The sequence below is a fragment of the Typopeltis vanoorti genome, chromosome 22, assembly GCF_054136105.1.
Source record: "Typopeltis vanoorti isolate ZY-2024b chromosome 22, IOZ_Tvanoo_1.0, whole genome shotgun sequence".
NCBI lineage: Eukaryota > Metazoa > Arthropoda > Arachnida > Uropygi > Thelyphonidae > Typopeltis > Typopeltis vanoorti.
The window spans coordinates 8,368,726-8,816,706 of NC_143570.1; the positions used below are offsets into that span (position 1 = coordinate 8,368,726).

General features: G+C 35.7%; 2 protein-coding genes across 7 annotated transcripts; one reads left to right on the forward strand and one right to left on the reverse strand.

Moving 5' to 3' along the window:
• Positions 1-11,741: 11,741 nt before the first annotated feature.
• boca (LDLR chaperone boca) lies at positions 11,742-72,264 on the forward strand. Of its 3 annotated transcripts, XR_016550233.1 has the most exons (7): positions 11,742-11,952; positions 15,305-15,458; positions 27,244-27,325; positions 33,174-33,318; positions 51,832-51,931; positions 62,583-62,706; positions 71,963-72,264. XR_016550233.1 is itself a non-coding variant. In XM_090411966.1 (6 exons), the coding sequence occupies exons 1-5, from the start codon at positions 11,788-11,790 to the stop codon at positions 51,898-51,900; spliced, it is 615 nt and encodes a 204-aa protein (XP_090268092.1). In that variant the 5' UTR covers positions 11,742-11,787; the 3' UTR covers positions 51,901-51,931; positions 62,583-63,075. The 3 variants fall into 3 exon arrangements, 2 of the variants coding, with proteins under 2 accessions (XP_090268092.1, XP_090268093.1); XM_090411966.1 differs by lacking the exon at positions 71,963-72,264 and having other exon boundaries at positions 62,583-63,075; XM_090411967.1 differs by lacking the exon at positions 71,963-72,264 and having other exon boundaries at positions 51,832-51,900; positions 62,583-63,075.
• LOC150094143 (paired amphipathic helix protein Sin3a-like) lies at positions 64,859-447,771 on the reverse strand. 4 transcript variants are annotated; one of them, XM_090411964.1, is made up of 22 exons: positions 447,687-447,771; positions 440,617-440,718; positions 423,515-423,669; positions 395,997-396,267; positions 375,945-376,079; positions 367,206-367,292; positions 342,064-342,182; positions 331,242-331,378; positions 287,927-288,024; positions 269,250-269,366; positions 266,251-266,408; positions 261,615-261,695; positions 236,238-236,421; positions 221,522-221,651; positions 207,689-207,796; positions 201,486-201,724; positions 183,891-184,056; positions 141,175-141,344; positions 120,019-120,192; positions 102,467-102,642; positions 89,331-89,679; positions 64,859-65,171 (listed from the first exon to the last, which is right to left on the reverse strand). In XM_090411964.1, the coding sequence occupies exons 2-22, from the start codon at positions 440,698-440,700 to the stop codon at positions 64,950-64,952; spliced, it is 3,360 nt and encodes a 1,119-aa protein (XP_090268090.1). In that variant the 5' UTR covers positions 440,701-440,718; positions 447,687-447,771; the 3' UTR covers positions 64,859-64,949. The 4 variants fall into 4 exon arrangements, with proteins under 4 accessions (XP_090268090.1, XP_090268091.1, XP_090268088.1 ...); XM_090411965.1 differs by lacking the exon at positions 447,687-447,771 and adding an exon at positions 446,628-447,021; XM_090411962.1 differs by lacking the exon at positions 447,687-447,771 and adding an exon at positions 446,624-447,021.
• Positions 447,772-447,981: the final 210 nt, after the last annotated feature.

The window sequence follows — 447,981 nt, forward strand, 5'->3', positions numbered from 1 at the left end:
CAAGAGTCCAGCAGTGCTCTGGCAATAACAAGGCAATTGTACATGCCATTCTCAACTATATGGAAATGTCTGCGTCAAATGCTGAGGTTTTCCCCCTAAAAGATCTCCGACACTCAGGTTTTGCTTCACGGTGATGTGGAAACTCCACTGCAGTATGCCCTGACGTTCTTGCCTCGAATGGAGGTAGATGCATAGCAATGGAAGATTTTGTGGAGTGAACTGGAGGCATATATTTGTCTGAATGGTAGTGTTATCTCATACAATTGTCGCATTTGGACTGCGAATAACCCTAATGTGTTCTATTAGACCCATTTACTATCACCAAAAGTAAGAGTCTGGTGTAGTTTCAGTGCAATGTTTATTATCGGTCCGTACGTTTTCGAAGAACTTCGTCTGACAGAACCAGTGACTTGTACCGTCTCTGCTGTTAGGTATTGAGAGATGCTGTACGCCTTTTTTGTTCCGAAACTGCAGCAGCAAAGATGCCCCTGCCATATTTATGCAGGATGGAGCACGAAATCAATCGGATTGCCGGTGCAGTGAATTTCACGAAAACACTTCACGGACAGGGTGATTAGTCGTGCATTTCCCACAGCATGGCCACCCGTTCGCCTGATCTCAACTCCTGTCATGTTTGGTTTGTGGGGCCATCTCTAAAGCATGGTGTATGAAGGACATGTTTATGATTTAGCACCTTGAAAACCAAAATGACAGAGCATGTGAGGACAATCAATGCAGATATTGCGCTGTCGAAAATGTCATTTACAGAATGCAGCTCTTATTACATCTGAAAGGAGGACATATTGAACCACATGTGTAAGTTATAGGAACACGAAAATGGATCTTGAAGTCATTATTATTCAGTTAAAACCTATTTTACTGTTTATTAATGAGTTATCTAACTTTTAGTAAAAAATTAGCTAAAAGATAGTACAGAAAGCTCACCAAGATTCTTGTGACAGATTTATTAATAAAATAGAAGAAGATGCACATGAAAGACAAGACATAGCCTACAATATATTTTGGAAATAAAACAACGAAGAAAGAAATGCTGCACAAATCAATAATATAAGCGAAACAATGGATAGAATATTATAATAATTTATGGTTATGACCCAAATTTAGTAACAGAAAATAATAATGAAGAAATCAGTATTGATATACAATCGAAAGAACGAAAAGAAGCAATAAAGCGTTCCAAAAATAGAAAACGTAATCGGATTAGATAGTATAAATAAATGTAATAATAAGTATAAATGCAGAGCTTTGGAAATATGCTAGAGAATATTACATCACATATTCTTAAATTAATAAATAACTGTTGGAAGAAATGTGATATTCCATAAGATTGGTTACAAGCTGAGATTTATATTATATTATATTATATATTTAAGAAAGGAGACAAAAATGATTGTGGAAATTACAGAAGAATACGTTTATGAAATATAGGCAACAAAAGTTATAGTAAAATCTAAAATAAAAGACAGACATTTTGCAAACAGTACACTCTCAGAAGAATAAAATGACTTCAGAAATGAAAGATCATATATAGGCAATAATTATGTGTTAAAATAAATTATTGAGAGTCTGTGTAGCTCAGTAGATGTGGCGTTTACACACAACAGCTCTTGACCGCACGAAGGAAGGCTTTGATTCGATCTCTGGGACAGGCGTGTTTTTCCTCCAGGAAACTCGGGTTTTCGTCCTGTAAACTCAAAATCGACCGTAAATCCCACACTATTTTCAGACATTAAATATATTGTGTTAGGGTTAGGGACCACGAGATGTGGGCACTTGTTGAACCATCTCTTCACTGCGTGCCACTTATTTATTGATAGACTTGGGCCAGCTATCTTTGATTAGGTATCAGTGGAAATTGAACTGGCCAATCAGTCTCCAAAAGTTAGATAGGACTAAAACTGCCTCACCTGCTCCCTATAAGGGAATAAAGGGCGTTAGTTGATTGAAGAAATTATTGAAAAAAGACAAGACTTTAATTTAGAGACTCATGTCGCTTTTATAGATTATAAGAAAGCTTTTGATAATATACACAGAGAAACTATGGAATGAAAATATACAAAATTTATATAAAGATACAAAAATAGAACTCAATCCAAATATAGTACAAAAAGAAACATGCTTGAAAATATACAATACTTTAGCAGTGCCAACATTATTATATGACAGTGAAATATGGACAATAAACAAACAGGATAAACAAAGAATAAAAACAAATGAAATGAGAATTACGAGAAGTGCAAAATAAACATTATTAGATAAGATATTTTTAAAAAAAAATCAAAAAAAAAAAAATCAGCTAACGCCTTTTTAATTCCCGTATATACGGGAGTAGGCGAGGCCATTTAGCCCTATCTAACTTTTTTTTGGAGACTGAGTGGGCAGTTCAATCTCCACTGGTACCCAATCAGAGACAGATGGCCCAAGGCTATCACTAATTAAGCGGTACGCAGTGAAGAGAGACGGCTCAAATGTGCCGCCATCTCGTGGTCCCTAACCCTAGTACAATATATTTAATGTCTGAAATAATGTGGGTTCTACGGTCGATTTTCTTGAGTTTACAGTACGAAAAACCCGAGTTTCCGGGAGGAAAAACCTGCTTGCCCGTGCCAGAGATCGACTAACTCGGGAACCGGTCGAAAAAAGGCTTAGAAAAATTTCCTCTAGTCCCCGACTAGACTCGAAACCAAGACTTCCTTCGATTTTTATTTCATTAAATTTCATTAAAAACAAAACCAATAGAAATAAAACTGAACAATTACAAACAAAAATGTATAGAACATTTTAACTGAATGGCCAATACCCGATATCCTAAATAAATAATAAAATATCAACCAACTGGAAAGAGAAGACCAAGTGGACCTCAAAAAGAGGATATTAAATAGATAATGAGACCTGAATAGATGAATATGGTCTATTTCCGTAATTAGTGTTATGATGATGATACAATAGAGTTATAAAAATTAGGGTGACAGACAGGGATCTACCTTGTTGGAAGTTTATTAATTTATTAAATTAAATTAAATTTTGAATTTAATATTATTTATTAAAAAAAATCAGCTAACGCCTATTTGTTCCCGTATAGGGATTTGGCGGGGCCGTTTACCCTATCTAACTTATGGAGACTGAGTGGGCAGTTCAATCTTCACTGGTAGCCAATCAGAGAGATAGCTGGCCCAAGGCTATCACTGATTCATCGGTACGCAGTGAAGAAGCCGGCAGGCTAGTGCCGCCATCTCGTGGTCCTTAACCCTAACACAATATATTTTTTAATGTCTGAAAATAGTGTGGGTTCGACGGTCGATTTTCTTGAGTTTACGGGACGAAAAACCCGAGTTTCTGGGAGAAAAAACCCGCTAGCCCGTGCCAGAGATTCACTAACTCGGGAACCAGTCGAAAAAAAGCTTAGAAAAATTTTCTCTAGTCGGCGACAAGATTTGAATCACCAAATCCTTTCTTCGTGCGGTCAAGCGCCGTAGAGTGCAAACGCCACTTCTACTGAGCTACACAGGCCCTTTATTTATAAATTTTTATAAATAAATATTTATAAATTTATTAAATTAATTAATTTATTAAATTAATTAATTTATTTATTTATTATAGGGATCTACCTTATCTCCAACTCTATTCAATATATATAATGATCAGATTATTAAAATATAGAAAAAACAACGTATCTTGTTAACCAGAAGGACTGCTAGTAATGCCGTATGCAGAAGACCAGATTATATATTACCTGACAACAAAGATGACCTTCAAAAATCAGTTTACGAATTTAATGAAATAAGCCCACAATACAATTAAAAAATCTCGCAGAAGAAAACAAAAGACAAGGCATTTAAAGATCATGTTAGATAAAAAATAGTTCTAAAAAATCACCTCTTGCCTTTTTAAATTTAAAAAGTAGTTACAGACATAAAATAATCGAACAGATGGCACAGTTTAATCATTTAGATTGCATAATAACATATCTAAAAGATAAAGATATAGATGGAAAAAAAATAAAGAAATTTCAACAAAATATCCACAAAAAATCTGTGGATCAATTAAAAGGATACTGAATATAACAAAAAAAAAAAAGACTAGAAACTGAACTACATTTTTACAAAGTAATTGCCACTCTCACTCTATTATACGGTGCAGACACAAAGAACTGTTAAAAATAAACATGAAATGAAAATTGAAGCGGCAGAGATCAGGTTTTTAAGAGTAATTAAAGGATGCATAAAATTGGACCATATAAGAAATGCACATGTCAGAAAAGCCCTTGATATTTATAATGTAAATGAAAAGATCAAGGAATATAGAGAGAAATTGTATAATACAAGCACGTACACACAAGAAAAATATTTAGTTAGCCAAATATTTCGGTTTGAAAATTGCAGACCATCTTCAGTGGCAATACAAGTATCCTTAAAATACCATAGAGAGAAATGGAAAGAGCATATATTTAGGATGGAAAAATATCATCTTCCAAATGAGGTGAATAGATGTAGATCAAGGGAATGGAGAGAAAGAGAGAGCCTGTGTAGCTCAGTAGAAGTGGCGTTTGCACTCTACAGCGCTTGACCGCACGAAGAAAGGATTTCAGTGGTTCAAATCTAGTCACCGACTATAGGAACTTTTTCTAAGCCTTTCTTCGGCCGGTTCCTGAGTTAGTCGATCTCTGGCACGGGCTAGCGGGTTTGTTTCTCCCGCTAGCCCGTGCCAGAGATCGACTAACTCCCTATCTTTAACAACGCTGGAATATGGAAACCTAGCTGAACAGATGGACATAATCAGATGTTTGCTTCAATTGCTCGTGCAGATGCCACTCCCAAAGCGAGTTTCGAAAACAAACAGCAGAAGAGATGATAGCTACGTGTGTCTTGCAATCCGATATGGTATCACTCAACACGTCTGCCATTTACAATCGTAATCCAACAGACAGCAAATACTTTCACCTGAGTACTCATCATCATGGTGAGCATCTGTGCTTTCCATCAATATCATCACTAGAAGGAGCACAACACCGTTAATCTCTTACACCAAGACTGGAACCAGAGTAATCAACTCCTGTCTGAGCAGAGCAATAGCATCATCGTCAAATTTTCAATGAGTAGCAACATAATATTTCTCCCAAAGGAAGAGAAAGAATTTTTTATTCTAGTAATGGAACAAGATCATCTGAGCAGTTCGAAAATTGACTCAACTGTTTTAATAAATGTTGTGAATAATATATATATATATATATATATGTGTGTGTGTAGAAAATATTTTACCTTGGGTATAATGAATGTTAAAGATACCAATCTATTTTAAACTTGACTTATTTGTCTGTTTGCTTACTTGGGAAATGGAGTAAAACCAGGTTTAAAATAGCTTGGTATCTTTAACACACACACACACACACACACACACACACACACACACACACACACACACACACACACACACACACACACACACACACACACACACACACACACACACACACACACACACACACACACACACACACACACAATGTTAAAGATACCAAGATATTTTTAACCTGTTTTTACTCCAATAAATAACTTTTATTATTAAAATAATAAAACTAATGATGTATTAATAATAATAAATTTATTATTATTATTAATACATCAGACCAAATATCTACAATTTATTGGTTTTACTCCATTTCCCAAGTAAGCAAACAGAAAAAGAAGTCAAGTTTGAGCCTGCTATTTTCTACATATATATATATATATATATATATATATATCAATCTGATCAATCTGGCATGAGTCATACTCGTGAAAAGTTTTAGACCTGCTATTAAATAATCTGGAACGCAATTTACTGAAGAATTCTTCCGCTTGATTGTGAAGGAAGGAATGGATGTCTAGGGTTCCGGTTTCTCTATGGATGTGTATCTGACGAACCATGGGAGCGTCCAGAATCATCTGCACGCATGTTTTGTATCATCTGTAGTTTTAGGATGTTAGATTTGGATGTGTGACTCCGTGCTGAGGGATGCATATGTGATTACTGGTTATATTACAATCTGATATAGTAGCAGCTTGTTGCATGTGTCCAGTTTGATGTTGCCGTTGATCAGGGGGTACAGTTGGCTATGGCTCTGGATGTCTTTGTACCTATGAGTTTGATGTGGCTGTTGAAATTGAGTTTTTTGTCTAGCTCTGTTCCAAGGTATCTGATTTCTGTTTGCCAAGGTATCTGGTTTCTGTTTGCCAAGGTATCTGGTTTCTGTTTGCCAAGGTATCTTTTTTCTGAGGAGTTGAATGTCATCTTGGATGAGGGCTTTTCGCCTGGTGAATAGTATAGCTGAGCTTTTGTGAGGGATTACTTGCTTCCAGTCCTAGAACCACTTCTCTAGTGTTGTCATAATGTTCTGAAGACGACTGATCGCCAGGTGTCGGAGAAGAGATCTTGTTATTATGGCAGTGTCATCCGCATATAGGGCTGTGATGGTTGTCCTCGGATTCTGTGGGATGTCGGCCACGTAGATTATAAAAAGTAGGGGAGCAAGCAGGGATCCCTGTGGTACTCCTCCCAAGATTTTGCGCCTAGCTGAGATTGCGCCATTTATTTTTATCTGCATGGATCAGCCGTGAGGCATGATTTTATTAGTCGGATGAGGTTTGTTGGTATGTTAGCCTGCATGAGTTTGTAGAGAAGGCCTTAGCCACATCGAGGAATACCACTGGAACCTGAAGCTGTGTGTGCAGGTTCCAGTTGTATCCCTGTGTGATGTGTTCCACTAGTCGGTGTATTTGTTGCACTGTGCTGTGTTCACGTTCACGTCGGAAGCCGAATTGCTCATTTGGCATGATTCCTAGTTTGTCTGATTTTTCTTGAAGTCTTGAGAGGATGATTTTTTCACCAATCTTTCCTAAGTTGGATAACAGGCTGATGGGACGGTAGCTTTGAGGGAGTTGCGGATTGTTTCCTGGCTTTTTTATTGGAATGATGTCAGCTGTTTTCCATGCAGTGGGAAAGTGTTGTATCATTAGTATTGCATTGGTTATGTTAAGCAGATGCACAATAGCCTTTCGAGGAAGCAGTTTGATGATTCTGTTGGTAATGTCATCTGCACTTGGAACTTTTTTGTTGTTTAGATGTTTTATTGTGTTGGTTATTTCCATTGGAGTAGTGGGGGGTGATGCATTCTGGCTTGCCTGTGGTCAGGCAAGCGGTACACCAGCAGGTCAAGCTTACCTTACGGTACGCTTGACCTGCTGGTGGATTTTATAAATTTGGCTGATGTTTATGTTGTCATATGATGGGCTGCATTGTTTTTATAGGTTGTCTGCTATTGTTTCCGCTTTTCTCGGTATCAGCGTGTGCAGTTCCGTGTGCACTTTGGATTGCGGAGGGGGGGGGACAGAAGATTGCATTTGGTGTCCATGGTCTTCCGAAATTTCCAATTCGTGTGATCTTCTGGGTTTTCGTGATGATACTTAGTTTTTCCCAGTCCTGATTCGTGTGGTTTTGTAGTGTTTTTCTGACTTGTTTGGTCAAGTTGTTCAAAGTTTTCTTGTCTTGTGAGGCTCTTGTGTTGTGGTATCTTTTCCTGGCTTTGTTTTTTGTTCTGATTAGGTCCATGATGTTTCCTGGGAGCCATCTGGTCGGGTGGTTGGCTGTAATTTTGGTGAATGCTTCTAGTGCTTTTTTGATTTGTCTTGTGAGACTGCTTACAGCTTCATCTATTTCTTCTTTTTTGTGGTTGATAGCTGCGGGGCCAATGTATTCTGGTAGGATTTTGGCTAGCCTTTCCCACACTATGAAGGAGTGCAGGGGGGGGGCAGTTTGTCATGTGTGCCAAGTTTGAGCAGGATTGGTTTGTGGTCAGATGATAATTCATTGATCGTCTCTAGTTGGTACTGGTAACTGATGTTTCTAAGGATAGCTATGTAGAGTACATCTGATCTGCCCTGAGGGCTGTAATGATGTGCTTGGTGAGTTCTGCTACCACAACTGAGTTGAGTGTTGTGTAGTATGCAGCCACTTCTTTTGTTGGTGGTGCTGAACCAGGCTGTGTGCTTAACGTTTACATCTCCTGCTATGATGGTGAGGTCTGTGGTGCCAAGGACAGCATCCAGGTATGCTGTCAGTAGATGGTTGCTTGGTGAGTTGTAGGCAGCATATATGTTGAGGCTTCCTGCGTTGTTTGTGTGGACTTGTATTCCTGTAGTCTCCAGGTTGGTAGTCTGTTGGTTGGATATGGCATCGAGGTGGAGGTACGGTTTGATATAGATGGCAGTGCCCTCCCCCTCCCTCTGGCGCTGAGCCTGTCTGTTCGGTACATTGTGTATCATCTCACTTTTGGGTTGTTAGCAGGTCTCAGGTGGGTCTCGTTGATCAGCATTATGTCAGGGTTGTGTCTGAGTGCAAATTCTTGTAGTTCTAATGTCTTGCTTGTGAAGCCGTTGGCGTTCCAGGCAGCAATCAGGAACGAGTTGGGTTTTACTTTAGTTTTATTCATAGTTGAGTGCTGTCAGAATGGAATGGGTTCCTTGCAGGAATCTCTTTGTGGAGGATTACGTTGGGTTTGTTCTGCTGAATTCCTGCAGCGTTGGAGCATGTTTGGTTGCTATGTATTGTGTCCTTTCGGCAGGCTGCATCTGCATAGGTCTTGGTGGGAGGTTGAGCCCTTTCCTGACTTTTTTTGGTTAGGGTTTTGTTGGCTTGATGGCTGGTCAGGCAGAATGCTTTGAGTGATCCTGAGTGGCGGGAGATTGGGAGGGTGTTGTGGTCCCGCGATTTCTGGGATGGTGGTTGCATTCTTTGTAGTTGGCTGGGTAGAGCCCTCCACAATTAGTAGATCTGGCTGTAGTGGTTCTTACTTTTGTGCACGTTGTGGTTTGATGTTTCTCTTCACATTTCAGGCATCTGAACTCAGCTTTTCACAGTTTTTGAGCATGGCCAAACTTTTGGCAATGGTGGCATTGCTCAGCTGATTCCCTTTTCCTGAGTGGTTTTGTGGGCGAAGGTGTGGTATTGTATCTTGGTGTTATCCATTATTTTGGTCATATCTTAAGGCCCCAGACCGCAGTTCTGTAGTAGATTCGTCTCTGAGTGTTGTGGACCTCAACTAACACTAGTGGCATCGGTCGTTTGTCGGATCTGAGCATCGGTCTGAATTTGATTGGTGTTAGGCCCTGTTGTGATCTCCTCGGTGGTTATGCTTTCAGCTACCCATCGGAGTACCACCTTGAGGTTTCTTTCACTGCTTAGGGCGAAGGTGTGGTATTGTATCTTGGTGTTATCCATTATTTTGGTCATTTGCTTGTAATCTGTGACTGTTGTTGGTTGAATCTTGACCCCGTCCGTGTTTTTGGCCCAAGAGTAATCTAAGTTTTGTTGCGTGCTACAGTGGTCCATTTATCTTTATCACGAAGGATTACTGGGAGGACCATTTCCCTTTTGTCTTGGGTGCGGGTGTGTTTTCTTCCATTTGGATGTCCGCAGTCCTACACCGTTTACTGGTATGTTCTTTCGGGGGGGGGGTTCGCCTGATTGGGAACTTCGGATTGGGGGAGGGATGCGTTCCTCTCCTTGATTATGTCTTGCTCGTCTTCGTCATCAGTACCTTCGGGTTCTTCTACTTTAGGGTAAAGGTTAAACGGTGTGTGTGGGGGGAATGACTCGTATAGCTTAACCTTCCCTGGTCAGTTATCATTAAGAAGTTTTCCTAGCCTTAGGAATTCCCTCTATATCTCATCGAAATTAAGGGAATTTTCCATTATCATGAATCTAGTTTCTATTGCTATAAAACTGGCTGGGACCTGCCCTCTCTCTCTCTCTCTCTATATATATATATATATATATATGTAGAAGTATTTTTACCTTGGGTATAAATATGTTAAAGATACCAAGTAATTTTAAACCTGGTTTTACTCCAATTCCCAAGTAAGCAAACAGACTCAAAAGTCAAGTTTGCGCCTGCAATTGATGCAAGTCTAACTGATCCCACAGGTAGTGCAGGACCAGGGCAAATCGTGGCAAAGGTGGAACAAGCTCCGATCACTAATCTTAATATTTACCCTTAATGCCAAAACACATCTCCAAGAAGGGGATGTATAATGTTTTGTATTAAAGGCAAGGGGCCACTACCCAGACCGGTTTCGACCTTTATTGAGGTCTCGTCAGTGGGAGCTAGGCTTAGAAATACCAAGATTTAGTAATACCGGGCTTGTAAGTATTTCGCCAAAACAAGTTACCATAAGGTGTTTTAACCTTATTAAATAAAAATCTCTGGAGGAGATATAAATGTAGAAGTATTTTTACCTTGGGTATAAATATGTTAAAGATACCAAGTAATTTTAAACCTGGTTTTACTCCAATTCCCAAGTAAGCAAACAGACTCAAAAGTCAAGTTTGCGCCTGCAATTGATGCAAGTCTAACTGATCCCACAGGTAGTGCATACTTCTACATTTATATCTCCTCCAGAGATTTTTATTTAATAAGGTTAAAACACCTTATGGTAACTTGTTTTGGCGAAATACTTACAAGCTCGGTATTACTAAATCTTGGTATTTCTAAGCCTAGCTCCCACTGACGAGACCTCAATAAAGGTCGAAACCGGTCTGGGTAGTGGCCCCTTGCCTTTAATACAAAACATTATACATCCCCTTCTTGGAGATGTGTTTTGGCATTAAGGGTAAATATTAAGATTAGTGATCGGAGCTTGTTTCACCTTTGCCACGAGTTGCCCTGGTCCTGCACTACCTGTGGGATCAGTTAGACTTGCATCAATTGCAGGCGCAAACTTGACTTTTGAGTCTGTTTGCTTACTTGGGAATTGGAGTAAAACCAGGTTTAAAATTACTTGGTATCTTTAACATATATATATATATATATATATATATATATATATATATATATATATATATATATATATATATATATATATATATATATATATATATATATATATATATATATATATATATATATATATATATATATATATATATGTTAAAGATACCAAGCTATTTTAAATATAAACCTGGTTTTAATCCATTCCCCAAGTAAGCAAACAGACAAGTAAGTCAAGTTTGCGCCTGCAAGTAATGCAAGTCTGGGTGACCCGTACGTAGTGCAAGTATTAGGCAACTCATGGTAAAGTTGGAATAAGCTCTGATCACTATTCTTGATATTTACCCTTAATGCAAGGCACATCTCCTTGAGGAGGTGTATGATGCTATGCATTAAAGGCAAGGAGCCACTACCCAGATCGGTTTTCGACCTTTATTGAGGTCTCATCAGTGGGAACCAGGCTTAGAAATACCAAGTTTTAAGTAATACAGAGCTTATAAATATTTTACCAAGAAAGTTACCATAAGGTGCTTTGACCTTATTAAATAAAAATCTCAGGATGAGAGATAGATGAAAAAAGTTTTTTACCTTGGGTACGTTAAAGATACTAAGTTAAAGATACTAAGCTATTTTAAATAAAAACATGGTTTTAATCCATTTCCCAAGTAAGCAAACAGACAACTCGTGGTAACCTTTATCACGAGTTGCCTAAGACTTTCACTACTCGCAGGCGCAAACTTGATTTACCTGTCTGTTTGCTTACTTGGGAAATGAATTAAGACCAGGTCTAAAAACAAAATCAGCTAACGCCTATTTGGTCCCGTGTAGGGAACCAGGTTTATATAATTTAATCTCGTGCCCAAAATATATAATAGTTTAGTTGTATAAATAATTTATAATTTAATCTCGTGCCTAAAACTGAGTTCATAATTGTCGTTTCAATTGTGATAGAGCAGTGCCACATGGTTGTAAACATGTCTTGGATTCATGCTTTTGTTATTGTCATTTTGACTATCAACGTATCTTTATGTGTGAAGGAGTATAAAGGTGAAAAACCTGAGTGGGCTAAAAAGGATATACGTGACTACACTGATGCTGACTTAGAAAGGCTTTATGACCAGTGGGAGGTGAGATTGGCAGAAAGTTGTCTTTTTGATTGCCAATGTGTCGTTGTGTTCTCATTTAGCTCATTCGTTAGTTAATTCAACCACTTAATAACAAACTATGATTCTTAAATAAGCAACTTTTTTGTGTGTATGTTTGAGGAATTAGTATTTGGATTCAAACAGACTTGCATTCACATTTTGAGATGAACTGCCTTGGACATATCTACATCCAGCTATATTCTTGTGATTCTTGCAAGAACACTATTTATTTATTTATTTTTGTTGTTGTTGTGAATCCTACTCATGAAAGGTTTTAAACCCGGTATTAAATAATCCAGAAACTCAATGAGCTTCTGGATTATTTAAAACTGCTCTAAAGACCAAACATAATATTTTATCAACTTCAAATTCCCAACATGTACCCTCAGGGGTATACAAGATATGAAAGTATTACATGAAAAATTTACATCATTGCTAACTTCCCATCAACAATTTTCCTCCAAATCAATCTCTTACCTGTCAAGACTCCAACATTATCAGATCTTATATTTCTATCTTCTAAGGCACTTTTTACCATATCAATCCAACTATACCTTGGACTTCCACTGGGGCTTTTTCCTGTCAACCTGACAGAGAACACTTGTTTTGCTAATCTTTCCTCTCCCATTCTGTTTAAGTGACCATGCCACCTGAGATTAGCTCAGCTAACACATTCCTGGATGCTAACAATGTCAAGTTCTTTCCTAATTTCCTCATTTTTAATATGATATTGTCATTCATGTCATCTGTTCTTGTCTCTAATCTTTCTCAGGACTCTCATATCTGTGGTGTCTAGTCTTTGGTCAAGTGTTTTATTTCTAACCCAGCTCTCAGATCCATAAGTTAAAATTGGTTTGAACACTTGTCTTGTATACAGTTAATTTAGTGTTTTGACTAATTTCTCTCTTATTCAATATAAATTTATTCAGTTGACTTCCTACCATAACAGCTTTGTTGATTCTGTGGTCTATTTCTATTTAATTTACCATCTTCACTAAAAATCGTGTCTAAGTGGCTGAAATGTTTTATTTGTTCTATAGGTTCTCCATTCAGAATGCAGTTGATATTTTCAATGCTTCTGCCTATTTTCATTGTCTTTGTCTTGTTATTGCTAAATTTCATACCATATTTATTACAACAGTTATTCAGTATAGTCAGGGAATCTTACTGGCTTGTAACAGATTATTTAGAAGTATAACATCATCTGCATAAAGCAAAGAGCTGAGCTGAGCTGAGCTGAGCCAGCAAAGGTTTGTCGATTGGTAGAGCCTTTGCTACTAATGGCTCACAAGAAGTTAAAAAGTTTGAGCATGGTTGGTAGTTGGAAGGGGATCAATCGTTCAATGCTGTTGGCACACTCTCCCTCGTTGAGTCTTTGGACTCCCTGGAGGTGTCACATAATAATAATAATAATTAACATCTGCAATTTTGATATCAGGTTTCATACCACTTTCCTTCATAATGTGATCCATATAGATAATGTATAAGAGAGGGGATAATGTACATCCTTGTCTGACACAAGATTTAACATTAAACCATCTTCCTGTATCTTCAATTCTAACTGTTGACTTACAATTCAAATAAAGACTAAATATTGCTTGATATAATGTCTCACTGACACCATACAATGGTAGCTTTTTGAATAGCTTCTTTCTTGGAACTTTGTCATATGCTTTTCTAGATCTATAAAACTTAAGATCTTCGTTATATTCCCATGTTTTCTCAACTATTTGTTGTAAAGCGAAAATCTGATCCTGACTCCTTCTATTTGGCCTGAATCCAGCATGCTCTTTACCGAACTTCTCTTCCACAATCCTTCTCAATAGTTTCTTAAGTATACTTGCATAAATCTTACCAGGAACACTCAGTAGAGAAGTACTTCTGTAATTCTCACATTTAGTTTTATTTCCTTTTTTATATATGGGTACTATGAGAGCTCTACTCCAATCATCTGGAATTCATCCCTCTGTCCAGACTTTTTGAACTATGCAATGCAGCCACTCTAAGACTTTTGTACCTCCATACTTGAGCATTCTTGTCAAATATTATATACTCCAGCTACCTTTCCACATTTCAGGCTTTTGATGGCTTTTCTACTTCAAGTATGGATATGTATTCCTGATTGCATATTGCATGCCTGTTGAGTGTTTTTTGCGACTGTGCTGTCACTGATTCTTTCATTTAGCAATTTTTTGAAGTAATTACTGCATATTTCCAGGAGATCTTTTTCTCCTATTTTCATGTCACCTTTATCATCTCTAATTCCTTTTACAGCACTCCTTCCTCCATTTCTGAGCTTCTTTAACAACCTCTGGAATATCTTGCCACCTTATTGATATTTATTTTCTATGTTCTTACCAAAGTCTTCTCATGACTTGTGTTTAGCTAGTTTTACACAGTGTTTAGCTTTCTTATATTTGTCTTTGTATAATATTTTATTTATTTATTTTCAAGCCACGCTAGGCACATTGTGTTTGCCACCTAAAATTCTGAATCATTGTATTGAGCTATTGGATCAATGAATTTGTACTTCATATTCTGCATTGGTACCAAAGCAGAAAATGGTACATTTTAAAACTCAAGACCTGCATTGGAGTTGTGTGGTAAAGCATCCATGTTCCTACCATTTATGCGAACAAGCTGCTTTTTCCTTTTGCTTGCCATTCACTTAACTTTCAGGGATGGCCTTTTGTCCATCCCCTGAAAGTTAATATTAATGAATAAATCCTTCCCAGCATTTATTCATTAAATAAAACTTAATCTTAATCACGCCATCCTTGTCACCACTGTTTAACAATCCTTTTTACAATATTTTACAATAAAAATGTTGGTTTAAAGTTTGACCTTTTGGAAGGATATCATGCACATTTCCATGAATAGGAGAAAAAAGGAGAGAGTGATGGAAGGAAAGAAGGAACAACTGAGTGTTGCACATGAAAAAACTAACTAAACATTCAACTATTACTGACTGTTTCCTCTCTGAAAAAGTTTTAACACTTCAGTTTTTTTCTATCACATTTTTTTTTTTTTTGTCTAGTTTTAAACAGAACTTGATGTTCATGCCATTTTTTTCCATGAAGTGGACATTGCAAAGGACACAACACATGCACATTACTCTTTACAATATATTACTTCTCAGTAATTCATTCTATAGTTTATTTATTTCAGTAAACTTGACCCAGAAAATTCTACTTTACATTGAAAAGAAATTTGTGTAGTGCGATTTGGCAATCCTAAAATATTTTGATCATCTCATGTTTTAAAACATAAAAAATAGCCACATAAATTATATATTTTTTTATATGATTTTTTTTTTTTTTTAAATTTGATACAGGAAGATGATGAACCCTTAGAGCCAGATGAGTTGCCTGAACACTTGAGGCCTGCACCAAAAGTAGATTTTTCCAATTTTGATACTAAGAATCCTGAAAATTTACTTAAAATGTCAAAGAAAGGAAGAACATTGATGGCATTTGTAAGTCTTACAGGTAAGTGTTCAACACATGTTCTTGAAAATGTTTGAATCTGTTACAACCATTTCATAAGGACAAAAACATTATAGACATTGGACTATCATTTTCTATTTTAAAGATGTATGTTGGGTATTTCATTGTCTATTACTGTGAAGGGAAATTTATTGGGAATGATGCATAGCCATTGTATTCAGGCTAGTTTGGTGAGACATATGCTGGTTTATTTCAGAGAGATTTAATTATTATAACTGATGCTGCTCTTTGATCGAAAAGATCTGGGTTTAAAACCCCATCTAGGATGCAAGGCGGCTATGGTAGGGATTTTCTCCTTGCAAAACAAACTGACAAGCATCCACACATAATTGAGAGATAGCAGATTGTCGGGATAGGATTAACACTTTGATTGCAAACTACAAGATAATTTATAAGTTAGTAATCTGGATTAATGAACTGACTGAATTATTTTTCATACTGAACTTTGATGCTAACTACAAGATAATTCATAGTAAATATTTCACATGGGAGAATGGGAATACATTCTCAAAATTGAACTGACAACTTTTTTTAACAAATAAGCTAGAGAAGTAACACAACAGACTTGTAGATAACATCAAAGTTATATAGAACATATTTCTGGAGCATGTGTGTTTATTTTATTGGTTTAAAGTGTCAAAACCAATGTACCAAGGGAGCACCAGCTTATTAGAAGTGAATGGAAATAAGGTCACACTAACATGAAGTTACCATAAGCTGTTTATCTTTATTTTACATGATTCATACAAAAGAATTATTGACCCATAAACCAACCTAGGAGATAATTCGATTCATTTCTTTACTATAAAAAGTTTATAGCTATAGTGAGAAGATAAAATATAATAGGAAGTTTATATTTTTGAAGAGAAAATACTAACAGCAGTGGCCTAGCTAAGGGGAGGGGGGTGGTCTGCCCCAGGCAGCACTTTGAACCTTTTTGAACTTTTGCAATTAATTCTAAAATACAGTCTCGAGAACTCATTTCCAATACTACTGCGAATTTTCCTCACAATTGCTGTAAGTGTTGTTAGTTGTGAGCAGGGCTGCGCCAACCCAAGGGTGCAAGGGGTGCACCGCACCCGGGCAGCAACATTGATAGGGCAGCATTTTATGTAGCTAATATCTAATTTGGATTATACAGTGCAGTATTAGGGGCGGCCGATAAAAGTTTGTACCCGGGCGGCAAATACCCTTGGTGTGCCCCTGGTTGCGAGAGGAGTTTTTCTAAATAAAATTGATTAAGAATTACCTATATTACTGTGAAATAGACTTCACCAATGTCATCGACGATTTTGCTAACAGAAAAAATAACATTTTAGAATGTTGAAATTAAAGTTTTACTTCAAATATAAACATGGTGTTTTAATTTATTTCCCTATACGTGATTTTGACTTTTTGTAATATTTTTGGTATTGAGAGGGGCAGCAAACTCAGGGACTGCCCCGGGTGGCAACAGCTCTAGCTACGCCACTGACTAACAGTTTTGGCACCATTGGCAAATTAATAAGTGGTTTACAGTAACTGCAAGCTCCAAACTTTTTTTTTTTTTTTTTACTAAAAAAAGTTTATAACTAGTGACAAACAGAAAAATATAACAGCAGTTATATTGTTTTGAAGAGAAAATACATTTTGGCACTAGTAGCAAGTTGATACATTAAGCCAATAGCAGTCAAACTGCCCTATCATGTAGTAATTTTGGTTTATATAAAGTTAAGTTATTTGAGAGGCCATTAAGTCAAACACATTAAAAAAAAGACTATGATCAGAGGTGGACTGGATCTAAAAATATTGGTTGTCAGGAGATAAAGGGGGCTCACCCATAACTATAAGGCTATCATTTAATTTTTATAAGAAATAAATAAAATTTTCAAAAAATACATAAGTGGAAAAAAGGTACAATTGAAATGTTTGCAAAATAAATGTATATTTTTTTAGTAATTACAGTGTACATATATTGTACATATTACTGGCAGTATACAGTAGGTACTAAATGTAAATACAGATTGTTATAATTGAATTTTTAAATGATTTTTTTAAAATTTTAAATAAATGGTGGATATTTTTAAATAGTTTGCTTGTACTGAACATTTTACACATTCATGATTGTGCGAATCTGTCTATAATTGCTTCTGCATCCAATTCATCTAACAATTCCTTTTCAATGGATAGCAACATGTATGATTCCAAGTTCTCCTCAGAGTGAATTTCTTAGCCTTGTCTTTATGATTTTAGTTTTGAAAATGTCCTCTTACATTGGACTTGAGTAATTGATAGTGTGTGGTTGACTTTATAAAGTTCATAAAGGTTATCATGAAGTCTGTTTTCCCTTCTCATGAAGTCTGTTGGATGCCAGAATTTTTATTACACACAATGGGCAATGCTACAAATTTTACACTTGTTGCAACTGGAATCCATATTCTCACCATCATTAAGCAATAGCTTTAATACATCAACATTAAAAGCAAAAGAAAACAATTCTAATCTTACTTGATCTTTGCTGATTTGTGGAGACAGCTTAATAATACCTTCCAATGCTTCATCTTCAAGGCCCTTCTCTGCAATAGTTTTAAACTTTGCTGGGTCCAAGCAGGATAAATCTTTATACAACTTTTTGTCTGATTTTCTGTGTTCATTTTTTTCCCCCTTGATTTTCAACCATATTCAACTGGGAAATCTTGTCATTACATTTATTTACAAATTCCAATGCCTTGCTGTGAATGTTATCAAATGTTCTTGTCTGTTCCTTCAACTTTGTTGTAGCTGAATCTATTAAACTCTACATACAATGTATGCAATAGCATGATACAAAGTTGACTCCAGCTGCACGTCACGATCCCAGGCTGGGATTCCCAGCTAAGCTTCATTGCGCAGCTGCAATATTAAAGATCCGAGCCTATATAACATATGCATCGGCCTCACATAACCCGAATCAGAATTATTTTTTCAGAGTTATTTATTATATTCTTAAATATAAAGTATCCTCTAAAAATGATGTTATTTATTAATTTTTTTAATTAAAATAATAATACAACGTAAATTTTAGTTGCATACAGTAATAATATTGGAACTTCTATTATATTTTCAAGCTACTAAAAGGTCATTAACATTTTTAACATGTGTTTAAGGAGCCCACTTGCCTTAAACATATGTTAAAATGTTAACGGGCTAGCTGACACCCTGGCCAGTTTGCCACTGACTATGATATTTGGTGTGATAATAAATAGTAAAGAACCATGTTTTGCTTAAGTCAGGAGCTGCCCTGACAATAATTGCTGCTAGATTCTTGGTTTATTCAGTTGCTTAATTTTCCTTTATTTTAATTTTTTTCATGAGTTTTTCATTAAAAATTCTTCAAAATTAAACTCGGTGTGCAGTATTCATAATTGCAGAATGCACATTAACAGTTGCATATTTTTTTTTTGCTGAACTTTTAACTAATGTGATAAGGAAAGCACTCACACTCACCTTATAGGCAGTTGTGTTCTGGGGAATCGAAAGAAAATTAAATGAATTTAATAAACAGTAGTGGGGGAGACAAAAAAAAAAGTTATCTAAAGCCTGTCTGAATAACCTTGATCATTTGAAGAGATTTTTTTATTTATTAGAATTCTCTTCAGTAAAATACTTGTTAGATAAGGAATCAGAATTTTTATACAAAAGATGATTTGTTACAGTTAAAATTAAATTACTATAAAAAAATCATAATTCCAGCAGTTTACATCTTTACATGATATCATCATCATCATCATCAGATTCCTGATATGTACCCACAGGGAATGTACAGGATATTATGATAATACTACATGAAAAGTTACATCATTACTAACTTCATATCAACAGTTTTCCTCCAAATGAATCTGTTATCTGTCAAGACTTCATTATTATCAGATCATATATTTCTGTCTTCTGAGGCACTTTTTATTGTATCAATCCACCTATATCTTAGTTTCCTCTGGGTCCTTTTCCTGCCAGTCTGGCAAAGAACATAGCCTTCACTGTACTGCCTCAGATTAGTTCTACTAACACAGTCCTGAATGCTGACAATGTCAAGTTCTTTGTTAATATCCTAATTTTTAATATGATATTGCCATTACTTATCAGTACTTATCACGGGAGGCTCACTCAATCAGCAGCATGTCTATCATATTGAACTTTATATGGGGAGGGGAAACCAGTACTACTAGTTCACCTGTGATGTTAAATATTTGCAGGGAAACCTTTATTATACAATTTTTTTAATTGTATCATATTACACATTGTATCATTGTGTCATTTTGAATGGAAAGTCCTTTATAATTGTACTCATTGTCTTAAATTGTCCTTTATAATTGTACTCATTATCTTAAATTGTCCTTTATAATTGTACTCATTGTCTTAAATTGGACACAATTTAAGACAATGAGTACAATTATAAAGGACTTTCCATTAAAAACACAAATTCTAAATGTGTTTTTCATGGATTCATTTAAGTACCACAGTTCTGGGTCAATGCATGGTATTTTTTAATTTGTAGAAAGAATATGTTTTCTAATGGTGATCATTATAAATAACTTACATGCCTTTTCCTAATTTAATTGTATCAATATAGCATAATTTAGTTATGCATCCACAACTAAAAATTGGCAATTTTTTGCATATTTTTTTTCCATCTGGGTGTGAAGAGATTAATTTTGGAATTATCAAAATTGAGATGTGATATTTTAGAAAGGAAGTATATATTGATATATCTTAGCCCAGAAAGAGGATTGTGTTGTTATTATAACACATTCCTCTGTATTATAACACCCAGTTTCTCATAATATTACATGTGATATTAAAAAAAAAAAAAAAAAATTGCAAAATATTTTAGTAAGGAAGGGAGGAAGAAATAATAAATATTGATTTCCGAGCCAATTTGAAGCTGATTTATTTAGTATGCATACATGTGCATTTAACTGTGCACTGCAGATTATTATTAATAACATCATTGTAAAAACAGCAATATGATAGTCGATATAATGTTGTATCGACTATCATATTGCTAGCAAAAGAATAACTAGTTTGAAGGAAGTTGGGTTTTTTTTAATTGAAAACAGTTTGAAGTTATGTGAAAGTGGGATACTTGACAAGGAAATTTGATGTTTTAAGGATACTTGTGACATAAAGACTGAATAATATAAGCACGTAAACACAAGAAAGATATTTAATTAACCAAATATTTCGGTCTGGAAATAGCAGACCATCTTCAGTGGCACTACAAGAACAGTTTAAAAAAAAAAAAATACAAGGTGGAATACTAACAATAGATCATTTAAAAATAGAACAAGCCATGTGATGTTATATCACTAAGTATTAAAGGGAATATTTTTAAGCAGAGACATGATTGAAATAAAGATATTAATTAATAATATTAAATAACATAAAATTAATATGAATTAATGAGTTATCCTGATTAGACTTTCTCAGAATTTTAATACACTCTGGATATTTCTTATGTCAAAACAAATTTTACAGCCAAGTAGAAGGAACGGCCATGGGAAGTCCTCTCTCTCCTGCTTTAGCCAACTTTTATTTAGAACATCTAGAAAAAGTCCTCTTCTCACCTATTTTCTCCTCGACCATCCTTTTGGATAAGATATATTGATGACATCTTTACCGTATGGCTGCACAACAAAGACTCCTTACCTTCTCTTTTAAACAGTATCAATTCCTTACATCATCGTATAAAGTTTACTATGGAAATGGAAGAAAACAACCAGTTATCTTTTTTAGACGTTCTTCTTATTTGGTCACCTTCAAATACTCTTACAACTACAGTTTACAGGAAACCAATGTTCACAGGTTGTTATATTCTTAAAGAATCAGCCCATCATCTTTGTCAAAAAACGGGAATCATAAAATGTCTAATCAGAAGAGCCAAAACTAATTGTTCTACTTCTAATTTTCTAAAGAAAGAACTTTCTACTATCCAACAACACATGGCTCTTCCGAAAAGAGTACTCAACATCTTCTCGATTCTTATAATCCACCACAAAACAACAAAGATTCAATAAGTCGAGTTCCAATTCCATACATCTCCGGGATTTCAGAACCTATCGCAAGAATTTTGAAGAAATATGAGTTAACAGCTACGTATTCACTATTAACAAATTATCTTCCCATTTCCTTCTCCTAAAGACGAACACTCAACTATGTCTCTTCCTGGAGTTTATCAAATTCCCTGCAACTGTGATCTTTCCTATTTTGGACAAACTGGACGTTCTCTTGAAAAAAAGAATCCAAGAACGTCAATCCTCCATTCATCACAACAAACCTGAAAAATCTGGATTGGCTCAGCATGGGGTTGAAACTAACCACTACATCCTTTGGTCAAAAACCTCTTACATAGAACCTGTTATAAATTTGAACATTTATTCAAAGAAAGCGTAGAGGCCTTACTCCATCATCCTAACCTGAATCTGAATGACTGAATATCATCATCATCATCATCAAATTCCTGCCATGTACCCTCAAGGGGTGTACAGGATATGACAGTACTACATGAAAAAATTACATCATTACTAACTTCCTATCTACAATTTTCCTCCAAATCAGTCTGTTACTTGTCAAGACTCCAACATTATCAGATCTTATATTTCTATCGTCTAAGGCACTTTGTACCGTATCAATCCACCTATATCTTGGTCTTCCTCTGGGTCGTTTTCCTGCCAACCTGGCAGAGAACACTTGTTTTGCTAATCTTTCCTCTCCCATTCTATTTAAGTGACCATACCATCTGAGATTAGCTCTGCTAACGCATTCCTGGATGCTGACAATGTCAAGTTCTTTCCTAATATCCTCATTTTTAATATGATATTGCCATTGATGCCATCTGTTCACGCCTCTAATCTTTCTCAGGACTCTCATATCTGCGGTCTCTAGTCTTTGGTCAAGTGTTTTACTTCTGACCCAGCTCTCAGATCCATAAGTTAAAATTGGTTTGAACACAGTCTTGTATACAGCTAATTTAGTGTTCCGACTAATTTCTTTCTTATTCCATATGAATTTATTCAATTGACTTCCCACGATACCAGCTTTGCTGATTCTGTTGTCTATTTCTATATTTAGTTTACCATCTTCAGTAAAAATTGTGCCTAAGTAGCTGAAATGTTTTACTTGTTCCACAGGTTCTCCATTCACAACACAGTTGACATTTTCAATGATTCTGCCTATTTTCATTGTCTTTGTCTTTTTATTGCTGACCTTCATACCATATCTATTACAACAGCTATTCAATTTAGTCAGAGAATCTTGCAGACTTGTAGCGGATTTATTTAGAAGTATAACATCATCCGCATAAAGCAAAGAGCTGACATTAACATCTCCAATTTTGATATCATGTTTAATACCACATTCCTTCATAATGTGATCCATATAGATAATGAATAACAGAGGGGATAATGTACATCCTTGTCTCACACCAGATTTAACATTAAACCATCTTCCTGTACTTCCTTCAATTCTAACTGCTGACTCACAACTCAAATAAAGACTAAGTATTGCTTGATATAATGCCCCATTGACACCATATGACTGCAGCGTATTGAATAGCTTCTCTCTTGGCACCTTGTCATATGCCTTTTCCAAATCGACAAAACTTAAATACAGATCTTTGTTATATTCCCATGCTTTCTCGACTATTTGTCGTAAAGTGAAGATCTGATCCTGACAGCCTCTATTTGGCCTGAATCCAGCCTGTTCTTCACCAAGCTTTTCTTCCACAATTCTTCTCAATTGTTTCTCAAGTATACTTGCATAGATCTTGCCAGGAACACTCAGTAGGGAAATACCTCTGTAATTCTCACATTCAGTTTTATTTCCCTTTTTATATATGGGTACTATGAGAGCTCTACTCCAATCATCGGGAATTCGTCCCTCTGTCCAGGCTTTCTGAACTATGCAGTGCAGCCACTGTAAGACTCTTATACCACCATACTTCAGCATTTCTGGTCGAATATCATCTACTCCTGCTGCCTTTCCACATTTCAAGCCTTTGATGGCTTTTTCTACTTCAAGTATGGATATGGATATGTATTCCTGCCTGCATGCCTGATCAGGATATGTATTCCTGCCTGCATGCCTGATCAGGATATGTATTCCTGCCTGCATGCCTGATCAATGACTGAATATCTATATCAAAAATCTGGGAAAGTCTAATCAGGATAACTCATTAATTCATATTAATTTTATGTTATTTAATATTATTAATATCTTTATTTCAATCATGTCTCTGCTTAAAAATATTCCCTTTAATACTTAGTGATATAACATCACACGGCTTGTTCTATTTTTAAATGATCTATTGTTAGCATTCCACCTTGTATTTTTTTTTATTTTTTTAAACTGTTCTTGTAGTGCCACTAAAGATGGTCTGCTATTTCCAGACCGAAATATTTGGTTAATTAAATATCTTTCTTGTGTTTACGTGCTTATATTATTCTGACAAGGAAATGTATTTGTTAGTATTTGTGATATTTAGTTTCTCTACAGCAGTTTCCAGACTAGGTTAAAAAAATGATTACAAAATACAAAAGAATTATAAAAATTAATTTATATTAAAAAAAAAAAAACTTAGCCCACCTATTCTACTAATGTACATAGGCTTACAACCTTTCATGAGTGGGAGACAAAAAATCACTTGATGTAATAAGGAGAAAAAATGAAGTGATAGGAAACTGCTAAGTGAAAGATTTTGATATGAACAGAAAGCTAAATTCCACCACTCACTCAATCCATGAATTACAATGAACCACAACTACACCAATGCCATCTACCACCCACCACCACCACTGCTTTCACAGATAATCAGAAACATCCATGCCCACAGTGGGATTCGAACCCACAGCCTTTTGGCTAGAGAGTGGATATGCTAACAACTCAGCCAACCAGGACATAGTTAAGGAATTATAGGAGTATCCATGCAAATTCCTTGACTATGTCCTGGTTGGCTGAATGGTTAGTGTATCTGCTCCAGCCAAAAGGCTGTGGGTCCGAATCCCACTGTGGGCATAGATGTTTGTAATTGTCTGTGAAAGCGGTTGGTGGTGGGTAGTAGATGGCATTGGTGTAGTTGCAGTTCATTGTAGTTCATGGATTGAGTGGGTGGTGGAGACAGAGCTGTAGAGTAGATGCCCTCCCTCGTTGAGTCTTTGGGCCCCTGGAGGTGGCATGTAATAATAATAATGTTTTATCATTTTAGTTACCTTTAAAATTTTACACACACACACACACACACACACACACACACACACACACACATATATTAATCTTTGGAAGCTAGCTGATGGGTTTAGTATGGAAGATATTGGTATTGTATAGGAAGCATTTGAAAAATACTCAAATAGTGTAATATCTAAATATGGCTCTAAAGTCCAAAGAATAAATAAGGTAAGGGTGAAATAGACATGCAGTCTTTTCAAAGGCATTTGATTGGGTTTGGCACAGGATCTTACTTAACTGCCATCCTGTGGTCTGCCTTTCATGCTTTGCAACTGGATCGCCAACTTTCTCACTGATCACTCACTACTTGTCAGGGTTGATAGTTTCCTCTCCTCAGATTTCTAGACCAATGCAGGAGTACTCTAGGTTCTTCACCCACTCTCTTACTCTTGTATATAAATGACATGCTCTCACAGACTTCCAGTCCTATCCATAGTTTTGCTGATGACAGTACACTCCATTCCTCTTTTTCAGTTGACAAACCTTGTAGCATCCCTGAATATTAGAATCCTCAAGATCTACCACATCCATTGGTCTGAACTCTGATTCCTAGCTATATTCCAATAGGATAAGGACAGCTTTGTAGACTTCAGTGCCACCAAAACTCAATCCTGTCTGATCTCGCACAAGAAAGAGCTTGCATCCTTCTCCCTGACCGTCAGGAATACTGCAGTATCCAAACACGACCAGATTTCTTTTCTTGGACTGACCTGCACTGCTGATTGTTCCTGGCACAACCACATTTCAACTATAGTTTCTATAGTTGCCAAAAATCTTGGAGTACTTTTTCACGTGAGACATTGCTTCATACCTTCACAGCTGCTAACTCTATACAAATTCCAAATCTGTCCAACCATGGCATATTGCTCCCATATTTGGGAGATGGTGTACCAAAATCCTCTCTAAGATTGCTCGATTCTATCCAGAGGAGAGCAGTCCTGCTAATTATTGATCCCTCTCTGACACCAATCCACGTCAGTCCCCCCCCCTCTCTCTAATAGACATTCAGTTTCTGCCTTATGCCGTGCCTCTTCTACAGATACTTTCATGAACAGTGATCTGCTGAATTGGTCACTATTATTCCTCTGCTCTCCTCCAAAATCATTAGAACAAGAGCCACTGCTAACCAACATCCTTTTACAGTTCATCTTGAAACTCAGTGAACCAACTTCACTGCCTTCTCCTTCATTCCATCTACTTTGTCCTTTGCCTTCCACTTTGCCTTCTCCAAAAATTACAATCTTCAGCTGTTCAAGCAAACTGTGAACAGATTCCTCCTTTCTTCCATTCGTCTTGCCCACACATGGCACTAATGCTCTATAGGTCTTGTGGCCTTTTGTGTGTTGATCAGATATTTAAAAAAAAAAATTGGCCTGCAGTACTTGCAAAATGATTTTAGTACACTGGAATTTTGGGCATATGAAGATGACTGTCAGTTCAGTGTTAGTAAATGTATAGTTTGCTGTGATGAGATGCCCAGTAGCATGGTATAGTGGCTGAATTATGCTAGGTAAAGCTGATCAGCCTAGGGATTTTGGAGTTTTAGATAAGAAGTTGAAGTTTAACTGCCATATAGCAAAAATTACAATGCCATAATGAACTTTAACATGTAGGAATAAAGAAGTCATTTTTCCTCTTTACAAGGTCTTGATGCAATCTCAATTGGATTATTGTGTGCTGGTAAGTTTGGTTTCTATAATGAACACACTTATATAGTGGAAATAATACCAAGGAGAGTGTTAAAGATTATATTGCAATTGTAGAATATAGATTAGGAAGACTGATTCAAAATTTGTGGAATGCTGACACTGACATACAGGAAAAAAGGGATGATATGATTGAGATTTACAAACTTCTGAAAGGGTTATACAGCACACCAGTAGATGGAATTTTTCATTTTATGAAGGTGGGGTTCTAGAAGATGAGAGAACATTTATGGAAGTTGAGAATGAATGCAGTCAAGAAGAGGATGAGAACTAGATTTTTTTCTCATAGTGGTGCATGATTGGAATGGATTGCGTTTGGAGGTGGCAAGTACAGGTAGTGTGAATGAATTCAAAATAAGACAGCTAGTGCAGGTGATATGTAACCTCCCTTGATGAATCCCTCGCTCTCTGGAGATCTGTTAATATTATTTGTTTGTCTCTTCTGTTTACAATTTTTCATAACATTTTCCCTATTGTTTATTAATATGGAATAGCTGATTTTTAATCAAGGGTATTGATTTGATATTAGATGCATGTTTATATGCAAAAGTTATTTATTTCACTTTGTTTTCCTTACTTATCAGTGGTATCACTTTAGAGTGCCACATTACAAAGGAAAAAATATAACTATTTCTTGCTGCTGCTGCTATTTTTGATAACCGGTTTTAGAACTTTGTTTCGATTTGAATACTCCCTGTGTACTGTATATGAGAAAATTAAAAATAGTTTTCATTGCTTAGATTAATTAACTTTTTAGGATTTTAATGCTTGGCTTTTTTTAAATGTTTATTTGTTCCAGAAATTGAAAAAGTTTTGTATTTTAGGAACCCCCACAAGAGATGAATTAGAGGATATTACAAAACTCTGGCAAACAAGTTTAATGAATAGTCATATAAATGTGGACAGGTATTTCAAATTAAAATCTATTGTAAATGTCATTATAAATTGATTGCTAGGTGTTCTGTTGCTTTATCAGCATGGCTGGCCACTTATTTATTTGATTGCTAAGTGTTCTATTAGATTATTTATCGAGATATTATATTTGATATTTAGATATAATAATCGAGACATTATTATTGCATGCTAGCTGAGGTAATCCTCTGTCATTATTTTTTTAACCCAACACACTGAGATAACACAGGAATTTCAGATGAAAGCAGAAATACTGTATATGTGGTCAGCCATGCTGATATCTAAAAGTATTGAATTATTGAATAAATATTAATGTTAATATATAACTTAAATATTGATAACATTAATGTTGCATAAATTATAAGCAGTGAAATACAAACAAACTAATGATATGATGATTATAAAACTGGTTTTCAGATTGTAAATAAATGCACTTGTAAAAAAAGCCCAGTATATTCTGAATATTAAAAAAAAAAAAAAAAAAAAAAAAAAAAAAAAAGTGGACAAACATGGAACGACAAGCAGAAGGTGAAAAAAAGTTATATTTACTGTAGGTACCATATTTACTCGAATATAACTCTCCCTCATGTATATCTTGCACCCTTGATTTTACTTTACGTTTTGCATATAGCTGACTCAAGAAAAAAGTTTAAAACTTTAAGAAATGGATAGGGAATGTTGTTATGGCAGTTTAAGATATTTTGGAATTCGGTTGAAGAGAATCGGCATTTCAACTTGCATCAATTTAGTTTTTTCCTGAAAAACTTTAGTTTCCGAAAATCCCACATGTATCTTGCACCATGATTTTAACTTTAATCTTTTGGGAAAAGTGTGAGTTATATTAGAGTAAATACAGCATTCATATAGTTAAGAAAACATATAAACTATGAAACAAATACATAGTGTAAAATTACAAATTGGGTGTAAACTTCATTGCACATAATGCATAAATATTTCAGGCAAAATAAAATCAAGTGCATATTTTAATCATCATAACTGTCTTCAAAAATAACATTTTGTAGATAATTCGAAGAAACACACGCATAAACCACAGTGAAAATTATTTAATTGTAAATATTTCATCCTAAGTATCTTAGGACATCATCAGTACAGTATTTAAACAAAATTAGGAATAACAAACAGTTAGGGCACATGATTACAATAGAATCTCATGAAAACGTGCATAATGTGCTAAAGTAGTACAAAAAAAAAAAAAAAAAAAAAAAAACACGTCAATTATTTAACACAATTTTGTATGATAATTTCCCATACTTTAGGAATAGTAAGAACGTCATTGCGGTTTAGGTTTGGTCTGTGTAGTAGGGCTTCAGAACTTTCTTTGTATAAACGTTCATGTTTAAATAAAGATCTATGTAAAAGTTTAGCCTTTTCCCAATGGATCCTGTGGTTTGGATTTTCAATTCCATGTTGAGAGAGGCCAGATTTCTGCGGTTTAAGAAGACGAATGTGGTCTTGATGTTCCGAGATGCGTTTCTGAACAGACCTACCTGTCTGTCCAAAGTAAGATAATTTGCATGAGCATGGAATCTCATAAACACCACGTAACATCAAGGGTGAGAATTTGTCCTTAGGAGAAGGTAACAAGTTGTAAATTTGGTTGATAGGTTTGTAAGTAGTGGCAAAATTGTATTTCTTCATAATTTTAGAAAGACGTTCTGAGATGCCTTTAACGTAAAGTATGGGAATCCTATGCACTTCTTCCTGTCTGGTTTGATGTATGCAGAAGTGACTGATGATTTTTTGAGTTGTTTTGGGATTATATCCATTTAGGATGGCTGTATTTTTTGATAACTTCTAATTCCTGGTTTAAAGATTCTACAGAGGAGCAGAATTTGTGTGCTCTGGAAACTAGTGATTTAATAATGAAAGATTTCTGAGATGGATGACGAGCAGAAGAATTGTGAATGTAGCGACCTGAGAATGTAGGCTTGCGAAAGACGGACGTGGCGATGGAACTGTCTTCTTTTCTTGATGTGTAAATCCAAAAAAGAGATACCCTGTGGAGATTCTTTTTCTAACGTAAAGTTAATGTGATGATGAAGGTTATTTTTATCTAGAAACAGTTGTAATTCAGATTCGGGATGATTCCAGACTGCAAATATGTCATCGACATATATTTAAAAAAAAATATTTGTAGATGTTCTTTATTTACGAGTGGCCGGACGTTGTCATCACTTGAAATCTCTTGGACATCATTTGTATAATTCTCATTGTATACTTTGGCTGGTTTAGTTATGTTGTGTCGTACTTTCTACTCATATATCTATCCTTTAGTCTTTGGGTCAAATCCCCGTTAAACTCTCATTCGGGTATCATGTGGTACATCTGGGGGACAAAGGAATTGCCTCGAGATTGAGCCAGTACCAGAGTATCAGATTGTCTGAAATCAACCCCTCGTAAAACACTAAGAAATTTATATTTCGCTTTGCCACTTAATGCTTTTAGATTAAACAATATTGTCAATCAAGAGGTGATCTCAAGACAGTACTTAAGTGATATCATGTAATTATGCAGACGTGGCCAAAATCTATTTTTATTCTAATCTCCCACCTAGGTTCGTAATACTTATTTATAAGCGGTGCATCGGATTCCAGAAATCACAGATAGTCTTAGTTGAGTACAAAAGTAAGGTTTATTAGATATCATAAAATGTATACATACAATACAATAAGCTTAATTCCCACCTTAAGGGAGTTCCTGACAGTCAGGATAGAATTAGAACAATACAATAACATAAGTATATTCAAACCCCTATTATGTTGATCTAGTACTTATCTAATTCCTCAGCTAGCTCCATTTCTTTGCCATTCAGGCTTCTTATGTTGATAGTACTGATCGTTAAATCTATTGATGTTGAGTTGGTGTGTGTTTTCAGATTTGTTTCAGTAGCTGACTTTTCGCTGTTCACCCTAGATCCCTGCGAAAACAACAGGGGCCTTGTTTAAACAGGCATCGCCTGGTTAAACAAGGTTTAAGGTTTTGGTTTAAGCCAATAAGAATACAATTTGGTCGGCTAAATCCCAAATTGCCAGCCCATCCTCGTTTGTTCAATATCCAGGTAGATTCCCAATACAGTGCATCACGAGAAGGTGAGGATTGGACATTAGGTCAGAAGCCCTGGTTGGTTCTCCACATTCCTTTAAATGCTATATGGAGGTCTCCTCTCAGTTATACAGCTTTGACCCTTAAGCACCCCATTTTCAAACATGCTAGTTATAACCTATGCCTTTTTGTCAGCCCGCCAATAAACAGGTAGGGTGGACTTGTTGAGCCATTTCATAGGAAAATTTTAATTTTCTCTTCGAGAGAAATGAATTTTCTTTTCAATGTTGGTTTTTTTCTCCTTTCGTTGCAGTTTTAGTGGCTATTAGTAGAAAAATAAATTTTTTACATAAAAAAAAAAACATTACATATTAATTATTTATGTAACTCACCAGAAAATAAAGTGCTCAGCTTGAGATTACCCCACTCATGATTTTTAATGCACTTTCCTGGCAGAAAACAAAGACAGTTTTCAACAATAAACACTTTATACAGTAAACAATTGACGTACATGCATGTTAAAGGATATTTCCCCTAATATAAATTCGCTACTTATAACTACATGCACCATACGGACAGACGCAAATTTAACGGAAATGAAATTTGATTTTTAAGTCGCGCAGTGAAAAATATACGAAATGGTAAAGGTTATGAAAAGATAAAGCATGTTGATATAACACAGTCTACAAATTGTAGACCATGTTATATCGAAACTGCATTGAACAAGGTTTACTACAACTTGGAGGCCGTGTTATATCGAAACTGTGTTGTATAAGTACCACCTCATACGAGGATTACCTGTACTTGTGAGATACAATTCTTGTACAATTCATATACAGGAATTTAGGTCATGCAACTATTCTAACATCCCACAGTTGTTAATTATTGTTTGTGTTTGTTGTTGATTGTTAATAATAAATTGTTAATTGAAGCAAATAGCAGTGTTCATATTATCAATTCAGATTGGTTAGTTGGAGGAACTGGAAGCTTGAGATAAAATAAAGGACCAGTGCAGTTTTTTCTTTATAAGAGGTAGCATTCTTAATGTAATTGGCAAATGTTTATGAATCATAGTTTCACATTCTGATTATAATTAGTAAATGATATGTAAAAAGTGTTGGCTTTTCCATTGTCCTGAAAGAAGACTGCTTTTGTGTTCCATTGCAAGCTATTTTTGGAGCAATGTATTATGAACCTGTTGGAAGCTTGTACTAAATAGATGTTTCCTAGCTTTACTTGTTTGGTCTGAGGTTAAATACATTCATAATGGCAATACTGGTTATATTCCACCACACACACATAGGAAAATCTTCTGTTTGTGAATTGTGGACATCAATGTAGGAACTATCATCCAACAAATGTATAGTATAGTATAGTATATACATTTGTTGGATGATAACTAATGATATGATCGTTTAGTGTTGCTGCACACAGCTGTTTTCTGTTGCACATTCAACAGCATCAAAAACTTGTTCATTTGTGGCAAAAATGCAGTAATAAGCTAGTTAGGTCTGAAGATTATTGGCTATGAGTTTGTGGGATTTTGTTCAATGCAAATGTAAGCAAATGGTTTTCATTATTGAATCTTTCTGTAAGCACTTGCCATGCTCAGCTTGAATTGTAGCATTCAGTTCATCAGTGGTGATGATCATTGCTCTTAGTTGTCCATCGGATGACTCATCACTTTATATACATTTTTTAAACAATTTTTAGGCTGTGTGTTTATTGTTCACTGTATCTTCTTCAAATGCTTTGAATATCTTGCTGCTCATTTGTGTAGCATTTGTGCCTAGTTTTTGTACTCATAAAGTAAATACATGTATAATTTTTTTTTCTCTCTTTTTTTTCACTATTTTACTGAACCTCTGACTCAACATCATTTCTACTTTCAATGCATATCAGATTAGTAGCATGGTTTCCATAAATTTTTGTTTGTTTGTTTTTTGTTTTGTGGGAATATTAACTTTTCAAAAGTTATAACTTTTTTGGATATGTCTTCCCTGAAAGAAAATAAAGAACTAGAAGTCCGAAAGAGAAAAATAACATAATTTAAATGGCATTCGATGCCATCTTCTAAGATCATACCATTCATACACAAAGATCAGGTATGTTCGCATCGTGAATGTGCATCTTAATATACACACTGACTTTGAAACTATCTCAGTTTGTGTTGACTTATTGGCATAAATGTATTGAGCATTTTCCCTTTCTTACATTTGATCATTATAATGTATCACCTATCAATCCATCTTCAATACTAACCATGGTGACATCACCATATAAATTCCCTACCACAACAATGCTCCCTTATTTCAGTAATCATCAGATGATGACCAGAAACACCCACTTACCTGTTAGAGGATTGGAATTTTTTTCTCCATCCTCTTTTCTTTAACTCTCCTTTATATTCTGTCTTCCTTTATCTGTCCCCCAACTTATTGCAGACATCGTTCCACAAACTGCTGTCTTGAGGTGAGGTGCACAGCAGTATGATCTCAAATTCTCATATTATAATTGAAATATAAGTTGGGATGGAAAAATAGGATGAGTCCTAAATAACAGGATTACTGATTACTCTACAAACACAAGCATAGCTGTTTCTAACAAAATGAGCAGCATATATATAGGTACTTTTGTTCACTAAAATAAAATATAATGTTATGTGAAAGTTGCTTGTAGTTACTGCTGCATATTTCATTCTTCAGAATTTATAAGATTTTTATTATTCGGATTCATTGCTTCAGCAAAATCTTAATTTAGGTAATACATTCATTTTCAGGTTTATAATTGATGAAAATCGAGCCATCTTTATGTTTAAAGATGGAAGCCAGGCTTGGGAAGCAAAAGATTATTTGATACAACAAGAAAGATTAAAGGAGGTAGTTATAGAAAATAAATCATACTTTGGAAAACATAGTTCACAGGTGAGTTATAATCTCTCTTTGCACATCTATCATGAAAGATATCTCTAAAGGTTTCAGTTAAAATGTAAATAAGCTTTTTTTTTATACAAGTGAAAGTACTTGGTGATAATTTGTCATTTGATACTGTAGTATAGCATAATATAGCTGCTCCCTGGTTTATGTAAGGGTCCTTCTATTCCACAAAACCATTACAAACCAGCTTTATGCCAGTTGAAATCTACTGAACTACTGATCAGTAGTTGAGTAAATTTCACTAATCAACAATTGATCAGTAGTAGAACAAACAAATCATTGGGGAAGTCATTCTGGCCACAGAAAATTAATTGTTTTACATTCATTGTTACTCCTCACTTGCAGTAACTACAGAAGGCTACAGCCTCATAAGTACTGAATAAAAGTAATATTCCTGATTGGAACATGCCTTTCACATTTTTACATTGTTGAATAGTGCAACTTCAGATTCATAAGTTAAAATGTTTAACATTGTCAAACCAGTTTTAACTTATGAATCTGAGAGTTTTACATGTACAACTTACAAATCTTGTATGAGATGTAACTAGCAGCATACAATCTTGTGTGCTGTTAGTTTAGTGCTTTGACTAATTTATTCCATATAAATTCGTTCAGTTACTCCATCCCTCTCCTTTTATATACATCCAAGCTAACAGAACAGATGTTTGAATTCTAGATGGCAGGAAAAAAGATCCAGAGAAAGACCAAGATCGAGGTGGATTGATGTAGCTACTTAGAAGATAGAAATATGAGATCTGATAATATTAGAGTGCTGACTAGTGATAGAATAATCACTTGTTTAACTTGACAACTCCCTAGCTGGCACAAATTTCTGTTGTGTTGTACCATTTGGATTAATAATGCAGTTGGACCAGCTAAATCCTAAATTGCCAGCTTATCCTCATCCGTTCAGTATCCAGGTAGATGCCTACTAATGGAGTACACTGAGAGAATGTAAGATTTGGATATTAGGTCAGAAATCCTGGTTGGTTTTCCACATTCCTTAAATGATTATGTGGTATCCTACTAGTTATCTAGCTTTGACCATTAAATGACCTCAACTATTTGTCTTAGACATCCTGACAACCCTTATTTTGCCTAAACCCAGCTTGTTCTCTGCAAGTTTCTGTTTAGTTTTTCTTAACCTCTTCTTAAATGTGTTTGTATAAATCTTACAAATCGTAGACCACTCGATAGGAGAAATTTGTAATTGTCATACTGTTTTATATCCCTTTTAATAGATGAACTGAGAGATCATCTGGAATTTGACCTTCTGAATTATGCAGGGCAGTGTAGTCACTGTAGATCTTTTATACCTTCATACATCATCTGGTTGAATATCATTTCCATCTGTCGTTACAATATTTCAAGTTTTCTGTATGCAGTATTGATGTGTACTCCTGATTTCTCTTAAACATTTTCTCTCATACATCTTTTCTGTTACTGCTTGTTTCATTAAATCTTTCAGAGTAATCAATCCAGGCAATCACAATATTTTTATAATTAATTTTTATCATTGTTGTCATCTCTGATTGCTTTTACAGTACTTTTATCTGTAAGCTTTTTATTTTATTTTATTTATTTATTTTTTATTTTAGTAGCTTTCAAAGTTTTTTTAAAAGCACAAAAATCATAACTGTTGTATACATCTTTGTTTAGAAAATAAATTCTTCTGTTATTGCCTTTTTTCTTGGGCTGTAATACTCACATATGCTATATGGATGCTTTGTTCCAAATGTTTCATCCACTAGTATGAAAATTAAATTATCTGCAATTCAGAAACAGATTTTTTTAATATATTTGGGAATTTCATTAATGAGTTGAACTGTATTATTTGTGGAATGCTCTTTAATTTTGGATCTGGTTCCATTATCATGACATAGCTTATAATTTCATAGTGCTGGCAGAATCAGTTGCTTTCCAGCTGTGTGTGTGTGTGTGTGTGTGTGTGTGTGTGTGTGTGTGTGTGTGTGTGTGTGTGTGTGTGTGTGTGTGTGTGTGTGTGTGTGTGCAGGCATGCATGTGGATACCTTGTCTTTGCACTTAAGAATATGTTATATGAAGCTTCCAATCTTCTTTCAGCATTCCTATAAACTGAAGGTTTAAAAAATTTAGAATGTTTCATAATTTTCTTTGACATTTCAAATTCTTGTCTTTTGAACCAGGATGCATCTTTTCTAGGGGGTCTTTTATGGTTTCATAACATCATTTGAGATTTTTACACATAAGAGAAAATAGTGATAATAGTTTATTGCCAGATGAAGAAATAAATTTGAATGTTAATTATTCCTGAATATAGATGGAATTTTTTTTTTAAGATGGAACATGGTATCAAAATTATAATGTTATTAGTTGTAATAACTTACATTAATGTTTAACTATGCATATGTGCACAGAATATTCAGATTGGAACTATTGCAACACTGAAATGTGAGGTTAACTGTTACAGATTTGTCAATAGACTGCCAGGAGCAGTGCATGTATGACAAGAAATTGATGTTTGCTAAAAGGTTCTGCCACATAGCAGTAAAATTCTCATACTAAATTGTCAAAGCCAAAAATTACAAGACCAGTGTTAATAGTTGTAATTTTAATTCATTCTTTTTATATTTATTATTATTATATTTTAACATAATATGTCTGTTGACCACTTTGCATATACCAACACTTTTTGCAAGTTAATCGATCACAAGGGGATCAATACCCCCCCTCCCCCCCAGAGGGGGTATTGATCCCCTTGAATGAGTTTTAAGTATAATGTATTGTTCAGTATAAAATTCTGTTTATAAAATATATATTCCAGTATTTTGAATATTTTTTTTTTCTTAGCATCTTATTCATGTGGTCTTTTCCAGATGTACAAAACCTTGTTATATAACCATGATTATTAAGAAGCTGTTCTTCTTAAAGTAAAAAAAAAAATCTCCTTGATAACCTGTATTTCACCTGAACTAACTTTTCTCCGAGTTTCTTTTCAATATTTTTCATGGTATCATAAGTTGTATAAATCTTACCTGGTAGACTTGGTTGGTAAGGAAATTTTTCTTACTCCATTGCTTTTTCTTTTTTCTTAGATGGATACTATGAGGGAAGCTGTTTATCTGAAATATCTGAAATTCAACTTTCAAGTCATGCAAACATTAGAAACTGATAATACTGACATAAGTGAACTTGATATTTCCAAGAAATTTTTTTTCTGGTCATGGTCTCACCAAGATTTTACCTTATGGTCTTCCTGTGTATAGATTCCTCATCAAATTTTTCCATAAATGCTGGAGTACATACTTAGGGCTCTGTGCTTTCACCTCTCACTTTTGCTCTTATAAATCATATAAATTTTATAAATTAGTTACCTAATCTTAAATCCTATTCATAGTTTTTCTGATAACATACATTCTATTCCTCTACTTATTCACAAAACCTTGTAGTGCTCAAATGACTAAAACTTTAGGATCGTCTATATTCATCCTTAAATACCTTAAATACTGATCTTCTTGCCATTCTTAATGCTTAATTAGTCGCAGCTGGGGTTTATTTGATCCCAGCTGTCATTCAAGTTCAATTTCTGAGAAAACCAATGATGGATTTTTGTTGAGATTTCGAGTAGCTGAGTTTCTTGCTGCCCCCATGCCGGCTGTTGGTGAATCAATTGTGGAGTAAGGAGTGATTTCTGACGATCTGATCGCATGCATTTTACGAGTGATATATTAATATATATTTTTTTTGATTTTGGACTTTTATGCATATTTTCTTGTTCCAGTCACAATGATTACATTTGTAAATGCCACTGTGTAATATGTCCAAGATCATAAAATAAGGCCACAGTGTGAAAAATGTCTGAGCTTTTGTTGCAATGAGCATTCTTAGTATGGATATTTAATTGTATGGATAATTAAGATTGAATAAAATGTTAATAATTAATATAAAAATAAAGCAATATTAATGATTTTATTTCATTTTACTCATCATAATCAACCTTATAATAAATAAAAATGTTTCATGAGAAATTAAGGAAATATCACAACTTTAATTTTGGGAACAAATAGGCTCCTTAAGGGTCAAAGCTGTATAACTGAGAGGAGACCTCTACATAGCCTTTAAAGGAATGTGGAGAACCGTCCAGGGCTTCTGACCTAATGTCCAATCCTCACCTTCTCATGGTGTACCCTGTTGGGTATCTACCTGGATACTGAACAAATGAGGATGGGCAGGCAATTTGGGATTTAGCCAACCAAACTGTATTCTTATTGGCTTAAACCAAAATACAAAATGATGGCACAACATAACAAAATTTCATACCAACTGGGGCATCACCCGGTTAAACAAGGCATCTGTTGTTTTCGCCAAGGAACCAGGGCGAACAGCAAAAAGTCAGCTACTGGAACAAATCTGAAAACACACCCCAACTCAACATCACCAGAGTTAAAGATCAGTACTATCAACATAAGAAGCCTGAATGGCAAAGAAATGGAGCTAGCTGAGGAATTAGATAAGTACCAGATCGACATAATAGAGGTGACTGAAACAAAAAAGACAAAAAACTGGTGAGATCTTTCTGAGCAATAAATACAGAATGTTATATTCATGCAATGACAATCAAGGAAAAGAAGGAGTAGCCATAGTATTCAACACAAAATACAAGGCTAATCTTCTTGAATGGCAGTAAGTCTCAAGTAGAGTGATGTGGGCAAATATCAGAATGGGGAATTGGACAATGAGACTTATTTGTGCCTGTGGTCCCACAGAAGGTTTTACTAAGGTAGACGTGGAAGAATTTTTTGATGCTTTAGAGAAAGCATCTGACACAATGAAAAAGGAAAAGTTGGTCCTTGTTGGTGATCTAAATAGCAGAGTAGGAAATGATTGTCAGACATACAAAAATATATTGGGAAAATTTGGAGAAAAGAGCAAAGCTAATAATAATAGCAAATACCTGTTAGATTTCTGCTCAGGACGTGTACTGGTTATTACTAATACCATGTTCCAACATAAAAATGTGCACAAATTCACATGGAGAGAAGAAGCAAGGAAAAAGAAAAAGTCTCATTGATTATGTTATTGTTGATAGTGATGTTTTCTCCCTGGTGCAGGACACTACAATGTACAGAGGATTTGAAATTGGAAGTGATCACTATTTAGTCTTGAGCAGGATAAAATAATTTCATATTGAAAAGAAAAAGATATAAGAAAGTTTTAAAGTGAATAAAAGTTGACAACGCTCAGATGTGAACTGTAGACTAAAATACACAAAGATTATTGAAGAAAACATGAAAGAGTTTGAGAACAGGAACCAAACCATGGAGATTCAGTGGCAAGCCTTGAAGAAAACCCTAATTGACTCAGCCAGAGAGGCATGTGGTGAGGTTGTCTGCAAGGATAGAAAAATCAGAACTCCATGGTGGACACAGGAAATTAAAGAGGCAGTGAAGGAAAAGAAGAAAGCATATATAAAGTTCTTGGCAAATAAGTCAGCTTGTGCTCTTAGAGAATACAGAGACAAATGTAAGAAAGCTAAACAGTGCATAAAACAGCTAAACAAAAGTCATGGGAGGACTTTAGCAAGAACATTGAAAATGAATATCAAGAAGGTGGCAAAATATTCTGGAGGTTGTTGAAGAAGCTTAGGAATGGAGGAAACAGTGCTGTAAAAGGAGTTAGAGATGATAAAGGTGAAATGAAAACGGGAGAAAAAGATATCCTTGAAGTATGGAGTAATTACTTTGAAAAACTTCTAAATGAAACAAGCAGTGATGACAGCACAGTGCTAAAAAACACTGACCAGGCATGCAGTCAGGAATACATATCCATACTTGAAGTAGAAAAAGCCATCAAAGGCTTGAAATGTTGAAATGCAGCAGGAGTAGATGATATTCTTCCAGAAATGCTGAAGTATGGTGGTATAAAAGTCTTACAGTGGCTTCACTGCATAGTTCAGAAAGCCTGGACAGAGGGACGAATTCCCGATGATTGGAGTAGAGCTCTCAATAGTACCTGTATATAAAAAAGGAAATAAAACTGAATGTGAAAATTACAGAGGTATATCCCTACTGAGTGTTCCTGGTAAGATATATGCAAGTATACTTGAGAAATGTTTGAGAAGAATTGTGGAAGAAAAGCTTGGTGAAGAACAAGCTGGATTCAGGTCAATTAGAGGCTGTCAGTATCAGATCTTCACTTTACAACAAATAGTGGAGAAATGATGGAAATATAACAAAGATCTGTATTTAAGCTTTGACGATTTGGAAAAGGCATATGATAAGGTGCCAAGAAAGAAGCTATTCAACACGCTAGAGTTATGATGTCGATGGGGCATTATATCAAGCAATACTTAGTCTTTATTTGAGTTGTAAGTCAGCAGTTAGAATTGAAGGAAGTACAAGAAGATGGTTTAATGGTAAATCTGGTGTGAGACAAGGATGTACATTATCTATATGGATCACATTATGAAGGAAAGTGGTATTAAACATGATATCAAAATTGGAGATGTTAATGTCAGCTCTTTGCTTTATGCAGAGGATGTTATACTTCTAAAGAAATCTGCTACAAGTCTGCAAGATTCTCTGACTAAATTGAATAACTGTTGTAATAGATATGGTATGAAGGTCAGCAATAAAAAGACAAAGACAATGAAAATAGGCAGAATCATTGAAAATATCAACTATGTAGTGATTGGAGATCCTGTGGAACAAGTAAAACATTTCAGCTGCTTAGGCACGATTTTTAGTGAAGATGGTAAATTAAATGTGGAAATAGACAACACAATCAGCAAAGCTGATATGGTAGGAAGTCAATTGAATAAATTCATGTGGAAGAAGAGAGAAATTAGTCGGAACACGAAATTAGCTGTATACAAGACAGTGTTCAAACCAGTTTTAACTTATGGATCTGAGAACTGGGTCAGAAGTAAAACATTTGACCAAAGACTAGAGACCACAGATATGAGAGTCCTGATAAAGATTAGAGGCATGAACAGATGGTATCAATGGCAATATCATATTAGAAACGAGGATATTAGGAAAGAATTTGACATTATTAGCATCCAGGAATGCGTTAACAGAGCTAATCTCAGGTGGTATGTCACTTAAACAGAATGGATGAGGAAAGATTAGCGAAACAAGTGTCAGGTTGGCAGCAAAATGACCCAGAGGAAGACCAAGATATAGGTGGATTGATAATGTACAAAGTGCCTTAGATGATAGAAATATAAGATCTGATAATGTTGGAGTCTTGACAAGTAACAGACTGATTTGGAGGAAAATTGTAGATAGGAAGTTAGTAATGATGTAAATTTTTTCATGTAGTACTATCATATCCTGTATACCCATTGTGGGTACATGGCAGGAATTTGATGATGGTGATGAGATAAGTTTTTTTTACGCTCCCATCTTGGTTTCACGTCTAACATGTCCGAGCACAAATACATCACATCAGTTATTCTCTTCATCCTCTAAAAAAACTTGGTATCTCTGACACGTGTGGAGTTGATATTATTAAAAAAAAAACTTCCGAGTTATGTATTGTGAAATATTGATAACCCGAAGCATTTCTGGTTGAATATCATCTTCCAGTTGGCTTTCCATATTTCTTATAGTTCTTTTAATCTCAGATATTGATATGTATTCCTGATTGCATTTCCTGTTAAAAAATTATCTACCACTATTCTGTCGTTGCTCTGTTTGATTTAAGTTTTTCAGAGTAATTATTCCAGATATCCAGAATATCCTTTATAGTTTTTTTGTTGCTTTTATTACCTGTTTTTCCTCTTACACACTTTCATTTCTGAGCTTTTCTAGTAGCCTCCAGATCATTTTGCCCATGATCATATTTTGCCTTCTGTGTTTTTCTAAAAGGCTTCCCATGACTAATTTTATTATCACACATAACTTAACTCTTACATTTAAAAAAAAAAAAAAATTTTGCTGAGTGCACAAGCTGAATTACTTGGCAGTAAGTTAGCATGTGCACTTAGTAGAGAAATTATGATTTCTTCTTTTTCAGGAATGTTTTTTTTTTTTTTTTTTTTTTCTTGAGTCTACCATGAAGTTCTTATTTTTCTATCCTCGTAGTTAATGCCACTATGTGCTTCCTGGCTGATTGAACTGTTTTCTTTGGAATTTGTCTTTAGGTCTATAAGATTTGGGTCTGGTTTTCAACTCTTTCAGACTTTCTCCAATAACATTGTATATTTGAGTCTATACTTCACCCTTGAAAAACATACTTTGAATAATGCATATATTTCGTTTCAATAAATTGTATATAGTACGCCCACACTTCATAGAACCGGGTTTGGCAGATTGCCAAGAATAGTCAATTTGTGCTGAAGGGGAGAAAGAAAGAAATGATGTATGAATTGGTTACCAACATTCGAAATCGTGTGCTTTATACATAAAATTTTACAACTGTTATACAAGCAAAATAGTTACCACTTTAAAAACTACAATGTTCATAAAAGCAAAGTTAATTTGCTGACGTCTAATAATAAACAACTCATCCCACAGGATGTATTGATTATCCTATTATCTGAATGTTTTTCTTCTTCTGACATGTGCAGAAGTGTCGAAGGATCTTGCATTTCTGTGGGCGTACAGCATATTTTTCTTATCAATGTGATATTCTTGTTTGCTCTGCTTAAAACTAAATGATGGTAATTTCCTATTTCAAACTGAATTCTAAACTTATCTATCATAAAGCTATTAAAGTTGTTTGTATTATTATTAGCTTTACAAATCTCTCTGCATGTGATGTGGCTGGTCATGCTTATCTTAAATCTGTTATTAAATATATCTTTCATGTTATATTTGTCTGCTAAGCTTGTCTATATGTTTTAAGTTCCCATATAATTCAATTTATAATACTTTTTGAATCTACTATTTACACCTGTTTCTAACCTTTCCTTACCCATTTTTTTAAAGTAATCATACCCTTTTAGATTACTTCTACTCATATACTCTTGAAAATGCTAACAATGTTAAGTTCAGCTTAATTAACAGTTATTTTAAACCGAACAACATATTTAAAAAAATGAACAAATTAGTCTCAGGCGACAGCACCTATCAACCTAACTATAACCCAACCAACCGGATAAAAAAGAAAACAGAAAAGTTACTTAAATCAGTCACTTCTTGGCCCGAAGACACATTTAAAAAATTACTTCTGCACTCATTTGCTGAGAAGTTACGGTTTACCAAAGATTCACAAACAGAACGTACCACTCCGGCCAATAGTCGAAGGTAGACAGCCCCAATTATCATCTAGCCAAGAAACTAGCGTCAACACTCAAGTAGTTGGTAGGTCATTCTCCCTCATATATTAAAAACACACAACACTTTGTAAACAAAATCAAAGACATGACACTGGAAAAAAAGCAATTTAAGTCAGTTTCGACGTCTCTGCCTTCTTCACAAATGTCCCAATCAATGACACAATTCTTCTGTTACAAGACAAATTCTTTCCCGATATCACAACGCTCTTTGCACTTCACTACTTTCTGGCTATTTTCTGTGGCAAAACATTTTCTATCTAGAAAAAGAAGGCACTGTTATCCCCCCCCCCTCCCCAGTTGCTAACTTTTAAATAGAAGCTTTTGAGCAACATGCTCTAGATTCCTCTCCTTTAAAACCCAAAGTCTGGCTTAGATACATTGATGATGTTTTCGCTATCTGGTCGCATGGCTGCCAGACATTAGACACTTTCTTCAGTCGCCTAAAACAAACAGCACGATGCATGCAATTCACAATTGAGATTGAAAGGCAGAACACTCTCCATTTTCTAGATATACCTGTCACATTTCTTCCTTCTGGCAGTCTTTCTTCATTGTTTACCGGAAGCCTACACACACTGGCCACCATATACACACAAACTCCCAACATAAAAACTAGGTGTCATTAACACACTAAAAAACAGGGCTTTGAGGATTTGCTCTAATGAGCAAGTACTTAAAGATGAATAAAGTTATTAGCAATACCTTCCTAAAAATGGCTACAGCCAAAATACTATGAACAAAATTCTTCACAAGACCTCACCTAAAAACAAAAATAAATTAGACTACAATAAAACTGTAGCCATTCCATACATTAAAGGGATATCAGATAAAATAAACAGAATACTACAGAAATACAACCTTAAAGCCACCTTTAAACCTCCTGCAAAATTAAAGAACTTGCTGAACTCATCCAAGGATCTGCTTCCTCTGCTGGCCCTCTGGAGTTTACCGTATTCATTGCACCTATAATTTGCCCTATATATATCAGGGAAACAGGACGCACAATTCCTATCTGAAAAAAGGAACATAAACAGCACATTAAATTTAATAACTATGGTAAAGCCAGCCTTTCTGATCATGCCCTTAATACTCTACATAAAATTGATTGGAAAGGCACCTGTTGTTTACATCACACCAAAACGTGATATGAACATAAATTTAAGGAATCCTGTGAAATTTTTATTTACCACTCTAATCTTAACAATAATGATGGTCTAAAAATCCCAAGAATGTGGAAGGCACATATTCTACTGCATAATCTTTCTGCCTAAGAGTCGATTATAAATATGATTATAGGCAATCCAGGATCTTATCTCTAATATAACAATTCTCATGTTACATTAGGACATCACTTTTGCTGTAATAAAACTATGAAATGGTTCTCTGATGTTGCCATAAATAGAATATAGCTTTGATGTAGTTATTTTATTTTATTTAATTATTTTTTTTCACTAGAGGTCAGTCCAGTAGAATAACCATTGATCAAATCATTCTCTCTTTGGCATACCATGTGAAATGTAATATAGCTTGTCTCTCTATGTGTGTGTGTGCCTCCAGATGATGACCTTAATATTGAAGGTCGAAATGTCGGAAAATTAAATAATTATTTCTAACACGGTTGTAGTCTATAATTTGTTTGAAATGAATAAGTTAAAATAAGTTTGGATACTTTCTTGTATATTGTTAGTTTATTGTTTTGGTTAATTTCTCTTATTCCCTATACTTCCCACCATTCCAGCTTTGGTTTTTCTGTTGCCTATTTCCATATTTAATATGTCATCTTCACTAAAAATTGTGCCCAATGGCTAACATATTTTACTTATTCTATAGGTTCTCCACTGAGAATGCAGTTGAAGTTTTCCATATTTTTTGTCTATTTTCAGAGTTTGGCCTTTTTTATTGCTAATTTTCACATAAATTTGTAGCAGTTGATATTTGTTTTAAAGAATCCTGGAAACTTGTACTGGATTTGTTTAGGAGTACATTATATACATAAAGCCATGAACTAAGCTTGATATGAGATTTCCTTCGATGAGTGTGTGGACTCCTTGGAGGTATCACGTAATAATAATATTATTATTATTATTATACCTGATTTTAATTGTACCATCTTCTTGTACTTCCTTCATTTCTAACTGCTGACTTAAAAACTTGAATACTGTTGTAATGGTCCATTTACCTTTAAGCAGTCAAATAGTACAATATGATTGTACTATTTAACTGCTTTTCTCTTTGCATCTTGTTACATGCCTTTTCCAGATCCACAAAATTTATGTACAGACCCTTGTTATATCCCTCACGATTTCTCAACACTTTATCTTAAAGTGAAAATCTGATCTCCTTAAAAACCCCTGTTTGGCCTGAACTCAGCTTGTTTTCCAAGTTTAATTTCTATAGTTTTTCTTAGCTTCTTCTCAAGTTGCTATTATAAATCTTTCCTGCAACATAATGTAATTTTCGCATTTAGTTTTATTTCCCTTTTTATAGATGGGTATTTTTATACATGGGATCTTTACTTCAGTCATCTGGAATTGCACCCTGACTAAACCATCTGAATTATGCAGTGAAGTAACTGTAAAACTTTGAGCATTTTTTGGTCAATATATTAATCTTGGGAGGAACACCGAGAATGTGTAAGAAGTTCAGCTAGAGTGTGCAGACGTAATAAATGCAAATGCCAGTGAGCACAATTAAGACTCTGGTAAAGGGATGGAATACACTTTGTGTGTGGGTATTTTGAGTGTGTTTGGGAATGGAAATAAAAAGTTACCTAACAAAATCAAGCAGATTGGCTACAAAAAAAGCAAGGAAGTAACTTATGTCTATACACAAATGCCAGGAGCATTAGCATTAAAGTGGTTGACTCTGTTACTTTGGTGAATACTTTGTTGCCGTATTGGCATTAGTGAAACCTGGCTCTGTCTGATGTAACTGGAATCAATGTAAAGGGTATAGTATTTTTAGGAATGACAGAAGAGAGAGAGAGAGAGAGAGGAGGAGGAGGAGAAATACTACTAATATCAGATGACTTGAGTACAGTTAGGGTAAGAAACTAATAAAAGGAATAATGTCCAATGTAGCAATGAGTTTGATGCTATCTGGTGTAAAGTGGAGATTGACCAGGATGAAATGTATGGTGGTGTGTTGCTGTGCACCTTGCAGTAAAGGAAAATTTATAGAGCTGTTGGAAGACAACTTTCTCCAGCAGCATGTGAAAGAAAAACTCAGTACCAGAGAGTTTTAGATTTGAGCATAGCATCCAAAGATGTTTCAGTTAAGGATGTGACTATTTTGCCACTAGCTGGTGACAATGCCATACTGACCTGGGAAATAGGCACTTTGCATCCATGAATGTCTTGGATATGCTGAACTACAAATCTGGAAATTATGACAAACTCAGGAAAATGCTGAAAGTATTTTTAACTTGAGTATAATTATGTTAAAGATACCAAGCCATTTTTAAACCTGGTTTTACTCCATTTTTCCCAAGTAAGCAAACAGACAAAATGTCAAGTTTGCACCTGCAATTGATGCAAGACTAGCTGATCCCACAGGTAGTGCAAGACCAAGGCAACTCATGGTAAAGGTGGAGCAAGCTCTGATCACTAATCTTAATATTTACCCTTAATGCCAAAACACATATCCAAGAAGGGGATGTATGATGTTTTGTATTAAAGGCAAGGGGCCACTACCCAGACCGGTTTCGACCTTTATTGAGGTCTCATCAGTGGGAGCCAGGCTAGAAATACCAAGATTTAGTAATGCAGAGCTTGTAAGTATTTTACCAAAACAAGTTACCATAAGGTGTTAGAACCTTATTAAATAAAAATCTCAGGAGGAGATATAAATGTAGAAAGTATTTTTAACTTTGGTATAATTATGTTAAAGATACCAAGCCATTTTTAAACCTGGTTTTACTCCATTTTTCCCAAGTAAGCAAACAGACAAAATGTCAAGTTTGCGCCTGCAATTGATGCAAGACTAGCTGATCCCACAGGTAGCGCAAGACCAAGGCAACTCGTGGTAAAGGTGGAGCAAGCTCTGATCACTAATCTTAATATTTACCCTTAATGCCAAAACACATCTCCAAGAAGGGGATGTATGATGTTTTGTATTAAAGGCAAGGGGCCACTACCCAGACCGGTTTCGACCTTTATTGTCTTGCACTACCTGTGGGATCAGCTAGTCTTGCATCAATTGCAGGCGCAAACTTGACATTTTGTCTGTTTGCTTACTTGGGAAAAATGGAGTAAAACCAGGTTTAAAAATGGCTTGGTATCTTTAACATAATTATACCCAAGTTAAAAATACTTTCAGGAAAATGCTGTCTTTGGTCTCATGATATCAGTTACTGAATGGGAAAGATATCAGCAATGCATGGAAGCTTTGAAAAGATGCTTAACCACCCAACTGGCCTTGACATGTATACAAGTTTCCATGGATGCAAAGTGCTTATTAAAATCATAATTCCCATTATATTAATTGAAATATATAATAGGCACAAACTGAGGAGCAATATATTTCATCCATATTGACATAGACATGGTTAAATAAAGCAGTATCTGAATGTGTTCCTTAGAAGAATAAATAGGGTGGTAGTGAAATGGATGTATAACCATATGAAGCAAGAGATCCATAAAGAAAAAGACTGTGTAAGACACATCACATGTGAATAAGAGTGAGAGGAGTTATGAAATATGTAAAATGCAGGCCAGAAAAGTTAAGAATGTATGGAATGCTAAGTTGGAGTCTGCTGGCCTGGTTGCCTGAGTGATTAACATACCCACTCTCCAACCAACAAGTTTTGGGTTTGAATCCTGCCATGGGTATTTGTGATTGTCTTTAGGCAGGAGATTAATTTCATTGTCCAGTGTGAGACAATGAAATTATTGGAGGCCTGAAGTGACTTAAAAAGTTCCATGTTTGATCTCTAGAGCAGAGTTTCTGGACTATGTAAAAATAAATTACAAATACACACACACACACACACACACACACAAATTGATAAAAATAGAAAAAAATCCTTGGCATACCCATGGTACAAAATGTACTATAAGATTTGTAAATAATCTTTTGGGTGGGAGCTACATAAAAAGAAAGGATGAATGGAAATGAAGAACTTCAATGCGAATGCAGATGGTGGTGGTGGTACCTTTATGTAGAAAAGGTCTGCACGGTTAGCTAGTGGCTGTGCGCTTTGCAACCATATGACTGGGGAAGGAGTGTCCCAGGTTCGATTCCCATAGAAGATGTGAGGAATTTGAGGATCTTCCTCAACCATAGCCAAGTTAGCTGGTCTTGGGCACGGGCAGTAGGGTTTTTTCCACCAGTTTATCTGGCGTTTTTCATCCCGCAAGCAGGCAAACTGGCCCTGTGAACACATGGATCTACAGCCATAAATACTTAACCCTCCCCATGAGGGGACTCAACTTGCCCCAATAGGGATGGGGGAGAAAAAGGGAGGAAACTCCATACAAATAAATAAATAAATATGTAGAAAAAGATGAGATTGTCCAAATAATGAGTTCTTACTGTGTATGTAATGTAGTGCATAGTATTTCCACTACATTGATGAAGAGGTAGAGGTGCACGAGAAGGAGATTCTAGAACTGTTGCATAACCTGGATAAGAATTTGGCAATAGGGGCAGATGGGATTGGCACATATGCTAAAGGAAATATTCTGACATTTCAGAAGGGTGATGCAAAGGCTGACGTGCCTGTCGACCTATTAGTATTTCTGGAATGATTTTGAAGATTTTAGTTGGCATGAACTTGAATATAGAAATGGATTGACAAGCAAGTCATACTTTGCAAGGAAGAGCATGTGTTTACTGAGAGGAGGTTATATCTGAGCAATTTTTGCTTATATTTTGTGTTTTGGCTGAGTTAGATAAATGAAATGAATACACTATGATACTGTTGGACTTTGCTAAGACATTTGATAGGATATCACATGAAAAGATGCTGCATAAACTGGAGAATATGGGATTGGAGTATAAGCTATTGGCTTGAATAAGTAGGTGGCTGACAGACAGGTATCAAAAAGTGGTAAATGGGGATGTGAATCTGCCAGATTTAAGATAACCGGTGTGCCCAGGGATCACTCCATGGGCCATTGCTGTTTATTGAAATTAGGGAGGGCCTGACAGGAGATCCTCAGTTGTTTGCTGATGATGCAAAGATAGGCAGACAATCAGAGAAGCTACTGGAATACAACATTTACAGAGTGTTTTTGAATAGGATGGAAGTGGACAAAATAATAGTAAGTGTAAAGTTATGCACTTGGGTGTGATGAGATATCCAGTGGCATATTATATTCTTGGGATTATGCTTGAAGAAACTGATGAGGCTAGAGATCTTGGAGTTTATGGTGAATAGGAAGTTGAAAGGGCATGTAGCAAAAATTTCAAATCTGACTCAGATGGTAATCACGATGTTGAAATGAACATTGATGCATAAGGATGTGACCTTAATTTGTCTTCGCCTGGATTACTATATACAGATTTGGACTCCTGGGTTCAGAGGGGATAAAGAAGCTGTGGAAAGGCTGTAAAGAAGTTACAAAGATGATATTGGAATTGTGGAATGTAGAATCTGAGGATAGATTGAGAGTATGTGGACTGCAGACACTGGTAGATAGGAGAAAGAGGAGTGATATGATAGTAGTCTGTAAACTTTACCAAGATGTTATAGGATATCAGTTGATGAATTTTTTTTATATGGAGATGGGAAGAGAACATGGGTGCATCCATGGAAGTCATGTAAAATCTCTCATGATATGTTCCTATATAACTTATCATGTTCGTTTTTACATGGTTTTCCTAGGGAGATTGCAATTAAAGAAATGTCAAAGTAATAATCTTGTATTTGTAATAATTTAACCATGAGCCTTTGTTAAAATAAGGTGGCACATGATTTCATTATGTAATGCTGTTAACTTGTGTCCATATATGGCAGTTTCAAAAGACGTGCAAAGTATGATGTCATCGTGGTTGAATGTCAACATTTGACCATATAAGGAAGTTTCGAGAGATGCACGCATGTGTCCAACAGAAGTCCGGGCCTATATAAGGTGAGACATCGAGAAGGACTTTGTCTTAGGTTTCTCATTCTTCTCTCACCTGGGTCTGCCGGTATCACTGTCTCAGGATTTTCACCTTCTCTTACCTGGGTCCACACCACGTGAGGTCCGTTGTTGGTAATCAAAAGAGAAGCATTGTATGTCTTGGAGTTTTCACCTTCTCTTACTTGGATCCACCACCACGAGAAGTATTGTGTCGATTGTCCTGCTAGAAAAGAGCTGCACGTTGCTGCCATGTTAATTGGTCCTAAAAGGCATAGAATAATCGATGACTTGGACAAAGAAGAAATTTGGCGGGAAATCAAGAATGAGCCAGCAGAAGTAAAGATGGACAAACAGGAGCATGTTCGTGTAAAAGGCAGTGTTGAACGAGACTTGTAAGTACTTATGTATGTGATAATTCTGAACAAGAATGTACATTAAGTGTGTCTGTTTAAGGTACAATAAGATAATGTGTAAATCGATATTGAAATAAGTTACTCCAGGTATGCTTTATTGTCAGTTTGTGTATATGGTAGGACAATCTACATTATGATTTAGCTTTAAGGAAATAAATTAGAACTAAGTTTGAATTAGGAAGAATTGAAAATAACAAAGAATTGTAATAAGCCGTGTATATGTTAATGTGAATCAGACTGTAAATATTCTTTTTTTTAATTAAATGGCTTGTGAACAACACATTGGACTGATTCTGTCAATGCACTATCCTGAAAATTTTGAACCTGCATAAGATAAAGTTTAAGTATAATCAAGCCACAACTAATTAAAAGTAAAGATTAACATAAGTGGGGAATGCTAACAATATCTGCTTTGTCTTTGGTTAAAAATGTTATCTCGCACTCAATACATGGTCTGACTGGTGCAGTTGTAAAACAAATATTTAAGTTAAGGGATATTATATCCCATATTGTTTCTTAGCCGAATAAGAAACTCAGAGTTTCATGCCGAATATAGAAACTATATAAAGTTCGGTGAGTCCAAGCGTAAGCAAATACCTGGATAGTGCAGCACCTGATCCATTAGGTAGTGCAAGCTGAGGCAACTCATAATATCCCTTAACTTAAATAAGTTTGTCGCCGAATTGAAGCCTTTGGCTTTTCATATAATTAGTAATTTATTAGGACACCTTCTTGGCAATTCTCATAAAAGGGATGTAAGTTCTGTTCGCTACAAACTTGGTATTAAATAGGTCTACCTACTCACTGATGAGACCTCAAAAAAGGTTGAAACCGGTCTGGGTAGTGACCTTCTCTCATAATGTTGAACAATAATACAGCTCCTAGGAGCTAAGTTCACATTATGGATAAATATCAAGAATAGTGATTGGAGCTTGCTCCACCCTTTCTATGAGTTGCCTCAGCTTGAACTACCTAATGGATCAGGTGCTGCACTATCCAGGTATTTGCTTACGCTTGGACTCACCGAACTTTATATAGTTTCTATATTCGGCATGAAACTCTTTGAGTTTCTTATTTGGCTAAGAAACAATATGGGATATAATATCCCTTAACTTAAATAAGTTCATGTCGCCGAATTGAAGCCTTTGGTTCTTCATATAATTAGTAAAACAAATAAATTTGTTATAAGATTATAAGATCTAGTAGAAGTAAATAAATGGCAGCAGTTGTTAGTTAAGGCATTCGACCATTTACACGAGGCTTAAGTAAAAGTAACATAAAAGGCAAACAAGGGTGGGGAAATATGTAAGAGAAATACAGAGCATTATAACAGTTAAGCTTGTGTGCAGTTAAGAAAGGAGAACTAGATTTTTCTCTCTCACAGAACCATGAGTGAATAGAACAGTTTGCCTGTTAAAGTGGTGAATGCATGCATCTTCAGGTGTCTTTTCACATTTCATGGTTTTGAAAGCTTTTTTTTTTTTCTATCTCAAGTACTCCTGATTGCATTCATCTTGAATATTTTCTAACACTGTTCTCCTATGTTTCAGTTAAGTAAGTAGTTATGCCAAATATATAGAAGATTTTTAGTTTCAATTTGATTTTCTTTAATATCAAAAATAGTATACATTTTTATTTATAATTACTCATCCATATATATATGGATTGTTTATTTATTTATTTTTATCATATTGTCATTCTTATATTTTTTAAAAAAATATAAGATTTATTTTAAGGCATTTTTTTTTATGTAAAACAGGAAGCAAGTGATATGACCAATCAAAAACCAGAGAAACATAGTAAAAAGTCAAAACATGAAGAACTATAGGTGTGTATGTACATATGTATATATAGAAAAGGTAAGATTGGCATGTTTAACTTGTATTTGTAATATTTTTGTTTGTACTTAATACGTGTTATATGCTTTCATAATGTAAATTTTCATGGCAGACTGCATATGATAATGATAACTGAACTATTTTATTGTAATATTGCGTTTAATCAGACTGATGTGTTACTTTATCATTGTAACTTTTTTGAAAGTAATGAGGTAATTCACCAAATAAGATATAAAAAGATTCAAACAAAAGCAATTAAAAATCATTGAGAAATGTAATGAATTGAACTATTTTTTTGTGTTCTGTGTTGGTATTGGCTCTCTCTCACACAGTAATCAGTATCGTTGGAATAATTGAAGTCGAAGGTGTCACAGGATCTAATTAGTGATTTTCAGAGGGCTTGTAAAATCAATTTTATATAAGGATACTATGCAAACAAATGACTTCTAAATTTTTTGAAACAACACATTAGTCAGTATGCTGCTGCAAACAATTTTAGATAATAGCTATGTTGTGTCGGAAAAAGTGCTGATTCACTATTGGTGAGTCATCCTTTTTCTGACCCAACATACGGTAATGATTAGAGATAAGGATATATACTTATGCCTCCAGAAGAAAAGCTAAAAAGATAGTGTACATATGCTCACTCAGAAGTATGTCTAACTATCTTTAGTTGTAGATATTAAGTGATTTTGAGAAGCCCATAATTAAAATTGATAATGTCTGTGTAAAAATTAACAAGGGAAAATTATGTATCAGTACTGAAATGTTGTTATTAAATGTATATAAGATGATATATGTATTAGAGCTATGTCAAAAACAGTCGGAGTTGCGGTGACCAATCGGCCGCCGCTATGAGCATGACGTAGTTGTTGAGAGAGGGTGCTCGCATCTACAATATAAGGTCCAGCGCGAGATTCAATCGCTTTCTTGTTTTCTGTTCCTGTGTTCCTGATCCAATTCCTGGATAGCTGTGGAAGCCTACTGCCGGTGCCCCGGTTACTGTACGTGCCGTGCCACCAGCAGTCAAAGAAGGAATGAGGTCGGAATTCCAGTAAAGAGCCGTTGGTTAGTTATGCCAACGTGTAGTCAGCGAAAGGTGAACCTTTCGAAGAAAATAGAAGTAAGTCACAGATGCCATGAGGATACGTGTTGAGAAAACGCGGAAGTATAATCAAGGAAGTCTCAGCAACTCCGTGAAAAAGACGAGAATAGTAATGTACAAGTTTTCATACTCATTTTGAATAATAACCAAAGAAGGAATAGGAACCAGGGATTTAAGGAGCTCCACACAATTAACTTTCATATAGTACCTAAAGGACTGTTTTCAGACTAATCTGTCTATGTCTAGTAAGCTAATGCCACTCTAAGCTTATGCTGAGAAAGGAACCAAACCTTCGAACTGTTTATTTTTGGAAGAAACATTTGTGATATTATGTTAGAAATTAGTTTGAATATTAATTAACTTTGGGGAATACGTCTGATATGCTCTACATAAAGATTGTATATAACTACGTGCATGTAATGTTTTTATATGTGGGAACTAAGTAACTCTGTGCAAATTAACCGAGTCTGAACATAGTAATACAAAAGAAAGTGTGGGACTGTTAGAATAAATTTAGGAGTAGATATTTTGGATATCCTAACATAAAAGGGGGAGGGGGAGTTCAGACTCCTTAGTATTAAAATTACTATTTGAAGTATATATATGTTAGTATTTTAAAATAAATGTATTTCTTTAACCCAAGGGTCATGAGTCTGTCGTTTTCTGAGATTTGAATTACCACTTATTAAATTTTCGGACCTGCACGAGTAAGGGGGAATCCATTGCCATAAGAAAAAGGGGGAGGGGCATGACTGCAAATCACGTGATCCCTTTAATATTTTGAGTTGTTTAATTGCGTATCAGAATTCAGTTGCCGGCTGGTGCAGTCGTTTTAAACAAATATAAATTTGTCGGCAACGGAATAGCTGATGTCTTAAAGTAATAGATAACAAGAAACAGCAGAATAAATATAACTAAAAGGGAAGAGCAAAGACATAACAAGTTGTAATGCTGGCAATTAGACCTGATTTTTCTTGTCTTCTATGGGTTATATCAGTATATTATAGTCTGGTCTACAATTTTTTATAATTATGAAAGCATTTGGACTAGTTAATAAGCTACTTTGTTGTCTAGTCCCCATAATAAAGATGCACTGTGAATAGAAATACCACTTTTGAATGTTAATATTTTTATTTTGTGTGTAATAACTTGTAGGTGCTTTCTTGTGATACCTATCAGGGATAAATTGATGAAATAAATAAAATATCAACACCTATCTTTTTGCATTCATGCCATAGAAAACATAGTGCTCTTTTCATTTTTTATTGTTGATGATAGCAAAGTTTTGGTCAGGGTGATGGAAAGCTTTTGTTTGAGATAACTAGTGGTTGCTTGTATACTCTCAAATCTATACCATGTACTTTTCTTCATAGGAACATTGAGCCTGTAAGTCACCAGTGTTCCTATGGCTGCCAATTTGACATTTTCATTTAAAAATGAATGAATGGGAGAGAGTTGGAAAAGTTCAGTTATGTTAGGAGGATACAGATTCCTTATGTGGCCAAGGGTTTCTTCTGCAGGAGCACATATGATAGGAAGACTTCTGATCCCCAATTTTTATTATTTTTTTTTTAAAATCATATCGGATCTCTTCTTTATGTAAGAAGAGATGACGCCTTCTCTTCTACTTCTAAATATATAGATAAAAGCTTGGTTAAGTATTTTAATGGCAGCTAACTCAGAACTAATTCCATACACAGCAGGCCAAATTGCACGTTAAATTGATGACTATGACTAAATAGAATTTTCAATTTGGTTATTGTGTACTACATACCTAAAACTGAAACTTTATATTACCTATCTAAAATTGATACTACTAGTACTGATAGATCAAAAGATCATATTGAATCAAATCATTGAAAACAACTGAACTTATCAAATGAATAAAAAAAAAATGAACTTAAATGGCGTACCAACCTGGTAAGAAGAATTTAAAAAAGCAACTAAAATCATGCCACCCCTGATTGCTAACTTTCCAAAGACTGAGGTGCCTCCTTATCTAAAGATAGGGAGGCAAACCAGTTTGGCATACTGTTGAAAGTTTTTTACCTTGGATTTATTATACGCTAAAGATACTAAGAAATTATATGCTTGATTTTAATCCTTTACTCAAGGAAGCAAACAATGTTTTGTGCATGAAATATATTCACATCTGAGCTACTTGTATATAGAGGCTAATGACTTCACATCACTTGCCTTGGTATGTATCCCATAATGGGAAGGGTTACTACCCAGACCAGTTTCGACCTTTATTGACATCTCATCAGTGAGAGCCAGACCAGGGAGAGATATTAAGGTTGACATAATGCAGAAGTCATAAATATCTCATATACAAGCAGCCAAAGGTGCTTGACCTTATTAATAAAAATCTCTGGATGAGAGAAAGATGTTGAAAGTTTTTCACCTTAGGTTTATTATATATTAAAGATACCAAGAAGTTATATACTTGGTTTTAATCCTTTACCCAAGGAAGCAAAACAGTGTTTTGCATGTGAAATATATTCACGTCCAAACTACTTGTATATAGAGGCTAATGACTTCACATCACTTGCCTTCATATGTATCCCATAATGCAAAGCACACTCCCTTTCGGAAGTGTAAAATGCTATGCATAGTGGGAAGGACCACTACTCAGCCAGTTTTGACCTTTATTGAGGTCTCATTAGTGGGAGCCAGGATGAGCACCTTTTCGCTACTTGTATTGAGATATTAATCACTTCCGCATTACTTCCCCCCCCCCATAGTTAATTTTTACAAGGAAGACTTTGAGCAATGAGTTCTAGATTCAACAAGCCTTGCCCATAGTCTGATTCAGATGTGTTGATGATATTTTTGCCATTTGGCCCCACGGCCGCAAAACATTAACTATATTTATAACATAAAATATATTCCAAAGCCACCTGAACAAAGAACACAAAAGTATCCAATTTACCATCGAGACTGAAAACAATAACTCTTCCTTTTCTAAGCACATTTGTCAGACTTCTTCCTTCACAGTCTACTGCAAACCTACACATATAGGCCAATACATACCAAACAATTCATACCACCATCCAACACAAAAACTGGAGGTCATCAGCATAGAGTCCTCCATTATTAGCCAAACATTTATAAAAAATGGCTACAACAAAAAAAAGGTCACAAGATCCTCCACGATAATACCATTAAAAGGAAAAACGATTACAAGAACGTCATAGCCTATCATACATAGGAATATCAGAAAAAATAGAACACTAAAGCAACCTTCAAACCTCCTGTAAAATTAAAAAGTATACTCAACTCATCCAAAGATCCCTTTCCCTACCTTGTCCACCCAGGGGTTTACAAAATTCAGTGTACCTGCAACCTAGCCTACACAGGGCACACCATCTCAATAATAAAAGACAAACATAAACAGCATGTTAAATTCCTCCACTATGGAAAAACGGGCCTCTCACACTGTGCACTTCAAACATGTCACAGAATCAACTGGAAAGGCACCAAGCCCCTACTCCAAACCAAAACCTGGTGTTGACAGTTCAAGGAAGCTTGATACTGAAACATCATCTGAATCTAAACAAGAATGATGGATTAGTAATTTTAAGAATCTGGAGGACCCATCTGCAACCTACATAGAATCCAGAACCCCAACACAAGAAAAACATAATATAAGAGGACTGCAGAGATGTGTTAATGTAGTTCTGTTATAAAACTATTTAGAGAATTTTTTTTCTCTATGATCTGTATATTATTATATTCATATGGATATAAAAGAAATATTTTATTAATTTATATATATGTTTGTATATATTTTATTTATTATTATTTTTTCACCATAGGTCAAGCTAGGGTAAATGATTAACAAAGCACATAGATTTATCTTCCTTTTGTGTAGTGTCATGTAGCTTGTGTCCTGTACATATGCACATTTTCCTGATGATGACCTCGATACAGAGTTTGAAATGTTAAATGTTATTTTCTTAATTATAAATAAAGTAATTAATTCAAACATCTAAGATATCGTTATCCTCAGTTTTCATGTCATCTTTATCATCTTTGATTCCTTTGACAGTACTCTTTCCTCCTTTCTAAGCCTTTTCACTAGTCTCCAAAGCACTTTGCCACCTTCTTGATGGCAAAGAATAAAAAAATACAATAAGTGGTAAATATGAACCATAACTAAAACCGAACATGTAGGAACCGTTACACACATACACACACAAACCAGAAATGCATAGAGCGAAGAAGCTGGCATGGGTCAGTCATTGTTCAGTAGATATGCATGGTAGCTGGCAGAAAAGTTAGTCAGATGCATGGAAAGATCTAATAAGTGACTTCCAGATATCACATGAAATCATTCCTTGGTTTTTGTTGAGTGTGCCGTGTGAGTGGATAACCATTCCACTCGCACGGCACACTCAACAAAAGCCTCTTTATTGTAGCAGACACTGAAGTTGTATTCTATGTAAAGCATGGAGCTCTTATCCCATTCAGTATTGTGGTGAGTGTAGGAGAAGGGGAAAGCTAGGCCTGAGCTGTCTTCTATCTATCCCAATGGCTTTAACAGGCCTTTAAGGCCCACAACCTTCCAAGCATGCTTGGATTTCGTAACCGAAATACGAGGATAGAATGGTCACTCCTATGCCTCAAGGTATTCTTGGCTGTATCCCTGTGTGTTCACAGGGCCGGTTTGCCTGCTTGCAGGATGAAAAACACCAGATAAACTGGTGGGAAAAAACCCTACTGCCCGCGCCCAAGACCGGCTAACTTGGCTATGGCTGAGGAAGATCCTTCAGCTCCTCACATCTCCGACGGGAATCGAACCTAGGACACTCCTTCCCCAGGCATGTGGTTGTGAAGCGCAAAGCCACTAGGCTAACTGCGCAGACCTGAGCTGTCTTCACTGTTGTTATTAATGTCTCCAATATGCTCTTTTTGTCTAATATCCAAACTTCTAGATGTTTGCCTTATTTAAGAAAGGACACAAGAAAATGGAATATTGTAAACTCCAGGATATTTGTTGAAAGGGTTGTGGTCGTAACCGAACTCGTATAATCACAATACACTTGAAAGCCACTCTTATGCCATGAGATTTCAGGAGATAGACGATTTTAAGAGAAAGTCTACCAATATAAGGAATGGAAATCAAAGCTATGTAGCAAATGTCTGGAATCTTGTGGAGCAGCAGTAGACAATATTTTTGTGGTTGTTTAACAGTCTTTCAAGGTAATTAATTCAAACATCTAAGATATCGTTATCCTCAGTTTTCATGTCATCTTTGTACCATTTTCTTAGATTTTGTTTTTGTACCATAACATTTCTTTTTGTTTTGTACCATAACATCGTTTTCATGTAATCTTTGTACCATTTTCTTAGAATATCCATTGCTCATCAATAGTTGGAGAAGAGAATGTAATTTTTTTAGTGGTTCTTCATTTCCTGTAATAGAGATTGCCCTTTTTCCCATGTATGTATAATTGCCTAATTTTTGTAATATATGGTGCAATGAAGAGAAATGTAGGCAATGACCTACAGGAGTGGTCTTATGGTATATGCTAAGAGAGAGGCCTCCTTCTGTTTTTTTTTTTAAATTAAAACATTTAGGTAAGGTAATTTTTCTTCATTCAAGTTCTAAAGTGAATTTCATTTTATGATGGAAGGAGTTAATAGATGAAAGAAAATAATGTAACTGCCACACTGTGTTTCCAGATTATCGATATTTGTGAACAAAGATACAATATCTTGACTAGCTAGAATGTCTGTTGTAAGATAGAAATTTCTCCTAGTTTTTCTACAAAGTGATGCAAACTTTTGATGTCTGATGTGCTACTTCAGAAGATTAGCCAGATGTTTTGATAACAGATAAGTAGGTGAGCATGATACAATAAGCCAAAGATGACATTCTTGTAATCGTTTTTCCTTTTAATGGTATTATTGTGGAGGATCTTGTGAACTTTTTTTTTGTTATAGCCATTTTTTATAAATGTTTGGCTAATAATGGAGGACTCTATGCTGATGACCTCCAATTTTTGTTTGAAGATTAGTTTTGCGTATCTTGGGCGTTCCATATAATTGTGGAGTTAAAGGGTGCATAGATTTCATTATTTTTTTTAAGATCCGTAGGCCACATAGTTATGTTGCGTAAAAGGTTGTTAGTTTGTTTGTGGTTTGTCCAAGTAGGGTCATAATCTAATGGAGTGTAAGTAGAGGTATCAAAAAGTAAAAATGACATTTTAGACATATAATCAGTTGTATCCATGATAACAGTTGAATTACCTTTATCAGCCTTAAGTACCATATGTTTGTTCTTCTTTAAATTTGAAAGATCTCTTTTTTCTGAGGAATTAATGTTCTTTTTAGGAGGAGGGAGAAGGATAGCAATTTTCAATCAAATGTCATTTGTGATAGGTTGACGTAGAAAAGGGCCTTTTCTATGTTGCAAATAATATCTATTTTAGAAATGTGCTCTGTGTGACAGCAAATTTATGATTAGAAATGTTATAGTACTTTTTCATCAGGTAAGGTAACTTTCAGGATGAAAATTTTCCACTCACAAGGTACACTCAACAGAAAACCAAGAATAATTTTACTTGATATTTGGAAGTCACTTATTAGATCTTTCCACACATCAGACTTTAACTTTCTGTAAACTATCTTGCATACCTACAGAACAATGACTGAGCTGTGTCAGCTTCTTACACTCCACATGCTCATTTGTTTTTTTTACTTTTGTGTAACAGTTCCTACATGTTTAGCTATCTAATGGTTCATGTTTACTGCTTATTGTATTTTTTTTTGTTCTTCCTAACCCAGAAGAAGCCACTAACATGTGGTGAACCTAGTTGGTTTAACTATATTATCATGACATATTAAACCCAGTGTCACTTATCATTTATGTATTTAACTTGCTTTTGTATTTGTTTTGTTTAAAAACAGATACAAGATACATCATAAAATATTATTACCAGAATACAGAGATGGCAAGCTTTACACTTCTGCAACCCCCCCCTGCTGTGGGGATGCCCAAACAAACACAGAAGAAGAGTTGTTGAACAAACTGAAGAAAATCGAAGAAGAGAAAGTATAAAGATAAGGTAAAGAGACCTTAGAGTTATGGAGAGAGAATTAATTACCATAAGCAGTCTAATGGAAAGGACTCTTGAATATTGGATCTAGTAATAGCATCTGAAAATATACATAAATTAGGTGATTGTTTTTGCATCCAGTTGCAGATTGATCATACAGCTTCAAAGTAAGAGGTGGGAAATCATGTAAAAAGCTTTGAATGAAAAAGGGTATGTGTAGAACTGTAAGGCAACTTAAAGCAGTACCTTAGCATAAAAATCTGAATTGGTAGAGAGAAAGAAGCAGTTCATGGGAAACATGGCTGGGGTTACTTTAATTCTCTAAACATTGACTGGGTAGTGGTGAAAGCTCATGAGAAGAATGAAACCAAATTTATTGAGCTGTTGTGAGACAATTTCCTGTAGACAAACTCCAATGTAGAGAGTTAGATGTGATTATAATGTCAGAGGGGGGGTCAGTTAAAGATGTGACATTTCTGTGTTCTGCCCCCCAGTTGGTGATAGTGATTTTGCTGTGCTGACTTGGGAAGTGACTAAGTTTATGGATATGTGCAAAGTAGGATATTATGACCAAATGCATAAATGATGCAATGTCTGAATGTGGTACTAGAGTTTGAAGAATAAATAGGATAGGAGTGAAATGGATGGGCAAATCTTATTAAGCTAGAAATTCTTTAAAAAAAAAGATGTGGAAGGAATGCCACACACGCACATAACAATGTCAGTTATGAAAATTACAAGTAGGCCATAAACAGTTACACCTATTGTATGGAAATTTAAGTCTAAGGATGTAAAGAAAACTGGCTCTGCAAGCCAGAAGAATTCTATCATTATGCTGCAAGTAAAGAAATAATGAATGTAATTAAACGAGGACCAATTTTATTAAAATCTGCCAACTTGGTGTTGCAACACTGAGCTTACTGCTAACTTTTCACTGGATGAAGAAATTCAGAAGGAGGTACTAGAGTTGTTGCACAAACTGAATAAGAATTTGCCGGTGCTGATAGGATATTAGCATGGATGCTTAAAGTGCTCCTGCTGAATTGACCAGCAGATGAAATTCTTTCATTTTATGATGGATGTGGAGGGGAATCCATGCACCCAAGAAGGAGGCAGAAGCTAGATTTTTCTCTCATAGAGTGGTGTATCATTGGAATAGATTGCCTTTGGAGGTAGGGTGGATAAATTCAAGAAAAGGTATGACAGTGGTGATATGTGGCCTCCCTCAATGTGTCCAGACTTTCTGCAGGTTTCTCCTAATAATAATCATCCATGCCTGTTTTAATATAACTGAATTTCCCTTAAGGATAGCCATGCTACGAATGATACATAAATCTCTTAAGGTGTTCCTTCCTAAGGCTGTAACATTGCTTTTGGGTAGAACGAGCTTTCAATAGAGATGCAGTAAGCAATCTAATGTTCAAGGCATCTTTCATGAGATAAAAATTTAGTAACTTTTTTAACATTTGCCATTATGTCCATCTTGGGAATGTGATGTGGGATAATTGAAAATCCAAAACCTTTGCTCATAATTAAAGCTTCTGTTTGGTTGAGCATAGAATTAGAAAGATTTATATAACTACCAGGATTTGTATTTCTGTAGCTGGTCAGATTTCTTGGACACATGGTTTTTGCAACACTTGGTGTTTTTTTTAAATGTTTGCAGTCTCTGGTATTCCATAGATCTGGGATGGTGAAAGTGGCATGCATATAATAAGCTTTTCAGTCTGTAGAGAATAGTTCTAATAAGTAGTTTGTATTTGAGCCTGTAATAAGGCAAAACTGACTATCATAAATCCTCTTAGCTTTTATAGAAAGAACATTCATAATTACTTTTAGGAAATTTGGAATACTAGAATTGTCTCTATTTGGAAAGAGAGATCCTCTTGTATTTTGGTTTCTCAAACATATGTATACCTATTTTATTGTCTCCCAGTTTGAGAGTATACTTACTTGATGTGTTAACTACAAGAACATGTATGTCTTTTGGATTTATTACAGAAATTAGTGGAAAGTTTTATCTTCAAAAACTATGGCTTAGTGATGGGTTCACTGCTCTTGCCTCTCTCACCAATTTATTTATGGAGAAATTTGAGAATTAAGTCTTGGCACTAGCCATCCTAAAACCATATGGTTGGTAGTTATATATGGATGTTGTTTTCATCATCCGGAAAAATATGCTTTAAGGACACAGAAGAGATAAGAAAGGTATGGTTATTCTTGGTAGCTAAAGCGTTGTACCTTGACAAGTTAAAAGGCTTCAGCCACTTTAATTAAAACAGAGCATATTTTATATTCATTAATTCTTTCTAAATAAGTATATATATATATATATAACTATTTATTTTGCTGGATATAGGATCCACTCTGGATTTATAAGGTTTGTTAAATTATCCATTTATATTTCATACCTTTTGTTTCACTAAATTGAAAAAAAAAAAAAAAAAAGAAAAAAAAACCAAATATCAATAGTAATTTCTCTTTAATAATTTCACTATTTCAGAACTCTCCCTTTATGAAACATGAAAGCAGTAAACAGGTCTATAATAGGAGACAGTAACAGAAATGTTTGAAGTTTTAGAAGTTCTCAACCTTTTGCTATTGATATATTTTTCATATAACCCAAAGTAAGTTTTCATGAATAATAAATGTAAAGGAACATTCTGAATCATTCTGTATAGTCACTGTTATACATTTTTTTTCTAAATATTTTGAAAAATGTATATCTTTTGTATAAGTTTTCTTTATGAGGAAAGCATTGCTGTTATCATTAAGGATGCATTATCTTATCTAATAAAATTTTTATATTACTTTAGGTTTTCTAATAAAAACTTGCATACTTTGTGAAATATCAGTATCATAATGTCGTACAAAACAGCAGTTAGTCTTATCTGTTGTTTTTTAAATTGAAATGACTTCTCAGATTAATATAATATAATTACTTGGAAAAGAAAACTGGAAACATGGACTTTTCCTGAGCAAATCAGGTGGTGGTGGGGAACAAGAAAATATTGACTTATTACTACTTTTTTTTTTTTATAATCATATATTATTATTTGAAAAGACACCACCAAGATTTTAATTTTGAGGACCATTCATGAAATTAGTAGAAGACTTATTTTTAGTAGGGCAGAAGAATTTTGTTTTACTTAAAAATGTTAGTCTGGAATTATTCTTTTTTCACTTATCATATATATGTTTTGAAAGTTAGTAATTGATCAAACTGCTATGTATATCTGCCTTTCTTTGCTATTTTAAAATAAGAGTCCTGTTTACATAACATGCATTTCAAGACCCCTCACATAATTGAAAACTGCATTAAAAGAACAGGACTCTTCCCTTTCCTACTTGAAAGGTGTATGCTGTGGAAAATCTACAAATGATGCTTCAGTTTTTTTTTAGTTATTTATCAATTTAAGTAACTGATAAATTTAGTTATTTATCAGTTTAAGTACAAAAATCTTGCACATGATGTTGCTATCAGTTCAGCACATCAGTGTTAATATTATTAAGTTACACTAATAATGAATCCACAATGTGCACATTATAGGCCTCTAATTAAATTTATAGAACACTACCAAAATGAAGTCACATGAACACTGTGGTAGGCAGTGCTGCACAAGAGTAATGACAGAAAGGCTGAACTTTGGGCAAAGCACACAAGAACCACATGCACATAAGCCACTACCAAAATGAAGTCACATGAGCCAGTGGCACACTCAAGATTTAATCTTGGGAGGGGGGGACAAGTTGAGTAGATGATTTGAGAATGGACATTATGCATTGCATACGACCTATGACTGAACATCTGCAGTGATCGCAAATACATGAAACCCATTATCTCCTCTGGCCTGGCTCGGGCAAATGAAGTAGCTCTTGGTCTGCCTGAGCACTACCTCATTCGCCTTGCATTCACAGTGGCCGTGATTCCCAAGAGCTATAGGGTGTTCCCACCTTATGTGACCGCTAATTCATAAGTAGTATAGAAATAGAAGACATGATACAACATGAAAAGATTTTTGGAAATTTTTTTAGTGTTTTTTTCCTTTTTCTTTTTGGGGGGAGCAACACTTCAGATTACACTGATTTCATCAGCGTAATCTGAAGTGTTGATTTCCATGGCTGACTACCCCTCACCCTAAGTCTGAAGTTTGGTTGATTTCCATATCAAATTATAGAGATTTTTGTGCCTTTTGATTAGCTTCTTGTGCAACCTACAGTGATTTTGGGAAATGCAGTTTTTATACTAATGTCATGAATGGATCCTGATATACTTAAAATATGAGGTACTTTGTCCCGGTGCCTTCTGGCACACAGATGCAGCTACTCACAGCTATACCTGTTTTGTCCAAATGTGTTGATAGGAATATGCCTTATTTTTATACCTTATTTTAAAATCTAAAAAGGGCATTTCAGTACTTATTTGAAGAGAGTATATTAAAGGCAGTGTTAATATACAATATAAATTATGTAAGAAAATGTATGCTTATATAAATTTACTAACTCAATTTTCTGAAGGGTTTTTTTTTTTGAGAAAAGTTGATAAACTTGACAGTCTGATTTAGTTAATCATCTGTAATGTCATATAATACTGTTATATAGTTGATTTGTTTGATGTGATGATGGTTCAGGATGATAATCTGTTATGCTTATAATAACTTGATAACAGAGACCATTCGTTTGAGAGACATCATTTAAAGCTGAGCAGAGCCTCTGATTACGAGAGGTCTGCATTTAATTCTTCTGCTAGCCGTGTTGAGAAAAGCATTTAAAATAAAATATGTAAAATACATCCATATTTATTTTAAAAAATAACTATATACATAATTTACATCTTTTGTTACAAGAGACTTCTGTATAAAAATGGAATTCACGTCCTCTGTCTAATCACTTTATAATGACTATATGGTGCATAAGGTGGTCTTGAAGCACAGTTTTCAGAAATACAAATTACTCTGTATTTAGAACCATCCCCTCTTAGTAGCCAGTCTTGACAAGCTTTTAACATTCCTTGAGTGACATTCTCATCAAGCCAGTTCTTATGCCAAGCTGCAAACTTCTGAGACATTAACACTGACAAATGATAGTGGTTCTGCAAATAAACAGATAGAGCACATTCTATATGAAAGAAACATTCATGAAATTTCCACATTCATGTAAATCTTGTGAGCTTTGTTTTAATAAGCAATGAGTATGTAAATTTTATAACTGGAAACTTGAGAATGAAATGTGCAAAAATAATAATTTGTATAAAACACTAATTTCAGCCTTTTATTAAAAATAAAAATGAATTGATGGGCATGTCATAATACAGCATCTCCCTTATAACATTTCTCAATTTACTTAAAGGTCCCTATTCAAATTTGCCTGTTGATAGAAGGGATGTCAGTCTTTTAGAGGTAAGCCAATAGTAGCAGGTTTTTTCCTCTTCCAGATGTGAATGCTAAAGTAATATGCAGCAAGGCCTAATTTTACAAAGATTCAATAAATGAACACTTCGAAAGCAATAGCAAAAAATTCAAAACATAACCAATAAAACAAAAGCATAAACGCAACAGTTGCAATCGTATTTTATATTTATATTCTATAGCATTGTGGACAGAGATTACAAAACAGTTAAAAGTGAAAGTTTTACTAATATTAGTATTTAAACAATAAAGGTGTGACATCAATACATTTCCCCTCAAGATGGATAAAGTACCAGTATCCATTAGAAAACCAAGAACTTAGGTTCAAAGTCAGCTCATTATTCGACTCCAATGAAAACTATATCAACAAAAAATACAGCAACTACCCTCAGATGAATCTATTAACAAAGAATGGAATCCTTTCTGCAATATTTTAGGAGATTCAGCCCAAGAAATGTTGGGAATGAAAAAAAGGTCTTTGTAACTGGGACTCAGAAATCAGGAAAATCATACATATCATAGAAAATCCTATAAAAATGGTTAAGCACAAACAAAATAGAGGGTGAAATTGAATATAAACACAAAAGAGCAATAGCAAAAAGAGAAACATGCAAAAGACAGAGTTCAATGGAACAATTTCGTTACCAATATTGATAAACACAAACATATAAATTTATAAGGTAAATGAATGATAACCTTAGAGAATCGATCAAGATCAATGCTATACCTTTAGAGGACTGGCTTAAAGAATTATGGACAATTGATGACAACCCACTCTCAGAACTTATCTGCAAATAATTCAACAGGCTCCTTTAGCCTTGAAGATTTAGAGTCAACACTTAAACACTGCAAGAACCATAGAAGTCCAGGAGAAGATGGTATCAACACGAAACTTTTCAAATTCTCTGGAGACAACTTCAGATACAAACTACTAGAATTCATGAATAAAATCATAAATGACCAATTACCACCAGAAAATTGACAACATGTATGATCGTCCCATCTTCAAAAAAGGCAATATTAATGAATGTTCAAACTATACAGGCATTAGCCTTTTAAACACTGGATATAAAATATATTCAAATCTCTTAAAGACTAAATTAGCCAAATATTATGAAAATATTTTTGGAGAGGAACAAAACAGTTTCTGTAAAGGCAGATCCTGCACTGATGCCATTTTCACTCTCAAGCTCCTGATAGAAAAAAAAGAAGAGAATTCAATTTAGAGACCCATATATTATTCATCAATTATTAAAAGGCTTTTGATAAAGTCAATCATAATAAGATGACAACATTCCTAGCCAGTTAATTAAACAATTTTCAATAAATATAACAATAACCAAATTACAATAAAGATAGCTGCAGGAAAATATGAATCACAGAACATAAATGCAAGTGTCCAACAAGGATGTAGTCTATTGCCACTCCTTTTTAATATCTATATTAATAATATATAAGAGAGTGGAGGGAAACATTCAGTTTTGGCATTCACATAAATTATTACACCAACATCGATACAGTTTTATTTGCCGATGATCAGGTTTTAATTGAAGATAACTTCAGTTAAATTTTAATTTAACTACAGTGAGTAGCCATTTCATTTAATGAAATAGCAAAAACATACAATATGGAAATCTCCACTTCCAAAACCAAAGTCATGGTTTTGGAAGTGAAGCAAAGTTTGCATCAACTATGATAGAACAGGTTAATACATTCAAATATCTAGGCTACCACTTATCTTATGAAAGTTGCAAGACATGCAACATAAAATAACCAATTATATAGGAATAACAAACACTCAATCAGATATTCAATCCAAATTTAACAAGGAAGAAAACAAGAATAAGAATCCATAACTCAATAGCAAGACCTATCCTAACATATGGTTCAGAAGCCTGGACTATAACTCAAGCAGATAGAAAAAGACTGATGAGCTCTGAAATGAGATTCATGCACAAAACAGCTGGATATAATATAATAGACTAGACTTCAAAAAAAATAGATATCTGTTTTAAACTGCATCAATTTTTATAGTGAGATGGAAACAACATGCAGAAAGAATGAGTGAAAGAAGACCCCTAGAGAGAGATACAGATATATCACCCTGAAGGGAGAAGGAATTGAGGATGGCCTTTGAAAAGATGGGAAGAGACTGTAACAAGCCACTAAGCCTATTACTGGAAAGGAAGAAGAAGAAGAAACAAATTAAAAAATTCTGATGTGTGTATAGCATTCAAGTTAACACTTACAGCTTTAACAATAGTAACAACACTCCTGTAACTCAAAGCAGCAATCATGGACAGGGTGAAATCCTTGTTGCATGAAATAAAGCTGCTGGAAAAGAGACATATGGCGAAGTCATTTGTAGTGAAAGAACCAATCTCATTTAAATATATTTTAATTTTACCTCAATTTATGAAGATTCACTTTATAAACATTATGCTGAGAACCTAACCCCTTTGTAAAATGAGGCCTTCCTTTATGTATATACATGCAACTTCATGGTCAAAGCTGTATAACTGAGAGGAGACCTCCACATAGCCTTTAAAGGACTGCAGAGAACTGAACAGAGCTTCTGACCTAATGTCCAATACTCACCTTCTTGTGGTGCACCCTGTTGGGAATGAACGAGGATGGGCTGGCAATTTGGGATTTAGCCAACCAAATTGTATTCTTATTGGCTTAAACCAATATACAAAATGATGGTACAACATGACAAATCATGCCGGCTGGGGCGTCACCCGGTTAAACAAGGCCCCCTGTTGTTTTTACCAGGGAACCAGGGCAAACAGCTAAAAGTCAGCTACTGGATCAAATCTGAAAGCACACCCTGAATGGCAAAGAAATGGAGCTAGCTGAGGAATTAGATAAGTACCAGATCAACATAATAGATCAACAAAAACTGGTGAGATCTTTCTGAGCAATAAATACAAAATGTTATATTCAAGCAATGACAATCAAGGAAAAGAAGGGGTAGCCATAGTATTCAACATTAAATACGAGGATAATCTTCTTGAATGGCAGGCAGTCTCAAGTAGAGTGAGTGATGTGGCAAATATGAGAATGGGGAACTGAACAATGAGACTTATTTGTGTCTATGGTCCAACAGAAGGTGCTACTAAATTTTTTGAGGCTCTAGAAAAAGCTACTGACACAATGAAAAAGGAAAAGTTGGTCCTTGTTGGGGATCTAAATAGCAGAGTAGGAAGTGATTGTCAGACATACCAAAATATTTTGGGAAATAATAATGGCAAATACCTGTTGGATTTCTGCTCAGGACATCGACTGGTTATTACTAACACCATGTTCCAACATAAAAATGTACACAAATTCACATGGAGAGAAGAGGCAAGGAATAAGAAAAGTTTCATTGACTATGTTATTGTTGATAGTGATGTTTTCTCATTGGTGCATGACACCAGTGTGTACAGAGGATTTGAAATTGTAAGCGATCACTATTTAGTCTTGAGCAGGATAAAATTGGAAAGAATGACATATAAGAAAGTTTTAAAGTGAATAAAATTTGAGCAGCTCTCAGATGTGAACTGTAGACTAAAATACACAAAGATTATTGAAGAAAAAATGAAAGAGTTTGAGAACAAGAGCCAAACCTTGGAGATTCAGTGGCAAACTTTGAAGAAAACCCTGATTGATTCAGCCAGAGAGGCATGTGGTGAGGTTGTCTGCAAGGATAGAAAAATGAGAAGTCCATGGTGGACACAGGAAGTTAAAGAGGCAGTGAAGGAAAAGAAGAAAGCATATTAAAAGTTCCTGGCAAATAAGTCAGCTTGTGCTCTTAGAGAATACAGAGACAAATGTACGAAAGCTAAACAGTGTGTAAAACTAGCTAAACAAAAGTCATGGGAGGACTTTGGCAAGAACATAGAAAATAAATATCAAGAAGATGGTAAGATATTCTAGAAGCTTAGGAATGGAGGAAAGAGTGCTGTAAAAGGAGTTAGAGGATGATAAATGTGACATGAAAACAGGAGAAAAAGATATCCTTGAAGTATGGAGTAATTACTTCAAAAAATTGCTAAATGAAACAAGCAGTGATAGCACAGTGGTAAAAAACAGTCAGGAATACATATCCATACTTGAAGTAGAAAAATCCATCAAAGGTTTGAAATGAGGAAAGGCAGGAATAGATGATATTCGACCAGAAATGCTGAAGTATGATGGTATAAAAGTCTTACAGTGGCTGCAATGCATAGTTCAAAAGGCCTGGACAGAGGGACAAATTCCCGATGATTGGAGTAGAGCTCTCATAGCACCTATACATAAAAAGGGAAATAAAACAATATGAGAATTACAGAAGTATTTCCCTACTGAGTGTTCCAGGCAAGATTTATGCCAGTGTACTTGAGAAATGGTTGAGAAGAATTGTGGAAGAACAAGCTGGATTTAGGCCAAACAGAGGCTGCCAGGATCAGATCTTCACTTTACAACAAATAGTTGAGAAAGCATGGGAATATAACAAAGATCTATATTTAAGTTTTGTCGATCTGGAAAAAGCATACAACAAGGTGCCAAGAGAGAAGCTATTCAATACACTACAGTTATATGGTGTCAATGGGACATTATATCAAGCAATACTTAGTCTTTATTTGAGTTGCAAGTCAGCAGTTAGAATTGAAGGAAGTACAGGAAGATGGTTTAATGTTAAATCGGTGTGAGACAGGGATGTACATTATCCCCTCTGTTATTCATTATCTATATGGATCACATTATGAAGGAAAGTGGTATTAAACATGATATCAGAATTGGAGATGTTAATGTCAGCTCTTTGCTTTATGTGGACAATGTTATACCTCTAAATAAATCTGTTACAAAATTCCCTGACTAAATTGAATGACTGTTGTAATAGATATGGTATGAAGGTCAGCAATAAAAAGACAATGAAAATAGGTAGAATTGTGGAAAATGTCAACTGTGTTTTGAATGGAGAACGTATGGAACAAGTAAAACATTTACTACTTAGGCACGATTTTTAGTGAAGATAGTAAATTAAATATGGAAATAGACAACAGAATCAACAAAGCTGGTATGGTAGGCAGTCAATTGAATAAATTCATATGCAATAAGAGAGAAATTAGTCAGAACACTAAATTAGCTGTATACAAGATAGTGTTCAAATCAGTTTTAACTTATGGATCTGAGAGCTGGGTCAAAAGTAAAACACTTGACCAAAGACTAGAGACTGCAGATATGACAGTCCTGAGAAAGATTAGAGGCGTGAACAGTTGGCATCAATGGATGCCTATATTATATAAAAAACAAGGATATTAGGAAAGAACTTGACATTGTCAACATCCAGGAATGCGTTAGCAGAGCTAATCTCAGGTGGTATGGTCACTTAAACAGAATGGGCGAGGTAAGATTAGCAAAACAGGTGTTCTCTGCCAGGTTGGCAGGAAAATAATCCAGAGGAAGACCAAGATATAGGTGGATTGATACGGTACAAAGTGCCTTAGACGACAGAAATATAAGATCTGATAATGTTGGAGTCTTGACAAGTAACAGACTGATTTGGAGGAAAATTGTAGATTGGAAGTTAATAATGATGTAAATTTTTCATGTAGTACTATCATATCCTGTACACCCCTTGAGGGTACATGTCAGGAATTTAATGATGATGATAAATTTCATCATTCAGAACTTGAATCTATGGATATGTCCATGCAATAATTATTATGGTATGGTTATTTTTCATTGCTTAATAAATCACTAGCTTTTTACATACTATGCACTGTTTTTATGACATTAAATTTATAACTTTTTTATGTTAATCTATAAAAGAAAATCACTAATACATGAATCAGAAAGAGAATTTATATAACAAGGCATTTAATACTATAAATATGGGGAAAGAGGTTTTCTCCAATATTTACCACATCATGTTACTAACTTGTTTCTGTGAAAGTTATTCCAATGAGCTTTACCGACAAGATAAAATTTAATCCAGGCGTAATTGTTTATGCCCGGGAAAAAGAAAAAAAGTTGGCACTGATATCTTTATCATGGTAGAGACTGTAACATGCTCTCAACAGGGACAATTATTTTGTATTTTATTTATTTTTTTTTGCACAAAACAATATGCCTTATATTTGAATGACAACACTGGATATTAGACACTATGCTATGCCATCAATTTATGATCTGAAGCCAATAAACCTCTTTTTTAAAAGATATAGTTACCTTATCTCTTCAATTTCAAAACAGAAATATAGACATAACCATAGTGTGGGGGGAAAAAAAAAAAAAGCAAAAAAATAATTTCTCTGCAGAAAAGAAATAAGAAAGAATTAGATTATCGATTTAGAAAACTTATAATTAGATATGATTTCTGAAAATCTCGGATTCATCCCCTTCTCATTAAGTATTAATTCTAGGTTATGAAACACTCAGAATTTTATCAGTATAGTTCCATATATTGTCACTGAGAGTAATTTTTTCTTTTTTTAATTCTCTTTAGTTTCACTTAAAAGTTAAGAAAGGACCTATTTTAATCACAAAAATTTTCCAGCAGTTAAATTTATGGGTTCACAGTAGAGCCTACAAAAGAAAGCCAGTATGGTGTCCAAAAAAGACTCTAAGCATCAAGATTTGAAAACAGGGAATCTACATATGATCTACTATATACAAATTTGTTTTCAGTATTATGGACCAATTCTTATGGGAAGAGAAGACAACAATACACTAACTAAAAAATACGAATGTTATTGTTGGGAAAGAAAATGCCTGCTTTGTTGGTGTGTGAGACTGACTGTATATTGATTTGAGGTGGTATAAATAAAGTTTTTTTATTATTTTTTTAAAGATTTCTGTAGAATGAGTCATTCATACTATAATATAATACATTTTCAACACATAATATCATCCTTGGATCATTTCCTGTATGTTTTCAGAATAGTTTTTGGTGTACCAGATAATGTGAATTTATAACACTTTCTTGACTGAAAAGTAGTCTCATGCAATCTAACGAATAATCTTACCATACACTTACAAGATCATTCATTATCACTACAGTTCTACGTTCAGTTGTTTTTGGCATATGCACTATTAACAATTTTGTTTTGCCTAATTCTTCCATTAAAATAATCCAACAGTTATTTCAAATTGTTTTACAAAGTAAAATCATGATAAATCTTCATCAATGCTGAACCTAGGACTAACAACAAAAATTACTGCATTGCAATGTAAGGGTTAACACCTTATTATTGATGTACAATACAGTTTTAGCAATTGGAGTTAAATTTTTTTTAATATTTCCATTGTCTTTGATATTCTTGTAATGTTTGTTACAAATTTATATTATTCAAAAACTGTGTGATGGTACTTTTAAAATATCACTTTGCTTTTGGCATAGGGAATTTGAGGCAAAGCAATTTTATTTTACCATTACAAATTTGTTAAATTAAGATCCTAAATACAAATTTCATCCAGCCATTGTGAAATTATTAATTAACTGAAATCATTTCAGCAAGAACAATGATTGAAATCTTCTTCTTCTGCAGCTTCTCCCACCTAAGTGGAGTCACTGTTGATGATAAGTCTCCTCCACATCCTCCTGTCTTAGGCTGTCACCACATCCAAGTTCTTCATCCTCAAGTCCTCTTCTACCAGCTCCCTCCATCTCTTCTTTGGCCGCCCACGCTTCCTTCCTTGCACATCCATCTGCATGACCCTTCTTCCAACATATTCGTCCTCCCTCCTCATCACATGACCAAACCATCTCAACCTTGCCTCCTGTATCTTCGCAACTTTCACCGTTCCCCCTCACATAGTCATTTCTCAGACGATCCTTTCTGGTCACACTGCACATCCACCTAAGCATTCTCACCTCTGCTACTTCCATCCTGCTGATGTTATTTTTCCTCAGGGCCACAGTTTCTATAGCATATGTCATAGTTGGCCTCACTACTGTCCTATAGATTTTGCTTTTCAGATTGATCGGCACCCTCTTATCGCATAACACTTCAGCCATCTCCCTCTAGTTCCTCCAACCTACTTCCTTCTCAGCTCCTCCATCTTCTTCCACTGTTGAACCTAAGTATCTAAAGTCCCTCACCTTCCTGATGACATTTCCTTCAAGCTCCAGGTCTGTCTCCTGGCTGCCCCCACTGTGCAACACATATACTCTGTCTTACTTCTGCTCAGTCTCATACCTCTCTCTCTTCCAGTATGTTTCTCCATCTTTCCAGTTTAGTTCCTGCTTCTTCTCTTGAATCTGCACACAGCAAGATGTCACCTGCATACAACACTGTCCAAGGTACATCTTCTCTCACCTCCTCCGTCACCACCTCCATCACAATGTTAAACAGAAACGGACTTAATGCAAGCCAACTGTTACTTGAAAACTTTCTGTCTGTCCCAGACAGGTCCGAACACTTGTCTTCACATTTCTGTACATCTCCTGCACCAACCTGACATATTTCTCCAGAACCTTCTTCTCCCTCAGACACCTCCAGACTTCTTGCCTTGGCACTCTATCGTATGCTTTCTCAAGATCAATAAATGCCAGATGTAGCTCCCTTTGTTTCTCTCGAAACTTTTCCATCATCTGCTGTAACCCAAAGATAGCATCTGTTGTTGATCTACCAGGCATGAAGCCAAATTGTTCCTTTGCAATCTCCACTTCCTTCCTCAATCTTCCATCAAGAACCCTTTCTAGGATTTTCATTGTGTGGGACATCAACTTTATTCCTCTGTAATTTTTACAGTCTTGTGCATCCCCTTTACCCTTGTAGATGGGGACAAGAGTACTCTCCCTCCATTCCTCAGTTATATTTTCCTGTTGGCAAATTTTCATGAATAGGTCCCACAGCAGGTCAATTCCCTCTTCCCCCAGTGCCTTCTATACCTCCACTGGAATCCTGTCAGGGCCCACCGATTTTCCATTCCTCATCCTCTTCATAGCCTCCATCACTTCCACTCTACTGATGTTCTGCACCATCCCATCTTCTCTGTGAGTCCTTGCATTTTTCCTCATTCAAAAGACCCTCAAAGTATATTCTCCATCTGTTTCTTATGTCCACATCCCTCCATAATACTCTCCCTTCAGCGTCTTTGATCCGCCTCACATAAGATGTCCTTTGCTGCTTTATTTCTACATTTCTACATTAGAAAAAAAGTTGGTAAATTTTTCTCTGTCCTTCCTTTGTTTCTAATTGATCATACAGATCTTGATATGCCATGACCTTTGCCACAACTCTCTTGGCTTCTTGCTTTCTCTCTCTGTATACCTCTCTGTCCTCTTCCACTCTTGACTCATCCCACTTCTGCTTTGCCTTCCTCTTAGCTGTCACTGCCACTTGTACATTATTATTCCACCACCAACCCTCCTTCTGCTTTCTAATCTTTCCAGATGTCTCACCAAGCACCTTGATTGCACAGCTCAGGATTACTTTTGAATTATGTTTCCACCAATCTTGTCCATCCGAAATCCTCTCTAACACCCTCTCCCTAAAACGATTCCTCACACTATCTTCTTTTAAGCGAAACTACTTAATTGTCTTCATCCCATGGCTTCCAGAGGTTCACAATGCACTTGCACAATGATTGAAATGTAATCTGCATTAAACAAAAATTGGAATTGTATGACAAATTTTCGTAAAAAAGATTTCGAATATCAAATTTCATTAGATTCCGCCTATAAGTGTTTATGCATTTTGCAAATTAGCCTAATATTTATCAATTTTCCAATTTGATCAGCTCTTACAGTTTGATCTTTAAAAGCATTGCTAACTGCAATCTTCAAGGGTCCACAAGCTTCCAACTTTTTATAATAATACTATTTTTCCTAACATTTTTTTAAAATGTTGACAAACTTTTAGAAATAAAACAAAAGTCATCATATTATTTTCATAAATAAACCTGTAAATACATTAAAAAACAGTTTAATGATAATAAATATCAAAATAACACCATTCTCAGGGAAGTGTGACAAGGTCAAAAGGGAACGAATAAATGAATTTCACATTCATGGTACAAGTTAGAAATGATAATAGGACATTACTTATGGTAGAAAGTGTTGGTCTCTCACACTTTAAGTAAAGAAATACAATTTGTTATTATTTAGATTTGGGTGATGATGCAAAAGAGCCTCAGAGTTCTTTAAATAACTGTTCAAATTTATGGCTTTGATCAGAAGATTCAGGTTGAAGCCATAAATTTGAAGTTTCCTCTCAACTGGATATCCAGTTTTTTCATAATATGTGAGATAGTATTCACAATGCACTTGCTAAATTCCTGTGAGAGATAGTAGTAAAAGTTTATCCTTGGTGGATGGTAATAAGGTGAACAGTTTGACAGAGAAGGTAGACAGGTTCAAGGTTGCAGTTTACATTTTCTCAAAATTTTTGGGATTGGTTCTGAGATGACAGTTACAGTAGTGAACAAATTAATCCAAACAAGCTGAATTTTTCTCAAGGTTTTGGTTTGGTTTTTGTCATCATCATCATCAAATTCCTGACATTTACAGGATATGATAGTACTACATGAAAAATTTACATCATTACTAACTTCCTACCTACAATTTTCTGCCAAATCAAACTGTTACCTGTCAAAGCTACAACATTGTCAGATCTTATATTTATATATCTATCTTTTAAGGTACTTTTTACCATATCAATCCACCTATATCTTGGTATTCCTCTGGGTCTTTTTCCTGCCAACCTGGCAGAGAACACTTGTTTGGCTAATCTTTCCTCACCCATTCTGTTTAAGTGACCATACCACCTGAGATTAGCTCTGCTAATGCATTCCTGGATGCTGACAATGTCAAGTTCTTTCCTAATATCCTCGATTTTAATATGATATTGCCATTGATGCCATCTGTCCATGCCCCTAATCTTTCCAGGACTCTCATATCTGTGGTCTCTAGTCTTTGGTCAAGTGTTTTACTTCTGACTCAGATCCATAAGTTAAAATTGGTTTGAACATTGTTTTGTATATAGCTAATTTAGTGTTACGATTAATTTCTCTCTTATTCCATATAAATTTATTCACTTGACTTCCTACCATACCAGCTTTGTTGATTCTGTTGTCTATTTCCATATTTAATTTGCTATCTTCACTAAAAATTGTGCCTAAGTAGCTGAAATGTTTTACTTGTCCCATAGGTTCTCCATTCACAATGCAGCTGATATTTTCAATGCTTGTGCCTATTTTCATTATCTTTGTCTTGTTATTGCTGACCTTCATACCATATCTATCACAACAGTTATTCAATTTAGTCAGGGAATCTTGTAGACTTGTAGTGGATTTATTAAGAAGTATAACATCATCTGCATAAAGCAAGGAGCTGACATTAATATCTCCAATTTTGATATCAGGTTTAATTTAATACCACTTTCCTTCATAACATAATCCATAACAGAGGTGATAATGTACATATTTGCCTAACACCAGATTTAACATTAAACCATCTTCCTGTACTTCCTTCAATTCTAACTGCTGACTTGCAACTCAAATAAAGACTAAGTATTGCTTGATATAATGATCCACTGACACCATATGTTTTGGTGTCAGTGGATCCTTTTGAATAGCTTCTCTCTTGGCACCTTGTCATTTGGTTTTTGTTTCAGTTCACAATAATTTTGGTTTATATTTTCGTTTTTGTTTTTTTCTTCACTATTTTTGGTTGATTGCTGCATGTTTTAATAGTGTAAACAAGCTGATACTAGCAGTGTTTCAAAAACACTTTGCTGTCAGGAGAAAAGGTACCTTTTCTCCTGAGAGCAAAGGAAAATGTGGGCAAAAAACTCCACTTACTCAAAATTGTTTAATTTATATATTAGTTAGGAAAAGCAAAATGAATCAGCCAATATTGTCTGCTGCAGACTTAATAGTGACTTGGCAGCTATGGGGATTAATGTTTTTGACATTACAGTATGTCGAAGATTGCTGGAAGCAGGGAAGACTGCCCACAGACCAAAAAAGAAGCAAATGTTGACGAAGGCTATGCAGAAAAAGAGGCTCCAGTGGGCAAAAGTATACAAAGATTGGACTGTTGAGAAGTGGAAGAAGGTCATATTCTTAGCCATTTCTTTGTCCAAGGAGAGCGAGTACCCTATGTTCGCAAATCAGTGGCTGAGAAGACTTCTTCTGTCCACAATCAACAAGCTCCTAAATAGTGTTGTGTCCAGCTAAAAGGTGTTCTGAGGTTGTTTTGTATATGATGGTCCAGGATCACTTGTGCATGTTAACAGTATGATGAAAAGTGACCAATACATAAAAATGCTGAAGAAAAGAGTGGTCCCACAGATCCAGAAACACAAAGAACTCATCTTCAAATAGGATCTCGCACCATGTCACACTTCAAAAAAAAAAGTGAAAGAGTTCCTCAAAAATCACGTCCAATTGATCCAGGACGTGTAAACTCTCCTGACATTATCCCAAAGATCTGTGGGACAGTGAAAAAGAGAGGTTGGAAAGAGCACATATAAGTATATAAAGTTGGAGTTTAAATTTTGCATTTATTTTCTTGCAAAATTACAATTTTTTTTTTAAACTTTGACATCAGTGAATGGCAAAGAATAGTATTCTCCTTGAGGTGTATTCACATATTTCAGAATAAAAAAAAAAAATTGGTCCAACGTTATAAATATATGTACTCTAACTTATGACAAACAAACTTGGTTAATAGTAATTGGAATTTAATGTTTTTTAATTTACAAATGACATGCCTGAATGTTTTGCTACTTATAAAATGAGTATTTTTTAAAGAAGAAAACTGACGCAAGGAAACATTTTAGCAGCTCTATATGTTTTGTAAGTTAAAAAATGACATTAAATCCCATGTTTGGTATATGACAAATGGAAAAAATCCAAAATTTCTGAGTTTAAGTGACCCCAAAAATGCAGGCAGCTTTTACTACAGAAGCACCATTATAACATATTCTCACTATAACAAACTATCAAAACATCCATGGACACAGTGCTATTCTAAAGGATATTAACTATAGCAAACCATCTGCTATTGTAAGAAAATATTTTTGTAGTCTCTTCAAGTTTGCTATTAATGAGAGTTTCTATTTTCCCTTGCACTGTAGGCTCAATGGTTTGTCTTGACCAAGTAATTTTGCTTCTTGCAAAACTGCTATCAGAGCATTCAGTAGGTTTTCAGTTAATCCTGTCAGTTATGCATGTTCTTCTGGCCAGTTTACTTGTTTTGCAGGATGAAATATTCTGCCATTTCTGTACAAAACTGGCCAACTCACCTTCAATAGAAAGTCCCGATAAAGGTTCTTCACGTAGATGAGATTTGAACCCAGGCTTTCCAACCAAAAGGCTATGTTAAAGCTGACTAAGCCAAGCAGGCTCTATAATGAGAGTAGACTGTATTTTTAAGTTTTCCAAAATCTAATTTTTTCCCTTCATCCTGAACAACCCAGGATATCAGAGTGGGACTTGATTAATTATTAATGTCAGCGTTTTGCAAACTTGGTATATGATTTCAAAGAGTGCAACAACTTTTCAGTGTTTTAACATTATTTGCACCTGTATAGTTTTATGAGTTTGATGTAATGCTAAAAGCAATCAGTGTCATAAAAATTACAATGGCAATAATATGGCCTTTCTTGGTTCATCAGTATATTGGTTTAAGCCAATAAGAATACAATTTGGTCGGCTAAATTCCAAATTGCCAGCCCATCCTCATTCATTCAGTATCCAGGTAGATACCTAACAGGGTTGCACCACGAGAAGGTGAGGATTGGATATTAGGTCAGAAGTCCTGGTCGGTTCTCTGCATTCCTTTCAAGGCTATGTGGAGGTTTCTCAGTTATACAGCTTTGACCCTTAAGCACCCCAGATGTGAACTGTAGACTAAAATACACAAAGATTATTGAAGAAAAAATGAAAGAGTTTGAGAACAAGAACCAAACCTTGCAAAATTCAGTGACAAATCTTGAAGAAAACCCTGATTAATTCAGCCAGAGAGGCATGTGGTGAGGTTGTCTGCAAGGATAGAAAAATCAGAACTCCATGGTGGACACAGGAAGTTAAAGAGGCAGTGAAGGAAAAGAAGAAAGCATATCAAAAGTTCCTGGCAAATAAGTCAGCTTGTGCTCTTAGAGAAATACAGAGATAAATGTATGAAAGCTAAATACTGTGTAAAACTAGCTAAACAAAAGTCATGGGAGGACTGGAAGGAACATAGAAAATAAATATCAAGAAGGTGGTAAGATATTCTTGAGGTTGCCGAAGAAGCTTAGAAATGGAGGAAAGAATGCTGTAAAAGGAGTTAGAGATGATAAAGGTGACATGAAAACGGGAGAAAAAGATATCCTTGAAGTATGGAATAATTACTTTGAAAAATTGCTAAATGAAACAAGCAGTGATAGCACAGTGGTAAAAAAACACTCTACAGGCAGTCAGGAATACAATATCCATAGTTGAAGTAGAAAAATCCATCAAAGGCAGCAGGAGTAGATGATATTCGACCAGAAATGCTGAAGTATGGTGGTGGTATAAAAGTCTTACAGTGGCTGCACTGCATAGTTCAGAAAGCCTGTACAGAGGAACGAATTCCTGATGATTGGAGTAAAGATCTAATAGTACCCATATATAAAAAGGGAAATAAAACTGAATGTGAGAATTACAGAGGTATTTCCCTACTGAGTGTTCTGGACAAGATTTATGCCAGTATACTTGAGAAACAGTTAAGAAGAATTGTGGAAGAAAAGCTTGGTGAAGAACAAGCTGGATTCAGGCCAAATAGAGGCTGTCAGGATCAGATCTTCAATTTACGACAAATAGTCGAGAAAGCATGGGAATATAACAGAGGTCTGTATTTAAGTTTTGTCGATTTGGAAAAGGCATACGACAACGTGCCAAGAGAGAAGCTATTCAATACACTACAGTTATATAGTGTCAATGGGACATTATATCAAGCAATACTTAGTCTTTATTTGAGTTGCAAGTCAGCAGTTAGAATTGAAGGAAATACAGGAAAATGGTTTAATGTTAAATCTGGTGTGAGACAAGGATGTACATTATCCCCTCTGTATATCTATATGGATCACATTACGAAGGAAAGTGGTATTAAACATGATATCAGAACTGGAGATGTTAATGTCAGCTCTTTGCTTTATGCAGACGATGTTATACTTCTAAATAAATCCGCTACAAGTTTGAAAGATTCCCTGACTAAATTGAATAACTGGTGTAATAGATATGGTATGAAGGTCAGCAATAAAAAGACAATGAAAATAGGTAAAATCGTTGAAAATGTCAACTGTGTTTTGAACGCAGAACCTGTGGAACAAGTAAAACATTTCAGCTATTTAGGCACGATTTTTAGTGAAGATGGTAAATTAAATATGGAAATAGACAACAGAATTAACAAAGCTGGTATGGTAGGCAGTCAATTGAATAAATTCAAATGGAATAAGAGAGAAATTAGTCAGAACACTAAATTAGCTGTATACAAGACAGTGTTCAAATCAGTTTTAACTTATGGATCTGAGAGCTGGGTCAGAAGTAAAACACTTGACCAAAGACTAGAGACTGTAGATATGACAGTCCTGAGAAAGATTAGAGGCGTGAACAGTTGGCATCAATGCCTATATTATATAAAAAACGAGGATATTAGGAAAGAACTTGACATTGTCGGCATCCAGGAATGCGTTAGCAGAGCTAATCTCAGGTGGTATGGTCACTTAAACAGAATGGGCGAGGAAAGATTAGCAAAACAAGTGTTCTCTGCCAGGTTGGCAGGAAAACGACCCAGAGGAAGACCAAGATATAGGTGGATTGATACGGTACAAAGTGCCTTAGACGATAGAAATATAAGATCTGATAATGTTGGAGTCTTGACAAGTAACAGACTGATTTGGAGGAAAATTGTAGATAGGAAGTTAGTAATGATGTAAATTTTTCATATAGTACTATCATATCCTGTACACCCCCCTTGAGGGTACATGTCAGGAATTTGATGATGATTCATCAGTTTTTCTTTTTTAGTCAAAGCACATATAACAAAACCAACTGAATTTCAATAAATATGGCTGTGTCAAACTTCACAAGATTTGGGAAACTTCAATTCTTAGGTCCTGCCCAACAGCTAAGGCTAACCAACTGAAACCACTGAGGGGGCTTCTAATAGGACTTGAGGCTTTCAGGCTAACTTTTTTTCCATTTATTGTTTTGCATGTTTTTACAATTTTAATATCATATCCCTGATGATGACTCAGTGACTGAAACAAAATACAGGATTGATTAAACCTGTTTTTAATTATTTTTCTGTGGTGTATTCATTCATCCCATTAAATAGAATTTAATGGAATTTTTTCATTTCCCAATAAACCCAAGTTCCAGGTTTTTTTCCCACCTGGAACTTGGGTTTTTCGACACTCAGAACAGAACAGGGCTAGTTCTGTTCTGTTTTGATATGACAGTCCTGAGAAAGATTCGAGGCATGAACAGATGGCATCAATGGCATCTGTTCACTCACACACACACACACACACACACACACACACACACACACACACACACACACACACACACACACACACACACACACACACACACACACACACAGGTTTACAATCATAAAATATATATCTAATCCCTCATTAGGATGGCGCAACCTCTCTCCTCCTTCTAAAGGGATGGGGACCCATACAAATAAATAAATTCCATTAAATCTAATAATGAAGCGACTAAGACAAGAGACCAGTGTATTATGTCTGTTCAGTTTATCTGTTCTGACTGGTTTGCCAGTTTAGTAGGATGGAAAACTTGGTTTCTAGGAGAAAAAAAACTAGCTACCTCTATGTGAGCCTGAAGCTTACACACATTCAGATGAAATGCTCCTATAACAGTTCTTCACTTCTTGGTGAAGAACTGTTATAGGTCTTTCCAACCAAAGAAAGAGCATTGTCATTATCAACTGAGCTATGGAGTTACAGAAAAATGTAAGAAAGCTGTCATGTGTAGCTAAACAAATAGGAAGTTGCTAGAACATTTGAGAGAGTATAGAAAAAAAAGCATAGAAATGGAGAAAGCATATCACAAAAGCAACTGGAGATTTGTAAAGTTGATATAAAAACTGCTGATAAGGGATATCGCAAATGTCTGTAGTAACTCTTTCAAAAAAATATTCAATACTGTCTTGCTGAAAGAGACAATGGTCAGTTCTGAAGTAATGCCACAAAGTAGGAAGCATCACAATGTTCGGAAATCTCTTGGTGAGATAAATGAGAGAGAGTAGTGGTAGAAAATATCCAGGAGGTACATAGTCATGAGAACATTTCAATTATGGGAGGTAGAAAAGTGAGCTGAAATGAATGATATTCAATAAATGTTAAAATTTGGAGGTATAAAAATTTTACAGTAGTTACACTCAGTTCAGCAACCTGGCCAGAAAGTTGAATTACAGATAACTGGTACTCATCTATAAATAAGAAAATAAAACATGAGAATTACGGAGTATTCCATGTAAAAAATTTATGCACACCTCAGCTGTTGAAACTTGGGAAAGAACAACCTGGGTTTAGGCAAAATATGAATCACTGAAGAAATCACTGAAATATGAATCATTGAAGAAAATATTTTACTTTAAGACAAATAGTCAAGAAATCATGGGAATATAACAAAGATCTGTAATTAACTTTTATAGATCTGGAAAAGGCATATCTAATGTGCCAAGAGACTGTTCAAAGCACTAATTATACAGTGTAAATAAGACAGAAAGGGCATGATGTAGTGAGGAGTAAGGGTGCACTAACAAAGGAAAGCGATATTAAAATCAGAGATATCAAAACTCAGTTCTTTATGCAGATGATTTTATGCTTCTAACTACATCTACTAATTTTCAGGATTAACTAAAATGGTGCAACAAATTTGGCATGACAAGTAATGACATAAACATAAAAACAGGCAAGAACATGGAAAACATCAAGTGCATTTTCAATGGAAAACCTATAGAATAAGCAGCACATTTCAAGTAGAAGTGAAGACAAATTCAAAAATTTGAATATAGATAACAGAAAAGCAAAGCTGCTAGAGTGAGGAGCCGGTTGAATACATACATTGCTTGGAAAGAAGCCAATGGACATCATAGTGTGAGGAACAAACAGCCATGGTGCCCACCTTAATAGGATGTAGCACCTCCTTTCGCTGTGATGACTGCAATCCTATGGGCATACTTTTCCACAGGCGTATGATAGTGATCAATGGGAATTTTGGATCATTCTTTCTGTAGGCATGTAATGAGGTCAAGGACTGTTGTGGGGTGGATGTTCCTTGACTTCACCTGATGCTCCAGTTCATCTCAGATGTTCAATAGGGTTGAGATCAGGGCTCTGTGGAGGCCAGTCACGTGTGGGAACATTTTGTCCACAAACCATGCAGTTACAGCAGTCTTATGACATGGTGTATTGTCTTGCTGAAAGAGACAATGGTCAGTTCTGAAGAAATGCCACAAAGTAGGAAGCATCACAATGTTCAGAAATCTCTTGGAGTTCAATGTTCGTGGCACAATAGAGGTCTGACACCAACCAGGAAAAACAGGACCATACCATCACACTGACACTTCTGAATTTCATAGTGGAGTTGTACACTCTGGTAGATGTTCATTGGGCATCTGCTCAGTAGAGGGTGTCACATGATTTGTAGTTCCATAACACAGCTGTCCAAGTTTCCACATCCCACCGAACATGCTTTTTGAATCACTGAAGATGACTCTGCATCTTGGTTTGGGTAATGTAGGGTTTGCATATTGTGGTTTCTACCATTGGGAGCCTTGGTTCTGATTGTTTTTGTGCAGATTCACATTCCAGTTGATGCCTGGAACTCTGCATCGACGTGTCAGACCTCTGTTGACAAATTAGGCTATTCAGGTCAACAATCACCCAAACAGATAGACCTGCAACATGGTATCCAATCACAACATCTCTTTCAAACTCCATCAGTTCCTTTCTCACAGTCATTTCACCTGGACACAATTGCACTGACTTGGAAACAACATATACCAGTTACAAACACGACTCATTACATGGCATGATGCACCTTGCCCATTGAGGTATCCATTGACCTCTTTCCAAGCAGTGTATATGTAGCCTATATGGAATAAGTGAAAAATTAGCTAAAACAAATAATAGCATTCAACATCATTTTTAACTTATGATCTGAATGCTGCAATAGAAATGAAACATTTGATTAACAATTAAAAATCAGAGATATGGAAGTTCTAAGGAAAATTAGGGAAATGAACAAATTGTTTCAGTGGTAGAATTATAGTGAAACTGATGTTAGAAATGAACCTGACATTAGCTTTCAAAAATGTTCGAGCCAAGCTAATCTGAGATGATATGTGATCACTTCAACAGAACAATAGAGGAAGGATTAGCAGGACAGATGTTTGATGGCAGGAAAAAAAAAAGATCCAGAGGAAATAAAATTTGTCAATATTGGAGACCTGGCATATAAGATGTTGATATCTATAACTCTGTTGTGTCTAATTAGTGACAAAACATCGCTTCTGTTTAATACATGCTGATGCTGCACAATCAAAAACCTAATGTTTTTCTGTTCTAATACTAGAGTAATTGTATGCAACCATACCTTTGCCTTTCTTCTCACATGAAGATATTTTTATGATCCAGGCTGAATTACTCTTATTACTTAATTTTCAGAATTACTGAAAATTTACCATATATTGTTAGTGATGGTGCAAGCCTAATACATGATGGAAAGAATATAAAATTACTGCAAATCTTGGATTAATATGTATAACTTCTTTACAAAGCAGACCAAACAGATGCTCTTGAAAGACATTACTATTCACACTCTAGCTTTCAAAAATGAATGTTTTATTAAAGAAGTTTGACTTGTATAATATGTGTTAAAATACCTGAAAACAAGGGCTGTATATGAACAAGTGTAATTAATAGTTAGCACTCTGCTATGAATCTGATATGATTCAAAATCCAGAGTTAATGACTTCACATCTTAGTAGAATTTGTTTCTTTTTCCAGCTGTGGTTATTTGAATATTATCTTCACTCTCTAGCCTACAGGCCGTGGGTATGAATTCCACTGTGGCATGTCTTTAGGTATTAGATGATTTTTATCACTTGCTATGAGACCACCACTCTACTTACTGGAGAGACTTGAAGTGACATGAATGTAGGATTTCCAGATTATCTAGTCTCAACCATGAAAGATTTATTACCTTTCATAAGTGAGGTTGATATTAAAAAAAAGAAACTTTTTATTTAAAATAAAGATAAAGAGCCAAGAGGCTTCAATTTGGTGACGTAAAAATTATTTAAATTAAGGGGATATTAAATCCCACATTATTTCAAAGCCGAATAAGAAACTCAAAGATAGACATCTGATCTAAGCGTTTCATGCCGAATATAGAAACTATATAAAGTTCGGCGAGTCCAAGCGTAAGCCAATACCTGGTAGTATAATACCAGGGCAACTCATTGCAAAGGTGGAGCAAGCTTCGATCACTATTCTTGGTATTTACCCATAATGTAAAACAACAGCTCCTAGGAGATGTATTACTGTTCTACATTATGAGAGAAGGTCACTACCCAGACCGGTTTTGACCTTTTTTGAGGTCTCATCAGTGTGTAGGTAGACCTGAATAATACCAAGATGGTAGTGAACAGAAACTTACATATACTCTGCTATACAAATTGCCAAGAAGATATACCAATGGATTATTTAAAATAAAGATAAAGAGCCAAGAGGCTTCAATTGAGCGATGTAAAAATTATTTAAATTAAGGGGATATTAAATCCCCCATTATTTCAAAGCCGAATAAGAAACTCAAAGATAGATATCTGATCTAAGAGTTTCACGCCGAATATAGAAACTATATAAAGTTCGGCAAGTCCAAGCTTAAGCCAACACCTGGTAGTACAATGCCAGGGTAACTCATTGCAAAGGTGGAGCAAGATCCGAACACTATTCTTGGTATTTACCCATAATGTAAAACAACAGCTCCTAGGAGATGTATTACTGTTCTACATTATGAGAGAAGGTCACTACCCAGACCGGTTTCAACCTTTTTTGAGGTCTCATCAGTGTGTAGGTAGACCTGAATAATAGCAAGATGGTAAGAAACTTACATATACTCTGCTATATGAATTGCCAAGAAAGTGCACCAACAGATTATTTAAAATAAAGATAAAGAGCCAAGAGGCTTCAATTCAGCGATATTTTAAATATATAGAGTTAATTAAACAATATGAATAACATTCACTGTATGTGATGAGTTTGATAAGCACAAGAGAGAGCCAAAGATTGTGAAGAATATATCCTCAATTTATTTTCTAAACACAATATTGAAAACTTAGCCATCTGATGATAAAGTAATTAAAAATTTAAGCATCATACTGATTGTCTGCTTATGAAGGTGCAGTTCCACTTGAGTTTGATGGTTTTGATTAGTATCTTACTCTTTAGCATCACATCTGTTTCATCGGCAAGTCAGAAGCTTGTTAATTATTACAAATCACAAGATTTCAAATTATTGGGATTTGTTAATAATGCAACAATTTGCCACCTTGATCAGCCAAGTGGATATTATCTCTGCTCTCCAGTCAACAAGCTATGGGTTTGAATTTCATTACAGCAAGGATGTTTGTGCAGGTGATAGACAATGTGCATTGTCCATTGTGAGACCATAATTCTGCTTAATGTGAGGTAGCATACACATATTCCATATTTTCAAAGGTCCAAGTTATCTAACCTCAGCTCATTCACAGTATTAGAGTGGGAGATGTATAAGAGATTCATAACCTTTTATGTATGGGAGTCACATAAAATAAACCAAGCTGATACAAGTGATGTTTCCCCATTTTTTTTTTTTTTTTTTTTTTTTTTAACAATTTCTCAGGCTTTCATAAAAATAATTTCAATGCACTTCAAGCATTTTTCTCTGTCCTCGATGAACTTTGTGTATGCCTATAGCCATGTTGTAAATGACAATGATAAAAATGAAATCAGCAAACATGAATGAGAAAATGAATGCCCTGTTATTATATAGGATGCTCAAAAACTTGTAACTCAAAATTGTAACTCAGTGCTATGATTTTTATAGGTGTGATGAAAATTATCATCAGACCTACAAAGTTAATATTTTTCTTAGTGAAAAGAATCCATAAAGCTTGTTTAAGGTCAAGGAAAAGGTCCACATAACTGATTTCACTCTCACCAAAAATAATGCAGTCATAAGCAAAAAGGATTAAAATGTATACTACTTACCTGAAATATTCATGAAATAAAATTAATAATTAATGTAATTTTACACTGGCATCTAAAACTTAAGGATTGTCTTGAAGATTACTGCAAATTCAGACGAATCAGCTTGTAACAATTTGTATAGCTGACAATTTCGAATTGAAAACAAGTCCATGTTAAAATTTTCTAATTGTGTTCAAAGGATCACATGGTAGCACTCAATAGGATCAAAAGCAAAAGGCTGTGCTAAGCAAATTGTGTTTGAAGGAAGCTCTTTTCATGAAGGAATAAAGTTGCAAACTTGGATGTCTTGTAATGTCTCAAAGACATTACTAGATGATTTCACAAGGGGTAGAATTACTGGAAAGCTTGAAGAAGGCTGCAGAATTATTGATATTGTCAGAGAGTTTGGAATCTCACATAGCATTGTATTCAGGCTCTGGGCAGTGTTTAAAACCATTGGAATGTGTTCCAGATGTTTGCTATAAGGTTGCCCTCGCTCTACCACAGAGCATGAAGACATATTTTTGATTATAACAGCAAAACATAATCAATGCACCACAGCGGGTCAGCTTGCAAGTCAGCTCCTTTCAAGCACAGGTATGTGGATATCTCAACAAACTGTGCAAGACATCTCTGACAAGTAGGCCTATATGCCAGAAGGTCTGTAATTTGTATCCCTTTATCCACAGCTCACTGTAGAGCACATTTTCAGTGATGTTGTAAACATAAACATTGGACAAGACACTTTCCTCTGTGATCTGGCATGAAAGTGGTATTGCTTACCATTGTGAGAATGTTCTTGAAAAAGGATAGATACAGTACTGTTGGGGTGATGATGTGTGGAGGTATTATGTTTAATGGATGCACCGAGCTACAAATGCTGGAAAAAAGGGACTATGACTGGTGAATGATATTGCAGTGAACGATATTCAATGTCATGTTCAATTATTTTGTGGTACTGTAAGCGAAGATTTCATTTTTATTGATAACAAAGCCGCATCACATTGAGCAGTGGTGATACTTCTGGAAACCAAGGATATTAATTGAATTGAGTAGCCAGCACGCTCCCTAGATCCCAACCCTATAGAACACATTTGGGACACAATAGGGAGATGAACTGTTGCTTGAAATTCCCCCTCAAGAAAACAAATAAGGTTTTATCCTTGTTTGTTTTATTATTTTTGTTTAATTTGCTCTGAAAAGAGAGAGAGAGAGAGAGAGAGAGTGAGTGGGCCAATTTGCCTCAAGAACTCCTGAATCACAAGTGATTCAGGAGTTCTTGAGAGAGCTGCATCACAGTTCAGGGTGGACATATTCTGTACTGAAATGTCTCTCCACATACTTTTCTGTAAGCACTGTACATTAATTCCTTAACCACATCCTTTGGAAATTTGTAATTTTTGCCAAAAACTATTGCAATTTAATTTGTTCTAAATTTATAACACACGTTTGGTGCAATATAATTTATTAGTATTCTGGCGATACATTTATGTCCACATTTGGCTGTTGTCATGAAAATTTTTTTATATACATGTAAAAATGTAGTTTGCCTTAAACTTTGGACACCACTGTACTAGATGTAAGGTATAACAAATTTTGCCAGATATCTAATGTAATTTCAATATAACTTACCTCTCTGGCTCTCTGCAGTGCTCTATACTTGTACATAAAGCTTCCTGTGTTCACTACAAATGACATTTTATATAAAGTTCCATTAAATCTACACTGAGTATTATCTTCTAAATAAGCTGGATAGCTATCATCAAGAGAAAAGGTAGAAGAGGATAATTCTGAGGAAACAAGTGATTCTTCATTTTCTTTGTTATCATCTTTTCTTTCTGGACTGCATGTGTTGATTTCTGTATCTGTATTATGTTCTTTGAAGCATTCTTCCTCTCCTTCATTCTCTGTTTTGGTTTCTTCACTCTCTTCAGCTATTTTTCGCCAAGGGGGTAATCTGTGTCTCCATTTTTTCAAATTTCTGCAAACAACAGAGCTATTTGTTAATAGTTAACAGCATAAAATAACTAAAATAGTACTACTGCATTAAGATATAATGAATTGCTGAGGAAGGATGAGAAGAGAAGAAAGAGTTGAATAAATTTTTGTTTGATATATTTGTATCATATCTATTTTTAAATTATAGTTACATTATAAACATTATAGTTTGAAATTATTTTGTAACAGAAACTGATTTTGACACTAATCATTGTCCTATTATTTATTCATTTGTAAATAAAGAGATGGTTGCTATATCTCAACTAAATACTGGGAGGAGATCTACACATAGCCTTTAAGGAATGCAGAGTGTCCACTAAGGTTTCTGACCCAATGTCCAATCCTCACCTTTTCTTGGTGCATCTCATTATTAGGTATCTACCTGGATACCAACAAACAACACTGCAATGCAGGTTTAGGACTTAACTGCCTAATATTCTCTATTGGCATAAACCAAAAATAAAATAACAGTACAAATGTTATGCTGGCTGGAGCATTTTCCAGCTAAATAATGTTCTTGCTATTTTCACAGCAACAGTAAAAGTCAACTACCAGAACAAACTCCAATTCAATTTGCTTATTTTCAGCAGAACTGAAAATAAGCAAATAGCATCAAAGGAAAATAAGTATAACTTATAGGAGAATAGAAGTATTACAGGATTTAGAAGACCAGATTAATAGAAGTCTTTCTTTTAAGGTTACATGGTAATCAGCATTCATATTTACGAATTTAGGGATACAAAACACACGTGTTGAAATGATTACTTTATTTATTATTCATAAAATAACAATTGACATTTTGACCCCAGTATTGAGGTCATCATCAGAAAAATGCATGTGTATATGAAAACAAGCTACGTGCTCTTGCATTCTACAAAGGTAAATTGAATCTACGCTGTCCCCGAGGTCAGTAAACAAACTAGATATCATTTATCATATCGAGAGAGGTCTAAAATCCTTCCCTGCCAATCTAGCTAACAAAATACATATGGAAACATCATGCATACTAAACTCAAACAAAAAACTAAGCAGCAACCTAAACAAAATGGAAAAACTGGCTGTCAAATCTCTAAAAAATAACAAGGACATTATATTCACAAAACAGATAAAGCCAATTTTTGTTGGCTTTATCTGCTTTTGTTGTTTTAGATCGGACAACCTACATAGAAAAAATGAACCATTTATCGGACTACAACTCCACAAAACGCATCAAAAAGAAAACAATTGAATTAATTAAATCTGTTAACACATGGCCAGAAGAAACAACCAAAAAACTAATACCTCATTATGCCTGCGTGCCCAGAATTTACAGCCTGACAAAAACACACAAAACAAACACACCACTACATCTGATTGTTGAAGGAATCGACAGCCCGAATTACCACTTAGCCAAAAAATTAGCAGCCACATTCAAGGAACTGGTAGGTCATTCCCCTTCCTACATGAAAAATACACATTTCATAAACAAAATTAAAAACATTACACTCAATGACCATGATTTATCAGTCAGCTTTGACATAACTGCCCTTTTCACCAATGTCCCGATCAATGATACTATTATGCTCCTACAGAACATATTTCCACACGACATCACGGCCCTCTTTGCAGATATTTCATGTGGCAAAACAATTTTTACCTTCCAAAAGAAGGTACCACCATGGGCTTCCCCCCCCCTCCCCCACCAATAGCTAACTTTATATGGAAGACTTTGAGCAACAAGCTCTAGAGTCAGTGTCCCTAAAGCCCAAAATTTGGCTCAGATACGTCAATGATATTTTCGCCATTTGGCCACACGGCTGCGAAGCACTAAATACATTCCTTAGCCACCTGAACAAACAATACAAACGTATCCAATTCACCACTGAAATTGAAAAAAAAAAAAAAAACTCTCTTCCTTTCCTAGACACACTTGTCACACGTCTTCCCTCAGGCTGTCTCTCTCTCCTTCTCATTCTATCACAAACCTACACACACACACACACACAGGCCAGTACATATACAAAAATTTTCTTACCACCACCCAACACAAAAACTAGGTGTTTGGGTAAATGAGCAAGCTCTAAACCAGGAATATGAAATCATCAGCCATACATTTATAAAAAATGGATACAGTAAAAAAAACTATTCACAAGATCCTCCACAGAGACACCACTAAAAACAAAAAAGACTTCAAGAATGCCATTGTCATATCTTATGTTAGAGGCATTTTGTAAAAAATAGAACACTACACAAATACAACATCAAAACCACCTTCAAACCACTGACTAAATTAAGACACCTAATCAGTTCTTCCAAAGATCCTTTTCCACACCCAGGGGTTTATAAAATACAATGCACATGTAACCTACTATACATAGGGGAAACAGGGCGAACTATCCCAATTAGGAAGGATGAAAACAAACGACACATTAAATACTTCCATTTTGGAAAACCGGCCTTTCAGACTATGCACTCCAGACATACCCCAGAATTGACTGGAAAGGTACCAAGTCCCTAAACTGCACCAAAACCTGGTTCGAGAGGAAATTTAAAGAAGCATGTGAAATGCTCAAACACAATCCTAACCTGAACAACAATGATGGTCTAACCATTTCAAGAATGTGGATGACCCATTTGCAACCATTATAGCAACCAAAACAAGCCAAAGAAAAATCTCAATACAAGAAGACTTGGTGAAGTTTTTTTTTTTTTTTTTTAACATTCAATAGCAACCTGAACTGCTGTACAAGTCCAGAAGAAAATCTTAGTATGGGAGGACTTTAGCAGGGTTTATTGTAGTTTTTTTTTTACTACTAGAGGTCAGGCTAAGTAAAAGATCAATTAACAAATTTTTCTGATGATGACCTCAATACAGGGGTCGAAACGTCAATTGTTATTTTATTAATAATAAGTAAAATAATCATTTCAACACGTGCGTTTTGTGTCCTTAAATTCGTAAATATGAAAGAAGATTAATAGAAGAGTTACAAACCATGTTGATATAATTAGTGTTAATAAGATGAAGATTAAAAGAGATGAGATACTGCCAAATAATACCTATGTTACATTTAGGCAACAAATCATCAAGTAAATGAAGGGAGTAGCTATAGCACATTCAACACTGAAAACACGAAGATAACTTTTGCAAACAGCAGTCCATGTCAGATAGAGTAATGTGTCACATTTTTTTTAAAATTGGGAGTTGGACAATGGCGCGTGTTTATGCTTATGATCCCACACAAGGTACTACCAAGGAAGAAGTAGGAATTTTTTTTGAGTTACTGGAGAGGAATGACATAAAGAAAAAGGAATGGCTAGTTTGTGTTAGAGTTCTAAATAGCAGCATAAGAAATGAAAACCAGACATTAGAAATTTTTTTGGAAAAAGAGCAAAGTGAATAATAATGGTAAGCACCTGTTGAATTTCTGTTCAGGACTAGTCATTTCAATAACCTTGTGCATACATTTTCCTATGTTCTCCTCAAGACCTTTTGAATGGGCAAACCACTCAGCTGGTTTTACTGACCACCCGGCTAATTAATGTTGTGAATTGACATGGCTAAATAATGAGCAAGAATGGAAAAATAATGAGCAAGAATGGAAAAATAATTTAAGACATTTTTTAATTAATAGTGATGAGAAATTGAACCGGAGAGTCTCGATACTCGTGAGACCAGCTCAATTTCTTGCATTGCAAGCCAATCTCGAGAGCTTCGAATATTCACTTTGATGCACACCAATCTACACAAGGAAGAAGAAGAAGACAAAAATTGAGATCTCGAATACAACAGTCTCGGTTACAAAGAAGATCTTTTACGAAAGAGACATAATTTTGATATTTGAAAGAAATAAAGTGTGAGAATTGAGCAAATTCGAATCAAAGGTAAAAATCAATGTTAAAAATCTACATTTATTTTTCTTAATAATGGTTTTTGTCCGAAGATCGTGAGTCAAGTATTTAACATTTTATTTTGTAAAAGAAAATAGACCTGTGCATCAAATATAGTTGTGATCTTGGGGAATTCTCGAAACTCTCAGGGACTATGACGTCAGTCTCAAGCGATACCAATTCCCATTCCTAGTAATTAATACTTTAAGATCTATGCATGTGTCTTGGGTATTACTGTCAGTGCACAATTCAGTGATTTGTTCTGATTAATTTAATAACAATGATATTTTGTATTTATGAAATTACCCCATAATGAGTAAAAAGTCAAGTCAGAAAACCACACTCTTAAGTTATTTTAAGAAAGATGAAACCAATAAGCATAGTAGCAAAGACAACAAACCAACAATAGAATCGTCGATTTCTAGAGTCTCTTTCAAATGTAAAATGTGCGTCTAAACACGGCATATTGGGTATTAACAGTGAGTGGTGTAAAAAATTTCATTGGTTAGTGGTGAAAGATAATGGAATGATGTGTTCCGCATGTATGAAATATGGAAAGAGATGACCCACAAACAAGCAAGTGACTTGGGTAACTATGCCATGCACAAGACTTTGAAAAGAAAGCTTGGTTGACCACGAACAAAGCAAGTTACACATTGATTCTTGTTCAGATATGATTGAAAAATGTATACTAAAAGAAACTGGAATAGGACAAATTGAAAAATCAATTTCAATTTTGAATAACTTGCAGAGAGATGCTTTTCTGGGAGCTTTAAGATCTATGTATTTGTTAGCGAAAAATGAGTTACCACATACTACATTATTTGAAAAATTGCTTGAGCATTGCAAGGCTATGGGCTGTTCCTACTTAGAACATCTTAATGTTGGTAAAAATGCACATTATACCTCAGAACGAATAATGCAAGAGTTGGCTGATATTTTAGCATCAGAAGTTTAGATCTGAAATACTGAAAAATATACATTCTGCAGATTATTTCAGTGTTTTACTACAGGCATCTCAGTTTTAAAACAGCTGATTGTGTATACATTAAAAAACAACTCAGGTTTAGTTTTTGTATAACCCTGAGTTGTAAACTTGCAATATCATCGATGGCTAAGCTGAGACTATAACTAACAAAGTAATTGAAACCCTTGACAGTCTAGGCTTAAAAACTTGTAATCTGGTGGGTCTAGGATCTAATGGAGCAGCTGCCATGATTGGAAAGCAAAAGGGAGTTGCAAAACTGCTCAAAGAAAAACAGATGGACTCATGGTCAACTGTCATTGTGTAAACCACCGACTGGCTCTTGCTAGTGCCCAAGCAGTTGCTGAATATACTGAACAGTCCTCAGATTCAACTTAAAATGGCTAGTGATAATAGATGGCTGTCTCATGATTCTACAATATAGTCTCTAAGAGAATGCATGGCAAGTGTTATAGCTGCATTGGAAAGAGAGGCCACCGAACAAAATGACATCACAGCTGAAGGTTTAAGTAAATAGATTAGAACATACAATTTCGTAGCTTCACTAATGATGGTTTCAGATGTGTTACCGCATTTATCTAGCTTGTCTAGATCATGGCAAAGGCAAGATGTTGACTTAACTGAAATAGAGCCAGTCTTAAAAGTCAGAAAACTATCCATCATGGAATTGAAAGACACTCCTGGCAGTCATTTTCAAAATCTTCATCAGCATCTTTCAGGTGAATGGTCAGACCTTCACATTGATTATTCAGATTCTAATGTTATTATGTTTAAGACTACAATATATGATAAATACATAGGCAGAGTTATTAAACACCTAGAAGCAAGATTTCCAGATATGCCAATCATTTCCTGCTTTTCAAGACTTTTCAATGCAAAAAGTCATGATCAACGTGAGTCTTCTTAGATTTTTTTTTTATTATTATTCTAGAAATGGAAGTTCTACAGTTTTAAACTATGAAAGTATTAAACTAGAATGGGCAGTTGCATCAAAAATGATTAATGGACAGTCATAGAAAAATCTAGATCTACGACAAATACTGCTGAAATTAGCAGCAACATCTGAGCTCAAAGAGTCTTTTTCCAAATTTAACAAAACTAGCTGCTGTTGGACTGGCCATACCTGAGAGCACAGCTGAATGTGAAAGGGGTTTCTCTGCATTAAAAAGGATAAAAATCTGTATGAGGAATTCACATCAGTCAGAACACACTCTAAATAATCTGATGCTGATTTCACTGGAGGGACCAGATCCAACAGATTTTAATTATAAAAAAGCTGCTGACAACCGGGCTTCTAAGAAGAAGAGAAGAATTAATGTATAGAATTTTAAGCTGTGAGCATTAAAAGGTTTTTCATTACTTAATGAGAAAATAAGAAAAATCCTAGTCTTGTTTGTTATAATTACTATATAAAATATTATCCTTGTTTGAAGTAATTTCTAATAAAATTACCATTTTAATTTGTTACGAAAAAGGGTCTTTCTTAACTCATTCAAAATTTTTGTACGCTCGGCTAATGCTTCATTCCACCCGGCTGGTAAAAAATTCTGGGAAGAACACTACATTCATATGAAGTGAATACACAAGAAGTAAGAAAAATCTTTTTGCCTATATTATTGCTGATTATGATATTTTCACACAGGTTTTCAGGATACAAGAGTATGCAGGAGATTTGAAATAATAAGTGATCACCATTAAAATGGTGATCACTTACTATTTCAGGCATCTCAGTTTTAAAACAGCTGATTGGGTATACATTAAAAAACAACTCAGGTTTAGTTTTTGCATAACCCTGAGTTGTAAACTTGCAATATCATCGATAGCAAAGCTGAGACTATAACTAACAAAGTAATTGAAACCCTTGACAGTCTAGGCTTAAAAACTTGTAATCTGGTGGGCCTAGGATCTGAGCAGCTGTCATGATTGGAAAGCAAAAGGGAGTTGCAAAACTGCTCAAAGAAAAACAGATGGACTCATGGTGAGTCCATCTGTTTTTTCTTTTGAGTTCTTTGAGTTGTTTCATGAATGTTATTAATGAAAGAAACAAGAACCATGGAGCTGCTATCGCAAAATCTATAGAAAATGTTGATTGATTGATTCAGCTAGGACACAATGGTGAAGTTGTTTGCAAGTATAGAAAAGCCAAACTTCCTGCTGGACTTGAGAAGTTCAAGGCAGTTTCCAGAAAAGAAGTAATCATACTGAAAGTTCCTGCCAGCAGGTGACCTGAAAGAATACAGAGAAGAACAGAAGCTTAAGCTGTGTGTAATATTAGATAAACAAATGTCACAGGAATATTTTGGTAAGAATGTAAATGATAAATATGATGAAATTGCAAAAGGAATAAGTGATGACATAAAATCTGAGATAAAGATATTCTGAATGTGTAGAGTAATTATTTTGCTAGAGCAGTGACAGAACAGTTGTAGCAAATATTCAAGAAGAATGCAATCAAAGTACTTATTAATACTTGGGATAGAAAAAGCTATCAGAAATCTGATATGTGGAAAGGCAGCTGGGGTAGATAATATTTGACCAGAAATACTCAAATATGGATATATAAAAACTTTGTGCATAATTCAGAAGGTTTGATGAGATGGACGAATTCCAGATGATTGGAATAGAGACTACACAATACCATCTATAAAAAAGTAAACAGGAAAAGGAAAATGGGGAAAAAATAGAAAAATTAAACATTTCAGCTATTTAGGCACAATTTTTAGCAACAATGGCAAATTAAATATGGGAATAGACAAGAGAACTAGTAAAGTTGTTATGGTAAGAAGTCAGCTGAATAAATTTATATGGAATAAGAAAGAATTAATCAAAACACTAAATTAGCTGTATACAAGACAGTGTTCAAACCAGTTTTAACTTATGGATCTGAGAGCTGGGTTAGAAATAAAGCACTTAATCAAAGACTAGAGATCACAGATATGAGTGTTCTAAGAAATATGACATCAATGGCAGTATCATATTAAAAATGAGGATATTAGGAAAGAACTTGCATTGTCAGCATTCAGGAATGTGCTAACAGAGCCAAACTCAGATGGTTATCTAAATAGAATGGGAGAGGAAACATTAGCACTTCTACCTTAGTAGAACCTTCTGTGGGACCATAGGCACAAATAAGTCTCATTGTCCAGTTCCCCATTCTCATATTTGCCCACATCACTCTACTTGATACTGCCTGCCATTCAAGAAGATTAGCCTCGTATTTAGTGTTGAATACTATGACCTACTCCTTCTTTTCCTTGATTGTCATTGCCTGAATATAACAGTTTGTATTTATTGCTCAGAAAGATCTTCACATGGTTAAATGGAAGTAAAACTGAGGTTCTCAGCTAATTAGATCTTTCTATATCATTGACATTGGTCCTTCAATTTTTAAACCCTAGTTTGAATTCCATCTAGGATACAAGGCACTTTAAGTGCTTTTCAACTGAAGGTGAGTTAGTTGTTCTCATATGAGGTGGCAGAGATTTTTTTCCCCCAGAAAGTAGTTTTTTTTTTACCTTGTAAATGTGGTCTCTAGTCTTGTTCAAATGCTTTATTTCTAACCCAACTCTCAGATTCACCATAAGAAAAGTGCAAACTTACTCTCATTTATGCTGGATAAGAGAAGTTTGCACTTCTTAAGTTTGGAGCTGTAAATGTGGTAAACAGAGAAACATTTCAGATAACCCATGCAATTAACAGACATAATACAATGGTCTTATAGCTTTGGTTTTTAGCTATAATTCCATTCAAACCACCTTAAACTGCTAATACCAGAAATTTATCATCTAACATTACAAACATCTCTCCCTGTACAGATACATGGGGCATCACAATAAATGGAATGGCATAATCTGGAACTGCAAAAATCACACAACTTTAATGCTACTCTGACGTGAATGCAGATGGATGGGGGAATGGGTTACGCAGCATGCTGCATATCCCATACATCAAATAAAAAAAAAATTTGCTTTTAAATTTATCCTCATTATAAATTATAATATGTAACAATAAAATAAAAGTGATAGCATTCTTTCAAAATAGAGCTACATTTAATGGTATAATAATTATCTAACATCCATGCCTACAGTGGGATTCAAACCTGCAACCCGTTAGTTGGAGAGCAGGTATGCTAATCACTCGACCAATCAGGCCAGATCTATCTGACAATGAGACGAACTTATAGGAGTGCAACATTATTTCAGGATGCTACTCAACACCACAGAAAGTAATGAACAAAAATTTGAATGTAATAACATCCACTATTTTATGTTGCTAGTTTGATGCTTTGTGTTTGCATTAGGCAACTCTTATTATAGTAAAATACCATTATAATAAATTCACACTATAACAAAGAATTGAATACATGCACAGCCTAAGTCCCTGAGCAAGCTTTCCTACTAAAGTAAGAATTGACTGTTGTCTACTTTTTGTAATATATTAATTTTCTTCTTTTTTTCTCCCTTTCAATAACCTGCACTGACCAAATAGGTATTCTCCACTCTGTAATCAACAGGCCTTACATTTCAATTCCTGCTGTGGAATGGATGTTTGTGAACTTCTTTTAAGTGATAGACAAATTTCATCACCTCCTTTTAGATAATACTTTGCTTACTGCAGGCTTGTAGCAGTTTGAAAAAATACCATGTTTGTTCTCCAAAGCAGGGAGGGGGCTGAATTATTTTACCTTTAGTTCATCTATTTCATCTATTTTTAATGTATGATAGGTATACATCCTTTCATGGATGGGATGCACATAAAAAAAGCACAGTGACCTTGGCTATTGGCTATCATAAATACAATCAATTTTCACCATAGCAATGACTACTAAAGTGAATTCACTTGCTACAGCAAACTACTGAAATGTCTTAGCCAAAATCCCATAGCATCAATGCTATGGTACAGAAAATTCAGAAAATTCAATATACACCATATCTTTTGAACCCCACAGATTGATGTCTTCTTCTTCTAACCCTTTTTTATTATCATTTACGTTATAGGCCTTCCCCATTTGTCTTCATCTTTCTTTGTTGAGGGCTTCCTGATGCAGACATTCTCTAGCTTTCTCATTTAGATCATCCTTCCATCTTCTCCCTGATCATCCAGGCATTTGTTTTCCTTCATATGGATTCCACTGGGCGATTGTCACACCCATCTATTGCTCATCAGTGCAATATGCCCTGCCCATCACTATTTTAATTTTAAAATCTCTCTTGATTTCCAGACTGGATATAGTGAGAGTGAATTATAATTTAATAGGATAAGTTGATTAATCCAATACTGACTGCTATAGCTGTCAACCAGGAGATCACCAATTTACCTGTGCTGTATGGAAGAAAAACCTGCCCCTCCCGATCTAGTTTAATAGCATTTGAAAAAATAAATTCACATATGCTATTTGGATCCATGACTGTTTTTGTTTTCAATATTGAACAACTTTCAAAATGGCATTTACTATTTATAATATCCAAATTTAGTTTACATGTGCATAAACTAAATCTGGATGTTATTATTACTATTACTTTCCAGTGATTAAGTAAATAGTCACCAAAGCTGATTGAATTTATTATTTCTGCTGGTGACTAACTTCTGCAAGCATCAAAATGATCCTGAAAAATACAATCCTCCAAATACTCAGAAATGGACTCCATTCTCTACCAACTACTATTTTGTATTAGAGTTGCCAACTAATTAGAATTCTATATACTTTGAGTTTCTTATGAAATAAGATTAAATTTTAATCTTATATATATAAGGTAGTCAATCTCCTGGAGGGAGAAGACATCTGACAGGACACGATATATATATATATATATATATATATATATATATATATATATATATATATATATATATATATATTCTGTCCTGTCAGGTGTATATATAGCATGCATATATATATATATATATATATATATATATACATACATATAAAAAGGAAATTAAATGACTTTATACCGAGAATGACAAATTTATTGTTAAGATACAACTAGTTTCGTTGAAATACAACTTCTTCAGGTATCCTTGGCAAAGAGTAAAAGAAAAATAACAGACACATGAAAAAATACATTAACAGATCTAGTATTCAACATTAGAACTTGCTTCACCACGTTCCCTAAACTTCGCTCCATACTAAGTAGACCTAAAATGAAACATCTTCCTACTCAGTATCCAGGAGTCTATAAAATTTTGTGTGATTGTGAAAAGCCATATTACGGCCAAACTTCTAAATCGATCCTTTTATTCATGGAGGAACATCAAAGAGACATTTCTTACAACAGAACCAGAGCCAGCGCTCTCTTTAGCCACGTTCTCTTCTCCGTCAACGCAGATGATGGCGCTGCCAACACATCGTTGATTGGCAAAAAACCTGTAATATCCATGTGTGCTATGATGAACAGGAAAGAAGAATAATTGAATCTAAAGAAATATCACTCGATTCGTCTCATATTAATAACAGCCTTAGCTATAATATTTCTGATGCGCACATTACCACTGTCCAATACTGGCGCACCAATACCAGCTCATGCACGTAATCAACTTCAGTTGGAACTCTAGCATGCACTCCTTTTAAATGTACTTGTTTTATACTAGATCTGTTAATGTATTTTTTCATGTGTCTGTTATTTTTATTTTACTCTTTGCCAATGATACCTGAAGAAGTTGTATTTCAACGAAACTAGTTGTATCTTAACAATAAATTTGTCATTCTCGGTATAAAGTCATTTAATTTCCTTTTTTATATACAGTTCTACCGAGTAAATAATGAACATAGCATGCACATATATATATATATATATATATATATATGCATGCTATAAATCCAATTTGAGATTTATTCGCTCTTTAAAAAAATCCTTTATTATGCAAGAAAATTATTGTATCTTGTTCTTATAAAGATAGGTTGATTTTGCTATGATCTTTAGATTTAAAGAATGTTATTGTTTTTAGGCTCCTTTCTTTATAAACTGAATTTGCGAATTGAAACATTGTGCTTTTAATGAAAGAAATTTATTCATTTTTATTAGGAAAAGGTGTTTTTTAAAAATTCAAAAATACTATAGATTAGCATTCTGACCAACATATTAATTATTATTTTTTAATTAATGCTGGTATATCTCACAGCTAATTGCTGTCACCTCACTCTTCCTCCTATACATTAATGTATAAGAGGAAAAGTACAGGTAACTCACACTTCAAGATCTTCTTTAATCAATGTCTTAAAACATTGATCTCCTTGCCATTCTCAAGTGAGGATGAAGATAACTGTTGAATTTTAATGCCAGCAAAATGCAATCCTGTCTCATTTCCAGGAAGAAAGATCATGCCACCCTCTATCTCCCTCCCTCACTTTTGACAATATTCCTCTTGCCAACCATGATCAGTTTTCTCTCTTTTGGTCAACTCATATCTAATCTCTCTCTCTAGCATAAACACATCAGGGCCATAGCTTCTTCATCCTCAAAAAACTGGATATTCTTTTCCATTCCAAACGGTACTTTTTTCCTGCTCAACTCATGGCATTTCACAAAGCTTAAATCCACCCAACTTGAGAACATATAGAAGTAAGCAATTTGCTTAATTGGTGACCCCCCCCTCCCTCCCTCAATGACTGCCTTGAGTCACTTGCCCGTAGATGATCTGTTATGTCTTCCCTATGGGTATTTCAATGAGTACTTCTCTGAACTAGTCAGTCCATCCCTTGACTTTTCAGTATATGGGTGTTGACTGCTGTCAGTTGACACCCATACTCACTATAGAAAATTTATAGCAATAGTTTGTTATAATGAATCTAGTGAATTCCATGGTGAATTTTTTTAGAATAGTATTCTGCTTACTGGGCGTCAATCAAGCCTTTGCAGTAGTTTGTTAATTTTAGATGTTATACTTAGTGTTATAATGAATAAAAATTTAAACTAACCTTGCAAGGAAAACTGGTGTCTCCACCAAATGTTCTATAATATCATCACCTGAGAAGTCATCTCCTATAATATAGTTATCTAAATATGTTGACCATTTTTCTACTTCTGCTGGATCTTCAACCAGTTCTGGCTCTGAATCAAGTAATTCAATTGACATCTTTGTTTCCTTTTTATACTAGGAAAAATATGCAGGATGAAGTACTAAACACAATGTGCATATTAAAAGCAAATATTTATTTTCTGCTATAAATTTTTTTTATTTTATTTAACCGCCAAAGAATCAAGGGATTTGTGTACATATGATTTCATTTTTATCAGCATTATTCCTTTAAAATAAACACTAAACATTGCAAAATGATAATTAATTTTAATAATTTAATTTACAGTTAATACTCACCAGCAAACATTATAATAAATTCGCTCACTATACAACTATTGAAAAGTTTCAGCTCGAGTCTCATAAACCCAATGTTATGCTTAAGCGAATTCACTATCACAAACTATCCAGTATAACAAACTGTTCCCGTGGTCCCTATGAGTTTGTTATAACAAGAGTTGACTGTGGTTGAAATATCATTGATTTTTTCAAAATAAATTTTTATTGTTCCTAGACTGGCAAGTTTAAGAGAGCAGATTATAAACAGGAAACTATATAAACTATTAAATATTTTAAACTTTTCAGTATACATAATTATTTTCTGGAAAGAAAATTATTTTTGACTGTTTGAACCATATTTTAGCTGGTTTTCTTCAGGAGTGACCTCAACAATAGCAATCCAGTTACAAGTTCTAGATCAGTACAGTAATGATATGTGTTTAGTCAGCATACAACAAATAGTACTATAATTCCTAACTTATGTAGACTTAATAGAAAACAAAGTTTATACATAAACTATGCTTTGTATACGGATTTTTATTTTGAATGTACTTTTATACTTTAGCTCAATCAGTAATAACAATGCCTTTTTAGTTTGAAATATCTGGGTCTCCTACCTAAGATTTGAGGAACCTTTATAAGCAAAGTCCTTTATAAGGACTTTTAAAGTCCTAATAAAGGTCTATAAAAGTCCTTTATAAGGACTTTTAATTGAACTCTAATTTTTCTGTAACTTTAAGTCTAGTTAAAGGTACATTTTTTTCCTCTTTGAAGCTCGGGTTTTTCACTCCACAAACAAGGCAAACCAAGTTTCTGGGAAAGAACACACATACTTGACAGAATACTAAGCAGACTTGATTAACTATTCTGTCATAGCCAAAAATTAGTCAGAACACTAAATTAGCTGTGTACAAGACAGTGTTCAAACCAGTTTTAACTTATGGATCCGAGAGCTGGGTCAGAAGTAAAACACTGACCAAAGACTAGAGACTGCAGATATGAGAGTCCTGAGAAAGATTAGAGGGGTGAACAGATGGCATCAATGGCAATATCATAATAAAAACGAGGATATTAGGAAAGAACTTGACATTGTCAGCATTCAGGAATGCATTAGCAGAGCTAATCTCAGGTGGTATGGTCACTTAAACAGAATGGGCAAGTAAAGATTAGCAAAACAAGTGTTCTCTGCCAGGTTGGCAGGAAAACGACCCAGAGGAAGACCAAGATATAGGATTGATACGGTACAATGTGCCTTAGACAATAGAAATATAAGATCTGATAATGATAATATTGGAGTCTTGACAAGTAACAGACTGATTTGGAGGAAAATTGTAGATAGGAAGTTAGTAATGATGTAAATTTTTCAATGTAGTACTATCATATCCTGTACACCCCTTGAGGGTACATGTCAGGAATTTGATGATGATCATAGCCAAATTACATGGCTGTGATAAGTCAATGAATCATGATAATTAGAAGATGAGATTTTAGTTTCTACATGGACAGCACTGATAAACAGCAATCATATTAAATAAGTTTAAATTAAACACCACTATATTGGCTAATTCCTGCATTTAAAATAGCATTTCCATGTCATACAAACCACTCTCTCTCTCTCTCTTTCATAATATTCAGATGTCATGTGATGTTCAGGGTTTCTTAAAAATTATTTTAAAAACGATTTTGAATTCTAGGATGGAGTTTTGTTTCTGTAGCAACAGTGTTCTTATTTAGCTGTCATAAAGTTGTTTCTAAGCTACATTAATCTACCATTTGTCCAACCACATTAGGAAGGCAATTTGCCATTATTATTATTATTATTATTATTGTTCCAGGCAACTCCAAGGAATTTGACAGACTCATCGAGGGAGGCCCTAACATCATGTCAAGAACAACTATTCGACATTCACACAGTATCTATCATACCTTGCCTTGAACTCATTCATGGTCGTAGCACCCACAACAGACTCTGGAAGCTTATTCCACTCATTCACCACTCTCCAAGTAAAAAACCTAGCTCTAACACCTTTGTCAACCACGCTCTTGCCCAGCTTCCATGCATGGCCCCTAGTCCTCCCACCACCAGTCATATTTTCAAAAATATCTTCTGGATCAATCTTATAGAAACCCTTCAGTAATTTGAATGTCTCAATCATATCACCCCTCCTTCGCCTATCGTCCAATCTCTGCAACCCACAAATCTTCAACCTATTCTCATAAGGTTCATTCCACAGACCTGTTATCATCTTGGTCACTCGTCTCTGGATCCTTTCCACTTCCTCCCCATCACGAAGAAACCCTGGTGCCCATAACTGGGCACAGTAGTCCAGATGGGGTCTTATCAAGGCTCGATACAGAGGAATAACAACTTGTTTGTCTCTACATGTTAAAGTATTTTTCAGAAGCCAAGTGATTTGATGAGCTGATTTAGTCACTTTTGCAATGTGCCCCTAAACTTCAATTCCCTATCCCCCAACACTCCCAAATCCCTGGCCTCATCAATCTCCTGGAGTACGGTTCCACCAATGCGATATACTGCTGCTATTCTTTTCACCCCAAAGTGCATAACCTTACACTTTGTCACATTAAATTGACACCCATTTTTCCTATCCCAGTCCTCCAAACTATCCAAATCATCCTGTAAAATTTTGACATCCTGTGCACTCATAATTGCTCTACCCAACTTTGCATCATCAGCAAAACAAGTGAACACTTACTCTCAAATCCTTTCCTATATCATTGATGAACAAATTGAAAAGCAGTGGTCCAAGAACAGAGCCCTGCGACACACCACTAGTCACAAGCCGTCTTTTAGACTCCACTCCTGAATAAACCACTCTCTGGTATCTCTCCTTCAACCACCCTCCTATCCATCTCACCAACCCTATATCTATCCCCATCTGCTCCAGTTTACTGATTAGGGTTCCATGTGGTATCCTATCAAAGGCCTTGGCAAGGTCCAGTAGTATCACTGTAAACCCATTACCCCTATCCAGTTCAGCCGTCACTGTGTTATAAAACGTGAGCAAGTTACTGAGGCACGATCTACCCTTCACAAAACCATGTTGTCCCCCATACAATATCCCATTTTCATCTATCCAATCCTGTATTCTTTTCTTGACTAATTTCTCTAAGACCTTGACAATGATTGACATTCTGACAACTGAAGAGTCGGATAATTGAAGTACAACTATATGGTGCTATACCAGAAGTCATTTGACATGCAAGAGTTGGTTAATGGAAGAGTCATTATTTTGAAGGTCAGATAACTGGTAGATTACTGTAATTACAAATGAGAACGTAACTGTGCAAATACAAAAATGTGCTACACGTGTACACAGCTACCAGCTGCCATGCAGTTAGTTTGGTCAGTTTTGTATCGTGTGTGTGTGGAGTGGAGTGGAGTTGGGGGGGGAGTGTTACTAACAGTGAGGCCAATAGAAGGCTCTTGTAATTTACAATTATGGATGTGACAAATATATTTAGCTGAATAAATGAATACTGAATATAAGGTTTGCAATTTGGCCAAAGCACACCAAGCTAATTTTTACAAAAAAAAAGTTTTGAACAAAAAAATGCACTTGTTAATAGTGATTTTATAAAATATTGAAGAAACATTTAATAAACATTTGTGATATTACTTCACCTAACAACTGAAGGTGAAAATGCATCATAACTAAAATTTTACCTTCCCTAAATTTAGTAACACATCTTTAAATTTTACAAGGTGCGCTTATTAAAAAATACAAAGAATACACCATAAAAAATCAGAAAAGACCCATTGCAGTTATTTCCTTAAATAATACAAAACCAACGAAACCTAAAAAAAATGGACAATTGTAAACAAAATGGAAAAAAGGGTTTATCATGATTAGCTGGATAGAAATTCATTGACTGAGATTATGAACAGAAAATAAAATTTTTATGAATACTCTAAGAAAAGGACTGACCAATGTGAACTACAGGAGAACTACAACAAACTAACCAACTGTAAAAATATATTATATCTCATCGCAGTACTTTCTTTTATGTTTACTTATTGTTATGTTTTGTCCCTTGTCTATTCTCAATCCTTGGTAGTACTTCAAACTTATGGCCACTACCAATATGTTGCTCGAGTTTGCAAAACTCTGATAACAAAGACAATGCCTCGAGCTAGAGCCAATTTCTTTGTTAGATTACTAGTGCTCAATCTGATTAAAAATTTTGGAATTTATTTGTTTAAGCTGCGCCACCAAAATTTACAGGATAAGAGAATTTTCTTTATCCAAGATTAAAACACTCAGTATGGCACACAATCCTTATTTTTCTATCTTCCTATACTATAATCATATATGTTTCTCACTTTGCAGTCGTGACTATATCCAAATACATACACATAGGTTTTGTTTATGAACAGTGCATTGAATTTAGTGATCAGGCAAGTTATTGGTTTGACAAGAAAAGAATTTATTCATTACTAAGAAAAAGAGATATACAATTGTTATTCAATAAATTCAACTGAGTCTAGCGTATAAGTTCTATTAAGCAACTCGATATAATATATATGCTCCTGTTCCTTAACTAATCTTGAAATTTTCAGGGACCATGTGTCTAGAAACTCACCCCTTAAAAAAAACTTAGCTTATTTTAGATTATCATCACATAAAACTCAGGTTCAGGAATTATCTATTAACAACAGATTCTAGAATTTCACTCTATAACCTAGCTATGTTCTCTAGTACAGAGTATTTGATCTCATCTAACGGTATAGTACCTAAAGTCCTGCATTACTACATAAAGTACAATTCCAGTTAATTTTCATTCACCGTCACAAAGTTTACTAATTTTCTCCCTACTAGACATATGGAAAGTTCTTACTTGGTAGTGAAGTCAGGATCTCTCTGACTTTTACTTGAGAACATCTTTTGAATTCCTGTGGCTCTTAATTAAACATCAGTTTCTTCCTAGATGAGTTTCTTTTGCTGCTACGTTCCTCTGGCCTTTGTTTTTTGTATTTTTGTTTTTTTGTATTTGTGTATATAGGTCTGGGAATACGGTCATGATTCACTGCCTATGATCCTTGCGAAGCTCAGCTGCTGTTGTCCAACATCGTATTTTCTACATAATCTTGTCGGGTTATGTTGACTACATTGCCGCACGGAGTCCTAAATCTCACGTCGGAATTCTACTTGACCACATAATTGCACTCCGACACTCCACTCCCAACCTTACTGGAACTTCAATTCTCAGAAAACAACAAGAAAAAAAGCCCTCTTTCGGCATCGTAAACTTCTTTATATCCGGCTCCGATGACATTCCCACTCTTATGTCATCGTCCACTTGGCACCTCGATACTCTGCACCCGATACTGTTGCTTGTTGACAGGAAACCCCTACACAACATTTACCTTTGTGTTTGTATTAGCCTCAGGTCACGAATTAATCCTCTTATTTTGTCTGGAACTTTAGCTTGACCTTGGTATACTTATGCACAATTCACCGCATATACAATTTCTATTTTTCTCATACAAAACACTTGATAATACAATATTCAAAATTTAAATGAAAAGACATTAACGTTATTTCATTTACACTCAATTTCTCTTATTAACAGACAAGTATTTTAGCAGGATTTTTGATACTTGTTAAATCTGAACAATAGGTATTATATTACTAAAATTCCTTCTATTCAAATTTAACACAACCGAGAAATTATTATATCAAGGATATAAAGCACTGGTCAGGAAAAACTTCCATTCCAATTGTTAGGGATGTATAAGATGGGAAGAAACAGAACCCAATCAACCTGCAGAATGAAGATGGCACCTGAATGAATGAATGAATGCAAGAATACTTAACACTTCTATGGTTCTGATGCAGAGATATACAGTGGTATCTCGCTAATCCGAACCTCTTTAGTCCGAACCCTCCAGTAATCCGAACTGCGGTTTGAAAGAAAAATGTTTTATTTATTACGTATTATTATTTTGTGTACTATTATTTTTATTTAATAATTATTATTTTAACTATTATTATTTATTTTATTATTATTACAGTACAGTATTTTTTTCATACTGTCGATTGTGCAGTTGTAATGGAGGCCTATTTTCATTTATTGTGTGCTCACGTTTGCTTTTTTATACTGTACAGTACATACTGTATTGTCGGCATGAATCACAATATACACAAAAAAGAGGAAATTCAAAACGTGCATAATTTGGTTAAAAATATAAATCCAGATGTTGAAATTTCACAAATGGAATGGATTACAGGTAGAACTGAAAGTGAATTCGAAATCAAATCAGATGCTGAAATTATAAATATGACGCTACAGAATGAATTAGAAGACGATGATGATGAAGAACTCAAAAAAAAAAAAAAAAAAAAAGTAAAACATGAAGAGGCAGTTGACAGTTTTAATATGTGTATAGAATGTGCTAAGCAGAACGATACTCCATTCCACAAAATTTTGTTGCTAATGCAGCTCCGAGAAGAAGCATTTGAAAAAAGTTTAGCTTCCAAGAAGCAAAAGAAAATCAGTGACACTTTTTTTTACAAAGAAATAAAAAAACTTTTTTGTTATTTTGTGAAACTTTTTTTTGTGTTGTGTACAAGAAAGTGATATTTTTTATGCAAATTAAGTTGCATACTGAACTGCAATGTTATTAAATCAGAATCCTCAACAATACAGGTACATACAAATTAAATTTTTATTAAAATAAACTTGTGTACTGTATTATTTTTTTTGTTTTACATTACAGTACAGTAGCTTTTTTCTATCAGTTAATTTATTTACAGAATTAAATTGATGTACCATTAGAATCTGATTATTTTGTCTTAAACGCTAGTTATTGTTGTCTCTTGCGGGAAAATTCGCTAATCCAAACAAGCACAGTTTTTATTAGTTTGGATTAGCGAGATACCACTGTTACTGGATTTTTTATGTGTCTCATATATGAATGAATTTCTTTACCATGATAAATCAATCTAATAAGTGTTACAATAACAAAATTATTTATTGCATTTTATTCTTTTGTTTGTTTTTGTGTGTGTGTGTGTGTAGGTGTGTGTGTGTGTGTGTGTGTGTGTGTGTGTGTGTGTGGTAGTTTCCACAAAAGCTAGCAACTCCAGATATGTATTATCATTCAAGGTATGATTATTACTGTTTCAAAATAGGTATGTAAACTGTCATGTTAGTGGAAAATTAAAATCAGGAACTCAAACTTATATGGAAGTAATTTTAATACTCATAAATTTTTTGCATGAGTATCAAAGCATTTTTAGTATGTTATCAACAGAACACAAAATAAAATGCAATAAAATAATTAATTATTCTGATTATCTTATTTTTTATTTTCATTTATTTTTTTAATTAGAAATTTATTGTCCATCTACTGTATTACATACTCTTCAGTGGTGCTTCTAAAATTAATTATTTTATCGCATTTTATTTTGCATTCCATTGTTAACACTTGATACTTAAGCAAAAATTTTAAATCCATTAAAATTACTGTATTTTTCTCCTTATAAGAATGCACTTTTTTGTACCTAAACTTTATCTGAAAATTAGGATGCATCTTATAAACTGAAGTATTTTTTTATGTATGTGCAGTTATGATGTGTCATTTGCTTGTCAGTAACACGTGATCAATTTAAATGTTACACAGTCATTAACAGTCACACATTTAAACTAGTAATCGATACATCATTATAATAAATTTTTTTTTATAATCCATGGATTCTACAAAGCACAGACATAGCTATACGATTGTGTTTAAGTGTAGTGTGATTGAGTATGCAAAAAGTATAGCAGTAGGGCAGCAGAGTGGCATTTTGGGCATCTGCCTACAGAAAAAAATGGTACAAACTTGGAGGACACAAGAGCAGCAATTAATAGAAGTAAATTCTAAAAAACACAATCTCTGCAGAAAGCCTAATCAAAATGTCCAGAAATTGAAAATGAATTAAAAACTTGGATAATGGATCAAAGAAGATTGGCTTGCTGCGTATCTACAAAAATGATTATTCAACGAGCAAAATATCATCGATTTTACAGGATCTCCATCATGGTGCTTTAAATTATAAAGAGAAATGATTTATGCATGCATGAAAAAATGAAAATATCACAGAAAATAAACGGATAATACATGTATTAAAATTTAAAATAAAATAAAAAATTAATATTTACATGAAATATTCGAGGCATAATTTGTGCGTCTTATACTGTGAAGAATATTTTATTTCCAAAAATTCAACATGAAAAATGTGATGCATCCATTACAAAGATAAGTCTTATAAGGCAAAAAATACGATACTTCTACTTAAGTTTGAGGTTTGAGTTTTCATCCTAATCTACTAATGATTATTATCATTCTTTTTGTTTCACCCAGGGTGTCACTGTTTTATGTATGAGATAACTTGTAGATATTTATTGCACTTACATAAATTACAAGCAGTCTATTTATGGGACAAACACCACATCATGCTGTGTTTGCTCAACACAGGAATACAACACTGCAGGAAAAAACTCATCCATACCAATAGGAAAACTGGAGTCCAAGAGTACTCTCATGCTTTGAAGAAAAGTGATTTTAGTTTTAAGGAGAGAAATTGGGTAAGAAATCATCCTCCAAGGTTTGACTAGATTCAGATGGAGTTTTGGTGAGTCATGATGAGTTGCCTGTCCATTTTATGATAGAGAAAAATGGATATTAGACTAGGGTTCCCATTCATCCCGGGACAGTCCTGTTTTTTTATAAAAATGTACCGAGTTAATTCCAAAAGTCCCGCGTTTTTAAGTATCTTTCAGGAAAAAATGGATAAACGGATTTTATCTCATTTTTAGTACCAATTTTTATTACAATGTTGATAATAATAAATTTTATTTATTTATTATTTATAATATCATGAGTATTATAAATAATATAACTAATAATAACTAATAGTAGTAACTAATGGCGATGTTCTTTTTTTCCATGCTTCTGTTATATCTTACTTGATCAATACTTTGCGTGCTATAATTTTTATCGTTTTCTACCCCTATAATGCCAAAATGTAAGTGCAGTATTCATAATAATATTAGAAGAGAATTTCCTTTCATTAAAGGTGTAAATGAAAATGTGGAATGGACTTTATGTAACTGTAAATTTTGCATTTTGCATATTAGTCGGTCAGATGTAGTCAACCACGTGAAAATGAAAAAAACATAAAGCTGCTGTTCGAACTAACTAACTGCAGTATAAGTAATTTTTTAATTGTGAAAACCAAGAGTGAAAGGGAAAAAGTTATCACTGGCAGTGCAGGAAGCAACCTTTGCGTATCACACAGAAGTGCATAATCACAGCTTTAACTCCATGGACTGCACAACCATCATGAAAAAAATTTTCAACGATAAATTCATGTGTTTGCAAACAAAGTGCAAGGCAATAATAACCAATATTATTGCGCCATTAGCGACAAAGCAGACTGAAGAAGAGCTAAAAGAAGTTCATTTTATATCAGTACTAATCGATTCATCAAATCACTTTGACATGAAATTAGTGCCTCTAGTCATTAGATACTATCATCCAGAAAAAGGTGTGAAGGTGAATGTGTTGGAGTTAGTTAATTTGAGTGGTGAAACTTCAGAACTTTTATTTTTTTGTGTGTTGGAAGTGTTACAGAAGTTAGATCTCCTGAAAAAGGTTATTGATATATTATCAGATAATATAAATACAAACTTTGGTGGAAAGAAGAGAAAGGGAAAGAATAATCTGTACTTCAAAATACAAGAAAACATTGTGAACAATTTAATTGGAATTGGTTGCCCTGCACATGCGATACATAATGCTGTGCAGACTGCTTCAGGTTGCTTACCTATCGATCTTCAGTTAATAATTAACAAGATTTATCAACATTTCCACATATATTGTGTATGAGTTGAGGAACTTAAATCATTTTGTGAATTCACAAACACCAAGTATAAAACTGTTTTGGGTAGCAGCAAGACAAGATGGCTCTCTTTTGCCTGCAATCCAGAGGGTTATTGACATGTTCCCTTCAATGAAGTCATATTTTCTTTCTATTGACAAATGTCCTATCAGTCTCAAAAATTTCTTTGAAAATCCACTTTCAATTACACTCCTGCATTTCCTTGCCAACCAGTTAAAAACCTTTTATGATACCATTAAATGTATTGAAAAGTAAGATATAACAGTAATTGAAGTGAAAGATGAAACAAACAAACAAACTGGTGGAAAAGTTAAATTGTAGGAAGGAAGAAAAGTTTCTTACAACTACTGTGAGAAAACAGTTGCAAGAATTAGAAAAAGAAGGACACATAACAGTTGAAAAGTTTGAAAGCTATGCAGTAGATTTCTAATGCAGTAGAAAAAATATTGTGAAAGCAAATTTGAAGTGTGGAGTGAACAGAAGGATCAAAGTGTCAGTGATAAATGGTGTGAAATGTTTGCTCATTTTACAAATGCAGGGTATAAATTCTGGGAGTACTAAATGCCTAGTAAACAAAAACTTTACATAATGCACAGCATTATGTAAAGTTTTTGTAGCACTGCCAGGAACTAATGCAGCTGTTGAACGTGTTTTTTCATTAATAAATGCACTCTGGACAGATGAAAAAACAGACTTAAAATTGAGAGTAAAAGCTTTAATCATTGTAGAGACATATTTTAAGAATTTCTCTTGTGCTGAGTTCTATGATTAAATATCAAAAGAAAAAAAAAATTCTTGAACAGGTCCATAAATGTGATAAATATTTTTCTAATTAAACATGTTTGTGATTAATAATCCTTTAAATTAAAGTGCAACATATATAATAGTTTTATTTTTGATTTTCTTAATTTTTAACATCCTGTTTTTTTACAAAATGTCCCAGGTTTTTTAAGTAAAAATTTCAGAATGTCACAGATTTAGTAAAACATTATGGGAATCCTATATTAGACCACCTGCATCTCACCTCAACATTCTGCTGAAACACTTCACATATGCTTATTTATTTTGTATGGAATATCCCCTTTCTTCTCCCATCCCTTAGGAAGAGTTGAGCCCTCCTCATGAGGGATTAAGTATGTATTTTATGACTGTAGATCTGTGTGTTCATGGGGCCAGTTTGCCTGTTCTGAGGGACAAAAAAAAAACCCTCTACCTCCATATGGGACTGGCTAACTCACCTTTAGTCAAAAGAGACCAGATAAAGGTTCCTCATGTCATGGACGGGAATTGAACCCAGCTTTTTCCGACCAAAGGGCTTTGTCTATACCGACTAAGCTATAGAGGCATTAAGGAGGTTGATAAGCAAAAATATCAACATATGCATTGATATATGTTCTGTTGAAAAATAGTTGTTCATTGCCATCTTTCTATAGGGGGGTGGAGCCCATAGACTACCAAATGCATATACTTCTCAATCTATTATGCATTTTCTTCCTCCTTCCTTTAATACCATAGTCACTCTTCCTTACCACACACAGAAAAGTGTAGTTTTGTTACTACTTGTGTTTATTTATAGTCTTAATGGTACAATCGATGTAAAAAGTCGATGCTCTAACCATAAAGAAAAAACACTATCGTTATCTGATGCCTATACGATCAACAGTCAAAACATGCCAGCTCAGACATCAGCCGGATGCACAAGGTTTTTGCGATACCAATCGAGCGATTAGGGTTGGATTGAAAAGTGGGATACCGAAAGGAAACTGAAACTAACAGAACTACTATCAGTAGGAACATGGGAATGTACGGACACTTTGGATGTCAGGAAAACTAGAACTACTTCGCGAGGAAATGAAGAGATATCGGTGTGATATATTAGGACTGGCGGAGATGCGATAAACATCATCAGGAGAGATAGATGGATGTGAAGTCATATGGTCAGGGCATGACACGAAGCAGGAGTTGGCTTCCTTCTTAAGAAAAGAGATAGAGAGACACTGTTATGAGTCAATGAACGAATCATAGTAGCAAGATTTCATACAAAACCATTTACTATAACAAGCGTCTAGATATATGCACCCACATCTGATAGCACAGATGAGGATATTGACTTATTTTACAAAGATCTGACAGAGACAATAGAAACAATACCAAAGCAAGATGTACTAATTATTGAAAGAGATTGGAATACCAAAGTCAGAATAGATAATGATAGTTGGGAAAGTGTCATGGGAAAACATGGTTTTGGGGAAAGAAATGAACGAGATGAAAAAATGTTAGAATTTGTTGTGCAACACGAGATGATGATCTGTAACACAAGATTCCAACAAAAGGACTGTAGAAAATGGACGTGGTGATCAAATGATGGGAAAACCAAGAACATGATCGATATGATTATGATTAAAAGAAGATGGATAACATCCGTACAGCAGTGTCAAACTTTTCAAGGAGCAGATATAGACTCGGATGATAGTTTAATGATTGCAAACATCAAGTTGAAATTAAAAAGAAAATATAAACCCCATCATCAGAAACGAAGAGATACAGCAAGAATAAGTGAAGCAGAAATAGGAAGACAGTACAGAACAGTGTTAGAAGAGAAACTTAAACGTGTGGACAAAGAAAAAAAATTAGAATCTAAGAGTGAGAGGAGTAACGAAGGCGATAGAAGATGCAGTTGAAGAAACAGTACCAGAAGAAGAGAAGATCAAGAAGTGGATTAGACAAGAACCACTGAAGTTAGTAAAGGAGAAAAGAATGTCGAAGATAAGAAGGGATACATCAGAACAAAAGAGGAGCAATATAGAAGAAAGTGTAATGAGGTGAAAAAAGCAGTCAGAATGGATAATATGAAATGGTTAGAAGTCCAATGCAATAATATAGAACAACACTGGAGAGCATAAAACTAGGGAGATGTACAAAATGATTAGAACCATTAATAGAAGGTGGCAACCAAAACAGACTACAATTAAAAGAAAAGACTACAATTAAAGATGAAAAAGGCAAAGTATTGATGAGTAAAGATAAAATTATAAAGCGATAGACAAGATACTGTAGTGAGTTATATAAAGAAAAACTAGATTTAGATAGCATTGGAATCAATGCTATCTAAATTAGAAATCAATATTAGTGACATTATACAAGAAAGGAAATAAACTAGAATGTAAAAATTATAGAACAATTGCCTTGATAAGTCATCTTGGTATGATGATGATGATATTGACAGAAAGATTGAGAACACAATTGGAAGCATACCTTGCAGATGGGCAAGCAGGATTTAGGAAAGACAGAACTACAATTCAGCAGATTTTGACAATGCTGAGAAAGCTAGGAGAAAAAACAGAAACATAGAAAGTGATAGCAGAACTAGAATCCTATGGAATTGACAGAAAACTAATAGCTATATTAAATGTTAAAGATGCCAAGCAATTTTATAAGCTAGGTTTTTTAATCCTTTTTCCCAAGTAAGTAAACAGACAAGTCAAGTTTGTGCCTGCACGTAGTACAAGTCTGAGGCCTACTCGTTGCAAAGGTGACGTAAGCTCTGATCACTTTTTCTTGGTAGTTTCCCCTAATGCAAAGCGCATTCCCTTGCGGAGATGTATGATGCTATATAAAAGAAGAGTGATCGGATCTTACTCCACCTTTGCAACGAGTTGCCTCAGACTTGCACTACGTGCAGGTGCAAACTTGACTTACTTGTCTGTTTGCTTACTTGGGAAAAAGGATTAAAAAACCTAGCTTATAAAATTGCTTGGTATCTTTAACATAGTATATACCCAAGGTAAAAAACTTTCTACATCTTACTCTCATCCTGAGATTTATGTTTAATGAGGTTAAAGCACCTTGTGGCAACTTGTTTAGGCAAAATTTATAAGCTCTGTATTACTTTTAACCGTGGCATTTTTTAGGTCTGGCTTCCACTGACAAGACCTCAATAAAGGTCGAAACCGGTCTGGGTAGTGACCATTACCTTTAATGCACAGCATCATACATCTCCGCAAGGAATGTGCTTCGCATTGGGGAAAATTTCAAGAAAAGTGATCAGATCTTACTCCACCTTTTCAACAAGTTGCCTCAGACTTGCACTATGTGCAGGCGCAAGCTTGACTTACTTGTCTGTTTGCTTACTTGGGAAAAAGGATTAAAAACCTAGCTTATAAAATTGCTTGGTATCTTTAACATAGCAAAAACCCAAGGTAAAAAACTTTGTACATCTATATTAAAAGATGTTTATAAGAATGTAGTTGCAGCAGTTAGAATAGGTGATGATTTGGAGAAATGGTTTAAAACAAGCAGAGGTACTAGACAGGGGGGACCCAATATCAGCAAGCATTTTTATCGCACATTTACAAAGAGCAATAGATAAAATGAAGGAAGATGCAAAAGGAATATCAGTGCATGGGATGAGAATTAACAATCTGAGATTTACAGATGACATTGTTATTATTGAAAAAGGTGAAAGAGAACTACAAAAAACATTGAAACTGTTAAATGAGGAAATGAAAAGATTTGGAGTTGTTATGAACTTGGAAAAAACAAAGACAATGGCATTTGGTGAGAAGAACATGAAACAAAAGATACAAGTGGATGGAAGTGATATAGAAAATGTAGAACAATTCACATATTTGGAAGTAAAATGACATATGATTTGAATTGTAAAAAAGAAATAAATATCAGGCTTGCAAGGGGAAGAACAAATCTGAAGGCCATGGATAACATCTGGAAAAGTAAAGTGATCAGACTGCAAACAAAACTAAGAGGACTGCAAACATGCATCTTTAGGAGTGAACTGTATGGATCTGAAATATGGGTAATAAATAAGGAATCAAGAAAAGAATTTTGGCATTTTAAAGAACTTGTTACAGGAAGATTCTAAGAATAGAATGGGTACAGAAAGTCACAAACGAAGAGCTCTATCAGAAGATACAAAAAGGAGAATCTAATGCAGAAGATTATAAAACGGAAGCTGCAATTATCTGGACACATCTGCAGAATGAATGAGGAACAGAAGATAAAGACATGCATGTTTGGTATTATGGATGGTGTGAACAGAAGAGGTAGACAATACAGAGAATGGATAGATGACATAAAGGACTGATGTGGAATGGGTGTACAGAAACTGCGACGCTGTGCACTGGACAAAGAAAGGTAGAAGAAAATAGTGAAGGAGGCAATGGACAAAAACGGCCAGTGAGCCCATGGCTTGTGATGATGATGAACAGGTGCTATTATTAAGAGATCTCCAGGGAGTCAGGAACTCATCAAGGAATGCTTACTATTCCCACCAGCTGTCATACCTGTTCTTGAATTCATTCACATTACTTACACAACATCCAACGGCAATCCATTCCAGTCACACGCTACTTTGTGAGAGGAAAAATCTAGCCCTAACCCACTTCTTTAGAGCATTCATTCTCAACTTCCATGGATTCCCTCGTGTCCTTTCTCCACCCTCCATAAAATGAAATTCAATCTACTGAAATTCTGTATAACACTTTCAGAAGTTTGTAAGTCTCAATCACATCACCCCTCTTTCTCCTGTTTGCTAGTGTCAGCAGCTTAAAAATTCTCAATCTGTCTTCATAATCTGTATTCCACAATCCAGATATTATTTTTGACACTCTCCTTTGCACTATCTCCAACATATCAGAATCATCACGGAAAACAGAAGACCAGACCTATGCACAATAATCCAAGTGAGGCCTTATCAAGGCCTTGTAAAGAGGAAAATGACTTCTTTATCTTTACATGTCAAGGTTCATTTCAGCATCACCATTATTCTCTGAGTTGTATTTACAATTTTTGCTATATGACCATCCAACTTCCTGTTTAGTAAAGCTCCAAGATCCCTAGCCTCATCAGTTTCTTCAAGCATAATCCCACCAATATAATATGCCATGGGATATCTAATCACTCCAAAGTGTACGACTTTGCATTTATTAACATTGAACTGACATCCATTTTTCCATGCCCACAATTCCAGCCTATTCAAATCATTTTGCAAGTACTGCATATCAGCACCACTCCTGATTACCTTACCTATCTTTGCATCATCAGCAAATAGCCATATATCACATGTCAAATCCTTCCCAATGTCATTAATGTAAACACAATAAAAATGGAGCAAGGACTGATTATTGAGGCACACCACTGGTTATAAATTATATATTTAGTTTAATCCTTTATCCAAGTGTAAGCAAACAAAGTTTGCACCTGAAGTATCTTCAGGACGGGGACAACTCGTGGCAAAGGTGGACTGAGTTCACATCACTTTCCTTAGTATCCCATAATGCAAAGCACATCTCCTTGCAGACATGTATAATGCTATGTATTATGTACTATCCAGACTGGTTTCCCTGTATTAAGTGCAAGGTTACCTCTCCAAAAACTCATGAGATTCCCCGGATCAACAATGAGTGACCTGAAGGATCAAAAACTCAGCATTGTTCCCCTCAGTAACAGGCCCACCCCATCACCGAGATCTCTCAGCGGTGGCTCTACCAAGTGGCAGGCTCACCCCACCACTGAGCAGAACCACTCATATTTCAATAGCATTGCTATCCATTACCCCTCTACTTGGGTAACAGCAACAACCGAGCCTCAGTTAGAACTTCATTGGCTAAGTTATCTCCAATTTATGCAACAGTATTCCATGCTGTATTCTATCAAAAGTCTTAGCAAAACACAAAAGTATCATGGTGTATCCATTCCCCTTGTCTGTCTCAGTGGTCACATTATTACAGAATTTGAGCAAATTGCTAAAACATCACCTCTTAGTAAATTCATGCTGTTCATTACAAAGTAGAGATTTTCTGTCAACCCATTTCTGAATGCAAGCGCTAACCAACCTTTCCAAAATCTTCACCGCCACCACTCCTGAGATACTGATTGGTCAATAGTTGGATATTTTGGTCTTTGCACCACTCTTGCGCAATGGGATTATCATACAATCTTCCACTCCTGTGGAATCTTCCCATGTTCTGAGACCCATATTATTATGATTATTATGAGATCAAAAAAACATTACAAAAGAAAAAAGGTAAGAAGCAGCACAAAATTTTAATTTCATTAATAAAGTTAAAGTTAAAAGTATAGTTGAGATAAATATGAAAATCACAAAAACTATACTTATTTTTAATAAAAAATAAGAATATTTTTCTGTGATTAAATACACTATCATGTTTGTAAACATATGCAGCTGTGGAAACATAAAAGATCTTTCCATTTTCTTTACAGAGTAAAAAGGAAAAAAAAAACATACCAGCACAATTTTGAAACAGTTTTCTTCAGACATTCTCAGCTCAGCTTGTTTTCTATATGTCAGTTCAGTAGGTGAGCTGTGTAGTGTGGAAGTAAAAGTCATTTCATCTTTATTCTGTTGTAGATAAAGTTGAGTACAGAAGGTACAAGTTTCATCACTAACCACATGCTGCAACTAGGGGAAATAAAAAGAAAAAAACAGAACATATTAATTTCAATTTTGAATTTCAAAATAATTATAATTTCATCATCATCAAAAAATATTATAATTTATAAAAATAATTACCTGAAAGGATGACATTATATTAAATGAACAGATCTGTAGACATTCAGTCTCAGAAGACAACAATGAAATGTAGTGCAACTACTATCACATTTTTTAAATTTTTGATTGAAATCAAGAACATTTTTTTTAATGGATGTGCTACAATATTAAAACCAGATCTCCATGGAGTCAAAACACTCATCACAGTAGGTACATCAAACCATGCTTCAAACTCATTCAATGTATATGCATTCACCACAATTCCACTCACCGTGCAAAGGACCTGCTCTCTGTGCCCTCACTCACACCCACCTTATACAGCTTCTGGGAATGTCTCCTTGTTCTATCCCCATCTCCAGTCTATGAAAAATTTCTTCCACATTAAGCCAGTTTATTTATTTTATTTATTCGTATGGAGTTTCCTCCCTTTTCTCCCCTGTCCCTATTGGGGCAAGTTGAGCCCCCTCATGGGGGGGTTAAGTATTTATGACTGTAGACCCATGTGTGTTCACTGGGAAGGTTTCTGCTTGCAGGATGAAAAATCCTGCTGTCCACGGCCACAACTGGCTAGCATGGCAATGGCTGAGGAAGATCCTTAAGGTCCTCACGTTGATGACGGGAATCGAACCTAGGGCTCCTTCCCCAGGCATATGGTTGCGAAGCGCAAAGCTGCTAGGCTAACCACGTGGACATTAAGTCAGTAACAACCTTTTACCAACTTAAATGTCTTGATCATATCCTCTCCTTCCTCCTCTTCACAACGGTTTGCAAACTGCATTTCCTCAACCTGTTTTTATATCCCACAATCCAAACCACCTGTCTTCTCTGGACCTTTTCCAATATATCCTCATCACCATGAAAAACGGGGGAACAAATAGGCTACAATAATCCCTACGAGGTCTGATCAAGGCCTTATACAATGCCAGATCTTAATTTCTGCACATTAAGGTCCTCCACATCACTGCCATGATCTGATGTGATGCCTTCACAACTTGTGCAACGTGATCTCTGAACTTCAGATCCTTGTCAATCACCATTCCAAAGTCTCTTGTCTCCTCAATCTCCTCCAATTGTTCCATAAGCAATCTGCTCAAGTCTTCCTGTAAGGCCAGAACATCTGCTTGATTCCTTATCACTCTCTCCAGTTTTGCATAATCTGCACACGGTTGTATTATCACCAGTTAAACCAACCTCAATATCATTAATATACAAATTAAATAACAATGGTTCCAAAACAGACTCTTGTGGTACACTACAAGTGACTTTTCTCTTCTGGTATACTCACCCCTATACAAACTTGCTGTTAACTGAGCGCCTGAGAGCCAGCTGCCTATTCAATTCACTAATCTATCATTCGATCCCATCTGCTCCAGTTTAGTTACCAACTTGTGGTATGGCAATCTGTCAAAAGCCTTTGCAAAATCTAAGTATACAATTCCATTCTTCCCTCAAATACATGCCATATATCTGCAAATGACACTCCCCTCTCCTTACAGAGCTCTGCCAGCATATCATGATTCTTGCTCTCCATCTCAACTCATTGTGCTACCTTGGCAGCACACTGACAACCTTTCCTACCATACTGTTGTCTTTCACTCTCCTCAATAACATCCTGATTTCCATTCTTGCATTTTCCTTATGTCCAATTAAATCATTTGTTTCCAACCACCACCACCACCAACTCTCTTGCTCCTTATATCAAAAGCATGAATTATCTTGCTCATTCTCCGTTCTGGACTCTCATTAATCAATTCTCTAATAATGGAATCAACATACATTGCTATCCTCTAGTCGCTCGTCACCTCTTTTTCTCTTTTTTCTATCATTTTATCCTTTTGCACTCTATCATTTGTTCCCACTAAACATCTAATATCACTTGAACATTCCTCTTTTCATTTTGAACAACTCTATTTTCAAATCTTGCATTCTGACAATTTCACAATCTGTCGCTCCTATAGCCTCACTTCCTCTTGTTTTGCAGCATCTTTCTTCCATTTCAGCATTCATTTCTTCACTCTTGCATTCTTTCATTCCCCTCTTTCTCACTAACTTTTGATCTTATTCACACTGTCTTTTGCACTCCCATTTATACTAACTTTCATTCCTTCAGTCTGTTTTACATTTATGTTTTAAGTCATTGCTGTAAGCAATGACTTAATCTCCCTACCAGAATTCCTAATAATTGTCTTCACTGATCCAACAACTCTGGATCACTTCTTAATTAGTTCTTCTCTCAGATACTCTGTTCAGGTGACTGTTCCTCTTGGTAGACATTTATCACATTGATGTACATCTTGATGGTAGACATTTATCACTTTTCTTTGGGGAGGGGTTGTCTATGAGCTTTCTTCCATGTAGGGTTGATACCAGCTGAGTACAGTTTAGTGAATAGATGATAAAGAATGTGTTAATTCAGGAGCACATCTTGAGCACAATGAGTGGGATTCCATCAGGAGCATCTGCCTTTGTGGTATCTAAGTTATTCACGATTCTTCTGATGTTTTTCTGGCAGAAGGTTACAGGAGGCATGAACAATGTTTTCTAAGCAAAAATGGAGATAATTTTCCAAGGTCATCTGTGAAGGAGTTGGAAGAGAAGAATGAAGCCAGGACATCAGCCTTGTCTTTAGGTGATGTTACAATGCTACTATTAGAGTGAGGTAGAGGATGCAGCACAGATGGACAAAAATGTTGCATTCAACAGATTTGGCAAGGGAATAGAAAGCATGACTGCCAGTGACAAAGGCAGTGAGTTTTTTACATTTATCCTTGTTGAATTTAGACTGCCCTTTTAACTGTGATTTTACAAATGTTTGTGGGCAACTGCATAGGCTGTGAAGGAAGCTGATATTTTGGTCTTAAGCTGCTTGTGATAGGCTGTTCGTTTTTCTTAAAACACCCTGGCACACATCTTTGAGAACTATGGTTTAGATATGGTTGGGAAATTTAAATAGAGTGATAAATGAAAGCTTCTAGTCCAATATGGATTATCTGTAACAGGATCACAACTGGTATCTGGATCAGAAGAATGAAAACAGTAATCTGACCATGGAAAGTAAAAGTTACATAAGTCTTCCCACTTGGCATTGCAGTCATGCCAGAGTACATGAAGTTGTGAATGGTTAAAGGAAGAACATTCCACCATAGATGAAACTGAATGAGTGGTCTGAATTACCAAGAGCAGTAGTCACCTGAACAGAGTACCCTGTTATGTCTCGTTGTTTCCCTGTTTCGCTTCTGTTTCTCTCTCTTTCTTCTTATTATTATATTCTATATTTTATTTATTATATTTATTATACCCCCTATCCTTAAGTTCCCTATCTTATTTTATCCTTACTTTTGCTCCTAAGTCGCCTGCGCTATTGTTATATCTCTTATCTAGCCCTGGCTATAACTTGTACTTTCTTTCTATTCTTTATTTTCTACTATTATTATCCTATATTCCTGCGTATCAGAGATTTCGTTTCCGACAAATTTATTTTTAGAATGACTGCACCAGCCGGTAACTAATTCCTGATACTTAATTGATTATCTTGGTAACATTAGTTAACATAGGGATCACGTGGTGAGCAGTCGTGGCTCCCCCCTCTATCTTGCATGAAATGTTTCCCCTCACTCACACAGGTCCGAAAGTTTTTTATAAGTGGTAGGTCAGTCTCAGAACAACAGAACTTATAAACTTTGGTTTAAAAGAATACATTTATTATAACACTAAAACAGATACACATTTGATTAGACATTCTAAATATACTTGAAATGATAACTTCATTGCTAAATTACCTGCTTGTTCAGAATTGAAAGTCTGAAACCCCCCCCTTTTAGATTAAGTGATCCAAAATTTCATTCTCTAAGCTTAAGTATTTCAACTAGATATCTCTGCATTACAATTAAGCTCAAACTCGATTCATCTTTACAGAATTAATCAATACTCATTTTCTATGTACAATTGTAAGTAAGGTTTACACATGTCATATCAAATTCACACTATTTTAAACTCTAACATGGAAGACAAAGTTCAACTCTGTAAAGTTTCTATGCCCCACACTTTAAGTGTAAGTCAGGCTAACATTCAATGCTACAGCTATTAGCTTCTTCCTAACAAACTGTTCAAGAGTCATGTTCCCTTTTCGGCACAAATTTAGAATAGCACGAGTCTTCTTGACACAGACAATTAGTCCAACACAGTCACTAAAGCACTATAAGCAAGTGAATGCATGGAGCTCTTCAAATCCTTGCCCCCTTTTCTTCTTTACGTTTACAATTATAAAAGATAGATAAAAAGGTTGTACTTTACTAATGGGGTTTCCGTGACTTCCCCCACACTTTCATTTCGGATATGGCAAGACTTCTGTATTCACTAGCCACTTGCTTCTATGGCTACTGCAACTTACTTATTTCTTCTTCGAAGGTTGTCCTTCGCTGACTTTACATTGGCGTGGTTCACCAATGGCTCCTTATTGAAAATCTGGTTTCATTCCACAGGTAACTTTGTCTGACTCGGTTATAACAGCAACCAGGAGATTGTTGCTGGTCACCGGCAACAAGCTTCTTCAGCTATCCAGGCTCGAACGAGAATGCAGGAACAGAAAAACAAGAGAGCGTTTGAACCGCGCGTCGCTCCTTATATCTTCCTTGCGGGCGCCCCTCTCTCTCTCTCTCTCGTTGTCTGCGTCATGCACTTAGCTATAGCCGATTGGTTACTTTAACTCTGAACTGTTTAACACAGTTCTAAAATACAGATTTCCTTAGCTTATTTTACAACAATAATTGTAAAATAAGCTATTACAACAATCGAGTTGACATACCTTTGAATCATAATATGTACAGTACTTCCTCATCCCTGTTCTTGGAAGTATAAGCATGTCCTTTCCTTAAGTTTCTATTCTCTCTATGTTGGGTCAGAAACAAATGGCCTACGGATAGTGGGTCAGCTATTTCCGACACAACAACCTGGTAGGAAAGCTAATTAAGAAGAGATTCAGAGTTGTTGAATGAGTGAAGACAATTGGCAGAAATTCTGGCAGGGAGATGAATGATCTGTTTTAAGTCATTGCTGTAAGCAATGACTAAAATATCTAACAGTTCAAGAATATCAACAGATTACCTACTCCTGACCACTGGCCCAAAGACAGCATTCATCTGCTATAGGCACAGAGATGAATGCTGTCTTTGGGCATGGTCAGGAGTAGGTAATCTGTTGAATGCTATCTTCTGCTTTATGTGGGTGAGTGATATAATAATGAAAAAAAAAATTAATTATTTGTTTGGTCCAAATTAAAAATGAATTCACATAATGAATGCATTGTTTTCACACCTGTAAGGTTTTTCCCCTATAGAGAACGAAACTTTTAGACATATATCACCAGCACAACATTTATAACTTAAAATGCTAGAATTTTAGTCTTCTGATCTTTTCAATTCAGTTTCATACTTTTAAGTCAGCCTGAGTGATAATTCACATGTACATTAGCAGCCAATCCATGGTAGGGAATTGGGTATTCTTTAAACTTGTTTATGCTTTCCAGCATGATTTTCATACTTATAATATGACAACAGTAATGGTTCCATACATGCTAATTATGAGGTTTGTAAACATAAAGTTAGTAATTAAGTCATATTTTGTCTGAAAAATTTATGGATTGACACTTAAGTGCATATACATTCTTTAAGAATAATGAATTTTTAACCTCATCATCATCATCAAATTCCTGCCATGTACCCTCAAGGGGTGTACAGGATATGATAGTACTACATGAAAAAATTACATCATTATTAATTTCCTATCTACAATTTTCCTCCAAATCAGTCTGTTACTTGTCAAGACTCCAACATTATCAGATCTTATATTTCTATCGTCTAAAGCACTTTGTACAGTATCAATCCACCTATATCTTGGTCTTCCTCTAGGTCGTTTTGCTGCCAACCTGGCAGAGAACACTTGTTTTGCTAATCTTTCCTCTCCCATTCTATTTAAGTGACCATACCACCTGAGATTAGCTCTGCTAACACATTCCTGGATGCTGACAATGTCAAGTTCTTTCCTAATATCCTTGTTTTTAATATGATATTGCCATTGATGCCATCTGTTCACGCCTAGAATCTTTCTCAGGACTCTCATATCTGTGGTCTCTAGTCTTTGGTCAAGTGTTTTACTTCTGACCCAGCTCTCAGATCCATAAGTTAAAACTGGTTTGAACACTGTCTTGTATACAGCTAATTTAGTGTTCCGACTAATTTCTCTCTTATTCCATATAAATTTATTCAATTGACTTCCCACCATACCAGCTTTGCTTATTCTGTTGTCTATTTCTATATTTAATTTACCATCTTCAGTAAAAATCGTGCCTAAGTAGCTGAAATGTTTTACTTGTTCCAAAGGTCCTCCATTCACAACACAGTTGACATTTTCAATGATTCTGCCTATTTTCATTGTCTTTTTATGGCTGACCTTCATACCATATCTATTACAACAGCTATTCAATTTAGTCAGAGAATCTTGCAGACTTGTAGCAGATTTATTTAGAAGTATAACATCATCTGCATAAAGCAAAGAGCTGACATTAACATCTCCAATTTTGATATCATGTTTAATACCACTTTCCTTCATAATGTGATCCATATAGATAATGAATAACAGAGGGGATAATGTACATCCTTGTCTCACACCAGATTTAACATTAAACCATCTTCCTGTACTTCCTTCAATTCTACCTGCTGACTTACAACTCAAATAAAGACTAAGTATTGCTTGATATAATGCCCCATTGACACCATATAACTGCAGCGTATTGAATAGCTTCTCTCTTGGCACCTTGTCATATGCCTTTTCCAGATCGACAAAACTTAAATACAGATCTTTGTTATATTCCCATGCTTTCTCGACTATTTGTCGTAAAGTGAAGATCTGATCCTGACAGCCTCTATTTGGCCTGAATCCAGCTTGTTCTTCACCAAGCTTTTCTTCCACAATTCTTCTCAACCGTTTCTCAAGTATACTTGCATAGATCTTGCCGGGAACACTCAGTAGGGAAATACCTCTGTAATTCTCACATGCAGTTTTATTTCCCTTTTTATATATGGGTACTATGAGGGCTCTACTCCAGTCATCGGGAATTCGTCCCTCTGTCCAGGCTTTCTGAACTATGCAGTGCAGCCACTGTAAGACTCTTATACCACCATACTTCAGCATTTCTGGTCGAATATCATCTACTCCTGCTGCCTTTCCACATTTCAAGCCTTTGATGGCTTTTTCTACTTCTAGTATGGATATGTATTTCTGACTGCATGCCTGGTCAGTGTTTTTTACCACTGTGCTGTCATCACTGCTTGTTTCATTTAGCAGTTTTTCAAAGTAATTACTCCATACTTCAAGGATATCTTTTTCTCCCATTTTCATGTCACCTTTATCATCTCTAATTCCTTTTACAGCACTCTTTCCTCCATTCTTAAGCTTCTTCAACAACCTCCAGAATATTTTGCCACCTTCTTGTTATTTATTTTCTATATTCTTGCCAAAGTCCTCCCATGACTTTTGTTTAGCTAGTTTTACACAGTGTTTAGCATTCTTGCATTTGTCTCTATATTTTCTAAGAGCACAAGCTGACTTATTTGACAGGAACTTTTGGTATGCTTTCTTCTTTTCCTTCACTGCCTCTTTAACTTCCTGTGTCCACCAGGGAATTCTGATTTTTTTATTCTTACAGATAACCTCACCACATGCCTCTCTGGCAGAATCAATCAATGTTTTCTTCAGAGTTTGCCACTGAATCTCCAAGGTTTGATTCCTGTTCTCAAACTCTTTCATTTTTTCTTCAATAATCTTTGTTTATTTTAGCCTACAGTTCACATCTGAGAGCTGCTCAACTTTTATTCGCTTTAAAACTTTCTTACATGTTCTTCTTTCCAATATGAAATTCAATTTTATCCTGCTCAAGACTAAATAGTGATCACTTCCAATTTCAAATCCTCTGTACACTCTGGTGTCCTGCACCAGGGAGAAAACATCACTATCAACAATAACATAGTCAATGAGACTTTTCTTATTCCTAGCCTCTTCTCTCCATGTGAATTTGTGCACATTTTTATGTTGGAACATGGTGTTAGTAATAACCAGTCCATGTCCTGAGCAGAAATCCAACAGATATTTGCCATTATTATTAGCTTTGCTCTTTTCTCCAAATTTTCCCAAAATATTTTTGTATGTCTCACAATCATTTCCTACTCTGCTATTTAGATACCCAAACTAGGACCAACTTTTCATTTTTCATTGTGTCAGTTGCTTTTTCTAAAGCCTCAAAAAATTCCTCCACTTCTACCTTAGTAGAACCTTCTGTGGGACCATAGGCACAAATAAGTCTCATTGTCCAGTTCCCCATTCTCATATTTGCCCACATTACTCTACTCGAGACTGACTGCCATTCAAGAAGATTAGCCTCGTATTTTGTGTTGAATACTATGGCTACTCCTTCTTTTCCTTGATTGTCATTGCCTGAATATAACATTTTGTATTTATTGCTCAGAAAGATCTCACCAGTTTTGGTCTTTTTTGTTTCAGTCACCCCTATTATGTCGATCTGGTACTTATCTAATTCCTCAGCTAGCTCCATTTCTTTGCCATTCAGGCTTCTTACGTTGATAGTACCGATCTTTAACTCTGGTGATGTTGAGTTGGGGTTTATTTTCAGATTTGTTCCAGTAACTGACTTATCGCTGTTCACCCTGGTTCCCTGGCGAAAACAACGGGGCCTTGTTTAACCGGGCGACGCCCCAGCCGGCATGAAATTTTGTCATGTTGTACCATCATTCTATATTTTGGTTTAACCAATAAGAATACAATTTGGTCGGCTAAATCCCAAATTGCCAGCCCATTCTCGTCCGTTCAGTATCCAAGTAGATACCCAACAGGGTGCACCACGAGAAGGTGAGGATTGGACATTAGGTCAGAAGCCCTGGTCGGTTCTCCGCATTCCTTTAAAGGCTATGTGGAGGTCTCCTCTCAGTTATACAGCTTTGACCCTTAAGCACCCCGAATTTTTAACCTCTATGATCAAAAGTGAAATGTATTTTACTAATTTCCTTATGTTGAATAGGAAAAAACACAATAATTCATCAAAGCAACATGAAAATGGCTATTATTGCATTATGGTTGCGAGTATTATACTTACTGGTTCTGTAGCAATTTTCACTACATCTACTGGCATTCTTAGGTCATAATTTACCTGAACATTAAGCACTTCCATTGTACAACTAGAAGAATGAATGAATATTGCCCTTTGATGGAAAAAGACTTGAGTTTGATTCTTTTCATGATGAGAGGAATCTTTATATGGTTTTTTTCTTCTGGAAACTCAGGTTTTTCATCTATGATACAGGCAAATCAGCCACAGAATTCAAAAAATGTACAGACAAAAAATACTATTGGCAGGTAGTAGATGCCAATGTATGTCAATAGTGGTTAGCGTTGTGTATGAATAGAGGATCAAGTAGTGGAGTGTCCCATTTGCAATGAGTCTTTGGACTCCTTCGAGGTCACATAATATTTTACTGAAATGTGTAAATGTAATCACAAGCTGATAAATAAAATTTGTCTCTTTAAAGTTACTTCTGATTGTCCTAAAGTACTTTTCATATTTATACTGACTAAGTACTTTGTAATACTTTGTAATTCAGTTAATGAAATTCTACAAAAGAATTGTAACCAGTTGTGGAAAAAAAATCAATGCAACTAATATGTTATTTTTATTGTCAAAATTTAGGATTGTGTATATATTTATGATAATCATTCTTATAAACAATTTTGCAATTAAGCAAAGAGTCCTTAAAAGGCTTTAGAAATGTATTTCAAAATAGGATAAGTATTATTATTTGATAAATAAATATTATTTGATGATGAGTAGGCAAATAATATTGAAAATTATATCGTCTCATTTTTGTGCTTTTAGTAGAAAAATGAATAAAATTATGATCTTCAGCTTTGTAAGTCTGGTATAAATTTCACCTGTAGACTGTTTGTTGTCAAATTTTATTGAATATAAATCTCTACTTATTTGGCATATACTATACACTTCATACAACAAGGAAAGTAACAAAAACAAACAGAATAGTCAAAAAAAAACTAACAATGGAGAATGATGGCTATGTGATGAGAAGAGCATCCGAGAACTGCATATATAACAAGATCACTTGTTATATATGCGGTTCTCGGATATATGCAGTTGTTATATATACTTGTATCTGAATGAAATATACAAGATCACTTGTTCATGTGGAATTTGTTATGGAGAAAAAAAAGAAAATACAAATCAGGATTAGCAGCACATACAAGACACAAAACATCAAGCTATGACAGCATACAAAATTGATCTACACTGACATACAATTTCTTTGTCAGAACATTCAAAAATCATTGGAAATGTTAAAAAAAAACTGCTATCAATGCAACAAGAAACAAGGTGTGATTCTACAACAGGTATAGTTATTTTTCATTAAAAAATTCATATGCAGGTCTTGGATGCTCTTCTCGTCATGTAGCTAGCCATCATGATGCAATGTGAGGTTGCAAGTGCTCCTATTGTTAGTCTTTTTTTAAATATGTGTTTATGTTTTCCATTAATTTGCTCACTGTGTCACTCAACCATTGTATTTTTTAAATCCACTCTCCTGATGAAGTGTGTTATAATGTACAGGAAACTAGCAGAGATTCATATTAAATAAAATCTGACAACAAAGATTCTGCAATGCAGAATCTAAATCAGACTTAAAAAGCTAAAAATGTTCCCTATCCACAGAAAAACTTCAGAAGCAAGATTTGTAACAGATTTTATGTTACTGAAAGTGAATGAATTTGAAAAGCAAAAAAAACCATTCACTAATAGACTGACATTCACCATTGTAGAGATAATGATGTAATCCCTAGTTTCTTAAGACTGAAACATAAATTTTACTTCAGGAGAGAATCAAAAATCTACAGATGAACAGAAGCTACCTTCTTTGAAGAGTGAATAAGTGTTACCAGGTTTCAGTTATTTCAAAATGATACACAAACATACTCTCCTACTCATGGTTAGTGATTTCCTTGTCTCCTGAACTGTGAAACACCATAGACAGACTCTCTTCAAACAGAGGTTATTCAATTTCCATAGCAAATAAGGAGATGTTAAAAATATATTCAATAACTTACCTGAAAAAGATCAGCACATCAAGTGCTGATCCTACAAGGTCAAGATCAATACAGCTTCACATATGCTTATGAATGTTGAACTTGGCATCTTGTCCAAAGGTTTCAATTTTGCCTTATCTCTATTATACCTAATGTTAACATCATTACTAATGAAGAGAAAGGGGATAAAGAAATTAACAATGACAACTGCAGATTGCATATAAACGGCAGCTATACTTGTGAAAGCCAGAGAGCAATGCAGAAATATTCCAAAAAAGAGATTGATCAGTTCAGTACTACAACATCACAAGAATATTGTAGTACTGAAAACAGACAAAGATAATGCCATGACAGTCACAAAGACAGAGAAATATGTTGAAAAAATTCAAAACTTAGTAATCCCCATTTGGTGCATCCACAACAAGACAAACAATTAAATTAGGAATCTTATCAAATGGCGTGAAGATACCAAGAAATATCTCACATTTAGACATCCTCTGCTCCCAAGAATTTAGGTAGCTCCTAAGGTACACAAACAAGACATATTACTATTATAGCCCATAGTGAACATTAGGTATTCAACCATCTCTCTTCTTTCTAAATATCTAGCACAGATTATAGCCCTACTTATAGGCAGCTGATCCCTACATCAGAAACATGGGATACTTTATTGAAAAAAAAACAATGAATTATGTCACAGAATCTTCTGACTTACTACTAAGTCTACTACTAACATCTCAACCTTCACACTGAATAGCTGCACACACACATAAGCCAAACACTGACTAGTGCATACAACATTTGGAGTCTGTGATTTGTAGTGATGAATTGTGTTTCCTTTTCTAAATCAGTTAGGTGAGAAATGTAATTACCAAAAACTGGTAATTAAACCTCTCTCACCACACATATATATGGTTGTATGTGTGTGTGTGTGTATATGCATGCCTATATAATAAAAAAATTCACATATATATAGAAAGAATTCCACTGCATTAACATGTATTCATATGTAATTAGAAGATAACCTAATGGAGTGCATAGCCAGAATGTTAACTTACTGTTGTTTGATCTAAGAAATCACAAATTAGTAATTGGAGTGTTTCTTATTTAATTATATAACTTGTTTTGAACTTGAACTTTGAATTTGTTTAAACTTGTGGAATGAATTTGTTTGAATTTGAACTTTAAACTGATGCTTCCAATTTGCATTATTTTCTAATGGCATTTTCCAATGCTGGCATTCCACTTTGAACTTATTACTGTTAAAAAATGAAACATATTAAACTTATTACCATAAGAAATTAGCTTACAAATGAAATTAAATCAGAAATTAGCTTAAAAATGTAATAAGATTTTTTCAAAGAAATTTGTGTTTCAATCCATTTTAAGGTTACTGCCATAATAACATTATGGCAATCCATAAGCTTAAATGTAAACAATTATGTTTCTACCATCATGATAGCCTGGACAATATGCATAAAGCATGCTGCTTTTCAATAATGTCAACTAATTTGGTGTGTGTTTAAGATATCATGATAACAGAAATGTACACATACAACCTACAGTGGGGGACTGCTTTTCACTGTTGGTTGTATATGTACATTTGGGCCATTATATACAAAATTTAACCAATGCAAACTATAGCCTATTATTTTCATTTGTGATCCAAATCATATCCTATCTTATCCTCTCCCACAGTCCTTAAATGGACCGTTGGGTCACTCATGAAGCGATGAATGTCTACTGTGCAATAAATTAAGACAGATGGCACACATCTCCTCTCCTGTCTTCATCTCTGTGTCCTATGGCTGTATCCTGCATGTTCACGGGTCCGGTTTGCCTGTTTACACAGCTAACTTGGCTATGGCTGAGGAAGATCCTTAAGCTCCTCACATCTCCAACAGGAATCGAACCTAGGACACTCCTTCCTCAGGCATATGGTTGCGAAGCGCACAGCCACTGGCTAACCATGTGGATGATCCAAATCATAGTGGGATTTATATTTTAGTTAGGATCCCTTTATGCCAAAGTTCATCAAATTCCAATATGTAGTTTAATACATGAAAGCTAACATTTTCTTGTATGTAACTGTGCAGCAATGAAGCTCTGTTCTTGTACTGGATTGTCTGTAGTATTATTTCAGAGACTGAAACATGGCATAATGAGTACAGTCACACCCCCAAGAGTTATACCACCTTTGGTTCCAGAGAATGATGCAACTTGAAAACGTCCATAAGGCAAACCAACTCTGTTGAAGTTTGAAGACACTGAAATAAAAAAACTTAATGGCATAAAAACTGGTTTGTTGAATGAGTTCATGTGCTGCCATGCCGTTGTTGGTCAGGTATAGCACCATGTCATATCTGTATGTACCTTCTACATTTGATGAGATTGGGTCGATGAGGGTGCTAGAGTGCCACTTAGTGAAAGGTCATCAAAAGTTGCAGTTGAAAAGGTAAGTTTTATTTTTGTAGTAAAGTCATCATCATCATCAAATTCCTGATATGTACCCTCAAGGGGTGTACAGGATATGATAGTACTACATGAAAAAAATTACACATTACTAAATTCCTATCTACAATTTTCCTCCAAATCAGTCTGTTACTTGTCAAGACTCCAACATTATCAGATCTTATATTTCTATCGTCTAAGGCACTTTGTACCGTATCAATCCACCTATATCTTGGTCTTCCTCTGGGTCGTTTTGCTGCCAACCTGGCAGAGAACACTTGTTTTGCTAATCTTTCTTCGCCCATTCTGTTTAAGTGACCATTCCACCTGAGATTAGCTCTGCTAACGCATTCCTGGATGCTGACAATGTCAAGCTCTTTCCTAATATCCTTGTTTTTAATATGATATTGCCATTGATGCCATCTGTTCACAAATCTTTCTCAGGACTGTCATATCTGCAGTCTCTAGTCTTTCGTCAAGTGTTTTACTTCTGACCCAGCTCTCAGATCCATAAGTTAAAATTGGTTTGAACACTGTCTTGTATACAGCTAATTTAGTGTTCCGACTAATTTCTCTCTTATTCCATATGAATTTATTCAATTGACTTCCCACCATACCAGCTTTGCTGATTCTGTTGTCTATTTCTATATTTAATTTACCATCTTCAGTAAAAATTGTGCCTAAGTAGCTGAAATGTTTTACTTGTTCCACCGGTTCTCCATTCACAACACAGCTGACATTTTCAATGATTCTCAGGAAGAGACATTTAGTCGGATACTGCTGTAGGAACATGGAGGGTGGTGATGAAGAAATGTAAAAGTAACTTCAGTTAGTGAACAAGGGAAAGGGATTGGTGAGTTTAATTATGGCAGTATGGATTGGAATGAAAAGATAGCTTGTGGGAATAAGGAAAATGAATTTCTTGAGTTGTTGAGAGACAACTATCTTAGACAGTATGTAAAGGAGAGCACAATTCTATAACATGGAATGAGGTGTGTTAAGCAGGAGGAAGATAAATTCTGTGTGGGAATTGACCAAAAGATATTTTACAACAATGTATGAATGTATTTTGAAGGTCAAAAGACTGAATAAAGTAGGCATCCTCTTCTTCCAAATACTTTATTTGGAAGAAGAGGATACTGTGAATGCACAAAAAGATGAATAATAGTAACAATCAATTGGATGAGGAGTAAAAATAGCAGGCTAGGAAGGCAACTCAGTTCGTAAGGACAGAAAAGTGCAGTATGAGCAGAAATTAGAAAACATCTATGAGGTATTCAGTGAACAATTTATAAGTTTATTTCATCCTCATCAGGGTGAAATTGAAAAACTCAAGTGTAGAGGACATAGGAGAGGATGGCTTAATTGCGAGTGAACAGGAGGTATGTGAGGAAATAAATAAGCTTGATGTCAATAAGGTGACAGGATTTGATAACATGTGTCTTAAGGAAATGTTCCAGGTAACTGGCAGTAGCAATGGCATGCCTGTTTAATAATTCTCAGAGCAGAACAGGTTCCAAGGAAGTGGAAAGAAGACAAAATTGTTCCAGTGAATAAAGGTGGTGATAAGGCTGCAGCTACAAATTATAGACCAATCTGTATATCTGGAGTTGCGGTTAAGGTATTGGAGAGATTAGTGAGAACTAGAATACAAAAATGGGTTGATAACAGCAGTATTCTTTGTAATTTTCAGCATGGGTTTGTTATAAAGGGAGCTCATGTTTTAATGACTTATTATGTATTATAACAAGGTGACAAAATGGACTGGACAAGGGAGATGCATATGCAGTGGTATATTAAGATTTTGCAAAAGCTTTTGATAGGCTGCCACATGACAAGCTGTTAAATAAACTGAAAGAAATGGGACTGGATAACAGACTAATGAGTTGGATCTGCACTGGCTGGTAGGTATCAGAAAGTTGGATATGGAAGTGCAGTATCCTGAAAGAGGAAAGTCACTAGTGGTGTGCGACAGGGATCTGTATTGAGGTCATTGTTGTTCAATTTGTATACTAATAATAGTGGGATGGTTTTTACTAATGATATGCAACTGTTTGCAGATGTTGCAAAATTGGGAGAGCAGTGCAGAGTCAAGAAGATGTGGCCTTACAGGACTTGAATAGATTATATGAGTGGCCAACAGTATGGAACTGTCAGTTCAATGTTGTAAAGCATAAGGTTTTGGACTTTGGTAAGAACAATGAGATGCAAATTAAACATTTGGTGGGGAAAATTTAAAGGAGATAGAGGAGATGAGAGATCTGGGAGTGGTGGTGGACAAATACCTGAAATTCAGGGCCATAATGCACAAGTTGTGAAGTCCTCACATTGGATAATGATGCAAATGATCCGGATATGAAGAATTAAAGAAGTTATGATTCCATTGTATAAGTCACATATGAATTATGCACAGATTTGGTCATCTGGTTTTCATGGTGATGAAGATATGTTAGAAAGAGTCCAGAGAAGATTCACAAAAGCAATAAGTGGTCTTTGGTATGTGAAGTATGAAGACAGATTGAAGGAATGTAAATTGCAAAGCCTCATGAATGGGAAGGGGTATGATTGAGACATCAGTTAGTCAGAGGTTATTATCAGGTTAACATGGAGGAAATTTTTCATAGAATGGGAGAGGGGATAGATCATGAGGCCATCTCTGAAAATGCACAAGTAGGATGTGAGCAGAGGAGTGAGGAGAAGGTTCTATGCATGGAGAGTGAAATGCATTGCCTTAGTGCGTTGTGAATGTCGACACACTGAATCAGTTTAAGGCACAGTTGGAATGAGCTTTGTGCGTGATAGTGTGTACCTCCCATGATGCGTCTCTGATTACATGGAGGTCAGATGTTAATAATAATAATGTTGATGGTAGAGATAGATTTTCCATAGACATGGATGGTGCTGGTCTTCTTCAGAAGTATCTCTCTCTGAAGTTGTATGTGAGCTATATTTTCTTTTTCTCTGTAGATTTCTGTGTAACAGGCACGATCCCTTACAGTGTTAGCAGTTACTTTCAAATTTTTTTCAAAATTCAGATTGTGCTTTTTTAAAAGAGTCATGCCAGCTTTGAAATGACAGAAAGTTTCGGAGAGAATTTTAGAAGTTGGAATTTTAGAATTTTAGAATTTTAAAGCTCAACATTGGATGCCTCTTCAGGCACATCTTCTTGCCCCTGCTCTTCAAGTGCGAGAAGATCTTCATTGCTGAGAGACTGAGTCAGTGTGCCATCAGACAAAGCTATTATTAATGGCAGGCACACTAATGATAGTGAGACAGCATCACCTTTTGTGTGTTAGTATCATAGTGAATCTTCTCTGGATTGGGGTAAGTGGCAATTCAAAAATGTTCATAAGTGCAAAGCACCATTATGTCAGAGTGAGAGTGAAAGTGTGAAGCGGGAGTCGAGAGTTCGAAAATTAGAAAGATTGAATGATAGAGAGAATGTAATGCGAGATTCGAAAGTTGAATTGGGTTGGATGAGGCAAGAGATGAAATGAACGCAGAATGAAATTAAGAAATTTCAAGCAAAAACGATTAAAACAAATCATGTAGGTATGAAAGAGTGGCATTGTATAGCGACTCCATTATTAAATGTGTGCTGGATGAGAGGATGCACAAGGCATGTTTTCCGGCGGTAAAATGAGTAGAGTGATTGAGGCATTGGATATGTGGAGGGAGCGAGCAAATGAGTTGATTTTAATAGGTACCAATGACTTGACAGAGGACAAAGGGCACATCAGAATGGATATCAGGAGGCTGCTTAGACGGATAAAAGAAAATAGTGTGACAGGAAGGGTAGTAAGCGTGTTGCCTAGGTATGACTGTGGTGAGATGAGGCAGAGAGCAAGGATTATGAATGATATGTCAGCTGAAATGTGTGAGGAGCAAGCAAGGAGTACAGTTTGTTATTGTGTGGAATGAGTTTGAAGGACGAAGCAAACTATATAAGAGAGAGATGGACTGCATTTGCGTGGTTATGGTGTGAGTTGCTTGGAGAGACTGCTGCTGGTAGATAGAGAAACGACTACAGAGAATGAATCAGATCAAGTGGGAAGTCATGTGGAAGAGCAGGAGAGGAAGACAGGAGAGATTGAAGAGGTGGTTATGAATGAAGAAGTGAGTGGCATGAGTATGGAAAATGAGAGAATTGGTGTGCCAGAGGAACAGGGAAATGGGGAGGCTCAGGGTCGACAGAGAGTACACAGTGTGAGAAAAGTGGATGCCCCAAGAGGATATGAGAGCATGTCTACACATGCTCTCACATCCTCTTGGAATGTGAGATGACATGGGATCAAGAAGAAACAGTTGGAATTGAAGAGGGTTCTAAAATGAATAAGCAGAAAGGGAAATGGCCCCAGTCAAGCATGGAGAAATCACATTGAATGAGTGTTATCCCTGGAACTAGCTGTAGATCCAAGAATGAGCTGTTGTGTTGGTATACAAATGCTAGAAGTGTAAGAAACAAGGCAGATGAAATGGTTGCACTAATTGAGTCTGTTCACCCAAAAATTGTTGGAATAAGTGAGATATGGTTAGATGAGGACAATATCCTGACAGGAATAGAGATGGAAGGGTATGATGTGTTTTGTGAGGATAGAAGGGATAAAAAGGGAGTGGGAGTGCTATTGATGATAGAGAAAGAGTTATGTCCATACACGGTAGAGATGCAAGATGGAAATAGTGCCAGTGGTTTTGAGGCAGTATGGTGTGAGATAGAGGTAAATGGAATGAAATACTTGGTTGGATGTTGTTATAGACCAGGTAATGTGGATGGTAGTGACTATGAAATGTATAATCAAATTAGCCAAGCAAATAAGAAAAGGGTGATCATTATGGGCGATTTTAATTATGGCAATATAGACTGGAATGATGAGATAGCAACGGGAAGTAAAGAAAATGAGTTTCTTGAGTTTTTGAGGGATAACCACCTCAGACAGTATGAAACAGAGGGCACGCACGGAGGAGGTCTTGGATTTGGTCATCTCATCAGAGGATGTAATTATAAATGAGGTGTAAAATCACCCAGCAATTGGTGAGAGTGACCATGAGGTGATTACCTGCAGTATGAGGACCTCTGTAAGAAAAGGGTATATGTGGAGCTACAAGGGGGGGGGGGTGATTATGAAGAGCTCAGGAGACAGTTTGCAGGTGAACATGGAACGAGGAGTTAGTTGGAAAAGGAATCAATGCAGCTTGGGGGATTTTCAGAAACCATCTGGTAGATGCAATGAATAAATTTATTCCAAGGGTAAGAAGGTTAAATAAGTGTGAAATGGATGAATAAAGATATTTAGCATGTGATACAGAGAAAAAGGGCATTATGAAGGCAGCATAAGAGAAGTGGAAATAACCAATTCCATGAGGATCACAAAGACCAGGCAAGGCAAGTGACTTGGTTGGTGAGGGGAGCTAAAGTGAGGTATGAACAGCAGTTAGCTAATGAATCCGAAAAGAATATTAAGGAATTCTTTCGATATGTAGCCAGCAAAAGAAAGAATGATTATGGAAGGATGACACTGATTGGAGAAAAATGGAATAAAGACAGTTGTTGCAGAAGGTGTGGTGGAGATACTTAATGAGCAGTTCATAAAGGTCTTTCAATCTTGTGAATGTTACTTCATGGAGAGATTGAGAGCAGTTGATGATAGGGAGGAGAGACTGACTATAAGTGAGCAAAAAGTGTATGGGGAGTTGAGCAAACTAAATGTAAATAAGGCTGTGGGACTTGATAATATATTATCACGTATTCTAAAGGAATGTGCCAGGGAGTTGATGCTGGCCTTGATATATTTTTTAATACAAGTCTTGCACTGGGTAAAGTTCTTAAGGAGTGGAAGGAGGGCAAGATTGTGCCACTTCATAAAGGAGGTGATCAAACTCAAGCATCAAACCATATGCCTATCTGTGTATCAGGTGTTGTAGTTAAGTTGTTGGAGAAGCTTGTGAGAACTAGGATCCAGAATTGGGTTGACAACAATGGTATTATCTTTGATGGGCAGCAATTTGCTAAAGGGAAGTCATGTTTTAGTAATCTACTTACTTATTACAACAAGGTGACTGCTTCTTTGGAAAGAGGAGAAGAATACAGAGTAATATACTTAGATTTCACAAAGGCTTTTGATAGATTACCTCATGATAAGTTGATAGTCAAACTAGAGTGGATGGGGTTGGATATTAGATTGGTGCATTGAATTGGAGACTGGCTATCTGATAGGTATCAACAAGTTTTGTAGGGGGGAGCAATATCCAGGAAAAGGAAAGTCACTAGTGGTGTGCCTCAGGGATCTGTTTTAGGACCATTACTGTTTAACTTGTTATATTAATGATATTGGTGAAGATTTGGATAGAGATATTCAGTTGTTTACAGATGATGCAAAGTTGGGACGAACTATGAAGAGCAGAGAAGATGTTGTGGCCTTACCAGAAGACTTGAATAAATTGAGTGATTAGACACGGGAATGGAGATGTGAGTTCAATGTTCCAAAATGTAAGGTTTTAAAATTTGGAAAATAAAGATGGGATGCAGAATTTATGCTTGATGAGGATATATTGCCAGAGGTGGAGGAAATAAGAGATCTGTGGTGATAGTGGATAAGGATCTGAAATTTAAGAGACACATAGCCAAAATTGTGAAGACAACACAAAGGTTTCTTGGGAATGATGTGGAGTACACTGACTTGTAGAAGTAGGAAGATTCTTGTTCCATTGTATAAGGCTTTGATTAGGCCACACATGGACTATTGTGCCCAGATTTAGTCATCTGGTTTTCAGAAGGACGAAGAGATGTTGGAAAGGATCCAGAGGTGACTAGTTTCTAACCTCTGGAATGTTGAGTATGAGGAAAAATTGAGAAGATGCAACTTGCAGACTGGTGAACAGGAGGAATAGGTGGAGATATGATAGAGACCTACAAGTTAGTAAGGGATTGTTATATGATCAATGCTGGAGAGGTTCTACAGAAAATAGTGGGAGATCAGTGGAGAACCAGAGGTCATCTCTGGAAGCTGTATAAAGAGGGTGTGAGTAGGGGAGTGAGATGCAGTTTTTTTTCATGCAGAGTTGTGAATGATTGGAATGCCCTACCTGAGAGTGTGGTGTCTGCAGAGAATTTGAGTGTGTTTAAAGCATTTTATGATGCGCTGTATGTATATGATAAAAGGACCTCCCAGATGAGTCTTTGACTCCATGGGATCTTGGGTAATAATAATAATAATAATTTTAATTACCCTGACTTAGTGGTGCAATTAAAAGTTTGCTCATATAAACAAAAATATATCAAATTACCTGTCTAACTGTGTTTTGAAGTACTTTGTCCATAGTAAAGGCAATAAATGCATGAATGCCAAAAATATTTCGAAGTGTGTCTTCATAAAGAGTTCCATCTATATTTCCATCCAACAGACGTTTTACTAAATTAAGAAATGTTAAATAGGGATCCTCGATTGCCTGCTCATCTACACATAAAAAAAAAGTTACTGCAATTTCAGTGGGAAAAAATTTACAAAGTAATAAAAGTGTGCATATAAATATATACATAACATTAAGTATGAAGATAAAATAATATACTTTTTGACATCAAAGTGAGCTATTCTAATTAATAAAGAAGAAAGATAAAAAAGTTGTTTTTAGAAACAGAGACTAATTATTATGCAAATATATATATATATATATATAAGTTCAAAAGAGCCTGTGTAGCTCAGTGGATGTGGCGTTTGCACACCATGGCACTTGGCCGCACGAAGAAAGACTTCGTTTCGAGTCTAGTCGGCGACTAGAGGAAATTTTTCTAAGCCTTTTTTTTGACCAGTTCCCGAGTTAGTCGATCTCTGGCATGGGCAAGCTTGTTTTTCCTCCCGGAAACTCGGGTTTTTCGTCCCGTAAACTCAAGAAAATCGACTGTAGAACCCACATTATTTTCAGACATTAAATATATTGTGTTAGGGTTAGGGACCACGAGATGGCGGCACATTTGAGCCGTCTCGCTTCACTGTGTACTGGTTAATTAGTGATAGCCTTGGGCCATCTATCTCTGATTGGTAACAGTGGAGATTGAACTGCCCACTCAGTCTCCAAAAGTTAGATAGGGCTAAATGGCCTCGCCTACTCCCCCGTATATGGGAATAAAAAGGCGTTAGCTGATTTTTTTTTTTTTATATAAGTTCAATGTTTCCATGGTATAGTTAGTAATATGTAGGATTTGCAAGTGGGACTGATCTCATTCAGAGATAGTATATCTTAAAATCTTGCAGATGTACTAAAGTTCTATACTATTAAAATTAATTTCATAAATTTATATTCATTAGAAATTTCCTCTAGAGATCAATGAAAGAGACACATACTCTTTCCCCTCCTTCCACAACAGTTTGTAAACTTCTAATCATTAATACCATGTGAACCAAAAGTGGTTTTATATCATTTTAAGCCTCCAAGAGAAAATAAGTGCTTCTTACATAATGAAAGTCACCCATCAATGTTGGACAAATTAGATGCTTACTGGAAAGCAAAAATAATATCATGAATCATACATGAGAAGGTGAGATCCCAAAAATGCCAATGCAAAAGAGAGATATGGCAGTGAAATTAAAAAGAAAAAAAAGTAGTTTCAAGCCTCAACTTTATTTTCACACTATTTTTCAACATAATCTCCCTATTGTTCAATAGATTTTACCCACTGTATAACAAAGTTATCAAATCCATTGTAAATTTAGTGGATTCTATAACCATTTTCTCACTTCTGCTTTGACCTGTTTACCATTTCAAAATGGACACTCTTGAGATGTATTTGAGATATTAAGATGTAATTTAGAAAATAACCAGAACTCCAAAGTCTCTGAGCTGTAAGAAGGATGTTCCACAATGACAAATCTGATCTCTGCAGTAGCTGTTGATTCTGTGGAGTGAAACATGTTGTACTGCTCTGTGATTGCATTTAATGACTTTACTGATCGCTGTAGTAAATCATTCTGGTTCTGTTGTTTCCAAATTATTTTCTTTTTATATATATATATATATATGTGTGTGTGTGTGTGTGTGTGTGTGTGTTACGGTTAAAGTGATAAATCTGGTTATTATTAATAATTACCAGTTAAAGTGAATAATTAGAATTAATCACTTTAATCGGTTAAAGTGAATAATTCCTAGAGGAGTCTGGTAAATGTAATAAAAACAGGTTTTATATATAGGTTTTCATTAACTTTCTTTGCGTAGGGGCATCAATAATTTTGGACCGGCCCTGTAGATAACCATAATTGACAAGCCTGGAAGAAGTACTGATTACATTTTCATTGATTTTATGAACCCATAAGCATAATGAGAGATTTAGACATAATGAGAACACAATTTAACGACCAAGTAAATATGATTTGAGATCGAAAAGAGGGACAAATAATCAGTTATTTACAAGAGAAGAGTATTATTCGTTTTTAGCAAAAATTAAAAAGAACAAAGATAAGGTTTCTGGCAAAACACCCGAAGATTATCAATATTGTAAAAATTGGAAATGTTGAAAAACTCGTCGTACCTGTTATTTACTATTATTATTATATTATTATTATTATTATTGTTCCGGGAAACTCCAAGGAGTCGACAGACTCATCGAGGGAGGCCCTAACATCATGTCAAGAACAACTATTCAACATTCACACAGTATCTATCATACCTTGCCTTGAACTCATTCACAGTCGTAGCACCCACAACAGACTCTGGAAGCTTATTCCACTCATTCACCACTCTCCAAGTAAAAAACCTAGCTCTAACACCTTTGTCAACCACGCTCTTGCCCAGCTTCCATGCATGGCCCCTAGTCCTCCCACCACCAGTCATATTTTCAAAAATATCTTCTGAATCAATCTTATAAAAACCCTTCAGTAATTTGAATGTCTCAGTCATATTACCCTCCTTCGCCTATCGTCCAATTTCTGCAACCCACAAATCTTCAACCTATTCTCATAAGGTTCATTCCACAGACCTGCTATCATCTTGGTCACTCGTCTCTGGACCCTCTCCACTTCCTCCCCATCACGAAGAAACCCTGGTGCCCATAACTGGGCACAGAAGTTCAGATGGGGTCTTATCAAGGCTCGATACAGAGGAACAACAATTTGTTTGTCTCTGCATGTTAAAGTATTTTTCAGAAGCCAAGTGATTTGATGAGCTGATTTAGTCACTTTTGCAATGTGCCCCCTAAACTTCAACTCCCTATCCCCCAACACTCCCAAATCCCTGGCCTCATCAATCTCCTGGAGTATGGTTCCACTAATGCGATATACTGCTGCTATTCTTTTCACCCCAAAGTGCATAACCTTACACTTTGTCATATTAAATTGATATCCATTTTTCCTAGCCCAGTCCTCCAAACTATCCAAATCATCCTGTAAAATTTTGACATCCTGTGCACTCACAATTGCTCTACCCAACTTTGCATCATCAGCAAACAAGTAAACACTTCCTCTCAAATCCTTTCCAATATCATTGATGAACAAATTGAAAAGCAGTGGTCCAAGAACAGAGCCCTGCGGCACTCCACTAGTCACAAGACGTCTTTTAGACTCCACTCCTGAATAAACCACTCTCTGGTATCTCGCCTTCAACCACCCTCCTATCCATCTCACCAACCCTATATCTATCCCCATCTGCTCCAGTTTACTGATTAGGGTTCCATGTGGTATCCTGTCAAAGGCCTTGGCAAGGTCCAGTAGTATCCTGTCAAAGGCCTTGGCAAGGTCCAGTAGTATCACTGTAAACCCATTACCCCTATCCAGTTCAGCTGTCACCATGTTATAAAACGTGAGCAAGTTACTGAGACATGATCTACCCTTCACAAAACCATGTTGTCCCCCATACAATATCCCATTTTCATCTATCCAATCCTGTATTCTTTTCTTGACTAATTTCTCTAAGACCTTGACAATGATTCCTGATATGCTAATTGGTCGGTAATTTACAACAGCAGTCTTGGAACCACCTTTATGCAGTGGAACTATTTTCCCCTCTTTCCACCCGCTCGGGACTAACCCAGACCCGAGACTCAAATTAAACAAAATGGTCAAGGGTACTGACAATTCTTTTGCTGCTTCTCGTACAACACGAGCTGGTATACCATCCAATCCCACAGATGTATTGACATTGAGGTTATGCAATAGACTACTCACCTCCACTTAATTCACCACAATTCCCATATAATCTACTGGTTTATTCGTTTCTGCAATGTCACCACCTGGATGATATATTCTTGCAAAGTGCTCACTCAGTAACTCAACTATCTCAACTGATTCAGTTACCTACCTACCATCGGCATTCTTTAAAATCATTCTGCCATGTACATTTTTCCTTTTACTTGCTACATATCTAAATAACTGTTTAGGATTCTCTTTAGCCTGCATGGCCAATGTTCTTTCGTAATCCTTTTTTGCTTTTCTTACCACAGTCGTCACCCTTCTGGCCTGCGCTTTATACCGTTCATGTGCCTGCCGGTCACCTTTCTCCTTAAATTCCCTTCATAGTTGTTTCTTTTTTTGCAGCTCAAGCTTAATGGTGTTATTCATCCATTTAACCCCTACTTGATTTATTATTCGGACTCTAGGTATACAGTCAGCCATTGCTTCATTCAAGCACTTCTTAACTACCTCCCATGCACTATCAACTTCTAGTCCTTGCAGTTGTACATGCCATGGCACTGAACCAATCAAACTCCTAAGCTTGTCATACTTTCCAGCCCAATAATTCCACATGTACCCTGTCTTAATTGAAAATTCTACACCTTTAGCCACCTCCCAAGTCAAGACCCTATGATCACTCTCACCGATTGCTGGCAATGTGGTTATATTTGTTACAGCCAAATCCTCAGATGTAATTACTAGGTCAAGCACTCTCTGACCCCTAGTATTTTCCATTACATGCTGTCGCAGATAGTTATCCCTTAATAACAGCATAAAATCCAATTCCTTCCTCCCATGTGTCCTCTCCTCACTCCAATCAATGCGACTATAGTTGAAATCTCCCATAATAATCACCCTCCTTCCACCCATTTCTTCTATTTGCTTGTACATACTGTCACCACCATCTTTTCCATCACCTAGTCTATAGCAGCACCCAATTGTATATTTAGTTCTGCTAGCCACAATCTCATACCAAATGGCCTCAAATGTGCTCTTTTCTCTATCCTGCAATTCAACTTCTATTCTCCTTGGCTGTAGCTCATCAGCTATCATCAACAATACTCTTCCCCCCATTTTATTCTCTCTGTCATTCCTGAACACACTATACCCATCACATTCAATTCCACTAGCTATATCATCTACAGTCAGCCATGTTTCACTAATACCAATAACCTGTCTGGAAGTGCCAACCATGGCCAAAAACTCTTCCTTCTTGTTCCTAATACTCCTAGTATTAGTGTACATGAATTTAAGACCCCCATTAGCCCCAACCCTACCTTGATGCCTTATATTAACTATCCCACTCTGATTTGTTGTCCTTATTTGCTCTGGCATATTATATTCATTCTTACATTCAAGGGCCTCCCTAAGGACTGTATATCTACTCCCCCCCTTAACAAATCTAGTTTCCCTGAATTTGCACATCAACTACATTCAGCAACACTTTCTCAAGTCTTCTTACACCGTAACCATTCAAATGCAAGCCATCCATCTTATATAGATCCTTTCGCCCATCAAACTCACTCCACACGTCCACAAATTCCACACCACTCGTCATACATAACCCACGCATAAAGTCATTCGCAATTATGGCCCTCCTTTTAAACATTTCACTGTCATACCGTGGCAAAAGACTAATCATTCTAACTCTCTCACTCTTTTCTTTTGCTACCTCAAACAATTCATTCAGGTCTTCTATCATTTCCATTTTATCTCCTTTCAAATCATTTGTACCTGCCACAACAATCATTTCTTTCACCCTTTCCTTTTGCTCTCTAATAGACTCAGTTACATCCTCTAAGGTCGCACCAGGTTGGTACGATTTTGTCAAATCCTCTACTAACACACCTCGTACTAACGAGTTTCCATACAGCACTCTATCCTTCATTTTGTTCATGTTCACATTCATACGTCTATTTTTCCTGTCATACCTTTTATTATTGGTTGGTTCATTCAGTCAACTTTTGTTCATGCACTCTAGCTGCTGTTTTTGCCCTTTCTATCGCACCATTCAACAACGCGATCTCACTCAATGCATCTATCTCATCTTTTTTATTCTCTGAGAAACCATTAATACTATCATTCACACTTTCTACATTCACACTCTCACAATTCTCATGTACAACCTTGCCGTTTCTTGTCATATCCCTATTTTCTTCATTCTGAAGTTTGACAAAAATATCACACTCACGATTCGAAATACACTTCAATTCCTCATTCTCCCTACATTTTCTACACACATTCAATCCTTTATTATCATCTATCCACACTCCGACCGCACTCCGCAAAGCGTACATTTCACAGCTAGCACACTGACTCATTTCTTTTATACTACTGTTCTTTGATAAAGATGGCGAACCATCATTACTGGCCGCTATTTTCCTTCGTACAGGTGCCATACTTATTTGCAACGTGTTTTATCAAATTATAAGTTATAACACACCAAAAACACACAAACAGACGCACTAAAATATGCAAGGCAAACAAAACTACGCAATATTAAGTAATTTTATCAACGATAACTGAAAATAATACTTATCTTATCAGGAGCTTGCACGAACACTACACACTACGATATAATCTCGAACTCAACTCATCCTGTTAAAAACTCAACTGTTAAAAATGAAAGAGATCCGATTATATATTACACTTTCTTGGAGGAAAATTTTCAGTTAATTCATGGCACTCATATTGCCATCGGCCATGGAGGACGAAACAGAATGATGAAAGAGCTTAAAGAGAAGTATAAGAACATCACAGTTGAAATTGCTATGATATATCTGAATCTTTGTGAACCCTGCCAAAAGAAATTGAGCATTCCAAAAAAAGGGCTCGTTCTTAAACCAATTAAAAGCAGCAAATTTAATTCTAGATGTCAGATTGATTTAATTGATATGCAGTCACAAGCTGATTGTGATTATAAATTTATAATGGTTTATCAAGACCATCTTATGAAATTTGTTCAACTTAGAGCTTTGAAAACAAAACGAGCTGCAGAAGTTGCACTTCATCTATTGGATGTATTCACAATATTTGGAGCCCCATGCATCTTGCAAAGTGACAATGGTCACTTTGCAAGATGCATGGTTGTTCCTGGGAAACCATGAACAAGCTTAAGCTTATCGGTAAAGTCAATCACAAGGCTCGGTTGAAAGAGCAAACCAAGACATTGAAAAAATGTTATCCACATGGCTTGAAACAAATATAACAACAAAATGGTCAGAAGGGGGTAAAATTTATTCAGTTTATGAAAAAACAGAGCACATCACTCTGGAATAGATCGCAGTCCCTATGAAGCTATGTTTGGCTGTAAAGCTAAGGTAGGTTTGAAAACATACTTACCAGTCAATACCTTGTCAGAAATCATGAGTGAAGAAGATTTCGAGATGATATTAAAAGATCAAACTAATAAGGATGCTGAATGTGAGAAGATAATCTTAGAGAGGGAAAGCGATATTAGGACAGAAAACGGTGACAATGTGGAAGTGGAAATAGATGATACGAGTTATGACTTATCTGTTGGAGATCCAAACACAAACAAAAATAAGAGTGTTAGCCAAATCGAAAGAAAACAACATTTTCCTGAAACAGGAACGATCGACAAGGAAGATAACAAAATAAAAAATATAACTAATGTTGAATTAGAAAATAATGAAAAAAGTAAGGAAAGTACTTCTTCTGCACTCAATGAAATCACAGAAAAAATTCAAGAATCTCGAAACTCTGCTAAGCAGTCACTTAAGAAGCAAGCTGAAAAAATGTTAAGGCTTTCAATGACTTTTCCAATTGCAAATGTAGGAGAAAATATTCGGATAAGAATTCCAGAAGTAGACAGGGCTAAGACCGATAACCAGAATATTATAGCTGTTATAATTTCTATTGAGAATGAAAATCTATATAAATTAAGTACAAAATATGGTATTTTAAACCAACTCTATTCGAGGAACGAATTTGCCGTTTGTAAGGAAACTTTTATTTCAGTTAATGAAGTTCCTGATAGTGAGATAAGTCTAAGAGAATGTGCCTGCAAGAATTCTAATTTAGGTGGTCAAGGTTTCTAATATTGCAATTGTACAGCCCATTGCAACTCAAATCACTGAAAATGTAAAAAGTCAGAAATCCTTTGTAATTCCAAGTGCCACAGAGGTTTTTCCTGCAAAAATAAGTAATTTGTTTTTTACCAGACAACAATATAATCATATAATAATGTATTTATCTCCTTTTCTCTCTGCTATTAAATAAAATATTTTTTATAAAATATGTTTTTATTACATTTACCAGCCTCCTCTAGGAATTATTCACTTTAACCGGTTAAAGTGATTGATTCGAATTATTCACTTTAACCAATAATTATTAATAATAACTGGATTTATCACTTTAACCGTAACATACGCACATATATATATATATATACACATACAAAAAGAAATTTTATTACTATCCCATACATCAAGTTCCATTTCTAACAAGATGACAAAAATCCTCAATAAATATAAGAACAGTACTTCATTGAACTCTCTGCCAAAGTTTCAATCTTGATTTTGCCTGGCAAAACCAAAACATAACTTAAAATATCCCGATGTATAGTGTCTTTGGTCTGGCTCCAATTCCCCATATTATGGGTAAACTGAGATATCCACTGAGCTTCATATTTAAGAGCATCTCAGAGATATTGCCTATGGTAGAAGCAGGGCCGCAGCTTTATCCAATCTTGTTTTTAATTCTTCTGACCCCGTTGACAACCAATCTACTACACATTCAGTAAACTGATATAGGAATGAAATCACATGATGAACTTTGAAAGAAAAATCTTGGAATCAACAGAAATTGCAATGAATCCTGTTCACCTTAATAGTAATCTCAGCTACAACCATATCGACTATTACACCTCTGCTATTCAGCTATGGCGTTCATGAGACCATGTTCACGAGCACAGCAATACAGATAGTTCAAGAATTCATTCAAATTTTAGCAATCTGTTGGTAATTTAATACTATTGCAGATTTACTCAAGTAATGTTTTTTATGATTTTTTTTTTTCGCTTCTATGTAATGCACTAGAGGAAGTCTTCTAGAAAGACGAAACTAGTAATGTCTTTTAGAAATAAATATTTTCTATTTTATTATTTAGCTATCCAGACATAAAAGTTATTTAAACCATATTTAAATAAAAGCAATATATCAAAATTGATGATGATGATGAAGATATATTAAAAATAAAGGTGATAATGGACATCTATGGTATTCTTCTAATATGAATCCTCAGGAAATGTACAGCATATTATAATAGTACTACATGAAAAGGTTATATCATTAACAACTTATTGACAGTTTCCCTCCAAATGAATCTGCTATCTGTGAGGACTCCAATATTATCAGATTATATATTTCTGTCTTTTATTGAACTTCTTACTGTATCAATCTAGATCATAGGATAGGTTCCCCAAACTTTTCCGGGTCACATGATTAAATAATTGAAATAGAAAATTGATAAAAAAATTGATCGTGTAAGACGGGCATAAGATGAATTAAAATGCAATATTTAAATTTTAAATGATCATCTAATCGAAATCACGAAAATAATTAATTTTTTTTAAAAAATATATATTATTAATTTCTTCTATAAAGAGCCACCAAAAGAGCCTGTGTAGCTCAGTGGATGTGGCGTTTGCACACCACGGTGCTTGGCCGCACGAAGGAAGAAGTCTAGTCAGCAACTAGAGGAAATTTTTCTAAGCCTTTTTTCGACCGGTTCCCGAGTTAGTCGATCTCTGGCACGGGCAAGCGGGTTTTTTGTCCCGTAAACTCAAGAAAATCGACGGTAGAACCCACATTATTTTCAGACATTAAATATATTGTGTTAGGGTTAGGGACCACGAGATGGCGGCACATTTGAGCCATCTCTCTTCACTGTGAACCGCTTAATTAGTGATAGCCTTGGGCCATCTATCTCTGATTAGTACCAGTGGAGATTGAACTGCCCACTCAGTCTCCAAAAGTTAGATAGGGCTAAATGGCCTCACCTACTCCCTGTATACGAGAATAAAAAGGCATTAGCTGATTTTTTTTTTTTTTTTTTGAAGAGCCACCAACCCCTAGACCGCCTGAATGCCCCCAAATGCTTCTGATCCCACTATAGCCCCCTATAGGGCTTCAGCGCCCACTGGGGGGGGGGGGCAGTACCACCCACTTTGGAAACCTATAATCTAGATGTATTAATCCATCTAGATATTGGTTTTCCTCTGGATCTTTTTCCTGCCATTATGGCAAAAAAAACCTGTTTTGCTAATATTTCCTCTCCATTCTGTTTAAATGACTATATCACTACTTTAGATTATCTCTGCCCAGACATTCCTGAATGTTAGAAGAGCGTCAAGTTTCTTCATAATATCTTTTTTTTTTTAATATGGTACTGTCACTGATGCTATCCACTCCCATATCTCATATCTGGTCTACAGTCTGATAAAATGCTTTATTTCTAAACCAACACTCAGATTCATAAGTTAAAATTTGTTTGAACACTGTCTTGTATACTGCTATTTGGTGGTTTGACTAATTTCTTTCTTATTTCACACCAATTTATTCACCTGACTCACTACCACATCAGCTTTGCTCATTCTATTGTCTATTTCCATATTTTATTATTATTGTCGTCTCCGTGGAGTCCAAGGACTTGTTGGGGGGATCCAAACTAGCCACACAAATCAAATGTTTCCTTGAACCCATTAATAGACAAAGCGCTAACATCTGACTCTGGCAACCCATTCCATTCATTCACAACTCTCCAAGCAAAAAATCTAGTCCCCATGCCTCACTACTAACCACACTTTTATTAACTTCTAGCGATGATCTCTTATTCTACCCCCCCCCCATAGCCAAGTATTGAAACATTTCCCCTGCATCTAAAACCCTTTAACTTAAATGTTTCCATCATATCCCATCTTTTTCGCCTATCAACTAATTTCTGCAGTCCACATACCTGCAGCCTCAGTATATCCTCATAGGGAATATTCCACAGACCATTCACCATCTTGGTTGCATGCCTTTGTTTCATCTCCAAGAAACCTAGGAGACAAGACCTGGGTTTCTTGCTGTTATCACCAAAAATCTGTCTTCGTGCTCCATGGGAGAGTGAGGGTGAACTCTTAGTAAGTATCTGAAATATATTCCAGACACTTACTTTGAAACGCTACCCAGAGCTTAGATACAATGCTATGTGAGATTCCAAAGTCTCTGGCAATATCATGTAAAGTATTTCAACTATTTAGGCACAGTTTTTAGCGAAGATGGCAGGTTAAATCTGGAAATAGACAACAGAATACGCAAAGTTAGAATGGTGGATAGCCAGCTGAATAAATTTATATGGAATAAGAGAGAAATTAGCTAAACTACCAAACTAACAGTATACAAGAAAGTGTTCCAGTTTTATGGATCTGAGAGTTGGGTTAGAAATGAAGTATTTGATCAAAGATTAGAGACTACAGATATGAGTTCTGAGAAACATCAGGGAAAGGAAATATGACATCAATACAGTATCATATTAAAAATGAGAATATTAGGAAAGATCTTAACATTGTTAACATCCAGGAATGTGTTAACAGAGCTAATCTTAGATGATATGATAACTTAGAATGGGAGAGGAAAGGTAAGCAAAACAAGTGTTCTTTGCCAGGATGACAGGAAAAAGATCCAGAGAAAGATCAAGATCTAGGTGGATTGATACAGTAGAAAGTGCGTTGGAAGACAGAAATGTGATATCTAATAATATTGAAGTCTTGAAAGATTAATTTGGAGGAAAACCGTTGATAGGAAGTTAGTAATGATGTAACTTTTCATGCAGTACTATTGTAATATCCTATACGCCTCCTGAGGGTAGATCACATGAATTTCATGATGATGTTCCTATTCTAGAATTGGAATCTTCTGTTAGTGATAAGTCATCCATTTTGTAAGTTTTATTATTATTATATAGGTATCTCCATGGAGCTCAGAGACACATCATGGCAGACCTCCACTAACTTTTATATACACAAGATCTATTATACCGCTCCTTAAACTCATTCACTGTCAGGGTACTCACAACTAATTCTGGCAATTCATTCCACTCTCCACACAAAAAAAATCTAGTCCTCACACCCTTGCTAACCACACTCTTACACAACTTCCATGGATAACCTTAGTTCTCTATTTGTCATCTATTGAAAAATTTCTTTTGCAACAATTTTATAAAACCCTTTAATATCTTAAAAATTTCTATCATGTCCCCTCTTTTCCACCTATCAATTAAACTTTGTAACCCAAAAACCCTCAACATATCTTCGTAGGGAGTATTGCACAAATTTGTCACCATCTTGCTTACTCGTCTCTGAATCCTCTCTACCACCTCCTGGTCCCCAAGAAACCCAGGTGACAATATCTGTGCAGAGCAGTCAATATGGCTGAATCATAGCCTTATAAAGAGGGATAATAACCTTCCTATCTTTATTATTAGTGTAATTTTCATCATCATCCAAGTAATCTTCTAAACTATTCTGCCAACTTTTTTTTTTACACATGCTTCCTGAACTCAACTCTCTGCCATCATTACCCAATTCCCTAGCCTCAATTTCTTGCAAACCAGTACCATCAATATGACACGCAGTATGTAATCCTCAACCCAAAGTGAATAACCTTACATTTTTCAACATGAAACTGACAATCATTATCCTTTGTCCACAATGCCACTTTATTGAAAATCATCCTGAAGGATATCTATGGGGGGGGGGGGGGGGAGCTGAATAGTTCTGAAAAACACCTAGAACAAAAACGATATTAAAGTAAATGATTATTATTATTACTATTATTATCTGAGACCTCTAGGGAGTCAAGGACTCATCAAGGGAGGCTATAAATCATGCAAACCGACTGTCATACCTTCCCTTAAATTCATGGATAGGCTTTAGTGTAATAAGCCTAAGACCAAATTAATATTTATTACTTTTATTTTATTTTATTATTTTTTTTTTCAAACTTTCTAAGACTATTATTTGGACTACTATTTCAAAACTTTGAACTATTTATTATTATTATTTTTAAACCTAGATGGTGCCCTATTAGGACTTTAGTCTTGTGTTGCACGCTGCAATTACTTATACTAGCCCCACTGTTATACCGGATTGTGGTTGTCTTGCATTTGTAACAAAGTTTGTGTTGTGTGCTCTGAAAATGCTGGATATAACACCAGTGAAGTATTAGCTTCTAAGTTAATAAATAGTTATTTTCTTATCCATCTGTGTTCATATCAATACCGTTAAATCTATTACAACTTCCCTTAAATTCATTCATAACAGATACACTCACTACTCCTAAAGACATACTATTCCACTCCCTGCTCAGCGAGAAAAAACCTAGCTCTTACCCCTTTCTTGACTGTGAAGAAATTTAACTTCCATGAATGCCCCTGTGTTCTCTCCCCACCTTCCATATAAAGAAAATTTTCATCAGATGATATCCTATAACACCCATTCAAAAGTTTATAGACCTCTATTATATCACCCTCTTTCTCCTGTTAACCAGAGTCTGTAATCCACATACTCATAATCTGTCCTCATAATCAAAATCCCATAATCTGGATATAATCTTTGTAACTCTTCTTTGCACCCTTTCTGCAGCTTCTTTATCACCCTTGGAATCCAGGAGACTAAATCTGTGCACAATAATCCAGGTGTGTCTTATCAAGGTCTAATAAAGAGGCAAAATGACTTCCTTATCCTTAGATGTCAAAGTTCGCTTCAATATCACAATTATCCTCCGAGTTGTACTTGCAACTTTTGCTATGTGACTTTTGAACTTCAAATTTCTATCCACCAATATGCCAAGATCCCTTGCCTCCTCTTACTAACATCACTAACATTAAACTGACAGCCATTTTTGTTTACCTAAATTTCCAACCTATTCAAATCATTTTGTAAGTGCTGAATACATTCGCATCCCTGATTTCCCTGCCTATCTTTGCATCATCAGCAAACAATTGCACATCTGATGTCAGACCCTGCCTGATGTCATTAATGTATAGATTGAACAATAATGGCCTAAGGACTGAACCTTGAGGTACACTGCTGGTCACCTTAAATCTGGCAGATTGACACCCACTATATACCACATTTTGATATCTGTCTGTTAACCATCCCCTGATCCAAGTCAAGAGTTTATATTCCAATCCCATATTCTTCAGTTTATGCAACAGCCATTCGTATGGTATCCTATCAAATGCCTTAGAAAAATTCCACATTATCATAGTGCATCCATTCCTTTTATCCAACTCGGCCATAACACTGTTATAAAATATCAGCAAATTACTAAAACATGACCTTCCATTAGTAAACCCATGCTGCTCCTTGCAGGTTATAGCTTGTTTGTCTATCCATCTGTGTATGTGAATTCTTACCAACTTCTCTAAAATCTTCACTACCACACCGGAGATACTGATAAGTCGGTAGTTAGACTGATCAGTTTTTGCCCCACTCTTGTACAATGTAACTATCATACATTCTTTCCATTCCTGTGGTATCATTCCTGAGCTGAGACTCAAGTTATACAAACATGTGAAAGGCCTAGCTAATTCAGCTGAACATTCCTTTAACAAATGAGATGATTCCATCTGTCGCTATTGATAAATTGTTATCCAGGTTATGCAACAGGTCTTCAACCTCATTTTCATGAACCTCTAACTCTTCATCCAATGTAGAAGTAGCACTGTGCACCATGTTACATACACCTGGCTGGTCGACATATCTTAGCAAAGTGAGCACCCATTAATTGAACAATCTCATTAGCTTCCGACACTAGAGTACATACCACTTGCATTCAATAAGGTTATCCTTCTACAGTCATTCTTTCTTTTTCTTGCAGCATAAAGATAAAATTCTTCTGGATTGCCCTTAGCTTGCATGGCCAATTTCTGTTCATACTCCAATTTAGTTTTCTGCACAATACTCATTACTTTTCTGGCCTGAGCTTTATATATTTCATAATTCCTCTCACTCTTATTCTCACAATATTCTTTCCACATCATCTCTTCTTGTGGATCTCTTGCTTAATAAGGTTGGACATCCATTTCACTCCCAACTTATTTATTCTTTAAACACTAGGGATACATTCAGATACCATCTCATTTAAGCACTTTTTCAAAGATTCCCATATATTGCTGACATTTTTCCCATTCAGTAACTGATACCATGGGACCAAAGATAGCATTCTCCTAAGTCGATCTTAATCCTTTCTTTTAGGCTTGCATGGTGATCTGAGTACATTTCGTTATAATAATAACGAAATCGGATAAAGGCAATGCCACTGTCATCCTTGACAGGTCAACATACATACTTTATGAATCAACTAGTAGCCGATAACAACACCTACAACCTGGTAAACTATAACCCAACAAACAGGATAAAAAATAAAACAGAGAAACTACTTAAGTCCGTCACTTCTTGGCCACCAGACACGGTTAAAAAACGCATACCCCACTATGCCCGCCCCAGAATATATGGTGTCCTGAAAATACACGAACAAAATGTGCCGCTCCGACCTATTATAGAAGGAATAAATAGCCCTAGTTACCACTTAGCCAAGAAATTAGCATCGACATTCAAGGAGTTGGTAAGTCATTCCCCCTCCTACATAAAGAACACACAACACTTTATAAACAAAATTAAAAATATAACACTTGACAAAGACGATTTATTAGTCAGTTTTGACATTTCTACCCATTTCATAAATGTCCCCATCAATGACACAATTCTCTTAGTACAAAACAAATTTCCACCCGACATTACGGCTCTCTTTGCCCACGTACTACAGTCTGGTTACTTCGTGTGGCAAAACAAATTTTACCTACAAAAAGAAGGTACAGCCATGCCCCCCCACCCAATCACTAACTTTTACATGAAAACTTTTGAGCAAAGGGCTCTTGATTCTGCCACTCTAAAACTTACAATATGGTTTAGATACGTTGATGATGTGTTCACTATCTGCCTGCATGGGCGACAAACGCTAAACTCATTCCTTAGCCACCTGAACAAACAACATGAACGCATACAATTTACCATCGAAATTGAAAATCAGAACTCGCTCCCGTTCCTAAACACACTAGTCACACTCTCCCCTCAGGCAGTCTATCCTTCATGGTCTACCGAAAACCAACACACACACGGATCAATACATACATGCTAATTCATGCCACCACCATCACAAAAATATGGAGTCATTAACACCCTTAAAAACAGGGCCATAACAATTTGCTCTAACCAGCAAGCCCTGAAGCAAGAACTGAAAATCATCAGCGACACATTCATAAATAATGGCTATAACAAAATACTATCAATAAAATACTCCATAAAACATCAACAAAAAAGAATCTAGATTACAGTAAAACCATAGCCATCCCATACATTAAAGAGTTATCGGAAAAAACCAACAGAATCCTACACCACTATAACCTCAATGCCACCTTTAAGCCACCTACTAAACTTAAAATCATATTCAACTCCTCTAAGGATCCTCTCCTCTCCTCGGCACATCCCGAGGAGAGTCTACTGCATCCACTACACCTGTAACTTACCGTACATTGGTGAAACAGGACATACAATCCTTATATGTAAGAAAGAACACACAAGATATATTAAATATAGCCATTTTGGTGAAACAGGCCTCTCAGATCATGCGCTCCACACCTTACACCAAATCGACTGGAAAAGCACCCGTTCTTTACACCATACAAAAACCTGGTACAAAAGGAAATTTAAGGAAGCCTGTGAAATTCTAATAAACCAGCCAAATATCAACGACAATGGCGGCATGAATATTCCAAGAATCTGGATGGCACACATTCAGCCTGCCTAATACATAAGATCAAGCATAAGTCAGGACTCTAGCCAACTTCTAGCTAGTATTAGAAACCATTCCATACCAAATGGTTGGAATGTACATGTATAATCATATTGTAAATATATGTGTATATATATATATATATATATACACACATAAACTTGTTGTTGTGCCCAATTGTGTTACAAATGTTGTAACGGTTGGTCAGTAACTTTAACAAACCAGATAGATTGTAGTGTAGCTTGTTCTCTGTATATAGTGCATATGCTCCAGAAGATGACCTTGATATAAAGGTCGAAACGTCGAATGTAGAGTTTAGTTATATTAAACTAAAGTTTTACTCAAACACGACAGTTGTCTCCATAATTTTCAAAAATGTAAGTCGATCTTAATTTCCAGCTTTGTAGTTCAATATGTAACCTGTTCTAATCTAATACTTCCCAAGAAAGCACAGCATGATCACTGTCACCAGTTGGTGACAGTGATCATGTGGTAAAATAGTCATATTCTTAACAGAGATTCCTTCTGGCACTATGAGCAAATCCAACACTCTTTGACTCAAGTTCCTTCTTTACATACTGCTTGAGAAAGTTGTTTCGCAACAATTCAATAAATTCCCCTTCTTTCTTATCATGAGATTTCTCATCAACCCAATCAATGTTTGGAAAATTAAAGTCACCCATAATGATCACTCGTTTGGTACCCATAAGGCTAAATTGGCGATGCATTCCTTTGTTCCCTGCAACTGAGCTACCAGAACTGCAACAACTTCCCACCATATATTTCATTTTGTTAGCCTATGCTTCGTACCAGATAGAATCAAACTCACTGCTACATAGGATATTGTTCTCATGATTATTTTCTTGCATTTTTACCCTAACTGGACTTAAGTCATCTGATATCATTACAAATACTCTTCCTCTCCTATCTGTTCTGCCATTCCTAAACATAGTATACCCATTACATGCAAATCCCCGTTACCATATCTGATTCTGATAGCCAGATTTCACTAATGCCAACAATCTTAGGTCATATCACATTCAATAAAGCGACAAACTCAATTCCTTCGTTCCTGGCATTTGTATATAGACATAACAAATTACCATCTAGCCTATTCTTATAATTAGATATGCAATATATTTGACTTTGTTGTAGAACTTTCTCTTTTCCCTCCCCCAGAGATACATAAAAAGTCCGAACCCAAAGCATATTTTTCCACCCCTTCACCTAGGGTGACCAACTTTTGAACATGAAAATAAGGGAGATTGGGTCACAACAAATTTTAGCGAAATTTTTGGGAGGTGAATCCTACATTAATTGATCGGATGGTTTATATTTAAAATATAGAAATAGCTTAAATATAAAGAGCTAATAAGCTTCATTTCGGCGATATAAACATTATTTAAATTAAGGAGATATCAAATCCCACATTGTTTTAAAACTGAATAAGAAACTCAAAGATTGGAATCAGAGAGTTTCTTGCTGAATATAGTAAACTATAAAGTATCGGCGACCATTAGCACGAGCTAATGCAAGTGACCCTAGTACATAGTACAGTATCGGACAACTCGTAGCAAAGGTGGTGAAGTTCTGATCGCTATTCTTAGGTATTTCCCATAATGTAAAAACACATTTCTTAGGAAATGTATGCTGTTATTACATTATGGTGGAAGGTCACTACCCAGACCAGGTTTCAGCCTTTTTTGAGGCTTCATCAGTGAGTAGCTAGACCAATTAATACCAAAGTGTATAGCGAAAAGAACTTATATACTCTGCTATACGAGTTTCCAAACAGGTGCAACCAATAAGTTACTTAAATATAAAGAGCTAATAAGCTTCATTTCAACGATATAAACATTATTTAAATGAAGGGGATATCAAATCCCACATTGTTTTAAAACCGAATAAGAAACTCAAAGATTGGAATCAGAGAGTTTCTTGCCAAATATAGTATCGGCGACCACTAGCGTGAGCTAATGCAAGTGACCCTAGTATGTAGTAGCGTACTAGGGTCACTTGCATTAGTAGAAGAATAGGGATCAGACTTCACCACCTTTGCTACGAGTTGTCCGGTATTGTACTACGTACTAGGGTCACTTGCATTAGCTCACGCTAGTGGTCGTCGATACTTTATAGTTTACTATATTCGGCAAGAAACTCTCCGATTCCAATCTTTGAGTTTCTTATTCGGTTTTAAAACAATGTGGGATTTGATATCCCCTTAATTTAAATAATGTTTATATCGCCGAAATTAAGCTTATTAGCTCTTTATATTCCTGTACACCCCTTGAGGGTACATGGCAGTAATTTGATGATGATGCTCTTTATATTTAAGTAACTTGATGGTTGCACCTGTTTGGAAACTCGTATAGCAGAGAGCATACATTTCCTAGGAAATGTGTTTTTACATTATGGGAAATACCTAAGAATAGCGATCAGAACTTCACAACCTTTGCTACGAGTTGTCCGGTATTGTACTACGTACTAGGGTCACTTGCATTAGCTCACGTAGTGGTCGCCGATACTTTATAGTTTACTATATTCGGCAAGAAACTCTCTGATTCCAATCTTTGAGTTTCTTATTATTCGGTTTTAAAACAATGTGGGATTTGATATCCCCTTAATTTAAATAATAGAAATAGCAATTTAAATTATAGCAGATCAAAATATTTAATATTATTTTAAACATTTATACTTACATATAATTAAAATATCTATATAAGTTAACGATACCAAGCAATTTTATAAACTTGGTTTTAATCTTTCTTTCCAAGTAAGCAAACAGACAATTAAGTCAAGTTTGTGCGTGAAGTATTTTCAGGTCTGAGACAACTCATGGTAAAGGTGGAATAAGTGATCAGAGCTTACTCCACCTTTACCACAAGTTGCCTCAGACCTGAAAATACTTCAGGTGCAAACCTGACTTACCTGTCTGTTTGCTTACTTGGGAAAAAGGATTAAAACCAAGTTTATAAAATTGCTTGGTATCTTTAACGTATAGTATACCCAAGGTAAAAAACTTTCTACATAAATTATCCATACTTCTTAGAATAAACTTATTTATATTTATCAACAGATGCTGCAGCAGCTTTGATTTTCTTGTCTCCTTGTGCAAACTGCAAAAACTCTACAATCATAATCAAAATTGATCACTACCATTAGTTCTAATTTAATTAATTCTAAGCTACTTTAATTTCTCTGATCTGTCATTTATTGTTCATCAAGAACATTCTCTCAGTATGGGCATTTGAGCCTCAAATACTTAACACAAAGCCTAAAATTTTACCAAGATTTGGAACATTGATTTTCTTGCTATTTAATTCAGTAAATATATTCACCCACTTTTGTTCAGTACTTCCTGATTTCACCATATTAACAACACTCACTGCACTGCAAAACTCTTCATACAGATTGTCTTCATCTACAATATCAATATGAAATTGTTGAACAATGCTTGCAAATACCTAAAAATAAGTTCACTGTCCAAATTTAGGGGCACAAGACATGGATGGGATTTGCATCAGATAAATCAAAATTCTTGGAAATGTACTTGTACAATGAACAGTAAAAGCTAACAAAATCATCTTTAATTTTTTTTTTTTTTTTGTAGGGATGGGGTCATACAGTTTAAAATCTTTTCAGTGGCATTACAAAAAAAAAACTGTCATTTATCCTCTGTTGAATTTTACTACCTAAACATTGCATTATACTGTAGCATTCAATGATACTAAGATCTGCAATTTCAAGGGATTTGGCAGCTTGAACAAGCATAGCACCAATGTTGAAAAAAAATTAAGGTATACTTCAACAACACACTCTGTTTCTGGATCCTCATCACCGAATTGTTTTTTCAAGATTTTTGGATGGTCGTTAACACTTTTAAATAACTCTTAATAGGTAATCAGTTCTTTATTAACCTATCTACAGCTGATGTCAAAGAAAGCCACCGAGTAAGAACATGACGAAGAATTTCAGACCATTCTGCTTCAAGAAAATCAAAGAATGATATAAATTCTTATCTTCTTTTTGCAGACACTGCAAAGTGTCCATAAAATTTTTAAAACTATCATTTCAATATCCAATCCAATATCCAATATCCAGAGGCATGTTTGGTTGAATTATGCAAAATATGATTGCAGCAGTTTGCTTTAACCATGTTTTCATTGTCTTCTGCGAGCAGCTTCATTACAGAATTATGTTTCCCGTAATTCACGTGTGCATTATCTGCACAATATGAAGCAACATTTTTTACATCTAAATTGTGCTCATCAAGGAAAGACTTTATCATGCTAAGAATGGAGTTAGCAGTCTCATCAGCTTGCTCAATGAAGTCCAGGAGCCTGTTTTTTATGCCACTTAGTGGGTCAAAATATCTCACAACTAGAGGAAACAATTTTCTGTTTTTATGGTTCGAGACATCAGTTGTAATTGAAAAAAAGTTCTGGTTTTTGAAGGATCTTTTGAAACACTGATAGAGTACTGCACACTTCTTGGAGCCAGAACATTTTTCACAATTGCTTCTGCCTTTGTTCGACCACATGAAACCTTCTTGGCCAAATTCGAGTCATAGAAAATGTCCCTCGATAGTTTATTTGCGCAGTCCATGCTTCTATAACTGAATTGTAAATGATGCAGCAGCATTGTAACAAGTGAATAATGCTTTGTGGGAAATATGTAGAATAATGTGTAAGTTATATACGAGGGTGGTCTGAAAGGTTCTCGGCCTCGACCATAGATGGCAACACTACCAGCAAGATTTTTTTTTTCTAAGTTGGTAAATCTGTCATAAGCATCCATGTGAAATTGCAAGTCATTCTATCAAGCTTGTTTTATACAGCTGTCTGAAGCAAAAGTGTTGTCTGTATCCCTTGAAATGGATAAAATTGAGTATCGTGCAGTTATAAAATTCTTTGTAAAAGAAGGTTTAATGCCAAAAGAAATTTATTTGAAGTTCATAAAAGTTTATGGGAACTCTTCGTCTTTGTTTTCGACAATTAATAAATGGGCTGCCGAGTTTACACGTGGCCGTACCAGCCTTGAAGATGATCCATGTGAAGGACGTCCAAAAATGTAACACCACCAGAAATCACTGACATAGTATTGGATGACCGGCGAGTCAAAGTGCATGAAATGCCTACAGTCTTAGCAATTTCACGCAGCTTGCATGATTTTGAAAATCCCCCAAGTTGCATTGATCTCTTTTCCAGCTAACTCCTCGTTCCATGCTACATCTCCAAGCTGTCTCTTAAGCTCTTCATAATCACCCCCTTGTAGTTCCACACATATACTCTTTTCTTACAGAGGTCCTCACACTGCTGGCAACCATCCTGGTAATCACCTCATGGTCACACTCACCAACTGGTGGGTGATTTGACACTTTATTTATAATTACATCCTTTGATGAGATGACCAAATCCAAGACCCTCAATCCTTGTGTGCCCTCTGTTACATACTGTCTGAGGTAATTATCCCTCAAAAATTCAAGAAACTAATTTTCTTTACTTCCAGTTGCTATGTCATCATTCCAGTGTATATAGCCATAATTAAAATCGCCCATAATGATCACCCTTTTCTTATTTGCTTGGCTAATTTGATTATACATTTCATAGTCACTACCATCCACATTACCTGGTCTATAACAACATCCAACCAAATATTTCATTCCATTCACCTCTATCTCACACCATACTGCCTCAAAACCACTGGCACTATTTCCCTCTTGCATCTCTACCTTGTATGGACATAACTCTTTCTCTATCATCAATAGCACTCCCCCCCTCCCTTTTTATCCCCTCTATCCTCACGAAACACATCACACCCTTCCATCTCTATTCCTGTCAGGATATCGTCCTCATCTAACCATGTCTCACATATTCCAACAATTTTTGGGTGAACAGACTCAATTTGTGCAACCATTTCATCTGCCTTGTTTCTTACATTTCTAGCATTTGTATATAAACACAACAGCTCATTCCTGAATGTACAGCTAGTTCCAGGGATAACACTCATTCGATGTGATCTCTCCATGCTTGACTGGGGCCATTTCCCTTTCTGCTTATTCATTTTAGAACCCTCTTCAGTTCCAACTGTTTCCTCTTGATCCCAGGTCATCCCATTCCTTTCCCATCTACACATGCTCCCACATCCTCTTGGAGCATCCACCTTTCTCACGCTGTGTACCCCCGTCCACCCTGAGTCTCCTGTCATATTGCTGGTTTTCAAAGCATGTTTTTTTTCTAACCTTCCATAAATGGTATTTTAATTCAATAATTAAAAATATCAAAATTCTCTTCCCATTGCTGACAGGTGGTGGGTGTTGTAAAAAAATAACCTGTTCTGTTGTAAATAGTGGCATGCCCAACACATTAGATAATCTGTTCCAAATACGCAGAGCGAGAGGGCAGCTGTAGAATGCATGTTCTACTGTTTCCAATTAGTAACTGATGTCACAGATTGGATTGCAGATGTTAAAATACCTCCATTTGATGGCATTGACTGGAAGGCGACCATATGCAATTCTCCAAGCAAGACCCTTCCTGTTAGGTACCCTTAGAACTTCATCAAGTTATGAAACAAATATTGTTGTCAGTACCCAACTGTGGAACTTCGCAGCGAAAGAGATTAAAGAGATCTTTATATCAAATTTTACTTTTTTTAATGGAAAGAATTCCAGAGTGTTTTAGCAGTCTTAGAGTTAAGCACAGAGTGTTGTAGCATTCAAGAACAATCTCAGCTTTTGGACCTTCATAATCATTAACTCCGAACAGTGGAAGATGAAAACTCAAGTAGTACTGGAGAAGATCTGCACACATGTGATTAGTTTGCAATATTTTATAGATTTTTGAAGCTGTCGCTTAAATAGCAGAATTTCAAGACTGGAAGTCCAAATCCTCCATGCTTCGTTGATAGTTGAAGAAATTCCTTTTTAACTTCTTGGTATCTGCTAGACCAAAAAATTGCAGAGGTTTACTATATAATTGCTTTTCTTCAGCTTCTGTAACATTTATTATGTACAACTGAGCAGGAAAGATTATGGTTTCGAGTACTATGGCTTTAGAAGAAAAGGAGAGCGGCTCTATTTTCAAGTTTTCCAACATTTCCAAGTTCTTGTATATATAAGTTCTTGGACTGGTAATATTGGGTAAGTGGAGAAGGAATTCCAAGTATAATGAGGGGGTTCTCTCTCTTTGGGGTTAGCCCGAAAGGAATGCCTCCAAAATCCCATTCCATAAACTTTTACTTTTGTCTTGTCTGCATTAATAATTAATCTACTGCTTTTGCTGAATTTGTCCAAAAAAAAAATATATGGAATCATTATCCTTCAAAGTTCTGACTACATCATCAGCATATGCTAATAGCTTATTTTCCTTTTTAGTTGAAGGAACTGTTATTCCTCGCACACCATGTGAATTGTTGACTTGTTGTAAGAAAGGTTCAAGAACCAATGCAAAGATCAGTGGACTGAGAGGGCAATCTTACTGGACTCCTTTTTGAATATTTACTGGGTCTGACAGGAACCCATTAACTAGGAGGCAGGTGGTTGAATTAGCATAGAGTCCTTTGATAATACATAGCAGTTTTGTACCTACACCAATTTGCTGGAGGATGTGGAATAGAAAGGGATGCTGGACATTATCGAATGCTTGAGTAAGGTCTACTGATAGCGCTGCCATTGACTGTTTTTTCGTGTTAACTAAGTGGATTAGATCATGTAGCAGAAATAGATTAAATTCTACTACTCGACCTGGTACAACTGTGCACTTTTAATTATATATTTCATTCCCACTTTGAGCTTGTTATTGATAATGTTGAAAAATATCTTGTAGTCAATATTAGATAGAGAAATAGGTGTCCAGCTGCTGATTAAGTTGTGATCTCTATTAGGTTTAGGAATGAGAACAGTATGGCTTGCTACAAATTCACTTGGTATGTGTCCTGATGAGAGAAAGGAATTAAATAGTGTAACTAGAATGGAAAGAATAAAATCCCAGGCCTCACGATAAAGTTCTATCCCCTAGACCGTCAGGCCCTGGGGATTTTCTTGTCTGGCTTTCTTTATAGGCTGTGGTAACTTCAGATGCTGTAATGGAGCTGTCAAGTCCATCTTGGATATGAACAGGAAAACCATTAATGTTCCAAGAGTCATAATTTCCAACAGTACTATTGTCTTCAAACAGATTTTTGTAGTGTTTTTGAAAGGAGTCAAGGATGTCTTTAGTGGAGGGCATCTCCCTCAACACAGATTTGAGTGATAGTCCTTTCTTTGTGAAATTTTGTAAATTGTCTATTGAAGAATGCAGCTGAAGGGCTGTCTGCTAAGTGCTGTTGTATTCTTATCTTAAAATTTCTTTCTTTCTTCTACTTGTTTCTGCCTTTCCAGTTCTATCTCTATGTTAATGTTTCTAATGATGTTGCTATATTCTATACCATTGTGTTGGTTCGTTACAAACCAGCTTCTCTCTTTATACAGATCTTTCAACTTTTTCCTTTTGAGGAAAGCCTGTTCCTTTCCCCATTCCATCATAGTCTGTTTTACTGCTTGTTTGAATTTTAACCACATATCCCAATTCCTGGTAACATTATTCCAATTCAAACAGAGGGTCTGGAATTTAGTTGAAAGGATCAACGGAAAATTTGGTGGAAGTCTCCATGGTCCAGAAGAGATCTCTATTTTATCCATGCAGAAAACTTAAGTATAACTGGATTATGATCTGACATGTTCATGTCAAGATGTTTTATCTGAATTATCCTATTTATAAGGGAAGAAGAGATATAAATTCGATCATATGAGTACCAATACCTTGATTCATGTATGTGTCTGTCTGGAGATTAGGATTGCGAATCTTCCAAATGTCTACTAGTTGAGCATTGTCAAGACATGTTTTTAACTGTGCATATCCCACTTTTCCACTCCTGGGGTGTCCTCCTATTTTGTCTAATGTGGGTTTTCAAGTGAGCAACATATAAATATGGCTCCGATTCCTGGAAGAATTTTCATCTAACTGTTCCACTGGATGAAGCATAAACATTTATAAACCTTATTACACATCCAGAATATTTCCAATCTATTGTCAAGATTCTCCCTTCTGCATCCCTTTGGATATTACAGAATGACCCAAGGAGGGGTGGGAGTGTGGGCAAAAATAAGAACTCCTACTCTAGTCCTGTTAAATCTTCCAAAGCTCCAATAAGAAAGAAGTGGATATCTATCTGTTAAACTTTTTATATCTTTATATGTGCAAAATTATGTTTCTTGGAGAAACAAAAACCTGATATTATGGCATAGCATAAGTTTCCATATAGTTTCTTGTTTAATTTGCCTATGGAATTCTCATACATTCAATGAGGCAATGCAGAAAGGAGATGCCATGATTATTGAAGTGTCACTGGTAAGTCTTTAACTTCTAAATTTTGGATGAACCCAATGAGGTCTTCAATCTGTGAAGAGGCAATTGTATAACCTGCTTCTTGTAAATTGTTTTCCAGTTTTTTACAGTTGCTTTCCATCACTTCAATTTCATGGCTATCAATTTTGATTTGGAAGCTAGTTATTTTCTTTTCATGTAGATGATAACTGTACTGAGAAAACTTTGAATCAGTAAACTTGATTATATTTTCTTTAATTGTATCTCTTGCTTTCTCTTTATTAGCACGAGTTGGTTCTTCATAATCCATAAACTCTTAATAAATTTAGTTTAATCCTTTATCCAAGTGTGAGCAAACAAAGTTTGTGCCTGAAAGTATCTTCAGGACTGGGGTAAGGTGGTCCAACACTGGACAACTCATTGCAAAGATGGAGCAAGCTAACATCACTCCTATCTCAGTATCTCCCATAATGCAAAACACATCTCCTTGCAGATATGTATAATGTTATGCATTAAGGGAAGGGCCACCACCCAGACTAGTTTCAACCTTTATTGAGGTCTCTTCAGTGGGAGCCAGATCCAAGTGGAGATACCAGGCAAAAGCATTAGCAAGGTCAGCTCTACCTATAGGAGTTGCCAAATGGTGTGCCACCTTTTTATTAAATTACTCTGGATTTAGAGAAAGATGTTGAAAGTTTATTTTTCACTTCATTAGACTATAATAAATTTAGTTTAATCCTTTATCCAAGTGTGAGCAAACAAAGTTTGCACCTGAAAGTATCTTCAAGACTGGGGTAAGGTGGTACAACACCGGGCAGCTCATTGCAAAGGTGGAGCAAGCTAACATCACTCCTATCTCAGTATCTTCCATAATGCAAAACACATCTCCTTGCAGATATGTATAATGTTATGCATTAAGGGAAGGACCTTACCCTAGTCCTGAAGATACTTTTAGGTGCAAACTTTGTTTGCACCTGAAAGTATCTTCAGAGCACATATCCTTACGGGATATACAAGTTATACTTTAGGGATATAAATAGCCTTTTGGCTACTCGTATATGAAAATATGACTTCAGCATTACTTCAACCTTAGTATCATCTCTGGGTCTGGCTCCCACCGACGAGACCTCAATAAAGGTCGAAACTGGTCTGGGTAGTGACCCTTCCCATAATGCATACCCATAAGGATATATGCTTTGCATTATGGGATATTAAGGCAAGTGATGTGAAGTCATTAGCTTCTTTATACGAGTTGCCCCAATCCTGATTATTTTTCAGGTGCAAACTTTGTTTTCTTACACTTGGTAAAGGATTAAACCAAGTATATAATTTCTTGGTATCTTTCATTTATAGAATAACCAAGTGGAAAAACTTCCAATAACTACCTCAAATTTTGAAATGTATTTCTGTCCCATCAGTAACTGCAAAATTTCCACCTGGGCAATTGCATCTTTTCAAATGATCAGTCAGCAACTCAACTATTTCTTTTGCCTCTGTCATTCTACCTTCTTCATCGATCTCCTCCTGCCTGAGGAACTCGTGACCTTGGCAACAATGTTTCTCCATCTACTTCTATCTCTTGACATGGCTGTTGCTTTTTCCAAATAAAGTCTTGAGATCATTTAGATTCAATCTATCCATCTTCCTTTTTTTTTCCTGCATTTTCCTTCTACTTTTCCTTGCTAATTTCTTTCTCAATGTTATCACCATCTCGTCGTGATGTATGTCCAAAATAATGAAGTATCTTCTTGTTGGTTATGTCACTCAGTATCATTTTAATGTTTAATTGATCAAGAATAATACTGACATTGGTTCTTTTATCCATCCATGAGATATTTAGGATCCTTCTCCAGCACCACATATCAAAGTTGTCAAGTGTCTCTTTGACTCTCTTACCAAGTGTCCATGATTCTGCACCATAGAGAACAATTAAGAAAATAAGGGTATTCACTAGTTTATATCTGGCAGTTTTAGAAATATTTCTATTTTTCCATACTATTTTTTTTTTAGTTGTGTCACGGCATTCCTTCCCATAATAATTCTTATTTCAGTATGACAACCACCTTTATTATCTATCAGGGCTCCAAGATATATGAACTGCTCTACTTTTTCTAAGTTGATGCTATGAATGGATGTTTCTTCTTTTCCTATCATCATAGGAAAAGAAGAAACCGGCCTGGTTGGTCGAGTGGTTAGCGTATCTGCTCTCCAGCCAAAAGACAGTGGGTTCGAATCCCGCCATGGGCATGGATGTTTGTGATTGTCTGTGAAAATACTAGTGGTGGTGGTGGTGGTAGATGCTGTTGGTATAGATGCGGTTCGTTGTAGTTGGTGGATTGAGTGGTGGAGACAGAGAGTTGTAGAGTAAGCCCTCCCTCGATGAGTCTTCGGACTCCTGGAGGTGTCATGTAATAATAATAATATACTTGGTCTTATCTCTGTTAATTTTAAGTCTGTATTTAATGCTCTCCCATTCTACTCTCTCAATAAGTGACATCAGTTCTCTTTCACTGATGGCTATAAGCACATTATCATCTGCCTACCTGAGGTTATTTATCTTCTTATCTGCAATTGAGATTCCACTTTTCCATCCATCAAGAGCTTTTTTACGTTATGAATTCACTATAGAAGTTGAACAGGTTGAGAGATAGGATACATCCCTGCCTAACCCCCTTTTCTATCTTAAACCATTCCGAGATATTTTGGCCTATCTTCACTGATGCTGTGTTCCTGTCATATAATTCTTTCTTTTAATGATGGTTGAATTATTCCAAGAATGTGGAGGACCCATCTTCAACCCATATAGCAACCAGAACAACCCCAAATAGAAGAAAATCTCAATACAAAAGGACTGTAGAAATTGTTTCATTTAGTTCCATTTTTTTCCCCCTCACCAGAGGTCAGGCTAGGGTAAATGATTAACAAACATTTAGATTTATTTTACTTTTGCATAGTGCAGCATCATGTAGCTCTTATATTGTACATATGCATGTTTTCCTGATGATGACCTCAATACAGAGGTCAAAATGTCGATTGTTACTTGCTTAATGCTAAGTAAAGTAATTATTCTAACACGTGTTATGTCTCCATAAATTCTTCACTATGAGAGTATCATATAATTGTTTTATTAAGTTGATTAGATATTTTGGATGGTATTTTACCATCAGCACTGATTAAAGTCATCCTACCATAGTTATTTTTCCTCTTTTTTTTTTTTTTTTTTTAATGTTAAGCCCATACACAAGAGGTTGGTTGATCAACCTGTAGTACATTAATACCATATATGGGTATCTCTTACCTGTTACATAGCAAAAAACACTCTTTTTTGAATTTACTTTGGTAATTGAATAACCTGCTTAGCTAATTTTGAATTTTGAAACCCTTTTGAATAACCTGCTTAGCTAATTTTCCCTCATAACCTGATTTGGACTTTCTTACCATATTAGTCACCTAGCACTTGCACTTTGTACTGCTCATGAGTATGCTGATCACCTTTTTGTATATATCCCCTCCATGTTTTCTTTTTTTTCAGCTCTTATTTTATATCTCTACTCATTCACTTAATCCCCACTAGGCTTCTCCTCCCGACTTTGGGTATGGTCAGGAAGATAAACTCGACTTTAGAAACTAAAGTAAGATATTACCAAAAATAATTACTAAAATTACTAATATTCACTAAAATAAAAGACTTATCTGTAGGACACATGCAGCACCATTTGTAATGTGCACTACACATTACAAATGGTATTACAAATAAATAAATTGACAATGGGATCTTTGTCAATTTATTTATCTATCACTTTCTGTTTTGTCTATAAAATATATAATTTATTTCTCTTCCCTTTTTCTGATGCACAAGTAATGTTTATTGTTAAGTAATCTGCTAATGTTTTGAGTATTATTTCTAATATTTTTTCATTCCAATAGTTGCAATATACACTATTCTTCTTCATAGTTTTGTGTATCATTATCATAATGCCTGCTTTTCTACCTTTTTTCTTTTACTCTACTACAAATTTGCATGATTTGTTTGGTTAGCAAATCCCCCCCCTTTGATTTTGTTATTACACATATTAAAAAAGTGTGTGATAATAACATTTTGTAATAATATTGGCTTAGTTTAATTGATTTGAGGAAAACTGAGACCATGATCAGCTAAAGATGAACAAATTAGTAAAAGGAACATATAATGAAAATTGACATGAAATGTATGTATGTATGTATGCATGCATGTAAAGATGAATGTGAATAGCTTTCCACTGAGAAAGAGTAATTAAAATTTTCCCAGAAGTTGTTAGCCAGTTACTGGCAAGGCCAGTGGTAGGATTGCTATTAATAGTGTCCAACAGGCATTTCCACACAGTATTTCTTCTATCAGAGTATTTATGAGCAGTACTACTACTACCACAACCCCAGTTGTGGCAGTACTGCTCATACTTGGTCACTAGTTTCTCATTTGTATTTTTAAAAAGGCATGTATGAGGATGTCATTTGAAGGGAAAAAAAATGTCAGTATATTTTTCTCATTAGAGAAAAATCAGGAACCAAACCTTGGAGAACCAGCAGCAAAATTTGAAAAAAATCATTAACTGATTCAGCAACAGAGGCATACTGATGAAATTGTTTGCGAGGATAGAAAATTCAGAATGTTATGTGGATTCAAGATGTTAAACATACCATCCTGGAAAAGAATACAGCATACTGAAAGTCCTGGAAAAATGAGTCAGAAGTGACCTAAGAGAATACAGAGAAAAAGGTAAGCAAGCTAAACTAGGTGTAAAAATAGGTAAACAAAAGTCATGAGAAGACTTCGGTAAGAATATAATCACCGTGGCAGCAAGATGTTCTGGAAGCTATTGAAAACAAAATTAAGAAATGGAGGAACAAGTGCTGTAAAATAAATCAAAGATCTTAAAGGTGACAATAGAGATTTCTGGATGTCTAGAGTAATTACTCTGAAAGTGGGAGACACAAGCAGTGAAGAATTGCTGGTAGAAAATATTCAAGAGGAATGCAATCAAGGGTACATGAAATGCTTAAATAAAAGGCATAAAAGTTTGGCAATGACCACACTGTATAATTCAGAAGGAATGTCAGAAGGTTGAATTCTGAATAAATGGAGTACAGTCTCATAGTACTCATCTATTTAGAAAAATAAAATTCAATGTGAGAACTGAAGAGGAATTTCCCTAATGAATGTTATAAGTACTATTTAGGGGATGATAGGATCAAATTTTTATGTCGATTGTTACTTGCTTAATGCTAAGTAAAGTAATTATTCTAACACGCGTTATGTCTCCATAAATTCTTCACTATGAGACTGTCATATAATTGTTTTATTAAGTTGATTAGATATTTTGGATGGTATTTTACCATCAGCACTGATGTATTCAAGTTTTGTAGATATAAACAAAGCATATGATAAAGTATCATGAGAAAAAGTGTTGAAAACAGTACAATCAATTTATATATATACAATCAACCACTCGGCCAACCAGCCTGGTTGGCCAAGTGGTTAGTGTATCCACTCTCCAGCCAAAAGGTTGCGGGTTCAAATCCTGCCATGGGCATGGATGGTTGTCGGCAGTAGATGGCATTGGTTAAGATGAAGGTGGTTGGTGGTGGAGATGGAGAGTTGTAGAATAGTGCCCTTCCTCGATGAGTCTTTGGACTCCCTGGAGGTGTCATATAATAATAATATAAATTGCAAATAATACAATTAATTAAATTACATTATATTTTCTAAAACTGGAAGCAAAACAATTACATCTCTTAAATATAGCGATTCTCAGATGCTATTATTAGGATCTTATATATCACTCCTACACAGAAGAGAACTCAAGGCCTATACCAATAAATGCAGTGTATGTGAGATGGGGTCAAGGGCAAAGTAATCTGTTGATATTCTTCTTAAAATGCTGAAGGTTGTAGTCCTCAGAGAATACTTCATGGGGTATTCACATGTACAGAGAATGCCACTAAAAAGGCTACCCAACTTTGCTCTCTATGCAAGATTAGAAGAAAAAAGGAAGACCAAGAACAAATGGATAACATCAATAAAGGTGAACAGAGGTAAATGGATTAAAACATGAATGGGAGAAGGTTTAGTGAATCAGCAGTTCAACTGTAAAAGAATGCTAGTTCTGCTGAACAGTGCCTGTGGGAGAAGGGTCACTGATCAACCAAACCACCCTCTTCTGAACTATATTGAGGATTTTAAGAGAGATCTTAGGTGCACCATCCCAAAGGTTAGAGCAGTATTCCAAGGTTGGGTAGATTTGTACAGAATAGAAGTAATTTCTTGAATGATAAACAATGTCAGGTTTGTTGGAAGCCAAAAATGTTAGAGAAGTGATGTCATTATTCTAGGAAATGCTGTAAGTAAGAGCTTGCAAAAGAAAAATCTATTCTTGACCATTGATTTGAGCATTATCAAAGGTGAGAGGAGGAAAAACTAAGGACTTTTTTTTTTCTTTTTTTTTTTTTTTTTGATGGTGGCAAACATGCAAAACTGTGTTTTGGAAGCACTGAAGGGGAGCATGTTATTGTCACCTCAACAAAAGATTGTGTAGAGATTAGTCTTTAAGTCACTTATAGATGATTTCGAAGATTGAGATGTTTGAGCACCGCAAGATTTGTTGTATGATTAGGATGAATGGGGAAGTGATATCATCAGCAGAACTGTGACAAGATTTGAGGCCACTGAGAGCAGGTAAATTATAAAGACAAGGGAGGTAGGTGAAATAACAGAGTCCCACTGCAATGACAGGAAACTCTGAAAAGGAAGAGAATACCTTCCACAATTACACAGAGTGAATAACCCAAGACCTTGCTTAGAAGTCAGAAGTTTTTCCACTTCATTATACTATAAATGAGACATGGTTGAGAACTGAGACATACTTAGATGACGATGATATCCTGAAAGGAACAGAGATGGAAGTGTACGATGGACGATGTATGATGTGTTTCGTGAGGATAGAAGGGGTAAAAATTAAGAGGGAGTGCTACTGATGATAGAGAAAGAGTTATGTCCATACATAGTAGTTTTGCAAGATAGAAATAGTGCCAGTGGTTTTGAGGCATTATGGTGTGAGATAGAGGTGAATGGAATGAAATATTTGGTTAGATGTTGTTATAGACTACGTAATGTGGATGGTAGTGACTATAAAATGTATAATCAAATTAGCCAAGCAAATAAGAAAAAAAGAGTGATCATTATGGGTGATTTTAATTATGGCAATATAGACTGGAATGATGAGATAGCAACTGGAAGTAAAGAAAATGATCCTCTTGAATTTTTGAGGGATAACTACCTCAGACAGTATGTAACAGAGGGCACACGAGGATTAAGGGTCTTGGATTTGGTCATCTCATCAGAGGATGTAATTATAAATGAGGTGTCAAATCATTCACCAATTGGTGAGAGTGACCATGAGGTGATTACCTGGGTGGTTGCCAGCAGCGTGACCCCTGTGAGAAAACAGTATATGTAGAACTACAAGGTGGAGGGGTGATTATGAAAAGCTCAGGAGACAGCTTGCGGGTGTAGTGTGGAATGAGGAGTTAGCTGGAAAAGAGATCAATGCAGCTTGGGGGATTTTCAAAAACTATCTGTTAGATGCAATGTCTAAATGTATTCCAAGAGTGGGAAGGTTAAATAAGGTAGGTGTGAGATGGATGAATAAAGAGATTAAGCATGCGATACAGAGAAAAAGGGCATTGTGGAGGCAGCATAAGAGAAGCAAAAATAACCAATTTCATTAGGTCTACAAAGACCAGTCAAGAAGGGTGACTTGGTTGGTGAGAGTAGCTAAAGAGAGGTATGAACAGCAGTTAGCTAATGAAGCCAAAAAAAAATCCTAGGGAGTTCTTTCAATATGTAGCCAGCAAAAGAAAGAATGATTATGGAAGGATGACATTGATTGGAGAAAATGGTATAAAGACAGCTGTTGCAGAATGTGTGGTGGAGATACTTAATGAGCAGTTCATAAAGATCTTTCAATCTTGTGAATGTGACTTTGTGGAGAGATTGAGAGCAGTTGATGATGGGAAGGAGAGACTGACTGTAAGTGAGCAAAAAGTGTATGGGGAGTTGAGCAAACTAGATGTAAATAAGGCTGTGGGACTTATTTAATATATTATCACGTATTCTAAAGGAATGTGCCAGGGAGTTGATGCCGGCCTTGATATATTTTTTAATACAAGTCTTGCACTGGGTAAAGTTCTTAAGGAGTGGAAGGAGGACAAGATTGTGCCACTTCATAAAGGAGGTGATCGAACTCAAGCATCAAACTATATGCCTATCTGTGTGTCAGGTGTTGTAGTTAAGTTGTTGGAGAAGCTTGTGAGAACTAGGATCCAGAATTGGGTTGACAACAATGGTATTATCTTTGATGGACAACAATTTGCTAAAGGAAAGTCATGTTTTAGTAATCTACTTACAGTGGTGTACAAGGATCAGTGCTTGGTCCACTGTTATTCAATCTATACATTAATGATACTGGGAAGGATTTGACAGGTGGCATACAACTATTTGCTGATGATGCAAAGATAGGTAGGTAGAGTAATCAGGAATGCTGCTAATATGCAGTACTTGCAGTGTGATTTGAAAAGGCTGGAATTGTGGGTATGTGAAAATGGATATCAGTTCAATGTCAAATAAATGTAAAGTCATTCACTTCAGTGTGATTAGATATCCAATGTTGTATTATATTGATGAGATTACACCAGAAGAAACTGATCAGGCTAGGGATCTTGGAGTGTCAGTAGATAAGAAGCTGAAGTTCAGGGGCCATGTAGCAAAGATTGCAAATACAACTGAAAAGATAACTGCAGTGCTGAAACAAACTTTCACATGTAAAGATAAAGATATCATTTTGCCTCTTTACAAGGCCTTGATAAGACATCACTTCAACTATTGCACAGTCCTGGTTTCCATTGTGATTCTGATATGCAATGGAGAAAGTGCAAAAATGATATCAGGATTGTGGAATGTAGATTATGAAGAGAGATTCATATTCTATGCAGTTCACATTTTTCTTCAGATGATCTTGTCTGAAAGCAGCCTCTAACTGTATTTTGTCCTGTTAACCTCTACTAAACTACTATTACCACCATTATTTCAGATTTCTACTCTGGTTGGACTTAATTCCTCTGAAGTCATTAGCAAAACTCCCCACCTTGTCTATTCTACCTATCCTTCCTGAATACACTGTACTCATCACATTCTATTCCTGTAAGGATCTCTTCTTTTCTGTTAGCCAGGTGTGTCACCAATGCCAATAATTTTTGGTCCCACATCATTTACTATGCTAAAATTTCATCACTTTTATTCTTCCTGCTTCTGACATTGGCAAAGTGTTCAAACAACTCTTAAAACCTCATTTAAATAAACAGGAGTTGTTTCATCACAAAATTCCTTATCCCACTGCCACAATCAATGCTTTTCTTGTAGGACAAAACTAGTTCCACCATTCTCGTGCTTATTCCTTCCAAACTATCATTTTTTTCCCTCTCTCTCTTTCTCAATGCAATCTCTAACCTTAGTGCATGTATCCAAGATGAACGAATGCATAGTTCGAGAAGGAATGTGTGAAGAGAACTAATCTATGGTGATCACCTAAACAGAATGAAAGAGAAAAGATTAGCAAAACAGATACTGATGGCAAAAAAAAGAGGACCCAGAGAAGACCAAAAATGCAGGTGGATTGATGCAGTTTGAAATATAGTAGTTTGAAAAATTGTAGCAACAATACAAAGACTAAAGTCCTAATTAGGCATCCTCTATGTTTTAAAAGACAGAGTCTCCCAAATCTTAGGCAAATTTATACAGCCATATCTGTTAAGAACAGAAGCCCTGAAACATACTTTGAATCTTAACGAATGTGGCTGTATAAATTTGCCTAAGATTTAGGAGACAGTCATCTTAAGACATAACTAGTACCTGCTTTCTCTCTGTTTTTTTTTTTTTTTTTTTAAGCATAGAGGGTGCCTAATTAGGACTTGAGTCTTTGTGTTGTTGCTACAATTTTTCAAACTAGTCCCATTATTACACTACATGTTGTTGTAGTCTCGCATACTGCGACAAACTGTATTTTGTGCTCTGAAGATGCTGGTTATGACATCAGTGAAATATCAGCAATAAGTCAATAAATAATTATTTACTCATCTTTCTGTGTTCTAATATATTACTGTCAAAATTAGTCAACACTAATTTTATATATTTGTTCATTTTCTTTACTACTGCCCCCCTTTTTTTTTTTTATAATGTCCTCTAGCAGAGCTTAGTTCAGCCAAATTTTAGCGAACTTCTGCTATCTATCATATGAAATGGTCTTCTTCCATGCCTTGAAAGACCATTTCATCTGGTTGAAGAAAGCCAGACTACTACACAGATCCCATTTCATATCACAGAGATTGTTCCTGGAAGTCGCTCATGTTCTACAGAACCAACTGAACTGCAATAGAACTCATGGTGTTACCGTACACAATTTTTGGGCATAATCCTATCCTTCATAAGCAGTAATCACAGAAGAGCGCAGCAAAGAGTGGCACCGTCACCCTCCATACACATGACTGTCTTTGTTCTTGAGGTCTTTTTATTCCCAATCTTCACAGAGTGCATGTGTGTGTCTTTAAAGTATTTTGATATTGCTAGCTTCAAATGGCCAAATTTTGGCATGTAAATATATAATTTACAAGCTTTTAATATTTCATAAAGAATACAGTAAATTATTTATTTTCATAAATAAAAATGGGGGGGATATTAAAGATCCAACCTTATTTCAAAGCCAAATATATGTAAAACCTTTGAATAATTTCAATAATTATTATGATCAAAATACTATTAAGGGGTGCTTAAGGGTCAAAGCTGTATAACTGAGAGGAGACCTCCACATAGCCTTTAAAGGAATGCGGAGAACCGACCAGGGCTTCTGACCTAATGTCCAATCCTCACCTTCTCGTGGTGCACCCTGTTGGGTATCTACTTTGATACTGAACGAACGAAGATGGGCTGGCAATTTGGGATTTAGCCGACCAAATTGTATTCTTATTGGTTAAACCAAAATAAAAAATGATGGTACAACATGACAAAATTTCATGCCGGCTGGGGCGTCGCCCGGTTAAACAAGGCCCCCGTTGTTTTCGCCAGGGAACCAGGGCGAACAGCGAAAAGTCAGCTACTGGAACAAATCTGAAAACAAACCTCAACTCAACATCACCAGAGTTAAAGATCGGTACTATCAACGTAAGAAGCCTGAATGGCAAAGAAATGGAGCTAGCTGAGGAATTAGATAAGTACCAGATCGACATAATAGGGGTGACTGAAACAAAAAAGACCAAAACTGGTGAGATCTTTCTGAGCAATAAATACAAAATGTTATATTCAGGCAATGACAATCAAGGAAAAGAAGGAGTAGCCATAGTATTCAACACAAAATACGAGGCTAATCTTCTTGAATGGCAGTCAGTCTCAAGTAGAGTAATGTGGGCAAATATGAGAATGGGGAACTGGACAATGAGACTTATTTGTGCCTATGGTCCCACAGAAGGTTCTACTAAGGTAGAAGTGGAGGAATTTTTTGAGGCTTTAGAAAAAGCAACTGACACAATGAAAAAGGAAAAGTTGGTCCTTGTTGGGGCTCTAAATAGTAGAGTAGGAAATGATTGTGAGACATACAAAAATATTTTGGGAAAATTTGGAGAAAAGAGCAAAGCTAATAATAATGGCAAATATCTGTTGGATTTCTGCTCAGGACATGGACTGGTTATTACTAACACCATGTTCCAACATAAAAATGTGCACAAATTCACATGGAGAGAAGAGGCAAGGAATAAGAAAAGTCTCATTGACTATGTTATTGTTGATAGTGATGTTTTCTCCCTGGTGCAGGACACAAGAGTGTACAGAGGATTTGAAATTGGAAGTGATCACTATTTAGTCTTGAGCAGGATAAAATTGAATTTCATATTGAAAAGAATAACATGTAAGAAAGTTTTAAAGCGAATAAAAGTTGAGCAGCTCTCAGATGTGATCTGTAGATTAAAATACAGAAATATTATTGAAAAGAAAATGAAAGAGTTTGAGAACAGGAATCAAACCTTGGAGATTCAGTGGCAAACTCTGAAGGAAACATTGATTGATTCTGCCAGAGAAGCATGTGGTGAGGTTGTGTGCAAGGATAAAAAAATCAGAACTCCCTGGTGGACACAGGAAGTTAAAGAGGCAGTGAAGGAAAAGAAGAAAGCATATCAAAAGTTCCTGGCAAATAAGTCAGCTTTTACTCTTACAGAATACAGAGACAAATGTAAGAAAGCTAAACAGTGTGTAAAACTAGCTAAACAAAAGTCATGGGAGGACTTTGGCAAGAATATAGAAAATAAATATCAAGAAGGTGGCAAAATATTCTGGAGGTTGTTGAAGAAGCTTAGGAATGGAGGAAAGAGTGCTGTAAAAGGAATTAGAGATGATAAAGGTGAAATGAAAACAGGAGAAAAAGATATCCTTGAAGTATGGAGTAATTACTTTGAAAAACTGCTAAATGAAACAAGCAGTGATGACAGCACAGTGATAAAAAACACTGACCAGGCATGCAGTCAGGAATACATATCCATACTTGAAGTAGAAAAAGCCATCAAAGGCTTGAAATGTGGAAAGGCAGCAGGAGTAGATGATATTCGACCAGAAATGCTGAAGTATGGTGGTATAAGAGTCTTACAGTGGCTGCACTGCATAGTTCAGAAAGCCTGGACAGAGGGACGAATTCCCGATGATTGGAGTAGAGCTCTCATAGTACCCATATATAAAAAGGGAAATAAAACTGAATGTGAGAATTACAGAGGTATTTCCCTACTGAGTGTTCCTGGCAAGATCTATGCAAGTATACTTGAGAAACGGTTGAGAAGAATTGTGGAAGAAAAGCTTGGTGAAGAACAAGCTGGATTCAGGCCAAATAGAGGCTGTCAGGATCAGATCTTCACTTTACGACAAATAGTCGAGAAAGCATGGGAATATAACAAAGATCTGTATTTAAGTTTTGTCGATTTGGAAAAGGCATATGACAAGGTGCCAAGAGAGAAGCTATTCAATACGCTGCAGTTATATGGTGTCAATGGGGCATTATATCAAGCAATACTTAGTCTTTATTTGAGTTGTGAGTCAGCAGTTAGAATTGAAGGAAGTACAGGAAGATGGTTTAATGTTAAATCTGGTGTGAGACAAGGATGTACATTATCCCCTCTGTTATTCATTATCTATATGGATCACATTATGAAGGAATGTGGTATTAAACCTGATATCAAAATTGGAGATGTTAATGTCAGCTCTTTGCTTTATGCAGATGATATTATTCTTCTAAATAAATCCGCTACAAGTCTGCAAGATTCTCTGACTAAATTGAATAGCTGTTGTAATAGATATGGTATGAAGTCAGCAATAAAAAGACAAAGACAATGAAAATAGGCAGAATCGTTGAAAATGTCAACTGTGTTGTGAATGGAGAACCTGTGGAACAAGTAAAACATTTCAGCTACTTAGGCACAATTTTTACTGAAGATGGTAAACTAAATATAGAAATAGACAACAGAATCAGCAAAGCTGGTATCGTGGGAAGTCAATTGAATAAATTCATATGGAATAAGAAAGAAATTAGTCGGAACACTAAATTAGCTGTATACAAGACTGTGTTCAAACCAATTTTAACTTATGGATCTGAGAGCTGGGTCAGAAGTAAAACACTTGACCAAAGACTAGAGACCGCAGATATGAGAGTCCTGAGAAAGATTAGAGGCGTGAACAGATGGCATCAATGGCAATATCATATTAAAAATGAGGATATTAGGAAAGAACTTGACATTGTCAGCATCCAGGAATGCGTTAGCAGAGCTAATCTCAGATGGTATGGTCACTTAAATAGAATGGGAGAGGAAAGATTAGCAAAACAAGTGTTCTCTGCCAGGTTGGCAGGAAAACGACCCAGAGGAAGACCAAGATATAGGTGGATTGATACGGTACAAAGTGCCTTAGACGATAGAAATATAAGATCTGATAATGTTGGAGTCTTGACAAGTAACAGACTGATTTGGAGGAAAATTGTAGATAGGAAGTTAGTAATGATGTAATTTTTTCATGTAGTACTGTCATATCCTGTACACCCCTTGAGGGTACATGGCAGGAATTTGATGATGATGATGAAATACTATTAATACTATTGTTTTCTTTCCTTTAGTGTTACACAGTGTTGAGCATTCATTTCAGACAAATTATGGAGACTACAACCATGTTAGAAATAATAACTTTAATTTCCCAACGTTTCGACCTTCATATTAAGGTGAACATCTGAAGTATACACATATATATACCTAGACAACCTATATTATATTTCAAACAGTATGCCAAAAAGACAATGATTTGATCTACGGTTATTCTACTGGCCTGACCTCCAGTGAAAAAATACATAAATAAAAATAAAATAAAATAACTACATCAAAGCTATATTCTATTTATAACATCACCAGAGGACAATTTCATATAGATAGTTTTATTACAGCAAAAGTGGTGTCTTACTTTAACACGAGAGTTGTTATATTAGAGTTAAGATCCTAGATGACATACAGTCCTATTTATAATTACCGTATATTCCAGCATATAAGTCGACTTTTCAGCATTGAAAAAAAGTACTAAATTTTTTAGGTCGACTTATACGCCTAGTCAAAAACTGATTGCTTTCCAAGAAAAAACTAGTACATATCATACTCTGTTAAATTTATTAGCAATATACAAAAAGGGTAAATAAGTAAAAATATTTCAACTTATATAAAATTTATTTACAGAAAAAATTATTTGCATGTTATATAATTATTTATTTACAAAAGAAAATAAATAGGTAACTACATAATTAAAATTTAATTTTCACTGTCTGAATGTATGAAAAGTTCATTGTACTCTGGTTCTGTAATTTCTTCCAGTATATCGTCATATAAATTGTATTCGTTTTCTCCATCAGATTTAGCATCAATTTCGTGATCATTGTAAACAAAATCATCTTCCGAGCCATCTAATTTGTTAGATATATAGCACATTTTTTAAAAGATTTTATTACTGTATCTGGTTTTATTTCATCCCATGCTTTCGCTACCCATTTACACATAGTTACCAAAGACGCATGTCACATTTGTTCTCCTTTTGTGTAACTTTTTTTGCCTTCTTGCATCCACGCATTCCACTGTTTTCGTAAACTGTCTTTAAATGGCTTGTTTATACAAACATTCAACAATTGCTAGTGAAGTTAACCCACTTGGAATCACTGCCACATTGGTATTATTCTCTCTTAATAAAAATTTTGTGCTCTCCGTTAAATGGGATTTGAATATGTCCCACACTAAAAGACTGTTTGGATTTTTTAATGCACCTTGTCGTGTATTCCAAATATTTTTTATCCATAGCTTAACTCCTGCTTCATCCATCCAACCATTCTCATGAACATGGACAAAAACGTTTCTTGGAATTTTGATCTATGGAATTGTTTTTCTTTTAAAAATTATCATAGGTTTTAATTTAGTACCATCATACAAGCAAATACAACTGTAAAACGGCTTTTTTCATGTCCAGTTGTTTTTAAAGAAATAGTTTTACTTCCTTTCAATTCTACTGTTCTATCCCGATCATGTCAAACATAACTGGAGTTTCATCCATATTTCCGATTTGAGACAATAAATAATTTTTTTGCTTTCTTTTAGCAATTATAAATCTTTGAAAACTTAATAACTAATCCTTTGGCAGCTTCTGTGTGATTTTCGTTTTTAATCGAAGCACTAAATTTTTCCTTTCCATAAACCGGCTACACCAACTCACTGTAGCTTTGAAGTTTTCGCTGTCCTTTTTATTTGCTTTGCCCCACTTCAAAGCAAATAAACGAATATTATTTCTTGTTATAATGGGTCCATTTTGGCGATTTTCTCGAATCCAATCCGCAGCATTATTTTCCAGAATAGGCCACTTACGAATTCCTTTCCGTAACTCGCACTTATTTTTTGGCATTTTCATTATTAAAGTTTCATTTTTTCTCCAATTGCGAACCAGTTTTTCATTTACTCCGAACTGATGTGCAGCAACACAGTTAGTATTTTCTTTCGGAAATTTAATCACTTTGCACTTAAAACTCGCGTCATATTTAATTCTTTTAAAAGGAGCCATTGCACTTTAGTTCACTATTGGTCAACTGGTCAATACGAAAAAGAAATTTTTCGAGTCGACTTATACGACGAGTATACTATAAAAACTCAAATAAACTCAAAAAATTCCAATATCGACTTATACGCATGGTCGACTTGTACACCGGAATATACAGTAACTGTTATGGAAAGGTTATGTGGGTAGAATGTGTCTTCCATATTCTTGGGATTTTTAGACCATTATTATTGTTAATGATTAGGGGGGTTAATAAGAATTTCACAAACCTCATAAACTACAGAAGTGATACAATTTTGGCAAAATTTCTTACTCTTTGGATCTGGGATTTGAAAAAAATATATTGTAATCACTCAAAGAAATAAAATTATATTACTATCATTTTCAAAGATTTCTTATTTACCATAAAAAAATACTGTTTTTATACCTTGTAGCTTAGGTTCTTTTTTATCAACACTGTCTTGATTTTTCTTTTCAGAAATGAGACATGCACTGGCTTCTTGCATTTTTCCAAGTCTTTCACATAAGATATGGTGGAGTCGAAAAAACAAGTACCAAGTACTGTTACCATAAAACACTGAATGTGCCTCATCCTATCATAAGGAAACAATTAACAATGCATATATATGTATACACACACACACATGTATATTTATGGTATTCATAGTTTTGATTCATATTATCTTTATTTTCATATTTAAATCTCCTTTGCTATTAAATTCACTCATGCAGATGATATCTGGACAGACTACTACATAATAAAACAGAAAATAAATAATTTAACTAAATATTTATTTAGCTAATTATTAACTAAATATTTACATGCTGATGTTTTAACGCCTCAAGCCAGCCTTATCAAGGACAGTCATGTGCAAAGAAGCTGGAGGTAAGAGTTACACCCCTTGTGGTAATATTCTATAATTACATGATGGGAAGATAAGGCAGTGCTCCAAAATTTCTGTAGAATAACACCATGTAGTTAGAAATAACACAACTGATCAAAAACTAGAGACACAAATATCAGAGTTCTGAGAAAAATTAGGGGAGAGAACACATGGCATCAATGGCAGAATCATATTAAAATGATATTAGATATTAGAAAAGACCATCACATCATTAGCAATCAGGAACATGAGAGCAGAGCTTATCTCAAGTGGCATGATCACTTAAACAGAATCTGAGAAGAAACATCAGCAAAACAAGTATTTGATGCCATGATGGCAGGAAAAAAATCCAGAAGAAGAAGACAGATCTTGGAGAATTGAGGCTGTTAGATATGCCTTAGGAATGTTATATAAGATTTAACAATATTGTAGCCCTCATAGGTAACAGACTAATTTAGTAAAAATGTTGATAAGAATTTAGTAATAATGTAAACTTTTCATGTTCTATTATAGTATTCTGTACATCACTTTAAAGTACATAATTGAGAATTAGATGATAAAAATTAGGATTCAAAAACTAGTTATCTAGAGCTCTGAGTTTGATCTATCTCAAAACAAAGGTTTACCAATATTAAATTTTTTGGAAAAATTATATAACATAAAGGTCAAGTTTACTAATTGTGTAAATTTTGTTCTGAAAAGGAGCAACATCACTTACATTAATGTCAGAAATTTCAGAATAACACTTTTGTGAAAATAATGTAAGAGTAGCAATTTACCTAGTACAAAATTAAACACCAGTTTTTATGTTTATTTATTTTTTTAATTCAAAGAATACTATAAACTTAAGTTCTATCTAAAATCAAACTGTGTGTTTGAAAATTATAATAAATAATATAAATTATAAATAAAAACAGGTTTTCCTGAGTAATTTAAGTAATTTATATTTTATACATATACACCTATTAAAGAGAGTCAGTGAACCATAACCTTTACACCTTCTATCTATCTATGTCCTGACTTTGTGTCATTCTCAAAATTCTAGAAATACAGTTCTAAATTTCAGGTCACTATCTCCTTTGCTTCCTTCAAGATAAGCTCATCAACTAGTTTCCAAATTTCAGACTATGCTTTGCAATACTGATAGCACCACACATTTGTAGCCCCCAGTCATGTACTCACACAGTCTATTCAAACCCCTATAGAGCCACATCTGTTCCACTCCTCATAGGTCTCTCAAAATTTGGCATCATTTGCAAACACCACTGCAAATCACATTATCAATATCGACATAATTCTTGTAGATAAACTTATACATTGGTGATACATAACTGTACTTTTTAGGGAAAGGCAACATATACTATTATATTAATTAAAAAACTTTAATTAATACTTCAAATATTTCGGTAATGTTACATTACCATCTTCAGGGAACATAAAAAATAATGATATGTGCATGCAGGCACTAACATTGAACAAATATGGCTGAAGACAACAATTGAAGTCGATCCTAGAGTCCTAAAATGTGCCACCTAGTGAGCTAAATTGGGTAGTAGTCTTGGCTGTTGGGCTGATGTTCTAAGAATGCAAGCTTCCCATATTTGAGGCGGTCTCATGCATCCAAATTTGTTGAGGTTTGGGGAGTTTTTTAGAGCTGAGGCTAATTCTAGGAATAATCTTTCATATTTAAACATGCTGTGGTGTAGTAAGATGGCTTTCTTCAAGGATATTTCATGGCAGGTTGGACTTGCTCAGCATGTCCAAAGCATGGTCAGCAAGTCCTGAGTGGCTGTATTGGTGGAAATGAATATAATCCTTATGTTCAGATATCCTGATATTAGCTGTCCTGCCTGTTTGGCCATAGTAAGACAGTTTGCAACTGCGAGGGACCTCATATACTCCAGGTAGGTCTAGAGGAAGTGGCTGGTCCTTGGGGGAGCAGATAAGAGATGTCAATTTTTTATATGGTTTGTAACAAGTTGTCAAGTCACATATTTATTTAGGATGTTTGTTAATTTTTCAGAAGTATCCCAAATAAAAGGAATGGTGATAGATTTAGAGTAGTCCCTGTTATGAAGAGGGGGATGGGGTTGAGGTCAATTGGTTTTAATATTTTTTGGATTTTATGGGGGCTGTAGCCATTGGCTACAAAGGTGGTGTGATTGCTGGTGAATGTGTCTACCTGTATGTATAGGTTTTTTTAAACAGAGAAAGCAGAGATCCATCAGGCCAGCATGTAATCAGAGTCTAGGAAAGGGAGATTGTTATTGTTTTCTTTTTCCAAGGTAAACTGGATCCTGGGGTGTTGATTGTTTAAATGTGATAAGAAGTTGTGTCCAAGCCATGCGGTCAAATAGAGAACACATCATCCACATAGCATAGCCAAACAGTAAGTTTAAGTTGAGCCAAGTCTAAGGCTTTTTCTTCAAAGGTCTCCATAAAGAAGTTGGCCAGAGGTGGAGAGAGTGGAGAACGCATTGCTGTCCCCTCTATTTGTTTATAGAATTTTCCCTGCCAAACAAAATAGCCTGAGTTCATGGTGAACTGAAATAGGGCTAAGATATCGGGAGGAAATTTTGATTGGATGAGGTCCAAAGTATCTTTGAGTGGGACATTGGTGAATAAGGAGGAGACATCAAAACTGACCATTATGTCAGTGTATTGGAGTGAGAGGTTTTCTATACTGGCTTTAAAGTGGGCTGAATTTTTTATGTGTGAAGGTGTGTTGCCAGTATATTGTGTGAGCACTTTGGCTAATTTGTATGTGGGGGAATCAATGCCATCCACAATGGAACGTGATGGCACATTCTGTTTATGGATTTTTGGAAGTCCATATATTCTGGGGGGGGGGGATCTTGAGTTAAAAGGTTTTAGTTTGTTAGTAATTTCCACAGGGCCAAGAAGTAACCTTCTTAAGTAGCCTATGGAGTGTTCTGATTTGGGAGCTGGTGGGATCATATTCTATAGAGAGGTAAGCAGACTAATCTAATGGTAAAGAGAAAAGCTTACCTGTGTAGTCAGTTTTGTTTAGAACTACCGTGGCATTTCCCTTATCTGCTTTAGTAATTATTATTTTACTGTTATTTTTTATTTCCTGTAGAGCTTTGGATTCTTCTTTAGATAGGTTGCTTTTTGGAGGTTTAGCTTGGGTAAGAACACTGGCTACATCTAGTCTGATATTGTTGGTAATATGATTGGGAAGGTTGCAGATACCATGTTTACCTGAATCATTATTTCTTCAGAAGGGATTTTTTTTGGTGCTACGGCAAAGTTGTGGACTAGTGCACTGATTGCTTCAGGCTTCAAGGTAAGGATGAGAGGTTTATTACTGTGTTGAGTGGTAGTTGAGGTTTGCAAGCCGAGTTTTTTTTTAAACTTTTGAATTTTTTGATGTGCCAACATTGTATTTTTTGGAATTCCTTTTCTGCTGAACAATTAGAGACATCGGAGAGGATCATCCAAAGGTCATCATTCAGCATGGCGGTAAGCTCTTCTAGTGAATGAATAACCTCGTTAGTATCGGCCAAGAGAACACTAGTAGCGGCAATTTGCTCCTGTAACAGAGCGAAGCTAGTGCGTCTATATATGTGGAGAACTTTAGGAGAAGGGAATCTGGGGCTTTAACACAATTAAGGATCACATTATTATCCGAGCAGCATTTTAGAAAGGCTAATCGATTCAGTTGTCTAGAGATCTTCAGTTTTAACTTGCCGTATTGACGAGCCATGGTCAGCAAGTCAGGACTTTGGACCCCGCCATAAAATATGCTGGAAGAAAGCCACCTTACTACACCACAGCATGTTTAAATATGAGAGATTATTCCTAGAATCAGCCTCAGCTCTAAAAAACTCCCCAAACCTCAACAAATTTGGATGCATGAGACTGCCCCAAATATGGGAAGCTTGCATTCTTAGAACATCAGCCCAACAGCCAAGACTACTACCTAATTTAGCCCACTAGGTGGCACCTTTTAGGACTCTAGGACTGACTTCAGTTGTTGTCTTCAGCCATATTTGTTCAGTGTTAGTGCCTGTGTGCACATATCATTATTTTTTATGTTCCCTGAAGATGGCAATGTAACATTACCGAAATATTGGAAGTATTAATTAAAGTTTTTTAATTAATATAATAGTATACGTTGTCTTTCCCTAAAAATTACAGTTAAATATCAACGTAAGTTAAACAATAGTGGTCCTAAAAGAAACCACTGCAGCTGACTACTAAAGACATTCCTCTTCCTTGATACGCTATCCCACACACCACTTGCTAAATATTTATCAGACAGATAATCTCCTATACAATTCACTACTATAAAAGATGCCAAGAAATTATATTCTTGGTTTCATCCTTTATCCAAGTATAAGTAAACAAAGTTTGCACATGAAATCACTTCATAACTGGGCTACTAGAAGCTAATGACTTCCCATGAATTGCCTTAGTATTCCATACTGCAAACCACATATCCTCAGAGACATATATAATGCTAAGCATTATGGGAAGGGCTACAACCCAGACCAGTTTTGACCTTTATTGAGGTCTCATTACTTCTGCAGTACTTCAATCTTGGTATCACTACTGGGTCTGGCTCCTACTGATGAGATCCCAATAAAGATCAAAACCAGTCTGGGTAGTGGCCTTTCCCATAATGCTTAACATTATACATGTCTGTAAGGATATGTGGTTTGTATTATGGAATACTAAGGCAAGTCATGGGAAGTCATTAGCTTCTATATACAAGTAGCCCAGTCGTGAAGTTACTTCACACACAAACTTTGTTTGCTTACACTTGGATAAAGGATTAAACCAAGAATATAATTTCTTGGCATCTTTAATTTATAGTATAACCAAGTGGAAAAAACTTTCCACAATCACTACTCTAATATCCTATTTATCTCAATATAATTATTTTAAATTGGGATATTAGAGTATGAGTTGTCATGTAGCTATCTATCAAAGATGTTTACAAAAATCTATATACACTATTCTATATGCATCTCTGTTGAATACTACATTTACCACCTTGTTGTAAGCCTAAGTAGACTGCTAAAACAAAAATCTATTTATCAAATTCTTGCTAACCATCAGGCAATGACACTGCTGTCAACCCAATTCTAGCTGTCAGCCATCATCAACCTCTCAAGCAAGTTAACTACAGCTCCAGATACAAACACACATACATTAGCTAATAATTTGAAGCCTCAGCCTTATATTTTTTGATCAAGCTCCTCATTCCCTGTTCTTATTGCAAATTGTTTCCTGAATTTTCCATAATCACAGTCTATAGCAAACTCAGGAACAGTGAATAGCTTGCTACAATGGACTTCTTTTAGGCTAGCACTGTGCTTATAAGTTTCTAGTTGGGACTTTTCAGTAGTATGTTACAAAGAGTGAATTTGTTATAGCTGGAGGTGAGTTGATCGCATATATCCGTTCCTAACAAAAGTCTTCATATGGCTGACCCATTACCCAGATAATTCATAGTCACTTTCACCAAATAGAGGTGGATTTGAAAATCACATAGCATCCTCTGATAAAATGATCAAATTCAAGACTCTCAGTTGTTGTAGATCCTCTGGATTCTTATATGATGTGACAGGTAATTCACGTTCACAAACTTGAGAACTACATTTTTCTTGCTTCTAGATGCCATCTCTTCATTCCAATCCACATTACCATGATTAAGAGAACTCATAATGATCATCCTTTTCTTGTTCATCAGTCCAATATGCTTATACATTTACATGTTCAATATTTTCAAGCCTATAGCAACATCCATGTTAATATCATTTGGTTTACCTCCACTTCATACCATCTATCTGAAAACCACTGTCACTATTTTCCTCACATCATATGGGCCTGTTATCAACAGCATTTCCTATCCCTTCTTGTCCTGTTTCACCTTATACCAACAATTTTTCCCTTTAGTTTCTGATATTCCTGGCATTCATAAACACACACACAGTAATTCGGTGTTGGTTCTGTAACCAGTCCTACTTAAGTTATATCTCAGCTGTCATCTCTATAATTCACATTGGCCTTCCTCTTTATCACAAGGCATCACGTATTTTTCCTCAAATCCAATTACTACTTCTGTGTCCCATCTCTTCCTTATGTTAACCACCCTCATACACATGTTCTCTACTCGTTCCAGATCCACACTCCTTATGCCATATCTCCCTGTCCAAAAGAACTTGTGCCATTTCTCCTATTCATTCTTTTTCTCATTTTCATCTCTCTCTCTCTCTCTCTCTCTCCCCCCATCTTCCCACTAATCTCACTTACACTACTTTCTCTCCATTCGTGACCACTTCTTCAGTCATCTGTTTCATTCTCCTGTTTTCACATACTCAGGTTTGTTGTTCATCTCTCTCTCTCTCTCTCTCTCTCTCATTACTCTACATTCCAGCCTTTCTAAAATGACAAACTGTAATTTATCAAGTAATAAGGCACCATTAATTATATATAGAATTACACAATTACCACAAGATTACAGACTAATAGAGATAGCTTAAATTTTGTTTGTACTTGCTTGTATATGTTCAGTGTTGTGTTCTTCTACCTCTGCTCTCATGAGTATCATACATACATTTTTTTTTTATGCAACTAATTAGCTGTAAATAAAGGAGAATGAAAATAAATACCAATGCTGAATTTAAATCCAAATACTACTAATAAAAATGATAAATTAGAAATTGGGTAAAATTGGTGGGTGATGGAATTTTTTTACTTATTTTTTCTGAACTCAATACCTAAAAAAATCTATAAGAATCAATTATTACATCTCAGACAACTTTTCCATCGCAGGGCCTGTGTAATTACTTAAGGCAGCATGTGATGGAGGGGACTAGGGGTGGGAGAGTATTGGACTTGATTAGGATCAGAAGAGCTATCCACAACCAAGGTGACAACATTGCCTCCAATTGGTGGAAGTGGCCATGCCATATTGACTTGGGAGATTGTAAAGCATGAGGAATATTCTATCAAGAAGGAGTATTTTTGGAACTACAAGGCAGATGATTATGACATGCTTAGGAAGAAACTTAAATCTGTACCATGGCATAAAACACTGCAGGGTATAAGGATGTTAGTAGTGCATGAGATATAGTTAAGGGTCATCTAGAGGAAGCAGTATTAAATTGTATACCTAAGGTAAGGAGGGTTAATCGGGTAGGAGTTAGATGGATGCGAAATATCATTAAGCATGAGCTGCAGAAGAAGAAAATTCTGTGGAGGATATATATACAAGAAAGGTGACCAGCAAATTCATGAAGAGTACAAGGCTCAGGCAAGAAAGGTGACCAGCATGACAAGGAAGGCAAAATCAGATTATGAGAAAAATCTAGCCAAGCAGGCCAAAGGATATCCCAAAGAATTCTTTCATTATGTGGCAAGTAAGAGGAAGAATGACAATGGAAGATTAACATTAATGAGTGATGATGATGGTCACGAAGACAGAAGCAGATCAAATAGTGGAGATACTGAATGACCACTTTGTCTCTACACACCTTAAACTTCGTAAGGGTATATCATCCTAGTGAGGTTACAGCTTTAACCTATGTGGAAGACCCTATGTGGGATTCTTAGGATATTAGAGAATCTCAATGTAAATATAGCTGTGGGATTAGATGGGATATCAGCTAGGGTTTTACAAGAATATGCAAGGGAACTGGCAATGCCTTTGACTAGGCTCTTTGATTTAAGTCTCAGTTCTGGTAGAGTTCCAAGGGAGTGGAAAGACGGCAAAATAATTCTTTTGCATAAGTGAGGTTCTAAGACTGCATAGCAAATTATAGATCAATCATAATTGATCTATAATTTGGTAAAAGTACTAGAAAAATTGGTCAAAAAGAGAATTCAAGAATGGGTAGATAAAAATATGATACTGTATGAAGGCCAACATAGCTTTGTGAAGGGTCAGTCATGCTGGTAATTTAGAAATGCTTTTTGTAATAGAGTAACAACCGAGTTGGATAAAGCTACACGGTGATTTTGCTGGATTTTGGAAAGGCATTCCACATAATTATGCATGAAACTCTGTTATGCAACAAAAAATGGGTATATGGAGGGGAAGAATTGAGGCAAAAACAGGTGACAAGTGGTGTGCTGCAAGATTCAGTGCTGGGACCATTGCTGTTTAATTTGTACATAAATGATATAGGAAATAACCTGAAGGAAATATTCAGTTGTTTGCTGATGATGCAAAATTAGGTAGAGTAATAATTAATCAAGGGCATGTGGAGAGCTTGCAAGACAATTTAAATAGACAATCAGTATGGGCAAAAGTTAATGGGTGTCAGTTTAATGTCTAGAAATGTCAAGTTAGACATTTTGGGATAAACAAATTACAAGCTGTGTATCACATTGACAGCGGTGTATTCCAGGAAATAGATGAAGCTAGAGATTTAGGGATGGTGGTAGACAGAGAGTTAAAATTTATAGGACATATTGCTAAGGTTCCTAGGATAAGATTACTAGGCTATTAAAGAACACATTAACAAGTAGAGATAAGGAAGTTGTTATTCTTCTTTATAAGGCTTTGATATGCCCACATCGTGATTACTGTGCTCAAGTCTGGTTTCCCCAGGTTTCTTGGGGATGAAGAAATAGTGGAGAGGATTCAGAGGAGAGTGACCAAGATGTTGGGCCACCCTATGAGGATAGATTGAAGGTGTGTGGATTGCAGAAGTTGGTTGATAGGAGAAAAAGAGGAGATATGATACAAACATTTAAGTCGCTTAAAGGGTTTTATAAGATAGATGCAGGGGAAATGTTTCAATACTTGGCTAGAGGGACTAGAACAAAGGGTCATCCCTGGAAGTTGAATAAAGGTGTGGTTAGTATGAATGTGAGGACTAAATTTTTTTTGCTCGGGTTTGTTAAAAGGGGAGGTATGATAGATTGTGTGGATAGACTGGGTCTCCAGTGATAAGTCTTCGAACTCCATGGAAGTGGCCTGTATAGTAATAATAATGTTATAGTGAGTGAAATATATAGGAACTGATATTAAATTCTAATTTTCCTTACATGATAAACTGTTTTATATATTCCTAAGAAATCAGTCGTGTGTGGATGATAGTTTTCCTTTTCTCAGTATAATTATTGTTTCTTTATTTATGATTTAAACATCTATTCCAATCAAATAACAGACACAAATCCGGAATGAAAACCTTTCTCTATTCTACTCAAAATCCTTGACTCCTATCCAAACTTTGGTTTTCAAACAAAGGACCGGATAGGGGTTGAGGATTTAGATAAACAAGTTAGTCCAAGTTAGCCCACTAATTAATTTTGATCCAATGACTACATAGCTACAAAACTATTTCACAAACCTACACATATCAGGAACTACCTGCACTTTAACTCCTATCATTAGTTAATCTACCATCTTCAATAGCTGAAGTGTTTTACCTGTTCTATAGGTTTTCTATTCAGGATGCAGCTAATGTTTTCAATGTTCCTACCTATTATTAAGATATCCGCTTTTGAAAAAAATCAGTTATTTTTTCATAATTTATAAACATATATAAATATTCCACTAGAAACAGATATCTTAATAAAGAAATTTAAAAAAAAAAATAACATAGATTTTTAAAAATTGTAAATATCCTATGCAGTTAATAAATTATGCAATCTAACAGCCAAAATTCGATTAACTACTACAACCACTAAAGAGAATTTTCCAACCCATAAAATAGTAACATTACTATATATTCAAAAAATATATATAAAACATTTAAGTATATTTTTAAACATACAGACTACAAATTAGTTTTCACTACTAATCACAAACTAGCTACTCTTCTGAAACCCACCAAATTTCACTCTCACAAAGAAAACTGCAATATCACAAATTGGTATACAAATTTCCTTGTCTGTGAAATTACAATATTTCTTATACAAGTTTGACAATCAGATACCATGGTCATGGCTACAAGAACATTTTTGTGACTGTAACATCCCCATTCCTGAATAGCTAACCAATAAAAAAGAAAAAACCAAAATAAAAAATGAAATACCAGTAAAACTGAAATCGCTGTCCACACGTTCGAACAGAAATATATTCCTCGACTTGAAAAAGTGACCATGTGGACAGACTTATGTGTTCGTCGAACATGTTGTTTATTATTTTAACGGTATAATAGAACACAGAAAATAAGTAAATAATTGATTTATTAACTTGATGCTGATATTTCGCTGGTATTATAACCAGCATCTTCAGAGCACAAAAACACTGTTTGTCACAATACGCGAGACTCGCGTATTGTGACAAACAGTGTTTTTGTGCTCTGAAGATGCTGGTTATAATACCAGCGAAATATCAGCATCAAGTTAATAAATCAATTATTTACTTATTTTCTGTGTTCTATTATACCGTTAAAATAATAAACAACATGAAAAAGTGACCATACTTGACATTCAAAATAATGAAACCATGTTATGGTTTCAGAAACCACAATTATAAGATGTGACAGCAACTCTATAAATATCTATTGCCCCTATGTGATTTTGGAGAATTGGAAGCTCCACCATATTAAAATTACTCTGAGGTTTCTGCCAATGAGCGATGACTAAAAAAAATTCAGTGCAACCATTTAAGTATACTCTGCCACCATCTCGACCTTTTTCATCTATTTTTTCTCAAGCACCCTTTGCACCTATGAAGACGATGCCAAAGGTGAAATTGCATACACACTGTAATGCAACATTTTTATTTTATTCATTCATTCTTTCTTGGCAGTTTCATTATATTGCGACATTATTTATTCCTCTGTGGTTTTAAATTTTCCACATATTTTTAATCTTTATTTTATTTTACAGCTTGATCTTGATTCCCTTGTAATTTATTATTTTATGGTGTTCGGTTTTATGATTTTATACTTATCAACAATGTACCATCTCATTTTATGTTCCAAGTAAATTTTAAAGTCAGCAAGACAAGAACATGAAGAACTTCAGGTCTACCCCAAAGTATGTCTGAATATACATTATTTATGTCATTATATTTTTATTATTTTTATTCATTAAAATCACAGAAAAATACTAGTGCTTTTATATCAAGAGTACTCCTTAAGAAAAATAAGAAAATAAACTTTGCAATTTATATTGATGAAAAGATTATCTATGGCAACATCTCTATAACCAGGAGTCCAACCAGCTGATCAGCAACTGGCTGAAAAAGTGTTTTTTTAAATAGTGTATAGTATGAATTCTTTTGTGAATTATGCTACTTTTTTTCTCAGTAACACAAGTGTTCTTTAGTGGTTCTGCTTTTGGAGTTTCGTTGTTATATATTGGATTATTTTTGGGTTACCGAGAAGGCGAGGTCACAGTCGACAGCATTTGCTGTGAAAGAGAAGATAAGTTTTTGATATCTAGTATAGTTGAACATAGCATTATATTTATATATATGTTTATATTTAGCATTTATTTATATATATATATATATATATATCTAGGATACAGTGTTTATATATATTTTTAGCAATTAATTTAGTAGTTACTCGACAGAAAGGAATGACGGCAGACGCAGCTGAAATCACAAATGTCACCAAGTCCTCTACCATTTAAGAACTCTATTATACATAACATAATAAAGGACTTTGTGGCATGCAGTGTTTGCAGCAAGTATGCTTCCTGGGAGTTGGATATGTAGTGGGCGAGAGAAGGGGGGGGTGCGTATATGTGCAAAATGCAGACAGTCGGAGGAAATCAATGAATTAGATATTTCAATAACTGACCTAGTTGCATCAGGAACAGGATATGAATGTTGGGAGATGAGTAGTGTGATAGAAGAGAATGACGAGTGGGAGATGAGTAGTGTGATAGAAGAGAATGACGAGCGGAATATGAATGAGAAAATAAGAGTAGTTTGATGAGAAATTAAGAGCCATTTAAGAAGTCTATTATATGTAACATAATAAAGGACTTTGTGGCATGCAGTGTTTGCGGCATGTATGATTCTTGAGAGTTGGATATGTGGTGGGTGAGAGAAGGGGGAGTGCGTATATGCACAAAATATAGGCAGTGGGAGGAAATCGATGAATTAGATATTTCGATAACTGACCTAGTTGCTTCAGGAATGGGAAATGAATGTCAGGAGACGAGTAGTGTGATAGGAGAGAATGACGAGCGAAATATGAAAGAAAATACGAGTCAGGAGTGTGGAAGGCTTGAATGACTGTGAAGTTTTTGGAGATGGTTTTGATGGTAGAAGTTTTGATTGAATGATAGAAGAGGAGAATATAGAAGCAGTAGGAGAGAGAGGGAATGAGATAGAGGGAGGTTTGGGAACGATAGAAGAGGAGAGCATAGAAACAGTAGGAGAGAGAGGTATGGGAATGATAGAGGAGGAGAGAATGAGAGAGAGTTATGTGAATGATAGAAGAGGATAAGTGGAAGAGAGGGAATAAGAGAGTTATGGGAATGAAGAAGAGGAGAGAATGGAAACAGTAGGAGAGAGGGAATGAGAAGAATGCAAGAGAGCTCTGGAACCAGGGATAGAGTGATGTCAGGTAAGTAGGAGAACACAGAGAGAAAGTGTTAGAGGAGAGAGAGTGAGGGATACATGGGAGCAATCGAGGAACAGGGTGGTAAGAGGTGTAATGTATAGGGACTCAATGATCTGTGGTGTGCAAGATAGGATGAGTGAAGAGTGTTTGCCTGGAGGAACGATAGAAAGTGTGGCCATGGCAATTAAGAGGGGTAAAAGGGTGGATGAGATGATTGTGATGGTAGGACGAATGACTTGAGAGGTGATGTAAATTGGGCAGCGAGAGATATGAGATTCTTGATCGAGGTTGTATGAAAAAAGACGCAGAGAGGAAAGATAGTGTGTGTTGCCTAGGTATGATAGTGACGAGCTGAGCAGAAGAGCAGTAATATTGAATAACATAATAGCTAGAATGTGTCAGAAGAGAGGATTGGAATATGTGGATGCTTGGAGAGCATTCAAGGACAGAGAGGAATTTCATGCGAGAGACTGCTTGCATTTGAATGAGGAAGGACACAGGTGTCTGGAGAGATTGCTGTTCTGAACGAGTCCATGTCTCAATGCAGGGAAACTAGAATGCCCAAGGTGGATGGTAGCAGGGGTGGCCTTTTGTGGGAATGGGTACTTGGGAGAAGGGGGATGACATCAGGTAATGCTGAGCCCAGAGGAGTCTAGAGGGGATAATGCCGGGTATAGAAAGAGTGGCATTTTTATGTTTGATAGTAATGCCAGAAGTATCCGGAATAAAGGAGAGGAATTGGTGGTGCTGATAGCATCAGCCTGGCCAAAGATTATTGGGATCACTGAAACGTAGTTGACAGAAGAGGATATAATAACAGGAATAGAAGTAGCAGGGTACAGCATTTTTTGGCAGGATAGGAAGGGAAAGCATGGTGGTGGAGTACTGCTTATGATAAGTGACGACTTATGTCCTCTAAGAGTGGAGGCTTTGGAAGCAGTGACATTAATGATTTTGAAAGCATATGGCGTGAGGTAGAGATGGGTAAGACAGGATATTTAGTGGGATGTTGCTACAAACCAAGGAGCACAGAGGGTGGGGACCAGGAAATTTTTAGACAGTTGAGCTTGGCAAGTGCAAGAAGAATGATTGTTATGGGAGAGTTTAACTACAGCAGTATAAATTGGGGAGAGGAAGATGTATGTAGCAAGAAGCGAATGGAATTTCTAGAATTCTTGAGGGGCAAATATCTTAGGCAACATGTAATAGAGGGAACAAGAGGTTCAAGAGTTTTGGATTTGTTCACAGCATCAGAAGAGTTGATAATAACTGAGATGACATATCTCCCACCGGTTGGAGAGAGTGACCACGTGATTTTGACTTGGAAGATGAATAGACATGTAGGAGTATCAAAGAGATGGGAACATATGTGGAATTATAAGGCAGGTGATTATAATAGTCTTAGGTATCAACTGGGGGCAGTTCCATGGAGTGGGTGGGTTGGAAGGCCAGGATATCATTAGTGCTTGGGAAATTGTGAAAGAATATTTGTTAGCAGCAATAATAAGCTGTATTCCACAAGTGAAGAAGAGGACACAATTTGGTGTAAAGTGGATGACAAACAATATTAAACAGGAACTGAATGTGAAAAAGAGGCTATGGAAGAGATATAAGGAGACAGGTGAAGAGCAGATTCATGAAGAATATAAGACACAGGCCAGAAGAGTGACTAGTATGGTGAGGAAGGCAGAACTGGAATATGAGAAGAGACTGGCACTAAGATCCAAAGAAAATCCTAGGGAATTTTTTAGCTATGTGGCCAGTTGGAGGAGAAATGATTGTGGAAGAATGACATTGCAGGATAAAAATGGGAATAGAGTGACTCATGCAGAAGACATAGTGCAGTTGTTCAATGAACACTTTATTGGAGTATTTCATCCTGGAGAAGAAGGTTTTAATACTAGAAGGATAGGGCAGGTTCAAGGTTTAGAGGAGAGTGTGTTCCAAATACTGAATACTCTGGATATCAGTAAAGCTGTGGGATGGGATAGTATTTCACCACGTCTTTGAAAGAATGCGCTAAAGAACTGACAGCTCCATTGATCTGGCTCTTCAATAAAAGTCTGGCTGTTGGAAAGGTACCCAAGGAATGGAAGGAAGGTAAGATAGTGCCGCTGCACAAGGGTGGTAGCAGACTGGAAGTGTCTAATTATAGGCCAGTTTATGTGTCATCAGTAGTTGTTAAGGTCTTTGAGAAATTAGTGAGGGACTATATACAGCGTTGAGCAGATGAGTAATGTGCTTTGTGAGAATCAACATAGATTTGTTAAGAGGCACTTCTGCTTTAGTAATATGATGGCTTTTATAATAAAGTGACAAGAGCAGTTGATGAGGGAAAGGCACATACTGCCATTTTTTTAGATTTTGCAAAGGTGTTTGGCAGGGTGGCACATGATAAACTGATATTTAAGTTGCAGCACATGGGTTTAGATGTCGGGTTAGTCAACTGGATTCAGGATTGGCTGTCCGATAGGTATCAGAGAGTTGTGTATGGTGGGGAAATATCAAGGAGGCAGAAGTTTACAAGGGGGTGTTCCACAGGGCTCAGTACTGGGACCTATATTGTTCAACCTTTATATCAATGACATTGTCAACGGATTGCAAGTGGATATTTAGTTGTTTGCGGATGATGTGAAGCTGGGAAGGGTTATCGGTAATAGTGCAGATGTGGCAGCCCTGCAAGAGGATTTGAATAAACTAGACAGATGGGCAAATGAATGGTGGTATTGGTTTAATGCAGCAAAATGTAAAGTCTTGAAGGTTGGGAACCATCGATGGAAGGATGCATACTCGATTGGAGGAGCTATACTGGAGGAAGTAGGGGAGATAATAGATCTGGAGTTGATGATTGATAGAAAACTGAAATTCAGTCAGCATATTGCAAATTTGGTGAAGGTAACCCAGAGGATTGCTGCAATACTGAGTAGGATGCTGACCTGCGGAGATAAAAGAGTTATCATTCCATTGTATAAGACCCTGATCAGACCACACTTAGACTATTGTTCTCAGGTTTGGTCCCCAGGATTCGAGGGAGATAAATTAACTGTGGAAAGGGCAGAGGCAGATAACAACGATGGTTTCAGGACTGTACAATGTCAGTTACGAGGATCGACTGAAGGAATGTGGAATGCAGAGTTTGATGGATAGAAGAAGGAGAGGTGATATGATCAAGACTTTTAAATTGTAGAGATGCAGTTACAGGGCAGACATTGGGGAGTTCTTTCGCTTGGTCACACAACGGGAGGAGTGATGACAAGGGGCCATCCCTGGAAGTTACAAAAGGAGGCTGTGGGCAAGAGGGTGAGGAGTGGTTTCTTTGCATGGAGGGTGGTTGAACCGTGGAATGCATTGCCTCAGAGAGAGTGGTTAGAGCATGAAAGGTCAATGGGTTCAAGGAGTTGTATGATAAACTGTGTGTTTCCTAAAAATGACCTCCCATGATGAGTCTTTTGACTCCATGGAGGCCTGGATAATAATAATAAATTGTATTGTAGAGCATCGACCTACAATACAATTTACACCTGTCAAAACATCTGTTAAATCTTCTCTCTGCATTTATAGAAAATTCTTTTTTTTTTCTTTCATTAAAAATTTACATTTCAAGAATAAAATACCTGGATTATCTTTACAACTTACAGATCTTTAAATCAATTTTGATGTAGTTTCCTGTTCACAAATATCCTACTGGACTGATACAACAGAATTATTACACAATGATACTCTTCCTGATATTGTAAAATTATTTGAATTTGTCATAAATTCAGGTTATTGTCAAAAACAAACTTTATAAACAGATAGAAGGAACTGCAATGGGTCTTCATTTTCCTCTACTCTAGCAGATTATTTTATGGAATGATTTGAAAAACACATTGTAGGCATTTTTTCTCCTAAGCCATCCTATTTGGTACAGATACGTACTAAACTCTTCCTTGTCCGATCTTCATGGATTTCTTGAGAAAATTAATTCAATAAAGCCAAAAATTAAATTTAAACTTGAAGTAGATCACAATTGTCTCCCTCTTCTGGATGGTCTCATTCTGTGTCAACCTAATGGCAGTCTACAGAAAACTAACTGTCACAAACCTGGTCGAAAATTTCACAAATTATTTTTTTTTTCTAACGTGTCACTCGATTATTTTATAATTTTATCATTTATATAAATAAATATAATGATAACATTTTCATTATTTATAATTTTATCATTATCTTGATTATCATTATCAAAATTATATTTATGATAAATAAATATAATTTGATTCATTTACAGGTACAATCACACACACAGTGCAGTAGTTTTAGCTGATTTTCAATAATCAATTAATATGATAAAGAGCCAAGAGGTTTTTTTTTTTTTTTCCCGGCAGCATAAATTAAGTTCAGGGGATAATAAATCCTTCATTATTTTAAAGCCGGATGTGAAACTCAGAGATCGAAATCTATCAAATTCTTCGGCATGAAATTCTTAGATTTCAATCTTCAAGTTTTGTATCCGGCTTTAAAATAATGAGGGATTTATTATCCCCTGAACTTAATCAATTAATATAAAATAAAGAAATTTTTATATTAAATATCAGCATAGCATGTATCTTATTATTATGTATAAATGCTATAGCAATCAACCATACTTACATTATTCATATAAGAACCCAGTTCTTTGCTTGCACTTTCTTTATTAACCTCTTCTAATATGGTATCTTCTTCCTGTGAAGATGATTGCACTTCTTCTTTTACTTCCATATCAGGTTGTGAATTAACAGTACAGTCAGCTGAAGGTGATGTTTTATCATTATTGAGTTCAGGATTTTCAGAATCAGTTTTATTATCAGAATTTTTCTCTGCTTCAGTTAAAATTTCCTCCACCTCTACTTCTAGAAAAATATTGTTATTTAGTTTAAATGCATTAAGTTTGCATTAAAAAAAAAAACACTAATAAATCATCTTATATATAATAGGTTTTTCTTTCTTTTTTTTTTTTCAGATAGTACACAACAGTATATGTGCAATTTTTTACACATTTACTTAGTATAACAAAGGGTACCAGCACATTGTTTTACAAAATAAGCACTGTATATAACAGACAGTTTCTGCTTGTCTAATCAGTCTCCTATCTGTTGATAAATGGGCTGGGAAACACAGGCCAAGATTTTCACCACAAACTATAAGAGTCATCCATCCATATTCATGTTTAAAATCATTTTCTGATCTAATTTCAACTGATAATATTTGTAGGTTTCATGATTATTTAGAGTTAACAATGTGAATAAAAGTAAATTAATAGTTTAAGCACTGATTAATGCACATGTATTTCTTTTTATAATTTCAACAGCAATGATGTATGCTTCGGCATTAAAGTTCTTTATTAACATTTATTCATCGTGTAACTGCTTCTTCCAATAATCCAGAAAGCTCATAATTGTGAAGAATAGTTCAAAGGACATCCCTCTCTCTTTCCTGATCTAAAGGAACCTTAATGAATATTTAGTTGGTGTTAGGTGCAGATTTATGCCTTTTAATTTTTCATAAATTAAAATCTTAACCTCTCCAACCAAAAGGCTGCGGGTTCGAATCCCGTCGTAGGCATGGATGTTTGTGATTGTCTGTGAAAACAGTGGTGGTGATCGGCAGTAGATGGCATTGGTGTAGTTAAAGGTAGTTGCGGTTGGTGGAGACGGAGAGTTGTAGAGTAGGTTCCCTCCCTCGATGAGTCTTTGGACTCCCTGGAGGTGTCTAATAATAGAATAGAAAAAAATAGAATAGCAGATATGCTACTATTAACTCTTCCCCTTTATGTATAGGTGTAACGTTAAGAATCAGTGTGTGGAATGTGTGGAATGGAGAACAGTTTTATAACGGAACTATATTTTGTTCAGTATTATATCAAAGAAAAGCTGCTAATAATAATGAAAAATGAATCCCTGAAACCTATTAAAAAGAAATAACATCTCATTTAATGTTCCCTTTCGAGTGTTAGTGGCCTGTCACAAATAAGTATCCCCTTGGCTTCATAGAGATCTAATTAAGGCTACTATCAGAGTGATAAATCCTATCTATGTTATCTATGAACATTAGATGTATGAGTTTTCTGGCTGGTTTACCAATTTTGCATAGGGGAGAAGAAATTGAGTTTTTTTGAAAAAAAAAGTTGAATTATTTGAAGATAATTCTCCTTCAGCTAACAGTGAGAGGGGAAGGGTGTTCCATTACAACCAAAGGAAGCCACAGTTTTTTTTGTTATGCAAATATGGCATATAACAAATAACAAATAGAGATATATATATATATATATATTATATATATTCCTTTGGTTGTAATGGAACACCCAATTTTATATATATACGATGGTAGTCTGAAAAGTTCTCGGCCTCAACCAAGGATGGCAACATTACAGGCAAGAGATTTTTTTTTCTAAGTTGGTACATCTGTCATAAGCATCCATGTGAAATTGAGTCATTATATCAAGTAGTTTGTTTTATACAGCTGTCTGAAGCAAAAGTGTTGTTTGTATCCCATGAAATGGATAAAATTGAGTATTGTGCAGTTATAAAATTCTTTGTAAAAGAAGGTTTAATGCCAAAAGAAATTCATTCAAAGTTCATAAAAGTTTATGGGAACTCTTCTCTTTTGTTTTCGACAATTAAGAAATGGGCTGCCAAGTTTAAACGTGGCCATACCAGCCTTGAAGATGATCCATGTGAAGGACGTCCAAAAAGTGTAACAACACCAGAAATCGCTGATCAAGTGCACAATATGGTATTGGTTGACAGGCGAGTCAAAGTGCGTGAAATTGCTGAGACTATAGGCATTTCAAAAGAATGTGTAGGATATATTTTGCATGAAGAATTGTATATGAAAACGCTTTGCGCAAGATGTGCCATGCTATCTCACAGCAGATCAAAAACGCACTCGCATGAAAATCTCTGAACAGTGCTTGGAGCATTTTAACAAGAATAAAACTGATTTAGTGCATTGATTTATTAACTATGGATGAGACTGAGATTCACCATTACACACCAGAATCCAAACAGCAGACAGAGGCCGGTTGTTCAGAGCCAAAGAAGACAAAGTCGGTTCCATCAGCAGGAAAGTTCATGACTTCGGTGTTTTGGTCAGCTAAAGGCATTTTGTTTATTAATTATCTTGAAAAGGGTAAAACAGTAACTGGGGAATGTTATTCTGATCTTTTAACCATACTTGATGAAAAAATTTGTGAGAAAAGTTTGCAGAAGAAAACTTTTTTGGCAAAAAAAATCAAGTGTTTTGGCAATGGAAAAATAAAGGGATCTGCACTATGAATTGTTGGAACATCCACTCTATTCCCCAGATTTGGCTAACTCTGACTTGTATCTTTTCCCAAAACTAAAACTCTTCCTCCCTGGTCAACGTTTTTCTTCGAATCAAGAGGTAATTGCAGCTGTAGAAGGGTATTTTGCAGATCTTACTGAGCACCACTACAGGGATGGGATAATGGTGCTGGAGCATCACTGGAATAAATGTATTAGTCTTAAGGGAGATTATATTGAAAAATAAAAATAATTTTGAAATTATAAATTCGTTTTCCATTGTTAGGCTGAGAACTTTTCAGGCCACCCTCATGTTACTTAACGTACAAGTTAGTAAAAGGATTTTACAGGACTGATGAAAAAATTTTTCAGCACTTGCCTAGGGGTAGAAAAAGGGATAGGGATCATTTCTAGAAAGAAACTGTGTAAAACTGTAGTTAGCAAGATCTGGACAAGATTATTTTCATTTAGGGAGTAGTGAATGTGTGGAATTTTAATCTTTAAAGGTACCTGTGGCATAACTATAAACAATAAATTACAACAATAACCGCAATAATTAATGTAAATGAAAGTACAGATATTTTTTACAGAAAATAACAGTACATCATCAGTGTGTAGAAATAAGCAAATCAAAGAACAGGAATACAAGGTACATACAATAATTGGTTTACCAATTAAAAATGGTTGTTGCAAGCTAAAAATTAATATATTAATAAATAATATTAAAACTATTTTTGATATTTACATAAAATGAGAATCTCCTAAAACTTTTAGGAGAGAGAGAGAGAGTGTGACAATCATTCTGATTCAGGCTAGGCTATATAAAAAGGCTTTGCAACTTTCTTTGAAAAGGCATTCATATTTAAAACTGCTTTTATGGAGAAGTGAGGATATCTTGATAGGTCAAGAAATTAGTTCTAACCCTACAAAAACACAAATTAAACAATTAAATAAGCTCTTTGATGAAGTTAGTTGGGATCAAAATACTTTGGATAAGTTATGCATCCAGTTTGGAAGGATGCCTCATTTATATGGTCTCCCAAAATATCATAAAGAAGGTTGTCCAGTAAGACCTATTTGTGAACTGTGTTGATGCTCCCACCTATAGAATTGCTAAATTTCTCTCACATTTATTAACCATATTGACAATCCAGATCATTCAAGAATTCCATACTTTTTTTCTCAAAAAAAAATAAAATAAAATAATAATAATAAATAAAATAAAATATTCAAATACAAGAGTTGGATTTGTTAGTCTGCTTTGACTTTTTACTGTACTGTTTACCAATATTCCCCTATCTGACACTATTAGTTTACTATATAATAATCTCCCTCCTGATGCTGATGTTGTGAAGATTTTTGGATTTATTATGCAATCTGGATAACAAGAAAACTGGAAAAACAAGATCTATAGACAGGTTGAAGGCACTGCCATGGGTAGCCCTCCATCTCCACCTTTGACAAACTGTTTTTTGAACCATCTGGAAGATACCTTGTTCTCATCCATTCATCCCCAACTCTCTCTTAGGTTTTGTTATGTCAGTGATGTGTTTGCTGTTTGATCTCATTCTGAAAATGAACTTACCATTTTTCTACAATGGTTCAATAAGCTTCATCCATGGATTCAATTCATCATGGAAAAAGAAAATGCTGGTAGTTTACTTCTTGGACATCCTTCAAACTCACAGCATCTGGTATTTTGTCAACCACTGCTTGACAAAGTACCAGATGCTGTGTCAACCAGTGTTTATCAAAAACCTACCTTTACTGGCAGATATATTTATGAAAAGTATGTTCATCACACCCCTCAAAAAATTAGTGTTATCAAGTCTTTAATTAACAGAGCACATAATGTATGCTCTTCTCCCTCAAGCTTACAACAAGAACTTCTCACTATCAAAACTTTAATGGAATTAAATGGTTACAACCCCCATCAAATCCAGCATATAAATGACTCCTATGTTTAAATGCCTAAGGACTCTTCAACAGAACACAGGGCTCCAATCCCTTATATTTCTGGTATCTCTGAACTGATCGGCAAAATTTTGACGAAGTATCACCTTATTTCCACATTATCAACAAAATTTCTCATCTGTTACCATCTACAAAAGACAAACTGTCACCTCTATCATTAGCTGATGTTTACCAGATTCTTGTGAATGTAATTTGACATACCATTCTGTGGAAAAAATAATTAATGAACATCAATATTACACTGAATACATGAAACCTCAAAAGTCTGGTCTGGCATAGTAGTACTGACACTAAACACAGTATCTGATTAGATGAAGCTCATTTTCTCTGTAGAAGCAGTTTTTATATATGATCACCTTTTCAAAGAAAGTTGCAAAGCCCTTTTACATCAGTCTAACCTGAATCAGAATGATTGTCTACCTCGCCCACCCCCCCCAAAAAAGTTTGGAAGATTCTCATTTTATGTAAACATCAAAAATAGTTTTAATGTTATTTATTGATATATTAATTTCTAGCTTACGTAACTGTTTTTAATTGGTAAACCGAATGTTGTATGTAGCTGTATACTGATGATTTATTGATTTACTGTAATTTGTTGTTTAATGAGTGGAATTGGTTCTCAGTCTTGCTATGAGTGCTTTTTCAGTGAATGTGTTCAAGAGGAGGTGCGAGAGGGGTAGGGTTTTGTGTGGATAGACTTAATGTGCAAGTAAGTTTCTGTGGTTTAGCAGTTAAGTAGAAAGATACTGGTATTGAGACCATATTTTTAGATAAATATGGAGTTTAATGAAAATAAACAAGTATAATCCTACAAGTTTCATTAGTCATCAGCCTTACATTGTCAGGACACTAGGAAAGTTATACAAATACACGCACGCACGCACACACACACACACACACACACACACACAAAAAAATAGAAAATTAATTATGCATATTAGATGTTATCAGAACTTCATAGTTGGTACATATAAACAACTAAGCAGCGTAAAAAAACGTTAAACTAATTACTGTATATGCATTGGAACAATGCCAGTTGCTATCACATTCTGTAGCATGTGCATGCCATATCTTAGGTCTGTAGTAGCAAGATTTTTAATGATAGCAGAACAAACATGGTGTGGAATTAAGTCTTGATTTTTGCTACATTGTGTAGGGATCCTCATCATTTCAGGAGCTTCCTTGAACTTTCTTTTATTAATCACCATGCTACAGAATGTGACGGCAACTAGCATTGTTCCCATGTGTATACAATAAACAATTTTTATTATTTTTTTAAAATTCTGGTTACTTGTTTGTATGTACCAATTTTGATAACATATAATATGTGTAGTTAATTATTACTAGTCTTTTTTGTGCAAAACTTTTGCTAGTACCCTAGACGATGTAAGACTGATGCCTTACAAAACTTATACGGTTATATTTGTTTATTTTATTGAATTCATTATTTATCTAAAACATGTCTCAATAACAGAAGCGTTCTACAGAGTTAATGTGCACCTCCAAGGATGAGTTTTCAGCTCCATGAAGATGCCCATTCAGTAGTAATAATAATATTTCAGAATATACATCTAATACCTTCATCTTTGAAGTCTTCTATTATCTCACCAGGAGGGATGCCTAAAAATTCGGGTATAAAGCATCGAAGTAATTTTGAGATTTTCTGTCTGTCTTCTTTATGAATACCTTTAACAAAAAAAATATCAGCATGATTTAAAATTAAAGACAATTCAAATCAAGATGCTATAAAAATTCTTCAATAGGAAAATCTATTGAATTAATTCATAAATTCCATAAATTCATAGTGAAGAATTTATGGAGCCAAAAACACAGAGTAATTACTTTACTTTTTATTGTAGCAATTACTTTACTTTTAAGTATGAAAATAACACTCAACATTTTGACCTCTGTATCGAGGTCATCATCAAGAACACATACATATGTACAGGATGCAAGCTACATGACATTACACAAAGTTAAGATAAATCTAATTATAGGAAAACCTCGCTTAATGTGATTAATTAATCCATCAATTAATATGCACTAAGTGAAATAATAATCATCCATCAGTTAGTGCAGGGGTCGGCAATGCAGTGAATTTTTAGTGCGCCCTCAGAGAAATTATTGTAAACTGCTTTGGAGCTCGCAGCGGTAATTTTGCAGCGTGGATCACAGTATATCTGAGAGATATATTCATTACTAGTATGTGCTAAAATGCAAGAAAATATAAAGAAAAAACACTGCAAATATAATGCACGATGGTACAAATTAAGTTAATATTGAATCCAACATTATTTCATAGCCGAATATAGAAACTACAAGAGTTTCATGCTGAATATATAGAAACTAAAAGTTTCAGTGGATGCAAGCATGAGCAGTGCCTTATGGGCAACTCGTAGTAAAGGTGGAGCAAGCTCCAGACCTCTTTCCTTGGTATTTTCCATAAATGTTAAGCACATCTTGCAGAGGTCAGCAACCTTTTTAATATGAGGAGTGCAATATAAAATTGCGCTCTTCATATGAAAAAAAGTAATATAGAAAGACATTTCAAAACCATTCATGCCAATTGTAATTTTAAGTTTAATTATTTAAATCAGGAGGAGTTGGCAACACAGCTGAGCACGAGTTCCGAAGACAATCACCACCTTCAGAACTCATGGAGGAAGACATCACTTTTCCGAGGTTCCAAAGACGACGGTTGTCAAAACAGCTCACACCCCGTTACTCCCACCCTGACTTTTTCCCTTAAATCCCCTCCTCTTTCCCCAAAAAATAATTTCTATCTTCAGATCCTTCTCTCATCCTCCCTGTGTCCCCCACAGCCAAAAGTTGCTAAGGTTCAGATCCAGTAAGAGTTGAAGTGTTGGAAGAACTACCTGATTGGCTATCACTGACCATTTAAAAGTGCAGTTAACAAGACCAGCAGGAACAAGCTCCTCAAAAAAGTAAGGTGTCCAATAATGAATTCTGCTGTAAAACTACACCAAATGGTGAGCTTCAGGGAATGAAGCAGAATGTGTTGCATGATGTGTGGGTTTGCGGTTGCTTAAATTCTGCAGTTGTGCTTATTCATATACAGTCCAGATGGAAGTAAGCTTCATCAATCCAGAAAATGTTCCATGGTCAGTTGCTGTCCAGTTCATTCTTAGCAAGAAATTGAGCAAATGTTTCTCAGCACCCCGGTCAGGATTAAGCAACTGCTGAACATGAGAAATCCTGTAAGGATAAAATTGCAGAATTTGCCTTATGACTTTGTGAACCATGCTTACAGATTTATCTAAAATCCGTGCAATATATCTTGTGCTGTTGCTGCCTCCTATAACATTTGCCATCCTTTCTTCCTCTATCATTATGGCTACTTTCTTCACCATCTGCAGTTTGATGGGCTTCTGTCCTCTGCATCTAAGGAACCTGACTTTTCAAATTTCCAATCATTTTTCATAAACCATTTGCAGTCATAGGACCATTTTTAATCCCTTTAATGTTCTGAACTTTAGCAATGCTGTCAAAGCAAAGCTGCTATTTTAGTAAAACAACTTCCCAAGAAGTGCAAAATCCTTTATTGTTGTTCGTTATGTGTGCGCGTTCGTTTCTTAGTAAAGTAAGACGTTTTCTGTCTTAGATACTGTGTGCTGATTGTGTTCGTTACGTTTGATGTGTTTGATTTGAACTGTCCATTGTATCAAAACCGACAGCTACTATACAACTCACAACATCCATAATTGTACTGGTGTAGTTGTCTGTGCAGCTGAATCGTTGTGGCTGGCCACATTTTCCAGCCAGTGACTGTACCGTAACTATACAAAAGATACGGGAGCTTGATCTGCAAGGCTTTATGTGGTTACAGCAAGCACGAAATGAGAAGTGAATATGCTTCTTATTTCTATGTTATTTGTGTTACGGTGGTTTAATTTATATCTGTTCCTGTATGCATATATGTACTTATAGTTCTACAGGTAAGCTAAAGTTCACTTTTGAATTGGCACCATTCGCCTAGGAATTTGTAGTGGAATGAGATGATGATTGACAAGTGATAAGTGAGCAGTTCTGTTATGAAGTGTGATTACAGTGTATTTTTATTGATAGTGTAATTTTTTTATGAACTGTAATGTTCCAGTTATTGATTTTGTTACTGTCTGAGAAAAATAGTAGCTGTTACACTTTATGCTGGCCCAGTTGGCCAAGTGGTTAGCATATCTGCTCTCCAACCAAAAGGCTGCAGGTTCAAATCCCGCTGTGGACATGGATGTTTGTGATTGTCTGTGAAGGTGGTGGTAGATGGTGTAGTGTGTTGTAACTCATGGATTGAGTGAGCGGTGGAGACAGAGTTGTAGAGTAGATGCCCTCCCTCGACGAGTCTTTGGACTCCCTGGAGGTGTCACGTAATAATAATAATAATAATATTTAGTAATACAAATGTCTGTATATTTAACACAACCTTTTTTTTTTTTTTTTTTTTTGCAAGCCTTGTTGGCCAAGTGGTTAGCATATCTGCTCTCCAGCCAAAAGGTTGCAGGTTCGAATCCAGCCATAGGTGTGGACGTTCGTGATTGTCTGTGAAAGTACTGCTGGTGATGGTGGGTGGTAGATGGCATTGGTGTAGTTGGTTGAATGAGTGGTGGAGATAGAGTTGTAGAGTAGGTGCCCTCCTCAATGAGTCTTTGGATTCCCTGGAGGTGTCATGTAATAATAATCCTTCAGCAAGGGTGACATTGTGTTTTAACACATTTTCAGCTCACAGGCAATGAACTGATACATTCCTCAGCTAGTTTCTTTTATATAAGCTTCTTTCGAAGCATATGTCATTGGGAACATTTATCACTTGCATAAACGGTACAGTTGCAGCGTTTCACTGCAACCAGGAGTAGCATATGTAACTTACATATATTGTAGTGCCATGTATCACCCTAGTGACAACTTTTAGAACCAATGTTGAATTTTCAGCAAAATAAAATTCCATTGCTGCACATCATCATTTTAAATATTAAATCATTCTGCTGAGTAATTACCCAGTTACACAGCCTTTCAAAATGTGAACTTTAATAATAATCACCTTGTAAATCAGAGAGATTATTTCTAGAATCTGCCATAGCATTATAACATTTACCAAATCGGAACAAATTTGGCTTCACTTTACCTAAAGTATGGAAGGCCATTATTTTGAGACATTCGGCAAGTTTCCACCACTGCACCCAAAGAGAGTACCAATTAGGACTGTTGGATCCTGCCTTTTATACCTTGTCTGTGTTTGCCTTCCTTCAAGGGAATTCAGGTTACTATGACAGAATACATGAAGTTTACATTATCATTAATCTTCTATCAACAATTTTTCACCAGATCAATCTATTACTTGTGAGAACTCCAATATTGTCATATCTAACATTTCGTGCTTCTAAGGCACTTCTGACTGAATCAATCCATGTAGACTTTGGTCCTCCTCTAGGTATCTTTCCTGCCAGCTTGGCATCAAGATGTTTTGCTAAACTTTTTTCACCCATTCTATTTAAGTGACTATATCACCTTGGGTTAGCTCAACTGACACATTCTTGATTTTTCGCAGAATCCTCATATCTGTGGTCTCTAGTGTTTGATCAAGTGCTTTATTTCTAACCCAACTCTCAAATTCATAACTTAAAAACTGGTTTCAACACATCTTGTATACTGCTAGTTTAGTAGTTTGGCTAATTTCTCTCTTACTTCATATAAATTTATTCAGTGGCTACTCACCATATCGGCTTTGCTTATTCTGTTGTCAATTTCCAGATTTAACTTGCTGTCTTCACTAAAAACTGTGCCTAGGTAGCTGAAATATTTTATTTGTTCTATAGGAGCTCCATTCAGAAAGCAGATGAAGTTTTCTATGCTCCTGCCTATTTTCTTGATTTTGATCTTTTTAGTGCTGATTCTCAGGCCAAATTTGCTACAGCTGTTATTCAATTATTACTCCAAGACCTCATGGAGTCAAAGACTCATCTGGGAGGTCCTTTTATCACACACACCTCATCATACCATCTTAAAAACACTCAAACTCCTTACAGACACCACACTCTCAGGCAAGGCATTCCAATCCTTTACAACTCTGCATGAAAAAACCTGCTTCTCACACCCTCTTTATACAGTTTCCAGGGATGACCTCTGGTTCTCCCCCGACTTCCCACTATTTTCTGTAGAACTTCTCCAGCATTGATCCTATAACAACCCCTTACCAACTTGTAGGTCTCTATCATATCTCCCCTCTTCCTCCTGTCCACCAGACTTTGCAAATTACATCTTCTCAATATTTCCTCATACTCAACATTCCAGAGGTTAGAAACTACCTTAGTCAGTCGCCTCTGGACCATTTCCAACTTCTCTTCATCCTACTGAAAACCAGGTGACCAAATCTGGGCACAATAGTTCATGTGTGGCTTAATCAAAGCCTTATACAATGGAACAAGAATCTCCCCACTTCTACAAGTCAGTGTCCTCCACATCATTCCCAGAAGCCTTTGTGTTATCTTCACAATTTTGGCGATGTGTCCCCTATATTTCAGATCCTTATCCACTATCACCCCTAGATCTCTCATTTCCTCCACCTCCAACAATATATTCTCACCAAGCATAAATTCTTCATCCCATTTTTGTTTTCCAAATTTTAAAACCTTACAGTTTGCAGCATTGAACTCATATCTCCATTTCTGTGCCCAATCACTCAATTTATTCAAGTCTTCTTGTAATTTAGCTAGCAAATTCTGGAAACTTGCACTAGATGTGTTTAGGAGTACATCATCATCTACATAAAGCAAAGAGCTAAGTTTCACATCTCCAATTCTTATATAAGGCCTAATGCTACTTTCTTTCATAATGTGATCCATATAGATGATGAATAAGAGTGGAGATAATGTGCATCGTTGTCTTATCTGTGTCTAAACACACAGATAAGACAAGGTGGTTGTTCTTGAGACCACTAAAGACCAACCACTTCCTCTAGACCTACCTGGTGTATACCAGGTTTCTTGAAGCTGTAAACTCTCTTACTTTGGCCAAACAGGCAGGACAGCGAATATCAGAATTTCGGAACACAAGGACTACATCTGGTTTCCCAACACAGAATACGAACACACAACACAGAATACGATGGAAGAAAGCTACAATAATACACCGTAGCAAGTTCAAATTCGAAAGACTATTCATGGAATCAGCCTCAGCCCTAAGAAACTCTCCAAACCTCAACAAATTTGGTTGCATGAGACTGCCTGAAATTTGGGAGGCTTACATCAGCAGACCTTCAGCCCAATGGCCAAGAACACCTACATAGCCCGCTAGGGGGCACCATCAGGACTTTTAGGAGAACAATAGCTTCCTCACTTCATTTTCAGTTACTGTGTTGTAGTGCCTACGTGCACATGCCTTTTTTTGTAAGTTCCTTTTGAAGATGGCAACGTGACGTTGCCGAAATATCGGAAATATTTATTAAAGTGTAATTTAATTTATATTCTTATATACATTGTCAATTCCTTAAATGATTTAGTAATGCTGAGTATATCTTCCTGTATTTCCTTCAATTCTAATTGCTGACTGACAACTTAAATATGGACTATGGTTTGCTCTGTATAATGTTCCATTCAACCTATATAATTGTAGTGTTTTAGAAAGATTTTATCTGGGCACCTTATAAATTTATTGTTGTATGCCATTTTGCAGATCTACAAAACTAAAGATCTGCAATACAGATCCTTGTTGTATTCTTATGATTTATTAACTATTTGTCTTAAAGTGAAAATCTGATCTTAACAACCTCTATTTGGCCTGAACCCAGCTTGTTCTTTCCAAGTTTCTCTTCCACAATTTTTCTCAACCTCTTTTCAAGTATGTTTGCATAAATCTTACCAGGAACACTTAGTAGATAAATTCCTCTGACATTCTCACATTCAGCTTTATTCCCTTTTTTTTACAGATGGATACCATGAGAGCTATACTCAAATCATTGGAAATTTGAATTTCTGACTAGGCCATCTTGAATTACGCAGTGCAGCCACTGCAAAACTTTTATACCTCTATACTTAAGCATTTCTAGTCGAATATCATTTACTCTAGCTGCTGTTCAACATTTCAAGTTTTTTATGGACTTTTCTACCTCAAGTATTGGTATGTATTCTATTCTCTTTGCATTCCTCTTGAAAAATTTTAAGTACAGTTTAACAGTTTTTCAAAGTAATTACTCCATCTGGGATATCTTTATCTTCAGTTTTCATGTCACCTTTATCAGCTTTGATTCCTTTTACAGTATTCTTTCTGCCATTTCTAAGCTTCTTCAGTCTCCAGAACATTTTGCCACCTTTCTGATATTTATTATAACAGATTAGCTCTATTAACACATTCCTGAATACTAACAATGGCAATTGTTGTCAAATATCTTTATTTTTAATGCGATACTGCCATTGTTCCCATCTGTTCAGTCAACTAGTCTATCTAAGACCTCTCATATCAGAGGTCTCCAGTCTGATCAAGTGTTTTATTTCTACCCCAGGTCTCAGATCCATAAGTTAAAACTGGTTTGAACACCGTCTTGTATACAGCTAATTTAATGTTTTGACTAATTTCTTTCTAGCTTATTCCATATGAATTTAATCAGCTGACTTCCTACCATAACAGCTTTACTAATTGTGTTGTCTATTTCCATATTTAATTTGCTATAAAATTAGTGATTATTATCTCTTTTATAGTGCTTTTTCCTCAGAAAATTAGTGTATTAGTGTAGATTTTCATGTTTTTAGAGTATTTAGTATCTTATAACATTTTTATTTTGATATTGGCAGCATGGCACTAACATGACGAACAATGGCAGCAAAGATCATGTTGTCTGGCAATTTCAAAATATTTTGTGATATTATTCAGTGTAGTGTGTGAGAAATGTATTCGTCAAGAAAATTAAAGAATATGTGGAAGGAAATTGAAACTGGAGACCAAGTATATATTAAGTGTTTCAAAAGTGAGTGTCTGTTAGTTGATGAGAATGCAACAAAGACTGACAATAAGATGGAAAATGATGTAATTAATGTCGAACGTGCAGCTGTGGAAATAGAGGAGAATGAAATGGATATTAATAAAGAAATAGCATGCTTAAATGTTATCTTTAATAGGGCAAAGAGTGAAATTGAAAAATTGCAGAAGCAAAAAGGGTTAAGCAATGCTGAAAAAAGAAAGAAGCAGGTGATCAGAAGGAATAAAGACTGATTGAACAACAAGAAAAACAAGTTAAGGAGAAAATTATGTATGGAGACTCAGGGGAGTATGATCAGGGGAGTACTTAATGAAAGTATGACAAAATCACAGGTGCAAAAATTCATGATAATAGCCATGTCATCTGGATGCAAAAAGTTAAGTCAAAGGAAATGATTGTCTGATCCTGACAACCTCTATTTGGACTGAAACCAGCTTGTTTTTCACAATTGCTTGTAGCTGTTCCTGAAGTATATTTGCATAAATTTTACCAGGAATACTCAATAGGGAAATAACTCTAATTCTCACATTCAGTTTTATTTCCCTTTTTTATAGATGAGTACTATTGAGAGGCATTCTGAATTATGCAATGCAGCTACTGTAAAACTTTTATACCTTCATATTTGAGTATTTCTGGTCAAATTTTATGTACTCAAGCTACCTTTCTATATTTCATGGTTTTAGTGACTTTTTCTACTTCAACTATGGATATGTATTCCTGATACATTCCTGTTGGTAGTTTTCTACCATCATGCTGACACTGCTTGTTTCATTTAACAATCTTTCAAAGTAATCATTCCAAACATCTAGAATATCTTTATCTTTAGTTTTCATGTCACGTTTATCCATCTCTGAATGCTTTTACAGTACTGTTTCCTCTAAGTTTTTTGATAGCCTCCAGAATATTTTGCCACCTTCATGATATTTATTATCTATGTTCTACCAAAGTCTTCCCATGACTTTTGTTTAGCTAGTTTTACAAAGTGCTTCACTTTCTTACATTTGTGTTTATTTCTCTTAAGGGCACAAGCTGACTTACTTGTTAGGAACTTTTCATATGCTTTCTTCTTTCCCTTGACTGACTCTTTAACTTCCTGAGTCCACCACAGAGTTCTGATTTCTCCATCCTTACAGAAAACCTCACCAAATGCCTCTCTGGTTGAATAAATCAATGTTTTCATCAGAGTTTTCCAATAAATCTCCAAGGTTTGGCTCTTGTTTTTAAACTCTCCTTTTTTTTTCTTCAATGACGTTTTGTATCTGAGTCTACAGTTTACCTCTGAATGCTGCTCAGCTTTAATTCATTTGAAACCTTTCTTACACACACACACTTATTTTCAACATGAAATTCAATTTTATCCTCCCAGAACTAAATAGTGATCACTTACTATTTCAAATCCTCTGTATACTTTTGTGTCCTGAGCCAGTGAGAAAACATTGCTATCAACAATAGCATAGTAAATGAGACATTTCTTATTTTTGCATCTTCTCTCCATGCAAATTTGTGCACATTTTTATGTTGGAATATGGTGTTAGTAATAACTAATCCATGTCCTCAACAGAAATCCAGCAGGCATTTATCATTAATATTAGCTTTGCACTTTTCTTCAAATTTTCCCAAAACATTTTTGTATGTCTGACAATCATTTCCTACTCTGCTATTTAGATCCCCAACAAGGACCAACTATTCCCTTTTCATTGTGCTAGCTGCCTTCTCTAATGTCTCAAAAAAATTCTTCCATTTCTTTCTTGGTAGAACCTTCTGTGGGACCATAAGCACCAATAAGTCTCATTGTCCAGTTTCCCACTCTGATATTTGCCAACATCACTCTACTTGATGTTGCTTGCCATTCAAGAAGATTAACCTCATATTTAGTTTTAAATACTATAGTATGCAACACTATAGAATTGAATACTATAGCTACTCCCTCTTTTCCTTCATGTTATTGCCTAAATATAACATTTTGTATTTGTTACTCAGAAAGATCTCACCTGCTTTCGTCTTCATTTCAGTCATGACCATTATGTTAATCAGGTAATATGCCTTCCTCCCCCCCCCCACCTCACAATTTGTTAAATATCACTTGTTAAGCAGACATAAAATCCAGTTTTTAGTATTTATAACATTACAAGTAATCTAATCCTGCAACTTTCCCCACCGTTTTTAGATATTTCATATTAAGTTCTGTTATATCAAAAGAAGGTGAACTAAAATTGTCCATCTCAGTCCTGACTTCTTTTTATTTCCTCTTTTTTTTTTTTTTTTGTTTCTTAATAGAGCATAACTGTGGTGTTATGCTTACTTTTCCATTTTTAATTAAAGAAGAATTTTATGATCAGCACTAATTTAGCAATTTATCACCTAATAAAGTTTCATATCTTCCTGCTACTGTGAGTGATATCCAATTTTTTGTTTCCACTTTTCACATCTGGTCTCTGCCACTGCCGTCATTAGATTATCACAAGCTCTAATGATTATTATTACCACAAGACCTCATGGAGTCAAAGACTCATCTGGGAGGTCCTTTTATCACACACACATCTCATCATACCGTGTCTTAAACACACTCAAACTCCTTGCAGACACCACACTCTCAGGCAAGGCATTCCAATCATTCACAACTCTGCACGAAAAAAACCTGCCTCTCACTCCCCTACTCACACCCTCTTTATACAGTTTCCAGGGATGACCTTTGGTTCTCCCCTGATCTCCCACTATTCTCTGCAGAACTTCTCCACCATTGATCCTATAACAACCCCTTACCAACTTTAGGTCTCTATCATATCTCCCCCCCCCTCTTCCTCCTGTCCACCAGACTCTACAAATTACATCCTCTCAATCCTTCCTGATACTCAACATTCCAGAGGTCAGAAACTACCTTAGTCAGTTGCCTTTGGACCCTTTCCAACATCTCTTCATCCTTCTGAAAACCCGGTGACCAAATCTGGGCACAATAGTCCATGTGTGGCCTAATCAAAGCCTTATACAACAGAACAAGAATCTCCCTATTTCTACACATCAGTGTCCTCTGCATCATTCTCAGAAGCCTTTGTGTTGTCTTCACAATTTTGGCTATGTGTCCCCTAAATTTTAGATCCTTATCCACTATCAACCCCCCCCCCCCCCAGATCTCTTATTTTCTCTACCTCCAACAATATATTCTCGACAAGCATAAATTCTGCATCCCATCTTTGTTTTCCAAATTTTAAAACCTTACATATTGCAACATTGAACTCACATCCCCATTTCCATGCCCAATCATTCAATTTATTCAAGTCTTCTTGTAAGGCCACAACATCTTCACTAATCTTTATGGTTCGTCCCAACTTTGCATCATCTGCAAATAACTGAATATCTCCATCTAAATCTTCACCAATATCATTAATATACAAGTTAAACAGTAATGGTCCTAAAACAGACCTCTGAGGCACTCCACTAGTGACTTTCCTTTTCCTGGATATCGCACCCCCATTCACAACTTGTTGATACCCATCCAATAGCCAGTCTCCAATCCAATGCACTAATCTAACTTCCAACCCCATCTGCTCTAGTTTGACTGTCAACTTATCATGAGGTACTCAAGGATACCGTGTATCCTTCTCCTCTGTCCAAGGAAGCAGTCACTTTATTGTAATAAGTAAGTAGATTACTAAAACATGACCTCCCTTTAGCAAATCCATGCTGCTGTCCATCAAAGATAATACCATTGTTTTCAACCCAACTCTGGATCCTAGTTCTCACAAGCTTCTCCAACAACCTTATCCCCAACACCTGACACACAGATAGGTCTATAGTTTGACGCTTGAGTTCTATCACCTACTTTATGAAGAATCTTGTCCTCCTTCCACTCCTTAAGAACTTGACCAAGTGCAAGACTCGTATTAAAAAAATATGTCAAGGCAGGTGTCAACTCACTGGCACATTCCTTCAGAATATGCGGTGATATATTATCAAATCCCACAGCCTTATTTACATCTAGTTTACTCAACTCCCCAAACACCTCTTGCTCACTTACAGTCAGTCTCTCTTCCCCATCATCAACTGCTCTCAATCTCTCCACAAAGTCACATTCACAAGATTGAAAGACCTTTATGAACTGCTCATTAAGTATCTCCACCGCATATTCTGCAACAGCTGTCTTTATACCATTTTCTCCAATCAATGTCATCCTTCCATATCATTCTTTCTTTTGCTGGCTACATATTGAAAGAACTCCCTAGGATTTTTTTTGGCTTCATTAGCTAACTGCTGTTCATACCTCTCTTTAGCTACTCTCACCAACCAAGTCACCCTCCTTGACTGGTCTTTGTAGACCTAATGAAATTGGTTATTTTTGCTTCTCTTATGCTGCCTCCACAATGCCCTTTTTCTCTGTATCGCATGCTTAATCTCTTTATTCATCCATCTCACACCTACCTTATTTAACCTTCCCACTCTTGGAATACATTTAGACATTGCATCTACCAGATAGTTTTTGAAAATCCCCCAAGCTGCATTGATCTCTTTTCCAGCTAACTCCTCATTCCACGCTACACCTGCAAGCTGTCTCCTGAGCTTTTCATAATCACTCCCCACCTTGTAGTTCTACATATACTGTTTTCTCACAGTGGTCCTCACACTGCTGGCAACCACCCAGGTAATCACCTCATGGTCACTCTCACCAATTGGTGGATGATTTGACACCTCATTTATAATTACATCCTCTGATGAGATGACCAAATCCAAGACCCTCAATCCTCGTGTGCCCTCTGTTACATACTGTCTGAGGTAGTTATTCCTCAAAAATTCAAGAAACTAATTTTCTTTACTTCCAGTTGCTATCTCATCATTCCAGTCTATATTGCCATAATTAAAATCACCCATAATGATCACCTTTTTCTTATTTGCTTGGCTAATTTGAATATACATTTCACTATCACCACCATCCACATTACCTGGTCTATAACAACATCCCACCAAGTATTTCATTCCATTCACTTCTATCATATTCATAGCAGTATTCACACAATACTGCCTCAAAACCACTGGCACTATTTCCATCTTGCATCTCTACTTTGTATAGACATAACTCTTTCTCTATCATCAATAGCACTCCACCTCCCTTTTCACCCCTTCTATCCTCACAAAACACATCATGCCCTTCCATCTCTATTCCTGTTAGGATGTCATCCTCTTCCAACCATGTCTCACTTATTCTGACAATCTTTGGGTGAACAGACGCAATTAGTGCAACCATTTCATCTCCCTTGTTTCTTATACTTCTATCATTTGTATACAAACACAACTGCTCATTTCTGGATCTACAGCTAATACCACTCACTCGATGTGATCTCTCCATACTTGACTGGGGCCATTTCCCTTTCTGCATCTTTATTTTAGAACCCTTTTCAATTCCAACTGTTTCCTCTTGATCCCTACGATATGATATCGCTTGAATAAAGGTCTTTTTCGTATAATCTTTGATATTCTTTATATGCATTTAAACTTTGTCTTTTACTTTGCAACATATGTTCTACATCCTCTTGATATATTTCACAGCATCTTGTATGAAGTCAGGATTACTTTGGGGAGTTTATGCAGCAGTGTTTAATTTTTTCTTCCAAGCTTGCTGTGAAGGATACCCAATTTGCTTTACCAAAGTTGAAATGTTAGCAAAAAGTGACAAAGTTAGGCATGAAGACACTCTTAATTTGAATTATGATGGGATTGTGCTATGAATGTGGTAAAGCTCTAAGCTGCCTTTACACAGTTATTAGGGGTTGGTGCTAGCAATATAAAATCAAGGTTAGAACATCTACCAGCTAATTTCTAGACTTCCTCTTACTAGGTATTCACTTTATCCAAGTGGGTACCTAGTTGACAAGGGAAACATCATGAGATAGTGAGACAGGGTATTAGGAAGCAATTTTTAGCAATTTTAATATTTATGGTATATAATTTTATATCCTAGAAATATGTTGAATCACATAAGGAGGATGTAGAGTTTTCTTTGATATTGAAGTAGATTCTGAAACTGTTTTAACTAAGGAGCAAAATAAAAAATATTTCTTTATACAAGTGACTTATTTTATAGATTTTTCAACAGAATGAATTTCTTTCAATATTCCTAAGCAGATTTACAATGACAATATCATTGGATCAGATATTCCTTCCAAAACGGTTAGTTATCTATTTCCTATAAATCTGAGGTTTTCCACTTGCAAAAAAGCATAAACCTGTCTTTGAACACACAAAATCAACCATATTTGTCTATGGTGCTATATATAAACCATACTAGGTTTTATGCCTAATCAACATCTAATCAGGATATTTGAAAATAGTTTTTTAATAGATATATTTCAAGCAACAAAGAAACTCCATTTGCAAATTAGTGACTGTAAAAATTTTGAAATAAACTGAAACTTTGCTGTAAGATCCACTTAACTAACCTGCTTGCTTTTTTACATGGTAAATTATTAGATCAGCAGCATCTTGCAAGACACACATATTTTTGTACACAAATACAAGGTGAGGTCCAGTGGGCACATCGACTGAGCCTTCCTCCTGCTGTTCACGTCTCTGTAAAAGTTTATTAAAAATGCATATAATAAAAATATAAACATATATGTTTTTTAAATGATAAAATATATGTTTCCAAATCAATCTAATAATCATTATACCTAACTATTCCATTAATTGGCCTTCAAATCAGTAGATTCCTACTTGCAGAATTCTTTATATATTTTCATCGAGAAACTCTATTTGCAAAAGACTGAGAACTCAATTATTTCGGCCAATAATATCAATTAGGGTGGCAAGCAGTTGTCTACTGTACTCTTGTCACCAGTAAATCTACAAACTGACAGGAGATGTGAATTCCACCACTATGTCTTCAATCACTACCTGCTACTGATTTCCAAAAAAAAAAAGTTAGTGTGAAAAGAGTTTTACCTTCTTCCTTTGAAGAATGAAACAGAATTAAAAAGTTCCTATTTACTTTTTCTTTCTAATTAAGATATCCAAGAAAGGAAGTGTAGTTCCCATCATATTGGAGACTTAATGGATTGTATACAGCACTCAGAAAGGATTAAAACAGAATTTAATACTTCCTATATATTTTGTCTCAGTAAATGAGACATCTTCAGGGATTACAAAAAAAACTAATGTAACATCAAAAACAAATAACACACAATACTAAACCCAACCACATGGGTGACACTAAAGTCTTATCTAGGTGGAGCACCCTCTAAGGGCAGTTGTAGGTGGCCTGGAATGTAAAGTGGGACCTCCTGTGATAAGTATTTCCCAAATCTTAGGAAGCTTAATGCAACCGTATTTGTTGAGATTTGGTTGGTTCCTGAGAGCTGCTGCTGCTGCTGCTGCTGATTCTAAGAATAGTCTCTCTTTTTTGAATTTGTTGTGGTGGAACATGGTGGTTTTTTTCTATGAGATCCTGTGGGTTGTATCCAAGACATGGTCAGCTAAGCCTGACTGACCATAGTTATGTTTGCAGATGTATGACTTATGTTCCTCCAGGCGGATAGTGACTGATCTTCCTGTCTGTCCAAAGTAAGCCAGTTTACATGAACAGGGTACTTTATAGACTCCAGGCACTGAGAGAGGAGGGAGCTGATCTTTTGTAGCAAGTTTGCAGTGGGGCTTAAATGCTGTGTGTTGGTTGTACTTTTTTTAAAATCTTGGAATTTTAATTTTGAAATTGCAATTTTTTCTGATGTGCCATGGATGTAGGGTATGGCGATGGCATTTCTAAACTCTTTCTGAAGAGAAGACCGAGGAGAGGACCTTATTATTTTTTTAATACTGTGATCACTGTAGCCATTGGAGAGGAAAGTGTTGTGTATGTGGTTAAGCTCAGTTGTAAGGATGGTTCCACTGGAACAAAGATTGTGGGCTCTCTTGGTAAGAGTTTTAATAATGCCATATTGTTGAGTGGGGTGGTGGTGGGAGAGTTTGTGAATGTATCTGCCTGTGTGTGGGTTTTTTATAAACAGTGAAGGAAAGTGTATCGTTGGGAAGGCGTGTAACTAAGGTGTCTAGGAAGGGTAAACAATTGTTCTTTTCCTTTTCCATTGTAAACTGGATTCTTGGATGTAGGCTGTTGAGGTGACTGAGGAAAGAGTCTAATGTGTCTGGGCCATGAGGCCAAAATAGAGAACACATCGTCTACATATCTTAGCCAGATAGAAGGTTTGAGAGCGGCTGAGTCTATGGCTCGTTTTTCAAATTCTTCCATATAAAAATTGGCAAGGGGGGGGGGTGAGAGGGGGGAACCCATGGCAGTTCCCTCTATCTGCTTGTAGATTTTGTTCTTCCAAGAAAAATAACCAGAATTGATGGCAAAGGAAAAGAGATCTAGGACGTCAGAAGGAAAACGTTTTTTAAGAGTGTTAATGTATCAATTAAGGGAATATTGGTAAACAATGAGGAGTCATCCAGGGACCAGGAAGACACTTTTTTAAGTAAATTTTTTAACGTGTGTTTTTGTGGGATCGTGTTCTAGCGGGGGTGTAGGTAGAGCAATCTCGGAGGATAATCCCAATTTTTCTATTGTATTCCATGGTATTAAGAATGACAATGGCATTACCCTTATTTGCTCTGGTGATGACGATACTTTTTTCTTTTCATAATTTCATGAGAGCAGTGCATTGGGTGGATGATAAATTACTTTTTGAAGGCAGAGACTGGGCGAGGATGTTGGCGATGTCAAGTCTGATGTTATTTGCTATCTCTGGCGCTAAGCGACAGATACCGTGTTCAACATTGTACATCACATCAAGCACCGGCACTTCTTTAGGAGCAGCTGCAAAATTGTGGCTGAGGCTTAAGGCACTAACGGCTTCGTCGCTGAGCCTTTTGAATGATAAGTTCTGGAAGCGGTTGAATTTGCAGTTGTGGTTTGGCTTTTGAATTTGTGGTTGCAGTTTGGCTTTAATATATAGGAAGTATTAAATTCTGTTTACATCCTTTCTGAGTGCTGTATACAATCCATTAAGCCTCCAATATGATGTCTTAACAGCACTTAAGCCTCTATACATGGATTTTGTTCCCACTTTTGAGGTGAGGAAAAAAAGCACACAGAAGATTGCATACCAGTAGACAAGACAAAATAGTGCTATTTTGACATGTAACTGAAAAATTCACACAAAACAGACTAGAATTTGGTAATCATCCTTTATCACTATATTTGGTCTTCCTATAGATTGTTATTTAAATTTAATAAAGTTAATCAAGTTAAAATTAAAGTTATATTTAATTTTGTGAATTTCTTCAAATTTTATTTATTATACTGAATTAATATCTTTCAGTTATCACTTCCTGACAAATATAACTCACTCTAAACATAGGAAAGCTATTTTAGAACTAAATGAGATATACAAAGATTATGGTATGATAATATCAACAGAAAAATCAAAAACTATGGCCTAAAATAGTAATAGATAACAAGATCTTAGAACAGGTGAATTCATTTAACTACCTAGGATGTATGATCACATATGAAAATGAAAAAGATATAAACGCAAAAATTGCAAAATATTTAAAAATAACAGGTGTAATTAACTCTATATTTAAACCAAACCTAGTTCAAAACCAAACCAGGCTAAAAGTATACAATACATTAGCCTTACCGGTCTTAATGTATGGAAGCGAAATCTGGACAATAAAACAAAAAGACAAACAAAGATTAACAACAGCAGAAATGAAGTTTATGAGAAAAACTGCAAAGTATACCCTATTTGATCACAAAAGAAACGAAGATATTATGAAAGAATTAAATCAAGAACCAGTAATAGAAAAAATTAAAAAATATAAATATAAATGGATGGAACACGTTCAAAGAATGAAAACAGAAAGATTACCAAAACAAGCCTTAAAGTACAAGCCATTAGGAAAAGGAAAACCAGGATGTCCTCTTAAACGATGACTTCTAAGGCTGGAATATGGAGCATGGCCTAAATCTTTAATGGGTATTAAGGATTTAGGCCATGCTAGACCTAAATCCTTAACACGCATGATGATGATGAGTGATTATTCATTGGGAAAGGAAAAATGTAAAGATAATATGTTTGCTACCTTTTAAACTATCATGAGAGAATGATATTTCTATTTAATTTTCGATTTTGAAAACATCAGAATGATATTTCTATTTTATATAAAGCTAGGAAGGTCATTAAGCCTAACCATCGCTCAAAGTCAAAAAGTTTCGATGGAAAAGAATATAGAATATTTTAGTTCACAGGTTTCAAGATAAATTAGCATGGTATATTTACCTGATGACATCACTGGAACTTAAAATGCATTTAGACATTATGTGCAAACAGTGAAATCATTAAGTTAATGAGAATCTCTAGAAATATGTCACAGTAAGTATACATTCCATACCAGCAGTGTGGAATTGTCCATTATTTGTAGTCTGTGTTATGTCGTCATTTTGTTGTGTTCTCTATATTATGCCTTGTTCTGTTGAAAGTTTATTTTTCAATTGGTTAGAGTATAATAAATTTAGTTTAATCCTTTATCCAAGTGTGAGCAAACAAAGTTTGCGCCTGAAAGTATCTTCAGGACTGGGGTAAGGTGATACAACACCAGGGCAGCTCATTGCAAAGGTGGAGCAAGCTACCAACACTCCTGTCTCAGTATCTCCTATAATGCAAAACACATCTCCTTGCGGATATATCTAATGTTATGCATTAAGGGAAGGGCCACTACCCAGACTAGTTTCGACCTTTATTGAGGTCTCTTCAGTGGGAGCCAGGCCCAAGTTGAGATACCAGGCAGAAGCATTAGCAGGTCATCTCTACCTATAGGAGTTGCCAAATGGTGTGCCACCCTTTTTTAATAAATTACTCTGGATTTAGAGAAAGATGTTGAAAGTTTATTTTTCACTTGGTTAGAGTATAATAAATTTAGTTTAATCCTTTAACCAAGTGTGAGCAAACAAAGTTTGCGCCTGAAAGTATCTTCAGGACTGGGCTAAGGTGGTACAACACCAGGGAAACTCGTTGCAAAGGTGGAGCAAGTTACCAACACTCCCGTCTCAGTATCTCCTATAATGCAAAACACATCTCCTTGCGGATATGTATAATGTTACGCATTAAGGGGAGGGCCACTACCCAGACTAGTTTCGACCTTTATTGAGGTCTCTTCAATAAAAGGTTTGGCAAAGGAGTTACCAAAAGGTGGCACACCTTTTGGCAACTCCTATAGGTAGAGATGACCTTGCTATTGCTTCTGCCTGGTATCTTCACATCTGGACCTGGCTCCCACTGAAGAGACCTCAATAAAGGTCGAAACTAGTCTCGGTAGTGGCCCTCCTCTTAATGCGTAACATTATACATATCCGCAAGGATATGTGTTTTGCATTATGGGAGATACTGAAATAAGAGTGATGTGAGCTTGCTCCACCTTTGCAATGAGTTGCCCGGTGTTGTACTACCTTACCCAGTCCTGAAGATACTTTCAGGCACAAACTTTGTTTGCTCACACTTGGATAAAGGATTAAACTAAATTTATTATAGCCTAACCAAGTGAAAAATAAACTTTCAACGTCTTTCTCTAAATCCAGAGTAATTTAATAAAAAGGTGGCACAACTTTTGGCAACTCCTATAGGTAGAGATGACCTGCTAATGCTTCTGCCTGGTATCTCAACTTGGGCCTGGCTCCCACTGAAGAGACCTCAATAAAGGTCGAAACTAGTCTGGGTAGTGGCCCTTCCCTTAATGCATAACATTAGACATATCTGCAAGGAGATGTGTTTTGCATTATAGGAGATACTGAGACAGGAGTGTTGGTAGCTTGCTCCACCTTTGCAACGAGTTGCCCTGGTGTTGTACCACCTTATCCCAGTCCTGAAGATACTTTCAGGCACAAACTTTGTTTGCTCACACTTGGATAAAGGATTAAACTAAATTTATTATACCTTGTTCTACCTCTAAATAGTGCGCTTTCTAATCTACTGTTGTGCCCTTAAAATATTAATTCAATTCTATTTCCTTTTTGGATATTGGCAAAATTTATTTTTATGCTGCGCCAACCAATATCCTATAACAGAAGAGACTCTTGTTCAGGGAAACAATTCTAAATTCAAAAGAGATACACACAATAATTAATCTTACGTTAGCGCTGTGCAGATTCAGTTAGCAGTCATGACCTAAATCTCACTTAAGCAATAATATCTAATTCCTTCCCGCCAAAAGGTTCTATTTCATAAGTGGTTTGAATTCGTAATCAGGCATAAACTCCGGTATAAGGTGCAAAACATGTTTATTGGAAAAGCATAAAACATTTACAGTTAAGAAAATTAAAATACTCAATAGAACAAAACTCACTAAATCACAACAATGAATTTGAGTAAGCTAAATCCTTCAAGTACGAAAGGATAAGATTGAGTGTGAGCATAACACTACTAGGATATAATTCCTTTCACAAGTTATTCACAGAACATGCATTGAACACTTTCATTAATACTCTATCAATAACCATCTTAATTCTAAATTTCATTAGTCAAGCCTAGTCATTCTCAATCAAAATACTGCCTATCAACAATTCTTCCTTGTTCCACGTGGTCTTAACTAATTCAATCAAATTCTCACTTAAAAGTCCTCTATTAGTGTCCTTAGTTTACAGTATACACAGATTTCTTATTCTTCTAAGCAATTTTTACCATAGAATGAAATTCTTTACATTACCGGATCCTTTCAGATTTCATGCCGCCATCTCATGTAGATCTGGATTACCTTACTGTATAGTTATCGGCCGTCTTTGTGCCTGGCGATGCACTACGCTTTTCTTTGAATCTTTTCCGGACTGTGGCATGCTGTCTACTGCTCCACAGGAAACTTTCTTGGTTCTCTCCGATGGGACATTCTGCTAAGGCTCGATTCTACATAGGCCGTCATATCGCGATCAGCTCCACTTGGAAATCTTCAAGCATTCTCAAGAAAAGAACCCGCCATCCGTCATCACTGTAGTCGACCCACTGCTCTCTCATGAATCCCCCCGACAAAACTCCTAAAACTGGAAACCAGGACCCAAAGAAGAAAAAAGCCCTGTAATATGGCATGCATCATTTTTTATTCACCCTTTTGGGCGCCCTCTGTTTGATGTGTTTTTTTACCCATGAACCCCATCGTTCATGCCCCTTGGGTGATCCTACACTCTCCCTAATCTGTTAGGTTACCCTATTCCAGGTAGTTGTTCTGACGTCACTTTCTGCATAGGTACAGCCTCCATCACTATGCTCGTCTCGTACAGATTATACACGATTATTCCGGATTACTACTTATTATCTTTCTGGAAATTTTGTAATGTACTAGACAGCTTAATGGGATTTACAAATAACTTAACAATTCCCTTACATAATTCTTACTATTCTGACACAAAATTCTCTGCTTCTCATTTCAGTTATATAGGAATAAATTTCAATATACGGCACATATGGACTACACATTATCACATAACATAAAGAAATTTCTCATAATTATTAGCTGATGTGCAAGTATCTCCTTAATTAGTAATATTTATCATGTTAAATCCTAAATAAAGAATTTACTTGTAAAGTTCTCCATTCAGGATCTAACATCTATAACACCCAGCTATCAGGGTGTCACTGGTGCAGTCTTCACAATAAGTAGATGAGTGATAATAGAGAAAGAGAGATATAAGAACAACTGATGAATATATGAAAAGAAAGAATTAAAAAATAGGAGAACAATGGATAGATAAAAGAAGAATAAAAGGAAGTTTCTGTAAGAAAAAAATCCTTTCATAAAGCAAAATGAGGATATGAGCTTTTTAAGCTGGCCTTGAATTTCATTTGGAAATATCCTACAAATGAATGTTGTTGTTTTTTTATTTTTTAATTCTTTGTGTGACTGTGCATAAATACAACTGCTGATGCTGTTTTTCTTTTGTGTGTGTGTGGTAATTAAACCTATGGCATATAATCTTTGCAAAATCTGTACTTTATGGAGGACAAAAAATTTTTCAAATACACATTCCTGAGATAGTTAAACTTGCTTCATGGAGTTGGGTGTTTAAATCTTTTTAACTCCATATTGTTTACAGACATTGTTAGAAAAAGTTTGACCTTATTTTTTTTTTTTTAAGTATGGATGTGCGTGTGTGTGTGAACATGTAAAAAGGACATTGATTTATACAGTTTACTTTTTTATATTGAATTTTCTCACATACTGTGCTGTCATAGTATCCTGTACATAACCCCTTCAGGATACATGTCAGGAATTCGATGATGATATATATGTATATCACACACACACACACACACACACACACACACACACACACACACACACACACACACACACACACACAGTTGACCCTTGAAGAATGAAGAATGCAGGTTTGAACTGTGCAATTTCACTTATATGTGGTTTTTTTAAATGAATATATTGGTAAATTTTTTGGAGATTTCTGACAATTTAAAAAAAAAACTCGGATGAATCGCGAGCCTTGTAGAAATATTGAAAAAATTAAGAAAAAGTTAGGTATGTCAGCCTATTTTATTATTTACTACCATAAAATATACACAAATCTATTATAAAAAGTTAAAATTCATCAAAAATTACGCAAATAAACACTTACAGACTGTACATGGTCATTTGCAGTCGAGAGAAATGTAAACAAACATAAAGATACTGTATTAAATCATAACTGCATAAAATTAAAAAATGTTATTAATTAATTAACATAAAATAAAAAAAGATTCATCCCTTAGTGTATAGCTAGGCTACCATACAGCAATCATATTGCTGCTTCTTCAATGCATGAATCATTATACATGTAAATAAATTTATACGAATTTCTTTTTCACATTATCTTTTCATTTTTGATGTCTTGTATTAGTAATATGTATAACATCTACAGTGTTTTGTATCTATTAAGACAACAATGATGTAGGTACTGACAGACATACGATTTGTATTGTAAACAGACGATATAAACTTATGGTATCGATAAATACAATATAGTACTGTAAATGTATTTTCAATTCCTTACGATTGTCTTTAATAACATTTTCTTTTCTCTAGCTTACTTTATTGTAGAATATCAGCAATCCCTCGATTAGTGCAACTAATGCATTCTTTAAAACAGGCGCATTAATCGAAAACGCACTAATCGAATATATATATTACATAATAACTTATGGGGAAACAGTATAATTCATTCCTCAAATTTCTTTTTTGAACCTTAATTTTTTAATAAAAGAATTAAGGTATGTCTCAGGGCCTAGTTAAAGGAAAACCATGAAGTTGAAAGACAATAAAGCATATTCAGAATATAAATTTTATTATTCTACTTCTTAACAAAGAATTCAGCTAATGTAGTTTGGCGGGCATTTTGTTTCTTTTTTTCATACAACCGATGGTATGGCCCTATTGCCTCTTTTACTCTTCTGTAAATTTTACTGCTTCTCTCTTCATCACCGAATCTTTTTCACACATCCACTTTTTTGCTCACTAATTCTTTTACTCATGATTCTTGGAAAAATACTTTAAAATAAAAAAAAGTAAGGAAAAACACACTCATATAACATTGCAAAGGAGGCATGAGATATGACCATCAAAGCGCTATGTAATTATAGTATACGCCCACACTTTCGTACAGCTTTGCTTGTCTTGGTGTCAAGAATAGTCGATTCATGCTGAAGGGGAGAAAGAAATAAAGGACGTACGAATCGGTCACCAACACGCGAAATCATGTGCTTTATAGATAAAAAAATTTCCAACTGTTATACAAGCAAAATAGTTACCACTTTAAAAACTACAATGATCATAAAAGAGAAGTTAATTTTCTGAAGTGTAATAATAAACAACTCATACCAGAAGACAGATTGATTACCCTATTATCGGAATGGATTCTCCTTTTTGTGACATGCACAGAAGTGTCGAAGGATCTCGAATCTGTGGGCGTACTATAGCAGATGACATAAATATTGGCGGTAAATTTTGTAACATAGTATACATAGTGTACATCGAAGTAGTGTAGTATGCCATTAAAAATAACTTTGTAAAATATTTTAAATAGGTAACTAAATTATTTCATTCCAGTGAGTGATTTTTTAAAATAGTTAGCCATAAAAATGTATAGACAGAAAATTTTTAAAACCTGTAACATTTATTTTTAAGATGTATATAGGCGCACTAATCGAATTTGGGTATCGAAAAAAAATTACACACTAATTGAAAATGCACTAATTGAGGGATTACTGTAGTATATAATACATACCATACAAAATATGTGTTAATCAACTGTTTATGTTATCAGTAAGGCTTCTGGTCAACAGCAGGCTACTAGTAGTTAAGTTTTTGGGGAGTCAAAAGTTATTATTATTATGGGCAACTCCAAGGAGTCCTTAGACTCATCGAGGGAGGCCCTAAACATCATGTCAAGAACAACTATTCAACATCCACACAGTATCTATCATACTTTGCCTTGAACTCATTCACAGTCATGGCACCCACAATAGACTCTGGCAGCTTATTCCACTCATTCACTACTCTCCAAGTAAAAAACCTAGTTGTAACACCCTTGCTAACCACACTCTTGCCCAGTTTCCATGAATGGCCCTAGCCCTCCCACCACCAGTCCTGTTCTGAAAAATATCTTCTGAATTAATCTTATAGAAATCCTTCTTAATTTGAATGTCTTAATCAAATCACACCTTTTCCACCTATCGACCAATTTCTGCAACCCACAAATCTTCAACCTTTTCTCATAAGGTTCATTGCATAGACCTGCTATCATCTTGGTCACTTGCCTCTGAATCCTCTCCACCTCCTCCCCATCAAGAAGAAGCCCTGGGGCCCAGATCTGGGCACAGTAGTCAAGATGGGGTCTTATCAAGGCTCGATAGAGGAACAATAACTTGCTTGTCTCTACTCGTCAAAGTATTCTTCAGTAACCAAGTGATTTGATGAGCTGATTTAGCAACTTTTGCAATGTGCCCCCTAAACTTCAATTTCCTATCCACCAACACTCCCAAATCCCTGGCCTCATCAATCTCCTGGAGTACAGTTCCACCAATGTGGTATACTGCTGCTAATCTTTTCACCCCAAAATGCATAACCTTACACTTTACCACATTAAATTGACATCCATTCTCCTTAGCCCAGTCCTCTAATCTATCCAAATCATCCTGCAAAATTTTGACATCATGTGCATCCACTATTGCTCTACCCAACTTTGCATCATCAGCAAACAAATGAACAGTTCCTCTCAGATCCTTTCCTATATTGTTAATGAACAAATTAAATAGTAGTGGTCCAAGAACAGAACCCTGCGGCACACCACTAGTCACAGGCCATCTTTTGGACTTTACTCCTGAATAAACTACTCTCTGACATCTCTCCATCAACCACCCTCCTATCCATCTCACCAACCCAATATCCATCCCCATATATCTGCAGTTTACTGATTAGAATTCCATGTGGTATCCTGTCAAAAGCCTTAGCAAAGTCCAGCAGTATCACTGTAAATCCATTACCCTTATCCAGTTCAGTCATCACTGTGTTATAAAACGTGAGCAAGTTACTGAGGTATGATCTACCGCTTCACAAAACCATGTTTCCCCCCATACAGTATCCCATTTTCATCTATCCATTCCTGTATTTTTCTCTTGACTACTTTCTCCAAAACCTTGACAACGACTCCTGATATGCTGATCGGTCGGTAATTTGCAACAGCAGTCTTGGAACCTCCTTTATGCAGTGGAACTATTTTCCCCTCTTTCCACCCCCTCCGGACTAACCCAGACCTGAGACTCAAATTAAACAAAATGGTTAAGGGCACAAACAATTCTTTAGCTGCTTCACGTAAGACCTGAGTTGGTATACCATCCAATCCCACAGATGTATTCATATTAAGGTTTTGTAATATACTATACAGCTCCATTTCATTCACCTCAATTCCCGTATAAGCTATTGGTTCCTTCATTCCTGCAATATCACCACCTAGATGATATACTCTCACTCAGTAATTCCAATATATCAACTAATTCAGTTACCTCCCTACCATCGGCATTCCTTAAAATCATTCTGCCGTATACATTTTTTCTTTTACTTGCAGCATATCGAAAAAACTGTGTGGGATTCTCTTTAGCTTGCGTGGCAAATTTCCTTTCATAATCTGCTTTTGCTTTTCTTATTACACTCGTTACCCTTCTGGCCTGTGCTTTATACTGTTCGCCTGCTTGCAGGTCATCTTTCTCCTTATATTCCCTCAACAGTTGTTTCATTTTTTGCAGCTAAAGCTTAATGGTGTTATACATGGATTCTGAACAGCGAGAGGGGTCTGTGCTCCTAACCACGCATTGTTCAAGGATCAACTGTATATACACACTTGACTTGGGATTAAGACTAAATCTTAATCCCAAGTTTTAGATTATGACTAAAACTTGGGATTAAGTTTTCAAACACTTGATCAAAACTAGAACAAGATGTTTGGAGTATTCGAACACCAATTACATAGGCCTGAAACAATGACACATCAAGTACATAGGATATGAACCTCTTTAGAAAAAAAAAAGGTGAAGTTTTAGAACTGTTTCATACAAAGAGTTTTGGTAAAAATAAAATAAAAAAGAAGTAAACATGGGACAAGAAGTAAATAAAGCAAATGATTCAAAAAATTCTTAGCTAAGGCAACAAGCTCTTAGAAAGTGCAGAGAGAAAATAAGAAAGCTAAGTTACATAACTAAACACAAGTCATGGGAAGATTTTGAAAAGAATATAGAAAATATATATTAAGTCACCGAATGTATATGTATATATCACCGAACATGAATATATATATTCATGTCACCGAATTGAAGCCTTTGGCTCTTCATATAATTAGTAGAAAATATATATTTATGGTACAGCTCTCACATCATAGCAAGTTATATTTGTAGTCCACCAGAATGATTAAAGACAAAAATAATTTGTAATTCATTAGCAGTTCACATGGCTAAATCCATAAAAGTTGGAAAGGATATTGTAACACAACTGTCTCTAGGACCAAACACATGCTACTGTAGCTTCTGCATAAGAGGTGCAAAAAACAGGTGCGACTATTGCACAGGAACTGTTCTACTTTAGAGTTAAGATCATTGATGAGACTAATATTCTCATAAGCTTTACTAGAATAGTACCACTGTATTCCACAAGATTAATGTATTATGTGGTTATTGTCAAGATGTTCATTTCTAAAGCAGAGCTACCATAATGGTTTGATTTATGTATTTCAGCCAATAGTCAAAACAATAAGCTGCTGAAATTTCAGTGTTTAATTATTACACAACGACTGAGTAAGATCAATTTACAAACTATGAAGGATTTTATATAAAAAAACACAGTACATCTTTATACAAAAACATTTTTAACATGGCTGTTTTTGCTGATGCATCCAGCAGTGAAACTGTATATATTGGTTCTGTGAAAGAATAAATTAGTAACTTGTATTTAATCTCTTTTATGAAACTGCATGTAGTTACTTAAAAAACTTCCAGCATTATTATAATAATTTAACTCCCAAAATTATAATCATGTACTATGAGAAATTATCAGTGGAAATTTTAATTGTAACTTACCTGGCAATATATTACTGTGTATATCTCTCTCTCTCACCTCATATCCCTTATAAATCTTTGGAATTTTTCAAACAGAAACAAAAAAATTCAATATTTCATGCTGCAACCTTTATACAGTAACTCTAATTATATGCACTTTTGTTATATGCATATATGCAGTTTCATTTCAATACATAAGGACTACTACTGTTTCCTATCCAAGATTGAGGAAGCCTCTATGCATGATGAGAAGCATCATGACAAGCTTCTATGAGAAGCATCTATTATTTCCTACCTTTGTCCACTGTGCTCAGTAGCCATTTTGTGTTCCTTACTGCCTTATTGGTTTATGTGGTATTGTATTTATATTTATCTTCACATTCATCTGTAAATATGAAGATCTGACAAAAGCTGAAAGCAACCAACACCTTTTGCTGCAAGTTTGGGTGGTTCAACTGCCATAAGAGTCACTATGTATTCCATGATCTCAATATGACCAAAGAGGCTGTAGCTGCAGATCACACTGCCACTGAAGAATTTCATGATCTCTTCAAAACAAAGATAGCAGAAGGAGGTTACACACCAAAGCAGATGGTTATCCTAGATGAAACTAGTCTGTTTTGGAAGTGAATGTCCAGTTGTACCTACATACCAACTAAAGAGAAGACAGTGCTTGGGTTTAAAGCTCTAAAGACTTCTGCACATTGCTTTTGGGATGCAATTCTTCTGGGGACTACAAAATAGGATCTCTTATGATGACTCAGAAATATAACACTCGCTGAAGGGATATGTAAAGTAAAGATTGCCTGTTGTTTGAAGAGCAAATAAAAAAGTCTGGATAACATCATAGATTTTTAATGAATATTTTTTGGGAGAGTTGCACAATGAACTAATCTCGAAAATGAAGAATTACTTTCAAGTTATTAGTTTTATGCATACTGAGTATTTTATTTACTAATCTTATGCCTTAATATGTATGAAAAAAAGGCATTTTTTAATTAAATTAATCTTGAAAGATTGGAATCTTGCTTGTTCGGGAATGTGCCCTCTATTATCCCACATTACAAGCCTCTCGTTTTATGCATTTTCGATATAAGTGGCAATTCTTGAGAACGCGATCTCAGCATATAACAAGAGTTACATATACAATTCTGTTAGTAACGTAAATGTCTCTGAAGTCATAAAGCAAACAAAAACAGATATTTATTATTATGTGATACCTCCAGGGAGTCCAAAGACTCATTGAGGGAGAGCACCTACTCCACAACTCTCTATCTCTACCACTCAACCCACCAACTACAACGAACTGCAACTACACCAATGCCCTCTACTGCCCACCACCACCACTAGTATTTTCACAGACAATCACAAACATCCATGCCTATGGCGGGATTTGAACCCTCTAGCCTTTTGGCTGGAGAGCAGATACACTAACCACTCGGCTGGCATGAATACATTTGGTACATTTGGATATTTTAACATGGACACATTTGGTAATATTCTTAAGAAACAATTTTTATTTAAAAATAAGAAAGAAACACACATATATTCCTGGAAATATATATAAAATATAGATTACCTCTTCGTAAACAGTTTCAATTTCGTTGATCAAACTCTTGGACCTCAAAAATTTGATATCATTTTGCTTGAATGTAACTCCTTGGTGGTCTAAAGATTTTAAATAGTATTTATCAATCTGTTCTCTCCAAATCTGATTAAAATTTTTTTGTGCTTCTCTCCATTCTTCTTCCTTTGCCTTTAACCTGTGACAATTACAAATACACTTAGGGCGAAATATTTGAAATTAACTCATATTAATGCAGCACAGAAACAGAAACAAAACACACATATAGCAGGTCATAATTCATGATTTAAAGGTCTTTTTTAAAAATTATTATTTTAATTATAATATAGAGAATTGATTTATCAAAAAATTGAGGTTGACACCTAGTCAGTTAAAAAGTTGTAAATATATATAATGGAAGTACACTTACAGAATAGATCACAATCATAAACAGTATATTAAAATTAGTACTGGAACAACCCCTGTTATAGAAAGAAGCATAATGATATATACACTATGTTGACAAAAGTACTTGGACACCTTACATGTCATGCAAACTTCGTATCTAAATACATGCAAATATTCGGGGAGTGTCTATGTAATAAAAGGTGGGATGTGCTGAATGTTTACACTGTACTCTATGTCAAAATAGCACATTCAGATAAACTGACAGATTTCCAATGTGAGATGGTAGTTGAGTGTCACATTGGTTGTCTTTCTGTCCATGACATTGCTACTCATCTCAGTATAATGAAATCCACTCCTGCTTATGTTATTTGCAGATGGAAAGTTAATGGTGCTACCATAGCAGGAAAATGTCCTGGGTGGCCACTGACCAAGATCCACAAGCTCTGTCTCAGATTGTTTGAGCATCCCACACATCATCAGCAGTGGACCTTACACTCAACCTGGAAAATACTATAGGGACATCTGTCATAACTATGGTACAACTCTAGTTCCATAGATGATTGGAAAAGGGTGTTCTGTGGAGCGACAAATCATACTTCCAAATGTTTCACTCTGATGGTTGTGTTTGGATTTGGAGATTACTCAGGAAATGATTCTGGCAGGATTGCATAATTTGGTGGAGGCTCAGTAATAGTATGGGTTTTCAGTTGGATGGAGCTTGGTCCAAAACCATGATGTCTGATGGCTACCTGGACATTCAAGACAACTTCATGCTTCTAAAACTGTGGAAGTACTTCGACAGCGATCCTTGCATGTTTCACTATGACAATGCTCCATGCCATACTGACTGTGTGTCCGAGACTGGTTTCCACAAAACAACGTATTGGACTACTGGTTTAGAGTCTAGACTTCAACCCTATCGAACATCTTTGAAACACATTCTCCCTAGACCATAGCAACTGCCATCAGAAATGGAATTACTGATGGCAGTTGCTATGGTCTAGGAATGGAAGAATATTCCTGTTACAACATATCAGGTCAAAGGTGGATCCACTCGGTACTAGAAATGTAATTAAATTGTAATTAAATGTAATACTAGAAATTCTCTTCAAATTCTGAATATTAGCAGAGCATGAAATTAAATTTTTTTTAAATTAATATAATCTGCAAGAACTAGCAGTTGGAGTCAAGAAAATCAGTATGGAGCAATGCCTAAGAAAATATTCAGTCAACATAATTTTTCTCAACTTTTGTCAACATAGTGTATATATTCCTATCTCACACATACTCTCCACTACTACATAAAGGAAGCATATATATGACTATAGACAAATGTGCATCTATGTTCTGTTACATGGAAAACACCTTTCCATGTAACAGAAGAAAAGCACCTTTTATTTTTGCCACATGGAGAAGAAACGAGACTTTGAAAGAAGTGTTAGTAAAAGCTGTCATATTAGTGACCTATCTGTTTGTGAAATTGGTAAAATACCCAAATTCAACTGTGGGAAACACTAACAACTGATAGCATGAAATGTGCAACCTAAAGCAATGTTGCAAAGTAAAAAGGAAGATAAGGAAGCTAACATCAAGAGACCAAATGGTTCCTTGAAGGATGATAAAGAAATTTAAGCAATCCAATGTCAAAACAATTAACTATAGTTCAAAGAAACTGCAGAGATTCAAGTAATAGCAAGACACTACATAAAGGGCTGCTAAACATCAAAGATCAATGGCAAATGAGAGTGAGACTAAGCTGGTGTAAAAAACATCACCTATCATGAAAAAAAGTGTAACATGGTGTGGTGCCTATGAGCAAACGGTTTATACCTAAGTGCATCATTTCCAGTGTGAAGTTTAGTGAAGGAAGTGTAATAGTGTGAAACTCTTTCTCCTGGTATGGACTCAGACCTTTGGTTATAGCACTTAGAAAGGATCAATACCAACAGATATGCGACACTTTTAGATAATATAATGATGTTTATATTTTAGAGGTGTTACATAACAGATCTATTTCTCTTTCAACACAACAATGCACCACATACTTCAGATAGGTACTATTATGACATCGTTTGTGGAAATACATAGTGGTCTATAAGTCCAGATCAACTCAACAGAACCCATATGGGAAACTGGAACATCAAGTGCAAGGCACACTAATGCATCCAACAATGGTAGATGGACTGGTGATGAAGGAAGATTGGCCCAAAATATCTGACACATATCATGAGACTAAACTAGTGATGGAAAGTGATGAGGATTAAAGGAGATTTCACATGTTTATTGAGATGCGTACATTGAAACTACCTTTTTAGAGACATATAGATACTTATTCAATACTTATATATATATAAGTATTTATTTATTTATTTTTTTAATGTGACTCTTATTCACTAAAGGTCATTGTGGGTAGTCTATGATTTTTTTAAACTCTATTTTTAATATTTTTGATTTATTTTTTACATAATTTGCAGTCTTGATCTATAAACTAAACAAGGAACTTTGTTTAGTTCCATGCAACTTTAGGTTTTCAATAAGCAGGGCCATCACGAGTGATGAAATTCATCTTCCAGCTAAAGATATAGATCATCTGCACCCACATCAGGATTCAAACCAGTAGCTTTTTGCTGAACAGGTCAGTATATAGGGGGAAAAAATGTTCTGCTATCTCAAAAGTTTACAGGTATGATGTGGATATCATGCATAACCTATAAACATCCATACGAATTTTCAATTCCATCCACCCTTTGCCCATTATACTGCCTTTGACCAAAGATCAGGTACCATACTACGTGGCTCTTCAAATTCTGAATATTAGCAGAGCATGAAATTGCATTTATTTAAGTTAATATAAACTGCAAGAACTAGCATTTGGAGTCAAGAAAATCAGGATGGAGCAATGCCTAAGAAAATATTCAGTCAACATAATTTTTCTCGAGCCTCAAAGAACATGCTGGAGCTTCATCTTTCATATGGATAAAATAGGTTTCTCTGCAACATAGCTAAGAATTTTATCCTATAAAGTTTTTGACTTAAAATTTTTTTTTACAATGGCTATAATATATTCTAAGAAAGAATCTGGATTCAGTTGTTGAAATTTCTTCATTATTATGATTAATTTTGTTACGTACCAATTTTTTTAATGTAGCTCCTACCAACAAAAGGTTTATTTGAAAACCTATAGTACATTTGAACTTTGGTGGGCTAAGATTTTTTAGTTTTTTTTTTTTATTGATTTTATATAATTTTTTTGTATTCATTTTTTATTTGACCTGGAAATCTTACTTTAGAGACCAAATATGGAACATTTTCAAGCCACTTCAAGCCTCCAATAAGCAGGGCAGTGGCCTCACACTGGACAATGAAAATCATCTCTACCACCTAAAGGCAATCGCAAACATCCATGCCAGCAGCATGATTTAAACCTGCAGCCTGTTGGTTGGATAGCAGAAACAGTAACCACTCAGCAACCAGGCTGGCAGTTATGCAAGATTTTAGTTTCTTTCCCTTCCAACACAGCCAAGAAAATATCACTGCTACTAGAGCACACCTAAGAAAATGTCATCAGGCTGCGCCTCATTAATTTAGTGTATAAGTTCTTTCAACTACACAATTAGCCTGATAAACATGATCATTCTGCTTTGAGATATACCTGTTTTCTTTTGCACTCACTCACTCACTCACACACACAGACTTGAATTAAAGATGTTCAACATGAATTAAGTAGTCTGATTTTTATCTCTTCCCCCAATAATTTCATTAAAATCTTAAATTAAATACCACTGGATTAGTGAAACCCTATAAAATATAATGAAAGCAATACACTTGTAAGTATACTTCTGTTTCTTTCAATACACTTTGAAAGAAAATAAGAGTTTCTTTCAAATATACTGCAATACAGAGGCAATTCATGGCAAAGATTCCATGAATTGTGAAGTGACTGATTCTATAACGAATACAATAAATAGTAACAATACTTAGATTAATACAGAAGTTTAGGAAGCAGGCAGTCTCCACTACTTAGCCTAGGCCTTGGTTTAATGAACATGTGAGAGCTCATGTGAGAACATGCTTCTGCCTATTTTTGGTGAGAGTTCATAGCAGGATAATTCCAAGTGAAATTATCAGGGGCTGAAGTTGCATGATTTTTGATTTACACGAAAGCGAGTCAATTTGTCACCCTATCCTTTAGATGGAAAAAATATTTATTTTTATTTTTCCTAGTTGGAATTTTATTTTGCACTGGTTAGACTATAATAAATTTAGTTTAATCCTTTATTCAAGTGTAAGCAAACAATGTTTGCACCTGAAAATATCTTCAGGACTGAGGTAAGGTGGTACATCCCTTGGCAACTCGCAGCAAAGGTGGACCATGCTCTCATCACTCCTTGTCTCAGTATCTCCCATAATGTAAAGCACATCTCCATGCAGACATGTATACTGCTATGCATTAAGGAAAGGGCCACTACCCAGACAGGTTTCGACCTTTATTGAGGTCTCATCAGTGGGAGGCACACACAGAATGGTGATACTAAGGCAGAAGCAATGGAGAGGTCATATTTACCTATACGAGTTACCAACTGGTTACACTTGAATAAAGGATTAAACTAAATTTATTATATTTTTCCTAGTATCCTATTAATTATTATGATTTTTTTTCCATATATATATATATATATATATATATATATATTAAAAATATATAGATTTAATGACTTAAAAAACCGAGATAACTTATAAAGATTTTAATAAGAATAATACAACTAGTTTCGCTTATAACAGTCTTCATCGGGTATTCATAAAGGAAGAGAATAGTAATAAACATTGAAGTATCTAAAAAACTGGAAATTACAGGTAAAAATTGCTACACATAATTGATACATAAAAAATTATGTATCAATTATGTGTGGCAATTTTTACCTGTAATTTCCAGTTTTTTAGATACTTCAATGTTTATTACTATTCTCTTCCTTTATGAATACCCGATGAAGGCTGTTATAAGCCAAAACTAGTTGTATTATTCTTATTAAAATCTTTATAAGTTATTTCAGTTTTTTTAAGTCATTAAATCTATATATTTTTAAAATGTATCACAACAACCGAGTAGAAGCATATGATCTCACACACACACACACACACACACACACACACACATATACAGGGTGTTCGGGATAAATTTGACATATTTATAATTAATTATATTTTTCCGTAAGTTACATGTATTAACACACACTTCTCTTCATTTAAAAGTTTGGACCCTTCTTCATTCATATACAAGATGTCAGAAAGGATGGATAGCTGGAACCCACCTGAATCATGGAAGAGAATAACTTGTATCATGATGATTCGTGCCCGCCATCAAAATAAGGATATTACGACTGCTGCCCAATGCTCCCTGAATACAGTAAAAACAATCAGGCATGAACTAGAGACTTGCAATGGTGACTACGAGGATGTAGCAAGAAGAAAGATCCCTAGCAGACGATCTGATTGCGTTCGTACAGCAGAATTCCTCGCAAATCTGCAGGAACAGGTGTTGAAGAACCCTGGCATTGGAATTCGGGCTTTGTTCGTGGAGTTGCTAACTGTAGTCAAGCCCTGGATAACAAGGGTAGCCAATGGTAGGCCGTATGTATGGCAGCAGGATTCGGCCCCTTGCCACACCTCTGGGAAAAGTCAAAAATGGTTGTCTGAAAATTTCTACGACTTCACCAGTCCAAATGTTTGGCCTCCAAACTCCCCAGACCTTAACCCCATGGATTATTTTGTATGGGGCGCAGTTGAAAAAGACACCAATCGCACTTCCAGTAATACAAAAGCCCAGTTAATGGATAAAATTAAAACAGTTTTTGCGGCCCTTCCCAGGGAGACTGTAGCATCAGCTTGTTCGAGGTTCCGAAGCAGAATTGAAGCTGTGATCGATGCTAATGGTGGTTATTTTGAGTAAATCTTGTTGATAGTATTGTAATTAACTCTGCCTGTAATGTTTTTTTGTCAATTCATTAAATTTAATAGATACAAAGAAGATTTTCTTTTTCCTTACGAAACTGTCAAATTTATCCCGAACACCCTGTATATATGAAAAGGTAAAAAACTTTTCACATATATATACATACATAGCCTCAGGGGCTCACTTTAGTGAGTACGGGCGTGGCAAACAGACTATGGCTTTAGGCAACTGGAACATCTTCTCTCTGACAGGGAAGGAGTTGGAACTGGTCGAGGAAGCCAAGCGCTACCAGCTAGACTTAGTTGGGCTTTCTTCGACCAAGAGGAGAGGCTCTGGAACTGTCGACCCGGATAAAGGGGTGGAAGCTCTACTACTCTGGTGTGAGCCCAACAATGTCTGCTCAGGCGGGTGTGGGGATACACAAGCCCCCAGCTGTCAGACTGTATTGCTGAGTGGATCGCATTGGGGGGATGGGTATGTGTGTTAAGGCTTCAGATGAAAAACCATGATTTGGCTGTGGTGCAAGTCTATGCACCTAATCTGGAGTCAGAATACTCTGCCTTCCTAGAGGAAGTGGATGATGCTTTTGACAAGGTGGCAGACATGGACTCAGTCCTTCTAATGGGTGACTTCAATGCACATGTTGGAACAGATGACCAGACATGGAGGGGTGTGGTTGGGAGGAACGGCGCCCCTGACCTTAACGTGAATGGGTTGAAATTATTGGACTTCTGCTGTACTAACAGCTTGTCCATAATGAATACCTTCTTCCAGCACCGAGAAGGCCATAAGTATACCTGGTACAGGGATACACTAGAACAAAGTTCTCTGATTGACTTCTTTATAGTCTCAGCAGACCTATTTTCCTCAGTGTTGGACATTGATGTGAGAAGAGGGGCAGAACTGTCAACTGATCACCACCTTATTGTGTGCACTCTACGGATTTAGAAACCAGATGCTACCATCAACGCTGGTAGGCCTAAGCAGCTATACCGCATGAAATGGGAGGCATTGGAAAATGAGGCTGAGGGGAAGAATTTTGCAGATGACATTTCCTCCAGGTTCAAAGAGATTCCCAAGTATACCTCAGCTGTTGAGGAGGAGTGGAAGCTGTTCAGAACAGCTGTCACTGCCTCTGCACTCTCATGCTGTGGCAGAAAGCAGCTCAGCATGGCAATGGGCAGTGAGAAAAGGACACCTTGGTGGAACCAAGAAGTCTGAAAAACTGTCAGGCAAAAAAGGAGTCCTACCTAACAGGGCTTAGGGTCAGGTCTCCTGAGATACATTTGCAGTATGCTGAGGCACGAAAAGTTGCTGCTGAGGTAGTAAAGACAGCAAAGCAAAAGGCTTGGGAATCCTTTGGAGAAAGATATTAGATTCATCCTATGCAAATGTAAACAAAGTATTCTGGCAGACCATCTGCCTCCTTCGAGGGAGGAAATCGTGCACAGCAAGGGCAATTAAGGCCTCTGATGGTGCACTTTTAACAACTGAAAAGGATATCCTCCACAGATGGAAGGAATACTTTGAGAGCATTCTTAACCCGGGTGGCTCAGCAGTTGTGGACATCCAAGAGGTGCAGATCGGGGCAATGACTAGTCTCACAGCAAAAGAGGTCCATTTAGCAATAAAATCGCTAAAATCAGGCAAGGCTGCTGGTGATGATGAAATTCAGCCTGAAATGCTAAAAGCCTTAAATCGAGACAGTGTTCTCTGGCTGACTCGAGTGTATCAGGCTGCTTGGTTATCTGAGCGAGCACCAAAACAGTGGCAAACAGGCATAATAATACCAGTCTTCAAGAAGGGAGACCAGAAGGATTGCAGTAACTATCATGGCATCTCTCTGCTCAGCCTGCCTGGGAAAGTGTATGCTAGGCATTTGGAAAGATGGTGCACGAGCATAGTTGAGTCAAAGTTCCAGGAAGAACAATGTGGCTTTCGTCCTGGTAGAAGCACAACTGACCAAATTTTCACTTTAAGGCAAGTCTTTGAGAAATCTTGGGAATATGCCAAGAATGTCTACACATGTTTTGTGGACTTGGAGAAGGCACATGACCGGGTCCCTCAGGATAAGCTTTGGCAAGTAGTACAGGAGTATGGAGTGGATGGCCAACTATTAGCTGCCATCAAGTCCCTGTATGAATGCCCAGAGTTTCGTGTCAGGATAAACAGCACAAAGTCTGAACCTTTCACAGTCTCTGTTGGCCTCCGCCAAGGGTGTGTTCTGTCACCCCCCTCCTTTTTCATAATATTTATGGACTGGATTGATAGGCACAGCCGAAGTAGTGAGTGTGTCAGAATTGGAAGATGCAGCATTGGACGTCTGCTTTTTGCAGATGACCTAGTTCTGCTTAGCTCTTCCACAGATGACCTCAAGCACACCATGGATAGGTTTGTAGCTCTTTGTGTAGACGCCGGAATGAAGATCAGTGTGGCCAAAACTGAAACATTTGTGACAACCATCAAGACAACCATCCCAGTGCACTCTACATGTAAGTGGAGTCCCAATGAGGCAGGTGAAGAAGTTTAAATACCTTGAGTCCATATTCACGAATGATGGAAAATGGGACGTAAAGCTAGATACTCAAATTGGCTTAGCAAGCTCAATATTGCGGGAGCTTGGCCGTTCGGTGGTATTGAAGCGGGAGTTAAGCCAGAAGGCAAAGCTGGCTGTCTTCAATACAGTCTATGTCCCCATCCTCACCTATGGTCATGAGAGTTGGGTAATGACCAAAAGAATGCATACACGAATCCAAGTGGCTGAAATGAGGTTCCTTTGAGGGGTTGCGGGGCTGACAAGATTCGACAGAGTCAGAAGCTCTGCAATTCGGGAAACCCTCAATACTCAACCGCTGCTTCTCCGTGTTGAGAGATCACCGTTACATTGGTACGGGCACCTGGTCAGAATGCCACAAGAGAGGCTCCCTCAGTAGGCCCTCTTTGCCAAAGCCAGAGGGTGGGAGGCCATGTGGAAAGCCAAGGACTCGCTGGATAGATTATATCCAAAACCTTGGGTGGACATGTTTGGGAATCCCACCAGAACACCTGAGCTTGGTGGCAGAGGATCGTGACCATTGGAAGTTCTTCTTGCAGCTGTTGCCCCCACAACCCAATTAGGAAAGGTAGGCCTTGAGGATGTATGTATGTATGTGTATATATATACATGTAATGTATATATATACACATATCCAAAATCACCTTTATTAAAACATTTCTCCTACGGGAAGAAAAAATGCCTCAAAGTTTACAAGAAATTAAAAGCAGCTAATATTGAAGAAAAAAAATCTTAGCTGGGGAAACAAATAAAAATATAGTCTGGCTTGTAGAAATACTAGATGATAGTCCCCAGGACAGGTTGAGAAGACTCTGGAATGAACAGTAAACAAGTACCTGATTGCAGATCCAACTATCAAACCTCAATACTTCTGGAGCCAACTAAACAGATTTAGGATTGGACAAGGACACTGTACCCACTTATTACATCTGTGGGAAATTTCACAGTCTTCCTTGTGTGTGTGTGGTATATGTGTGTGTGTGTGTGTGTGGTGCAGTCATCAGTGATATGTTGCATAGTCAATGATGACTGCCCCACCCACTCCATTCCTGGAGGCCTCAGGAACTTGCATTTACTCCTAGACAGTGATTGGTTAACTGAACTGTCAATCTGCATATAGTTTTGCTCATTGATTTCTTATATTTTTAACCATATGCTAAATAAATAAAGCAAAATTGGTCCCATTCTTTTATTATTATCCCTTCAGCCTTGACAGTAGCCTTTTGAAAATGAAGAAAACTGCAATTTTTTGTTGTATTTTTTCAGTGTATTTACTACAACTAATGAAGACATTTTTTAGGATCTCCTGAGTGGTGTAAGATAAGCAAATTACATGACGAGAATTTTTACATGTCACTAGCATTAATGTAAAAGTAGAATAAAACATTAAAAAAATACAATATTTTACTTGTATACAGTAACTTGAAACAGAGTAATTTCATATCACAAGAAAGTGCAAAGAACAAGAAGACGCAACATAAGACGAGTAAATGTTGAAAGCAGTAGTGAATGTACCTATTTGATCCCAAAAGAAACAAAGAAATTATGAAAGAATTACACCAAGTACCAGTAATAGAAAAAATTAAAAAATATAAACATAAATGGATGGAACATGTTCAAAGAATGAAAACAAAAAGATTACTACGCGCTGTTGCAAGAGATTGAAACTCAGGCTGTTGTTGATACGAGAGGAATCTAGAGAAATTTCTCTAGATTCGACAATCTTTCTCTCAAGTTCATCATAGCACACATGGGTGTTAGAAGTTTTAGTCCAGTTCACAATGTGTTGGCAGCCTTCATCTGAGTTAACTGAAAAGAGAACGTGGCTAGAGAGAGTGCTGGCTCTAGTCCTGTTATAGGAGATATCTCTACGGCGTTCTTCCAAACGTAGAGGGATGGATTTAGCAGTCTAGCCACTCTAGCCACGTTCTCTTTTCAATTAACTCAGACAAAGGCTGCCAACACATTGTGAACTGGACTCAAACTTCTAACATCTATGTGTGCTATGATGAACTCAAGAAAGAGACTGTTGAATCTAGAGAAATTTCTCTAGATTCCTCTCATATCAACAACAGCCTACGTTTCAATCTCTCTGACACACACACACACGTTGCCTCTGTTCAGTATTGGCGCACTCGCGACAGCGTGTAGTATACGTTTGTTTGGAACTCAAGCTCGCATTTTGTTTTCACACACGCTACTGTCTTTTTGTACTTGTTCTATTATTACAATTTTAAGTCTCTGTAATTCTTTATATATTTCTTTGATTGTGATACCTGAAGATGTTGATCAATTCAACGAAACTGAGTGTACTAGTAGTACTACTACTACTACTACTACTGAGTGTACTAGTAGTATCTTTTCAAATATATCATGCCATCTTTTTATCTCTCGGTATCAGTCATTAAAGCTTGTTCATAACATTCCTACCGAGTAAAATGAAACTACAGGAGAAAAAAAATCCTTAGCCCACCCATCATTGTACTAATGTATTATAAATTTAGAACCTTTCGTTGGTGGGAGCCACCTAAATGAATGAAATATTTCAATCATTTAAATAAACGTTTTAGTGAAAACTAGAAATTACTGTATATGACAGCATACAAGATGATGCTTGAAGTTTAAAATAATTACTGAAACAAGGAGTAATCTTATATTCCACATACAGGTAGTTAAATCTGGAAATAGACAACAGAATAAGCAAAGCTGGTATGGTGGGCAGCCAGATGAATAAATTTATATGGAATAAGAGAGAAATTAGCCAAACTACCAGACTAGGAGTATACAAAAAAGTGTTCAAACAGTTTTAAGTTATGGATCTGAGAGTTGGGTTAGAAATAAAGCACTTGATGTAAACTAGAGACCACAGTTAAGAGGGTTCTGGGAAAAATTAGAAGAGTGAACTGATGGCACCAGTGGCAGAATCATATTAAAAATAAAGATATTAGAGAGGACCTTGACATTATTAGCATTCAAGAATGTGCTAGCAGAGCTAACCTAAGAGTATGGCTACTTAAATAGAATGATGAGAAAAGGTTAGCCAAACAGGTGTTTGATACCAAAATGGCAGGAAAGAGATCTATAGGAAGACCAAGGTCTAGGTGGATTGATTTGGTCAGAAGTGCCTTAGAAGCAAGAAATGACAATATTGGATTGCTCACAAGTAGTAGATTGATTTGGAGGAAAATTGTCGATCAGAGATTAATAATAATGTAAACTTAATCATGTAATGCTTTCATAGTAACCTGAACATCCCTTGGGGATACATATCAGGAAATTAATGATGATAATAGAATGTGCAGAGAACAGGAAGACACAACAGAAGAAGATTAAAAGCTTGGAAACACAAATATGATAGGTCTGGTAGGAAATAATATGGAAGTGGCCTGATAGTATCAATGGCAGAAAAATATTAAAAATTAAGACATTAGAAAAGGGCACTTGACATTCAAGAATGCATCACAAAAAAAGGTCCTAAGGACAAATGTGGAAATTACAGAGGAATTACTCTTTTAATCTATTCTATTCCCCAGTCATGCAGCTGGTGGGGGGGGGGGTGACTATATGCTACCATACTAGGGAAATGATTACGAGCAAGGTGGTTTACCATTTCCTTCCTTGCCGTACTATATCCTATGACTGTAGCCTGTGTGTTCCACAGCTGGTTTTTGCAGGATGAAACACCCTCAGATAAACTGGGTGGTGGTGGTGGGGGGGGGGAGACCTGCTTCCACATCCAAGATCAGCTAACTTGGCCATGGCTGAGGAAGATCCTTATGCTCCTCATGTCGTCGATGGGAATCAAACCTAGGACACTCCTTCCCCAGGCATATGGTTGGAAAGGACATAGCCACTAGGCTAACCATGCAGGTACTCTTTTAATAACAGTATCTAAATTATATGCAAATATCTTAAAGAACAGATTAATTAAATACACAGAAAATTATTTAGAAGAAGAATAGTGTGGTCTTAGAAGAGGAAGAGGATGCATAGATGCCTCTTTCACAACACAACAGATCACAGAAAAAATAAAAGAATTTAACCTAAATACTTTCCTTCTATTTATTGACTATGAAAAAGTGTATGATGATTTGAACAGAAATCTACTCTGGAAAATATTACAAGATGATAAAATACCTCTTCAATTAATTAAAGCAATAAAAAGTCTATACAGAGAAACAATAATTTGCATCAAATTTGCAGATGGAACATTATCAGAACCTATAACTATAAATAAAGGAGTAAGAGAAGGCTATGGCTTATCCCCGATTCTATTCAACGTTTATATGAACAGAATCCTAAAAGAATGGAAAATGACTGTCAAAGATGAATGTTAAAAAAAAACTAACAAATAAAAAACAGTTAAATACAATACTTTATGCAGATGATCAAGTACTAATTTCAAATTCAAAAGATAAACTCCAAATTGCAACTATCTAAATGAAACAGCAAAAAGATTTAAAGTGAAAATCTCTGAAACAAACACAAAAGCTATGGCAATGTGTGAAAACACCATTCAAAGAGTCAAAATTATGCTTAACAATAAAATAATAGAACAAGTTACAGAATTCAAATACTTAGGAAATATAATCTCACAATACAGTACTGATTCACAATTGGAAGCAAGACTATAAATTTCAAATAGCCATACTTGTGATAGCTTTTAGGATATTATTTGGTATTCGTCTTTCTTTTAATACGTTAAATAATATGTTTCTTTTAACTTTGTCAAATGCTTTTTCAAAGTCAATAAATGCAATATGTGTTTCTAAATTATATTCTCTTCTTTTCTCTATTATTTAAGATTCTGCTATATATTTTGTAACAGGAATTTAGTATACTGATACCTCTATAGTTTTTAGGGTCATCTCTATTACCTTTCTTAATTCACACTATGGCTATTTTAAATCTAAATGAGATATCCAAAGATTATGGTATGATAATATCAACAGAAAAATCAAAAACTATGGCCTTTAAAGGACAAGATCCAGCAAGAACTAAAATGGTAATAGATAACAAGATCTTAGAACAGGTGAATTCATTTAACTACCTAGGATGTATGATCACATATGAAAATGAAAAAGATATAAACGTAAAAAATGCAAAATATTTTAAAAATAAAAGGTGTAATTAACTCTATATTTAAACCAAACCTAGTTCAAAAACAAACCAGACTAAAAGTATACAATACATTAGCCCTACCGGTCATAATGTATGGAAGCAAAATCTGGACAATAAAACAAAAAGACAAACAAAGATTAACAACAGCAGAAATGAAGTTTATGAGAAAAACTGCAAAGTATACCCTATTTGATCACAAAAGAAACGAAGATATTATGAAAGAATTAAACCAAGAACCAGTAATAGAAAAAATTAAAAAATATAAACATAAATGGATGGAACACGTTCAAAGAATGAAAACAGAAAGATTACCAAAACAAGCCTTAAAGTACAAGCCATCAGGAAAAAGAAAACCAGGACGTCCTCTTAAACGATTCAACGATGACGTCTATGACGGAACAGGCCATGCTAGGCCTAAATCCTTGATATGTATGATGATGATATAGTCATGATGACTATAAATTTACAATAGAATGAAATGGCATAATTAAAAGAAATTTTGGAAAACAAATGACTAAAGAAACTCAATTAAGACAACATAATACGACCTCTAAACCATCTCTCAAATTTGGAAGTGAAACCTGGATTCGAAAACAAAGAAATAGACAAAGATTGGAAGCAGCATAGATGAAGTTTCTAAGATATCTCCTGGGACTCACTGTATTAGATAAAAAGAAAAACACAGAAATAAGAGAATGATAAGAAATAGAAGAATACCAGCAAAAATTGTCTATAATGCATAGAAAGAATGAAGAACGATAGGATTCCTAAATTAGCACTAGAATATAAACCTACAGGAAGAAGAGCCCATGGACGTCAAGATTAAGATGGAAAGATCAACTTCATCTTCAGAACAGGAACAGGACATAAAAAAGTCTATACCTAAATTGTTAGATGATGACGACGATGATGAATGCATAAGCAGAACCAATCTAAAATGATCTGGTCCTCTCTCTTCCTCTGTAGCTCTTTAAATCCTCCCCCCCCCCCACAAATGTCACTCTAAAAAAGGTTGTAGTGGGAAAACTAAATATTAGATAACTTGAAACCCTACAAGAGAAACAGAGAACTTTTTCAAGCTATGTATGCTTCTTAGAGCAAAGTGGTAGTCTCAAATTGGGTGATGAAATTCGTCTATCTCCTAAAGGCATTTACAAAGATTCATGCTCTCCACCTAATAAGTTCTAATACATCTGTACACATTTCAAACTGTTGGTTGGAAAGTGACAATGATATTCTTTCATCCAGAAAATATGACAATGATATTCATTCATCCAGAAAAACTTAATATGGAAGAGGAAAGGTTAACAAAAAAAATGGCAAAAAAAAAATCCAGAGAAAGATCAGGATCTAGATGGATTGATAAGGTTAGTAATGCCTTAGAAGATTAAATTATACAAAGAGATCATATTAGGGATCTGACAAATAACATATTCATTTGTAAAAGAATGTTCATAAGCTAGTAATAATGAAATGTTAACCACATTAGACTACTAGAGTATCCTATAAAAATGAAAGAGTTTGAGAACAGGAACCAAAGAGATTCAGTGGCAAGCTTTGAAGAAAACCCTGATTGATTCAGCCAGAGAGGCATGTGGTGAGGTTGTCTGCAAGGATAGAAAATCAGAACTCCATGGTGGACACAAGAAGTTAAAGAAACAGTGACAAATGTAAGAAAGCTAAACACTTGTAAAACTAGCTAAGCAAAAGTCATGGGAGGACCTTGGCAAGAACATAGAAAATAAACATTAAGAAGGTGGCAAAATATTCTGGAGGTTGTTAAAGAAGCTTAGAAATGGAGGAAAGAGTGCTGTAAAAGGAGTTAGAAGTGATAAAGGTGATATGAAAATGGGAGAAAAAGAGATCCTTGAAGTATGGAGTAATTACTTTGAAAAATTGCTAAATGAAACAAGCAGTGATAGCACAGTGGTAAAAAAACACTCAACAGGCATACAGTTGGGAATATATATCCATAATTGAAGTAGAAAAAGCCACGAAAGGCTTGAAATGTGGAAAAGCAGCAGGAGTAGATGATATTCGGCCAGAAATGCTGAAGTATGGCGGTATAAAAGTCTTACAGTAGCTGCACTGTATAGTTCAGAAGGCATAGACAGAGGGACGAATTCCTGATGATTGGAGTAGAGCTCTCACAGTACCCATATATAAAAAGTGGAATAAAACTGAATGTGAGAATTACAGAGGTATATTTCCCTACTGAGTGTTCCTGGTAAGATTTATGCAAGTATGCTATACTTGAGAAATGGTTGAGAAGAATTGTGGAAGAAAAGCATGGCGAAGAACAAGCTGGATTCAGGCCAAATAGAGGCTGTCAGAATCAGATCTTCACTTCACGATAAATAGTCGAGAAAGCATGGGAATATAATAAAGAACTGTATTTAAGTTTTGTTGATTTGGAAAAGGCATATAACAAGGTGCCAACAGAGAGAAACTATTCAATACGCTGCAGTTATATGGTGTCAATGGAACATTATATCAAGCAATACTTAGTCTTTATTTGAGTTGAAAGTCAGCAGTTAGAATTGAAGGAAGTACAGGAAGATGGTTTAATGTTAAATCTGGTGTGAAACAAGGATGCACATTATCCCCTTTGTTATTCATTATCTATATGGATCACATTATGAAGGAAAGTGGTATTAAACATGATATCAAAATTGGAGATGTTAATGTCAGCTCTTCGCTTTATGCAGATGAGTTATACTTCTAAATAAATCCGCTACAAGTCTGCAAGATTCCCTGACTAAATTGAATATCTGTTGTAATAGATATGGTATGAAGGTCAGCAATAAAAAGACAAAGACAATGAAAATAGACAGAATCATTGAAAATGTCAACTGTGTTGTTAACGGAGAACATGTGGAATAAGTAAAACATTTCAGCTACTTAGGCATGATTTTTAGTGAAGATGATAAATTAAATATGGAAATAGACAACAGAATCAACAAAGCTGGTATGGTAGGAAGTTAATTGAATAAATTCATATGGAATAAGAGAGAAATTAGTTGGAACACTAAATTAGCTGTATACAAGACATTGTTCAAACCAGTTTTAACTTATGGATCTGAGAGCTGGGTCAGAAGTAAGATTAGAGTCTGCACATATGAGTCTTGAGAAATATTAGAGGTGTGAACAGATGGCATCAACGGCAATATCATATTAAAAATAAGGATTTTAGGAAAGAACTTGACATTGTCAGCATCCAGGAATGCGTTAGCAGAGCTAATCTCAGGTGGTATGGTCACTTAAACAGAATGGGTAAAGAAAGATTAGCAAAACAGGTGTTCTCTGCAAAGTTGGCAGAAAACGACCCAGAGGAAGACCAAGATATAGGTGAATTGATACAGTACCAAGTGCCTTAGATGATAGAAATATAAGATCTGATAATATTGGAGTCTTAACAAGTAACACTGATTTGGAGGAAAATTGTAGATAGGAAGTGATATAAATATAAATTAGTAATGATGTAAATTTTTCATGTAGTACTATCATATCCTGTACACCCCTTGAGGGTAGATGGCAGGAATTTGATGATGATAGTATCCTATAATCTTTCCATATTCTGTGGATATGGAAAGATTTCATGAAACCCATATGATTGCACTTGATATTTCCAAGGCTTTTGATCATCTTTGGCATTGAAATATTTGTTATATTTGCTACCATCTTAAATGTCTCCCTCCTGTACTTTGTGATTGGATTGGTAGCTTCCGCTCTGGTCATTCATTGTGTATAATGATGGATAGCTTCCTTTCATCAGATTTCTTTATCATTGCTGGAGTACGTCAAGGTTTTCTACTCTTTCCCATGCTCTTCCTCTTATACAGCAATGACCTTCTCTCTCTGTCTGTCTAACTTCAAATCCCATTGAGAAACCTTGTAATCATTATGAATAATTATGGAGACATACTACTGTGTTTAAGAACTTATTTAAATTAAATTAAATTAAAATAAAATAACACATTTCGATCTTTATATTTAGGTCACCTTTGGGAATATACACACACATACATACAGTGGATCACAAGCTACATTGGTACATATGACAGTGGGCTGAGAATAGCTGTTTGATCAGCTATTGACTATAGCTTGACCTCTGATGGAAAATAAATAGAGAGAAAAAAATTCTACAGTAAAACTTATCCAAGGAGAACATGAATTAGGCAAAAACTTGCTCAATGTGATAAAATTGTGTAGACCTGGCCAGAATAGACATTACAGTGTTATTTATTTTGTATAATGTGGAATCTGCCCAATGCAGAAACGGAAAGCAATATTTGAAGAATTTATTAAAAATTACTTGTATAAAGCAGAAAGTGTTTTAAAAATACACCTATATTTATTAGATTTTGGCACTTGTGTTGCTTTTACTGTTTCATTTGAGAATTAATGTTGGTCAGTTTCCGGTAAGTCCAAACATTTCAGTAACCCGAGTTTCAACAAACCAATCAGTTTATTTTTTGCATCATGGCTAAATCATACATGGTGTTGTTGCTAAACAAAAAAGTCAAAGTCATTGAAGCTAAAGCAAAGGATAAACTCTCGGTATGGAAAATAATGATGTGGTTTAAGTGTGGAAAAACGCGAGTATACAACACACTTAAACAAAAGGATAAAATAATGAACAAGTGGCTGCAAGGAAACGGTCGAATGAAGAGGAAGGCAAAGGTAACCAGCAAAGAAGAAATCAATGAGGGAGTGTGGGAGTGGTTCACGAATGCAAGGTCAAAACCCATTCACATATCTGGTTCAATGGTCCAAAGTGAAGCTCTCACAGTAGCCAAATCTCTTGGGAATGATCAGTTTAAGGTATCTAAAGGACGATTGGATAGTTTTAAGAAGAGGTGCAATATTGTGTGGAACAAAGTCTGTGGGAAATCTAAAGATATGGATGAAAGTGTAGTGAGTGAGTGGAAACCAAAACTGCTAGAATTGATTTCACCATATGAACCTAAAAACATTTACAATGCAAACGAAACAGGATTGTTTTTTTCAGACATTAACAACAAAATCATTCACGGTTAAGGGAGAAAAGTGTACCAGGGGCAAAATGTCCAAAGAAACACTTAGAGTGTTATTGTGTGGGATTATGGTGGGAGAAATGGAAAAGCCTCTCGTGATTGGAAAAGCAGCAAAACCAAGATGTTTCAAGAACCAAAAAATTAATAATTTACCAGTGATTTGAAGAAACAATAAAAAAACTTTAATGACTGCAGCTGCAATGGAAGAGTGGTTAAACATGTTTAATGCAAAAATGAAGAAGGAAAATAGAAATGTCATCTTTTTTCTTGACAATGCTACCTGCCACCCAAAAGTAACAATTCAAATGTGAAATCGCCTGGTTCCCAGAAAATGCATGAAGTGTATTACAGTCCATGGACATGGGTGTCCATGGGTGTACCATTCAAATCGCACTACAGATGATTTCTGACGCAATCTTTGATTTCAAATGTAGAAGAAACTGATAGCTCTTATGCATTAGCAAGATCTGCTGGAAGTTTTTTCCCACTTGGTTAGACTATAATAAATTTAGTTTCCTTTATCCAAGTGTAAGCAAACAAAGTTTGCACCTGAAGTATCTTCAGTACTGAGGCAACTCGTGGTAAAGGTGGACTAAGCTCTCATCACTCCTTATCTTAGTATCTCATATAATGCAAAACACATCTCCTTGTGGACATGTATAATGCTATGCATGCATTAAGGAAAGGGCCGCTACTCAGACCAGTTTCGACCTTTTTGAGGTCTCGTCAGTGGGAGCCGACCCAGAGGTGGTGATACCAAGGTGGAAGCAATGGAGAAGTCATCTTATTATTAATAAGGTCGAGGGGAGGACCCATAATAAGGAGAGAGGGGGGGGGGGAAACCCATAGTAGTACCATTAATCTCTTTGTAGAATTTTCCTCCCCATGTAAAGTAACCTGCACTAATTCTCTTTTTACATGGTCTTTTTTACACGATTTCGAAATAACATGGTTTAGAAAACATAAGCAATTCTATTTTTACATGGTTCAAATGGTGCTTATTTTTAAAATTTTTCTTTGAATTCAGTTCTGTTAGAAAGGGTATTTCCATTATAATTATAATTTCCTAGAATGGGAAATATGTACTTAAACTGAATTTTGGGAAACCCTCTCAATGTTTTAAATATCAGGGATTACTCTACGCTACAGAATGTAGACAATTGTGGTGACAACAAAAAAAAATCAATTTTTGTAATTACGATTCCCCGAAGTTAAGCTGACAGATGATCCCGTTATATTCACTTGCCGTTGGTTCCTGGAAGCAGAAGGGTGCTATGCTGATTCCTCAAAGTTAAATTGGTCCATTACGGGAGGCCCATCTATATAAAACTGCTTGGAAGGAGTTGAGCTGTTTGCTTAAACAATCATTTCTTGTTTACAATTCGAAACGTTTACGGGTCTTATGTTTAGTTCATGAAAATTTTATTTGTGCAATAGAGTTATACAGGTATATATTAAATTTTGAAGTTTTGTATGCATAATATCAAATTAGTAAAATTAATTATTGATTATTTTCAGATATTTTCGTAACATTACCCCATTAATTATGATGTCAGATAATTCAGTTAGACAGAAGAAGAAGAAAAGAAAAGCTATTTCTTTAGAAATTAAGATCCAAATTTTAGATCGTTTAGCAGCTGGAGGAGGTTCAACATCCTTAGGTAAATATTTTGGACCAAATGAAGCTACCGTGAGAACAATTAAGAAAAATGAAGAAACCATTAGAAAATCTGTTCTTTATGGAACAAAATTAGGTGCCAAGTCGTCATCATATACAAGAGACATTATAAAAGGGAAGAAGGAAAAGATCCTAGAGATGTGGATAGAAGATTGCTCACAAAAAAGGAATACCTTTAGATGGAAATATCATCAGAGAAAAAGCTTATGGTTGCAAACAGATTCAGAAAAAGGAGCCAACAACATCAAACAACAATTGTGATTTTTATGCAAGCACAGGTTGGCTTACAAAATTTCTCAAAAGATATGTGCTTCATAATGTAAAAATAGAGGGAGAAGCAGCATCTGCAGATGAGCCTGCAGCTAGGGAATTTCTTTCAAAACTGTCTAAAATTATTGAAAATGGTGGCTACACTCCTGATCAAGTTTGGAACACAGATGAAACTGGCGTTTTTTGAAAAAAATGCCAAGCAGCTTACAGGGTGTTCGGGATAAATTTGACAGTTTCGTAAGGAAAAAGAAAATCTTCTTTGTATCTATTAAATTTAATGAATTGACAAAAAAACATTACAGGCAGAGTTAATTACAATACTATCAACAAGATTTACTCAAAATAACCACCATTAGCATCGATCACAGCTTCAATTCTGCTTCGGAACCTCGAACAAGCTGATGCTACAGTCTCCCTGGGAAGGGCCGCAAAAACTGTTTTAATTTTATCCATTAACTGGGCTTTTGTATTACTGGAAGTGCGATTGGTGTCTTTTTCAACTGCGCCCCATACAAAATAATCCATGGGGTTAAGGTCTGGGGAGTTTGGAGGCCAAACATTTGGACTGGTGAAGTCGTAGAAATTTTCAGACAACCATTTTTGACTTTTCCCAGAGGTGTGGCAAGGGGCCGAATCCTGCTGCCATACATACGGCCTACCATTGGCTACCCTTGTTATCCAGGGCTTGACTACAGTTAGCAACTCCACGAACAAAGCCCGAATTCCAATGCCAGGGTTCTTCAACACCTGTTCCTGCAGATTTGCGAGGAATTCTGCTGTACGAACGCAATCAGATCGTCTGCTATTGATCTTTCTTCTTGCTACATCCTCGTAGTCACCATTGCAAGTCTCTAGTTCATGCCCGATTGTTTTTACTGTATTCAGGGAGCATTGGGCAGCAGTCGTAATATCCTTATTTTGATGGCGGGCACGAATCATCATGATACAAGTTATTCTCTTCCATGATTCAGGTGGGTTCCAGCTATCCATCCTTTCTGACATCTTGTATATGAATGAAGAAGGGTCCAAACTTTTAAATGAAGAGAAGTGTGTGTTAATACATGTAACTTACGGAAAAATATAATTAATTATAAATATGTCAAATTTATCCCGAACACCCTGTATATAGCAAAATTCACTATATAAGTATTCTGTATAACTGTATAAAAAAGCAGCTAAGGATTGTGTGACTCTATTATTCTGCAGCAATGCTTCAGGAGATCGTATATTAAAACCAGTACTCATTAATCAATCCCTAAGACAACAGGCAAAGAAAGGTGTGGATTTTAACATATTACCAGTACTGGAAGGAAAATAAAAAAGGTTGGGTAACAAAATAAATTTTTAATGAATGGTTACTTCGTTATTTTGTTCCAAAGTTAAACAGGAAAAAATCTGGACTTTAAAGTTTTATTGATTATAGACAATGCTCCTGGCCATCCGAATGTGGAATTTTGTTTTCTGTCACCTAATACAACCACTAGACTAGGTTGTGATCGCTACCTTCAAAACTTACTAAATAAGAACATTCCAATACATTTTGGATAAATTTAGATAAGGATAATTTAATGACAATTATTGATGTGTGAAAGAAATTTTCTATTTTGGATTGCATCAAACTTGCCAAGTTGGCGTTATCAGAATTGAAACCAGCAACTTTAAATGCATGCTGGAAAACTACTTGGCCAGAATATGTGAAAAAGAAAAACTCCATGCCTTTGCATACAACTGAATATTCCAATATCATCAGCTTAGCACATGCAGTTGGCGAAGAAGGATTTGATGATTTTTCATCTGCAGATATTGAAGAGTTGATGGTTGACAGAGCTATTAGTGATGACGAAATAATAGAAGCTGTGCTTGAGAATCTCGATGAAAAAGAAAAAAGTGGTGATGATGATGAAGAGATTCCACTCACTGCAGGATTAATTAAAGAAGGGCTTCAAATGGCTAGTAAATTGCAAGTCATTTTCTTACACATGATCCAAATATTGAACAAGCTGAACAGTTTAAACATGAACTGAAGTCATGTATGGTGTGATATGAAGAATTATGCAAAGATCGACAAAAAACGATCTCAAAGATTAATTATAGAGTTCATGGTAAAAAAAAAAAAAATTAACCTTCAGAATTATTGTGGAAATTAATGCTAATTTAGTTACTTTTACTGAAGAAAACGTTTTGCCATTGCAGTATGAACAGGAAGGCCAAAGTGTTTCAAGTGATGGAAGTGATTTTATTCCAAAAGAATACAGTTACTGCCAGAAAGTGACGGCGAATAAAATTTAACTAATAACCATATGTGCAGTGTATTTGAGCCTTTTTGAATTTCTGTTTTATTAGTGACACACTATTTTCTTTAAGAAAGATACATATGTATATACTTTAAATAAGTATTTAAAATAAAAAAAAAGTATTCCATTAAAATTAAATAGAGTTTTATTCAATGATTTTCATATATTATGTTTGAAAATAACTTATTGTTCATATCAGGTTTTCACATCTGGAACCATTCTTCTATTTTTTCATACACATTATATTCTTTTTTACATGGTTTTCATTTACACAGTTTTTTCTGGAACCAGTCTACCGTGTAAATGCAGAATTGGTTGTATATTCAAATATTTGAATTTTCCCACAATGCCACTGTGTTATGGAAGTTAACAATAGTCAAGGTCATTAAATGTGATAGGTATTTACTGTCAAACATGACTTTCATCTAGTCAGCTATATGCCATTGTTAGATTGTGATAGAGTGGAAATTTATGTATTCCTATCCTATCACAGTCTAACATGCTTTTCCAAACAAAAGAATGAGATAAATACAATAAATTGCCTCTAAGTGTAGAATAAGCATTATGTATATATAAATCAAGTGAGTTCTGTTATGAAAAGGTTAAATAAGTATGTATTTTGTGCCATTCAAGAATGCAGTTAATTTAATATTGAAAGTGTAAAATATTAGCAGAGCATTATAAAACATGTATAAAAGAATTATGAAATGTAAGCACAAATTCAACAATTGAGGGGGGGGGGGGACTCAAGTCCAAAGGTTACGGAGACGTACGCGAGGAAGCGGCTCGCCCCAAGTAAACAACGTGACGTCAGCGTACGTGCGATAAACAGGACAGAGAATAGACGCCATGACATAGTAGCATGTGTGAGTTGCCTGGACATCGAAAGGGGCGAGAACCACCGAGAAGGAAAGAGGGAAATATAAGGGTCATGCGACCCTGACAAGGCCTTTTGTTCCTGGATCTCCTGTGGGTTCGTCCCTCGTGGTGGCGTGGGGTGCGAGTGCCCTCGATGTCAGATGGCTCCCGATAGGCAGCTACGGTCTTGGCGGCCGTATTCTCCGTGAAAAGAAGTTAGTCTGGCTGTCCACAGAAGGCCAGTTTCCTGTGAACCTATGAAGCACTAAAGAACCGAAAGGGGAAGATAAGTAAACTTTGTTTGTGTTTAACAGAATATTTGCTGTCTTGCCTGTCCAAACAGGCAGGACAGCAAATATCAGAATCTCGGAACACAAGGATTACATCCGATTTCACCAGTACAGCCACTCTGGGCTTGCAGACCACGCTCTGGATACTCGCCACAGAATAAGATGGAAGAAAGCCACAGTAATACACCGCAGCAAGTTCAAGTATGAAAGACTATTCATGGAATCAGCCTCGGCCCTTAGGAACATGCCAAACCTCAACAAATTTGGATGCATGAGACTGCCCCAAATTTGGGAAACTTTTATCAGAAGAACTTCAGCCCAAAGGCCAAGAACTACCAATATAGCCCGCCAGGGGGCACCATCAGGACTTTAGGAAACGCTAGCTTCCTAGCTTCAGTCTCATTTGCTGTTATTAGTACTTGTGTGCACGTGTCTTTGTAGTAAGTTCCCAAGAAGATGGCAACGTGACGTTCGCCGAAATATCGGAAAGTATATATTAAAGTTTATTTAATCTATATTTCTAGTATACGCTGTCAATTCCTTAAATATTAGTTATCATGTTTAACCAGCGTATAAGCCTCTCAACAAGAACATTAAATTGTACTTGGTTTTACAAATAATCTCAATAATACTTAAAATGCATTACTTTCTAATATCAATATTACTTTTTCACAATCCGTGTTAGATAATATAGCTGGTTTTCTTTAAAACAAAGTTTATTATCAAATCTTAAATGTGCTCTATTCAGACAAGTAACCTAACTAAAATATTTTGCAATTAATTCTTCTGCTCTCAGCAGTGCAACTATTCTCTGCTGATATTGCAGAGAATAGAATTAATGCAGATACTCTTTCCATGACATTTTATGGATAATTGTATTTAATGGATAGTTGATTATTCTTTTTAGTTATTTGAATAACATTTTTTTCCTACCTCCTTAAAACCAAGGGAAGTGCTACTAAAGGATTTTTCTTTAAGCCTTCAATAATGTCACTAGCTTTATCACCATATATCCTGAAACAAAATGCATATTACTATCCATATATAAGAACCAGGAACACATGGTACAAATACATAAATAATTAGTGAATGGATTGAAATAAATTAATGGAAAAGACTGTTATGAAGTAATACACTTTGTCCTAGTAGTATTTAACAAGTCAAAAAAATGGAACTCAATTTAATAATGCTTCTTCTGAATCCAATTTTGAAATAGCTTTGACACATTTTTCATGTTGACAGAGTACCAAAATAAAAACACTTCCACAGTACTACAGACAAACTCCAACTTATGAACATAATGCATGCTCAAGAAATATGTAAGTTTGATGTTCATAAGTTGAATTTATTTATTTTTCCAAGGTATTGTTAAATTTTTAATATATTTCTGAAATAATTTACCTTAATACAAAAAATAGTAAAAATGAATAATTCCAAACTAATTTAATCAAATTAATTAATTAGAATAATGATACACAATGCCCTTTTTTTGGTTCCTTCATTCAAAGAAAAAAAAAGTACGGTAGTATATGTAACTATCAGTACATGACCAATATAAAGTATTATGAGTAATTATGTATTTTTTTACAATAAAAGGTTACTGTAAAAACTGATATGTGATTAATTTTTTTTGCTTCCTCTCATTTCTTTGTATACAGTTGTTTGTAGCAGCCCATCTCTATTAACACCTTTGCAGTGTAGAAAAACTAAACACTTTAAAAAAAAAAATGTTTATTCAGAATCCAAATTGTTAAAGAATGTTCCATTTCTTCAACAATAATATTTCATTTCCTTTTTAGAAATACCTATGGAATGAAAAGAGCCTGCACTGCAAGTATAAACAAAAATTCTTTGTTTGTCTTTAAGTCTTTAAAGATCACTGCAACTGTTTAAAACGATTGACATTATAAACACAGTCAGTTAAAGCAAGCAATTCACCATTTTCAGATCGTTCGATTATGTCCAGTTTAGTTTCCAATGAAATCATTGTCATCATCAAATTCCTGATACTATATGAAAAATTACATCATTACTAACTTCCTATCTACAATTTTCCTCCAAATCAGTCTGTTATCCGGCAAGACTCCAACATTATCAGATCTTATATTTCTATCTTCTAAGGCACTTTTTACTGTATCAATCCACCTATATCTTGGCATTCCTCTGGGTCTTTTTTCCTGCCAACCTGGCAGAGAACACTTGTTTTGCTAATCTTTCCTCTCCCATTCTGTTTAAGTGACCATACCACCTGAGATTAGCTCTGCTAATGCATTCCTGGATGCTGACAATGTCAAGTTCTTTCCTAAAATCCTTGTTTTTAATATGATATTGCCATTGATGTCATCTGTTCACGCCCCTAATCTTTCTCAGGACTCTCATATCTGCAGTCTCTAGTCTTTGATCAAGTGTTTTACTTCTGACTTAGCTCTCAGATCCATAAGTTAAAATTGGCTTGATTACTGTCTTGTATATACAGCTAATTTAGTGTTTTAACTAATTTCTCTCTTATTCCATATAAATTTATTCAGTTGACTTCCTACCATACCAGCTTTGTTGATTCTGTTGTCTATTTCCATATTTAATTTACCGTCTTCACTAAAAATCGGGCCTAAGTAGCTGAAATGTTTAGCATTTCAAATAGCTTCTCTCTCTCTTGGCATCTTGTTATATGCCTTTTCCAGATCTACAAAACTTAAATATAGATCTTTGTTATATTCCCATGATTTCTCAACTATCAATTCTAACTGCTGACTTGCAGCTCAGGTACACAGCTTCTTCTACCCCTCCTGCAGAAAGGATATTCTTTTTTATTCTAAACAGTATTTCTCTCTGCTCAACTCCTGACACTTTATATTATTATTATTACATAACGCCTCCAGGGAGTCCAAAGACTCATTGAGGAAGGGTACCTGCTCTACAACTGTCCGTTTCCACCACTCCACCAGCCACAACTACCTTCATCATCTACACCAATGCCATCTACCTCCAACCACCACTAGTATTTTCACAAACAAACATCCATGCCCACGGCGGGATTCAAACCCACAACCTTTTGGCTGGAGAGAGGATACGCTAACCACTCGGCCAACCAGGCTGGTGATTATAAAGCTCAAATAATCAATCTTAGACTACTGTTCTCACATTTAAGATATGTACCTTGGACCTTCCTTAACTGCATTCAGAAGAGAGTAATCTTTTTAACTGATGACCTTCTTCCCCTCTCACTGACTCTTTCCAGTCATTTTCCCATAGATGTTCTGTTGCTGCATTATGTCTTTCTACAGGTATTTTCATGGTACTGTTCCAGTGATATGGCCATTACCATTCTTTCACTTTCCTCTAATCAAATATGACCAGAGCAGTTCTTAGTTCACACTCATATACAATTCAGCTCTAAACCTATTTCGCATTCTCCTCCTTCATTCCCTGCACCTCTGCTCTTTGGAACAATCTCCTCAATACTATTTTCTCCAATGATTACAACCCTCAAGTCTTCAAGAAACACATTAACAAATTCCTTTCTTAAGCAATTCCCCAAACACAGTACTCTTGTGTTATAGGTCTTGGGATTGTCACGTGTAGGACTGATATAAAATCATTCCTACTCTGGAATGATTTTATATCAACAAAGATCAACTTTTCTGGTTTTTTTGTGACAGCCAGCCACTTTCTCTAATGCCACAAAAAATTTCTCCACTTCCTCCTCCTAATAATGATAATAATAATCCAGAAATCCACTCTAGAAGCAATGCTACTTTTAAGCTACTTTAAACCTCAGTAAGCAGAAAAGTGTCTTTCACATTAGTGAAAACTCATCTACCCCTTTCGTAAACTTCCATGAAAAGGGGTTTGAATCTACTGCTTGTTAGATGGAGAATACAGACACCAACCACTCAGCCATTCAGGCTAAACTGTCCTAATCTTAAAGGAACTACTATAAGAATCAATAAAATGATGGTAGACCCTGATTAGTTTTGTCTCTCCACCTTTCATAGAGATAGGCACAGTACACTGAGATTTATTATAGGAAGTGAAATATAAATATCTGATGTTACAGTGTGAAAATAGTTTGCATTCCATATTTTCATATGAAAATTGCATGTTTGATATAAAAACAACTTATCTGAATCATCATATAAGTTTGCTTTGCCCACTCATCATTTTCTTATCTGTAATATATGGCCATGTTTGTAAATTATTAAATAACTATTGTAATTAATATAGTAATTTAGGAGGGGGAGAGAGAGAGAGAGAGAGAGAGAAAAACACCTTCTTATAGACTAAAAACATGTTTATTTGAGTTATATAAATTTGTTTCACCCACATGACTTTTTCTTATCTGTAATATATGACCAACTTTAATTAATTAATTGTTGCTGCTTACTTATTATAACAAGGTGCTAAATGTATTGGATAAGGGTTGATACATAAACAGCGGTATATTTAGATTTTGCAAAGGCCTTTATATATTGCCACATGACAAGCTGTTAAGTAAATTAGAACAGATGGGGTGTTAGATAGATCAGTGCACTGGATTGGGGATTGGCTGTCTGATAGGTATCAGAAAGGTGTCTATGGAGGAGCAATATTCCAGAAGAGGAAAGTTACTAGTGGTGTACCCCAAGTGTCTGCTTTGGGTCCATTGTGTCTAACTTGTATATAAATGTATTGGGAGAGGTCTGAAAAGTGATATGCAGTTGTTTACAGATGATGAAAACTTGGAGGGAACTATTAGGAGTAAAGCAGATGCTGAGGTTTTGCAAGAGGACTGGTATACACTGGCTGAATGGGAAAATGAGTGCGGTTATCAGTTCAATATCGCAAAGTGTAAGATTTTGAAATTTAGGAAGCAAAGATGGAATGTAGAGTCCAAAATTGGTGGAAATATCTTGGAGGAGGTAGACAAGATGAGAGATCTAAAAATATTATTGACAAGGACCTAAAATTTCAGGGGCATATTGCTAAAATTGTGAGGACAGCACAGCAGATAATCAGAATGATGTGGAGGGCACTGACTTGTAGCAGTAAGAATACTATGGTTCTTCATTGCATAAGGCTTTGATCCCAACATATGGATTATTGTGCACAAATATAGTGATATGGTTTTTAAAAACATGTATTGGAAAGGGTCCAGAGAAGATTAATTAAGGTTTCTGGTCTACAGGATGTTGAGCATGAAGACATATTGAGAAAATGCAATTTGTAGAAACTATTGGATAGGAGGAGGAGGCAGATATGTGGCGGAGATTTTGCATAGAATGGGTGAAGACAGGGAGAGTGCAAGAGGTCATTTCTGGATGCTGTATAAGGAGAGTGTGAGTAAGTGTGGGGGGGAGTGAAGAACAGGATTTTTGCATGGAGAGTGGTTAGTGATTGGAATGCATTACCTGCAAGTGTGGTGAATGCAAACAGTGAAAATATTTAAGGAGTGGTATGATAAACTGTGTGTGAGACAGAGGACCTACCATGATGAGTCTTTTGACTTCATGGAGGTTTGATAATGATGATAATAATAACAATTACTAATCTAGGAGAGATATATATAGAAAGAGAGGTAGAAATAAAATACCTTCTGATAGCCTTCTGATGAATAACAAAAGAGCTCCCACCTAAAGAATCATCCAGATGGAAGTCTGTTCTTTCATCAGCATTCATTTTTGACACCCTTTTTTGCACAGACTCTAGTGCTCGAATAGTTGCTGTATTAGCTTCCAGAGCAACATCCAACTTAAAAAAGGGGGAGAGAAGGTGAAAAATATATATATATATATACACACATATATAAATATACAGGATTCAATAATATGTCAAGTAAATAAAATGCCATATAATTATCGAAAATGTTTACATATATAGGCTTAGATATTGGTGTTTATTCCTAATAGTGCTTCACAGTATAAGCAACATCAAGAAGGAAAAATAATAATTTATTGAACTTACTAATACTTTGCTAGTTTTCTAACCAGCATCATCAGAGTACAAATTACAACTGTGGCAAACAAAGATCACTAAACTAGATAGCTGTAGAAACAATTCAAACTGCAACTGAAGAATAAATAACTAATCCCCTAACAAGACACCTTATACTGGCCAAATAACCATAAAATTAATCTAGAGAAGTCAGGCTATGTTTGGTCTCAGAATGACTGTGTCCTAGATCTTTGGCAAATAATGCAGCCATACTTGTTGAAGTTTTTGGGCTAGTGCTTGATTGCTAATGCTGATTGTAAAAATAGTCAATCAGACTTACAGCAACTTCTACCTTCCATAGATGTCTTCTTCCATTTAATTCTGTGAAGTGATAGCCAGAGCGTGGTCTGCCAGTCCCGACTTGCCATATAGAATGAGGAACTTTATACACTCCAGGATGTGCAAAAGATGAAGTTGATTCATAGGAGAACAGATGAAGGTAACTAGCATCCATTCTCTTAAGGATCAACTTCATCCTCTTGAACATCCTGGAGTGTATAAAGTTCCTTGGGACTACAGTAGCCCTTCGAACAGGCTAAGATTTGTTAATATTTGCCTTGAAAGCAAACGTTACAAATCTTAGCACTACAGCCCCATTGAAGAATACAAAAATTACATCTACAATCATCTGTACGACAAGTTGGAAATGGCAAATTCTGAACTGGATATCTCTTCATGTCGGATTAAATGGAAGTCACTATAGGTCTGAGAGACAATTTGAAGGAATCTATATCCATCCTAATTGAATATGCCAGAATAGAACCTGATCACTTATGTCATAATCTCCTTGGCTTCTTTGGAAACTAATTATGATAGGATAGTTAATACTATCTATATTGTCTGTTATGTCTGTGAATTGTGTATGTGTGTGTGTTCTGGTTGGTTGTTGCAGGATGAAAAACCAAAGCAATCATCAATACTGACTGAACTACAGAGGCCTAGCAAAATATTAACAAGGCTAATACCTTAAATAACCCTGTTTAATTTTTTACTTGCAGTGTTGTAAACATTGTAAAACCCTAAAAAGAAATTGTATTTGACTATATTCAACATTGCTGTTTTCTCACAGTCCAGTCATATCACAAAACAGAAATATATTCTTCATTTAATAAATTTCTGGTATTGAGATCTAAACATGTTTCTAAACATAAAACAAATTTATAAAAATAACAAACAATATGCTCAGGCAAACCTGAGGCTTACCTCATCAGGGGTACAAAACTTCTATAAAAAGACTAGAAAAAATTAATCACACACACAGCAGATGTTACTAGAACTTTAAAACTAGTACATACAAACAAAGTGACCAGAAAAAACGTATTAATTAATATGTAAGCAATATGGAACAATGCTAGTTGTTGCTGTCACGTTATGTGGTATAACATATGACATTTCTCAGGTGTGCGGTTGTTAGATTTTTGATGAATGCAGAATAAACATGGCGTAGGATTAATAATATTCTTCTTCTTTGGCACTACAGCCCCATGTAGGGCCTTGGCCTCCCATTTTTTGGGTTTCATAACTCACTACGAGGTGGGGTCGTTACCCCATACTCAACCATGTGTAATTGTCTGTGAAGCATTGTGTTCTTAAGACCAGTTTGCCTGCTTTGCAGGAGGGAAAACCCCAGATAAATTGGGGAGATAAAAACCTACAGTCCATGCCCAAGACCGGCTAACTTGGCTATGTCTGAGAAAGATCCTTAGCTCCTCACGTCAGTGACAAGAATCGAATGCAGGACACTCCTTTCCCAGACATATTGGTCGAGGAGCACGTACCCACTCGGCTAACCGTGTGGACATACAGGATTAATAGCAGGATTGTTATATTGTGTGAGAGTATGAAGCATTTCTAAGGCTTTTTTAAACTTTCTTGTAAAAGAGTTATGATCAATATATGGTATTTTTATTTCTTACCAAACTACTTGTGTACCATGTTCATTGCATGGAAGGCTAATCCGATCTGTGCTATTTATTTTTTCTCAACATCTTTTATATATAGGTCTGCAGAGACATGTAGACATGCATACTACTACAGACCATCTCGTCTGGCCTAATAGCAAATACCACAAGAGCAATGAATTTTTTAAACTGCTGTTTTTTTCATGAAAGAATGTGGAGGTTTGGTGAATCTCAAAATCTTATACAAAAAAGCCACTTAAACATTGTAATCATGAAGCAATATTGCAACTTTGTCTCTAACATTCTTGATGTAAAATAATGTAATTGCATTTTTGAAATCTTGTTTATTGAGAGATGTCAGAGGTGTATCAAGAATTTTGTTAATCGCTTTTGGATTGTGCCCACTGAAGGCAAGAGCATACCTCAGGTAGTGTAGTTCTTCACTCTGTTTTTCTGACGTACTGGAAATGTGGTAGGCTCTTTATTGTATAGTGTCTATTATGCCTATCTTTTGTAATGGATGGTGGCAAGAAGAAGCATGTTTTAATACCAGAAATTAAATGAAGATTTGTTAAACCCCAGATATATTCGTGTTCATCTAGAAACATATTCTATGTTAAACATACATTTGGAGTGATCATGATTTTTACAAGTAAAATATGAAGTAAATATTCTAACAATAATTATTAATCCTCACCTCAAATCTTTCATCTTCACATCTGTACATTATTTCTTCAAACTGAGTTTTACTAGTGCTTCCAAATGTAGAATCTTCAGACCAAGATGGAAATGATACCCAAGTATCATTCAGAACCTAAAATCAACCAAATATTAATAAATAATGATTAGGGAATACCAAAATGTGTTTAAAATCTGACATTAAAAAAAGTGGATTATCTTGGTTACATACATTGTTTGAGAATGACCTAGAGAATTAATTCCTCCTAACTATTTCCACTATGTTAAAGTGTCTCTGAGCTAAATTTTCAAATTAAAGAATTAATGAGATGACTTGAAATCTCAAATATAACTTACATAAGCAAAAACCAATATTTCACTTTAGAAATGTAATATAATTTATTCACAGAAAAGAATTACTGCTGGTGCATGTGTTTATGTGTGTTGTATGCAGGCTCACTGCTGAATAAGGAGCTCACATATTACTTAATATAACACCATGTCACATCACCTTTGGGATCAAATCCCTGGAATAATTCAACCAATGGAGATTAAACTAACAAGTTAAAACAATTAAAAATTATATATAATCATTTTTAATTGTTTGGAATTATATATGTATATATAATTTAAATTTAATGTAAATTATTTATATGATATTTCCACAGACCTATCACAATCTTAATTGTGTACTTCTGGATCTTCACCACCACTTTTTTATCCCATGAAATCCAGTCAATGCTTGCCTGTATCCCCCCCCCCCCCAATAAAAACTTGTTTCCCTGACTCTGCATCTCTAAACGTTCATCAAACAATTTCTCAAGATGCCTAACTCTATTCAGCCTCTGGTTGACTGAGTGGTTAGTGTATCCACTCTCCAAGCCAGGAAACTGTGAGTTTTAATCCTGGCAAGGGCATGAATGTTTGTGATTGTCCTACTAACCATTTACTTTTTGTAATGCTGTAACCTGTGTCCTAGAGCAGTATGACCTTTGATGTCTTTGCACCATAAAAATCAAATCAAAATCCAAAAGCCTAACCCTAAATCCATTGCAACACAAACCATCAGCCTTATATAATTGCTTTCGCCTTAAAAAATAATTAAATAAATAAATACATATCTAATATCTTTGCTGAATTGTATATTTTAACTCAATGCTGCAGGCTGCTGCTTGGAATCAGCTATATTACCAGCTGATTTGACTGAAACCAGGAAATTTCTGAATAATAAAACATATTTCCATATCTTCTTTCAATACAGAAAGAACAGTGCTGCTTTCAATAGAATTTTTTTTTCTATTATTATCAGCAGACCTCCATGGAGTCGAGATGCATTGTGGAAGTTCTCCGCTGAAGTACACACAACCCATCTAACTGTGTCTTAAATTCATTTACTCTTCTGCATGCATGACACTCTCCAACCACTCCCCATGCAAAAAAAAAAAAAAAAAAAAAAAAAAAATGCTTCTCACACCCTACTTATACAGATTCCAGGAATGACCTCCTGTTTCTATTTCTATCTCCACATATTCTAAAAAAATCTCTTCAAACATTAATCTGGTAACAACCCCTTACCAACATATGTCTCAATCATATTCCTCCCTTTCTACTCCTATCTGTGACGCTTTGTAAATTTCATCCCCTCAATCTTTCTGCATGCCTAACATTAAAGAGAAACCACCTTAGTCAATTATTTTGAGGTATTTTCAATACGTTCTCATCCCTTTGAAAACCACGTGATTGAATTTGTACACAATAATAAATATGCAACCTAATCAAGGTCTTATTCAAGGGAATCATAATCTTTTATTTCTATATTTTAATGTTCTCTGCATCACTGCCAAAATCCACTGTGATGCCTTCACAATTTTAGCAATGCATCCCCCAAATTTTAGATCTTCATGTGCCATAATAATCCCTGATCCCTTATCTTCTCCACCTCTTGCAAGATATCCTGACAAACTGTATGCTGTGCATACTATCCCTGCTTTCCAAATTTCTTTGCAACATTGATCTGGTGAACACTATTCACTTTCCCACTCACAGTTCTTTCTAATTTTCCTGTAAAGCGGCAGCCACTACTCTGTTCCTTATGACTCTTTCTAACTTTCTATCATCTGCAAACATCTCTACACATTCCATTTAAATATTTCCCAATATCATTAGTATACAAAATAAACAGCAGTGGCATCAAAATGGATCCATATGGCACACTGCTCACGACTTTCTTCTTCTGAGGCACTGTTCACTCATACAACTCATTGATAACTATCAACCAGCCAGTCTCCTACCAGCACACTAATCTACATCTATCCATTCTAGTTTAATTACCAACTTGCCATGTGGTAATATATCAAAGGTATCTGCACAATCTAAATACACCTCTGTATGTGTACCACTTTATCCAATGCATAAGATAAACATTGGTAATAATCAGTTGCATGAAACGTACAAAGAGCAGGTCAGGAAGGTGATCAGAATACAGCAAAAGTGCAGCATAAGCAGAAATTAGCGAGTCAAACCCCAAAAAAATCCTAACAAGTTCTTTCAATATGTGGCAAGTAGGAGAAAGAATGACTATGGTAGGATGATGTTAAATGATGAAAATGATAGATAAACTAATAACTGATGTAGAGGATATAGTTGAAGTATTATTCAATGTGCCATTTATCAGGGTATTTCATCCTTGTGAAGGTGATATCATGAGAAGCTGAAGTACAGAGGATATGATGGAGTGTTGGTGATTGAGTGAGTAGGAGGTATATGTGGAATTAAGTAAACTTAAAGTTAATAAGCAATAGGATTTAACAATATATCACTACATGAATGGAATGATGCTCTAGGGCAGGGGTGGGGAACCACTGGCACACATGCTAAACGTGGCATGCCAACAACTTTTTTCTGGAAAGCAACCCAGGGCTCACCTTAAAAACGCAACCCCCCACCCCTCCTTCACAATAAAGATTACACTAAATCTATCACCATCCCCTACATCTGGGCCACCTCTGAGAAAATAACCAATATCCTCAAAAAATATGACCTAACTTCTTGTTATAGACCATATAAAAAGTTGGCATCCCTTATCTGCTCCATCAAAGACCAACCACTTCCCCTAGACCTACCTGGTATATACCAGGTCCCTTGCAAATGTAAATTGTCCTACTTTGACCAAACAGGCAGAACAGCGAATATCAGGATTTCAGAACACAAAGACTACATTTGGTTTCACCAGTACAGCCACTCTGGGGTTGTAGACCATGCCATAGATACCCACCATAGAATTCGTTGGAAGAAAACTAAAATAATACACCACAGCAAGTTCAAGTACGAAAGATTATTCATGGAATCATCAGCAGCTCTAAAAAATGTTCCAAACCTCAACAAATTTGGGTGCATGAGACCTTCCCCAAATTTGGGAGACTTACATTATGAGAACTTCAGCCTAATGGCCAAGACAGCCCAATTAGCCCGCTAGGGGGCACCATTAGGACTTTAGGAACAATATTAGTTTCTTGCCTTCTTCCTCATTTGCTTTTGTTAGTGCCTGCATGCACATACCATATTTGTATGTTCCTGAAGAAATATTGAAGGTATTCATTCAAGTTTCGTTTAATTAATATCTGTTTTATGAGTTGCAAATTCCTTAAGTTAATTACCAGTTATGTATGACCAATGTATAAGCCTTGCTACAAGAAGAAGAAACCAGATATAAATTATCTGTCATCAGTAATGCAGCAGCAGAAGTCTCATTGATGCTAAATAAATAAAACATGCACTATTTTTCTTTCTCTGGTTTTGATTTGATGTTTTCTGCTAAAAAATGGTAAAGATTAACATTTTAGTAGGTAAAATAACATTTTATTTTGTCTGTAATTTTTATATATTACTTTGTAAGGAATTAAGAATTAATAAAAGAATATCATTAATTTTATTTTCTTTTATTATGCTTTAGTCAAGTAAAATGATTATGAGATTGTGCACTGTAATAAATATATATTAGAACAACTTGAAACAACTTAGATCTGATTGATCTTTATAAAAAAACAAAAATTCAGAATTATTGGATGTTAAAAATTGCTTCTTTAAATTGTGTGGCTGTATATGGCAGATAGAATTACACTTAAAGGCAAATAAAAAATATCCAAGCTATCAACAGGCTAGAAGGACTTTTAAGTAAAGATTCCATCACTCATTTTTACATTCATTCAATCTTACATGACTTACAATAATCACTCTTGCAAAATTCTTTGATTTTACAGCTCTAGTGTCCTTTTTGATTATTTGAAGACATCAAATAATAATATGTTCCCCAAAATTTCAGTTGGCACATGAGAAAATTTTGCATCAAGATTTGGTGATTTCGACATGCATACTTAAAAAGGTTGCCCATCTCTGTCCTAGTCCTCACCAACACCATAACCACAATTCCAGACACAGATTGGCTGATAATTTGTAGTCAGAGTGTTATTACATTTCATTTTAGTAAATTATGGAGCCAACTAATTGTTATAGTAATAACTTCATTTTTTAAATATAAACCAAAATAATCACTTGACATATCGACCAACATACCAAGGTCATCATCTGAAGTATACACACATATACAAAGAGACAAGCGATGTTACAAAACATACACACACACACAATGCGCTAAAGTTGCACTAATTTGGTCAACTGTTAACACTAATGACCTGACCTCTGGTGAGGGAAAACCTTACTATATCAAAGCTAGAATCCTGTTATCTATTTGGCTAGAAATTACAAACAGATAAATTTCATTAATTTATAAAATAATTGTTTGTCAAAATAACAATAATTATTATTATTATACCTCCAAGGAGTCCGAAGACTCATCACGGGAGGACACCTACTATACAACTGTCTCCACCACTACACTGAACCTCTACTACCAATCATCTCTATCAATGTCATCTACCGCCCACCACCACCACAACTAGTATTTATGTCTGTTGCATGTGTTCTGAAGGGCCGATCTGTCTGTATGTGGGATGAAAAACCCGAGTTTCTGGGAGAAAAAACCCTGCTACCTCCATATGAGATTGGCTAACTCACCTTCGATTGAAAAAGTCCACATAAAGATTCCTCCCATCACGACGAGAATCGAACTTGGGACTATTCCAATCGAAGGGTGCAAGGTAAATCAATTATCTTGAATTAAGCTCTTCAAGAACAATCCAATGTTGAAAGTTTTTCAACTTGGTTATATTATAAATTAAAGATCCCAAGAAATTATATTCTTGCTTTTATCTTTTATCCAAGTGTTAAAAACAGTATTGACGGTGGCCAATATATGAAATAAGCGCTGAAATTATTGCTTAGTCCTAAAGTGAGCATTTGATAAACACATTCTGGAAACTAATGAAGAAAAGTTTATAGCTAAATTTCATAGACTGAAACAAGTGAGATTTAAACAACCATCATTCAAAAATAACCAGTCAGGATATCTCTTTCCCAGTAAAAAACTCTAGAGATAGTCAACCACAACCAAACAAGGGAAATGAGGAGTCACCAACTCCCTGCAAGTAACTGCCATACATACCATGTGATCAACCTGTCCGGTCTTCCTAAATAACAGTGAACTTTTGCTACTTAACAACTTTAGCATGCTAAAGTCACAGTAATTTGGTCAACTGTTAATACAACTTGTCTAACCTCTGGTGAAAACAAAAATTGCTACATCAAAGCTAGAGTGCTGTTATCTGTTTGGCTAGAAATTAATAACAGATAAATTAGAACAAAAACGGCATTGATGGTGACCAATATATGAAATAAGAGTTGAAATTATTGTTCAGAGTCCTAAAGTGAATGTACTGGGGAACTTGAAACAGAAACCATCTCAGTCTTGGGATGATTGATTAAAATTGCATAGGCTTCCTTAAATTTGCATTCATGCCAGGGTTTTATATGATATAAGGAACAGGTACCTTTCCAATCAATTTGGTGTAGGGGTTAAAGGCATGACAGGAGAGGCCAGATTTACCAAAATTGATTGTTAAATTTTCTGTGTTGTAACACATTGCAATTGTACATCCAGTTTTACCAATATAAGATAAATTATAGGTGTACTCCAAGGCAGGCTTGGCGAGAGAGAGAGGGAAGGGATCCTTGGAGGAGTTGAACATGTGTTTTAAATCTATAGGTGGTTTAAAAGTAGCAATAAGGTTATAATGGTATAGCATTGTACTTATTTTATCTGAAAATACTTTCATGTATGGAATAACTATGGTTTTACTGTAATCTATATTATTTCCATTTATGGATATAGTTTTATGAAGAATTTTATTGATGGTATTTTTGCCATAATCATTGTTCAGAAACATACTGCTAATAATTTGTAATTTTTGTTTAAGAGCTTGCTCATTAGAGCAAACTGATACAGCTTTGTTTTTGAGGGTATTAGTAACTAAGTTTTTGTGAAGGGTGATGATGGTATCCATGTTAAGGCTTAAGTGCTAGGAGGATGTCATACTGGAATTTTAATGGAGTATTGACAGCATAAGAAAGGATTAAAAACTAATTTAGACTAATAAAATAATATAAAAACTAATGATAATTTAATAGGACTTCAGAGTCATAACCAAGTGTTTCAATGAGTATGTGTGGTCTGTGTGTGTGTGTGTGTGTGTGTGTGTGTGTGTGTGTGTGTGTGTGTGTGTGTGTGTGTGTGTGTGTGTGTGTGTGTGTAACAAGTGTTATTTGTACTCCCTGAAGATGTCTCAATGACTGAGATGAAATATTATAAGCATCAACATTAGTTTTTAATCCTTTCTTAGTTTGAAGGAAGAACCATCATAATGATGATGGTAAGAGTTAGCATGTATGTATTGGCTAGTAGGTGTGAGCTTGTGGTAGGCAATTAAGGACAGTCTACCTGAGGGAAGATGTGACAAGTGTATCCAGGAAGCACTCATGCTGTTTGTTCAGATGGCTGAGGAACGTATTATTTAAAGTTTGTTGGTCATGTGGCCAGAAAACGAAAACATCCCAATGTAGCTAAAGCCAAATTGAAGTTTTCACAATAAAATAATTAAGAGTATGTTGCTCAAAAGCTTCCATATAAAAGTTAGCAATAAAGGGGATAGTGTTGAGCCCATGGCTGTACCTTCTTTTTGTAAGTTAAAATTATTTTGCCACTCAAAATAAACAGAACACAGTATCTAGGCAAAGAGTGCTATAATAATGAGCAGAAATTTGTTCTATAAGTGACGAACTGTGTCACTAATTGGGAATTTGTGAAAAGGACAGAAACATCAAAACAAACTGACTAATAAATTATCTTTGCTGAGCATTATGTTTTAATTTTGTTTATGAAGAGTTATGTGTTCTTTATGTAGAGGAGAAATGACCTACCAATTCCTTGAGTGTTGATGCTAATTTCTTGGAGAGGTAATAATTAGGACTATTTATCCATTCCATTATCAGTCAAACTAGAACATCATGTTTGTGCATTTTAGGATCATCATAAATTTTAGGAGTACATGTAATGTGGTAAAAGCTTTTTAACAGTGTCTGATGGCCAAGTAATTATATCAGCCATATTAGTTAGAAGAAATTTAATACCCCTTCAATAAGATATATAACATCCAGTTTATTGACTGGATGTTATATATCTAGGTTCTAGGTGCTTCTGTGAATAATAAAACCATAATAAAGCTAGGTCTTTTTTAAGTAGTTAAAGATCACTGTTATTTAGGGAATGGCTGGACAGGTTGATCACATGGTATATATGACAATTACTTACAGAAGGTTGGTGGCTCCTCAACTCCTTTGTTTGTGGTTGGCTATCCCTAGAGTTTTTTAGTGGGGAAGAGATATCCCGATTGGTTATATTTGAATGATGGTCATTTAAATCTCACTTGTTTCAGTCTATGAAATTTAACTATAAGTTTTTCTTTATTAGTTTCCAGAATATGTTTAGCTGATTTGTCAGTGACCTTTCAGGCACATTCCAATCAAGTTCTGTTTCAAGTTCTCTAGCAAACCCTCACTTTAGGATTAAGCAATAATTTCATATACTGGCCATCATCAATACTGTTTTTGTTCTAATTTATCTGTGAATAATCTCTAGCCTAATTTTTGTTAATTTATCTATTAGCAATTTCTAGCCAAACAGATAACAGTACTGTAGCTTAGATGTAGTAATTTTTTTTCCACCAGAGGTCAGGCAAGTAGTATCAACAGTTGAACAAATTACTGTGACTTTAGCATGCTATATGCAGTAACATAGCTTGTCTCATTATGTGTGTGTGTGTGTATATATATATATATATATATATGTGTGTGTGTGTGTGTGTGTGTGTGTGTTTATATTCCAGATGTGACCTTGATATGAAGGTTGAAATGTGCCAAGTGATTATTTTAGTCATCAGCATCATCGATTTCCTCATAGGATTACTATGACAGAACTAAATGATGAAGTTTACATTATTGTTAATCTCCTATCAACAATTTTCCTCAAAATCAATCTATTACTTGTGAGCACTCCAATTTGTCATATCTAACATTCTGTACTTCTAAGGCACTTCTGACTGAATCAATCCACCTAAACTTCCTCTAGGTCTCTTTCCTGCCACCTTGGCATCAAACACCTGTTTTTCTAACCTTTCCTCATCCATTCTATTTAAGTAGCCATACCACCTTAGGTTAGCTCTGCTGAAACATTCTTGAATGCTAATAATGTCAAATTCCTTTCTAATATCTTCATTTTTAATATGATTGTGCCATCGATGCAATCAGTTCACTCCTTTAATTTTTCTCAGAACCGTCATAACTGTGGTCTCTAGTTTATATCAAGTGTTTTATTTCTAACCCAACTCTCAGATCCGTAACTTAAAACTGGTTTGAACACTTTCTTGTATACTCCTAGTCTGGTAGTTTAGCTAATTTCTCTCTTATTCCATATAAATTTATTCAGCTGGTAATCCAAAATACCAGATTGGCTTATTGTGTTGTCTATTTCCATCTTCATTAAAAACTGCCTAAATACTCTATTATATAGTGAAACCTGTGGAGTATTCATAACTAAACATTCTGAACAGGAACTATACTCGTTTTTAGATAAGATCAACAATTTTAATCCTTGCATCAAATTCACACTAAAAAAAGAATCACAAGGTTTCTCCTTTCTTGATTTATACATCCAACGAAAACAGGATGGTTCCATCTCCACTTCTGTCAATCATAAACCACCGTTTTCAGGTTGTTACATCCACAATTCATCAGCTCACCATCCATCTCAAAAATATGGTATCATAAAATCATTAGTATTCCAGAGCACATAGATTTTGTTCCTCCAAAGAACCCTTTAAACCAAGAATTGGAAATAATCAAAAATACTGCCATACTAAATGGATACAATTCAAAAACACTCAAAAAATCATCAGCACTTCCTAACGCATTGACCTAGACAAGAACAAGTCCATAGGATTCCCATACTATATGTCAAAAGCATCTCTGAGTCAACGTAGTTCACAATGGGTCTAACAGAGCAGCCTTCTTCAAGTGTTTTAGGAAACCAATATATAAACAAGGGGGTCCTTCTAAAACCGACTCTGCAGGTAGTGTCTTGTTAACTACTTCAATGAAATAAAACTAGTGGATGGATAACACCAATCAAAAATTAAAATAGCTTTTTTATTATAAGTGAAATTAGCTTAAGCAGAATTAATGCATTTTCAATTATTGAATTCAAATTTGTAATTCAAAATACAATAATAACATTTAAAATTATTTTCACTTAACTTCTCTTATATAGCTTTTGTGACTTAATCCATGTAGTGGTAGTTTGAAAATGAATGGAGGCATAGTTGGTCATTGATTCTACAAGAGTGGAATCATGGCAGATCAACACAACACATTACGTCTGTCAAATGTTGCTTATGAAGGTACATATTCAGCAAGCATAAAGCCAATATGATTTGGATCATTTTAATTTTTTATTTTATTTTCTTTCTTTATTATTTTTTTTTTGTTATTGTTTTAAATTCAAGATTTTAGAGAAATCTAACTTTTTTGCTATTTAATATTAAGCACCTTTTCTCTTCTGTATAGAAGAGAAAAGGTGCTTAAGTAATAATATATTATTACTTAAGCATATATAATTATAAAGTATAAATAATATACTGCAAAAGATCGATGAAAGCTCATTACAAAACTTAGAACTGTTCAAAAGACTGCTAAAGATATGCAAGTGACATTCACACATTTTAAAAAGATGGCTTTCAACCCCACAAATCATATGTCCATCACATGGGGAGGGGGGGGACCTCACAAGAAAGAAAGAGAAAGTATAAAAAAGTCTAAAAGTCTAAAAAAAGTCTTCTTTCTTTTTTTCTTTATTCTATTTAAAAGAAAGATAAACTACCCTTATATAGTTTTTGTGACTCTTAATCCATGTAGTAGTTTGAAAATGAATGGAGACATAGTTGATCATGTGTGAACACATATGTATCTGTCAATATATCAAGGAATAACAAAATTCTGATACAGTACTAGGTGTGACAATTAAATCTGCAGAATGCACACAATCAACTGTGCATCAATGCATATAGATGATGCTGCCATTGTTTAAAACATTTCTGGAATGCTTTTTATTACTGTCAACCGCATGACATTGGATGTCAGAAATACCAGAAAATCTTTGTCCTTTCAAGCATTCTTCAGTATTGGGAATAGCCAAAATTTGCAAGGGGCTAAGTCTGGTGAATACAGAGGAAATCTAATTTTGTGATTGATTTTTAAAGCCAGAAACTCACAGCCAGCTGTTGCATAATGTGCAGAGGCATTGTTGCGATGGATGATCCAATTGTTCGCCAAAAATTCAGGTCTCCTCTTACAAACAGCTTCATGTAACCCTGATAGCATGTTTAAATAACATTGTTAGTTCATTGTTTGTCCTTGTTTAATGAATTTGAAGATTGCAAAAACAAACACTGCTTTGATCTGCAATCATTATGTTTGTCTTTTTCAGTCTTGGTGAAGATGATGTTTTACGTGCTTTGGTGTTTTGTTTCAGGGTAATTAGTAAAAGCACCAAGTTTCATCATTGCTGTTTCCATCATCACTCAAAATTTGTGGAATCACATTTTGCAGAAATTTTTCTCATTCCCAAATTGTCTGTCAATATCTTCCTCAGTGTTTCTCTGACTAAATTTAATTTCTTTTGCTATTAACCATATATTTAATCATCTGCTGGCCAAAACTAATTTTCACATGTTTGAGGAATTTGTGGTTGCCCAGTTTGTTTGGCATTTCTCACACACCTTCCTATCTCTTTAAACCTCTTATGCTGCTTAAATGAACTAACTTCTTCATAGCATCTTCACCATAAACCTTCTTAACTTGTCTAGAATTTCACTTGTGCTTTTGCCCAACTTTGCATAAAACTTGATATTAATGCACCGCTTAAATTCCATTCACTCATTCTTCCACTGAAAGTAACAAACATGCATGCTGCAGGAAAGGTGGCCATGGAATGAGGAAGGTAAGATAGTGCCATTGCATAAGGGCGGTAGCAGACTGGAAGTGTCTAATTATAGGCCACTTTGTGTGTCATTAGTAGTTAGTAAGATCTTGGAGAAAGTAGCGAAGGACCGTATACAGTATTGGGCAGATGAGGGTAATGTTATCTGTGAGAGACCACATGGATTTGTGAAGGGGCACTCTCGTTTTAGCAATATGCTAGTCTTTTATGATAAAGTTTCAAGCGCATTAGATGAGGGAAAGGCATATACTGCCATTTTCTTAGACTTAGCGAAGGCATTTGACAGGGTGCCACTTGATAAGCTGAGTTTAAGTTGCATTATTTAAGTTGCACTATTTAAGTTGCAGCACATGGGTCTGGATGTCATATTGATCAACTGGATTCAGGATTGGCTGTCCGATAGGTATCAGAGAGTTGTGTATGGTGGGGCAGTTTCAAGGAAGCAGAGGGTTACAAGTGGGGATCCCACAGGGCTCAGTACCGGGACCTATATTGTTTAACCTTTATATCAATGACATTGTCAGTGGATTGCAAGGGGATATTCAGTTGTTTACAGATGATGCGAAGCAGGGAAGGATTATTAGTAATAGTGCAGATACAGCAGCCTTGCAAGAGGATATGAATAAGCTAGATAGATGGGCAAATGAATGGGTGTATCGGTTTAATGCAGCAAAATGTAAGGTCTCGAGGTTTGGGAAACATCGATGGGACACTGCATATTCTATGGGAGGAGTTATACTGGAGGAAGTAGGGGAGACAAGAGATCTGGGGTTGATGATTGATAGAAACCTGAAGTTTAGGGGACATATTGTAAAGGTGGTGAAGGTAACACAGAGGATTGCTGCAATAATGAGAAGGACATTGACCTGCAGAGATAAAACAGTTATCATTCCGTTGTTTAAGACCCTGATCAGACCACACTTAGACTATTGTTCTCAGATTTGGTCCCCAGGATTTGAAGGGGATCAATTAACTGTGGAAAGGGTACAAAGGCAGATAACAAAGATGGTTTCAGGACTGTACACTGATAGTTATAAGGATCAGCTGAGGGAATGTGGGCTGTAGAGTTTGGTGGATAGAAGAAGGAGAGGTGATATGATTGAGACTTTTAAACTGTTGAGAGGTGGTTACAGAGTTGACACTGGGGAGTTATTTCGCTTGGTTGAACAGCGGGAAGGAGTGATGACAAGAGGCCATCCCTGGAAGTTATGAAAGGAATCTGTAAGCAAGAGGGTGAGGAGTGGTTTCTTTGCATGGAGAGTGGATGAACCATGGAATGCATTGCCTGATGGAGTGGTGAGAGCGAGAACAGTTAATGAGTTTAAGGAGTGGTATGATAGACTTTGTGTTTCTTAGGGGGAGGGGACCTCCCCTCGATGAGTCTTTTGACTCCATGGAGGCCTGAATAATAATAATAATAATAATAATAATAATGTGCAAACTACCAGTTTGTCAACTACTGACTTGATTGTTTTGATATGACTCGGTGCAATAGCACAGACATGTCCAAACATGCACAGTTAAATAGTTCTGTCTCACTTGGTGTAAGTGCAATAATACAAGGCAATCCAGGAATTTAATTGCCACACCACATATCAATAAGACTTTTCTTTTTAAATGTCTCTTCTCTCCATGAATTTGGATAAATCTTTATATTGAAACGTTAGCAGTCCATGTCCTGATGAAATCATCCAGCAAGCACTTATCATTATTAGCTCTGTCATTTTCTCCGACTTTTCCCAAAACAACCAAATAATAAGTTTCAAATCCAGTTATTTAGCTGTGAAATGAGGATGGAACTATAATATTCCTTATTTTATAATTAACCTTGCCAAACTGAAGACTTTGGGCTTTTGCTGAATTATTATAATCATGCACCACTAAGAATTCCCTTATAAAGAATCTTTTGGATATGGGATTGCTGTAGTATTGAGGAAGGTTCTTGTACTCATTGGATTTCTGCCTGGTTTCTATTGAGAACCAACATCAAAATAGCTGTCAGGCTAGTGAAAACTTAATCAAAGCAGTAATAAATGGCAAACACATGGACTCCTGAGTAGAGTTTGTGTTCTTTTAAGTAATACAACAATAAATGCAACTACATGTCACATGTATTCTCATAAATTTTCTAATCAATTTTGAAACTTGCACTTCTATTTCTTTTATTTTTTATTTTTTCTGAAACAGTAACTCATTTTGGATACTGAAAATTAAATTACTGCCTGTGAAAAAAATTCCAATGAATAAATTAAATACTACACAATACCTATTCATAATGAGAAGAGAAGAAATGGTATACACTACTTCAAAAGAAATCAATGGATACCACAGCATGAGGAACAAACAGCCATGGCACCCACCTTAATAAGATGCAAGACCTCCTTTTGCTGCAATAACTGCAGCAATCCTATGGAGCATACTTTCCACAAGCGTATGTTAGCAATCACATGGAATTTTGGACCATTCTTTCTGTAGGCATGTAATGAGATCCTGTACTGTACTGTGGGATGGATGTCCCTTGACCTCACCCAGTGCTTCAGTTCATCCCACAGATGTTCAATAGGGTTGAGATAAGGGCTCTGTGTAGGCAAGTCAAGTGTTCATGTTCATGTCCACAAAGCACACAGTTAATAAATTTAGTTTAATCCTTTATCCAAGTGTGAGCAAACAAAGTTTGTGCCTGAAAATATATTGAAGACTGGGATAAGGTAGTACAACACCGGACAACTTGTAGCAAAGGTGGACCAAGCTAACATCACTCCTATCTCAGTATCTCCCATAATGCAAAACACATCTCCTTGCGGATATGTATAATGTTATGCATTAAGGGAAGGCCACTACCCAGACTAGTTTCGACCTTTATTGAGGTTTCTTCGGAGCCAGGCCCAGAAGTAGAGATACCAGGCAGACGCATTAGCAAGGTCATCTTTACCTATACGAGTTGCCAAAAGATGTGCCACCTTTTTATTAAATAACTCTGGATTTAGAGAAAGATGTTGAAAGTTTATTTTTCACTTGGTTAGATTATAATAAATTTCGTTTAATCCTTTATCCAAGTGTGAGCAAACAAAGTTTGCACCTGAAAATATCTTCAGGACTGGGGTAAGGTAGTACAACACCGGGCAACTCATATGGATTTAGAGAAAGATGTTGAAAAATAAACTTTCAGCACACAGTTACAGCAACAGCCTTACGACACACAGTGCATTGTCTTGCTAAAAGAGATAATGGTCATTTCCTTAGAAAAGCCACAAAGTAGAAAGCATTGCATTGTCTAGATACCAAGGCCAAACCAGGAAAAACAGGACCATACTATCACACTGCTACCTCCGAATTTCATAATTGGGGTTATTAATTCTGGTAAGAGATGTTCACCGGGTATCTGCCACACCCAAACTCATCCATCCATCTGCACAGCAGAGGGTGAAGCATGAATTCATTGCTCCATAATATCCAACTTTCCAAGTTTCCACCACACCATACAACGCTGAAGACAATGCTGCATATTGGTTCATGTAATGTGGTCTTGGATATTGCGGTCCTATCAAGGAAACCCATGCTGTGAACCTCAATTCTGAATGCTTTTGTGCAGATTCGTGTTCCAGTTGATGTCAAAAACTTTGCATTCAACGTGTCAGCCAATGAATGGAAGTTTTTACATATTATTCTTGATAGCACCCCATGGTCACATTCAGCGAGTGTGATGGGTCATCCACTGGTATAGAACTTGCAGTTGATACCCTGCACTTCCATCTCAGCATGATATTACTGATTGTTGACCTGGGATAGCAAAATATTTCAACAATTTGCTGAACAGGTAGGCCTACACCATGGCATCGTATCATAATTTCTTTCAGATTACATCAGTCCCCTTCTTACATCCATTTCACCCAGACACAGTTGTACTGAGTTGGGAACATCACGTTCCTCTAATTTATATCGGCAACAAGCATGTGACTAATTACATGGAACGATGCACCTTGCCCATGGGGGAGGGTGTCCATTGACTTCTTTCCAGTCAGTGTATTTCAAAATGAAAACAAATTTTAAATCAATTTGTATGTTTTCAGCATTTTCAAAATACATTTTAGAGTAGTCAAACATTGCATATTATTAGTGAAATAATACCTTGTTTCCTAGTCATTTTAGTTTCTGTCTTCACTGAGTTGTATAGTGTTAAATTGTCTCTCGTAATGCTACATTAAGCTAGTGAAATGTTAGCTGTAAATAATTAATAAATTATTTATTTACATCCCATCGTCCACGTAGTTTTTCCACTTGAGAAATTTTGACATGAAACACTATTAGTGAAATAAGTATCCTATAAAAGAAGGAGTCTTGGTGCTGTATTTTTAATCTAAATGATGAGATTCTTCTGAAATATTACCATTATTCAAATTTATGATATCATTGTGTATTTGGAAGAAGTCTTGAGTCCTTGACTTCCTGGAGCCTCCATACTGAGATTGTGGAATGGGCTACCAGATACATTCACAACATCTGGTAGCCCATTCCACAATCTCACCACACTCTACAAGAAGAAAGTGGACCTAAATTGCTTCCTAACTATGCCCCTTACTTCGTTTCCACAGATGGCCTTGTACACTCCACCACCATGCACACATATACACACACACACACTTACCGCGAGCTGTTTTTTTTTTTTTTTTTGGACTCCCAACCCATTAAAGGGTGTAAATCTATAGTGCACATGAACAATGTGTGGGCTAAAGATGATTTTTTTCTATTTTTTATTAATTTTATATGTTTTTTGTAATTTAAAATTTTTTTTTCATGATCCAGAAATCCTGCTCTAGAAACCAAACTTTCTTTTAAAGCCAAGGGGAGGCAATAAAATTCATCTTACACATAAAGACATCCATGACTATGCTGAGATTTGAACCCGCAGCTTGAATCACAAAGAATCAGATCATTCAGCATGGAACATGAACCCATGACCCAGAGTCTCATGCTCTGCTGGCTGAGCTAGATGAGGATTTTATGCATTTCTATTGTATCCCCCTTTCTTTTGTTTATTACTTCAACTTGAAAGACTACATATTTGGTTTTGTCCTCAAATGAACAATTCCATATGCCAGATATCATCTCAGTTAGTCTTTACTGAATATTTTCAATCATTTCCTCTCCTCTTCTCCTCTGAACACAACTGACTATCTGACTATATATATATGTGTGTGTGTGTGTGTGTGTGTATAAACACAGCAGAAACTCTCAAAAACTTTAATTCTCTATCATTATCATCAAATCATCACCAACCACTTGTAGCATACTATTAATATATTATGCTCTGCTTGCAATGTATTCCATCCACAATACATACTCTGTACATAGCAACACTGAACTGACTCCTGTCATCTACTCACAGAAACAGTTTGTTCAGATCAGCCTGCAAGGATTCTATGCTGGAAATATCTCTTACCAACCTTCCTAACTTTGCATAATTGGCAAATAATCTTATATTTCTATCCAGAATAACCCTAAATATCATTAATATTTAGGGAATCCAAGTAAAGAACTCTGCAGTGGAGTACTACAGAGTTCTTTACTTGGACTATCATTGTTTAGCCATCCCCATACATTGCTCTATTAGCCCTATCAGTCATTCATTCACCTATCCATGTCACAAGCCTGTTTTTATGTGTATCCCCTTTGAGTTTATATAACAACCTCCAGTTTGAAATTTTGTCAAATGCTTTGACAAACTCCAAAAGTCTTTTGGTATAGCTGTTTCTCCTTATCTGACTCTGTGGTCACTCTGTTATAAAATGTGTGCAAACTGCTAAAACAAGCTGTACCTTTAACTAAGTCATGCAATACTCTGCAGAAAATCAAGGTGCATCCACCCTGCATGCAAATCCTAATATACCTTTGACCTCTCCAACACCTCAATGACTACTTCAGAGGTACTGATTGGTCTATAACTGGTTACTACTGTCCTAGCTACACTCTTGTATAATGGAAAGATCTTGCTCTATATCCACAAATTAATAACTGTATTTATGTTGAAGCTCAGTTTGAACAATCAGGTGAGAGCTGCTGTTAATTCTCTTGCATATTCCTTCAGCACACGCACATACCTTTCTAAGGTGATTACTTAACAAAAGCTATCTCTTAAACATCTCATACTTTCCACTTTTCATATTCACTAAGGTTATTCTTCTAAGTCATCTCTAAACTCGATTTAACATCATTGTTCTTCCAAAAAAAAGAACAATATAGTTAACTCTCACTTTAGCAAACAGTGTCATAACAAATTACTAGAAATTCCCAATGGAAGTTCAAATAGACACACTATTCTGAAGACCATTCTCTACAGCAAACTATTCACTACAAAAAAATTATTCTTGTAGTCAACTGTATATCTACACCTGTAAGATGTACAGTTGATATAAGATATATAGTTGATATACAGATATATGGCAAGCATATATCTGTATACTGAAATCATCCAAGGAAAAAAAAAAGTAATGGTGAAATCATATATATTTCAACAAACATTACTTTATAACATTATAAAGTAATGCTATATATCGATAACAAATGATTTTTAAGGTTAGCATTTGAAAATAGCATGAAAATAATTTCCACATGTTTTCCAGTAATCATCATCATCATGCGTATCAATGTTTTAGGCCTAGAATGGCCTGTTCCAGCCTTAGAAGTCATCGTTGAATCGTTTCAGAGGACATCCTTGTTTTAGTAATCTTTCTGTTTTCATTCTTTGAACATGTTCCATCCATTTATGTTTATATTTTTAAATTTTTTCTATTATTGGTTCTTGGTTTAATTCTTTCATAACTTCTTCGTTTCCTTTGTGATTTTTTCCAGTAATGTTCTGATTAAAATAAATAGTTTAATTGCAGTGATTTGAAACATTAAAAAACTGCACAATATATCCAGCAATAAGTAAATTTATTGGCATATTGATGGATATACTGTATTTGATCCATTTTGGTTAGTAGGGAGAAAAACTAGACATGTGCTATTTTTATTATTTTGCTAAACAGCATTGCACTTGAAACACACACACACACACACACATGGTTAATTCAATCTGAGGATGTCCTATTAAAGTTTATGAATATGCATCATAAATATGAATAAAAACTGTTTCAAATATTAAAATGGTTATTAATCACTAGTAGCTTAATTTTTAGATATCATGCACTTACTTCTCTGCAAAGAGCTGTACGACCACTGCACTTTGGATGCACGTAATTTTTTGGAAGTGCCCTATAACTAGCACCATATATTTTGCAAGAAGAATAGTCTGGAAAGTTAAAAGAAGAAAAAAAAATCACAATTATTTAATCTATATTATACATAATATTATTGGTTTTCAAACTAATTAATAAAATTTTTGCTTTGATGTAATAGCAGGTTTGAGAAATATTTCAAAATGCTGACAGAACTCAGTAAACTTCTCATAATATCTCAGGCATTCGATCTAGTCTGGTATAAAGCTTTCAAGTAGAAATATGAGGTCTCTTTTCCTACATTTTACAGATGGCCATTTTGTTTCTTCTCTAACCAATTTAGGATGTTTAGGTATCACTACCATTGATTATAAGAATCCAGACATGTCTTTAAACTGTTAGTTCATTTAAAGATAAGTATGGACAAGAAGTCACCGACAGTCCTTAGTAGATTGAAATGAATCACCAAAAATGGGAAAGTACCATTGTTTAAAGTTATGCTGCTTATCTTCATATAAAGAAAATCCACTTAAGACAATCGCATATACAATCATAAACTGCTTTGTGTGAGTGTGAGAGAGAGCATACAATGTTCACTTGGCCCACATAGTTGCTTTCAACATCACTCAGTGTCTACGCCCACATACCAGATTTGTTACATTTTTTTTTATTATTCTAGTTATTGCTTTGTTACTTAAGCATTACAATAATTAAAATAAATTATGAGTCAAGCATAATCACAAAAAACTACTTGCATGTTAAATTTAAAATTTTAACTAGAGCTGTTCTTTCCAATGCTATAGGAAAGTACAGCATGTGGTTTAACACACAGTGCCAAAACTTATCACTAATAATAGATCTCTCTCTCTCTCTCTCTCTCTGTAGATGTAAAGGACTCATGGACTAACTAAGAAATGGCATAACAGGATCTAATACTAGGTCCAAGTGCACCACTCCAAATGTGAAATTTGGCGTTGGTAGTATAATGGTCTGGAGCTGTTTTTCCTTTTGTGGATTTGGACTTTTTGTTGTGGTGCCAAGAAGGATGAATGTCAAATGAAATACAACACTCTACATATGAACTGCTTCCTTCATTGTGGCAGGTTTATAGAACAGATGGATATGATAGTGCACCATGTCATACTACAATAGCTGCTATTACAACATAGTTTGAGAGAAAACAACATTCTCGACCAAACAGAAAGCTTTTGGTACAAATTGGAATGTTACATGCATCCAACAATTGCATGTCATGGTGAAAGAGAGTTGGTCCAAAATACCTGACTCATATTATCACAAACACAATCAGAGAATATGCTCAGAAAGTGCAATCAAAAACAAAAAAGGGCTTATATGATGAGAGACTTGTGCTTTAGAAGACAGAAATATAAGGATCTGATAATATTATAGTCTTGACAGATAACAGATTAATTCAGAAGAACATTGTTGACAGGAAGTTAGTAATGAAGTAACTTTTTCATGCAGTACTATCATAATATCCTGTACACTTCCAGAGGGCACATGTCAGGAATTTGATGATGATCAATTAGTTCTGTGAGGATACGATTAATTGAATGTATGGCTAGATGTGTAATTCAGAATTGGTTGACATACTGAATCATTCAAGGATAGATTATCTGGGAGTTGTATAATGGAGGGATCATTGCAAATTCACCTGCACATTTCCCTCCTCTGTAATTTTTACCCCTATAGCAAAACTCAGTTAAGGTTGCCTTTTTGTATTGAAAAACAAAATGGAGGAAATTATATATTTTTCACATACATGGTGGCCAACACCTTAAAGGAAAATATTTATCATATATATGTTTAACTGTCATTTCTGGGAGCAAAAATTAAAAATTTGAATTCTCCCAATGGGAGTGAATGTTTGTGATTATTTTCAGGTAGGAGTTGAATTTTATCACCTGGTGGTCTCACCCTGGTCAATGTGATACTTTTAGGAGGCCTAAGGGATACTAGTTTCTATATACTAATGTCAGAAGCATTCAGGAATAAGAGGGAGGAGTTGGGCATTACATTAGTTAGTAAAACCCTGATAAAAGTTATAGGCATTAGTGAGACTAGGCTAACAGCAGATGATGTAGTTACAGGTTTAGAATGTGATGGATTTAATATTTTCAGGGAGGATAGAGTAGACAGGATGGGGAATGAGGTACTGCTGATGACAGCAAATAAATTGCAGCCAACAAGAGTAGGAGTCAGAAGGCAGATGGCAGTTCTTTTGAGACTATATGGTGTGAGATTGAGGACAATAGGAGAGGCCAGAAGGCACCAGTGGATGATGTGGAAGACATGAATCAGATTAGTACAATGAGTACAAGTCAAATAATTATTATGGAGGAGGGCTTCAACTTCAGAGATAGAGAATGGAAGGAGGAAAGATCACATGGCAGGAAGGAAATGTAATTTATACACTTACTGAGAGATAATTACTTGATGCGAATGCGACAGATGGGACTCAAGGTTTGAGAGCGTTGGATCTTTTTTTTTATTGGATCACAAAACTAGCTCAAAATTAAGGAGGCTACATTGCCTCCAATAGGAGAATGTGATCATGTGGTCTTAACTTGGGAGGTAGAAAAAACATGTGAAAATTCCAGATAAGAAGGAGCATATGTGGAACTATAATGAGGGTAATTATGATTCTCTTAAGAGGCAGCTTGAAGCAATGGCATGGCATAAAGATCTACAAGGGAAGGATGTTCACAATGAATGGGGAATAATCAAGGGGTATCTGGAGGAAGCAATATCACACTATATACTCAAGGTCAAGAAGAAAACTGGGTATGGGTTAGATACATGAGTAATATCATTAAGAGCTGTTGTAGAGGATATATAAAGGATGTTGTGGAGAGTATATAAAGAAAAAGGTGACCAACTAATTCATGAACAGTATAAAAAACAGGCAAGAAAGGAGACCAGCATGGTAGGGAAGGAAAAATCAGATTATGAGAAGTTAGCCAAGCAGTTGAAAGGAAATCCCAGAGAATTATTTTATTATGTGGCAAGTAGGAGGAAGAATGACTATAAAAGGATAACTTTAATGAGTGTAGATGGTAGAGAGGTAAGAAAGGCAGACGAAATTGTTGAGCTACTGAGTGATCATTTTGCAAGACTCTATACTGTATATCATCCAAGTGAAGGCAGTTATGGCACTGGGACTGATGTGAAAACAGAGGTTGATGAATTGGAGGTTCTTAGGATACTGCAAGAAAGGATCTGAATCTGAATGCAAATACAGCTATGGGGATTGGATGGGATATTGATCAGTTCACTTGCACATTTTAAAAGAATGTGCAGGTGAATTGGTGATGCCTTTGAATAGGCTGTTTAATTTTAAGTCTCAGCTCTACCAAAGTCCCAAGAGAATGGGAGGAGAGCAAACTAATTCCTTTGCATAAAGGAGGATCTAAGGCAGCAAATTATAAACCAATCAGTATTTCAGGAGTGGTAGAAAAAGTACTGGAAAAGTTGATCCAAAAGAGAATTCAGGTGGGTAGAGATAAGACTATGATACTATATGAGAGACAACACATTTTTGCAAAGAGCCAGTCATGCCTTAGTCATCTACTAACTTTTTATAATGGAGTGACAATTGAGTTGGATAAAGGGAATGGCTACACAATGATACAGCTGGATTTTGCAAAGGCATTTAACAGGATACCTCATGGTAGAACTTTGTTATGCAAGCTGCAACAAATGAGGATGGATATAAAACTTGTGATATAGATAAAAGGGTAGGTGATAGACAGATACCAAAAAGTAGAATATGGAGGAGCAGAATCCAGGAGAAGGAAGGCAACTAGTGGTGTTCTGAGCACTCTGTGCTTGGACCAATGCTATTTATAATTTGTACATAAATGATATAAGAAATAATTTGAAGGGAGATATTCAGTTGATTGCCAGCCTGGCTGGCTGAGTAGTTAGTTTATCCACTCTCCAGCCAAAAGGCTGCAGGTTTGAATCCTACCTTGGGCATGGATGTTTGCGATTGTCTTTGGAAATACTAGTGCTGTTGGTCGGTGGTAGACAGCGTTGGTATAGTTATGGTCAGTTGGTGGATTCAATGGTGGTGACAGAGTTGTAAGCAGGTGCCCTCCCTCAATGAGTCCTTGGACTCCCCGGAGGTGTCTAATAATAATAATAATGCAAAGCTAGGTAGGGTAATAGTTAATCAAGGTGATATAGGCCCTCATAGGATGATTTAAATAGGCTGATAGTATGGGCAAAGCATAATAGATGTCAATTTAATGTGGAAAAGTGTAAAGTTATGCATTTTGGGATACAAACACTGCAAGCTATGTACCATATTAAGAGAACTGTACTCCAGGAAATTGATGAAGTCAGGGATATAGTAGTAGATAGACAGTAGAAATTTAGATGGTATAATTGCTGAAGTAGCTACTGCAGCTCACAGGATTACTAGGTTATTGAAGAACACGCTAACAAGCAGAGATAAAGGAATTATCATTCCTCTTTAACAAAGCATTAATAGGACTACATCTGAATTACTGTGCTCAAGTCTCGTCACCTGAGTTTTTTGGGGAATAAGATAGTGGTAGAGAGAATCCAGAGATGAGTGACAAAGATGGTGAGTAGTCTATGGAATGCTTTCTATGAAGAATAGACTGTGGGTTTGCAGATTGCAAAACTTGGTTGATAGCCGAAAAAGTGTGTGTGCGTGGGGGGGGGGGGGTATGACAGAAACATTTAAGTTACTTCAAGAATTTTTTAGAACCGATGCAAGAGAAATGTTTCAGCAATTGGCTAGAGGCGGGAGAACAAGAGGTCATCCCTGGAAGTTGGTAAAAGTGTTGTTAGCAAGGATGTAAGGACTAGATTTTTTGATTATATATTTAGTTTAATCCTTTATCCAAGTGTAAGCAAACAAAGTTTGTGCCTGAAGTATCTTCAGGACTGGGGCAACGCATGGCAAAGGCAGACAAACTTCACATCACTTGCCTTAGTATCCCATAATGCAAAGCACATCTCCTTACGGACATGTATAATGCTATGTATTATGGGAAGGGTCATTGCATTATGGGATACTAAGGGCAAGTGATGTGAAGTTTGTCAACCTTTGTCATGAGTTGCCCCAGTCCTGAAGATACTTCAGGTGCAAACTTTGTTTGCTTACACTTGGATAAAGGATTAAACTAAATATATAATTTATAGTCTAACCAAATGAAAAAAAAAAAAAAAACTTCTAACATAGTTCTCTAATCCAGAGTAATTTATTAATAAGGTGTTACACCTTTTGGCAACTCGTATAGGTAAATATGACTTCTGCATTGCTTCAACCTTGGAATTACCTCTGGATATGGATTGAAGAGACCCAATAAAGGTCGAAACCAGTCTGCGTAGTGACTCTTCCCATAGCGCATAGCATTATACATGTCTGCAAGGAGGTGTGCTTTGCATTATGGGATACCAAGGCAAGTGATGTGAAGTTGGTCCACCTTTGCACAAGTTGCCCCATTGAAAACTTTGTTTGCTTACACTTGGAAAAAGGATTAAACTAAATATATAATTTATAGTCTAACCAAGTGAAAAAAAACAACTTCCAACATCGTTCTCTAATCCAGAGTAATTTATTAATAAGGTGTTACACCTTTTGGCAACTCGTATAGGTAAATATGACTTCTGCATTGCTTCAACCTTGGAATTGTTGTGTCCTATTTCTTTAAATTTTATATTTTCTCAATGTTAGATGTAAAGCCTTTCCTATGAGTGTCACGTGGTACCTCTGAAACACAAAGGGATAGCCTCAGAGTCGAGCCAAAACCAGAGCCTTCATAATCTACCTCTCTTAAAGTTCTAAGAAATTTATATTTTTATGCTGCGCCGCTTAGAACTCTTAGATTAAAATAAATTATGTTAATCAAGAAGTGAGTAAGAAGATGTACTGAAATAACACTAGATTTGCAATCGTGACCTTAATCGCACTCTAGAAGTTTCCGACTCAGATTCGTAACAATTTTACAAGTGGTACATCGGATTCCATACACAGACAATCTTGATTAAATATAACAAGGTTTATTAAACACTAAATATACAACTAGAGTAATACAAGAAAAATTTCCATTCTAAGTAAGTTTTAAATCAAATTAAATCATTCAACACGAACACTCTCAACAGATATGATCATCAAGACACAATTTACCTTCTGCAACTTAGAACTCTTAGATTAAAATAAATTATGTTAATCAAGAAGTAAGTAAGAAGATGTACTGAAATAACACTAGATTTGCAATCGTGACCTTAATTGCACTCTAGAAGTTTCCAACTCAGATTCGTAACAATTTTACAAGTGGTACATCGGATTCCATACACAGACAATCTTGGTTAAATATAACAAGGTTTATTAAACACTAAATATACAACTAGAGTAATACAAGAAAAATTTCCATTCTAAGTAAGTTTTAAATCAAATTAAATCATTCAACATGAACACTCTCAACAGATATGATCATCAAGACACAATTTACCTTCTGCAACTCACACAATTTACAAATCCTACATTACACTCTTAATACTAACAATCCATATCAATATTCATTCCTTAAGCTGAATCTTCTTAACATCCATTATCATATACAATAACTCAAATTTGTTTAATGATTACCTTTCATGATCTCCTATGTAACAAAATTTTGCTATAGTCCTGTCTTATAATTCTATCTGAGTCCTTCACTATCAAAGTTTCACATAACATTAAGAGTTCAAGTTATACACAAACAAAGAACAAATTTTCTACTTATCCACACAATAGTTCCTCACTCTTTCTGCATCATCACCAGTTTGTCTTTTATTCAATTCGATATTCCTTCAGTACCCTCAATCTGTCTCAGGGCCTAGAATTTTCCAATCATCGATATGCTCAAGCGATCTTTTCATGACCACCTCGGTCACAGCCTTTGGGATGCGTATTTTTTCCAACTCTAAGCGGCATGGTCTGCTGTTGCCTCCCAGGAGTCCGTGACTAGGTTTTCCGCAGAAACATCATCCGAGCGCTCAGGAATGGAGTTCTGTCCAGCCAACGAAGACCCAGCACCAAGAGAGCCGGTCAACAACCAGGGAAAACGAAAAGAGACCCGAGGGGGGGTTCCTAACCCTTTTATATCTCCTCCCCTGGCAATCACCGTAATTTAGGTCGTTCACCCAGCACATAGAATTTTCGTCACATGGGTCTGACTTCACGACGTCCGTTCTCTCTCCGTTTGTTTTCTTCATGTGCCGTGAGCACGCAAGTGCCGGAGGGAACCGTCTGCTTGCACCCGAACTTTGAGATTTTGTTCACACAGATTATCTTTGCCGTTTCTCTTGCAAGTTATTTTACATCAAAGATAATATCAACTCTAATTCAATATTATTAACTTATGCTTATCATTGGCATTCTTTTTCCCATGTATATATTTTTCTTTTATAAAGTAAATAAAGTCTCCTTGAGTTATTTCACAATTCTTTTCCTTTTAAACTAATGTATTCAATATTGTACAAAGAGCATAACAACACATACTTAGAAACAAGCATATATTTAAATTTCTTATGGGATCTTTGCCTGTTAAACGATGATAAGTAGAATCTTAGTATTCTATACTTATCAAAGTTTAACAGAATCACCTCTGGGTCTGGCTCCAATTGAAGAGACCTTAATAAAGGTCGAAACCGGTCTGGGTAGTGAGTCTTCCCATAATGCATAGCATTATACATGTCTGCAAGGAGATACCAAGGCAAGTGATGTGAAGTTTGTCCACCTTTACCACAAGTTGCCCCAGTCCTGAAGATACTTCATGTGAAAACTTTGTTTGCTTACACTTGGACAATGGATTAAACTAAATATATAATTTATAGATTTTCTGCTTGGAGAGCAGGGCTGCCACTCCTTGGAATTTTTCACAAGATCTAGGAAATTTAGCCGCTATCTAGGGATCTCGTGATTTTTAATAAAAAACTCCCAAAATCTTGGGAAATTTGAACAAAAGTTTGAATTTTAATATTTTTGTCATATTTTACTATTATATTCAAGATTTTTTTTTTTTGATAAATCTGATAAAGAAACCATTTTTGCTCTGTTTTAGTTTCGTTTTCCCTTTCTTATCACACAGGTTTTACATCGTTACATATTACGTTCCAATCAGAATGGGATAGTTAGTATAAGGCATCAAAGTAGGGATGGGACAAATGGGCTTCTGCAAATCATGTACACTAATGCCAGGAGTATTAGGAACAAGAAGGAAGAGTTTTTGGCCTTGGTTGGCACTTCCAGGCCACAGGTTGTTGGTATTATTATTTTTATTATTACTATTATTACAGGCAACTCCAGGGAGTCATTAGACTCATCGAGGGAGGCCCGAAATCATATTCATCACAACTATTCAACATTCATACAGTATCTATCATACCACGCCTTAAACTCATTCACTGTCACAGCATCCACCACAGACTCAGGAAGCGCATTACACTCATTCACTACTCTAAAAGTAAAGAACCCAGCTCTAACATCTTTGCTAACCACACTTTTGCCCAGTTTCCAAGGATGTGCCCTAGTCCTCCCACAACCAGCCCTGTTCTCAAAAATATCTTCTGAATTAATTTTATAGAAATCCTTCAGTAATTTGAATGTCTCAATCATATCTCCCCTCCTCCGCCTATCAACCTATTTTTGCAACCCACAAATGCTCAACCTGTTCTCATAAGGTTCATTCCACAGACCTGCTATCATCTTGGTCACTCGCCTCTGGATCCTCTCCACCTCCTCCCCATCAAGAAGAAACCTAGGTGGTCAAATCTGGACACAGTAGTCGAGATGGGGTCTTATCAAGGCTCAATACAGAGGAACAATAACCTACTTATCTCTGCTTGTCAACGTATTCTTCAGCAACCAAGTGATTTGATGAGCTGATTTGGCCACTTTTGCAATGTGTCCCCTAAATTTCAATTCCTTATCCACCAACACTCCTAAATCTCGTGCCTCATCAATTTCCTGGATCACAGTTCCACCAATGCAGTAAACTTCCGCCAATCTTTTCACCCCAAAATGCATAACCTTACATTATGCGACATTAAATTGACATCCATTCTCCTAAGCCCAGACCTCCAATCTATCCAAATCATCTTGCAAAATTTTGACGTCATCTGCATTCACTATTGCCCTAGCCAACTTCGCATCATCTGCAAACAAATGAACTGTTCCTCTCAGATCCTTTCCTATATCATTAATGAACAAATTAAACAGCAGTGGTCCAAGAACAGATCCTTGTGGCACACCACTAGTCACAGGCCGTCTTGTGGACTCTACTCCTGAGTAAACCACTCTCTGATATCTCTCCGTCAACCACCCTCCTATCCATCTCACCAACCCTATGACCATTACCATATGCTGCAATTTACTGATTAGAATTCCATGTGGTATCCTGTCAAAGGCCATAGCAAGGTCCAGTAGAATCACTGTAAACCCATTACCTTTATCCAGTTCAGCCGTCACTGTGTTATAATACATGAGCAAGTTACTGAGGCATGACCTACCCTTCACAAAACCATACTGTCCCCGATGCAGTATCCCATTTTCTTCTATCCAATCTTGTATTTTCCTCTTGACTATTTTCTCTAAGAGCTTGATAATGATTCCTGTTATGCTGATTGGCCGGTAATTTTCAACAGCAGCCTTGGAACCACCTTTGTGCAGCGGAACTATTTTCCCCTCTTTCCATCCCCTTGAGACTGACCCAGACCCGAGGCTCAAATTAAACAAAATGGTCAAGGGCACTGACAATTCTTTAGCCGCTTCACGTACGACACGAGCTGGTATACCATCCAATCACACAGATGTATTGACATTGAGGTTCTGTAATAGACTAGTTACCTCTACTTCATTCATCACAATTCCAGTATAAGCTGTTGGTTCTTCCATTCCTGCAAAGTCACCACCTGGATGATATACTCTTGCAAAGTGCTCGCTCAGTAATTCCACAATATCGACTGATTCGGTTACCTCCCTACCCTCAGCATTTTTTAAGATCATTCTACCATGAGCATTTTTCCTTTTACTTGCAACATATTGAAAAAACTGTTTGGGATTCTCTTTAGCCTGCATGGCCAATTTTCTTTCGTAATCCGCTTTTGCTTTTCTTACCACCCTTGTTACCATCCTGGCCTGAGCTTTATACTGTTCCTGCACCTGATGGTCACCTTTCTCCTTAAATTCCCTCCACAATTGTTTCTTTTTTTGCAGCTCAAGCTTAATAGTGTTATTCATCCATTTAACCTCTACTTGATTTATTATTCGGACTCTTGGTCTACAGTCAACCATTGCCTCCTGCAAACAGTTCTTAACCACCTCCCATGCACTATCAACATCCAGCCCTTGCAGTTTTACATGCCATGGCACTGAGCCAAGCACATACCTAAGCTTGTCATACTTACCAGCCCGGTAATTCCACGTGTACCCTGTCTTAATTGTAAATTCCACTCCTTTAGCCACCTCCCAAGTCATGACCTTATGGTCACTCTCACCAATTGGTGGCAACATGGTCATGTTCGTTACAGCCACATTCTCAGTTGCAATTACAAGGTCCAACACTCTCTGCCCCCTGGTATTTTCCACTACATGTTGCCGTAGATAGTTGTCCCTTAATAACCGCATAAAATCCAATTCCTTCCTCCCATGTGCCCTCTCCTCTTTCCAGTCAATGTTACCATAATTGAAATCACCCACAATAATTACCCTCCTTCCACTCATTTCTCCTATTTGCCTATGCATACTATCCCCACCATCTATTCCATCACCTGATCTATAGCAGCACCCAATTGTATATTTTGTTCTGCTAGATTCTATCTCACACCAAACAGCCTCAAATGTGCTCTTTCTCTATCCTGCAGTTCAACTTCTATACTCCTTGGCTGCAACTCATCAGCTATCATCAATAACACTCCTCCCCCCTTTTTATTCACCCTGTCACTACTGAACAGGCTATACCCGTCGCATTCAATCCCACTAGCGTTATCATCTTCTGTCAGCCATGTTTCACTAATACCAACAACCTGTGCCCTGGAAGTGCCAACTATGGCCAAAAACTCTTCCTTCTTGTTCCTAATACTCCTGGCATTAGTGTACATGAATTGCAGAAGCACATTTGTCCTATCCCTGCTTTGATGCCTTATACTAACTATCCCATTCTGATTTGTTGTCCTTCGTACTCGCTCGGGCATAATATACTCATTCATACACTCAACTGCCTCCCTAAAGTCTGCATATCTACTCCTCAACCCCCCCTTAATAAATCTAGTTTCCCTGAGTCTGTACATCCACTTCCACATCATTCATCAACACTTTTTCAAGTCTCTGTACACCAACTCCATTCAAATGTAACCCATCCATCTTATATAAGTCCTTTCGCCCATTGAACTCATTCCACACATCCACAAATTCCACACCACTCTCCATGCATAACCCACGCATAAAGTCATTGGTAATTATGGCCCTCCTTCTAAACACTTCGCTGTCATACCGCGGTAAGATACTCACCATCCTAACTCTCTCACTCTTCTCTTTTGCCACCTCAAATAATTCCCTCACATCCTCTATCATTTCCATTTTGTCCTCTTTCAAATCATTTGTTCCTGCGTGATTATCATCTCTTTCACCCTCTGTTTTTGCAGTCGAATAGATTCGCTGACGTCCTTTGTGTTCGCACCCGGCTGGTACGACTTCATTAAACTCTCAACTATTACACCTCTTAATAGCGAATCCCCAGACAGCACTCGATCCTTCATTTTATTGACGTCTACAAACATTCTATTATTTGCCGTCACAGACTTTCGCCAGTTATTTGTCGGTACATTCAGCACACATTTTTCCATACGCTCCAGTTGCCTTTTAGCTCTGTGTATCGCACCGTTCAAATGGGCAATTTCACTACTCGCATTTATCTCACCATTTTCATTATCAATCAAATCATCCATTCGTTCTGTATTTCTACCTTCATTTACACTTTCAACGACGCTCTCACACCTACCTGGCACTACAACACAATTCTCTAGCACACCGCCATTTTCTACATTCTGACTATCGATATCACTCTCGCCACACAAAACACGCTTGAAATCCTCATTCTCTTTACACTTTCTGCACATATTAACTCCACTATCACTTTCTAACCAGACTCCCACCGTTCTTCGCAAGGCATACATCTCACACACAGCACATTGCATAAATCCGTTTACATCAAAACTCTTAAACAAACATGGCGACTGGCTGCCACTTTTTTCTTTATCGGTGCCATATGTATGCTATCTTATCTTAAAATTAATAATTAAAATGACAGAAAACATGCAAAAATTGCACAGACACACCAAGAAACAAAAAGCAAACAATACTACTTAAAATTCTAGTAAAATTTCTAATGTTAATACAAAATACTACTAATCTTTTCAGGAGCTCTCGACAAGCCGACGATCTAATCAGTGCGACACCCAATGAGTGAAACAAGGCTGACAGAAGATGATAAAGCTAGTGGGATTGAATGCGACAGATATAGCCTGTTCAGGAGTGACAGGGTGAATAAAAAGCGGGGAGGAGTGTTACTGATGATAGCTGATGAGTTGCAGCCAAGGAGTATAGAAGTTGAACTGCCGGATAGAGAAAGAGCACATTTGAGGCTGTTTGGTGTGAGATAGAATCTAGCAGAACAAAATATACAATTGGGTGCTGCTATAGATCAGGTGATGGAATAGATGGTGGGGATAGTATGCATAGGCAAATAGAAGAAATGAGTGGAAGGAGGGTAATTATTGTGGGTGATTTCAATTATGGTAACATTGACTGGAAAGAGGAGAGGGCACATGGGAGGAAGGAATTGGATTTTATGCGGTTATTAAGGGACAACTATCTACGGCAACATGTAGTGGAAAATACCAGGGGGCAGAGAGTGCTGGACCTTGTAAGTGCAACTGAGAATGTGGCTGTAACGAACATGACCATGTTGCCACCAATTGGTGAGAGTGACCATAAGGTCATGACTTGGTAGGTGGCTAAAGGAGTGGAATTTACAATTAAGACAGGGTACACGTGGAATTACTGGGCTGGTAAGTATGACAAGCTTAGGTGTGTGCTTGGCTCAGTGCCATGCAGGCTAAAGAGAATCCCAAACAGTTTTTTCAATATGTTGCAAGTAAAAGGAAAAATGTTCATGGTAGAATGATCTTAAAAAATGCTGAGGGTAGGGAGGTAACCGAATCAGTCGATATAGTGGAATTACTGAGTGAGCACTTTCCAAAAGTATATCATCCAGGTGGTGACTTTGCAGGAATGGAAGAACCAACAGCTTATACTGGAATTGTGATGAAAGATGTAGAGGTAACTAGTATTATAATTACGGCTATTTTGCCTGCTTCAGTTTAGGAGTGCCCCTGTTTAAATGTCATTGGCTATTTACTCACGGATTCTTAGGGCATTGTAGATGTAAATGTACCAAAAAGTATATGTAGCATAAGGAAGAGAAATTTACACATACCTTTTCCTGGGTGTTGCGGCTTTTCTTCTTTCTGCGATGTCGAAAAACTACTGAGTGTGTGGAGGGGGGGGGTACGCAATTTGGGAGAATTAAATTAGAAAATTGGGAGAATTAAGAAAAACCCGGGTTTTTTTCAGTAATATATATAAAAAACATATATATTATATTATTATATAGGGTGGGGAAAAGGTGAAGAGGTTGATTTTTTATATAGGGAGGGGGAAGGGGATTGACGGGGTGCGGTCCTTTTCGACTATGCTTGGTCGTTGTCTGAACACATGAACGAAGTAGATGCTATGTCAAGTCGGGTAGGTGTTTCTGTTTTTGAAGTGTTTGTGTTATCGCCTATTGTTCGGGGTTGTGACCTCAATTTTATGTTGTGAAGCTTCCAAACCTCGGAGATTATGTAGGGCCTGTGTACGTTGATAGAGTTCGCGTCACATTTTATGGCTATTGTTTCCGATATTCTAAGCATTGTTTCATTGTCTTGTCTATCTATTATGATGGCCTTGTCGATCTGCGGGGTATGTTTTGTTCAAGGGCGTAAACAGCTATTTCTGTTTTTCCTGTGCTTTGTATTCTATTTTTCTTTTTGATGTTACGTTTTTTAGTGTTTAAATGTTCTGGAATAGGGTTGTTACAGTCACGGAAGTGTTCTTGTAGTCTTGCTCATAAAGACCTGATGGTGGAATCTGTGTAGGTGATATCACAGTCTTTTTGGCAGGGAAATTTATAGACTACCTTGTGCTGTTCAAATATTTCTTTCTGTGTGTGAGGTTTGGTGGATTTTAGGAGATTTGCCAGTTTTTGGTTTGTGGTGAATACCAGTTTGTAGTCAGTATGTTTGAAGATGTATTTATATGCTTTGTACGTGTTTTGGGTGTATGGTAGTTTGATAATTTTTTGTGTTGGGAAGTTCGTTTTGGTACTTATGTTGTTTTGGCGGTTTTTTGCCGTCTTGTTTGCATAGTTAATCAGTTGTGTAGGATAGTTGCGATTTATGAAGATCTGTGTTAGTTTTTTTATTTCTGTGTTTAGACTATTCTGATTGGTTGAAAATTTGTAAGCATTCATGAATTGTGATAAGATGACTGATATTTTTTAACAGAATATGGATGGTATGAGTGAAAATGAAAATGGAGGTAGTTTCCGATGTGCGAGGGTTTGTGGTATACTTTCGTGGCTATTTTGTTGTGTGTTCTGGTTAATGTCAAGTTTAAGAAATTGATAGATTTGTTCTGTTCGGTTTCTGTGGTGAATTTTAGTCTGTTGCTGTAACTGTTTAGGGATGTTTTTAAGGTGGTGATGTGTGTGGGATTACCAATGCACAGAATATCATCCACGTATCTGCCATAAAAGGTGATGCCGTGGGGAAGGGAAAGGTGGAGTAGGAGTGATTCTATATGTGCTAGGAATAATTCCGCTAGTTGTCCACTGATGTTTTGGCCCATGGGGAGTCCGAAGATTTGAATGTACATGTTGTTGTTGAACTTGAAGAAGTTTGCCGAGATTATTAGTTTTATTAAGTTAATGATGTCAATAGACGTTAGTTTAGTACGAAAGTGTAGGGTGTGGTCTTCTGTGAGTAGCGTGTGTACGATGTCTGAAGTTTCGGGGACGTCCACGTTAGTATATAAAGAGGCCGCATCCAATGTAGTGAGGATGTCTTCTTGGGATAGGGTTAGGTTTTTTATTTTTTTGAAGAGGTCGTCCGTGTTTTTTATCATGAAGTTAGATGCTGTAATTAATGGTCTGAGAAGTTTCATTACGAATTTTGATAAAGGGGCTGTGGTGGTATTTTTGTAGGAGACTATTGGTCTCATCGGGTACCCGTCTTTGTGGGTTTTTATTTGTTCGAACATACAAGGGGTGCATATGGTGCGGGGGGTTGTGTTTTTCAGTGTGGTTTTGTCTATTTTATTTTCATTTTTTAGGATGTGTAGGGTACTGTTGATTTGTTTTATGAGGTCGGGGTGGGATCAATTTGTATTTTTCGGTAGGTGTGTTGGTCGGTTAAGATGGCTGTTATTTTGTTGTAGTAATCGGTTTGGTTTGTGATGACTACAGTGTCTCCTTTGTCAGCTTTATTGATAATAATGTTCGGGTTCCTCTTTAGGGATAAAAGTGCTTTTTGTAAGTTGGGGGTGATGTTTGGTTTAATTATTATTTTACTGTTTATGATGTTGTCAATTTTGTGGAATATTGTTTCTTTGTTAGGGTCATATTCTAATTTCGCTTGCAATTCGGTAATGATTTCTCTGTTTTGTATGTATTTTGGGGATACCAAAGTTTAATCCTTTGCTCAGGATGGTGATTTTGTCAGGCATGAGGTTGTGGTGCGATAGATTGATGATGGAATTGTTTTTTGTTGGTTTTAAGGCGGAAATATCCGAAGGGTTGGAAGCAACACGATTGTTGTATTGGGTGTTTGTTAGTGCATACCATTTATTTGCATGTCGATCTTCTAATAATAGCGTGTAGTCGTTGATGTGAGATTGGGTATATCCCAAAGGACTGCCCATTCGTTTGTGGTTAGTAGCTTTTTCGATCTGTTTTTTGTTTTGTGAATGTATGAATATGCTTGTTGTTTCTTTTTAAATCTGTTGTTTATGGCTTGTTTTATGAGGGAATGGGATGCTCGGTAGCAAATTTTTTTGTTTCCGTAAATCGTGCTGTTGCCGCGTACTGTCGTGAATTTTGGTGTGATGTTGTGATCGAGGCATTTTTTGAGTAAAGTTATGTATTTTTTGAGCGGTGTATGTTAGGATGGTTTTTTGGTATGTACTTTTTGTAAAGTTTATGCACTCATTGAACATGTGACATGCGACCATGACATATGCTTGTGTTGGTATGTGCGTTAGGCAAAAGCTATTTTTAAGGGTGTTTTGTGATCGAGGGAGGGGGGGGGGGGTTGGTGGGGAGGTTATGAGTAGAGAGCCAATGACAGGGGTTGTATGGTTATAAGACACAAGTAAATTATGATTATTATTTCTGGGAAAACTCCCATGTTATTCCTCTTAATAAACTATTATAATTAAGGCTATTTTGCCTGCTTCAGTTTAGGAGTGCCCCTGTTTAAATGTCATTGGCTATTTACTCACGGATTCTTAGGGCATTGTAGATGTAAATGTACCAAAAAGTATATGTTGCATAAGGAAGAGAAATTTACACATACCTTTTCCTGGGTGTTGCGGCTTTTTTTCTTTCTGCAATGTCGAAAAACTACTGAGTGTGTAAAGGGGGGGGAGGCAATTTCGGAGAATTAAATTAAAAAAATCCATTTTTTTTCAGTAATATATATAAAAAACATATATATTATATTATTATATAGGGTGGGAAAAAGGTGAAGGGGTTGATTTTTTATATAGGGAGGGGGAAGGGGAAAGGGGGGTTGACGGGGTGCAGTTCGTTTCGACTATTCTTGGTTGTCATCTGAACACATTGGGAAAGTGGATGCTATGTCAGGTCAGGTAGGTGTTTCTGTTTTTGAAGTGTTTGTGTTATCGCCTATTGGTCGGGGTTGTGACCTCAATTTTATGTTGTGAAGCTTCCAAACCTCAGAGATTATGTAGGGCCTGTGTACGTTGATAGAGTTCGTGTCACATTTTATGTCTATTGTTTCCGATATTCTAAGAATTGTTTCATTGTCTTGTCTGTCTATTATGATGGCCTTGTTGATCTGTAAGGTAACTAGTCTATGTCCTCAATGTCAATACATCTGGGATTGGATGGTATACCAGCTCGTGCCGTACGTGAAGCAGCTAAAGAATTGTCAGTGCCCTTGACCATTTTGTTTAATTTGAGCCTCGGGTCTGGGTCAGTCCCAAGGGGGTGGAGAGAGGGGAAAATAGTTCCACTGCAGAAAGGTGGTTCCAAGGCTGCTGTTGAAAATTATCGGCCAATCAGCATAACAGGAATCATTATCAAGATCTTGGAGAAAATAGTCAAGAGGAAAATACAAGATTGGATAGAAGAAAATGGGATACTGTATCGGGGACAGCATGGTTTTGTGAAGGTAGGTCATGCCTCAGTAACTTGCTCACGTATTATAACACAGTGACCGCTGAACTGGATAAGGGTAATGGGTTTGCAGTGATTCTACTGGACCTTGCTAAAGCCTTTGACAGGATACTACATGGAATTCTAATCAGTAAATTGCAGCATATGGGGATGGATATAGGGTTGGTGAAATGGATACGAGGGTGACTGACGGAGAGATAACAGAGAGTGGTTTATTCAGGAGTAGAGTCCACAAGATGCCTGTGACTAGTGGTGTGCCACAAGGATCTGTTCTTGGACCACTGCTGTTTAATTTGTTCATTAATGATATAGGAAAGGATCTGAGAGGAACAGTTCATTTGTTTGTGGATGATGCAAAGTTGGGTAGGGCAATAGTGAATGCAGATGATGTCAAAATTTTGCAAGATGATTTGGATAGATTGGAGGTCTGGACTAAGGAGAATTGATGTCAATTTAATGTGGCAAAATGTAAGGTTTTACATTTTGGGGTGAAAAGATTAGCAGCAGTTTACTACATTGGTGGATCTGTACTCCAGGAGATTGATGAGGCCAGGGATTTGGGAGTGTTGGTGGATAGGGAATTGAAGTTTAGGGGGCACATTGCAAAAGTGGCTAAATCAGCTCATCAAATCACTTGGCTTCTGAAAAATACTTTAACATGCAGAGACATGCAGGTTATTGTTCCTCTGTATCAAGCCTTGATAAGACCCCAAGTCGACTACTGTGCCCAGATTTGGTCACCTAGGTTTCTTCTTGATGGGGAGGAGGTGGAGAGGATCCAGAGGCGAGTGACCAAGATGATAGCAGGTCTGTGGAACGAACCTTATGAGAACAGGTTGAGGATTTGTGGGTTGCAAAAATTGGTTGATAGGCAGAGGAGGGGAGATATGATTGAGACATTCAAATTACTGAAGGGTTTCTATAAAATTAATTCAGAAGATATTTTTGAGAACAGGGCTGGTTGTGGGAGGACTAAGGGACATCCATGGAAACTGGGCAAAAGTGTGGTTAGTAAAGGTGTTAGAGCTGGGTTCTTTACTTTTAGAGCGGTGAATGAGTGGAATGCACTCCCAGAGTCTGTGGTGGATGCTGTGAAAGTGAATGAGTTTAAGGCGTGGTATGATAGATACTGTATGAATGTTGAATAGTTGTGATGAATATGATTTGGGGCCTCTCTCAATGAGTCTAATGACTCCCTGGAGTTGCCTGTAATAATAATAATAATAATAGTGCAACCTCTTGCAGTGTTATCGTAGAGATTCTTGTGCTTGTACAATGTTTGACAAATTGTTTAAATTATCAATATTTTTATTTATTTTCATATTTATGGTACTTCCAATCCAACCATATTGAGCCATCAAAGAAAAAACAGAAGCGGTATTCTCAAGCATTTAAAGAAGATTGGTTAAAATATCCTGAATTAAAAGATTTGCTGCAACGAGACGTGAACAGCAAAAATACCAGTTACTGTAAGTGTTGTAATATTACATTTAAAAATGCAAACAAATCTGCACTAATAAAGCATAAAGATTCAGCCAAACATAAAAGTAATTATCAGTCTGCTAAGTTGACAGCTGTTATTACTCAATTTCTTAATAAGAAAGCATCAACATTGGATAAACAATTAGCTAGGAGCGAGTTAATAATTGCTAGCTTCTTTTCTGAGCATAACATCCCATTTTTTCATGTTGATCATTTTGTAACGATGTGTAAACGCGCATTTCCAGATAGCCAAATTGCTGGAAAGTTGGCAATGAAGAAAACTAAATTTTCTTATGTTATTCAGGATGGAATATCATTCCATGAAAAGTCTCAACTTACCGAAATATGCAAGAATCAAAAATTTTCAATTATAATAGATGAGAGTACAGATATCTCGGTCGCTCAAATCTTGGCTGTTGTTGTACGGTATTTTGATATGGATAAAAAAGATGTAGCTGATGCATTACTAGGCATAGAATGTGTAGAGAACGGAAGTGCTAAAAGTCTTTACAGTGCTGTCAAAACTCTTCTGCTGGATCATGGCATTCCCCTTAGCAATATCATTGGGTTTGGTAGTGATAACTGTTCCTATGTGATGGGCGTTAACAGTGGATTTCAGAAACTGTTGAAAGATAACGTCCCATCTGTTTTTGTGATGGGTTGCGTTTGTCATTCATTTGCTCTATGCGCTAGTCATGCAGTCAGTGTTTGACCCTCAGAAGCTTTTCTAAAGGATTTAACCTCCTACTTCTCCGGCAGTGCTAAGCGGCAAAGAGATTTTGTACTCATTCAAGAAGTTGCTGATATAGCTACAAATAAAATTCCCAAACTTGCTCAAACCAAGTGGCTGTCAAGGGAAAAAGTGGTATCAACTATTTTAGAACAGTATGATGCATTAGTTCTATACTTTCAAAATGAATCAAGGGCAAATAAAATTGACAATACCAAAAAAATGTATGATACACTTACTGACCTTGGAACCAGACCAATGCTTTTTTTCCTTCAGTATATTCTTGAAAAAGTAAATACACTTAATATAGATTTTCAATCAGAGCATTTCAGATTACACCAACTATTCCTAAATGTATCAACAGAATATCTCAATTTACTTAGTTGCTTCATTAAAGATGAGATTTTAAGAACAGCTAAATTATCAGAAATTGATCCAAGAAACCAAAACAACTATAAAAATGTCAATGATGTTTACTTCGGTGGTAGAGCAATGGTGCACTTAATTAGAAACCCTTTCAAAGATAACTCTATTTTGCTGAGATTTAAAAGTGATTGTTTAAAGGTTCTTGTGGAACTTAGTTCGCAAATAAAGAAAAGATTTGTCTTCGAAGAGGACAACATTGTTGCAAAATTATGAATCTTGGACCCAAAAGTTGCTGGTGACCCTAGCCAGTCACCATGTGCCATTATTCCTCTTGTTGCTTAATTCCCCTCACTTGTTGATGATATTAGGTTAAATCAAATAGACGATGAGTGGAGAAGTTATTGTCTCGTAGCATCAGATCTACCAATTCCTAAAGATATTGGCATTCATTGACGGACATAAAAGATGGCATGAATAATAAATATGGTTTACTGTCATATTTTATGACAAATCTTACTATTCTGCAACATTCATCTGCATGCGTGGAGTGAATTTTTTCACAAGTGAATTATATAAAAATAAAATTAGCTAATTCATTAAAAACAAGAACTGTGAGAGACAGAATCCTAGCAAAGCAGTGCTTAGCGAGACAAAATGCAACGTGTACTTCTTGGAAGCCACCGAAAACATTAATCAAGGAGTTGGAAAGTCACACAGTTCATAATAGATATAAAATCGACTTAATACCGCAAAGCAGCAAAGGAAATGTGATCAATTACCAGAAGATATTGGCAAAGAAGAAGAGGGAGGAAATGTCAATCAAAATAAGTTAAGCATGTATTCTTCATATAATATAAACTTATAATTTTTTTTTTTTTTTAAATGAAAGTATACTTTGTTACAGGAAAAGAGAAAGAGAGAATTAATAAAAAAAAAAAAAAAAAAAAAAAAAAAGAGCAAATTTTTAAGTCATTTTTCTGGTCAGTTAGTAGGTAACTATTTAAATGTCAATTTTTTTGTATTTTATATTATGTTTTTAATTTATGTGTAATGTTTTAATTAAACCATGCAGAATTATAAATTAATAAAGGCATATTTAAGTGCATAATTTGAGTTTTATGCATATATAAGAGTATATTTCGGACGTTTTAAATGTTTTTGGTGCCTACTTGGATGCATATTTTGCACTGCCACTCACATTTTCGAAAAATGTGTGTGGCAGCCCTGTTGAAGAGTGGTGTATGAATGGAATGGGTTGCCTGAGTCAGTTGTGAGTGCTTTGTCTATTAATGGTTTCAAAGAGAAGTTGGATAAATATTGTGCTGATTGTTAGGTCATTGATGATGAGTCTTAGGACTCCACACAGGTGCACAATAATAATAATAATTAATCTTTTTGTGTGTCTAATAGTATTGGGATAGTGGAAACGTTTTTGTCTGTTAATTTAGAAATAACAGCCTTTAAATGTACAGTTAACATTCATTCCTATCATTCACTTTTCTAAAAATTTGTTAAGAATTTTTTTCAAAATTAAACAAAAATTAAAACTTTCAAATTTTAAGGAAAAGAAAAGACTTCAAAATTTAAAAAAAAAAAAAAGAAGAAGAAAGCATAATCTTTACTACAGCTCTCAAGTATAAATCATGATTATATATAAAAATTTGACAGGCGTGACTCTGAGGTATCCAGAAAATTCACCAAAAAACAATTCACTGAAAGACAATTTATCGAAAAAACAATTAATTGAATAAACCATAAATCAAACAACAGTTCACTGAACAACAGTTAATCGAAAAGAGTTCCTCAAAAATGCAATTCACCGAATGGTGTTTAATTGAAAAGACAATTTATCATCATCATCATCATCAAATTCCTGAAATGTACCTTCAAGGGGTGTACAGGATATGATATTACTACACGAAGTACTGAAATGTTTTACTTGTTCCACAGGTTCCCCCATTCAAAACACAGTTGACATTTTCAACGATTCTACCTATTTTCATTGTCTTTGTCTTTTTATTGCAGACCTTCATACCATATCTATTACAACAACTATTCAATTTAGTCAGAGAATGTTGCAGACTTGTAGCGGATTTATTTAGAAGTATAACATCATCCGCATAAAGCAAAGAGCTGACATTAACATCTCCAATTTTGATATCATGTTTAATACCACTTTCCTTCATAACGTGATCCATATAGATAATGAATAACAGAGGGGATAATGTACATCCTTGTTTCACACCAGATTTAACATTAAACCATCTTCCTGTACTTCCTTCAATTCTAACTGCTGGCTTGCAACTGAAATAAAGACTAAGTATTGCTTGATATAATGCTTCATCGACACCATATAACTGTAGTGCATTGAATAGTTTCTCTCTTGGCTTATCATACTTATCAGCTTATCATATGCCTTTTCCAGATCGACAATACTTAAATACAGATCTTTGTTATATTCCCATGCTTTCTCAACTATTTGTAGTAAAGTGAAGATCTGATCCTGATAGCCTCTATTTGGCCTGAATTCAGCTTGTTCTACTCCAATCATCAGGAATTCGTCCCTCTGTCCAGGCCTTCTGAACTATGCAGTGCAGCCACCGTAAGACTTTTATACCACCATACTTCAGCATTTCTGGTCGAATATCATCTACTCCTGCTGCCTTTCCACGTTTCAAGCCTTTGATGGCTTTTTCTACTTCAAGTATGGATATGTATTCCTGACTGTATGCCTGTTGGGTGTTTTTTACCATTGTGCTAGCATTGCTTGTTTCATTTAGCAAATTTTCGAAGTAATTACTCCATACTTCAAGGAGTCTTTCTTGAAGTATGGAGTAATCTTTTTTCTCCCGTTTTCATGTCACCTTTATCATTTCTAACTCCTTTTACAGCACTCTTTCCTCCATTTCTAAGCTTCTTCAACAACCTCCAGAATATCTTACCACCTTCTTGATATTTATTTTCTGCCAAAGTCCTCTATGATTTTTGTTCAGCTAGTTTTACACAGTGTTTAGCTTTCTTACATTTGTCTCTGTATTCTCTAAGAGCACAAGCTGACTTATTTGCCAAGAACGTTTGATATGCGTTCTTCTTTTCCTTTACTGCCTCTTTAACTTCCTGTGTCCACCATGGAGTTCTGATTTTTCTATCCTTGCAGACAACCTCACCATATGTCTCTCTAGCTGAATCAATCAGGGTTATCTTCAAGGTTTGCCACTGAATCTCGAAGGTTTGGTTCCTGTTCTCAAACTCTTTCATTTTTTCTTCAATAATCTTTGTGTATTTTAGTGTACAGTTCACATCTGAGAGCTGCTCAACTTTTATTCGCTTTAAAACTTTCTTACATGTCATTCTTTTCAATATGAAATTCAATTTTATCCTGCTCAAGACTAAATAATGATCACTTCCAATTTCAAATCCTCTGTACACTCTGGTGTCCTGCACCAGGGAGAAAACATCAACATTTTTATGTTGGAACATGGTGTTAGTAATAACCAGTCCATGTCCTGAGCAGAAATCCAACAAGTATTTGCCATTATTATTAGCTTTGCTCTTTTCTTCAAATTTTCCCAAAACATTTTTGTATGTCTGACGATCACTTCCTACTCTGCTATTTAGATCCCCAACAAGGACCAACTTTTCCTTTTTCATTGTCAGCAGCTTTCTGTAGAGCCTCAAAAAATTCCTCCATTTCTACTTTAGTAGAGCCTTCTGTGGGACCATAGGCACAAATAAGTCTCATTGTCCAGTTCCCCATTCTCATATTTGCCCACATCACTCTACTTGAGACTGTCTGCCATTCAAGAAGATTAGCCTCGTATTTAGTGTTGCATACTATGGCTACCCCCTTCTTTTCCTTGATTGTCATTGCCTGAAAAATGTCATTGCCTGGAGGTGCTTAAGGGTCAAAGCTGTATAACTGAGAGGAGAACTCCACATAGCCTTGAAAGGAATGTGGTGATCCGACCAGGGCTTTTGACCTAATGTCCAATCCTCACCTTCTCATGGTGCACCCTGTTGGGTATCTACCTGGATACTGAACAAACGAGGATGGGCTGACAATTTGGGATTTAGTCGACCAAGCTGTATTCTTATTGGCCAGTATTGGCCTGTATTCTTATTGACCAGTATATAAAATGATGGTATATGACAAAGACAATTTATCGAAAGGCAATTTGTTGAAAACCAACAATTCATTGAAAAATCACGATTCATCAAAATTGCAAATCACTGAATGAATGGTTCATCAAAAAATGAATTATAAGGTGTGAAGTGTAATATCATAAAGAACTGTAGTTTTTATTTGATTAACTAGTGACGTAATTAAAGCTTAGCATGATATCTCCTTTATATATGTGCGTGGTAATTTTTTGTTCTTTTTTCTTTTTTTTGAGAGATATTCCTTTCAGTCAGTTCATCATGTATTTTATGCGTGTTTTACAGAACTGGAAAAAATTATGTAAGAAATCTATATATTGACATGGATACTTGATCACATAGCATCCTTATATTCCTAATTAAAGGCTACTATTACTACTATTATTATTATTATTAAAAAAAGTCTTCTAATTAGTTCAAAAAGAATACCACAATAAAAAAGAATGTGAACCATCAAGACAGATGCAATAACACCAGAATATATCAGCAATTTCATTTCGATCAGACCTTTCAGATCATTCATTTCACATCCCAAACATCTTCCTGCTTCCAACACAGCAATCATATCAATAAAAAAAAAAAATAAAAATAAAAAAATATATATATATATATATATATAACCGGTGTCATCCTCAGATAAGCTAATTACAAAGCTTCGAGGATGCAAGCTGAGACATTACATCCCAACCGAGATCAGCAGAAAGAAAAAAAAAATTAAAAAATATATATAAAAAATAAATAAATTATTTATTACATTGAAAAAAATCAAATCAAATAAAATAAAATAAATTATTATTTTATAATTATTATCAGTCAGTAAGGTGTATAACAATAATGAAGATACTGATATTAAAAAAAAAAACTGTGTACATGTAAATAGGCTGTATAATAATAAGCTGTGATATTGAAAAAAAAAATTATGTACATTTATATTTAAAAAAAAAAAAAAATCACTGTACTTGACATTTTGTACTGAACAGAAAATGAACTAGTATACTTTATTGTATATATGTAAATACTCTATATGATGATAAATAAAATATTACAATTTAAAAAAAAATTATTAATCACTATTATTCATGATATTGATATTGAAAAAAAATTATGCACATTTACATTTAAAAAAAAAAAAAAATCACTGTACTCTACATTTTGTACTGAACAGAAAATGCAATAGTACGCTTTATTGTATATATGTAAATACTCTGTATGATGATAAAATATTATTACAGTTTAAAAAAAAATTAATAGTAAGTGAATCATTTTATTGTCAGTAGTAAGAAATAATAATGGTTATTATTATTCCCCATTCATCATCCTCATGGTTGGTGGGATGGTAATGCTACATTACTAGGGAATAATTATAGAACAACATGGTTTCTTATTGTCTTTCTTGTCTGATAAGTGTTTCCTGTTTGTAAATATGTGTGTTCATGGAACTAGCTTGCCTATTTCCCAGAGGAAAACCCTGCCATCTCTGCATGATGCCTGCTAACTTGCTTTCAGTTGAAGAGGACTGATAATGATTATTCATGCTATACATGGGATTTGAACCCAAGTCTTTCGACTAACAGGCTTCGTTTAACTGAACTATAGAATTTTGCATTTGATATCCACAGATGCCATATGGTCACTCCCGTACCTCACCTGGTTTAGGAAGTAATAAGGCCTTCTGCTAGAAGAAGTGGTAAGGTCGGAAATGCCTTTTCCACACAGACTTATAGGATGATCACAAATAGATACACTAACTACTTGGCCAACCAGGTCAGCCTTGTTGGCTGAGTGGCCTGAACTATGGAGGCCCCATTATTATTACTATTATTAGTATGTGACTTCTGCACACACACACACCAGTTATATGGGATGAATTTTTATTCAGATTGGTATTTGAAATTTTTACAAAAATTTGTTGAATCATTCCAATTTTCAGTTCAATTATATTTGAAGCTACAAAGAGACATGTCAAAATTACATATTACAATAACTCACTGACTTAGTGGAATTGAAAGAATTTGTCCATGCAATTCAGTTTTAGTTCCAAATGGGTCACTTTTATAACATTTTTGTAAAGAAATTTCAAAATGATATTAGTAATTCCACTATCGATGAAACTTAGTGAAATTTTATTGTTAAGCTCTATATTAAAATTTTCAGTTTTGATTTCAATCTGACCACTGGTTGTTATGAAAAAATTAGATAGAACAAAATTTGGTGTCTAGAATGTCCCTAGAGATAAATCTCTATGAATACAATGAAGAAGTATGTATACTTACAGAAAATTTGTTCTAAAATGCAACAAAATAATTATTATTATGTCTCAATGACTACTTACATATGTTGTCTGTATCTTGAGTAATGTTAAGTACTGTTACCAAATACTTTTAAACAACAGTCCTCAAAAAAATTACTTTTTCGATCAATTATGAAAGAATTCATATTTCAAAATTCTCTAATTAGCTTTGTGGTTATCCGACTCAATAGAGGTCACAATATAAGGACACTAGTTCTGTTGTCAGTTACAAGAAGAAGTGAATTATAAGACGTGAAGTGAAGTGCGTTATCATAAACAACTAGTTTTTATTGGATTAACTTGTGATGCAATTAAAACTTAGCATGATATCTCCTTTGATCTCTTCCTGTGACTCAATAGAGGTCACAATATATGGATATTAGTTCTGTTGTCAGTAAAAATTTAAATTGTTTTCCTCAATTAAGTTTAGTGTATGCCTATCACAGTTATAACTGTGCTGTTATGCTGGTAAGAAAATCAGCAAAATATTAGTGTGTTTAATAAATATATATTATTTCTTCTTTTGGTGTTGTTTATACCATAAAACATTATTATGAACCTGCCGAGTAGATTAACCTCAGTGAAGCATTACTTGACCTAGTCCCAGTAATATGTCAATAAAGTCAGTTTCCTGCAATCTCAATGGTTCCAGATAAGCATTCTTTCAATGCTGATCTATCAGCAATCCTGGCCTGATCAGATGGACCGACCTCCTCCTCACCCTTCTATCTATGTTGGTCACTTCAATTCCTATCACACCATGTGGGGCTATTCCTCTAACAACCGGGATGGTAATAATCTAGCTAACTGGATGGATGGATACATATAACTTGTATTTGAATTATGATGCCAAGCAAGATGGCACTCTTTACTCAGCCAGATGGAACAGAACCTACATCCCAGATCTGTGCATAGTCACTAAAGACTCTGAAGACCACCCTCTACCATCAACCAGAACCATCCTTAACAGATTCCCTAATAGTCAACATCGTCCTACATTAATAGAGATAGGAACATCAATCCCAGTCATCAGTGGAATACAAATTGTTAGATGGAATCTCTGCAGGTCCAACTGGACTGCATTTCAGAAACAAATTGAGCAAACCATTAGAGCAATTCCACCCACTTCTAATTGCTATCCTAGATTTGTTAAACTACTCAAATCTGCAGCAAAAGCCTCTATCCCTAGAGGCTACAGAAAACGATATATCCCATGTTGGAGTAGAGAAAGTGAGGAACTCCTAGCCAAATATGAGGAATCTGAAGATCCAACTATTGCTATAGAGCTCATATCAACCCTGGATAAAAACAGAAAGGAAAGATGGATCTCGACCATCAATGAACTCGATTTCGTCACATCTAGTCGGAGAAGCTGGTCACTTCTGAGAAAATTAGGTGCAGCAGAGCCAACAACACACAAAACAACAGAGATAACTCCTAATCAAATGGCTAACCATTTATTGAAAACCTCCAAGATTCATCCCAGCTCTACCAGGAAAATTGCAGTACAAGCTTCCACCAGACAAATCCTGAGGATGGAACCCGAGTTTCCTGAACTCGTACACCCAGTATCTCGGGAAGAGGTACAAATAGCCTTAAAACTTACCAAGAATGGCAAAGCTGCAGGAGTGGATGGTATACTCCTTGAGTTCCTAAAACATCTTGGTCAACATGGCAGGCTGCCCTTTTCTCAGAAATCATCATGACTGGTAAACTACCAAAGCTGTGGAGGGAAGCCAAAATAATTGCCATGCCCAAACCAGGGAAAGATCCAAATGATGTGAAAAACCTGCAACCTATCTCCTTGCTTTGCACCACCTTTAATCTCTTTGAAAGAATTCTCCTTAAAAGAATTTCACTACTCATCGTAAGAGCATTCCCGACTGAACAAGCTGGCTTCAGGCCAGGAAGAAGTTGCTGTGACCAGGTCCTAGCTCTGACAACTCAAATTGAAGCAGGCTTCCAGAAGAAACTTAAATCTGGAGCCACTTTCATTGACCTAACATCTGCTTATGACACTGTCTGGATCAGGGGCCTCCTCCTAAAACTAGGAAATATTATGAAGTGTAAAAAAACTTTCCAACTTTTTGATTCTATTCTCTCCAACAGAAAGATCCAGGTCTATATTGGCAGAATAAAGAGCAGGCCCAGATTCCTTCACAACGGTCTTCCTCAGGGCTCTGTGTTATCCCCTATACTTTTTAACATCTACGTGTATGCTCTACCTCATACCAGATCAAGCAAGTATATGTATGCCGATGACCTAGCGATCTTACATCAATCCACCTCCTTTACCAATCTAGAATCAACCTTGAATACAGATCTGAACACCCTGGAAGAGTACTTTAAGCAGTGGTACTTGAAGCCAAATCCAATGAAAACAGTGTCCTCAGTATTCCACCTGTACAATGCAGATGCGAATCGACAACTCAACCTTTCTTTCTGTGGAAAAATGGTAGAACACGAGCCTCACCAAAATACCTTGGGGTGAGCCTGGACAGAAGCCTAACCTATAAAAGGCACATCATCAACCTCTCCAATAAAATTAAAACCAGAAATAATATCATTTCAAGGCTTGCTGGAACAACCTGGGGTTGTGGTGCAGAAGTCCTAAGGTCATCTGCACTAGCCCTCGCATTCTCTGCAGCAGAATATTGTGCCCCTGTCTGGGAAAGAAGTACACACACTAACATTATAGACACCCAGCTAAACTCTAACATGCGCACAATTAGTGGGACAGTGAGAAGCACCCCTCTCTCCTGGCTGCCTGTTCTATCTAACATTGCTCTACCACACGTACGGAGAAGACAAGCCTCAATTAAGGAATTTAATAAAGCAGTAAGCAACCCACTCCTGCCCTCACATCAGACTCTCATAAACCCACCTAGTCTATGCCTCAAATCTAGAAAGCCTCTCTGGTCCATGGACGAACTCTCTTCAGCTGCACTGCCATCAATATCTGACATATGGAGAACACTGGTCCAACAATCTACCAACAAACGACTTCCTGGTAGAAGATCCCTGTGCTCCGCAGCCTGGTTTTGATCTTCCTAGAAAGATTTGGTCATCAATAAACAGGATCAGAACTAGTCAGGGAAGATGTGGCTACAGTCTACATAAATGGGGGCTGTCAGATCACCCTAATTGTGATGTTCTCCCATGGCTCAGACGATTACTCATATTGTGTACGACTGCCCAAGGCACCAATTTCATGGTGGTGGCCTACAGGACATCCACAAAGTGACAGATGAGGCCTTAAATTGGCTATCCAGTCTGGACCTTGACCTGTAGTTAGTGTGGTGGTGGTTATGGAGGAAACAGAAGATCACGATCCTGTCTCACCAAGAAGATGTTATTCTCATAGTCACTATCATAGTCCTCGTCATGGTATCAACAGAACTCCTCATGTTAGAAGATGATGTAATGTGAAATGGGCCCCCTCTAATGGATCAAGTTTTCTCACACAAGACACAACTGCTCTCTAATTAAACCTAGGATACAGCTACATTAATGTTGTGAAGTGTTGTGAGAACATGCAGCTGTTGTGTCCTGAAAAGGCTAAGAAATGTTTCTTATAAAATATTCAGGTCATAATACAACTTAGGCAGAGAATATGGAACGTTGGCAACAGAATAAGTGTAAGCTGTTTGTAAATGCAAATCAATCTAAAATTTAGGAATAGTATAAAATTGTATAAAGAGCTTTTAAAAATAATCTGTATTAAGTGTGGGCTAGATGTAGAGATCAATGTAAGTTGGCAAATCCACTTAAGAACCCCGTCTCTTGTACTAAAATAGCTAAGCCTGTGAGTCAGGGTTCAAGGGTCACCCTTGCCGTCCTGTATTATGCATAAGAAGGGAGGGAAAGAAGTACTGGAAGAAAAAACCAAAGCGCCTTCCAGGAAGAGAAATCAGGTACACGTGCGACTAAATAGAGGGAGCTAAGGAGATTGACGTAAACACACGTGACCACGTTGGCGCGCATCGCGAAGATCGAGAAATACCGAGAGGAGAAAATTAAACAAAAAGGCCATGCAAGCACCATTCCAGGCTTTTTTTCTTGGATTCCTGGTTCCAGATCTTGCGGACAGTGGTCGAGTTTGCCGTCGGAGAAGTTCCTGGCTAGTTGTGGAAGGCATTTGGTTCATCTGTCACAGCGTTAGGAATGGGCCAAGCTATATCCTTGGACTAGGATAGCTGTGCATTGTCGTGCGACAGAGGAACCAAATGGATGCCGTCCAGTCAAGGCGACGTTACCGTGCCACCTCCCATTTTTCCCGCTGAGATTCCACTCGTACAGTCCGACTGGAGATATCCTCATAAGTAAGAATAAAGTAACATATTAGACGAAATTAAAGATAAAGACTAGCAGCATAAAAGGAAAAGTAAGGACTTAACACAGCCTTGTCATACTTGTTACAGTAGGACGATAATTGTCCCTGGCTTGATTATGACAAGTTACTTTTGCTTTATCTAAAAAAAAAAAAAAGGAAAGACTTAGAAAGCTGGTTGTACCTTTTATGTAATGAACTTTTATATGTTAAGATTTTCATCATTTGTTGCTGGAAATTGTGATTGTACTCTTCACTTACCAGTTTCATGTAGCCATAAGCATAAATAAATAAATGCTGATCTATCAACAATTCAAATTTTTGTATGAAATGGCCATATGAACATTTTGGATCTTTATTGGTTATAGACTAAACATAGTGTCAACTTATTCATTCTGGTTCTGTGTTATGCAATTTTGTGAAAGTGAGATTTGAAGAACCATGCTTGATTTTGTTTGCTACATTCCCATTTTTTGTCCTCTTCTTGTATATGTTTTAACTTTATGAGAAATAATCAAAAAATCATGGGATATGACAAAGATCTATACTTAAGTTTTATAGATCTGGACAAAGCATGTGTGCCTAGGGGAAAGCTTTTCAAAACACTACAGTAATATGGGGTAAATGGAACATTATACAGTGCAATACATAGTCAATACATAAGATGGCTTGATGTAAGCCAAATCAGTTTAGAACACAAATTTACAGGCAAAAATATTGTTGTTGTTGATGAGTTGTAGATAGTGTTGATGGAGTAGTAGTGTCATAGTAGGTGAATTAAGTAGTAGTGGAGAGGGTGAGATGTATTTAATGAAATAGAGTGCCCTCCAGCGATGAGTGATGGACTCTGTGGAGGTGTCACTTAATAATAATAATAATGTAAAATCAGGTGTAAGACATGGATGCACATTATCTCCACTCTTATGAAAGAAAGTGGCATTAAACATGATATTAGAATGGGAGATATGAAACTTAGCTCTTTGCTTTATGCAGATGATGATGATATACTACTAAGCACATCCAGAGCAACTCTCCAGGGTTCTCTAACCAAATTGAATAACACCTGTAACAAATGTGGCTGAACATCAGCAATAAAAAGGCCAAAACTATGAAAATAGGCAGGAACATCGAAAACTTCATCTGCATTCTTAATGGAGAGCCTACAGAACAAGTAAAATATTTCAGCTAGTTAGGCACAGTTTTTAGTGAAGATGGCAAGTTAAATCTGGAAATGGACAACAGAATAAGCAAAGCTGGTATGGTGTTGAATAAATTTATATGGAATAAGGGAGAAATTAGCCAAAACACTCAACTAGCAGTACACAAGACAGTATTCAAACCAGTTTTATGTTATGGATCTGGGAGTTGGATTAGAAATAAAACACTGAATAAAAGACTGGGGACCACAGATATATGCATTTTTAGAAAAATTAGGGACCCTGAATAGATGTCATGAATGGTAGAATCATATTAAAAATTAAGACATTAGGAAGAAACTTTGTATTGTTTGCATTCAAGAATGTATGAGCAGGGCTAATTTAAATTGGTATGGTCACTTAAACAGAATGACAGAGAAAAGGTTAGTAAAACAGGTGCCAAGATTGCAGGTAAAAGACCCAGAGGAAGACCACGGTCTAGGTGGACTGATTCAGTCAGAAATGTTTAGAAGAATGAAATGTTCTCAGGATCTCAGGTCTTAAAATGACAGTCTCCCAGATCTTTGGCACATTAATGCAACCATACTTGTTGAAGTTAGGAGAGTGCTTCATAGCTGATGCTGATTCTAAAAATAGCAACTCTATAATGACATCTATGTAATAAAGATGTTTTCCTCTATGAAGGAGTATCTAGAGCATTGCCGGCCAATCCATTAATACACCTAGTCATGTGCATAATTTCACCATCGCACCCAAAAAAGTATCAATTCTGGAAATTATGACTAGCATAGAACACTAGTCATAATTATAGGTGTAAGATCATAGATCTTACATCCACAGTGCCTAATAACATTCATTTGAATGTGGCTAGTATTCTAACAAAATTCAAAGCTCCCAAGAATAACATTCTGCCAAAAGATATATCAGCACTTGAAAAGTTATATAGGAATAAATAAATTATTGTAACTAAAACCGATAAGGGAAATAGTACTGTTATTATGAATTCAAACAGATAATGAACCATCTTCTTAAAGAGACTCCTCTACTTATCAGATCATAGACTGCGATCATACAAAATCCCAAAAGAAAAAAAAGCATATATATTAAAAAACGTCACATCTTGGTCCAAAAAATGACCAAAAGACTTAAATTTTGTCAAACCACCAAGGATATATATATAGAGCCTGTAAAATTTACAAATTTAATACTCCTCCTTCATCCTATAGTAGACAGCATAAACAGCCCCACTTACAAACTGGCCAAAAATTTATCCAAATTGCTTTCCTTTGTTTGTTACGAGCAACTCCCCATCATCTATTAAAAATTCTCTGCACTTTAAAACATTAAAGCAACTAAATCTGTGCACAGTATTCCATATGCAGCCTGATCAAAACATCCTTACTTCTACATATCGGTGTTCTCCACATCATCATTTCCATAATCTGCTACACTGTCCTCACAATTTTAGCAAAATGTCCATCCATGAAATTTCAAGTCCCTATCCACTATCACCCCCAGATCTTTCACCTCCTCTAAGATATCCCCACCAATCCTATATTCTCTCTGCATCCCATCTTTGCTTCCCAAATTTAAAACCTTACACTTTGATACATTAAACTGACCCCTCCCCCACCCACCCACACACACTTGCCAATTTGGACAGTCTATTCAAGTCCTCTTGCAAGGCTACAACATCTGCTCTGCTTCTCATAACTCTCCCCAACTCTGCATCATTTCAAAACAACTGTATATCACCATTTAAGCCCCTTCCAATGTCATTTACATCCAACCTATCTGTTCCGATTTAACTACTAGCTTGTCATGTGGTAATTTATCGAAGTCTTTGCAAAATTTAAATATACTACTATATGGGCATCCCCACTTGTAATGTATTTGTTACCTTGTTATAATAAATAAGCAGATTGCTAAAACATGATCTTGCTGTCCCATGCTGTCCATTAAAGAGAATTCTGCTGCTGTCAATCCAGTTCTGAATTCCTGTCCTCACTAGCTTCTCTAACACACCTTGACTACAACTCCAGACAAGCAGATTGACTGAAATTCAAAGCCTGTCATATCACCCCTCTTTATTAAGCAGAACAATTTTGCTCTCTTTCCACTCCTTTGGAATTTGAGCAAATCTAAATTTAACTCATGTTAAAAAGGGAAGTTAAAGCTGTTATTAACTCCCTGGAACATTCCCTCAAGACATGCAGTGATATATCATCAAGTCCCATGGCCTTGTTGACATCAAGTTTATTCAAATCCTCATATTCCTTCTCCATTCCCACTGTCTCAAGTTCTGCATTATATAGAATACTTTAATGAACTGCTCATTTAACACCTCTACTATAGCCTTCTCAGTGTTTATCATTCCCCCATTATCAATGGGGGAATGATAAACTAACATCCTCCTCCCATAATCATTCTTTCTTCTAGTGGCCAGTAGAAGTTTTATATATATATATATATATATATATAAACTCCCTAGGATTTCGTTTAGCCTCATTTGCTAACTGCTGCTCATACTGCACTTTTGCTACCCTCTTACCAAGCAAGTCACCTTCCTTGCTTGCTATTTTACTCCTCATGTAACTGATGATTGCCACTCATCTTGTGCGGCCTCCACAATCCCTTTTTCTTTGAGATTGCATGCTCCATATCTTCAGTCATCCATTTAACACCTACCTTATTTAATCCCCTGACTTTTGGAATATACTCAGTCTTAGCCTCTGCCAGATAGTTCCTCACCGCCACTTTTGCATTCCCTCTTACTGTTACCTTTCAATCACTCTACCATCAACTCCGCTTTCCCCAACTCAGAGCTACATTCAAGATATTCTGCTCGCTACTGCTCATGTTCAATGATATCTCATAATCTGTAAGCATGCTACATTTCTTGCATACTTAAACTCTCTCATCTCTACTATTAATCCTCTTCACATCTTCACATAAATATTTTCAAACTCTCCACAAGCATCTTGCATTCATGGTACTTCAGCATTTTCAAAAAAATCTCTAAATTGTCATATGCCTTTTCAAAATTCGAAAACATAGTCTCCTATTTGAACTGTAAGATAACTGTTAGAAGTGAAGGAGTTACAGGAAGATGGTTTGATGTTAAATCAAGTGTGTACAGAAGGAAGCACATTATCTCTACTGTTATTCATTATCTATATGGATAACATTATGAAGAAAAGTGGTAGTAAATCTGTATCAAAATTAGTGATGTTAATCTTAGCTCTTTACTTTATGCAGATGATGTTATACTTCTGAATAAATCCAGAATAAGTCTGCAAAATTCTCTGACTAAATTGAATAACTGTTGTAATAAATATGGTATGAAAATCAGCAATAAAAAGATTCAAAATAATGAAAATAGGCAGAAACATTGAAAACATCAAATGTATCCTGAATGGAGAATCTACAGAACAAGTAAAACATTTTAGCTTTTCAGCCACAGTTTTTAGTGAAGTTGAAAAATTAAATTGCTCTCTTTTATATCTCTTTTTGAGGAGGGTGCTAGCATTTTATTGAGTAGCAGATGCAGTACATGTGTTGCTCAACTAAGTTATTATTTTTTAGTAGATATTAGTGAAATTATTATATATATTTGGTGGTATTTTCTTTATTTTGACTGTGTAGTTAAGTCTGGTTGTTTTAGTCATCTATTATTAAGTAATATTCTTTACAGAATCATTTTTCATTATGGCACAAATACACATGAGAAAAATGGTGACCAAGACATCGATGCTGGCCAATATCAATATGCAGGATTTAGTTTAATGTATTGTATTTGATGTTTTTGTTGAGAAGAGTGAATGGTTTGTGGTACGAGGGCGAGAACGGAGAGAATATTTGTTGGAAATGTTTTGTAAACCAATATAAGAAATGAGAGTTGCAAAAGAATGAAGCAATTGATAATAAGGATATAATGCAGAATTGTCAAGAAGTGTTATGGAGAATGCAGTAGCAGAAGAAGTGAGTGATAGTGCACAAAATATGGCTGAGAGTTTGCAGGAAGTAGTTGAAAGCAATGTGGATGATGAGATGCTAGCATGGAAAGAAATTGCACGCTTGCATGCACTCCATCACAAGACAAACTGTGAGCTCGAATAACTGGAGAAACGATTGGCGAGTCGTAAGGAAGGAAGGAGCATGAAAGAAAGAATGAATGGGAAAGCATAAAAGTGCAAGAGACTCGGAGAAAAGGGATAGTATTGTATGGGGGATTCTATGATAAGATGTGTACTTAATGAGAGAGTGATGAAAGCATGTTTTTCATGTGCAAAGATAAAGGATGTTACCGATGCCATAAGTATGCAGAAAAGAATGGAGCAAACGAGTTGATTGTATTGACTGGCACAAATGATTTGAAAGGTGAGAAATATGCAATGAGAGAAAATATAAAAGAGTTGTTAGTGGAAGCAAAAATGAAGAGCAAGAAAGTACAGATTGTGAATCTGTTGCCTCAGTATGACAGAACAGAACTGAGAAGTGCCATGATTGGCAATGAGTCAATAAGAAGATTGTGCAGGAGGAATGGTGTGCAGATTATTGATGTATGGAATGAGTTTGATGGACAAAAGGACCTGTATATGCCTGATGGACTGCATTTGAATGGTTTTGAAGTTAGATGTTTGGAGAAAGTGTTGTTGAGTTAGTGCGGTAGTGCAAAACCAGGAAAACTAGAAATATTAGGGATGATGAAATCTAGCATGTGTTTGGCCACCCTGTGATAAATGAGCATGGGTATAGTGATGATTATAAAAGGCTGAATGGGATTTCACAGGTCTCCAATTTAAATGGGTTGGCAATGACATTACAAAGGGTAACTATAAATACAAAGGGATGTTGAAATACATGTACACAAATGCAAGACGTCTCAGGAATAATAATGAGGAGTTTTTGGCAATGGTAAGCTCAACTTGGCCAAAAATTATAGGCATCACTGAGACCTGGTTGATTGAAAATGATATAGTTATATGGATAAAAGGTAAAGGGTATTGTATTTTCAGAAAGGATTGAAAGAACAGGACAGGAGGCAGAGTATTGCTGATGATAGCTGCAGAGTTACAACTAACAAAATTAATATTATTATTATTATTATTAAGAGAAACCTCCAGGGAGTTAGGGACTCATCGAGGGAGGCCATATACTACATGCAACAGCTATCATACTTATTCTTGAATTCATTCACATTACTTGTATATACCACATCCAGTGGCAATCCATTCCAGTCACGCACTACCATATGAGAGAAAAATCTAGCCCTCAACTCCATCTTAGAGGAATTCATTCTCTTGTCCTTTCCCCACCCTCCATAAAATGAAAAATTGCATCAAATGAAATCCTGTATGACTTTTTCAGAAGTTTGTATGTCTCGATCATATCACCCCTAATTCTCCTGTTTGCTAGTGTGCAGTCTACAAGTTCTCAATCTGTCTTCATAATCAGTATTCCACAATCCTGAAATCATTTTTAACACTATGTTGCAAACACTCTCTTCACTGTATCAGAATCATAATGGAATCCAGGAGACCAGACCTGCACACAATAGTCCAAGTGAGGTCTTATCAAGGCTTTGTAACGAAGCTAAACGACTACAAAATTAATGATGGAAAAACACATAAAAAGATTTTTTAATAGTATAATTTTCACCTGTGTGTCACAGGAATCTTCAGTACATTTTAAGCTCAAATTAAACAATAACTGACAATTCCAAAAAGCACCACCTAAGTAGCTAGTGTAAGATAACTAAAAAGGTCAATAGAGTAGACATATAAATACAAAACATAGGGCGAAAATTATACTATTAAAAAATCTTTTTACGTGAATTTTTCAGTCATTAATTTTTGTATTTATATGTCTACTCACGGTATTCGCTTATTAAAAGTTAAGCAAAATGACATTCTTATCTTTACATGTAGATGTTCGTTTCAGCATTTCAATTTAGTTGTATTGTCTTTGCAATCTTTGGTACATGGTCCCTGAACTTCAACTTGCTATCTACTAACATTCCCAGATCCCTAGCCTCATCAGGTTTCTTCTAGCATAATCCCACAATATAATATGACATTGGCTATCTAATCATGCCAAAGTGCATGACTTTACATTTACTGATATTGAAATGACATCCATTTTCCCATGCCCACAATTCCAGCCTATTCAAATCATACTGATTACCCTACCTGCCTTTGCATCATCAACAAACTTCCAACTACCTTTAATCCAGAGTAATCTAATAATAAGGTGTGACACCTTTTTGCAACTCGTATATGAAAATATGACTTCTGCGTTACTTCAACCTTAGTATCAACTCTGGGTCTGGCTTCCACTGAAGAGACCGCAATAAAGGTCGAAACCGGTCTGGGTAATGCCACTTTTCACAAGCATTATACATGTCTGCAAGGAAATGTGCTTTGCATTATGGGATACTAAGGCAAGTGATGTGAAGTCTTAGCTTCCTTATACGAGTTACCCCAATCCCGAAAATACTTCAGGAGCAAACTTTGTTTGCTTACACTTGGATAAAGGATTAAACCACGTATATAATTTCTTGGTATCTTTAATTTATTTAATAAATGCTAATCCCTCCCTTGCACAATTTGTTTTCTATCTAGTTCAAACCTTTTATTTGATATCCTTAAATCTTAAGCATATAAGTTACACATCTGAATGACTCGTATTTTCTGATTGTATTTTCTTGTTTACTGAAAATTCACATTAACTGGAAGAATAATGCATAAAAAAATCATACCATCATCTAGGCCAGCAGCATGACAACCTTAAAATATTAAAACAGGAGATAAGCAATTTCCTCCAATGAGACAGCAATCTTCATTTATTTGGGTGGCATTCATTTCTTTGAAAACCATTCTAATCCCATTTCCCATTTTCCTTCTGCATGTTAGGCTCAATCGTCTGTCATAGCCAATTAACCTGGCTACTTGGAAATCTAATTAGTGCTGGGATAGAGCAGTTAATTCTATCTGTGTAGTGTATTTGGCTGTAAATTATGTGTTTTTCTTTCCAGTGCCTAATTTGCAAGATGAATAATCCAAGTTTCTGGGAGAAAACAACTCTGCAATCTCCATATGAGAGTGGCTAACTCACTTTCAATGAAAAGGCTCTGATAAGAGTTTTGTGTCCTACAAGGGGGGGGGGGGGGTTGGAAAGTTCTGATAAACACCTAGACACCTTACAAAGGGCAAAACAGCAGCTAGAGCGTATGAACAAAAGTCGACTGAATGAACCAGCCAATAATAAAAAGTATGACAGGAAAAATAGACGTATGAATGTGAACATGAACAAAATGAAGGATACAGTGCTGTATGGAGACTCGTTAGTACGAGGTGTGTTAGTAGAGGATTTGACAAAATCGTACCAACCTGTTGTGACCATAAAGGATGTAACAGAGTCTATTAGAGAGCAAAAGGAAAGGGTGAAAGAGATGATTGTTGTGGCAGGTACGAATGATTTGAAAGGAGATAAAATGGAAATGATAGAAGACTTGAATGAATTGTTTGAGGTAGCAAAAGAAAAGAGTGAGAGAGTTAGAATAATTAGTCTTTTGTCACGATATGACAGTGAAATGTTTAAAAGGAGAGCCATACTTGCGAATGACTTTATGCGTGGGTTATGTATGACGAGTGGTGTGGAATTTTTGGACGTGTGGAGCGAGTTCGATGGGCGAAAGGATCTATATAAGATGGATGGCTTGCATTTGAATGGTTATGGTGTAAGAAGACTTGAGAATGTTCCTGAATGTAGTGGATGTGCAAATTCAGGGAAACTAGATTTGTTAAGGGGGGGGGGAGTAGATATACAGTCCTTAGGGAGGCAGTTGAATGTAAGAATGAATATAATATGCCAGAGCAAATAAGGACAACAAATCAGAGTGGGATAGTTAATATAAGGCATCAAGGTAGGGTTGGGGCTAATGGGGGTCTTAAATTCATGTACACTAATCTAGGAGTATTAGGAACAAGAAGGAAGAATTTTTGGCCATGGTTGGCACTTCCAGACCACATATTATTGGTATTAGTGAAACATGGCTGACTGTAGATGATATAGCTAGTGGGATTGAATGTGATGGGTATAGTGTGTTCAGGAATGACAGAGAGAATAAAATGGGGGGAGGAGTATTGTTGATGATAGCTGATGAGCTACAGCCAAGGAGAATAGAAGTTGAATTGCAGGATAGAGAAAAGAGCACATTTGAGGCCATTTCGTGTGAGATTGTGGCTAGCAGAACTAAATATACAATTGGGTGCTGCTATAGACCAGGTGATGGAAAAGATGGTGGTGACAGTATGCACAAGCAAATAGAAGAAATGAGTGGAAGGAGGGCAAATAGAAGAAATGAGTGGAAGGAGGAGAGGACACACAGGAGGAAGGAATTGGATTTCATGCGGTTATTAAGGAGTAACTATCTGCGACAGCATGCAAGGAAAATACTAGGGGTCAGAGAGTGCTTGACCTAGTAATTACATCTGAGGATTTGGCTGTAACAAATATGACCACATTGCCACCAATCGGTCAGAGTGATCATAGGGTCTTGACTTGGGAGGTGGCTAAAAGTGTAGAATTTTCAATTAAGACAGGGTACATGTGGAATTATCGGGCTGGAAAGTATGACAAGCTTAGGAGTTTGATTGGTTCAGTGCCATGGCATGTACAACTGCAAGGACTTGAAGTTGATAGTGCATGGGAGGTAGTTAACAAGTGCTTGCATGAAGCAATGGCTGACTGTATACCTAGAGTCCAAATAATAAATCAAGTAGGGGTTAAATGGATGAATAATACCATTAAGCTTGAGCTGCAAAAAAAGAAACAATGGAGGGAATTTAAGGGGAAAGGTGACCGACAGGCACATGAACGGTATAAGGAGCAAGACAGAAGGGTGACGAGTGTGGTAAGAAAAGCAAAAAAGGATTATGAAAGAACATTGGCCATGCAGGCTAAAGAGAATCCTAAACAGTTTTTTAGATATATAGCAAGTAAAAGGAAAAATGTACATGGCAGAATGATTTTAAAGAATGCCGATGGTAGGGAGGTAACTGAATTAGTTGATATAGTTGAGTTACTGAGTGAGCACTTTGCAAGAATATATCATCCAGGTGGTGACATTGCAGAAATGAATAAACCAGTAGATTATACAGGAATTGTGGTGAATGAAGTGGAGGTGAGTGGTCTATTGCATAACCTCAATGTCAATACATCTGTGGGATTGGATGGTATACCAGCTCGTGTTGTACGAGAAGCAACTAAAGAATTGTCAGTACCCTTGACCATTTTGTTTAATTTGAGTCTCGGGTCTGGGTTAGTCCCGAGCGGGTGGAAATTGGGGAAAATAGTTCCACTGCATGAAGGTGGTTCCAAGACTGCTGTTGTAAATTACCGACCAATTAGCATATCAGGAATCATTGTCAAGGTCTTAGAGAAATTAGTCAAGAAAAGAATACAGGATTGGATAGATGAAAATGGGATATTGTATGGGGGACAACATGGTTTTGTGAAGGGTAGATCATGCCTCAGTAACTTGCTCACGTTTTATAACACAGTGACGGCTGAACTGGATAGGGGTAATGGGTTTACAGTGATACTACTGGACCTTGCCAAGGCCTTAGATAGGCTACCACATGGAACCCTAATCAGTAAATTGGAGCAGATGGGGATAGATATAGGGTTGGTGAGATGGATAGGAGGGTGGTTGAAGGAGAGATACCAGAGAGTGGTTTATTCAGGAGTGGAGTCAAAAAGACGGCTTGTGACTAGTGGAGTGCTGCAGGGCTCTGTTCTTGGACCACTGCTTTTCAATTTGTTCATCAATGATATAGGAAAGGATTTGAGAGGAAGTGTTCACGTGTTTGCTGATGATGCAAAGTTGGGTAGAGCAATTGTGAGTGCACAGGATGTCAAAATTTTACAGGATGATTTGGATTGTTTGGAGGACTGGGCTAGGAAAAATGGATGTCAATTTAATGTGGCAAAGTGTAAGGTTATGCACTTTGGGGTGAAAAGAATAGCAGCAGTATATCGCATTGGTGGAACAGTACTCCAGGAGATTGATGGGGCCAGGGATTTGGGAGTGTTGGTGGAGAGCGAATTGAAGTTTAGGGGCACACTGCAAAAGTGACTAAAACAGCTCACCAAATCACTTGGCTTCTGAAAAATACTTTAACATGCAGAGACAAACAAGTTGTTGTTCCTCTCTATCGAGCCTTGATAAGACCCCATCTGGACTTCTGTGCCCAGTTATGGGCACCAGGGTTTCTTCGTGATGGGGAGGAAGTGGAGAGGGTCCAGAGACGAGTGACCAAGATGATAGCAGGTCTGTGGAATGAACCTTATGAGAATAGGTTGAAGATTTGTGGGTTGCAGAAATTGGTCGATAGGCGAAGGAGGGGTGATATGATTGAGACATTCAAATTACCGAAGGGTTTCTATAAGATTGATCCAGAAGATATTTTTAAAAATATGACTGGTGGTGGGAGGACTAGGGGCCATGCATGGAAGCTGAGCAAGAGCGTGGTTGACAAGGGTGTTAGAGCTAGGTTTTTTACTTGGAGTGGTGAATGAGTGGAATAAGCTTCCAGAGTCTGTTGTGGGTGCTATGACCGTGAATGAGTTCAAGGCAAGGTATGATAGATACTGTGTGAATGTCGAATAGTTGTTCTTGACATGATGTTAGGGCTTCCCTCGATGAGTCTGTCGACTCCTTGGAGTTGCCCGTAATAATAATAATAATATAAGAATATAAGTTACCTTCATAACTCTGGTACCAGTATGTTCTTTCGTGTGGTTATATCAATTGCTTTAATATCATCATTTTGTTCTAGGTGTTTATCAGAACTTTCCAAACCCCCCCCCCCCCCATCCTCATAGATGTGATTCAAATCCAGGTATTTCCTAAACAAAGGTCAATATTGATAGTGGCTGAGCTATAGAAATTCTTAGCCCATAGAGATAAAAACATGGAAGCAAAATCAAATCTAATTTTTGCAAATTAAACATGGCATTTTAATTGATAAATACAACTTAAATATAAATAATTTAATGCTTACTTCAATGTAAAATTAATTAAGAAGTGATGCATTAAATTTATATATCATTATTAAATTTCTTGTTTACAACATCTCATTACAACATAAAGAAATCTTTTAATAAACAGATGTTTAACAGTAAAATATGAAGAAGTTTTGCAAATGTTTTTCATACCAACTTCCATAGCTAAATCTCCAGTAACCATTCTCTGTTCTTGAGATGCAACTCTATGAGGAATACTCTCAACATTAACTCCTGATTCTTTGAGATGAAGAAAATCTTTGAACCACTTATAGAGTTCTGGTGATTTACTATAAAGAAAAGTACAAATGAATATGTATGTGTTCATACACACACACACACACACGTGAGAGTGTGAATATCAACAATGTACCGAGTGAATTAAATATATTTTAAGTCATTCATTAATTATTTCTTCCCCTTAAAACTGTGAAGTAAGCATAATAAAAGACAATTTGCCATTCATTCATTAAGATAACTCAGACCATACCCAACTTAACTTTCCTCTTCTATTCATTCTTTATACTATTGCTTTCAGCCTCATGCTATTTGACACTACAAAAAGTGCCAAATGAAATAGTCTCCAAAATATCTAACCATTCTTGTGACCTGTACAACTGTTCTGATATCAGGTTATCAAAATAATTCTTACCTGAATTAAAGTCACCTAATGAAATATGCAGTACATGAACAATCAAATCTTTCAGAACATTAGGACAAATACCTTAAAATCACTGTTTTCTAAAGTATTTTCTGTGTATATTCTCACCAGGAGTACAAAAGGGATTTTTAGGGAGTAAGAGGCATAACAGCTCTGACCACTGAACTCCAATACCTGCGCCATACGTTCTTAGCCAAAGGTTACAATCCCTACAAAATAGATAAAATACTACATAGGCCCATTACTCTGCCCCCCCCCCCCCAATACACAAGAATACAACATGACCATTTCTATTCCCTATGCCAGAGGTACATCAGAAAAGATAGCCAAAGTATTGTTGAAACATGGCCTTTGCACCACTTTCAAACCTCATGTCAAGCTGGCAACTCTGATCCACTCGCCTAAGGATAAACTTCACCCTTTAGCACACCCAGGAGTGTATGAAGTTCCATGTGACTGTGACTTGGCCTATTATGGGCAAACAAGAAGATCAGTGAACATCCGCCTAGAAGAACATGAAAGATACATTCTCTACTATTACTATTACAAGTCGGGACTGGCAGACCATGCTTTGGACATTCCTTCACACAGGATTAGATGGAGGAAAACAAATGCGCTATTTAGGAGTCATTATAGATCTGAAAGATTATTTTTTGAATCAGCGGTGGCTTTGAAGAATTCTCCCAACCTTAACAAATATGGTTACATTAATTTGCCAAAAATTTGGGAGACGGTTTTCCTAAGAAAAACTCCTGGATAACTGCTGTTTTTTTTGTTTTTTTTTTCCATTAGAGGGCGCCAAAAAAATAGGGCTTTATATCTTTTGTCTTTTGCAATCATATTGTTTCACTCACTCACTGTCGCGTTTACAAGCGTGTTGTGCTCTGATGATGCTGAGTTGAAAATCAGCGAAATATAAGCGTCAATAAAACATCTTTGTGATAACAGTGTTTGTGGTGTTGTTAATACCGTGAAAAATAAGTCATGAATAACCAACAACACCTAATCTTATCTGTTAGAATGAATAAACCAATAACAAAGAAATTAACAAAATAAGAATTTTAAAGAACTGAAAATAAAGAGTAAAAAGGAACATAAAATCTGTTATGTACATGGCAAAATAGCAACATGACTGGTGGTAGCTGTTTAGTTTTTAAACATCATCAGATGTGGAACAGAGATAACTAACTGTAAATTTGCTGCATGATTTACTGAAACAAAGAATTAAGAGGAGTTAGTTTGGGTTTGAGAGTGTTAGAGTACTCAATTGGTATGAGAGCTATGGAGAATAATTTATTTATTTAATTGTCATGAGGGGAAGAGTATATAGTTTTTTTTTTATATGTGTATGTTTATGGCATATTGGGTGGTTCTTATTACTAATGATTCAGAGCAACATAATATGGTTTTCTTTTCTTGGAATAATAGTTACTTTTGCAATTTGAGGAGTGTGTTTGGATTGTATTGCATGCAGAGCTATCTCAGTAGTGGTTACTAAAGTAAAGAGCTGAAAGGATTCAGTTTGGCGATGCAAAATTACTTAAGCAAAGTGGATATTAGATCCAGCATTATCTCAAAGCCGAATGTATAAACTATGTACGTTTCATAAGTTGACCAGAGAGCTTGTGGGAATACATTCCTCATCATTCATGAGTTGCCTTAGTGTGGACTACTTAAAAGACATAGGTGCTACCCAAGCGTCTATTTACTTGCCTTTTATTAGTCCATTTTGATAAGATTTCACTGGCCGGACAGCTGTTTCGAACTGGTTGGTTCTCTTCAGAAATCAGGCAGAAACCTTTAGAAAGCAAAAACTTTCATTCAATACTAAGGAACTTGAAATGTCAGAAATGTATTTTTTGTAAGTGAACTCTCAGTCGGTGTGTAAAAGTAATTATTAGTCGCTATATTGTGTTTATTTGTATCTTATTTTTTAGTGGAGGCAAGTATGTGGGCAGGTATGGGAATAATGCAATCTTGATAATGTTCCATAGGGCATGATTTTATAGAGTGAATGGAAGACCTAACATGGCAAGTATTGCATCCTGACTGGCAGACAAACTTATAAATAATGTTATGACATAAATAACATGCCAGTCTGGGCTATCGTGGTTCTGGGTTTAAGTAAATTTTGCAATTTGTTACTGGAGTGATGACAATTTGAATATTTAAAGATGCATTCTATAGCTTTATAAGTGTATGGATATATGGGAATTTTAATACTATATAGGATTTTGATATATTTCTTTGTGAAGAGGGAACATGATTTTTGCTTGAGAAAAATTCGAAAAATTGCTAATTGAAACAAACAGTAGCAGCACAGTGGTAAAAAAACATTTCACAGACATGCAATCAGGAATATACATTACTTGAAGTAGAAAAAGCCATGAAAAGCCAGAAATGTGGAAAGGCAGCAGTAGTAAATGATGTTCAACCAGAAACAATCAAGTATGGAGGTCGAAAAGTCTTCCAGTGGCTGCACTGCTTAGTTCAAAAGGCCTGGATAGAGGGACGAATTGATTAGAGTAGAGTTCTCATAGTACCTAATATACAAAAAGAGAAATAAAACCGAATCTGAGAACAACAGAGGTCTTTCCCAACTAAGTATTGCTGGTAAGATTTATTATTACCACCTCAAGACCTATTGGAGTCAAAGATTCATCTCAGAGGCCCTTTTATCACACACACAGCTCATCACACCATGTCTTAAACACACTCAAACTCCTTGCAGACACCACACTCTCAGGCAAGGCATTCCAATCATTTACAACTCTGCACAAAAAAAACTTGTCTCTCACTCCCCTATTCACACCCTCTTTATACAGTTTCCAGGGATGACCTCTGGTTCTCCCCTGATCTCCCACTATTTCTGTAGAACATTGCCAGCATTGATCCTATAACTACCCCTTACCAACTTGTAGATCTCTATCATATATCCACTCTTCCTCCTGTCCACCAGACTCTGCAAATTACATCTTCTCAATCTTTCCTCATACTCGATATTCCAGAGGTCAGAAACTACCTTAGTCAGTTGCCTTTGGATACTTTCCAACAGCTCTTCATCCTTCTGAAAACCAGGTGACCAAATCTGGGCACAATAGTCCATGTGTGGCCTAATCAAAGCCTTATACAACGGAACAAGAATCTCCCTACTTCTACACGTCAGTCTCCTCTGCATCATTCCCAGAATCCTTTGTGTGGTCTTCACAATTTTGGCTATGTGTCCCCTAAATTTTAGTTCTTTATCCACTAGCACCACAGATCTCTTATGTCCTCCACCTCTGACAATATATCCTCATCAAGCAAAAATTCTGCATCCCATCTTTCTTTTCCAAATTTTAAAACCTTACATTTTGCAACATCGAACTCACATCTCCATTTCCGTGCCCAATCACTCAATTTATTCATCTTCTTGTAAGGCAACAACATCTCTACTCTTCATGGTTGGTCCCAAATTTGCATCATCTGCAAACAACTGAATATTTCTATCCAAATCTTCACCAATATCCTTAATATACAAGTTAAACAGTAATGGTCCTAAAACAGATCCCTGAGGCACACCACTAGTGACTTTTCTTTTCCTGGATATTGCTCCCCCATACACAACTTGTTGATACCTATCAGATAGCCAGTCTCCAATCCAATGCACCAATCTAATATCCAACCCCATCTGCTCTAGTTTGACTATCAACTTATCATGTGGAAATCTATCAAAAGCCTTTATGAAATATTACTCTGTATCCTTCTCCTCTTTCCAAGGAAGCAGTCATCTTGTTGTAATAAGTAAGTAGATTACAAAAACATGACTTAACTTTAGCAAATTGCTGCCCATCAAAGATAATACCATGTTGTCAACCCAATTCTAGATCCTAGTTCTCACAAGCTTCTTCAACAACTTAATCACAACACCTGACACAGAGATAGGCCGATAGGTTGATACTTGAGTTCAATCACCTCCTTTATGAAGTGGCACAATCTTGCCATCCCCCCCCCCATCCACTCTTTAGGAACTTGACCAAGTACAAGACTCATATTAAAAAAATATGTCAAGGCAGGTGCCAACTCTTTGGCACATTCCTTCAGAATATAGGGTGATATATTATCAAGTCCCACAGCATTTTACATCTAGTTTACTCAACTCCCCAAACATCTCTTGTTCACTTACAGTCAGTCTCTCCTCCCCATCATCAACTGCTCTCAATCTCTCCATGAAGTCACATTCACAAGATTGAAAGATCTTTATGAACTGCTCATTAAGTATCTTCACGACACATTCTGCAACAGCTGTCTTTATACCATTTCCTCCAATCAATGTCATCCTTCCATAATCATTCTTTCTTTTGCTGGCTACATATTGAAAGAACTCCCTAGGATTCTTTTTGGTTTCATTAGCTAACTGCTGTTCATACCTCTCTTTAGCTACTCTCACCAACCAAGTCAACCTCCTGATTGATCTTTGTAGACTTCATGAAATTGGTTACTTCCACTTCTCTTATGCTGCCTCCACAATGCCCTTTTTCTCTGTATCACATGCTTAATCTCTTTATTCATCCATCTCACACGTACCTTATTTAACCTTCTCACCCTTGGAATACATTTAGACTTTGCATCTACTAAATAGTTTTTGAAAATCCCCCAAGCTGCATTGATCTCTTTTCCAGCTAACTCCTCATTCCATGCTACACCCCGCAAGCTGTCTCCTGAGCTCTTCATAATCACTCTCCCTTGTAGTTCCACATATACCCTTTTTTCACAGGGGTCCTTGCACTGCTGGAAACCACCCAGGTAACCACATCATGGTCACTTTCACCAATTGGTGGATGATTTGACACCTCATTTATAATTACATCCTCTGATGAGATGACCAAATCCAAGACCCTTAATCCTCGTATGCCCTCTGTTACATACTGTCTGAGGTAGTTATCCCTCAAAAATTCAAGAAACTAATTTTCTTTACTTCCAGTTGCTATCTCATCATTCCAGTCTATGTTGCCATAATTAAAATCACCCATAATGATCACCCTTTTCTTATGTGCTTGACTAATTTGATTATACATTTCACTATCACCACCATCCACATTACCTGGTCTATAACAACATCCCACCAAGTATTTGATTCCATTCACTTCTATCTCACACCATACTGCCTCAAAACCACTAACACTATTTCCCTCTTGCATCTCTACTTTGCATGGACATAACTCTTTCTCTATCATCAATTGCACTCCCCCTCCCTTTTTACCCCTTCTATCTCTATTCCTGTCAGGATATCATCCTCTTCCAACCGTGTCTCACTTATTCCGACAATCTTTGAGTGAACAGACTCAATTATTGCAACCATTTCATCTGCCTTGTTTCTTATACTTCTAGCATTTGTATACAAACACAACAGCTCATTTCTGGATCTACAGCTAGTTCCACTGATACCACTCACTCAATGTGATCTCTCAATGCTCGACTGGGGCCATTTCCCTTTCTGCTTATTCACTTTAGAACCCCTTTTCAATTCCAACTGTTTCCCCTTGATCCCAGGTCAACCCATTCCTTTCCACACATGCTCTCATCTCCTCTTGGAGCATCCACCTTTTTTCTGCTGTGTACCACTGTCCACCCTGAGCCTCCCCATTTCCCTGCTCCTCTTGCGCACCCATTCTCTCATTTTTTATACTCATACCGCTCACTTCCCCATTCATAACCACCTCTTCAATCTCTCCTGTCTTACTCTTCTGCTCTTCCACGTCACTTCCGCTTGATTTGATTCATTCTCTCTACTCACTTCTCTACCTTCCAGCAGCAGTCTCTCCAAGCGACTCACACCATAACCACTCAAATGCAGTCCATCGCCCCCATACAGCTCACTTCGTCCCTCAAACTCATTCAACACATTAACAAACTGCACTCCAGTCTCCTCACACATTTTAGCCAGCATATCATTCATAATCCTTGCTCTCCGCCTCATTTCACCACAGTCATACCTAGGCAACATGCTGACTACCCTTCCTGTCACTATTCTCTTTTATCCTTCTAAGCAGCCTCCTGATATCCATTCTGACATGCTCTTTGTCCTCTGTCAAATCATTCGTACCTATTAAAACTATTAACTCTCCTGCTCGCTCATGCCTCATATCCACTGCCTCAATTACTCTACTCATTTTACCACCTTGAAAACATACCTTGTGCATCCTATCATCCAGCACACCTTTAATAATGGAGTCGCCATTATGATTTATGCAAGAATACTTGAGAAACGGGTGAGAACAATTGTGGAAGGAAAGCTTGGTGTAGAACAAGCCAGATTCAGGCCAAATAGAGGCTGTCCGAATCAGATTTTCACTTTAGAACAAATAGTTGAGAAATCGTGGGAATATAACAAAGATCTGTATTTAAGTTTTGTAGGCCTGCAAAAGGCATATGACAAGGTGGCAAAAGAAAACCCTATTCAAAACACTAGTTATATGATGTCAATGGGGCATTATATCAAGCAATACATAGCCTTGATTTGAGTTGAAGAACAGGAAGATGGTTTGCTGTTAAATCTAATGTCAGACAAGGATGTACATTATCCCCTCTGTTATTCATTAACTATATGGATCACATTATGAAGGAAAAGTGATATTAAATCTGATATCAAAATTGGAGATGTTAATGTCAGCTCTTTGCTTTATGCAGATGATGTTATACTGCTAAATAAATCCGCTACAAGTTTGCAAGATTTCCTGACTAAATTGAATAACTGTTGTAATAGATTATAATAAATTTAGTTTAATCCTTTATCCAAGTGTGAGCAAACAAAGTTTGCACCTGAAAGTATCTTCAGGACTGGGGTAAGGTAGGACAACACCAGGCAACTCATTGCAAAGGTGGAGCAAGCTCACATCACTCCTATCTCAGTATCTCCCATAATGCAAAACACATATCCTTGCGGATATGTATAACGTTACGCATTAAGAGGAGGGCCACTACCGAGACTAGTTTCGACCTTTATTGAGGTCTCTTCAGTGGGAGCCAGGCCCAGACGTGAAGATACCAGGCAGAAGCAATAGCAAGTTCATCTCTACCTATAGGAATTGCCAAAAGGTGTGCCACCTTTTGGTAACTCCTTTGCCAAACCTTTTATTGAAGAGACCTGAATAAAGGTCGAAACTAGTCTGGGTAGTGGCCCTCCCCTTAATGCGTAACATTATACATATCCACAAGGAGATGTGTTTTGCATTATGGCAGATACTAAAATAGGAGTGATGTGAGCTTGCTCCACCTTTGCAATGAGTTGCCCAGTGTTGTACTACCTTACCCAGTCCTGAAGATACTTTCAGGCACAAACTTTGTTTGCTCACACTTGGATAAAGGATTAAACTAAATTTATTATAGTCTAACCAAGTGAAAAATAAACTTTCAACATCTTTCTCTAAATCCAGAGTAATTTAATAAAAAGGTGGCACAACTTTTGGCAACTCCTATAGGTAGAGATGACCTTGCTATTGCTTCTGCCTTGTATCGCCACGTCTGGGCCTGACTCCTATTGAAGAGACCTCAATAAAGGTCGAAACTAGTCTGGGTAGTGGCCCTCCCCTTAATGCGTAACATTATAGATATCTGCAAGGAGATGTGTTTTGCATTATGGGAGATACTGAGATAGGAGTGATGTGAGCTTGCTCCACTTTTGCAATGAGTTGCCTGGTGTTGAACTACCCTACCCCAGTCCTGAAGATACTTTCAGGTGCAAACTTTGTTTGCTCACACTTGGATAAAGGATTAAACTAAATTTATTATAGTCTAACCAAGTGAAAAATAAACTTTCAACATGTTGTAATAGATATGGTATGAAGGTCAGCAATAACAAAACAAAGACAATGAAAACAGGCAGGAGCATTGAAAATCTCAACTGTATTGGAATGGAAAACCTATAGAACAAGTAAAACATTTCATCTACTTAAGCACAATTTTTAGTGAAGATGGTAAATTAAATATGGAAACAGACAAAGAATCAAGAAAGCCAGCATGGTATTAATTCAAGTGAATAAATTTACATGGAATAAGAGAGTAATTAGTCAAAACACTAAATTAGCTGTATGTACACAAGACAGTGTTCAACCAATTTTAACTTATGGGTCTGAGAGCTGGGTTAGAAGTTGAAACACTTGACCAAAGACTAGAGACCGAAGATATGAGTCCTGAGAAAGATTAGGGGCGTGAAGAGATGGCATCAAAGGCAATATCATATTAAAAATAAGGATATTAGGAAAGAACTTGCATTATGTGCAGACTTGCACATAATGCAAGTTCTTTCCTAAAAAGACTTGCATTATGTGCAGGCGCAAACTTGACTTATTTGTCTGTTTGCTTACTTGGGAAATGGAGTAAAACCAGGTTTAAAATAGCTTGGTATCTTTAACATTCAAGATATAGGGGGATTGATATAGTAAAAATTGCCTTAGAAGGCAGAAATATAAGATCTCATAATGTTGTAGTCTTAACAGATTACAGATTGATTTGGAGGGAAAACTGTTGATAGGAAGTTACTAATGATGTAAGTTTTTCATGTAGTTTATCATAATATCCTGTACACCCCTTGAGGGTATGTCAGGAATTTAATGATGATGATGACTGACAACTTAAATACAGACTATGCACTGGTCTGCATAATGTTCCGTTCACCCCATATAATTTGCATGCGCAACTTGTTGCATGCCTTTTGCAAATCTACAAAACTTAAGTACAAATGCTTGTCATATTCCCATGATTTCTCAACTATTTGTCTTAAAGTGAAAATCTGATCTTGATAACCTCTTTTGGCCTGAACACCCAGCTTATTCTTTTCCAAGTTTCTCTTCCACAATCTTTCTCAACCTATTTTCAAGTATGCTTACATAAATCTTACCTGGAAGATTTAGCAGAGAAATTCCTCTGTAATTCTCACATTCAATTTTATTCCCTTTTTTATAGATGGGTACTATGAAAGATCTATTCCAATCATCAAGAATTTGACCTTCTGACCAGGCCCAATGCAAAACTTTTATACCTCCACACTTAAGATTTCTGGTCGAGTATCATCTAACTCCAGCTACCTTTCCATATTTCAAGTTTTTGATGGATTCTTTCAACCTCAAGTGTTGATATGTATTATTATTACCTGACATCTAGGGAGTCCAAAGACTCGTCGGGGGAGACACCCAGTCTACAACTTTCCATCTCCACCACTCAATCCACCAACTACTGCAAACCACATCACCTACACCAACGCCATCTACTGCCCACCACCACTAGTATTTTTACAGACAATCACAAAATTCCATGCTCATGGAAGGATTCACACCCACAGCCTTTTGACTGGAGAGTGGATACTCTAACCACTCAGCCAACTAGGCCGACAATTCATGTTTGCATTCCACTTGAATATTTTTTATTAGTGTTTAGTCATTGCTTGTTTCATTTAACAGTATTTCAAAGTAATCAATCCAGACATTTACAACATCTTTATATTCAATTTTCATGTTAACTCCTTCATCTTTGATCCATTTTACAGTGCTCTTTCCTCCATTTTGAAGTTTCTTCAATAGCCTCCAGAACATTTTATCACCTTTCTGATATTTATTTTCCATACTCTGACCAAAGTCTTCCCATGACTTTTGTTTTTATCTTCTTTTATACATAGCTTAGCTCTCTTACATTTTTCTTGGTATTATTTTAGGGCACCTACCAAATTATTTGATAGGAACTTTTGGACTGATTTAATCTTCACTACAATTTGTTGCATTGTCAAATATATGTTTAAATCTAGTTGACAGAATTAGATGAAATATGAATTTCTATCTTATAAATGAAAATACACAGTCATAGGGTTAATCCACTTTATCCTTGAAACACCAGCAGTTAAGTGAATGGAAATCCTTAACGCAAGATAAAAGAGGAAGGAATAATGATAATAAGAAGAAGAAATGTCAAGAACACTGAATCAATACATAATTAGAAATAGAATGAATAAAAAGAATGCTACTGTTCATGGTTTTTTCTGAATACAACAATATTTATTAAAGCATGTTGTCACAATTATTTAATATACATCTTTGCAAAAATGTATATGTTTTCTGAATGCATATTGAATTCTTTTTCTGTCACGTTTAATGATCAAGATTACAATAACGATAAGTGGAGTATAAATTATTCCTTATTTTGTAATAAGAGATAATTTAATTGAAGTTCTATTTATTGTTATTTCAATTAATTAATTCTAATTAATTGAAGGAATAAACTAAACACCTGATTCTATGTCAGCCAACTGTGAAAACTTGCAATCATTAATTATATGATACTTACCCTAGAAATGGTTTTACTAAATCTATTAATTCAACACGTGATATAATTTCTTGATTGTACAACATCAAACATTTCAGAAAATTATCGTAGACCTCTTGATAATGCAGTGTTCTTTTAACCTAATTTAAAATAAATAATTTATATGAAATAGAAATTTTCATGAGAAATAAAATTTCATTTATGTGATTTAAGAAACAATTTATAATTTTTTTATATCAACCCCACACATCAAAAAATTTTCATAGATCTTCCTGATCATGTAGTATTCTTTTAAACTAATCAAAATAAATAATTTAAATGAAAAAGAAATTACTACGAGAAATAAAATTTCATTATTTGATTCAAAAAATGTTATTTTTTTTTTAATTCCACACACATACACAGATAATAAAGGCTAAAAACTAGAGTACAATGTGATACACATTTTGCAATACGGATTTCAGTTATAACAAAAAGTTGTATGCCAAATTTGGTAGTCCTAGTTTTTGTTGAAGGTAAAATCCATAATGTCTATGAGGAATTCATAGACATGATGAACTATCATTATGTTAAGAAGCAGCAAAACCCCATATGTAGTCCTGATTCTGAATTAGGTAAAATGCAAAAGTTTGGTTTGGCTCTAAAACAAGAGAGAAAAAAAGAGAACAGCTGGAGAGGTCAGCTTAACCGTTACAATGTACTATAAATTACGATAAGACTAGTTTGTATACCAAATCTGGCAGTCCTAACACTTACTGTTCACTAGTGTCGATAACAAAAAACATTTCAGAACAGTATCATTGTTATTTCATAAATCTCCATATAAATGTTAAGATCATTCCATTTTTGCAAGCATGTCATTCAAAAAATATTATTTATAATCAACACATATTTTCTATTTTCACACCATGCAAACACTTAAAACTCTGCTGGGTTTTTTTTTTTCCCCTATTCTCAAGTTATCTTTTTGTTGAATGCATGCTAATTTAGAAAGTTAAACAGAGATCCATGTTACAATTTCATAATTTCTCAACTCTCTGCCATATAAAAATTTAGTCTTCACAATATCTAGCAATCCAGTCTGTTCTTTATCTATTTTCTCAAATACTGATGAGTCCTTGGACTCTCTGGAGGTGTCACATGATAATACATTTTTCTTAGAACATTGAATAAGGAATTTCTCTAATTCTCACATTCAATTTCATTCCTCTTTTTTATAAATTAGTAGAATGACAGCTCTACTCCAATATGGGAGTCATTGAGTAAGTTTTTCACTTTGTCAGTAATATGTAGACAGTTTTTTCACTTGATTATAACATAAATTCAACTTGACAAGAAATTATATTCCTGTTTAATCCTTTATCCAAGTATAAGCAAACAAATTTTGCTCGTGAAGTATCTTCTCGACTGGGCTAGCTACTTGTATACAGAGGCTAATGACTTCATATCAATTGGCTTAGTATCCCATAATGCAACTGCCCCCCCCCCCTCAGATTTCAGAGGTGTATAATGCTATGCATTATGTGAAGGGCCACTTTCCAGACTGGTTTTGGCCTTTATTGAGGTGCTGTTAAAGCAGGAGTACCTCTGCAAAAACTCTGAGTGATCAACAAGATCAGTATAAAATCTCAATGAGTAATCCTAAAGGATCACCAATAAACTCATTACTCCTGACTCTAATCACTCCAGGACAGGAAACTGTAGAGGCATCATTCAGTAACATGCAAAAACCCACCACCAACAGAATTATTCTACTCCCCAGGAAGCAAACAAGCAAAAAGTCAAACATTAAATATCAGTGGGAGCCAGACCAGTAGAAATACCAAGGTTGAATATATGCAGTTTTTTGTTTATGACATAAATTAAACTCCACAAGAAAAAATATATATTTCAGTAATTCTTTCCAAGTGTAAGCAAACATAGTTTGCATTAAAGGGCCACTTCCCAAACCAGGAGGTGGCCCTTACCATAATGGATAGCATTATACACTTCTGAAAGCGGAGGTGCTTTGCATTATGGGATTTATCAAGTCCACTGATGTGAAGTCATTAGCTTCTATATACAAGTAACCTAGATGCTTCACAATACTTCAAATAAACTTTGTCTGTTACACTTGGATAAAGGATTAAACAAGAATATAATTTCTTTTCAAGTTAATTTATTTACTTCATCAGAAAGTAAATTATACTCAACGAGAAAATATATTATTCTTTTATCCTTTACCTAAGTGTGACCAAACAGAAGTCTGCATATGAAGTATCTTCATGACTAAGCTGACTCACAAAATTATCTGGGTACTCATAATGCAAAATATACCTCCTTTCTTGTAAGCAATGTTTGCACTTTAAGTATCTCACAACTAGGGTATTTGTATATAGAGGGCTAGTGACTTTACAGTATTTGCCTTAGTATATCCCATAATGCAAAGTGTTACACCCTGATATCTTAAGAATATAGAATTCTCAGCTATCATGGTGTAACATGAAGAGTAAATAAATAAAAAACCCTGCATAAAAGATAATAGATGAATTATTTAAAAGAAAAAGAAATATTCTTATATCCAATAAAATATATAAAATATAAAGGTGTTTGTTGAACTAACTAACAAAAAGAAAGAATATATTAATGTTGTAATATGATATAAAAGAGAAAATTTAACTAAATAAGACAGAAAAGGATTAGTCATAAAAGGTAGTATGTGAGAGGCTAGAGATTAAAATATCAAGTGAATTCATGGAGAAATTTTGGAAGGGGATTAAATTAGAGGCTAGCACAAGAAAAACAACAGACAATCGCTTAGGGTCAATTCCCGGATTGAGACATCGTTACGGGCTCGCCGACCAAAGGACGTTTGGCAGAAAAACGCCACCCTAATTGGTCGGTAAAGTCAAGGAGAGGGGTGGAGAAAAGAAGTTAAAAAAGGTGCCGTTAGGAGAGAGGATATAAAAGGGTTAGAACCCCCCCCCCACGAGGCTTTTGGCCTTTGGGTTTTTTGTTCGATTCCTGGAGAGTTCTTTAGGTGCTCCGTGGCATAGGTTTCATGCGGTTTTCCTGAGTGGCGAGATTGGAGTTATATCTCCGTTGTCACAACACGGAAACAAAAGTGAGCAGGATTTCGATTCCGTATTTCCTATGTAGGAAGCGAAGAATGCCATATAATCAGGGAAAAGAAAGCATATTCTTTGTGTTTCAACTTCAGTGACAACCACGAGAAAGGGAAAGCTGTAAAGATATCGATATCCACGTCGTGAGTTGCACAGCCGTCATATAGATGATTCAAAGTGTGTCCTGAATTTCGAAAGGTTAAGACCGTGTAAGCATAGTTCAATTCCAAAAGGAACGTAGGAGTAGCAGATTATCGGAGAGGTCATTCCAGGATACTTCAATCAGAAAAAGGTAGAGGCCCATATGGAAAACTCAAGAAAGAAAGGTACTGTAAATTATATCTCGTGTTAACTAAAACTCGTCTGTAATAGTTATCATTATTCTAATACTGAACTGTTGAAGTGACCAAAGAAAAACAATACTAGGACTTTAGTATATGACAGAATATAATGAAAGTAAGCTTGCTAATGTTAATATTATATAAGTAATTACGTGTCCTGAGAATTTTGCATGTCTATGTTAATGTATAGGAAAGTTTAAATGTCATAGTTATGTGTTAGTGCAGTAAAAGGTTTAGTTAAGCTACTTAAGTTTGGATAGTTAAATAGTGTGAATTAATCTTATATGTCCATGTCAAATGAATTTATGTGTTGAATTGTTATGGCGGCATGATCATAATACCCATTATGGGATCATAGCCTAATTACTTGTAATAAGCTAATGTTAGTTTGTAAATATTTAGTATAGCATTGAATTGAGTAATAACTAAAAATTAAATTGTACCATGTTAAAGATTTTAATAAACCTTTGTTCAATGATAAGAAAAGTTGTCTGAAATTGCTGACCAATGCACCACTTGAAAAATATGAACCTAATCATGCGGGAAATTAATGTGTTAAGAAACGAGATAAAGTGTCACAACTGAAACATTGTTTCACTTTCAGACATATTTTAGTTCTTTCTCCTTGTTTTTGTATATAATATCTTAAACTAAATGTCCCAAAAGGTGCAGCATAATACAAATATTAGGGATACTAAGGGGAGAAATAACTTAAGTATTAGTAAAAATTTTGGTGGTATCTTGAGCATAGATAATAGTAGAATATAGATAAGAGGTTAAAGATACCAAGCAATTTTAAACCTGGTTTGACTCCATTTTTTCCAAGTAAGCAAACAGACAAAATGTCAAGTTTGCGCCTGCAATTTATGCAAGACTAGCTGATCCCGGTTTCGACCTTTATTGAGGTCTCATCAGTCCCACTGATGAGACCTCAATAAAGGTCGAAACTGGTCTGGGTAGTGGCCCCTTGCCTTTAATACAAAACATCATACATCCCCTTCTTGGAGATGTGTTTTGGCATTAAGGGTAAATATTAAGATTAGTGATCAGAGCTTGCTCCACCTTTACCACAAGTTGCCTTGGTCTTGCACTACCTATGGGATCAGCTAGATCAGCTAGGAGAAGCATACTTCCTTTCAGGCATGTATAATGCTAAGCATTAAAGGAGGATCACTATCTAGACTGATTTTGACCTTTACTGAAGTCTCATCAATGTGTGCCAGAGCCAGACTCAGAAAGATAACAAAGTTGAATTAATACAGAGGTCATATATTTTTCATATTCAAATACACTAGTGTCCAAAAACCTAAAGACAAACACTATTTCTGAAGATTACAATTGCAAATTCAAACGAATCAGCTGGTGGCAATTTGTATAACTGATGATTTCAAGAAATAAGTGGGTAGTACACATTCCAATTTTCGAATCGTGGGCAAAGGGGTCATGTGGTAGCACTCAACAGGATAAAAGGCAACAGACTGCATTAAGTGAAGTGTGTTTGAAGGAAGCTCTTTTTGTGAAGGAATAAAAGTTGGATGTCTTGCGATGTCTCAAAGACATCATCCAGATGATTTCACATGGGAAAGAATTATTGGAAAGCTTGAAGAAGGCCACAGAATTACTGAATCACATAACATTGTATTCATGCTCTGGTAGGGGTTCCAAACCAATGGAATGTATTCCAGATATTTGCTAAGAAGCCGCCCTCGTTCTACCATGCAACATGAACACAGATTTTTGGTTATAACAGCAAAACATAATCAATGCACCACAACATGTCAGCTTGCAAGTCAGTTCCATTCAATCATAAGTACACGGATATCTCAACAAACCATGGCAAGATGTCTGCGACAAGTAGGCATATATGCCTGAAGGCCTGCGTCTGTGTCCCTTTATCCATAGCGCATTGTAGAGCATGTTTTCGGAGCATGTTGTATCCATAAAAAATGGACAAGACACCAATGCACTAATGTACTCTTTACAGATGAGTGTTATTTTAATTCTTGTAGATAGGCTTATACATTGGTAACACATGACTAATAAATTATTTAAGGAATTTACAATGTATACTGGAATATTAATTAAAAGAAACTTTAATAAATACCTCCTATATTTCGGCAACATCACATTGCCATCTTCATGGGAACATACAACTATGACACATGCATGCAAGCACTACAAAAAGCAAATGAAGCAGAAGAGAGAAAACTACTGTTGTTCCTAGAGTCCTAAAGGTGCTCCCTAGTGAGCTATACTGGGTTCTCAAGATGCAAGCTTCCCAAATTTGGGGCAGTCTCATGCACCCAAATTTGTTGAGGTTTGGTTAGTTTTTTAGAGCTGAGGCTGATTCCATGAATAATCTTTCATATTTAAATTTGCTGCAGTGTATTAGCATGGCTTTCTTCCAACGTTATCATACGAATATAAAACTATGACAACGTGTCATAGTTGTATGTTCCCATGAAGATGGCAACGTGACATTGCCGAAATATAGGAGGTATTTATTAAAGTTTCTTTTAATTAATATTCCAGTATACATTGTAAACTGTTATTTTAGTTTTTCCTCTAATTCTAGATGACACTTGATCAGGCATGAAAGTAATACTGCTTACCATTACAGGAATGTTCTTGAAAGGGACAGATATAGCAGTGCTGGGATCATTGTGTAGGGAGGCATTATTCTTAATGGATGCACCGAGCTACAAGTGCTGGAAAAACTGACTATGACTGGTGAACAATATTGCAATGGAGTTCTTCAATGTCATGTTCGATTGTTCTGTGATACTGTAGTGAAGATTTCATTTTTATGGATAACAATGCCACACGACATCGTATATGAGCATTGGTGATGCTTCTGGAAACCAAGAATATTAACTGAATTGAGTGGCCAGCATGCTCCCTAGATTTCAACCACATAGAACACATTTGGAATGCAACAGGGAGATGCACTGTTGCTTGAAATTCCTCCACCAGAAAAAACAAAAAGGCTTTATCCTTGATCTGAAAAGAGAGTGACCAGTTTGTCTCAAGAACTCCTGAATCACTTGGTGCTAAGCATGGTACAACATTGTGAGAGTTGCATCGCAGTTCAGGGTGGACATATTCTGTACTGAAATGTCTCTCTGCATACTTTTCTGTAAGCACTGTATATTAATTCCTTAACCATATCCATAGGAAATTTGTAATTTTTCCAAAAAGTATTTCAATTTAATTTGTTCTAAATTTATAACCGTTTGGTGCAATATAATTTATTAGTATTCTGGCAATAAATTTATGTCCACACTGGCTGTAGGCATGAAAATTTTTTCATATACATGTAAAAATGTAGTTTGTCCTTAAATTTTGGAAAACAGTGTACTAGATGTCAGGTATAACAGATTTTGCCAGATGTCTAATGTAATTTCAATATAACTTACCTCTCTGGCTCTCTGCAGTGCTCTATACTTGTACAATTTGATTAATAACCCATCTCTTACAACTCACTTCAACTTTTGCACAGGCATTTAGTTTCTGCAATATGTGTATTCTATAAATATTTCCATAGCAAATGTTCCATCTGAAATAGCATCACTACCCCCCCCCCCATTTAAATTCATTGGAACACGAACAGTTGCTGCCCAACATCCCTTCACATACACCCACAGAACAAGTTTCTTTTCCTTCTCCTTCATTCCTACTACTGTTGTAATGTGGAACAGTCTCCCCCCTCCCCTGATGTGTTTCCTAAGGAATACAATATACAGGCTTTTATTTAAATTAAGGGGATATTAAATCCCACATTATTTCAAAGCCAAATAAGAAACTCAAAGATCGGAATCAAAGAGTTTCATGTCGAATATAGTAAACTATAAAAGTTTCGGCAGATTGTAGTGTAAGCTAAAGCATGTAGTTCAACACTAGGGCAACTCGTAGCAAAGGTGGGTAAATGTTAAAACGTTTAATTTTCTTGACCATAAAACTCTGGAATAACTTTTATTGGGATTATATTGATCAAGTGCATATAATAAACAACTATGTATTACCAACTAGTTTCACCAACTAAGGCTGTTGGCATCTTCAGGGTAAGGCACTAAAAAGTAAAAAAAAAACTGTTACAAACTATAATCAACCGATTCCAATTATATTAAACAAAGAACAGAGCGCGTACAATACATGCATAGAACATGCATGATATCACTTGTTGTTATTTAGGAACGTTCTATAGTTGGCACTGTAATTCAGTGGTGATTTGAGAGATCTACTAAGGGTCTTCCAGATCACGGGCAAGATTAGTCCTTGGTTAACCATACCATAGAGTGGGATAGAAGCACAATTCCTTACATGGAGGAGGACTTCCACTCCCAAATTTTTAAACAGCCCACTAATTTTATTTGAAATTTCTGTGATGTTCAAGTTTTCTTGAAATGGATTATTGATAAAAGATACAATCATTTCAGTTTTATTAAAATCTTTAAATCTTGAATTTATTTCTTCCTCAACTAATTTTATTTCACGAATAATTTTTTAAATCACAGTGAAGCATTTCTTGATTTTGTTCAAAAAATTTTAATAAACATGGGAGAGGTCCAAATTCACGGTCATTTATATTTTTCTTTAATAAAAGTATTGTTGGAAACTTTTTATTGAACTTAACATGTCAATTAAATTTTTATCTCTACCTTGTAACACTAAATTTAAATTGCTTAATTTTGTACAAAAATCTACTAAAAATGATAAGTCTAACAACCATCTTTTATCACTCAATTGTGGATAAATATCTCCTTTTTCATCAAGAAAAATTTTTACATTAATTAATACAAGAAATCTTTCTAAAAATTTACTTCTGCTGAGCTGGCGAACATTATTCTACAACAGAAGTTCCCTATCATCATCTGCCTGTAATTTAAATATAACTGCCATTGCAGGGCTTTTCCTTGAACAGAATTTACAATTTTAAATGTAATATCCAAAACATCTTCTGTGTTTAATCTTTTACTACACAGTACTTGTTGGTGGATAATGCAGTAGTATGTTAAAATATCTGGATATTTGTCATCATTTTTACATAATGAAATGAAGCCTGATTTATTACCTATCATTGCAGGAGAACCATCCATAGTAATAGACACAAATTTAAAAAGCGGAAGTTTGTGTTGTTTCACAAATTCATCAAAATGTCTTCTCTCCTAGTCCTTCCCAATAATGGTACAATTTTCAAAAGTTCTTCGTTACTTGAATAATCTTGAAATACCATGCGAATAAATACCATTAACTGAGCAGTATCAGTGAAGTCGTTTGATTCATCAAATTGTAATGAAAACGCAACACACTGGTGAATGTCTGACATTAACTGAGTATTCAGATCGGCACTTAAAATTTCAACTCTTCTCATAACTGTTGTTCTGGAAATTTGTAAATCTTTAATATTCGAAATTATTTCATTTTTATTTTTAAAATCAGAAAATAAAGATTCTGTTGCTGCAAGAAATGATTCTTTTATTAACTCTCCATCAGTAAAAGGCTTTTTTGCTTTTGCTAATAAATGACACACTTTCAAAGATCAATAGTGGATGATATTGGTTTATTTATTACTTTCGAAATTGTATGTTGTTGTCCAGAAAGTCCTGCCTTTAAATTTATCATTTTTAATTCAAGTATTTCGGAATTTTTGGGAAAATCTTCATCATATTTTGCATGGAGCGATCGAAAATGTCTCTCAATATTACTTTTTTTTGGAATTGCTACAGATGAATTACAAATCAAACAACAACACATTCCATTTACCATTGTAAAGAAATAATCCATTTCCCATTCCTTGTGAAAAAGATATGTCTTTGATTTCTTTGATACACTCATGATTATCCTCAAATTAAAAAAAAAAAAATAACTTTTAAATATTCTACTAAAATAAAAAATGTTTATAACTTATCAATTAGCGAACAAAATAATGGTAAATCCAACGATAAATTTAGAGCAACTGAAACTCAACTGAAATTATAACAGTGAGCAGTGGGAAGTGTGTGATGTAGTTACGAGTAAATACGATCATAAACGAAACGCATACAATGTGCTTTGCTTATAATCGTATTCACCCGGCTCGCTGTTTGACTTCCACTGATCCAAATTAATTCATTTACCCGGACTTATAAGAAAATTACTGATTTGATGATTTTAACGAAAAATAAAGAGAATTAAAGAGAATTAAAAAATAATACAAAATAATGATAAATAAAACATTATGTTTTCAGTTTTAATTAAATTTGTAAGTAATAGGCTTCAAAAATTAGCTGATAGATGAAAAAGAGGTGACAAGAAAGAAGCATTTAAATTATTAAAGGGATTATTCATTTAAAATAAAGAGCCAATAGGCTTCATTTCGGTGATGTAAGCATTATTTAAATTAAGGGGATATTAAATCCCGCATTGTTTTAAAACCGAACAAGAAACTCAAAGATCGGAATCAAAGAGTTTCATGCCGAATATAGCAACTATAAACGTATCGGCGACTACTAGCATAAGCTAAAGCACGTAGTTTAAGTACGTAGTACAAACTAGGGCAACTCATAGCAAAGGTGGAGAAAGTTCTGATCGCTATTCTTAGTATTTTCCATAATGTAAAACCCATCTCCTAGGAGACGTGTGATGTTATACATTATGGTGGGAGGTCACTACCCAGACCGGTTTCGATCTTTATTGAGATCTCATCAGTGAGTAGCTAGACCAAAGTATAATACTAAGGGTATAGCGAAAAGAATTTATATACTCTGCTATACGAGTTGTCAAAAAGGTGCACCCATAAATTATTATTTATTTAAAATAATAATTTATTAAAATAATAAAAGAGCCAATAGGCTTCATTTCGGCGATGTAAACATTATTTAAATTAAGGGGATATTAAATCCCACATTGTTTTAAAACCGAATAAGAAACTCAAAGATCGGAATCAAAGAGTTTCATGCCGAATATAGTAACTATAAATGTATCGGCAACAACTAGCGAGAAATCAGCTTACGCTAGTAGTCGCCGATACATTTATAGTTACTATATTCGGCATGAAACTCTTTGATTCCGATCTTTGAGTTTCTTATTCGGTTTTAAAACAATGTGGGATTTAATATCCCCTTAATTTAAATAATTATTAAATGGATTTTATAGAACTGACACACTAAAGACTTTTTTCAGTACATGGCAAGAAGGGAGAGAACAAGGGGTCACAAGTGGAAGTTGTGCAAGAGTGTGGTTAGCAAGGGTGTTGAGGACTAGGTTTTTTGATTGGAGAGCGGTACATGGGTGGAATGAGTTGCCAGAGGTGGTTATGAGTACTTCATCAATAAATGAGTATAAGAAGCAGTATGATTGGTATTGTGTGAATGATGGCTAGTGCGTGAATAAATGGATCTCCCACGAGTCTTCTGACACCATGGAGATGTCTAATTATAATAATAATAATAATAATTATTATTATTATTATTATGTCACACCTCCAAAGAGTCCAAAGACTCATTGAGAGAGGGTGTCCCTACTCTACAACTCTCCATCTCCACCACTCAATCCACCAACTACAGCAAACCACATCATCTACACCAATGCCATCTATTGCTCACCACTGCTAGTATTAACAGACAATCACAAACCATGCCCACAGCAGAATTCAAACCTGCAGCCTTTTGGCTGGAGAGCAGATATGCTAACCACTCAGCTAACTATAATAATAACAACAACATAGCATTCACCACCCAAGACAATACCTTCCAAGGCCTTGAGAAAACTGAGCAAAGATCTGAGCTCACTACAAAATCACTTTGAAACCTGGGGATTATCCCCTAACTCCAGCAAAACTGTTGTATCAGCATTCCACCTAAATAACCACGAGGCTCGTAGAAAACTAAAACTAAACTTCTGAAGCAGGATTCCAATCCATGAAAGCAATCCTTCCTACCTTGGTGGGAATGATTGCTTTCATGGATTGGAAGGACCCAGGTAGGAAGGATTGCAATCATTCCTACCTGGGTCACACTTGATTGCAGCTTGGAAAAAACTAAGTTAATGATATCTGCCAGGAACAACATCATAAACAAGTTCACAGGCATAACTTAATGCTTTGGCTCTTAGCAGCAGCCCTGACTCTGGTATTCCCAATGGCAGAGTATTGTTTGCCAGTTGAGAACCAAAGTCACCGCATGACTCTTGTGGGCACACAGTTTAACATAAAAATGATAACCATCTCTGATATCTTAAGATCTACTCCTCTCCCACATTTGTCTGTTCTTTCCCACATCACTCTTCCATTTTTCAAAAGAAAAGATTCTACCATCAAAGAAATAAATAACTTCAGAAACAACTTTCCTATAGATCAAGATATCTCTTCACCTCCAGATCTCCGATCTAGCTTGTAGAAATACCAGTTTGGTGGTTCACATGACTGGTAGAAAAGAAAAAGACTCTGGAATGAACAACAAACAAGTAGTCGATCAGAGATCTGACTAACAAGCATCCAGGATTCAATCTACCTTGATGCCTCTGGAGGCAACTAAACAGATTTAGGACTAGACAAGTTTACTGCAACCACTTACTATATCTATGGGGAATTTCACAGTCACCCTTTTGATCTGTGGTGTTGTGTTGACTATGCATCATATCACTGATGAATATCCCACACACTACTTCCCTGAGGTCTCAGGAACTTGCATTTACTTTAGCATTTATTCTTGCCTTAATTCTCAGGATATTCCTTCCACATTAACCGCTTTGTGGATCTCTTTGCTTAATAACATTGTACACACATTTCATTCCCACCCTGATACTACTGGAATGATTACAGTATTTTTATGATTTTGTCATACTTTCTAGCTTTATACTTTAGCATAAAGTATAAAGTTTTAATTAGAACATCCACATATTGAGCTACTTCTCAGGTCATGTAGAGCATGATCACTGTCAATCACTGATGACAAAACAGTCATACACTTAACTAAGACCTCTTTTGACACTATGATCAAATCTAACATTCTGTGGCCTTCAGCTGCTTCTTTCACATGATGCTTGAGAAAGTTGTTTCGAAACAGCTCAATAGATTCTCCTGCATTCTTATTAATGTTTGGATAATTTAAGTCACCATAATAATTACTCATTTAGTACCCCCATTAGGGGTAATTTGACAATGCATTTTTTCATCACCAGAAAATGAACCACCAAGTTTGCATCAACATCCTGCTGTATATTGCATCCTGTTAGGTTGCACATCAGATTGCTTCAAACTCACTGTTACGTGGAGCGTTATTCAAATTATTGCTTCATGAGTTTCTATCCTAAATGAACTCAAGTCATACTTGATTTAACTTGATTCCAGTATGGCCACATCTGACTTGAGGGCCAGGTTTCACTAATGCCAATAATTTTAAACCACAATGCATTCACCACGACAAAAAACTCCAATCACCCTGTTAATAATGCTTCTGGCATTTGAGTGCAGATATAATAAGTTAACTCGTGGCTTTTTTGCATACTTATTTCTGCAATCTGCTTGACTCTCTGTTGGGCAACTTTCTCTTTTCTGTCCCCCCCCCCACACACAAACACTAAAAAAAAAGTCTGAACCCAAAGAGTAATCCACCCCTTCTCCAGATTCATAACCATGTTCATTAACATTCATATCACTATCTCACACACACACACACACACAGTGTTCCAAGATGATCTAGTTTTTCTGATTTGCTGCATTAGGTCTCACTCCAAGAAATAATTTCTCCAGGCATATGATGCCAAATCCATTCAAGAGCAGGCCATCCCTCTTACACAAGTCGTTTATACAATAAAATTCCTCGACACATCCAAAAAAACTCGCACCATTTCTTGTACATAGTCTGCATATTGAATTATTTTCTAGCATAGCCCTCCTTCTTAACTCTTTACTATCATATCTTGGTAATAAACTAACAATTTTCACTGCCTCACTTTTTCAAGCAATCCTTTCAAATCTTCTCTCATATTATATTTATAACTAAAATTATTTTGTTCCTGCAAGCACCACCAACTCTTTATTTTATGTTTCTCTATAGCTTTTGTCATATCCTTTATTTTACCTCTGAGGAAGCTCAGTGGAGTGAATACATTGTCAAGCACAACTTAATTATGAAATCGCATTTCCATATTACTTTTTTCCCCCCTTATATCCTAATTGACTCACTATGTTATTATTGCTATTAGTCATTAATAACTTACAAATTTCCCCCTCTCCTGAATCTCACAGGTCTCTTATTTTTTGTTTCCTACCTTAGTTTTTGCAACTGTTTAAGTGTTGAACAATTCCATTTAATCTTGAAATTTCATATATCAATTTTTCTTCATTTGTGTTATCATTATAAAAGTTCTCATTTCAGGATTCTATGTTATCGTTATCCTTAGGTAGCATTTTTAAAAACTATCTTAATTTAACGTCTTTGAATACATTATCAAATGTATTAAATGCAGTAAAATCACTAAAACATGCAATAATATATTAAACAATGCACTGTCTCAATCAAAATACTCAACAAATAAAATAAAAACCATCCATCTTACAGGAACCACGAATAACATATTGACATTCAAAATGGCCTCCACCCACATCTCAAACTGTAAGCAAACAAAGTTCACATGTGAAGTATCTTTATGACCATTTTACGTTAATATATACTTGCATTATGGTATACTACAGAAGTGTATACTGCTACGCATGGTGGAGGAAGTGATCACCATGATAACCAGTTTTCTTTATTGAGATCTCATCATACTAAGGCAACTGATGCAAAGTCATGGCCTCTACATAAATGTAGCTTAGTGGTGAAGATATTCACACATAAACTTTACTTGCTTATACTTTGATAAAGGATTAAACAAAAACAAAATTTCTTGTAAAGTCTAATTTACTTTGAAAAAGTAGATAACTGCATTAATAGCTTCCACCACAAACATGTCATGCACAAGTGAAAAAAGGTTTTACAACTATCACTGATCCACAGTATTTTAATAATAAGGTGATAAACCTTTTTTTGCTAGCTCAATGACAAACACAACGAAATTGTAAATCTGGTCACTACCAACATGGAAATCATGAGAGTTCAGGTCCAAACTGCAAATGAGAGTCCCCCTGAAAATAGACTCCGTATATAGCTCTCCAAACAAGCAGTTAGTAGTAGAAGACCTGAATGCTAAGCATACAGCCAGGAACAGTAGAGCTATAAATCGAATGGTATAACCCTCAATGACTTTGCTGCCCCCAGGAACACTATGATTATAGGACCTCCAGAACCCACCTACTGCAATGTAGTAGGAATTCCTGATGTCCTTGACATAGTGACACTATAAAATATTGGGTACCATACCAAATAAGTCTGATGGGTGACCTCAGCTCTGATCACAACCCAGGTTTATAACATGAAAATATCCCAGATTGGCTCCTAACCATCAACTGAACAAAACTAATGCTCTGAACAAATCTATTGGCCCAGTTTCAACAAACTTAAAGAAAAGAATCAATGACTCAATTTTGAGCTTGGAAAAGCAGATAACAACTGCATTAACAGTTTCCTCCACAGAATACCATGCACAAACTCCAATAAACTTCTGGGAAAGATAAAAATCTCATCCAAGAAAAAAGCAGAGTCATGCACCAACACAACAGAATGTCGGACCCAGAACATTGACAAGCACTCAACAGGGCTATGAATGAAGTTTGACATGCATTTAAAAACTGTCAAAATTAACAGCGAGAAACTAAATTTCAGTTTTTAAACATAGAGGACCAAATGCTCTGGAAAATATTGAGTTACAAAACTCAACACACAGATTATAAACTCTTCCTAACAATCCATGGGTGAATGTGATCTAGTTTACTGCGATATAGACAAAGTTGAAGCGTTTTCCAACAGCCTCGAGAAGCAGTACAGTCCAAACTACAGCCATGTTGATCTAGAATGCATCCCAAGCACACACCTGGTTACTTTATATGCTTTTAAAATTCACAGAGTACGTAAACCCCATCCAACTAACATCTCCTGCTGAGAATCAGGAATCATCACCAAACTTAATAAGAATAGGGAAGCACCAGGCCCAGATGGGATTTCTAACAAATTATAATCATTATTCCTGACACCTCCAAGGAGTCCGAAGACTCATCATGGGAGGACACCTACAACCGTCTCAACCTCTACACCGAACTTCTACTACAAATCATCTCCATCAACGGCATCTACCGCCCACCTCCAACACCACCACAACTAGTATTTTTTGTCTGTAAATTGTGTGTTCTGAAGGGCCAATTTTTCTGTATGCAGGATGAAAAAACTGAGTTTCCGGAAGGAAAAACCCTGCTACCTATATATGAGATTGGCTAACTTACCTTCGATTGAAATAATCCAGATAAAGATTCCTCCCGTCGCGGCGAGAATCGAACTTGGACCTATTCCAATCGAAGGGCACAATGTACCGTCGTTCTTCCAATTGCGCTATGGAGGCGCTTGACTCACACAAAGAATCAAATCAAATGCTTGACACCATACCGTTGCTATTATTAATACAACATTAAGATATTACTATTTCCAAACAATGGAAAGATGTAATCTTAATTTCAAACCCAGGAAAAGCAGCACATCTCTCTCTCTCTCTCTCTCTCTTCCTCCCTCCCCTAAAACTATCACCAAATGAGCCCACTTGCCTGCCTAGGAAAAACAACTGAGAGGGGTAATACTAATAAGACTACAAAAAGTCACTAAAGAAATAAATCTCATTCCGAGTGAGCATTTTGGATTCTGGGAGAACCACTCCACCAAAAAGTTCTCTGAGTTCTGGAAAACATCAGTATATCAGCATGATATACTGATGTTTATCAGTATATCTACAGGAATCTTCCTAGACAATGCCAAAGCATTCAACAAAATATGGCACAATAAGCTTTTTAAACTCCTTCAGGCCAAATTCCCACTAGGACTGATTGAACTTACTAAATTCTACCTCAGCAATCATAAAGTCTGACAGTAGAGAATTAGAGTAGCTGAACATAAAATCACAGCTGGTCCCTGCTATCACCTTTGCTCTTCGCCATCTATATGGCTGACATCCCATGCACAGATGCTACCACAACAGCCTTATATACAGACAATAGTGCAGTAATGGTCTGCTGCTTGTTATGCAGATTAGCAACAAAAAAACTGCAAAACACAATCTTGGAACTAGAGCAATGGTTCAAAACATGGCGAATTGATTTACTATTCTCATTCCTCAATATGCACAAAATATATGTTAATTTCAAGCAATGCTGATCTTCAAGAACATGGCAATGCTATTCACAAAAAGAGAAATGTCCCCAGAGGGCAAATCTTTGTTCATTACCATCAGAGCCAGCCCTAGGAATTTGGTCACCCCATGCAATAGCATATTTTGCCACCCTTCCCCCCCTAAAAAAAACTCTTTTAATGACGTCTTGAAAGCCACGATGGTAAGATAGGCTTCAACATGTCTGATTATAAATTCTAAATAGTAGCATTAGCTAATGAAAATTCATAAGGTAATGAAAAATATAAACTATATTTTTAACGGAAAGAGAGAGATAATTAATCCTTTAACAGTGAAATTTTGTTCTGAAAATGTGCATCTGCATGGGTAATTAAAATCAAGTGAAGATGGGTATACTCGTCAAATGCAGAGTAAATGCACTTGCTGTAAAGTTTAATTAAATTATAACAAAATAATAGTCATTAAAAGTTAGCTTATCTGAAAAATCAATAATTTTATAGCTCCAAAATTCATCAATATCACAAATACTATCGACACAACCTAAAGAAGTTTTTTAAAAACCATGAAAAATTTGTGAACATAGAAAAAACTATAGCAATTTGCGGTACTATTAGAGTTTATAAAAAATCGAATTCGATTTGCTAAAAAACACTACAAATTAGGAGTGCACTGCCCAATCTTTATTAAAAGTTTTTCGTAGAGTTTTCATTATTTTCTAGGGAAAATTAGGCTCCGTTTGCACAGTTCTCACAAGAAATTATTTGAATTGCATACAATGGTATTTTATTTGCTTTGCATACAATTATTTTCATAAAAAATGCAAAAAATCATCAATCATTAGATTCCTTTATAATAATAAGAGAAATATCTTTTTTTAATTTTTACTAAAATTTTAATTTTTGCCAAAATAGTAATTTATTTTTTCATATGACGAGTATACTTGTTGAACACCGTTAAAGGGTTAAAAGAAAGAAAATAATGTATTACTATTAACTTACATGTAATTAATGTTCATCACATCATGTAGAATAAAGAACTGCTAAATCACAAACATGTAACTATGGTAAATATAATTTTTTTAGATTTTAGAACACGTGTCATGTCTTCACATAAGTTAATTTACATTTTCACTGTTAAAATGTAAACCTACTGTTTAAAATGAAACTTTTCTTGCTTTCATATTTGCAAAATCACAAATAAGGCTAGTCTAATTTCTGACCAATTTCATGTTCAATTGAAATCATGGTAAGACTTTCCAATTGAGTTTCGGCCATTGTAGACTGTAAATAAGTTTTAATAAGCTTTGGTCTTCAAAGACTATGCTCACCACTTGTGAAAAGGCAGTGTCTGCATTAAAAGTATTGTTGAACATTACTTCAGGACCAGATGCATTCCCTGGGCTCACCCCAATGTAAAACACAAAAACACACAGTCATCACATCAATGTTAACACTGCACTGTGGACTGGTCGAATTCTTGCTCACAAATGAGAAACAATGGAAATCACACATGAAAGACAGAATAACAACCATTGTCACATCATACAAAATTTCAAATTAATTCAATCATTTTCAAATTGTATATATAATCTAATCTTGTAATTCTGTATTCATTAAGAATATGTTACTGAAAAAAATAATGAACATATTCTTAAGAAAGTACAGTAACATATTCATTAAGAATATGTTACTGTACTTTCATTAAGCAATTTTGATGAATATGCATGTATTTTAACCTCAAGTCAAGGTCAACTCACGGCTAACAGTGGAATTGGAAACAAATGTAAGATGGAAGGTGTTATGCTATTGTCACGTTGTCTGCTATTAAGACAGTGTGATATTAAATGCAACATAATACTACATTATTTTAAATAATTATGATTTTTAAAAAATATAGTTGGAAGTTTTTTTTCACTTGGTTAGACTATAATAAATTTAGTTTAATCCTTTATCTAAGTGTAAGCGAACAAAGTTTGCATCTGAAGTATCTTCAGGACTGAGGCAACACGTGGTAAAGGTGGAACAAGCTCTCATCACTCCTTGTCTTGGTATCTTCCAAAATAAATAATAATGCAGACATGTATAATGCTATGCATTAAGGGAGAAACTAAGACAAGGAGTGATGAGAGCTTGATCCACCTTTACCACAAGTTGCCTCAGTCCTGAAGATACTTCAAGTGCAAACTTTGTTTGCTTACACTTGGATAAAGGATTAAAGTAAATTTATTATAGTCTAACCAAGTGGAAACAACTTCCAACATCTTTCTTTAAATCCAGAGTAATTTAATAATAAGATGAGACACCCTTTGGCAACTCGTACAGGTAAATATGACTTCTCCATTGCTTCCACCTTGGTATCACCACCTCTGGGTCTGGCTCCCACTGATGAGACTTAATTAAGGTCAAAATCGTTCTGGGTAGTAGCCCTTCCCTTAATGCATAGCCTTATACATGTCTGCAAGGAGATGTGCTCTGCATTATGGAGATACTAAGACAAGTGATGAGAGCTTAATCCACCTTTACCACGAGTTGTCTCAATCCTGAAGAAACTTCAGGTGAAAACTTTGTTGCTTACACTTGGTTAAAGGATTAAACTAAATTTATTATAGTCTAACCAAGTGAAAAAAAACTTCCAACATCTTTCTCTAAATTCAGAGTAATTTAATAATCAGGTGAGACACCTTTTGGCAACTCATATAGGTAAATACGACTTCTCCATTGCTTCCACCTTTGGGTCTGGCTCCCACTGACGAGACCTCAATAAAGGTCGAAACCTTGGGTGATGAATGGCAGTGTTGTAGCCCGTCAAGTTAACTGAGGCACAGCTGTTGCTGTTCCCCCTCAGATGACATATGAGCAAATGAGTGGCACTGCTCGGTGGTGGTGGCATTAGCCTGCCACGGGGTAGAGCCAATGCTGAAAGTTCTTCTCAGTGGAGGGGTGAACCTGTTACTGAGGGGAACAATGCTGAGTTTTTGGAGTTTGACCTGTACTTGAACATTCAATAAAGGTCGAAACCGGTCTGGGTAGTGGCCCTTCCCTTAATGCTATGCATTAAGGGAAGGGAAGGGCTAGCATCGCCGTAGCACGTGGCGGTGAATTTGAGCTGTGCAGAAGAAAGTAATTTTTAATCGGTGAATAGTCCGCTTTTGAGCCTGTGTAGCTCAGTGGATGAGGCGTTTGCATACCACCGCGCTAGGCCGCACGAAGGAAGTCTTGGTTTCGAGTCTAGTCGGCGACTAGAGGAAATTTTTCTAAGCCTTTTTTCGACCGGTTCCCGAGTAAGTCGATCTCTGGCACGGGCAAGCAGGTTTTTCCTCCCGGAAACTCGGGTTTTTCGTCCTGTAAACTCAAGAAAATCGACCGTAGAACCCACATTATTTCAGACATTAAAATATATTGTGTTAGGGTTAGAGACCACGAGATGGCGGCACATTTGAGCCGTCTCTCTTCACTGCGTACCGCTTAATTAGTGATAGCCTTGGGCCATCTGTCTCTGATTGGTACCAGTGGAGATTGAACTGCCCACTCAGTCTCCAAAAAGTTAGATAGGGCTAAATGGCCTCGCCTACTCCCGTATACGGGAATAAAAAGGCGTTAGCTGATTTTTTTTTTTTTTAGTCCGCTTTTTTCCCCGCTTTTCTACGTTTTTGAGTGCTAAATTGTTTCTCTGAATACGAGTGTACTTCAGTGGTTGTTTTTTGGAAGTTAGTTGCTGTCGCGATATAATATATTTTGGTACCGTCGGAATCGAACGCGTAACGGTGGAAGACAAAACGAAGCTAAGTTACTGTATTTAGTTATATTTCATTTTATTTAATTATATTTAGTACTTAAATGTTCTGATGTTTGTACTTTTTTCCCTCTTATTTATTAATTGAATAATTATTAAAGATTAGGGTATAATTTGACAAAACACGTCACAGATAAGTAATGGCACCTGTGCGAAGGAAAATGGCGGCCAGTAATGAAGGTTCGCCATCGTTATCAAAGAACGGTAGCATAAAAGAAATGAGTCAGTGTACTAGCTGTGAAATGTACGCTTTGCGGAGTGCGGTCGGAGTGTGGTTAGATGATAATAAAGGATTGAATGTGTGTAGAAAATGTAGGGAGAATGCGGAATTGAAGTGTATTTCAGATCGTGAGTGTGATATTTTTGTCAACCTTCAGAATGAAGGAAACAGGGATATGACAAGAAACGGCAAGGTTGTACATGAAAATTGTGAGAGTGTGAATGTAGAAAGTGTGAATGATAGTATAAATGGTTTCTCAGAGAACAAAAAAGATGAGATAGATGCATTGAGTGAGATCGCGTTGTTGAATAGTGCGATAGAAAGAGCAAAACAGCAGCTAGAGTGCATGAACAAAAGTAGACTGAATGAACCAACCAATAATAAAAGGTATGACAGGAAAAATAGACGTATGAATGTGAACATGAACAAAATGAAGGATAGAGTGCTGTATGGAGACTCGTTAGTACGAGGTGTGTTAGTAGAGGATTTGACAAAATCGTACCAACCTGGTGCGACCATAAAGGACGTAACTGCGTCTATTAGAGAGCAAAAGAAAAGGGTGAAAGAAATGATTGTTGTGGCAGGTACGAATGATTTGAAAGGAGATAAAATGGAAATGATAGAAGACCTGAATGAATTGTTTGAGGTAGCAAAAGAAAAGAGTGACAGAGTTAGAATGATTAGTCTTTTGCCACGGTATGACAGTGAAATGTTTAAAAGGAGGGCTATAATTGCAAATGACTTTATGCGTGGGTTATGTATGACAAGTGGTGTGGAATTTGTGGATGTGTGGAGTGAGTTTGATGGGCGAAAGGATCTATATAAGATGGATGGCTTGCATTTGAATGGTTACGGTGTAAGAAGACTTGAGAAAGTGTTGCTGAATGTAGTGGATGTGCAAATTCAGGGAAACTAGATTTGTTAAGGGGGGGGGGAGTAGAGATACAGTCCTTATGGAGGCAGTTGAATGTAAGAATGAATATAATATGCCAGAGCAAATAAGGACAACAAATCTGAGTGGGATAGTTAATATAAGGCATCAAGGTAGGGTTGGGGCTAATGGGGGTCTTAAATTACACTAATACTAGGAGTATTAGGAACAAGAAGGAAGAGTTTTTGGCCATGGTTGGCACTTCCAGACCACAGGTTATAGGTATTAGTGAAACATGGCTGACTGTAGATGATATAACTAGTGGGATTGAATGTGATGGGTATAGTGTGTTCAGGAATGACAGAGAGAATAAAATGGGGTGAGGAGTATTGTTGATGATAGCTGATGAGCTCCAGCCAAGGAGAATAGAAGTTGAATTGCAGGATAGAGAAAAGAGCACATTTGAGGCCATTTCGTGTGAGATTGTGGCTAGCAGAACTAAATATACAATTGGGTGCTGCTATAGACCAGGTGATGGAAAAGATGGTGGTGACAGTATGCACAAGCAAATAGAAGAAATGGGTGGAAGGAGGGTGATTATTATGGGAGATTTCAACTATGGTCGCATTGATTGGAGTGAGGAGAGGACACACGGGAGGAAGGAACTGGATTTTATGCGGTTATTAAGGGATAACTATCTGCGACAGCATGTAATGGAAAATACTAGGGGTCAGAGAGTGCTTGACCTAGTAATTACATCTGAGGATTTGGCTGTAACAAATATGACCACATTGCCACCAATCGGTGAGAGTGATCATAGGGTCTTAACTTGGGAGGTGGCTAAAGGTGTAGAATTTTCAATTAAGACAGGGTACATGTGGAATTATCGGGCTGGAATGTATGACAAGCTTAGGAGTTTGATTGGTTCAGTGCCATGGCATGTACAACTGCAAGGACTAGAAGTTGATAGTGCATGGGAGGTAGTTAAGAAGTGCTTGCATGAAGCAATGGCTGACTGTATACCTAGAGTCAGAATAATAAATCAAGTAGGGGTTAAATGGATGAATAACACCATTAAGCTTGAGTTGCAAAAAAAGAAACAACTATGGAGGGAATTTAAGGAGAAGGGTGACCGGCAGGCACATGAACGGTATAAAGCACAGGCCAGAAGGGTGACGAGTGTGGTAAGAAAAGCAAAAAAGGATTACGAAAGAACATTGGCCATGCAGGCTAAAGAGAATCCTAAACAGTTTTTTAGATATGTAGCAAGTAAAAGGAAAAATGTACATGGCAGATTGATTTTAAAGAATGCCGATGGTAGGGAGGTAACTGAATCAGTTGAGATAGTTGAGTTACTGAGTGAGCACTTTGCAAAAGTATATCATCCAGGTGGTGACATTGCAGAAACGAATAAACCAGTAGATTATACGGGAATTGTGGTTAATGAAGTGGAGGTGAATAGTCTATTGCATAACCTCAATGTCAATACATCTGTGGGATTGGATGGTATACCAGCTCGTGTTGTACGAGAAGCAGCTAAAGAATTGTCAGTACCCTTGACCATTTTGTTTAATTTGAGTCTCGGGTCTGGGTTAGTCCCGAGTGGGTGGAAAGAGGGGAAAATAGTTCCACTGCATAAAGGTGGTTCCAAGACTGCTGTAGTAAATTTCCGACCGATTAGCATATCAGGAATCATTGTCAAGGTCTTAGAGAAAATAGTCAAGAGGAAAATACAAGATTGGATAGAAGAAAATGGGATACTGTATCGTGGACAGCATGGTTTTGTGAAGAGTAGGTCATGCCTCAGTAACTTGCTCACGTATTATAACACAGTGACGGCTGAACTGGATAAGGGTAATGGGTTTACGGTGATTCTACTGGACCTTGCCAAGGCCTTTGACAGGATTCCACATGGAATTCTAATCAGTAAATTGCAGCATACGGGAATGGACATAGGGTTGGTGAGATGGATAGGAGGGTGGTTGACGGAGAGATATCAGAGAGTGGTTTACGCAGAGATATCAGAGAGTGGTTTACGGAGAGATATCAGAGAGTGGTTTACTCGGGAGTAGAGTCCACAAGACGGCCTGTGACTAGTGGTGTGCCACAAGGATCTGTTCTTGGACCACTGCTGTTTAATTTGTTCATAAATGATATAGGAAATGATCTGAGAGGAACAGTTCATTTGTTTGCGGATGATGCGAAGTTGGGTAGGGCAATAGTGAATGCAGATGACGTCAAAATTTTGCAGGATGATTTGGATAGATTGGAAGTCTGGGCTAAGGAGAATGGATGTCAGTTTAATGTGGCAAAATGTAAGGTTTTACATTTTGGGGTGAAAAGATTAGCAGCAGTTTACTACATTGGTGGATCTGTACTCCAGGAGATTGATGAGGCCAGGGATTTGGGAGTGTTGGTGGATAGGGAATTGAAGTTTAGGGGGCACATTGCAAAAGTGGCTAAATCAGCTCATCAAATCACTTGGCTTCTGAAAAATACTTTAACATGCAGAGACATGCAGGTTATTGTTCCTCTGTATCAAGCCTTGATAAGACCCCAAGTCGACTACTCTGCCCAGATTTGGTCACCTAGGTTTCTTCTTGATGGGGAGGAGGTGGAGAGGATCCAGAGGCGAGTGACCAAGATTATAGCAGGTCTGTGGAATGAACCGTATGAGAACAGGTTGAGGATTTGTGGGTTGCAAAAATTGGTTGATAGGCGGAGGAGGGGAGATATGATTGAGACATTCAAATTACTGAAGGGTTTCTATAAAATTAATTCAGAAGATATTTTTGAGAACAGGGCTGGTTTTGGGAGGACTAGGGGACATCCATGGAAACTGGGCAAAAGTGTGGTTAGTAAAGGTGTTAGAGTTGGGTTCTTTACTTTTAGAGTAGTGAATGAGTGGAATGCACTCCCTGAGTCTGTGGTGGATGCTGTGACAGTGAATGAGTTTAAGGTGAGGTATGATAGATACTGTATGAATGTCAAATAGTTGTGATGAATATGATTTGGGGCCTCCCTCGATGAGTCCAATGACTCCCTGGAGTTGCCCGTAATAATAGTAATAATAATAATAATTATACATGTCTGCAAGGAGATGTGCTTTGCATTATGGGAGATACTAAGACAAGGAGTGATGAGAGCTTGGTTCCCCTTTAACCACGGGTTGCCTCAGTCCTGAAGATACTTCAGACACAAACTTTGTTTGCTTACACCTGGATAAAGGATTAAACTAAATTTATTATAAAAAATATAGTGTACAATGAAGATTTATTATGTAAAAATTTAACTAACGATACCTGAAATCTGGTTTAAACAGAGAAAGAATAAATGACTTTTTTGTGATTTATTTTTCATATAGTTTAGGCCAATTTTTCTGCCCCTCCACTACAAAAAAAAAAAAAAAAAAAAAAAAAAAACTTGTCACCCTATGCAAATACACATGTTGCACCACTGGTAGAGTCGGTCCTGATTACCACAGATAAAGACAAATTAAAATTTGAATAACAAGGTATGCGATCGAATAAAACACAATCAAATCAAATAGATATACATTAAGTTATAAATAATAACAATCATACTTTATCAAAAAAGGCAAATTCATTTAATGTTCCATATCTTGCAGCTTGTGATAATGAGGAATCGTCCAATCTTGGGAATTTTCTTTTCTGGAAATGAAACAATATATTATTAATAATATTATATTATATGACATTTTACAGAAAAAAATATAGAACACATCAAAAAGACAACAGCAAATCTTTTATGGTAATAGAGGTAAGTGCCTGTGTGCTAAAATTCAGTTCTAACTAATTACGTTAATTAGAACTGAATTTTATATATTAAATGAGTATTAAAAGAAACATACTTGGGTATGTATTTTCTGAAGGAAGGGAATACCCAGTAATTGGTGCCAGATGAGTTGAAAATGTATAATTTGGAAAATAAGGTGAAGAACTATTTGAATTTTTTCATACCTTCTGCTGTGCTTAGTGTCCATTTTGTGTTATTGGTCATTGTTTTTATCTATAAATAACTTCTGTGCCCTGAGCAATGATGATCTTCTGGCTATGGAAAAGCACATCAGTAAGTAATCTGAGTCAAGTTGTGTGGAGGTGCCTGAGAAAACTCTCATAACAAAAGTTATGTCTCGAACTTTTAAGCTGATAGACAGTGCCATGGCTCTCTTCGAAGAACACAACTCTGACCACATGAGGACTTGTTCAAATTTATTTATTTTGTATGCAAACACAAGTGGTACAGTAATAAATGATTGATACAACATTATTTATGAGGATATATTACACATGAAAATAGTTTAAATTTAATAGGTAAATTATAAACGGAATAACATAAAGGGAAATAAAAAAAACAGAAAATATAAAGGAAATAGAAACTTATATACAAGTTATATACAATAAATATAGTCCTCCAGTATCTTATGCAATCAACTGCTCTTTTTGTGCAAGATGTAAGGTCCTCTTTGTGCAAGGTGACTGAAGAGGGGGGGGAGGGAAGAAAAAAAGGTGTTCCATGGACTGGGTTGTCTCTTCCTCACTGGACCTGATAACTGTGAGTGTGGTGAGAATTGATTTGATGAGAATTTGTTTGCAATGTCTTATCGTTTGTAGTCTGTTGAGGTTTTTACAGGTGTTCCAGTCCAAGTCTGCACCAGGTGGAAGATGTCTGGCTTTTGGAATACTAGTATTACTCTCAGGGTACAGTGTATACCATTGTTGAAACCTTGTCTCTGGAGGGTTTTGGGTGGTTCAACAATTGCAAGAAACTTATGTCAAGATTTTAGTCTTTGGGGCACTGGAGTCTGACCAAACAGTGAGTGGCACTCATCATTCGCCTGTTTATTTTATCAACTGAGAATGCATATCTTCAGGTTGAAAGGGGAGCAATATTGGCCAAAATATATAGGTCTGCTAATGGTGTTGGTTTCAGGCATCCTGTTATTAAGTGGCAACTCTTATTCACTGCTGATTGCAGTTTTTCAGCATGGCAGGATCTGGACCATACAGGGCAGGCATATTCAGCAGGTGAATACTAAAGGGCCAAGGCAGAAAATCTCGGTGTAGCAGGGTCTGCACCCCATTTGGAGGAAGTAAGATTCCTTTGTATATTGTTTCTTGTATTAACTTTTGCCTTTGTTTTTTCTATGTGTGTTTTATATGAAAGAGTGTGATCGAGAGTCACATCAAAGTAGACTGGATTCCAGGAATGTTCTATATTAGAGCCTTCCCAAGAAATCTGTAGCTTCCTGTTGGCTTCCTTATTGTTAAGGTGGAAATGGCCAGTCTGGGTTTTCAAGGGGTTTGGTTTTAATCGATTACTGCTATAATATGTGGTTAGACTATTTAAAGCAAGTGATAGAGTAGTTTCAATAGACTTGAAATTATTTGATTGAGTAGCTATGACAAGGTCATCAGCATAGAAAAAATGTCTAGTTCCTGGAAAGATGGGGAGATCATTGACATAGATGTTGAAAAGTAATGGTGATAACATACTTTCCTGGGAGAGGCCATTGGGGGGGGGGGGGGGGGGCTAACGATTCTTCCTACTCCCAGGTCCACAAAAAACACCTGTCTTCCAAGAGTGATTGAATCAGGAAGCTAAGGAAATAGTCTCTAGTTATTCCATATATTTTATTTCTAAGTATGAGATGGTCTATGGTATGATACGCTGTAGTTAGGACTACAAAGACTGCTCCTGTGGCTAGTTTTTGCTCATAACCATTTTTTTATATATTGAGTGAGATTGAGAATTTGTGATGTACATGATTTTCCTGGTCTAAACCATCCTGATCAGCAATAAGATGGGGGCTTGATTAGGGATTGAAGCCTAATCAAAATTAATCGTTCGTAGAGTTTAAAGAGGTTGCTGAATACAGATATAGGTCTGTAATTTTTTTTTTTTGCTTCAGTTGCCGTTTTTCCAGCTTTCAGAAAGATCACCACTCTAGCATGCCTCCAGATGGTTGGTATCCTTAGGGCTCTGATGCAAATGTTGTATAAGTTTAGTAGCCAGTCTTTATCCCTGGATCCAAAATGTTCAATTCATTCATTACAGATATTACTGAGACCTGTAGATTTTTAGTTTTTAATAGGTTTATTGCAGCACTGAGTTAAGTAATCGTGAAATCTGAGTTCATCAAATTTTGTTCCTCACTTGGGGTTCTTAATATCTTATTTTTTAGGTGCTTTTTAGGGAATTTTCCATTCAGCAGCAACTGGTGAGCAATTTGATTATCTGTTACCTGCAGATGATCTACTGACTTAGTGAAATCCTTCCTAATTCTGTTGATAAAGTTCTATGCCTTCCTATTACTGTGAATCATGTCAAGGGCTTCTATTTCTTTTTTCTATGAGGAATGCCTTTCCTCTCTGCCATCTTTAGAGCATAATTTTTCTCCTGCATGGATAGTTTCCTTTGAAAAGTAAAATTGTAAGTGAGTAGCATACTGGGCTTGCGTATCATTAGAGAGGTCATTTAGTTTAAATGACATCCTTGAGGGATGTGTTTGGTGCAGATTTTCCTCAGTATTTTTATGAATTGGGAATATGCTTGGGGGTTTGGAGGAACTGACTCCATGGAGCAGCTAAGTTCTTCCATGAAGCCCTCCCAATTAGCTTTTTTGAAGTTAAATCATCATCTGTAAGGGACTGTGTTAGGCATAATGGTTGGGTTGAATTGAAGTATTATAGGTCTATGCTGGGTGTGTGGAATGAGATTTAAAACTTTTTTAACACAAGTGTTGGATATTTTTGAGTTTTTCTTAATTTTTTTAAATATTTTTTATTTTTATTTTAAAAAAAAATATATATATATATATATTTATTTATTTAAAATATTTTTAATATACTTGTTAAAATGAAAAGATAGACTGGAAATTTTCTTAAATGCTACAAGATGTCTACAATTAGAAGTTGAAAACTGCAAGTCAGGTTTCCATTGAGAGATTGTTGAAAAAGTAGCTGACTTCCTATGAGCCTTTAACTTCAACATGCCTTCTAAAGAAGTAACTAAACTATAGTTATGATGTATTTATCTTCACAATAAAGAACAACTTGAATAGGTATTTGATTTTTTTATGTACTAAACATTTCATTTACTACTCTTATCCCTTAATATACACAAAATATAGGTGCATTTTCGATTAAGTTAATCTTGAAAAATGGGAATGTTGCTCATTTGGAAATGCAACCTCTATGATCCCATGTTACAAGTCTCCCAATAATGAAGAAAAAAATGAATGAAAAAACTGTGGATTTTAAAGTTAAGAATTAAGAAATTTAATTCTTAATTCTTAACTTTAAAAGTTAAGTTCAAATGTATGTTAAATTAAATATGCCTAAAAGTTATATTCTCACTAATATCCCCAAAAACAAATTATGCCATTCATTCAGCTTGAAATCATGTGCCTTCTTTTCAAAACAATTTATCTTAATCCTACTGTCTTAAAATTTTCATACATTCATAACATCTACAAAGCCAAATGCATATTCAAATATTCTAATTATAAAACTGTCTTCATCATCACCAGCAACAAACTACAAAGCTTACTAAAATATACAGCCACCGTAGTTCAGACTGATGTATTACTGGCATAATGCCATTTACAAGTTTAACTATAAATCAGGATGTGGTATCTGCTACAGGCCATATTTAACTGCATTCAGTTAAATATGACCTTAAAGAACATATTCTTTAAGGTCATATTTAACTGAATGCTATCAAGATTGCAATATTCATTACACCAAACTATTTACATTCCAACAAAAAGAAAAACCCCAAACAAAAGAACGCTAACAATAGCAAACTCTCACTACAAATAACATTACATTAAATACAATCAAAACTTGAAATCAAAGCAATCCCTGATATTGAAATGGGTTTTCTTTATCACTTTCAAAGAAAACAAAACCAAATTACATTGTGCCAAGTCACTAGTGAAAAGAACCAACTAATACACAATATACATGAAAAGACCCTATCAAATTGTGATTGTGTGATGGTAGGAACACCATGATTGTGATGGTAGGAACATAATGATTGTGATGGTAGGAACAAATGACTTGAGAGGTAATGTAAATTGGGCAGCAAGAGCTATGAGATTCTTGCTTGAGGTGGTACAAAAGAAGACACAGAGAGGAAAGATAGTGTGCATGTTGCCTGGGTATGATAGTGACGAGCTGAGCAGAAGAGCAGTAATATTGAATAACGTAATAGCTAGAATGTGTCAGAAGAGAGGATTGGAATATATGGATGCTTGGAGGGCGTTTGAGAACAGAGAGGAATTGTATGCGAGAGACTGCTTGCATCTGAATGAGGAAGGTCGTGGGCATCTGGAGAGATTGCTGTTCTGAACGAGTCAGTGTGTCAATGCAGGGAAACTAACTAGAATGCCCAAGGTGGATGGTAGCAGGGGTGGCCTCTTGTGGGAATGGTTACTTAGGAGAAGGGGGATGACATCAGGTAAAGCTGAGCCCAGTGGAGTCCAGAAGGGATAATGCTGGGTATAGAAACAGTGGCATTTTTATGCTTTATACTAATGCCAGGAGTATCCGGAATAAAGGAGAGGAATTGGTGGTACTGATAACATCAGCCTGGCCAAAGATTATTGGGATCACTGAGACGTGGTTGACAGAAGAGGATATAATAACAGGAATAGAAGTAGCAGATAACTACTTCTATAAACTGATAACTGAGATGACATCTCTCCCACTAGTTGGAGAGAGTGACCATGTGGTTTTGACTTGGAAGATAAACAGGGTACAGCATTTTTCAGCAGGATAGGAAAGGAAAGCATCGTGGTGAAGTACTGCTTATGATAAGTGACGACTTATGTCCTCTAAGAGTGGAAGCTTTGGAAGGCAGTGACACTAATGATTTTGAAAGCATATGGTATGTGGTAGAGATAGGCAAGGTGGTATTTAGTGGGATGTTGCTACAAACCAAGGAGCACAGAGGGTGGAAACTAGGAGATGTTTAGACAGTTGAGCTTGGCAAGTGCAAGAAGAATGATTGTTATGGGAGATTTTAACTACAGTAGTATAAGCTGGGAAGAGGAAAATACAAGTAGTAAGAAGGGGGATAGAATTTCTGGAATTCTTGAGGGACAAATGCCTTCACCAACATGTAATAGAGGGAACAAGAGGTTCAAGAGTTTTGGATTTGGTCATAGCACCAGAAGAGCTGATAATAAGTGAGATGACATCTCTCCCACCAGTTGGAGAGAGTGACCATGTGGTTTTTGACTTGGAAGATGAACAGACATGTAGGTGTATCAAAGAAAAGGGAACATATGTGGAATTATAAGGCGGGTGATTATAATAGTCTTAGGTATCAACTAGGGGCAGTTCCATGGAGGGCAGAATTGGAAGGCCAGGATATCATTAGTGCTTGGGAAATTGTGAAAGAATATTTGTTAGCAGCAATAGTAAGCTGTATTCTGCGTGTGAAGAAGTGGACACAATTTGGTGTAAAGTGGATGACAAACAATATCAAAGGAAGTGCAGTTGAAAAAGAGATTATGGAAGATATATAAGGAGAGGGGTGGAGGACAGATATATGACGAATATAAGAAGCAGGACAGGAAAGTGACCAGAATGACAAGGAAGGCCAAACTGGAATATGAGAAGAGATTGGCACTAAGATCCAAAGAAAATCCTAGGGAATTCTTTAGCTATGTGGCCAGTAGGAGGAGAAATGATTGTGGAAGAATGACATTGTGGGATAAAAATGGGAATAGAGTGACTCATGCAGAAGACATAGTGCAGTTGTTCAATGAACACTTTATTGGAGTATTTCATCCTGGAGAAGGTTTTAATACTAGAAGGATAGGGCAGGTTCAAGGTTTAGAGGAGAGTGTGTTCCAAATACTGAATACTCTGGATACCAGTAAAGCTGTGGGATGGGATAGTATTTCACCACGTCTTTGAGAGAATGTGCTAAAGAACTAGAACTATTACAAGAGTCCTTTAACATTCGTTTTAGCAACTTTGCCGAAGAAGGAGACTGCATACTTGCATTTTAAATCCCTTTTCACTTACTGAACAAAAAATCTTGACGATGCCTAGTAACATACAAATGGAACTTATTGATCTCAGAACCAATTCTTTATTGAAAATGAAATTTAATGAACTTCCATCACTCCCCAGATGTGTCTGATATAATTAATTTCTGGCAATCGTAGCCCTGTGAACATTTTCCAGAACTGAGAAAATTTGCTCAGAGTCATATCTGTCATTTTGGAGCTACATACAGATACAAACAAGCATTTTCATAAATGAAAATGATTAAGAACACTATGGTTGCAACTGACTGATTTAAATTTGAAAAACTATTTGATGCTTTCTGTAACTGATTTAACTCCAAACATTACAAGCATAGCAAAAGCAAAGCAATTTCAAAAGTCAATAAAAATAAAATAAAAATGTTTATCTTGTCCTTATATGAAATCCTTTTATTTAAAACTGCTAAAAGTGTCTATATTACCAGATATATAATAAATCATTTTATGCATAATTGTTAAATATATCCATATTACTATATTTTAAAAGCGCTGAAAAGTGGTATAAGTTTGTATGGCGCATCTTAACTAAAAAATGAAAAAATTGACGCATGAACTATAAAAGGTTGGCCACCCCTGAGTTAGACTATGCATTGAGTGCAATATTATAAGATTTTTAAACTAAAGACAAAGCAGATATTGTTAGCATTCTCCACTTATGTTAATCTTTACCTTTAATTAGTTGTGGCTTAATTATTCATCACTTAAACTTTATCTTATGCAGGTTCAAAATTTTCAGGATAGTGCATTGACAAAATCAATCCAATGTGTCATTCACAAACCATTTAATTAAATCAAAAAGGAATATTTACACAGTCTGATCCACATTAATACACACACACAATTGCATTACGAGTCTTTGTCAATTTCAATTTTCTTGATTCAGGCTTAGTTCTATGTTTCTTCGCTTAAAGTTAAATCACAATCTAGAATATCCTGCCAGTCATACATACATAAACTGAAAATAATGCATACCTAGAGTAAGCTTAAATCAAGATTAATTTACATTATCTAGTACAGTACTCTTCTTACTCTTACAATAATCACCTATACACAATTGAGATTAAGACACACCTAGAGTGAGCTTATTTCAATATCACTTACAATTATTCTACCTATACACAGATAGGCGATATACTTTCCTGCTCGGAAATATATTATAAGTACTGTACTTACAATTCTTATTGAGCGCTGTCTTCTATGTGAATCTTTTCTCCACACGATGCCCCTTTTGTTCTCTTTGTTTCTGATGGCTAGTTCTTAATCCCCTGCTAAGTTTCTTCTTCGTCTGAGTCATCAATTATTCTATGCCCTTTGGGATGCTTAACATGGCAGCAATGTGCAGCTCTTTCCTAGTGAGATGTCCTGACGATCGACACTATACTTCCCATGGTGGTGGACCCAGGTAAGTGAAGATCGAGAATCCTTAGATCTGCTCCTCTTTTGATTACCGACAACAGACCTCACATGGTGGCAGACCCAGGTAGAAGATTCAGAAACCTAAGACTTACGATGCTTTTCTTTCGATTACCGACAATGGACCTCACGTGGCGGCAGACCCAGCTAAGAGAAGAATGAGAAATCTAAGACAAACTCATTCTTGACGATTCATCTTATAAAGGCCCAGACTTCCCTTGTAAATGTGTGCGTGTTTCTCAAAACCTTCATATATGGTCATGCAATGACATCTGACATGATGATGTCATACTTTGCACGTCTTGTAAAATTGCCAATATGGACATGATTTAACAGCATTACATAATGACATCAACCACATTATTTTAACAAGGGCCCATGAATAAGTAATCAAAATTATAAAATTATTAGATAAAAATGACATTTCTTTAAGTGCAATTCCCTTAGAAAAACATGTAAAAATGAGCATAAGTTACTTATCATGAGAAATTTTACAGAAACACTTGGAATGAGATTAACATGATTCAAATAGCATATTCAGATGTTATGGTAGTTTCAAAATAACCCTACTCTAAGCACTATAGTTCAGATAATGATGACAAGTAATTATTACTGACCTCCTTAAGTAGTTCTTTTGAGGACTATAACTGAACCCTGAATCTTTATATATATCACCTCTATATTGTATTTCAAATTTCAAAATTTATTTAAGACAACTAACTTTTTAATGGAAGCTTTTCATATTAGCAGTCCATTTTCGATTTATTACTGTGAATTTTAAAAATTTAACTTTGAATTTACTTTTTTTTCCCAAAATTAACGTTACCTCAAAACGTGGGCAATGTAACCGTTTAACACCATGATTCTGCTCCGTCTTGTCCTGAATTTCACATTTCTCAGACACAGAAGCATCCGATGATACTGAAACAGATATACCTTCGGTGGCAACTTCTGCAGTAATCTATAAAAATTTGAAACATACTATGCATGTTATTCTAGATTTATTTTCTAATCATCTTAAAGTGCACAGTCATAGGGCTAAACAATTGTAAAAAATATACAACAAAGAAATTGAAATTAACACCATTAATTTTACACTATTACATAAATTCAAGCAAATGGGGATGGATGCGAATCTGGTGGTTTAGATAAGAGGGTGGCTGATGGACAGATGTCAAAGAGCAGCTTATGGAGTAGGTAAATCAAAGAAAGGTGGGTAACTAGTGGTATACCACAGGGATCAGTACTTGGTCCTGGGCATTTAATTTGTACATGAATAATATAGGAAATGATTCGATGGAAAATATTCAGTTGTTTGCTGATGATGCAAAACTGGGAAGAGCAATAGTAAATGAAGGTGATGTAGAGATACTGCACAATGACGTAGACTGGCAGTATGGGTAAAAGTAAATGGCTACAGTTTAATGTGGCCAAGCAGTGATGAACTTTGAAAAGAAGAGATCACAAGCTGTGTACTATATTGGTGGAATTGGATTTCAGGAATCCAACGAGGTCAGGAACTTGGGGGTGATTGTGAATAGGGAGTTGAAATTTAGAGGGCATATCACAGAGGTAACCAAAAAGGACATCGGATTATGTGATTGTTGAAGAACACACCAACAAGAAGGGAGGCTATTATTATTCTCTTTATAAGGCTAGATCTGGACTATTATACACAGATCTGGTCACCTGGATTCTGTGGGGATGAAAACATAATGGAGATGATCCAGAGGTGAGTGACAAACCATGACAGAAGAATATGCTATTAATGTTATTTTACAGAATTGACATCGAAAACTATTCTGAACATGGCAGGAATGGAGAAAATGAGGGGTCACCCTCAAAACTGGAACTGTTTAAGAGCATGGTTAGCAAGGGTGTTAAGGCCAGATTTTTTGCTTGGAAGGTGCTGAATAGGTGAAATGGATTGCAGATGGGATTGTGAGTGCTTCATCAGTCAATCAATGCATTTAAGGACAGGTATGATAGGCACTGTGTGAATAATGAGTCTCCTGATTCCATGGAGATATTCATATAATAATAATAATATACATGTTTGAATGAAGCTAGCAGTCACCACATAGAAGTAGCCTAGTCACGAAGAGACTTATATGCAATTTACATTTGGATAAAGGATCAAACAACAATATAATTTCTTGTGAAGTATAATTTAGCAGTTAGGTGATTCAGATATCTAGAGACCAAACACAGAGTTATGACCAAGTCAACTTGGATGATCTCCAATAAAGGCTGGTGATTTCACACTGGATAACTGCAATCTATAAATTTTATTGTAAATTTTGATTTAGTTATATTAATCTCCAAGTCTTTACATTAATTTTTGACTGATACAAAGAATCAAAGTCTTTCTCAATATCTACAAACACTAAATATGAAGAAAGTTGAATAATTCACATTCTTCCTGTAGGCATGAAATGAGGTCATGGACCGTCGTGGGGGGCAGATGTCCTTTAATCGCACCCAAAGCTCCATTTTATCCGATGGAAGTTCAACAGGTTCTTTTCTTTTAGTGAGATTCTTATCAACCACCCCAATCTGAACAATAATGATGGTCTAAAATTCCCATGCATATGGAGGGCACATATTCTACCCATGGAACCGTTCTCTCTAAGAGTTAACTATAAACAGGACTGCAGATAATCCAGAATCCTAAATCTAAAATAACAATTCTAATGCTAAAAATAGGACATCTTTGTTACTGAAAGAAGACTATCTATAAGAAAGAATTTTTCCTATGCTATCTTAAATGGAATTATTTAGTTTTGATGTAGTTTTTAAATAATTAATTATTATTATTATTAATTTATTTTTTTTACTAGAGGTCATGCCAGTAGATTAACTGGTGATCAAATCCTTTAGCTTACTTTGTATAATGTAACTCAGCTTGTCCTTAATGTTGGAGGTTTAATGGATTTTTTTACAACACTCAGAAAGGATTAAAAATAATTTAATACTTCCTATATTTCGTCCTAGTCACTAGGACATCTACGGGGATTACAAAAATAACTAATGTAACATAACACAAATATCATACAATACTAATACATACCACCTAGTATACTAATACAATACTATCATACATACCACCTAGATAGGACTTTAGTGGGTGACACTAAAGTCCTATCTAGGTGGAGTGCCCTCTAAGGGTGGTTGTAGGTGGCCTGGAATATAAAGTAGGACATCTGGTGATGAGTGTTTCCCAAATTTTCGGAAGCTTAATGCAACCGTATTTATTAAGATTTGGTTGATTTCTAAGAGATGCTGCTGCCTCTAAGAATAGTCTCTCTTTCTTGAATTTGCTGTGATGGAGCATGGTGGTTTTCTTCCATGATACTCTGTGGGTGGTGTCCAAGACATGGTCAGCCAAGCCTGAATGACCATAGTTGTGTTTACAGATGTAAGACTTGTGTTCCTCTAAGCGGATGGATGCTGATCTGCCTGTCTGTCCAAAGTATGCCAGCTTACAGAAACAGGGTACTTTGTAAACTCCAGGCAGAGAGAGAGGAGGGAGCTGATCTTTTTGTGTAATCCTCGTAGATGTCCTAGTGACTAGGATGAAATATAGGAAGTATTAAATTCTTTTTAATCCTTTCTGAGTGTTGTAAAAATTCCATTAAACCTCCAACATTATGTCTTCACAGCACTTAAGCCTCTATACTCAGCTTGTCCTTGTATATACTTCAGATGATGATCTTAATATGAAGATCGAAACGTCGGGAAATTAAAATAGTTATTTATAACACGGTTGCAAAGGCCATAATTTCTCAAAAGGAAGTTCAATACAGTTGAGATCAGGGCTCTATGGAAGCTACCAAGCATTATGACATTCATGTCTACAAACCATGCGGTTACAACAGGAGTGTTATGACTCAGCACATTCTCTTGCTGAAATAGACAATGGTCAGTTCCATAGAAACGCCACAAAATAGGAAGCATTGGATCTCTGTTCATGGCATCACAAACAGAGATCCAAGGCCAAACCAGAAAAAACAGGACCATACCATCACACCGACACCTCAGAATTTCATAGCTGGGGTGTTATGCACTCTGGTAAGAGACATTCACTGAGCATCCACCACACCCATCCATCTGCTCGTTAGAGAATGTAGAGTGATTCATCACTCCATAACACAGCTTTCACAGCTTCCACATCCCACTATACATGCTTTGCACCACTGAAGATGACACTGCATGTTGGTTTGGATAATGTGGGACTTACATATTGCAGTCTTACCATGGAAATCCATGTTGTGAGTCTCAGTTCTGAAGGGCAGTTTTTACATATTATCCTTCATAGCGCCCTACGGTCATGTTCGGTGAGGGTGGTGGGTTGTCCACAGTGGGCAGCAATTGCAGTTGACTCCTTGCACTTCCATCTCAGCATGGTATCTGGGATGGCCCAATTTGTCAAAAATTTGCCAAACGGATAAGCCTGCAACATGGCATCCTATTACAGCACTACTTTCAAGCTCTGGCAATTCCCTTCTCATAGCCATTTCACTCAGACACAGTTACACTGACTTGGGAGCATCAAATTTCTCCAATTATACTGGTTACAAACACAACTCATTACATGGCATATTGCACCTAGTCCATGTGGGGTGTCTGCTGACATCTTTCCAAACAGTGTATGTTAACTTTTTCTATTCTAGTGGGTATACTTGGCTATAAAATATATTATGCTTTATAAGAAATTACATTCTTGTTTTAATTCCTTATCCAAGTAAGCAACAATTCAACCTTAGTATCTTCCTGGTATAACTCCCGCTGATGAGACCTTGACATACATTAAAAACAGTCTAGGTAGCGACCCTTCCCAATGCACAGCAATAATAGATAGAGGTTATTGGAGAAGCCAATAACCACTATCTACAAGTGGACATCATGTAGATACTTCACGTGCAAACTTTGCTTACAAGTATAACAAGTATAACATATTTTTCCTATTAGTTGGGTAATAACATAGATATGATCTATTGTATAGAATCTTGCTCTGCATCTGCTTTGTTTGTATAGTTGTGAAGTGTCCAAAAAAACTTGTGATCCTATAATGATTAAAATATACCGTGTGCATTTTCTATTGATTTACATCACTGAAATGAAGAGCTTTTAGGCTCTTTTTCAATAACTGCAAATTATGCACCAACCAAGTGTCCACTTAGGAAATTACAAGTCTGACATTCAATAGCATAGGATTGCTATGCTATTGAACAGAGGATTTTTGCTCTCTCAAGATTTCTGTCTGATCGCTGATAAGAACCAACATTCTGAAACAACTGTTAGGCCAGTAAAACCAAAACAGTACTAATAAAAGATGTATATATATATATATATATATATATATATGTAAAAGGCACGTATATGTATATACATATATGTGCATTTTAAGTCATGCAATGCTAAGACAACTCTGATGTTGGGGGTTGTATTTACATAAGTTCTCTGGTCTATTTTTTAAATCTGCAAGTTCCTATAATTCAGCTATGAAATAAGAATGGACATATATTTCTTATTTCTATTCATTTACATCTCAGAAATGCCTTTTAGGCACTTCTTCAATAATTAAGAAAATGTTGCACATGCAAGTGAACCCAGTAGTGAGGGCATTATCATCAGAGTACATGATTTTCGTCCTGTTCACTTAATTTATTTAAAATATGACCCATTTGTGAAGAATAGTAGTGAGATTGTCATTTGATGTAATTCTCTCTCTCTCTCTGTGTGTGTTTACACGGGCACGTGTGCACGCTTCCTGTTGGCTGAAAGAAACTGTGAAAGCTGCAAACCTGTTACATATTCAAAAGTTAGACAGAAAATATAGATTTATATTTTATAGCTACTCACTGATGAAGCCTCAAAAAAGGCTGAAACCGGTCTGGGTAGTGACCTCCCTCCATAATGTAATAACAGCATACATTTCCTAGGAAATGTGTTTTTACATTATGGAAAATACCTAAGAATAGCGATCTGAACTTCCTCCACCTTTGCAATGAGTTGCCCGGTATTGTACTACGTACTAGGATCACTTGCATTGGCTAACGCTAGTGTCGCCAATACTTTATAGTTTACTATATTCAGCAAGAAACTCTCTGATTCCAATCTTTGAGTTTCTTATTCGGTTTTAAAACTATGTGGGATTCAATATCCCCTTAATTTAAGTAATGTTTTCATTGCCGAAATGAAGCTTATTAGCTCTTTATACTTAAGTAACTTAATGGTTGCACCTTTTTGGAAAACTCGTTCGCAGAGTACATAAGTTCTTTTCGCTATACACTTTGGTATTAGGTCTAGCTACTCACTGATGAAGCTTCAAAAAAGGCTGAAACCGGTCTGGGTAGTGACCTCCCTCCATAATGTAATAACAGCATACATTTCCTAGGAAATGTGTTTTTACATTATGGAAAATACCTAAGAATAGCGATCAGAACTTTACCGTCTTTGCTGCGAGTTCTCCAGTATTGTACTACGTACTAGGGTCACTTGCATTAGCTCACACTAGTGGTCGCCGATACTTTATAGTTTACTATATTCGGCAAGAAACTCTCTGATTCCAATCTTTGAGTTTCTTATTCGGTTTTAAAACTATGTGGGATTTAATATCCCCTTAATTTAAGTATAGATTTATATTTTCTTATAGATTTATAGTAAGGAACAAAACTTCTATGTGTTTCACTGTTTACCAACCAATAACTTCATCAGGAAAATAAAAATATAAAAAACAATCTAAATACAATAAATGTCAATTATCCATGATAATTGGGGGACACTAGAGCAGGATAATTGAAAAACATGGTTAAACCAATAAAATATAATCGAAATTACATTTTATTGGGTTAAATACATAAAAAAAACCTATAAAAACACAAGATAAGCATTCTTGTAGTATGTAAATACAAAACTGAACATTTTAAAACAAAATTAGATAGAAAGGTCCGTGATTTTTGTTTGTTTTCTTCGTAGCATTTTTTTTGTTTTATTTTTTTTTATACATCCACAAATGATGCAATATTATTTAAAATATGCAGTAATGACTTCTCTTATTTTACAAATCCACTTGAATAGAAAATTTTAAAATAATGAAATTTGTATGTACTACAGAGGACCAGGTTAATCCAATCCCATGGATAATTGGTCCCCAGATAATTGCCGTTTTACTGTACTCCTAATAGCAGCTGTTTTGAAATGCATAATCACTTAATTATGCATGTCATATATATTAATAGGGCCAGTGGTTTTGAGGCAGTATGGTGTGAGATGGAAGTGAATGGAAATCAAATACTTGGTGAGATGTTGTTATAGACCAGTTAATGTGGACGGTGGTGATAGTGAAATGTATAGTCGAATTAGCCAAGCAAATAAGAAAAGGGTGATCATTATGAGTGATTTTAATTATGGCAATATAGACTGGAATGATGAGATAGCAACTGGAAGTAAAGAAAATTAGTTTCTTGAGTTTTTCAGGGATAACTACCTCAGACAGTATGTAACAGAGGGCACACAAGGATTAAGGGTCTTGGATTTGATCATCTCATCAGAGGATGTAATTATAAATGAGGTGTCAAATCATCCACCAATGGGTGAGAGTGACCATGAGGTGATTACCTGGGTGGTTGCCAGCAGTGTGAGGACCCCTGTGAGAAAAGGGTATATGTGGAACTACAAGTAGGGGGGAGGGTGATTATGAAGAGCTCAGGAGACAGCTTGCAGGTTTAGCGTGGAATGAGGAGTTAGCTGAAAAAGAGATCAATGCAGCTTGGGGGATTTTCAAAAACTATCTAGTAGATGCCATGTATAATGTATTCCAAGGATGAGAAGATTAAATAAGGTAGGTGTGAGATGGATGAATAAAGAGATTAAGCATGAGATACAGAGAAAAAGGGCATTGTGGAGGCAGCATAAGAGAAGTGGAAATAACCAATTTCATGAGGTCTACAAAGACCAGTCAGGGGGGGGGGGTGACTTGGTTGGTGAGAGTAGCTAAAGAGAGGTATGAACAGCAATTAGCTAATGAAGCCAAAAGAAATCCAAGGAATTCTTTTGATATGTAGCCAGCAGAAAGAAAGAATGATTATGGAAGAATGACATTGATTGGAGAAAATGGTATAAAGACAGCTGTTGCAGAATGTGTGGTAGAGATACTTAATGAGCAGTCCATAAAGGTCTTTCAATCTTGTGAATGTGGCTTCATGGAGAGATTGAGACCAATTGATGATGGGGAGGAGAGACTGACTGTAAGTGAGCAAGAGGTGTTTGGGGAGTTGAGTAAACTAGATGTAAATAAGGCTGTGGGACTTGATAATTATCACCGCATATTCTGAAGGAATGTGCCAGGGAGTTGACACCTGCTTTGACATATTTTTTTAATATAAGTCTTGCACTTGGTCAAGTTCCTAAGAAGTGGAAGGTGGGCAAGATTGTGCCACTTCATAAAGGAGGTGATCAAACTCAACTAACAAACTATAGGCCTATCTGTGTGCCAGGTGTTGTGGTTAAGTTGTTGGAGAAGCTTGTGAGAACTAGGATCCAGAGTTGGGTTGACAACAATGGTATTATCTTTGATGGACAGCATGGATTTGCTAAAGGGAGGTCATGTTTTAGTAATCTACTTACTTATTACAATGAAGTGACTGCTTCCTTGGATAGAGGAGAAATATACACAGTAATATACTTGGATTTCGCAAAGGCTTTTGATAGAGTACCTCATGATAAGCTGAAAGTCAAACTAGAGCAGGATATTAGATTAGTACATTGGGTTGGAGAAGGGCTATCTGATAGGTATCAGCAAGTTGTATATGGCGGTGCAATATCCAGGAAAAGGAAAGTCACTAGTGGAGTGCCTCAGAGGTCTGTTTTAGGGCCATTACTGTTTAAATTGTATATTAATGATAATGGCGAAGATTTAGATGGAGATATTCAGTTATTTGCAGATGATGCAAAGTTGGGACGAACCATAAAGATTAGTGAAGATGTTGTGGCCTTACAAGAAGACTTGAATAAATTGAATGATTGGGCATGGAAATGGGGATGTGAGTTCAATGTTGCAAAATGCAAGGTTTTAAAATTTGGAAAACAAAGATGGGATGCAGAATTTATGCTTGGTTTGAATATAATGTTTGAGGTAGAGGAAATAAGAGATCTGGGGGAGATAGCGGATAAGGATCTAAAATTTAGGAAACACATCGCAATTGGGGTGCTTAAGGGTCAAAGCTGTATAACTGAGAGGAGACCGCCAAATAGCCTTTAAAGGAATGCAGAGAACCGACCAGGGCTTCTGACCTAATGTCCAATCCGCACCTTCTCGTGATGCACCCTGTTGGGTGCACCACGAGAAGATGATACTGAACGAACGAGGATGGGCTGACAAATTGGGATTTAGCAGACCAAATTGTATTCTTATTGGTTAAACCAAAATAAAAAATGATGGTACAACATGACAAAATTTCATGCCGGCTGGGGCGTCGCCCGGTTAAACAAGGCCCCCCCGTTGTTTTCGCCAGGGGAACCAGGGTGAACAGTGAAAAGTCAGCTACTGGAAAAAATCTGAAAACACACTCCAACTCAACATCACCAGAGTTAAAGATCGGTACTATCAGCATAAGAAGCCTGAATGGCAAAGAAATGGTGCTAGCTGAGGAATTAGATAAGTATCAGATCGACATAATAGGGGTGACTAAAACAAAAAAAAGATAAAAACTAGTGAGATCTTTCTGAGCAATAAATACAAAATGTTATATTCAGGCAATGACAATCAAGGAAAAGAAGGAGTAGCCATAATATTCAACACAAAATACGAGGCTAATCTTCTTGAATGGCAGTCACTCTCAAGTAGAGTAACGTGGGCAAATATGAGAATGGGGAACTGGACAATGAGACTTATTTGTGTCTATGGTCCCACTGAAGGTTCTACTAAGGTAGAAGTGGAGGAATTTTTTGATGCTTTAGAAAAAGCTACTCACACAATGAAAAAGGAAAAGTTGGTCCTTGTTGGGGATCTAAATAGCAGATTAGGATATGATTGTGAGACATACAAAAATATTTTGGGAAAATTTGGAGAAAAGAGCAAAGCTAATAATAATCGCAAATATCTGTTGGATTTCTGCTCAGGACATGGATTGGTTATTACTAAAACCATGTTCCAACACAAAAATGTGCACAAATTCACATGGAGAGAAGAGGCAAGGAATAAGAAAAGTCTCATTGACTATGTTATTGTTGATAATGATGTTTTCTCTCTGGTGCAGGACACCAGAGCGTACAGAAGATTTGAGATTGGAAGTGATTACTATTTAGTCTAGAGCAGGATAAAATTGAATTTCGTGTTGAAAAGAAGAACATGTAAGAAATTTTAAAGAGAATAAAAGTTGAGCAGCTCTTATTATATATATATATATATATATATAGATTATATATACATGTGAACTGTAGACTAAAATACTCAAAGATTATTGAAGAAAAAATGAAAGAGTTTGAGAACAGGAAACAAACCTTGGAGATTCAGTGGCAAGCCTTGAAGAAAGTCCTGATTCATTCAGCTAGAGAGGCATGTGGTGAAGTTGTCTGCAAGGATAGAAAAATTAGAACTCCATGGTGGGTACAGGAAGTTAAAGAGGCAGTGAAGAAATAGAAGAAAGCCTATCACAAGTTCCTGGCAAATAAGTTAGCTGGTGCTCTTAGAGAATACAGAGACAAATGCAACAATGCCAAACACTGTGTAGAACTAGCTAAACAAAAGTCATGGGAGGACTTTGGCAAGAATATAGAAAATAAATATCAAGAAGGTAGCAAAATATTCTGGAGATTGTTGAAGAAGCTTAGGAATGAAAGGAGTTAGAGATGATAAAGATATCCTTGAAGTATGGAGTAATTAAATTGAAAAACTGCTAAATGAAACAAGCAGTGATCATAGCACAGTGGTAAAAAACACTCAACAGGCATGAAGTCAGGAATACATATCCATACTTGAAGTAGAAAAAGCCATCAAAGGCTTGAAATGTGGAAAGGCAGCAGGAGTAGATGATATTCGACCAGAAATGCTGAAGTATGGTGGTATAAAAGTCTTACAGTGGCTGCACTGCATAGTTCAGAAAGCCTGGACAGAGGGACGAATTCCCGATGATTGGAGTAGAGCTCTCATGGTATCCATATATAAAAAGGGAAATAAAACCGAATGTGAGAATTACAGAGGTATTTCCCTACTGGGTATTCCTGGCAAGTATACTTGAGAAATGGTTCAGAAGAATTGTGGAAGAAAAGCTGGGTGAAGAACAAGCTGGATTCAGGCCAAATAGAGGCTGTCAGGATCAGATCTTCACTTCACGATAAATAGTCGAGAAAGCATGGGAATATAATAAAGAACTGTATTTAAGTTTTGTTGATTTGGAAAAGGCATATAACAAGGTGCCAACAGAGAGAAACTATTCAATACGCTGCAGTTATATGGTGTCAATGGGGCATTATATCAAGCAATACTTAGTCTTTATTTGAGTTGTGAGTCAGCAGTTAGAATTGAAGGAAGTACAGGAAGATGGTTTAATGTTAAATCTGGTGTGAAACAAGGATGTACATTATCCCCTCTGTTATTCATTATCTATATGGATCACATTATGAAGGAATGTGGTATTAAACCTGATATCAAAATTGGAGATGTTAATGTCAGCTCTTTGCTTTATGCGGATGATGTTATACTTCTAAATAAATCCGTTACAAGTCTGCAAGATTCTCTGACTAAATTGAATAGCTGTTGTAATAGATATGGTATGAAGGTCAGCAATAAAAAGACAAAGACAATGAAAATAGGCAGAATCATTGAAAATGTCAACTGTGTTGTGAATGGAGAACCTGTGGAACAAGTAAAACATTTCAGCTACTTAGGCACAATTTTTACTGAAGATGGTAAACTAAATATAGAAATAGACAACAGAATCAGCAAAGCTGGTATGGTGGGAAGTCAATTGAATAAATTCATATGGAATAAGAAAGAAATTAGTCGGAACACTAAATTTGCTGTATACAAGACTGTGTTCAAACCAATTTTAACTTATGAATCTGAGAGCTGGGTTAGAAGTAAAACACTTGACCAAAGACTAGAGACCGCAGATATGAGAGTCCTGAGAAAGATTAGAGGCGTGAACAGATGGCATCAATGGCAATATCATATTAAAAATGAGGATATTAGGAAAGAATTTGACAGTGTCAGCATCCAGGAATGCGTTAGCAGAGCTAATCTCAGATGGTATGGTCACTTAAATAGAATGGGAGAGGAAAGATTAGCAAAACAAGTGTTCTCTGCCAGGTTGGCAGGAAAACGACCCAGAGGAAGACCAAGATATAGGTGTATTGATACAGTACAAAGTGCCTTAGACGATAGAAATATAAGATCTGATAATGTTGGAGTCTTGACAAGTAACAGACTGATTTGGAGGAAAATTGTAGATAGGAAGTTAGTAATGATGTAATTTTTTCATGTAGTACTGTCATATCCTGTACACCCCTTGAGGGTACATGGCAGGAATTTGATAATGATGATGATGATGATGATGACCATTATAACAATACAGAAGATGTATCTGACTGCCAAAGAATAAGTTGACCATGCTGCATTAGAACGCAGCACCTTGTGAGGGCTGTGAAGGCATACTTCCACCATAATCCTGTGAGAACACAGAAAGTAATGTCATGAGAGATGTGCATTTCACAGAGAATGATGTCACATGTACCAACTAATGACCTAGGTTGAGAACCAATTGTCATTCTACTGGACACTTCCTAACACCACAACATATGCAACAGAGGGTGATAAAATCAAAGGCACTTCTCCAGCAGCATGCAAACAACAGACACAGAGATATCCTCTTCACAGATAAGAAAGCCTTTCACTATTTCAGAATCATTTAACTGCCAAACAGTCAGATATATGACCTAGATGGTGGCACAGCACATGATATAACACCCATGATTCAGGCATATCTCCGAACATCCCATCAATCTGCATCAGTGATGCAGGTTGGTGGGATGTGATGATCGGAGATAAACAAGTTGCATTTCTGCAAGAAGGAGTTCAAAACCTCCACCAAAGTGTATCAAAACGTGATGGAACCTGTGGTAAGGCCCCAAACAACACCTTGTTTCACAGTAGGCAGTTAACCTTCCAACAGGACTCAGCCCCTGCACACAAAGTGAGAACCACACAACAGTGGTTGGAGGTGAATGTGTCTGACCATATATCACAATCTGATTGGCCACCTGGAAGTCCCAATCTGAATCCACTGGACTTCAAATTGTGGTCATAACTTGAGGAGTAGCCTGCAAGAAATAAAACCCCAGCATTTTCTGCCTGAAAGTGGATTTGGAGCGAGCAGTGGCAGAATTTCCATTGGATGTTGTGCGTGCCACCATCGATATGTGGCCTCACAGACTTTGGAGGGCATGCATGAAGACAAAAGTGGAACATTTTGAACTTTGAATGCTGCTATGTGTATGTTGTATGTACTGTAAATTAGCTGTAAATGATTTACTGATAAATTAAAGATTAATGCACTGTTCAAGTTGTAACAGTATTTATGGCTAGACTGTGTATGAGTATATATAATGCAGATAAACGGATGGATTCTTCTCAGAGTGCACATGCAAGAAGAGAGCGTAATGGGCAGGGAATGGCCAATTAAATAGCAACTACCATTCTTATAGGAAGGGAGGAGTTGAAGCAGTGGTCTCTTAATGTGAGCACACCAGATTTAGGAGATTGAGGTAGGTCATCATTCCTATTAATGTTACTTGGGAGAATAAATGATAGCTTTAGATCTCTGAATTTTCCATTAAGCCCAGAATTTAAAGCTGTGAGCTACTTTTATAGATCACTGCAACTCTGTTGATGGTGTGAATACCTGCAACTCAATTCATAAAGTACACAACGCATCTAAACTACACTATCTGAATCTAATATTTTAAAGATACTTGTGACATATAGATTGAATAATATAAGCACGCAAACACAAGAAAGATATTTAATTAGCCAAATATTTCGGTCTAAAAATTGCAGACCATCGTCAGTGGCACTACAAGAACAGTTTTAAAAAATACAAGGTGGAATACTAACAATAGATCATTTAGGAGACTTTAAAATTACTGGCTGACATCTTTCCAGAAGACATTATAAAACTATTCAATTTCGTAATACACTCTGGATATTTCTTATGTCAAAACAAATTTTACAGCCAAGTAGAAGGAACAGCCATGGGAAGTCCTCTCTCTCCTGGTTTAGCCAACTTTTATTTAGAACATCTAAAAAAGTCCTCTTCTCATCTATTTTCCCTCAACCATCCTTTTGGGTAAGGTATATAGATGACATCTTTATTATATGGCCTCACAACAAAGACTCCTTACCTTCTTTTTTAAACAGTATCAATTCCTTACATCATCGTATAAAGTTTACTATGAAAATGGAATAAAACAACCGGTTATCATTTTTAGATGTTCTTCTCATCCAGTCACCTTCAAATACTCTTACAACTACAGTTTACAGGAAATCAACGTTCACAGGTCGGTATATTCTTAAAGAATCAGCCCATCATCCTTGTCAAAAAACAGGAATCATAAAATGTCTAATCAGAAGAGCCAAAAACTAATTGTTCTACTTCTAATTTTCTACAGAAAGAACTTTCTACTATCCAACAACACATGAAACTCGATGGCTTTTCCGAAAAGAGTACACAATTAGAAGAAATACACGTACAAACCACAGTGAAAATTATTTAATTGTAAATATTTCATCCTAAGTATCTCAGGACATCATCAGTACAGTATTTAAACAAAATTAGGAATAACATACAGTTAGGGCGCATGATTACAATAGAATCTCATGAAAACGTGCATAACGTGCTAAAGTAGTACAAAAAAAAAAAAAGTTAATTATTTAACACAATTTTGTATGATAATTTCCCATACTTTAGGAATAGTAAGAACGTCGTTGCGGTTTAGGTTTGGTCTGTGTAGTAGGGCTTCAGAACTTTCTTTGTATAAACGTTCATGTTTAAATAAAGATCTATGTAAAAGTTTAGCCTTTTCCCAATGGATCCTATGGTTTGGATTTTCAATTCTGTGTTGAGAGAGGCCAGATTTCTGCGGTTTAAGAAGACGAATGTGAACATCAAGACCACATTCGTCTTCTTAAACCACAGAAATCTGGCCTCTCTCAACATGGAATTAAAAATCCAAACCATAGGATCCATTGGGAAAAGGCTAAACTTTTACATAGATCTTTATTTAAACATGAACATTTATACAAAGAAAGTTCTGAAGCCCTACTACACAGACCAAACCTAAACCGCAACGATGTTCTTACTATTTCTAAAGTATGGGAAATTATCATACAAAATTGTGTTAAATAATTAACGTTTTTTTTTTGTACTACTTTAGCACGTTATGCACGTTTTCATGAGATTCTATTGTAATCATGCGCCCTAACTGTATGTTATTCCTAATTTTGTTTAAATACTGTACTGATGATGTCCTAAGATACTTAGGATGAAATATTTACAATTAAATAATTTTCACTGTGGTTTATACGTGTATTTCTTCTAATTATGAACACACCACAGGTTTCGTTATTTAAAAAAGAGTACACAATATCTTCTCAATTCTTATAATCCACTACTAAACAACAAAGATTCAATACGTCGAGTTCCAATTCCATACATCTCCAGGATTTCAGAACCTATCTCAAGAATTCTGAAGAAATATGAGTTAACAGCTACGTATTTACCTATTAACAAATTATCTTCCCATTTTCCTTCTCCTAAAGATCAACTATGTCTCTTCCTGGAGTTTATCAAATTCCCTGCAACGGTGATCTTTCCTATTTTGGACAAACTGGATGCTCTCTTGAAAAAAGAATCCAAGAACATCAATCCTCCATTCGTCACAACAAACCTGAAAAATATGGATTGGCTTAGCACGGGATTGAAACTAACCACAACATCCGTTGGTCAAAAACTCGCCTCTTACATAGATCCCGCTATAAATTTGAATGTTTATTCAAAGAAAACATAGAGGCCTTACTCTCCATCATCCTAACCTGAATCGGAATGACTGTATATCTGTATCAAAAATCTGGGAAAGTCTAATCAGGGTAACTCGTTAATTCATATTAATTTTGTTATTTAATATTATTAATTAATATTAAATTTTCTTTCTTTCAATCATGTCTCTGCTTAAAAATATTCCCTTTAATACTTAGTGATATAACATCACATGGTTTGTTCTATTTTTAAATGATCTATTGTTAGTATTCCACCTTGTATTTTTTAAAACTGTTCTTGTAGTGCCACTGAAGATGGTCTGCAATTTTCAGACCGAAATATTTGGCTAATTATATATCTTTCTTGTGTTTACGTGCTTATATTATTCAACTATCTGAATCTTTTCTCCAGGATGTTTAATGAAAGCAAAAGATGAAGCAGATACCAATACCAAATGTACATCAAAAAATGAATTCAGAATGCTTCTTCAAAAAATTATAAAGAACAAAACTTGCCATGGAATATGCTGGTGTTTGATCTAGTATTATTAAAATTAAACAGAAGTGGTGATACCGAAAGAAGAATTATACTTCACTAGTTAGTACAAACATTCCCAACATCAGTGGGAGAAAGCCATCTGATTATATTGTCATCTTTGGTGTATGGCAGTAAGATTATCATTCATAATAAGGTACAGTCTTCTGGATTCTGAAACCAGAGTAACATCTCACTGCTCAGTTATGAAATGCTGTATGGCTGTTTCAGCTATTGGTCCTGCATGAAGGCCAACACAATGAAGGTCACTTCCGTTGATCATTGGAACAGCTTCTTCAGCATGGCGGCTCTATGTGATATGTTTTTTGTGAGAATGTGATAGGGAACTGACAGTGCCTTTGACCTGGTTTTTCAATGAAAATCTGGCTGAAGGAAAGGTGCCCATGGAATGGAAGGAAGGTAAGATAGTGCCATTGCATAAGGGCGGTAGCAGACTGGAAGCGTCTAATTATAGGCCAGTTTGTGTGTCATCAGTAGTTAGTAAGATCTTGGAGAAAGTAGTGAAGGACCGTATACAGCATTGGGCAGATGAGGGTAATGTTATCTGTGAGAGTCAACATGGATTTGTGAAGGGGTGCTCTTATTTTAGCAATATGCTGGTCTTTTATGATAAAGTTACAAGAGCATTAGATGAGGAAAAGGCATATACTGCCATTTTCTTAGACTTAGCGAAGGCATTTGACAGGGTGCCACTTGATAAGCTGAGTTTAAGTTGCATTATTTAAGTTGCAGCACATGGGTCTGGATGTCAGATTGGTCAACTGGATTCAGGATTGGCTGTCCGATAGGTATCAGAGAGTTTTGTGTGTGTGGTGGGGCAGTTTCAAGGAAGCAGAGGGTTACAAGTGGGGTTCCACAGGGCTCAGTAGCGGGACCTATATTGTTTAACCTTTATATCATATGATTCGAAGCTGGGAAGGATTATTAGTAATAGTGCAGATGTGGCAGCCCTGCAAGAGGATTTGAATAAGCTAGATAGATGAGCAAATGAATGGGTGTATTGGTTTAATGCAGCAAAATGTAAGGTCTTGAGGTTTGGGAAACATCGATGGGACACTGCATATTCTATGGGAGGAGTTATACTGGAGGAAGTAGGGGAGACAAGAGATCTGGTCTTGATGATTGATAGAAACCTGAAATTTAGGGGACATATTGCAAAAGTGGTGAAGGTAACACAGAGGATTGCTGCAATAATGAGAAGGACATTGACCTGCAGAAATAAAACAGTTATCATTCCGTTGTATAAGACCCTGATCAGACCACACTTAGACTATTGTTCTCAGATTTGATCCCCAGGATTTGAAGGGGATAAATTAACTGTGGAATTGGTACAAAGGCGGATAACAAAGATGGTTTCAGGACTGTACAATGACAGTTATGAGGATCGGCTGATCTGGACTGCAGAGTTTGGTGGATAGAAGAAGGAGAGGTGATATGATTGAGACTTTTAAACTGTTGAGAGGTGGTTACAGGGTTGATGCTGGGGAGTTCTTTTGCTTGGTTGAACAGCGGGAAGTAGTGATGAAAAGAGGCCATCCCTGGAAGTTACAAAAGGAATCTGTGAGCAAGAGGGTGAGGAGTGTTTCTTTTCATGGAGGGTGGTTGAACCATGGAATGCACTGCCTGATGGAGTGGTGAGAGCGAGAATGGTCAATGAGTTTAAGGAGTGGTATGATAGACTTTGTGTTTCTTAGGAAGGACCTCCCATGATGAGTCTTTTGACTCCATGGAGGCCTGAATAATAATAATAATAAAAAGAAAATCACATACTAAGATAATGGTAATGCTACTAACATTACAGATACAAAACAAAATAATAAGATGGAACTACTACTAGAAAGGAGAGTCTACTGTACAAAAGAAGAAAGCCCAGAAAAAAACTGATTTTTTGCAAGGTACATAAACTAGCCACCAGATTATAATAAATGTAGTTTAATCCTTTATCCAATTGTGAGCAAACAAAGTTTGCAGCTGAAAATATCTTCAAGACTGAGGCAAGGTGGTACATCTGTTGGCAACTCGTAGCAAAGGTGGACCAAGCTCTCATCACTCCTTGTCTCAGTATCTCCCACCATGCAAAGTACAACTCCTTGCAGACATGTATAATGCTATGCATTGAGGGAAGGGCCACTACCCAATTAGCCACAACCACGAGCCACCAGATTAATTAAAACTTTTTCTCAAAAAGGCAGATTTATGGAGTCTGAAAGATCATATGGATCTACAGTCTAGTGTAAGGGCTCCAGTCTCCAACTTAAAGCATTCTCCAACTTACTGGTATCATATTTGTGTCTTACAACCCCATGCAAAAACTTCCAAATTTTATTAACAAAACCAAAGAAATTCAGACTGGCTGCAGAGATGTACTAGTAAGATTAGATAATATCATCTGTAAACCAGTCTATCAAAAGATGCATAAACAATAATAATGAAAATATTCTTCCCTTTTATCATATGCTGTTAACCTTTTCTGAACAACTGCTTCTTTATGCAAAGTGATTCATGATTAAGTCCATTGCATTATCACTGCAAACACTCAATCTATATAGATAGGCTTTTTTTTTTGGAGGGGAAGAGCACTAAATAAGTATGTTTTCACAGAATAAGGAAGAGATTCCAGAACAATCCCTTCAGTTTCTACAGATATCTTAAGATATCTAACATATCAACATATCTGAAGATCTAATAAGCAAAATCTTATTCACCAAATATCAACTTGTGGATCTTTTTCATTTACACTTCAGTGATGCATCACATTCATAACAAGCAGTGCTTAAATCATTACCATCCCATTTTAAATAGTAATTTAGACACCTGCCTAAACACATGCACACACGCACGCACATACATTGGTTAAACCATAATATTACTGAAAGTTTATAGCTTATAACAATACCACAAGTAAGAAAGCAAATATTTTATCATCAACATTTCACTTGCAGTTAGAGGCATTTTCAAGGTTAATCACAAAGTGAATACAAGGAGGTGTGGCTTTGTATTCAGATATACAAATATAACTGAATGTGATATTAGGAGTGTTCTGGAGAACATATGCTGACTCCCAGAATAGCTTTTCATTTTTTAAGTGGAGTCTTTTCAGGGTAATGGTTTTTTTGCCATCTTACTGCATGGAGTAAAATGAAGAAAAAACATTATCCTAAAAATATACAGATATTAAAAAAAAAAATCACATCCTACACTTAGCTCCATTGTACACTCATAGGCCTACTCTCACTTTGCTGGCTTCCTCATCCTTGCTCAGTAATCTCTGTTCAGACTTATTAACTTCATTAGTTTCCTAGTCTGCACTCTCTTCTCAAACTGATATCTTTTATATTTCTGTCTTCTAGGGTTTAACTGCATCAATCCACCTTAGTCTTCCTTTAGGTTTATCCATGATATGCAACAATAAAAAATAATAATAATAAAAATCTTTTATTTTCTATTCTATTTAAATGATGAAATTACCTTAGAATCAACTCCCTATACATTCTTGAACACTAATCATATCAAGTTTCTTTCTAATATATTTAATTCTTAAGATGATTTTTTGCTGATACATCTGATAAATTAAGCCTCTCATAACAATGAATTTATAGGTATAACACACTGAACTCAAGGCTTTGTTATAAACAGAGGGAAAATTATAACCATGTGTAGTAAGAGCAATAAGAGGAATAACTATTCAAGCATATATCTTGCAAAAACACAAACCAAAGTGTGAAGGGGAAGACAATTATCTATTTGAAATAGGTAGATGTCCCAGTATCTGTGTCCCTAATAGAATGTCTCAATATTTTTTCTATGAATATCTGGTTTAGATATTAAACAGTGGGGATATCTGAGGAAAATATATATTATATTTTCATAGGAAAATATAGTATATATAAATCCAAACTGAAACTGAATAATGCTAATTAAGCTTGACGAGAAGAGACATTACTTTTAACATAAGAGGGAAAAAAGTAATCATTTTTCTTCTCAAAAACATGAACACACACACACACACACACACACACACACACACACACACACACACACACACACACACAGCTCTTAACTGAGAAAATTCCATAAGTAAAAATATGTTCTTTTTCTTATTCTCCTTCTTAAAAAAATAAATAACAGCCTTTTTCTTCATATAAATTTTCTTCCAGTTACTATCAGAAGCAAATTTATCCTATCCTTTATCATACTACTTTTCCTTTCCTGTACTTTTTTATTTATACCTAAGAACAATACAGCACTTTTTTGACTACTTTTATTCTTAAACCAAAAACACTTACATATTCTGCTAATGGTGAAGAAATAGATGAATCAAAGTCAGATTCTGAAGTTTCATTCACTCCAAAAATAACAGCAGGTGAATTGTTGTCAGGAGGAACTGATGGCTGTGAAAATGAAGAATTGAGCAGTGCGGCCACGTCCCCATAGTTTCTATTTGGCCTCACAGCTAACTGAAAATCTTGAGGGAGAAAGTTATTGAATCCAGCAATCAATTCAGGATCACCTTTTAAAAGTTGATATACTTTAAGGACAGTAGACTGGAGACTCTCTCTAAAAATAAAATAAATAAATCATCAAAAAATTTTTTTTTATTTGTAAATAATCACCATTTGTTTTAATAAACATAAAACAATCTTACTAAATGAAAGATAAGAGTTAAGTTGCACTGCAGACAGAAATGTTTACAAATACATGCTAGCATGTTGAAAATCAAATAATCCATTTATAACAAAGTTTTAAAACTGAAAGGAAATATGACAAACAATAGGAGAACAAGAAGAAACAAAATGAGAATTATGTAACTTAGACATCTGTACTGGACCCTACAAAAACTGATCCAGTCCATTTTTATACATTCTATAACTGAAAAAGATGCACACTTAAAATCTTGAATAGGTATTTCAAGGTTTAAGGTAATGAAATCTTCCAGTGATAACTTTAAACAATGAAGTGGCAATCTTGATGTGGAGAGAAAAAAAAAAAAAAAAAATATATATATATATATATCTTGGTATTTCTAGCCTGGCTCCCACTGATGAGACCTCAATAAAGGTCGAAACCAGTCTGGGTAGTGCCCCCCGTGCCTTGAATACAAAACATCATACATACCCTTCTTGGAGATGTGTTTTGGCATTAAGGGTAAATATTAAGATTAGTGATCAGAGCTTATGCCACCTTTACCACGAGTTGCCTTGGTCTTGCACTACCTGTAGGATCAGCTAGACTTGCATCATTTGCAGGCACAAACTTGACTTGTTTGTCTGTTTGCTTACTTGGGAAATGGAGTAAAACCAGATTTAAAATTGCATGGTATTCTTAACATTTATTATACCCAAGGTAAAATACTTTCTACATATATATATATATATATATGACTGTTGTTATTCCTAACTTGTTTATTTGAGAAGTTATGTTTTATCTTGTTATTTTTTCCAGTTTTTGTGATAATTTATACACCTCAAGAAGTCGGCGTTCCGACGAAACTAGTTCTGTTTTAATTAAAGTTTTTATCTTACCTTATCTCAGTGTTCCTAGTCAGTAAAATTATGTTTTTTAAAAATATATATATATATCATATTCCAGGTGTGCAGTGCTCATCCACGAAATATCAGTATCACCAATATTATATTTTTGCATTTATTCCCATTAAAGACTCCCCTAATTGTTTGCAGACTTCACGTGATTCTTAAAATTAAACACAATATACTAACGCTTCATTGTCCTCTTCACGTAGATAATGAAGCATTAGCGCTTCATGAAGAGGGCACTTTTAGAAGCGTAAATGTTGCTTCACATTCGCATTAATAGCCCAAGAGAGCTTTCAAATTACAAATTACTTTTCAAATTACTTGAAAAGATGTAAAGAGGGTGCAGCAGGTCAAATTCTTAGCGTTCTAATATTTTTAAACCGCTCAGAAGGCAGGGGGGCTGGGTGAGCTCAGGGATAATAGCACATAGAGGTTGTGATTGGTTATTGTGATAACCAATCCAATTGAACGTTGTCACTTGTCATGAGTTAAGAGCTTTTTTTTCCTCAAATGGCTGTATTACAAACAGTGTTACACATGTTTTCTGGAACTGAAAATTTGAAAGTGGATGTTGGGGGGAGAGCTAATAATTGTTTCTCTTGCTAATCTGTTGAGGTTGCAAAGTTTTTTTTTAACTTTATAGAGACATTTTTATTCCAGCCTTCGGAAACAACACAGTAAAAAATTATCTATTCCTGAATAAAAATGAATACTTCTGTGTATTATAAGACGTTGTTGACCTACAACAAAATACCAGCATGTGTGAGATTGATAAGACAGAAGAACCACTGATACTAAAAAAAAACAACTAATGAATGTAGGATTCCCAAAAGTGTGGATAATGATCAGATGTTATGTATACCGAGTCTCAGTAAACAAAATAAAATTCTTAGAAAACGGAGCAAAATATATACAGGGTGTTCGGGATAAATTTGACATATTTATAATTAATTATATTTTTCCATAAGTTACATGTATTAACACACACTTCTCTTCATTTAAAAGTTTGGACCCTTCTTCATTCATATACAAGATGTCAGAAAGGATGGATAGCTGGAACCCACCTGAATCATGGAAGAGAATAACTTGTATCATGATGATTCGTGCCCGCCATCAAAATAAGGATATTACGACTGCTGCCCAATGCTCCCTGAATACAGTAAAAACAATCAGGCATGAACTAGAGACTTGCAATGGTGACTACGAGGATGTAGCAAGAAGAAAGATCCCTAGCAGACGATCTGATTGCGTTCGTACAGCAGAATTCCTCGCAAATCTGCAGGAACAGGTGTTGAAGAACCCTGGCATTGGAATTCGGGCTTTGTTCGTGGAGTTGCTAACTGTAGTCAAGCCCTGGATAACAAGGGTAGCCAATGGTAGGCCGTATGTATGGCAGCAGGATTCGGCCCCTTGCCACACCTCTGGGAAAAGTCAAAAATGGTTGTCTGAAAATTTCTACGACTTCACCAGTCCAAATGTTTGGCCTCCAAACTCCCCAGACCTTAACCCCATGGATTATTTTGTATGGGGCGCAGTTGAAAAAGACACCAATCGCACTTCCAGTAATACAAAAGCCCAGTTAATGGATAAAATTAAAACAGTTTTTGCGGCCCTTCCCAGGGAGACTGTAGCATCAGCTTGTTCGAGGTTCCGAAGCAGAATTGAAGCTGTGATCGATGCTAATGGTGGTTATTTTGAGTAAATCTTGTTGATAGTATTGTAATTAACTCTGCCTGTAATGTTTTTTTGTCAATTCATTAAATTTAATAGATACAAAGAAGATTTTCTTTTTCCTTACGAAACTGTCAAATTTATCCCGAACACCCTGTATATACCAGAGAAATACACATAACATGTGCAACAAATTTTACAAGATGATTTGCTGCTCCATCAAACCATATTTATTCCTACCACTCCTCAGATTTTTTTTTTTTTTAATTATGCCATCATAAATTCACTTATTCATGTCTAGAATCTAGACTTTATAGGATCGTGCTATTCACTCTACCCAGCAACTTTTAGGATACACATATCACAAATGTTAATTATTAATAATTTGTTTGCCATTAATGAAAGTATTTCTACTCACACTCCTTCCTTCCTTTCATTTCCTATTCTCACATGTCTTATAAATGATGGTTCACATATTTTTATCTTTGAGTATTTCAATTATACCAAATAAATATAGTATTCTCCTTCATTGTTGTTTTCTAATAAATCCTAAAACAAACAGATTGTTTCCCCCACTCTATATAGAAGTATTCAAAGTTATCCTGCAATTAATTGCATTGGACCAATTAAGATGAGCGTTAATGCTCTATGCACTCTCAAAACTTTCATACATCGATTAAAATGCAATCACCGGCGTCCGGGGACAAGCAGGGAACTTCCCTCCCCTCCTGGATTGAGTAAAAAAATTCCACATATTATAATCGTAAAAGTAACCTTACACCCTCGACTATGGCGCCGCTTTGTCTGTCTTAAAATTTTATTACAGGTTGGCCCACGGCAGGGTAGCCATAGAACACGCTTTATTGCAGCAATAAAATACAAACGTGTTCCTGTTTTTGGTTCATCTTTTTCTGATTTTTGAAAAAATGTTCATTACTGATGTGAACAGCAACTAGTTCATTTGCACTCTGTCTAGTCAGTCACTGAGTAAATGTGAATTGTAAATTTATGGTGAAACAAATTTAAACAGAAAAATACATTTTTAAAAGGTAAGTGAATGTAATTTAATATTATTTTACGTATTAGTTTTTCTTTTTTTTTTTTTTTTTTGGCTTTTAAACTGAAATCATTTAATTTAGGATTTGGGGATTAATTAATTAGTCCATTATTAATAAAATATGACGATCAATTTTTTTATATATGAAATTGTGTTAAAAACAGTATTAATTCCGAATACTTTTTTTCCCAAGAATTAAAGATCAGTAAAATCAATGTAAAATGAAAATATTGTATTTATAGTTTATATCGATAAATAATTACATCAAAATATGCTAAAAGATTTTTATTGATGTAATTATTCATTTATCATTAATAAATATATATAATTATTGATAAATGAATAATTATATATATTTATTGATGTAATTATTTGTCTCCAAGCTTGTCCCCCACCCCCCCAAGAAAACTTTCTGTGGACGCCCATATGCATATGGTCAAATTGACGTGAAATATGTAGAGCGGGTTTCATACCCACACGACATCACACCCAACCGAAATGGGCAGGCGACGCCACTGATATATATATATATACACACACTAGTGTCCAAAAGATAAGGACAAACTACATTTTTACCTGTATATGAAAAATTTTTCATGACACATCCAAATATGGATATACATTTATTGGCAGCATACTAATAAATTATATTACACAAAAAATGTGTTATAAACTTTGCACAAATTAAATTGGAACACATTTATGATAAAAGTTACAAATTTCCTAAGGACACAGTTAAGGAATTAATTTACAGTGCTTACAAAAAACTATGCCGGGAGAATTTCAGTAGGGAATATGTCCACTTGAATTGCGATCAGCTCCCACAATGTCATACCATGCTTAACACCAAGCAAGTGATTCAGAAGTTCTTGAGACAAACTGGTCCACTCCTCCTTCAGAACAAGGATACGTTTGTTTTTTAGCCTTGTTTATTTTCTTGGGGGGGGGGGAGATTTCTAACACCAATGCATCTTCCAATTGCATTCCAAACGTGCTATATAGGCTTGAGATCTGGGGAGCATGCTGGCCACTCAATTCAATTAACATCCTTGTTCTCCAGAAGTATCTTCACTACGTACAATGCAGTATGGATTTTGTCATCCATAAAAATTAATTCTTTACTTACAGCATCATGAAGCAATCGAACATGATGTTATACAACTTCATTACAATATCGTTCACCAGTTACAGTCCCTTTTTCCAGCACCTGTAGCTTGGTGCATCCATTAAGAATAATGCCTCCCTACATAATGATCCCAGCATTGCTGTATCTATCCCTTTCAAGAACATTCTTGCAATGGTAAGCAGTACTACTTTCATGCCTGATCAAGTGTCATCTAGAATTAGAGGAAAGACTAAATTAATTCTCATCTGTAAAGAGTATATTGACCTAATGGTGTCTTGTCCAATTTTTATGGATACAACACCACTGAAAACGTGCTCTACAATGAGCTGTGGATAAAGGGATGCAAATTATAGACCTTCAGGCATATAGGCCTACTTGTTGCAGACGTTTTGCCATGGTTTGTTGAGATATCCATGTACCTGTGCTTGAATGGAGCCGACTCACAAGCTGACCTGTCACGGTGCATCGCTTTGCTTAGAACAGCCTTTTGGAGTGCTACCTCATGATCCCTTTGTGCATGATTCAAAAGTTTGAATCTGTACCTGATTCACCCAAATTTGTGGTTGTAATTTTCAGGAATAGTGTTTGTTCTTAGGTTTTGAACACCAGTGTATATATATCTTTCAAGTGCAAGATAATATTCTTTGTCTTCCAGCAGAAATAAATACTTTTGTAAGACAACAGTATTTCTTTCTGTATACAAAACTCATTATCTACTAATATTCAATAATGTTCTGTAAGTAGTTTCATGTCAACCATGAAACTTGCAGAACATTGCAGAAACTTGCAGATCGGTAAGCATGGTTTCATAGAAGTTGAGTGCTCATGCCATAACAGGAAATTTTCTGTTATGATGTCCACTTAGCTTTGAATTAGGTGATCTCTGATCATTCTAGACAGATTTTCCTTAGTTGCTATTGTTTAGAATTTCACTAAATTAAAACTATGAGGCCCAATGTATCATATGATAATTAGATGTCATCACCTGGCGCTGATTTGCCTGTTTGATAGGATGAAAAACCTGAGTTCCAGGAGGATATTTTCCTTATGCTGCTGTTTCCTTCTTCACAAACAGGAAAGGAAAGGAAATGAAATAAATGCTATAAAGTTTTGTTTTTATTGAACATACGCACACAACTCTGCTCTGAAGGAGAAGAGTTTAATACAACTTAATAACTGGGATTTTTGGTACAATTTGTCAATTCATCTGAATTTTGGTTTAAATCAGATTATATCTATTCCTAAATCTAGCCAACATTAATCCAAAATGATAAAATGTTACAAAACAAATTTTGGTAAAGCTTAATGTAGGCCATAAATAGCTCTACACTGAAATGCTGTGCTAATGAAAGACTACTATACAAGATTATTATTACATTGTTGCTGAGTGAACTAGGGGAACAAATTTAAGAATGAAATCAATAACAAATGAGTATTTTGTACCAATTATTATCATTATTATTATTATTATTTAAGGCATCTTCATGGAGTCCAGAGATTCACTGTGGGAGAACCAAATCAACCATCATCATACCTCTCCTTATATCCATTCACCATCAGGGAATTCACAAATAATTCTGGCAATCCATTCTACTCACTCACCACTTTCCATGCAAAAATTCTGGTCTGCATACCCATACTAACCACACTCATACACAACTTCCATGGATGGCTCCTAGTTCTCTGACTATATGTCATATGAAAAATTTTGCTTGCATCAATTTTATAAAACCCCTTTAATATTTTAAAAGTTTCTATCATGTCTCTCCTTTTCTGCCTATCAACTAAACTTTGTAACCCATTAACCTACAACTTATCTTTGTGGGGAGTATTCCACAGACCTGTCACCATCTTGATCACTCATCTCAGAATCTTTTCGACCATCTCCTGGTCCCCAAGAAACCCAGATGACCAAATCTATTCAAGTCTTGTAAGGCCATAACATCAGCTTGACTCTGCATTTCTCTCCCTAATTTTGCATCATCTGCAAACAGCTGCATATAACCAGTTAAACCCATCCCAATAACATTAATATACAATTGGAACAACAATGGTCCCAATACAGACCCATGCAGCACACCACTAGTGACCTTCCTCCTTCAGGACACAGCACCCCCATTTACCACTTTCTGGTATATTTATTTGACAGCCAGTCACCAATCCAACTCACTAGTCTGTTATCCAATCCCATTTCTTTCAATTTATTTAACAGCTTGTCATGTGGTAGTCCATCAAAAGCTTTTACAGAATCTAAGTGCACCACTGTATATGTAAATCCCTTGTCCAACACATTTGTCACCTTGTTATAGTACATAAGTTTGTAAAACGTGATCTCCCTTGAACAAACTCACACTCTAACAACTACAGAGAATACTGCTGTCATCAACCTATTTCTGTATCTGTTCTCACCAATCTTTCCAGTACCTTAACCATAACTCCAGATATACAGATTGGTCTATAATTTGTAGCCATAGCATTATTACCACCTTTATGCAGAGGAACAATTTTACCTTCTTTCACTCTCTTGGACCTGTGCTATTGTACAACTCTTATTAAACAGGCATGCTAATAACCTGGAATATTTTCTTAATGACAACTTAATGACATAAAGCTTATTTCCTCATGTAGGTCCATCTATCCATTAGTGGCTTTAATAGACACTTTGGCACCCATAGCTTTCCAAGTATCCTTGGACTTCCCAACTGTAATACGAGGATAAGGCAGTTACCCCTATGCCTCTAAGTATTCTTGTCTGTAAATTGTGTGTGTTCCACTGGCCTGTCTGTCTGTCTGTTTTGAGGGATGAAAAAACCTGAGTTTCTGGGAGAAAAAATGCTCTGCCTCTGTATGAAACTGGCTAACTCATCTTTAGTGGAAAGAGACCAGATAAAGGTTCCTCATGTCACTGATGGAATCAAATCCAAGTCTTTCCAACCAAAGGGCTTCGTCCATACTGACTGAGCTACAGAGGCTCCATGTACCTCCTGCTCACTCACAATTAAGCCTTCCTCTTCTATGTCCTCTAAACCTGACTTTTTCCTAATTTCACTCTGATGAGGATGAAACACCTTTATAAATAATTAACTGAATACCTCAATGATGCATTTTGTAGCAGTTACCATTCTGCCATTTTCATCCATTGACATCATCTTACCATAATCAGTTTTTCTTCTACTTGCCACATATATGAAAAAATCTCTAGGGTTTTACTTGGCTTGATTTGCTAATTTCTGTTTCTTACCAACTGAGTCACCTTCCTAGTCTGCTCTTTTTACTCCTTATGCTACTGATTACTACCATTATTCATCTTGTGCTGCCTCCACAGTAACTTCTTCCAAATTTCATACTTAATCCTCTGATTCATCCATTTGATATCTACTTTATTCAGTCTTTTGACCTTCAGAATAGTTTTAGTTTAATGAGGGGATGATATAGTTCCTTGAAGAACCAGTTTTCTGGGTGATGTACTGTTATGTGTGAATGAACTAATCATAGTTGATAATGTTAATTCCTTGACTAGAGAGCTGTAAGAATACTTAAAATATAACAAGAACTTTTCCTTGTCAACAATATCTTTTAGGTAAGACAATGGAATTAATTTAGAATATATAATCCTAAATATTTCAAAATATATTCCTCTAAGACAATCTCTTCTCAGATTTTTTTTTTTTAAATGTGAATCCCATGCACAAAAGATTGTAAACCAATAGCATACTGTTGGATTCTGATTATGTAGATATTAGAGTAATTATTATTTGCTTCAGAATCCAACATGATCTTCCATCACAAAGGCTACATTTGTAAATATTATTTAATGTAAATAACTTAAATTATAATTTGATATCATGTAATTACCTTAATTATATCTAATATTTAATTGTTTAATCAAAGATATGTGTTAATAGTAATAAGATTCTGTATTAAATATTATTAAGCTATTTTATTTATTGTTATGTCAATATTATAAGAACTTATATTTATTGAAATGCAAATATTCTATTTATTCTTGTTTGTGAAAGGTTAACGTTGAGTAATAACTGAATGTAGTGGTATAACCTTATGTAACGTTAGCGAAAATTTTTACATTTATTTGTTGTTATGGAAACGCTTTAAATAAACGAGCGCGAGTGGAACAGAGCGAGGGCTGGGAAAAGAATAATAAAAAAATATAAGAGGTAACGAGGAAGGTCGGAACGGAAACTTGGTAGTGAAAGGAAGCAGGGTGATAAAATAAAGAAGTAGAAGTAAATAAAAGGTTCTTAAAGGTAGGAGTTAAGTGGATAATTTTTATAAGTGAGCAGGAACGTAATGAATTTTATAGTTAGCTGAAATTGAAATCAGCAGTAATAATAGAAGGAAAATTAAAGCTACAATCAGATAAAGTAAAAAGCTGAACATTCAAGGAAGAATTCTGAATAAACCCAGCTGATCTAGTATTGCAGCTTATTTCCGATTTGCCCTAAAGAGAACCTCACAGCGTTTTAATTAATTTATGAGGTAATAAGGACAGTTGAAGTGCCCTGTAATTGATGTCAAGAATTCTGAAGCGTAATTGATAGTGCTTTAAGTATAACTGCGGATAAGTTTTGTAGATGTGTTTTTATTCTTTAAGTGTGATAAGTAAATTCCAGAGGTTTGCTCACAACGTATTTGATGTACTAGGAACTATTTCCGGTAAGGACTATCTTAGTGTATTATTTCAATGCTTGAAGAATTGAGTGTTAATTACGCTACGCTTAACCTAACCTCAGCTGTGGAAACTCTTCGTGAGGGAGAGTTGGAGTTAAGAATTGTTAGAGAGATATTTTCAACTATTAGTGCCTGTGATATTTTGAACTTATAGCATGACTGAGAATTGTGTGAAAACTGACTAGATTGGATGTTCTGTTTATTTAATTAAGTGTAGAAACTTTGTAACCCAGAAGCTGAGAGAGTACATGTGAAGACTTGGAAGATTGTGCTATTGTGATTATCTAAACTTAATGTTTGACTTGTTTCTGCTATAAAAATTAGAAGTAGAATTTATGTATGTGTTATATAGTTATATTAAATGTTTGTTTTTGTTAATCAAAAGTTGTATTTTGCTGAATCTCTTTTACTGCACCATTCATAAAATATTTGAACCAAAGCGGGTAAATTAAGTAAGTCAAATATACTCGGCCAGTATATATATTAAGGAGAAATAGTTGAGGGTTGATTTTTCTTCAATTCTTGAACTAATTCAGATATAGAGTGGCGCAGTCTTTCAATATAAATTTTTTCTATATTTGAATTAGAAACCAACTAGCAACTATTTTTAGGTTAAGAACATCGTAGTAAATAACATGTCGGATCCAAGGTACAGATTAAGACGAGGTAGGTCTTAATCAGATTACTCTAATATCTACATAATCAGATCCAACATTTGTTGGATTCTGATTATGTAGATATTAGAGTAATTATTATTTGCTTCAGAATCCAACATGATCTTCCATGCACAAAAGATTGTAAACCAATAGCATACCATGGAGGGCTTAGGGTTAGATCATGCAGTGAACCTGTCCTAAAGAACAATTATCAAACTCGTTCAAGTCTAGGTTTAATATTTATAAGAGCTAATTTGTGTCAAGCATTGAAGAAAGGAGAGAAAGAAAGTACAGCATGTGAAATATATGCACTAGATGTCTAAAGACTCTCATAAGCATAGAGAGCAACCCAATGCACTTTCATATATTATTTAACCATAAATCTTCTGAATAAGAAGAAATTTTCTTTATAAATAAAACAGTTTAACATCAAACTTACTTAACTTTTATAATATAAACATTAATCTGGAAAGCATAATACAAACATAAAAGCACATCAGTGGGCTGATGCATGAAATATGCAATATAACAATAAGTTATTATATAATTTCTTGTTATTACATGCAATATTTCAAGAAATTATTATAATTATTTTATGAGTGATCAATACAATAACATTACATATAGGAATATTTTTCCAGATATGAGAGTGGCATTTCATAAACACCTTTGGTCATTTTCTGCAGTCATATAAATAATACATCTGGTCTGTCACAAACTGCTGAAGCTGCAGAGTATTGAGTGAAAATTACTTGAGTTAAACTGTGAATAGAAATAACTTACTGTATCACTATTCAAGTTTAATAAGTTACAAACAGTTTATGGGTCGCTTAAGGGTCAAAGCTGTATAACTGAGAGGAGACCTCTACATAGCCTTTTAAAGGAATGCAGAGAACTGACCAGGGCTTCTGACCTAATGTCCAATCCTCCCCTTCTCGTGGTGCACTCTGTTAGGTATCTACCTGAATACTGAATGAACGAAGATGGGCTGGCAATTTGGGATTTAGCCAATCAAATTGCATTCTTATTGGCTTGAACCACAATATAAAATGATGGTACAACATGACAGGATTTCATACTGGCTGGAGTGTCACCTGGTTAAACAAGGCCCCTGTTGTCTTTGCCAGAGAACCAAGGCAAACAGTGAAAAGTCAGCTACTGGAACAAATCACAACTCACCACCAAAGAATAAAATCAGTACTATCAACATAAGAAGCCTGAATGGCAAAGAAATGGAACTAGCTAAGAAATTGGATAAGTACCAAATCGACATTATAGGGGTGACTGAAACAAAAAAAAAAAAAAAACTGGTGAGCTCTTTCTGAGCAATAAATACAAAATGTTATAGTCAGGCAATAACAATCAAGGAAAAGATGAAGTAGCTATAGTATTCAACACTAAATATGAGGCTAATCTATTAAACTAGTAAAATATTTCAGCTCTTTTTTTAAGTGAAGATGACAATTTAAATATGGACACAGACAACAGAATTAGCAAAGCTCATATGGCTGAAAATCAACTGAATAAATTTGCATAGAATAAGAGAGAGAGAAGTCAAAACTAAACTATGTACAAGTCAGTGTTCAAGCCAATATTAACTTATGGATCTAAGAGCTTGGTTAGAAATAAAACATTTTATTAAAGACTTAAGACCACAGATATGAGAGTTCTGAGAAAAATTAAGTATTTAAATAGATGACATCAATTGTAGATTCATATTAAAAATTAGGATATTAGGAAGGACCTTGACATCGTTAGCATTCAGGAATGTGTGAGCAGAGCTAATCTCAGGTGGTATGATCATTTATGCACAATGGAAGAAGAAAGGTAAGCAAAACAAGCATTTTTTTTTTTTTTTGCTAGGATGACAAGAAAAAAGACTCAGAGAAAAACCAAGATCTAGGTGAAGTGATCTAGAAAGAAGTGCCTTAGAGCAGTGCTTCCCAAACTTCTGGATGTCAGGGCTCCCTTTGGAAAATTTAAAATATTTCACGCCCCCCCCCCCACAAAAAAAAATCGTAATATAGACATATTATTATAATATTTATTGTATTTATATTCAATACAAATACAATTATATTCAATACAAAACATACACAGCGAATATTGCAAAAATCAAATGCAAATAGTATTACATTTTTAGCATCTTACATACACATTTTGACATGGCACATTAATCTCATATTTTTATATAGATAGATATATTGTTATTGTACATTTGCAGTACATGCACATGAAACGTAAAACTATTAGTAATAAAGAAAGAATTAAAAACATAAAAGAAGTTTAATAACAATTTAATGTGATGGATGTGTTTCAGTACTGCTACACAAAAGGTCAATAGCAGGTGAAATATTTGAAATTGCAATTCTTAGATTTCTGTTTTGAAATTAAACTTATGTGAATAACCATACATTTACTAATATTCATTAAGTGCCGAAATACGCAGGAAGCAAAATTTGTAAACCCGCCCCAATGTATGTTTATTTCCATTAAAATATAAAAAATAACAAAAAATAAATAAATAATAAAAATTAAATACGTTTCTATTAAGATAAAAAAAAACTACTGTACTTAGTCTTAAAACATTTTCAATTTGTTTTCATTATTTCACGGCCCCCCCCCTCAACAAAACCTACGGACCCCAAGGGGGACGCGGCCCACAGTTTGGGAAGCGCTGCCTTAGAGGACTAAATATAAGATCTGATAATAATGAAGTACAGACAAAAGTAAAATATTAATTTGGAAGAAAACTGTCAACAGGAAGTTAGTGATGATGTAGAGCTATTATAAATCCTGCAGTCTTTTCATGTAGAACTATTATAAATCCTGCAGTCTTTTCATGTAGAGCTATTATAAATCCTGTACAATTCACCCCCCCTCCCACTGCCAGATCAGGAATTTGATGATGATGACTTTTCAAGTATTCCAGCATAAATTAATGGTAAACATGAATCTGAACAACTTTTGCATAGGAAATGAAAGCATGTACTAAAAAAAATTTGTTTGTACGTTTTGGAGTATTGAATATTGTCTGAATATTTTTCAAGTCTATGCAGTGCACAAATTCAACCCCCCCCCCCACTTCATTATCTTTGCTTCCAGTTCATTCCATCAAATTCAATACTCAGGACAATATAATCGTTTTCATGAATTTCTATCCTAAATGAACTCAAATCATCTGATATCATTAATAGTACCTTTCCAATCTCTTCTGTTCTTCCTAAAAATATTATACCCTTTACAATCAATTCCAGTTATTACACCTGACTCAGAGAGCTAGGTTTCATTAAGGCCAATAATCTTCTGCCAAAATGTTCATCAAGGCAATGAATGAGACCTCTTTCTTCCTAATATTCCTGGTACCTCTCGACTTTTTTTCATATACTGACATTTGTAGTCTGCTTGACCCATTTGCACAACATTCTCTTTCCCACACACATACACACGCATTCAAGAAATCTGAATACAAAGTGTATAAATTACTCTTCAGATTCATAACCATGCTTATTAACATTCCCAAAATTATCATATTTGCATATCTTAACTGAACTTACACACACATTCTCAACATTTCTCCCATGATGATCTAGTTCACTGACTGCATTAGGGCTCATCCCAATAAATAATTTCTTCAAGCTCCTGAAGTGAAATCCATTCAACTGCAGGCCATCCCGCTTATACAAGTGTTTTCTGTCATCAAACTCATTCCAAAGATTCAAAAACTTACTTATTGATTCCACATAGCCTGCATAGCTTGTGTATCAAATTATTTGCTATCATAGCCATTATCCCTCATTTTTAACTCAGCACTGGAAAAGAAGTGAAAGACGATTCTGGGAATCAGCATATAATATAATTACCGTATTTTTCGACAGATAACGCGTGCATTATCTATACAAAAAAGTCTAAATTCATTAAAAATGAACATGCACGGTATACGTTTGAAAGGTATGAGAGGTAAATCAAATGTAATAACAAAACTAATGTCATTATCATCATCACCAAATTCCTGCCATGTACCCTCAAGGGGTGTACACGATATGATAGTACTACATGAAAAAATTACATCATTACTAACTTCCTATCTACAATTTTCCTCTAAATCAGTCTGTTACTTGTCAAGACTCCAACATTATCAGATCTAATATTTCTATCGTCTTGTACGTATCAATCCACCTATATCTTGGTCTAACTCTGGGTCGTTTTCCTGCCAACCTGGCAAAGAACACTTGTTTTGCTAATCTTTCCTCTCCCATTCTATTTAAGTGACCATACCACCTGAGATTAGCTCTGATAACGTATTCGTCGATGCTGACAATGCCAAGTTCTTTCCTAATATCCTCATTTTTAATATGATATTGCCATTCATGCCATCTGTTCACGCCTCTAATCTTTCTCAGGACTCTCATATCTGCAGTCTCTAGTCTTTGGTCAAGTGTTTTACTTCTGACCCAGCTCTCAGATCCATAAGTTAAAACTGGTTTGAAAACCGTCTTGTATACAGCTAATTTAGTGTTCCGACTTATTTCTCTCTTATTCCATATGCATTTATTCAATTGACTTCCCACCATACCAGCTTTGCTGATTCTGTTGTCTATTCCTATATTTAATTTACCATCTTCACTAAAAATCGTGCCTAAGTAGTCATCATCATCAAATTCCTGCCATGTACCCTCAAGGGGTGTACAGGATATGACAGTACTACATGAAAAAATTACATCATTACTAACTTCCTATCTACAATTTTCCTCCAAATCAGTCTGTTACTTGTCAAGACTCCAAAATTATCAGATCTTATATTTCTATCGTCTAAGGCACTTTGTACCGTATCAATCCACCTATATCTTGGTCTTCCTCTGGGTCCCTTTCCTGCCAACCTGGCAGAGAACACTTGTTTTGCTAATCTTTCCTCTCCCATTCTATTTAAGTGACCATACCACCTGAGATTAGCTCTGCTAACGCATTCCTGGATGCTGACAATGTCAAGTTCTTTCCTAATATCCTCATTTTTAATATGATATTGGCATTGATGCCATCTGTTCATGCCTATAATCTTTCTCAGGACTCTCATATCTGCGGTCTCTAGTCTTTGGTCAAGTGTTTTACTTCTGACCCAGCTCTCAGATCCATAAGTTAAAACTGGTTTGAACACTGTCTTGTATACAGCTAATTTAGTGTTCCGACTAATTTCTCTCTTATTCCATATGAATTTATTCAATTGACTTCCCACCATACCAGCTTTGCTGATTCTGTTGTCTATTTCTATATTTAATTTACCATCTTCAGTAAAAATTGTGCCTAAGTAGCTGAAATGTTTTACTTGTTCCACAGGTTCTCCATTCACAACACAGTTGACATTTTCAATGATTCTGCCTATTTTCATTGTCTTTGTCTTTTTATTGCTGACCTTCATACCATATCTATTACAACAGCTATTCAATTTAGTCAGAGAATCTTGCAGACTTGTAGCGGATTTATTTAGAAGTATAACATCATCCGCATAAAGCAAAGAGCTGACATTAACATCTCCAATTTTGATATCAGTTTTAATACCACATTCCTTCATAATGTGATTCATATAGATAATGAATAACAGAGGGGATAATGTACATCCTTGTCTCACATCAGATTTAACATTAAACCATTTTCCTATACTTCCTTCAATGCTAACTGCTGACTTACAACTAAAACAAAGACTAAGCATTACTTGATATAATGCCCCATTGACACCATATAACTGCAGCGTATTGAATAGCTTCTCTCTTGGCACCTTGTTAAATGCCTTTTCCAAATCGACAAAACTTAAATACAGATCTCTGTTATATTCCCATGCTTTCTCGACAATTTGTCGTAAAGTGAAGATCTGATCCTGACAGCCTCTATTTGGCCTGAATCCAGCTTGTTCTTCACCAAGCTTTTCTTCCACAATTCTTCTCAAACGTTTCTCAAGTATACTTGCATAGATCTTGCCAGGAACACTCAGTAGGGAAATACCTCTGTAATTCTCACATTCAGTTTTATTTCCCTTTTTATATATGGGTACTATGAGAGAGCTCTACTCCAATCATCGGGAATTCGTCCCTCTGTCCAGGCTTTCTGAACTATGCAGTGCAGCCACTGTAAGACTTTTATACCACCATACTTCAGCATTTCTGGTCGAATATCATCTACTCCTACTGCCTTTCCACATTTCAAGCCTTTGACGGCTTTTTCTACCTCAAGTATGGATATGTATTCCTGACTGCATGCCTGGTCAGTGCTTTTTACCACTGTGCTGTCATCACTGCTTGTTTCATTTAGTAGTTTTTCAAAGTAATTACTCCATACTTCAAGGATATCTTTTTCCCCCGTTTTCATGTCACCTTTATCATCTCTAACTCATTTTACAGCACTCTTTCCTCCATTCCTAAGCTTCTTCAACAAACTCCAGAATATTTTGCCACCTTCTTGATATTTATTTTCTATATTCTTGCCAAAGTCTTCCCATGACTTTTGTTTAGCTAGTTTTACACAGTGTTTCGCTTTCTTACATTTGTCTCTGTATTCTCTAAGAGCAAAAGCTGACTTATTTGCCAGGAACTTTTGATATGCTTTCTTCTTTTCCTTCACTGCCTCTTTAACTTCCTTGGTCCACCAGGGAGTTCTGATTTTTTTTATCCTTGCAGACAACCTCAACACATGCCTCTCTGGCAGAATCAGTCAATGTTTTCTTCAGAGTTTGCCACTGAATCTCCAAAGTTTGATTCCTGTTCTCAAACTCTTTCATTTTTTTTCAATAATCTTTCTGTATTTTAGTCTACAGTTCACATCAGAGAGCTGCTCAACTTTTATTTGCTTTAAAACTTTCTTACATGTTATTCTTTTCAATATGAAATTCAATTTTATCCTGCTCAAGACTAAATAGTGATCACTTCCAATTTCAAATCCTCTGTACACTCTGGTGTCCTGCACCAGGGAGAAAACATCACTATCAACAATAACATAGTCAATGAGACTTTTCTTATTCCTTGCCTCTTCTCTCCATGTGAATTTGTGCACATTTTTATGTTGGAACATGGTGTTAGTAATAACCAGTCCATGTCCTGAGCAGAAATCCAACAGATATTTGCCATTATTATTAGCTTTGCTCTTCTCTCCAAATTTTCCCAAAATATTTTTGTATGTCTCACAATCATTTCCTAATCTGCTATTTAGATCCCCAACAAGGACCAACTTTTCCTTTTTGATTGTGTCAGATGCTTTTTCTAAAGCCTCAAAAAATTCCTCCACTTCTACCTTAGTAGAATCTTCTGTGGGACCATAGGCACAAATAAGTCTCATTGTCCAGTTCCCCATTCTCATATTTGCCCACATTACTCTACTTGAGACTGACTGCCATTCAAGAAGATTAGCCTCGTATTTTGTATTGAATACTATGGCTACTCCTTCTTTTCCTTGATTGTCATTGCCTGAATATAACATTTTGTATTTATTGCTCAGAAAGATCTCACCAGTTTTGGTCTTTTTTGTTTCAGTCACCCCTATTATGTCAATCTGGTACTTATCTATTTCCTCAGCTAGCTCCATTTCTTTGCCATTCAGACTTCTTATGTTGATAGTACCGATCTTTAACTCTGGTGAGGTTGAGTTGGGGTTTGTTTTCAGATTTGTTCCAGTAGCTGACTTTTCGCTGTTCGCCCTGGTTCCCTGGCGAAAACAACGGGGGCCTTGTTTAACCAGGCGAAGCCCCAGCCGGCATGAAATTTTGTCGTGTTGTACCATCATTTTTTATTTTGGTTTAACCAATAAGAATACAATTTGGTCGGCTAAATCCCAAATTGCCAGCCCATCCTCGTTCGTTCAGTATCAAAGTAGATACCCAACAGGGTGCACCACGAGAAGGTGAGGATTGGACATTAGGTCAGAGGCCCTGGTCGGTTCTCCGCATTCCTTTAAAGGCTATGTGGAGGTCTCTTCCCAGTTATACAGCTTTGACCCTTAAGCACCCCTAACACCAAAACTAATGTATTACTTAATATTTATTGAATATTACACTATTCAAATCCAAAACATTCTTCATCAGACTCAATATTGAAAGAATCAATTGTGCTAAAAATTTTGTTTGATATTTCTTCAGCTTTATAATCACTGTCACCAGACACTGCTGCATTCCCTTGTGCTTTAATGAAACCATTTCTAACACAGTTTTCACTTACAGCCCAACTTTCTACAATCCACATAACTATATCTTCATATGACATTCTTTTCATCTGCCCTGTTTTGTTATATTCATGGATTCCAGTCTTCCCACTTAGCCCACAAATTGTCTTTGAATGGTTTATTTACTGCAAGATCAAGGGGTTGGAGTTTTATTGTTAAACCACCTGGAATGATGGCCAATTTGGAATACTGACAATTGTTTTAACTTCTACTGTCGTGTGTGTCCTACACAAATCCAACACTAACAAAGATTTTGGGTTGAAAAATGCCATTTTTCTCTTTCGCCACACATTCTCCAACCAAAATTTCATAACCTTGGAATTTATCCAATCTTTATCATTAGCAGTAACAATAATATCTTTGGAATCACAACCTTTTGGAACAGTCTTTCTTTTGAAAAGCACCACCAGTTGGGAACCATCTGCAGTTACGCAGAGAACCACAGTAAAGTTAGACCTTTCATACCCTGTTGTAGCAACTGAAACAACTTTTGCTCCCTTCAGATTCACAGTCCTAGAACTAGGCATGTCAAAACTTACAGGAACCTCATCCATATTTCCAAAGTGACAAGCATCAACTCCACACAAGTTTTCTCTCAGAAACAAAAGAAATTTAGCTACTTTCGCTTCCCAGTCACACGCATTTGTCCAACACTAGTGGAGGAGTGCACACTTAAATTGTTTCTCTTCATAAATCCAAAAACCCAAGATGGGTAGGCCTTGAAATCCTTTATTATCGTTTTGCACAATTCTTTTCGATTCCTACAACACATGGACAGTAGATATTCTCACACCTTTAGCTCTTTCACACGACCCAATCAAACAGTTGTTTTTCTATGGTTGGACACAATCACCTTCTAAACCTCATAGCACGTTTCCTCGTATGCAAACATTTCCGGACTGTTTCAGCCTTTCGCCATTCACAAACACTACTTTCTCCAACAATGAGCAATCTACCAGCTTCACGATTCCCTTTTTCCTTTGCTACTTCTACCACTTTAAAAGCACTAGCAACGCACGTGCTTTTAAAGAATTCCACCATCCTCTGTCTGTACTTCATAACTCTACCGCTAGTTGGCAATTGTGCGTTATCTATACATCAAAAGGAATGATGAAATTGGGGGATGCACATTATCTATCAAAACATCGGTAATACTATTAACTAAAACAAATTTTCCTACAAAAGAAAAATGCCAGATATTTGGCAGACTCATTCTCTGCAAGAAAACTGCCACCTTTGACTGCACCCAGAGAAAGTAGCTAACTCATCAGGACTAAACTGAATATTTTGTGCTCTTGTTTAATTATGAGAGCACAAAATATTCATTGTGTGCCTTTGTAATCACATTCTGAATATTCTAACCTTTAGAATGCCTCAGTAACTGAAATTAAATAAATAAAAGCATTTTCTTTTACCTTTTGGGATAAGCCTTTAGAAGAGTAATATGCAAAACTCTCAATTCTAAATATGCATATAATCTTCAATATAATTGAAGACTGATAGGTAACACCATGGTAAGAACCAACATCAATGGAAAAGAAATGGATCTAGAAGAAGAAGAATTACAGAAACACCATTTTCATTTAATTTCCTGATAGGTTCCCTCGAGGGATGTTCAGGGTACCATGACAGCACAACGTGATTAAGTGTTTACATTATTATTAATCACCTATCAACAAATTTCCTCCAAATTAGTCTATTACTTGTCAGCACTCTAATATTATCATATCTATCATTTCGTTTGGCTAAGGAACTTGTGACTAAATCAATACACCTAGACCTTGGTCTTCCTCTGGGTCTTTCTCCTGCCATCTTGGCAATAAACACCTGTTCTGTTAACCTTTCCTCATCCATACCACCTTAGATTAGCTCTTCTGATACATTCTTCATTGCTAATAATGTCAAGTTACTTTTAATATCTTAATTTTGAATATGATTGTACCACTGATGTCACTCCCCTAATTTTTCTCACAACCACCCCCCACCCCATATCTGTGGTCTCTAGTCTTTGATCAAGTGCTTTATTTCTAACCCAGCTCTCAGATCCATAACTTAAAACTGGTTTGAACACTGCCTTATATATACTTATATACTGCTAGTTTGGTGTTTTGGCTAATTTCTCTCTTATTCCTTATAAATTTATTCAATTAGCTATCTACTATACAAGCCTTGCTTATTCTGGTGTCTATTTCCATATTTAACCTGCCATCTTCACTAAAAACTGTGCCTAAGGTATATGAAATAGTTTTACTTGTTCTATAAGATCTTCATTCAGAATGCAGCTAAAGTTTTCTATGCTCCTGCCTATTTTCATAGTTTTGGTCTTTTTAGTGCTGATTTTCATGTCATATTTGTTATGAAATCTTTTATTTATTATCCAATTTAGTTAGTGAATCCTTTGCACTAGATGTGTTTAAGAGTACATCATCTGCATAAAGCAAAGAGCTAAATTTGACATCTCCAATTCTAATATCAGGCTTAATGATGCTTTCTGTCATAATATGATTCATCATCTATATAAATCACATTATGACAGAAAGTATCATTAGGCCTGATATTAGAATTCGAGATGTCAAACTTAGCTCTCTGCTTTATTCTAATATCTTAATTGATATGAGAATGATGTGCATCTTTGTCTTATCCCTGATTTTACATCAAACTGTCTTCCCGTATTTACTTCAATTCTAACTACTGACTGACAACTTAAATACAGACTATGTATTGCTCTGTATAATGTTCCATTTCTGTAGTATTTTGAAAAGCTTTTCTCTGGGCACTGTAAAAATAGTCATAATTTATAATTATGAATCTTTTTTTACAATTGTTTCTGTATATTATAATTTTATTAGTTTTGGTTTTATAACTATGTATAATCAGCAATTGCAATGTGCCCAATACTGACATTTGGTTAAAATGAATATAAATTATGTGAGATTTATTGTACTTAGCAGATTCTGATGGTTGTAATAATTTCAATGTTCCTTATTTTAATTTACAATTGTTAAGTGTACTGAGATATCTGTCATTTAATGTTAAAGACATTCTCATTTCACTAACGACGATAATGTGTCAGCCATTACTAACTTCTTGCTTGTTGCTTACAGAGGAGGTTGACAGGTGATTGACAGCTGACAGAGAGAGCATTTGGTACCTGGGTAATGAGAAGAAACAAGAAGAGACAGAATTGAAGTTTAAGAACACAGACCAGAGAATTTTATTTTAGGAAGTTTTTGAAAATTTGTCAATCAGAATAAATTAATAAAGAATTCCAAAAAGAAATCTGAGTAAGGAAAATCCTTTGACTGGAAAAATGAGACTGTCAACAAGTGAACAGTAAATAAAAGGAAAGATTGAATAGACCTTCTATTTCAACATTCAAAGAAACAAAAAATGAAAAGTTTAATCTTCTGCTTCAAAGATGCCAATGATACTATTTATTTTCTTGGAAAAAGTGATGTATTAGAGAAATCTGAAACTGTGAAGTGACTTAATGAAAAGCTCTACTCTGATGCAATGTTCTTTATAATGTATTAAAAGAAACTGGTTTGTTTGGTTTTTTTGGGGAGGGGAGGTTTCCCTCTGTAAAGAATTTGCAATACATAGTCCCACTGAAGTTTAGCAGTTTTATATTTTGAGAAAGGGCATAAGAAAGAACTGACTCTAATGAACATTTATTGTTCATAAGAATTTGTTGTGAAAAACAAAATGTTTAGTGTAGTAGACTGATTAAGTATGTGTTGAACAAAACAATAAAGCATAAGTCAGTAATAAAATGAAAATATTTCTTTAAAGATAAAAGCGATCACTAAAGTACAGTTTTAATATTTAAAAGACCTTGGATCCAAACAGTTTTATAGTTATTAATTTTATTTTATTTATAATATACACAGTTTTTAGTTGCATTAAATAGATTTTTTTTTTAATTTGGTCTCGAGTCAAACAATTTCTGGATTCTAAAAACTAGTTAAAAGGTCAGTGTACCAATCGGACTGAACTCTTGTATGTTTACTTACAACTCAGTGTAAAAACAGTCTCTTTAAAGAGAGATAAATAAATTGCTACAGTCATTTTACAGAGAGATTAACACAACTGGCGCAGCCAGTAAGAATTTTAATATAATTGGTACAATTGACATGATTTTAAACAGCGCCTTGTCATATTCCCATGATTTCTCAACTATTTGCTTAAAGTGAAAATCTCACCTTAACAACCTGCATTTGCGTGAACCCAGATTGTTCTTCTCCAAGTTTCTCTTCCACAAATTTTCTCAGCATCTTTTACATACTTGCATAAATCTTACCTGGAACACTCAGTAGAGAAATTCCTCTGTAATTCTCATATTCAGCTTTATTTCTTTTTTCCATATTTGAGCTCTAATAGTTTCCATGGGAACTATTATTATTTTGAATTTGGCCTTCTGACCAGGCCCTTTGAATTATGCAGTGTAAACACTGCAAAAATTTTATACCTCCATATTTAAGCATTTCTGTTCATATATCATCTACTCCAACTGCCTTTCTGCAATCCAAGTTTTTGATGACTTTTTCTACCTCAAGTACTGATATGTACTCCTCTCTGCATTCCTCTAGAAAATTTCTACAGCTGTTCTGTCACTGCTTTTTTCCTAACAATGATTCAAAGTAATTACTCTAGGATATCCTTAACTCAGTTTTCATGTCACCTTCATCATCTTTCATTCCTTTTATAGTACTATTTTTCCCATTTCTAAGCTTTTTCAATAGCCACCAGAACATTTTGCCATATTCCTGATATTTACCTTCTATATTCTTTACCGAAGTCTTCCCATGAGTTTTGCTTAGCTACTTTTACACATAGTTTAGCTATCTTACATTTTTCTCTGCATTCTTTAGGGTACATGCTGAATTATTTGCTTGGAACTTTTGGTATGCTTTCTTCTTTTCCACAACTGCTTCTTTAACTTCTTTCCATCACGACATTTTCCTTTTTTTTTTTTTGTATCTTTGCAGATAACTTTAACATGTGCCTTCCTAGCTAAATCAATGTTTTCTTCAGAGTTTGTCACTGGAACTCCACGGTTTGGTTCTTGTTTCTGAACTGTTTCATTTTTTTTTTTTTCAATAACATTTGTATAGTTGAGTCTACAGTTTACCTGCTCTATTTTAATTATTTTTAAAAACTTTTTTTACATACTGTTCTTTTTTCAATGTGATATTCATTATCCTACTTGGAAGTAAAAGATGGTCACTTCCAATTTTGAATCCTCTGTACACTCTTGTGTCCCGACATATTCTGACATCAATGAGGCTTTTCTTATTTCTTGTGCATCTTTATGTTTGAACATGGTGTTAGTAATGACTAGTCTGTATCCTGAGTTGAAATTCAGCAGATACTTATCATTATTAGTCTTGCCCTTTTCTTCAAATTTTTCCAAAACATTTCTATATGCCTGGTAGGATTCACTTCTTACTCTACAATAAGGACCACTTGTTCCATTTTGTTTTATGCCAGCTGCCTGCTCTAATGACTCAAAAAACTGCTTCACTTCTTCCTTAGCTCCTGTTTGACCATAGACAGAAATAAGTTTTGTTGTCTATTTCCCCATTTTGAAGTTTGTTCACATAATTCTACTTGAAACTGCCTTCCAATCTAAAAGTTTATCTTCATGTTAGGCATTGAATTTCTCTTGCTACTCCTTCCTTTCCTCGACTGTTATTGCCAAATACAACATCCTATCCTATTATTTAGTAAGATCTCATCTGGTTTTGTCTTCTTTGTCTCAGTAATGCCAATAATGTTCACATCGTACTTTTCTGGTTCTTCTATAAGTTTGATTTCCTTTCCATTGATACTCTTTATATTGATGGTTTCTATCTTCATTTCTTTTGACAATGGATTTGTTCTTCTTCAGATGCTGAATTTGGGTTTGTTCTGGTTAACTGACATTTCACTTTTGCCCTGTTCCAATAGAGAGTAATTTAGTCAGCTAAGTTCTAAATTGTCATGTTGTCCTCATTTGTTCAGTACCCAGTGGATACCTACTAATTATTATTATTACCCCAAGACCTCATGGAGTCAAAGACTCACACCACATGAAAGTGAGGACTAGACATTAGGTCAGAAGTCCAATTGGTTCTCTACATTCCTTAAAGATGATGTGGAGGTCTCCTCCCAGTTATTTCACTCTTTTTATACCCAGCATCTTCAGAGCATAAAGTCTGTCACAAATTTGTGATAAGTTTGTGATAAAATGTTTGTGCTCTGAAGATGCTATATATAAAACTGACAAAATATTAGTGGTAAAGATATGCATCCATTATAAAGAGATAGGTATATGGTCATCATTCTGAATAAGCCCCTCAAAATCTCATTTCAATCAATCCATTCAAAAGTGAATGATGGATAGAAAATCTGCACTTCTGAAAGTTATAATTTTTTTCCAAAAAAAAAAAAAAAGTTTTTAAAATTGGGTTTTTGAAATTTCAGTAATAGCCCTTATATTTCTCTGATTTTCTACTGGACAGTTACCTACTCTGTTAAAAGCAGTATGCTTCATTTTGATCCTTTTGCAAAAAAGGATCAAAATGAAGGTATATGACTTTTTCGCATGGATCCTTTTTTTTGCAAAAAAGGATCCATGCAAAAAAGTCATATACATAGAAGTTACTAGATTATGAAATTCAATAGCAGTGTTTAACAACAAGGTTGCAAAACAATCCTAATTTAATCTGTAATAACTTACAGATTAAATTAAAATTCATATCATACAATCAGCATAAACTCTTAAGAAGATACTAATGGTTAAACAAATGCTATATCCATTAAATCAGCGCTTCCCAAACTGTGGGCCGCGGCCCCCTTGGGGGCTGTAGGTTTTGTTGAGGGGGGCCATGAAATAATGAAAACAAATTTAAAATGTTTTAAGACTAAGTAGATTTTTTTATTTTAAAATAAACGTATTTAACTTTTATTATTTATTATTTCTTTTTTGTTATTTTTTTATATTTTAATGAAAAAATTCACACATTGGTGTTGGTTCACAACCTTTGCTTCCTGCGTATTTCGGCGCTATCTTCCTGTCCCTTTCATCACGCGTTTGTAATCAGGGACTGTTGATATTGACTTTATATACATATCAAAACTCGTTTTATATTATCACTGTCATCCGAGCTAGTTTTCTGTTACCAATAAAAGTTTCACATATACTTCACACATGAAAAAAAGCTTAAACAAGTTCATGTAGGGATATAGTAACTCGCTTGCAGTGGTAAACAACACGCCCTCCCTAACAGACACTATATATATGCAGAGGCAATAAAAATAAGTACTTTTATTATGCCAGTGAAAATAAGGTATGAGGCGTCTGTGTAATATATTTCTCAACAAATAGTGCAATTAGAGACAACTGGGATAAAAACACACTAATTAATGAATCACGTCCCCTCATACAGAAACTATGCTGTATAGACTGAAACAAAACCATATGTTGCATGGGCAAACACAGTATCTAACTAAAAACTATTGTTATTAATTAGATGTGTGCGAGTTCGATTTCCCAAGGCAGCAATAACATTCAACCGAACGTGTTAAAATTCGTAAAAGTGTTAAAACTAAGTAATATATATATATTATATATATAATGAATGTTATGGCAGTTTCACATGGAATTCGGTTGAAGAGAGTTAGCATTTCAACTCAATTGTCAGCTATGCTTTTATCTTTCGGTTGCGCGATCTTTTGTTAATACCGTACCAATCATATGCACGTTTTAATAAACAGACTGCCTTTGCTGTCTGTTTCGCGTTAGGCTTAATTACCGTAAAGGAAGAAAAGTCACAAAAGTGAAGAATGTTCCTGGTCTGGGGGATTTCCTTATTCAGGTAATATTCACTAATTTCATGTTATCAGTCTGTGGTGTGCCAGTATCAGTAAGTGGTGATATTATTTGATCTATTCTACGTTAACAAATTTAACCCCGAGATGGATAAGTGGTTGATAAAAAATAAAAAAAAAAATTCCCGCAAACAATCAGAAGAAGCAGAAACAGACTCAAAAAAAAGGACAGTATTTCATATTTTACCAGAACAGCCCGCATCGTCTTCAGAACCAAACAGTAAGAGGCAAAAAATGTAATATATGCATTTGATTTTTGCAATATTCGCTGTGTATGTTTTGTATTGAATATAAATACAATAAATATTATAATATCTCTCTATTACGATTTTTTTTCGAGGGGGGCCGTGAAATATTTTAATTTTTGCAAAGGGGGCCCTGACATTCAGAAGTTTGGGAAGCACTGCATTAAATGACTGGTGTTATTCTGCCGTGCACTTGTTTCATGCATCTCATTTAAAAATGTCTCTTTTCTATCACAAGTGGTTTTATTTGGTATTTGCATTAAACATACCATGCAGATATCAGTGATATATTTGATGAAGTAAATAAATATAATTGATTTCTTTGAAATGTCAGTTATGTTTAGTTTATTTAACAGTTTTAATTCACAACACAAGAATAATAAGAAAATAATGAATATTTATTTACTTATTTGCTAATATTTTTTCTGATGTTATACCCAGCATCTTTTTATTATTATTATTATTATTACGTTGAGGCTTTGGACTCCTCCAAGGAGTCCAAAGACTCATCAAGGGGGGGGGGGGGCACCTGCTCTACAACTCTCCGTCTCCACCAACTACAGCAAACCTCATCAACTACTCAAATGCCATCTACTGTCCACCACCACTAATATTTGAGAAATATCAATTATATTCAAATAAATTTTACTACATATTTCATAAAAATGTTATAATTACATGTTAGAATATTCTATAAAGCTCATCATGTATTTTTTTTAAATATTTTTATAGTGCATTATAAAACAACTTACTTGTGACCTTGTGTTTCCTTCATTACTGCAATCAACTGTTTTATAATATTTTGCTGGCCTCCAAATTTTCTCTTAACTAATTCAATGTAAGCCAAAGCATGATCAACTGATGATACTGGTTCTCTTCTCTGTGTATAGAACTGAGCTGTTTGTGCCTGTATCATGAAATGTAGTCAGAAATTTTTATTAAAAAAATAAGCACCCAAATAAAAACATCCAATTAAAATGAAGCTAATTAAGTATGTTATTTCCACTATTAATTTTAAAAATGCACCATTATATACCAATTTTACTTGACTAAATTTCCTCAAAACTCTTAGAACCATATATATTTGTTCATCTTGCTTCTCACCATGGATCACTTAATATTAAGAACTTTAGTTACATAACAGGGAGATCTCCTCATATGGATCTAAAAGGAATGTTACAGAATAGGATTTCTACCCCAACATCCAATCCTTGCCTTCCCATGGTGTCCAATCAGTTGGTATCAACTTTGATACCAAATAAATGACCCAGAAACGCAAATGTTTCATCCTACAAAACATGTAGGCCAACCAGAAAAACACATAATTTACAGGTCATAATATACTAGCCTCATAGTTGTTTCAGCTGTAAATCTAAAACAACCAACTGAATGAATGAATGATGACAGGCTAGAAATTTGAGACTTTAGACAATTTAACAACCAAACTGTATTTTGTATACTGAAAATATAAGCATTATAATGGTAAAATATAATCAGATGTGCCAAATGGGAGTTGTTTGCCATAGACAGTTTCCCCTCCTCCTGCTGTTTTTTGTTATTAAAAAGGTCAACTGATAATGAACAAGTAAGGAAATGCCTGTACACTATGTTTTTTTCTTGTAATGCATTTTATAATAGCCTTCTTTGACACAACCATCACAACAATTAAACCTAGAGCCATTTTGGGATATTTATCCAAGACATCATTTTGATGTTAAAATAGTCTGATTGAATCAAAAATAAAAATGACTCAAAAAGAGAGTTTTCTATATGTATACAGAAAGTATACATGCAAACCAAATATGAATTAGCACACTAATAATTATTTACATACAATACAGGTTGAGAAATTGTTCAGAATTGAATTTCCAATTATTAATATTTCCATCCATTTCACAAGAACTACCTTGATGTCTGTGATAGATTTATGTTATTCAGAGAGACTGAGTTGCTCCCACACTCGCAATTATCTGGTCCATTGAGATAGCCCCGTTTGATGAGGTTTTGTTTGCTGCCTCCTACTGTTAGTGGTCTGTTGAGGCTTTTCCAAGTATTCCAGTCCATGTGGGCACCATGTAGATGGTGCCCACTTGGACTGGAATACTTGGATCCAGGACTAAAGAGTGGTTATCAAACCTATACAACACTTGCCTCAGAACCCTAAGGATATCAACTAAATGTTCAAGTGATTTATGTTATTCAGAGAGACTGAGTTGCTCCCACACTCACAATTATCTGGTCCATTGAGATAGCCCATTTGATGAGGTTTTGTTTGCTGCATCCTATTGTTAGTAGTCTGTTGAGGCTTTTCCAAGTATTCCAGTCCATGTCTTCTGGAGGCATGATAAAATGGTGGCCTTTCTGAAACTGGGGAAAATTCCAACCAAAGCAAAAAAATTACAGACCTATATTACTACTCAGTGTCCTCTTTAAACTCTATGAACGATTAATTTTGAACAGGCTACAACCCCTAATTGAATCCCATCGTATTGCTGAGGAGGGAGGTTTTAGACCAGGCAAATCCTGTACATCACAAATTCTCAACCTCACTCAACATATAGAAAATGGTTATGAGCAAAACCTATCCACAGGAGCAGTCTTTGTAGACCTAACTTAACCATATGATACCATAAACCATCTCACACTCAGAAATAAAATATATAGAATAACTAGAGACTATCACCTTGTCCTCCTGATCTAATCATTCTTGGAAAACAGATGCTTTTTTGTGGGGATGGGAGGGGAAGTAAGAAGAGCTGCTGGCCTCCCCCCCCCCATAAAATGGCCTCCCCCAGGGAAGTGTGTTATCACCATTACTTTTCAACATCTATGTCAATGATCTCCCCATCTTTCCAGGAACTAAAAATTTTATCTATGCTAGTGACCTTGCATAATTACTCAATCAAATAATTTCAAGTCCATTGAAACTACTCTATCATTTGCCTTAAATAGTCTAACCACATATTATAGCAATAATCAATTAAAACCAAACCCCTTAAAAACCCAGAACTGGACTTTTCACCTTAACAATAAAGAAGTCATCAAGAAGCTACAGATGTCTTGGGAAGTCTCTTATATAGAACATTCCTAGAACTTTGTTGTGATGCTCAATCGCACTCTGTCATATAAAACATACATAGTAAAAACAAAGGCAAAAGTTAATGCAAGAAATAATATACTAAGAAAGCTTACTTCCTACAAATGAGATACAGATCTTAGTATACTGAGATCTTCTGCCTTGGCCCTTTGGTATCTGTTGAATATGCCTGCCCTATGGGCCAGATCCTACAATGCTGAAAACCTTGACCTAGCATTGAATGAAAACTGCCACTTAATTACAGGATGCCTGAAACCAACATCATTTAGAGGCCTGTATACTTTGGCTGGTATAGCACCCCTTCAATTCGAAAGTCTGCATTTTCAGTTGACAAAAGAAGCAGACAAATGAATGATGAGCACCACCTACTATTTGGCCAGATTACAGTGCCCCAAATACTAAGATCTTGACATAGCTTTCTAGCAACCGTTGAACCACCTAAAAATCATCCAGAAACAAGACTTCAACAATGGTTTGCACTATACCCTGAGAATTTTTGAATGAAACTGAATAACTGAGAGATCACTGCACACTAGATTTTAGGCATTTCATATTTCTGAGTAATTACAGGTAAGTTAAACTTCAGTGCAAAATGGTAAGTAATACTGAAAATAATGGCACACATCTTAACTTCATTCTACACACACTTGCTACTTCATCACATAAGGGAACTTATTGTAGACAAGGAAAGAGGGAAGCATTACAACATACCAAATATGCAATATCAGATTTTGCATATTTCACTCACCTGTATCTTTCACAGAAGTATTATGTCACATCCCTCAATGTCAACAAACAAAACTTTGAAATACATATATTTTATGCTATACAAACAAATACATCATATGAAATAAGGTCTTGTGACACCCATTTTAAAATGAAACATACTAATCTGTATATTATTATTATATTGTATCTCCGTGGAGTTTAGAGACTCAACTCATCATGGAAGTCCTACATTAATGTTTATACACACAAAAATCTATCATACCTCACCTTAAACTTATTTACTATCAGGGCACTCAACTAATTCTGGCAATCCATTTCACTTGCTCACTTCTCTCCATGCAAAAATATAAGTCAGCATACCCTTACTAACCACACTCTTACACAAATTGCATGGATGACCCTAATTGCCTATTTGTTAGTAAATCAATTAAGCTAATACCTTTTATTCTTTTATAGGGAGTAGGCGAGGCCTTTTAACCATATCTTGTTTTTGGAGATGTGGAATTGACTGCCTGCCTAAGCAGGCAGTTCAATCTCCACCAGTAGTCAATCAGAGATAGCTAGCCCAAGACTATCACTAATTACAAGCAGCAACTGATGAAGAAACAGGCAAACAAGTGCTGCTATCTCTTGGTACCTAACCCTAACAGGATATGTTTTTGTCTGAAATAATGTGGGTTCTATGGGTCAATTTTCTTGAGTTTATGGGATGAAAAACTTGAGTTTCCAGGAGAAAAAACCAGCTTGACTCTGCTAGAGATTGACTAACTCAGGAAATGATTGAAGAAAGGAGCAGAATAACTTCCTTCAGTCGCCGACTAGACTTGAACTTAAGTCTATCTCTGTGCAGCCTAGTGCAGAGGATGCAAGCACCACCTCCACAGAGCTACACAGGTCCATGACTTATCTTAGATTAAAAAATTTCCTTTGCTTCAATTTTATAAAAGCCCTTTAATATCTTATGTTTCTATCATGTCCTCTCTCTTCTCCACCTATCAACTAAAGTTTGTAACACACATACACACATCCTCAAGCTGATCACCTTTTCTTTACATTCCCTCCACAGTGTTTTCTTTTTTTTTTTTTTTGCAGCTCTTGCATTTATCTTTATTCATCCACTTAATCCCCACTTGGTTTATCTTCCTGACCTTTGGTATGCAGTCTGATACTGCTTCTCTCAGACAATCTCTGACCACTTCCCACTACTGACATTCTTTCCTTGTAGCTTCTCAAGCCATGGCACTGCTCCAAGATGCTCCTAAATCTGTATTACCAGCTTTATATTACTAAATCACTTAAGGAATTGACAACGTAGATACAAATATAAATTAAATTACACTTTAATAAATATTTCCGATATTTCGGCAATGTCATGTTGCCATCTTCAAAAGGAACTTACAAAAAAGGTACGTGCACATAGGCATTACAACACAGTAACTGAGAATGAAGTGATGAAGCTATTGTTCTCCTAAAAGTCCTGATGATGCCCCCTAGTAGGCTAAGTAGGTGTTCTTGGAGGTTGGGCTGAAGGTCTGCTGATGTAAGCCTCCCAAATTTGGGGAAGTCTCATACAACCAAATTTGTTGAGGTTTGGAGAGTTTCTTATGAGAATTACCAGTTTTATAATTCAACATAAACCTTTTCTTGACAGAGAATTCCACATGTTTAGCAAATTCCCAGAACAAGACTACATAGTCACTCTCCCCTGGAGGCAGAATATCTATCTACTTTGGTTATGGATATATCTTATGATGTTATTACCAGATCTAGCACTCTCAAACACCTTGTACACAAAAGTTAATGACATCACATCAATTGCCTTAGTATCCCATAATGCAAATCCCCTCTATAACATGTTGTTTCAGGTAATTATCCCTTAGCAAGCATATAAATTTCACTTTCATCTTGCCATTAATCCCCCCTTTTTTGTCCATCCAATGTATGTCTCCATAGATGAAGTGTCTCATAATAATTGTTTGGCCTGCACCAATTGTGCTAATCTACTGATACATGGCATCTATATCTTCCTATGGATCACTTGGGTCTATAGCAGCAGCCAACAATATATTTTGTGCTATTGGCCTCTATCTTGCACCAGACACCCTCAAACAAACCATCTCCCTCAGACCTAAAATCATCTTTAACGTCTAATTTTGTTGGTTGTAGTTCTTCAGCTATCATCAGCAATACCCCATCTCCCATCCTATTCTCTCTGACAATACAATAATATCCTTTATATTCTATTCCTGTAACTATATCATTTTGTAAACCAGGTCTCACTGATGCCCATAATTTTTGGCCAAATTGCACTGACCAATGCCAAAAACTAGTGCCACCACCTTTCTTATTCCTTTTATGATGAAGGATGAGATATGTTGCAATATAATGTAACCAGATATATCAGTAGAGTTGAATGTATGTCTATATAAATGTCAATGGCAAATGGAATAACACATAAATGTCAATGGCAAATGGAATAAAATGTATGGGCATAAGAGATAGTAGCAGCCAATCTATTCATGATGTTGATAAAAAGACAACATTACCCAAATCAACTTTAGGCAATGGTATTAGCTGATGGAAAAAAAAATAAGGATGTTACTTCAGCCCTGTTATGGGCAGTACAAATGTACTGCCATTCAGAGGATACAGAGAATCATATCAGTAGCAAAAAACTGCCATATAAAGAGCTGCACTCAGTTTCTATGAAAGGGCAGTTACATCTAAGTCAAACATCGGCCATGGAAACTGCACTGGAATAAAAAAAATTGAGTGCACAGTTCACTAGAAGTCCATGATAAGGAACAACAAATCATGCTATACCCTTTACAATCAAATGGTTGAGAGTGGGTATGGTGAATGCTTTATGTTTGAGTGCATCATCCAAAAAGTGAAGTTTACTGGTGTGGGTATAAAAAGATCTATCTCTGCACTTTATAGCTATCACTTAATTGTTAATTCAAGTGTGTGTGTGTGTTATTTCAAAACACAGCATTTGACAGGGAAAAAAAGTCTATACTGAAAGAAACAAAGTAAATTACACAAAATAAAATTCTTGAGAGCAAACAATTGAGCAAACTGGAAAACAAATTTGCATTCATCTGCTGTGAGGTCATCTGCTTCCAACAATTGTTGGAAATTCACCCTAATATACACATTTGTCAATCCAATTTTTCAATGGGAGATATACTTTCCAAGATATTGAAAAGCTAAATCAATGCAGAAAGCAAATATTGTCCATATAAAAGTAGCAAAATGGTGTATCATCATATTATTCAAATACTCTGGATTAGAGGATTGTAGAAAGATTTTTTTTTCCTTACTTACAAATGATAACAAAAGAATTTATATATGTCTAAAGGGAAGTGTGCTGTGCATTTGTCCATGAAGACTTCACAGCAAGCATTACAAGCATTTGATTGCTTGCCTGTAGGTAAAGGATTTAAAACAAAATCAATTTTATTCATTATACTTTACTTTATAATCTCACATGAAAAGAAAACTCTCTACAACTTCTAATCTAGAGTATCTTAATAACATGACAACTTATGCATTAATATTTAGCTCTTAGAAATTCTATAGGTCCAACTCCTGTTAATGAGACCTTAACAAAGATTGAAACTAGTCTGGGTAGCAATCCTCCTATAATGCATAGCAACATATCCGTCACAAAGAAAGAGTGCAGTGTATTACGAGATACCAGGGTAATTTGATGTTGGGTCATCTGTCTTCATATATAAGTAGCCCAATCATGAAGCTGCTTCAAGTGCAAACTTTTGTTTGCACATGTTTGCATAAAGAATTAAAACAAAAAATCTAAATATTATTTTGTCTACAATAACTTACTTTGTAACCAAGCAAAGAAACCTTCTACAGTTGTATGAAACAGCTTCATATGCATATTTTTGGTAGTAGAGGAAGGTATGCTAATGGATATACAACATTTCTGGATAATGCAATGCTTCAAGCAAGTTGCTTAAGGGTAAAAGACAAATCACTGGGAGGAGGAGACCTCCACATCACCTTTAAGGAATGCAGAGAACTGACTGGGGTTTCTGACCTAATGCCAATCTTTGCCTTCACAGGATGCACCCCCCCCCCATTAGTAGGAATACATTGACTACTGAAAGAACGAGGATGGGCTAACAATTTGGGACTAGCCGACCAAATGGTACTCTCTACTGACTCAAACCACAAATACATATGATGATACAATATGAAGAGATTTCATGGCTGGGGTGGCACCAGTTGGAACAAACTTTAACTTAACATCTAGAAGAATTAGATAAGCTTATAAGTTGGTTAGACATACTTCTAATTTTTTTTAGGAAATGACAACGTAAACTATATTATTAATTATAAAATTAATAAAATATTAATAATTCAGAATAAAATAGGTTGTAATTAATAACTACCTCTATTTCAGCAGTGTTACATTGCCACCTTCAGGGATCGCAAAACAATGATACATGCATGAAGGCTCCCACGCTAATGAAACCGAAGAAAGGCAACTGAAGTCGGTCCTAAAAGGATTATTGGACTGTGGACTGATGATCTTTAGAATGTAAACTTCACAAATTTAGGACAGTCTCATGTACCCAAATTTGTTGAGGTTTGGGAAGTTTTGCAGAGCTAAGGCTGATTCAAGGAATAATCTTTCATACTTGTACTTGCTGCGGTGAAATAAAATGGCATTCTTCCAGCGTATTCTGTGGTGGGTGTCCAATGCATGATCAGCAAGTCCTGAATGGCTGTTCTGATGGAATCAGATGTAGTTCTTGTGTTCAGATATCCTAATATTGGCCATGTTTCGCTGTAGTACGTTTACCAAGGGACCTGGTATACTCCAGGTAGGTTTAGAGCAGGGGTTCCCAACCATATGCCCGCCGGCACCATGGCGCCCGTCGACCAATTTGTGTGTGCCCGCTGCTGTTCAACCATGTGCCGTATAGTTTGAAATAATCACGCAACAATTCATGGCATGCTATATGACGCATGCGTTAATGACACACAACGAGTATTAAACGCATACAATGTAAAGTAGACGCGCATTTGAAGTGTTCATTCCAGTTTAAGAACTGGAATATCATCATATTCTCCTAATTATGAAGCACTGGCCAATGAAATGCAATGCCAAAGATCACACTAACTTACATATATATATATATATATTTAAATTTTTATATAATGTAAATTTTTAAGTAATAAAACATTTGATTATAATGTAAACTTTGTATGCATTAATTTAACAAAAGAATTAAAAAAATTTGCTTGAAAAAATAGATGGTGCCCGTCGCCCTATCAGTATTTTAGAATGTGCTCTAGGAAACAAAAAGGTTGGGAATCCCTGGTCTAGAGGAAGTGGCTGGTCTTTGGTGGAGCAGATAAGAGATGCTAATTTCTTATGTGGTTTGTAACTAGTTGTGAGGTCATATTTTCTTAGGATTTTTGTTAGTTTTTCATATGTACTCCAGATATATGGAATGGTGATACATTTAGACTAATCTCTGCTATGAAGGGGGGAGAGAACTGTGATTGACTGGGTTTAATATTTTTTGGATTTTTGGGGGTTGTAGCCATTTGCTAAGAAGGTGTTAATGATATGGTTAAGTTCAGTGGGCACTGTTATCTGAACTGATTAATTTTGCCCTGTTATATAGGGTTCTTATAATCCTATATTGTTGGGAGAGGGGAAACTGCAGGTCAATGTAATCTACGTGTATTTGTAGGTTTTCTGTAAACAGAAAAAGCCAGGGATCTATCAGGCTGGCATGTAATCAGTGTGTGTAGGAAAGGGACACTGTTGTTATTTTCCTTTTTCCGAGGTAAACTGGATCCTAGGATGGTGACTGTTTAAGTGCGCTGAAAAATTGTGGAATGTATGTGTTTGAAATTAGGCCATGCGGCCAAATTTCAAACACATCATTCATATACATATAGTGTAGCCAAACAGTGAGCTTATGTGGAACAGAGTTTAAGGCTTTTTCTTCAAAGATTTCCATAAAGAAGTTGGCCAGGGGTGGCGAGAGTGGAGAACCCATGGCTATCCCCTCTATCTGTTTGTAGAATTTTCCTTGCCAAATGAAATAGCCTGAGTTCATGATGAACTGAAATAGGAATGAGATATTGGGAGGAAGTTTGGCTTGGATAAGATCTAAGCAGGGGCGAATGCTGGTCTTGAAATTCACGCTTGCTCTTGTTATCATTCAGGGAGTGAGAGGTGTGATTGAAGTCTGATTAGTGGAATAATGAGTTACTGACCATTTAAAATTATATATTTAGAAATTTATGTACATTTAATCATACAAATACAACATTTATTTTACAAATAATATTCTATCTTTTTCAATTTAGCTGACCTACTTGAATACAAATTCTACCCTACGATTCTTCTTTATGAACTGGTCAATAACATCATCATAAAAAGTTGGTTGTAACTTAATTTTTCCAAGCAACATGCACACTTGTATAAAGTCTGGTTGAAGCTCGCTGGCTAGAGCTACATTGATTGCGTATGGCCTGTGTTTAAGCAACAGAGTGAGACGATGTGAAATGGCTATGCACGCGCATGAAATCACAGTGCTGCTGAGAGGACCTGGAAGCTCCCACAACTGAGCAAGCCAAGGTAGCTTTTACTAGACGAGCAAGCATCAGCCTTCGATACACAATGCAAAGCTCAATTATTGCCACACAAGCTTAAGACATCTTCTGTCTACAAAAATAAAAGCCTAAATGGAATGCTTATAAATGCATGCATTTATTAACAAATAAATATTACTTCTTTCTCAATTAATGAGCTTGCACAGCAAGCATGGAGAATTTGCCCCTGGGTCTAAGGTATCTTTGAGTGGCACATTGGTGAATAAGGAAGAGGCATCAAAACTGACCATTATGTTAGTGTGTTGGAATGAGAGGTTTTCTATACTGGCTTTAAAGTGAGCTGAGTTTTTTTTGTGTGTGAAGATGTGAGCACTTTGGCTAAATGTCTAGCTAATTTGTATGTGGGAGGAATCAATGCTATCCACAATGGGATGTAACGGTACATTTTGCTTATGAAGTTTTGATAGTCCATATATCTTTTTTTTTGGGGGGGGAGAGGCTAGAGTTAAAAGGTTTTAGTCTGTTAGTCACTTTCACAGGCCAAGAGGTAACCTTCTTAAGGAGCCTATGGAGTGTTCAGATTTGGGTTAGGTGCTATAGCACCTAAAAAGATCCCTGCAGAAGAAATAATGATGCAGATAGAATGAGGTATCTGTAGTCTTCCCAACCATATTGCCAACAATAGCAGACTGGATGTAGCCAGTGTTCTTACCCAAGCCAAACCACCAAAAAGCAACCTTCAAAAGAAGAATTCAAAGCTCTGCAAGAAATGAAAAGCAACAAAAAAAAAGTAATTACCAAAGTGAATAAGAGAAATGCTGCTGCTGTGGTTCTAAACCATTCAGATTACCCAGGTAAGCTTGCCTCTCTACTTTTAGATCGTTCTACCTACCTCCCTATAGAATATGATCCCACCAATATCCAAATCATTTTTTACTAAATAATTTAAGGAAATTACAACGTAAACTAGGACATACATTAAAATAAATTTTAATATACTTCAATATTTCGGCAACGTGACGTTGCCGAAATATTGAAGTATATTAAAATTTATTTTAATGTATATCCTAGTTTACGTTGTAATTTCCTTAAATTATTTAGTAAAAAATACATAACCAATGTCTAAGCCTTTCCACGAGAACCCAAATCATAACACTCCAAAGGCTTCTTAAGAAGGTTACCTCTTGGCTTGCAAAGTGACTAATATCCTACAAAAGTATAGTGTGTTATATTCAAGCAAAAACAATTAAGGAAAGGAAGGAGTAGAAATAGCATTAAACACGAAACATGAAGATAAACTTCTAGACTGGAAGGCAGCTTCAAGTAGGGTTACGTGAGCAAAAAAATAATTTATTTGTGCATATGGTACCACAGAAGGTTCTCCTCAGGAAGAAGTAGAGCAATTTTTTGAGTTATTAGAGCAGGCAGCTGACATAAAGAAAATGGGAAAAGTGGTCCGTGTTGGAGATTTAAACAAAAGAGTAGGAAACGAAGTACAAATGTTTCGAGAAAAGGGCAAAGCTAATAATAATAATGGTAACTGCTGAATTTCTTGCTCAGGATACAGACTAGTCATTACTATCATGTTCAAACATAAAGATATGCACCAGTTCACATGGAGAAGACATGCAAGCAATAAGAAAAGCCTCACTGACAGTGATATCTTCATGCTGATTCAGGATACAAGAGTGTACAGAGGATTTGAAATTAGAAGTGATTATCACTTAGTTCTAAGTAGGATAAACATGATATCACATTGAAAACAATAGTATTATCAAAGAAAAAATAAACAGTTCAGAAACAAGATGATGATGATGATTTATGGTTTCAATGGCACAAGGACAGCAAATAACATACTGCACCATATCAAAGGTTATAGCAGTACACGAGTACTGACCACCAGTGACCTGTTGTTTGGAGAGCAAGTATGCTAATCACTCAGTCAACCAGTCTGGACAATGGAAAAACTAAACCTTGAAGATCCACTGGCAAGCTCTCAAGAAAACATTGATTGATTTAGCTAGGGAGACTTGTCGAGAAGTGTCTACAAGGATAGAAAAATAAGAACACAATGGTAAAGAGGAGCTAAAGAAACAATTGTGGAAAACAAGAAAACATATTGAAAGTTCCTAGCATATAAGTCGGCATGTGCCCTAAAAGAATATAGAGAAAAATGTAAGAGAGCTAAGCTATGTGCATAAGTAGTCAAACAAAAGTAATGGAAAGACTTTAAGAATATAGAAAGTAAATATCAGGAAGATGGCAAAATGTTCTCAATGGTATTGAAAAAAGCTTAGAAATTGAGGAAAGATTACTGTCAAGGAATCAAAGATGATAAATGTGACATGAAAACTGACGATAAGGATATCCGAGATGTACTCCTAAATATATCCTGTGCAAGTCTTTGAGGTTTGCTAACTAAATTATATAACAGCTGCAAAAAATTTAGCATGAAAGTCAGCAATAAAAAGATCAAACCTATGAAAAACAGAAAGGAAAACTGAAAACTTTAACTGCAATCTCAATGAAGAACCTATAAAAAAAGTAAAATATTTCAGCTAAATAGCTGAAATATTTTATATATTTCAGCTATTTAGCTGAAATATTTTATGTTCTATACACAGAGTTTTTAGTGAAAATGGCAAATTAAAATTAGAAATAGACGACATAACAAGCAAAGTGACTTATTTTTTTAACGGTATTAACAACACCAAACAATTTTATCAAAGAGATGTTTTATTAACTGCTTATATTTCGCTGAATTTCAACTCAGCATCATCAGAACACAACACACTTGTACATGCAACAGTGAGTGAGTGAAACAATACAATTGCAATGGACAAAAGATCTATAGCTGTTTTTTTTTTTCCCCGTTAGAGGGCTCCAAAAAATAGGACTTTAGATATCACTCACTCACTCACTCACTGTCGCGTGTACCATAATTGTTGTACACTGCTAATGCCGAGTTGAAATTCAGTGAAATATAAGCAGTTAATAAAACATCTCTTTGATAAAATTGTGTGGTGTTGTTAATACCGTTAAAAAATAAGTCATGAATAAACGTCAATACCTAAACTCATTGTTAGAATAATAAGCAAAGCTAGTATGGTGGGGAGACAGTTGAATAAATTTATATGGAATAAGAGAGAAACTAGCCCAAACACTAAACTAGTAATATACAAGACAGTGCTCAAGCCAGTTTTAAGTTATGAATCTGAGAATTTTGTTAGAAATAAAGCATGTGATCAAAGATTAGAGACCACAGATATGAGAGTTCTGAGAAAAATTAGGAGAGTGAACAGATGGCATCAATGGCTGACTCATATTAGAAATGAAGATATTAGGAAGGAATTTGATATTAGCATTCAGAAATGTATGAAGAGAGCTAAACTATGGTTGCCTGCACTTGTCAGCACTCCATTATCATTCTTTCTTTTAAGATTATGCAGTGGTCAGTGTTCATAGTGAAGAATTTATGGAGACAAAAACACACTTGTTGGAGTAATTATTTCACTTATAATTATAATGACTTATAATTATGAAGATTTTTCATAATTATAAGTAAAGTAATTACCACAACATGTGTGTTTTTGTCTCCATAAATTCTTCTTTATCTCCATTATTGTTTTTGCATCTAGCATTCATTTTATGCTTCTAAGGCACTTCTGACTGACTGAATCCACCTGGCTACTTAAATAGAATGGCTGAAAAAAGGTTAGTACAGCAGATGTGTGATGTCAAGATGCAGGAAAGAAACCACAGGAAGACTAAGAGCTAGGTGAATTGATTCAGTCAGAAGTGCCTTAGAAGCATGATATGCTAGATGTGATATTTATGTGACTAAATCTGAGTACAATAATCCAGATGCAGTCTAATCAGATCTTAATACAATGGAATCACCACTCTTCTATCTCTGCTGGTCAGCGTGCCACAATCCTCTGAATGACCTTCACCACCTTTGTGATATGTCCCCAGACTTCAAGTTCTATCAATCATTACTGCAAGATCCCTTGCTCCCTCCACTTTCTCCCATCCCAAACTTCAAGTTCTTACATTCAGTTGCATTAAACTGATGTCACCATTCATTTGCCCATCTGTACAGCTTATTCAAATCCCCCCCCCCGAAGGGCTACTACATCGGCACTATCATTAATAACCCTTCCCAGCTTCACATCATCTGTAAACAATGGAGTATCTATCTGCAATCCAATGGCAATGTCATTCATGTATTATTTAAAGGTTAAACATGAATGACATTGCCAATGGATTGCAGATAGATACTCCATTGTTTATAGATAGATACTCCCAATAATGAGCACCTTATGGAACCCTACTTGTTACTTCTGCTTCCTAACGCAATTGGATTACTAAAGAAGAGCAACCTTCAACAAATTATTTCTTCAAAATCTTAACTACAGAAGAAATACAAACTGATTTATAGTTTGACACCTCCATTCTACCACCACTCTTATGCAATGGCACTATCTTACCCATAGCAAAACTTTCATAGAAAATCAAGGTCAATACAGTTGTCAGTTTGCTAACACATTCTCTTAAAAGGTGGCAAAATCCCATCTGGTCCCACTGCCTTATTGACATCCTCAGTACTTAGTATTTAAAATGCACTTCCCAAACACTCTGAACCCTACCCATCCTTCTGGTAATAAAACCTTCTTTTCCAGGATGAAAAACCCCAATAATATGATTATTAAACAACTCCACTATGCCATCTGCATCAGTCGCTCTACTCCCGTTTTCATCTAACATCATTCTTCCACAATCATTTCTCCTCCTATTAGCCACGTAATGAAAGAATTCCTTCAGATTTTCCTTGAATCTCAATGCTAATCTCTTATGTACAAGCTTTGCCTTCGTTACCATGCTAGTCACTCCCCTGGCCTGAATCTTATATTCTTCATGCATCTGCTCTCCACCCCCTCGTCTTATATCTTTTCCATAACTTTTTTTCTTTTTTTCACCTACAGTTCCTATTTGATATCATCTGTCATCCTTTACACCAAACTATGTTCTCTTTTTCACTCAAGATATTCAACTTGCCACTGCTGCTAATAAATATTTCTTCACTAGTTCCCATACGCTGATGATATCTCTCTCTCTTCCAATTCCTCCATCCATGGAACTCCCCCAAGTTGATTTCTAAGATTATTATAATCACATGCCTTATAATTCCATATATATTCTTTCTCCTTGATACACCTGCATGTTTCTTCATCTTCCAATTAAGACTACATCGTCACTCTCTCCAACTGGGAACAGGAATGACACTTCAATTAGAATCAAATCCTCTGAAATATATTTTAAAATTTCTTCCAAAGTCTAATAGAGACAAAGGAAAAATTCAATTTAAAAGGCCACTGCCTTTCCTCTGCTTTCTTCAAATCTTGGAAGAGCTAGAGCAGCCACTGGTCAACACCCAAACACTGTCCACCTCCAAACATATCAAACAAACTTATCTTCCTTTATTCCATCCATCTTTCTTCTTGGAACAATCTCTCTATACTGTTTTTCCCGCTCCCCAACTCTTTAAAAACAGACTACTTCTCTTGATTGATCACTTACCCACATATGGTGCTGTTGTGTTGTTGGTCTTATAACCTTTCATGTGTAGTCATTACAAACCAAGGTCATTTGAAATGAGTCAGAAGTGATCCTAAACCAGAATGTGAATATTTTTTATAAAAAATTACTTCTGCAAAAGACACATCAAATAACAGAGAAATAAAATACAATTTCATAAAATTTCTCAAGGTATTTGAAATATGAAACATAAAAAATATGAAATATATAAAAAGTCCATATGAAACATGATGGAACAAGCCACAAAAATGTTATTACAAAATGCTTCACTATACTTCTTCAGTACTCATTTGAACTTAAATTCCAGAATAATGTTCAGTATTTGTAGTCTACTTAGTGAGAACTTTAGCAGTGTCAAAATTTACTTTTTTTTTTACGTACATTAAGCAGATGTGGAGACAATCTCAAAATTGCTATTTAGCAAAACAATTCCTAATGAGCTTTTGATCGTTAATAAAAATAGTAAATACCTTATGAATGAACATATCGTAATTGCCAGTATATTGTATTTATTTCTAGAAACACAATGTATTTTGATGAAATTGCTTCATCAAATGAAGCATGTGATGATACTTACTAAATTCATGACAAAAACAGGGCTATTTGACTATAAAAATTCATTAGTTACAAAGGATAGGTCACACTGTTTTGAATTAAACTAAAGTAGCTAAAATTAAAAGAACAATGTATTATGTCGGTTACTTGCATGTATTCTGCCCACTAGAGCAGTGAATTAATTTATGCTTTGTATTCATGTTATCTCAATGGTTTTCAAATGTTATTTCAATTTCAACAGACATGTCACATCCATATAATTACTGGCATGCAAACACATCAAGGCTGATAAGCAGGTTAATTAGGTTTCCATAAAGCCAGTTACTTGGATATGACAATCTACTGAATCTAACAAATTAAGGGAAAGGAAAAAAAATTAACTGGCATAAATTAATGACACTTGTTACATAATTTAAATACAATGAACAAATTCTTAAGCTTAGTTATTATTATTATTGCACAGGCACCTCCACAGAGTCCAAAGACTCATCACAGGAGATCCAAACAATCCACACAATTTATCATACCTCTCCTTGAATCCATTCACAGACAAAGCACTTACAACTGACTCTGGAGAAAAATCTAGTCCTCACACCACTACTAACCATATCCAGAGATGACCTCTTGTTCTGGCCCCTCTAGCCAAGTGTTAAAACATTTCCCCTGCAACAATCCTATAAAACCCTTTAAGCAACTTAAATGTTTCTATCATATCCTCTCTTTTTTTCTATCAACCAACTTCTGCAATCTACACATCCTCAATCTATCTTCATTGGGAACATTCCACATCCCACTCACCATCTTGGTCTCCTCATCCACAAGAAACCCAGGAGACCAGATCTGAGCACAATAACCCAAGTGTGGATATCAAGGCCTTATAAAGAGGAATAACAACTTCCTTATCTCCAGTTGTTAATGTGTTTTTCAATAGCCAAGCAATCTTATGGAATACCTTAGCAATATGTCCTCTAAACTTTAACTCTCTGTCTACCACCACCCCTAAATCTCTAGCTCATTATATAACTAAATTACTAAAATCTAACACACAGCATAAGACTCTCTCTCTCTCAGCCACAGTAGCGTAGCTCACACTGATGAATTCCAGTTGGATGTCACTCACTTGCAGGTTTATTTGCCTACTGAACTAAATCATGGGATAATTATGTCAAATATGTAAAATTGGTTTAATTATGAAAAACAGAGTGAATGACAAGTAAGATTATATTTTAATCACCATTACTACTGATCATCATTTTCAGAATTAAAAACATATACCTGAGAATGAGCATAAGTCTGATGCTGTACATGTTGTTGTTGAGCTTCTATTTGATGTGACACATGTGGAATTAGCCCAGGCATATCTGCTAACTTACCAAACTATTAAAATAAAAAATTAAAAATATAATATTTAAAGGAAAAGAGAGAAAAGTGAATTATTTTACTAATTATAATAAATTATATTACTCAACTTATTCAGTTTGTAATGAACATGTGTATTGAAATGCATGAAATTATACTATCTTTCTCTATACATAATTTCAACAAAATTTTCTAGTATGCCAAATGTGAAGTAAAAAAAATTAAAAAAAAATAAAAATAAAATAAAATGCTATGTAAGAGCAGCTGTAAGAGGTGTTCTATGAGCATCGCTTGAGGCTTAAAACTTTATATTAATCTCTTTCAAGTATTGAAGATAATCTGGCAGATATAGACATTATGAATATCTCTATGGAGTCAGATGACTCATCATGGAAGATCCGCATTAACCATTAGTGATCCCTGGCAATCCATTCATTCACCACTCTCCAAACAAAAGATATAGTCTACATGCCCTTACTAACCACACACCAACCTCAATTTCCAGGAGTGATCCCTAGTTCTCTCCCTACTTGTCATATACTGAAAAATTTCTTTTGTGTCACTCTTGTAGTAACTTATAAGTTTCTATCATGTCTCCTCTTTTCTGCCTGTCAATTAAACTTTGTAGTCTAGACACTTTCATTTAGACCAACATACTTGTCGACAGCTTGGTTACTTGTCTCATGAGGATCCTTTCCACTACCATCTCATTCCCAAGAATCAGGTGAACAAATCTGTGCACATGGCAGTTCAAGATGTGGCCTTTTCCATTTCAACTGTCATTCTTATAAAATGTGAGTAAATTACTAACCAGACCCTCCTGTTACAAAATTGTGCCACCCACCACAGATTATCACATTCCTATCCACCCATTCCTGAATTCTACCTTAAACATTTTTCCAATACCTTAACAACCACTCCAGAGATACTAATTGGCCTATAATTTAATACTTGTATCTTAGACCTCCTTTATGTAATGGAAATATCTTTCTTTCTTTCCGTTCCCTCAGAAAACTGCCAGTGCTGAAAGTTAGTTGAAAGTTTATTTTTCACTTGGTTAGACTATAATAAATTTAGTTTAATCCTTTATCCAAGTGTGAGCAAACAAAGTTTGCACCTGAAAATATCTTCAGGACTGGGGTAAGGTAGTACAACAACAGGCAACTTGTAGCAAAGGTGGACCAAGCTGACATCACTCCTATCTCAGTATCTCCCATAATGCAAAACACATCTCCTTGCGGATATGTATAATGTTATGCATTAAGGGAAGGGCCACTACTCAGACTAGTTTCGACCTTTATTGAGGTCTCTTCAGTGGGAGCCCCTTTAGTGGCCCTTCCCTTAATGCATAACATTATACATATCCACAAGGAGATGTGTTTTACATTGGGAGATACTGAGATAGGAGTGATGTTATCTTGGTCCACCTTTGCTACAAGTTGCCCGGTATTGTACTACCTTACCCCAGTCCTGAAGATATTTTCAGGCGCAAACTTTGTTTGCTCACACTTGGATAAAGGATTAAACTAAATTTATTATAGTCTAACCAAGTGAAAAATAAACTTTCAACATCTTTCTCTAAATCCAGAGTAATTTAATTGGCACACCTTTTGGCAACTCCTATAGAGGTAAAGATGACCTCACCATTGCTTCTGCCTGGTATCTGCACTTCTGGGCCTGGCTCCCACTGAAGAGACCTCAATAAAGATCAAAACTAGTATGGGTAGTGGCCCTTCCCTTACTGCATAACATTATACATATCCACAAGGAGATATGTTTTGCATTATGGGAGATACTGAGATAGGAGTGATGTTAGCTTGGTCCACCTTTGCTACAAGTTGGCCAGTGTTGTACTACCTTACCCCAGTCCTGAACATATTTTCAGGTGCAAACTTTGTTTGCTCACACTTGGATAAAGGATTAAACTAAATTTATTATATGCTGAAAGTTAGATTAAACAATTTCATCAGCAACACCACCAAATCTCTTGCATATTTGCATAGCATAAGGGACTGACATGCCACTGAGTCCCACTGTTGTATTCACATCGATATTTTTCGATATGCTCAGCATTTCCAGTTCATATACTTCCATTCTCACATCAGTAACTGCAATATCACCACTAGATAACACACCCTTGTAAAGAGATCACTAACTAAACTGCTTTTCACTTATCTATCATCAACAGTGATTAAAATTATCCTTAAATAATCAATCTCTCTCTTACTGCTACATAGCACAAAAACTTTTTAGGAATTTCTTTGGTGTGCTTAGCTAATTTTCTCTCATGATCTGATTTAGTCCTTATTATACTGGTCACCCTTCTTAACTACGCTTTGCATTGCTCATGAGCATGCTAGTTACTTATTTTATTTATATTCTCATTACAATGTTTTATTTATTTATTATTATTTTTTTATTGCAGCTTCCGCTTTATGTTGCTACTCGTCCATCCATTTAACTCCTACTTGGTTTATCCTTCTGACTCTGGGAATGCACAGTCTGTTACTGTTTCCCTCAAACAATCTCTGACCATTTCTCAAGTACCACTGACATTCTTCCCTTGCAGCTTCTTATGCCACTACACTGCTCCAAGCTACCACTTACGTTTGTTACAATTACCAACTTCGTAGTTCCACACATACCCTTTCTTGACTGAGAATTCCACATATTTAACAACCTCACGAAAATACCACACAGTCACTTTCTCCAATCAGAAGCAGAGTGGCTATCTTTGTTACTTGACACATCTTCAGAAGGTATTACTCCTAGTCCCCTCCATCACATGATGTTTCAGGTAATTATTCCTTAGTAATTACATAACCCCGTATTAAATGCAGGGTTTGTTTTATTGATGGTACAAAAAAAAAAAAAAGAAATCAACTTGTTTACATTTAATCACTAAAGTTAAGAAACAACGAAGGTGCACCTGAGAATATCAAATGCCTCTGACTTCACTTTGTCAGCCTAGAACTTCAACTTACCAATAATTAGGCTATGAGTTTAAATCTCATTGCAGGCATGGGTATTTGTTTGTTTGAATGTTTGTGAACTGAGGCCTTAAGTGGCTTGTAAAAAGTACCTTTGGTTGCTACAGCAGTTTTTAGTGGATTATCTAATCCTTGCTTAGATAATCCACTAAAAAATAATCCACTAAAAGTTAGATACGCTAAAATGGAGGCCTTAGCCCTATCTAACTTTTTGGAGAGAGAGTGGACACTTCAATCTCCACTGGTAGCCAATCGGAGATTGGCTAGCAGTTGGCCAAGACTATCACTAAATTTAAATGGCATCCAGTGAAGAAACTGGCAAACGAGTGCTACCATCTCATGATCCCTAACACAAAGTTTGAAATGGTCAATTTTCTTGAGTTGATGGGATGAAAAACCCAGGTTTTCCAGAAGAAAAAACCCCACTTGCTCATGCCAGAGATCAACTCGGGAACCAGTCAAAGAAAGGCTTGGAAAACGTTTCTCTAGTCAATGGTTACAATAAGAACTCTAGGTTCTCTGGGCAGCCTGGTACTGAGGAAGCAAATGCCACTTCTACTTAGCTACACAGGACTTAATGTATGATTGTAGAAAGTGTTTTCACTTGTTTATAATTTAAATTAAATAAGCCAAGAAATTATACTCTTGTTTAATCCTTTATCCAAGTGTAAGCAAACAGAGTGTGAGCATGAAGTATCTTCATGATTAGGGTATCCGTATATTAGGCTAATGACTACACATCGTTTGCCTTAGTCAATATGCAAAGCATACACACCCCTTTCAGACATGTTGCTTTATGAGAAGGGCCACTACCAAGACCAATTTTGATCTTTCTTACTGTTCAAGTGTAGGCTTTCTCCAAAAACTCAGACAATCTCTCAGCTCACCCAATCAATGAGTGACCCAAAGGATCATTTAACTCACTATTCAGCAGTTCTTCCACTCAGCGACAGGGGTTATACCCTACCACCAAGTAGAATCACTTTCACTGAGCCACGCAAAGGATACCACCAAACTCATCCCTCCCTGCCTGGATAACTTCAGGGCAGAAAACTCAAAGGTGGCTCCACTCAACAGAGAAAAACATGCCACTGAGCAGAACGTTCAGTGACGAGCCCAGAGATGAACATTATTAAATGCCATCAGTGGGAGTCACCCAGAAGTGATACCAAGGTTGAAGTACTAACAAGATAAATTGTTTATTTTGTTCCTCTGATGTTGTATATACCACATAGCACTATTATGTAACCACTACTACTTATCATTATGAGGAATGGAGTGTTCTGTAATTAGCAAAACCAGCTGTAAAATTTTGCTAGCCAAAGCAAAAATATTTCGGCAATAAAAAAGCTGGCCTCACCTTTTATTTGACTTTAACCCTTTTTTAATTCAAAATTAAAAAATAATAAAATAAAAACAAAAATGTATTTTATGAAATACAGCCAGTATTTCACCATCCTATGCTCAGTCATAGGTCATATGCGATGCGTAGTCTGTATTCTTAAATCGTCTACTAAAATCAAGCCCTCCCACCCACCCAAGATTAAATCCTGAGTGTGCTACTGTGGTCATATAATCACAATTACCAAATTACAGTACTGAACTTTTACTAAAATAAGGAGCCAAAAAGCTTCAGTTTGCGATGCAAAGAGGCTGGCAGAGTGGTTAGCGCATCCACTCTCCAGTAGGTTCGAATCCAGCCGTGGGCATGGATGTTTGTGATTGTCTGTGGAAATACTAGTGGTGGTGATTGGCAGTAGATGCCATTGGCGTAGTTAGTGGATTGAGTGGTGGACAGGGGTGTAGTCGGGCTAGGGCGGCGCCCTGGTACTTTTTTAAAACTATCAAAATTTTTAAATTCATTATAATAAATTATAAGAATTATAATAATGAGACTTATAATGCATTTCCAGCTTTCGGTCAAAAAATACAGCTTGCTGCTCTTGTCATTTTCGTTTCAGAAAACAAGGCAGTCTCTCTGCCATATAGCCGTTGCAATAATAATAATGCCACACTTCGTGCTGTGGATTTTTGTTTCCAAGGTTTTCCCTTGCACTATTTCTTTTAGGACTACACTCCTGGTGGTGGAGACAGAGTTGTAGAGCAGGTACTCTCCCTGGATGAGTCTTTGGACTCCCTGAAAGTGTCAAATAATAATAATAAATAAAAACTTTTTCTATTAATGTGGCCCAGGGGGGGAAGGGTACTGCCAACCAAAAAGAAAAAGGAAAAAAAACTTTCCAAAAATCTTTTCCTAATTAAAATTCATTTTTTTATTTATGTTGTGTCGTGTCTTCTATTTCTATACTACTTATGAATTAGCGATCATTGCAGATGCTCAATCATAGGTCATATGCGATGCGTAATGTGTATTCTTAAATCGTCTACTAAAATCGGGCCTTCCCGTCCCCCAAGATTAAATCCTGAGTGCGCTACTGTGGTCATATAATCACAATTACCAAATTACAGTATTGAACATTTACTAAAATAAGGAGCCAAAAAGCTTCAGTTCGCGATGCAAAAATTATAAAAATCAAGTGGATATTAGATCTAGCATTATTTCAAAGCTGAATGTAGACTATTAAAGTTGTTTGGTAAAAATAAGTTGACCAGGGAGCTTACGGGAATGCTAAAATTGTGAGAACAATACAGCGGATTATGGTGATAGGCATTTGAAATTACAATATTGAAGAGTTTAAAAAAAAAAAAAGTTTTTGTTATATTGATCTAATGTCACTGTTGTAAATGTACCACCCTAAGCATTTACTTACTTTCTGATACACTGTGGATAGAATTTGAGGTTAATTTATGTATAGGTCATTTACAAATAGGAAGAATAGCAAACAAACAAAAAAAAAACAATACAAAGCAACTCTGAGGGCATGCAAATAGTAGACCATAAGATGGTAAGTAAATATTGAAGGTAAACCAACCCACTTTAAATTACAAATTTTCATATCATGCAATTTCTTAGCCTTTAGTTATATCAGCGCCACCAAAGAAAATGTGGGCTCATCAGTACACTTTGAATTATTCTATGTTGAAAATCGGACTCTTTCGCTTCGAACAGTCTTTTTGTTAACGCGGGAGTCTATGGGAGACAGGACGCAACGTTCATGAGCAGGCACTTCGTCTCCGTTTGCAACCGGATGTACGTGAGGAAAGGGGTTGATACGGAAGCGACGCACATTTGACATGTGACGCTAAGAGCACCAAGCACCCGTATCTTTCGTAGTGTTACTGTATGATGGCTGTTGGGACAAATACAAGCAGTATGTACGACAACGCTGATAAGATGGCACTTCGGAACAATGTTGCTAGGTTGGATTATTACATTTGCTGTCATGATCGTTTAGTGCTCCCCACACTTCTAGCCAATATAAATCGCTCCTACAAATGCTGTATATTAGTATCATATGTGCGCGTTCATTTGGTAGTAAATATATGGTTTCCATTCAATATTTACCACCTAACCTATACAACCCACGATATCAATCATACTGACGTCTGCGTACGGCGGATATGTTGTGGGCGACAGCATTGTCCCAGCAGCGACCGTACGGCAACAGTACGAAAGATACAGGAGTATGGCAGCACATGTCAAAACTGGGTTCTTCCTGTGACGTACATCCGGTTGCGAACGAAGACGAGATGCCCGATACGCCACTGCGGTCTTCAGTACACTCCCGTGTTAACGAAAACACGTTCGAAGCGAAAGAGTGCAATTTTTGAAATGGAATAATTCATAATTTACTGATGAGCTTAATTTTCATTTAATTGCGCTGTTATAACTGAAAGATCAGAAATTGCATGACGTGGAAATTTTGTAATTTCAGGGTTGTGTTAGTAGCCGTCGATTTCCATACAATGGAGTATTCAAGTCAAACACACCAAATGTAACACAAGAAGCACGTCATATCTAAAACAGAAAACTTATATTTACTACAAAATGAACAGGTCACAAACAACAACAAATAACTTCCAAAAGCAACTAACTGCCTAAGGCTCGCCAACCACGTGGAAGAAGATGGTACGTACGACAACGCTGGTAAGAGTAAGATGGGTAACTTCGGGTCAATACATTATTAGCTCGCTATCACATGAATAAATTTTCATTCAACTTTGAAGAGCTTCATAACAAAAATGAATTATATAATATATTAAATAAAATAAAAATTGCGTTTTTTGTTTTAGTTTGCAGTCATGTACAATGATAATGGCAAATTATTTCATTTACTATTATAATAATGAAATAATATGATCATAATTATTTATATTTATGATATAATTA

Coding starts and splice junctions, on each gene's coding strand:
- boca (XM_090411966.1), top strand. CDS start 11,788: ATGGTTGTAAACATGTCTTGGATTCATGCTTTTGTTATTGTCATTTTG. Junction 15,459..27,243: donor GGCATTTGTAAGTCTTACAG/GTAAGTGTTCAA, acceptor TTTGTATTTTAG/GAACCCCCACAAGAGATGAA. Junction 27,326..33,173: donor AGTCATATAAATGTGGACAG/GTATTTCAAATT, acceptor ATTCATTTTCAG/GTTTATAATTGATGAAAATC.
- LOC150094143 (XM_090411962.1), bottom strand. CDS start 446,647: ATGAAAATTTGTAATTTAAAGTGG. Junction 376,080..395,996: donor CTTCACCATTAGCAGAATAT/GTAAGTGTTTTT, acceptor AAATTTTTATAG/ATTACTGCAGAAGTTGCCAC. Junction 102,643..120,018: donor ACTGTTTCAAAATTGTGCTG/GTATGTTTTTTT, acceptor TATTTTTCCTAG/TATAAAAAGGAAACAAAGAT.